This window comes from Canis lupus, chromosome 5, assembly GCF_048164855.1.
Source record: "Canis lupus baileyi chromosome 5, mCanLup2.hap1, whole genome shotgun sequence".
Taxonomy (NCBI): Eukaryota; Metazoa; Chordata; class Mammalia; order Carnivora; family Canidae; genus Canis; species Canis lupus.
The window spans coordinates 34089479-34634426 of record NC_132842.1 but is presented as its reverse complement, the minus strand read 5'-3'; the positions used below and the strand labels follow the sequence as shown (position 1 = coordinate 34634426).

The 544948-nt window shown below is 54.0% G+C and overlaps 4 protein-coding genes, 1 long non-coding RNA gene and 1 pseudogene across 25 annotated transcripts; 3 read left to right on the top strand and 3 right to left on the bottom strand.

Moving 5' to 3' along the window:
• The first annotated feature begins 69673 nt into the window (after positions 1 to 69673).
• Positions 69674 to 88532, top strand: GTPBP4 (GTP binding protein 4). Its single transcript, XM_072825978.1, has 17 exons — positions 69674 to 69833; positions 70764 to 70934; positions 73082 to 73185; positions 73269 to 73405; positions 74818 to 74918; positions 76649 to 76741; positions 77444 to 77635; positions 77730 to 77795; positions 79081 to 79170; positions 79866 to 79976; positions 81902 to 81979; positions 82292 to 82343; positions 82699 to 82799; positions 84139 to 84336; positions 85637 to 85702; positions 87020 to 87163; positions 87867 to 88532. The coding sequence occupies exons 1-17, from the start codon at positions 69786 to 69788 to the stop codon at positions 88017 to 88019; spliced, it is 1905 nt and encodes a 634-aa protein (XP_072682079.1). The 5' UTR covers positions 69674 to 69785; the 3' UTR covers positions 88020 to 88532.
• Positions 88533 to 94511: 5979 nt separating this feature from the next.
• On the bottom strand, positions 94512 to 101308 carry IDI1 (isopentenyl-diphosphate delta isomerase 1). 4 transcript variants are annotated; one of them, XM_072825975.1, is made up of 5 exons: positions 100592 to 101308; positions 99259 to 99431; positions 98185 to 98277; positions 97264 to 97394; positions 94512 to 96094 (listed from the first exon to the last, which is right to left on the bottom strand). In XM_072825975.1, exons 2-5 carry the CDS (start codon positions 99398 to 99400, stop codon positions 95777 to 95779), a joined length of 684 nt encoding a protein of 227 aa, XP_072682076.1. In that variant the 5' UTR covers positions 99401 to 99431; positions 100592 to 101308; the 3' UTR covers positions 94512 to 95776. The 4 variants fall into 4 exon arrangements, with proteins under 4 accessions (XP_072682076.1, XP_072682075.1, XP_072682074.1 ...); XM_072825974.1 differs by lacking the exon at positions 100592 to 101308 and adding an exon at positions 99674 to 99805; XM_072825973.1 differs by lacking the exon at positions 100592 to 101308 and adding an exon at positions 99537 to 99652.
• WDR37 (WD repeat domain 37) lies at positions 101265 to 190548 on the top strand. 17 transcript variants are annotated; one of them, XM_072825957.1, is made up of 16 exons: positions 101265 to 101390; positions 113309 to 113486; positions 116030 to 116126; positions 118940 to 119035; positions 119401 to 119465; positions 123082 to 123217; positions 124718 to 124789; positions 128167 to 128211; positions 130085 to 130161; positions 135948 to 136188; positions 137468 to 137609; positions 148012 to 148146; positions 148806 to 148920; positions 159777 to 159837; positions 187850 to 188043; positions 189667 to 190537. In XM_072825957.1, exons 2-16 carry the CDS (start codon positions 113349 to 113351, stop codon positions 189769 to 189771), a joined length of 1719 nt encoding a protein of 572 aa, XP_072682058.1. In that variant the 5' UTR covers positions 101265 to 101390; positions 113309 to 113348; the 3' UTR covers positions 189772 to 190537. The 17 variants fall into 17 exon arrangements, with proteins under 17 accessions (XP_072682058.1, XP_072682057.1, XP_072682055.1 ...); XM_072825956.1 differs by lacking the exon at positions 101265 to 101390 and adding an exon at positions 101666 to 101817; XM_072825954.1 differs by lacking the exon at positions 101265 to 101390 and having other exon boundaries at positions 135951 to 136188; positions 189667 to 190542.
• Positions 164488 to 174866, bottom strand: LOC140633097 (ubiquitin-associated protein 1-like; annotated as a pseudogene).
• ADARB2 (adenosine deaminase RNA specific B2 (inactive)) lies at positions 176506 to 514648 on the bottom strand. 2 transcript variants are annotated; one of them, XM_072825952.1, is made up of 10 exons: positions 514033 to 514647; positions 267880 to 267966; positions 259567 to 260441; positions 215277 to 215391; positions 203093 to 203261; positions 201434 to 201585; positions 196188 to 196356; positions 188125 to 188306; positions 181187 to 181365; positions 176506 to 180691 (listed from the first exon to the last, which is right to left on the bottom strand). In XM_072825952.1, exons 1-10 carry the CDS (start codon positions 514130 to 514132, stop codon positions 180515 to 180517), a joined length of 2205 nt encoding a protein of 734 aa, XP_072682053.1. In that variant the 5' UTR covers positions 514133 to 514647; the 3' UTR covers positions 176506 to 180514. The 2 variants fall into 2 exon arrangements, with proteins under 2 accessions (XP_072682053.1, XP_072682054.1); XM_072825953.1 differs by lacking the exon at positions 267880 to 267966 and having other exon boundaries at positions 514033 to 514648.
• A 7102-nt stretch (positions 514649 to 521750) lies between these two features.
• Positions 521751 to 523773, top strand: LOC140632938 (uncharacterized). The gene is made up of 2 exons (XR_012030587.1): positions 521751 to 522086; positions 522881 to 523773. It is a non-coding gene; the product is annotated as an uncharacterized lncRNA (long non-coding RNA).
• Positions 523774 to 544948: the final 21175 nt, after the last annotated feature.

Here is a 544948-nt window from a genome sequence, read left to right as displayed (position 1 = left end):
GGACCGCGCCCCCCCCCGCCCCCTTACCCCCCTCACCCCCCTCATTCCAGCCCCAGGCCCCTTCCACCTGCGCAGAGACACCCAGGCCCTGAGCGCCCTTGGGCCATGGCAGAGGCCGGGAGGGGCAGGGGCCTGGGGGTGCGCTCCCTTCCCCGTCCACCTCCTGGGAGCTTGCTGCCTGGCGTCCTGCGTCTACTCCTGAGTGTTGACTGCGCCGACCTAGCACTTGAATACTTGAATAGGTCCGGGTGGCGGGAGGAGTTAAGACTTAGGAAGTCTTAGCTGGGTCGCTGCGGCACCCATACCTGCACCTGTGCCTCTGGCGCGCCTCCTGGCCGGGGTCGAACGCTGGCAAGTGTGCTTTTCACTCTCCTGTGTTGCTTGGCGTCAGAGCTGGGTGCCCCTTGCTTTGTGATACGTTGTCACGTTCTAGCTCTAGGAGCCCTGCAGGTTAAATCAGGATGTTCACAGCAGTGACTTTAACGGGTTTATGGAAAGCGTTTAAAGCTCAGTTCCCCAGAGGACGGGTGGGGCGTGTTGGGACCCCTTCTCAGGTGCGCCTGTATGCTTACCTGCACTTACCAGGCCCTGCCTCTCCACTGCGAAATCACCCCCAGCCCAGTGATGTGGACCGTCTTGGAAAGATGAGGAGTTCTCCGAAGTTGGTAAGTCAGACTTTCATCATTTTTGCTTATGTCTACCTGCAGGCAGACATTGTGACTCACAGATGTGTTCCTAAATTGTAGAAAAGGCCAGTAACCTAAGCAATAAGGGAGTATTTTATATTGAAATGACATCTCCTGTTTTGTAGTCACATTGTGTGATCCTTCCTCCTTCAAAACTGGCTCTTTGTAGATATCACAGCTGTCACAACGGCTAAAATCAACAACACGAGAAACAACAGGTGCTGGTGAGGCTGTGGAGAAAGGGGAGCCCTCTTGCCCTGTGGGTGGGAATGCAAGCTGCTGCAGCCACTCCAGAGAACTGTGTGGAGGGTCCTCAAGAAGTTAAAAATAGAGCTACCCTATGACCCCACAACTGCACTCCTAGGATTTACCCAAAGGTTAGAAACAGTGATCCAAAGCCGCACCTGCACCCCATTGTTCATAGCGGGATGTCCTCAATAGCCAAACTGTGGAAGTGTCCATCCACTGATGAATAGGTAAGGAAGACGAGGTGTGTATGTATGTATGTGTGTGTATATATATATATATATATATATATATATATATAATGGAATATTATTCAGCCATAAATAAGAACAAAATCTTGCCATTTGTGACAACATGGATCAACTAGAGTGTATTATGCTAAGTGAAATAAGACAGATACCATATGATTTCACTTATATGTGGAATTTAAGAAATAAAGAAAAAAAAAGGCAAACCAAGACACTCAGACTCTCCACTCTAGAGAACACCCTGCAGGTCACCAGAGGGAGGGGTGGGGGAGGAGGTGATGGGGATGAAGCAGAGCACTTACCCTGAGGGTCACGGTGATGTCTGGGGATGCTGACACTACATTGTACTCCTGAAACTAAGCTCTGTGTTAACTATGTTGGAATTAAAATACAAATAAAATTTACAAAATAAAAGAAAAACTGGTTTTTTGTTCCCCTTTGCTTGATGTGTGTGTTTCAAGCTGCGTTTCAAAAGAAATATCCATTTTCACTTGGAATCTGAGGTTATAACATAAAACATGGTTTTGTGGCATTTTTGCTTAGAAAGATCAGATCAATTTTAAAGAACATTTTAGTTATAAATTTCTCAGCCCATGGTCCCTCTCACTTCTCATGTCGTGTGATCACAAGTTGTACCTATCCTACCAAAAAAAATCATTCCTCCCTTTTAGGATGGTTTTGCTTGCTGTTACCGCTGTCCTGATTTTTTTTTTAAAGCTTTTATTTATTTATTCATGAGAGAGAGAGAGGCAGAGACACAGGCAGAGGGGAGAAGCTCCCCTGCAGAGAGCCCGATGAGGGACTCCATCCCGGGACTCCAGGACCACTACCTGAGCCGAAGGCAGATCCTCAACTACTGAGCCACCCCGGCATCCCAGTCCTTATTTGTTTCAGTAGCATGGTGGCCAATCTCTGTTCCACATCTGTTCACCCCACCACTCGTCATGCTAATACATATTTCCTGAAAAAGCCCCTTCACCACCCTCCTCTGGTGGTTGGCCCAGGAGGCTGAAGTCCAGCTTGTGTTTTATGGACCAGAAGACCCTTCACAAATTGGTCCCTGATGTAGCTGTTCCCCTTACATCTCTCTTCCTGCCCTAGTTGGACACCTGACCTTTGTCACACCCGCTTGACACTGGGGGAGTCCCTGGGTGTAGTCATGAATGAAGTACGGGCTTTATTTACACTGTAGAATGGTACCATTTACTGACGGTCTGTTTAAAGAACAGAGCAGAAGGAGGAGCCTGGGCACCCAGATGTCTGCTGCTTGCAGAGTAGAGCCTGGAACCTCTTCTCACTTCCGAGCACTTCGGTTCTTTACTGCCCTCCATCTGTTCTCTTCCTTCTGCCTGGAGTGTCCTTTCTTCCACTTCTGGTAAAATCAGGCTTAATGTTCAAGGTGCCGCTCAAATGTCAACCATTTAAATCTTTTCCTTTTAGACAGTTGGTTTCCTTTCTGGGTCGTCAGAGTGCTCTATTCATAGCTCCATCAGCACTGCTAGAACTTGCCATGTGTGTGCTGGTCAGCCCCAACAGTGGTCAGCTGCACAGGGCAGAAGCCATCTGTGGTATCTAGTACTATGGTGGGGGGGGGGGGAGGTAGCAGGGGGAGGTGCATGTCTGTCAAATCAACCAACAAAAGAACCAAGATATTTTTCTCTTAGTAAAGGCCTAAATTTCAGCTAGTTTCTGAGAATATTTTCTTTATTGTCCCATAATTTTCTGTGAAAAATAAATAATTTTTCTCCATTTTGTATATCATCATTGAAAATTACCTACATGTCAGCAAGCTCATTTGTGGCTTAAGCACACTGCTCGGACTTTATTCCTCATAACTTAGAACTATTCGCTTATTAATTAAACAAGTCCTCCCCAAGTAGCTGCTCCCTTCGGGCTGTGCCAAGTGCTGGCAAGACAGCACGAGGAGCACAGTCCAGGAGGCAGGTGAACAGACAGTAGGGGATAATGAGCAGGGACACAGTTACTATGGTGTGTGCACAGAGCCTGGCCAGAGGGGCCAGAGCCAGCTTGGAGGGGGGATCAGAGAAAGTGACAAGGCAGACAAGGGGGCAGAGGCTGTGGATAAGCATCCCAGCAGGGAAGGGGAAGCCAGTCCAGGTCAGAACAGAAGTATTTGACCACGACAAAGCAAAAAGCCAAGCTGTTGAAGTTGGTGGAGGGCACAGGAGCCCAGAGGGGCAAGCAAGAGAGACCCCAGGGGTCTTGTGAGCCATTTAGGATATTTGGATTTGACAGCGAGCTGAGATTTATTATGAGGCAAGAGGGAACTCAAAAAATGTGTTAAGCTTTGGTGGATCTCTGTCCCTAAATAGAAATACAATAAGGAACTAGCTTAGTCAAATTAGGTGGAAGTATCAAAAGGAATAATGACAGTAATACATTAGCATACGTCGGGGGAAAAAGGGAATGCATGAGTTCATACTAAGAAATAAAAAATATTCTTGTGCTCTAGTATATCTGCTCGCTTCGGCAGCACATATACTAGAAATAAAAAATAAATGAGTAAGTAAAAAAATCTTAGAGATGAGGAAGGGAAAGGGAAAGCTTTTCTTTACAGAATGCTGACTAATAAGTTGAAAAGGAATTACTTAAAGCATCAGCATGTTGCAGTTGTCCTGGGACCCTGGCAGGAGTCACTAGTGAACTCTACAGTCGCTGGGGGAAGGTTGTTGAGGAACAGGTTATGTTGCCATTTCATAGCTCACAGCTCACTAACTGCTTCTGCTTGAGGAATTTTAAGGGAGAACAGGGTGTTTTTACAGGTGCTACATATGTGGACCCCATCTGAATCAAGGGTTGAAGGTTGACATTCCCGAATAACAGTGACCTACTGACATGAGGTGACATGACCTCGGTTACGTGCCGTTCCTACCAGAAATGCACAAGCTAAAGAGGGAGCAATCACAGACTCGAAGTGAAGACATACAGAACGATGGGCCTGTAATCTTCAAAACTAAGGTCATAAACGACACTAAAAGGTTGAGGAACTTTTCCGAATTTAAGGCAACCGAGGAGATATGACAAGTGAATGCAGCATGTAACCCCAGACCAGGTGCTCGATCAGGGCGACTTGCTGTGATGGACACAATCAAAACTCCAGTGTGGACTCTCTCCCAGTCTTATAAGCAAGGTCAAGTTTCCTGAATTTATTCATAGACTTGTTTTATGGCTGTGTACGAGAATCCCTGGGGGTGCCCAGATGGCTCAGTCATGGTCTCAGGGTTGCGTCGGACTCTGCCCTGAGCATGGAGCCTGCCTGGGACTCCCTCCCCCAGCCCCACTCTGGCACGCGCACACACACGCACCTGCTCTCTCTCTCTAAAAAAGAATCTCTTTGGTCGTAGGAGTATGTAGGGGTGACAGGTGAAGATGTCTGCAAGTTTCTCTCAGATGGTTTAGTGAAAGGCGCACACACAGAGAGAGAATATGACAAAATCTTACTCTGTAAATCTAGGTGTAGGATGTGTAAATGCTTACGCCTTGTCTGTGAATTTGGAACTCTTCAAAATAGAGATCTATTTTTTAGAGATAATATAAAATATTGATGAAGGACATGATATCATGTCGAGGTTTTCCTTCCAAGTCCTCTAACAGTGAGGTGGTCAGTAGCAATACATAAAAAGTAATGAGACAGGCTAGTAGTGAGTTGACAACTGTTCAGGCTGCATGATGGACTCCTCACATGGGGGGTTCCTAAACTCCTCCCCACTTCTGGATGTGTTTTAAATTCTCCCAAGATAATAAAACTATGGTGATGAGATGAAGGGTTTCAAGTCATCTTCCAATCCCAAGAACATGTACTTCTCAAAAGCCGTGAGAGAGGACTGCTTCCCAGGCTGTGCTCCTCCTCCCGGCTAGAGCAACAGGATCCTGGGCGAGACCCCCACATCTCCAAGCTGCAAAGGCTGGGAGAGTGGGTGTTGGCAGGTGCCGGCCCAGGGGTAGGAGGCCCAGGGCAGGGAGCAGAAGGGAGAGCCACATGCCCGAGGGCTTGCAAGGGAGGTACAGGGTTCACCAGTATGGAATTCTGGAAGGAGGGGCCGAATCTGGAGAAAGTTTCTGAGAAACTTCTGTGCAGTGTGCTCTGTGATGCCCTCAGGCTAGCTCCTTTGTGAAACCCTCAGTGAAGAGCCGGGCTGGCCCTTCAAGGCTTCTGTGGTTGGATCTGTGTTTCCTTTGAAAGCTGCCCGCAACTGCAGCTTCGATCCAGGATCCACGCACTGCCAGCAGATATCTTCCGGGCTAGTTGGTGCCTCACTGCCTCCAGGCCTGGGGAGAGATTGCACTCCCACCCTGATTGCCTGCCTGCCTGCCTGAAGCGCTCACAGAAAGAAGGATGAGGACATGAGACAGACGTTTTGGAACCATTCCCGAGCTTGGGTGTTCCAGGCAGAGAACTGGACTCAATAAGCGTTTTTTAAAAATTTACTTGGGAACATTTTAAGTTTGGAGACCTGGCAAACTGAATATTACTTTTAACCCAACATCTGTGGACACTCAACTACTTAAGAAATGACAGGCATCCCTCCAGTGAGAGAGAAAGCCACTGTCGGGACAGAGCTGCCCATGTCCTGAGTCTAGGTGCGCATGGCAACCACCGGCTTCCCTCCTGTTTCTTCTGGGCAGTCACTCCCTGCTTCCACAACCCCTCTTCCCCAGCAGGAGCGTGACCCCAGCCCCTCCAGAAGACTGAGCCGCAGTGATGCCAGGTGCCCTGAGCTGCGCTCACACAAGTCTCCTGAGATGCAGGCTCTCCCCCAAAATCTTCTCTAATGAAGACTCTCTGCCTCATTATTTTGTGAAATGGACACCCCAACCCAGTCATGGAAGATGTGTGGCTCCTGTTGCTCACCAGCAGCGAAGAGCTTGCAAAGAAGGGAGACCCCAAATAACAACAGGTTCCATTTTAAATATTAACCACAACCACCTGATGGGGCTTAAAATCTCCCCTCCCCGACCATGGAACCAGCCAGAGGTTCCTGAGCACAGTAGGTTGCCTGCACGTCTGTGTGTTTCCTCTTCTGTCTCTCCCCTCTTCCTTCCGGCAAGTTGTCATCTGTTCTTTGCAAGACATAACTTGGACACCTGGACCTCCTCTGGGAAGACTTCCTGGAATACCCGCCTCCAGCCAGCCCATGGCTGGCTGAATCAGGCCGTCCTTCAAGCTCCGGCCCCATGCAGGTACACCTGTGACACAGCTCTGACTGCATAGAAACCTGTTACGTGACGTTCTTTATCTTCCGCCCATTAGAAATTTTGCAAAGGCAGGAACTAGGTCTTAGAATGTGTACCCTCATCGTCTTTCACAGTGACTGGTATTAGTAGATGTTTGCTGGATGGAAGTCATCCCAGCTTTGCCAACTCACCCACCAGCCTCCAGCCTGTTCCTGTCAATTCTAGGGGAGCTGCCTTTATTTTGAACACTGTTTACTACAGTGAATCCAGTAGAATTGGAGTCCTTATCATTTGTACTTTTATTTTCTAACATTCCATGGTAACGGCTATTTGTTTCTTTGTCTGTTTGTTTTGACAACTTTATAAGCTTAGATACCACATGCCAGAGTTGAGGGAACTATAATTTTCCATACATCGGCATTAGTACAATGGTGTTTTCCTCTGGATAGATATTTTAGTCACTCTGATTAGATGTAGGAAACACTGTTTCCTTAATCCCCTTGGTGAAACACCGGAATCTCCTTGTGACACCCAGACAGGCACCATAGTTGCAGCACTGCTGTTGAAGGCAGCTCAGCCACTGTTTCCACCTTCAGTGTCCCAGGATGACACCTCCCGACCTTCCCCCCAACCCTGGGGGTGTCACTCTATCACAGTACAATCCCCATGCACTCGTTGTATGAACAAATGTGGAACACACACACACACACATGCAAAGACAAATAGGTTTTTCAAATTTTTCAATATGACAAATATCTGAATTTATCCTTTTCTTTAGAATCATCTCCTCATCTTTAGTTTTAGAAGGTTTCTCTATTGCTCAGGCTCCACTGGGGTCTCAGAGGTAGTGAAATCTCCACCATTTTGTATACATGAAGCGTGAGCTAACGCAGGGTTTTCTTGCTTTTTTAAAAAACCATGACCTGCAATAAGAAATACATTTATATTAGAGCCCACTACACACACAGCAAGAGTTTCATGAAATGCTGGTGATGGCGGCACAACATTGTCTATGTGCTTAAAGTCACTTCAAAATGGTTAAAATGATACATTTTATGTATATCCTGCCACTTGCCACTGTTTTTTTTTAAGGTTTTATTTATCTATTCATGAGAGACACACACAGAGAGAGAGAGAGAGAGAGAGGCAGAGACACAGGCAGAGGGAGAAGCAGGCTCCACGCAGGGAGTTCGATGCAGGACTCAGTCCCAGGACCCCAAGATCACGCCCTGGGCCAAAGGCAGACGCTCAACCACTGAGCCACCCAGGCATCCCCTTGCCACTGTTTTTTAAAGCGTTGTGAAATAATATTTACCCTACTCTGTGCAATTTTCTCTGGTGTCCTCTATCATGGTTTATTTTCGTTCATTCTAGCTGCAACATTTAAATCAATTTATGACTCACCGTGGTCAGAACTACCATTCATTGGTGAACTGCTGAGCTGAATGAGGTTGAGGCGGCAAAAGCTTATTCCTTGATTTTCAACAGCTCATGGGGCTCTTTCCTTTTCCAAAGCATTTGAACCAACATAATTAAAAAGAGTTTTTAAAACAAGCTAATAATTCCCTGAATATGCATGTATAACTCACTGTTGAAAGACTCAGTTTGGAACATAGAAAATATGGCTTAATTGTATAGCTGTAAATGATATCTTAATTTGCAAATCTTTCCTTCCTCAATTTGAAATTTCTAAGTGTGTGATTCTGTTGGTAACTGGTCTGATACTTCCTACAGTTACTGTAAGTGTCTGAACTGGGTGGACCGACTGCTCCGAAGAGACACCCAGTTGCTGTACCCACAGCCTGAGCTGGAGGTCTCCACTGCACACAGTCGTTTCAAGAAGTGTGAGACACAACAGGAAAAGGAAGGGCAGTGTCCGGAGCGAGGGCAGGGAGAAAGGAGGGGTTTCTCACGGGAAAGACAGAGGGCATGGCCGAGCTGATGGGCGCGTCGCCGCGGTGGCCCTCCGGCCACCCCGCTCCCAGGCTGTCCTCTGCCATCCCGGCGGTGCCCATAAGGGCACATCCAAATTGCCCTTATGTCCTAATAGTCATAACTATAAATAGCATTTCTTTACCGCTTTGAATTTGCACGTGGCATCTCCTATCCCTACAGTGACATTGGAATGTAGGCCACCACCGCTTCTGTCCTGTTGGTAAGGAAGGTGCACCCCGAGGCGCAGAGTAAGCTTCTGTGCTAGCAAGTCGAGCGTCTGGGCATTTCCCAGGCCCCGGTCGTGTGTTTCATGTGCTCTGTCAGTGCCACCCAAATCCCATCATGGGACATCACCTTCCACTCAGTGGAAATTGCTTTGCTGTACCCTGTTTAACAGGGGAGTGGAGGACAAGTGGCTTTCTATATAAAGAATTAACCAGACTTAATATATTGCTCCCTGATAAAATTCCATCCGACCATGATGTCCTTGCTCAGAGAAGAATAGTGTCTGTCACTGCTCCTGAAGACATTGACGTTCCTGCGGGTCCGGCCCTGGCTACACAACCTTTACTGAATGAAGATACAGGTTATTTTACATCTGCTTGAAATTAGGATTCTTTCAGTCTTGAGATCAGCATATCCTGATGTGTTTGCTCACATGCAGGTGATTGTGGCTCTTCTTGATACGCTCCCCCGTCCTGCCCCCCAAAACACAACTGTGGACTGAACACCTATAAAGTCTCTATTTTTATCTTCAGCATGATGTTATTTGTTAAGGAGTATAAAACAAAATGCTTATTTTTTTGTAGGTATACAAAGGAAATACTACATATTGATATGGTCTGTGTTCTCAAAGATAGTGCAGTATTTGGGGAGAGATGAGACCTTAATGAACAATACAATATGTAACAAAATGATAAATAACCAGAAGACAAAATGTGCCAAAAATAAGTGTTATGGGGCACCTGGGTGGCTCAGTGGGTGAAGCATCTGCCTTCAGCTCAGATCATGATTCCAGGGTCCTGGGAACCAGCCCCGTGTCGGGCTCCCTGCTCAGCTGGGGGTCTGCTTCTCCATCTGCCCCTCCCCCTGCTGTGTGCACAATCTCTCTCTCAAATAAATAAATAAATTTTTTTTAAAAAGTGGTATAAATAGTAGGGGTACAGGGAAGGTACCTGGTCATGCCATAGAATTCTTGTTATTTATGCTGAATTGTACATGCTATTTTGTCATGAATTTTGGGGGTTTTGTTTTGTTTTTTTGTGCTGTCTTTGTCTGATTTTGGTATCAGGATGATACTAGCCCACGAAATACTAGTTTCATGAAATGAATTGAGAGGTGTTCTCTCCTTCTCTGTACCCCGGAAGAGATTATGCAGAATTGAAATTAATTCATTAAACATTTGGTAGAATGTGGCAGCAAAAATATCTGGCTTGAAGATGTTAATATTTGGGGCAAAGTGGTTGCTTTGCACTTATGATTTCATGGTGTGGCAGTGACACACTCAAAACGGGTCATGGTGCAGATTAACTTGCTGAAGCTTTAATTATTCTCCGAATTTCCTGCAGTGAGGCAGTGTTCATGCACACACATTTCATTTGCTATCATATCGGTGTTGTGAAATCAATAGGGCGGGATTAGCCTCACCTTTTAATTATATTTCAGTTCAAGAAATAGGCTCAAAGGTTGAATGACTCATCCATGCTCACTTAATAAGCTAGGAAGGAGCAAAGGCATTTTGTTTCACGATGGGTGGTGTGAGGTTGGGTGAGTCTGGAGTGAAACACTAAGCTCTCCTGGAAAAGGCAGGTGGACAGAAGGAAGTGCGAGTGTGGGCGCCGCCGACCCCAGCTGCTAGTTCAGAGAGGGCTTGCTGTTTCAATCTGTTGTGACAGGCCTTCTGGGGGGTGTTTAAGCCCAGGAGCAGAAACGCTCTTGGGGACATGGGTTTGTACCCTGGTCTGAAAATGTCGTTCACACACCATTTTTATGAGACAAAAAGTCTGGCCCCCTCTACTCCCCAGGAAGCATCGCCCCAGGAGGAAGGTTAACTCCACCCTAAACTGTGGCATCTCACCTGGTCAATAAGCAGAGAGAGTCGCTGGAGGCGGGCGGGAAGGAGACGTCCGTGTCACGCACACACAGCCCCCTCACCCTGCCGTCTGCTGCCCTTGCCAGGGATCTGAGATGACGGGATGGTCACACAGATGAGCAAGCCGTCGGGAGTTCCAGTGACGCCGAGCAACACGGGAGGAGAAGCCAGTAGTGCTAGCTTACCCCGCATCGCTCTCCACCACACCCACTCAGGAAGCTGCTTGATCCCTTCGCATGTTCCCGGGCTTGTCCATCTTCCAGAGCGTTGCCCACGGCTGACCTGTCCGAGCGCCAGCATCAGCGTGCTGCATGTCTTGATTCTGCGCGGAGGATAAGCTCTGGGCCTCCAGGATCTGACCCTTCACGAGTTTACTCGTTGCCAGCCCAGCGTGTTGGGCACAGAAGGTGCACGGCCGTGTCAGGTCAGCTGGCCCCACGCCAGGCCCCGGCCGAGCCCCCTCCATTCCTTTTTTTTTTTTTTTTTATTAATTTTTATTTATTTATGATAGTCACACAGAGAGAGAGAGAGAGAGGCAGAGACACAGGCAGAGGGAGAAGCAGGCTCCAGCCCCCTCCATTCCTAACCGGGCCCTGGCCTCTGCCTGGGAGGTCCTCATCCCACCGACCTTGCCCGTGGCTCCGTTCCCGCCCCGCTGCCCCATTGGGCTGTCCGCACCCCTGGGCCACGCTGGCCTGGCCGCCCCGGCCCCTCAGTGGTCTGCACGGGACCCTGATTCCTAAGGAGGGCGAAGTGGGGCCAGGGAGCAGTGACCGGGCCTGGGGCCCGAGGGGGCTTGACGGACTCCCTCCTCCACTTTGCGCCGACCGCCTGGGGCATGCTGCCACACTGACAGCAGCATCGGTGACAGCCTGCGTCTACCGGATACTGTTCTGCGTGGTTGTATTTGCTTTGCCTCATGTATGTGCTGCCTTTGCCATCCAAGCAGCACGAATGAAAGCACTTGTACAAGAAGTCCCGGGGCCCGGGCCCAGACCTGGCACCATGGCCAGTGGGGTGAGGGGACTCCTGGACATCGGAGCCCTGCTTGGGCCAGCCTGCATCTCCACTTCCTGCTGCTGAAATCGGTCTTGCCCAGAAACCTGGCCCATTTGGCGACAGCCGTGGCACCCTGTGCCAGTCTTCCTCCTTGTCCTTCCACTCCCTCCCTCTGTTCCCAAAACTGGGAGCCATGCTGGTGCCTCCTGCAGCCCTGAGCACCAGCCACTCTGTTTCTGCTGCCCCAACCTCTCCTTGTTGCCCTCTTCCGAGAGGTGAGTGTCTACTCGGCCAGGTCGGATGCCCAACATAACCAGATGCTGGGCCGTCCCTCCTCCCAGGCCGGATTTCCTCCTGGTCCTCAGCTCCCAGGGCCGGGACTCTGGCCCCACATGTGGAGAACCCAGCTGAGGGGGTTGCAGGCAGCGTTGCCTTGCACGTGGTGAATGGCCCTTCCCGTTTAGCTACCCCAAAATACCATATTTCCCTGACCAGACTGGAACCTTGAGGTTCACAGTGTCTGACTCTTTTAAATCATGCGTGGTGGCCCACACACAAGCAGGTGTTCCTGGATTTCCCGAGTTGGTTGAGTGGCCACTGGTATGACTTGAGAAGGAATAGCCGTGTGACCTAAGGCAGACCTGAAGGGTTTGTGATGTGAATTTATTTATGACTAGGAAGTACAGGTTTTCATGGTCAAGGGGGCAAGCGACTCCCTTTCAGCAGGCTTTACCTCCCGAAAGACAGCATCTGAAGAGGTGAGCACAGACCATCCTGAAGAACACCTGCCGCAAGTGGGCCCAAAACCGGGCCGTGCTCCAAATAAGAGCAGAGGCATTGTCAGGAGGAAGTGGGGACACTGACTTCTAATGAGAATGCTCTCCAGAATGATGTAATACAGCCTTATCTACTCACCAGACTTGGGCGGGAGTCCAGGTGTCTTCCCAGGTGGTCTGGTTGGTCCGGCTCAGGGACTGGGTGCCCTGGGTCACGAGCTGACTTACAGGAGGATCAGGCCGCCATGGCAGGCGAGTGTGGAACATTCAGAGAACCTGCAGCTTGAGGTCAAAGCACCCACACAACACCTCCAAAGACCTCTTCTGCCCCACACACCTCCATGGACACCTGTTGCAGTCCCTCTGGGTGTGCTGCCAGCGCTTGTAAACCTTCACAGGTGCCCAATTATCATGTGGTCACACTTCTAAGGAGGTTCAGTCCGCTCCTATGGAGACAGTAGGTATAGGGGGAAGGAGACAGGTGTTGAGAAGGGAAACAGAGCCCTTTGGGGTGGGAACAAGTGTGGCAGTGTGCAAGGGGTCTTGGGCACAGTGGGTGTGACATGTCACATGAAAGGAAGATGTGCACAAAAGGAGGGTTGGAGTCAGAACACTGTACCACACCCAGCTCTGCATGAGGGAAGTGGCCCCTCTTCCCTGGGGCCTGCCCGCAGGGGCCGGCTGTGGGCCAGGAACAGCTGCAGAATTAGGATTCTACATGCAGCCTTGCAGCGGGCTTGCTGAGGGCCTGGCGTGGGTCACACGGCCCTGCCCTCGCTGCTCACGGCACCTGTGAACACGGCAGAGTCGCTTATTTGCCAACCTCGGTATACTCATCTGCAAAATGTGGATCCTAACATCTGCCTAAACGGGATGCTCAGGCACCCCAAAGAAGCCACTATTATTATTGGACTCAACAATCAAAATTCATCGTGACCCTTTGTCAGAGACTTGGTGTGCTGGATGCATACAAAGATACTTTAAAAAGACATAGCATTTGCCCTCTGTTGTATCTGGGGAGTCAGCCGGGAACTGAAATACCATTGGTGACATTACTACAAATCTCATTCACGGGTTAGCTGGGACTGTGCCTTAGTCGTACCTTGAGAACCCCCTGAGCGGTGTGTCAGGAAACACTGCAGCGTCAAAATAGCCCAGGTCCTTCCTGTTTGTGAGAGCCTGCATTCAACACCATGGAAAACTGTTCTACGTGAGGCCCTCGTGCAGCCTTCTGCCTCGGGCTGTGTCTATTCCTGGAGGACAGTAACTCACCAAGTGCTGAAATGTTGTGACTTTGGATTTTGTGACGACTACTCCAGGTCTCCCTTCCTCATTTAATTATGGCATAATAGAAAACCGTAGCATCCAGGGTATTCACACTGATCAGATGCATTTATCTTTCATTGTCAGTGGGAAACGCTTGAGAAGATGGGATTTGCTCCTGGGGCTCAGGGGGCTGTGGGAAGACAGCGCTGCTGTGGACGCTCTGCAGTTAGCGGCCGGGTGCTCTCGTCTTTCCCGCGTCATGTGTTCCAGTTGGTACACGCTCCTCTGTCCAGGACACACATGCACCTGCAGCAGGCTATGTAAAACATCACTGGTTTATTATACCTGCTAGCTAGGACTGTTTTCCCAGAAGCCCACCTGTGGAGGGAGAGATTTGGCCCAGAGAATTAATTAATACAGAATTAAAACATAAATACTGATGCAGTCATGATACAGAAATACTTTCCTCTTTAATACACTGAGCTCTCATTTTGTCTTTGAGCTTTTTTCCTCTGTTCAGAGTTTAGTCTCTGCCTTTAGTTGATCTTCAGGCCCAATGAAGAGAGACCCTCAAAGCTGAAGCTCAGACTACCCCACAGACTGAGGGAGGAAGAATGAGGACAGCACAGTCAGCAGAGCCACTTGGTTGTGGAGAAATCCCATGTCGGCCATGAAGAGAGGGGCCCTACTGTCCCCCGGCCTCTGAGGCACCTCACATACATAAGGCATGAGCATCAATGGCAGAACTAGAATAATCAGCCCCAGATGGAACGGTACCAATTCAGGAACAGGCAAAAACCTAAAAAAATGTTAACCCAGTAGATCCTTCAGACATATTCAGGACAGCACTGCATCCATGAAGCAAGAACAGACTGCCAGCAGGAACCCCAGTATAAGCAAGAGTTGTAAGGAATTTAAAGTACAATTTTTTAAAGAAATAAACTATAAAACTCAAGGACCAACTGAACCACAGAATGGACTCAAGTGAATAACCTACAGGATGTGTTAGAGGAAATCTGGAACAGACACTAAAAACACAGAGACGGGACACAAAGGTTTCTGCTTCCAGTGATGGCAGGCCGGCAGATTGTGACCTGAAGAGGCAGCGAATTAAAATCTTCTGAAAAACATCCAGGGACAAAAACAAGATCCAGGGAAGGAGGGGAACCTGCTTAAGTTATGTAGGTGTTGTCACTCTGGAAGAGGCGGCTGAGATGGTGGGGCAGGCTTTGATCCAACCAAGGGGGGCCCAGGCCTCCCGACACAGGTTACTCCTGTGGTTACAGCTAATCTTAGAATTTTGTCTTTTAACTTTTATTTTCGGGTTGAAAATAACTTACATGCCACCATCACAGTGTTCCAGTGTTCTGTATACTTACCTTTGCCAGTGAGAGTTATGCTTTGCTGCACTGTTGTGTTGCGCTATTTAGGGTGTTTTCATTTCAATTTGAGTAACCCCTTTAAGCATATATTGTAAAGCAGGTCTCATGGTGACAAAATCCCTCATTTTTTTGCTTCTCTGTCAAAGACTTTATCTGTTCTTCATTGTTAAAAGAATAGTTTTGTGGGATATAGTACTCTTGCTTGGCAGGTTTTTCCTTTCCAAACTTTAATTTATATCATCTTAGTTTTTCCTGGCCTGTGAGGTTTCTTCTGAGAAATTTGCCTATCATCATCTGGGGTGGGGGTGGGGTTTCCTTATATGCAACATGTCATTTTCCACCTATTGCTTTTAAAATTCCTTATATTTGGGCAGCCTGCGTGGCTCGGTGGTTTAGCACCGCCTTTCGCCCAGGGTATGATCCTGGAGACCCGGGATCAAGTCCCACATCGGGCTCCCTGCATGGAGCCTGCTTCTCCCTCTGCCTGGGTCTCTGCCTCTCTCTCTCTCTCTCTCTCTCTGTCTCTCTGTCTCTCATAAATAAATAAAATCTTTTCTTTTTTTTTAAATTTTTATTCATTTATGATAGTCACACACAGAGAAAGAGAGAGGCAGAGACACAGGCAGAGGGAGAAGCAGGCTCCATGTACAGGGAGCCCGACATGGGATTCGATCCTGGGTCTCCAGGATCACGCCCTGGGCCAAAGACAGGCGCTGAACCACTGCGCCACCCAGGGTCCCCAATAAATAAAATCTTTAAAAAAAATAAACAAAATTCCTTATATTTGACTTTTGACAATTTAATAGTAATGTGTCTTGGTGTAGACCGCTTTGTCTTCAACCTATTTGGCATCCTTTGGGCTTCATGAATCTGAATGTCTGTTTTATTCACCAGATTTGGGAACATGAGGGCATTATTTCTTTAAATAGGCATTCCGCTCCTTTCTCTCCTCCTTCTCAGACTCTCATAATGCATATCTACAGGGGATACATTCCAAGACTTTCGGTGGATGTCTGAAACCACAGATAGTACCAAATCCCATGTATGCTACATTTTTCCCTTTACATACATACCTATGATAAACTTAAATTATAGATTAGACACAAAAAGAGAGTAATAACAATAATAACTAAGTAGAGCGATTATAACAGTATACTGTGATAAAAGTTATGTGAATGTGATCTCTCTCAAAATCTTACGGTCTGTATTCACCTCTCTTCTTGTGATGACATCAGATGATAAAATGCCTACATGGTGAGATGAAGTCAGGTAGATGATGTAAGCACTGTGACATAGCGTGAGGCCACTATTGGCCTTCTGATGATACTTCAGAAGAAGGATCATCTGCTTCCAGACTATTGGCCACAGATAACTGAAACTGGATAAGGAGGGCACTACTGTATTAGTGACTTTGATAGTGTTCCATAAGTTCCATGGGCTTTCTTCACTCTTCTTCATTCTGTTTTGTCTTTGCAGCTCTGACTAGATAATTTCAAATGGCTTGTCTTAGATTTCAGATTCTTTCTTCTGCTTGATCAGGTCTGCTGTGGGAGCTCTCTATTCAATTCTTCAATCCCTGTCTTCCTCAAGCTCCAAAGTTTGGGTTATTCTTTTTTTTTTTTTTTTTTTTTTAATGATTTTTATCTCTGTCTCCTGTTGAACTTCTCATTTTGTTTGTGTCTGGTTTCCTAATTTTTTTGAGTTGTCTATGTTCTCTTAGAGCTCACTGAGCTCCTTTAAAATTATTTTGTGGGGCACCTGGGTGGCTCATTCTGCCTTTGGCTCAGGTCATGATCCCAGTGTCCTGGGATCCAACCCTGCATTGAGCTCCCTGCTTAGCAAGGAGTCTACTTCTCCCACTCCGTCTGCCCCTCTCCCCTGCTCATGGTGTCTCTCTCTCTCTATCTCTATCTCTCTTTCTCTCTCTCAAATAAATAAATAAAATCTTTTTAAAAAAAAAACTATTATTTTGAATTCTTGTCATGAAATTCATAGATCTCCAAAGATCCAATTTCTTCCAAAGAAATTAATTTCTTTGGACTCAGCTATTGGAAATGTATTGTGTTCCTTTGTTCCTGAATTTGTGTGTGCCTTGTAGCCTTGTTGGTATGGGTGTCCTCACACTTGAAGAAGAAATCATGTCCTCCAAACTTGACAGACTGGCTTCAGGGAAGCCATTTGCCAAGTAGGGTGCATAGCAGCCCCGGGACTGGGCAGGGGGAGGTGTGCCAGGCCTGGTGGGCACACAGGCCGCTTGGTCTAGTAAGAGTATGGGGGTACAGGGTCCAGGGCAGATGCAGAGCAGCAAGATGACTGGGCACATGCATCGTGGCTGCCCTGGGTCAGAGGAAAGGCACAATGGTACCATCTCTGGGGGATGAACAGGGTCCAGCTCCAAGGGGGCATGTGCTGTGGTTGTCTCTGGCAATGGGAGTCTATGTTAGCCAAGACTATGGGGTCTTTTTTTTTTTTTTAAGATTTTATTTATTTATTCATGAGAGACAGAGAGAGAGGGGGGCAGAGACACAGGCAGAGGGAGAAGCAGGCTCCATGCAGGGAGCCTGACATGGGACTCGATCCCAGGACCCCAGGGTCACACCCTGGGCTGAAGGCAGGCACTAAACTGCTGAGCCACCCAGGGATCCCAAGACTGTGGGTTCTTTGGCAGTGACCCGGGCTGCAGGGCCTCAGTAACGAAACTGCTGGGGGTTTCCTGCTCTTCCTTTCTCTGTGCAGGGGAGCTCACACTGAGAAGGGACCCTTTTGGCCCAGAGATGTGCCAGCCTGGGGCATGGGGTGACGCACATAAAATGTTGCCGTGCCTTTTTACGTGACTGTCCTGTTTTTGTGTTCCACTGGATGGCTTCGGTTAGGTGTACGCCACAGCTCTCCAAGAGGCGTTATCATACGAGGATAGTTGTTCGGTTGCTGTTTTGGGGTCAGGGCCAAGGGCTGGGACCTCCTCTTCCACCATCTTCTGTCATCAGCCCTGCTCCTCTCTTCCATAACCTGCCAGGACTGTACCGGTGGCAGGTACCACACCACAGGCACCGGCAGGCACCAAGATATGCTGCTGGATTCTTCTTCTCAGGCCTCAATAGGTCATGAGATGGGAAGTGCCTAGCACTTGTGTTTCCTGAAATGACTCCCCTTTCCCTGGTGCTGGTGCCGGCGCTGTACGGTACATGAGGCACCTCCCATCCCATGCTGTTATTAGGCTTTGCGATTAAGGAAGAGCTTTGACCCAGGTCATTGCTGTTCAGTAAAATATTTTACTGCCTGGGCAACATGTGTCTTTACCTGTTGCCTAGGATGTGTAGCTGATGTTTTCTTGCTCCATGGATTTAAGAGCTTCTTGAACCTGCCTTACTGTAAAATCTGAGGAGCTAAATACTCCTTCTGCTTGAAGTTGTAGCAGGAACTAGGCAAAGTAAACACTATGGAATAACTGGAATAACTTGAAACTGCACTGTTAATTTTTTTCAAAAAGTATGATCCTTTGGAAACCCTGACAAGAAGGAAAATGTGTAGGGCGTCTGGAACCTCAGATCTTCATTTCTGTCTTAATCCTGCCTGACTGAAACTGTTCCTGGCTGGCCGAGAAATCGCTTCCTCCCGACTCTGGTCCCCACATGTGCCGCTCCCACTTCAGGTCCACACCACACCAGCCCCACAGCCCTGCAGAGAAGGGGCTCCAGGCCAGGTTTCTGGTCTGCCCACCAAGCCAGAGCCTTCTTTGTACAGCTGCCCTGGGAGCTGACTCAGACCAACTTCTGCTCCCAAACTGCTGACCCTGTGAACCCTGACGGATTGAATCAAATTATATATGCACCAACCCCTACAGCTCAGAGTAATGGCAGCTTGGAGCTTGATTTACACCACAGACTACAAACTATGTAGTTATGTTACCAGAGTGCTTACAGAGCTCCCGTCGACATGCCTAGGGCACTAAGAAGCATAGGCTGATGCAAAAGAATATTTGACTTTAACTTATAATTTCATTCAGCCTAAAACAACCAGAAAGAAGCAGGTTCCAACAGGACCATTTCCCTGTGCATGGTGGGCTGCGGGCTGCAGGCTCGACATTTTCAAGATCCGGTGTTTACGTCCCTGGCCTCGTCTATAGCCTGAGCTGTGGTGCAAGTTTTGTTCCTTTAGAGTCTGTCATTTCATGAAGAGAATAAACTCCAGGTCAAAATATAACTAAGCCTAAACTCCCAAGCCTTCAGACTGTTTGTAAACATTCTCAACAGTGGGAGAGTAAAAGCTGGTCTCCGGTGAATCTGGAACTAGCCCTCCTCTCACCGGCTACCTGCTACGTGTGCTCCCCTTAGCTGCACACCGGCCCGCCCGGATTTCCGCATAAATTGCTACAGTCACGCCCTGCACTATGACATCCTCCCTTATCCTGAAAAGCTTTTAATGGATTTTCCTGATTACAAGAGCAGTTCATACTCATCACCATTCATATGGAAAACACAAAAGCCCAAAGCAGTAAAAAGCTTCCTGTATCTACCCCCAAGAAAAAATATTCTTTAGTCGTTGATACAAGCCCTTCCAATGACGTGCCTGTTTGTTGTCTGGGGCCTATAATGCTTGCAGAGTGGCCTTTTCACTGTCTGTGGTACCAAGTGCTTTAGAAGTGGGACAGGTTGTGTGGCAGTTTCTGGAAGCTTTCATTAGGAGGCCACTTGGGACCGGGAGGATGAATCCTCCCGTAAGGATGGAAGGACATCCAGGGAACCTGGGTCCCTGAGGATTTCCCGGAGCAGCAGTACCAGGAGCCCGGCCTGCCCACCTCCCTGCTTCCGCAGGAGAGAAGATGCCCGATGTTGCTGAGACGGCTCCTGTCCTGCATTTCTCACTCCCTTCCAACCTAATCCTGTTCCTCTGCTTCACTTGCCTGTCAAACACACAAGAGCACCTGCCTTAATGCCTCACGTCTCTGTTCGCCTCTTCTTAGCCACAGATCTTTATTTAGCACCCACTTTGTTCAGTGCTGGTCAGAGCTGAGGGAGACTGTCATGAGCAAGATCGCTGAGCTCCTGCTCGGTGCGGAGTAGCCTGTGGCACGGGGAGACGCCGGCAGCGTGACTAGACGAGATCATTCTGGGTGGTAATGAGCACTGTGTAGTAACCAAAACGGGACTGTATTATTTTCCTTTCACTGCTGTACCAAATTATCACCAACTTAGTGGCCTAAACAGCCTACATTTATCACCTTCCAGTTCTGGAGGTCAGAAGTCTGCCATGGGCCTCACGGGCTATAGTCAGGCGGCCCTTTCTGGAGGCCCTACGGGAGAACCTGGTCTTGCGTCTTCCTATAACGTGGGCTGCCCACACTCGTTCTTACGCTCCTTCCTCCACCTTCAACACCAGCAGTGGAGTGTTGAATCTGTTGTCCTATGCATCTGAGCTGACCATCCTGCCTCTGTCTTCCGCTTTTAAGGGTCCTTATGATTACGTGGGCCCCACCCAGGTAATCCCGAATAATCTCTCCATTTTAAGGTCATCTGATTAGCAGCCTTTAATGTACCTGCTATGGAAATCACCCTTGGCAATGTACAAGGACCGCCCATGGCTTCCTGGAATGAAGAGGAGGACATCTTTGTGGGCTTTATTCGGCCTGCCTTTATTCTGCTTTATTCTGTGTGCTGGGGAGACTTAGACATTGAGGTGTCCTTCAGGGAGTGTGGTGACAGGAGGCCTCTGCAAGGAGCAACATCTACTGGGAGGAACAGGCCCGCCAGGGTTCTATCAGGTATACCAGATGCCCTGAGGCCAGACCGAGGCCCTGCTGTGTGCAGAAACAGAATGGGACCTAGTGGGTGCAAGGAGCGTCCAAGGCAAGGTGGGAGGTGCACAGGGGCCCTTGGGCTTGGATCTCCTCTCTGTGGAGTGGAACCCATCAGAGGTTTTGAACAGCAAAGTAATGTCATGTGGCGTGCAGTGTAAAGATCGTTTTTTTGCTATGTAGACCATGGCTTGTAAAGGGCAATGGAGTAAAAAAGGAGAATGAACCACTAGAAGGGAGCTGCAGTAACAGGTTAAAGAAAGTTGATTAGGGTGGTGCCATTAGATTTTGAGAAATGAGAATGGGTTTAGGATATATCCTGAAGAGAGAGGCACTGAACTTGCTAATGAACTAACAGAGAGTGAGGAAAAAGAAGAATTGAAAGTGAATCTGGGAATTTGACTCAAGAGACTGATTGGCTGATCACGGTACTTACTGTAAAACAGAGAAGTGGGTGAGAAGTGGATTTGCAGTGGAAGCCACGAGTCTGCACAGGTTGGGGTAAGCATGAGGTATCTCGTAGGGTTCCCAGTGAGATGATGAGGTTTGTGCAAGTCGGCTTGGCTACCTTAACAACACGCCTTGGATGTGTAGCTTGGACAACCAGCATTTTTTTTCTCACAGTTCTGGGGGCTAGAAGTCCATGATAAGGTCCTGGGATTGGAGAGGCCCAATCCCAGGAGAGGGCCCTTCTCACCATGTCCTTAGATAGTGCTTCCTGTGCAAGTGTGGAGAGAGAGCTCTCTGGCACCTCCTCCTCTTCAGAAAGGACACCAGTCCCATCACAGTGGGACACCCAGAGCCCTTCCTGATCTGGCTCCATTTCCCTCTTCACACTCACTTCTTCCCACTTCCTTCTTCACCCACATTGGACCCTTACCATTTTTCGTGGTCATGCCATAGTTCAACTTCAACATACACAAACGCTGTTCCTTCACCAATAGCACCTTTCTCTACCTGGAGCATGGATGAGAACCAACAAGGGCCAATCAATGGGTGGAGTGGAGAGGAAAGAATAGTCAGGGACAGAGCCAAGGTCTTCAGGGAAGGAAGATGTTTGCTCTGAGAAGAACAAGAATGTCATGCGACAGGTCAGATGATGCCACCAGGGCTAAGAATTGGGTCTTGACAGGTGGATGTTAGAAAAAAGGCATATCAGGGACACCTGGATGGCTCAGTTGGTTAATCATCTGACTCTTGGTTTCAGCTCGGTCATGATCTCACAGTCATGGGATCAAGCCCTGTGTCTGGCTCTGAGGTCAGTGTGGAGTCTACTTCAGATTCTCTCTCTCTCTCTCTCTCCTACTCTCTCTCTCTCTCTCTCTCTCTCAAATACATAAATAAAATCTTAAAAAAAGAAAAAGAAAGAAGGGCATTTCATTCATCAGCAGTGACATAAAGAGGAGGGGTTGGCATGGGGGAAAGAAAGCAGAGCCACACTGGGGAACCTGCTGGACCACTCTAGTTAGACACAGACTCTTTCCAGGAAGCACAGAGCGTAGCTGGCAAGAAAGTCCTCCTTCCTCTTGAACCGGCCTCCATGACATCTCTATTTGTGAAGTGCATTTGGCATAAATGATACTGCTGGCTTCATCTTTCTCACCTGTGAAATAGCATTTGTGCTCCAAACCAGGAAATACAGCACTAAATTACATAGTTTGTCCTCCACTTCTTCCATATGCCTTAGTTTTAAATCCTAAACCAGCGGATGCTCAGACTTCAGTTATGCAGCACGTACTTCTGGAGCATGTACAATGTGTCCAACACTGCCTGGTGATGGTCTTGAGGAGGGAATGGTCAGCACTATTCAAGGCAAGTAAACAAGAAAGACAGGCAGAAAATGTCCTCTGCATTTAGCAACCAGGAAGTTCCTGATGTGCTTGCTGATTAATCTATGGCCTGTGGGCAAATGAAATAAATGAGGAAAATGTTCATGATGGTAAAATTCTTTTTGTGATGTGTTGAAGAATTTGGGGTTAATAAACTAATTTAGAAGCTGTCTTGCAATATGTTTATTGACTTTCATGTTCCAAATACTTTTGTTCTTATTGCAAAATAATAAAATTTGAAAAACAAAACATATGTGTAGAAGTAATCAATAAAAGTAATCTATAATTACACCACAAAGAGAGAGGCAATACGCACAGTAAACATTTTGTTATATGTCCTTCCGGACTTCTACCTATACGTAGTTTTGTTTTGTTTTTAAGACTCTTTATTTATTCATGAGAGATACAGAGAGAGAGGCAAAGACACAGGCAGAGGGGGAAGCAGGCTCCCTGTGAGGAGCCCGATGTGGGACTCAATCCTAGGACCCCGGGATCACAGCCTGAACCAAAGGCAGGCACTCAACTACTGAGCCACTCAGGTGCCCCCACATAGTTATTTTTTTAAACAAAAATAGTGTCACATCGTTTATACTGTCTTTAATAAAAAATAATAGCTTCTTTGAGATATAAATCACATATCAATACAATTCACCCATTTGAAGTATAAAAATCAGTGGTTTTTAGCATTTTCACAGACGTGTTGAAGCATCTCCACAGTTCACTTTAGAACATTTTCACCACCTCAAGAAGAAAAGCTGTACCATTTAGCTATTACCCTCCATACTCCTCTTCCCCTAGCCTTAAGCAACCATAATCTACTTTCTGTCTAGATTTCCCTCTTCTGGACATTCCATATGAATGGAATCGTATAATATGTGGTCTGTTGTAACTGACCTCTTTCACTTAGCATGTTTTTCAAATTCATCTGTGTTGACACATGTATCAGTACTTCATTCCTTTTTATGGCAGCATGAAACTTTATTCTATGAATATACCACATTTTGTCTACCCATTTGTCAGTTGATGGACATTTGAGTTGTTTAGACTTTTTAGCTATTATAAATACTGCTTCTCTGAGCTTTCATGTTCAAGGTTTTGTGTGGACATGTTTTCATTTTTCTTAGATGTGTACCAGGAGTGGAATTGCTGGGTCATGTGGTAACTCTGATCACTTGAGGAACTGCCAGACTGTTTTCCAAAGCAAGTGCACCATATTCCATTTTCATGGGCAGTGTATAGAGGGTTCTGATCCTCTACCATGTTGTCAACACATGTCTTTGGTCCCTTTTGAGTTAACTTTTGTATAAGGTGGGAGACAAGGGTGCAGTTGCACTCTTTTGCATGTGGCTGTCCAGTTGTTCCAGCACCATTTGTTACAAAGTCTATCCTTTCCCCATCAGATGTCTTGGTACCCTAGTGAAAAATCATTTGATCATAGATATGTATGTTTATTTCTGGAATCTCATTTTTATTCTGTTGACTTCACAGAATATTGTGAAGCACCATATTGTCTCAATTACTATTGAGATCATGCTTTGTTGTTATGTTTTAAAATTGGAAAATGTGCATTCTCTTACTTGGTCCTTTGGATTGTTTTGACTATTCTGAGCCCTTTGCAATTCCATGTGAATTTCACAATTATCTTGTCAATTTCTACAAAGAACCCAACTGAGATTCTGATAAGGATTGCATTGAGTCTATAAATCAATTTGGAGAGTATTGCCATTTTAACATCATTAAGTTTTCCAGTTCATGACCATGGATACATTTCCATTTATTTAGATCTTATTTAATTTCTCTCAATACTGTTTTATAATTTTCAGTGTGTAAGTTCTAAACTTCATTTTATTATTAAGTATTTTTGATGCTGTTGTAAATAGCATCTAGAAATACAGTTGATTTTCGTATACTGACTTTATATTCTGCAAACTTGCTGAATTCATTTATTAGTTCTATTAGTTTTTTAGTGATTCCTTAATATTTCCTGTATACAATATCATGTCATCTAGGAATAAACATAGTTTTGCTTCTGCCTTTTATTTCTTTTTCCTTCCTAATTGCCCTGGTGCAATGGTACATAGGCGAGAGTGGACATCCTTGTTTTATATGTGATCTTAGCATGAAACATCTAGTCTTTTACCAGTAAGTGTAATGGTAACTGTAGATTTTGTTTTTAGTATTCTTCATCATGTTGAAGAATTTTCCTTATATCACAATTTATTCAGTTTTTATTATGAAAAGTTATTGTATTTTTTCAAATGATTTCTCTTTATCTGTTGAGATGATCATGTGATTTGAAGTTTCTTTTTATTCTATTGATATGGTTTATTATGTTATTTGATTTTCAAATGTTAAATCAACCTTGTCTTCTTGGAATAAGTCCCACTTGATTATGGTGTATAATTCTTTTTATGTGCTTTTTTTTGTATTCCACTTACTATCTCATTGAGAATTTTTAGATTTATATTCATAAGAGATATTGATCTATAGTTTCTTGTAATGTCTTCGTCTTGTTTTGGTATCAGGGTAATATTGCCTTCACAGATTAAGTTGAGAAGTAGTCCTTCATCTTCTACTTTTTGAAGGAATCTTAGAGAATTGGTATTAATCCTTCCTTAAATATTTAGTAAACTTCACCAGTGAAGCCATGGAGACCTGGGCTTTGCTTTGTGAGTAGTTTGTGGATATTGGCCGAAGTCATGATCTCAAAGCTCTGTACTCAGCAGGGACTCTGCTTTTTTCTCTCCCTCTTCTTTACCCCCTACTCATTCTCTACCTCCCTCTCAAATAAACAAATAAAATCTTTTAAAATAAATAATAAATAAATATCTCTATTTCCAGTAACATTTTTGTTTTAGGGTCTATTTTGTCAGACATTTCATGCTTATGGATCAGAAGAACAAATATTGTTAAAATGTCTATACTATCCAAAGCAGTCTACACATTTAATGCAATCTCTATCAAAATGCCAATAGCATTTTTCAGAGTTAGAACAAAATGATCCTAAAATTTGTATGGAACTGCAAAAGACCTCACATAGCCAAAGCAGTTCTGGACTTCAAGCTCTATTACAAAGCTGTAGTGATGAAAATGGTGTGGTACAGGCACAAAAATAGACACATCAACAGAAATGAAATGAAATGAAAACCCAGAAATGACCCACAAATATATGGTCAATTAATCTTTGACAAAGCAGGAAAGATTATCCAATGAGAAAAAGACAATCTCTTCAACAATGTTGTTGGGAAAACTGGACAGCCACATGTAAAAGAAGGAAACTGAACCACTTTTTACATCAAACAGAAAAATCCAAAATGGCTGAAAGACCTAGAGGTGAGACCTGAAACTACAAAAATCCTCCAAGAGAAAACAGATGGTAACTTCTTTGACAATTGGCCATAGCAACTTCTTTCCAGATATGTCTCCTGAAGCAAAGGAAACAAAAACAAAAATAAACTATTGCAACTACATCCAAATAAAAAGCTTCTGCACAGCAAAGGAAACAATCAACAAAACTGAAATGCAACTTATGGAATGGGAGAAGTATTTGCAAATAACATATTTGTTGAAGGGTTAGTGTCCAAAATAAAGAACTTATAAAACTCAACACCCCAAAATTGAATAATCTCAATAAAAATGGGCAGAAGACATGAATAGACATTTTTCCAAAGAAGATACCCAGGTGGCCAAGAGTCACAGGAAAAGATGTTCAACATCACTCATCACCAGCGAAATACAAATCAAAACCATAATGAGATACCACCTCACACCTGTCAGGATGGCTAAAATCAACAGCCGGTGTTGGCGAGGATGTGGAGAAAGGGGAGCCCTCTTATCCCATTGGTGGTGCAAGCTGGTGTAGCCACTGTGGAAAACAGTATGGAGGATCCTCAAGAGGTTAAAAATAGAACTACCATATGATTTAGCAATTGCACTACTAGGAATTTACCCAAAGAATACAAAAATATTAATTCAAAGGGATACATGCACTCCAATGTTTACAGCAGCATTATTTACAACAGCCAAATTATGGAAATAGCCCAAGTATCCATTGATTGATGAATGGATAAAGAAAATATGGTACATGTATACAACGGAATATTACTTGGATAGAAAAAAGAATGAGATCTTGCCATTTGTAATGATGTGGATGAAACTAGAGAGTATTATGCTAAGTGAAATAAATCAGTCCGAGAAAGACAAATACCATGCAATTTCACTCAAAAATAAAACAAATGATCAAAGAGATAAGAGAGAGAGAGGCAAACCAAAAAAGCGACTCTTTACAAAGAACACACTGATGGTCACCAGAGGGGAGGTAGGAAGCATGGTGAGATAGGTGATGGGGATTACGAAAGGCACTTACTGTAATGAGCACCGGGTGTCATATGAAAGTGTTGAATCACTACATTGTACACCAGAAACTAATATAACACTGTATGTTAACTAACTGAAATTAATGTAAAATTATTTTTAAAATGAAGTCCATGTTAGTGTAGCCACTCCAGCTTTCTGTGGTTACCGTTTGCATGCTATATCTTTTTCCATTATTTTACTTGCAGTCTCTTTCCATTTTTGAGTCTACAATAAGTCTTTTGAGACAGCATAAAATTGGATCTTGCTTTTTAACATCTAATTTGACAAGATGTTTATTGCTTTGTTTACTGGATTCTGTAATCCATCCACATTTAACATTCCTATTGATATAGTTGGATTTATGTCTACCATTTTGCTTTTTGTTTTATATGTGTCTCATATCTTCTTTTACACTATTACTCCTTTAATGATTTGTGTGTTTTTTTGTTTGTTTTTTTTGTTTTTTTGTTTTTTTGCATTGAGTTAATGTTTTCTAAGGTAGCATTTAATTTCTTTAGTGATTTTCATTGTATATTTTTGAGTTATTTCCTTAATGGTTACTCTAGAACTTACTGTAAGCATCTTATCAGAATCAGCTTCAGATTTACATTTAATTTCGGTGAGATACAGAACTGTTCCTCCTGGGGCACCCGGGTGGTTCAGTGAGTTAAGTGTTTACCTTTGGCTCAGGTCATGACCTCAGGCTCCTGGAATGGAGCCCCAGTCGGGCTCCCTGCTCAGCAGGGAGTCTGCTTCTGCTTTCTCACTCCTCCTGCTTGTGCTTTCTTTCTCTCTGCATCAAATAAATAAATACAATTTAAAAAAAATGTTCCTCCTATGTAGTTCCATTCTCTATCCTTCCTTTTTGTGGTATAAGTTGCTTTTCTTTTTAAGATTTATTTATTCATTCATGAGAGATACAGAGAGAGAGGCAGAGCCACAGGCAGAGGAGAAGCAGGCTCCCCACAGGAGCCCAATGCGGGATTCACTCGATCCCGGATCCTGGGACCATGACCTGAGCCAAAGGCAACTGCCCAACTGCTGAGCCACCCAGGCGTCCCATGTAGTATAAGTTATATGTGTGTTATTTGTGTTAATCTCACAGACCCAACAAACCTAGTTATTATTATCACTTTATAATATTTTATATATTTTAAAGCCTAAACTAGAAGAGAACGATTATAAATTTAAAACTTTTGTTATGGGCAGCCCGGGTGGCTCAGCGGTTTAGCGCTGCCCTCAGCCCAGGGTATGATCCTGGAGACCAGGGATCGAGTCCCATGTCAGGCTCCCTGCATGGGGCCTGCTTCTCCCTCTGCCTGTGTCTGTGCCTCTCTCTGTGTGTGTCTCTCATGAATAAATAAATAAAAAAAAATTTTAAAAAGCTCCTTTTAAAACTTTTGTTATATTAAGCTTTTTACTTATCATTTCAGATTATCTTCATTTTTTTCTGAATGAATTCAGGTTACCATGTGGAAACATTTCCTGAGCACAATACAGCTTTGCTGCAATTCATCTCTTTTGTGCTGTTGTTGACAAATGTATTTCTATATATTGTAGGCCTAACAATATACCATATACATATTTTTATATACTGCTTTTTAAATTAAGAAAAGAAAGTAAATATGCATTTATACTATTATAATTACATAATTATCTTTGCTATGCTCTGATTTTTTGTTGGTATAAGTATTTGAATTACCACTGGGGTCACTAGCTTTCAAGACTTCCTTTAGTATTCCTCTATTTTTAAGATTTTATTTATTTATTTGACAGAGAGAAAGAGAGAGAACAAACGGGGGAGCAGGAGGCAGAGGAAGAGGGAGAAGCAGGGTTCCCGATGAGTGAGGAGCCTGAGGCAAGGCTCCATCCCAGGACCTGGAGATCAGAACCTGAGCCAAAGGCAGGTACTTCACTGACTGAGCCGCCCAGATCCCCTCCTTTAGTATTTTGTGTAAGGTGACACAGGCAACAAGTTATCTTAGCTTTTGTTCATTTGGGAAAGTCTTTATTTCATCTTAATCTATGAAATATTTACTAGATAGAAAAATCCTGGTTGACATATTTTTATTTCTTTGAGCATTTTGAAAATGTACTCCTTCTGAATTCCATTGCTTCTAGTGAGAAGTCTGTCGTCAATCTTATTGGGGTTCCCTTGTAAGTGATGAGTTGTTTTTGTGCTTTTAAGATTTTCCCCTTGTTCTTAGCCTTGAACATTTATAGTAGGATGTATCTGTTATGGAACTCTTTGTATTTATCCAGTGTAAAATTTATTGAGCGTCCTGGAGTAATGTTTTTTAATAACTTTGGAAAATTTTCAGCCATTATTTCTTGGAATATTCTTTTTGGTCCTTTATCTTTTCTCCTTCTATTTCTGTTAAATATATGTTGGTGCCCTTAATATTGTTCCACAAATTTTGTAAGGCTGTATTCATATATCTTCATTATTCCTTTTCCATTCTATAGATTGCATAATCAGTATTGATCTACCTTAAATTGTGCTCACTTTTTTCTGCTAATTAAAATTTACTGTCCAGTGGATGTTTCATTTTAGTCATTGTAGTTTCTTTTTTTTTCTTTTTTTTTTTCATTGTAGTTTCAACTTCAGAATTTCTATTTTTAAAAATAATTTCTGGCTCTTATTGATATTTTCTCTTTTGATGGCATTGTCATCATACCATCCTTTACTTTGTAAACTATGGTTACATGTAGTTCTGTGAATATATTTATAATGGCTACTTTGAAGTCTTAGTTAATATCCAGTCTTGTTACTCTCAGGGGCAGTTTCTTTTGCTTGCTTTTCTTTTCTTTTCTTCTCTCTCTCTCTCTTTTTTTTTTTTTTTTGGTTTCTGGGTTATATTTTCCTTTGTAAGTCTTTTAATTGTGATTTCTATTTGTCTGTTTTTTATCCTTCTTTATCATTTAGCCACCTAACACTAGTATTTTCCCATGCCAGCGAAAGAGTCTTCTATGATGTGATTTTATATGACTGTAGAATACACTATTTATGAATGAGTACCCCAATTTATTAAACTGCATATATATATTATATATATATATATATATATATATATATATATAAAGAGAGAGAGACCTTTCCCATTCTAGTTTTCATTAAGCAAATTTATTTTCTATGTACTTGTATTTTCCACAAACACAAAACCAAATGATCAGCTGTTCTCTTTCCTTCTTCAAATAGAATAAAAAATTATTATTTTAAAATATGACAAAGATTATATAATTTAGACACTGGAAAAACTATATAATTATAGAATATAAACATTGATCTACATGTTTAAGAGACTTGTTTGAGCCTTTTTTCTTTCCTTCTGGATTCTCAGACATGGTTTTGTTTCTCAGAGGGGATGTTAAGAGCATTCTGGACGAGGCCACGTTTTGCTGTGTGGTGTTGTGCTGCATGTTGCATGTTTGGCAGCCCTGGCCCTTCCATTAAAGTCAGAACTGCTTTCCAGCTATTGTGACAACCAAAATCTCCCTTTCCTCTGACAAAACATTGTTGAAAATTAATCACTGGATTATCTATCTATAGTAGTGTACTTTCAGTCCTGATAGTAAGTAAGGGGATGGAGAAGAGACATTTGTGCAAAAGAATAACGTAGAGTGTTTAACATCCTGACTTGTGGTCTGTGCCTCAGGCCTGCTGATGCAGCTCAGAGGCAGGGTTCCCATGTACTCAGCACACAAGCTTGTGAGATAGGTGTCCCCTCACCATATACGTGTGAGGAGATGGAGGCTCAGCAGTGAGGAAACTGCCCAGAGTTACACAGCTACTGCCTCTGTGGTGTGAGGTGGAGGTCCTGTGCCCACCAGCACCACTGCCCCAGACACATGGTGAAAATGAATGTAAGAGATGGAATATATAAGAGGAGGTGCCCAGGGTTGGTTTTTGATGCTATGTTTCTTTCTCTGAGAGGTTATTAGTTGAGTGTGCATCATTACTGATATTCATATGTATATTATGCTTCAAAGTAAAAAAACAAAAAGAAAAGAAAAAGGGGAGTGTTCATATAGAACCATTTTGTAATGGTCTGATCATAAGTCGAGAAGAGAGAAGGAATCAAAGTATCAAAACCATAATAAGACAAAGCCTGACAGCTCAGTCGGTAAAGCATCCAACTCTTGATTTTGGCTCAGGCCATGATCTCAAGGTCCTGGGATCAGGCTCTGTGCTGAGCATGGAGCCTGCTTAAGATTCTCTGTCCCCCTTGGGGCTCCTGGGTAGCTCAGTTGGATAAGTGCCCCAATTCTTGATTTCGGCTCAGGTCACAACCTCAGGGTTGTGGGATGGAGCCCTCTGTTGGACTCCATGCTCAGCGGGGAGTCTGCTTGAGATTCTCTCTCATTCTCTCTTCCTCTGTACCTCCCCCCTGCTCACCTATGCTCCCTCAAAAAAAAATAAAAATAAAAAATAAAAAATAAAAAGACCTAAGCCTAGAAAACCAAGTTCTAAAGGGCTAGGACTTGGCTACTTAAGAGGACTAGGAAGATGTTTCTTTTCGTCTGCAGTTAATTTCTTTATTTGTGGGGCATAAATAATGTTCTTCACAAGCTAAGTTATCCTCTTTTAAGACATTTCTTTTTTCTTTTTTTTTTTAAGTGTGTTCTTCTGAATATGTTAGCACAGCATCTCCATAGCTGTACTTGCATTTGTTTTCTCTAATTTGTTCATCCTTAATTTTTCTTACTCTTCCATGATGGAGAAGCGGGGAGTACTTTGTTCCCCGCTCCTCTGGACATGCATGCTTCAGCTAGTTGCCCCTAAGGTCCAGTCCTGGAGTAAGGTCCTGTGCAGCACGGCTCCTGCAAGCCTGAGGGGACAGACAGCAGCTGCCTCCTCACCAGGGAGGAGCTGCGTTGTGGCTTGGTGTTGCGTACCTGCCATGGAATCAGCTGTAGGAAGATGAGTGGGATAGGTTTTGCAACCATCTACTGAACACTCAAATTGCTAATGGGAAGAAGGCAGACTTTAAAAAATGGGGAGTGCTGTATCTCTTAAGCCTGACGTGGTGGCTTTCTCTCTGCAACCATCTAATGTCCAGAGGTCACTTCCATGTTTGTTGTGATGGGAGTGTGACACACAAACTGAATGGATTTCCCCTTCCAACTTCCACATTGCAAGAGCACAGTTCTGCCTCTTTCATTTCCGACTCTCAGTGCTCTTCTTTCCTTGCACCCTGTGGCTTTGTAAGGCCTCCCATTTCAGAATTAAAATATGCAACTTAGAGCAGCACTAGTCATGTGATTGTTTTGGCTGATGCTAACCAAAGATGCAGTCCTAAAATAACAGAATTTTGAGAACCACAGATAGTCAATGCTTGAGCAGGATTGAGGCCTTTTCTTTTTTTTTTATTTTTTTATTTTTTAATTTATTTTTTATTGGTGTTCAATTTACTAACATACAGAATAACCCCCAGTGCCCGTCACCCATTCACTCCCACCCCCCGCCCTCCTCCCCTTCTACCACCTCTAGTTCGTTTCCCAGAGTTAGCAGTCTTTACGGTCTGTCTCCCTTTCTCATATTTCCCACACATTTCTTCTCCCTTCCCTTATATTCCCTTTCACTATTATTTATATTCCCCAAATGAATGAGAACATATAATGTTTGTCCTTCTCCGACTGACTTACTTCACTCAGCATAATACCCTCCAGTTCCATCCACGTTGAAGCAAATGGTGGGTATTTGTCATTTCTAATGGCTGAGTAATATTCCATTGTATACATAAACCACATCTTCTTTATCCATTCATCTTTCGTTGGACACCGAGGCTCCTTCCACAGTTTGGCTATCGTGGCCATTGCTGCTATAAACATCGGGGTGCAGGTGTCCCGGCGTTTCATTGCATTTGTATCTTTGGGGTAAATCCCCAACAGTGCAATTGCTGGGTTGTAGGGCAGGTATATTTTTAACTGTTTGAGGAACCTCCACACAGTTTTCCAGAGTGGCTGCACCAGTTCACATTCCCACCAACAGTGTATGAGGGTTCCCTTTTCTCCGCATCCTCTCCGACATTTGTTGTTTCCTGCCTTGTTAATTTTCCCCATTCTCACTGGTGTGAGGTGGTATCTCATTGTGGTTTTGATTTGTATTTCCCTGATGGCAAGTGATGCAGAGCATTTTCTCATATGCATGTTGGCCATGTCTATGTCTTCCTCTGTGAGATTTCTGTTCATGTCTTTTGCCCATTTCATGATTGGATTGTTTGTTTCTTTGGTGTTGAGTTTAATAAGTTCTTTATAGATCTTGGACACTAGCCCTTTATCTGATAGGTCATTTGCAAATATCTTCTCCCATTCTGTAGGTTGTCTTTGAGTTTTGTTGACTGTATCCTTTGCTGTGCAAAAGCTTCTTATCTTGATGAAGTCCCAATAGTTCATTTTTGCTTTTGTTTCTTTTGCCTTCGTGGATGTATCTTGCAAGAAGTTACTATGGCCGAGTTCAAAAAGGGTGTTGCCTGTGTTCTTCTCTAGGATTTTGATGGAATCTTGTCTCACATTTAGATCTTTCATCCATTTTGAGTTTATCTTTATGTATGGTGAAAGAGAGTGGTCTAGTTTCATTCTTCTGCATGTGGATGTCCAATTTTCCCAGCACCATTTATTGAAGAGACTGTCTTTCTTCCAATGGATAGTCTTTCCTCCTTTATCGAATATTAGTTGCCCATAAAGTTCAGGGTCCACTTCTGGATTCTCTATTCTGTTCCACTGATCTATGTGTCTGTTTTTGTGCCAGTACCACACTGTCTTGATGACCACAGCTTTGTAGTACAACCTGAAATCTGGCATTGTGATGCCCCCAGATATGGTTTTCTTTTTTAAAATTCCCCTGGCTATTTGGGGTCTTTTCTGATTCCACACAAATCTTAAAATAATTTGTTCTAACTCTCTGAAGAAAGTCCATGGTATTTTGATAGGGATTGCATTAAACGTGTATATTGCCCTGGGTAACATTGACATTTTCACAATATTAATTCTGCCAATCCATGAGCATGGAATATTTTTCCATCTCTTTGTGTCTTCCTCAATTTCTTTCAGAAGTGTTCTATAGTTTTGAGGGTATAGATCCTTTACATCTTTGGTTAGGTTTATTCCTAGGTATCTTATGCTTTTGGGTGCAATTGTAAATGGGATTGACTCCTTAATTTCTCTTTCTTCAGTCTCATTGTTAGTGTATAGAGATGCCACTGACTTCTGGGCATTGATTTTGTATCCTGCCACGCTACCAAATTGCTGTATGAGTTCTAGCAATCTTGGGGTGGAGACTTTTGGGTTTTCTATGTAGAGTATCATGTCATCGGCGAAGAGGGAGAGTTTGACTTCTTCTTTGCCAATTTGAATGCCTTTAATGTCTTTTTGTTGTCTGATTGCTGAGGCTAGGACTTCCAGTACTATGTTGAACAGCAGTGGTGAGAGTGGACATCCCTGTCTTGTTCCTGATCTTAGGGGAAAGGCTCCCAGTGCTTCCCCATTGAGAATGATATTTGCTGTGGGCTTTTCATAGATGGCTTTTAAGATGTCGAGGAATGTTCCCTCTATCCCTACACTCTGAAGAGTTTTGATCAGGAATGGATGCTGTATTTTGTCAAATGCTTTCTCTGCATCTAATGAGAGGATCATATGGTTCTTGGTTTTTCTCTTGCTGATATGATGAATCACATTGATTGTTTTATGGGTGTTGAACCAGCCTTGTGTCCCAGGGATAAATCCTACTTGGTCATGGTGAATAATTTTCTTAATGTACTGTTGGATCCTATTGGCCAGTATCTTGTTGAGAATTTTTGCATCCATGTTCATCAGGGATATTGGTCTGTAATTCTCCTTTTTGGTGGAGTCTTTGTCTGGTTTTGGAATTAAGGTGATGCTGGCCGAGGCCTTTTCTTCATTGAAAGTAAAAGGAAGTTTATCTTCCACTTTCTTAGGTTCCCCCAAGCAGAAACCAGTTGTGCCAGCCCGACAGGGTGTCTCTAGGCTGTGTTGATATGTATTTATCTGAAAGCATCCTGTTATATTCTGCATGGGTAGGATTTGGGGAGGTACTAAAGATAAGGTAGATCAAGAGCCTCGCTCCACCCAGGGACAATCATGAGGAAACTTCCCCTCAAGGCAAAACACTGACATTTTAAATAACTAATCATTATCTCATAAGGCATAACAATTTTCCTATCAAGAAATGAACATCCTTGGGACACCAGGGTGGCTCAGTTGGTTGGGCATCCCTCTGCCTTCAGCTCAGGTCATGATCCCAGGGTCCTGGGATCGAGCCCCAAGTCAGCTCCCTGCTCAGTGGGGAACCTGCTTCTCCCTCTCCCTTTGTCTTCCCCCCCCGCCCCCGCTTGTGCTCGCGCTCTCTCTCTCTCTCTGTTGAATACATATATAATTTCTTTAAATATATATATATTACAAAAAAGAAAAGGATGTCGTTGCTTACTTTCTCACATACTTTCGGTTGTTGTATTATAGCTTTACTCGTCAGGATTCATTTCACTTGCCAACAATTGTATCTGCAGTGAGAGAGCAGTGCCCTGGTAGCTTTAGAGCTGACTGGAAATAAATGGACATCTTTTTCTAGGGAGTAATGGAATACATTTATAGGGCCTTTCCTACCAGCCACTGAACTGTCTGTCATTGGAAGATTCTTATACTCCTGACAGGCTTCCACTTTTTCACTTTCTTTTTAAAACCAGGAAAGAGTTTGAGACTGTTGGGGACCCACTCAGAACCCCAGAATTAATATGGAGATTATCTTAAATTCAAGACATCTGATCCAACAGATGCAGAAAGGAGCCTTCTCAAAGCTTGCCTTACCTGACTAAAAGCAGCATCTGGGAAAACGACAACTGCCATAATTTCCCTCTCAGGGTGACTTCTAAGCCTAGCAGAGAGATCAAGTAAACCTACCATAAATCCCCCTCTCTGGGAGAGTCTCAGGGGCATGAAGAAGTCAGACCACTCATACCTATATAAACAAACATGATCCCAAACTCTATTATCTGCTGTTTGTTTTCCTAAAAACACATCTGTCTTTCCTAAAGAAACCTTCTTGTTCTTCCCATGGAAGCTGTTCTTCCCCCTTCCCCTACTAAGTTAGGTAGACAAGCCCCAAGTTCTAACTGCCCCTTTGAGTTGATCAACACTGAGGCCTCCTGTGCTATGCACGTTGCAGGAATAAAGAAATTCTTTTTTTTTAAATATTTTATTTATTTATTAATGAGAGATACAGAGAGAGACAGAGACACAGGCAGAGGGAGAAGCAGGCTCCCTGTGGGGAGCCCAATGCAGGGCTCTGGGATCATGCCCTGAAAGAAAGGCAGCTAGCTGCTCAACTGCTGCACCACCCAGGTGTCCCAAGAAACTCTTTTTTTTTTTTTTTTCTTTTTTCATCTGTCTTCTGTCAGAATTCAGAGGCCTCCAGGAAAAGATTTTCCTCTCAGCTTTGCATATCCAGAAGTCTTTAGGTGCAATGTCAGTCTTGGGAAGGGAAATGCACACAAATGTTCTAAATGGGGCAGGGATGCAGAAGCAGGCCAACTCCATGGAGTTGGATTTCCAGAGAGATCCTGAATTCACAAGTAACCCTAGATTTCTAGCATGCCCAATTTCCTTTCTGTATTCATTTTCACCACACATTCCTTTCCCCAAGTTTTCTCAATGTGTGCTGAGTGATGTGGGAAACAAAGGCAGAGGGAAATTATTAAATTTCCTTACTCCCTAGAGTCCATTGACACATTCTTGAAACAGAGTGACCTTCCTCTAGTGACTCAGCTGCCTCAATGTGAACACTGCTGAGGTCGACAGGCAATCCTAGCCCGACCCCCAGGATCCTATAAGTCTACTTTCACATATAAAAATTCCTTTAGAACGTCCTTTATCTCTAAATCCCCCAAGATACGTGTTGGCAATCATCCCTCGAGCAATGTGACCCACAGATATACATCTGAAGGGTCTCATGACTCAGGCTTTATTAGACGGTAATAAATGATCTTTTCCCAACAACAGCTAGCCCTCTGTAGGTCCTGGAAACCTTGCTTCCAAAATTTTTAGAGCCTCACTCTCTCCCTGACCCCCTCCCAACTTGAAAATATATAATGGGCCACCCCTCATGACCCCAGGGCAGCTCTTCCTGCCCACGGGTCCTGTCCCCATGCTTTAATTAAAACCACCTTTTTGCACCAAAGATGTCTCAAGAATTCTTTCTTGGGGATCCCTGGGTGGCTTAGTGGTTTGGCGCCAGACTTTGGCCCAGGGCGTAATCCTGGGGTTCCAGGATCGAGTCCCACATTGGGCTCCCTGCGTGGAGCCTGCTTCTCCCTCTGCCTGCGTCTCTGCCTCTCTCTTTCTCTGTGTCTCTCATGAATGAATAAATAAAATCTTTAAAAAAAAAAAGAATTCTTTTTTGGCCATTGGCTTTGAACCCTGACATCTTTTCCTGCATCATATGGAATATTGCTTAGACCGTGATGGATTTCTATCTTTACTGTTTTCTGTCAGTGTCATCTACTAACTACTCAAGCTACAAAATTCGGTGATTTCCCCTATAAAACCTTTCTAGTGTTCTTCATGGGTTAAAAAGGGAAGTTCTTCAAGGCAGGTAAAATAAAGCATGACTTTCATGGCACAACCTTCAAGGCACGGTATTTTGTTCCGTAGCCAGCACCCACCTGTAGCCTAGGATGTGATGGGGAGGCAGGGCGATGCTAACATCCCTCCTACAGGGGCCTTTACTGGCGGTGGTGGTCATAGCCATTTTGATCCAGGGGCTCCTAGGGTCAGTTTGACACCAGGAACCTCTGACATATCCTGCACATGGGATACCACCTGGAAGTCGGGGGGATTTTCTAGATAATGAACCTTCTGTCTTCTTCAGTCCCCAAGGACTCTTCCTTGGGGTGCCTTTTAACCCACTAGAAACAATTCTGATTGAAAACTTGGGAAAGGACTGAGCTCCTGTAACACCACATGGCCTCGGTAAGATCTGTCAGTGCCATCTCTTCTACAGGAAACAGGGCAGATGGATGGAGGTACAGGTCCATCCCAGGCCTTCAGGGCTCTAAATCAGGACCCGGACCTATGGGCCTTTTGCAGAACGTGTTTGGTCACAACCAGACCAGTAAACTCCCGCCTGATGTATTGGATAATTATCTACATAGGCCTCCGAATAAACTGAGGTTGATGGAGCAAACACAGGCTCCCTAGCAGAGGGGACTCTGACTCTCCCTTCCTATTCCTCCTCCTGGTGGATGTAGGAGCTCCTGCCTCCCTCACCTCCCGGGTGCAAGACTGTAATTGGAGCCAACTGGGGTTGGTCTATCTGGGGACAGAGACTTTAAGGAATATTCCCAAGCAGCTGCCCAAAGTCCCTCTGTTTCAGGGAAAGTTCCCTGTCTTCTCTGGCCTGATGTGGACTGCCTGTTCCCCCTTGTTGGCGGGAAAACGTGGCGTCTGCCCCTCTGTCAGAGCTGATGAGCTCTAGAACCGGGAACCCTTTCTCTGCCTCCCCTCCCCCTCCTCCTGTTTCTGCAGCCCCGATTTGGCCTGCATAGCTGGCTTCTAGGCCATCCCCGGTGCCTAAGGCACAGACGCTCCCTCTCCCGTCCCTGGACTTAACACTGCCCACTCCAGATTCCCCCACCAATGTCTCAGGTAAAAATTGACAATGGGGAGCAAATTGATTGACTTTAAGTGGATCCAGGTGGGATATAGTAGGTACTTAAACTAAATTTGTTGGTTTAACTAAGATAGGTCTTGAAAATTATCACTACTGAGCCTGAAACTTTTATTCTATTGAGGTTTACTGAAGGTCAAATAAGCTCTGTTATCTCTTTGCAATTTGTTAGTAAGAAAATGATTAAAATGATGGTGAATTGTCTGTTTCCAAGTATTCGTAGGTAATTGTTAAGATACCTTTCAAAGTCTTTGGTAACCTGAAGCCTTAAAGTTTCGCTTGGATGATAAATAGGATTAAATTCATTGGACATCTAGGTCTTTTCCAAACAGGATAAAGTGCTGAAGTGTTGATTCCTGGACATTAGTTTGTGCTTTTGACTTCTGATTGCAAAGGAACTAAGGATATTTGAATCTGTTGGTGAACATGCTTTGTACTTAACTGTTTCATAAATTTGCTGTCTAAGGAGTTCTGGTGTGACAGTTCAAAATCGGTTACTCCTTAGTTTTCACTGGAGACTAAGATTTCTAAGAGTGAAAAACTCTGCTAAATATAATTAAGACTGATGGGAATAAGGGAAACAACTCTGTATGTAGAAAAGTAGGAGATGTATAAGAAAAATATAAGGAATGGGAATACATTTTTGTTCAAGGTAAGAGAAAGCAATTTTGTCCTAAATGAGACTGACTGGAAAGAAATGGCTTGGGACAAATTCTGAATGCAAAGGAAGGTGTAGAAGGTTTGTGAAGGGAAATCCTTGGAAAGGAATTTTAGGTGTGGTCAGGACAGACTAAGATCGAAGTGAATGGATTTTAAAGTACAAGGGTATAAGATTGAAAGTCTACTTTCTGTTCAAAAGTTTTCTCGATTAGTTGGTCTGCTCTTGATAAGAAAATCTAAAGAGCTGTTTTCTCTTTGCCTGCCCAGAAAAACCAGTTTCTATGTTTTGCCTTTATCAGGACTTTAATCCTATTTAGGTGTGTGCTTTAAAACTTTCTAAGGTTTTAACAAACTTCTCCAAGATTTATTTATTTATTTATTTATTTTTTTAATTTTTATTTACTTATGATAGTCACAGAGAGAGAGAGAGGCAGAGACATAGGCAGAGGGAGAAGCAGGCTCCATGCACCGGGAGCCCGATGTGGGATTCGATCCCGGGTCTCCAGGATCGCGCCCTGGGCCAAAGGCAGGCGCCAAACCACTGCACCACCCAGGGATCCCTCTCCAAGATTTAAATCATGAACAAAGTCTCATTGACTAATTAGGCTTGTTTGGTATGTTATCTTCCAGTATAAGGTCATCACTGGGTGTTCAGGCTGTCCAAGGGCTGCGGGTCACAGAAACGGAGTCTCCTTGTCAATCGCATCATAACGAACTCCTATCAGATCATTAACAATGTCCATGGCTGAGTTTTTGTCATTCCTAACTGTTCTTATGCTCTTGCAAAATGAGTTTCATCTTCAGGAGGGTTCGTATAAAGGATTTTTAGGACAAATACAGGTATTCAATATCTCTAAGATCATAAAACTGAAATTTCCAGACTTGAAGCTGCATTCAAACTGAACAAGAATAGTTACATGGGACTAAAGGACCTAAAGGATGATTATAGTTTTGTGACTCTTGTTTGAAACACTGCTGGTTCTCTAATGTTTGCTCTCTTAGATTAAGGAAACTTCCTCTTAAGGTAGCTATGACTTACAGAAATGTGATAAAGTATTCCTTTGTAAACAAATTAAAGCATTAACTTTCTCTCTCCCTGAACCCCCTGAAATTCAACAGATCTCAGTGAGTGATCTCTTTCCCATGGCGATCATAGTCATTTGCATAAGTTCACTAAGAATCTGTCCTCCTTGTAACAGGACACCTTGGAAACGCTGGTTATTTTACCAAGGCTTTGACTGGAATGTCACATCTGAGAGACACGCATAGACTCAGAACCAAACAGCTCTAAGGAACCGAGGTAGACTTTATGAAACCTAGAGCCAGAAAGCTGCCTGGAACTGTTGGCCTGATACCTGGTTACAGAGTTCCCAGAGGCCTCACCAGGTGAGAAAGAATGTCACTTCCAGGCAGGTGCAGGAACCTCAGGATACCTTGGGGACCTGGTGAAGAGGAATCTGCCCACATCTACAGGAATTGCAGGGTCTGATGACAAGTACTGGGCTTGGCTTCTGGCTGAGAGAGACTAATAAAGTTCAGCCTAGAGATTACTTTTTTTTTTTTTTAAGATTTTATTTATTTATTCATGAGAGACACACAGAGAGAGGCAGAGACACAGGCAGAGGGAGAAGCAACCTCCACATAGGGAGCCCAATGAGGTAATCCATCCCAGTACCCCAGGGTCACGACCTGGGCCAAAGGCAGATCCTCAGCCACTGAGCCACCCAGGTGCCCCAGCCTAGAGATTTCTTATAAAAGTTCCAGCAAAGCAGATTTTAGAAGATTTGTATGACTAATCATTATTCTTGCTGAGCTTATGTAAACAATTAGGCCGAGTTTGTTAAAAGTGCACTTGTTTTTCAAATAAATTAGTTCTGATTTGGCTATTTCTGATTTAAAATGAAAGTTATATTAGAGAAAAATTATGTTTCAGTAACATACCTTGTGGATGTTAAATTCTAGATTTAATTGTCTCTAAATGTTTGTTGTTTGCCTGAGCTAGACAACTGGAAGTAAACTTCAGAGAAACTGCTACAATAAATAGCTCATATAGGCACTCTCTCTGCTTGTTATTCTGTGCGGATCCTAAGAGGACACCACGGGCATATGCTTATTTGAACAGCTGAAAAGTGGGGTTGATTCCCCCACAATTCCATAACCCAGCTAGCACCCGAGCAATTCCGTGTGGCTGGGGTGACAAAATCACTCCTTAAAACCAAGAGTGTACCTCAGTCTATGGGGCAAACTATGGGCTTGTGGAGATAGCAGATGGCCCCACTTTCTTTATGATTGGACTGGATGATCCACTTGGGACAAGTGTCGTTATCTCCTGAGACAAGTCATCTCAGTCATCTCCCACTTGCCAGCAATTCCTTATAATTAGGACAATGTTATGGCTGGACCTCAAACAAAGAGGGCTTCCTGATGGTTTCATCCCTCAAAGTCATATTTATCCCAGAAGCCACCTCTATTGTACAATTCCAGGTAAAGGATTTAGCCAAGCACGCAACAGCGCCCCTGGTAAAATAAGCCTCAAAGCTCACTCCTGGACAATCTCTGACTGTAACGACTTCACATCAGGTCCAGAGTGTCGTGTCTTAGAGACCAAAGACCACCAACAGATGATGGGAGGCCGGCTTATTAAACACCAGGCTACGCTTATAGATATGCCTGAGATATACTTGAAACCCAGCTACCCTTCTGCCTGGACCTGAGCATCATACTTCCTTAAGCACAACTGTTCAGAGTGCTCTATTGATTTTGTATATTCTAGTCGACCAGATGTAAAAGCTTCCCCTATCAAAAATGCAGATGACAGTTGGCTTACTGATGGCAACAGTGTTGTCATGGAAAAGAGAGTGAGAAAAGCTGGGCATGCTATAGCACTCAATCGTGCTTTGCAATTAGCAAAGCCTTAAAAATTAATATTTGTACTGACTCCAAATATGCTTTCCTAGTCTTACATGCCCACAGTGCAATTTAGAAGAAAAGGGAATAATTATCAAGCCATAACTCTCCAATCAAATATGGGCCTGAAATTATTACTCTTCTTGAGGCTGTACACCTACCTAAGGAGGTAGCTGTAATTCAAAAGACTTCAGAGGATAAGACCTTAGAACCTAAAGGAAGCACACAATAAACAAATATTAAGTATTTTACCAGTCTTAACTCCAATGAAGACCATAAGTCCAGTTTATTCACCCCAAGAAATGCACAAGACTGGCTTGTTAATAATGAGAAAAAAATCTTTATACCCAGAAATAACCAATGGAAGATAATACAGCGTTTATACCAGGCTACTAATTTGGGTAAAAAAGGCCATGGACATGACCAGAAAAAACAAAAACAGAAACAAAACAAAACAAAAAAAAACAAACCCCACTTTGCTAAAAGAATTGGACTCCCTTGTTTCCTACAAAGTGACAACAGGCCATCTTTTATTATATAAATTCAAAAGATGGCCCTCAAAACCAAATTGTCCTTAATACCTTGACTGCAGCTCAAGGAGGCCCAGAATTATATGGCTGGCTCCTAATGGGACCCAGGGGCTGTGTGGCTCTAACTTGTGTCCAACAGCCTCCCCCAGGTTGGATAGGTCCCTAGACTCTGGGTTTCATCTGGATGCATAGACGCAGTATTAAAACTATTATGAATCCAGCCAAATTTCCAAATTTAAAACAATGATGGTCACGTTCTTTGTCTCATTGGTATGACCACCCAATATCCATCGTTGTTCCTTCTTTGGGACTGGACGATGTTGTTTGGCACATGGAGGTTCTTAATAAATACACAGTCAAAGCCCTAAGTGGCACTCAAAATAGCATTTCCCTATTAAAAACCAAAGTAGGGATCCCTGGGTGGCGCAGCGGTTTGGCACCTGCCTTTGGCCCAGGGTGTGATCCTGGAGACCTAGGATCGAATCCCACGTCGGGCTCCTGGTGCATGGAGCCTGCTTCTCCCTCCGCCTGTGTCTCTGCCTCTCTCTCTCTCTCTCTCTCTGTGTGACTATCATGAATAAAAAAAAAAAAAAAAAAAAAACCAAAGTAACGCAAACGTGTAAAGCAGTTTTACAAAATTGCACGGTATTAGATGTGTTAACTGCTACCTATGGGCTAGCACAAAAACAGAGCACTGTATACATTCCAGATTACCACGAAAAATTTCTGGGTTTCTGACATGGATACTCACATTGCGCTTTATTTTTTTTTTGTAAATTCATTTTTTATTGGTGTTCAATTTGCCAACATATAGAATAACACCCAGTGCTCATCCCATCAAGTGTCCCCCTCAGTGCCCGTCACCCAATCACCCCCACACCCCTCCCACCTCCCCTTCCACCACCCCTAGTTCTTTCCCCAGAGTTAGGAGTCTCTCATGTTCTGTCTCCCTTTCTGATATTTCCCACTCACTTTTTCTCCTTTCCCCTTTATTCCCTTTCACTATTTTTTATATTCCCACATTGGCGCTTTAAATGATTCCTTTTTCCTTTAATGATTGGTTAAACTCTTGGACTGGATTTTCATCAACTATCAAAGGACTCTCATTCAGGCTTCTTTTTCTCTTTGTTATTCTAATCACGTTTTGCTGTTTTCTTCCGTGCCAAGACACCTTTGCTGCCCTAACTTTCAGCCGACAGATGATCCTTTCCACTGGGGAAGATCCACACATGCCGTCTCCCATGGACTCAGCTGCCTGTGCTGTCCTAACTCCTATATGTGTAAGCCCCAACTGCCCCAAGGTGACCCACAGGCAGGGACGACTCTACGCCCCTACTCAGCAGGAGGAGGTTACAGAAGGTGAGAACTTCTACCCTCAGCAACTTTAAAGATTTGGGTCTAAATTGTTCAGGGGGGAATAAGGAGGGAAACAAAGGCAGAAGGGAAATTATTAAATATCCTAACTCCTTTCAGCCCATTGACACGTCCTTAAAACAGGCAGAGGACCTTTCTCTAGGGACTCAATTGCCTCGACAGACACTTTGCTGAGGACAAAAGGCAAACGGCCTGATCCCCAGGATCCCATGAGTCTTTCACTACTTTTGAAATTTCCTTTATCTCTAAACCCTCTAAGATATGTGTTGGCAATCATCCCCCAAGCATATGACCCACCGATGTACGTCTGAAGGGTCTCATGACTCAGGTTTTATTAGACAGTAATAAATGACCTTTCCCAACAACGGCTAGCCCCCTCGAGGTCCTGGAAACCTTGCTTCCAAATTCCTTAGAGACTCACACTCTCCCTAACCCTCTCCCAACTTGAAAGTCCATAAATAATGGGCCCCTCCTCATGACCCTGATACAGCTCTTTCTGCCTATGGGTCCTGGCCCCGTGCCTTCATAAAGCCAAGTTTTTGCACCAAAGACGTCTCAAGAATTCTTTCTTGGCCGTTGGCTTTGAACCCTAACATCTTTTCCTGCATCATGAGGACCCCTGTCTCCCATTGCTGAGGGAGCTTGATAAAGTGCACATCACTAGGCCCTGCCTCAGACATACAGAACCAGAATCTCCTGCAAAGGGGCCAGGGCATTTGCACATGTTATGAGTTCTCCAGGTAACTCCTGGATGTATGAACATGTAATAATTCCTCGGGCATCTCAAAAGAAGTTTAGGAAATATAAAGATGGAAGTGTCATGGTCTCTGTCTTCCAGGAGTCCACGAATTCACCTAACAAAGAGGAAAAGATGTGCAGAATGACAGCATAGGGGGGAATGTTGGCAAGTCCCATTAAACAACTCTACAGAAATAAAAATGTAGATGCCCATATTTGTAGAGTTGTCCACAAGCCAAGATCTGGCTAGTTTTTTAAAATACAATTTCAGGGGCACATTGGGTGGTGCAGTTGGCTAAGCATCAGACTCTTGGTTTCAGCTAAGGTTGTGATCTCATGCTTGTGGGATCGAGGCCTGCATCGGGCTCACACACAGTGTGCAGTCCGCTGGAGATTCTCTCCCCCTGCCCCTCCCCAACTTGTGCACATGTTCTTCTCTCTCTCTCTCTCTCTTAAATAAATAAATCTTTTTAATAAAATGAAATAAAGCTTCAGCATTCTTTTTTTTAAACAAATTTTTTTTTTTAATTTTGTTTACTTATGATAGTCATACAGAGAGAGAGAGGCAGAGACATAGGCAGAGGGAGAAGCAGGCTCCATGCACCGGGAACCCGATGTGGGATTTGATCCCGGGTCTCGAGGATCGCGCCCTGGGCCAAAGGCAGGCGCCAAACTGCTGAGCCACCCAGGGATCCCAAGCTTCAGCATTCTTGATCACAGACTGTGCTTCTGTCATAGGCCAGGGCACAAGCTCCAGACATCCAGAGTAGGGCCAAGGACAGGTACAGAAACCTAAAGCCAGGATTTCAGATATTGTTCCAGCAAATAATCAGTTGGGGCTACATAAACCTGGAAGTGACCGAAGTCACCCCGCGGTCAGGCTGTGTGCAGGCTCCTGTGAGGCAGGGCAGCAGGCTGAGCTGCTGGGCGCCGGGGGGCCCTCCCAGGAAGGTGCAGACGTGGGACAGGGTGGGACGGAGACAGGCAGCCCGGGGCGCCAGAAAGGAAGGTCACGGAGCCTTGACCTGCAGTTGGTGCCCCCACCCTCATCCCCTGGCTTCCAGGCTCAGCCCAGAGGTAGCCCCTGCCGGGCGGTCCACGGAGTGAGAGGGCGCCAAGCCCCGAGGCGGAACTTATCCTGTGCAGCTCCAGCTTCTGTTGGAGAACGTCCATCCTCCGGTCTCATCTGGGTGGCAGCGCCCTGAGCAGCACGGACTTCCGTGACCAGGGAGGGCATGAGAACAGGTGCACCTCCTGGCCACGGGCGCTGGCTCAGTCCGCGGGAGGCCCCGGAGGACAGGGGGCCATGTTGCGGGCTCACGTCTGCGACCGCCGGGGACCATGTTCTGGTCCTGACTCGGCCCCCACATGGTGTGGGCTCCTCTTCCACCTCATTTCCAGCCAGTCTGTCTGTGCCTTGTGACTCATGGCACATGGGGCCCATTGGCGATCCCAGGATGTCTCTCTGTGCCTGACAGATGGTTTATGATGTAGTCAGGGACCAAAAATGCAGCAGAAGATATGAGGGAATTAGCAAACCCGATATTTGTACGTGAGCAAGAGAAAACTGAAGAAAAGTGACTCATTTTGAGTCATTTGTGCTCTAGCCAGTTGTTGAGTAGTCAGGTAATGGACGAGGTCCTGGTGCAGCACCTGCTGGAGCCAGAGCCTAAGGATCACAAGGGATGCGGTGGCTGCCCTGGGATGACTGTCACCTCCATCAGGTGGAGCACGGCGCCGCGGGAGCTGGAGAACAGAAACTGGGCCCAGTGTGTCAGAGCCACCGGCCTGTCGTCAGACAAGCAGCAGACGGACCTTGGGGTCCGCAGCGCCCTGGCCCTCTCCCCACCGTGGAAGGGATCCACTCACCCCGCGTCTGGAGCACAGCATTGCCTGAAGTGTAGACGGGAGCCCAGGAGCTGCCTTGACTTGAAGGCACAGTCCTTCCTCTGTTCCTGTTGGAGTCTCTTCAAGAGATAGACGCAAAGACACAGAAGGAGGAAGACGAGGAAAGCGGAAAGCAGCATGTGGTGCAGATGGTTGGACAGAGGGGACAGGAGGCAAGAGCAAGGAGAGCCCGGAGCTGGGGAGCACAGGGGTGTGACGACCAGGTCCTTGGCCCCGTGAGGTTGAAAGGGACGCTGGCCAGCAGGCACTTGGCACTACAGCACCCCAGGGTGCACAGAGGTGGGAGAGGGTCAGCCGAAAAATAAAAGGCTCCTGGGGAACTGGAGGCCCCTTCCCTCCGCCGCCCATGGAGCTGTAGAAAGCTGGCTGCTGGATGAGGTCCCGGCCAGGGTCTCTCCTGCCTGGGTTCACGGAGCGGCCTCAGGACTGCCGTCCACACATCGTGTGACAGGCCCTCCCATGAAGTCTCGCTGGTCCTCCAGGAATGCCCAAAGATTGTAAGTGAGGAGCTGCACGGCACCTGACCAGCAGCGCACCCAATGGGGAGCACAGCTCTTAGGTGTGGACAGCTGGAACCGGCAGGCCCTGGAGGTCAGCACCCAGTAAGGCATTCACACGCGGAGAAAAGGGAAGAAGGAAGCATCCAGAGGATATAGACACGTGGGGGGGGTGGGGGCAGCCTCAAGGGATGGAAATGCTTGAATGGCATCCTCGGAGAGAGCGGGGTACATAGTGCACCTGGGGAATAGAGCAGGATGGTTTGTTTTAAAATTGAGGCTTACTTATTTCCTTATTTCTAGAGAGAGAGGGCGTGTGTGTAGGAGGGCAGGAGGGGCAGATGGAGAGGGAGAGAATTTTTTTTTTAAGATTTATTTATTATGTTTTTAGAGAGAGAGAGCATGCATGAGTTTGAGTGGGGGCAGGGGCAGAGGGGGAGGGAGAGAATCTCAAGCAGATTCTGCCCTGAGCACAGAGCCCAGGTCAGGGCTCCATCGACCCTGAGATCATGACCTGAACCGAAATCAAGAGTCAGGCATGAACCAACTGAGCCACCCAGGTGCCCCAGGGAAGAATGCCTTAAAAAGGAAAACACGGGATCCCTGGGTGGCGTAGCGGTTTGGCGCCTGCCTTTGGCCCAGGGCGCGATCCTGGAGACCCGGGATCGAATCCCACGTCGGGCTCCCGGTGCATGGAGCCTGCTTCTCCCTCTGCCTGTGTCTCTGCCTCTCTCTCTCTCTCTCTGTGACTATCATAAATAAATAAAAATTGAAAAAAAAAAAAAAAAAGGAAAACACTTGGGGATCCCTGGGTGGCTCAGGGGTTTAGCGCCGCCTTCAGCCCAGGGCGTGATCCTGGAGTCCTGGGATGGAGCCTGCTTCTCCCTCTGCCTGTGTCTCTGCCTCTCTCTTTCTCTCTCTCGGTCTCTAATGAATAAATAAATATAATCCTAAAAAAAAAAAAAAAAAAAAGGAAAACCCTGAAGGCGGGGAAAGCTTTTGTAAAAATAACAAAGTATAAATGCCAATCTCAACAGAACGGTTGGAAGATGAATTTTTTTTAAAACCCTCAAAAGTCCCAACAGGAATGGGATGAAAAACAGATATGAAATAAGTTACACCTGTGCGTCGGCAGCTAGCCCCTGTAAGGAGACCGGAGCTCCAGCCAGGAGGCTGAGCAGCATCCAGCGGGACGAGTGCCACCAGGCGTGCTGGGACCCTGGCCGGAGTGCGTGCAGGGTCCTGGGTGCAGAACTGGGAACAGGTCGCCGACTGCTGCAAAGATCATGAGGGCACACCGCTCGCTTCCCATCAGGGTGCCTGACCCAGACCCCACGACTCGCAACCGAGGGCCATCCAGCGTGACCTCCTGCACTCTCGGGAAGCCGGCAGAGGGCTGAGGAAGCAAACAGGCCCGGGCGCTGGCCCCAAGGAGAGAAGTCCGGCACAGGAGAGAGGAAAGAGCGCCGGGATTCCTGGGCTGGGTGGCTGACAGCCCGCAGCGTGGGGCAGCCCACGAGCCAGGGGCGGGCCTGTGGCCCAGGAGATCCACAGCAAGGGCGGGAGTTAACAGCTGAAAGAGCAGCGCAGGTACTCACGTTAGGGAGAAAAAAAAAAACATAGAAAAAAAGGAAACGGGGTCATAGTTTTCGGTGTGAATGCTGTTTACATAGATACAAGTGGAATAAGCAGACGTGGGGTGGAGCATGTTGAGAATCGGTGGCTGAGGCAGATGTGCGTGTGCTGCATGTGCGCCGACATGGGGGCGTGCGTGTGCGGCAGCCGGCACAACGTGAACGTCGGCGCACAACCCCCGAGACGAAGCAGGACGTGGCACTATCGACATATCTTCGGGGTTAAAAAGGGTGCCTTCGTGGTCCTGGTGTGGCCTGGCATCACCGTGTTTGAGGTTCCCGGTGACCTGATGTGCAGCCAAGAGTAGGAGCCCGGGTGGCGCCCGGGTGGCGCAGGGTGGCACAGGCCGTGATGGGTGCCCGGGTGGCGCAGGCCATGACACCTCTCAGGGCAGCCTGTGTTTGCCTCCCACGCCCCGTCACGGGGAACAAGGATGTTGGGAGCCAGGTAAGGGGACCCTGCCGGGGATTGGCAAGGAAGGGGCAGAGGCAGTCCGTAGTTACCACTGCTGGGGCCCAGCACTGTGCTGGGTGTTGCACACAGTACTCCCCGTGGAACATACACAGGGAGACAGGCCGGGGTTGGGGTGCAGACACGCTGGCTCCAGGTGGGCAGTCAAGCACCCTGACCCCTGAGCACCGGGTGGTTAGCGAGAGCAGGCGCCGTGCAGGCCTGGGGCCTGCTCCCTAATCCGTGGGGAAAAGTCAGAGGAGTGGGCTGTGGCCTTCTTGCTCTTTGTTTCCCCACGTGGTGTTTCTCTGAGGCAGGAGGTGGAGGCCACCCGGGAAAGATTTCGACGCCTCTAAAATAAGCATGCCTCTCCCTCGCTGCTTCGTCCCCCCTGAATATCACAGGAGATGCATTTGTCCACGTAATGTATTACGTGGTCCTTGCTCAGGAAACACTCAGCTGGAGGCTTGTAGCAGTGGGTAGAAATTTAGATTCAATGGCCCCTGGGATTTCTGTCTCCAAGACCCCATGATCCTGTGACATGAAAACCTCATTAAGACAGGACCTGGCAATTTGTAGTGATCGTACCAGCCTCCAGCGGTTGTGTACCTTTGAACTAATAAAAGGGCTTTCGTAAGCAAGTCGGGGCCAAATACTATAGCTACTCCAGATGAACAACTTGAATGCTAATTAAAATAATTCTTAGAAAGTTTCCAAAGAATTTTGTTCTCCTTAGCAACCCTTTATTAGCATATTTTGGTTTCTAAATGTACTTGGTGTCCCTCCAATTAGCCTAAATTGACAGGGTTTTGCTCCACGTGGGCATGTTAACTGCAGACGCAGAAAGATTTTAATGAGTCTCTGCTGATCAAACACACGTAAGGACGACTCACAGGATGCGGGGTGGCCCTGCCAGCTGCTCCTGCCAGGCTGGCTCCCCTGACCGCTCCGCTCGCTGTGCTGGTGATTTCTCAAACAGCAGAAATTCCTCCGAACGTGTGGCTGGAAGAGCGTGGCTGGAGACAGCTTGTTTCCTGAGCCTGGGCCACGCAGGACAGCTCCTTCCCTCACGGCAGAAAGTGCTGGAAGGAGCGCGGGAGCCGTGTCTGAACTGCAAAATGAGGGCGGGCGGCCGCACAAGGGGCTGGGGACAGACGCCGACTCACACAGGCTGTGGCCGCGGCCTGGACCCGACCCTGCCTGGGCTCCACGTTTGGGCTTTGGCAGCATATTTTAGGGGAGACGGGCTGAGACAGGGACGGAAAGCCTGGAGACTCTGGGGGAAGTCACAGAAGGAAACAGGAATTGGATAGCATTTGAGGCCAATGAGATCGAGAGTTTCAAATGTTTGGAAGGAAATTTTAAAAAAATGACTCCCGTGTACTTGGTGTGGCAGACGAGCCCTGTGCGTGGTCCTCCTGCCTTCCCATTCCTTCCTGCCATCCCTGCACCCCAGCACACTCGGGCACGCTCCAGGGGTGTCCAGGGCCGGGGGCTTCAAGCCGAGGAGGTGGACGTGGGTGCCTTGCCCTATGGCTAGTGACCCTGAGGCTGCCCTGGACAGTGGGGGGAGCACCGGGGTGGCTGAGCAGCCGTGCCCACCGCAGACCAGCAGCACCCCGAGTGCTCCAGTGGCACGAGTGCGAGGGGCCTGACGAATGTCCCTGAATGTTTGATCTGTGCAGGCCCATGGGGACTCTTCATGCCCTGTGGCTATCCGCTGTTGGCCGGGAACGTCATCGTCACCCACACCGAGCATGGCCGCTGGTCCTGGAGGGACGCTTGGGTGCAAATGGAATGTCACTTACAGAAACCGCCGTTCCTTAGCTGTGTGGGGGAAGACAAAATCAACACCTTTACGAGGATTTCTGGGAGCAAGAGAGGCAAGATGGCCCTAGTTTGAGTAATTCCATCAGGGTCTGAAATGAGACAGACGAATGCTGCCTTCTGGGGGGGGCAGGGCCGGACTGGGGAGGTCCAGCTCCGCATTGGTCAGTCTGCGTATCAAAGGTGTGCTTCCCGCTGAGCCTTCTGGCATCTTCAAGGACTGGCTGGCTCTGGAACAGGCAGTCTCTCCCCAGACAGAAACGTCTTAAAGATGCCAAAATATCCTAATACACAAAAAATTAAAAATATCAACAATACAAAAGAGTGTACTCCAGACCAAAAAAAAAAAACCAAAGCAGACTATCCTAACAGAGATTAAAACCAACCTTCCACAGGATCGAATCTGCCACAAATTTAACTGCCTACCAGAATAACAAAAGTCAATTCTTTATAGAGGAAGATAACACAATCCAGAGTTTCTATAGTGTATCACCCACAAAGTCAAGTATACAACGAAAACCACCAGCTATGTCAAGAAATATGAGACATGATCCAGAAAAGAGTCTATAAAAGATCAACAGATGGTCTGGATGCTACAATTAGCAGAATAAGACTTTAAAACAACTTTTATATATATAAAACAAGCAACTTACGAAAACAAATATGAAGAGATGTACAGAACAGGTGAACAAATGAAAATTCTCACTAGGGAAATGGGAGCTATAAAAAAATTAATGGAATGAAAATTCTGGAAGTGAAAAAATACAATATCTGAAATGAAAAACTCATTAGATAGATTTAACAGTGTTATGGGTACAGAAGAAAAAGGATCAGTTAATTTGAAAATACTTCATTAGAAAGTATCAAAATTAAACAGGAAAGAATGGAAGAAATAAAGGAACATCTAAGATGTGTGGAATTATAAATTGGTTAAAAATACATGTTAGTGGAGCTTCAGAAAGAGGAGAGAAGGAATGGGCCAAATAAAGAGAGATAATAAAACATAGAGCCATCACTTCTATATCTGAAGAGCTAATGGACAAGATTTTCTATAACTGATAAAAGATACAAACTCACAGATCTGAGAAACTCAGTGAATCCTGGTCAGAAGAAACACAAACCACTCCTAGGCATATGATAGATTACTGAAAAACAGATAAAGAGTAAATCTTAAATATAGCTAGAAAAAAGTGCACATTACATTCAGGGGATTAAATGATAAAAATCTCACGGATTTTTGCAACAACGGACCTGCACTATAAGAAATGCTAAAGAAGGGACGCCTGGGTGGCTCAGCGGTTGAGCATCTGCCTCCAGCCCAGGGTGTGACCCCAGGGTCCCAGGATTGAGTCCCACATCAGGCTCCCTGCATGGAGCCTGCTTCTCCCTCTGCCTGTGTCTCTGCCTGTGTGTCTCTGTGTGTCTCATGAATAAATAAAATCTTTAAAAAAATAATGCTAAAGGAAGTTGTTAAACCTTAAAGGAAAAGTATTCAAGATGGAAATCTGGATCTGCATGAGGGAATGAAAAGTATCAGAAATTCAATATATAGGTAACTGTAAAAATTTTACTTTCAGGGGCACCTGGGTAGTTCAGTCGGTTAAGTGTCTTCAGCTCAGGTCATGATCCCAAAATCCTGGGATAGAGCCCCATGTCGGGCTCCCTGTTCAGTGGGGAGCCTGTTTCTGCCTTTCCCTGTGCTCCTCCCCTACTTGTGCTTGCTCTCTCTGTGTCAAATAAATAAATAAAGTATTTTAAAAATTTTTCTATAATAATTTTTTAAAGTCTGTTTGAAGGAATAGTAATCATTGTGGTGATGATGATAATGATGACATATTGTGGGATTTATGACACACATAGAAGTAAAACAACAATAATATAATGTGCTAAGGGATACAGGAATATTGTAGATTTTTTACATTGAATTGAAGTCTGGTAAGATTAAGGTAGACTGTGATAAACTAAAGGTGCATATTGTAATCACTAGAATTACCATTAAAAGATAATAAAAAAGATATATAGCTAAAAAGCCAATAGAAACAATAAATGAAGTCCCAACAACGATTTACTAGTGGAAAAGAAGGGAGGAAAGGAGGAATAAAGAACAAATAGAAAATTACATTAAAAAATTACATTAAATATGAATGGTCTGAATAGTCTAATAGAATCAGTAGACTGGGAGAAGACCAAATCTAACTCTCTGCTACTTACATCAGAATATTTTAAATGTAAAGACAAAGACAGATTGAAAGTGAAAGGACAGAGACACACCATGCAAAATCTAATTTCAAAAATGCTAATGTAGGGATCCCTGGGTGGCGCAGCGGTTTGGCGCCTGCCTTTGGCCCAGGGCGCGATCCTGGAGACCCGGGATCGAATCCCACGTCGGGCTCCCGGTGCATGGAGCCTGCTTCTCCCTCTGCCTGTGTCTCTGCCTCTCTCTCTCTCTCTCTGTGACTATCATAAATAAAAAAAACAAAATGCTAATGTGGCTGTATTAATATCAGAAAATATTATAAAATTTTATAAACTTATATTAAGTACATAGACATCCAAAAAGAATACAGTTCAGAGAGAAATGGAGGTGCAAATTACTTTTTTTCAGGTGTTTTGCGACTATTTTATGGTAAACTATTCAGATTTGTGTTTAAGCATCAAGATTATGACATGGGGAAAAAAGTACGACATGGGTCTTTAAAACCATGAAAGAAAATGTTTAGGGGGAAGCAATGATCATCAAAAGGAAGCTGGAAATTTGATGGCTATCTTACTGTATATTTTTCCCAATATTACACCCCTGAAAGGACTTATTTAATTAAGCTGAATTAAGTGTAACTTTGAAAACTTTTGGAAGATATGTTGAAACCCTTTGAAATAATTGAAGTGATATTCCAAAGTGGTGTTACAAAACTAGAAGTGGGAGATATTTTTTAATAAGTACATTTAGGTAGGTGATTGCATTTGTTCTAGATTATACCAAATTTAATTATGTAGAAAGGTATACTCACCCCATCCTTGGGATTTATTTTAAAAAGCAAGGGTTAAAAAAAATGGAAAGTTATCAAATTACAATGATATCAAAACCAGATATAGACATTGGAAGAAAACTATGGACCAGCATCTCTTATGAATATTGATGCAAAAATCCTTAACAAAGCACTAGCACACTGAATTCAGCACCATATTGGAAAGATCACACACCATTACCAAGTAGCATTTGTCACTAGATTGCAAGAATGGTACAACATATGAAGATTAATTAATGGAATATGATACATTAATAGAACACAGGAAAAAAAAACACATGATCATCTTAATTGATGTAGAAAAGAATTTGATGAAACTCAGTGCCCCTTCCTGGTAGAAATACTCAATAAATTGCAGCTAGAAGGAAACTTTCTCAACCTGATCTACAAATAAAATCATACTCAATAGTTACAGAAGGAAAGCTTTATTTTTTTAAAAGATTTTATTTATTAATGAGAGACACACAGAGAGAGCGCCAGAGACACAGGCAGAGGGAGGAGCAGGCTCCACGCTGGGAGCCCGACGCGGGGACTCGATCCCGGGTCTCCAGGATCACGCCCCGGGCTGAAGGCAGGCGCTCATCTGCTGAGTCACCTGGGCTGCCCAGCATTATTTTTTAAAAGATTATTTATTTATTTATTTTGAGAGAGAAAGAGCGCAAGTGAGCAGGAGTGTAGCAGAGAGGAGCAGAGGGGGAGGAGAGAGCAGACTCCCCCCTGAGCAGGGAGCCCAAGGAGGGCCTGGGTCCTAGGACCCTGGGACCGTCACACGACGTGAGGCAGACACCTGACAACTGAGCCACGCAGGTGGCCCAGAATGGAAGCCTTGAAGTCCGTATCCATTCACGGTGAGTTCTCTCAACGGACTGTAGGAGCACCTACCTCCATGTCATAAAGGCCCCGTAGGGAAGACCCACCATCATACTCAATGGTGGAAAGCTGGGGGCTTTTCCACCGAGACCTGGGAAACGTCAGGTCAGGTACGGCCACTCTCAGCACTTTATTCAACCTGGTCCTGAAGTCCTATGACAGCAGTCAGGCAAGAAAAAGAAATAAAAGGCTCTCAAATCAGCAAGAAAGAAGTAAGAACTGTAACTATTTGCAGATGGCATGATATAATATAATATGCAAGAAAACCTGAAAGGCTCCACCAAAAAAAAATCAATGAGCCAATAAATTCGTTAGAGTCACAGGATTTTCTTTCCGACCATATTCCCTATGCTGTATTTTTCACCCCCATGACTTATTTATTTTATAACTGGACGTTTGTCCCCCTTTCCCCCCTTCATCCATTTTGCCTTCTCCCTAACCCACTCTTCCCTGGCAACCACCTGTTTTGGTTTTTGTAATTATGAGCTTCTTTCTGCTTCTGCTTTGTTTTTTAGATTCCAGATATAAGGTATTTGTCTTTCTCTGACTTCTTTGGCTTAGTGTAACACACTCTAGGGCCATCTGAGTTACCGCTAATGGCGGGATTTTATTCTTTCCTATGGCTGGGTGACATTCCGTCGTGTGGGCTTCTGATTTGCTCAGTCCTGTGCGCCAGAGCCCGCAGCAGCGCCCAGCATGTTCGTGCGAAGTAAACACACGTTAGATGAACACATCTCCGTCGGGAGCTTTAGCTGTGAGCCACCCGCCACCCCTCCTTGGGGTTATCTGGTGCAAGTCAGGAGTGGGAATCCTGCTCTGTGACCCTGAAGGAGCACCCCTGACACTCAGAGCCTGGGACAGAAACGGGGCCACAGCAGCTTCTGTGATGCTGGGCTACAAATGGACAGGAAGCTTGAAGCACTCAGATGTTTGTTTGTTTTTTTTTAAGATTATTTATTTTTTATTAGAGAGAGAGAGAGAGAGAGAGAAACAGGCAGAGGGAGAAGCAGGCTCCATGCAGGGAGCCCGACGTAGGACTCAATCCCGGGTCCCCAGAATCACGCCCTGGGTGGAAGGTGGCGCTAAACCGCTGAGCCACCCGGGCTGCCCCAACTCAGATGTTTTTAATAAACCAGAGGCTTCTCCAATACTAGGGGACAGGAAGCCTTGTGGTCCAGTGAGACACCACAGGGCCCGGCCTCATACTGCAGGCTGCCCTGCACCAGGAGAGGACAAGCATCTTAAGGTGGAAAAGTATTGGCCTGGCCACGAAGAGACATGCATTCCAGCTGCAGTTGTGCCGTCACTAGCTGCGTGGCAAGTCTCAGACCGTCACTGGGTTTCAGGTTTCTCCCACGTGAAGACGGAAACTGATTAAATAACAAAATTTAACAATGTCCGGTATGGGGGCAGGTGCGGGGGCAGGTGTGGGGTAGTGCGGGGGCAGGTGCGTGCAGCCCGCGGCCCACAGGAGCCCCTCAGGAGCCAGCCGGGCGGGCCTAGGGGCCTGGTCTGGGCCTGTGCGGCCGTGACCGTGACTACTGTGGCCTAGTAACTACCCTTCTGACAAGTACGAGGAAACCACGCAGACTCCTTTTTGTAACCCACGCATGCAACCCGCCACAGCTAAGACTCGACGCCGCTACACAGAGGCCTCCATAGGGCGTTCACGTCCAGTGTGCACCTTGGCTCCGACGCCCGGGATTTAGACCTGGGGCCGGCGTTCAGGACCACAACGGAGCCCACAGGGCCACGTGCATCCTACGTGGACTAGTGACATGGGCGCAGAGGCTGCTGGAGGGGTGGCGACCTGACCCCCAGGGCAGAGCGGGCTGTGTGCACGTGTGCACAGGTGCAGGAGGCCCGGCAGCTGCCCACTGCCCTACCCTCCACCCTTCCCTGCCCGCAACCCCGGCAGCACACGCCCTCCCCCTCCCCGTGCATGGGCCCCCAAGAGCTGCACATGAGGAGCTCTGGTCCCCTTGTGCTGGGCGGTGGCCTGGGCGTCAGGATTAATAGGCAGCCGCGTGAAAGCCTGTGCGTCACAGCCCCGCATCGCCTGCCACAGTCCCGAGTGCTAGTTCGCCCCTCCCCACCCCTACCTCCACCCTTCCCCCACCCCCACCCTATGCACCCCCCTGCAGGACCCCCCCAGACCCGCGGGAACATCCGTATTTCACGCACCAGGGTTGCGCTAGTGCGGCTGGGTTGCGGTGTGGATCTCACCCTGCGATGCCCTCTTGTTTTCTCTTCAAAAACCTATTACTTGTAAAATATAGGTGTTGGCAGGTATGAAATGTGGAGAATTCGCGGTCCCCTGGTGGAGGGTTTCCACGCCGAGGCCCCAGGGGGCTGCTGGGGACACTATCGGCCATGAGTGAGACAGGTGCTGGTTCAGCCCTGCGGGGACGTGGGCGAGGCCCGTTGGGGTCTCGGGTGGCGCCCATGTGGCCTGGCTGTGCACCTGTGTCAACAGGCAGGGGAGGCCGAGTGTCCGTCCCCTGCATGGCCCCAGCCTCCCCAGCAGGAGAGGTGTCATTGGGGACAACGAGTCTCCGCCACCTTTGGGGGTGGCTCCCGGGTCGCACCCGGTGCTCCTCCTGCTGGGCAGCACCTCGCATGGGGGAGATGGCTGGGGGGACGCCAGCTCTGCAGCAGCTGCTTGAGCATCCCAGGGACTTTGGGGCGCAGCTGAGCCCAGCGTCATGGACAGGGGGGCCCTGCCGAGTGGGAAACCTGACCGCCGCCCCCGCAGGCGCCCCGCAGGCTCAGAGCCAGGCAGGTGCTGTGCGGGAGCGCTAAGTGCCCCTGAGATTCAGGGGGCCGTCCTACCATGGCTGGGTTCCCAGAGGCAGAAGAGGGGCTGCACACCCGCCGACACTGAGTTAGTTCCCCGTGCCCACAGGCTTGCCAGCGCCTCCCAGATGGAACGTTCTGGAACAGCCCAAGGGTACCCAGAAACCTTGTTAGCAGAGCTGGGCGGGGGGGTGCTGACGCACGTCCAAAGAACAGCCCGCAGGAGGCTTCAGAAGTGTGGCCTGAGTGGCCTAGGCAACAGGAAGGCAGGCCCGTCACCAGGGCCCAGGCCCACGTGCGCTCAGATGGGAAGTGTGATGGGCATGTTTCCCGACGACAGCAGCCTGATGTCTTCCTCGGGGCTGGCGTTGCCTCATCCAGCAGAGAATCCAAAGCCACGGACAGTGTGGCCATGGCCAGTCCCAGGTGGGTCCCCGCTCACAGGGCCAGGGCGGCCGAGGGCACCCACGTCCCCGCACAAGCCAGTGGTGTTGGCCACCCGGGAGCACACGGCCTAGTGCCAACCGTCGGGGCGTCGGGAGGAGGGATGTGTGCGGCCTTGTCCCCTCCAGGCCACGGGGGGACGACGGCCCCAGGGCGGCTCATGCAGTAGGGACGGGCCAGCCCGCTGTGATGCTGCCCCTCTGCCCGGACAGCATGCGTGTCCCTGTGCACAGCCGCGTACACACCCGTGTGCGGGCAGCATGACCTCCCCACGGCTGTCTCTGCAGGTCTAGGGCCACGTCTCGGCGGTTTTTTCTCAGCTCCGGGGATGAACTGGCTGGTGCGGGACGGTGGCTGCAGACAGGGTTGGGACGGCAGGCGGAGCCCTCCGTCCTCCAGGCTGCTGGCCGGAAGGGTGTCATGGGGCCGCCCCTCTGCACCATTGGGAAGCTCCGTCCTTGCCCTTCGCAGCCTCTGCCGCCCGCCCACGCCTCCCTCCTATCCTCGCAGCAGCCAAGCACACCTGTCACCGCCCTGCCGTGTCCCCCGCAGGGCCCCTGGAGCCACCTGCGCCCGGCCCGCCGACGCCACTCAGCTCACCAGCGTCATTGGCCTTCGGCGCAGCCCGTTCCGCGGCCTGGTGACGCCCTCACGTGCGGACGGGACCGCAGGGCCACCGTGCTGAGCACACGCTGTCCGCAGGGCACCACGCAGGCCTGACGGGAGACCTCTGAATAAAGGAAGGAAGGAAGTGGACCTCGGTACCCAAGCTCCCGGATCAGCCAGGCCTTAGCAGTGAGTCCAGGTGACGGCCACTCACTTGTGTGTGTCCAAGCACCGTCCCTCAGGCTCTCAGCTAAGTGCTCGCTGGCCGCGCGGATGCTGCTCCCGGCAGCGGGCCTGTGCACCCTGGGCCCGTGGGTGCCCGCTCCTCGGAGGCCGACCGGTGCTCCCCGCTCCCCATTTGGCCGGAGATGCAAACACCTGGAGCCCGAGGGGTTCAAACCCAACGGTGCCCTCGGTGACACAGCAGCACCGGGACAGCGCGGGGTGACCTGCCTACCCCGGCTCCCTGGGGCCTCTCCAAGGACTCGGGGCCCACGCACCCTCCCGGGGCGCACAGAGCCCGAACGTGCGCCGGGCCGTGGGCATGGAGCCGTGAGCTGCTCGGGGCCTGGGCCCAGCGTCCCCCTGACCACGACACCTCAATAATCCCGAGGTGAAGAACCGTCGGCGACGGTTACCGACCACCTCGGGGCCAGGCCGACCCGCCGTGGGCACCGCGCTCAGGTCCCCCAGCTGGGACTTGCTAGCGCTGGGCTCGGTGCAGCCCGGGGAGATGTCCCAGAAGGGGGGGGGGCCTGTGGCGCATCCTCCAGAAAAACTGCCCAAAGCGTCTGCCATCGTGTGAGGTGGTGAGCGCGGGAACCACTGGAGCCCCGCCGTCCTTCCTGGGGTCCCCCCTCGGGTGCCGCCCCTGCGCCCCCGGTGAGCGCAGCCTCAGCAGGTGCTCTGCTGCCCCAGGGGGAGGCTGTGGAGCCGGGTGGTGGGAGGGCCCCCGCGGGCCTGCACTCGGCACCCCAAGTAGGTTCCTGACTGCGGGCTCCGCGGGGAGTGCGGGGGTGCGGGGCGGCTCCTGGGTCAGAGGCCCCCGGTGTGCGGGGACCTTGCCCGCTCCTGCCCTGCCTCTGGTTGGCGCGTAACATGCGTGCCCCCGCCCCAGCCCCAGCGCCCGTCTCCCCCCTGCATGGGGTCATTTGCACGGTGCACAAGGACCCGCGGAAGGTACGTGGCCCCGACGGGAACAGCGGAGAGCTCGGAGGTTACACACTGTCCCCGCTGTCACCAGCAAGCACCGGCTCCTTGCAGGCGGGAAACCCTCCCCAGCTCGTGTCCTATTATCCACGCGCAGGCCAAGTATCTCCCGCTGTCCTTGAATCTGATCTGCGGCTTGGGGTTGGGGCATCTGCTTCTTGGTTTTTCATATTCTCATCATTTCTTTTACAGATTATAAGAGAGGCGGCTTGTGGCCAAAACCAAGCTGTGGATGCCACCGCGTGGCTCACAAGGCGGTGCTGGTGTGGGGGCCGCACTGATGTGCGTGGTTGTACGTTGGCACCAGGGGCGTTCCCGGTGCCGGGTCGTGGGGAGCTCTACCCCCCCCGGGATGTGTCCTCATGGCCGTGTCACTGCCGGCTCGGGCAGCAGATGCCAAGGCCTCCATCAGGTCTGCAAGTGGTATCCCCAGAGCAGACCAGGGGCCCTCTGCCAGCCTCTCGCGGGCCCCAGCGCCGTGGCCGTAGCACCTCCTAGTCTGCATCCTAGTTTAAAGCCTCAGATCTGAAAGGTGTGAACAGGTGACCTTCAGCTGGGAGTTAGCGCAGAAGCCGAGGTGCTGGGGTGACACAGGGGTGACCCACGCTCCCGGGCCTCCAGGCGTTCCTGGCGCTGCTGCCACCGCAGCCCCAGCCTCGGGAAGGCGGAGCCATGTGGCCACAAGTCCCCGCAGCCGGCAGTGCAGGGAGTGCCCACGGGCACACAGGCCAGGGCTGCAGGGGCCCACGTGTCTCCACAGCTGAGCGGAGCAGCAATGGCATCCCGGCACGGTGACACAGTGACCCGGTGATGATGGCTCGGCGCACACTGGGTGGCACACGGCGCTCACACCAGCCTCTGCCTCACGCGGAGGCCACCGCGGGTTAGAGCATCCTGTGCTCTCCCGTCCCCAAGGGGTAACCTGTGTCCACCATGGCCCAGACCATCCCGGTGATAAAGTAGTGGAGCCAGTGCAGGCGGCCAAGCGCCGGGTGTGGAGTCGCCACCGGGTGGCAGTCGGGCAGTGTGGACGCCTCGGTTGCATTTCTGCTCATGAAGGTCCAGAAAGTCGTCATTGGACACAAGTGTCACCTCGTGTTGATGGACCCATAGATGAGGTGCTGCAAGCGGCGGATGCGGGTGGATGTGCGCCAAGGGCCTGGAGCACGGGGCCGGGTGCGGTCAGTCCCACCGGGTGTCACTGCCTGCTGTCGCCACCCGTGGGTCCGGATCAAGCCCCCCTCCGTGAGCCCCTCCCTGTCAGGCCCCCTGATCAGGCCCCACGGTCAGGCCCCCCGGATCATGCCCCCTGGCCCTGGTCCAGGCCCCCCCCAAATCAGGCCCTGGATCAGGCCCCTCAATCGGGCCTATTGAGGGGGTAGGCGGACGCGAGGCCTGGGACTGATGTTCAGACCCGACCGTGCGGCGGTTTCAGGGCCCCCGGGACCGAGCCTGCTCACGGGAGGCAGTTCCTGCGGGACTGTGGGCTCGTGGCTCTCCGCACATGGTCCTGTCCACGCGGCGCTTGTGGTTTCACGCACCAGTGGTGATGCCACGTGGCTGCCGGTTGGTCAACATCGGCAGGACCCAAGCGCATGCCCTGGGGCCGGGCCTGTGGTCCTTACCGTGTCCCGGGCCGCGGCCTCAAATGCAGAAACCTTGGATTTGGGGAAATGGAGGAGGTGCCGTTTCCTCCGGGAAACAAGGGCGCAGCCGCGGGAGTGCCGGGTGCGGTGGGCGGTTGGCCCATGTGTCCTCAGCAGGGCGGCGGGACCACGGCCATGGGGGGATGGAGGTGCGGGCTGTGCTGGGCTGGCCTGGGCTGTCGGGGGCGTTTGCAGGGCTCGCTTTATCACCTGCACCACAAGACCCCAGCCGCCTGCTGACACTCGGTCGCCAGGAATTGGCCTCATTAACTGGAGGTTTTTTGACCTTTTGCCTCTCGACTGTTTCCATTCTCACGCTGCAGCTGGTCGGTGCGGTGTCATATTGGCCCGGGCGCAGCGCCCAGCCGCTCGATGGTCTGTGATCCCTCCGTGCACCCAGCGTCACCCTCGTGCCGTGACCACGGTCTGTTAGGTCCTGGGCCCTGACCCTCTGGTGGCCCACAGTCTGTCCCTCAAGCAATGCTGCCCGCCCCCCACCCCTGGCCACCACCATCCCGCTGTCATCAAGTCTTATGTCCTGGATTCCACTAGCACGTGACGCCATGGGTGCCTGTCCGACTCCCTTCACCCTCATAACGTCCCCCAGAGGCCCGCGTCGTCGCTCCCGGCAGGCCTTGCTTCTGCGCTGCGTTTCCGTCTATGCGGATCTGCGGCCTTCACCCCTGCCCTGGTGTGCGGAGACCGTACCTTGTGCACCTGCTGCAGTGACATGGGCCCGCCCGTGTCTGCAGCATCCCGGTTTCACTTCCTTTGGGCAGATTCCCAGCAGTGGGGCTGTGGGGTCGGAGGGTAGCTCCGTTTTGAGGCCCCCCCCATCGCTCCCCACGCGGCCGCACCAGCCTACGCTCCTGCCACAGGGCCTACGGCCTCCCGTGTCTCCGCGGCCTCGCGACACCGCCAGGTGGGACCTCACCGTGGTTTCCATGCCCATTTCCCTGATGACCCGTGATGTCAAGCCTCCTTCCATGTACCTGTGCATCGTCTGGATCTTGTCTTTGGAGGAATGTCTGTCCAAGTGCTCTGTTCATTTTAAAAATCGGATTGTCTGTGCTTTCTGCTGTCGAGTAGCGTGAGCTTCTGGCCGCGACCCATCGGGGGCACATGTGCAGGTGCTCTCTCCCGCTCCCCAAGGGCACTTTTTACTCCGTTGGTTGTTCCCTTTACCGAACAGGAGCTTTTTAGTTTGATGCAATCCTACTTGTCAATTTTGGCTTTTGTTACTTTGCGCTCTGGTGTCCTGTCTGTAAAATCCTTGCCAAGACTTAAGCCAAGGGTTTTTTATGGCCACGAGCGTTACGTTTAAGTACTTAATCCATTTTGAGTTAATTTTTGCTGCCTCTTCTCAAGACGGCAGGTGGGACATCGCACCAGGAGCTCATGTGACAGCCCTGGGCTGGGTGATGGCACAATGCGTATTTCTAGTCCTTTTAACTTCTGGAAATAACTGCAGTCATCTTAGGCTGATATTAAGTAGAATAAGCATAGTGAGTATTGACGTGATGGCAAATAATGAGAACTTTGGTTTACATTAAATTTAAAAAGTCTTGGGTCACCATATTAAAAGAGAATTTAACGTCATTATTAAATAAGGTATTACGGGATTTAAAAGAATGGCCCAGCGGAATAACGAAGATAATTCCTTAGAAATGTCATAAAAAAGGAAATAAGGTCAGGTCATGACCTCAGGGTCGTGAGATTCAGCCCCGCTGGGCGCTGAGCAGGTCCCCTCTCTCCCTCTTCCCTGCCCCTCCTCTGTTCACATGCTCTCCCCCTGCCTTCTCTCTAAAAAAGAAAAAGTTTATTAAAAAAAAAAAGCGTGTTAGGAAAGTATCAGACACAGAGCACGTTATCTCATTCATAACGTGTCAGCTTCGATTTTTGTCTAAATAGAAATAATGAAAGTCTCAGCGCTTCCATTCAGTGTTAGAAGGAACTGTGACCCACGCGGGTGGATTTGGAAGATGCAAAACATCTTTCCTGTGAACAGTCTGGCTCCCGGCCCCCGGCCCGGCTCAACTCACTGCTTTCAGAGATTGCGAGCGGTAGAGTTGCGTGCCTGGGCCCACTGAGCTGCCGGGGCTCGGGTGCAGGGGCCTCCTCCCCATGCCCACACCCCCGGGGCGCGTGCCGCCGCCGTGTCACAGTTACATGCGGCGAGTGGGTGACTCCGAGTTATGGTTTGCGTTTTACGGATGAAGAAAGGAGGCAGGGAGGTTAAAGGACTTGTCTACAAGGAAAGAAGAGGAATGACCAGTATCAAGCTTGTTATTGCTAATAAGGCAACACTTCTGTATTTCCGGGCTGTGTGGGGATGTACAGGAGCACAGGTGGTCTCACCTGTAAGCGTGGTGTGGCCCGTTGGGGCTGCGAAGGCCACCTCTGTGCCACTGGAGGCTGAGGTCTGGGATCACGGGCCAACAGCCTCGGTGTCCGTTGGGGTGCAGGTGTCCTGCCGTTTCACTGCATCTGCATTGTTGGGGTAAATCCCCAGCAGTGCAATTGCTGGGTCGTAGGGCAGATCTATTTTTTACTCTTTGAGGACCCTCCACGCAGTTTTCCAGAGTGGCTGCACCAGGTCACATTCCCACCCACAGTGCAGAGGGCTCCCCTTGCTCCACATCCTCGCCAACATTTGTGGTTTCCTGCCTTGTCAATTGTCCCCATTCTCACTGGGGTGAGGTGGGATCTCATGGTGGCTTTGATTTGTGTTTCCCTGATGGCCAGTGATGCGGAGCATGTTCTCATTCACATTTCATTTTTAAAATAAAATGGACTAGACCACATTTGCTTAAAGTAAGGATCACAGAGTGGGCCAGTGAAGTGAAAGGGGGAAAGGCCGCTAGTCGTGCCAGGCCGCAAACAGGGAGCATTCCAAGAAGGTGAGGCCAACACAGCAGGGCACAGGGCGCGGCCCGAGATACCCAGTCACGATGTGCCTTCTGCCTGTGGATTTATTACCGGTTTTAAAGTCCTTATGACTCCATTTTCTCCATCCTTCATGTGCTTATTCTAGATCTTTTCCATTCTGAGTGTTTTAACTGACGTTTACTGAATGTTGGCATGGCACTCTTCTGTTGAAATTTTGAAAATGAGCACAACTCAATAAAATAAAAATAGAACCTTATCTCAATTAGTCCCAATGGGAAGGGAGCTCTGAAGACTCCTATCTGTGGAAGCCGACTGTAGCAGAAGGAAGCAAGAGAGCCTAAAGCAGCAGGTAGGGCTTACTCACTAGGGTCCTCTCGTGGTTGCGGAAGAGCTCAGAACACGCACTTCTCAGGTCCCAGAGACGCTGCTATGTTTGTGATGTTTTGGGGGAATAAATAGTATGAAGGTTTGTACCTCTGTCAGCCAGTGTGGTTGCGAGCTGGGGGTGGATAAACAGGAAAGGGTTATTGCCTGCCCTTCATCAGCTTCGTTGTGAACTCAAATTTTCTAGTTCAATGGTGTATTTTGGTATTATCTTCCATGTTGTACAATACTTGAGTTATGGGCAGCCCGGGTGGCCCAGCAGTTCAACGCCGCCTTCAGCCCAGGCCGTGACCCCGGGGTCCTGGGATGGAGTCCTGTGTTGAGCTCCCTGCGGCTCCCTGCGTGGAGCCTGCTTCTCCCTCTGCCTCTCCCTCTCTCTGTGTGTGTGTCTGTCATGAATAAATACAATCTTAAAACAATACTTGAGGTATTGATTGAGCTCACCCTTATGGAGTGACCACTTGAAAGGCCAGGACGGTGGGAATTGGCACTGTTGGCAAATAACTGCTTCTTGCCCTTCCTCCTGCGTCCTGCCCCATGTGGCTGCGGCTGGCTGAGGAATCGAGGGAGAAATAGTAAAGTGTCAATCAAACATCTTTTTCCCCGGCACAACTGGCAGCGTTTGCTCAGGCGGTCTGTCCCCCAGGTGGCCATCCAGCACAGAGCCCCTGCCGCTGACGATGGCTCTAGGCACCACAAGACATATAACACGATGCTGTGATCAGGGCGCTGTGTGTTCCCACCACGTAACTCAGACGACGCAGACCAATACATCCTCCTGGGCGGGTACGTGTGTGTGCAAAACAAATAGTGGGAAGGTACTTAGCTGGCTGCTACTACAAAAGTTGGTGGCAGGCAGGGTGGGAAATGGAGACTGCAAGGGCAGCATGCTTTCGCATGCAGAACTTCACAGTCAATAATAAACTTGTGACAGTGTCATCAAAGTGGATGTTGTTGCTGCTTTTACCTGAGGGGTGGATGGCACAACACGAGTACCGAGACCTCAGATGTCTGCTGCAACATGAAACTGTCCGTGCATCTCTTGGTCTTTGGGTGTCATGCAGAATGCCATTTTTTTTTTTTTTAAGATTTCAATAATTTGATAGAAGGAGAGAGAGTGAGCACAAGATGGGGAGGGTCAGAGAGGGAGACAGAGAGGGAGGGAGAAGCAGGCTCCCCGCTGAGCAGGGAGCCCCACGTGGGGCTCGATCCCAGGGCCTTGAGCGCATGACCCAAGCCGAAGGCAGATGCTTAGCGCACTGAGCCACCGGGCGCCCCAGAATATCAATTTCAAGAAACTCTGCCTGCAGGTACTTTGGAATCCCTTAGGAATTAGTCGTGCAAGCCAAAGTGCACAGATTAGAAACCTTTGGTCATTACCTTTTATTTTCTTCTGGAAAAGAGGTGCAAGACTTTATCGAAACCAAAGTCCTTTAGGGAACAGTGAACAGGGCAGGCCTGGCCATGAGCTCCGGGGCAGAGTGGCCCCCGTACTGCACTGGGGTTCGGGGTCTCCTGACGGCTGCGGTGCGAGCAAGGAGGCTGCCCCCCTGGCCCGCCTGCCTGTCCCCCCGCAGACCCGCACGTAGACATGCGGCCAGGGCGCAGCGTCGTCACAGGACTGTTCGCGGCGTTTGCTCTCGTGCCGTCCCTCAGCATCTGCACCAGCACTGGATAGAGCAGTGGCTGGAAGGGCTCAATGACAGTCGCTCCCAGTGTCGCGCAAGAGGAAGATGGCCCTTGGCTCCGTCCCAGCTGCGCCACTCGCGGCTGTGCGACACTGAACGCGCCCCCTGACCTCTGCAAAGTCCACGCTCTCATCTGTACGACGGACGATCCGTCACCCCCCTGAGCTCCTGTGGGCAGGCGGCGTCACGGGCACGGAGGACGGGTACCCGCACCGCGATCGAGGGGAGCCCAGGGCTTAACAGTCAGCGCCCGGGAACGTCGCTGGCACCGGGCAGGGGGCACACCCATTAGCACCCATGCTCGGGCCCCACATGCCTGCCACGCCGGCACTAACCGGAGCCCCACACCCACTCACCTGGCCTCACCCCAGCCCCATTCTGCAGGCGTCATCATCACCCCCGATTTCTAAGGGAAAATAGCGAGGCTTAGTGAGGTCAAGCACCTCGGCTGAGAGGGCGGACACGGGCCCCAGGCCCCGGCCGCAGTCCACGTCGCTCTGAAGGGCACGTTACACCCCTGGGGGTGGCTCTGGTGCCGTTACCTCCCGCCCTGGGTGAGCACGACCCCACTGACTCCCGCCTCGGCCGAGGTAGGGCGGCGTCTGTCCCGTTCCTGCCCTGCACATTCAACAACACTCACGGGATTGGGTTGACAGACGTGGCGTAAATTCAGCGGTCACGGGGACCAGGTCCGCCGGTGGGTACGAGGGACAGAGCGTGTGCCTGGGAATCCGTGTGGTGAAGACCCGGGCCCACACGATGAGGCTACTAGGCAGGGCCGTGGGCCGTGGCGTCCTTACGAGCCCCAAGCTCCGGTCGCTTCCACGGCACTGGGTGTTCAGCCCAGCGGCCGTGCCAGCCCTGCGCCTGCAGCCCCCCGAGTGGTGGAGCACGTGTCAGTCCTCCGGGAGCCCCCTGTCTGTGCTCCCTCGGCCACACAACGCCAGCCACCGACGCACTGAGCAACACCGTGACAGTGACGCTCCCTCGGGTTTGTACTGTCACGTGAAAGGAAAACCAGGACGAGTAAACCTCTGCTTCTTTACCCCTTGGGGAGGTCCCTTCATAACCGATCACACCAGCAACCAAGTGGCGTGGACTCAGCCTCCGTCCCCGGGCCCAGCAGTTGAGGCATTGATCCAAGGCAATAGGCCACGGCCAGGAGGTGTGGGGCAGGAGGCCGTGGGGCAAGAGGCCGTGGGGCAGGAGGCCGTGGGCCAGCAGGTGTGGGTCAGGCTGTGGGTGGAGAAACCAGGGCGGAGCGCCAGGGGCCAGGCGGTGGTGACAGCGCGTGTGCCAGGAGCGTGGACCGCAACCTGCTGCCGTGTCCTCCCCCGCTCCGCGGGCTCCTCGACAGGCTGGCGGCAGGCTACCTGGGGCCCCGGCGTCCTCCGGGCTGTCCTCGCCTGTGGGCCCTGCCGTCGGGGTGCCGGGCCCTGACCCCGCAGCCCGCCCGAGGGGCTGGGGGCGGCTGCAGCGGGGCTGCTCACGCTTTGGTTCTCAACAGGGGGAGCGGGCGGGGGAGGGGCAGGGGTCACCGGCCGCGGGGACCAGCGAGGGCCGAGCTGTGAGGGGTGGGGGGAATGTGAGGCGGGGAGAGGGAGGCGCTGCGGGGGTCGGGAGGCGGTGCAGGGGGGCGGGGTGTGAGGCGGGAGGGGGGAGACGGTGCGGGACGGCGGGATGTGGGGGGGGCGGCCGTGCGGGGGTCGGAGTATGAGGCAGGAGGGGGAGGGGGAGGCGCTACGGGGGTCGGGAGGCGGTGCAGAGGGCGGGGCGTGAGGTGGGATGGGGAGGCGGTGCGGGGGGGCGGGGTGTGAGGCGGGAGGGGGAGGGGTGAGGCGGTGCGGGGGGGCGGGGTGTGAGGCGGGAGGGGGAGGGAAGAGGCTTGCGGGGGGGCGGGGTGTGAGGCGGGAGGGGGAGGGGAGGCGGTGCGGGGGGGCGGGGTGTGAGGCGGGAGGCGGTGCGGGGGGCGAGGTGTGAGGCGGGAGGGGGAGGGGTGAGGCGGTGCGGGGGGGCGGGGTATGAGGCGGGAGAGGGAGGGGAGAGGCGGTGCGGGGGGGCGGGGTGTGAGGCGGGAGGGGGAGGAGAGAGGCGGTGCGGGGGGGCGGGGTGTGAGGCGGGAGGGGGAGGGGAGGCGGTGCGGGGGGGCGGGGTGTGAGGCGGGAGGCGGTGCGGGGGGCGAGGTGTGAGGCGGGAGGGGGAGGGGTGAGGCGGTGCGGGGGGGCGGGGTATGAGGCGGGAGAGGGAGGGGAGAGGCGGTGCGGGGGGGCGGGGTGTGAGGCGGGAGGGGGAGGGGAGAGGCGGTGCGGGGGGGCGGGGTGTGAGGCGGGAGGGGGAGGGGAGAGGCGGTGCGGGGCGGGGGGCGAGGTGTGAGGTGTGAGGCGGTGCGGGGGGGGCGGGTGTGAGGCGGGAGGGGGAGGGGAGGCGGTGCGGGGCGTGGCGCGGGGGTATGTGCGGGGAGCCGAGGCCCCGCCGCTCGCCGCCGCCCTACCGTCCCCGTCCGCCTGTCCCTGCGCCCCGGGCGCCCCGTCGGAGCCACGCGCTCTGGGCTCCGGAGTCCTGGGGGTCAGGGGTCGGGGGTCGGGGGTCGGGGTCGGCGATCGCGCATCCTCTCGCGGGCCGGGAGGCCGAGACGACCCGGAGTCCCGCATGCGGGCAGGTCACGAGTGACGGCGAACGCGTGCGACGGGGAGACGCAGGCCTGGGGCGCCGGGTCGGGCCGAGCGGGCGGGGCTGCGGGGAGAGCTGGGCCGGCGCGCCCGGGGGCGGGGTCCCGCAGGGCAGCCGGAACCTCACGGCAGGGTCACGGGGGTCGGGGCGCCCAGCGGGCTAAGGCGCTGCGCGGACGCGGGCCCCAGGGCTTGTCCCCGCCCCCGCCCGCCCCTGCTGACCGCGGCCTCCGCCTCGCTCCCCATCGGATTCCCCGCCGACACCCCGGCGCCCCGACGCCCCGACCCCCGAGTCCTCCGGGCTCCCCAGTTCCCGGGCCCGTGACCCCCAGACACCACGTCCCCCGAGGACCCCGAGCTCCGGGTCCCCGCCCCGCAGGCCTGTCCGCCCCGCCCCCGTCCACCCGCCCTCCGCCCCCTGGGACCTCCGGCCGGGAGGGGGCGCCGTGACACCCGGAAGCCGTGCCCGAGGACGCCGGAGCGCCCGGAAGTGACGCGCATCCGGCGGAAGTCCCGCCCCCACCGTCCCGCGTGGCTGGCAGCCGGCATGGCGCACTACAACTTCAAGAAGATCACGGTGGTGCCGTCCGCCAAGGTAGGCGGCGGAGGGGCGGGGCGGGCCGGGCCTGCGCCTCGCGGGCACGGGGTCACCTCCAGCGCCCACCGCTCTTACGCCACGTAGTCTCCGGACTAGGGCCGCCTGGCTTAGCGGGGCCCCGGGGACGCGGAGGGGCCTCCCTCGGGTCGGGGGTTCCTCCCTCGGGGTCCTGGGCCCCTCCTTCGGGTCGCGGGCTCCTGGTCCCCCCCCTCGGGGTCAGGGCTCCCCCACCTCGAGGTCCTGGGTCCCCTCTCGGGGCCACGGGTCCCTCCCTAGGGTCCTGGTCCCCGCTCGGGGGTCACGTTCCTCCCTCGGGGTCAGGCCCCCCCTGGGCTCGGGGGTCGTCTCCAGGGCCGGGTCAGCCTGGGTCCTGTGCGCAGGGCCCTCCCCCCAGAGGACGGGAGGTGCGGTAGGGTCCCTCGGCCCCGCCCGGCGGGCCACGGGGAGGCGGGGGGGGAGGGCCGTGCCGGCTCCAGCAGGTCCCCGTCCCGGCCTGACCGCGGGGGCGCTTCAGGCGAGACCCTGTGTCCTCGCGGCCGCTGCGACCTGGGAGACCACCGAGCGGGTGTCAGTCTTACTGACGTCCGTGTTTCCTCAAAGACCTGCGAACTGAAACTGCAGGACTTGTTTTCCCTCCGAGTGTTTTTCTCTGACTTACGCTTCAGGCACCGGACTGCAGGGGGAGGAGCCTTGCTGGGAAGACGGCCTGGAGAGGTTAAGGGCGGGACTGGTCCTGGCAGCCAGCTGCTAAGTGGTTTTTTATAGGCTTGAAACTAAACGCGAACGGAGTTGAATATAAGAAATTAAAGATATAGTTAGAAAACCGTAGTTCCACACATGGTACCGTTGGTCTTCTAAGAGGGTTTCAGATGAACGGGTAAGAAGCAGACACTTCTGCTGTACCTGCTGTGTCTGATTTGGTTGCAGGACTTTATCGACCTGACCTTGTCGAAGACTCAACGCAAGACTCCGACGGTCGTCCACAAACATTACCAAATCCACCGCATTAGACATTTTTACATGAGGAAGGTCAAATTCACTCAGCAGAATTACCATGACCGACTGTCGCAGATTCTAATGGACTTCCCCAAGTTGGATGTAAGTGCCCCAGGGACCCTGTAGTAAATGGTGTGAGCGTGAGCGTTCAGGTCACCGGTGTCTGCAGCCGGTTCAGGTACTTCCCCGACATGCACACCCGTCACACTTCCTGAGTTGGTGGCAAAGCTGGGCACAGAGCGCAGGTGTTTGGATTTCTGTCCCACAGCCAGAGCCCACGTACGGGGGTCCGGAGCCGTGCTGCAGGCCTTCCCTCCAACCAGCTCAGCTCTCCCAGAGCCTGCACTGCGCCTGGCGGCCTGCCAGCGGGCGTGACCTTCCTCCCTCCCTGTTGGCAAGGCTCTTTCTCCCGTGGTCTCAGGTCGTGTCCATGGTGCGAGGTCCACCACTGATCATGCTCGGCTCCGCATGGGCCTCTTTGTGGTCTGGGGGCTGGGGGTGGGGGGGCTACAGTCTGTGCATTAAGCTAAAACAGTTGAAGCCTTCCCGGCGTAGTCAAGTTTGCCCGTTGACGGAGCCGGAGAAAGCGAGGGCAGGCACTGCGTGTGGGGTCGCTGTGCAGGTCACACCGCTGCAGGGTGGTGTGAGGGCGGGTCAGCAGTACAGGGGGCGAGCCTGCATTTGCCACTGTCCCAAGATGGCCCGCAAAGCTAGGTTAAGGCAGAGGGGACGAGTTCCTTTAAATTTTTTTTTTTTTAATTTATGATAATCACACAGAGAGAGAGAGAGGGAGAGAGAGAGAGAGGCAGAGAGAGAAGCAGGCTCCATGCACCGGGGCCCGATGTGGGATTCGATCCCGGGTCTCCAGGATCGCGCCCTGGGCCAAAGGCAGGCGCCAAACTGCTGTGCCACCCAGGGATCCCTCCTTTAAACCATTACAGGTGTGCTTAAAATAAGAGCGGAGATTGTGCTAGTCAACCGGCCCGGCATGCCGCAGGTGCTCGCTAGAGGCCGCTTGAACACGCGAAAGCTTTTGGGGAAAGGGTGAGAACCCTAGAAGTTACCTGGGAAGAAGCACGAGAGAATCTGCAGCAGGCTCCGTGCTCAGCATGGACGTGGGGCTTGATCCCACGAGATCATGACCTGAGCTGAAACCAAGAGTCAGGTGCTTAACTGACGGAGCCCCCAGATACCCCCTCACCCACGTTTTTTAAGCTGAGAAGAAGATTAGAGTAGCTGCGCTCGTGCAGTGATTGACGTGTCTGGGTTCTGTTCAGGCCCTGGGAGCACGACAGCCATTAAGACCCGGGCAGTGGAGCAGGGTGGCGGAGGGAGAGTACCAGGGCTGGGTCGGGCGGATGTGCGGGCCAGCCGGCTGCTGCAGGGCTGCCGCAGGGCATGAGTTCTGTCCTTAGGCCTTCCAAGTTGAGCCTCATGCCGCCGAGCAGCCCTTGGGGGGAGCAGACCGCTTGAAGGTGATGCACCGAGTTACACATCTGCGGTGCTGGAGAGTGGAGTGCTTGAGAGGAAGAGCTCGTAGGTCTTCTCACAGGGCGGGTGGCCCGGAGCACCTGCGACAGCAGGGTGGCCATCTGTCCACAGGGGGGCAGGGGAGGCCGGAGGAGGAGGAGGGATCCAAAGTGTGGGTCAGACATCCGCGCAGACGTGCAAGGGGAGGTTTATGAGCGCTCTGGCCTGGAGACGTCTGTGCTCCTAGATCCATGCGAAGTCACCCAGGACGTGAGTGTGGAGAGAGAAGTGCCCCCGGGAACGCTGGTGTTGAGTGTTGGGTGGGAGCACGAGCCTGCAGGAGCAGAAGGTCGGTCCTGGGGGCAGCTGATAGGAAGCATCACGAAGCCTGAGTGGCGGCTGTCTGCAAAATTCCGGGAGGAAGAAAGGAGTTTGGGGAGGGTCCGAGCTGATGACTGGTGGACACGCTCCTGGCGTGATTGGGTTTAGGGAAGAAAAGAGCCGTTCCTGTGATGCGTGCGAAGATAGGAGCAGAGGGTCAGGGGCCAAAGGGGCTTGCAGACCTTTACATTTGGGGGGGCGGGGTGCAATGACCAGGTGTCTGCAGGCATGGATTCGGGTCTTGAGAAGTGGGGGAGGGGGCGCGTGCCCAAGTGGAGAGTTGGCTGCCGTGGGAAGGATGAAGGGGGCACGGCGGGGCAGACAGAAGTGACCTCCAGGATTACTGACACGTTGAGATGAGACTCCTGTGCCAAAACACTGCTTTGTTTCTGTTCTAGGATATCCATCCATTTTATGCCGATTTGATGAACATTCTCTATGACAAGGATCATTACAAGTTGGCTCTGGGACAAATAAACATTGCCAAAAACTTAGTGGACAAGTAGGTATTTTCTTATCATAGTAGGTTTTGAATTACTGAGGAAAGTAAAAAACCTTTTATGTGTTTGTTCTGATTTCTTCAAGTGTGGCCAAAGATTACGTGCGGCTTATGAAGTACGGAGACTCTCTGTACCGCTGCAAGCAGCTGAAGCGTGCTGCCCTCGGGCGGATGTGTACAATCATCCGGAGACAGAAGCAGAGTTTGGAGTACCTGGAGCAAGGTATCTGTTGTCCGTAAGCAAGAACGGTGGTTACTGTGTGCTGTTCCGGTTCTTGATTTTTGTCAAGAACTTATTTTTGGAATGTTCGTTTTGTTTTATTTTAGACCTGACAGGATCAAATTACTTTTCCCACCCAGCTTATGAGAAATTCCAGCAGGCTAGTTATTATTGAAAAAGCAGTTAGTGAAAACGCTGGGGATCCCTGCATGGCTCAGTGGTGGAACGTCTGCCTTTAGCTCAGGGCATGACCTCGGGGTCCTGGGATCGAGTCCCTCATCGGGCCCCCCCGCAGGGAGCCTGCTTCTCCCTCTGCCTGTCTCTCTGCCACTCTGGGTCTCTCATGAATAAATAAATAAAATCTTTTTTAAAAAATAAAATTCTTACAAATCACTAGTACTATTAAATATGGCAAACACAAATTCTTTTAATAGTACATAAGGCACATACGTTATAAATCACAAGAAAATACCCAAAAATATGGGGGGGGAAATGACCCGTAGTTTTTTATCTATTGAGATTTTAATTTTTTTTTCTTCCAAGCTTTGCAATATAGGGTGCCCTAGCCGCTTAGTTGGTCAAGTGTCCGACTTCTGGTTTCAGCTCAGGTCATGATCCCAGGGTTGTGGGATCCGCCCCTGTCGGGCTCTGCTCAGCAGGGAGTCTGCTTGAGAGTCTCTCCCTCTGCCCTCCCCCAGCTCCCCTGAGCGTGCACACTCCCAAATCTTTACAAAAAAAAAAAAAAAAGGCTTTGTAATATGTGTTAGCATGAAATTGCTACTCCAGTTTTGTTACGTGGTATTTTTATTTAAGAGTCTGAATTAGTGTAGTATTTTTAATGAAACAGTTGTTTGGCTTTTTACATATATTTTTGTGCTACAAATGTTGTAAAGTCATTTGATTCCCCCCCCCCCCCACATCTTGCAAATAGTTTGTAACAAGTTGTGCTCCTCTGCCTTGCAGTGCATCCTGTGTCTCTCTTGCTTAATCTTGAGGGTAGTCTAGTGGTGTGACTGTGCCTTGCCGATGAGGCACGTGGTCCTTGTGTGGAAACAGCCCATGGCCTGGGCAGGAAGCGGTGGCACGTACGCGTGCTTCAGACATGCTTTCCAGTACCATCTCACTTAGTAAGAGTGGTCTGGGCACTTAGACGTGTGTTTCTGCCTCCACGTCTGACCTGTTGACTGGGATTCTGGTACAGCGAGATTGGGGAGATGCTCATCTGTGTACTGTGGTGCGCCTCCAGCCAATCCTTTTCCTGTTTGTATTTTTCCTGTCTCTCACATTTTGTATGTCGGAATGGCAGAGCGTTGGAGCGGGGTTAATAAAACCGTAGTCCAACTAAGAGAAGCGTATCTTAAAGTGTTTCTGGATTGTTCTTGCGAAATTAAGTATATGCAATCTGAACCTCACAGTGCGCCAGCATCTGTCCCGTCTGCCAACTATTGACCCGAATACGAGGACCCTGCTCCTCTGTGGATACCCGAACGTTGGCAAGTCCAGCTTCATCAATAAGGTTAGTCTCTGTTGATAAGGCAGGTGACCAAGGACTTGAGGCCCGAGGGCTGCTGTGTCCTGTCCCCATGGGGAGGATGACCAGCCGATTAGTCCTTGAGTCATACTGCCCTTGGCTCTCACAGCCCTTTACTCGAGGGAAGGATTAAGTCCATCTGAACCCACATTTGTATTGCTGTTACGAAAAACATTGTATTTTCTATTCTGGTACGTGTTTCATAAGTTTCTAAGGGATTGAAGACGTTCAAGTACAGTTTAGTTAACACACAGAGAGCCTCTCCCAGGATGTGCTGTCTCAGCCTAGTCTGGGCGTGCCCGTGCCTACTGTGGCGGGCTGCACTCGCTGAGTTGGGCTTCCTGAGATATTTTGTGGGTGAATCTCCCCTTGGTTGATGGGCCACTTCTCATGTGAAGTATTTGGTCCACGTAGTGGGGAGTGGCTGAGCTACTCTTTACTTGAGTGAGTTTATTAATTGGGACTCGACACTATTTAGTAACTTCGTGCTTCAAGACAACGAAGCTGAGCTTCAGGGACCTGAGCAGAGATAGCAACGGAGGGGCGCCCAGGTGGCTCAGTCTGTTAGCATCCAACTCTTGATTTCTGCTCAGGTCATGACCTCGGGGTTGTCAGATGGAGCCCTCCATCAGGCTCCTGCGCAGTAGGGTCTGCTTGAGATTCTCTCTTTCCCTCTGCCCCTCCCAGTCATGCTCTTCAGTGCATGCTCTCTAAAATAAATACATAAATCTTTAAAAAAAATTGTTGGTTCATAAGTAATAAAAAGTCCATTCACAACCAGCAACAGCTCAGGTGCCAAACAACAGCGGTTACGTATGTGTGACTGCTTACTGCCAGGAACATGTCGACTTTAAGCCAATTTGCAGGTTTTTATTTTGTCCCCAAGTTGTGCTGACGTGACCCGTGATGACCAAGCTGATGGCTCAAACGCTTGTGAGCCAGTGGCCACTTCATCAGTTAGAATAGGGCAGCCTGGGTAACCCAGTGGTTTAGTGCCACCATCAGCCCAGGGCATGACCCCGGGGTCCTGGGATCGAGTCCCACATGGGGCTCACGGAGCTTGCTTCTCCCTCTGCCTGTGTCTGCCTCTCTCTTTGCGTGTCTCATGAATAAATAAATAAAATCTTTAAAAAACAAAGTTAGAATTAAACAGTAAACGGTTCCTCGGTTGCACCGACCACATTTTGAGAGTTTGTGGGACCGTGTGGCTGGTGGATCAGCAGTGAGCATTTCTGTCTTCACAGCAAGTTTGTGGGGTGTCACCGGGGCTGGGGTGGATCAGAGCAGAAGCTAATGGACGCTCCGAGTACCAGGCCCCTTACCTCCCCGTCTGATTTGCAGTGTCCCTGCGCGGGCCTGTGGCGTGAGGGAGTGGAGCCTGTCCGACCATCAGGGAGCAGCAGCTTCTGTCCTCAGCAGTGTGATTGTGTGAGGTCTCTCTCCGTTAAGATTTTTAAAATTTATTCTTGAGAGAGACAGAGAAACACAGGCAGAGGGAGAAGCAGGCTCCCTGCAGGGACCCTGATGTGGGACTTGATCCCGGGACTCCAGGATCAGGCCCTGGGCTGAAGGTGGCGCTGAACCGCTGAGCCACCTGGGCTGCCCGTGGTTTTGTTTTAATGCCAAAATCATTAGTCTTAATAACACATAGCTGCCACATTTATCTTATTTGAGGGAGAACGAGGTTTGGAACTTGTGTGATTGTCTTGTTTTAGGTGACGAGAGCGGATGTGGATGTCCAGCCTTATGCGTTTACGACCAAGTCTCTGTTTGTGGGGCACATGGATTATAAGTATCTGCGCTGGCAGGTCAGAGCTCTCCCCTTTAACAGCACACGCCTGGAGTGTCTCCCCCATTCCCGCGGCACTCGGAGGAGGACGCGAGGGGTGGGAGACGTTCTCGGGGTCACCAGGACCTCCCCATGGACAAAACTCCCCTGAGCTTCTCGGCTGCCCGAGGGCGGTTCTTGGTTCTGATAGAACTCAGGGAGGCGGCCAGTGGCCCAAGTGGATGTCTGCGCTGTGCTGACGGCGGTGCTTCCAAAGAAACAAGTCTCCTTGGTGTTTCTGACCCTGTCACGAGAAACGACATTTATTAGCCATTTTAGAGGGTGGAGCAGTTTCCACAGTAAAATTTAATTTTATAAATGATCAGTGTTCCTTTTGCCCTGCTCTGTGGTAGGCTGTGCCGTCGGGGCCCCTGGCTGGCTCAGTAGACGTGCGGCTCTTGACGTCGGGGACAGGAGTTCAAGCCCCATGTTGGCATAGAGCTTGTGTTTTAAAAAAAAAAGTCTTTTTCTCCAGGTCATCGGCTGGCTCTTTAGTGAGCTCCCTGGGGTTCACCTCATCCACCTTATTTCTTAATATTTAAAGGTTATTTCATTATGGTCAGTCAGGAGAGCTACATTTTAACATTTTATTTCCTGGTTTGGGTATGGGTGTCACTTCCAGGGTGTGCTGGCAGGAAGGCTGTGGGAATGTGCGCTTTGCGGTAACAGATCTGATCATTAGGTCGTAGACACGCCGGGGATCCTGGACCACCCCTTGGAGGATCGGAACACCATCGAGATGCAGGCCATCACGGCCCTGGCTCACCTGCGCGCCGCGGTTCTGTATGTGATGGACCTGTCTGAGCAGTGTGGGCATGGGCTGAGGGAGCAGCTGGAGCTCTTCCAGAACATCAAGCCTCTCTTTATCAATAAGGTACGGGGTGGGGGGGGGGTGGGGGTGGGGGGCGTGCTGTCGGCATAGAACCTGTGCCCTGAGGACACGTACTTCATTGTCTGTTCTGTTCCAGCCGCTCATAGTCGTAGCAAACAAGTGTGACGTGAAGAGGATAGCTGAGCTTCCTGAAGACGATCAGGTAAGTCTCCTCCATGTCGTCAGGTTTGTTACCTGCTGATTCCAAGTCATCATTTCAGACAACTGAAGTCCAGAAGGATTTTAGCAATACTAGTTCAGCTTTGTTTTCTTACTGGCCGGCTAAAGCTGACCTTCCCTGACCTCTGCCCTCCGTGGAGGCTGTGGGAATGGCCTGCCTTCATCAGGACGGTGCCCGTGTGCCTTACAGCACCCCACGTGCCTGAAGATAGGCCTTGTCTCTTCAGGCCTGGGGTGGCCCTGTGCTCTGAGTAGCTCCTGCAGAGTTGGGATTTAGGTGGGGGGGGTGGGTTTCGGAGGGCCTCTTGCCTGCTGCACAGATTTGTGGGAAAATGAGTTTGGGGCACGAGTTGAATGAGTGAAGGAGCAGCAGGCTTCGAGGTGTGGCAAGCTCCGGGGGGACATGGGACACTCCATTCTGCAGTCGCTCATAGTAACAGCAGCATCCCCGGGTGGTTCGTCGGCACCGTTGGCAGGCAGATCGAACGAAACTGGAAAGCAACTGGGCGGCGGGTGTCGTCCTGACGTCGCTGTTTGGTTAACCTGACGGCGCACCCTGGCCTTGTGCCTGGGCACCCTGGCTTGCTGTTGTGATGAACGTGGCCCCTGTGAGGTCTAGGCAGACTGTCCGGACCACAGACTAGTCAGACCTCAGTGCTGCCCAAGACCTCTGCCCTTCTCCCTGTGGTGGGGCTGCATGGCCTTGTCTGTGACGAGAGAGATCTTAGTGACGTGTGCATGTTGTGTTGTTTGATAAGGGATTCCCTGAGGTCTCAGAGGCCAAATGTTTTATTTAAAAATAGTATTGAGGGCAGGGGGTGGGGATGAATGGGTGATGGGCACTGAGGGGGGCACTTGACAGGATGAGCACTGGGTGTTATTCTGTATGTTGGCAAATTGAACACCAATAAAAAATAAATTTATTTAAAAAATAAAATAAAAATAGTATTGAAAACATTTTAAAAACTGTAGCTTGATGTTGCCAGGTTCCTTCTAAGGAACCACACCAGCACCATGTCTTACAGAATGTTCCAGGGAACCTCTGTAGTTGGCTTCTGTAATCTGGTTTGATCCTGGCGGTGGTGTTTTCTTAATCACAGAAGAATATGGGGAAAATTCAGTATTTGGGGGAAGTATCATTTAGAAGAATTTGAAACGAACCACGGATGTGCCAGTTAGCATTTGTGATACCCACATGAAAAACAGCGAGAATCATTACATGCAGAAGTGGAAACAGTGGCGCTCTCGTTTTTGTTTTGTCTTCCCAGAAAATATTTGCAGATTTGCAGGCTGCAGGATTTCCTGTGGTTGAGACCAGCACCCTGACGGAGGAAGGGGTTATCCAAGTGAAAACCGAGGTCAGTGCCTTGTCCATCCCGTTACTGCCTTTGTCGTTGAGAGGCGTCCATTGTGGGCAGGGAGCCCTTGAGGGCCAGGCAGGAGAGAGCCCCGCTCCCCACCCACCCAGTTGAGTGGGGGCTGGCGGGGATACTGTGACTCCCCCTGCACGAGGGGCGTCTGCCTCGTCCACCACCTGCTGCCCTGGTCCTGCCAGGCAGGCTGTGGGAGCTGTGCTGTTGCACAACTTGTCCCGAGGCAGAAGGAGCAAGAGGAACGTGGAGGAAGGCCGCTCCCGTTAGATTTCCCGTGCGAGTCTGATCACTTTTACACCGTCGTCCTTTTCCTGTGAACCGGGACTCATCCGATGCTGTGGTTGCTGCTGCCCCGGCGCTCCAGTTGGAGTCTGGGGGGTCGTGAACCTGAGAGGGGCATGGCAGGGGCTCCCTAGAGGCGGGAGGCAGGCCTGGAAGGGGCGTGGGGTGCCTGGGCGTGGGGTGCCTGGGAAGGGCCCTGCCCTGGGGGCTTACGGGGACCTTGAGGTGACCCCAAGACAGCAGCGGCCGCTCTGACTCCTGAGGAGAAGCGTGTAGTAGGTCCAGAGCTTTGGAACGCAGGCAGCTGGTGAGCATGGGGCTCGGTTCCGCCACGGGCCCCCCTGCGGCCCTGCAGCCGGGATGCCTCGTGAGTCCTGCCCTGTTTCCTCACTTCTCAGGCTTGTGACAGGCTTCTGGCTCATCGAGTCGAAACCAAAATGAAAGGAAATAAAGTGAACGAGGTGCTGAACAGGCTGCACCTGGCTGTGCCGCACAAGAGAGACGACAAGGTGAGGCTGCCTTCCCTCGGGCCTGCGAGCCGGGGCCTGCGCCGACTGGGCTCCTGCCTCACGCAGGCCCCCGTGGAAACCACGTGGTGCGTTCCAGGCTGTACAGGTGCCGAGGGAGACCCTGCCGCCCACTCCACCGTGGTGGTTAGCGGCTGTCTTGTGTATCTTCTGAGAAATCTTTGTAGTGTGTGAACGTTTAAAAAAGTTTTCAAGCATGGAAATGTGTCATGTTCTTTGAAAATTTTTGTTTTCTGGAGCGCCTGGGTGGCGTAGCCGGTTACATGTCTGACTCTGGGCTTCAGCTAAGGTCATGATCTCCAAGTCGTGGGATCGAGCCCTGTGTCGGGGAGTGGGGGCGGGCAGCTTGAGATTCTCTCCCCCTCTCCATCCCTCCCACTCCTGCTCTCTCTAAAATGTGAAAATCAAGCTTCAAAAAAATATTTTTTGGGGCACCTGGGTGTCCCTGTGGGTGAAGCGTCTGCCCTCGGCTCAGATTATGATCTTAGGGTCATGGGATCGAATCCTGTGTCGAGCTCCCTGCAGTGGGGGGTCCGCTTCGCCCTCTGCCCCTCCCCTGGCTTGTGTGCACTCTCATGCTTGCTGTCTCTCAAAAAAAAATTTTTTTTGTTTCATTGCATCCGTGGTACTCAGCTGCACATCTTTTTTCTTTACGTCTTTGTTTTTAATTACAGATGTGTGTGTGTAGAGTGAATTTTATGGTGGGCACTGAGAGCTCCGTGTCCTGCAGACATGCCTGCCTGGATTATACTGCGCATGGCCCGGATCACTGACGTCAGTCTGACCCATTAAAGTTGGTCCCATATTTGGGATTTCTGTAATGATTAGTGTAGGCGAGCATTATTTTATTCTTGAAGATTTTAAAGTGATCTTTATACCCCATGTGGGGCTTGAACTCATGACCCAGCAAGGTGCCCTGTCACGCAAGCCTTTTCGTGAGCTTATTGGCCCGTTGGTTCTTCAGGTCATTGATCTTTTACTCATTTAATTTAAAGTTTTTACGTAAAGGAAATCAGACTCGTGTGGTTTGTAGGGTTCTTTTGTTTTTTAAGATGTTATTTATTCATGAGAAAGAGACACAGAGACCCAGGCAGAGGGAGAAGCAGGCTCCCTGCAGGGAACCCGATGCGGGACTCGATCCCGGGACCCCAGGGTCACGCCCTGGGCTGAAGGTGGATGCTCAACCCCTGAGCCACCCAGGTGTCCCTAGGTTGGTTTTTTGGGGGGGTTCTTTTGGGTGAGATTTTTTTTTTTCTTTTGGTCATTTGCTTTTTGATTGGGGTTTCCTTTTTCAATCTTAGATTACACGTATTTAACATAGGCTATTTAAAACTTAATTATGTGCTATTAACTAACATTGGTATTTTTTTGCAGCTATCAGTTTTGTGTCAAACACAAAACCATTCATTCCAAAAATACTTTTTAAAAGTATTTTTCTTCTATTCTTGGATGGTTTCATTTTTTAATTTTTCCTGCCTTGAACAGAAGTTTTTGCTCAGTCTTGCATCGCTTTGTTCTTAGGAAGCAGGCAGCTCCCCAGCTCTGTTTTTGCCAGGAGAGTCATTTTTCTCAGAACTGATGATGAAATGCTGTATCTTCCTGTTAAATTCTCCTGTGTACTGAGTTTCCGTCTAGATTGCTTTCATCTACTTTGTTTCACCTGTTCTTGCTTTTTTGTTGGTGATTTTGCCTGAGAATCTTGGCATTTATTTTTTCTAAATAAACTGCAGATCCCTATGGAGTCTTCCCATTTCCTTGCCCAGTTGGCCTGTACCCCTGCCCAGTTCTCTGCTGGTGTTGTTAGTCTGGCTTTGCAGAGAGGGAGTGTGCCTCTGGTTTTCCACCTTTGTGCTCCTTTGCATTCAGCAAGGTGTTGCACAAAACTCTCTCTGGTGATGTCTCCTCAGGAGAGGCCCCCTTTCATCCCCGAGGGAGTGGTGGCACGCAGGAAGAGAATGGACATCGGGGAGCCCAGGAGGAAGCGGGTAGGTCTGCTTCAGGGGTGCAGAAGGCCGTGTGAGCCTGGAGTGGGCAGGGGGCGTAACGCTGAAGGCGTCTGGGCCGTGCTGTCGGGCTCTACGAGCACGGCCATGACCTGACCAAGGCCCCTACCCTCGTGGGTGGGAGGGAGGTGGACACGGTGGGACCGCTGGGACACGGGAGCCGGGCCACACAGGTGTCAGGGGTCGGCTGTGGGTTGGAGAAGAGGCTGTCTCCCAGGGCAAGGAGGGGGCTCCGCATTTGCGCGCCTGGACGGCCAACGGGGGCTGATGGAGTTGTCTGCTCCTTCATTGCAGGAACGAGACCTCGAAGTGGAGCTGGGGGATGATTACATTCTGGACCTTCAGAGTAAGGCCGCTGGTGCTCAGGGAGCTGTGGGAGGGCGGCGGTGCCCTTCACCTCTTAGAGATGACCTGTGTGCCGCCGGGGTCTGTGGCTTCAGGAAGAGGGTTGGGTTTGCTTGCGTGGCGCGTGGGTGCAGGTGCAGGCGTCCGTTGCCTTGGCCTCCCACCCTGGACCCTGGGGCTGGAGGTGCTGGGCGAGCCGGGGTGTTTGCAGCTCCTCCTTCATGGGGTGTCTCTGCTGTGCTGAGCACAAACGCCCGTCGTCTTCCCGGAGAGACGTGTGTGAGGAGTCATTTCGGGCGCGTCGTGGTTGCAGGTATTGGATGTTACAGTAAACGTAACCTTTTTTTTAACTTCAGAGTACTGGGATCTGATGAACTCCTCTGAGAAGCACGATAAGATACCCGAGATCTGGGAAGGCCATAACGTAGCTGATTACATTGATCCCGACATCATGCAGGTCTGTGTCACTTGCTGAAGCGTGTGGTTTCTGTTCCTCAGTAACCGGGAAGGTACAAGCACCGTGTGGGCCTGACCGTACTTGTTGCCGTGTGCCTTCTGCATCACGGCGCTCCCCTCACCCGTCCCCTCCAGCAGCAGCCTTCTGCGAGGGTCCTGGAGACCCCAGGGCTCTGCTGCTCGGCCCTGCACCGTGCTCCCCTCCGGTTCAGCCCTGGCCTCCTGTGTGGGGCAGGTGGACTCTGCTGGCCGCGAGCTCCCTGTCCTCCTCAGGTCCTGTGCTGCTGCTGCCACGGTCCTCTGGCCTGACCTGTCGGCCCAACCTGGGGCTTTTGTTCTTCAGTGGCGGCTTCTTCTTACTGGATGTCTCTTAGCAGGTTCCTCTTTAAAAACAATCTTGCAGGCAGCTGGGGTGGCTCAGCGGTTTAGCGCTGCCTTCAGCCCAGGGCATGACCCCGGGTCCCGGGATCGAGTCCCACATCAGGCTCCCTGCATGGAGCCAGCTTCTCCCTCTGCCTGTGTCTCTGCCTCTCTCTCTCTCTGCCTCTCTCATAAATGGAGAAGTACAATCTTAAAAAAAAAAAAAAACAAAACCTTTATAAAACCTGTTCCTAAAAAAAATTAAAAAAAAAATCTTTTTTCTCTAGTTCTCCCATTTTTTTCTCCTTTGTATTTTTATTTTATTTTTTTTAGTAAGATCTTATTTATTTATTCATGAGACACATGGAGAGAGGGAGAGACCCAGGCAGAGGGAGAAGCAGGTTCATGGAAGGAGCCCGATGTGGGACTCGATCCCAGGACTCCCCAGGATCACGCCCTGAGCCGAAGGCAGATGCTCAGCCACTGAGCCACCCAGGCGTCCTGTCCTCAGGGTTTTTAAAGAAAGAATATTTCCTGCCAGTGCTGCCTCATTTCCTGTTCCTTCCCAGCTGCTGCCAGCAGTGGCGTTCGTGCTTGGGGATGGGCTTAGAATGAATGAAGGGGATGTTGTAGGGTCTTATCCGCTCACATCTATAAGGTTTACTTTTCTGTGCACGGTGGTGCTCTCGAGTGTGGGGAGGGGCTGTACTGGGGAGGGAGGGAGGTGATGTCTGCACATTGCACCCTGATGTCTGCAGTAGTTGGTAAAGTGAGAGAAACAGCACAGGACAGCTCATGGGGCCTGTGAGCTCACTGCTGGGAATCGAGCCCATGAGCATCACTGGGACCAGGTGATGGCACTCGTCGCCCCCTGAAGGACCAAGGGGAACCGAGCTCCTGTACAGCGTTGCTACACTTAAGAGTTTTTCGTTATTATGCTTCATTAGAATTGTTTATTCTTTTTTTTTTTTTTTTTAAAGAAATTAGAAGAGTTAGAAAAAGAAGAAGAGCTGAGGACAGCAGCTGGCGAGTACGACAGTGAGTCTGAGAGCGAGGACGAAGAGATGGGGGAGATCCGCCAGCTGGCAAAGCAAATTCGGGAAAAAAAGAAGCTGAAAATTCTGCAGTCCAAGGAGAAGAACACACAGGGCCCCAGGATGCCTCGGACGGCTAAGAAGGCAAGTTCCGTGTTTCCAAAGTGCCGGACGGCTTGTATGGATCCGATTTGCTAACTGTGACATTTCGGCCCACGTGTGGCCGTGGGATCGGATCGCACGTACTGTTCTGTTGATGTTGATGCGTGCTGCCGTCTGAGGCGGGTGGAGCTCTGGTCGGCCGTGTTGGCTGATGGCGCCGTCCTGGTGGCTTCCTGGTCCAGCACTGTGGGAGTCAGCCTCTCTGCCAGACCTGTGAGGTTGTGATTTGGGATCTGTGGCAGAAAAGCCATCAGTCAATAATTCCTCTTTAATTTCTCTGCGAGTCAGGACTCTAATCCTTTGCAGTATACAGAAACCTATGCCAGTCCGGGTTAAATAAATCCTTGGGCGATTTCTTGGCCTCCATGACTGGAGAGGACAAGGAGACTTACACTTTAGGTGCAGATTGGCCACATGATAGCAGTTCTTTCCGTCTCGTCCCCGTCTTTGTAGAATCTTCATCTGCTCTGTGCCCATCAGGGCAGCAGGTCAGGCTGGGTCCTTGGGTGCCTTCCAGCCCCAGGATGTGACAGCAAACAGTGGGAGCCTCCCCAAGCCAGGACGGTGTGCAGGGCAACTAGACTGTGAGCGGGGGGGGGGGGGGGGGGGGGACACGATGATGTTCCCCACGCGTCTCAGTGGACGCTCGTGTGTCTGAGATACTGTGTTCACGGGGTGGCACATGATAGCCCCTTGGCACACTGGAATCCGCCTGGTTCCCAGGTGGTGCTCAGTGGGCATGGGAGGAGAAGCTGCCCCTGGAGTTTGTGTCTTGGGGCGCATCCTGTGAGCTCAGCCTCGGGGCCTCTTGAACGCAGACTTCCTGCAGAGTTGTGCAGAATCCGAGGATGCGAAGAGTATGTTGTCTTAGACGTGGCTACTTCCTGGGAAATGTTGGTTTCCTCGGCTTTAGTGATTGTCCCAAAATATGAACGTGAGACGATTAAAAGATATAATTCCTAAAAGAAATGTATCCTAGGGATCCCTGGGTGGCGCAGCGGTTTGGCGCCTGCCTTTGGCCCAGGGCGCGATCCTGGAGACCCGGGATCGAATCCCACGTCGGGCTCCCGGCGCATGGAGCCTGCTTCTCCCTCTGCCTGTGTCTCTGCCTCTCTCTCTCTCTCTGTGACTATCATAATAAATAAAAAAATTAAAAAAAAAAAAAAAAAAGAAATGTATCCTAGATCATTGTAAGGTACGTGTTCCCATTTTCTGTTGAACTTTTTTTTTTAAACATTTCATCAAACTAATTTTGCTTCAATCCCTTTTTCTCTGTGTTCAGGTTCAGCGGAAGGTGTTAGAGAATGAGATGCGCAGTCTTGGCGTTGACATGGATGACAAAGACAATGTAAGTGCGTGGAGATGGTCCCGGTCACATATGTCCTGGGCTGCATACGGCTGTGCCTTAGGGCCCAGGCTCTCTCACCGGTGGGGAGAGCTTAGGCTGTCTGAAAACAGTTCAGAACTGTTTTCCTGGGGGCCCACAGATTGTCGGGTTTGTGAGGTAACTATTGGAATTTTTTTATCCCTGAAGAATTATGCTGGAGCAAATACTTTTTTAAAGATTTTATTTTAGGGATCCCTGGGTGGCGCAGCGGTTTGGCGCCTGCCTTTGGCCCAGGGCGCGATCCTGGAGACCTGGGATCGAATCCCACGTCGGGCTCCTGGTGCATGGAGCCTGCTTCTCCCTCTGCCTGTGTCTCTGCCTCTCTCTCTCTCTCTCTCTCTCTCTCTCTGTGTGACTATCATAAATAAATAAAAATTTAAAAAAATAAAAATAAAAATATTTTATTTTAGAGCAAGTGCATGTAAGTGGGGGGAGGGGCAGAGGGAGAGACCATCTGAAGCCGACTCCCTGCTGAGTGCGGAGCCCGTGAGCCCATCGCGTGTTTGATCCCAAGACCCGGATGACCGGAGTCAAAATTAAGAGTTAGTTGGGGTGGGAAAAATGACTTAGTTGCTTAATTAAGCCACGCAGGCAGCTCCGGAGCATACACAGTCTTGTATAAAATAGCTTTTTCATATTCTTAATTATTTTATTGAAACATTCTTACAATAATCAAAATCAAAAGATAACTTATTAAATTCCTTTTCCAAAGGGATTAGATTAATTTTAATTTTAATCAGGAACGTGTACAGTGCCTTGCTCATGTGGAGCGTTACTTTAATAGACGTTTCACGTGCCGGCCGAGTGCCAGTGCGCCTGTCGAGGCATTGTGGTGTTTGCAGACAGGAAACGGGTGACCAGGGCGCCCACCACATCGAGCAGGGCTACCCCGCCCAGGTGCAGTGGGTGTGTCTGCTTAACGTCAGCTCTGAGCTTTCTGAGGGCTGCTCCTGGTGTTCAGGTACATAAGCCCAAGGTTGCGGGGAGAGGACGCTTTACACCGGAAATAGAAATTGGCATGTCAGTCTCGTGATCCAGGCTAAGGGAAGGACATCATGCAGTGGCCAGTGTTAAGTCGATGCTTTCTGTTGGAGTTAAAATCACTTGTAACGTGAAGCAGCTGTGTTAAGTGAAGAGGAACATTTGACCCGTACTAATATGTGAAAGAGCTTTAGCTTATTTGATAAAATCTTAAAAAACTCTTCAGCGACTTGTCCTCTTGATGGTGTAATTTTGTGTGTGTGATTACAGCCTTAAATTTGCTTTTGTGCTCTTCAGGCCCATTACGCAGTCCAGGCGAGAAGGTCTCGGAGTGTTACTAGGAAGAGGAAACGGGAGGACTCCGTTCCACCCACGTCTATAGCCCGCAGCCGCAGCTGCTCTCGGACTCCGCGGGATGTCTCTGGTCTTCGGGATGTCAAGGTTAGTCCTTGTGATGTGCCTCTGCTGGGGTCTCCTGGGCTCCGGACACACCCTACAGCTGTCGTGTAGAGGGCAGCGACCACCAGGGGAGGGCTGGTGCCCCCTGCGGAGTGGGTGGACGGGAGTATGATATCATAGGGCGCTGTGATGTCATAGGACACTGCTTCAGAGCCTGGAGGCCGGAGCCCCTGTAGGGAGTGGTTTTGGTCAGTCTTTGGGAAAGACACTTGAGATATACATAGTCTGTTTCACTTAAATTTTTTTTTTTATTTAAATAAACACAATAAATTGTTAGATTTTGCATTTTGAAAGTTTAGGTACAGAGTTTTCCATTGTACTGTGCCATCTCCTAGAAATCTGGATTTTAGTACCAGCATGGCTGTTTGTGAGTCTGACGCGAGCAGCGTGGTTTCCTGGGCTGACTGTCCGTTTTCTTGCTTGTCTGAGTGGAGCTACGGCACGCAGGCCCTGACCTCCCAGGTCCCGCGGGGCGCAGGCCTCGTCTGGGTACAGCGTTCATCCCGTCCTTGAGCGCACAGGGCTGAGGTCTGCAGATCCTGGGCCCCAGGGCAGACTGCGGGGACGGAGACCCGCCAGCACTTCTGGCAGGACAGATCTGGACGGTTAGGGAGGGCTGTTGACGGGGTCACGACGGGGCCCACGGAGAGTCGGGAGCTGACGTGTGTTGTGTGTCCCTGTGCAGATGGTGAAGAAAGCCAAGACTATGATGAAGAACGCTCAGAGGAAGATGAACCGCCTGGGGAAGAAAGGAGAAGCCGACAGACACGTGTTTGATATGAAGCCCAAGCACTTGCTCTCCGGGAAGAGGAAAGCGGGTAAAAAGGACAGGAGGTAGTGTTCTGCGGCTGCAGTGGTCTGGCTGTGCGGGGTGTCTCCAGCCCGCCAGGCGTGCGGTCACGGGGTCGGAGTCCTGGCCCATGAACTGCAGATAATAAGCAAACCTGAAGCTCTTGTTGCTTTGCTCACCTGGGGCGCGCGGCTGTGGGAGGTGCTGTTGCTGCCTCGCAGCCCAGGTATTCCGAGCAGACGGTGGGTGTGGCATTCCACGGAGCCTTGATTGCTCCAGATCTACAGAACCGGAAAGATTGGTTGACGTGAACGTGTGTCTTACTCTTTTCTGCAAGAGGGAACTTCGAATTTACGTAGGTCTAGTGGGGTTTTTTTTTTTGTGAGGAAAGCCCCTCTGGTGGTGGGCGTGGGCCCAGGGCTGCCAGCCATGCCTGCCTGCAGCAGAGCAAGCTCCAGCGCCGGCTGATTTTCCCATCTTTCGACGTGTGTACCGTTGTAACCTGTCTTCAACTACTTTGTCCAAAATAAACTTCAGAATAAAGTGGTTTTGGTTGATGTATTTTGTTTTTGTGTTTGGTTGGGTTTTTCTGGTTTTACTTTGTTTTTGGTTTACTTACAAATCCCTGTCAGTTTGGCCACATGAGAAAAGAGAAAAAAAATGAACTGTGTTGTTTTCAAAACAGAAAGTTCTTTTTTGTGGGGTAAAATGTTACCTGATACCGCGCAGCAACTAAGGATGGCCTGTGCCGCTTGGGTGGCGGTGACCCGCGTATCCAGCGAGCCCCAAACACCCCAGCGCTGCCACGGGGTCACCTGCGGGCACCCGCTTCCCTTTCTCCCAAACACGTGGACGCAGAGTCCGAAGCACAGGACAGTGGGACGCAGAGTGCTGGAGACCTTCAGACAGTACCGGGGTAACCGCTGGGTCGTGCAGTGTCCAGCCAAGGCGCGTGGGCAGCAGGGCGCTTCTTGAGGACACCGCGTCGGATGGTCTGCAGTGGTTTGTCATGTGATGTCACTTTCTAACAAGTGTTGCATTTGGGGGGATATAAAGCAAGATTTTCACCTACGTGTGCTGCAAAGGATTCATTAAGAGAACATAAAACACAAGTGCTTCTGGGGAGACTGGAGCCCATCTCCTCGCGAGGATCACAGTCGCCGAGCTGCCCTGGAACTCGAGTCTCTGGAGGCTTGCGTCTTTAGGGACGCGCTTGGCTGGCAGGTCCATTCACTTTGGTCATTTTAGCCCTCGTGGCTTCGACGGTCACGGGTTCCCCACCCCAGCCCCGGGGAGCCACTGCGCCTGCGTGTTCCTGTGGCTGCTTGTGTGCTTCGGGGTTTGCTGAGGACCTTGCTCCCCGAAGATGAGGATTGTCACGGTAGATTGCTCGTTGCTGCTTCTAATGGCAGAGGTGTGGGCACAGGTGGGCCCCGTCCTTCAGTCCCCACCCGCCGAGCCAGATGCAGGGGGTTTGAAGAGCCAGGGCCTGTTTCTTTGCATTTTTCCTGCTTTACCTTGTGGGGGCCAGACATTAAAGAATTAGGATTTTGAAAAGCAGCTGCTGTCAAGGGAATTTGGAAAGACCGCACGTGCCCAGGGGAGGACACATCGTCAGAGAACTAAGGAGACCTTCAGTCTTTACCTCTGGCTGGCACAGTGATGCCCCTCAAAACACCCAGCCGTTCTGGGGAAGGAGAATATCTGGTTTCCGGAATTACCACGTTAGGAGATTTCAGATGTCCGGTGTTCAACAAAATCATAAGGCATACAAAAAATGGGGCATGAACAAAAGAGCAATAGCAAAAAGTCCAATAGGTGCCCCCCAATTCCCAAGCTGGAAAGTACAAGTAATAAAACCAAAAAGATAGATGGGATGACATCAAATCTCTGTGCTTCCACGGAAATAACTGTGAAAGACACCTTATGAAATGGGAGATATTTGCAAACTTTTTTTTATGAAATAAAACATCAATAAAAATAATTTTTTATGAAATTAATGTTCAGAACACATAAGGGATTCCTGCAACTCACCTAAAACCACCTGGTTAAAAATTGGGCAGGAAATTCAAACAATTCTCCAGAGAAGACGCACAAATAACCGGCACATGCAAAGATACTGAAAATCACTCATACAGAGAAATGAAGATGAAACCCACGTGAGCTCACTCCCGCGAGGATGGACACTCGAGAGAACACGGATGGTGGCGAAGGATGTAGAGAAATCGCAACCTTGTGCACTACTGTTGGGAACGCAACCGGGAGCAGTTCCTCTGGAGAAGAGTATGGAGGTTCCTCAAGTCCGAGTCCTCGGGTAACAGTGTGCACTATCCCGCCTGTCGGTACGGGGCCAAGAAATTCAGCGTAGGACGGCCCAGAGGCGTGTGCGGCCTCGCTTCCGAGCAGAATTACTCCGGATCCTCACTAGGAAGACGCTCCCGCCAGTGTGGGATGGCTGGCTGCAGAGGGGCCGGCCCGGGAGCCCGTGCAGCCCGCAGCCTCCAGGAGCCTGGCGCGTGGCGCGCCCGGACTGCAAGGGGCCCTGCTGAGGGAGGATAGCCGAGTGCCCTGTGGTTCACCCCAAAGTAGTAACTTAGTCAAAATTCCCGAAACACGGATTTGAGAGGTTGGAGCTGGGCCACGGGGAGTGTTTCATAGCGACAGTTTCAGTTGCAAGACGCAAGAGCACCAGAGATCTGTACACCTACGTGAACAGACTTACCAGCGTGCACTTGAAAATGGGTTAAGATGATAAACTTAAGGTTTAAGTGTTTTTTACCAGTAAAATTCCCAGCAAGGAAAAGCCCTGGTCCAGGTGGCTTCCCTGGTGAGTTGTGCCAAACATAAAAACCCCCTCCCATCCTTAAATGGTCCCCCCCCCCAAATGAAGGAAGGGTCCATTTCTACCTCATTCCATGAGGCCAGCATTGCCCGGATACCGAGACCAGATGGCATCACAAGAAAACCGGGGGCCAGGATCCCTCTGGAATATCGACCCTCGGGTCCTCAACGAAAAGCCAGCAGCCACAGCGTGCGCGTCGGAAGGATTGCGCGGCGTGATCGGTGGGGCCGGGCGTCGGGGGTGACCAGCGCGCAGGTGCCACACCACGTTGACAGCGAAGGACGAGAACCCCATGGGTCTCGCCGGGATGCGGAACGAGCACTTGGTGGGATTCAGTGCCCTTTCATGATGAAAGGACTCAACTGAGACGGAAGTTAGTGCCGCACAGTAAACGCCAGCTGTGGAAAACCCGTGGGCGGCGCCTCCCTGGGGGGTGCAAACCTGAAGGCCTCCTCAGGTCAGGGACGTGGCCCGCACGCCGCCCTGGCCACTCTGCGTAGCAGCCCCCAGTCCTCGCTGGGGCAGTTCATGAGAAAGAGAAGGAAAAGGCATACAAATTTGGAAGGAAACCAGTAAATCTTGTCTGCCCAGACAGCATGATTTTATTTGTAGGGAGCCCCAAGTGTTTCATGCCAAAAAATATGAACTCAGCAAACTTTCCAGGATGTAAAATAAAAAAAGACTTAACGATTCTATGCGTTAATGGTGAACAGCCCAGAACTACCTTAAAATAACCCATCTGTAATAGGATGAAAAGGAATACAACCCTTGGGAGTTAGCCGTGGACGTGAAAGGAGCATCCACTGGAAGGCGTGACCTGTTGCCGGGAGAGGTGAGGACGCCCAGCGCTGAGTCCGTGCCCAGTGCCCTCTGCCCGCTGCGGCCTACGGATCCGGCGCGACCCTTGTCAAGGTCCCAGTGATGCTTTCTGTAGAAATCCGTCCGTCCTAAGGGTCACAGGGATGTTCAGGGAGTAGCTGAAAGAGTCAGGGAAGGAGCGAAACCGGAGGACTGCACGCTCCCTGGTCTCAGGCCGTGCCTCAGAGCTGCGGCAAGCAGAGGGCGCTCCTGCTGCTGCGGGGGGGATCAGGGGGGATGGGGGGGCGACCCTGCAGCCTTGTGGGGGGACCAAGGGCGCAAGGACGCCCGGACTCCGGGAGGGCAGGGGCCGCGGCCCCAGGACGGCAGCTCCCCCTGGGCGCCAACTTTCAGGGGCCTCCAGGGGGAGCAACTGGCCGTTGGCTCTGGGCCGGCAGCCACAGAGGGGCTGAGCAGCCCGGGGGGTGGGGGGGGTGGGGAACCCCCCGCAGTGCTGGAGGAAGCCCGAGCCCCGAGGGGGACAGTCCTGTCCTGCCCGGGAAGCGGGCCCCACGCGGGTGGCAGCACGCCTCATCGGGAGCACCTCCCCTCCTGCAGGTTTGTTAGCTTTCTTTTCGCTTTACTTCTCTCCCTTTTTTAAAAAAAAATATTTTATTTATTTATTCATGAGAGACCCAGGCAGAGGGAGAAGCAGGCTCCATCCCTGCGGGGAGCCCAACATGGGACTCGATCCCAGGACCGTGGGGTCACGCCCTGGGCCGCAGGCAGGTGCTCAACCGCTGCGCCACCTGGGTGCCCCGCGTGTGTGTTTTCCGTAGACCCCACAGCCAACATGGGGCTTGGACTCAAGACCCTGAGATCGAGCCTCACGCTGCGCTGAGCCCGCCAGCTGTCCCACCTTGGGACTTATCTAAAGAAAATTTCAGGGGATCCCCCGGGTAGCGCAGCGGTTTAGTGCCGCCTTCAGCCCAGGGCGTGATCCTGGGGTCCCGGGATCGAGTCCCGCGTCGGGCCCCCTGCACGGAGCCTGCTCCTGCCTTGGCCTGGGTCTGCTTCTCTCTGGGGGTCTCATGAATAAATGAGTGGAACCTTTAAAAAAATAATAAAAAAAAAAGAGGCCTCGTTGCTGTGTGCTCGCCTTCCCCCAGCCCAGTGTGACGAAAACTCCGTTAGTGACGGAAGCTGCGGCCACCTGCTTGCGCACCTGCGGGCCCTCAGTCCCCGGCCCCGTCTCTGCGTCACGGGGGTCGCCCTGCCCCAGTCACTCCGCTGCCCCCTGTGCCCACGGGAGGGGCTGGAGCTTTCCTCCCTCCGTCTGCTTCAGGTCAGTTGAATTCTTGGTTCAGTGGAAGACTCTGGGGTGAGGGAGGCACCCTCCTTACCCGATACTGGGTTTTGTTTATTTACTTTATAAGTAGGATTCACGCTGGGCTTGAACTCATGACCCCGAGACCAAGACCGGAGCTGAAACCAAGAGCCGGGCGCTCCGCCGACTCAGCTGCCCAGGTGCCCCGGGTACTGTATTTTATTTTTATTTTTATTTTTATTTTATTATTTAAAGACAAGGAGCAAGCACAGAGGCAGAGGGAGGAGCAGGCTCGTCGCTGAGCGGGGGCCCGATGGGGACTCGATTCCGTGCCCCCGAGACCCCGGCCAGAGCCCCCGTGCCCGGGCCGCACTTAGGGGAAGGTCTGGCGTGTTCACCTGCCCGCGTGGGCGCTGAGCTGCTCCTGTTGGCCGCGCACGAGCCTGGGCTCCTGGCAGCCGCTGCAGCGGGGTCACCGGGCAGGGGTGTGTCCGGGCGCCGGGGACCCGGTGTGCTGTCCTCGCCCTGCCGCCGGCCGACCTCACGGCACGGAGAAGTGGGCGGCCGCTGCCTGCGTGGGCGCCCGTCCCCCCGGCCACAACTCCTGACGCCCCCGTGGGCAGCCCACGTGCCCAAGCCCGGCCGCCCTGCAGGAGCGAAGGCCGGTCATGGATGGGCGTGGAAAGCAGTGATTCTGGGGAGAAGCAGCCTCGGGGTAGGCGGGGGCTGCGTGGGCCCAGGTTGCCGCCTCCGCGCGGGAGCCGGGCTAGGACCACGGACGGAGGCCACCAGGGTTGGGGCGGAGGCAAAGGACCTGGAGAGGTGACCCATCGGGGCTCACATCTGGGCCAAGGCGAAGGGTCTACATTGGTGGGTGCCGCCGCGAAGGGGGGAAGCGTGGGGCTGCAGTGGCTGGCGGTGGCGGAGGGGGTGTGGGAGCAGGTGCAGGTGTGGGGGGCCGGGTCCTGCCACAGCGCCCTGCACCCCGGGGTCGCGGGCTTGAGCCCCACGTTGGGGTGCAGGCTGTGTGAAGTCTTCAGGATAGAATCGATGCTCTGAGACCACGCGAGGCAAGTGGGGCCGAGGCATGGGAAGGTGGCCTCGGGATCCCGGGGCCGTCGGGTCGGGCTCCCTGCTCAGCGGGGACACTGCTCCGCTCGCTGCCCCCCTCCCCAGCCTAGGATCTCGGGTCTCAAATAAAACTTTACAAGAAGTCAGCGAGGGGGCAGCGGGGGGCAGGTGGGCGCCGCCTTCAGCCCAGGGCGTGACCCCGGGTCCCGGGATTGAGTCCTGTGTCAGGCTCCCTGCAGGGACCCTGCTTCTCCCCCTGCCTGTGTCTCTGCCTCTCTGTCTCTCATGAATAAATAAATACAATCTTTAAAAAACAAAACTATTATAAAAAAGTTCCTTCATGAAACACATGGGAGAGCTCTGAGGGTTCATCAGGTCAAGGACCGTCCATCCTCTGACACGTCCACGGAGCTCCTGCTCTGGCCCCGTAACTTCATCAAAAGACTAAATTGTGGGATTAAAGTTTTACGGGATTAAAGTTTTGACAAACCAGACAACAATATTAAAATGTGGTAATTCCTTTTATTGGTTTTGCTTCTCAGTAAAATTAGTACTTGCCACATCGTCTTGCCTGAAGTTTTCAGCAACTCTTCAGGCTTAAGAAATGGGCTTTTCTACTGAATTCACAAAACATTTAGCTCTGTTAAATAATTTTTCATCTTCCCAGTGTTTATTATACAACATTCGAGGATAATACAGCTGTTGTAAGATTTCAGGTCCGAGAAATCTATGGCAAGAGTTTTAAAAAAATGCATTCGTCGAGGTACAATTTAAATACGAATAAATACACACCCCACACCCCGAATCTCATGTGGACATTAATCTTCCTGCAGATTTCCCCCCCTACAATACAGCCTGACTTTGGAGAACATTGGTTTTCAGCTGGGGGCGCCTGTGCCCCAGGAGGCACTTGGCACCTGGTGTCACTGTGACTCACGGGCAACAGGGGTGAATGGCTGTGGGCGGGCGGCAACCGGGAGTTGCTACACGTCCTACAACACACGGGGTGAACTCTCCCCATAAAGGACTACCACCCACACGCCAAGTGTCCAGCTTAAGAAATCCGGTGCTGGACTCCCTCAATTAACCCAATTCCCACTTTACAGACTGCCCGCCTGCCCGGCATGTTCCGAAAACACGTCAGGAAGGGGCAGAGGCTCTAACAGAAGGGACCTGAGCAGCATCGTCACCCACAGCAACGTGTGACTTTCAGCATCAAAATACTTCCCAAATGAGTAAACCACAGAATCAACTTAGAATGACAGAAATCAGAACACACACCGTTTAATTTCTCTTGAACCTGTTTTACTAGTTTAATCGGCTCGTATGGAAAGTTAGCTTGGACTGTTCTGGAGTAACTAAGCAAACAGTTCCCACTGCACATTTTTCTAGACTGATAAAAATGTAATGATTTATAAAGCATTTGGCAAAGAGCAAAGTGTGCGGACGATGTTTATCATGACATCTCAAAAATCAAGAGCTTCACTTATTTGTTTGGACTATGTGATTAGACAGGTTAAATGAAGTGAATCCCCCCCCCTTTTTTAACTATAATCTCCCACATGTTTTTTACAAACAGCAACCCACACTTATGGGCCATGTGATACAAAGTGAACAAGTTGGTTGTACTTTTCCAAATTCTCGTTGTAAAATACCAATATTTTAGATGATGAGTTCTTAAGGGGAACCAAAAATTAAAAAAAATTCATATTAAGTTTACTAAGTGGAGAAATTTTTCCGTATTTTACTAATCACTCATCTCCACATTCACATTCTATGTATTTTCTCATGGTCAACGAACTGATTCAAATGATTTAAGTTATCCCACCACTTAAAGAGAAAAGCATCGGCGATAATCTGAAACCACGGAGTTATCTTAATTTCACCACGGGCTGCCTTTTCCAGAAGTTCTTTTAGCTCTTCCTTTGTCACGTAACAGTAGCTCTTAATCTCATTGGGATCTGGATTCAAGGTCACGTTCTTCCGCACGAACAGAATGTAATCAATTTCGTGTTCCCCCCAGATGCCGTCCGACTGAGCCTTGTAGTGAATTCGTGTTAGATAATTAATTTCTTCTGGAGGAACCTGGGATGAAAAGAAAACCTCAGCAAAAAACACCAACAACACGGGTAACGTCAAACAGCCCACCTCACTCCGTAACATCCTGAACACAACCGTAGCTGCAGAATTAGAATTCTTAAAACATTAATCTCCGAGTGATGACACATGAAGATAGTATTACAAAGTTTAACGTGCCTAGTTTTTCCCCCATATGACCAAAAAGTTAAGTTAAATTTATCGAAATATATATATATATATAAAAAAGCAGTTCCTCACACTAGATGTGTGACATTCTTCTTCACTTTTTTTAAATTTTTTTTTTGATTTTTATTTATTTTTCTTCTTCACATCTTAATGGTACTTTTCCAAGGGAAAAAAACTATTTGCTACAGGAGATATACTTTATTTACCCAGGTTTTATTTAAAAAGGGACAATGCCAGAAAAAAAGGAAGATTCCTATTTATCCAATCAGATTTATAGTACATATTTGTAAGGATTTCTGTATCATCTTTGATCTGATTAATTATAAAAATAGTTGGGACGGAAAAAAAAATAGTTGGGACGTCTGGCGGGGGGACTCAGTGGTTGAGCATCTGCCTTTGGCCCAGGGTGTGATCCCGGGGTCCCGGGATCGAGTCCTACATCGCTCTTCCCTCAGGGAGCCTGCTTCTCCCTCTGCCTGTATCTCTGCCTCTCTGTGTCTCTCGTGAATAAATAAGTTTCAAAAATATTCATAAAAATAGTTAATTTCATATACTGGTTATTAGATCAATCCATTTCAGCATTGAGCTAAATTCTCTTAAGTTGGGACAGCTGGGTGGCTCAGTAGGTGAAGCATCTGCCTTGGGCTCAGGTCGTGATCTTAGGGTCTTGGGATGGAGCCCCGTGTCAGGCTCCCTGCTCAGCGGGAGGCTGCTTCTCCCTCTCCCTCTGCAGCTCCCCTTGCTTGTGCTTAATCTCTCTCTCTCTCACTCTCAAAAAAAAAAAAAAAAAAAAAAAAGATTCTCACATAATATGAGGAAATCAAAACTTAAATCATCTTTAATGGGGGGGCTTTCTGGGGCCAGGAACTCACAAGGTTACAAGGCAGAGACTCACCTTAAATTTAAAATTTTATTTAAAATGGTTTAATGCATATTTGAATCTGTAAACAAGATTTCAGCTTGTACAACTGTGCAGTAAACCTGGTTACCTCTTCCATGGGAATTCCTAATTCAGCCTCTAAACGCCTCTGTGCTGCTCGTCTTACTCCGATCGCGTCGCTTTCCTCAAGCTCTTGTGGATTACTTAATGGATGACTGCAACATGTGTTGGTAAAACAACCTGGAAGAGGTTAAAGCGTGTAGATTAACTGTTCTTTGAAACAGGTCTAAAAAAATCAAGAAAACTTAAAAGTAACAGGAAAATAAGGATTTCTAAGTCAATTATGATGAGCTATCAGTAACTGTTCTAGGAGACACAACTAGATAAGTTCTTTATGAACACCTGCTTAACCAAAGAGAGCGAAGTGTACACAGCTAAACCTACAACACTTGTAAAAACAGATGTTAGAAAGGCAGGTGGGGACGCCTGGGGGGCTCAGCGGTGGAGCAGCTGCCTTCTGCCCGGGGTGTGATCCTGGGTCTGGGACTGAGTCCCATGTTGGGCTCCCTGCTTCTCCCTTTGCCTGCGTCTCTGCTTCTCTCATGAATATATAAATAAAATAAAATAGAAAAAAAAGAAATACATGTACATATACAGGTAGGTAGGTTTGTTTTTGTGTGTGTTTTAAAAAATACTTATTTATTTATTCATGAGAGATAGAGAAAGAGAGAGGCAGAGACACAGGTAGAGGGAGAAGCAGGTTCCTCGCAGGGAGCCCGACGCGGGACTGGATCCCGGGACCCTGGGGTCACGGCCTGGGCCGAAGGCAGGCGCTCCTGCTGAGCCCCCAGGCGTCCCAGGCAGCAGTTTTCATCGCTGTTTTAGCAGGTTGCACTCATGCGACACGCTTCTTTATGCAGAACACGAAATGATGGCACCCACCGCATCGGCCTTTGCCACCAACGGTGCCCCTGGCAGAGCCACCTGGATCCACCTCCGCACAAAACGCTGAAGTCAGAAGCACACTGACCTGGAAAGGTGATCTTAGCATCCGACCTCTGCTGCAGCAGGAGCTTATTTTCTGTGTTGAATAAAAACACGCTGAAGGCTCGATGCAATAACCCTGCGGGCCAACACGAGCGGTTACTTCACTTCACGTAAAACAGCAGTTACGCGGCCCACTCAGCCCGCGGCCCAGAGCCCTGGACCCGCTGCAGACAGCGCACCTGCCTCCCAGCCGCCCTGCACCCCCCCCCCACCCCCCCCCCCCGCCTCCCAGCCGCCCGGCCCCCGCACCTGCCCTCCCCGCACCTGCCCCCCCCACGCCCCCGAACGTGCCCCGCCGCCGCACACCTGCCCTCCTCGCACCTGTCCCCCCCGCCCGCGCACTTGCCCTCCCGGCACCTGCCCCCACCCCGCACACCTGCCCTCCCCGCACCTGCCCTCCCGCCCCCGCACGTGCCCCGCCGCCGCACACCTGCCCTCCCGGCACCTGCCCCCCGCCCCCGCACGTGCCCCGCCGCCGCACACCTGCCCTCCCGGCACCTGCCCCCACCCCGCACACCTGCCCTCCCCGCACCTGCCCTCCCACCCCCGCACGTGCCCCGCCGCCGCACACCTGCCCTCCCCGCACCTGCCCTCCCGCCCCCGCACGTGCCCCGCCGCCGCACACCTGCCCTCCCGGCACCTGCCCCCACCCCGCACACCTGCCCTCCCCGCACCTGCCCTCCCGCCCCCGCACGTGCCCCGCCGCCGCACACCTGCCCTCCCGGCACCTGCCCCCACCCCGCACACCTGCCCTCCCCGCACCTGCCCTCCCGCCCCCGCACGTGCCCCGCCGCCGCACACCTGCCCTCCCCGCACCTGCCCTCCCGCCCCCGCACGTGCCCCGCCGCCGCACACCTGCCCTCCCGGCACCTGCCCCCACCCCGCACACCTGCCCTCCCCGCACCTGCCCTCCCGCCCCCGCACGTGCCCCGCCGCCGCACACCTGCCCTCCCGGCACCTGCCCCCACCCCGCACACCTGCCCTCCCCGCACCTGCCCTCTCGCCCCCGCACGTGCCCCGCCGCCGCACACACCCCCGCCCGCGCACCTGCCCCCACCTCGGTCTATGTTCTCGTTCAGGTGGCAGTTGTGCTTGGTCTCCGCCCCGATCCGCCGGTCGTGCTCATCGATGAGGATGCACATCTCGGCCAGCAGCTGCACCTGCTGCGCGTCCAGCTCGTCCAGGTCCACCTCCCGCATGCTGGCGGCCCGCCCGTCCCGGCCCGCGACCCTGGCGCCGACACACGACACACGACACACGACAGGAGCCCGTGAGCCCGGGCCGCTCCCGCAGCGCCCGCCGCCCGCCCGCCCGGCCCGGCCCGGCCCCGCCTACCCCGGGCTCCCGGCGCCCCGCCAGACACGCTCCGCCGCGCGCTCCTCCCCCGGGCCCCGCCCCCTCCTCCGCGCCGCCGGCCCAATCGCCAGCGCCCGCGCCACCGCGCGCCACATGCTCCGCAGCCAATCGCGCACCGGCTGCGCCTGACGTCACGATCGCGCGAGGGAGGGGCGGGGCCGCGTCCTGAGCCCGGGGCCCGCGGTTCCGCCCTCGGCGCCCCGGCGTCTGGCGATCGGGTCTCCACGGGCCCTTTTTAAAGCGGGGCGCCCGGAAGCGGGGGGCGGGCCGAGCGGCCCCGTCCACGCCCTCAGGCCGCGCGCACCGGGCGCCCCCGGCGGGCAAGCGCTCGTTACGGGGCCGGGGACGCTGCGCTCTCTCGTCCCGACGTCGGGGGCGGGACTACGGGCGGGGTCGCCCGGAGCGCGGCTGCCCGAGGCGGCCTAGGTGCGCCTGCGCGGCTCCCCCTCCCCGTGGTCCCGCCGCCCGGCCCCCGCCCCGCACCCACGCGCGGGCCCCTACGCGCCGGGCCGTCGCTCCCTCCCTGGGCCCCGGGGGCCCCGTTCACCCCATACGCCCTACACGTCACGGCCGCTCGGTATTAAAACACCAAACAGCAAAATCTGTTAACTGGTCATTTTAAAAAAATTATTTTATCTGCTTAGATCTTAAAAATGTCAAAATAACTAAAGTTCCCATCAGGTAACGCTTTTATTCCAAGAGATTGAATAAAGACTGAATAAAGTGTGCTTTATCCTTAATTCCGATTGCCTGTGAAATTATTTGTGTTTCAATACGGATCAACCGTGTACGAGCGCCCGTTCCTTCCTCTCCCGCCCGTGGGACTCGGGCTGTGGCCCGCGGCAGGAGCAGCTGCGGGGCCTCGTGTCTGGCCTCGGGGCACCTCTGGCCTTGGCCGTCACCGCAGCCTTCGGGAACCTCGGCTTCCTCTTCTGTATCGATCCCTGAACTATGCCAGAAATTTTAGGACTTATATTAGTGTTTGTTCGTTCATTTAAAGACGGTGATAAATACAAATCGACATTTGGATGAACCTGTTCTCCAAACAAGCACCGTCCGAAGAGGCAGCGGAGAGGTTGACCCTTGCAGGCCTCCCGGGCCCCCGCCGTGGCTCAGGTCCACGAAGAAACTCTCGCTTCACGGAGATACCCCGGAGAACCGGCAAGCAGCTCAGCCTTTTCCGATGATCATGGCCATTCTTTTTTGATGACACAGCAGGACACAAAAAAGGTAGTTTTTTGGCTCCACGTCTGACCCCCGGGGGCCCCTCTCACGCGTTATTCTGCGATATCAGGTCACTTGGAAAACCCCTAAACTACGCAGATGCTGCAGGTGTCAGCACACCTCGCCGCTCCGTACCCATCACCTGTCCCATCAGCAAGTTCCGCGAGGAGCCGTCAGGCCCTTGGCGGACAGCGAGGGAGCTCGCCGGGTCCGTGCCCCAGTTTCTGGGGGCTCAGCAAACAAACAAGTGTTTGCCGAGCACTCGTCTTCACCGTCCCGTGCAGCCGCAGCCCCGGACCCCGCCTGCGGCCCCGCAGGGAGGCCAGGCCCCTGACCCCGCGCCCGGGTCGGGCCGCTCGGCGCTCGGCCGCGGGGGTGGGCGCCCCGGGGGAGCAGCTGATGCTGTTGTCGCCGCGAGCCAATGGCGAACCCCGGCCCCGGCGAGGAGCGCGCGTGAGTCATCTCTGCGGAGGAGCCGCAACGTTCATAGCTGCCCCCGCCGCGGCGCCGCCGCCACATCCCGGCCCGCGGCCCGCAGCCCGCAGCCGCCCGCAGCCGCCCCCGGCCCGATGGCCGCGACCCCCGCGACCCCCGCGGGACCCCGCCGCGGTGAGTACCGGCGCAGCGCAGCCGCCCACACGGCCCGCCCGCGCCCCCGCGCCCGCGGGGGGGCGCCGGGCCGCGGGCCGGGGGCGGCGGCCGGGGGGAGGCGGAGGATCGCCGCCGCGCCCCCGCCGCCCCGGGCTCCCCGCGCCGCCGGCCCCCGCGGGCGCGGGCGGACGCGGCACTTCCGGCGCGCGCGGGGGGCGGGGGCGGGGCGGGACTTCCGGCGGCCTGCGCGCGAGGCGAGGTCGGAGCTTCCGGCGGCGCCGGAAGTGCGGGGCGTCGGGCTGCCGGGTCGCGGGGCCGCGTCAGGGCGGAGACTCGGGGTCCAGCGTCTGTCGGTCCGTCGCGGGCGCCGCGTGGTCGCGAACGGACGGACGGCGGCGCTCGGCGCGGTTGTTGGGCGGCGGCGGCGGCGGCGGCGGCGGGCCAGGTGAGGCGGGGGGCGGGCGGCCGCGGCCTGCGCGCGGTGGGGGGCGTGCCCGCGTCCTTTGCAGCTCCGCGCCCGGGGTCGCGACGCTGCTGCCCGCGGAGCACGTGCGGGCCCGCCGCCCGGGGTCGCCGCCCGGGGTCGCCCGGTGCCCGGCGTGACCTGGGGTGACGCTGCGCCGGGCGCGCGGTGCTGCTGTCGGGCCGCGGCCTGCGCGGTGGGCGCCGTCGAGCTCGGGGCAGGGTGCAGCCCGGCTCCGCCTCGGGGGCTCCGGGCTCCAGCTGCTCCTGGAGATGCGGCCGCCGCGTCCCGGGGACTCCCCCCGGGCTGCCCCGCGCGCTGCCCGCTGCTGCCTCGCTCCCTGCGTGCGTCCCAGCCGCCCTCCCTTGCTCCCAGGGAGTGCTTGGGAGCCCCTCCGCGAGGACGTGGGAGTCGCGCCGGCGCGGCGAGGGGCACGTGGCGGCCCGCGGGCGCCGGGAGCTGCCGGGAGCTGCCGGGTGGCGCTTTGGGAGCGCGGAGTCCCGGAGGGAGCCGTTCGTGCGCCCCCGGTCAGGAGGTTTTTGGAGACCAGTAGGATTTTTTTTTTTTCCCTCTCCATCAACTTCCTTAACGTGACCTGTCCTAGGATAGTGGGTTACTACCAACGTTTTGATGAAATGTGATTTGTTTTGGAATTTCAGGCTTTCGTTTCTGGTTATATTTAGGTGAAATGTCACAGCTTCCCCCCCCCCCCCCCCCAAGATTCATTTATTGATGATATTCACAGAGAGAGAGGCAGAGGCACGGGCAGAGGGAGAAGCAGGCTCCATGCAGGGAACCCGACGTGGGATTCGATCCCGGGACTCCAGGATCAGGCCCTGGGCTGAAGGCAGGTGCTGAACTGCTGAGCCACCAGGGCTGCCCGAGGTTTTTTAATTTATTCATAAGAGACACAGAGAGACAGAGACACAGGCAGAGGGAGAAGCAGGCTCCATGCAGGGAGCCTGATGTGGGACTCGATCCCAAGACCCGGGGTCATGGCCTGGGATGAAGGCAGGCGCCAAACCGCTGAGCACCCCCCTCCCCCCCCCGCCCGGGCTGCCCCTGGCACAGCTTTTGACACGGGTTACACAAGGTTAGTTTTAAAGTGAAGGTGGTTTTTTTTTCCCCCTTTACAGTTATTTGTTTTTCTTCTTCTTCCCGCTCCTCCCTTTATAGTACTATAGCAGTTTACCAAAGTGTGTGCATCCTAACTACTCAGGAACTGTGCCTCACAGGGATGTTGGAGCAGTAGCTGCAGTTCTTACAGACTGAGCACCTTTGTAGTGGTTCCTGTTTCTGCCCACCCCGTAATGGCGTTGCTGCAGTACGACTCACTGCACGTCCCTCCTCATCCAGCTCGCAGTCCATGCTGTAGCAGTTCACGCTGTAGCAGTTCGCTATTCCTTTCACACACACCTGCAGTTTCCTTGCCTGTCTCTGTAATCTCAACCTGAAAACCCTTTCAAGCCTTGGTGTTGGGTTTGTACTAACAGTGACCCATGGCCGGTGAAGAACGTAGACACTTTGGTTCCCCGGCCGAACAAGGGCTTGTTCTCCCCAGAGGGACTGGTGTGGAAGGAAGGAAGTGATGTTGGCGCCAGGGTGCACTGCTGGAGGAGGCAGAGGATGTGAACCAAGAGGACAGGAGTGAAATTTTGAAAAAGATTCAGGAAGAAAATTGCGATGGAAAGATTAACAGAAAAAAAAATTGAGAAGAGGTTAGAAAAACTAGAGGAACCTATCAGTGTAGTTTTGGAAGAATGGTGAAGGTGGCTGAGGAAATGAGTGGAAATAGCCAGGTGGTCTTCGACTGTGAAGCGCAGGGCCCAGGGATTATGAGCCCATATTTGAGATGGCACCTCACGGAGCTTCCGAGGGTACTAAGGGATAAAAAATCGACTCAGGATGAAAAATCTCCATTTGAGCCAGGTTTTGGGGAACCAAAAGCTGTTCCAGATTTATAGTTTATAATTGCATGAAGTGTATGTATTTGCTTGGAAGTTGATCAGTGCAAAAAGATTACTAGTGTATGGACGGTTTGGTGAAGTGCTAAAAACAAGAAAAGCCCAGAACAACAGCTTATGGGGTTTGTGGGGGGATGGAGGTGAGAGCCTCAGTGAAAGGCAGAGGGTGAAGATTTGTTTTTTTTTTTTTTTTTTTTTTTTATATTTATTTATGATAGTCACAGAGAGAGAGAGAGAGGCAGAGACACAGGCAGAGGGAGAAGCAGGCTCCATGCACCGGGAGCCCGACGTGGGATTCGATCCCGGGTCTCCAGGATCGCGCCCTGGGCCAAAGGCAGGCGCCAAACCGCTGCGCCACCCAGGGATCCCAAGATTTGTTTTTTGAAGTTCTATTTAAGTGATCTCTACACCCCAGTGAGGACTCAACACAGGGCCCCAAGGTCAGGAGTCACTCCTCCCACTGAGCCAGCCAAGCACTCCCAGAGGGTGAAGATTTTTAACATCAGTGATTAGAAGACTGCTGATTTCTTACTGAAGATAAGAAATATATAAGCTTTCCCAGATTTTCCAGTGTCTGGAAAGCCAGTGGTATGATACTTCAGAGAGAAAATCATGGATTCAAAACCTGCAACTTTGAGGGATGCCTGGTTGGCTCGGTTGGTAGAGTGTGTGAGTTTTGATCTGATGGTTGTGATTTCGAGCCTTGGTGGGGTATAGAGTTTACTTAAAAAAGTCAAAAACCCAAAAAAACTATGACATTAAGGTGAAAGGAAGGTTGGTGTTGCAGTTTTTGCACTTTATATAACCAACTTGTAGAAGCTTTTAAATGCATTAATTTTTCAGCTTATACTTACTGGAATATTTCCAATGATGCAGGTCTTCAGAGAGGAAAGAAAAGACCTTTACTGGCTTATTTACTTGATTGAAATGTCTACAAAGTTTCCTGTTTTCTCTGTGGCTCCGTTAGGGACTGGTTTCACAAGGTTTTGTTATTTTTCTTCCTTTACGAAATGCGCCTTATAAACTGCAAGGTAACTATGGTAAATTGTTGTGTTAATGATTTTGACACAACTGAGATGCTTAATGAAGTGACTAATTAAAATGTGTAATCACTAACAAAGAATTATGTCTATCCCTATTTTTTTTATTGAAGAATATAATCTCTGGGTGTAAGATTCCATTAAGTCAGTTTGATTTCTTGGCCAGTATTTCGTATGTGACACGATTAAATAGTTCTAAATGTTTCCACTAAAAAATAAAAATAAAGAAAAAAAATCACTGAAATACTCTTAAGCGGGATCATATGAATTGCTTAACAATTTGGCTTTTTTTCAAGTTTTTCAAAAAATTTTTAAAGATTTTTTATTTATGAGAGAGCAAGAGGGAGAGCATGTGCGTGCATGCAAGCACAAGCATGGGGAGTGGCAGGCGGAGGGAGAGGGAGAAGCAGGCTGAGCAGGGAGCCCTACGTGGGGCTTGATCCCAGGAGCCTGGATAGTGACCTGCTGAAGGCAGAGGCTTAACTGACTCAGTCACCCGGGTGCCCCCAATTTGTCAAATTTAATATCAATGTAATCTTTGTGCATATGAAATTCAGCCAATTACAGATTCTGCTTTTTTTTAATTTCAGCCATCTCTAATTTCTATAGCTCATATTTTTCAGACTTCATCAGAAAATTGGTTCTTTAATTTTCAGTCAAAAATAAATTTTCCATATGTCATTTGAAGGAGTGCTGGCTTTATTAAATGTTGCTTGTTTCTATCAGTAACGTTCATTATAAGCTTTTTTATCATCTTATTGGAAGAGTAATGTTTGATAAGGCATCGAATCTAGAGGCATGATGGAGTCAAAATGCCCATCTCCACTTTAAGTGTAGATCTCTCCCAGATTTGTACATTTAGCCCAGTGGTCTTTGCGTCTCTAGATCTGTGTACTTCCTTCCCTCTTCTGTGTCTTAGGTCTTCAGAGGCATTGCAAACTTCATACCTTCAATATTTAGTTCTTGATTTCTTCTCCACATTTGCTGCCTCAATATCTCAATAATCTGATCTCTCTCACCTTCTTACTTCAGAAATGAGGGCTGAGGGCTGTGCTTGAAATCTCTCTTCTGCCCCACCGCCCTCCCCACCCCACATCCCTTCCTGTACCCTCTCATCTTAAGGGCCATCATTAATTGCCTAGACATTTACTAACTTCCTGACCAGCTTCTTCCCCACTCCTAGTCATCTGAGTTTTCTGTGTTTCCTACACAGCAAGAGTGATTTTTCATGCAAATTCGGTTGTCATTTTTTTACTTACACCTTGAAGTGGCTGGCTTTTTGTTCTAGAATAAAATCTAAACATAAAAGACCGACTCTAGGGATCCTGGGTGGCGCAGCGGTTTAGCGCCTGCCTTTGGCCTAGGGCACGATCCTGGGGACCCGGGATCGAATCCCACGTCGGGCTCCCTGCATGGAGCCTGCTTCTCCCTCTGCCTGTGTCTCTGCCTCTCTCTCTCTCTCTCTCTCTCTCTCTGTGACTGTCATGAATAAATAAATAAAATCTTTAAAAAAAAAAAAAAAGAAATGTAAAAAAAAAAAACTAAAAAAAAGACCGACTCTAAGCCTCTCTCTCCCACTTATTTTGTTACCATTCTCTCTATTGTTTGCTATGTTTTAGCCACATGATCTCTTTTTTAGAATCTCTAATAAACTAGTCTCATTCCCAGCTCTGGGTATTTGCACATGCTGTTCCTGTTCTTGGAAACCCCATTCCCCCTCTGCATGTCCATGGTTAACACTTCCTAATTCTTCAGTCTCAATTTAAAGGTCAGTTTCTCAGAGAAGCCTTGCTCTTTAGCTTGTATCTTGTCTTGTAATACTTGTACATCTTCCAGAGCAGTCACCGTAACTTCTAATTTCTTTCTTTCTTTTTTTTTTAAGATTTTATTTATTCATGAGACACACACACACACAGAGGGTGAGACACAGACGGAGGGAGAAGCAGGTTCCCTACAGGGAGCCTGATGTGAGACTCCATCCCAGGACCCCTGGATCACGCCCTGAGCCGAAGGCAGCCGCTCAACCACTGAGCCACCCAGGGATACCAACGACTTCTAATTTCTGTAATAAATCTTGAGATAATGTTTAAGGTCTGTCTCACAACCCTAAATACCTGAAAGTAGGGACCAGGCCTGTTTAGTTCATGGCTGTATTCCCAGTAGGCAGTGCTGTTATGAACGGAAGAGTATTTGATGTGTGACCTAAAATAAATGGCTGTTGATAATCTCCACTTTAAAGATGATAAAATTAAGCCTTAGGGAGGTGGTTGAGTACCTTGACCAAGGTTGTATAGCTAGTTGCTAAGAGATGTGTTTATTCATTCACTGACATATTCATCAAATATTTTGGGATGCATTTATGTCAGCCCACATGGTCAACCCTACAAGTATAGTAGTGAGCCCAAATAATATCCCAGGTAAGACATTGGTGGTGCTGTGGGAGGAGCATTTATTAAGTGAGTAAACCACAAGTAAGATCTAGATGTGGAGGTGATTAGGATCGTGTGGTGCTGTGACTAGCAGTGGTGGAAGGAAGCTGTTTTGAGGAGGTAACATTTAAGCAGAGGCTTCATGATGAAGTTGAGCTGATGCTTTGAAGAGTTGGGCGGGTTGCATGGCTTTAAAAGTCATGTTCTATTTTTTTTTTCTTTTTTAAAGATTTTATTTATTTATTTGACAGAGATAAAGAGCCAGACAGCATAAGCAGGAGGAATGGCAGAGGGAGAAGGAGAAGCAGGCTCCCTGCTGAGCAAGGAGCCAAATGTAGGATGTGGGGCTTGGTCCCAGGAACCTGGGATCATGACTTGAACCGAAGGTAGACGCTTAACCTGCTCAGGCACCCAGGCACCCCTGAAAGTCATGATCTTAACTGTTGTGCTCTTGTTTGGATTTTATTTCGACAGGTATTTAACTTACTTAACTGGATTATTTATCTCCATTTTATTTCACTAAGTATTTGAGGTGGCAGTAGTTCCACTCCTTGTTAGTTTTTAAGGAAGCAAAGTATTATTCATTGTATAGCCAGAATTTGTTTTTTTTTTTTTTTTTTTTTAAATATTTTATTTTATTTATTTATGATAGGCACACAGTGAGAGAGAGAGGCAGAGACATAGGCAGAGGGAGAAGCAGGCTCCATGCACTGGGAGCCCGACGTGGGATTCGATCCCGGGTCTCCAGGATCACGCCCTGGGCCAAAGGCAGGCGCTAAACCACTGCGCCACCCAGGGATCCCTGTATAGCCAGAATTTGTAAGTGGAATAAGGTGTGATGGATGAAAGGTGGCTACAAATTCTTTCTCATTCTTTTTCTTTCAGGAGGTTAAGTCTGTTTGCCCTCCACTTGAGTCTGGGTTGGCCTTGTGTCTTGGTTTGACAAATAGAATACCCAAAAAAGTGAGAAATAGAAGTTTAGAAAGAAAACCAAGAGAATTTTAGAGATAAAAGCTATAGTTATCTTGCTTCTATTTCATTTTTTTAAAAAAAAATCTGAGACTTGAATTGTTTACATAATACTATAGAAAATAGGTGATGATTTTAATAAATTAACAGATTTCAGAATTTTAAACCTAAAAACACATAATTATTTGACCAGTTTGAAAGTTTTTAATGTGATGTAAAAGAAGATTTGCTTCCTTGTTGCAATTTTAACACAAGTTTTGCACATAAAACTTGAGACACTAAAGGTCTCTGGTTTTGTACTTACGAAAATACAGAGTAGAGGTACTTCCCTATTGCACTAAGTATATCTGAAAACACTGGATGTTATATATAAAAATGTACAAGACTGAAAGGTGAAGAGGAGGAAGGATAGTGACTTGGTGTATTGGGACCTCAGAGATGACACAGAGCTGAGTTCCCTGGCTTTTTTTTCTTTATTTTAAAAATATTTTTAATTTTTATTTTATTAATTCATGAGAAACACACACACACACACACACACACACACACACACACACACACACAGAGGCAAGACACAGGCAGAGGGAGAAGCAGGCTCCGTGCAGGGAGCCCGCATTGGGACTCGATCCCGGGACTCCAGGGTCACACCCTGGGCCGAAGGCGGCGCTAAACGGCTGAGCCACCCGGGATGCCCATTCCCTGGGTTTTCTTTTCGCCTCGTATGTCTCAGACTTGGGCCTGAAGAAGTAGCAACCCAGCAACACTGAAGGGCTCAGACCAAAAGCCTCCAGGAAAGCCTACTCTGGGCAAAAGTCCAGGAAAGTGACAGCCCTAGACAACACTTTTGGAAAACACTGCAGCACCTACCCTCACTCATGTCTACGGCTCGATGGAGAATCTAGACTTTTACCTTTGACAGTGGTATCAGAGAAGGCTGGGTGAGCAGCCAGTGGCGTTTTCGCCTGTGTTGGGTGATAGGAACATGCTCTTCCTGCTGGGGTGGTTTAGGAGAAAACTAGTAGAGATTCAGGAATGTTACCACTGCTTGGTGGTAACAAGGCCACGTCGAGTACTGTAACAAGGGCCTCTCTTGCAGACAGGGTGGTGTGAGTAGAAGGCAAGGGAGAGTTTGGACTCTCAGGGAACCCAGCACTTCGAGGAGTAGCTCCACCCAGGGTCAGCGGAGGCCGAGCGGAGAACCCTGCCTTCCGTCTCCACCTTTGCAGACACCTGGCTGACATAAGAAATTTCTGTGGCCTGCTATATTAGAAGATTTAAATCAGATTCCAAGTCTGATAATATGAAATCCAAAATGTTGAGGCTGCAGTTGAGAATTACATGTCATAGGAAGAACTGGGAAAATTTCAACCTGAATGAGAAACGACAACTGACAGTAACACAGAGATGTCGCAGATGTTAGTATGATTGGACAGGAATTTTAAGACAGCCGTCATGAAGATGTGTCAGTGTGTAGTTAGTGATGCTTGGAACCCATGGAAAAACAAAATCTGAGGAAGAAAACACAGGATATAAAGAAACAAATGAAAATTTAGAACTGAAAAATGTAATTGAAGGAAAAAACCCAGTAATGGCTGAACAGCAGAAAGGAGAAGACAGAGGAAAGATTAAAGAGATAGAAACTGCCCAGTTTGAACGACAGAGAGAAAATAACTGGAAGAAAGTGAACAGACCGTCAGGGACCGGTGGAACTTTGACAAAAGACCTATCATTCTTAAAAAAAAAAAAGGCCTATCATTCTTGTTATGATCCCAGAAAGAGAGAAAGACAGTGGGGCTGAAAACGTATTTGAAGAAATATACTGGCTGAATATTTCCTAAATTTAGCAAGTCATAAACCTATTGAATCAAGCTTAGTGAAACCCAGATAAGATAAACTCAAATCCTTTCTAAGACCCATCGAATTCAAGCTTCTGAGATTTAAAGACAAAAAGCAGTGAGAGAGATGTAAGTTTACCAGTAGTGGGAAAGCAATTGGAGTAGATTTCTCATCAGTGGCCATAGACGCTGTAAGGAAGTGGCATATTTTTCAAGTGCTGAAGGAAAAGAACCGTCAACTCAGAATTCTGGATCAAGTGAAAACATCTTTCATGTGATCTGTCACCAGCCGACCCACCCTAAGATAATAACTAGAGGAAGTTCTCTGAACAGAGCGGAAATGACGTAAAGCAATGTGGGGACACCAGGAAGGAAGAACAGACAATGGAAAGAGCAAACACTGGTAAATTCAGGAGACGCTCCTTTCATATTTGAAGGTTGAAGCATAGCTCTTGATGTTCTCGGTGGAGGTGGTGTTTTCACTTGACTGTCGCAAGTGGGGGAGTGTAAGGGGATGGGAAGGAAAGGTTTCTGTATGTTACCATGAACTGGTAAAATGTTGATCGTCAGTAGCCTGTGATAGTTGTGAAAATATACCTAGAGCAATCACTAAAGAAAGTCATACAGAAGAGGTAAACTCAGAAACTATACCATAAATCAAAATGAAATTCTAAAAAATGTTTAAATAACCCATAGGAAGAAGGCAGAAGAAAAAAAAAGAACGGAGATGGACTTATATACTAGGAACGAGTGGCATTTATTCTGTGCGTGCAAATTTGGATTAGCATTTGAAAATCATCAGTGTAATTGATCTGTTAAGAGGCTAAAGAAAAGCCTTACCATTAAGTGATGCACACAAAAAAAAAAATGACAAAATTCAGCATGTAATTGTGAGACTCCGGAGGGGAGCCTTCTCATCTCAGTAGACCGAATCTACAGTTAATATACAGCTAGTATCATACTTAATGGTCAAAAACAGTTTTTTTTTTTTTTTCCTTGAGGTCAAAACAAAATAAGTGTTGTCACTATTTACAACATAGAACTGGAATTTCTAGCCGATCAATAAGGATTAGAAAGGAAGAAAAACTGTCCTTTTTTTCAGATGACATAATAGTCTACTTAAAAAAATGCCAAAGTATCTATAAGAAATCTCCTAGAACTAAGGAGTTCAACAAAGTAGGATACTACTAATTAACCTGAAATGGAATTAAAAATACAGTTTTATTTAAAATTATTCAGAAAATAAAAATTCAGACTTGAGTGTAAATTTGAAAGGACATATGTAGGACTCCTTTGTGGAAATCTACAAAACTGAGGGAAGAAAAGATGATCTCAATAAATGAGTCATATACCATATTCATAGATCGGAAGGCTCAACATGATAAAGATAATACTTCTCTCCAAATTGATGAATAGACTAAACAATTCCTGTTAAAATTCCATGAAGATTTTTGTAGATTTGGGAAAGATTATTCCAAATTTATATGGAAAGGCAAAGGAACTAGAAGAGCTAACACAATTTTGAAAAAGATTTAAGTGATAGGAATCACTAAATGGTTTCAAGATAGCACAGTCATCGGGACTATGAATGGCAGGGGTGCCTGGCTGGCTCAGTAGGAAGAGCCTCTGGCTCTGGATCTTGGGGTGGTGAGTTTGAGCCCCATATTGAGTGTAGAGACCAAATAAAGCTTGAAAAGTACTGTGTTGTTTGTAGAGAAATAGATAACATAGATCAGGTGAACAGAATAGAGAACTGAGAAATAATCCCACGTAACTATAGCCAACTGATTTTTGATCAAGATGCCAAAGTTTCTCAACACATTGTAGGGTGGATAGTTTTCAACATGTGCTAGAATAATTGGATATTATCAGCAAAGAATGAAATAAGAAAACCCAAAACAAAGATACTCTTCGATCTAAACTTCACAGCTTGATGCAAGTATGAGCCCAGAGGAGCTTGTAAATTTAAATATTGTGTACTAAAATTTAAAGAAGAAAACAATTTTTTAGGAGCTAGGATTGATAAAAAGTTCTTAGACATGACTCTAGAAGTATGATCCATAGGAGGAAGATAATTGATCAGTGGGATTTCATCAGAATTTGAAAGTTTTGCTTTGGAAAAAAACCCCTTTAGGATAAAAGACAAGTTACATACCAGCGGAAACTTGGCAACCCGCACACCTGACGTGTAATTCATGAGGGAAAAATGGAGAACTCTCAAATCTAGATAGTAAAAACCCAATGTCCTATTAGAAAATGGGCAAAAGGTGAGGGGAAACATTTTACTGTGAAGGGTATTTAGACTGCAGATAAGTGCACAGAAAGATGTGGGGTATGAGCAGCCCCCGGGGGAGTGTGCGTGCCACACGTGAAGACCGTGTGAAAATACGGTCCGGGCCGCTGAAAATACTCCTCTGCCTGTCCGGGCCGCTGAAAATCAGCATAGTGAACGTAGCAAATAAGACTGGAGAACAGGATCCTCCTACATCGATGATGGGACTAGAAGAGATTAGAGCTGCTTTGGAGAATATTTTGGTGGTTTGTGTTTTTCACATTGCCTAGAGTATTTGAGGCACAGTGGACTAAATAAATCATTAAAAGTGATTTCACTTGTTTTTACCTTTTTTTTTTTTTTTAATGTGGCTACTAGAAAATTTGCCGTTGTGTGTGTGGTTTGTATTGCATTTCTCTTGGACAGCATTGCTGTGAGGCTAGGACATGTGATTAGACTCTGTTCTCTCTGGGGAGGAGGCCAAGGCTGGGAAGGTTAGTTAATGGAAAACTGTATTTTAAGCCCTTCTATGCTAGTTGATTTTTTTCAAAACTTGTTAACAAAATTTAATAAAAAATGACTTCTTTGACAAAGGCTGTGGTCTCTTTCTTAACAAAGATGTATTTTTAAAAATATTTATTTATTTATTTACTTATTTACTTATTTATGGAAGACAGAGGTGGAGACACAGGCAGAGGGAGAAGCAGGCTGCCTGTTGGGAGCCCAGTGCGGGACTCAATCCTGGGAATCCCAGGATCACGCCCTGGGCCGGAGGCAGGTGCTCAACCACTGAGCCACCCAGTCCCTCTGTCTTACCAAACATTAATTTGTCACATTCTAAATGACATAGTAAATACAGCCACAGTAAAGGCGATTGGAATTTAAAGTACAAATTGTTGACCATTTTTTCCTTCATTTTAGTTTGCCATATCTGAAATCAAGTACTTGTTTTCCTGTTGTTTAGCTTATTGCAGGAGGGAGCAGGACATCACCTTCTAGAAGTAATGCCCACAGAAAGCGGGACTTGCTCTGCTGCTCGCCAAGCAAAACAGAAACGCAAATCTCACAGCCTTTCCATAAGAAGAACTAACAGCTCCGAGCAAGAGAGGACAGCTCTACCCAGAGAAATGTTGGAAGGACAGGTGAGTTTGTGCTGATTGTGTCTGTGATGTTCTAGAAATAGCCAAATACATAGAGGTCTCCAAAGTAGAGAAAAAGAGTGGGTTACCAAAACAAAACAATCCCCTCTTCCCTTAATAACCCATTCAAACAACTATCAGATATAACACCTACACAGAGACACATGTGGCTAGTGTGACTGAGAGATTTTTAAGTTTGTAATTTATGTTTACATTTAAATAGCCACATGTGGCTGCTGGCCACCATATTGGACCGTGCAGGTAAGTAGCCTAGGATACTTTTTTTGTTAGGTTTCTAGTGGTGAAAGTCCCGCACCCTCCTTTGCTAGCATCTTCTGGAGTTAGCTGCCATTTGAGGTAAATGTGTCTTTGCATGGCCTTGTGAATGCCCCTCCTCCATTGTGATGTAAGATAGTGGGTGATGGCGTCAGGGTAACCCTTGTGGAGGTCATGTAGAGTCCTGCAAGCTGAGCAGCCTGGCTACCACGCCGCTCGGAGGGTCCTCGTCTTTGTGTCGTTGGCATTCCCTCGACGGGGCCGCCTTGTTGAGGAGTTCCCTGGATGGCTGGGGTGAGGTGCTCTGTCTGGCTCAGCAGGAAGACAGTAACAGTGGTGTCTGTTGCCAGCAGTTGGCATGGTAGGTGAGGTGGAGGGGTCTGAGATGCGTGGCCCATGACCAGTGGATTCGAGTTAAACAGCAGCCCAGCGCTTTCTAGACAAGGTTACGGTCATTTGTTGGGGAGCGGTGCCCTCCCACATGAAGATAGTGTGAATGAGCCATGGTGGTGGTTCACGCTTCCTAGGTTCACAGATGTGCATGCTCAGTGTGGGGGCGCGAAGCCTGTGGCTGCAGAGTGCTGCTGAATCTGTGCACGTTGTGCACACAGGCCTCCTGCATCCAGGATGTGCTGATGGGATCAGGTGTGGGTTTAAAAGCTTTGCCGAGTCACTGGCTTTTGTGCCCTGAGTTTTTTTCCTGAAGTGGTACCCAGAGCTCAGCACTTCTCCGTAGGGTCTGTGCAATGGGACGGCCCCAGCAGCCTGGCCCGGAGTGCGCTCATGTGGCTCCACGTGCCTCTTGGAACAGGTCTCGTCTCCCTGCGCATCCCGCTTCCTGATTGTCAGGTGAGGTTCGTGTGGACGTCCCAGTTCTGTCTCTGGTTACGATGACCGTCTGCATTTACTGCTCGATGAATGTCATAGTTCAGTGCTATGACTAACAGGATCTAAAACACTGTGGGCATAGGTGAGTAGGAATTAATACACTGAGGAGATTTGGCCTCGCTGTAGGGTGCAGACAGGCTTCTCTCCGGGTGCCCTGGTGAGAGGGACTTCTGGACGAGGGTGCAGGAGGAGCATGGTGCAGAGAGGGAACGGAATATGCATAGGCCCCGAGGCAAGGTGGGGAGCGCGGTAAGTGTTCATGGTGATGGTCTGTTTTACTTTTCACTGTTCCTTCAAGTTCTCTCTCTTTTCATATTTTTCGTTGGCCCTTTAGAGGGGTGCTGATGGAGGCTGTGTTACCATTCTGGCAGGTTTTAGGTTTTGAACATGTGACTTCATAAACAGTTTTAACTAGTTTGTCAAATTTACTTGTACATCATGTTATTTGAAAACATTGCTGAAATACATAGGCCATTAGAGGTCATTTTGCTTCAAATTTTTGTCTTCTTGGAACTTAATCAGGAAGTTGAATACACATTGTATGTCTTTTTATTTGCAATTCATTAAATTCTACTTGAAAATACTCGTAAGTGTGGAAGGCACACAAAGGAGGGCCCAGGCCTTGCCCTCTGGAGATGGGAGCAGAGTGTGCACTCTCCCATCTCCCCATCTCCGGCAGCGTCCAGGAAGTACGTGCGTGTGAGCTCAGGTGGTGCCGAGGACACCGCCCACCCCTTTGTACCTAGAAGTTCGGCAGAGATGTAGCTTCTGCTCACGGGCTTCCCGTGAGTGTGGACGCAGCTGCAGGTGTACAGACACGTGGAGAGGCAGGCACGCAGAGTGTGGTGCTGCTGGGCATGGAACAGTCCGGTTTTGTCGAGCTTACACGTTTTGCTCTTCCAGGTCAGATTTCTCGTGTTTCCCTCTTCCCTACTCTTGTAGGTATTAAGTGTAGTTGCGGGAAGTGTCCAGTACTTTTGCCTGAAGCACACTAGTTGAGAGAACTTTGAAAGCACTTCTATTAGCATATAGTTCATTAAAACTGATTTATTATATTGTATGGTAGAACTTAAAGGCTGCGAATAATAACACTTCATTTATGGGAACTGTTTTCCTTCTCTACAGATTTGGAAGTTTTTGAATAAGGTAGGCTTATTCCTTGCCGTGTTAAAGGAGAAATGTTCCTTTGAACAAGTGCCTGTTCTTGAATCCTGTACTCTGCTGGGTGGCCTCTTATATCGCTGGATCGTAGTTTCGTCTATCTGTAGAGATGTGAAAATAAGTTCTTTAAACATTTTACGTGTAAGAAATGAGAATTTAAGACATGACAATTGACTTTGGAAGAGTTTCTTCTTCATTTTGAACAGAATCTTCCTTTTCAGGATTCTAAGCTGCCTTCCTCGGTTCGCAGTACACTTCTGGAACTGTTTGGTCAAATAGAGAGAGAGTTTGAAAACCTTTATATTGAAAACTTAGAATGTGAGTATTTCCTGTGTTAATAAACTTCTATACAGTTTTTGGGTAGACCTTCACCACTGTGTCTGCTCCTACTCAGTATCATGTGTAGTGACGTAGAATCCCACAGACTTAGTGACTTCAGGCTCAGTAGTCAGAAGCCTGGCGTGGCTCTGTCACCACACTAAAACCCAGTGTCGGGGTGCTGTGCTCCTGGAGCTGTGAGGGGGAGCCCATCTCCGGCTTGTGTGCCATGTGGCGGGTTGCAGTTCCCTGCAGTGTGGGGACGGCGGTGGCCGTCTCCCTGTTGGCACTCCTGGCATCTCGAGCCTGACTCGCTCTTCGCCTCGAAGTCTTTCGACTCCACCTTCACAGCTGTCAGTGGCTGGAGTCCTCCTAGCACGTCCCAGGGCCATTCCTCGGATGGGAGGGGAGATGCGTCACCGGGTCATGCAGGGTGACCTCCCCATCAGAAGTCCTCCCCTTCATTGCACCTGCAGGGCCCCTTCAGCATGGAAGCAATGTGCCCACAGGTTACTTTTGGGTTGGGTACTATTGTGCCAGCCTCACTTGGCCACATTGCGATTTTATGAAAAATAAATGCATCTCATAACCACTCCTACACAAAGTACACTGTATATTGAGAATTTCCTGAATGTATTATCTGTTTGACTTATTAAAGGTAAATCAAAAGAATTTTTTAATTAGCTTATTAGCTGTGTTTTTTCTTTTGAAATTTTATTTTAGAAGGAATGCCTGCCTTTGCTTAAAGAATCAAGCAGCATAGGGGCTCCTGGCCAGCTCAGTTGGCTCTTGATATTGGGGTTGTGAGTTCGAGCCCCACATTGGGTGTAGAGATAACTTGCAAAAAAAGAAAAAGAAGCAATATAAGAAGATAATTACCATTATTACCCTTGCCTGTTGACCTATTCCATTCTGCAAAGGAAAACATTTTCTGCATTTTTTTGCTTTTAGTTCTTGTGATTATTTTTGTAAACGTAGTTCACTTTTAACTTGTCAGCTTTAGGCCATGTGCACTCAAGCTTCCCTGTGGAACATCAGGAAACAAACCTGTCCTGTACCTACTCACTGTTCCATGACTTCACAGTGCTAATTATTTTTGTAAGGTGTGTGTTGATAAAATCTATACTATGCAAATGTAACTATAATCTGCTCTTCATGCTTTCTACCATTATTTCAGAATTGAGTAGTAGTAAACAGCATTTGCATTAAAATAATTTTTGCTCTAGAACTAAGTGATGTGATTGAATCTGTAGTGAAGAGAATGTAATCCCATGTCATTTAAACTCTGCTCTTGGACAATTTAGTGTTTTGTTTTTGGATTCTTATTTAAGTTCATCTTGGAAATTTATAGAGGGAGAAATTATTCAAAGTTTTTATGAAGTAAAAATTAGGTACCATGCACTGCTTCTGATTTTTTTTTTTTTTTAAAGATTTTATTTATTCATGAGAGAGACCGAGAGAGAGAGGCAGAGACACAGGCAGAGGGAGAAGCAGGCTCCCTGCGGGGACCCTGATGCGGGACTCGATCCTGGGACTCCAGGATCACGCCCTGGGCCGAAGGCAGACGCCAAACTGCTGAGCCACCCAGGGATCCCCACTGCTTCTGATTTTTAAGGGTTTTTTTCTTTAAAGTATCAGTTGTAATGACCTAAGTGTTAGTGAGTGTCTGTTGTGATATAAGGCCTTCTGTCTTATGAATTCATGCAGTTAGTTGAAGAAAAGAATAGGATTACAGGGGTGCCTGGGTGGCTCAGTCAGTTAAGTGTCCGACTTTTGATCTCGGCTCAGGTCTTGATCCTCAGGGTCATGAGTTCAAGCCCTGCCTTGTTCTTCATGTGGAGGATACTGAAAAAAAAAAAAAAAAAAAAAAAAAAAGAACAACTGTAGGGTCACAAATGACTAATGCTAGAGGTACTTTGAGTTTATACAGTTTCATGCTGACTGGTTTTGATGGCGCCCCCATGGCCTGTGAGCGACAAGCAAGAGCGCTCAGGTGGATCAGCTCAGAGCCTTTGCCCTCAGCCTCTCCGTGGCCTGACCCAGCCCCTTCATCTCCCTGGAGCCCGAGGAGAGGGTGCCCGGTGCTGGGAGGTGGCATGGCGTAGTGGCAGGTGCACGGTCCTGGCGCGGGGGGATGTGTGGCCGCGTAATGGTCCTGCCGCATTGCTGCCATGGCTGGGGTCTGTGGCCAGGTCCCTTCCCTGGGTGTTGCTCATCCCTGTGGGTGGACGAGGAGGCCTGTTCCGGAGGCCTTGGTGCCAGGAAGAGCCTCAGCTGAGTGTCTGCTGATTCTCTTCTTGATGACTAATGTCCTTCCTCTTCTTGCGCTGTGGCTCCGTGCTTCCTAGTTTCATCTCCTCACTGTCCCTCAGTTGTTCGTCTGTTGTATAGGATCCTTGCTTGGTGCTCTGTGGTGCCACACAGCAGTGGCCGCGCTTTGTCATGGTGTGTGTTTACCCCAATTTCAGCGTCCTCAGCCTGGACTCTACACATTTCACTAAATTTTGGACGGCCTCAGAAAACTGTCCATGTAGAGAGTAAAGTACAAAGGCCATGAGCTGGAGTGCAGTCCAGGAGCCATGCTCCAGAGCCCTGATAGCACAGTCCTCCCGCTGGGGGGGAGCGCGGGAGGGAGGGGGCTCCGAGTCTCTGACAGGCGTCTTGAGTTTTTTGAGAACTCTCTGAACTGTGATCTTGTGCCTCAGGGGCACGTTCATACCTGCATTAGAGGTACTTCTGTATTGACGTTCTTTTGTACTCAGGTTCCGGAAGTGCGTGCCTTACGTCTTTGAAAACCACTTTTTTATTCCCAGTGCGTAGGGAAATCGAGACTCTGAATGAACGCTTAGCAGCTGAAGGACAAGCCATCGATGGTGCGGAACTGAGTAAGGGCCAGCTCAAAACGAAAGGTGAGGGCGAGCGCGCCTGATGGGGTTGCCCCAGCCTTCCCCCCCGGGGCCTTCCCCCTGGGGTTGCCCTGCTCCCCGCCGGTGGGGGCGCGTGGGACTGAGCGCGGGCCGTGGACTGATTTGCTCGGTGCTGTCAGCAGTCCTGGGCAGGCCTGGGCGGAGAGGGGGGAGGAGGCCCTGGGGAGCCCAGCCTCTTGCCGCAGTGCTGTGGCTGCCTCACCCGCACGGACAGACGCACCCTCGGCGTCCACCGTCCTCCCGTGCGGGATGAGAGCCGGAGTTGGCTGGCCCCGGCCTGCCCCGCTGAGGTCGGCCCGCCCGGTGGCTATGCGCGTATCCCGACTGTCGCTTCTCTGTCTCTGCAGCCAGCCACAGCACCAGCCAGCTCTCTCAGAAACTGAAGACCACGTACAAGGCCTCCACCAGCAAGGTATGCCGGGCGCTGGCCCTCGGGCCGCTCCTGTGGTATTTGCGCTGCGCTGACGTGTACTTGAAGCTGCACATTTTCCAGTTAGAAATGTGTAACCGGCAAAGAGGAGCTTCTGGTGTGTAGAGACGCTGGGCTTTTGCAGGGAGTACTCTGGGTGTGCACACCGGCCTGCTGCTCCACCCGGGTACTTGCTGACGGTCAAACGTGTTGTCATTTTTGAGGGAAGAGACATTTTGCATTGTTCTGTGGCTTGGGGCAGAGGCTCTGCGTGTGGAGAACGTGCTGCCGGGAAGCAGCGAAGATGCGCTTCTGAGCCACAGCCACGTTTTCCCGTTTAGCTGCCTCTTCTTTCTCATTTTCTAAGTATCCTATCTTCCTGAAGGTCTGTCTCCAGGGCTCATAGGGACACTTGTGATATTTTGGTTTTTAAAAAATTATCTTGTTCTGACCCTCTGAAAGTGGCAAGGATTTAATTATTTGGAAACAAGTTTACCTGTGAGGAGGGAGTTCTGCATTAAGGTAATATTTTGCAGTAACTTTGTGTGCATTTTTACTTTGGAGTGTTTTGAATATACAAAAGATAAATTAATTCATGACCGTAACAAATGGACGTTCCTTTTGCTAAACCTGAGGGAAAAGTTGAAATTTGTGGTGAGTGTGCTGTGGCAGTGTAAGTAGTTCTTGGTAACGTCCTGCGTTTCCCATTGTTTTCCTTGGGCTTGGAGTTACTGAGCAGGACATCCACGGTGAGGTTAACTGCAGTCAATAGAGCACATGCGGTCCTACGGCTGCTTCTGTTGATTTGAAAATTTTTAGTACTTCTTCGTTATTAAAATATGAATGTAGATTGCATTTTCTAATACGAATGTAGATTACATTTTCTGTGTTTCCTTTGATAACTCTAGAGTAACAGTGCTTAATTAAAAAATTTATTATGTATTTAGCTTATATTTAAGTTTTTAGATGTATTAACATTAAACTTTTATTCAAAACGTGTTGTAAGATTATGTTCTTCGTCATCTGACCTCGGTGTGTTATTTTGAAGTATATTGTTCATTCCACTGGGTACAGCTTATTTATACAATGTACAGTGTTAGAATTTGGGGACCTTTAGGGTATTGCTGAAGTAGAAGATGCAAGGAGTGTGTCAAGTTATCCCTTATTGGCATTAGTGAAAACCAAGATTTGGGCCAAGGGAAGGATACAAACTAGAATACTGTGCTTTTAAAAAAAATGTATTACAATATATTTAAAGCCCCAGTCATTTTAGATCTTTCAAATTAATGTCCATGTATAAGAAACATGCTATTACTGATCTTTATTGTGCACAGAAAGGAATAATATTGTGAGATGTTGTCTAAAACTTGAGGAAGGACTCTGATACCAGAGTCTGACCCATGGACTCTGATCCATGCTGCAGCGTGTGTTCTTGGTGGTAGCACGAGGCGGGAGCGCACTTAAAGGCAGCAGTACTTGCTTCCTGACGCAGCCCTGACGACGAGCAGTGTGCTCGGTGCTTGGTGCTCCCACGTGCGCTCAGCGGACCAGAAGAGGCCTGCCTTCCTGGGCACCTGAGGACGGGCCGTTCGTGTCTGCCGGGAGGAAGGTGTGCCCGTCTAAGTGGCAGTTGCTGTAGAGAAACTTCCGGAATGTACATACATGTTTTTATTTTTATTTATTTATTTATTTTTAAAGATTTTATTTATTCATGAGAGACAACAGAGAGAGGCAGAGACACAGGCAGAGGGAGAAGCAGGCTCCATGAAGGGAGCCCGACGCAGGACTCGATCCCAGGACCCTGGGATCTTGACCTGGGCCAAAGGCAGACGCCCAACTGCTGAGCCCCCCAGGCGTCCCTCATACACGTTTTTATAAAGATAACTCACTCTCACTGTGAAAAAGCCCTTCCAGTTTTGTTGAAGTGCTTTAGGTTGTATCTTAATTAAAACAATAACTAGGACGACAGGTGAAAGCATCACTTTGTCACTTCATTCTGCTTTTCTGTCATGAACATTCACTCTGAGTGATTCAGTCTTTGTGGAGCCTCTGCTGTCTTGAGGGAGTCAGGATTTTTAAGAACAAAGAAGCGTAGTGAGCGTTTGGAAGCAACACATGAAGTGATTTGTTACAACATTAATGAATTGCATATTGTCTGCTTCCAAAATCCCACCAGACTCGGGGTTGGCATGAGTGTTGAGTGGTGACGTTCTGTTGTTCCTGCGTGCGTGGGGTTGGTGAGGAGTGTGGCTGCAGTGGCTCATGTCTCCGGACAGCCACGTCTGTGTGAGAAAGGGCAGGAGGCTTCAGACTTACGTGAGGCGGGCTCCGCACCTTCTCGGGCTCCATTCTCTCCCGTGTTTCGTTATTGAACGTCCTGGTGGCACCTTACACCAGCAGAGAACTTGTCCTGTGTGGTGGGGTCAAGTGTCACTAGTTTAGATGCGATAGGAGCTTTCGGAAGGAAAAAGAAGATGATGGGTTTGCGTTTGAGCGAGTCCTTTTATAAAATTCAAACCGAGTCAGACGAATTTCTGCCGAAAGAGTCCGTCTTCGTTACACATGTTGTATTAGTTCTCCTCGGCTTCAGAGGACAGTTGGATTGTTCACACCCAAGTTGATGTAACAGTGGATCGTGTTGTAATGTCTTTATCCTAAGAATGAATTTAGACTGATTTTCTGGGCTTTGTTAAATCAGTGTTCAAAATAGCTGTTTAATACCACAAAGTTGTCTTTTTCACTTGATTTTATAGTTTCATTATTCTGATTAATCTTTTATTCTGATTTGCTTAAACGCTGAAAAGCCATTCCGTCTGAGAACAGTTTAAAAACCAAACTCTGAAGAGTTGTGTTTCATTATTTCCTTTCTCATGCACTTTCTATTTTTCCTTGTAAGAGAAAGTAAGATTTGTTTGCTGTGTGTATCATACGAGACCATTGTCATTCTCGTGTGTACCTTTGTGGTTCTCCTGTCTGTTCCCGTCGGACTGTGAGCTGCCCGGGGCCGGGGCCGCTGTTGCTCCACGTGCATCTCCTAGAGCAGTGCCGGCCCCAAGCACGCGCTCAATAAACAGTATTGGACAAACCTTGTCTGTTAGAAGTGTCGTCTTTGGATTCCTCCCCACCTTGGGCTCTTTTCCTCCTGATAATATGTGGTTGGTGTAAATTACTAAAAATGGGGAAAAAATAAAATTCCCCAATAATTCAAGCAATTTTAAGGGTGTGGGTATACCTTCCCGACTTTCATGTCCTGGCAGCTCTTTAAAAAAAAAAAAAAAAAAAAAAGAATCTGGAAATTTGGCTGATGGTTTGGATTTGTAGAAGAGCCTTGCAGCGTGTAAACAGAACCTTCTCTTCTCCGTGGGAGGACACACGTGATTCGCCAGGGGTGTCAGGGTCTTCCGAGGCCTTAGGATGGCCTTCGTTCTTTGTGACACCCAGCTGGAGGGATGCTGCTGCTTACACTTACGGTGTGTTCCCTTAATGCTTGAAATAGCCCGTTCAGACGCTTACGCAGTTCAAGAGCTCTTACTCAGTTTTACCTTCTTTTTTTTTTTTTTAACTTAAATGCATTTGGTCAGTAAATTGTCTATAATACTCCTTCCCGTCACGGTTTTAGATTGTCTCCAGCTTCAAGACCACCACGTCGAGGGCCGTGTGCCAGCTTGTGAAGGAATACATTGGCCACAGGGATGGCATCTGGGACGTCAGCGTGGCGAGGACACAGCCCGTGGTGCTGGGCACTGCGTCTGCTGGTGAGTCCGCAGCTACTCCCTCCACTTCGGGCACAATAGCCAGTGCAGACGCCTGACCTGCCCATGTTGGTGGCAGCGTTGGCTCTGGACGCGGGCAGGAGGCCGAGCAGTCATTGAAACCAAAGCACGTGGCCTTGCGTGCTCCGTGGGTGTCGCTGCAGTCCACTGGTGTGATGTCGTGTGTCGGCGTGAGCAGACACTGGCATTAGGTCAGAGTACTGTTCTCGGCAGCGTAAGGGAGAATGTCGTTTACACAGACCAGGTAGTTTTTTGATTGGCTTTCTTGTTACTCCCAGTTGAGTGCGTATCTGCTTGAATTGTGAGGCACGGCCGAGGGAGGGGCTGTGTGGTCTCGTTCTAGGATTTAAGTGGAAGCAGGACCCCTGGTAGCCCTGTTTGCCTGTGGGACTCCCAGGGCAGGCATCAGAAATCCTTTTTTTCTCGTTAAAGTAAAGATGGTTTTTTGAAAGCTATCCAAGGTGTATAACCTAATACTCTTTCAGATTAAAATTGCTAAAGTTAAAAATGGTGCTCACTTGTTGAAAATGACCTTTCTACCTTGTGAGAATTTACTAGGTTCTGCTTTTTATTTTTTAAGATTTTTGTTTATTTATTATTCATTTATTCATGAGAGACACAGAGAGAGGCAGAGACACAGGCAGAGGGAGAAGCAGGCTCCATGCAGGGAGCCCGACATGGGACTTGATCCAGGGACCCCGGGGTCATGACCTGAGCCGAAGGCAGATGCTCAACTGCTGAACCACCCAGGGATCCCTGGTTCTGCTTTTTAAAGAAGTAGAAAATGTTGCAGCAGTTAGAATCACGAAGAAAGTTCTCTTTCTTGTTTAAAATTGTATTTACACACGAGCATTTCACCATATTTGGAAATTACAAATAAATGAGAAAGAGTCCTTTTTTGGTCCCAGAATTTTTTTTCTTTAAAGATTTTGTTTATTTAACACACAGAGCCTGATGTGGGGTTTCGTCCCAGGACACTGGGATCATGGCCTGAGCTGAAGGCAGATGCTTCACCGACTGAGCCACCCAGGCACCCCTATCTCAGAAATCCTGTTTGGATCATTTGCATTTATTTCCCAGATTTTCATGTTATATGAGAAGAAAGGCCCAAAAGAATATTCTTATTTTAAATAATTCGTAACTGAATTTGGGTTTGCATTTCATTGTTCCGTGATACTCTGGAAAGTGTTAATTCAGCAAAACAACGGTCTTGTCCTGTAGGGACTCAGGCGAGATGCAGTCAGTGTGACAAGGCGCTGGGAGTCCCAAGTCCCTGGGACACCGTGTGTGTGTCGCTTCTATTTACTACTTCCCTGGCCTCAGTTGACAGGTCACCAACTTCTGTCTCCTCGGAAATGGTTTGATTAGTTAATTATATATTAGTGTAGAAGAGATGCTAGTGAAAATGTAACTTCTCCCTTTTATTGAAATGGCCATAAAGTTGGTGATGGGTCAGTTACTCTTGTTCTTTGGATCTTGCAGATCACACGGCTCTGCTGTGGAGTATAGAGACGGGGAGGTGCCTCGTCAAGTACTCGGGCCACGTGGGGTCAGGTGAGCAACCCTGAGCGTGCGGCGTCTTCTGATGGGAGGTGTGCTGATCTGGCTGCAGGGGGCAGGTGGGTCCGTGGTGGGTGGTCAGGGAGGTGCTGTGCCTGGAGCAGTGTGAGCCGCCCTGACCGCAGGTAGGACTTGGTGTGCGTTGCCTTTACCGTTGCCTAGAAAGCCCCAGGTCAGCGAGTTTGGAACTGAAATACATGTTTGTCAAAGGCCGAGTGTTCATTTCAGAGGTTCCTCTTCAGCCTGATGCGGCTTTGCGTGTAGTGGGGCCCTGAGGGGCTGCTGTCCTCGCTGGGCTTCCTGCCTGCATTTCCTGCTGCAGCAGGCGCAGCAGCTTTTCCTGCCCCCCTGAGTGCCCCCTGCGGGGGCCCCTTCCTGCATCTTGCACACTGCCCTCTGGGGGCCCTCTGCGCCAGCCTGTGTGCTGCCTCCCGGCTCCCTCTCCCCCCCGCACCACAGACAGGTCCAGGGGGTGCCTGGCTTCACCCCACAGCTTGGTGTGCCCCCACCTGCGGGCCTGGGTGAGCCCCCTTCGTGCAGCGGGGGCGTATCGGTTGTCCTGTTGGGGCTGTGAGCCACACCCCTCCGTCGGGGTCTCGTGTCCTTTCACACGGAGTCTCTTCTGGGGGCCGCGGAACGGCGCCTGGACAGGTGGAGGTGGTGCTCAAGTGAGCATGCGCTGCAGCCTTTGTCTCCTTGCCGCGTGTTTGTTCCTCGAAAGACCTGTATACGGTTAAACGTGTACATGTTGCCTACGAATGAAGCGGATGTTTGGCCGCCTGTAAAGTACGACTGCAGTTCCCTGCCTCCTTACTCCACTTGCCCAACACGGAGCCACTTTAACAGCTTCATGTATTCTGCTTTTTTCTTCCATTTTTCTGAATAGCCTGTTTTATTATTTCTGAATTTTTGAGCTTTAGACGAGTGATTCTTCCTGACGCACCGAGGACCTGACCTGCTCCCTTGCCACATATGTCACCCTCCACTCTTGTCCTCGCCAAGTAGCTACAGCGTGACGCATTGTCAAACGGATACTCAGATTTATCTAATTAAGGCGATGTGTGTATTGTTCACAGCTGTCCACGTACGTGCTCTACTTGCCATTGCCTTTTTATTTGGCTGGTTTTTGTGTATCCCAGACTTATCCCTGTGCTCCACCCCTCGTGTGACATTCCTTGCCCGTGGCCAGACTCAGCGCAACATCTCTGTTCCCTAGTTGTCGCTCTTCTCCCTTCTTTGGAACCTCCCCTCCTGCTGGTAGCTTTGACCCCCAGCTCTTCCGGGGTGTCCTACACGTGTCCCTTCCACGTCCCTTCTGTGCCAGCACATGGCGTGCGGCGCCGCCCTGGGTTTGGTGAGGCCGGGTGACACGCAGTGGGACGTGTCTGGCCTTCCCTTCCTCTGCGGCCGCTGTCCTCCAGGGCACCGTGTGTGTGTCGCTTATGTCTTGGCTTTGGCTTTCCCCGCTGGAGGGTCCCTTAAACCTAAAGGGTGGAGTTCTGCCCCCCGGGATTTCTCATCCGTGTGACTCACTATAGGTGGTGCGACACGTGTCCGTCCTGGCTGGTTCCTCGTGTGCGGGTCTCCTGTGCACCTGCCCTCTGCCTCAAGGGTCCCATGCTGAGCTGCGCAGCTGCCCCTGCTGGAGCCACTGCGCCCACCTGGAGGCCTCCGTGCAGGAGCTTGTCCTTTCTCCGTGTGCTGTTCCTCTGACGTTTGTGTTAAAGTCGGCACACAAACCATGTACGGATCGGGTGTCTTCGAAGCTCCCTGTGGAGACCACGTGTCTGCTACCGGGCTGGCCCCTGGGAGTTGAGCTAGCTGCGTGTGGGGGCTGCCGCCAGTCTTTGATGAGGGTGCTTGCGGGGCTCCCTGTCCTCCCTCTCTGCATTAGCCACGATGTGCTGACTGGGGGGCGGCGTAGCTCCAGCCCGCCCACTGCCCGTGGCTCCTGAGCTTGCCTCCAGTCCTGCGCCTGTTCAGTGGCATTGTCCCTCGGTGAGATCTGTGCTAGGTGTCATGTATTATGCCGGTGTAAACAGTGCTAAACATAGCCAGCATGGCAGATGCGAACAGTCATTAGGCGCCTGCTGTATGCCAGTTCTTGGCCGAGCACTCAGCATGTGTTCTTTCACGCATACCTCACGGGGCCTGTGAGAGAAGCTGTGTCTGTGCCCCGTGTCACCAGGAATGAGCTCCAGGTCACATAGACGTCAAGGTGCAAAGCGGCTGCTCATCTTACAGTTGCCTCTTGACACTGGGGCGTTACTCCACATGGCCGTTGGTAGTTTAGGCACAGCTGCCACTGGCTCTTCCCACAGTGATCTGTCGTCTAGAGTTAATAGGGTGTCTTCTAGCATTTCCAGTTCCTCAGAAAAATAGAATCCCAGTGACGTAGTTGGCTGAATCTTCCAGAAAGCCCTTGCTCCGGTTTGCTGAAACTCCTGTGTATTCTTTTGCACACCGTGCACGTGCTCCCGTGTGGGTGTGAGGGCTGATGCCCGGCGTGCCCTGACCCAGTTCAGCTCTGTCGGGGTGACTGGGAGACAGGGTTGCCGGTTCCCCAGGATGAGCTCGCTGGGGGCAGGGAGGTCCCGGCGACCAGGCCCCCAGCCTCCGCATGCCCCCGGCCTCCGTGTGCCCTCAGCCTCCGTGTGCCCCTGGCTTCCCTTTGCGTGCCCCCCAGCCTCTGTGTCCCCTGGCCTCTGCCTGCCCCCCAGCCTCTGCGTGTCCCTGCTTCCGCGTGCCCCACAGCCTCCATGTGCCCCCGGCCGCCATGTGCCCCCCGGCCTCCGCGTGCCCCCAGCCTCCACCTGCCCCAGCCTCTGTGTGCTCCTGCTGCTGTCTTGCCCCTGCACTCCCTCCTCCGTCATGCAATCCAGTGCAGGAGCACCCCCTGGGAAGATGGTGGGCAGATTACCACACCTGGAGGAGGACGCTGTCCGCTCTGATCCTGACCTGCTCCGAGCTGGCAGGGGCCTGCCTTCTTCGTTCCTGGGGGCTCCTTGAACAGGACAGGAGGAAGGGTGGGCTGTCACCCTGCGCCTGCTGTATTCCTTGTCCATATGTCGTCTAAATGTGGTTTCTGTTTCATCCTGAAGTATTTTAACTCTAGGTGATTTCTTTATCTATGAAAAGAAGTAGATTATTCGTATTCTTCTGTGTGGCCTGTACTTTGTCGACATGATAGTTTATATTCAGTTGTGTTTTTGTGTCTCTAGTCTCTTATGTGTTTATTCGTTGCCTAATTGAATGGATCTAATATTGAACTATTATAATTCTTTTAAAGTTTCGTTGTGATACATGCTGTAGTGGTGATAAGTATTTTAAACCTGTTTTTGTAATTTCTTTCTTTTTTTTTTTTTTTGCAGTAAATTCTATAAAGTTTCATCCTTCAGAGCAGTTGGCTCTTACTGGTATGTTGATTTTTTTTTTTTTTCCTTTTTGAGCAAAGTTATTGATGATCTTGAAAGAGCTGCCTCTCACTGGTGCCTTACACAAAAGTCACAAGGTCATCAGTAGCTGTTTCATGTGAAACTTGAGAAATGGAGAAAGAAAAGCACATCGAGTAGAACTTTTTAAAACCATCATGGATTGTGAGTCAGATGAGCTCCTGTAAGAGTGCAGGTGACCCACCAGGAGGTCCTCTACGACACCCATCCTGGTTGCCCGCTTTCCTGCTCGCCCTGGGTGTTTCTCCGCCGAGGGCACTGGGTTCTCCGGAGCCCTGTCACTGCTGCTGAGTTCCTGCACACACCTGAAACCAAGAGGGGGAAAATAGTGGCCCAGGTCCTGGTGTTCTGCAGGGCCAGTGCTTTTACTCCTTTCTGAGTAGGGCTCCTGGGCTGTGGGAGTGTGGGTTTGCTACCATTTTATATAGTAGTTTTTAAAAACACTTTCATTGTTGGGCTGAGGAGTCTGAGATGCATAGTCTCCTGTGACTTTTGGGGACCCTGGCAGTGATCTTGAAGGTTAAATGGTTAAATGTTTGGAGACAGTGGAAGTCAGCAAGCTTTTTTGTGAAGGACCAGAAGTAAATGTTCTTATTTTTGAGGGCCACATGGTCTGTCACAAGTACTCCGCTCTGTTAGTGTGAGAGTGGCAGAGGTGGTGCCTGGGTGAGCAGCCATGGCTGTGGGCAGCCAGCCATATCCTCACGGTGGATAGCAAAGCCTGCCTGGCTTTGGCCCGTGGGATAGAGGCTAGAGGATGAACATGGGGCTGATCCAGGTGCTTTTCCACGGGAGTAGAGTGTGGTAGGAAAGTCACTTTGGGAGCCCCCTGCATGAACAGGCCTCGACCACAGCTAGTTGATGCCTGAATGAGCAATTGGGGAATAAAGTAAGGGGGACTGTCCACCTTATGAAGTTGTTGGGTGTGTGACCGTGAAGAGGGAGACCAGTGACTAGCAGAGGTGGGGCAGGGAGGAGATGAAGACACTTGAGAAGAGCTGCTGGAAACTGAAGCAGAGCACATGGTGCTGGAGAGAGGCCTGTACGACGGGGGCTTGCATGAGGTTAGCCAGGGAGCTCCTGTGACAGCACAGGAAATGTGCACCACCCACACAGGCCGCTTTGGGGGACATCGGCGGCCATGGAGAGGAGTAGGATGCAGGTACCCGGTGAGGGTGAGTGCAGATGCCTGTCTGGCCTGTCCTTGGGCCGGTGTGTGCCCTCACTGCCCTGTCTTTCGGCCCCGTCTGAGCGGCACCTTGCACACTTGGCGGGGGCAGGTAAGGTCTCAGCACTCACGGGGGCCCGGCAGGTGGTGAGCCCATCCATATGGAACGGAGGGAACACACACTTGCACGGGAACGCCTCGGAACCCTCATGGTCAGAAGCTGCAGCGTAGCGTGTGATGGGTTACTAGAGTCCTGAGGTTAGATAGATGGTGGATAAAATGTAGGTGTAAATTTTGCTTGGCCCTTTGTAGCTTTTTACCCCAAAATGAAAGGGGGGATATATTTTTTTAAAGATTTTGTTTATTTTATTCATGAGAGACCAGAGAGACCGAGAGGGACAGGGACACAGGCAGAGGGAGAAGCAGGCTCCATGCAGGGAGCCCCATGTGGGACTCGATCCCAGGACCCCGGAGTAATGCCCTGGGCTGAAGGCAGGCCCTAAACCACTGAGCCACCCGGGCTGCCTGGGGGAATATTTTTAACCATTGTCTTAATCATACACTGAACCTCCTGTCAGTGGCTCAGGATCCCGGAGTGACAGAGCCTAGCAGAAAGCACATTTTACATGTGTGCACCTTGGGTAATTGTCCCCTCATTTCTGTCCTCAGCTTCTGGAGATCAGACCGCCCACATTTGGAGTTACGCTGTCCAGCTGCCGACACCCCAGCCCATTGCCGACACTACTGTAAGCAGCACCTTTACTTACCCTGAAAGCGCGACACGGGGTATGTTGGTTGGGTTCTGGACACTTGCAAAGCTTAGGATAAATCTGTAGTACCTTGTGGATTGGATGTATGTGACCCCCCTGCCCCCTCATCCCACAGTTGGACGCCCTAACCTGCCAGTGTGGCTGTATTTGGAGATGGGCCTCTAAGGAGGTGGTAATAAGGTCTTGAGGCTGGGGCCTTGGTTCCATGGGGTTAGTGTCCTTACAGACACAGAGAGCTTGTGTGGCAGCCGTGGGAGGACGTATTGACAATCCAGGAAGGCCCTCACTGGAAACCGAACTGGCTGTGCCTCCATCACAGGCACCCCATGTCCACACAGGCCAAGACGGTATTGAAAACGCGGGGCTTTCATTTACATGTGCATTGTTTGTTCTCACCCCACTTTCCTCGAATACTAAACATTTGCCATAAATATTTAAAAGTTGTATCCTTAGGTCATGTTTCTGTTGGTAAGGTAAACCGTGTAAGTCCGTTCGTGTGATTATCGTGAGGTTTTGCTGCAGTTAGGGAGAGGTTGCGTACTGAGGCTTATTTTTTTTTTTTTTAATTTTTTATTTACTTATGATAGTCACACAGAGAGAGAGAGAGAGGCAGAGACACAGGCAGAGGGAGAAGCAGGCTCCATGCACCGGGAGCCCGACGTGGGATTCGATCCCGGGTCTCCAGGATCATGCCCTGGGCCAAAGGCAGGCGCTAAACTGCTGCGCCACCCAGGGATCCCGCGTACTGAGGCTTAAACCGCAGAGCCTTGGCTGACCTTTGTCCTGTTGGGTGCAGCTGTTCCCCTCAGCCCAGCACCCTGTGTTTGTGGCCACACGGAGACCTCGGGCGACCTCCCCAGGGAGACCCCTCCCCGGTTTCCCCTGCTGGGCAGTGTTCTGCTGTCTGGTCTTCCCGAGTGGTTAGCCTGTCCTGTGCTGCAAACGCGGGTGGAGACCCGCCAGGCACCTGAGCGCAGGAGGAGCCTGGCCTGTGTGCTCAGGCCGTAGTTGGACGGGAGGATGGCATGTCTTTACATTCAATTGTAAATTTTTTTAAGGGTTTATTTATTTATTAAAGATTTTACTTATTTATTCATGAGAGACACAGAGAGAGGCAGAAACACAGGCAGAGGGAGAAGCAGGCTCCCCTGCAGGGAGCCTGATGTGGGACTCGATCCCGGGACTCCAGGATCCTGTGCTGAGCTGAAGGCGGTTAGACCGCTGAGCCACCCGGGCTGCCCAGGATTTATTTTTTTATTTGAGAGAGAGCATGAGCGAGTGGGGGGCAGTGGGAGAGGGAGAGGGACACTCAAGCAGATGCCCCACTGAGCTCAGAGCCCAACATGGGGCTCAATCCCAGGACCTGGTGATCATGACCTGCGCCAAAATCAAGAGTCAGTCGCTCAACTGACTGAACCACCCAGGTGCCCCCATTTTTTTTTTTTTGAAAGCAGTTTAAACATCGTTCTCTCTGCAGATGGACTAATTAATAAATTGCAGTGGTGAGTAAGAGTTTTCTTTAGTGAAGAAGTCTGAACGGTTCATTTTTAATTGAGTGCATCTTTATCGCAACATGTTCTCTCATTATGGAATAATCAGACTTATTCTTAACTTAGCCTTAGTCGCTTAAGACTTCGTCGCTTAACATAGGTGTTCACTCAGGAAGTACTGCTGACAAAGGACAGGGCAGAGGGGAGGCCAAGGTCCCCTCAGAGGATTCAGAGAAGGAAGGCGTTAGCTGGCTGTGGATTTGTTTTCAAAGAAAGAAAGAAACATGCCAGTTCTGGCAGAGGTAGGGAATTATGTCCAGTACTTTGATGAAAACCAAGTAGAGGGCAGCCCGGGTGGCTCAGCGGTTCAGCGCTGCCTTCAGCCCAGGGCCTGACCCCGGGGTCCCGGGATCGAGTTCTGCGTCGGGCTCCCCGCATGGATCCTGCTTCTCCCTCTGCCTGTGTCTCTACCTCTCTCTCTGCCTCTCTGTGTCTCATGAATAAATAAAAATAGAATCTAAAAAAAAAAAAACACCAAGTAGATTATTTACAGTGTTAAATTGATTTTTTTTCTTTATGATTTTGCTCGCGTCGGGCTGCCTCAGGCTTGGGGGTAACCTGAATGGAGCTGAGCCTGTGTCCGGCAGGGAGCAGAGCCTCCGCAGAGCCTCCGCAGAGCCTCGGAAGGCCCCCGCGGCCTGCCCTCCGCGCCGCCCCCAGCACGCACGCTGCGCTAGTCTGCAGCATTTGCTGCTAGTCGTGGCTCACGTTTCCTTACTGCTTCTCCCACATGTTAGAACAGATACTCATCTGCAAAGATTTTGTTATTTTCAGCAGTACAGCTTTTAGGCAGATGTTTTCTCCTTTTCTATTTTTTTTAAAGATTTTAAATTTATTCGAGAGAGAGAGTGTAAGCGAGAGCACAGGTGGGTGGGAGAGATAGAGGGAGAGGGAGAAGCAGTGAACATGGAGCCCGACACAGGACTCGACCCTGGGACCCTGGGATCATGACCTGGGCTGAAGGCAGACGCTTCTCCAGCTGAGTTGCCAGGTGCCCGTATGTTTTCGCTTGTTAATATGTACCAGGGAGTTTTCCTTGGTGTTCACCACATCGGTAAAGAGGTGCTTGGGCGGTGTCTGGAAGCCGTACAGATGACCTGTTAAGTCACCGTGTGACAGCCTTGTGTGACTTGACTATCTTAATATAGTGAATGGCTTAATTTTTCCTGTTGGGAAGTGAAAATCGAAGCGAGTTACCTGAGTGGCTTCCAGAGGCCCTTCCTGCCCGGGAGCCTGGATTCTGTGAGAGATTTGGTGACTCCTTGGTTCTGGGCACTGCTAGCATTCGGTGCTGTACTTCCTGTTCCGACGTTGCTGGCATTAGAAGCGGCTAACGTGACATTAATTATCCCCAGGACGTGGGCAGAGAGCACACAAACAGCTCTCCTCCTTCCCCTGCCCTTTGCCACGTTAGTGTTAAAAGATCTTACAGTTACTCGTGAGTAGGATTTAGCACATTCGCATTTAAAATATCTTTTAGTTCCTTGTGTAGTTTGGAAAAATGACTTGTGTCAAGGTTCTGACTCCGACCTTTCCACCGTGGATTGTGATAGGTGGGGCATTCTAAAATGGGAGCCCAGGCCACTCTTCCTTGTTCTTGGCATCTATTTCGGCACCTGGGGTCTCTCCCCTGGACCCGCTCTGAGGGCATCCCCGTGTTCACGCTTCCTTGTCACTCGGAACCGCCCCGTAGGTGCACTGCCGCACATCTGGGTAACAGTGAACAAAACTCTGAGGACGTTTGGGATTATCTTTGATAATAAATTATCTTTGATAATCTTCTTTCCCTTCTTGTCTTTCATTTCCACTGGTCGGTCACATCTTACTGCTTCTGGTTCTTACATAATTCTTGGATGCACTCCTCTCTGGCCCCGGGATACCCCTTCTGTAACACGCACCCAGCGACGCTGGTTGAGCTGCCTGCCGCCCCACCCAGCACCCCTCTTCTGCACCTGCCCAAGGCACTGTCCACACCACCCCTGCCTGCTGGGGGCAGCGAGGGTCTCTGGGAGCTGAGAAGCCGTGTGGCCCAGGAATTGGGGCCTCCTCCTGCGGGATTTCTAGTGACCGTGTTGCTTCTCCCATCTGGATGAGGTCAGCAGTCAGGCCCCTCTCACCTCGAGCAGGTTACAGTGCTGGGACCTGTCTTCGTCTTCGGGGCAGGTGCTGTTAAGCCCTAGCTGTCATCATCTCCAGTCCCCGCCCCTGACTGGTTCCCTGTCTCAGGCCTGGCTGCCCACATTGTCTTCTCTCTGCATGATGTCAGGAGGGGTCTCTCTGGAGTGGCACTGGTCACCTTGGGGAGCCCTTGGCCAGCCCCTGGCCTTAGTGTGACTCTCCCTGGCTCTAGCCCAGGCTGGATGGTCTTGCTGTGCTCTTCACTCCGTGGGCCTGCTTGGCCCCTTCTAGGTGCTGTGTGCTCACTCCCTTATGCTGTCCACCCTGCAGTCCTGCTCAGCTGCACACCACCTGCCTGACGCACTGCCCCTGCATTTTGCTTTGTAGCCTTTAGTGCGCTTTGAAATTGGTAACTGTGTATACTTACGTGTGTCTAACTTTACTACTAGATTGTGAGTCCCTGTCTCCCTGGAGAAATCCCACCTGTTTCCACCAGGCCTTTTCTTCTGCTCCCTGCACCTGACCTGTGAGTGTCCTGAGCTGTGCACTCCCAGCATGCTGCCCAGGCTTCTCAAGGATTTCCACCTCCCTGCCTCTCGTCCAGATCCTTCCAGCCAGTTCTCAGATCCCGTGCAGTGGCATCTGTGTCCCCCCCTCCCCCCCCGCCCCCTGGTTTCCTGTGCAGACCTTGGACCGTTCATGCTCTCAGCACGGTCCTCTGGGCTCAGCTGTGTGTCCCTGCTGCTCTCTGCTGCTCCCTGCTGCTGCGGGGCCTGCTCATCAGCATCCTCCCACCTTGCCGGGCTCTATCCTGGGAGTCCCTACTCATATTTGATGCTATGACCTTGGTCCACATCTGTTTCTCCCACCTTCTCTCTATTGAGTCTTGTTGGCGTGCATCTCTAACTTCACTGCTCCCACCTCTGCTGCCATGGCCTTGTTCTTGTGGCTCCCAGTCGGCTTCCTTCTTGGGGCTTCTGCACCTGCTATTCCTCGGTTGAGAATGCTGTTCCCTTGATGTTTGTGTGCCTCACTCCCTTGCTTCCTTCATGTCCCAGCCCAAGTGTTACTCTAGCAGAGAGTCTCTTCCTGATAATTTTGTATCAGATAGCAGCCTTATGACTGTCCATCCCTTCATCTGCTGTTTTCCTTATTAGCACCTATTACTGACTGAGTATACGTATGACATACCTTTATACCATGTGTGCGTACGTGTGCCCCATATCCCTGCACTGTGTATGTGACGTGTTCCTATTTGACATGTACATGTGGCCTGTATCTCTGCACTGTGCATGTACATGGGAATTACTTCTCTGTACTATGTGTGTCTTACTGTGTGACATACGTGACCACACTAGTGTGTGTGCATGCAGGCTTGTGTGTGGTCTGTCTGCCTTGCTAGCGTGTAAGCTCCGTGAAAGGAGGACATTGCCAGTCTCTGGCTCCAAGCCCTCCTCACCTGGCCTGTGCGTTGTTCGGTATGTCTGTGTCAGACGGTGGTCATCTCCCTCCCGGGCTATGAGACCGCCATGTGGCCTGGCAGTGTGTAAGCGCCTGGTAAATATTTGTTGAATGAATAGGTGAACATATTTCCTTAAAGAGCTGAAGCCTTTATGTTTTCATTTTAGCTTTTAACAAGATACCTTCTTGATGTTGTAGGAAAATAAAAGCGAACTCTTATATATATTCCTATAGCAATAGAATTCTAAGTACCTCCTGAGAACTGAAATATTTTTTTTCTTATTGTGATGAATTACTGACTCTGAATGATATTTTATTACATTTCTACTAATATGTGGTGAACACTTGTAATCATTTTCTTTGCTATTTTAGTGGTTAGTGGAAATGGACTGGAGCTCGTTTGATGTCATAGTGGCCTTAGTTTTTTTTTTTCTTCTACTTGGTCATGGGATCCAGGCAAGTAGATGATCGTGAAGCTGATAGTGAGCTCCAGTTACGCAGTGGATGCTGTGCTGGTATTGGCCACAATGAAGATCGAGTCCTGTAAACTCAAATGACAACAGTTTGATTGTGTAGCTGTGTCCGAAAAGACTCCAGATTCCCAGGGAATTTCTTCTTTGCTCTCACCATCAGCAGCAGATATGTGGCGAAGACGAAGTAGAGTGCTCTGATAAAGACGAGCCTGATGTAGACGCAGACGTGTCCAGCGACTGTCCTACCATCCGGGTGCCACTCACCTCTCTTAAGAGCCACCAGGGAGTGGTCATAGCTGCTGACTGGCTGGTTGGGGGGAAGCAGGCGGTGACGGCCTCCTGGGACAGGACGGCGAATCTGTTCGACGTGGAGACAGCAGAACTTGTTCACTCTCTGACAGGTACTAGAAACGTTTGTGCTTTCCGGTTGTGTATTTTGATTTATGTGCATATGTTTATGTCTTACCTTGCAAGTTGCTCCTTATCCAGAATTATCTTTAGTTCCCATGCTATTCAGGTTGTGATTTTTTAAGAATCCCTTTTACATTGGAGAGCTGTTGGTTAGCTACATTTATCTTGAGGGGATTTCATCGTAGCATGTAGTAGTATCTAGATATTTGAAAAAGGGGCGGTCTGTTAGCTCCCTATTACTTTGTAGCAGATTTCCAGAAAAGTGCCTTAAAATAACATGGATTTAAAACTTCATGGTTTCCCTAGGTCAGGAGTTCTAGGCAGATATGCTCGTTGGCCCTTGTGGACGAAGTGGTGTTGCTTGGGGCTGGGAATTCATCTGAGGGTTAGGGCCTGTCCTCTTACTACTGTTGTTGGAAGGACTCCTTTTGTTGTGGCGTGAGGCTGAGGTCCTTATTTCCTTGCTGCCTGTCAGCTGCGGACCACTCTGAGCATCCAGAGGTGCCCTCAGGTCCCTGTGGCGCCCTCCAGAGGTGTTTCCCACATAATTGTGTGCTGTCTTCTGGATTACTGGAGAACATCTCTTTTAAGGGGCCTGCCTGAGTAGGTCAGGCCCACCCAGGGCAGTTTCTTTTGAGTAACTTAAAGCCACCTGGTTTGGAGGTCTCAATTATACCTGCAAAATCTGTTTTCCTTTTAATGTCCTGAGCTTACCAGAGTGAAATCTCGTCACATTTACAGGTTCTGCCCAAACCAAGGCAAGGTGTCCTCCAGGGTGTGTATACCAGGGATGGGGGTTACCGGGAGATCTTAGAATTATGCCCACCTCAGATATTTTTGCAAATTTGTCAGTAAATGAATTTCCTCATTGAGTATTAAAGATCGTATTGTACTAAGGGCTCCACATACCATATTATTAGACGTTACTCTGAGAGTGAAGAATTGAGAATTAATCTGTTCACACGCCTAGCCTTTTGAAGAGATTTGCCAGACTTTCCAACTGTCAGGATCAGGAAGTGGGTTCCACTCACACTCGTTTTCCTCATCCCTCTGAGTGCATGACTGAAAGGACTTGTAGTTCCTGAGGCAGAACCAGTCCCAGCGTGACCTCATGTGCTATTTTTAAGTGATTTCTTTCTTTTCACTGCCTTCATTTACTTTCACAGTGAGTATTAGCAGTAGAGACCATAAAGACTATTGTGTGATTCTTGTGTCTCTATAACTACCTGCAGGTGGATGATCTTGCATTTTTGTCATCTTTGGTTGTAGGGCATGACCAGGAGCTAACGCACTGTTGCACACACCCCACCCAGCGGCTTGTGGTGACCTCCTCCCGGGACACGACTTTCCGTCTTTGGGATTTCAGGGACCCTTCCATCCACTCCGTGAATGTCTTCCAGGGCCATACGGAGTGAGTCACAGTGATTTGGAGATCTCTCTCTAACTATTTGTGGAAAAGGTTTTATGGGTGGATATTAAAACTTTATTCTTAATTTCCAACTCCACTGTCTTCCAGAATGGCTATTCTTTTCCTAAATGTTTAGCTCCATTTGCATATTTGCAAGCATTTAGAAGACAAACTCACCAAAGTTCCCACAAGGAATGAGATGGCCGAATGGAGCAGTGGGGGAAGTTAGGAAATGCTCTAGGCGTGGTGGCACTCAGGTCCTCTGCTGAGAGGGCCTGGCCAGAGCTGGGGAAGACACACACACACCCCCGACCCTCGTCTTGTGCCTCCCTCTGCCTGGCCATCTGGTGGGCAGCTCAGACATAATCATTTCTTAACAGAGCATTTATTTCCTTCCAAAAACTTTTCTCCCGATGTGTCCTTTCCTGATAAATTACATGACCACCTTTCCAGTGACTCGTCCCATGGATGTCCCTATCCCCCCCACCCCTCCATGCCCCACCCGCTCCATGAGCAGGACTGCTGTCCTGTCCTACCTCCTGAATGTGTCTTGTCACCTGCTCCCCATGTCACCACACACCTGCTTCTCTCTGGCAGTGCCTGGCCTGCTTGAGTGTCTGCATGACCAGAAGAGCTCCCGCATGCCCAGTAAACACTTCTTAATGACTGAATACTTGCTTATTTGGCTGCTTGAAAATATAGATTTTCTTCATTCCTTCATAGGAAGCAGTAAATAAATCTGCTTTATGTGTTTGACATTAGAATACTAAGGTTCAACGTTCAGAGTTAATGAAATGTTCACAAGGAAACCGGACAGAGATTTTTTAAGAAGATTGAGATCGGGAAAGAAGCGTCTTGCGTCTGAGGTGCACTGTGGTGTTGGTGGTAGGCAGTAGCCAGCACATGTTGAAATCTCAGTGTGTTCAGAGAGCTTCCATGGCTATTTAATTGTGTTTTTTTTTTTTTTTCCTACCAGCTAGAATAACCATAGCCCCAGAAGAGAAGATCTCTATTTCTCAGTGGTTTATCCAGGGTGGCTCTTGCCATGTCCCTCTTTCATAGGTCTCGGCCACGGAGGGGACGGTTTCCTGTCAGGCGAGCCTGGACAATCTCAAGGGGCAGCCGTAGGGCTGGGGGTGGGCCAGAAGCAGCTGCCCTTCATCTGCATTTACGGTGAGGTTGCTCCAGGCCCAGAGGACGGGTGGAGCCATGCGCTGTCACTGGCACTCACGGCGACATGGGGCCCCGGCACGCATGGCCCTACCTGGAGCTTGCACTTCTCTTCTCCTGGGTGTTCTGTTTTGAGGAGTTTCAAGCATAAGTGAAATTGGGGGGAATACGGCAGGGACTGTCATGTTTCTCAGGTCAGTTTGACACTGGGGGTAGTTTAGCAGCTGGTGGGTATATGAAACAATGGCTGTTTTTGGAGAGGTATACTTAGGAGGAACAGAATTGATTATGAAAGGGTTCTTCTGGTTTGTTTTTCTCATGGAGTCAGGAGTGGCTCAGAGCAGGCCTGAACCTATCTGCCCCTGGGCCTCTTGCATCCAGATCCCCCAGGATATAAGTGGATGCTTCCATTCACTGTAGCTGAGGACCTGTGGGCTTCTGAGCAAAAATAGAATGTGTCCGAGCACCGGTCTTACTTAGACTGTATGTTTTCTCTTAGTCGAGTTGGGATAAACTCTAGCGTGTTTGTTGATGTGTTGTTACAGGGATAAGAACAAGTTCTCCCTTTGGTGCTGACTTCCCGTGGTAGGTGTCAGAGAAGGGAAAGTTTTACCTGTTGTTAAGCCTCTGGGTATTGGTAAGGCCTGGCCGGGGGCTTGTTGGCTGTGCCTGAGGACTGAGTCTGTCCTGTTCCCCCAGCCCTGGCCACGAGCGGGGGGCAGCCTCTGCTCCCACAGTGTGGAGAGACCCCGCACCGCGTGGTCAGCAGGTGGGGCTGCAGCCTGTGTCATCCGTACCAAGCAGTCCTGTGTTACGTTAGCTGAAGTCTCTGGAAATCCTGCAATTCAGAAAAGGAGGAGGTGGGACATTTATAGGGTTTTTAGGTGAGCCTGTCAGTAAAAAAAGATTGCTTTTTTTGGGTCTCTGGCATGGGTTCTCCAGGTGTGAGCTTATAGGACACATCAGTCCTACAGAAGATGGTCCCTGTGCAGGTGATGGCAGTGACCCACACAAGGGCTTGCTTTACTAGAACGCAGGAGCCTAAGTCCCAACCAAGAGCACAGGAGTGGCTGGTTTTGGCTGTGTTCAGTTTAATCCCTCACCTGTGTGGCTTCTCAACATATTAGGGGCTCCTGCCTCCCCTCAAACCCTTGGTCCCCCTGACAGACACCCCTGCTGCCCTCGGGTGTTCCTGGTGGCCACGGCTACCGTCGCAGACCCGAGGCTGCATTTCCAGCCTCCAGCAGAGCCTGTCACCGTAGGAAGTAAGTCAGAATGTTCTCTCTGGAGCTCGTTTTTATGCCTGCAGGGCTGTCCTCTTGTCGGGGAGCTAACTCTTGGTTTTCCATGGTGACTTCCTTGAGTTCTTTTAACCTCTTTCTTTTCTGAACATTAAAAGCGCAACTCAGCACACTGTTCTGAAGAGCTTTTCTGTTCCTTACTTGTTGGGGTCACCTGAAGAGTCGTAGGTGGAGTGTTCTTTCCGTGGATCATGGCTTAGGCAGAGGCAGTGTTCCTTAAAAATACATGACATGTTTCGTTTGGACCTGAAGTGAGTCACACTGTGCAGAGCTTACTATCCTAGGGCGTCTTTTCATCACATACTCTTTAGTAAGTATGTTATATTTTAAAGATTTTACTTATTTGAGAGAGAGGAAGATAGAGAAAAGCACACAAGGAGGGGGAGAAGGAGAAGCCAAGTCCCTGCTGAGCAGGGAGCCTGACGAGGGGCCGGATCCCAGGACCCAGAGATCATGACCTGCACTGAGGGCAGACGCTTAACTGACTGAGCCCCCCAGGTGCCCCCATATGTTGGTTTTTTTTTTAAGGCAAATTGTAAGGGTATAGGTTTCAAGACTATTGGCCTAGTTTTATAATTTGATTTCTCTAGGATCTGGGAGAGAGATATTTTTTCTTTTTCGTTTCATCTTACTGTTATCCTTGTGCTGCTATGTGGATTCTGTGCCTTTTTGTAAAAGGAGAGCTTGAGTGGGGCGCCTCACTGTAGGGATAGAATCAGTAGCCACATGGGTCCCCTTGAAGTCTGTGTGCCCTTGTTTCTGCTGGAGAGAGAGCAAGCTCCTTGACATAAGTTCTGTTTAAGGTTCGCATTGTAAACGTTTAGAAAGGACAGATCATGGTTTTTTACTTCTTGATATGATCCATTTCTGTTTTTCACTGTATTGTGAAAGCTCTTCATCATGATAGGAACGTTACCATAATAGGGTTTTACTTGCTGCAGCTGCGTGGCTGTGAGTGTTGGGCTCGCTGCCGGAGCACCGAGTTACGTGAAGATGAATTTTAGGTACTGTATGTAACACGTTTTCCTAATAGCAAGAATGGGAAATTATACTCTTCTTGGAAATAATAGAACTGTTAATTGAAATATTTTGGAACGTCAGGAATTTCAGCTGCTGGCAGTTTGTTTTCCTGTATTTCTGTCTTCATCAGGAGTTAGAACTGAAATCCAGTGCTTTTCATCTAAAATAATGAAATCCTTCTGTGTTCATGTGTGTGTCCCCTGACAGCATAATGCAGTAAGTGAGCTGTTTCAAGAGGGCTCGTGCTGTGAATGGTAGCCTGCCCTTCCCTCCCTGTACGTTGGCGCACACTCCCGGGGGCTGGGGCCCTGCACCCCCGGTCAGCGCAGCCGGACCCTGGCCATGTGGGCTGTGTATTCAGGGACATGTCTGCAGGGGGCCTTGATGGTAAGAAGACGTATCCTGAGGTTAAATCCACTAACTGTCCTTCCTTGGAGAGGAACACGAGAGCTGCCCATTTGGATTGTTCTCTAACAGAGGGTCCAGATTCCTCCCTCCTGGCACCACCGTTTCTCTGTGGTTTTGGTGGAGGCCCTCCCTTTCTGATGCTTTGTTTTGTTTTGTTTCGTTTCAATTGCTATACAAAGGGACTGACAGTTGAGGCAGTCACTGGTCATTAAGCTTCCTCCATGGGTGGCCAATGACTCCAGTCTGTACCCAGCTGACGGTATTCATAAGTGTGAATAAACTCTGAAATTAGCTCAACATGGGTAAAATATCTGAGAATGCAGAGTGTTTCTTTTTCTGTTTTGCTTTAATTCTTCCCATATAATGATAACTTTATCCTTCAAATGTGAGTTTTGGTATTTTCTTCTAAAGAAAACAAAATACCACATCTAACAAAATTTTCAAATATTAGATGAACAATAATGATTGCTTTAAAGTTAACACATTATTTGCTTTTACTCCCAAATACTCAGAGAAGATATTAAGTACTAAATACCAAATTCTAGGTCATATATGTATGAAGGTGAAAATAGCTTTGAATTTTGTGTTTTGCGATAAGCAATTTTTGAAGAGAGAAAGCATTTTGATAGTATGACCTTTTTTAAAAAAATTTTTTTATTCATGAGACACAGAGAGAGAGAGAGAGGGAGAGACACATAGGCAGGGGGAGAAGCAGGCTCCGTGTGGGGAGCCCGACATGGGACTCGATGCTGGGACCCCGGGGTCACACCCTGGGCTGAAGGCAGCACTAAACCACTGAGCCCCCTGGGCTGCCCGACAGCATGGCCTTTTTACCTGGGTAGTGGTTGATTTTAAGTGTTGGATTGTGTGCGTGGTCTGTGACGCAGGTTGTGTGCAGGCCCCTGGTGTGGGTAGGCGGCCGTCTGGTGACAGAACATGTTGGAGGCTGGGATTTGGGTAGGCTGCATGTGGTTTGAAGTACATTACCCTTGGTGATCACCTGTAAGCCCTTGTCCGAGAGGAGGAGGAGGAAGAGAAGGAGGAGGAGGAGGAGGAGGAGGAGGAGATGGAGACAACGACCTATGTGTGGTGCTACTTCGTTCCTCCTGGCACCGGAGGACAGCTCCAGAGGGCCTCTAGGGGGCGAGTGATGGTAGGAAGACGGGGCCTTCTCATGCCTTTGAGCCTGCACGCCTGTCACTGTTCTACTCCCTGCCTGTGTGCCTGGCAGTCTGATGTTGTCTTTTTTTTTTTTTTTAATTACGTAGTTTGGAAATAATTTTGAGGTTTAGCGAGTTACATAACTCCTGATCATGGGTGGTTGATAACAGTACCATAGAACCAGGGTTGGGAGAGATGAGGACCTCCCCAGGACGCTGCCCCAGGGGTCGTGGTAAGCTGTATTTTTGGAAGTGTCATTTGTATGAGTTAGTGCTTATTTTGTCATGGCGTCACGGAAATGAGGCAGGAGAGGGTCGTGAATACGGGGTGTGGCGTGAGTGGCTGCGTGGCAGCTCCGCACCTCACATTCACAGACGAGCCTGTGGTTTTCCTGCAGATGCAGCCGTTTTGCAGGTGTTGGCGTTTTGTGGAGAGATCTCGCAGTCTTCCTGCGTGAGCACCTGCACTTGCCCTTCACCCGTGGCTTCTAGCCTGTGCCTTGGGCCCCGGGAATTCACTTCACAGCCCTGTTGGTAGATTTAAAAGCTGTTTCTGATTCAGAGTACAGTTTTTAAAAATAAGAGGAAATTCAAGATTTATTTGCTCTTTTAAGTAAGTAAATAGTGAGTAAATAATATATATAGGTAACGTGTAAGTAAGCAAGCCCCCGTGGTTGAAGAGGGCTAAGAGGTAGCTAGTACAGACGTGGACTTGGGCCCGTTAGTGTGTTTGACAGCTTTGTTGTGAGCTATCACTTTACTTTTCCCTGAGATGATGTGAGAAAGAATCGTCAGGCTGTTAACACAGATGAAACCCTTTTGGCTGCACAGTCGCAGACTCCTCCAGACGGACCTGTGGTGTGTGTGGAGCGGCCTGCAAGTGTGGGCCGGGACCACCGAGTGATGTGTGCAGCGAGCAGACAGGGGGAGCAGCTGCCTGAAGGCAGAGCTGGCTTCTGGAAGGTGGTGCTGCCCGGGGTCTGCGCCTGGCCCCTGCCCCACGCTGCCAGGCCGGGCCTCTGATTGCCAGCCCCGTACCCGCACCCGCTCGCACTCAGCCTTGGCATCGGCCCAGTGGGTGCGAGTGCTGCCACCAGAGGAGCATAACACTCCATTTCCTTTCTGTCCTCAAGAGCTCCCCGGAGTGGTTTCTCCAGAGTCCCTCACAGACCAGGACTGTTTAAAAAAGATTTCAAGTGTGTGCGTGTGTGCATGCGTGTGTGCAGAGAGGGATTCTGGGTGTTTTTAGCAGTCTCCTATGTGCTGTGTGAGCCCCACACCTGGCGGCTCCTCATGCTCTGCACCTCAGGTTTGGTGTGTGCGTGTTTGGGTTGGCTTCCCTGGGAGAGCTTGTGTCTCCCATGAGCTGAGTGCTGACAGTTAGTACTCTTTGCAGAGTCCATGCAGCTGAGTGCTATGTCACTCAGTCCTGAGAACACAGCAGAATGCTGGTGCTTAGTCTAGAGAATAAACCATGTGCTGGTACTTGACCCAGTACTGACTGTGTGCTGCTATGCGCTGAGTCTGACGAAGCCTCCTCTGTGTAGAAGGCTGGGGCGCAGCATGTGCACACCTCCTGGGCCCGTGGGCATGACTGACACGGCCACGTGGGGAACGGGGTGCCTGTCGGGGTGGCTGTGGTCAGCAGTCCTGGGGCCAGCCTGGAGCACACAGACCCGGCTGTTGTCGAACACCGTCAGGGGTGTAATTGTGATGATGCTCTGGAGTTGCGTGTGTGGGCAGGCAGGCCGTGACTGCGCACTGCGGACACCGTGCTTGTGAGGATGGCGGTCGTCGTCCGTGTTGTGTCCTTGCCCCTGTCATTCTCCGGGGCTTCTCGCCGGACACACAGGACCGGGCACTGGGACTCGCAGTTCTGGACAGTTCCTGGCTCGGAGTCATGCAGCACAAGGGCTGAACCTTGGCTTGAGAGAGTTTAGTCTGGCTGAAGCTCAAGAAACTCGGGGCAAAGGTGGCTGTCACCCAGCCCCCGTTACTGCGACAGCGGGCATCCCGCGGCGTGTGCTAGGGAGAGGCCTGTGCCCCTGGTCCAGGCCAGCGCCTGTCCTGTTGGGCCTGTGAGCGCCAGGACCCTGGGACAGTAATCCTCAGCGGGTCAGGCCGACGCGGAGGGGCCTGTCGCCTGGGTCACTGTCCCATGCAGATACGGAGCTGTAGGCCATCAGACCGTGCTTGGCCATGGTGCTTCCAGGGCCTGGTGTTTCTTGCCCCTCGGAGAGTAAATCGTAAGCCTGATGAAAGGACACTGCTCGTCAGAGTGGCCAAGGTAGCAGCTGCTCGCTGTCGGGTGGGTGAGTTCTGGCGTGTTTTATGACATGCACATGCACACGTCTTGTTCCGTGCAGCCAGCGTCTGCATGTCACATCTGTGTTGCCTTCCTGTGGACCTGTGGCCTCGCCTGGGCGCACTCCCACTCACCATCCTGAGGCTCACTTGCACTCAGTCCTGGGCTGTGGGTGACCTCAGGCCCCTGCAGCCCAGTTTTCTGGTGGGAGTCACCCCCACCGTGGCGTGCGGGATGGCTGCCTCACCCGCTCCTTTAACTGGTGAAGAGGAGGGGACTCTTCACGCCTGTGACAAGTCACCGCAGACCAGGACCCTGCCGAGCCACGGCCCTGTGGTCGCGTCCGTGGGTGAGGCGGTGCGGCGTCCCCCTGACGTGCAGAGGCTGTAGCGAGCAGCCTAACCGGGTCCCGCACGGAGCTCCTGCTTGTGGACCCTGTTCTGGGAGCCCTTGATTTCCAGTCTGGAAAGAGATCCTGTGGGACACGATGGGATCTTCCTCGGAATGCTGTGATCTCGGCCTGCTTTGGTGGGTGTCAGCCACCGAGGGCTGTTGAGACGGGGTTCCCTCAGGGCACAGCCACCGGCCTCTCCTTCAGGCATCGGGCTCCTGATCTGTGAGCTCCCAGTGGCGTGTGCTCTAGAAGCTCATGGGTTGGGAGACCGGGTGGGGTGGTAGCAGCATCATTGAAACTGAGAAGCGGTTGCGGGGGAGGCGGCAGTGGTGTGGTGGCATGCCTTCCCGGCCCTCCCTCGCGGCCTTCCCGGCGGCATTCCTCGTGGCCCTCGTGGCCCTCCCTCGCAGCCTCAGCCTTCTCTCCAGCCTTGCTGGTGGCTCTGGGCCGCAGGGCTGTCGTGGGGGCCTCTCGGGGGCACAGCCGTGCTGGGCTCTGCACACATGCTCCGTGTGGCCGGGTGACCTGTGTCCCCCGAACAGCGCTGCCCCTGTGGCCTATGTCACCTGCTTGCTCCCCTGTCCTGCTTGGATGTAAAATTAGGGCTCGTTTGTGGGAAGCTCCATCTGAAACAGAAACGGGGAGCCGAGCAGGCTGCTGACACGGGCCGGGAAGGTGCGCCGAGGCGTCTTGGGTGTCCTGGGCCTCTTCTCTGAGCCATGCATTTGGGCAGATTGTTATGCAAAGCAGTCAGCGTCTCTGTGTGACTGGGAAGACAGCTGTTCGTCCTAATGAGGAGTGCTGGCATTGCTGTCTTTCCTTGATTGAGACCCACGGAGGGAGCGGAATGTTCCAGATCGGGCAGTGGAGTGCGGCGAGGAGGTACCGCGCTGTCAGCTGGAAGCACATGGTCGGCTGCTCTCGGCGACAAGATAAATGAGTTGGCTGGAGTTGGGCAGAGTCTGAGCTTTTCCAGTGAGCGGTCGTGGCGCAGCCGCTTCCCCATGGGACCGAGGCTGAGGGTGCCTTTCGAGCGAGTGCCCGGCGCCAGCTCTTCCCTTTGATGCCCCACAATACCTGTCAGGATTGTGATTTATTAAAAACCTAATGTCTTTCAGCATTTCATTAACATAAGGTGAGACAGTCTTTTGTGGAGACTTTTTTCATTAATTTAGCCGAGTGTTCGCGAAAACTTCACTTGGCCACGGCCCCCTGACAAGGCGAGTCTGCGGAGAAGTCCCCCGTGTCTGCACAGCTCGGCCAGAGGGTGAGGTCCTCAGAGCCTGCGGGGGCCCCTGCACCTGCCTGCGCCCCTCGTTTCCGGGACGGCCTGTAGATTGAAACTCGGAGTTGAGGGGCGCCCGCAGGGCGGGCTCTGGCTCACCCTGCCCGGGTCCCTGTGCGGCCCGTGTGGTCCCTCTGCAGTCTCAGTGGGACATTGTCCTCCACGCTTGTCCACCTGTGACAGATGGCAGGAGTTCCTTCTCTTACGGCTGCGTAGGAGCCCACTACCTGTCCACATGTCGCATCTTCTTTCCCCATGCATCTGCGACGGCCGCTCTTGTGGGTCCTGGGTCTTGGCTACTGGGAATAGTGCTGCAGTGAACGTGGGAGCGCAGGGTGCTCTTCAGGAGGCTGTTTCATTTCCTCGGGATGTATGCCCAGGAGTAGGGTTGCTGGGTCGTAGGCCAGCCCTATTACCTTCTTGAGGACCCTCCTTACTGTTTTCCAGATTGGCTGCAGCAGCTTGCATTCCCACCAGCAGTGCACGAGGGCTCCCCTTTCTCCACGTCTTTGCCAACATTTGGGTTTTTTCCTTTTTTTTTTTTTTTCTTTTCTTTTGATGGTAGGCCTTCTGGTGGGTGTGAGTGGGATCCTGTGGTTTGGTGCATTTCTCTCATGATCGGTAACGTTAACGGCCTTTTCCTGGGCTTTTTGGCCATTCATAAATCTTCCTGGGAGAAAGGTCTATTTAAGTTCTTTGCACCTTTTTTTTTTTAAAGATTGATTTGCAGGGCAGGGAGAGAGCAAGCGTGCACACGTGCAAGCAGGGGAGGGGCAGAGGGAGAGAGAGAGAATCTCAGGCCGACTCCCCGTGGAGCGCGGGCCCGATGAAGCTGGATCCCATGCCCTTGAGATCATGACCCGAGCCGATACCAAGAGTCCGTGCCTAAGTGACAGAGCCCCCCAGGCGCCTCTCTTTACACATTTTTAAGGTAGAGGTGGTGGTAGTGGTTGAGTTGAATAAATTTTTCTCCAGTGTTCTGATTAAACAGAGTTGGTGTGGATTTCTCTCTCCTTAATTTTCTGCTATCAGGTGTGATACTGGCATGTCCTGTCCAATCCGTGTCTTCGGGTAGCTTCTCTTCACTCCATTGCCTGAGGAGGTTGAACAATACGATGGACTCATTTCTAGTCTGCTGAGGAGAGGCTCGGTTTGCGCAAGTTTACCCTCACAGAGAGGTTTAAGCAGGAGGAGCAGTTAGCAGAGACCCCTGTCTGCCTCCACGTCCACAGCATCCTGTCCGCCTGCCTTGCCGGGGCCTCTGGCAGCGGGACCACGTGCTTGTTACACGGGTGGGGGGAACTCCTGTCTGTACCCTGCAACTCCCTGACGGTCTTCTGAACCTGTGTTCTTTACTTGCAGCACCGTGACATCTGCCGTGTTCACCGTGGGAGATAATGTCGTTTCGGGCAGCGATGACCGCACGGTGAAGGTCTGGGACTTAAGGAATATGAGGTCCCCCATTGCGACTATTCGCACAGACTCTGCCATCAACAGGTGATGAGAGCTGCTTGTTGTGCCTTGAAAAGGGTGCACTGTAATGTGGAGTCTCGTTCGTGTAATGTTAGTGTTTAATAGAGCCTTGGAAAAGTGGTTTAGACTCCTGGGGGAGGATGTTTTGGGGGGAGAGGAACATTCTTATTGATCCTCTAATGCAAATTTAGTTAGGTCCTGTATGCTGACACGTAAGTGTAAAATTAGGCTGGTGCAGTGAGCTTCCAGATTAAGAACGGGTCCCCTGTAGGGCCATGCTTGAGTTCCTGTGTAGTGTGTGCACGTTACGTGTGAGTCACGTGGTCTCTGTGCTCTGATGCTGCTGTTGGGTGTTGCCTGCTGGGTTTGCTAGTGTGTTTTGCCTTGAAATGTGAATGGTGTGGAGTCTCCTACAGGATGCTCTGTAAACTCAGACACGCATGCTGTCACTGTTTTGTATGTAACCCACATTTTTTTAAAGAAGATTTTATTTACTTATTCATGAGAGACAGAGAGAGAGAGAGTCAGAAACACAGGCAGAGGGAGCAGCAGGCTCCACGCAGGGAGCCCAATGTGGGACTCGATCCCGGGACCCGGGTCACACCCTGAGCCGCCGGCAGCCCCTAACCCATGGAACCACCCAGGTGTCCCTGTATGTAACCCAATTTATCTCTTATTTGCAGGATCAATGTCTGTGTTGGCCAAAAAATCATTGCCCTCCCACATGACAACCGACAAGTGAGGTTGTTTGACATGTCAGGTGTGAGGCTAGCGCGGCTCCCCCGAAGCAGCCGGCAGGTAAGTGTGCTCTTGATCCGCATGTTGACATCTCGGAGTCTGTGTCCTAGGTCACCATGGATAGAAACATGCTGCGAGCCCCACATCTGTCTTAAGTTGTTTTTTTTTTTTTTTTTTTTAAAAGAGAAACTAATTTTAATAAGATGTTAAATTTATACAGGTAGACGAGGTGATATAATTGCAACTATAATCAATATAACGATATTAAAGATTTTGTATTCTTGTTTTTACTTTGGATGCTAGATTTTCATTGGAAATACTTGATGTGTATTTATAGCTCATAAAATTTTTTTTTTTTTTTAATTTTTTTTAATTTTTATTTATTTATGATAGTCACAGAGAGAGAGAGAGAGGCAGAGACACAGACAGAGGGAGAAGCAGGCTTCATGCACCGGGAGCCCGACGTGGGATTCGATCCCGGGTCTCCAGGATCGCGCCCTGGGCCAAAGGCAGGCGCCAAACCGCTGCGCCACCCAGGGATCCCACAGCTCATAAAATTTGAAGTTGAAAGTGTTTCCCAATCTGAACTGAGAGTGTCGGGTTTTTTAAAAACTTGAATAAGATTGTTCAGTTCCTCACTCTCAGATTTGAGGGGCTGTTTGCACATGTGGTAGTGGTTTCCACGTGGGAAAGCAGACTTGGATCTTGGCAAGTGAAAGTGTACAACTGCAAGTGTGGTAGATGATGAGTATTGAATACGCAGAAGTGGTGGTGTGGACTCTGGGGCCCCTTTGGGAGGAGAACTCACTTCACCCACAACCAGGAGACACCTTTCCAACCAGGTCCAGGACCAGAAAATGCAGCTTTCTCGTGAGTCAGCTCAGCTGGTGCGTCGCAGGGAAGCGGGCCGGTGTCCGCGGTGCTGGCTGGACCGCCCACCAGGTGTCTGCATCCATGCTGGGAGTTGGTTGGTGCTCGGCTTGTGGTGCCAGCTCAGCCCTGCTGATGTGGGATCTCGGAGGGCCATCCGGGCCCCTGTCCTTAGGTAGCTCTGGGGCGGTTTAAAGTGTGGGGAGAGGCGCAAAGTGTGTGAATTACCAGCTCCTCCTTTGGGGAGTGGAGGTCACTGTGATAAAGACCCGTCCTCCGGCCGAGCAGCACCTCTGCAGGCTCCGTGCTCTGTGGGGCCCCACCCCACAGCCCCTGTTCTTTTGTCCTTTGGCCTCTGCAGTGTGTCACTGTGACACTGAGCTGTATGGCAAGCCCGTGCCTTCATGTGTCCCCTGAGCCTGTGGTCAGCGTGTCTGTGCCCCTCAGCGCCCACCACCCTTGCCACCCTATGGCCGCGGCTCTGCTGACCTTTGTGGGGACACCCTGTCTCATCTTCCTGCACAGCCTCACAGTACAGCCTGCAGGCCAGCTTAGCGGGTGAGGGCGGCTTTAGGAACTGTTGACCTAGGGTGTTTTCAGAGGACGATTATGAAGGGGTTCTGTCAACATGGAGACAGCTTTTATTTTTTTATTTTTTAGAGATTTTATTTTCATGAGAGGCACAGAGAGAGGCAGAGACATAGGCAGAGGAAGAAGCAGGCTCCATGCAGGGAGCCTGATGTGGGACTCGATCCCGGGTCTCCAGGATCACGCTCTGAGCCGGAGGCAGATGCTCACCACCCGGGCGTCCTGACACCTTTTCTTTAAGTGGCACCAACCTTTTGTGAAAGGCCTCTCATCTGTTCTCCCCTTTTAGGGCTTCTGTGCATACTGTTGGAAGTGGGTTATTGAACTTTTATTTGAGTACATGTCAGTGAAAACTACTCGTGAAGTTAGAGTATCTAATAGGAGCGTCACACCTGATAACAGGGAATTTCTCATGCTTGGTACCCGTGGAGAGTCTGGTGTGCCCCCACTGCATTGTTAACACGCTGGATCCCCTTGCGGAGGTGCCCGTGTTCCCCCAGTCTGTGTGCAGCGCGTGAGAGGTGTGCCTGAAACAGGGTTGTGCGTGTGTGGCTTCCTGACTTTGGGAAGATTTTCTTCAAAAAAAAAAACATGGAGTTCTAAGAGATGCCTGGTGGTATTTATTCCAGGGAAGTGATTTTATTTTTTATTTAAGATTTTATTTATCTATTTGGCAGAGAGCATGACATTTTTAGTTATTTGTAAACTTTCAGCCTTGTTGAGACTGCAGAATTTATTGTGTTTGGATTTGTTCTCAAAGCGTTGTGTTAAGTAGACTAGTCTTTAACATTAGTGAATAGCATGTCTCTGCGTTCTGAGCTGGTAATGCTTCCTCAGATACGCAGACGTGGTTTTCAGTGTCATAGAACCACAGCTGGAAATCCCTGGCTTCTTTCAGCTGCTGGGTTTAAAAAAGGAAACAAAACAACCCTTCTTTGAACTGGTAGCGAGAGAGGAGGTGGCTAACAGCGTAAACTTGTCTTACTTTGGGGAGAGTGTGAGTGGCATTTCCCAAAGTGTGTTTGAAGCAAGGTGAGCTCCGTAGGGTGCTGGGAGGGACAGAGCGGGGAGGCTCACATGCAGGTGAATGTGAGATGTGTACGGCGAGGACACAGGCTCCCGTGGTGGGTGTCAGCGCCCCTGCCGAGGCTGTGTACACTGTGACGAGGGAGGGCGTGGGCTTTGGGAGCCCTCATGCTCACAGAACCTCTTCGGACACGAGCCCCAGGCACGTCGGTGCGTGTTCAGGTGGTCCCTGGGAGATGGGAGGCTGGACTCCAAACCTGACTTGGCTTCCAGCTCTGTCCTGGGCGTGTGCAGACCCACGTTCTGGGTGCCAGGGGTTCTCTTTTCCATACCCACTTACTCAGCACTCATCTCAGTGTTTCTACTGTGAATGCCTTGAATTGAGTGATCATCTTTAACTGGTTCCTGTGCAGACTCTCGATTTTACTACCAGTTAGTGGATGCGTTGTTCCCTCCTTTTCTTTAGATTCGTAACGAAGAAGTGATAGAAGGTTGCTCTCAACCCTTTGTTACGTGGCCTTGCACTTGCAGTATCTTTATCGTGTGCCCTGTTGTCTCGTGTAGACAGCACTGTTCACATGGGGATGTTTTTGCGGAGGGAACTTTGGTGTCATTCTTTGGAATGTTTCTTTTACTTAATAAATTTGTCAGCTTCTCTTAATCCTGGTTCTTGTACTTCATTGTGTGATGCCCTAGTAGCAGCAGCACAGAGCGACCTTGTTAACCTGGAACGTATGCACACGTCTGAAGGCACTGCCCGTGTCTCTGTACACGTACACCACGTACATCACATTATAAACTTTGCTAATGATTTGCAATGATTTTTTTTCAACGTCCTGATATTTAGCTGGAATTCTGAAGGTGGCAGGAATTTACTTGAAAAGGCCATTTATTTTATCCTTGTTTTATTTGGTACCAAATATATTTCTCTGGGTCCCTTATTACCTGAGTTAGTTATTTGTTAAAATGGTCTTTGAGGTCTTTTTTCTTTTTTTTTTAAATTTTTTATTTATTTATGATAGTCACACATTGAGAGAGAGAGAGGCGGAGACATAGGCAGAGGGAGAAGCAGGCTCCATGCACCAGGAGCCCGATGTGGGATTCGATCCCGGGTCTCTAGGATTGCGCCCTGGGCCAAAGGCAGGCGCTAAACCGCTGCGCCACCCAGGGATCCCGGTCTTTGAGGTCTTTAAATGAGTTTTGTTTAATATGTTCCCAAATATTATGTAGCCTCATTAAAAAACTTCAAATTCATCATTTGTTCTTTTTTTCTGACCGTAATCTTACTTTTTTTTTTTAATGAATCCCAAAGTACTTCCGGTGTGCGTCTCCCTGATTTGATTTGATTATCTGTTCTGACGTCCCTTGCTTTGTCCCCGCGTGCCCACGGCGCGTCACTGAAGCTCGTTGCCATGCGGACTGAAGCTGCCTGTTCAGTTTTTTCCTTTGAAGTCAGTTGTGTTGAGTGGCGTAGTTGTTAACTTGGCTGAGGCTTTATGGTGCGGATGCTCCGGGAATGACGTACTAACTGTGGTTTGTGTGATTGGAAACAGGGCCACAGAAGAATGGTGTGCTGCTCGGCGTGGAGCGAGGACCACCCCATGTGCAATCTGTTCACCTGTGGCTTTGACAGGCAGGCCATTGGCTGGAGCATCAACATCCCTGCATTGTTACAAGAGAAATAAGGTTGCCGGCGTCCTCTGCGACGTAGTTGGCCATGGACCTGTGGACCGCTGCCACTTTTCTCATATTGGTCAAGCCCTTTTTGTGAGAGTTGCACCCTGGAAAGGGCGGTTTGTATGTTCTTTTCTCATTGTACCGAGCTTGCATGAAATGTACAGCAAAATGTATGGTCACATGTCTTATTTTCGTCTCGTGTGTGTGTCGGCACCCTCTGGTCAGTGGACATGAAGCCCCTTCCCTGTAGCACGTCGTGTGTTGTGAGTTCCGGGTGATTGACAGGTGACGGGAGGGCATTACGTTTGCGTGAGTTCAGTGTGAACCTGTGTACTTACTGTGAGGCGTACGCAGTCTGTGGCATTTCTGGAGTAATTAGACATACCTACCTTGTACTGGGACGGGCCCGGGGCTGCGTTTGCAGGGGCTGACAGATGGCGGGCGTGACGGAAGATTTCATGTTTACTTCTGTTTGAGGGTTTCGCATGTGCTGTGTGTAACTCAGCTTCACCTCTGTATTCTGGTATAGTTAATGTAAAATTTACCTGGAATTTAGAAGTTAACAAAAACAATGCCGACTTTGCAATGTTTGGAAAGTTTTTTTGAAAAGAAAATGTTTCTGCTCTTTTTATAGAAAATCATTTCAATCTCCTGAGGTCTCAGATTAGCAAATTCAAAAATAGGATGATTCTCATCACTGATTTCAGATATTAAGCAAAATTTAAAGCACTTTAGTTTATAGCTGTGGTTATAAACAGTTTTTAGAAGTTACAAATGAGTTATCCAGTGAATGTGACTTGAGCTTTTAAGAAGACCCTGCCTGCTACCTGAAGACAAAACCTTATTTATTTTCTACACTTTGGTTTGCATATTACTAAATGAGTTCACTTCCTTGGTGGTGTTTGAGAGCCAACAATGCAAATAAATGAGTACTACCTCAAAAATCAATGTATTTGGAAAACGGAGTCTCACTGTTGCCTAGCTAGAGCACTTTTGACTTATAGCTGGAATGCCGAATTCAGTTAGGAGGGGAAGGAAGACAATCACAGCAGGCGCATCCGAGGAGGAAAGCTCTCACATTAGCTGACAAGGTGGGAGCCGAAACCATGCTTCGCGGGGTACCAAGGTGCTCCTGTTTCGGCAGCTGGGACACCTCTCAGTGCCAGTCCTTTCACTGCCTGGGCGAGCCTGTCACTCTTGCCTTCTTAGGCGTTACTGTCGTCTGGTGTTCGTGAGTTTGTTTCTTGCTCAGTTATGGTTTTGATAAAGAGCCATGTCCGTGTACTGCCCTCCTCTTTTTAAGTCTTTGTGTCCACTTGGAGAGGCACAGAGGGTAACAATGACAGCAATCACGGGTGCCCCCCACTCCAGGTGGTGACAGCTGGTGGAGCACCATTCGGCGAGGTGTGATGTCGGCAGAGCATGCGTGCTGCCCACGGGCCTGCGTGAACGCGCCTCGCCTCAGGCTCCTCTGCTTAGGTCCTACGTGCGGTAGCTCATCTTAGGAGCTTCAACCCTGAAGTATCTGGAGTATTCTGAAATGACCTACATAGTCTGGAAGGGAAGAAGGGCCAGGAGAAACCCATCGTGATGTAGTTAGAGCTGAGGTTGCCAACTAGACCGAATGACAGACAGATGCTTGTGAGCAGCTGTCTTCCCAAAGCCTGGCACCTGCTCGCGTCACATTGGGAACATGGGCCGGAACATCTGTGTCCCGCCCCCGCTGACCCGAGTGCCCCCTCCCCCGCGGCGGCGCCCCAGCGGCTTTGAGACAGTAAGCTGAGCGTCCGTGCTTTTGGGCTCCTGTTGGATTTTAATTTGAATGTCTGGGTGTCTTAGAATCATTGTCAGGAACACTGAAAAAGGTAAACAAGCAGATCAAACTTAAAAACCAGATCTCTGCCAGATTAAAAACATTTGAAGCTTTTAACTCCCTTTCTGATGTTCATTCAGTGCTCTGCGGCCCAGCGCCCTCTGCGCGGCGCCCGCCCGGCAGCTGCTCACCTCCTCCCCACTCCGCCCTCCCCTCCTCAGGGCGGGCCTTGTTGTGTGTGCGTCAGTTCTCAGGATAGGGCACCTGCTGCTCACCTGCGCAGCGGCCATTCAGCTGCTCCTGTGACCTTCATGGCGGTGTTGTCCGGAGTCCCGGAGATTTGGGTTAGAGAGTGCGTGTGTGTGCGTGTGTGTGAATGTGTGGGAGTCTGTGCGCGGAGGTACCTGTGTGGCTCAGATTAAGTCCCGTGATCAGCCACACGCAATCTCATCTGAAATAGTGTTTGGAAATGGGAGTGGTTTTGTCTTATATGCTCACGTGTCCAGAATTTCATTTAATAATGGAAGGAAAATGTGTGGTTACTGGAAAATGTGTACTGATAGAGAACTTCATAAGAACTATGTTGTTGGACAAAACAGCACTCTTCCTCAACCACTGCACATCAGTTTCTGGAGAGACAAAAATTCTGTACATATTTTGGAATTTGAAGAATCCTATGTAAATCATTTGTTGCTTAAATCTGTGAAATACAAGTTTCTTTGGGGGGAGTATGCATTTATAAATGTTGTGTAGAAGCAAGTGTTTTTATTGTATTGATGTAATTGTTTTTAAGTGTTGAATGTCTTCATTGCAATATGAAATTCATTAAAAATCCATGTTCCATAATCACTGTTGTAAAAGTTTTATTTTATCAGGAGTCTCTTTTTTTTTTAATATTTATTTTCAAAAATGTTTTGCTTTGGTTAAATACCGGTAATGGCTGCTAAACACCACAATGATGTAGGAGTCAAATTATAGTATTGCCCACTTGAAAAGTTGTGACTTTAGACTTAAAAGATGAGTTTTGTTCTATTTCCTGTCTGTCCGTCAGGCTAACGTGAAGTGACAGGTAATTACGCTTCTCCATTCCAGCATCACCGCCCCGGCCGTTTCTGGAGGGAGTTAATGATTTGATATAATAATGCAGGTGCGGCATTGTCCAGGTTCCTGAGTTTCGGGAGACGCTTGTCTTGTTCTTAACGACAGTTAAGCTTATTTGAAAGTTTGCGACAACTGCAGTTACAGGCAGTAGGCCGTGTTCACCCCCTGGAGACTGCGCATCTGGATTGGCCCTTCCTTCTTACCCCGTGGGCGAGGCGTGGCAGCAGGTGTGGGAACCTCGGGAGGTGTGGGAGGTGTCCGTAGGTCTCTGCCTGCGGCGCCCCCTCTTCAGACTGATTGGGCTCGCTGCCTTCGTTCAGTCCCCAGATTACTTCTCTTTCTTATCTTAGAACATGTGATGGTTGTCCAGTTTTCACAGTTACATGTAGAAGTTTACCTATTAGTATAAAGAGTTACGGAGGTGGGGCTCCTGGCTGGCTCTGTTGGAAGAGTGTGCGACTTTTGATCTTGGGGTCATGAGTTTGAGCCCCACGTTGGGTGCAGAGATTACTTAAATATTTTAAAAATCACAAAGGCAAAACTTCTATTGCTGTAATTTAATCAGAATGCCTCTAAAATGTGTCTCGCTTACTATGCATAGATTTTTCTGGTTTCTCTTAATTAATAGGTTACTTCAGAAAATGAGAACACCTCGATTGTTCTATGTCATGGGTGGTATATGGTCCGTGTGGTGGGAAGAAGCTGAGAATGAAATCACATGCAAGTGTTGAGTAGTTTGTTTTATTTTATTTATTTATTTTTAAAGGATTTTATTTATTCATGAGAAACAGAGAGGCAGAGAACCAGGCAGAGGGAGAAGCAGGCTCCATGCAGGGAGCCTGACGTGGGACTCGATCCCCGGCCCCCGGGGTCACACCCTGGGGTGAAGGCGGCGCTAACCGCTGAGCCACCCGGGCTGCCCCTGTTGAGTAGTTGAAAGCTAATTTTATGAGAACATTTTAAAGCGTTTTAGTCACAAATTAGATTAGGCAGCTTGGGGGCTGTGGGAGCTGTGTGAGGTGCAGGTGATGCCGGCGGGCTTTGTGGGTTCAGGAGGGTCCCCACCGGGAAACAGGGCCCCTAGCACTCGGCACTGTGCCCCTCGCCCTGATGCGGGCTGTGGAGCAGAAGTCGGGGTGTCTGCAGTTGCTTTGAGCTGCGGGGGGCCGGGAGGAAGGAGCCAGGCCCGTGAGCTCATGTCGCCCTCTCTCAGGGGTAGGGTCTGGTGAACAAGGGTGGTTCTCCCCAGAACTCGGGGTGCTGAGGGGATGACAGTCACGGGGGGGGGGGGGGCTTTCGAAATGGGCTAATGCCGACAGAGACCTATGGGCTGCAGCGTCCGGACGGAGGGGCTTCAGTTTCTATTTGTCTTAAATACACAGAGTAGGACTTCGAGGGTCACCACAAAGAAGAAAAGAAGGAATGACTACAAGTGATTACTGTAAGGGGGTTGGGAAGTGTAGTAAGTAAGAACCGGAACAGAAGTAGTTTTTTAGTAGTTTTTTTAATAGGTGTAAAATTTTGGAACCATCGCAGTCCATCACCCAGTATTTGAAAATTTTCCGCTTGATGCTAACGACAAAGACAAAAGGTGCCGAGTGGGGGACATCCGACAGATGAAATCACCCATGGAAAGACTTAAAAACTTCAATAAACACATTGAAAGCGGTAAAGTGAGAGACCCCTGTGCACCAACAGGAAGAGGCGATGTTGTAAATACGTCAGTTTTCCCCATGTTGACAAGATGATTTGATGCTATTTCAATGCAAATCACCCCTGAGTTTTTTTTTTTTTTTGTAGAATTGGGCCTCTGATTCCTAAAGTTATGTGAGGCAAAGGGCAGGGATGATGAGGTGCCAATGAAACGAGGGGGAAGGGGGGAACCGGGGTGCCCCTTGAGCCTGGCAGGGCGGTGGCAGGTGGTGTGCGGGATTCGCTTGGGACGGAGGAGTTGACCAGTGAGGTGGGACACACGTCACGGTGATTCAAGCTTCTCTGAAAACGTCACGTGTTTAAAGTCACACGGAACAGAAATGAATCCGGTGCTGCCTCACACCAAACACAGTCCGGGCCGCATGTGAAATAAAAAGCATTAACCCAAAATCTAGAGCACATTTATACGACGTTGTGTTTGTTAGCTCTCCACAGACGATGCGTTGACCGTACTGGGAAAGATGGACACGTTCAGCGACGTTCAGGGTACAGGTTCGTAGCCGTGTAGGACTAGGACAGCCTCAAAGAGGCGAAATGACAAACCGCAGGTGGTCGTGGCCGCGTTCGTAATCCACGGAATTCCACATTCCCACCAGAGAGTCGGGACTGGGCGGCAGGAGTGATTAGGTGTGTCACCAGGGGGAAACCTTGGATAGTCAACAATGAAATAAATGTAGAAATTAAAAAAAAAAAAAAGTTAAGGCAAAATGGAAATGCCATTTCACAACTATTAGATTTGGGAAGGAAGCTCTGCGACGTGGGTTCTGTTGGGACCTACGCGTACTGGCTGGGATATAAAATAGGACAGCAAACAGGAAAGCATGACGTGAGCGGTCGTGCGAGTGCCCCGGGCCCCCGCTGCCCGAGGGGTCTGTGGGCACCCTGCTTGTGAAGCGGGGTGGGTGGGCCCTGTGCACGCAGGAGCAGCTGACCCAGGCTGGGGGCGGACACCGGGGACCCGAGAGCCACAGAGGACTCATGCCCTGGGGCCGTCCCGGAGCACAAGCCAGCCCTGCCCCACGCAGTTAGGTCCCGTGTGTGGAACATGGGAGAACAAACTCCCCGTCGTGGGCGGTGGACAGTGGTCTCCGGGCGGGCCAGCTCGCACACGCACAGCCCACGCGTCTGTAAGGCGTCGTACGGCCCTTCTGTTCACGGGGCTACGTTACGCAGTTGAAGCGTCCTACAGAAAACGCTAAAGAGGAGGAGCTGTTGCAAGGGTGGGTGAGGGCATATGGTGATCAAATCGGGGAACTGAGAGATTTTTGCCCGTGTCAAGGTCGGGCTTCTTGCTTACCCGTATTTTACTCACTTCACGCCCTCGTCCCTCTTCCACTTACAAACACGCAGCTGTATTTTTCTGCGATGACCGATTCCTCAGCGTGTATGTTCCGTGGGAGGGAAGACAAAGCCAATTTTGTTCCAAGATAATGTTCTCGGAAAAAATACCCACCAAGGAAATTGTCAAAAGGCGGCAGCGTTCCACGGTGTCGAAATTGTGTTGTTTTCAAATACATTTCGGAAATCCCAGCTTTGAAGTGGGAAATGCAATAAGCATTTCATTTACCAGGTGTGATCATAAAGCAATAAAAGTAGCTTTCTTATGTTGCTCATAAATTGGGACTGAAGTAATTTCAAATCCAGGAGACGGTCCAAAAACCATATTGTGTAAATGGCCACACACCAGAACAAGCACGTTTATTCTCACAGTCTGTGTTTTGGTGGAAGCAGCGCTTATTTGTCCAGGTGGGTAAGTTGTGGTATATCTGTTAAAAAATATAATCATTTTTTCTACAGTGCATGTGTGTTACAGAGGTCTTGTAGCTCTGAATTAATTTTCAATAAATAAAAATAAAATTGGGACGCCTGAGGTGGCTCAAGTCCGTTCGGCGCCCGACTCTTGGTTTCAGCTTGGGTCCTGATCTCGGGGTCGTGAGCTGGAGCCCTGCCCGGGTCAGGCTCCACGCTCAGCTCGGCTCCCCCCCCCCCCCCCCCAGATAAATAAGATGAAGAATAAAAATCTTGGGGTAAAGTCTATTTTTTCTTTTGCAGGGACAAAAGTAGTTGTAGATGTTCTGTAATCAACCCCTAAGTGTTACATGAAGCTGATGTGATTTTCTCTTAACAGCGGCTTCATTGCGGGATAACTGACGCGACGCCCACCGAGCGCACATACAGTGTAAAGTGCGGTAGGTTGTGACATATTCAGCCACGAGGTCCCCAGCAGTCACCGTCCGCTCCGCCCCCCGGGCCCCATCTCCGGGGACCGCCAATCCGCTTTCTGTCGCTAAAGGATGATTTGCATTATCTAGCATCTCGGAGCAGTTCACTCGCAGCGTGGGCCCTGATCGTTGTCCCTGTCCACCAGAGCTGTGGGGGCCTAGGCCCTGTCTGGTCATTGCCGAGCGTTGCAACAGACGCCCGCGCCCCGTGTGCGCCCCATGTGCACCCCACATCCCTTACGGGCTGGCTGCGCACCGGCAGAGGGGCCCGCCGGAGACTTCTGGTTTCTGCCCTGACCCGTCAAGAGCCCGGGAGTCCTGCCCTCCCCCTGTCTTCCTTCTTAATGACTAAAAAAGGCAGACAGACTCCCGTCCAGGCCCCTCAGATCCGTCAGAGACTTGAGGTCGGGGTTGGGGACACAGGCAGAGGCCGAGAGTCACCGTGTGGAGCAGAGGCTGCGCAGCAGGAGTCAGGCGCTGAGGACGGGCAGGCTCCCATGGTGAGGATCAGAGGGCCCCCTTCGCGCCTGGGGGGCCGTGGGCAGCATAGCGCCTCTGGGTTCGCCACTGAGCCGAGCGGCCTCCAGCAGGGACATCGGCTCCTGAGAGAAAGGCCTCCCGGAGCCACCGCCTGTCCCACGGAGGGGACGGCGGCCGAGAAGTGCTTGAGGTCCCCGCCCAGGGCTCAGGCCCCTGTGAAGTGGCAGCGGGTGCGGGTGCGGTGGGAGGCAGCTGCGGTAACGGGGCCGCCGTGGGAGGACAGTGGGGACGGTGAGCGGGGCACCTGCAGAAGTACTGGGCCCAAGAACCCCTAATGGGAACAGATGCTTTGAGAGACCCGACCCGGCCGAGGGACAAAACCCCAAGAAGGCTTTCCGGTTCGTCAATAGAAACTTCCCAGATGGAAAAGCAACGAGAAACCAGAGTTAAAGAAGCAGAACAGGACGCCCTGGCGTTGTGGGGCAATCGCAAGAAGGTGTGACACACAGGGGACAGGGAAGGGAGCAGGAGAAAGATTTGAAATATGCATCATTGAGACTTTTCCAAAATTAATGACACAAACCAAACCACAAGTCAAGGAAGCTCAGGGAATATCCCAGGTGAATAAGTGCTAAAAGGTCAGGACTGTGCACGTCAAGTGAAAACTACGTGACATGGGGCCCGGCTGGCTCTGGCGGGGATCTCGGGGTTGAGAGTTGGAGCCCCTGTTGGGTGTAGAGATTACTTAAAGGTAAAATGTTTAAAAAGCAAGCAGACAAAAAGTACTGGAGGACACTAAAGACAAAGAGCAGATGTTGCAAGGAGCTAGAGAAAGCACACTCCACCGACGGGAGCAGTGATGGGAAGCACGCAGGCCACAGGAGAGCGGAGCGGAAGTCTCGAAAGGTCAGAGCCCCAGTCCCAAGTTCTGTGTCTGGAGAAGCTACCCCGTGGGGGTGAGGGAAAGGACAGCGTCTCTCCAACAAGCACAAACGGGAGCATTTGTGATTCATCCTGCAGCCTGCAGGGTTTCCCGGACTCGCCTGCTGTTTGTTCTAGCAGAGTTTTAAGTAGATCCCGTCGGACCCTCTGCACAGGCCATCCTGTGACTTCCTCGCCTCACCTTGCTGCATTGGTGGGAGCCCAGCGCGGCATCGAAGATGCCGGTGGGCCCCTCACCCCGTCTTGCTTCTGATGCGAAGACACTCGTGTTTTGTCATGAGCTTCCGCGTGAGCAGTGCTTCCACATGCGCTTGCTTCCTTGGAGGGACTCCTCGTTGATTGTCGAAGGGTTTTTCTCCCAAGTGCCATTTTATGTGTTTATTGAGATAATCTATGATTTTTCTTTTTTAGTTTGCTGATAACAATGCTTTATATCGATGAGTTTATTTTTTATTTCTCTGTTTCTGTAAAGATTTTATTTACTCATGAGAGACACACAGAGAGAGGCAGAGACACAGGCAGAGGGAGAAGTAGGCTCCCTGCAGGGAGCCCAGTGGGGGACTCGATCCTGGGACCCCGGGGTCACGCCCTGAGCTGAAGGCAGACACTCAACCACTGAGCCCCCAGGTGCCCCTATATTGATGGATTCATATGAATGTTAAACCAACCTTGCATTTTTGGGACAAACCCTATTTTGTCATAATGCATTATTATTTATATCACTGGGCTTGATTTGCTATTACTTTGTTGAGGGTTTTGGTGTCTACGTCAATGAGAGATACTGGTCTGTACTTTGTATTTTTGTACTGTTGCCTGGTTTTGGCACTAAGGTAATGCAGTCTCATAGAATGAGTTTGGAAGCCTTCTTTTTCAGTTTTCTGGAAGACTTTTTGTAGAGTTGCTATTATTGAGTTTGCTAGTGAGGTCATGGCCTGGAGTTTTCTGTGGCTTTGTGTGTGTGTGTGTGTGTGTGTGTGTGTGTGTGTGTGTGTGTCGGGGGGGATTTGTCCACTATAAATTAAGTTTTACAGGTAAAAGAGTGTCAGGTGATTAGTCTGTGCCTGAATAAGCGTTCATGGTTTGCGTTTCAAGAGCGTGTGCACCTTATCAGAGCTGTTGGGTTTATCGGCCTCACCGGCACGTCCCTAGGCCTCCCTCATCATCCTTCCATGTCTCTGGAGTCCGTGCGAGTAACACTGGCTTTCCCTCCCTGCCTCTATTGCCACATCGGTCGCGTTCAGCGCCCGGGGAGGCTGCCCCACTTTCCCAGAGTCCGGGGATCAAGGTGTGCACGCTTTGGGGCCCTGATTCTGCCCGTGTGAGCTGCTCTGTCGCTCCTTACAGACCCTCCGGGTCCCAGTCCCAGTCCTGGCCCTGCTGGGAGGCTGTTGGGGGTGCTCACCACCCATGCAGCGGGGACCCGTGCGTGCAGGTGGGGCGCTGCAGCGGCATTTCACTGCGTGTGCAACAGCGGGTGCAGCACCCTTCATATGCACAGGTTCCACCGAGGCTTGTGGGTTCCAAGAGCTCGGCCTCGCTCGGGACATGCACTGGGGCCTTGCACGGCTGGGCAGGCAGGGTGCTCGCTGGGCCTGAGGGCCTCTGGTCACGGCAGCTGGAGTGCCTCCGACCCCTGGCCCCGGCCCCCTGCCCTGACCCCTGAACCCGGCCCCTAACTCTCCACCCCTGGCCCCCAACCCTCGACCCCCAGCCCTGGCCCCCTGCCCCGACCCCGGTCTCCACCCTGGCCCCTGACCTCTGGCCCCAGACCCTCTACCCCTGGCCCCAACCACCCCGACCTCCGGCCCCTGACTCTTGACCCCCCAGCCCCGGCACTGCCGTGGGAGCCTGCGGCCTGTCCCCGATGCCCGTCCCATGTCCTCCTTCCAGACTCCTGTGTGTGAGCTGGGCAGACACCACCCCGACCGCGGCCACCAGCTCTCTGAGCCGTGGGGTGGGTGCCACTGCTCCAGGCTGGTGGGCACGTCCCAGGCCCTCGTCCCTGAGACAGGAGGCACAGACGTCATCCCCGCTCTGGGCCGTCCTGGAAGGTGACAGACCCCGTCCTGGCTGAGTCACCGTTGTCCTGCTGCCTTGCGCACCGTGACCGTGGCCCCCCTCGGCTTCCCCACCCGCTGTGACGGCGTCCCCGTCCCGTTGGGCCTACAGGCGGGTCGTGACGGTGAGTCTGGCCGGGGGCCCGTGCGTCGCAGCACCAGCAGTGATGACACTCCAACCTCGCCCTGAGAGCTGCTGTGGTTGCGCTTGCACCTGCGTGTCTGGGGCCTCACTCCGCGGTTTCACTCTGGCCCAGTGATGCCTCATGGCTTCCGAGCGCAGGGTGCCCCCCCTCCACGGGGCAGGGAGCTTGGCTTTGGGATAAGCCGCTGTGACCACCCAGCTTGTGCGAGGGGCAGCGCTACTGCCACGCAAGCAGCTCCCCTCGCACCTTTGTTCACAGAACTAGAGAAAATCCTGATATTTGTATGGGACCGCAAAAGACCCCGAAAATCAAAAGCAATCTTGAGAGAGAACAAAGCTGCAGGCATCATGCTCCTTGATTTTTTTTTCCTTTGTATTTAGATCTTTAACGATGTACAACAGAATATAGAGCAAACGAAAGAGACTGATTTCCATGACTAGGTGTTCCTCGTGTCATCCTAGAGCCGGGCTGGAGGGAGAGGCCGTTCTCCAGAGATCCGAGGTGGAGTCGGTGCTGGGCTACTGTACTGCAGCCTGTTTCTCCTCCACTCGTGTGCTGGGAAGGGACCAATGATTTCTTAAACTGATGACTGTTTGCTAGGGGGCTCTAAAATCCTGGGTAGCGGAAGGCTGTGGTCCAAACCAAGCCAAAAGGAACAGGCTGAGCCAGGGGAGCATAGTAACTGCCTAGCAGAAGGGGCAAACTCAGCACCCCACGTGGAAAGGGCATCTTTGCACCTCAGAGATGTTGCAGGACCAATGTTACCACTAAGAGACTTTGTTAGAAGAAGAAAAAAACCACCTTGGAGGAAACTTCCAATTGCAGTCAACTTGGATTAAGAGTTCAGTCCACCGGTGCAGGGGGAGGGAAGCATCTAGCCCGAAAGCAGCACTGAGTCTGGCCCTCCCACTGCTCCTCCCTGCCTCCTTTTGGCAGCTGGGCCAGGTTTCAGGTGAGGATGTACAGACTCCAGAAGGACCAGGGAAGTTTCTCTGGAGGGCGGAGGTGGGAAGGACACTTCTCAAAATACAAATACGTTTAATATGGAAGAAGCCAGGGCAGCGCTAGAGGCATTCACATGCCCCAATCTTTCCTACTTTCTCCCCAGCTCAGAGACTGGCAAGCACAGTCTCCACACCTGACCTTCCACCCCCAAAAGAAAACGGGGACATGTGCCCCCCCGCTCTGGTTCCCCACACGTGGGCTCCTCAGCGCCTCCTGCAGGGGTGGTTCATTCCAGGGCAGGGCCTACACAGAGCCTGGTCTCAGCTGGCTCCTGCCCAAGCCGTAAGGTGTTCAAGAGCATTGTCCTGGTCATCGTTGTGTAGTAGCAGAACTTCCTCAATGTCTTTCAGTTCAAAGCCCATTTCCTTAAATTTGCTCATTAACTGAAAAAATTCCATCGTCTTTTCTTAACACTGGTGCGTTTCCAGAGCTGCTTCCGCTAAAAGAGGGTCGAAGCCCTTCTCACAAAGCTGTCCATGTGCAAAGAGACAGTTGAGAATCTGCTCAATATTCTCTCCTTTCTTCTTCATGGCTCTCAGGGCACACTCCTATGAGCAGCCCGTGTTGACCGCTGTCTCCACACACTGCTGCTCACTGGGGGACAGTGTCTGCAGTTCTGAATAGGCCTGGGGACAGCTGGGAGCGTTGGGCACTTGTGACGTTGAGAAGTTAGGAGGTGTGACCGTGGCACCTGTATTTGGAGGTGATGATTCTTCTGTGCACACAGACAAGACAGGGAGGGAAGGCCTCTGGAAGATCAGATCTGAGGGGTTCAGGGTTGGCACCTCTGTGCCACTGTCTAAGTTCAAAGCTGAAAGCCCAAAAGTATGATGCCCATTGAGCTCACTGGCACTGCTTTGGGCGGAAGGCTTCAGGGAATTCTGGAAGGTGCCATTGCGGAGGCAGGATGTGCTATGGAAAGTGCTCGCCAGCCTGGCTGTCTTCTGATTGCTGTCATCAGAGTCAAGTTTGGGGAAGGACAGGGATTTGATATTGGTTACTGCAGGAATGGGGGGGAGGGACACTTTAGAAGACAGAGACATCTTTTCACAGTTGCCCAACTGTGGGAAGGTCATAAAGCCGTTAGGTTTGTGAAGAGGTTTGATATCCAAGGTCTCGCCCGCTCCAGGGATGCCAGGACCTCCTCATCCTGTAACACAGACCGAGAGCCATCTCTGGGCAAATTGTTGTCTAATAACTGAGCCATAATGGGTCCAGTGGTTCCTACCAGAATGTTTCTCAGCTCTTCCTTCTCATCAGTAGTTTTTAACTCCAGATTATCAAATGGGTCTTCTTCACACTCAAAGTCAGCAGGATTGAAATCTGCCTTTGCGTGGGGTGGGCTGAAAACTTTCTACTGCGTGGCGCTGCTGCTGATCCGAGTTGGGGTGAGGATGCTGTTGTGCTGTAAGCTGGCAAGGATGGGGTTAATAGGATGTGGCACTGTGGCTGTACTGTGAGTCGTGGAGAAGCTCATTTTGCTGTCACCCTCTGGGCCACTCTTAGAATTCACTTTAGCTTCTACTTCCTCAACCTTGCGTTCTGCTTCCCGCTAGGCTTCTTGGATTTTCTTAATATCTTCAGCCCACTCAATAGTTTTCTTTTCCAAGGAGAAGTCACATTGTACTTCTCTGATCGCCGCTGTAGCGGCTGAGTGTCACTTCGGGGTGTGGGCCTGTCGTACGCGTCGATTTTTTTTTTTTTTAAGATTTTATTTATTTATTCATAGAGACAGAGAGAGAGAGAGAGAGGCAGAGACACAGGCAGAGGGAGAAGCAGGCTCCACGCAGGGAGCCCGACGCGGGACCCGATCCCGGGTCTCCAGGATCACACCCTGGGCTGCAGGCGGTGCTAATCCGCTGGGCCACCCGGGCTGCCCGTGCTCCTTGATTTTAAACCATATTACAAAGTTAGAGTAATCAGAACAGTGTGGGACGGGCACAAAAACACATAGATCAACGGAACAGAATAGAGAACCCGGAAACAGACCCTCAGCTCTGTGGTCAGCTCATCTTCGACAAAGCAAGGAAGACTGTCCAGTGGAAAAAAGACCGTCTCTTCCACCGATGGTGCTGGGAAAACTGGACACTGGACAGCCACATGCAGAAGGATGAAACGACCACTTTCTCACACCAGACACACAGATACACTCAAAATGGATGAAAGACTGGAATGTAAGACCTGAAACCATAAAACTCCTAGAAGGATACAGGAGGTAAACTCCTTAACGTCGGTCTTGGTGATGACATTTTTGGGATTTGACACCAAACGCAAAGACAACAAAAACCGCAAATGAATGAGACATCAAACTAGAGAGCTGCTGCCCAGCGAAGGAAACCATCAACCGAGGGAAAGGCTGCCTGCAGAAGGGGAGATCTTTGCAGATCATGTCTCTGATCCGAGGCTAATGTCCAAGATGGGTAAAGAACTCATGCAGCTCAGCGGCCAAAAGACAATCTGATTAAAATATGGGTGGAAGGGGATCCCTGGGTGGCGCAGCGGTTTAGCGCCTGCCTTTGGCCCAGGGCGCGATCCTGGAGACCCGGGATCGAATCCCACGTCGGGCTCCCGGTGCATGGAGCCTGCTTCTCCCTCTGCCTGTGTCTCTGCCTCTTTCTCTCTCTCTCTGTGACTATCATAAAAAAAAAAAAAAAAAAAAAAATATGGGTGGAGGATTCGAGGAGGTATCTTCCCAAAGAAGACATCCAGACGGCCAGCAGACACATGAAAAGATGCTCCACGTCACTTGTCACCGGGGAAACGCAGGTCAGCGCCACAATGAGCTATCACCTCACACCTGTCGGAGTGGCTAACGTCAACAACAGGAAACAACAGGTGCTGGGGAGGATGTGGAGAAAGGGGGGCCTCGTGCGCTGCTGGTAGGAATGCAAGCCGGCGCAGACCCTCTGGAGAACAGTGTGGATGGTCCTCAGGAAATTAAAAGTAGAATTACCTAGCCAACCAGCTTGGATATTTATCTAAAAAATATGAAAACACTAGATCAATAAGATATCTGCCCCCTTTGCTCTCAGCAGCATTATTTGCAGTAGCCATGATATGGGGGAGCAGCCCATGTATCCATGGACCAGTGAATGGATAAAGAAGATGGGGATACAGAGTCTTATTCAGTCACAGAAAAGAACAAAATCTTGACATTTGTGACCATATGGATGGATTTCAAGGGCATTCAGCTAAGCGAAATAGGTCAGATGAAGACAGACACTGTATGGCCTTATCTGTAGGATCTAAAATAAAAAAGACCCCAAAAAACAAACTTGTAGGTGCAGAACAGACTAGGGGTGGGGATGTAAAACAGGGTGAAGGGGAACATTTTTTTTTTAATTTGAACATATGGAAAGGCATTGCACATTTTTGGCAAAAAGGCTCAATATCAAAAAACCACCAATCACCCTCAAGTTAGTCCATAAATTTAATGTAATCCCAATAAAAATCTCCATAGGATTCTAGATGAATTAATGCAACAGTGAGCAGTGAGTGAAACAAGTCAGAAAAATTGTGATGGGGAGAACCAGAAACCCACAGCGCGCAGGCATCGAAAGCGTAGTGGCGACGGTGCACGTGCTGCGCGGGAGGTCCCCGCCCCAGGAACCACGGCTCTCCTAAAGGGCACCTAGGAGCCCGACAGCAGCGGCCACTCCACCTGTTTGCCACCTATTCACGAGCTGGAGTCGAAGGAACGCGAAGCTCCTAGAAGTGCTGTTCGTCTTCAGAAGGCGGCCTTCCGTGCGTGATGTAGGCGGAGGGCGATGTGGAGCCGGGGAGGGGGCCTGGACAGGGACACGGCCCTCACCCATGCCTGTCGTCCTGTCTTATTTCCTCTCCCTCAAGGTGACCGTTGCCTTGACGTCGTGACACTTCTCCGTGGCGTCCCTGTGACTGTGCCCCTTGGGTCACGATTGCTTGGACGGCATGTGTTGGAGCCTCGTGTGAGGGTTCGAGCCGTGTGGCCTCTTCCCCACGGAGCTCACAGGCTCGCCCTGGTGACACGCGCGGTCCGGCCACGTTTGCAGCCGCCGAGGAGGCCGAGGGCCGCGTCCACCCGGCGCTCACACCCCCTGCGCCGCGCCCCGCCCCGGCCCGCGGCACCGTGAACCCGGCCACGGGCAGCCTCCCAGGTGGGAGCCCCGCGGGACCCCGGGGCAGGGTTGGCGGGGTCACGGGAGGGCGCACACCGTGGGCTGCTGCTGGTCGGCGCCGCGCTCCTCTCCTCCCAGCAGGGCCGCTGGGCTCCGCTCCCGGCACCCCCCAGGCTGCCCCAGGAATACGGGTGAGCACAGCGTGGCCCCCTCCACTTACACACACGCTCCTTTCAAGTCTGATAATTTAGGTGTGAATTATCTTGGGCTTCCTCCACACAAGATGTTGTCGTCTGTAAATAACGACAGCTTTGTTTTTTGTCTTTAACTCCTTATGCATTTTGCTTCTTTTTCTTAAAATTCCGTCGTCCGGTGTCCTGTAAGGTCATCTCACATAGTTCTGTCGCTTATTATACTTGGGCTCTTGGAGACCCGTATTTCTAGTGGATCATTTTTAGTGACACACCGCGCATGGCTTTCCATTAACTATTTTCAAGCTCTCAGATGTTCTGGAGCTATTATAGCTAAATGGACAGGAAAAGTTATCTCTGTTCATCAAAAAATGCTCAACAGGGGACAAAGCCTCTTCATCTGGAAGAAAAATTGATCTTTGGAGCAGGTAACAAAGACTGGGAAGCTTTATGGGGGGACCAAGGGGCGCGCTCAGATGTTTAATGATGTGCAGTGAAACTTCTGGAACAGACGTTGAAGCTTAGGCTTTTCCTTCCACCTCGTGTCTGAGCAACCAGAACACTGGGCGTGGAAGCAGATGCTTTGCTGAAGGTGCTTTCGAAGTGGACCGGCTCCTCCGTGAAAGCCCTGAGAACACTGACAAAAACGTCAAAGTCAGGTCAAAGTCAGCCTTTTCAGAACTCTGGAGAATACCCAGAGGCTGCAGCAGCTCAAGGAAAAGTGCCTGAATTCTGGTAAAAACAGTCCAGTGGTGGTTCAGTCCGAGCCGCGCCATCACCCAGCTCTCTGGTGGCCTCACAGGGGCAGTGGCACAGCATGGTATGGCCTGGCTGCCGCTGGAGGGGGCCGGGTGGGTCTGGAGCTCCCCGAAGCCCTGTCCCCAGGCACTGCCCCCTGGCAGCTGTCAGAAGTGGCACCTCCCGGGAACCCTCACTCCTGGGGCTCGTCTCCAGTTGGCCTGACCCCCAGCTTGCCCACTGTGAGCAGCCTTTTTCCCTGGGTCAGTTAGTTGTTCAACGTCACGGCCGCCAGAGGTGACCGTAGCAAGGCAAAGAAGCTGACCGGAGATCTTGAGAGGCTGGGGGCGTGGATGTTCACAGAGGGCTTTGGGGAGGCTGCAGTGTTGTCCCAGGAGTCTGGAAGGTCACACACACCCGCAGGCCCGTGCACAGCTCCGTGCCCAGGGGACACCGGAGTTGGTGTCTGGCCGACCTCGGGGCTCCGCGCAGCTACAGAGTGAGGGCTAGGCCAGGGCTGTAAAGTACCCAGGGGAGCACCGAAGGCTTCCTCCACCGTGCTCACGGAGCCCCTCTGTAAATGCCGGGGATCTCACTTGTTTAAGGCATTTTCTCTTTTTAAAGATTTAGTTATTTTAGAGTGGGAGTAAGCAGGAAGAGAGGGGCAGAGGGAGAGACTGAGAATCTCCAGCAGACTCCCCAATGAGCAGGGAGCCCAAGGCGGAGCTTGATCTCACGACCCTGCGATCATGACCTGAGCTGAAACCAAGGGTCGGAGGCTCAACTGACTGCGCCCCCAGGCGCCCCCCGGTTGTTCAAAGCATCAAAGGAGATTGTGGAAGGCCCCCTTAGCCGACTGCCAGGCTGACTGCACGGAGACTTCCGTGGCCCACACGTGGCAAAGAGTAGAGACTTCATGGAATTAGTTCAAGAAGGTCATGAAGCTAACAAACAGCAGCAACAGTAAGCCCTGGTGGTGGAGGGGGATCTAGTTTACTGAGTTGTCACATCATCTTCTTAAAAATGTCTAGTTTTGTGCGACAACTTACGAGGCATGCAATAAACAGAGGAGTATGGCCCACACACAGGAAGGGAAGCAGGCAGCAGAATGTGTCCCCGAGGAAGCCCAGATGCTGACTTCCCAGACGGCGACTTTAAATGAGCTATTATAAGGATGTCAAACTGTGGGAAAGCCTGCATAAAGAAGTGCAGTACGGCGACGCGAGTGCTGTCTCACCAAAAAGAATATCGGTAAAGGGATAGAAATTGTAGAAGGAACCAAATGGAAATTGTGGAGTTGAAACATACGATCACTGAAATAAAATTTCGTTTTGAAAGAGGGCTTTCATTAGGGTCCTGTTGTAACAAATAAACATGGTGGCTTCAAGCAACACAAATGTACTCCCTTGCCGTCCTGAAGTCAGAAATCTAAAGTCAGCGAGATCCTTGTGGGGCCGTGCTCCTTCTGGAGACCTCCGGGAAGAGCCTTTCCCCTGCTTTTCGCAGCGTTGCCATCGGCCTGCGTTCTTGAGCTGGGCTCCCTTCCACATCGCCTGTGCCTCTTGCATCCGTCCTGACATCTTCTATTACCCACCCTGGTCCTCTGGTTCTTTTGTGGGAGCCCTAGTGACCGCACTGGGGCTGATTCAGAGGAGTCAAGATAATCCTCCATCTCAAGATCCTTAACTTAATCACATATGCAGAGTCCCTTTGCTCTCCAAGGCGACACGAGTCCCCGGGATTAGGATGTGGACGTCTTTGGGAGGAAGAAGGCCTGATCCAGACCACACAAAGGACTTAACAACAGGTCTGAGTTGGGACAATAAATAATCATGGAAGTTGAGGATGGGCCCATTGAGATGATCCCATCTGGGGAATAGAAGGAAATAGGAATGAAGTGAAAGAAACAGATCTTCAGGGACCATCAGGTGACCAACGTGCCCATGAGATCCCACGGGAGGAGGGAAAGATGGGGGCTGAACGAATATTGGAAAAAAGAATGACCAAACTTGCCAAATTTCATGAAAAACGTTAGTCTCAATGAACTCTAAGGATAAATAAACGTAGAGATCTGTACCTAGATGCATCTTAAATTGTCAAAAAAAGAAAGACAAGGAATCTTGGGCGTAGCAAGAGAGAAACACCTTATCCCATGCAGGGGATCCTCAATAGTATTAATAGCTGAGTTTTTTTTTTTTTTAAGATTTTATTTACTTGACAGAGGAGAGAGAACAAACAGGGGGAGAGGCAGAGGGAGAGGGAGAAGCAGACTTCCCGCTGAGCAGGGAGCCAGATGTAGGACCCTGGGATCATGTCCTGAGCCCAAGGCAGACCCTCAACCACTGAGCCCCCCAGGCGCCCCTAGTAGCTGATTTCTGATTGGAAACTGGATCGGCATCAGGGTGACCTGCTCAAAGTGCTGGAAGAAGGCGTCCGCCAAGAAGCCAGACGAGAAAGACCAATTATCCGTCAGAAACGAAGGAGAGCATTAGGTGGCCCCCAATAAACACAGACTGAGGATTTGTCTGCAGCAGACCTGCCCTCCGAGAAACACGTCGGTCCTTCGGGCTGAAATGGAAGGACACTGGGTAGTACCTTGAACGGCGCTCTCAGGAGATGCGGGGAAAACACGGGGCAAAATCCAGCGCTGTCTCCTGATGAGACCCTCAGAGACCGGGAGTGGAAGGCGGCTTTCTCAACCCAACGAGGGACGTCTGCGAACAACCCGCAGCTAACCTCCCACTCCATGGCGAAAGGCTGAAATCCTTGTCCCTGAGATTTAGATCAAGATGGAATAACTATTGTCACCACTCTGTCCAACACCGTACCGAAGGTTCTAGCCCAGAAATTAAGCAAGAAAAGTAAGTGGAGGACATAAATCTTGGGGAGGAAGAAATCACGTGGTTTCTGTGTCTGCAGATGTGATCTTGTGTATAGAACGTCCCGAGGAATCCACACCAGAACCACGAGAGCTCGTCACCCCTCCTTACATTTACGGTCAGTGGGTTTTTGACAAGACCATTCAGTGGAGGGCGAGCGCTCTTCGGCGCGTGATTGGCCGTCTGGATTCCCAAGGAGCGACGCTGCACCCCTACCTCACTCCGTATGTAAAAATTAACCCAAAGAGGATCAGTTACCCACACGTAAGAGCTTAAGCTGTACAACTCTTAGAAGGAAACACAGTTTAAATCTCTCTAGCGTCGGGCTGGACAGGATTCCCACTTTCTTAGACCTCAAAGGAATAGCATAAGCAGCAAAAGGGAAAAAAATAGATAAATTGGATTTCTTTACAGTCAAACACTTTTGTGCTTCAAAGGACAGCAAGAAAGTGAAACAGCTGTGTACAGAGCGAGAGGAAAAACCTTTAAAATGTTTTTGTGATTTATCTGAGAAGGGACCAGTATCCAGAATATATAAAGGAACCTTGTAACTCAACAATAAAAAGGCAGGTAACCCAAGTTCAAAGCGGGCAAGGGATCTGATAGATAGTTTCCAAAAAGAGACCTACGACTCACGACCCATCAGCCCTCGGAAAGCTCAGCATCATTAGTGTTGAGGGAAATGCAGCTCGACCTGCCATGAGCTCGCACCTCACACCCACTAGGTGGCTGCAGTGGCTAAGACAGACGGCTGCCTGTTGCATCTAAGTAGTGGGTGCTGGTGAGGGTGTAGGGGAAAGTGGGGTGCTCGTGCCCCGCTGGAGGGAGGTACAGAGATGCAGCCACTCTGCAGAACAGTCCACAGTTTCTCAGAATGGTAGATGGGGTACTGGCTGACGTAGCAATCCTGAGGCTGGGTGTACACCCATGAGAATTGGAAAACTCAGGTCCGGTCCCTCTGGACCAGGTCGTGGCCCCGGCCGGGGTCCCAGGATCGAGTCCCACACCGGGGTCCCCGCAGGGAGCCCTGCTTCTCCCTCTGCCTGTGTCTCTGCCTCTCTCTGTGTGTCTCTTGTGAATAAATGAATAAATTCTTTTTTTTAAAGATTTATTTATTTATTTATTTATTTATTTATTTATTTATGAGAGAGAGAGAGAGAGAAGAGAGAGAGAGAGAGAGGCAGAGACAGCAGAGGGAGAAGCAGGCTCCATGCAGGGAGCCCAACGTGGGACTCGATCCCAAGACTCCAGGATCATGCCCTGGGCTGAGGGCAGGTACCAAACCGCTGAGCCACCCAGGGATCCCCAAATGAATAAATTCTTAAAAAGAAACAAAAAAAAAACAAAAACCAACCCAGGTCCGGAGAAACGCCTGCACGCAAGTGTTTGTAGCCAAATTATTCGTAATCGTGACAAAGTGGAAGCAACCGGAGTACCCATCAACTGATGGGTGGATTCCTCGGGAGTATCATTCAGAAACGAGGAGTGAAGAGGCCCCGGCGGGGCCTACGGCATGGACGGCCCCTGACGGATGGCCCCTGACGGCGCTGCGCTAGGTGAGCGAGCAGGTGGGTCGGGAGCAGCGTCCCGCTGGCGGGAGCGACGGCCCAGGCCCCGCATTTCCTTCCGGGGGATGGAGCATCGGGGGCGGCTGTGCACGTCCTGGGTGTGGTCTTGCTCCTGGCGCAGAGGCTTGGGGTTTGGGGGCTAACTCGGGGCGATCGGGCGCGGACCGGAATGGGGAGAGGGAGCGCGGTGGCACCTGTGTCCCTGGGATGACCGGCCCCAGGAAGGGAGGCGGTGTGGCCCTAACGCGTCCAGGCCCCTGCGTGTGGCGGCTGATGTGCGTCTTGCATCCCGAGCCCCAGGAGGCGGGGTCCCAGCGGCCGTGGGTGAGGAGAGACTCAGTGTTTGCTCCTTGCGGCCTTGGCTGTGGCACGGAGGGGCTCTGGGCCTGTCGGGGCGCCTGTGCTCTACGGTCCCCCCCGGCTCAGCTCGGGCCAGAGCTCAGCGAGCACCGCTGCTGACGGCCATGGGGTTTGGCCCCCGCGGGCGGCGGCCTGGGGCTCTGAGCAGGGGCTTGACAGCCTCGGGTTGGGGGTGCCCTGGCTGGGACCCGGATCTGTCCTGTGCCCCCACGTCTCACCTCCCAGCTCTAGCTCAGGACTGAGCACGTGGCCGGTCCACAGAGGGCTCAGGACGCACTGGTGCCGTAGGGGGCGGGGGCTACGCTCGCTCCTTCGGTGGCCCTGTGGGCAGCTCCACCCCAGGCCGTCCCGGTCGGATGACAGCCCAGCCACCCGTCTGCCTCTGGGCCAGCAGTGGTGGCCACGTCGCGGGCGCTGCCCATCCTCTGAGCAGCCCATCCGCTTACGCTTGGCCAGGCTGCTCCAGCACCGGGCTGGGGCACGCAGGCCCGTGGGACAGTTGTGGCCCCGTGGGCATGGGGTGGCCGCGGCATCCTTCCCGCCTTGGTCCCCGTGAGGGGCAGATGTTCCCTCGCTCACCTGCTGTCCGGGTGAAGCGGTTGGTGGCCGCGGGGCCGGGCTGCCTTTGCAGGGACTCTGGTGACCCAGGGGCCCTCCGGGTCTTCGTGGGGACGAGAGCGAACACGGGGCGGGGGGCGGGGGGACTCGGCCGCGGCAGAGGCTGAGCCGTGGTCTCACTGACGCCCGGTTCTGGGGCTCCAACCGCCCCAACCGCCCCGTGGGTGGGAAGCAGCCGCTGCAGAGGGTCCGTGAGGCCCATGGGAGGGCGGGGCGCCCCGTGGGTGTCAGGACCTTGTGCGGGTGTGTGGCCACTGCAGCCACTAGTCCCGCCCTGGGGTTGGAGGGCCTGGGCCTGGATGGCAGGAGCAGGGCTCCTCCCTGAGGCGCGAGTGTGACGCTCTGGGGTCCACTGTCCTTGGGGCCACGTTCGTGTGTCCCCAGGTCATGCGGGCTCCATCCCCGAGGGCCCGCCCCGCCCCTCCTGGCCCACCAGCCGCCTTGCCCGTGCTGGCGTCGATCCTGGGGAGGACCTTCCACCCGTGGCAACATGAGCCTCAGCAGGGCCCAGGCCCCATGCCCTGAGCGTGCCCGCAGCCCACGTTGGCTCTGACGCCCCACCCTGGCCCGAGGCCTGGGCCAGAGGGTCCCGGAGCCTGTGTGAGCGCCGCACAAATCAGAGCTGATGGCCGCAGTCTGGGGAGTGTGACCCGGGGACACCCACGGAGGTGTCGCTCGGCTGCACGTGTCTGGGGCAGTGCCACGATAGCAGGGCTCTGGTGGCAAGGGACATTTATAGGCTCGGCCCACCTGGAGGCTGGAGCACGGTGACATTACTGAGTGACGGGGTGAGCGGGGTGAGCTATGGTCCTCCAGGGAGCAGTGACTCTGTGTCTGTCCTGCAGCTGCAAAGTCTGAGGGTGTGAGGGTGTGGGGGAGGGGGGGAGGGAGGGAGTTGGAGGCAGAAGGGGAGGGGAGGGAAGGGAAGAGGGGTGGGAGAGACTGAGGAAGGAGGGGGAGAGGGGAGGGACAGACGGTGGGGGGGAGGGAGGGAGGAGTAGGGATAGAGGAGGTTGGGAGGGGAGGGGGAGAGTAGGGGAGCGGCATAGCCAGCAGGAGGGGGGGAAGGAGAGGGAAGAAGAGGAGGAGGAGGAAGGGGGAGGAGGATGGAGGTGGAGAAGGGGAGGAGGGGAGGAGGGGGAGGGAGGGGAGCAGGGAGCAGAGAGGGGCAGGGAGGGCTGGAGGGGGAGGGGGAGGGTGTCCATGTGTCCCCTGAGCCGACCCCGCCGCTGTCCTATAAACCCTGAGGTTTGGGACGTGTGGCGTCAGGAGGCAGGTCCCCGGGCTGCGTGCTTCCCGAGGGGAGGAACCGAGGTGGTGCGGGGCCTGGAAGCGGTGCGCCCCGGGGGCAGAGGCCCCGCACCCGTGTCCACACCTGCCATGTCCACACCTGGCTCCCACTTGGGTCCTTCCCAGGGCGACGTGCTGGCAGGTGCCCTAACCCCCGCACCCTGGAAGAGTCTCCGGCACAAGTGGGCGGCCGGGCCCTGTGCCCCCCGGCCCCCCGGGCCCCCAGGCCCTGCTCCAACAAACAGGCCCGGCAGCCAGGGAAGCGCGGCTGGACTCCATGTTTTTATTCATTTAACAGAAACATCCACTTATCAGGTGTCACCGGAGTGCGGTTTACAGAACTTAGAGGCAAAGTAACATGTAAATTAATACCTTAAGGTTTGGGATTTTTTGTTTTTGTTTTTGTTTTTTTTTTACAAATATTATAAATGTACATCCAATATTGCCATTCATTCATGCTTTTTATGTACATACCTTTGCTTAAGAATTACTATTTATTAAGTTCATTTGCTTAAAAAATGCCAAAAATTAGCCGAAAACTAACTGGGCACTGCTGGGAAAGTGTGTCTTTTGTGTGTCTCCTGTCGATGGTAGGAACCCGCGCCGGCACGAAGGAGGCCGTACGATGCGCCTCGTCGCACCTTTCCCCTTGGCGGGCATTTCGTCCCTGCACATTTGATTCTACCACGAGCGGCTGGGAAATCGCGTGTCCCTTTCTCTGGGGCTGACGCCGGTGGCAGCTCCCTGCGGGGCGGCTCTTGTTGGTTCTGACTTCCTGGGGACCCGGCCACCACCGTCCCTTGGGTGGAGCCCATGACCAGCGGACACGTCCCAGGAGTCCACAGAAGGACCCCGGCAAATCCCCCAGGACTGAACACACGGGCACTCGAGGAGCCCCCACCTGGGCATCCGCGCAGGGCGGCCGGAGACCCGACTGTCCAGGGAATCACAGGTGTCGGTGGGGGACAAACAGGCACTAAACCAGGATGGCGGGGGGTGGGGTGTGTGGGGAGGCCAGAGCCAGCCGTTTGGAGGATGAGGCCCCCCCAGAACGGAGACGTTCCCGGCCCCGGCCTCCTCGTCAGTGACTGCGTGTTTTGTATCTGTGTCTGCTGCGTCACCCTCCACCCCAGTCCCTTACGTGACTCTGAATGTGTGGGAGGGCTCCCCTGGCGGGATCCCCACGCCTCCTTGCAGCCCCTTGGGCAGGACCCCTTGCAGGGGCCGCGTGTCCGGCTCTGACCTCACTCGGCACCCCACTCCGGATCCCGGATCCCGCTCCCCGGTGGCTGCCCTGCATCTGCGAAGGGGGAAGAAGGGCAGCGGGGACCCCAGGGGAGGGCGGCCTCCCCACTGAGTGTAGGGCTCCGAGCTCCGGTTTCCCTCCTGCAGGGCCCTGCGGACCGGACCGGGCGGGTGGGGCAGCAATGCTGACGCCGCGTCAGCCCGGACTCTCCGTGGAGGCGAGTGGTCATGAGGACAAGGGCTCGTCCCGACTTCCCTTTCTTTTATCTTTATGAGAAACAGACATTTACTGTGTTTTGGGATGATTTCTTCCGAATGGCTTCTTAAAAAAATGGTTGTCGAACTCTCTCTAAATTAAAAATGTCTAAATTTCAAACGTCTTTTTAAATTTTATTATTTTTTTTTAAAACAAGATACTATAGACACATCTTGAAATTTATAATCTAAAAATAGCATTTCATCAAAATACTCTGGCTAGTCTATTCTGGGCATCAACGTACCATGTGTTCTCGGTGTATGGCTCTCCAGACGCAGTAAACACTATACCAAAATAAGCCCCCCCAAAAAACCAAAACCAAACCCCCCCAAAACAGCCATTTAACTTTATTGATAAGAACAGCTTCCTGCAAAAAGGAAATTATATGAGAAATTATGTGTGAGAAACTCAACTTGACATTTCTGAGGTACAAGACTCACGAAGTCAGCAGTGACGTGGGGGTATGTACAGACGAGGGACCCATGGGGACAGACGGGCGGTCACTGGCCCACGAACCCGTCCCTTGGCAGACGCCCCCAGACCCTCCCCGCCCCCCAGCCCCCGCGTGCTGGGACCGCACAGGCGCCTGCCCCATGGAGAGGCCTGTGGACGCGGACCGTGGGCTGGACGGTGCTGGGAACACAGCCCGCGCTTTGGGGGCAGGTTGCCGGCGTGGACGGCGTGGATGTGAGCAGGGCCGGGGCTCGGGGTGCAGCATGGCCGGAGGCAGCAGAGGACCCCGAGCCCCAGGGCCGCAGGGGAGCCCGAGGGTGGCGGGCACGTCCTCAGCATGGAAGGCGCTCAGGCCGGTGCCCGGCTGCGCAGCACATGGAGGCTCTCGGGCACCTGTCCCGCCGGCCCGGCAGAGCCCCGTGCCCCGGCCCCGGCCCCGGCCCCGCGTGCGCCCAGAGCGGGCCGCCCTCCCCGGTGCGCGTCCAGCCCTGTCCCGCTCGGCCTGGCCTCTCGGGCGGCTTCCTGCTGCCGTGGAAACGCCGCACACCAGCACTGCGGTGGGGGCCTCAGGGTGCCCGGTAGTTGGGGGGGCAGGTGCTGCCCAGGTCCCCGGGGCAGGTGGTCGGGGGGCACCCGCAGTGCTGTGTGGGGACGGGCCCACTCGCCTGTCCCGGGCGGTGGCTCCTCTGCTGTGTCCTCGCCGCAGGAGGGGCGTTCTTTGGCGCCAGGGCCCAGAACGGGGCGTTGACAGGCTGGGCGTCGGTGCCCTCGGGGCAGCTCCCGGCGGGGGGCGAATCACACCGTGGTCACCGTGGGTTCTGTGGGTTCCGGGCTCTATGCCCCAGGCCTCGTCCTGCTGACGTGTCAGAAGCCCACGCCCACCGGCCGTTTGATGGCGGTTTTCGTAGCGCGTTGAGATCGCACCCCATTTCCTTAAGGGGTGCCGACGACAGGAAACCCCTTGCAAAAACCTTTTCGTATCTTCCAAAACCGTCCCTTGAGGGAGTCGTGCACTCTGTGTCCGTTTTCTGACCCAGAAGAAGGTGGGGTGACCCGTCCCGGGTGACGTCCCAGGAGGACTCTGCACGCTAGCCCGCTGCTCCCTGTCCCCTAACGTCTCAAACTCATTGTGTTTCTTTGCTGCTGCGTTGTCGTACCTGCAGCCTGTCCTCTGCCGTGTCTGGCCGCCGCTGCGCTCCCCTCCGGCCGGATGCTCGCCGGGACCCCGGGACCCCAGGACCCTGGAGCCGGGCCTTCGGGCGTCCTCAAGGTCACGGGGCCTGCTCGGGTTGGAGAAACCGCAGGCCTGGGGACGAGCGTGGTGGGTGTGAGACGCGCGTCCTTGTGGTCAGAGCGGAGCCCTGCCGGGGCCGAGGGACGGACCCCACATGGCCCCATGCCATCGCCCGCTCTCAGCAGGACACCATCCCACCCCTCGTGTTTCAGCCGCTGCTCTGCGTGCTTTGTTTCCGTCATGCGGGACGGTGACCGGGGGACGAAGGCGGGGAGAGCTGGTGGCCCTGCAGCCCCGGGGCGGAGGTTGTTGCTGAGGCTCTGTCGAGCTTGCTCACCGTCTAATGGGATTTCAGGGAAAGTCGGAGCGTGGTCTGGCCGGGGCCCCCGTTAGCTCGTCACCTGCAGGCCCCGGGTGCAGCCGGCGGCCGAGGGCACCTGCGGGCCGCATCCTGGGAGCCCACCCCTGGGACCCAGGCCGGGGCGCACGCGCTCTGCGACTCCGGGTCCGCGTCTCCCGTCCTGCTTCTCGGCTTCCTCAGTGCTTGCGCGTCTCCCATCCGCTTGGGAAGGAGGTGGAGTAAAAACTTAAGTGGGTGATGAGGGTGGTCGAGCGTCCTGTTGGCTTCTTTGGGGAGGAGCCCATGGCTTTTCTCTTCATTGTGGCTTATCCTGAAGTATCGCGTCGGCTTGTGCTCGTGAGAACCGGGCGCGGTGCTGCGGGCGCGTGGCGGGCGGGGGGCGTGGGGTGGGACGAGGCTCCGCTGGGCACGGCCGCACCCAAGACCCTTCGGCCTGGACGGAAACTTTCCGTTGGACGCAGTGGGAAGAGCCGTGCGGCGGTGCCCTTGCCTCCGGGCTGGGGTGCCTGGGCTCTGACCACGAGGGAGCAGCCCCCTGGGGAGCCCCAGGCTCCGAGCGGGAGTCCGGGAGCCCATGGGGCGCCGCCCGCGCGTGCTTCTGGAACGCCAAAGGGAAATGAGTGCGAAGAGCCAGGGAGCCCCGCCGCTGGCCGCGCTGGCGCCCGCTCGCCCTGCCCTGCCCTGCCCTGTCCGGGCGCTCGCTCCGCCCGGGAGCTCGTCCGGCTCAGAGCGTCAGGAGGAACTGGTCCTGCTCGGGCGGCTTTCTCACCCAGGTGCCCAGCCCCGCCTTCTGGAACGCCTGGAACAGCTGCTGCTTCACGGACTGGTAGGTGCCCGCGCCCCGCTTGGCCTCACAGTACATGGACGGCGTGTCTCCCGGGCTCGGGATCCGCGTGCTCAGCTGTGGGCGGGACAAGACAACAGGTGAGCCGGGCCGACACGGCTCCTGGCCGCCCGCCCTCCCCCTCCCCAGACACGGACGGGGCCGCGGCGGAGGCCCGAGTGCTTGGGGCTTGCCCAAAGCTGCTGCTTCCATCAGGTGTCCTCGGGGCGCCACCCGGCCCGACCTGGCGGCCACCCCACGGGTGCACGGCAGACCGTCGCATCCTCCGCCCTGCGTCTGTCCAGTGCAGGTTACTTGCCAGTCTTTGTCTGTCTGACCTGGACGGACTCAGACTCCAGGGCCGCTCCAGGGGCCTCCTGGGGACGTCCCTACACTGCCCTGATGCCGCAGCTAGTGCCTGCTCTGCAGCCCTGGAGGCCGCGCTTGCCGGCCGGGCCCACGTGGAGCGGCACCCCCGAGTCTGCAGGGCGTCGGTGGGGAGGAAAGAGCGGAGCCCGCGCTGGGCCACGCCGGTGGGACCAGCCCAGCCTCCTGCGGGCTCCCGGGCCCTACCTTTCCGTAGAGCCTGGCCCACCGCGCCGAGAACACGTGCTTGCAGAGCCGCGACGAGCCCCCGCAGCTCCTCTTGCCCGTGGTGCCGTCGATGACCTCCACGTCTGCGTTGCCCATCACCCAGTTCACGCTGAAGTGCGGCGACTTCCCCGGCTGGCGCGCCTCCGCGTGGCTCACTCCTGGCAACACAGCGCGGGAGCCGGGCTCAGCGGGTCGGCTGGGCGAGCCCCCGGGAACGGCGCAGGCTGCTCCTGGGAGACAAGGCCCCGAGGCCCGGCAGCGGCGAGAGCCCAGCAGTCCAGGCCGCCCCGGCCTCTGCGCTGCGCACCTGCTGCCCCTGCCCGGCGCCCCCCGAGGGTGACCCGGGGAAGGCACGTGGGCGCCAGGAGGGGGAACAGCCCCATGCACCCCCCTGCACCCCTCCCCAGGCCGCCTCCCCGACCTGAGTGCCCCTTGTCCTGGCCTGGAGGGCCCAGGGGCTTCCCCGGGCCTGTGTCTAGGGAGGGTGGGCGCCGGTTTCACAGACGGTGCTCATGCTGCCACTGGACTGTGGGTCACAGTGCAGTGGGGACGCCTGGTGTCGGGAAGCGTCTGAGTGCGAGGGACTGGGCAGGTGTGAGGCGGTGACCCCATGTCTGGGGGCCCCGCACCCCAGGCCCTCCCGGGGCAGCTGGCCCGTCAGCTCTGGGTGCTGCCAAGCTACAGATACAAGTCCACCCCCCACCATCTGAGGCCCCCCTCCACCACCCGGGTTCCCCCCACCATCCAGGGCTCCCCCTGTCTGAGGCCCCCCCACCATCCAGGGCTCCCCCATCCAAGGCTCCCCTACCATCCGAGGCCCCTCCCACCATCCCCTAATTTGAGGCTCCCCCCATCATCTGGGGCCCCCCTCTGCGTGCCCGCCCCCGGCGGCTACAGCGCCTGTGCCCCGAGTGGGAGGCCCTAAGGGCTCGTCTAACTGCTAACCGACACCCTAGTTTGAGAAAACCCTTGTGCGCCTCTGTTTAAAAAGCGAGGCCATGGAGCGTTTCTTTAGGTCGCTGGTGGGCCGGGCGTATTTAAGATTTAATTCCCTTTCTCCGAATTCTATCTACACACGACATTCAGAAATAGAATTTTTATAGGAAGAGGGCCAAGTCCCTATCTCAGGCAGCACTGGCTTCCATCTTGTGAGACGGATTCAACATCGAGTCCTGCAGTGACAGGCGGGTGTAGACCAGGCCGCTAGTGTGCTCTGCCCCCTGCCAGACCCCGTGTGCGGCCCTCGCACGTAGGCGTGCACACACGGACATGGCACGGTGCATGTGCTTCTAACGGGAGTGGAGCTTGGACTAACTGGCGCGGACTCACAGATGTGGGGTCGGTCCGCTCGCTCGCATCAGCGCAAACATCGAGACGATTGGCAGTGATTTTACAGCCACTGCCTCGTCCTACGAGAGCACATCTCGGGGTGAGTGTGCAGAGCATAGTAGGGTCTGGAGAGGGTGAGAACTGGGTGTGGTCTTTCTGCCGAGCGACGCCTGTTGCTCGTCCTGCAGGTTCCTAAGGTCCGAGGGACACACATAGGAATAACTGGGCTTTTCCCCGGTGTCCCCTCGTCTGAGCGGCGGTGAGCCGGTGGTTGCCGGGTGTGTGCAGTGCTAGGGAGGGCACTGGGGCACCTGCTTAGATGCTGGGGCACCTGCTGGGCGCTGGACACCTGCTGGCTGCTGGGGCACCTGCTGGGCACTGGGCCACCTGCTCGGGTGCTGGGGCACCTGCGGGGCACCTGCTGGGCACTGAGGCACCTGCTTAGATGCTGGGGCACCTGCTGGGCACTGGGGCACCTGCTCGGGCGCTGGGGCACCTGCTGGGCGCTGGGGCACCTGCTCGGGCACTGGGGCCTCCTGTTGTCATGAGCGCTTCCCCCTGATTTTCAGGGGCTGCCTTCCTGCGGCTGACAGGAGCCGTGGGAGTCTGAATAGTGACCGTGGTCTGTGGTCCTCACAGCTCAAAATGCACGGGCTCCCAGGACAGCTCTGAAGGCTGTGACCTCTCCTCTGTGGCAGGAAAAAGTGTGACTACTTCATGTTGCAACCTGACAGTGACACGGTTCTTGGCACCTGTAAGGGTTGTCATTTCTTCAGGAGACACAGGACGAGGGGACTTCAGCAGAACATGGTCATGGTTTCCTCCTATGACACATGTTTCTCTCCTAAGGTGCCTAAACTGACGTAATAAGCCGAGGGTTGTACTGGATAAAAAAGGGGATTATCTTCATCGGTCTTTATTCTGCTCTATCCATTGGGGGTGGTTTTCCTTGTGCCCAAGTGGCCCAACTAATGTCTCCTGGGGTGTGAGTCTTGAGGCGCGTCAGCTCTGTGTCTGTCCGGAATGTGGTCTTGCCCTCATTTTTACTTTTTAAAGACTTATTTGTTATTTTAGAGAGCGAGCGAGCGAGCATGCACACGAGTAGGGGAGGAGGGTCAGAGGCGGAGGGAGAAGCAGACGCCCCGCTGAGCAGGGAGCCCGAAGCGGGACTGGATCCCAGGACCTGAGCTGAAGGCAGACGCTCTCCCCCACGGAGCCCCCCCCCCCCCCCCCCCCCCGGTGTCCCCTCCTTGCCCTCATTTTTACAGGATACTTTCAGTGAGTCTAGGATTTTCGGTTGAGATTGATTTCCTATCAGCATCTTAGAGATACTGTTTTGTTGTTTTTTATCTTCCACGAAGCAGCTGATCCGGCCCCCTGGAGCTGCTCCTGTATGTCCCCGACTGCTTTTATCATCTTCCTTTTGTCTCTTCGTTGGTTTGGTTTGGTAGCAGTTTTGCCGCTGGGAGGAGGACTTGAGGTTCTTCTTGGGCCACGCTGTGCTCCTGGGTCTGTCGCTGATGCTCCACGCGTGTCCTGGGGAGAGACTGGCTGTTGGCTCTCTGCATGCGGCTCCTGCTCCGCGGCTTCTCTCTCCGTCTGGAGCAGGTTAGTCGCACTTCCTCGCCCCGTCTCTGACCTCTTTGTGTTTTCCCGCTGGACGGTTACTTTCATGACTCAGCCTGGTTGGTCCGTGGTGTCCAGCTGTCTCGTCAAACACTGGCCAGCCATTGCTGTGAGGGTGCTTGCGGGTGTGACTGACGTGGAGGAAAGAGATGACTGTCCTCTGTGCAGGGCCTCATGCCATCGGTCGACTCTCCGTGGACTCGGTGGCAGCATGGTCTCCAGCTGGAATTTCCAGACTGCCTGGGGACCACACCTGCCAGCCCCGCACACACGTGAGCAGTTGCTTGAAGCATATCTCTTTTCTATTAGGGGAATGAATATACTCTACTGGTTCTCTTCTCTGGAAAACCCCCACTAACCCACCTGCGTTCTGGAGGTTTCCTTCAGGCCGATGTTCCAATTTACTAATTCTCTCCTCAGTTGTGTTTATTTTTATTCATCTATTATTTTAAAAAAGATTTCATTTATTTAAGACACAGAGAGTGTGAGTGTGCACAGGGGTGGGGAGGGGTAGAGGGAGAGGGAGAAGCAGGTTCCCCACTGAGCAGGGAGCCCCACGTGGGACTTGATCCCAAGACCCTGGAATCATGACCTGAGCCAAAGGCAGATGCTTCACCGACTGAGCCCCCCAGGTGCTCCAGTCCTTATTTTACGATGACTATAATATTGCGTATTAGTTACCACCTGCATAAAAAACGAAGTTTGCTACTATCCCCCACTGGATGGTTTTGCAAGATACTGTTAATGATCATTAACTTTAGGAATTTCTCCTGATTCAAAGAGGCTTTGGCTCTCCACCTCAGGTTCCGCAGCTCAGTGTGACAATACACGGAGATTGGGACTCACAGAAATGTGGGTCTGCCTGGCTTCGGGCCTCCTCCATCCCACCCACTTCCCTCCTGCACAGAGGTGTCCGAAGCGCGGCCCGCAGGTGCCGGGGGCAGGCTTTATGCTGTTGGCGACATCTCCGTGAACCAGCTGCTTGAGAAACATGGAGTCCATGAGGCCCTGACCCACCGGCGACCCACTATTACTCCTTCAGGGAGGTGCTCCCCTTATCACAGCCTGTGATTCCCATCGTGGATTGTAAACCGGGGTCCGAGACAGCCTGCGGCTCTGATGTCCAATCCCCAAGGCCCGTCTCTCCAGTTTTGTCTCCGTGGCCAGGAGCTTGCCACGGGCCGTAGCCTCCTCCCGAGTGTTCTCTTGGGTGCGGACTAAGGATGTTCGACGTTGAACACCAGGGCCATTGGATACGGCCGCTACTAGGAACAAAGACCGTGTGTATCCCACCCGGGCTGCTCTTCTTCCCGATGAAGAAAAAGGAGACTTAGGTTGAGCGCAGAAGCTCACACAAACCACACCCTCAGCCTAGCAGAACAGCTTCGAAGTCACTTTCTACTCCACTTAGTGTTTTTCTAAAAAAATGAGTATTCGGAACAGAGATTTTCCTTAATTATCTTCATCACCATGTCCTCATCGTATCGAATATGCGAGAAAGATGGAGGGCCAGTTCCCTTAGGGTGGCTGCTCTCACGGGGGATGTGACTCGCCGTCTGGACGTCTGACGTCCGGCCTCGGTTCCGCCCACAGGTGCAGACTGGTCTGTGCGGACTGTCTCAGGATATCCGTGGAGGACATTAATATGCATCCTACAACTGTGTCAATAGGGTGTCTTTTTCGGCTCGGCCGCTTCTTATTAACCCAGAGCTGACGGAGCCCCCACGAAGCGGCCGTACTCCTACGGCACGTGGGCTTCATCTCCTCGGGCAGTTTTGCAAACTGACCTTGAGGGAATCTTCAAGCAGATTTCATGTGCTTGTCTGAGTGCGCTTTTCATTACTATCCTCATACAAGATCTCTCCGTCTCTCCCTGTTGCAGAAAGTCCCGATGATTTCCTCCCAAAATTTGCATGATTAGCTTTTAAATATCATCCAGAGCAGAGCAGCTAAGAGCATGCAGGTGAGACACCACAGTTTAGGCTTATTTGCATCTCTGCAGTAACAAAAGCTGTGTTTTAAATCAGCATCTGAGGATGGACTGAAACGTCCAGTCAGGTCGTCCTGGTTGCGGGTAGGGGTGAGCGTCTCCCCAGGGCGGGGGTTCACACGGGAGGCTCAGGCACTTCGCCATCAGGTTGCACCACTTGATGGTTTGGGGTGTTCTGAATTTCTCTAAAGGAGCTTTTTTTTTTTTTAAATTCACTGTATTTACGATGATCATTCAAAATTCCTGTTTTAATCTGTGCTTGCATAGTTCCAGTTGAACATATGATTTTAAAATAGCTTTGCAAGGGAACGGATGGCCAGACAGTAACGTCCAGAACCCAAAGGGTGGGTGAGAACCAGCCCCTCCAGGGGCACCTGGGTGGCTCGGTCGGCGAAGGTCATGATCCTGAGGACCCCGGGTTCGAGCCCCACTGGCCTCCCTGCTCAGCGGGGCATCTGCTTCTCTCTCTGCCCCTCTTTCTTGTGCGCTCTCTCTCTCTCTCTCTCTGTCTCTGTGTCAGATAAATAAATAAAATCTTAAAAAAAAAAAAAAAAAGCAAGCCAGCCAGCCCCTTGCGGGAAGGGGAGTAAGGATTTGCAGGTGCATTTCCTTGTGTTCGTGGAGCTTGAGTGAATTCCCCACTAGGAGAGGGAAGTGGAGCCACGGAGCGGTGTACTGCGACCCTCATCGGAGCCGTGAGGATTCTTATATTAACTTAGAGCCCGAAGGACTGAGGTTTGTGGGGCCCCCGAGTTGGGAGCATTTGATTTAGCACCAAACCTAGTCCTCGTTCTAGGACTTTGGGCTCCAGGGTCGGGTTGGCAGTTCGGCTGTGAGAAGTTTGCCATTTTGAGAGAAATAAAGGGGAAAGGGGGCGGGGAATGAAAGAAAGAGGTTGAAACTGAGCCAAAGTGCTGTGATCAGAACACAAACTGAACTCACCAACCGTTTAAAAAAATAAATGTGCCTTTATAGACTTTGAATTGGAGCGCGTTTGCCCCCGTCCTGGGGCGCTGGGCGAGCCGGCCATGGGCACCGCTCCTCCCACCTCTTCCCCAGCAGCCCGGGCCGAGCGGGCGCCCACGGTCCCGGATGCCGCCTCATGTCCCAAGGTGCTCCTGTCCCCGCGCCTGTCCCTGCCCCCCCCCCCCCCCCCCGGGCTCCAGGGAGCTGTGGGAGACGGGCAGGAAAGCCTCGGGCCGCCGGCAGCCCCACCGACTCCTGCGGGCACACCCACCGCCCGCTCCTGCTCCACGCGGGGTGGCCCCCTGCCCCCGGGCACGGTCCTCGCCCCCCCACCTCCCCCGCCAGGCTGCGCCCAGGCTCATTCTCAGGAACCAGGAGGGGCTCTCCACGCGCTCTCCCCCTCCCAGCGCGACCCCGGCCCCGCCGACCCGGTGCCCACCCGCGGCGCGGGGCTGAGCAGCTGCCGAGGTGGGCTGTCCCCCGGGCGCCGTGGCGGGGGGGCTCCCGCAGCCCCTGGGGCAGCCAGTGGCCTGCACGGCCCCCGGGGAGGCGCCTCCCGCCCAGCGGAGGGAGAGACTACCCTGTCCACGCGCGGTTCCCGGTTACGTGGGGCTGCGGCGCGGTGGCAGCCTCCTGTCCTCTCCCCTGCCTCCGGGCCATGCTGTACCTTCCTCTCTGAAGCCCTGGAGTGGTGTCACTTTGCTCGCTAAGCCTTTTGTTTTTTTTTTAAGGTTTTAATAAATTTGATAGAGAGGGAGGGAGAGAACGAGCCGAGGGAGGAGCAGCCTCCCCGCTGAGCAGGGAGCCCGACACGGTACCCGATCCCAGGACCCTGAGATCACGACCTGAGCCTAAGGCAGACGCCTCACCGACGAGCCCCGGGCGCCCCTGCTCGCTACATCTCAATAGCCATCAGCCAAAATGGGTAAGATCAGCCCGAGTCCGGACCCACGGGTGCGGCCGATGGGCCCTTATTCCCGCGTCTATGGGGACAGCGTGCTCTTACCGCTGAGGAGGGGCCGATTGTGCCGGTAGGAGGTGGGCAGCTGGCCGATGTCCTCGGTCCGGTGGCTCATGACCCGGGACAGGTGGCCCGTGTGGTGCAGACTCCCCACGATGATGCTGTGCAGGTACACGGGCTCGATGAAGTGGCACAGCAGCGCGCCCTGCAGGCCCAGCACATTCCACCTGCAAGGACAGGGTCAGTGTGGTGCTCACCGGGCGGGTGGCAGTGCCCAGGGCCTCCCTCCACACCCCCCAAAGCCCCGGAAGCCCCGGGCCTGGCCTGCCTCCGCTGGGCTTGGCCGTGTTGTGGGGACAGGCAGGCCCAAGGGAGGAGCGCCCTTGGCCACACCTGGCCCCAGGGAGGGGCTGCAGGCTTGGGTGGCTCAGGGCGCTGAGCCCCTAACCCCATGGGCGCCGCGACGGGGCTCTGCGTTTCCATGATCGGGGCTTCCTTTCCTGGAAAACAAGTTGTTAGATGGCGTGGAAACTATATATTCTCTCAGGGACTGGAGTTAGATTAAAAAAAAAAAAATACCATGTCCCCAAAGCGAATCTGAATTTTTCTTCATGTGAGCCGGGAAGTATCAGAAACGGAGTTTGTTTATTTCCGTTTAGGGGAAAAGACGTTCTCCCCCTTTTGTCCTCAGCAGCCAGGATGACCTGTTGTGTCATTAAATGACATTAATAAATGACCCTGCTCTGCTCTGAGGAAGATTTTGATTTTAGAAGCTCAGATCAGACACGAAGGACGGGGCTGTTCTCGGGAATAAATACAGCCCCGGGCAAGTGTGGTTGCTTCTGCCAGCCCTGATGAGGATTTTTTTTTTCTTTTTTTTCCCCTAAACTTGGGTGGTACAAGGTTACGGGCATCGGTCTGAGGTAACATTTCGTGGTTTCCACTGTAAATAACGTGTTAAAACCCAACCTCCATCAGCAGCGAACATTATGCAGCTAATTTCTTACATCATTGTTCTTTTCATTAATTAACATTTCTCCGCTGTTAGAGCAATTATTGTGGCGCCTCCGTGCCGTACATTTCTTTTCATGATTAATAAGGAGTCATTATATTCCCCTTTTCCTGAAGCAGTCAATTAACACGGAATCCTTTCCATTAATTACCGAACGTTTAAAGCCAGCATGCCCTACCTGGAGAGCAATCTGCTCCGGGAACCTGTGACACCAATTGCTTTAAAAAGTTCTCTTTAAATTTTATTCCGAAAACACAAGCAATTTAGCTGGCGATATTAATTTGCCTCAGAAGCATCGTGGCGAATGAGAGACATGTTTTAATCTCATGCAAGAAAAGGCAGCCATCTGGCGGGCGAGGATCGAGAGAGCGAGTCTCCTGCTCTCCCCGCAAACGCAGGTCATTAAAGTAATGTGTTCATCTACATAAAACTCAAATGGAATATAAAAGGTAATATTTATATACAAACAGTTTAGTCCTACAATTTAAACAGTCATTGGTTTTATGAAACATTTACTTTAGTCTATCAGATTTGCATAACTTCGCTTAAAAAAATAATTGTGGTCATTTCCGTAGGTCCCATCACCTCTTTCAGAAAGGGCCGAACCCGCCGTCCTTCGGAGACTCACATGGTTTCTACCAAAGAGAACATCAAAAAGTTTCGGAGGCGTGGACTCCTGAAGGCAACCAGAGCACGTGTCCCCAGCCGCGGGGGCCTTCCCTTGGCGACGTGGCTGCTGCCGGACTCCGCCGTCGCGGGCGTGTGAGCTGGCCTGTGCACTCCTGCCGACGAAGCGCAGAATCCGGGAGGGGGTTTGGGGCATGTGAGCTTTCCGTGGAAGGAGCACCGCGCTGTTTTGAGTGGTCATTGAGGGATGGGGCCAGGATTTCCAGGAGTACCAGGGAGTGACGGAAAAAAATCCAATAAAGTCACTTGGTCGGATGCTACTTTGGATGCCTCCTCCTTGGGTCAGAAGAGCGCAAGAAAGCAGGAGCAAGGGTAGCAGTTAGTGCGATGGTTTCCAGCATCCGCTGTCAAGTGCACACGTTATTCCCGACCCACGTGGAGGCTTTCCTGTGTTGGCACCAAGTGATGAGCACAGGAACTCTTGCGGACGAAGTCACAGACGCCATCTGCCCGCAGGTAGGGTGCTACGTCACCGCCGGCCGCCAGGGGTTCTGGGCTGCGTCTGTTCTTATGTCTGACCATTAGTGAACCTTTAACATTTCTTACGAGTTGAAAGCAAGGAAATGGACATCCCCCCCCACCCCATAACGAAGCACTCGCCCGAAATCGGCCAAGTCTTGAACAACAAGGTTGGCGTTCCCGGGAGAGCGCGATAGGCTGTTCGGGTGTTGGCTGTGAACAAAAGTTCTGGAACATAACTGAGTGGTTCTGATTCGGCGGGATTGTCTGAAAACAAATGACTTCTCTATGTGGCTTCCTCTTAATAACCTTCATAATAAAGAGAAAATCAACCCTCTCCTTGTCTGGCTCTAGGAGTTTGAACGCATTCAGCTCACATGATCGATAAAACCAAATGTCTTTCTGAATATGAACTGGGGAACCGTCGGCGTTGAGGACTGAATGAGAATGCCTCTCCTTTTTGTTCAAACAGCTGATACTCCTGCGATGTTGACAGAGAAAGAAAGAGATCCCGTGTCTGGTTTTCAATATAGATAATCCCTCAATAAACAGATTTCTGTCCGTTTGTCAATCACGGAAATACCAAAAGATGTGTGGAGGAGAGATCTTGGGGGAAAAAAACTGCCTTTCTGTGGAATCCCCTCGCTCAGTTCGAATCTTGGCCTTCAAGGACCGGGGGAAGCGGTGGCAGGGGTGAGCCCAACCTCTGTGGTCACCACGCGGCGCACCTGCACACGGGATGGAGGGGGGCAGCCGTTAGTGGTGCATGTTTGGGACAGTTGGGGTTCTTGCCACCTTGCTGCGGTCCCGCGGGGTGATGTCTCCTACATATGGTGAAGCCCGTGGTTCAGTCTTCAGTACCATCAACATAGGTACTTGGCAAAAAACAGACACCCAGGTCAATGGGACAGGATAGAGAGCCCAGGAGTGGACTCACACACATATGGCCACTCAGTTCACGACAAAGCATCCAAGAACACGCAACGGGGAGGAGATGGCCTCTTCAGTAGATGGTGCTGGGAGAGCTGGGCAGCCACACGCGGAAGAATGAAACTGGACCGCTGTCGCCCACTGGGCGCAAACCCAAACTCTTGCAGTGGATTAAAGACTCGACGCCAGGTCTTACATTTGTGATGTCTGGGATGGCTCTTGGGGGCGTCATCCTACATGAGAGACAAATACCCTAGGATGTCACTTCTCAGGGAAGCACGGAAAAGCCGAACCCCCAGAAACCGAGTAGAGCGGCGGTCAGCGGAGGCGGCAGGGCGTGGGGAGACGCCAGTCACAGCGTGAGGACTTGCAGCTGTGACAGGAGGCGTTCGGGGACTGTATGTAATAGTGCCGTACGATGCCCCTGAGAAGGGCTCAGGGTGGGTCCGGAAGGTTCTCACTGCAGGAGGGAAACAGAACCTCCGGGACCTGATGGCGGTGTTCGCTGAACCACGGGGGGGGGGGGGGGGGGGAGGGCGAGGGGATTGCGTCGCCATGTGACCGTCCCATCGAGCCGTGCTACACCGTGAACCGCATGCCTCAGCATGGGCCGCGTCCCCCGAAGCGGGGGTGGGCATACGGACTAACCCTCCCCTTTTCTTCTTCGGGGGGAAACCTGCCCATGATCCGGAAGTAGAGCCCTGCCCACCTGGGAGAAATGGCCCGACGGTGCTCCAGCCGGAAGCCTGACAGGAGGTGCAGGAGGCGTGACACACCCAGTGTCGACCCTGAGAGTGTTCTGGGGGCGCCGGGTGCCCTCGGCTCTGAGTCATGGGGCTGGGGCGCAGCCGGGGGTCCCATCTATCCAGCTTGTTTCCCACGCTGCTGACGGGGGTCCCCGTGCTGGACAGAATACTAATCCCCGCGGGTCCAGCCACCCAGAGAGGGGATTTACTCTCCTACCGGCCTGTGGGTTGATACCCCCGACCCTGGCCCCACAGCCTCCGCCCCACAGCCTCCCGTTCCCAAATCTCCAACCTTCTTCTCCTGCCTTTTGACCAAGGTGGGTGATGATGACGCCATGACATTAGACACATTTCTGTGCGAGCGACCCGTCGCCTGTCCGGTCTGCGGGTTGGGCCTTTCGAAACGAGCGCAGGGCCAGACCCGCGAGCCAGCTGCTCAGCCCCGTCGCCGCGACGGGTTCATCCATGGACACGCCCTCGGTCCAACGGCAGATGCTCGGACAAGCAGCTCCCAGAGAAGTGTCTGCTGTTGCGAAGCACACGCCACACGGTGAGATGAAAGGCCTGGTGTCCTCCGCGCGCCCGTCGGTAGGACTGGGCAGTCGACCCGGTTGGCCTGGGGAAGGAGTGCGGCCCTCGGAGGCAGGAGCCGGGCGGCCTGCCATCGCCGTGGAAGCCACGCGCACGCCCGTCCTGGCAGCGGGCGCTCCGTGGAGGGAGGCCTCGGCGAGCCTGAGCTCCCCGCTGGCGGTCAGCACCCGCCGGCCAGGGGGTGGCCCGCCCCGGGGAGCTTCGTCGGACGCCGAGCGAGCCCTGCGCACGGGAAGGTTTGCAGCCGACATGTGGCTTGTTGAGGCCAGTGTGTTTCGGGGCGGTCGTTACAGACAGTGGACAGCGGTCCCAGCGTCCCCTGCATGCTCGGACGCGACCCCCAGGCCGTCTGTGTACGTCACAGTGAGCGGAGTCCCCCGGATGTTGGCACTGACTGCACAAGTTGGGGTCAGGATGACGTCGTGCCGCTCTGGTCATCTTCAGCTGAAAGAAATGACTTCTGCTTAGCGCCGTGTCTCTGCTCTGTTCCCGAGGCCTACGTGGCACGTGCTCCCTTGATGTGGCGCCTCTGGCTGCACCTGCCCAGCACTGACCGCGCGCGTCCTCGCCGTGACCTGGTGGTTCTGATTGTGCGTCTCCACTGCGGGTGCCCCAGAGTCACGTCCTGGGTGGGGGCCGGCGTCTCTGGGTACATGGGGCTTCGCCCGCCCTGGGCTCTGGCTCTGCACCCCCCGTAGAGGTTCCTGGAGGACACACGTCGCCTTGTGTTCCTTCTGTGAAGATGGAAGCCCTGCGGCAAAGCTCCAGGCCCGTGTGGGCCTGGACTGCACGCGAGGCTGTTTCCCCCAGGTCCCCAGGCTGCCTCTCCTTCCCCTCAGCCCCGTCGTCGGGACCCTGCCACGTCCCCAACACCGTGCCGTCCGCGAGATGTCTGTGGCCTCCCTGGCCACCTCGCCGACCCCTGCGCTTTCCTGGGACCTGGGCACCGTCTCCCGTGGGGCCAGCCGGATGCCCAGATGGTTTTGCAGGAACCGAGCTTCCCCGCCCTTTGCGGAGTCCGGGGGTGGACGGCGGGCGGCTCCTCAGGCCTGTGTCTGCTTGAGGTACAGGAGGCGCCAGATCCGGAGCATCCCTGATGGTGGAGACCTGCCAGTGGGTCCATGGGCGGAGGTTGGGTAGGACTTGGTGTGGGCGCAGCGGGGCGGCAGGGGCGGCAGGGGCGGCGGGGGCGCACGGACCTCGGTGCAGGACGCAGCGGGACCCTTGACCCAGCTGTGAGCGCCCCGGGGCGGGCGTTCAGGACGGACCGTGTTAAAAGGACCTGTATTTTGGGATTGGAAACTATGGGCAACGCTTCGACTGGATTTCCATGGAGCTGGTGACACGCAAACACAGGGCGGCCTCCGGCGGGCGGGCCCTCCGCTTAGGTCAGGACGGCGTCCCTCTTCACCGCCTGGAATCTGAGTTTGGAAGTCAGACAGCGCCTCGGTTCCTGGAGGACACCTATAATTTTTTACAGTTCATTTTTATGCAGAAAGTTTTAATCTGTTCATTTAAAGACACATCGCGATCAATAATCGAGCTCAGGTACTTAAAATTAGAAACCATATCTAAAGGAACATTAGTTCCAGAAGATTTAGATTTTTATGTGCCGCTCTGGTTGGATCCTTGGCGGCGAAGGCGGAGAGCCCTCGGTCTAGGGGCGCAGCGACCCCGCGGGGAGCGGACCAGCGCCCGGGCCCCCCTCCCCTCCCGCGGGTGACATCCCCTCTGCTCTGCGGCCACTGCCCCCCGCTGCTGCGGTTGGGGGGTCCCCCTTCATGCCCGGGGACAGCCCCTCTGTCATGACGCTCCAACGTCACCTGGGCGTCCTGGGAATCGATTTTACGATGACTTCATCTGGTTCCAGAATTTTCCAAAGACCAAGAGGGCTGGGCGAAGGAGGAAACTGCCTCCCCTGGTGGCTATGGTCTCCCGGGGCCGCCACGGTGCACCCCACAACCCGGGAGGCGTGAATCAGTAGCCGTGACTTAGGTCAGGGTCCCGGAGGCCAGCGTGGGAGGTCGGGGTGTGGGCGGGGCTGCAGCCCCAGGGGATGGGTTGGGATGGTGGCAGCAGCCAAGTCAGGACACTGTCCGTGTCTCCGTGGGAAGAGCCCGTACTTTGGGTGTTGTCCGTGCCCTGGTTTGCCGTGTGGGTCCGTGCAGGAGGGAAGGAAACAGGCGAACGCGCCCATCGTCAGAGCGTCTCTTTGGAAGCCTCCGTGCATGGAGTGCAACGTCGCAGGAGCTCGCGGCCTGGAGCCATCGGTGCATGCCCCACGGAAGGTGGCGGCTGTGGCAGGACCCAGGGCAGGTGGCGTCACCCTGACCCAGGCTCAGGGCTGCCACAAGAACTGTCAAGGGCCACACGTGCACGTCACTGTGAAGGGGCCCCCGGCGCCCCGCTCTTAGGAGCAGGAGCCAACGGTACTGGTGCTTGGTGTTCCTGCAGCCCCAGTGTCAGGGGGTGGAGATGGAGACACGGCGGGCGGGGGGGGGGGATGATGGGGGGGGCAGAGACGGGGAGAGGAGGAGGGGAGACAGAGAGACGGGAGACGACGGGTGGGAGGGTGGAGACAGACAGAAAGGCGGGGGACACAATGGGGGGGACAGAGACGGAGATGGAGATATGGGGGAGACGATGGGGAGGGCAGAGACGGAGACACAGGGACCCGACGGGCGGGGTGGACGGGACTGGGCTCCTGCCCGGCCTGCGTGCCCCCGGTGGCCTCGGCCCAGGGTGGGGACCAGGGGCGGGTGTGCACACACACGCGGGGCCGAGTGATGTCGAGGGGACACCCCACACCCGCAGCCCCAGCGCAGCCGCCTGCAGAGCTGAGCGCGTCCCATGGGCCGCCATCGGGGGCCGGGCCTCCCGCAGGAGAGGTCTGGGAAGGGCGCAGGCTGCCACCCACCCACAGCCACCCTGGGCGGCCATGCCCCGTGACGCTTGTGTGTGTGGGACCCACAGACGCGGCTGGTTGCACCGTGCCCTCGCGCGGGGTCCCCAGGGCCCCGGGGGGTGGCTGAGAGCCCCGTGACCCCAGGTGCCCAGAGGTTTTCCCGGAGGAGGAAGTCGCCCTTCCTGCTTCACGGAAGGTGAGAATGCTACAGGGAGCAGGGGGCGCCTGACGCATGGGGGCCAGTCCCTCTGAGGCGGAAACCGGTGCCACAGCTTGTCCCCTGGCCCGGGGCTGCCACAGCCCAGAGGGCGACCGCCCGACTCCCCTGCGCCCCTTGGTGGATCTGAGCCCTCACGGGGCCTGGCCTGCACCTCGCCTGCCCCCGACGGCTCCGTGGCCTCCCAGGGAGAAGGTCAGCACAGGCCTGGGGGGGGCCCGCGAGGGTCCGTGGGCCACAGTCCCGCCTCTCGGGAGCCCACGTGCCGGGGACCCAGGCCTGGAGGGTGCACGTGGCCTGGCCGGCGAAGGGGGCACGTCTGCCATCTGCCTCCGACGGGCCCGCGGGCTGTCCTGACCTCCCAGGCTTCCAGATGAGGGCCGACGGCGGCAGCGCCTGGACCGGCTGTGCCTCTGCTCAGAGGCACATGGCGCGGGGAGGGTGGCCATGAGCGAGGCCGCCGAGAGGCCCTCCTCCCCTGGGCGCCTTCCCTGTCCCTCCCTCCCTCAGGCCCTGCCAGGCCGCGGCCCCCTGGGAGGAGGCGGGCGAGGGGGCTGTTACCTGGCGATCTTGTCGGTGCAGGACATGGTGACGAGCTGCTCACCCAGCAGGACGCCGTCCCACGTCTGCACCGCGCTGGGGCCCCGCACGGGGACTGTCCCTTCCCCAGACTCGATCTTCGTGCGCAGGTGCCCGCGGAGCTTCCTGACGATGTGCTTGCTGCTGTTCACTAGGAGGGAAGAGGCGGCCGTGAGCAGCTGGGACCTGTTTGTGCAGGGACAGGAGCCCCCGCCCCCCGAGGTGGTGTGGAGGAGGGGCAGGTGTGCAGGGACCTCTGGGGGACCCCGGCGCCGTGGGTGGCCTGCCGGCCGTGGAAGCACAGGTAAGTGGCCCAGCGGAGGGGACTTGCCTCTGAGCAGAGGCCGCTGCACAGCTGCGCCCAGCGCCACCTCGAGACCCGGCCACGACGGCTCCATACGGGCCCGGCACCGAGCGTCCAGGGCTCTGTGGTCACCCGGCCTCCGGCCTGGCTCCTTGGCTGCGCGCACAGCGGCACGGCCGGCGGCCAGGGAGCATGGCTGCATTCCAAACGCTTTGCGCGTGGACGCTGAGGTCGGAGGTCCGTGGATGCACCCCTCAGCCGTGCTTGGTCCCCGGACCGTGGGGCGGTGGGGGGCTCGGGCCTGAGGCCTGTGGTCTGCAGACCCCGGCTAGATTTCATCCTGGCCCAACTGTTTTCTAGCTCCGTGACCTCGGCAAGGTTACTGGTGACGGCCAGACGCGGCTCTTGCGCCCTGACTTGGGCCGCGGCCGTGCCTGCCCCCTGCGCTGCAGGGATGGGTGAGGTAGGCCGTGCACGGTGCAGCAGGGCATCCGCTACCACCCTGGGGAGCTACGAATCGTTCCCTGGGGGCCCCTCGAGCCTTGGTCCCATACCCTCCCACTCTCCTTCCCAGAGCCCCGTCACAGGCGCACGCACGTGCACACACACTGCCCACCCCACGGTTACTTGGAGAATGAGCATGAGCAAGGCCGAGACAGTCAACTTTTTTTTTTGTATATTTCTTTACTGGAGTTCGATTTGCCCACATAGTGTAACACACAGTGCTCATGCCGTCAAGTGCCCCCTTCCGTGCCCGTCACCTCTTATCATCTCTTAAAAGCTCTGCTCGTTACGTCTGGCACATGTCGCATATGGAAACGGCCAACTGCTGTGCGTGCGAATGATACAGAAAACAGCACGTGAGCCCCGTGCTCCCGCGCACGTGGTGATGTGGATGGATGCTGAGGGGACTCTCTTTAAAAGTTTCTATGTAAGTTTTGAAGTCGTGGAAATAGGGTTTCTGCCCTATTTATCCTTACCGAAGGCAGCAAGTAATAACGCGTGGGTTTACAGGTGCACCTCCTTTTACAGATCTCGAAATAACTGCTGGTATATTTTCTCATTGTTTCTGGGAACTTTAGTTCTTGTACTACGTTTCCATAGTGACGGACGTCCATGTCATAGGGAGAAAGACGCTGTACTCCTCGCAGAAAGTGAATTTAAAAGGGCTCAGGTTGCTTTTTGGTCGTCAGCAACCAGGTGCTTGGCGGGATCCAATCTTGACCGGTCCGTGAGTCGTCCACAGAAGGAAGAACCAAGAGGAGAGACTGAGCCCGGGTAGGCATAGCCAAAGATGCGCCACGGTGGTGATGGTGAGAGAGCCAATCCCTGCAGCTTTAGGTGGCACCAGGAATCAGATGATGATGATGATGGCCATGAGGAGACCAGGGTGCCCATAAGGAGAAAGATGATGGTGATGATGGTGAGGATGGTGAGGATGATGGCAGTGATGCTGGTGGTCATGATGGTGGTGGTGGTGATGGTGATGTTCATGTTGATGAAGATGATGGTAGTGATGGTGATGGTGATGATGATGGTCACCAGGAGACCAGAGGGACCATAAGGAGAAAGATGATGGTGCTGGTGGTGATGCTGGTGGTGGTGATGATGATGTCAGTGATGCTGGTGGTCATGATGGTGGTGGTAGTGATGATGGTGATGACGATGCTGGTAGTGATCATCATAGATAACGGTGTTGGAGGTGGTGGTGATGGTGAAGGTTATGGGGATGATGGTGGCAATGATGATAAATTGAAATATAAAGTAGTTCCTATGACTCAAAACCCCTTGACCAAAACTTTGCTTGGACCTGACTACCCTGTGCGTGTGGGGCCTTACTGGCCCCGTCAGCTTCCCGGGTCAGGCAGACTGAGAGCAGAGGACCAGTACGCCTCAGTTTCCAGTTGGTTGCAGCGTCAGGGACTGGGAGTTCTCCACGGGGATTTTCTCAGGGAGCATGGTACTTCCTTCCGCCTCTTTGTAATAATTATGGCGTCCTTGTCACTCTCCGGGTGCTTCAAATACTGTGTCATTTTTCAGACCTGGGAGGTTGCCTGTCACCATGCAAGGCTTCTCTGGGTTCCCACCCACTGCTTCTGCACAAGTAACTTTCCAGCAAGTAGACTTTACAGGCGGTTAATGCCGTGACGGCAGGGAGTCCTGGCCTGAATAGCAGCCGGTGGGCAGGAGTTCACGCAGTTTTCGGGTGGATTGATTTTGCCTGAAGGGCCAGGTGCATGAGGCGCTCCTGAAAACTGTTTATTTTGGGGGGGCGCTACGTCTCAGGCTGCTTTCGGACGAGTGTCATCAGTCCCGGGACAGGGGGCTGCGTTGGGAGCCTTGGGGGTCTCGTGGAGCCTGCTTCCTGTGGCTCTTCCTCGCCTGGCTGGGGGGTGGGGGGAGCTGACGTTGGCACTGGAGGCAGAACAGGCCCCGGTCCAGCCAGGGGCTGCAGGGGACCGAATCTCCCCGAGCTGCAGCGGCCCTGGCGGTGGGGTGCGGCGTGCGTATGAGCCCTCCCAAATCCACAGAACGTTCTCGTCCGCTGTTGGTATTCCAAGTCCGCGGACTCCTTCTTGTGGGCTTGGTCACCCTGAAACCTTTGGAGACGGATGACGAGATGACGTACGGGTGGTCCTGTGCTTTACGGGGTCGTTCAGGTGAGTATTGTATTTCTAGGACAGAACCAGGAGGAGATGGAGACCGACGGCCATGGAGGGCGTCCACTGAGGGAACGCGGCGTGTCTGAGGAGCGGTGCGTGGCGGCCGCCGCGCTGCAGGGAGGAGGAGAGCCGGAAACGGGAGACAAAGGTCTAGGAAGGGCAGACGATGCGTCTAAGTGCCACATTACTTAGTTTCCAAGCCATCTCTGAGTGGTATGTGCGTCCCAGAAGGTACGGCTGCGGCGCCATCTGCGGTGACACTGCGGCAGTGTCTGTAGCCCCCGTCACGTGTGTCTTGGGGGGGCAGCGGCGAGCACAGGGGGGCCCCTGGATGGCCCTGCCCCCGCGCACGGACCTTCTCAGCCACGGCCTGTGACTCAGTAGATGGACCTGAAGACGGGGCTTCCAGGAGGCAGCTGTAGATCTGTGACGGGCTGGCTGTGGCCTGACCGCTCGAACGTCCCTAACGTAGGACCAGTGGGTTGGCTCAGCACATGCTCGTGGGATACGACGTAATCCGCCCTTTCCCGTGGGTTTTGGGGGAAGACGGAGGGGAGGATCTGCGCACGCCGTTAAACCTTGGCTAACGGCAGCGAGAACTGAATTTCCCAGGGTAGTTAGAGATGCCCATGGACGTGGCGTGTGCGTTGGGATGTGGGGGTCGGAGGGAGGGCGGTGCCCCGGGTCTTGTCAGGGCTCCTTGCACGGGGCCCCCTCGGAGTGGTGGGGCCAGCCCCATCTGCCCGGAGCCCCAGGACGCGGCATCATCCCCCGTCTGGTCCCCCGGGGTGAGCGGAGTCACTCCCGTCGCGCAGGCCGGGCCCCGCAGGAGCTGTACACCTGCCCGGGCGGCCCGGCCCTGTGTGCAGGGAGACACACCCGGTCTGTGCGGGGACTGCGCGGGGGTCAGTCCCGTAGCTGGACATGTGTGGATGCTCAGGACGGCTGTGCCAGTTCCCCACTGCACCCAGTGACCGGAATCCTGGGCGGAGCAGGGCAGCGGGCAGCTGCGTGTGCGGACGCCCCCGGTGGCCCTGGATGAGCCAGGCTGCACACAAGCCCAGGAGCGCTGGCCTGCCGGCAGGGAGCCCCCCAAGCACCTCACACCCGGGGCTTCGAGTTCAGTCGTACAGACTCCGGGAGGAAGGATTACAGTCAGCGTGGACAAATCTTTTTGAGGAAACAAGTGAAACTGGGGAATTTAGACTTTTTTGAGCCACCGGGGGTCGGGGGGATGCGACATCACCAGCCACAAATAAACCTCCCTACGTGTGTTTCGGCCACTGTGCTCCTGCCGGGGGTTTCCTGGGGTGTCAGCATCTTGGTGGGACCAGATCCCTCATCATGCACATGCTCGGTATCACTGCCCACGTCAGACAGTTGGCCTGGTGCTGCTGCTGGGACGGGCCTGCGTGTGTGCATGCGTGTGCACGTGTGTCTGTGTGTGTGCACACGTGTGATGCACATGCATGTACAGTACGTGTTGTGTGCACATACCTGGAACAGGCCTGTGCATGTGTGCATGTGTGTGTGCACGGGTGAGGTGTGCATGTGTCCACACGTGTGGCATGCATGTGTGCATGCGTGTGCACACATGTGGTGTGCGTGTGTGCACCCATGTGATGTGCATGTGTGCACGTGTGTGCATGTGTGTGGTGTGCATGCATGTGCAGTACATGTCGTATGTACCTGGGCTTCTGGGACGGGTCTGCGCGTGTGGTGGTGCGAGCACAGTCTGTGCCGCTTGCACACGTCGCACCAGGGATGAGTCCGTGCCCTGTGGAGCAGCTGCACCTCCTGGAGGTGCGGACGTCATGGAACCACACACGGAGGCGGCCTGTGTCCCGACTCTGGAACCGTCACCTCCGTTGGGTGGATGCCGTGGGACACGCCCCTGAGAAGCCCCCAGAGGGCAGCTGCTGCCCAGCGCCCAGCGGAGCTTGTCACCCCAAGGCCACACCTGCCACCGGCGTAGTTACATGTGAGCCGACGCGGCCGGCGCTTCTCTCCGCCAAGTTGCCCACAACGGCGAGGGACGCCGCCTAGACTGCTTGTGCCCCGAGCCGCTCCCCCCTTCTCCCGCCCTGTCCCCTGTCTCCTGGGGCGTGGGCCGCCCACCGGGTGACGTGGACGGGAGCGCCTGCCCTCCGTGCCTGGGACCCCGACCCCGGGCCTCGGGGAGGACCGTCCCGCACGGCACAGGCCATGCACGGTCAGCACGGCCGGGCTGTCGTGGGCGCAGCGGGTGGGGCTGTGCTTACAGTCCGCCGTGATCTCGTAGGGCGAGTGCAGCCTGGCGTCTCCGCAGGGGGACGTGCTCACGTACAGGTGGAACAGCACGTTGTCTCTCAGCCGGTAGCCGCCGTCCTTGGACCGCTCGAATATCGAGTGCTCCGAGTCCTCGCGCCGCTTGCTAGGGTCACAGAGAGGCCTGGTCACCCGCCGTGAGCCGAGCGGGAGGGCGCCCACCGGCCGACGCCATGGCTCCCCAGCTGTCCCGCGTGCCCTCTGCGTGGTGCCTCCCGCCGCGGGGCCGCATCTGCAACAGGCGGAGGCTCGCGGGGCGCAGACCCCGTCTTGGGCTCAGGTGTCACCGAGCCAGCTCCCTGGCAGGAGCGGCCCTCCTGCTCGTGGGGGGGGCTCGGCCCCCGGCCCCGCAGGGCCCCTTCCCCCCGCAGCTGCTGGGAGTCTGCCCACAGGCCTCCCCCACCCTCCTGGGCCTGCTGTGGGTGCCGGCGGCTCACAGGGGGAGTGAGGAGCCCTGCCCGCAGGTCAGGACTGGGGACGCTTCTGGCAGAGACGCCGGCAGCGGTCAAGTCACCATGGCCGGATCGTGCGGGCACCAGCACTGGCGCATCGGGTTCCCACAAGCACCTCAATTCTGCACATTTAGTGTGTCATGCAGAGTGAGGCCAGTGCTGGTGACGGCCACCCCGGCCTCGGGGCCCCTTCCTCGTGACCCCCTCAAACACACGCGTTGCAAGGAGGCAAGAAACAGACCTTCAGGGCCACTGGGGTCACAGTCCTGGGGGACACATTCTGGGAAGTGGAATCCATTCGGAACTGTGGGGCGCAGGGAGACTTGGGCCCGGTCTGGGTGTCACCAGGGCTGGGAGCTGCTGGCCTGTGGCCTGGCTGGTGGTGACCAAGCCCGTGGACGAGGCCCTGGGACGAGGCCCCGGGAGGAGACCCCAGGACGAAGCCCCAGGACGAGCCCCCAGGACGAGGTCCCTGGGAGGAGACCCCAGGATGAGCCCCTGGGACGAGGTCCCCGGACTAGGTTGTGGCACGAGGCCCCAGATGAGCCTCGGGATGAGGCCCGGGGAAGCGCGGGGATTCTCAGAAGTGGCACCGACAGGTGCATAGAGGCTCTCAGCTCGCCCGCCGCCCGCGGCTGAAAGGGCCGGAAAGGATGGCCCGTAAGGCCGGGGCGCAGGGTCAGCCTCAGGCCGAGGCGCTGTCCCCTCCCGCGGCCAGGAACTTGGGGTCCGCGCCTATCTCCCGGGGACAGTGGGCTTTTCTTTTGGGGCTTCTTTCGTTCCTTCTTTTGAAAACGTAGGGTGGTTGTGGGATGACCGAGCAGAGGCTGGTGGTGGGAGGGGTGGGGTGTGGGGGCCCCTGGAGAGGGGGCCCGGGAGTAGCTGGAGCAGCTCGGCAGCCGCGGGGGTGCATGTCGCACGGGCCGCCCCCCTCTCCCTCCCCCAAGGAGCCGTGTCCTCGGCTGGACGGCAGCTGGAGGCGACCTCCTTCCAGGGCCTGCGAGCTCGTGTCCCCCAAGCAGTTGTGGGGTCCTGGCCCAGGGCGACGGGGTTAGCAGGCAGGGAGCCCCAGGAGCTGCACGGCAGGGCGGCAGGTGCCGGGGCCGGGGGGGAGGTGCTGGGAGGGCCCTGGGGCTCCGCGTGGCCGCAGGCGGCCCTCACCTCAGGTGCAGCTCCAGCTGCGCGTACATGAAGTGCACCAGCGCCCGCCTGGCCACGATCTCTGCGTGGCAGTCGTTCACCACCAGCCCCTGGTCGTTGAGGTACTCGCCGCTGATGCACTTGGTCCCCGATGACAGGACGACCACCTGCGCCTGCCTGACATCCAGGCCTGGGGGACAGAGAGACCGTCAGCCCACGTGTGGGGGCCGGGCCTGCGCCCCTGCCTGCCCCCGGAGCCTCCCCCCGCGGCAGGAGCCCCCCACCTGGAGCCTGGCGGGCACTGTCGGCAGTGTCGCCAGGTGTGGGGGGTGCAGGCCCAGAGCACCCCGTGGCCTGGGCACCCGGGAAGCTCCTCCGCCCCCGCGGACCCACGGGTGCCCTGAGTGACCGCAGGCTGGTTCTCGGAGGGACACGGACTGTTGGCCCCTCCCCACGTCTGTGCAGACAGTGCCCAGCCTGCCCCCCAACATCCATGCGCGAGCAACACCGGAGGCAGAGAGACCTGGCGGCCCCCGGGGTCAGGCCGCAGGTGTGGGGCGCTGAGCTGTGGGCAGCAGCCCCCCATCCTGCCGCCGCCTCCCCTCATGGGGCGGGGAATCGCGTCCTCATAGACTCCGGTGAGCACAGGCCCCGGCCCCCCCAGGTGCCACCCAGGACACAAGAGAGACCCCGCGCACACTCAGCCACGGGCAGCGGGCCTGCTCCGCCCCAGCACGCGGGGACGGGGGGACAGGGGGACGGGGGATGAGGGATGGGGGGACAGGGGGACAGAGGATGGGGGAGAGGGGGGACAGGGGGACGGGGGCCACGGGGATGGGGGATGGGGGATGGGGGATGGGGGAACGGGGAGGATGGGGGGATGGGGGACAGGGGATGGGGGGCTAGAGGGGACAGGGGGCCGCAGGGACAGGGTGACGGGGCCATGGGAAATGGAATGGGGGGGTTAGGGGGGACAGGGTGCTGTGGGGATGGGTGATGGGGGGATGGGGGACAGGGGGACGGGGGGGCATAGGGATGGGGGATGGGGGCTGCGGGGGATGGGGGATGCGGGGATGGGGGGACCGGGAGACGGGGGACGGGGATGGGGGCACGGGGGGATGGGGGGATGGGGGATGGGGGACAGGGGAGAGGGGGGACAGGGGGACGGGGGCCACGGGAATGGGGGATGGGGGATGGGGGAACAGGGAGGATGGGGGGATGGGGGACAGGGGATAGGGGGACGGGGGGATGGGAGGCCAGGGGGGCGGGGGACGGGGGGCTAGAGGGGACAGGGGGCTGCAGGGACAGGGTGACAGGGGGCCTCGGGGAATGGAACGGTGGGGACAGGGTGCTGTGGGGATGGGTGATGGGGGGATGGGGGATAGGGGCTGCAGGGCCAGGGGGCCAGAGGATGGGGGATGCGGGAAAGGGGGAATGGGGGGACGGGGGGATGGGCCCACGGGGACAGGGGGTTGTGGGGGGGCCTGTGGAGATGGGGGCGGAGCTGAGCAGTCGGGTGCTGAATTGCTGGCTCTACCGCGGCTCTCTCCCCCCCTGAAGCTGGTGCCCGTCTCTGCCTGGGGGTGCGAGGCCCAGGGCCTGCAGGATGCGCGGACGACGGGGTCACAGGCGCGGCCTGGGCCTGGGGCAGCCACAGGGGGGGACCTGCAGCACTGCTGGCCCAGGGGCAACCCTCGAAGACGTGCACCTCCGACGGGACAGGGCCCGGAGAGTCCTCCCACCCCTGCCCTGACCTCATCGCATTTTGGGGGCACCGTCTACACTGCGGACTCCGCTTCCCGGAACTTGAGGCCAGTGTGCAACATCGCGCTTCCCAGACCCGTGAAAATGTGTGAGTCTCTGGGTTCGGCGCCAGGGCTTCGTGCTTTTCCTGAGGAGCCTGGGCCGGGTGGGAGGGAAGGAGCCGGCGATCATGCCCCCCCACCCCGTACTCGCGTGGGGGCCTGAGGGAGCCCTGCGGGGCCACCTCCCCCAGTCCCCGCAGCCCTGCCGAGCCCCGGGCAGCCGGCTTCGGTGCCTGTGGGCCTGGGCCGTGAGCCTCCAGAGCGGCGCGTCATTGTTCGGAGTGCTCTCTTTACATATGTACGAGCAGAGTTCTGAGGTCAGACCCACTATGGTTTTCGGACCGTCTCTGCGCCCCGGTTCCCAGCCACTGACCCGGCAGAGGCCCCGCGGCCTGTACGCCCCCCTCCACCCCCCGCACTTCCTTTCCCGCCCCGGGATCCTCGCTGAGCCCGGAGCCGAAAGCAAGCCGAACAGAAGAACCACTGGGAAGGAACGGCAGGCTGCACGGGGCCACCGGCGCTGGGGAGACCCTGGCAGGCCCCGGCCGAGCGCTGTCCACTGCGAGGATGACAACGATGCCTTGGCAGCCGGCTCCTGCCCGCGTCTGGGCCTGGACGCGAGGCCCTGAGTTCGGATCCTGCCGCTGTTCCCGGCACCTCGTCCAGGAAGCAGAGTCCAGCCCAAGGACCTCAGTGACCTTCCGCGTCTCAGCGTCGGAGGAAGCGGTGCCTGTTCCTGCTCCGCGTTCTGCAGGTGCGGGGACTTGGAGTCGTGGAAGGTGACACTCACAGTTGTCTTCTCGGCTCTCGGACCTTCGCCGTCGGGGGCACGCGCAGGCCAGCCCAGCAGCACGGAGCTCTGCGGGGACGCTCCCCGCTCCTCCCGTGTGCCGCCGGCCGCTGCACAAACACTCACGGCTGTGCCTTCACCCTCCAAAGCCCCCGGGCACCCCGGAGTCCACCGCGCCCCACAGTCTCCCCCTGTGGGGCGGCCCCTGTGAGACGCACAGTGGACGTGGGACCCGGTGCGGACTCCGGTCCTGGGACATGGCTGAGGGACGGCAGGAGGGACGTGGCAGAAGGCACAGTGCGCTGACGTCGGTGGAACGGGTGGAAACTCGGCGAGCGACCTGCCCCCGAAGCTCCGGGCCCACTTCTTTGGGAGAATCCTTCCCACCGTGATGCGGCAGCCGCGGCCAAGGCCGTTTAGAGGGTTCTGGAGCCCGCGGAGACCAGGAGACCTCAAATCCTTTTCATCCTGGGATGCCTGTTTGTCATCTATTCAGGGACAGACGCCGCAGAGTCTCAGTGAAATACCAGCTGCCACGCGTGGGGGCGAAGGAGCAGTACAGTACTCGCCACAGGGGCCTGTGCTGGAGGTGCAGCAATGGCTTATAGTCAGTTAAAACGCAATACAAAAATATGACAATTATGGGCACTGAGGAGGCACCTGACAAAATCCTACAAGGACTTTGATAAAAACTCGAAAAACAAAATAGAGGGATTTTTCCAATGTGATGTTACATACACACACCACACAGGGGTGTACACACAGGCACACACGTGTGATATGTGCAGAGAGGTGTGCACACAGAGATAGGTGTGTGCACACGACAGGTGTGCTCATGTGGACATAGGTGTACACACACAATAGGTGTGCACACGGAAACAGGTGTACACATGACAGGTATGCACACATGTGGACATAGGTGTGCACACACAACAGGTGCACACACAGAGACAGGTGTGCGCACTGTGGACATAGGTGCGCGCACACCCCCCTCCCTCCTGCGGCCGCTCGCTGGGGCGGCCCTAGAGGCTGTGTGTGGCTCGGGGACGCGGCAAGGATGCCTGCGCCACTCCGTCCCTCAGCGCTCCCCGGAGCCGTTAGCCAACTGACTCAACAAGAGAAGGAAGGTGCAGCCAGAGCAATGGGGACAGAGAAGTCGTGGTGTCGCTGCACGGCGCCACGATTGTGGGTGTGGAAATCTCCAGAGAGCCCAGCCGGGAGACTGTGGACATCGTTGGAGAGTCCGTGAAGTCACAGGGCACGAGCGAGTGTACAGAACTCAGTAGCTCTCGCGTGTACACACGGCCGCTGGCGGGAAACTGGGAGGGACAAACGGCTCCGCTGAGCGCAGCCAAGAGGAACAGGAGTGAGTTTCACAGGACATGACCAAGACGAAAAATGAAGAAAACAGTGACTCCCCGCAGAAGACACCAAAAAACCTGAACCGATGGATGGTGCCCTCCTTGGACGGGAAGGTTCGGCGTCCGGGGTCCCCCCAATCTAACGTGATTGTTAAGGTTAACGGGATTCCCGCCGGGGCGGCACTGGGGCTTTGTCCTTGACAAAACCTGGTTTAAAGGTTTTTGAACAAGTAACCTTTGCGTTACTTGTTTTTGAACCAGGCGCGCTGATCTTAGTGGTGACCCGGGAAGTGCTGGGGAGAAGCAGCAGTGGGACACACCCTAGGAGACACCCGGCAGGTTCCAAGGGCTTGGGAGTCTCCTCATGCTGCGCTTCCACCCGAAGTCATAGACGAGCTTAGAGCTTAGTGCCGGTGAAGGTGGTGACGCCTCGGAGCTGCGGGTGGGGACACTGGAGACCGTCCCAGGGGGCTGTCGCGTCCCTGAAGGGCCGTCTGGCCACAGCCACCTCCTTCCTCACGTGCAGCGGCTGCGTCCGGGTGGAGCAACACGCAAGATGGGCTGCACGCGGTGTTTCCAGCGGCTCTGCTCACAATGACCCCAACTTGGAAGCGTGTCCTCAAGCAGGTGACAGATAAAGATCTGCGGTCCGTCCACACGGTGCGAAGCGACCTGAGCCATCCCCTGTGGAGAGACGCGGGAAGCCAGGGCGCCTATCACCCAGGGCACCAGCCAGCAAGTGGGATGGCACCTGCGGGCGCCCTGGGGAAGCAGAGCGCTGGGCGGGGGAGGTGAGCGGGTCTGGGCGGCGCCGGGTCACCCGCGGCCTCACACGCCTGTCCGCGCCCACGGAGCACGCCGCACCAAAAACGGAAGCCGCGCACTTGGCTGATGGAAGAGAGGACAGGATGCGAAGGTGCTGGAGGGCACGTGCGGGTAACCGTGCGGGTCTGGAGGGTGGAGGCCTTGCTGATGACGAGCTCTCCGCGCAGCACAGGCCCTCAGCCCCGCTGGGCCAAGTCCCGCCCAGCCGACAACAGCGCCTGTCGGGGCAGCAAGAGATCAATAAGAGGGCAGGGCTGCAGGGAGCCCGCGGCCAAGCCACGATGCGATGTGGCTTCCCAGGTAAGAGCTCGCGGAGGGGAGTGTCCCCATGGGTGACGGGAAGGCCCCGGGGGGGTGTCCCCGTGGATGTCGGGAAGGCCCCGAGGGCAGGGCCCAGAGACCCGAGAAAGGGCTCCGACGGGTAGGACAGTGTCACTGGGGCCAAGGGATCCCTGGAGGTCAGTGCACCGCAGTCCTGCGTGTGTTGGGTCGGGGAGGCCCTGGAACTTCATCGGGCACAGAAGGAGGGGCTCTGGGAGGCTCTGGCCGCGAGGGGGGGGGGCGGGCCCCTGGGGGGGGAGGAGCTGCCCCGGGGTGCCCCCCCTCCGGCCCTCCACATGCGTGAGCGGGGCTGCAAGCCGGGTGGGCCCCACCAGTGGCCGCAGCGTCCCGGTGGGGCGTGGTGGCCGCACAGCGCGGGTGGAAAGATTCCCAGGGCGCAGCATCGCACGTAAGCTGCAAGGTGCCGAGAAAGGTGCGCCGCGACCTAGGCTTCCTGCAGGAAACGGCCGAGGACGCCCGCAGGTGTGCCAGTGCAGGTCCTCGCACTTTGCCCAAGGAGCCCCGGGGGCCGGGGTCGGGGGCTGGGGTCAGGGCCAGGGGGGAGACCTGGGGGGACCTGGGGGCCTGCACCATCCGGGCTGCTAGAGCTCGTCCGCTGTGTCGTGTGAAAGATGGGGACAAAACGAGGGCTCCCAAGGGTTTGGGGCGGCAGGAAGGAGCTGCAACGTGCAAGGGGCCAGTGCGAGTGTCCCGAGTGCTGGGACCCGAGCTGTCGGTGCTGCAGCCGGGCTCTTCTCTGCCCGTTGCTAGGATTACAGCACAGCCCCGGGGCTGCTGTCGCAAGTGCAGGAACCCCGTGGCCCCTGAAGCCCCTCGCAGCTGGGGTCCCGCGGGCCTGCTGCCCCAGGGCGGACGGTGCAGCATCACCTGGCTTGGCAGCAGCCCCAGGGAGCCAGGAGGGCGGGCACCCTGCTCCCAGGCCTGCCCGGGGCCCAGTGGGCGGGGGGCTTGGACTTGGGGGCGCTAGGGATGAACGACTCGGCTTTTTCAATGCTGCGCTGGTTTCTTAAGTGGCTGTCCACGCGCAGCCCGGTGGCTCCTGAGAGGCCGCTGCCCCAGGGAACACACGAGGGTCGGGTGATGGGTCTGTGGTGCCAGGACTGAGCTGCCCCCAGACCTGGGGGCCGCCGCTGAGGCTGGGCTTCGTGTGGGGAGGAGACGCCGGGTCGGCTTCTGGCACTGACGGGGGACAGCGAGGGGCCACCCCCAGCTCCACGTGTGTCCCTCCAGTCGGCCTCTGCGGTCAAGTCTGCAGGGTGCCTCCTCCTTCCTGCCCTGCAAGGGCCCCGGGGTGCGACTGAGGCAGGAGGAGGGGAATTAGGAGCTGAGACCCTCAGGCCCAATGCGGACCACAGGGATTTGTGCTTAGGAGCCTGCCCATCGTCTAGTCTTTCCTGCCGTTGGATGTCGGATGTTGGATGCGTTCCTACTCGGTCAGCTTGGATGCACGCTCCCACGGAGTCCCGGGTGGGTGAGGTACAGGTGAGGAGATGAAAGGTGACCTGGTGCAGCGCAGCCCCCTTGGGGGCTCCGCACCGTCCCATGGACCAGTTATCTCCTGTGGCCGGTCGGACAGGGACATAGACCGTGAACACACTCGAAAGTCCGAGAGCTTGCAGGCCGTCAGCTTCCCCAGCTGGCCGTGCGCTCGGTGTTATCGGGCGTCCAGAGCTGCACGTTACAGCCCCGCCACCCGGGGCGGGGTGGGCATCGGAGGTAACGGGGGCTCCTGGGAACATGGGACGCGCAAGGATCTTCCAGAAATCTCCTTTCCTCCTCCCTTCTCGCTGCCCTGCGCCCACGATCAGCACGTAGGGAGGAGGGTCTCCCTCTCCTCCTGACACCAGCAAGGCCTGTGTCACGTTCCCATTGGAAAAAGACTGTGGTTGAAGAGACTGGAACAAAGTGGGGTTCGCTTTATGGCCTTGAGGTAAAAGGTGGTGTTTGGCTTTCATGCCCCGGTGAACTCTTGGGCAGTTGGACGCTGGGTTACGATGTGATGGTGAGAAAGCAGGAGCACCTGGACAGCGTGGACGGGGCTCGGGATTTGGGGGGTGCAGTGGACGTGCCATCCTCCTCTCCGATTCCCGCGTTTCCTGGTGCACCTGCTGGCCCAGAGGGGGCTGGCCCGGGTGGGGCTGCTGGCCCTTGTGTGCCTGTGGGCTGAGCCCCTTATCTCTAGACGGGCCACGTCAGGAGTGAAACAGAGCCTGTGTTTGTCCGCGGTTTAGACCTGCCCCTCGCCGTGCGGGGCGTCGGCCCCCGCCATTGTCAACCTCCCCGAATGCGGGGACCTTCCTCCGCCCCACAGGGCTCTGCGCCTCGCTGCGAGGGGCTTCCGGGACCAGTCTCTGAAGTCCTGCCGACCGCTCACTCGCGTGTCCCCCCCCATGCAAGGCCCTGCCCACGGCCTCAACCCGCCTTCCCCACGGCCTCCTGGGCGGGAACGGAGACATCCACTTCTGTTTCTTTGATCAAAGTCATTGCCGTCACTCAAGGGAGAGAGTGGGGAGAAAGGGGTTTGGGAGCCTGGGGAGCAAGCTTGCGGCAAGCGCCTGCGAGAGTCCCCTGCCGAGATGCTGGGACCCAGCAGGTGTGCCGGGGGGGGGGGGGCCGCCCCCCCCCCCCCCCCCCCCCCGCTGGCGCCCTGGCAGACTCCTCATCCCGCAGAGCGCGGTGCCCAGCACGAGAGCAGATCTGGTCGCCCGTGTGCTCACGTTGGTTCAGTGCAAGAAGCTCTGAAACGGCAGAGCACACATGCCGTGTCGTTCAGTGGGACTTTGGGATCCTCCCTGGACGACGGGCCAGTGCCCTCTGCCCTCAAGTGTCTGCCACCGTGCACGGAGCTCTCCTGGGCTGCTCTCCCACCATCCCACCTAGGGGCTGTGTCCTCCCCACCCAGCCCTCGAGAGATGCGCCGGGCGGTCACCCGTGCCAGGCGTTGTGGGGTGATGAGCGCGGCCCGTCAGCTTAAACCGGAAGGGTCTTGTCAGAGCTACAGCACCTGGATGTGCTGTGCAGGCTGGGCTCGCAGGGAGGCTGGAACACGAACCTCCAAAAGCACGCACCAGGGACATCTTTTTGCTGGTTACTCACTTAATAAGCCCAGAAGTCAATAATTTTGCAGGCGAAGATCTTGCATCACAGCACCACGCCTCGGGCATGCGTGTAGGGGCCCCGCAGCGGGCGGGCGGGGGATGCTGCAGAGCCTGTGGCCACCCGTGACCCCACCCGCCTCCCCGCGGCCCGGGGAAAGGCACCCGTCCCCTTCATCTCCTTGTCGGTGTTTCTTAAAAGCCGTAATTAAGATTCCTGCCTCTCCCACTTCCCAGGGTTGCAGCAATTAACTTGATTAGCGTATTGGAGAGTGCTATCAACAGTGTGCATTTGCATATCAAATGAAAATCATCATTATTAATAGTCCTTCAAGACCCACTTCCCAGGAAACACCAGGATTTCTTAACAAAGAAGACAGAGCCATTGCTCGGCAACTTGGCTAAACCACGTCCAGGTTTCCCGATTAGGAGGGCAGAGCGAGTGATACGGTGCTTCCCCTCCCATGGGATCCACAGGCGGGAAGGATTCCGGGGGCCGTGGGGGGACGGGGTGAAACCCCAGCACCGTGTGGAGGAGCTGCCCCGAGGGAGCAGCCGCCCACAGGTGGGCTCGGAGAAGGTGGGCGCGGAGCCAGCAGGCACCTGGGGGGCCTCACCAGGTGACCTTTGGCGCTGGCCCCGGCCACCCAGGTCAGGAGGCTCGTGCTCAGAGGAGCCCCTGCCTTCCGCGGGGGAAAGAGACACAGTTTCAGGGGAAACTGGAGCCTTGTTCTCACAGGTGTGACTATTCAGACACAAGCCACGAGCAGAATAACAGAGAAAGACTGACAATAAACAGAGCGGGTCAGATCACAGGGAGCAGAGTCTGAGGACAGAGAAGGCTCGGGCATCAGCTGGCGAGTGTCTCCGGGGCCCTGTGAGGAGCGTCACATCTGTAGAACAAGAGGAAGGACGTCTTGAGTGATACAGGGACTGGCGGAGACTAGGACGCAGCATGCAGCGGGGTCGAGGAGCGGTCAGGGAAGTGCTCGGGGCCTCCAAGCACACAGGGTGGACGGCGCCTGGAAACCTAAGAGACCGAGGATCCGGTCGGAATACGGAAAATTCGACCAAGAAAAGGGGGGAAAAGGAAGCAATTCATCAAAGAAATTAGAGGAAGTACAGGAATCGACAGCTTCAGTAAATCAGGGCAGGTGCGTGGCTCGCGCCTATTCACATTCTTGGGAAATGACCAAACATGCAGTTTACAGGAAGGGCCGCCGCCCCGCGGGCAGGGACGCCAGCCGGTGTCTCCAGGTAGACGCGCCGTGTAGGAGACGATAGCAACATCCCCTTCAAAGACGCGGGGGAGATCGCGGTGGCGCAGGATCGTCCCCAAGCCGAGCTGCTCCGGTGGCCGAGAGCGGGCGGGCGCGGCACGTGAGTGAGTGCGCCAGGTTTCTGCCCCCACGTGATTCGCAGGGAGTTTTGACGGGTGTTTGTTGGGGCTGGAGAAGGGAGAAGAGCGAGGTGAGGCTGGTGCCAGGGCGGCGGGGGCTGGGGAGGGCATGGGGTGCGTCACCCAGCCCATGTGCCAAAGGCGTGTCCTTCTTTTCAGCGAAAGAAAAGAAAATTGAGCATCGGGAAAACACGCGCGCGCTGGCCCAGAAGCTGTCCACGGTCTGGGGTCAGCCCTGCGTGCAGGTGGCTTCGGGCAGGTGCTGGCGCAGGGGGATATACCAGCCGGGCCGCTCACAGCCCGTGACCCCACGACCCCCTGCCCGGGGGCCCTGCCGTGTGCTGACCGCGTGTGGCCGTAGTGGGTGCCACGTTCGGGTCCACCCGACCGACCGTGGAGGGCTTTGGTGTGGCCTGGGGGCGGGGGCTGCGGGTGTGGCTCTGATGGGACAGGGGAGCCGGGGGCTCCGTGGCAGCGTGGCCTGCAGGGGCGCCCCTCAGCCTGATGGCGGAAGCCGGGACCGCGCGTCACTGAAACCAACGTCACACGTACGAGGATGAGAAATCACCACATGTCAGATGTTGGCAGCGCACACCAGCAGCCCTCGGGGGGAACGGGGCCACAGAAGGCAGCCGGGTCTGCGGGGGCCACGCACGCCTGCCCCGCAGCCGACAGCCTTAGACCTGATGCCGCGCTTGCCAGCTTTGTCGCGACGCGACCGGGGACCGGGACCCGCTCCTCTTCCCGCAGCGCGTGTGCTCAGCACCCGGACTCCAGGTGAGGTCACGTGTCACACCAGCTTCACACAGTGGGTTTTAGAGCTATTTCTCCCGGGGGTTTGCACCCATCTGCCTGCCTCTTGGGAGTTGGTGCCGCCGCTGAACCTCCTCTTATACTGGGAAGGCGATGTTCGGCAGCTCGTCCTTCAGCGCTCGCGTCGCTGGCAGGGGGCGGACCCGCTCAGCCTCGGCCGCGGTGGGCTGTGTGCTCACTGGCCACGCAGCGCCGTCCCCGAGTCCCTGCAAAATGTTGCTGTGCTCCAAGGGGATCTAAGAGCGGCCCCGGGACTTCCCAGCATTGAATTTTCCAGAAAACTCAGAGGGTACTGGACGGTCCTCTCCAGGCTGGGAAATCTACCCGGCAGGTCACAGCGACCTGAGACCTACACATGGGGGGTCGGGAATGGGGTCGACTGCAGGGGGCTCGGGGCCTCCCGTAGCTCCTCCCTCCTTCCTTCCTCCTTCTCTCCCCTCCCGTCCCCTCCCCTCCCGCCCCGAGTTGCCAACAGGCCGAGGGACCTGAGGTCACCAGTTGCGGGAAGAGCTGGGGTTCAGCCCCGGGCAGCAGTTCCTGGCCTGCGCCTCCCCTCATTGCCCCCAGGCTACATCCTGGGTGGGGCCGCGTGTTTCCTCGTCACCCCACTGGGTGTGTAGAACGGTGCCCGCATGCAGATGCGTGTGACCAGCGGCTGCCGGAGGGAGGAAAGCCCCGTCCAGGGGAGGGGTCTTAACGGAGGTGGACCCCAGTGCTCAGTTTGGAATATTTGGCTTCCGACCAGGAGGCGGTGTCTGGGCTCCCGTGGGGGGCGCTGGGCTTGGCGGGCGCACACAGTGCTGTCCCTGGGGGAACTGAGTGGCTTTGCCTCGGCGCATCGTCCTCCTAAAGTCGCTGGTCCCTGTCCCAGCACTTCACGCGCCTTATTCCACTCAGCACGTTAGGGCAGCGGAGGCACTTCTATCTCTGTTTTGCTCAGAGGCCGGCAATGGAAAGGTCGAGTGATGTACGCCCTTGTGCCAAGGCCCCGGGGTCTCGCGTCCTGCGTGCAGCGGGACCCGAGGAGCCCTCGGGGTGGAAGGACGGGGATGGTGGGCCCACTATCTGCTTTCCCACTGCCTGTCCACATGAGTACGGGTCCTCCTGTAGATGGTGTCTCGCGTGGAAGTCAACCCAGAGGCAGTTATTTCTGCAGCCTCGTTTGGGGTCGGCCGTCACCAACCCTGCAAGCGGAGGCGGTAGGATTCGAAGCACCAGCCAGTTAGTTACCACCCATAGATGTTCTCACCACAACTGCAGGACACGAGCCATCGTGTCTCCCGCCCCGGCGGTCCGAGGCCACCACCTTGCCCTCCTGTCCTGACGCTCGTGGGGCATAGGGTCCCACGGCCGCGAACCGTCCAGCAGGAAGGAGGGCACCCCGTCTCTTTGCACCGCCGCAGTCGGTGTCCTCAGGGCAGGGGACCTGCCGCAGGGAGGCTGCGGCGGGAAAGCCTCGTCAGCCACCCGCCTGGGGCGCCCTGTCGGTGGCCGGCCTCGGGCTCCAGCCATAGCAGCACCCACAGCCGCGGCGCTCCGACCCTGAGGTGGGGCCTAACGGGAAAGGCCCCGGCAGGGCCCACACGTGGCCTCTGGGCGGGCGGCGGGCGCTTGGGCGCAGCCGTGACCGGGGGCCACAGCCCCCAGTGGGTCCTGGTGCCGCGTGTCCTCTCACGTCCTCATGGGGAAGACAGGCGCCTGGTCCCCAAGGTCAGGCAAACACGAGGTGTGCGTTGCGGCAGGTGGGATCCCACCGGGGGAACGGGAGGCGTTACCTGTGGTCATGACGATTCCTGCCAGGGCCTTGTGGCGGGCGTGCGCGGACGCCAGGCCCACGGTCAGCTCGCGGAACTTCTGCGTGACCAGCTGGGACACGGAGTCTGCGAATTCCTGAAAGACACAAGCACCAGGCCTGTTTGACGGCTGAGCGGTGGCGTCCGGGCCTCCCGCCCTCCACACCGCGTCCCAGGCGCCCCCGCCTGCGCTGGGCCGACGCCCCAGGGCCTTGGGACAAGCAGAGGGTGTGCAGAAGCGGCAGCAGGCCCTGGTTCTGAGGGGCCCCGCCTGGCCCCGCGCCTGAGCACGGCCACTGTCCCGCCTGTTGGGGGGCCCGCCTGCGCTCCCATGGGGGGGGCGCTCGACCCAAAGACGCCTGGGGGCCGGGCGGGGTCCAGCGCGTAGACGCCCACCGCCTCGGGTGCCTCCTGGCCGAGCTGCTCCCCGTGCCCACCCCACGGTCTCCCCCATCGGGTTTCTGCACACGTGCACATGCACACACGTGTGCGCTCAGAGACACGCACACACAGGCACACACGTGCACTCGCAGAGACGTGCAAGCACACGTGTGCTCAGAGGTACACGTCTATGTGCACACAGTGCAGCCAGAGACAATGCACGTGTGCAGGTCCCCACACACTCATGAGCTGCATACACACAGGTGCACATGTGTGCCCACATCACGGTACACCCCCCCACACTCGTGCACACATACATTCAGGAGGTGCACACACACACACACACACACACCCGCAAGTTGTCGGAATCCCACTTGTTGGGTTTTCCTCGTGTGGCCCGTGTCCCTCTTAGAACAGCTCATCTACGACGAGGCCCATGGCTGTGGTTTTCGTCTCCCCCTCCCTCCCATGCGGCCCCCCAGGAGGATGTGTCGCTTCTCTGCTGTGGGAGGCAGGCAGTGGCGGTGCCCGCGGGCAGTGGACACAGAGGGCTCTGCTGTGAGTCGTGTGGGCCCATTTTCCTGATTTATAAGGTGATTCTCCTCATTCCCGCCCGACGGTGCCTTCGTGAGCACCATGAACGTGTTACACGTGTGGCTTGCCGCCCCCTGCACGTGAGTGCTCAGGAAGGTGCCCCTTCTCTCCTTGTGATTATTACTATCATTTCCCTGGTGGCCAGAGACCAGCCACCTCTGGGTGGTTATCCCGGGCGAGGGGACATGGCCCGTCTCCGGGTGGCGTGCAGCTCCACCTGCCACCGGGTGTCGGACGCGGTGCTACAGGTAAGAACAGGTCTCAACACAGGAGCCAAAGAGCAAGAAAGGAGACAGTTTTATAAAAATCCCGCTTGCAGGCGGTCAACACGTTCACGTGGCAGCAGGCCTGCCTCCCACACCAGAAGCCCGCCCGGGACAGCATCGGGGCATGCGCTCTGTGGGCCGGCGCCCTACAGCCGGGACCCCCAGGCCCCGCAGGGGGTGCAGACCCCCGCTCGGCCGCAGAGGGTCGCTGCCGTGGGTGAGGTGCTGCCCCTCCGCTGGGAGCTGTGGAGCCAGCCCCGGGCCTGGAGCCGTCCTGACCTTTGTGACCTGGGCGCCGAGGTCCGGGGGGGACCGGACATGTGTCCCAGGCACATGGCGTGGGGGCCGCCGTGACCGGAACCAGGGACCACAGGCGGGGTGGCTCGGAGCCACTGACTCTGTCCCCTCCCGGCCTGGGGACAGCAGCTGAGGGCAAGGTGCCGCAGGCTGCTCTCCCCCGAGGCTGCGGGTGCGTCCGTCCCTGCCTCCTCCAGCGTGTCTGTCTGTCCCTGCCTCGTGCGAGGATGCCCAGCCCTGGATTCTGGGCCACCCCCAGCTCAGCTCTTCACAGACGCAGGCGCAGGACACGGGAGGGACACCGGGAGGACGTGGGGAGGGCACAGGGGGACACATGGGGAGGACACAGAGAGGACGCGGGGGGCACAGAGGTCACGGGTAGGGCACAGGGAGGACCCCGTCGGCTCCTCCGACAACAGGTTAAGTAGCGGTAGGACCACGGATGGCGCCCCCAGGTGTGACCGTCAGGAGCAGCAGGACCAATTCCGTGCGTCACTGCCGGTGGGGACAAGCGCCTCTTGGCCCCCGTCCCCGCCCCTGTCCCCGCCCAGGGGATCTGCTGGGTGCGCTGGAGCCCGGAGCCTGTGTCTCGGTCTCTCTCCGTGTGTGAGGGGGGTCACGGTGCGCGTGTCCTCCGACGTCTCTGCTCCGCGTCGCACCCTCTAGCTCCCTCGGCGCCGCCGCCAGCGGCCAGGTGTCCATCTTCGTGCTGAGCCGTAGCCGGTGGCCGAGGGGCTCGTGGGTGGGCGCTGGGCTGCCCCCCTCCGTGGGCGCCGTGGACTCGGCGGCTATAACGTTGGGGCCGCCCCGGAGATCGCGTTCTCCTCTCCTTTGGAGAACACGAGAGTTTGCGGGCAGGGGCGGCTCCACTCTGACCTCCCGGCCCCCAGCGCTCCCGCCGCAGGGCCCGGGGCCTCCCGTGTCTCCGCGGCCTCGCGACACCCGAGCTCTCCCGACGGGCGAGGCGGGACCGCACCGTGGTTGTGACGTGTGTGTCGCTGACGGCCCGTGGTGTCGAGCATCTGTCACCTGCCCGTGCACTGTCTGGGTCTTGTCTTTGGAAAAAAACATGTATCCAGGCGCTCTGCCCGTGCTAACTGGATTGTTTGTTTTCTGTCTTTCATTTTTGGTGCTGATTTGTACGCGTCTTCACGAGTCTTGGATGTTAGTGCCTTGCAGGACGTGTCATGTGCCGGGGTCGTCTCCCGCCCAGCCTTCGCCCGCCACGCGGCCGCTGGCTTCCGCCTGCAGGTGCGGCTCGGACCCTGGGCTGCATGCTGCGCCGAGCAGGCCCTTGTGGCTGTGAGTGTCCCCTCCTTGACGCCGCCGGGTGTCCAAGGCGGAGGCATCTCTGCTCCGTGGGGACAGGCCCCAGAGGGCGGCGTCCCAGCGGCTGGTGATAACATAAAGTGCTCAGAAAAGCAGCTCCAGCGTCCGTTCCACGGAGGCGCAGACCTGCTGCCCCGTGTGCGGCACCCGCGTGTCCTGCTCGACCCCACGGAGAAGCCGCTGCCAATGCTGCAGGCTGTGCACGGGGGCCGGGCCGGGGGCCGGGGTGGGCGAGGCCGCTTCCCTCGCTGTGGCCCCGGGTTCCCACCAGCTCCGCAGGCTGGTGTCAGCGCGGGTGCAGGTGGACGGCGGGCTGCCCCCCGAGGTCCTCCCGAAGGACGTGCCCCCCCACGGCCTCGCCTGACCCCAAGCGCTGCATGCAGGCCCTTCTCCAAACGCAGCCACCCCGCGGTGCGGTTACAACACGGGGACCTGGGGGGACAAACGTCCCGCCCACAGACCTGTGACACGTGCTGTGGTCTCAGTGACCTTCCTGGTAGTGGTGTCACGCGTGAGTCTGGCTGTTGGAGAGTGAGGGGCCCCTCGTCTCCTGTCCCGTGTCCCCTTGCTGCAGACCCCGGGGCTGGAGCCGCCACGGAGGGGCCGGGCGCCCTGCTGCCCACCCACCGCCAGCCCTGAGCGGTCACGGGCTCTGAGGATGTGGGGTTTCAGCAACGGCTCTGCTGACCCCGGTGGCAAGAACGCGGGGAATTTGTCATAAAAAGGCGAGTAGGTCCTGACACGTCACAGAAGAGCAAGGAGTGCGCAGAGCACCATGCCGCACAGCGGACCCAGCAGGCAGCATCCATCCAGGGGAGCCACCTGTAGCCCGGGCACCTGTTGGGGCTCTGGGGGGCGCCGGGGGGTTTAGAGGCTCTGGGGGGCTCTGGGGGATTCTGGGGGCTCTCATAGGCTCTTCGGGCCTCTGGGGCTTCTGGGGCCTCTGGGGGGCTCTGGGGCCTCTGGGAGGCTCTGGGGGCTCTTGGGGGCTCTTGGGGGATCTGGGGCCTCTGGGGGGCTCTGGGGCCTCTGAGGGGACTCTGGGGGCTCTGGGTGGCTCTTGGAGGCTCTGGGGCCTCTGGGGGGCTCTGGGGTCTCTGGGGGCCTCTGGGGGGGCTCTGGGAGCTGCAGGCCTGACTGCGTGGGTCGGCCACTGTGCGCAGTTCCGTTGCTGCTTAAGAACATCTGTCGGACGTGCAGCGGTTCTGGGCGTCCCTGGAGGAACGTGTAGGGTCCGGGGGCCCATGAGACGGGTCATCAGGCGCCGGCCGCTTGCCCGGGTTGCGGGTGCTCTGCTGTGGTGGGGGGCAGACAGGTGGCTCCGGGGCAGGGAGGGCTAGTGGGGTGCGCTGGCTCCCTGACCCGCGCCAGCCTGGACCCCCTGCCCCTGCCCCCCACCGGGGCCGCCGCGACCTCCTCGACGCCTCTGCCCAGCGCTTTCCCATTCACGTCTGGCAGGAAGGGCGGAGAGGTCTTGCGCTCTGCTCCCTGGGGTGGCGGCTCTGCCCACTGAAGCGAGGACAAGGGCCTGGCATGCTGTTCAGGCCCACCTGGGACACGGAACCCATGTGGCAACCATCGGGGCCGTGTGGACGTGCCTGGAGCCGTGACCCTCGCTGACCTGGCTGTGGGGCTGGAAGGAAGAGAATCGGAGGGCACTACCGGCCGGTCCTTGCACGGATCGGAGCCCCGAGGAGTGGACGTGCGTGGCCGTGGGGGCCGGAGGAGCCTGCCCGGCCAGCCGCCCTTGCCCGCCCGCCGCTACCTCGGGGGCTTGGTGGTTAGCGAGCGGCACCCAAGCCTGCAGCTGCCGGCGGGGCTCGCGGGGCGGGTGCACGTGGATGACATGGTTGATTGCGGGGGCTCCACGCCGGGCGCAAGTGTGGGGTCCGCACCGGGAGGTGCATCCTCGCTGCCTAACTTAACGCCAGGCATTTTTTATGTTTTAATCACTTGGGACTGAACACGCAGTCACTTCTGGTTGCTGCAAACCTGCCTGGCACTTGGTTTATGGCAGAAGCTGCTAAGGTGCCTAGAAGCAGCTCGCGTCACGGATTCTTTCTATAAATGCAGATCCCGGGGTCCGCCTGGGGCCACGGGACACACGGCACATGGACTGCTACACGCCACTCGAGCATTTTCGTCCCTCGTGGGTCAGGCCACAGTGTAGTGTCGCGTCCTAAATCAGTGAAGTTAATTAACATTTCCCCGACCGCGAGCACACAGGCCCTCCCTGCGACTCCCAGCCGCAGCCTCGCGTCCCTGGGCTGGTGCCACGTCCATGCCGCCACCTCCCGCTTGAGTCACACGAGCGTCACAGGCGGTGGCCGCCCCGTCCGCCCTCCACGGGGTTCCCAGTCCTCCTGCGGGCCCAGGGCTCCTCAAGCCGGGTCCTTGCCCCGCTCATCCTCCGAGGGCAGCTTTTCTTTGTCTTCCATGTGTCACCAAGTGCAGCCCCGTGGACAAGGGGCCAGGAGGGCCCCTGACGTGATGGTCGTGGTGACGGCAGCTGGGGCTGCGCTGAGGTCGCTCCTCACACACTGTGAACGGGGACAGCGGATGGGAGTCAGCCATCAGCAAGCCGCCCGCGCCTAAGGGGCCGTCAGCGCTCTGTCTGCTGGTTTTGTTAACGATCATGTGAATTCATGATCGTGTAGATGGCCCACGATGGGCATCCTCTGTGGAGCTGGCCGGGTGAGGGCGTGGTCCTCCATGTGGGTCGGGTGCAGTATAGACGGCCCACGATGCGCGTCCTCTGTGGGGCTGGCGGGGGGCGGGTGTGGTCCTCCATGTGGGTCGGGTGCAGTGTAGACGGCCCACGATGCATGTCCTCCATGGGGCTGGCCAGGGGGGAGCGGGGATCTGCAGGAGGGAGGTGGAGGCAGGAGCAGCTGCCAGGCTGAGGGTGCCCAGGGCTGTGACCATGAGGGGAGGACCCCTCATGTCCGCGGAGCCCCCTGCGGTCCTTGCAGCCCCGTCCCGGGCCGGGGGTGGGGGTCCTGGTGGTGAGGGTAGTGGTGGTGGCCTTGCAGAGGTCCCTGTGGTCTGGGTGGGGCCGCGAGGCTGCGCCCCATCCCGCGTGGAAGCCGGCTTGGCAAGAGGAAGCCCCGCACAGAGCGGCTCTCAAGACCCTCACCCCAAGACTCGGGAGAAACGGACGGACGTCGCTCGCAGCATCAGCCCTTCACTGACCAGGAAATAGCGGCGTCGGCTGTACCGCTCCTGGTGACCGAGAAGGCGCCCGCGGGGGCCCTCACAGCAGCGGGGGGCGTGTCCTTCGGGGCGGGCCCAGCCTCCCGGGACATGGGGCTCGTCCTGGCAGCCGCCCGGGGCTCCGACGTGCCCGGATCTGCCGTGGGCAGCGCGGGGGCCGTTCATGCACGACGAGTGCAGTGGAAATGGTCGGGGGAGAGGACGTGGCCTCTGGCTGAGAGCGACCATAGGGTGCTTCCGGCCCCAAAGGGTTAGTGGGGAAGGCGGCCCCGTGGTGGTGACCGCGCGTCGCTGTGGGACACGCGCTTCGGCTTTGGCCGGAGGTTGCCGCGCCGCCCGTTGGCCCCAGGTACCGTGGCGAATCACCAGCGTTATCCCAACAGGAAAAATAAACTCTGAGCGGGAACACCGGAAGACTCACACTGCACTCGTTTCCAACGCTAATATTTTGAATGCCATAAATAAATAAAATGTGTTCAAGTTTGCAACAGCAGTCCTCAGGGTAAAATTGACATTTAGCCAAAGTGGGAAGGATATTAAAATCGATAGATTATGAAAGAGAAAAAGCCTCCAGTAAATATTTTCTCGTTGAAATCCCGTCTTTAGGTTTATGATGCTGAGATACCGGAAAGGTTAGATTTGCATATGGGTGGGGCCGGCCCGGATCTGGGAGCTCAGGGCGCCACCCGCCCCCCCCGGGGTCCCTTCGTGCCTGCGGGGTGGCCCCCCGCATGGTAAGTTTGGGGCGCGCTGGGCAGGTGGCCGCCCCCAGGGGTCGTGGCCGGCTGGGCCCCCCTCCGGAACCGGGCAGCGCAAGGGCGGCTCCCAGCGGCCCCGAGAGACCCTGCTGAGTGGCTCCGTGCCCGCGGCCCTTTGCGTGTCCGTGGAAGGCGCACCTCGAGGTCCCGTCGTGATTCCGGGTTTGCTGACGATGGCCATCAAGCCTCATTAATTTCCAGGCCCAACTCCGTAACTCAGATGCATAGACTCTTCAGTTCTTCTCTACCTCGAATCATGCAGGGGCCCTAACAGACCTGAAGGAAGTCACGGCAGATGAGGATGTCCCGACTGGGCCCCCGGGGCAGAAGAGGCCTGAGCCTGGAGTCCCCGAGGTGGGCCACCTCCGCCCCTCGGAGGTGTGGCATCCCTGTGTGTGGCGTGGCGTCCGGGCGACCCGACGGCCTGGTTCCGATTCTCCAGCGGGGACCTGGGTGATATGCTTTCCCCTGGGGGACGCCTGCTGTGTCTCCAGAAGCAGTGGTGCTCGGGCAGCCAGGGGCCACGGCCAGAGGAGGAAACCAAGGCCAGGAGGCGCTGCCGTGGGTCAGCGCTTCCGTCGTCCACGGGCCACAGGGACAAGCCAGGTGAGGGGCCGTGCTGGGGCCCGGGAGCCGCGGGGCCTGACCAGCGCCCTGGGAGGACTCTGCGCACGCAGCCCCCAGTCCCAGTGCCAGGCTGGCAGCACGTGGCCCCTCCAGCCCCTCCTGTGGCTGGGGTCCCCTCCCGGGGGCGGCAGCAGGACACGGCGTGGGCCCCAAGGCCAGGACGTCCTGCTGTCTGGCAGCTTGCGTCTTCCAAGCATGGCCGTGCCGGCGTCGCCTGTCCTGCGAGCTCGTCTGGCCGCTAACCCCCGCGTGCCTCCTCTGCGTCCTCCCCTGGACACCGTCCCAGCGGACACGTGACCTGCGCCCGGTCCCCGGGGTGCTCCCTCCTGGAACCCAGCCAGGAGGAATCCCGAGAGGGGCCCCCAGGCCACAGCCAGCACCACCCTGTGTCCCCCGGGCGCCCCCAGGGAGGGAACCTCAGGCCCAGAAGCAGAGGAGCACCATCCCCGCCGAGCCCTGCCTGCACGGTAGGTGCGGGAGCCCAACAAAAGCCTGGCTTGCGAAGCTGCTGTGTGGCGGCGTGGCTCGTTAGGCTGCGGTGAAGGACGCAGACAGGGCAGGCCGGTAGACACCATGCATGGACCACAGGGCCCTTGGCCGGGGCTCAGGGTGGATGCTGGAGTCGTCCTGGCCCAGACTCAGACCCTGGGGTTGCTGCTGGACCGTGGCCCGACTCTGAAAGTGACGTAGGCCTCGGTGTCCTCTTCTCTGAACGTGGAGTTGTGCCGACGGCCCGGGGTTATCCCAGGTGGGACCGAGCGGGGAGGCGATGCCTCCATGTGGGTCAGGGGGCCACCCGTGGGTGACGCGGCTCTTGCCCAGACATGTGCAAGACAGAGTTTCTTAGAAACCACAGAGGAACGCTTGTCACTTCCTTGCACGAAATGAACGTTTTGTTGGCAACCAGCCGCGTGAGGGACCCACTGGGCACAGCCGAGGACGCACGGAGGTGGAACCTCGTGGAATCCGGAGTCAACCCCGACGGCGCTGAGGCCCGTCCTGCCGGCTGCGTTCCCGGCACCCTGGCCCCCCAAGCCCGGCCCCGCTGTAGCACGGCTCCTGGAGGCTGCGCTTGGCCTGCTGTCGCCCCCGCACGGACCCAGAGCCTGGGGAGAGCGTACACGCGTGTCACCCCGTCCAGCGAAAACGTCAGTCAGTTCTGGGCCGAGCTGAGCTCTTTACTTGATCTTTCCTCAGCTTTAAAGTTGTGACACTCTTTCACTCGGGAGACAGTGTCCTTGGCAACAGCGTGTTTGAACGTCCCATGTTGTCTGGAGCCGCGTGGCCCCGTGCTGTGGGCTACCCGTCTGCTCACGGTCCCCTGACTTTGGCCCCTTCTGTCTGACTTCACCCGCGGGCCACATTACTGTGTGACTGTTGGCACGAGCGTCACCCCGACGGCCCGGATGCCGGGGGACGACCCCTCCTCACTCCCCTTGGCAACCGCAGCGTCAGCACGTGCACCGTGTGCCCCAATCGAGGTGTGTGTTTGCCTCGGGGGCTTGGGCCAGCGCACCTGGCTCCCGAGGCGCCCCCAAAGGTGGGCAGGAACGGAACTGGAGCTGTCACCAGGGAGCGCTCACCCCGGAGGAGCCATGGTGCACACGGCGTGCGCAGCACTTCCACACTCACTGCTACACCCATCCCCTGGGGGAAAGAATAAACCAGAACTCATTGAGCAAGACCCTGATGAGGTACAGAGACGAGGAAGACAAGGTCCTCGGTGTGAAGAGGCCCAGCATATGACGCAGGAAACAGAACCCCGGTGATGGACGGAAGCCGCCGTTTCTCAAGGACGCGCCACGTGCAGCTGCTAAGCGCCCGGCGCGCCGTTTCCCTTACTGGACGTTACTGTCCTGGGGGCGTTTGCGTATCACCCTGCTTTACAGAGTGGCAAGCTCAGGCCGAGACAAGGCCACCTCCCTGCCCGGAGCACGGGGCTCCCGGGCACGCTCCTGCGGTCGGACCCCGGGGCCCATCTGCCTCCGGGGAGCCGGCGGGGCGCAGAGCCCATGAAGGCCGGGCTGCATGGCTTGCGTTCTCAGACCAAACTGAGCACCTGAGCCTGACGAATGCAGACCCAGCCACGGAGGCGGGAGGCAGGGAATGTGGAAGGTTTTTTTAAAGATTTTATTTATTCGTATATGAGAGACACAGAGAGAGGCAGAGACACAGGCAGAGGGAGAAGCAGGCTCCATCCCTGCAGGGAGCCCAACGTGGGACTCGATCCCAGGACCCCGGGGTCACGCCCTGAGCTGAAGGCAGAGGCTCAACCCCTGAGCCCCCAAGTGCCCCACACATATTTGGGTTTTATGAGTGTCTTCACTGTAGGAGTTTAGGGAGCAAATGACCCCTGGTAATTGGAGGAGGACTTCGCAGGGGACAGGAAGCCACCTGGGGCTGCGTACAGGCCCGCAGATCCCTCAAGGACCACCGAGTCAGAATGTCAGGCCACATGGCCCACTCTGGCGTTGTCTGCAGGCTGCTCAGGGATTGGTAAGTGCAACGAACCAACAGCGATGTGTCGTCTCGTTGGCCGAGCTCCTTGAGCTTCCCCTGAGCTGTGCTCAACCAACCCTGCCGTCTGGGCCTCCATGTTCCTCCCCACATCACTCAATCTCCTCAAGACCAGAAGCCCCCGCTCTCCATACCTGATACCCGACCCAGGTCCTCGTCCCCAGCTCCCCCAGGTGACGCCTGACCATCTGGCCCGTCCTCAGCGAGGGTCCTGTTGGTCAGTTTAGCCAGGACCGCCTTCACCCCCGATGTTTCCTCTCTGTGATTTCCATGCGCTGACCCCGCCTGCTCCATGGCTGTAACCCCCACTTCCCATGCTGCATTCGCTCCTGCCGCAATGGCCCCTCACCTGCCAGGATCGTGTGACACATGGAGCCGGCCTGCGGGTCAGCAGTCAGGAGACACAGCTGGGCTGGCGTGGGCCAGGCCCTCCACCTCTCCTGGGGTTAGGAACGGGCCACCTCTCCCTGCAAGAGCAGGGGCGTGTGCCACGAGACATTAGCCCATCTTACCATGTGGTCGTCTCGGGCCCCCACGCGGCTGCCCGTTCCCTCTCGCCAGCTCTGTGCCTCCCCTCCCATCTCCCCCGTTGGCTTCTGCAGGCCTCACCCCACTCGGTGCCACACAGTGACCCCCGCCAAATTCGGCTCCTCAAGGAAGACCATGACCCGTATACCTCCCTCTTCCTGTGTCGAGACCAAACAAACAAATCCAGTGAGGTTCCCTCTGCTGCTGCCTCCCCAAAGGGATGGGATTTTGCTGAACAAGAGGATTCTCTGCCAGTGGATAGGAAGACCCTCCTACATATGATGGGATAGATATGAGTAGACAGGGCTGGGGATGGTCATGTCTGTAAATAAAATTTCATAGACATGAAGGCACTTTAGGTCAGGTATTGTGGCATTTTAAAATTCTACAAGGTTACAATAAGAATAAACAGTCTAGGAAAAATGAGGAATATAGTTCTTATTTTTTTAAAATAAATGATCTGCATAAAGTAAAAAAAGGGGGATAGTTATGTGAATGGCTCATGCTATGTTGATAACAAAGGTTAAGTAACATCAGGAGCTGACCTTCTCTCTCCTGTGTCTGATAAATCGATTACACTACCCGTTTTCTGCTGTTTATTTCATGAATTTGCCATCTGGCTCCTGAGCACCTTCAGTGGAGAGTGGCTGGAGGCCCGGGGGACTCAGCGGCTGGGTGGCAGTTGAAGGCCCCCTCTTCTGGCAGGTGAGAGGAGAGCGGTGCCAACACCACTGCCCACCCGGGGCAGTTCCCAGGAACCAGGCGCAGTGGGATGAATGCTTTATGGATGGGCAGCCAAGGCTGAGACACAGGAGCTGACTCAGCCAGTCAGTGTTGGATTAGAATCACATCCACATGTTTGAATTCTGGCTCCGACATTTGGGCTTTTAGCCACAGTGTACCTTCTAAGGCATTTTTACTAACTGAGGATTTTAGAAAAGCCTACAACGAGAGACCACAAGTTCATTATCTTGATAATTGAGGGCTGAGGGTTATGTGCGCAGGTAGTTTTACACCTACTTAAGTAAATTTGCAGCTATTCACAATTACCTAAATTGTTAGATAACCACAGATCTGTTTATACATGTTAATGGTGGTTACTACTATAGCAATCAACTTAAAATTGGAATACAAAAAAATATAGAAAATAAACTGAAACTGCATTGGAAAAATATGGTATTTCTCTTTTCCTTATTCTCGTGATTTCCGATGTACTCAGGGAAGATATTTTGCATCTGGGTTTAATTAGAATCTTTAAAATGTCATTAGTGTGCTAATATGAGGGTGCTAACAGATGAGGTCCTCTGTTTGGGATTGATTCATGGTTGTTTGAGTTCATCAGGATTTAAAAAGACATGAACAACAAGAGCCATTTCAGTGCATCAAGAGAAAAAGATTCACAATGGAAAAAGTAGTTGTTCCATAAAGGAAGTAATATTTACTTTCCCAGCTTTTGTTAAATTCAAGAAGAGTGTTTTAGTTATTGGCTAAATAATAAAGTATGCTAACACTTGTTTTGCAATATCACCATTGACATCAGTGTCACACTCACTTATGAATGCTATTAAGGACAAACTCGAAATGCCTTTGTCTGATGATTCATTCCCTCCTCCCCCAGTGTTCTTTCTTTACCCTGAAAATAGGTTCTGGGGAGGAGGAGTAATGAAGTAGATGAAAATTGCTAAATAATTTCAAATAGTGCATCTGAGGCACTAACACCAGGACTTGGCCACGATTGTGCATTTCCTCAAGCTCATAGAGATACTTGAGACGAGAGAGATACATACATCCCAGCCCTTTTTACTATGTGTAACAAACAGGACAGAGATGGCCCAGAAAATGCTTCTTCTTTCAGGTAGACTTCCACGAACGAGAAAGGCATTGCCCCCATGCCCTGGTCTCACCACTGTCATGTGCACACCTGTGACCTGGACTCCCTTCTGTCACACTCCCTGGAACCCGTGGCAAATCTGGCACCACTAAGCATGCCATCCGGCTGGCATCCTTGCACTCATTGGCCAGTGAAGACCTTTCCCATGGAGGTGAGCGCTTTCACTCTGGAAGAAGTGACTGTTCCTTCAAATGTATAGACAGCAAAGCAAGGCTACTTGTAGCCTTTCTAGTAACACACAAAACCTTTCTGGTAACCAGCCTCAAAGGAATGGAGATCCATGAATTTCCTGACAAAGAATTCAAAATAATGATATTAAGGAAGCTCACTGAGCTGCAAGAGAACCAAGATAGACATCATGATAAAATTGGGAAAACAATACATGAACAAAATGATGAGTTTAACAAAGAGATAGATATCATAAAATGGAACCAGATGGACATTTTGGAGCATACAAATGCATTGTATTTGAAGAATACAATGACTGTAATGAAAAAAAAATGCAACAGGCAGCTTTAATAGCAGACTCAATCAAGGAAAAGAAAGTAACTATGAACTCAAAGCCAAGGCATTTGAAATTATCCAGAGGAGAAAAAACAAAAGAAGAATGAAAAGTAGTGAAAAAAGCCTATGAGATTTATAGGATGCTTCCAAAGGAACATAATATGTTCTTGAGAGTCCAACAGCAGCAAAGAAGAAAAAAGAGGCAGAAAGGATATTTAAAGAAATAATGACAACCTCCCCCTCAACATCTAGGGAAGGAAATAGACATACAGATTCAAGAAGCCACCAGATTCCAAATAGATTAAACATAAAGAGGTCTACTTGGAGACACATTGTAATTATGTTGTAGAAATCAAAGACAAAGAGAATTTCAAAAGCAGCAAGACAAAAGTGACATCACATACAAGGGAACACCCACAAGACTGCCAGTAAATTTCTCAGCAGAAACCTCAGAGACCAGAAGACAGTGGGTGATATATTCAAAGTACTGAAAGAAAAAGAAAGCCAACCAAGTACTATCCCTGGCAAACTACCCTTTAAAAATGAAGAAGAGATAGAGACTTTCCCAGACAAAAACTGAGGGAGTTTATCACCTCTAGACCTGCCTTACAAGAAATGCTGAAGTAAGTTATTAAAATTAAAACAAAAACACTCCAAATAGCCACGTGAAAACATATGAAGGCCTAAATCTCACTCCTGAAGGCGGACGGAGTAGACACACCAAAGACAGACTACACGACAGTAGTGTGGTGAGTGACTTTGTGTGTGACTGAAATGCAATCTTTACCAACCTAAAATAACTAAAATTACAAGATATTTTATGTGTGCCTTAAGGCAGCCACAAAAAAACTGCAATAGATGAATAAAAGATAAAAAGAAAAGAATCAACACACATCATTGCAAAAAAAAAAAAAAAAAAAAAAAAAAGCCACAACCAAGTAACAAAGGAGGACAAGAGAGGAGCAAAGTAACAAAAAAAGAAAAAAAAAATCATAAACCAGATAGAAAACAAGTAACAAAATGGCAATAGTAGGTCCTCTCCTGCCCATAATGATTCTGAATGTAAAATGGATTAAACTCCCCGAACAAAAGGCTTGGAGTGGCTGAAACAAGCACACGGTGCGGTGATATGCTGCCTACAAGAGGTCCCCTTTATATGTGAGGACACATGTAGGCTGAGAGAGACGGGATGGAAAAGACAGTCCATTCAAATGGCCACCAGAAGAAAGGAGAGGCGGCTATACTCCTACCAGACAAAATAGTAAACTACTAAAAACCGTAACAAAAAACAAAGACGGTCATTATACAATGACAAAGGAGTCAGTTCAACAGAAGGATTTAACAATTATAAACATCTATACACCCAATATCAGAGCGCCTAAATATAGAAAACAAATATTGACAGGCCTGAAGGGGGCGATCGACATCAACACAAGAAGAGTAGATTATACATAATGCCATTAATAATACTAACGATAATATTACATTTTCATAAAGTATTGTGAAATAATAAGAGACTATTATTTTCAATAATGGATAGAACATTAAGATAAAAAGTCAATAAACAGGTGGATTGAACAACAATATAGGCCGAGCGGATCTAACAGGCAGGTAAAGAACTCTCCATCCCCAAGCAGAAGAGTACACGTCCTACTAAAGCACCCAGCGAGTATTCTCCAGCATAAATCACATGTTAGGTCACCCATCAAGTCTTAACAAATTTAAGAATATAGAAATCCTCCCAAGCCTCTTTCCCAACCACAATGGAATGAAACTAGATTTTTTTTTTAAGGGGGAAAGTCCACAAATAAATGGAAACCAAAGAGCACACTCTTGAATAGCTATTGGTTCAAAGAGGAAATAGAAAGGACACTAAAAAAAATGTCTTGAAACAAATGAAAATGAAAGCACAGCACTAAAACTTATGGGAGGCAGCCAAACCTGAGCTAAGAGGGAAGTCAGAGCAATAAACACCAACAGCGAAAAAGAAGAAAGATCTCAAATAGAGAACCTACCTGTACACCTCATCTAGAAAAAGAAGAACAAGTTAAGCCCAAAGGTAGCAAAAGGAAGGAGATAATAAAGAGTAGAGCTGAAATAAATTGAGAATAGGAAACAACGGAAAAAAAATCCACAAAGTTTTGAAATTTGCTCTGGTTTTGCGAAAAAGATAAACAAAATGGACAAATCTTCAGCTAGGTTAACTGAGAAAGAAAGAGAGAAAACTCAAAATTAGATATGAAAGAGGAGACATTACAACATGTGCCTCAGAAATGAAAATGATCATAAGGGACTCTTATGAACAATTATGTGCCAACAAATCGAATAATATAGAAGAAATGGATAAATCCCCAGAAACGTATAACCTCCCCAAACTGAATGAGGAAATCGAATGCCTTGAATATAACAATATAAAACAGTGTTATAACAAAAGACAGAAATTGAATTAGCAAAAAAAAAAGTCAACTATATTTTAGTTTTAAAAAGTTAAAAACCAACAAAGAAAAGCTTAGGACCAGACGGCTTCACTGGTGAATTCTACTACACATTCAGAGAATTAATACCAATACTTTTAGAAGTCGTCCAACAGATACAGGAGAGGACACTCGCGACTCATTCTATGAGGCCGAGTCACACAGATGCCAAAGTCTGACACAACACGAGACAAGAAAACGGCAGAAGGTAGGTGCAGAAGTCCCAGCGAACCCCAGTGGACGGTGTGTTAACAGTGACAGTGATCAAAGGGCGTTTATATGAAAAAGCCTCACAAAGTGGTGACGCAGTCTGTTTGGCTGGGTCACATTTCAAATTTGTTCAGAACAAACATGAAACTGGGGCGGCTCCTTTGGGTGTAACCCGGTGTGATGGCAGGTGGACTTTTATTAGATTGAGTCTCAAGGTGAGAAGGGTCTGGGAGAGTGTGGGAGCCGACCTCGGAGCTGACCTGGGAGCCCACCTGGGAGCCCACCTGGGAGCCAACCTCGGAGCCGACCGCAGAGCCGGAGTCTGACGTGGGGACGAGAGAGCTGGGTCGCACTCCGGCAGGTGCGCGGAGGGGACCGTGGACACTGCTCACGGCAGGGTCTGCCCACCTCTGCCCACGGCCCACCATACGTCCACCCTCTGCTACGGACACGGGGTCGGGGTTCCACTGCCTTCCTCTAAGGCCGGGGTGCGGTTAGTGCCGTGCAGAGAGGAGCATTCTGCTGCCGTGGGAGCTCAGGGGCTGTGTGGGGACTTCCCGTGACCCTAACAGTAAGGCCACCAGCGCGTCTGCCTCTGGACGAGCCTTGGGGCCGGGTGGCGGCTCCGACGCAGGCTGTGGGCGTCCTCTCCCCTTGGAAGCTGCGGGGACGGCAGCCCGAGGACCGGTGGCTCAGAGACACCTGGGCTGCAGAACCGATTCCCACCAGGGGCCTCTGACCGCCGCAGAGGGGACTTGTTTCCCGTCCGACGTGGCATCTCACGTCCCCTGGCTTCTGCACGTGCATTAATGAGCCGTGCTTGTTGCAATAAAATGTTTAGGAGAAAACAGGAAATGTTACATCAATTACTTCTTTAGGATCGATCACCATCACTTTGTGCAGCCTGTTTATCCCCTAATTAGACGAAATGCTTTTGACCTGAGGCCAAGCTCTGGTCCTTCTCCATGAAGACATCTTCCCGAGTCAACGCGCTTAGAAAGGAGTGAGTTCTCCCGCGCTGCAGCTGATGGGTGGTGCGGCCCGTTGTCCGAGCCGGAGCCCCTGCTGCGGGGGTGCCCTGACCCGAGAACTCATTCTGCCGGCAAAGCCGGGTGGTCGCAAGTGTGTTGCTAAGATACCGACATGCTTTGACCAGAATTTGAACCTTTTTGGAAGAGTGTGTCCCGTCCAGAGGGTGCGGGCTGGGGGATCTCCGCGCAGTCACCCTCACGAGGCCCCATCCTTGGCCTCCCTCAGTCTTTCCTCTCCTGCGCATTGAAGACGCCGTTAATAGGTTTCAGAGAGCAGCTCTTGTTTGGTTGTGAGCGTCTGGGGCTTCCCGTTTGCACTTTGAGGGCCCTCCTTGGGACGGCCTGGACCCGCCACAAACGACCATACCGACCGAAGTCTGTCCAGTTTCTGGTAAAACCAAAACCAATGTATTTTTTGTTTATGCTCCACTTCCTTTGGCATCTTCCTCCGGAGATGCACGTCTGTATCCTCAGCGCCTCTGGTTTGTCGTCTTTGTTTTGCAGCCGACAAGGGGGAAAAAATCTGACATCAACCTTGGAAGATGGTAATGCATTCAAGGCTTCTTTTTTTCCCTTCCTCTTTCAGATCTGATAAAAATCTTGCCTAACCGTGTCCAGCTTTTTCATCAGGAAGTCCAGATGGCGTTGCAGCCCGCATAACAGACTCTACTCACCGACACTTCGAGGAGTGTCGCCAGGGCAATGCCTTTCTCGAGACATAAATGCAAAACAGAAGGCGGCGTCTGCGGCCGGGGCAGGGCCGGGGCATGGGCGTGGGGTGAGGGTGCTGAGGGCGACCCCGAGGGTGAGCACCTGGCGGTGGGACTGTGGGGTGGGGTGAGGGGCCCAGACTGAGCTGTGTGGGGCGAAAGGAAGGGGAAGAGGGTAAGCTCTCTCCGGTGGGAGACGAAGGGTTGTGCCCGTGCTCGGTGAGGCGTGCTCGCTGCCCCTCCCGGCCCACGGGCTCCTGCAGGGTCTGCCGCGGGCAGTGGGGTCTGTGGCGTCCCCAAGGTGGGGGTGCTGAGATGTGTCGCCCGCAGCGCGTGTGAGAGGAGAGGCCGGGGACCCGGAGCGGCCGCGGGCGGGAGTGACGGCTCTGGTCGCGGCCTCTTACTCGCTGTGAGGCGCCATCAGGCCCGTGGTGCCCCTGCCAGCGCCGTCCTCGGGCCCCTTCCATCGTCCCTTGGCCGTGCACCCCATTGGCTCCCAGCGAATGCCTGGCCGCAGCCCGAGCGCTCTTGCCTTCCTTGCTCCCTCTCCCAACTCCCGAGATGGTCGCGCTGCTGGAGATGCCGTGGCCGGCCTTCTGGCCAGAGCGCCTGTCCCTGTGCCGCCGCCTGCCTGGCTCCACCACTTCCGATGGCCCCACCGGCCGGACTGTGATGCCCACCTGGGGCAGAGGCCAGGACGTCCCCGTGCTCAGGAGCGGACACGGCGGACGGCACCACGTCCAGGGAGACGGCAGACGCCCCTGCCCGGGGAAGACGTCCTGGACGTCGCTAGCTGTGTGCCTCCTTGCCCACCGGTCAGCCTCAGGTGCTCGGCGGCCGCCTGCGGCCCATGCTGACCCCGCGCCGTGGTGGGTGGCTGGGGGCGCAGGGAAGCGTCCGAGCAGGGCGGTCAGGGAGTGGCCTCCCGTGTCTGGGTCCGAGAGGCCACGAGGCCGTTGGGGTTTGGACACCAGCGGGAGGGTGTGCGTGGGTTGGTGCATACCTCCGGGCCCCTCACGGCATATTCCTTGCGCGGCCACCAGGGCAGCACAGGGACACCCGCAGTGGTGGTGGCGGCTTGGCCCTGTGTCTACGCCTGGGTTTATTCGTTGGCCAGAGTGTGTGTGTGTGGGGGGGGGGGGCTTGCCGAGAACTTCTGATCTTGATTATCATGTGAACGTGGACGGGAACAACAGGAGGCCGGGCCCCGCCGTCGGACGGCGATGTGGGACTCGCTACACCTGAACACGGTGCCTTGGGCATCTGCACCGACGACTGAGGAGGAGCTTATCTGTGCCGAGGATGCTCGCCGCCGGGACACGGACGCACCGGTCAACGCCAGCCGTCGGGACGTCAAGCTCACGTGGGCGGGGCGTTCGTTCCCGTGTCTCTGTCTCGGACTCCGTGTCTCCTGCGCGCAGGGTTCGTTCGATACCGGGGAGCCTAACGAGAGCGTCTGCGGAGTCATGGGAGGCCCCCCAGGAAATCAGTACGGAGCTCCTGGAGGCGCGTTTCCTGCCACGGGACTTTGTGCCGACAGCTCCCGCATGACACCGTCGTCACGTCGCCACTTTTTTTTCCTAATGGAAAAAGTTTATAAAAATGGTTTTCTACAACAAAGAGATGTGGTTTCTCATAAGCTGATTTTGGCCAGGATCGGATCCTATTAGGCCCACGACGGAGATTTCCTACGGGGTAAACAAAACAGGCGACCCTTGTATGCGATGGGGCTCTTTGGCTAACGGGGACCTGCACTGGACCCGCACCTGCTCCGTGCCCCACAGTTAACCCTGTGAGTGGCGCCTGAGGGACTGATGCTCCGGGGAGCAGCTTCTGGGAGGTTCGGGACTCTAGCCTCACGGCGTGACCGACGGACGTCGGCCGCGGCTCTGGAGCGACCGAGCGACGAACTCGATTAGAAACAAATGGTCCCGTTGCCCAAATGCCGGGATGTCGGGGTCGGCGGCAGCTGCCGCGAGGTTGACTTTCGATCTTACTTTCGCTAACAGGCACACCGTCTCCGTGCAGGTCACGGTCGTGGCCACCTGCTTGACCAGTACGTGCCGATGGCAGCCCCAGCGGCTCTGCTCCCGGACGCAGATTCTGCGGGGCTGCCCTGTCGCAGTCCGGGGTGGTCGTGGGGGCTTCGGAGGCACATCCAGCTGAGAGCCGCCCTGATGCTCTTTGGTTTCTCGCTTAGATTTAAAGTTTGATGGGTTCCGTGAAGCTTACCAGTACCAACGACCACTGTCCCAACAGCAGGGATCTCAAGAAAATCACACATTATAATTTGCTTGTTTGGTTTCTGGCCTTGCTGGGTGTTTACATCCACGTTCCGGGTCTGGCCCGGCCGGCTGAACGTCTTCGGCCCGGGTCTCCAGGGGCGGCCCAGGGTGCGGGCGCTGAGGCACCGTCTGCCGCGAATCCACCTCCCGTTCAAAGCGCCAGACCCTATCTCCCGTTAGCCGTCTTCCCGCGCTCCTGCTTTATGGGGCTTTCCCACCTTCCCCAGGCACCTGCCCCCCCGTCCGCCTAGAGCTGCTCCTGCCTGCGGCTCCCTCCGTCTGCTGGCCGGCGCAGCCTCCGTTTCTGTGCTCGTCTGGACTCAGCGTCTCCCCTTCCTTCTGCACCGGACCCTGGTCGACCACCCTGGCCTTGGGAGAGCCCCCCGCAACTTGTTGCTGCGGCGGTTGTGCAGCCGGCCCACGTCCATGGCCGGTGTTCTCCGGGGCCCGGTGCCCATGGGATGAGAATTACTGCGGATTCCCGCCAGGCCCGGGGAGAAGCGCTCCTGGAGGATGATACCCGGGCTTCTCCGGGGGCAGGTCAGCCGCTGATAAACCACAGGCCGCCGAGACCCAGGGTGGAGAGGCAGGCCTTCCTACTGCATGTGCGGCATGGTGGGAAGGCGAGCAGAGGAGAGGGGACCACGTGGCCCCCGGGGAGGCCCAGTGTGCCGGGTGCGCTCCGGGTCGGGGTGACACGGTGTGGGCTCCGATGGGACATCTCCCTGGGCGCTGGCGCAGGTCCACCTCGCCCATCGGCAGCCTGACCCCCCAACTCCCAGGTCAGGGAAGGAGGAGACACCGTTAGAAAGAGGAGGAGGCTACCCTTCGGTCAAGATCGAGGTTGAAGGTGGAATGTGGAGCCGTATGACCCGGGCCACAGTGCGGCCTGCGAGCTCGGCAACACCCATCCCACAGCCTCACCGTTCAGCCCCGTGCTCCGAGGTAAATGCGGATTTCAGTTACTCGGGCCCGGTCCTCCCAGGCCCACCAACAGTGTAGACTTGGCTGTAAAGGAGCTGTGAGCACAGGGGGTGGTGGTGCTGCTCCGGGGGTGCGTCTGCTCTGCAGTGGGGGGGGTTGGTGTCCTGGGCTCACCTGCCCTGGGATGCGGGACATGCTGGCCGTGCAAGGATGCGGGGGCACGGACACCCTGGCGCAGAGTGGGGACGGGTGTGAGCCTGCAGCTGCCCACATGCTTGCACAAGCGCTGGATGCCCGTCTGAGCCGGAGGCACAGGGCTGCTCGGGGGCCCCAGGTCAAGTGGGAGCCGCGCGGCCGAGCCCTCCAAGTCCCGGGATGCAGGCTGTGACTCGCCAGCCCCAGGTGGGACAGGGACGTAGGCCAACGCTGGGAGGTGCGGGCAGCCTGAGGCGGATGCTCTTGCGCAGGGACCCGCCCGCCCGCAGCCCCGCTGCCCCCGGGACAGTCCCCGCCCTGAAGGATGGAAGCCAAGTTAAATGAATTTCTCTCTGGAGCCAATGGGCCGGATCCTAAGCCTTCCTGAGAACCGAAGTGTAATTTAAGAAACTGGAAGAAATTATTGACTTGGTGTCCTAATCCCCCCGAGTCTCTGTGCTCACTCCGCTGAGCAGCCTAATCCCCGCCGGTGCTCGACCCCGGGTGGAATCCTTAATTACCAGAATCTCATTTCTGCTTCGGCGGCTACCTGAGTAGCATCTGTCGCTCAAATAAACTCGTGTGAAAATAAAGTATTAGAATCAATAATTCAACTTGGAGGTGAAATGGAACAGAAAAATAACTGCAGTCGGCCCGCCGGCCCCGCGCCCACCTCTGCTCTCTGCTGCGTCCTCTCCCGGGGCCTTGGCACCTGCCCTTCCTGGACACCGGCGGTGCGGAAACGTCCTCCGGGAGCGAGGCCAGGGCCCCGGGGACGTGCCGGCCACTGTCAGCTCCGGGTGGGGGAGGGGGCCCACCACAGGGCCGGGAACTCCTGTCTGCGCTCCTCCTCCCAAAGCCCGCCGTCCCGGGCTGTCCCCCTGGATTACCTGCTTCTGTAGAGTCAGGAAGCGCGCCAAGGCTGCTCAGGTGCTGGCTCTTCCGTGCAGTGCTGTGATGGGCACCCGCGGCCTCCCCTCATCTCGACCCGACGACAGTGTGCAGACAGGAGAGCACAGGTGCGTGCACGGCCTCCCTCACTTGCACGGCCTGCTCGGCGACTGCCTGCCTTCCCCGGGGCGGGAGCACAGTGTGAGCCGCGCACCCGGGTCCACGTGGAGCGGGGTCTGTTTCTGCCCACCTGCGTCGGCGTGCGCAGCGGGGAACCCGGTGAGGGCTGCCCACTGCGCAGCACGAGGCTGGGACCCCACGCTCAGCAGATGGGCCACCGCCCCTCCTGGGAGCCTGTCCCCGCATGTATGGGTCGCTGCAGCGACTGTCCCTGAACCGGGAAGGCGCACAGTGTCCTGCGGGAGCCGCCAGGGTTGCAGTCACTGCTCCCTGGGGACCGGCTGCGCTGCAGGGCCGCGGGGCCTCCCGGTGGGGACAGCGAGGAGGCGAGGCTGCAGGGGCCACACTTCTGCTGCACGAAGCTCCCACAGGGACGTCTGCTCACGTTGGTGGCTTTGCGAGTCCGCAGATGTTCCAGGATGCCCAGGCCAGCGGGTGGTCCCCGCCCTGGGTCTGGGCCGCGGGCAGCGCTACCTGGTGACGGCAGAGCCGTGGGTCGGCACGTTCCGCAGGCTGACTCTGGGCCGCTCTGACGGAGGGACAGGCTGGTGGTGAGGCCTGCGGCGCCTGGGGTCGCGGTTCCTGCTGCCCGGGCCTGACGTTTGGAGCTCCACGGGCCCACGGCCCCAGGTCCCGCTGGGCTCATCCCAGGAAGTGCATCCTGGCCACCCTCCCCGGTGTCCTCGCAGCCAGAGACGCCGACACCCTCCCCAGCAGCACCCAGGTCGCAGGAGGGGAGGCCCCGAGGGAGCCTGGCCCCAGGATGTCCCCGCCGTCGCAGGTCCCCCCGCGGGACCCACTGGGTGATGGGCTCGCACGGAGCCCCGCTACAGCGCCTTCGGGGTCCACTGCCTCCAGCCCTCTGCCTGCGTCCCCTGGGGTCTGCAAACACCCACGCGGACGTGCAGACTGTAGGGTGCCCGACAAGCGACCTGAGGTTCCGAAACGCGGGGTCTGTCCACCTGCAGTCACGGGCCTCCGTGGGAGGCCTGTCCATCAGCACACAGACATGCTGAGGGTGGGAAGTTCTTGCAGATTCTGGAAGGCCGGCCTCTCCAAGGGGGAACCCCACCCCACCCGGGGGGCTCTGCCTACGCCGCTGCGCCTGTGCCGTCGGGGCCTCTTCTGCTCCTTGGGTGTTTCACTGCTGCTGTGGAATTTCCTGGAAGAGTCGGGGCCCTTCAGGCGGAAGAGGGGGCAGGAGCGTCTCCCAGAAAGGCCAGGGTGGGGCTGGCGCCGGCTCTGTGGACGCCGCGCTGTGACCCCAGTGCCGCAGCCACCGTGCAAGCGAGCCCTCGGGGCAGCCTCCTTCCCCGGCCTCCCTCCTCCCGGCCGCAGTGTCCTCTCCTGGGACGTCTGGGGCCTGGGCGAGGGGTTCGAGGAGCGTCTGCGGCCACGGCTCGGTCAGGCCCAGCCCACACGCGGCCTCCTGAGTGTCCATGCTCCCCAACCGCAGCGCCTGCCGCCCTGCTGCCCCCGGATGTCCGAGGCCCCCCGCAAGCCACGCATCATGGGGTATTGATAGGGTTCCACCAGACTTCTGCACCTGACATTTGATTTATAGCTTTAGGTGTTCTTTTTAATTCTAAACGGTCGATAGAGGATCAAAGGAAATGTCATATTTGCAGTGTTCAAGCCCAGTGACACCCAGGGGCCGGGAAGGGGGGCGGCCCGAGGTGGCTTCCGCCGGTGGGCTCCTCGCTGCCGCCACTGTGGGGCTCAGAGCGCCCCGTGCTCAGGCCTGACGCCCCTCCTCTGCACCCCCAACATTTCAAATATTTATCACATTATATAGCAACCTCCAGAATACTGCCTTCATTTAAGCTTTTCACGTCCCAATGATTTTTTATTATTTCCATCGACCAAAATAAATGAAGAACTGTTTTAGACTACACTTGAAAGCATGTAAAAATCAATAACTGGATTTTAAAAGATTTAAAATGTCTTGAATACATTCATTTTCAAACATTTTCCTCTGATCTTTAAATAGCTTTTCTTGGAGCATAACATTTTTTTTGAAAAGTCAAATATGGAGCATTAAGGGTATAATTATCATTTTAATTATAACTCAATCATCCTATCTGCTTTGCATAGAAATTAAAGCTTTTATGTCAGGATTTGGGGCACTCACAAATGTTCAGGAGCAATTAATGTTAAAAGTTTAATTTTTTTTCAAAACCAGGATGAACTTTGCAGTTCTTAATTTCATTCTTGCTCAGATTGGAAAGTGCGGATGCTCTCCCACTTGTCATTTATTGCTGGAAGTAAATCCCTTTGCACTTGTGAGTTGGTTTGGTGTCCAAGGATGCACAGTGGTTGGGTGTCAGCTCCGCGGCTATGCCTGGGACCCTTCGCCCCGTGCCTGCCCCTGTGAGATGGGCCCCTGGCCCTCGGTCTGGGGGACGGCTGTGTGCGGGGTGCAGGGTGCGGGCGGCGCCAGGTCCCGGCCTGGGCATGTGGGAGCCCCTCTGCTACAGGACCTGCAGTAGTGCAGCCACTCGGAGGCGTGGACTTTCCTCCTGCTCCCAACAGTGGCTCCCTAAGGCCTTCACATTCAAGAGGCAGGGGCTGTTCTTATTAAACAGCAAAGCAGTCCCAGCCTATGACGCTCCCCCCACGTCAGCAGCCTGGGCCTAAGAGAAGTAAACTGCCTCGGCTCCGCCAGATTTTGTGGCGTTTAGCTCTGAAAACAAAGTGTCAATGACAGATTTCCCATCATTTCACGGCAAATGAGTGACGTGCTCTGCTCCCGGCTCCTGAGGCCCAGGCTGCGGGTGTGCACGTGTGAGTGTGCGCACATATATGCACAAGCCTGTACAGGTGCTCATGTGTATTGTGCACGTGCACACACGTGTATATGTGTGCATGCATGTGCACAAGTGTACTGTTCACATGCGCATGTATTCACATGTGCATGTGTGTGCACGCACACACATGTAGGCATGTCTGCACATGTACATCTGTGTGAATGTGCATGTATGTGTGCTTGGGGTACCTTTGCATATGTGTGCACGTACATGTGTGTGCATGTGATCACAGGTGGGTGTACATTTGCATGTATGCTGTGAGCATGTGTTTATGTGTGTGTGCACGTGTGCTTGCACCTGTGAATGTGTGCATATGTTCATGTGTCAGCACATGTGCATGTGTGCACCTATGTGCATGCATGTGCACAAGCGTACCGTGTACATGTGCATGTATTCATGTTTATGCATGTGCAGGCACGCACACATATTTGTGTGTCTGCACCTGTGCATGTACGTGTGTGCCTGTGTTTGCACACAGGTGTACACTTGCATGTGTACACGTGAGCATGTGTTTATGCGTGTGTGCACATGTGTGTGGATGCACACTCATGTGCTTGCTTGTGTACAAAATGTAGCTCCACTGTTTTTCTCCCAGTTAAGCCCCATCTGGGACCCGACCCCTTTCCTCCTGAGCTGCCAGCATTTCAGGCTGGAAGGAAAACCACATTTATGGGTCTTTCTGAAACCAAATGAAACCCTCCCATTTCTAGAACGTCCGTGGAAATTGTGTGCTGTATCCTCCCTGTATTATGTGCTGCCTTTTATTTTATATTTTAGTCTATTTGGTGGTTTGTGTGTTTCTCCCTTGTGCTTGCATCTTACTTTTCTGCTTTATTAGGAAAAATGGTTGCAGAGGCAGGCAGGCAGTGATGGCTGCGCCGGCCCTTCTCTACCTGGAGCGAGGCGGTGCTCCCTGAGACTTCCTGAGCGTCCCTTACACGGGCACGACATCCTGAGCGCGACTGTGCATGATCCTGTGATCACGAACACCTGGCACGCAGGGGTTGTCGGCATCCTGAGTGATCGTATGGCCGGGATCTTCCCAGCTCGGTGGGGATCTCACATACTTTGATTATTTCCAATGAAGGAGAAAGTTTTAAAGATCCGAGCAAATATGAGTTAGGGTTTCATGGCTCTGGAAGACTTTTCATATAAATCACTGCCTATCCCCCCACGACGTCCCTTTCTTGGGCACCACTTCTGATTTGGGTGCGGTGTGGAAGTTGCAGGCCCTTGGGGTACATTGAATCCTAAAGTGAGCCCCTCCCTGCTCTCTGGGGGCGGGTGGGCGGTGGGGCGCGTGTGGGGCCGGCCCGCTCCTACCCTCACTCCCACCTGCCCACAGGATGCACGTTCTCTGGCGCTCCCTCCGCCCAGGCCACGCGCGGGGAGGGTCCCTCGCCGCCTGGCAAGAGTGCAGCTGATGCCCACCACGAGCACGTCGGCACCAGGAGCGGGCCCCACCCCGCGTGGGGGGATCGGAGCCCCTGGGGCTGATCTGTGTACGTTCTGCGCGGCTGGACCGTTTGAGGCGGTGAAGACTACACTGCAGTTCCGTTGGACAGAACGCACATCATCTTCAGTGTCTGTCGCGACCTGAGTCTCACAGGAACGACAAGGGAACAGACACAAAACCCACTCGGAGGCGGTGCCAATCCCAGGTAACCGTGGGCTCGCGGCGGCAGGACCAACCCTGGTGGCACGATGCCAGGACGTCCTGTTCACGCCGGGTGCTGACCGCTCCCGGAGGATCTGTGCACCACGCAGGCCGGGGCATCCGGGGAGACGCCGGCACCGGAGTTGTCTGGCAGCAACGAGAAGCGCTGCACATGCTCCCGGGGGCACTTAGCAGTGGGGTGCTGCTCCCTGCTCAGAGTCAGCTGCTCAAATCCAACATTCGTGTGTATCACACTCTGCCCGTCGTGATGGGGGTAAAACGTGAAACTCACCATCCGTGGGGCCCGTGGGGTGGAGCCGCAGGGTCGCAGGGGGTGGGCGTCCTGCAGCCCGTGGACCAGAACTCGCCGCTTGAGTTCCTGTTACTGTAGGAACGAGTCAGGGCAGACGGGCCAGGCAGGGAAAGCTGGGGGAAGGGCCCCAGCGCCAGGCTCCTACCCAGCTCGAGGGAACGGAGGGAAGACGGAAGCAGGAGAAATAAACCTGGCTCCCAGCTCCCAATGTTGGGGAGTCTCCCCCTTTAGTGGCTACTAAGTAACCACAGACACCCCGGGTGTGGAGCGTTGCAGAGGAGAGGGAGCCCCGAGCACATCTTGTTCGTTCCGAGTCCGTGCGTCTGTTCTGAACGTAGACCTGACGTTCGCAGGTCTACCTGGACGTTGACAAGACGCTCACCCAATTCATTTCCTATAAAATGGCCCTGGGGGTTGGGGTTCTCAGGTGCCCTCCGGCCTCTGCTGGGTAGGTCTCTATCGCTTTGCTCACCCTGTCACCTGTGAGGCCAGAACCAAGCTCTCCCGGGACACGGGCACGTCGGAGCTGGGGGAGGCCCGGGGCGGGGCTGCAGGCATCCCCCCTTGAGGAGCACTGGGGGGGCTCCCGGCTGTTCCTGCAGGCCGCGGCCCCTCGGGGGGAGCCGTCACCGATGCAGCGTGGCCCTCGCCTGGACGAGTGGCTCCCTCGGGACACCCAGCGGGGACTGGGACTCCCCGGCGCTTCTGCCTCTTTCCGGCCTCTGCCGTCCTGCCTCAGGGCGGCCGGGGCTTCCCCACCAGTGTGCCGGTCGGGCACCGTGTGTGGCTCCAGTGCCCAGCCCTGCCCCGACGTCGTGGGGCCCCGGGTCCTGGACGTGCGACTCTGGGTCCTGGACGTGCGGCGCGGGACACGGCGGCCTCACGCTGGTGGTTCTTGCAGCCACATGGGCTCTGGGGGTACCTGACATTGCGAGCGAGAAGGGAGCGATCCGTTGGGCGGGAGGCAGCGACGTCCACGGGGGTCATGACTTCGGCGAGTGGCCAGAGGCGGCCAGCTGTCCCCTGCACCCGGGGCCGCACCCCAGCAGGTGCCCGCAGGCCGAGAGGATGCAGGGCGGGGGCGGCCGGCGGTTCCCGCTGCGACACGCGCGACTGAAGCACTGCCTGCGGCGGGGGGTCCTCACCATAACTGACTTAGTCACCCTGGGCTTGACTTTATAACTGTCGTTCCTCCAGATAAGATGAGGTTTGCTGACAGGCTGCCGGGCCCCATAAATTCATTCATTTCCTGTAATGGGGCAGATGATAAGGTGGCACAGCGCAGTAAGACACAGATGATAAAGCCATTCCCCAAGGAGAAAACATCGGCACGCGGTAGTGCTGGCGGGCAGTGATAAAATGCCCATTTTTCCTGCTTTTTAGGCCCTCGGATAAGACAATGTGGAGAGCCAGGCAGGTGCCTGTGTCACGCGGTGTTGCAGGTCTACGCGGACCTGACCCTGTGTCCGCACATGGTTGTTGGGATTGGCTCTTCAGTGGGCGCGTACTTTCCTGTTAAATGTCCCAGTTACACTGAAAAATGTAAAACCCCCACCCCCTAGACAACAGGGACTGGACACCCCTGGGCCTCCATCTCTGCTGATGGGTCATACGGCTCTGTCACTGAAGTCTGCCGACATCGGGGGCACCTGGGGGGCTCAGCGGTGGAGCGTCTGCCTTGGGCCCGGGGCGTGACCCTGGGGTCCTGAGATCGAGTCCTACGTCAGGCTCCCCATTTCCCCGTCTGCCTGGGTCTCTGCCTCTCTCTCTCTCTCTCTCTCTGTCTCTCATGAATAAATAAAAATAAAATAAATCTGCCAATAGAAGTCATTTGGAACCAGACCCGTCCCAGTGGCTCATTACAGGCCTCCCCGTGCGGCAGTGCTCTGGCGGGCGTCTTGCCCTCTCGCAGGGGCGGAGTCCAAACCCTTCCCGCCTCTCGGCCATGGGCAAACCTGGGGCGGGGGTCATCCTGATTCCAGAGACGACACCCCAACCTGCTCCGCTCGGGGATGTCCCACCGTGAGCAAGGACCAGCGGGGCACCTGCCGTCCTCAGAGGCAGGGTGACGCTACCCCGTCAGTACGCTCTGTTCTGGGGTCAGCGTCCCAGCTCCCGAGACCCTCACCAGAGCCGGAGCCCGCGCGGCGGCACAACCCCACCTTCCCGCTGCGGGAGTGGCCATGGGGGCGGAGAGCACCTACGCGAGGTCCGCGTCCCCTTGGCGGCAGGAAGAGGGCCCGAAGCACAAATAGATGCGCCCTGCTCTGTTTTCCGCGCCGCCCTCTCCTAGAGCAACCCCAGCTCTGGGCTCGGGAGGCACAAATTGGTCCCTGGTGATATTTCTAAATAACTCAGCACCAGAGAAAAGTGCAGGTCTCAACATTCCTCGCTATGTCTTTAATGAAAGTCTCTGAAGCTTGGTGAGAGGAGGCGACGGGAGAGCTGGAAATCATTAAGGACGGGCCATAAACTCCATTTCCTGCGTTTGGTGCTAAATCTCAGTTTCTGCTGCTGGAAGGAGCGCAGTCCTGTTTGATAAAAACTTTAGGAGGCGCCGTCCGTCGAGGAGACCGTCTGTCTTTTTCAAAAAGCTCAGCGCCGCGTGGGGCTCAGGCTTGGCTCCAGCGGGACGGGGTCTCAACCCAGTTCATCTCTGTCCGCCTTCTTACAGTTTCCCTGATTCTTCAGACTTCAGGGCCCTTGAGTGGATTCTTCTCACTGCCGACTGTGCAAGTTCTCGGTTTGGGGACCGAGTGGTGAGTCTGGGAGCTTGGGGAGGAGCTGCAGTGAGGGGCGGGGGGCCAGAGCACGCGGCGTGCCCACTAGGCGGGTCAAGACGCAGCGAAGAACGCCAGCCACGGATGCTCGAAACAGCTGGCTGTCTGGGGCCGTTTTCCTGAAGCAAAAACAGGGCACGCATCACGACGGCCACTGAGCATGTCACTCGCTTCATGGCGTGTGACCTTCCAGGTCCACGGTGCGGAGGATCTAGAACAGTCTCCTTGCCACGCTCTGGGTGCGAAGGGATGGTGTTGCATTTATCACGATTCCTGTCCAAGTCTGCCAGTAGGAGATAAAATTTCCAGTTATTTCAAAACTCCATTTCGAATTCATGCACTTCTAGTTTCCGGAACGTAGAGAAACAGGACGGCATCTGAGGCGTGTCCCTGGGACGGGATTCCACGGGAGGAGGGCAGGAATACATCCGTCTGCTCTGTGAGTGGATGGACTTGAAAAGTAAATCCGGACTTGGAAGTATTGAGGTCAGCAGAGGGGAAGCCCTTTTCCAGAAGCTACTTTTGCTACATGAGTTAGTGACGAATACGCGCGGCAACGACCAGCACAGACCCCGAGCGGGCCACGTGCACCTCCGTCGGCAGGGTCGCCTCGCCACGGGCCGCGCCACACGGAGCCGCAGATACTCTGGATTCATGAAAATATGCAGTGAGGGTCCGGGATTAGCTGGGGGAGGGCAGCGGGGGGAGTGGGGTGTCCCTGGATCAGCTGGGGGAGGGCAGCAGGGGCCATGGCTGCAGCAGGTGGGGTGAGGCGGGGAGAACCACCCATGGCCGCCGTTGTGGGGGGCTGGACCCGGGTGGTCAGAGGGAGGAGGGACGCCGCGGAGCTCCTGGAGGTCAGCCCGTGGGCGGTCCCCCCATCCGCCGAGGGGAAGCTGTGGCGCCGCGGGCTTGGTCCCCGCTGTCCTTGGCAGGGCCTGGCCCCCCACGTGCGGGTGCAGGAGTTGGTCACGGCGTCAGTTTACTGTCCGACCGTCGGGTTGGGACGCGTTGCTGCTCCAACACGCAGCTCCCTGCGCGGCAGCACCCGTCTCGGCGGTTGGGCTCCTTGGCAACCGCCGCCTCTCGTGCACGCTGCCCGGTGAGATGTAAGATTGTCAGACTATTTCTGAGTGGAAATCCAGGCATCGACAGTAATGAAAGTGTGAATAAGATCAGAAAACCCCCTGCCATTCAATCTGTGCCAGCGATTCTTAAAAGTTCAAATAATTAAATCTATTAAAATGGACCATTTGTTCCAAATCTTTGAAACTGGGAACTGGAGGCCCGACGACCCAGGATGTTCAAGCAGGTGTTTGGCTGCGGGGCGAGCGGGCGGGCCAGGTGCCTCCTCCAGGGCGCCTCCTCCCGGGCGCCTCCTCCCGGGCACCTCCTCCTGGGCACCTCCTCCCGGGCGCCTCCTCCCGGGCACCCCGCCTCGGCCCTCTGGCTGGTTCTGTCCCTGCAGCTTCCCGCAGAGCTTGGCCGCTCGGCGGTTGCTCTGGGAGCCCCGTCCCCGTGGACACCAGCCTCCAGTTCTCTCTGCCCCCGCTCTCGGGAACCCGGGGTCTTTGCCCTTCTGAGATCCATCCGTGCGGCATCTCAGCCGGGCAGGTGCCCGCCCCGGGTTCCGCGAGTCCTGGGCCAACCTGGGTCCACACGGGCGGGGCCCTCCGGGTGCAGTGGGCCTGGCCGCCCGTAGACGATGCTCCAGGACGGATGCCTGTGGGTCAGGGTCTGGGCTGGGGAAGTTGTATGGAGGCCGTGATCTCCGGCGTTTCTGGAGCATCTACACACACCACTGGAGGGTTTTCTCCGACCGAAGCGACATGTTCAATGGTCTCTTCCCTTGAGTGGTACTCTGTTGGTATTGCCACAGAAGTGGGGTAGAGCTGGATAATCGCTGAGTTCTATCCACGTTCTTTTGCACCTGAAGGTGGATGTGGGGCGTCCTCAGCAAGGAGGGATAAGTCTGGGTTGACTGAGCTGCACGCCTGCTTGGTTTCATCTCGGGCCTCGGAACAGAATCAGCAGAGTCTGTGGTGTGATGTGTACTGTGGAGCGGACTCCTTGCCAGGGGCTTGGCAGTGCCATGCTAGGGCCCTGGGGTCCTCGAACTGGCGGTGCGCCCTTCTGCCTAGAGCAGCTCTGAGGGTTCCTCCCACCTAGCATATCCGCTTGTTTACAGATCCTGTAAGCTGTTATGCTAATGTAACTTGTAAAACACACACAAAAGTAAAACTTGAAAAACAAGGAGACGTGGTCCACCCACGAGGGACAGAAAGGAACCCCCTCAACCTGAGAAACAACTATGAGAGCCCACAGCTCGCGTCACACTCAACGGGAGAGACTGGGAGCTTTCGCCCTCCCCTCAGGGATGAGACCAGGGGGTCTGCTCTCACCACTTCTATTCAACACCACCCTGCAGGTTCTAACTGAAATTATAAAGCCATTACGAGAAAACACAGTCGTCCATGTCCATGACCTTGGCGGGACAATGATCTCTCAGCTGTGATACCAAAAGCATAAGTCACAAAAGGAAAAATGGATCATTTGGGCTTCATCAAAATTAAAAACTTTCACGCTTGAAAGGACGTCGTCAAGAAAGTACAAAGACAAAGCTCAGGATGGGAGAAGATCTTGGCAAGTCGTGTGTCTGATAAGGGACTAGTATCCAGAATATATAAAGAATCCTATAATTCAGAAAATGAAAGACCCAGATAAAAACAGCCCGAGAACCCAGACAGATATTTCTCCGTAGCAGATGTGCACATGGCAAGCGGCACATGAAAGGATCCTCAAGATCATTAGTCATCAGGGAAATGCAAGTCAAAACTACCAGAAGATCCCATTTCACACCAACGAGGCTGGCTAAGATATGGAGGGCGGGTCCTAGGAGCGGTTGGCGAGGACGTGGGGAAGCCGGGGCCTCCGTGCGTTTCTGGAGGGACCGTAAGTGATGGACGCAGCCAGTTTGGAAACCTCTCAAGATGTTAAGCGAATTTAGAAACAGCAGCTCCCGGGATCCCTGGGTGGCGCAGCGGTTTGGCGCCTGCCTTTGGCCCAGGGCGCGATCCTGGAGACCCGGGATCGAATCCCACATCAGGCTCCCGGTGCATGGAGCCTGCTTCTCCCTCTGCCTATGTCTCTGCCTCTCTCTCTCTCTCTCTGTGACTATCATAAATAAATAAAAATTAAAAAAAAAAATTAAAAAGAAACAGCAGCTCCCCTGCTAGGCGTACACCCGCGAGAAACAGAGACGCGTGTCCACACAAGAACGTGGATGCAAGCGTTCGTAGCAGCACTACTCATAATATGCCAAAGAGGTGGAAACAACCCAAATGTTGAACGATCGACATACAAATGGGTAAAGACAAGGTGGCACATCCATATAATCAAATGCAGTTTGGCTCTAAAAATGAGTGAACCACTGGTAATATTCTAGATCATTGATGGACCTTGAATAAAATACGCTAAGTGCAAGAAGCCAGACACAAAAGGCTGCCAGGGGTGTGATTCCATTTACGTGAAATGTGCAGAATAGGCCGGTCCTTAGAGACAGGAGGTAGTTCTGTGGTTGCCAGGGCTGGGCGTGGGGGGTGGGGAGAATGCTAATACCGTTTTTTGGGGTTTTTGGGGTGGTGGTGGTGAAAATGTTCTAACGTTAGCGGTAACAGTTGCACGACTCTGAGTGTACTAAAAACCTCTGGATCACGCACGCTGACAGGAAGAATTTACGGCCCCTGATCTAGCTTAATAGGAGTGTTATAAAAATAATGAGATTAAGAGACCACGTAATCGAAGGTCTAGATTTTCCTCTTTCTCCCTGATGCACCATCTACACACGCCACACGTTGGAGACTTGAACACACGACGCTGACCAGGTAATGGTCTGAACCATTTGCGACGACCGGGCGAGCTGTTCGGTGTGTTTAGAAGTCCCCGTAGCTGTGTTTGTGGTGGTGTTCCCCGGCTTCCAGATAAACCCCTCTGGACACCGTCGGGCCACGAGATGGTTTTGGTCTGACGCAGGAAGCCACCTCCTGTTCTTGCCACTCCCATATGTTGGAGCATCAGGGCCCACGAAGCCGGCTGTTGAGATCCTAAATCTGCAAACGGGAAAGGCTGGAAATACGTGTTGACTGGCACAGGTTCCTGCTGCTGTTTGGGGGCATCTAATAGAGAAGTTTCAGACCTTTTACTGATTAATGAGAAATACTGCAACAAAGAATGGCATATTTTTTTTTTAAATCTTTTTTTTTTTTTAATTTTTATTTATTTATGATAGTCACACAGAGAGAGAGAGAAAGGCAGAGACACAGGCAGAGGGAGAAGCAGGCTCCATGCACCGGGAGCCCGATGTGGGATTCGATCCTGGGTCTCCAGGATCGCGCCCTGGGCCAAAGGCAGGCGCCAAACCGCTGCGCCACCCAGGGATCCCTAGAATGGCATATTTTTGATATTTGGAAATAAGGATTCTCAGGGCCCCAGGAGCATGCACGTGTTTATACCGGTGAGCACAGAGGATAGGAATGGAGAGAACTCCCCTCCTCCTCCTCTTCTTTTTTTTAAAAGATTTTTATGTATTCGACAGAGAGGAGAGAGACAGACAGAGCCAAGCAGGGTGGAGGAGCCAAGGGAGAGGGAGACGCAGATTGTGCACTGAGCAGGAAGCCCGATATGGGCCTTGAGCCCAGGATCCGGGATCATGACCTAAGCCGAAGGCAGATGCTTCAGTGACTGAGCCCCCAGGTGCCCATCCCCTCCCCTTCTATGTTTTTGCAATTTTGGTTTTTTGAGGATATCTGGTTAATTTCAGATAGGATACATGAATTTGTGGAAAACCCGCAAAGCTTTCAAATGATTTGACTAAATTGACTATAAGTAAAAATAATTTATTTGCTTACCCTGGGAGGCCCAGCTGCTGTTTCCCTTTCTCTAGGTTTTAGGTCATCCAGATTTTTCCTTGTCTCCTTCCCTGTCCTTAACAGAAAAAGAAGGCCAGGAACGGAGCGACAGACACTGCGGGCAGGGGCACAGCCGTTTGCGGGGAGCCCCGTCGCAGGCGGGCCCACTGCTGGGGCTCGGGCCCGTGCACACCACCCACTGCCAGCACCACTTGCAGGTGACCATCGCAGAGTGCGGTCTCTGAGCTCGTTAAGGGAAGTGCTTGATCCATTTCTCCTTCCGTTACCGAGCTCATGAGAAGTGCCCCGGACTTAGCTGAGTTTACTCAATTTTTACTGGCTTTCCCCTCAGTTTTGATGAACTTTGGTGCCTGATCGCTTACTCTGGAGTCGCCCCCCCCGTTACACAATATTTAGGCGGCTGGCGTTGCATTGTCGGGAAGGATGAGGTCCAGGGCACACGAGGCACTTCTGTCGTCACCACGGCCCTGTGAGGGCGGTACCCCTCGTCGCCAACCTCACAGAACAGGCGGTGTGCCCAAGTCACACAGACGGCGCCGGCCGTGGGGCAGAGGCTCGGGCTCCCGCGTCCACGGCCACGGCCTCGACCACGGGGCCAGCCGGCTCCGCCACGGTCTGCTGAGTCCAGAGCACCTCCGTGGCTGCTTCTGGGGTCAGCGGGTGATTGTCCTTATACCCGGCGTAGTTTTTCTCATCACCCTAATACGTACTTCTAGTAACTAGGCAGAGGTGTGTGTGTGTGGCTGAGAACGGTCGCATAGGAAAATAGCTCAGCAGCCCAAGCCCGGAAAGCCGAATTGAGTAGGAGGAGAGGCTCGCGGCCCTGCTCCGTGGGGCTGCTGCTGTAGAATTGGCGGGAGGGCGGGCGTCGGGCCAGCTCAGGCCCCACGCTGCACCTGTGCCCCCGTGCGCACCTGCAGGGCCCCGGCCCCAGACACGATCCCTGCTCCCTCCGTGCCGGCCTTGATCAGGGAGTCTCTCAAAGACGGGCGCCGCGCACTCCAGAGACATTTTCACAAATGCAGATAAACCTCATGGTGGAAATGTTTATAAATCAGATGAGAATTGGGCTGGAGGCACAATGAAGTCATTTCCGTGCCCATGTGCCTGCCTGTCGCCTCTGGGAAGGTGGGAGCCAGGACCCAAGGCACCCTGCTGCGCGGCCCCCTCCCTGGCATCAGCCGTGCAGCGGGACACATTTTGGAGGAAGACGGCCGCACGCACCACGGAGCAGGTGTTCAGCGGATATCCAGCAAATGGATTAATTATCAGTTTCATATTAATTAATTAGTGAATGACATGACGCATGAAAGAGGTCAGCCTCTCTTTTGGGTCAAATATATTGAGAATTATGACTGCTATTAGGTGCCGGGGGCAGTAACGTCTGAAGCAGTCACATGTGAACCCTGTGGGTCTGTCACCCTGTGCTTCTTAAAGAGAAACAGGCCTCAGAAGAGTCAGAATAAAAAAAAATAAGAAAAGAGAATATTTGCTTTCATTGTGTACACACGCACTCCGTGTGTGCACGTGGACATTTATCGTCATAATTCACACCTGTCAATCCAGCTACTTTGATACGGATTCCTTCATTAAGATTTACAACCTTAACAGATGAGCCCTTGAGATTTCAAGGTGGATTATTTTCTGTGATTTTGCAGCTTTCCTTTTATAAGGAAAGTCGCCTCACGAAGCCAAACACATTTGCACAGAGTTAACATTAGCTTCACATTCGACCGTTTGGTTTCTCTACAGGATGTGTGGAACTTTTTTGTGCAGCTCCAGTGTGGAGGACGTCGTGCTCTCATTAACAAAGAGTGTTTATTTTGCGGGTCTTAGTCCTCTCCCCTCAGCTTTTACCCAACGCTTAACACATCCCTATAATGGTGCAGTGAAACGTATCGTAATTATTTGTTTTCATTCCAAACCGTTCCCCAAGTTCAATTCTGAAATTTTCAGGTGACTAAGGATCATTCGGAGGACTTTGTGAAAATGCAACCCGAGATGTTCTGATGTGGCAAGTCTAGGCCGAGTGCCCAGTATCTGCATTTTAAGATGTGATGCGCAGGCAGATGCTATGCTGGGAATTACTGGGGCACAATTTGGGGAACCCATTGACCAGCCGTGAGCAATTCCCAGGAGGGAGGTCTTTATCCTATTCACCTCTGCGTATTCCTAGCACCTGGCACATCACCTGAGGCAGCGTATGCTCATTAAATACTTGTAAAATGGATGGAAGGATGGGTGGATGGACAGATGGATGGGCAGCTGGACAGATGGATACATAGATGGATGGTGGATAGATGGATAGATGGCTGGCTGGATAGATGGATGGATGCTAAGATGGGAGGATGGATACACTGATGGATGAATGGATGGATGGCTGGATGGCTGGACAGATGGACGGATGGACAGATGGATGGATAGATGGATACATGGATGGATGTATGGAGGGATGGTGGATAGATGGCTGGCTGGCTGGAGAGATGGAGAGATGGATAGACGGATGGGCTGATGGACAAGTGGATGGAAGGATATATGGATACATGGATGGCTAGATGGTGGACAGATGGCTGGCTAGGTGGATGGATGGATGGACGGATGCTAAGAGGGGAGGATGGATATATTGAGGCAATGACGCATGGATGGACGGATGGATCCATGGAAACCAGTCTCTTTGCAAGTAGCCCTGACAGTTTACAAGTCATTTGTTGAGCTATGAACAAACTCTGGCAGTCATTTATGTCTTTTCTCAATTTAGGGAACATTTTGATATATCTTAAATCAGAATAAGCAAGTCTCTGCCTAGATAAGATATACTCTCTCGCTCCCCCCCCCCCATTTTAAAAATCATCAAAGCAAAATTCGCACATCCTGATTATCTCATTGTTTTTGTAAGCAGCTCTTGCTTTGTTTATTCCATTTAGTGCATACAAGTCAGAGATACGTTTGCATCACAAATAAACTGCCTTCCAAGTGCCTTAACACTGAATTTGGATTTGAATGGGACTAAGTGGGTCTTCACATTTGGCTGTGTGGTTAATAGGACCATTCATAGTGTGTTTCCACGTATCTCCTATCTCCGTGACAAACGTAAACATAATTAACTCTTATTCAAAAGCTATTTGGTTGTAAAATCTAGTGATTTCTAAATGTGTCCCCCATATTAAGAAACTCCGATACACAAACATTCTAATTTGTGGAATGCCTATAAATTCAGCACCAACTCATTTCAGAATCATCCTTCGGTTGGCCCCGGGATTCAGGGCAGGAGGCTCCCAACAGTGGGCTTCTGTGAGAGACTCAAAGGTTGCCGCTCACTCTGCAATAATCCGACGGGCCGGAGGGAGTGCCCCGGCACCTCCACCAAGGCACTGGCCTCACTGTGCCGTTCTTGTGGCCCTCGCTCACGCGCGCTGTGACTTTAATGACTTCGTCCCGCCCACCCTCTGCTCACCAGAGCTCTAACTACTCAGAGCCTACTTAACGCTGTAAGCATCTAAAGGCTGGTTTTCGGCTTCTCCAGCACCTCCATCCCTTGAGATTCCGAACACACCGTGGGAGCCCTCTGGATGCTCGTTAAATGAATACCCTGGCCACGGAAGGCGGCTGACAGCAGCGGATGATGTACGAGCGCGCACGGCTATGGAAATGAAGGGTTTGAGGGCTCCTTGGAAATTTCTTCTTGTTATAAAATAAGAATGACCTTTGCAACTCCATTTAGGTTCAGCTCCTGGTGACTTATGAGGTGCTCCTCACGGAAAAGACATTTCCTGCACCCTGCTCCCCCTCTGAAGGCCGCGGGAGTTCTCTGTAGGAAAAAACCCGCCCCTTCTGAGCCCGCCGAGGGTTCCCTGCGTCAGGTGAAGTTTATGGCTGTCCTTAGTACCAGGAAGAATTACACCCGCTCCTGTGTGCCGTCCTCGGTGGCCGTGGCCTTTGTGTCCCGTGTGCGGCCTCCCTCTGCCGCCCGCCCCTCCCCGCAGGGGGCGCCCACGTGGCCCGGTGCGGGGATCCTCGCAGGACACTGGGAACCAGCAGCAGCAGGTCATGTAACTCGGAGCCTTTCCTCCCTCTCCCGTGAGGGTCTGTCCGGGAGCTTTCTACGAAGCGTGAGCCGACCTTCCCAGGTACGTGAAGGGGCCCCCCACGCACGGCGCTGGGCCGGGGTGGGCTTGTGGCCCCATAAATCTAGGAGCTGACCGCGCCGGGGCTTGGGCCAGGCACCGTGGAGCAACGGGTGGCCGGGCGCCGCGACGGGGACCTAGAGGCTCCGGTTCCCGCGTGTTGAGGCGAGTGGCCCGTCGAGCTTCTTCCGACCACGGGTTTAGGCGATGCCGTCCACCCCTCCCGCCTCCCGTCCCTCTCCTTGTCTCTCCGCCCTCGTCGAGGGGGCGCCGTGGGCCATTAGGACGGGGCCTGGCACCCGCTGTGCGGTCGGGGTTCCCGCTGTCCACGCTCTTGCACCACATTGCGGTCACTGTCTAGCTCCCATCTCACGCGCCAGGACACGTTAGGGAACGAGTCACGGAGTCACTCAAGGCAGCTGCTGGGACACTTACTCACAGGCTGGAGTCTGCTCCCAGCCTGCTCGGGACCCGGGGCCCACGCGGGCCTTGTCTGGGCCCTTCACGTTGCCGCCGAGGGAAGGCGCACGTCCTGCAGCATCCATTCAGGTGAGGAGACTCGTGGGAGCCAGTCCACACGGGGGAGCCCGCGGAGGGCGGCGGCTTCCAGACCCCCAGGCACCTCCTGGGCGCAGGAAGGCCGACACACGGTGACACCCACGTCTCCGCCAGCCATGCCAGCCATGCCAGCCGACGAGGACGCGGCCTGCACCTTCTGGCTCGTTCACCGGTGGGAGATCCTGGCGGCTCCCGCGCCCCGGGAACTGCGCTGCACATACTTTATCCTTTTATCAATCGTTCCTCGTGTCCAATTTCCATTCTTCAGATCACATTAATAAAATGCTCACTTTAACCTCCCTCCCAAATCCCTCTTCGGGGAACATACAGAAACAAGAAAGTCAGGTCCGACTGGTGGTGTGAGGGCTCCTCTAGAAGGTGCGGAGTTTTAACTCACGTGGGTTTTCCACTTGGGACGGCCGGCCGGACCAGGGCTCCTCCAGGACAGCCAGCCACAGTCGGGCCTGCAGGATGCTGCTCCCCGGGACCCAGCCCGGTGGACGGAGAGGCAGGGACCTCTGGCTGAGTGGACACGGAGCCGCTTTCCTCTCCTCCCCACCAGAGAGTCGGTTCCAGGTTCTAAATGGGCGCCCCGGGCGCGCTCCCTGCTGGTCCATGGGGACCTGGGCTGTGTGCCGCTGCGCGCTCATCCTGCTGCCCCCTGGGTCCCGGCCTGCGTGCTCGTCGCCATCACCCGCAGCCCCCGCGGGGGTGCAGATGCTGGATCCGAAGCACCGTCTTCTCTTGGGATCCCTCTGGTCCTTGCCTGCCCGGCTCCCCAGTGGCTGGGTCCCTCCCTGGCAGCCCCAGGGCCGGCCCGACGGCGTCACCGGACACCCAGCCCACAGCGGCCTCCAATCAGGGCTCACCCTGCGTCCCAGGGAACCCGCGCATCGGGCTGGGGTCTGCAGCGCTGCGGCCAGGTGAGGGTCTCTTGCACTGTCCGCAGGCCGCAGCCTCAGCAGAGCGGCGCCCCCCGGGTGCTGGCTGACCACGTGCGGCTCAATCAGAGCCCCCCACCAATTCACCAGCGGTTTGTAAACATGCTCCATCCGCCCCAGCCTGGATCTTCGCTGCTTTTTCTTTCCTATGCCTTCCTGGACCCTTTCCCAGGGAAGTGACTTCGGGTCTAGACTGCTGTTCCTGCGTGTGGGGCCCACGGAGCTGTAGGACTCTGTCCAGACGACACCCAGGGCTTGCCCCAGGCTGGACCCACGGCCGCTGGCACAGTCTGCCCTGGCTGTGCCCTCCTGTGTCCCCAGAGCCGTGTGGGAAGGCGTGGGCGTCTGCTTTGCGTGTCCCCGGGGGAACCGGCGTGGACAGTGTCCAGCCATCTCAAAGCCACGTGGGTATGATTTATTTCCACTGCTGTTTCCAATTTACGCCTATTTAAGGTCTGAGGGCCCCAGCCCTGCTGAGTTGTTGCGGCGACAGTAATTAGCGGTTTCGCGTTGGGGCAGTTAGGAGGCCACCCTACGGACAGAGCGTGGAGAAACACAACCTGGGAAGCGGCCGGAGGCGGCTGGGGGTGACCTTGCGGTTTGGGGAAGGACGGCGCGGGGGCCTATTAGCGTCCCGCCGCACAGCTGTGGAGAAGGCCCAGCGGTCCCCCCGGCCCCATTCTGCAGCTAATTCCGGGGGCAGGCTCCATGAAATGGGGCTGCGCACCGGCGCTCTGCTCCACATCGGCTGCTGAACGCGGAAACTTAAAGAAAAAAATAATTGCTCCTGTCCATCGTGTCCTAGAGTCCCAAGGTTCCTCCTGTCTCAGCCACAGTGGCACACGCGGGACCAGAGCTGGGCAAGGACCCCCGAGGGTGCGGTTGGAGCGACGCACCTGCGGGAACACGTTTAGGTGATTCTCCCTCTTACTCTAAGGGAAAAACTAATCTTTGAGACACGTGGAAATTAAAACAAAGCAAAACAAAGTTAAATACAGTGAGTGTGAGAGAGAAGCTCACACAAGTCAGTAAATGTCCTTGTCTTCACCGGAGGGGCTGTTTCCTGAAATCACGCGACTTTGACCCACTCTCCTTTTACAGGCGTCGCCGGGAGAGCCGCCTTTGCCGTTGAATCTAATGTTTTCGTGAAGTCAGCAATTCTCGTGCTGGGGGTGGGAAGTAAAGGCCTAACAGAGAAGGATTTTGTGACTTTATCTTACTTTATGATAACACTCCCAGGGAATGAGCATTTGGAGGTTACCTCCCGACCAGCCCACTGTAAGTTGAAAACATCCTTACGTCCAAAGTGCCTCTAACGCCCGTGACCTGGAACGTGCCAGCTGGGCCCGGCCGACCTGGCTCGTGCTCACAACCCTCACGTCGGCCTGCGGTTGGGATGAGGCCCCTAACGCGGAGCCTGCTTGATGCTCGGGTGTTGACGGTCTCACACGGTGTGTTGAAGGCGGTGCTCAACCTGAAGAGTGGATGGCGGTGCGGGTGCAGGACGGTGGTCCCTGTGCCCGCGGTTCCTCCCGTGATCGCAGGGCGACTGGGAGCCGCTCACGAGCGAGGACTGTCCCGCCTGCCGCTGGCCCGGGGCGAGGTCTATGTTCAAAGTTCACAGGATGGCATCTGCTGAATGTGCACCGCTGATGCGCCCCCGTGAAGCCTAAACACGGTCACGGCGAACCATCTCAGGTTGGGCACCGTGCGTGGATCCTGACACGGTCTCTTCGTTCCTTGAAGGTACCTTGTAAGCTACAGGACCCCTGTGCGGAGGAGAGGCGCCAGGCACAGGCCAGGGAAGGGGCCTGCTGCCTCCGGGTCTGTCGCCGTCCTCAGCAACGGACTTACAGAGTGCGCAGCCTGTGCGCCTGTGTGATGTCCTAGCCTCCCCCCGAGGTCTGCACCGCGTCTTAGTGGAATACAATCTTGGTCCGAGACCTAAAGCCTGATCTCGGGAAAGCGAAGGAAGGAAACTAGCCCAGTTCTGAGAAACGCGCCCGATAAAGGAATCGGTGAAAACCCGATCCCGGAGGAGTCTCAGCCTTGGGTTTTCATTTTGCGGAGGCTACTGCTCTTCACTGGAGGCAGAAGCAAGTGTGTGAAGGTTGCCTTTCCAGGTGGACAGCGTGGAGAAGCACGCGCTCCACACCCCAACAGGGCCGGTACTTGGGCCACCCAGACAGGGTCCCCGCAGGCCTAGAGCTCGGGGCGCAGGGCGGCTGTGCTCCCCGCATGGGTGCTGGGGCAGAGCAGGGCTGGGGCGCGTGGTCCTGCGCTCGGGGCCGGAGGGTGCAGGTGAGGCGACCTGCAGGGTCCCGCTCTGCACACCGGCACCTGCTGGACGGGTGTCTCGCGTGGGGCCCACCGCGGCCTTGGAAGCCGCTCCCCGTGGGACCGCGTGGGACCACACAGCTTCTCCTTCGCCGCGTGTCAGTCCACAGGAGGCTTCCCGCAGAGGGCCCCGAGCGTTCACAGCCCGCGGGGACGGGCCCCGGGACCCTCCACGCTCACCCCGAGCAGGGCAGGGCGCCGTCCTCCCCGCGGGCCCGGCTGGGCTGCCTGCGCTCTCCGTCACCCGACTCCAAGGCCGGCTCTAGGGGACGGGCTGCCTTCCCGGTCAACCGCTGCTACTCAGCAGGGGCAAGGGCGCTGCCCCGCCCCCCACCCCGGGGTCGCCTCAGCCAAGGAGAAGGCCTCCGGCCGCAGCACGCTGACGCCTTCCGACCGCCAGCCCCGTGGGCGCGGGGGGGCGGGGCAGAGGCCAGGCGGAGGGCGCTCCTGGGTGGTGCTCAGACACGCGGGGCCCATCCTGCGTGGGGCCGCTCTGCCCTCCCTGTCGGCAAGGCCGAGCCACAGACCCTGAGACGCGGCACAGAAAGGAACAGGACGGGGGGGGGGGGGGGGGGGGTGAGGGGGGAGGAGGGGTGCAAGACCTGCACCCCCCCCAGGGGGTCGGGTGGGTCATGGAGGTTAGGGGCAGCGCACCTGGACAGGTGGGGGAGGACAGAGCAGGGGTTGGGGAGGAGGGAGCAGGGGTGGGGAGGAGGGAGCAGGGCCGTGACCCCCAAGACAGGAGTGAGGAGGAGAGTGCAAGGCTGTGCACCCCTTCCTTCCTCCCCCCAGGGTTCAGGTGCGTCATGGAGACTAAGCGCTGCACACCTGGACACGTGAGGGGGGAAGAGGCAGGGCCGTGACCCCCAGGACAGGGGTGGGGAGGAGGGAGCCGGGCTGCGCACCCTCCCCCCGCCCCCCTGCCTGGTGCTCAGGGTGGGTCATGGAGGCCGCGGGCGCGCACCTGGACAGGTGAGCGTGGGGTGAAAGGCGGGGCCGGTCCAGGCGCCTCCAGGTGCTCAGGAGCTCCAGGGCCGCGCGGACGGAGGCCGGGGCGGCGGCGGAGCAGGATTTCCCGCTCGGGCCTCGCGGTGGGTCCGACGACCCCGAGCCCCACCTGCCGCTGAACCAGGAGCCCACAAGCGGGGCGTCCTGTTGCGGCTCCGCCCCGGGGTCTGCACGGGGGGGGGGGGGGGCCCGCCGGCCCCGCCCCCGCCCCCCAGCCCCCCTGCGGCTCCAGGGGCGCCTGGACCCGAGCGCCTGGGGCTGGGGACCGGGCACGGGCCGGCCGCGCACGCGCACCGACCTGGGCCCCAGCGTGAGCCGCAACCCCGCGCCGCGATCCTACCGGCCGGGACATGACCACCACGCGACTGCGACGTGACCGCTGCGTGACCACCGTGTGACCACCGTGTGACCACCGCGTGCCTGCTGTGCCCACCGCGTGACCACCGCGTGCCCGCACGCCTCCAGCCGCACCTGTCGCCGAGCCCTCCGCCCCACGCATCCCGGGCCCTGCGTCCCCCAGCGGCCCCGACACGGGATGGGCGGGCTCAGGGGCCTGTCCCTGAAGCCCAGTGGGTCCCAGCCCCCACGGGCGCTGACGGGCCTGCTGGAGGCGCGGGGCCCCCCCGCCATAACCCCTGGGACGGCCGCTGCCCCCCGTGACCCGCACGCCAGGCGGGTGTGGACGCTCTGCACACTCACAGGCTTGCTCTCTGCGGCCGCTGGGAAGTCGCTCCTGGCGACGAGTACGAGGCCGGGGCGGGGCAGGGGGGGTTGGGGGTGGGGGGTGGTCGGCACCCGGCTGGGGCGGAGGAAGGCAGGGGGAGCGAGGGAGGTGGGTCGGTGTCTGGCCGTGGCACGGGGGGAAAGGGAGGGGTGGGGGGCCGGGAGTCAGCGCCAGTTTGGGGTGGGGGGGGCGTCGGCGCCCGGCCGGGGCAGGGGGGGCGAGGGGGTGTCGGGGGTCAGCGTCCAGCCGCCCCACCCCCGCCCCCGCCGCCCGCCGCCCTCGCGTCTCACCTGGGGCAGCAGCGGGCTCCGAGGCCTGCTGGGCGCGTGGCCGGGCAGGCGGATGTCGAAGAGGGCCTGCAGGGCCGCCCGCGCCGCCTGGCCCTTGGCCAGCTTCTTGCTGCGGCCCGAGCCCTCGAACGTCCTGCCGTCCACGCTCACGGCCATGACGAAGCCCTTGGCGCGCTGGCCGTCGGCAGGCTCGGCGAGGCACACGTAGCGCAGGCCGGAGCGCAGCTCGTTGAGCACCACCACGGGGTTGCGGTCGCGCGGGGCGGCGCCCACCAGGTCCAGGGGCGGGCAGAGCAGCCGCCCGCGCCGGCAGCCCGAGCCCAGCAGCGCCGCGTCCGCGGGGCAGCGGCCCGGGAAGGCCTCCGGGGGCGCCGCGGGCTCGAACTGCTTGAACAGCGTGTCGGGGAAGTCGGCCTGGTCGGAGGTGAAGTCCGGGGACGGCCCCACGCCGCCGCCCATGGCCAGCTGAGCCTGGCAGGCGTTGGGGAACTGCACGAAAGACCGCAGGGCCAGCTCCGCTGCCCGCATCTTGGCTTTCTTTTTGGTGGGCCCGGTGCCCTCGAAGGTGAGGCCGTTCACCTCCACAGCCACGGCGAACACGGGCGCGTGCACCGGGCCGGTCTGCGACACCATGCGGTACTGCAGGCCCGGGCGCAGGTCGTGCAGCTGCACCAGCGCGTTCTTGGGCGCCATGGACCATGACAGCTTCTTCCAGATGAGCTGCAGCTGGCACAGGTGGCTGCCGTTGCCCTCCTCCAGGGGCCGCTTCCTCTTCACGCTGGGTGCGCCCCCCCGGGCCCTGTCGCCCGCGGGCAGGGGCCGGGCCTCCAGGTTGCTCACGTTGCGGTTCTCTTTCACGTCGGCGCTGCTGGTACCTGCAAGTGAGAAAGACAGCCGTGACCCAGGGCCCTGGCAGCTCGCTACCGGCCACACGCAGGACGGGGGGCTCCAGGGCGCAGCTCGGCCTGGCCCGAACCGAAAGCCAGCCGGGAGGAGCACCCTGGGCGGGCACCTGCGGGGACACGTGTGATGCCGCAGCCCCAGACGGGGGCCACCTGCCCGGAGGCAGAAGGACCCGCGTCCTGGGGCAGTTCTTGCACAGACGCATTTCAGAGCAGAAGGTGTTGGGGGCATGTGGGGGAGCACAGCACCCCTGGCACGGCTGCCATCCGTGGCCCTGGGCGCCGGCTGTGATGTCTGGGGCTGAGGCCAGCCGTCCGAGGCCCTGCATTCCCGTGTCCCAAAGCCGCCCCAGAGCAGACCAACAGGCAGCCCAGCCCTTCTATGAGGTTTGGGGTGGGGGTATGTAAACTGTGATGTCTTACACGACAGGGCGCACACTAATGTCATGAGCATGAGTTACATCTGTGTCCGTCAGCGTGGGTGAATCTCAGGAACACGCTAGATGGTGAACAACACGCAGGTAAGGGTATAGGGACTTTAAATGACACAGACAAATGGTGTGGTCACACGTGGGTGGTAAAGGTTTGAGACATCTGTACTGCCCCCGAGACACATGGAGGAAAATGATGCGGGCTCAGGGGCCGCTCTGTGTCTACGGTCCTTCCTTCCTTCCTTCCTTCCTTCCTTCCTTCCTTCCTTCCTTCCTTCCTTCCTTCGAAATGATACAAAGTAAATTCGGCAGAACTGTTTTCTGCTAACCGTGGGTGGTACACGTGTGCTCCGTGGACTGGCCATCTTGGGGCACCTGCAGCCGATAACGCGGCTCTGTGCAGGAGATCTCAGGTGTGGTCGCTTCGGGTTGAGAGTCCCAATGGCCCCACGGGTGAACATGCTTCCGGGGCGCTGACCCCTCGGGCTCCCCTGGAATCCCCCGAGGTGGAGGTGGGTGCCGCAGGTGCCTCACACCTTCACCGAGCTGCACATCCTATTCCTAAAATCCACCCTGTGTGGGGATCGCAGCACCATGTTCTGGAAGGAACGAGGCTCAAGCAGGGAGGCGCTGGATCTGGGCTCGGTGGTTGGGGCATTGGCGTCCTGGGAACCTTTGCAGCCACTGTAAGTCTGATTTTATGGAAGCAGAATCGCCCCATCATCTTCTGGGCTACCTCCCGGGGACCCCTGTGCTGGGCTCTGGGTGGCCTGAGGATGCTGAGCGCGGTTGGCCCTCGGTTCTGACAGAGGTGGGAGGCAAGGTGGCCGCCCGGGGCCAGGCAGGGCCCATGCAGATCCCCGGGAGTCGGGAGTCACTTGGCTCCCCTTGAGCACGTGGAGACTTGGGGTGCTTCTTACAGCCAGCCCATAGCTCCTGAACAGACATCCGGTGGGCTCCCTGAGCTCTGCCCCGGGCCGGCAGCAGTAAGAGCCGTAGACCCTGCGACCTCGCCCCTGGGGCGTTGCTGGCAGAGAACGTACTGGTAAAGTGCGAGGTGCCCACGGGAGGGGTGCCCTCTCTGGGGGCCGCGTCCTCAGGGCTCCTGTGCCAGCCCCGGGGTCAGGTGCGGGGGGAGGTGTTTTCCGTCTGCTAAAACCCCAACCGCTCAACGATGGATCCTTGGGTCCGTGTTTCCTCGGGCAGTTTGCTTCTGCGTGACGCGTGGTGGTAGGTTTGCGGCCGTAACTTTGCTCAAAGGCGTGATGCCGAGGGTCCTTCAGCGGGAGGCGGATGCCGTCCCTTTACAGGCTGCTGTGGTAGAAGGACTTACCTCCCAGATACCAAGCAGTTAATCTCTGCCTCTTTTGTTAATCGTGACGCATCTGAGGGACAGAGAGCCAAGAGCTGTGCCTTTCGGGGTATTTCAGGCCCGGAGATAGTAGATCAGATGAACCATGCATGCAGTTTCTCAAATTGAAGGCAAAGATGGGGAAAAAAACCCAACCCAGGAGCCGCAGGGTAGACCGCGTAGAAAACTGCTGGGGCTGCTCTAAATCCGAACTGGTTCCCGGAAGGCGGGGCTCGGTGAGCAACTCTCCTGCCTTCGAGGTACAAAGGTTCCTCTTGGAGGAACAGCCCTGCGGCCCGACCTCCCCCACCTGCACGGAACTGGTTCTCTGTCCTCTTGCCCGGCTCCCCGACACCCACGGCTGCCGCTGTGACCGCTGCCCGGGGCCCGAGCCGGGGCGACCGCGCTGCGGCAGGAAGGCCGCTTGCTTCCTTGTTAACCAACAACTAATAATTGATGGAGAAGGCGGGCATCTGGGCCGCATCCTGGACACCCTGGCCACAATCCCTGGTTTCTGCAGACGCGCAGGCCGGGCGTTGGGCTCCCGTGCACACGGCCGAGTATTCTTTCACTGGCCCGTAGGGTCCGGGGGGCGGCGGTCACTTTGCCAGCTCGGGGCTCCTGCTCGTGCCTCTCGGGTGGGAGTGACCAGGGGCAGGTCCTTCACATGCCCAAACTCTGTTTTCTTAAAATGTCACACATCAGTGTTCAGAGCATGTGCCTTCTGACGTTATTTTGAGCGTGAACCAAAGGAGCCAGGCCCCCGACACACAGGAAGCATGTTTCTCTGTGTGTTTTGAGACCGGCAGGAGACAGAGGCAGTCCCTCCTACGGACTAGCCCAGGGCCCCCAGGACACTGTCACCGTCTGAGCCCGGCGCCCACCCCGCATCTCCCCTCCGACAGCAAGGCGGACGTTGGCCCCACCCTCCCAGCTCCCCAGAGCCCACAGCCTTGGGTAAATGGCCTTGGTCTCTTGGGAGGCCCAGTCCAGTGGGACACAGACAGATGCCCTGTCTGTCGCCAGAGGATGGTGGCGAGGGCCCGGGGAGGCCACCTGGCGAAGAGACCAGCCCGCAGGCCTGGCGCCGCCTAAAAATCGGGAGCCCGCGCTGGAAGATCGGCAGCCTACGCTGGAAAGCCTCCGGCCCCTTCGCCAGGTCCGGGCCATCTCGCTACTGTCGTTCCACACGGACTTCCCACGGGACTCCAGCTCTGACCCTGCAAACTCACATTTCCTTCTTCCACGTGGAAGGTACTAGGTGCATCGCCGTCCCTCCCGACCCAGGGAGTGGCCCTCACTGTTAGCTCCTGGGCTTCCCGTGCTCTGTCGTCAGAATGACCCGGACATAAGAGGTCAGGAGGCCACAGAGAGCCTCTTTGTCGTCATGCAGGCCGCGGGGTGCCTGGCCCTGCACGTGCTCCCTTGGGCCCAGGCCCCGCGGGATCCAAGCGCACAGTCGTGGGTTACCCTTGGGGATGTGGGGGGACACAGATGCTCCTCGTCCAATCTGCCCTGGGGGCATCACCGCTCGGGCTGGTCGCAGGCCTCAAACCTTGTACCCTGTCCACTGGGTCACCCGATGTGGGCAGCAGGCTTGCTCCGATCCGGAGTCGTCCTGGAGCTTGTCCGGTGCTGACCCTGCAGGCTGACCTGCATTCCTCGCTGCTCAGACTCGGTCTTCTCCGGGGACTGTCCCAGGCCTCATGGAGGGGACGCTGTGGGTGAGCGCAGGTGGGACTTGGGCTCTGGGTGCGGGGGGCGACGGGTGTGCAGAGCCGGCTGCTGGGTGTTGTGCGTGGCTCAGGGGAGACCCGGGAATCTGTACACAGTGATCCGTGAGCGCTGCGGCCTCCCAGGCTGTGTGCTCCCTGAGCACTGTCACCCCCGTGGCCATAGCGGCGGCCGCCCACCCACCTGCCAGGGCTCTCCCTGGGGTCGGGGGGCAAGATTTGGCACTAGAATCTTTATGATGTGATAAAAATGATTTGTTTCTGAGACTGTATTTGTTGTACACTCGGAACAGCCCGACCGGACGGGTCACACTAGGTTATAAGAATTAGTGAGTCCTTTAATTCCACCCTGGAGCTCATTCTCCCAAATAATTGCTTTTCTCCTCAGTCATAACTCAGAGACTCTCAGGACACAGGGCCTCGAGCCACTCGCAGGAAACTCCCGTCGCCGCGGGAGGCGCCGCCGCGGGTCACCAGTTGGGTCGGGTCAGGTCGGCTGCACCGCTGCAGGGTCATGCACGTGCCGGTCGGCCGGCCCCGCCCCACCCCGGGCCCCGCCCCACCCCGGGCCCCGCCCCTCCTCAGTCCCCGCCCCGCCCCAGTCCACGCCCCCGCCCCCGCCACGGCCTGTGTCTGCGCAGGCGCACGGGGCGGGGGCGGCCGCGGATGGGGCAGAGCGGGTCCGACACCCCGGGGCGCGCATCCTCGCGGGCTGGGACCGGCACGTCCACGCTGCGGCCTCGGCGAGCGGCTCCGGGGGCACGTGAGCGGCCGGCGGGCGAGGACCCGGCCACCGTCCACGAGGGAGCCGCCGCCCCGCCCCGCCCCGCCCCGCCCCGCCCCGCCCGGCTCGCGTGGGGCTCGCGTCCCGTGGCCCGCAGGTGCCCTCCTCGGCCGGGCCGCGTCCTCCCTCCGGCGCCCCCGACCCCGCGGCCGCCTTCGAGGCCCAGCGCGTGCGGCCTGCACCCCGGGACGAAGCGCGGGATTTTGCGTGTGTGCGCGTGTGTGCGCGTGTGTGCGCGTGCGTGTCCGCGCCTGGAACTTCGCTTGCCAGGGAGTCGGACCGCCCAGGCCGAGGGCAGGCCGGCTGCGCGGGGCAGGTGTGGGCGAGGCCCCGGCGTGAGCCCTCGTGTGGCCCGGGTCGGCCGCGGGCGCGGAGGCCCCGGGCAGCGCCACAGTCGCCCGCGGCTGCCCAGGGGACCTCGGGGCAGACCCCACCCCCACCCCCACCCCCACCTCCACCCCCCCGGGCTCCGGGGCGCCCACAGCCGCCGTGTCCGCGGGCTCGGGCTCGGCTGCAGGGACACGCGGGCGTGGACGCGGGGCCGCGGAAGCCCACGCAGGCTGCAGGCGCGACCTCGCCGCGAAACGGGCGGAGCACCCCGTGTAATAGGCCAGACACACCGAGTCACGCGGCTTAGGAAGCAAGGGAGGCTTCAAGGCAGGTTCACACTCGCTTCTACCTGCCTACTCTTCTGCTTGCACAGCTGTGTGCGTGCACGCCCAGCCTCCCCCCTCCCCCCTCCCCCGCACAGGTGCATGCACGCCCAGCCTTCCCCCCCTCACACGTGCGTGCACGCCCAGCCTTCCCCCCCCACACAGGTGCGTACACGCCCAGCCTCCCCCTCCCCCCGCACAGCTATGTGCACGCCCAGCCTTCCTCCTTGTACAGGTGTGTGCCTGCCCAGCCTTACCCCCTGCACAGGTATGTGCATGCTTAGCCTTCCTCCCTGCACTGGTGAGTGCAGGCCCACCCTGCATCCCTGCACAGGTGTGTGCACGCCCACCCTTCCTCCCTGCACAGGTGTGTGTATGCCCACCCTTCCTCCTTGCACAAGTGTGTGCCCACCCACCCTTCCTCCCTGCACTGGTGTGTGCACGCATACAGCACACATCACACTTGTCATACACACCCTGCTCACACCACCCACTTCTCTCCCACGTCCCAATGGTGCTTGGATTACAAATTGCTGAGACCCAGTACTCAGCACGACCAGAAGTTGAAGACGAGGACGTTACGTGGAGGTCTGAACAGTGCATGAGAATAGGGTTTCCCAAGAAGATTTTCCAAGCACCGCAAAGGCTCTCCCACACCGTCCTTGCCTGTAGGCTCCCACCCGTTAGCCAGCGAGCTGAATTAGGGGAGATGGCCAGCTTGTGCGTTTACTCTGTTCCAGGCTCTTGCTGCGGGTCTCCACGTGCCGTCCTAGTACACTCCCGTCTCAACTCCGTGATTCTGGTCACGTTTCCCTGCCCACCGTGGGGATGAAGCCCTGGGGCTGAGTGGTGGAGCGTGGGGCACGGGCTCCCGGGGAGGTGGACCGGAGCATGAAGTCGTGTCGGGGGGTCTCACCCCACGCTGGGCTCCAAGTGGACTTGGCGGGGACTGAGCCCACCGAGGTGGAAAAGAGGAGGGTGAGCAGAGGAAGACTTTCTTTCCCAACGTGTTTATTCCACACGTTTGATCAAACCGCATTGTCCACACGTCCAGGTCAGCTGGGGGCACGTGCGCGTGCAAGCTCAGTTTCCTAGTATGTGTACACACATGTGTGTTGCCCATTTCTGAAGCAGGTAGCAGTGAACTGACCGAGTCCTGCAGCTTTCCCCACTAGGCCCCGAGAGGACAGGAGCAAGCATCTGTCACACTTCCTTTTGACGCAGGTGCCGTGCTGAGGAGGGCGCCGGACCTGACGATCCCGAGGCTCTGATTCCGGGCGTACTGAGTCCGCACCCCGCAGCCCTTACTTCAAGTGGCCGGGGTCTGAGTCCGCCCTGGTTCTGCCGCAGTGGCTCGGTGGCTTTGATTTGCGGGGCGACGCAGGGTAGTGCCTCAGCCTTGGTCCCGTTGACGGCCGTGTTCCTCATGAGCAGATGGCAGAGGGGACGGCACTCCTGTGTGGGGCCTCCCATGTGCCTGCTGTCCAGGTCCCTGCGGTCCTGTGGTTACCCCGTGGGCCAGCCCCCAGCAAGCCGTGGGCGCAGTCCACATCTGGACGGTGACCCATCTGTGACATGACGCTGACATGCAGGGGGGTCTGTGTGGTTTGGAGTGTGCCGTCCCTTTGTTTAGGGGTGACAGTGCACGGGACACACCCAGGACCCCCACATGCACACACAGACCAATCCTGGCTCCCCCGTGGCCCCCGGGATTCCCTCCCCAGCCCACTCTCCCGTCCCCACCCCACACTGTGTTGGAGCCTCTCCGGTCTCACTCACGAGCCAGAGATGTTCCAGCAAGCAGGCACCCGTCCAGCTCTTTCCTTGTTAAATAATCGTCCAAACTGTTCATTGTCTTCCCTCCTCACCTTCTTCCCGCCCTCTTTCCCTTCCTTTCTTCCTTTTGAAGGGGAAGCACAAAGGAAAGACGGGGGGGGGGGGTGCGGGGGTCGAGAGACTGATCATTTCCCTGCAATCCCTCGAGTGCTCAATTATAGTCGCTGTTCATGTTTTTCTACTACCCAGAGTGGGAGGGGATTCCAGGTGGGGGCGGGATTTCATGGTAGGGATGGGGCTCCCGGTGGGACAGGATGCCAGGTGGGGACAGGATCCTGGTTGAAGACGGGATCCCGGGTAGAGAGGAGACTGTACATGGAGACAGGATTCTAGCTGAGGACGGGATCCCGGGTGGGACAGGATTCCAGGTGGAGGACCCCGGTGGGGACGTGATTCATGATGGGGACAGGATTCTAGGTGAGGACGGGATTCTAGGTAGGGACAGGATTCCGGGTGGGGACGGGATTCATGAGGCGGAAGGGATTGAGGGGTGGATGGGAGTAGAGCCCCCTCCTCCAGGAAGCCCGACAGCCATGCTGTCACCCCGAGGGGTCTCCGTGTTTGGGGACAGTAGGGGACCCTGGTGCGCCGGGGGCGACTGCTCAGGGAAGGGAGCCGCTTACTTAGATTGTCTTCATCCTCCGTGTTTGTGGCCTCGGGGCTTAAGTGCTTGAAGGGAGCGATCAAGGCTGACAACATGCTTACTTTGTCTGGAAAGAAAAGAACAGGAAATGCACTTTTGACATCGAGTTTCAGAAAAACTCAATGCTGTCCTAGGTTCTTATTACTGAGGGTTTGGACAAGGGAGGTTGAAAGCTCGTTTTGGTTTCAGCCACTTCATTCTGGTTCAGTCTTTTATTGAATTTCTGACAGCATTTTTATCAAACTCCTCTCTCCGTTCCATTTTAAACTTTATGATTTCCATCTTTCTTCTTTTCTCATTTTTGGCATCTCTCCTCCTCTGGTTCTGTGTTCCTCCAAACTCAAAGCGATGGTCTCTGGGGCAACAGCCTCCCGGGGGCTTGCAGGAGGCTGGGTGGGCAGCGCCTCGGACCCAGGGCACTTCACAGAGAGGGAGTGAAGTGGGTTAAGATAAAAAGCCCTCATTAGACGGGACGGGGATGGTGCAAACAGAGCCAAGACCATCTCTCCCTGTTAGCGGAGAGCTTGCTTTGTGGGCTCGAGGTGCATGCACCAGGGTGGACTTTAACGCTGTACAATACACCCGGCGGCATCTGGGCAGCAGGAGAAGCAGCGGCCCATGAAGGAGGAAGGGGCGCGGGGTGGAGGCCCCCACTGTGCCCCTGCTGATGGGCCCGCCGCCGAGCAGGGAGAGGAGCCCGAGAGAGCGCCCTTCACCCGCGGCCCAGTGACGGGGGAGCGAAGGCACCACCTGTCCTGGGTCGGCCTGGGGCGGGCAGCTGGCCCTGGGGGATGCCGCTCAGGACCTGTACGACCTGTGCTTCCACATCAGGCCCTGCAGCTTCTCTTTCTCTCCCTTTACTAAAGATTTTATTTATTTGAGAGAAAGAGAGAGAGCGGGAACAAGCAGGGCAGAGGCAGAGGGAGAAGCAGGCTCACTGAGTAGGGAGCCCGACACGGGGCTCGACCCGGGACCCTGAGATCATGACCTGAGTCAAAGGCAGACGTTTCACCCACTGAGCCCCCCAAGTGCCCCCCCCCGCAATCTGTCAGCCGGAAAGATCGGGGAATTGTGGGATGGGAGTGCAATTGGGAGACTTGAAAAACAACTAATGAAGGGGCCGAAGGAAAAGCTCCGTTCCATAGAGATTCCACCAACTAACCCCCCCCCCCCCCACCACCAGGGGAGGCTAGGAGCCCCGGTCCTCAGGGGAACCTACTCTGGGGTGGAGGAGAGCGCCCACGGACGGCTCACACGCCCCCTATTCTCCTGCACCCGCCTGTCCCGGCGTCCTGGGGCCAGCCAGGGGCCTTGCCGCTCTTCTGGGGCCTGGCCCGGCCCGCAGGGGCAGGAGACGCATCTCTAGGAACTCGCTGGCTCTCGGGGCCCGTCTGCCTGTGTCCTCAGAGCGGGGACGGTTGGCCCGGGAGGGAGGGTCCCTTGGTGCACACATCACCTGTGACTCTGCACCAACACCTCCACTCCTGGCTTTCTCGCCGTTCGCCTCCAGGCATCCAGACCAGGCCCTGATTGTGCTCTTTCTCTTTCAATTCGGAGCCTGCGCTCCCTTTCCCAGGCTTTCCAGAGGCCGGGGGAGCTCGCATTGAAATTCACTCAGGAGCCTGTTAACAGCTGTTGTTTCCAGTAGGGACGGGCAACGGTATAATGTTCACTCAGAGAGAACAATAAATAACTCAAATATAAAATGCCTGCTCTTTCTTCATTCTACGGAACGAGAAGAATAAGCCAGGGAGGGATTGGCTCTCCCAAACCCTACAGCCCAAGCTAATTTACTACAAGGGAATGAAATCTCTTGCTTGAGTTATAATTTCATTAAGGGCGCCCAATAATGTTACACAAAGAGTGTGAAGCTCAAATGATTTAGTCTGGAGCATCTCAAAATGAAATTACATTTTTTTCTAATAAAGCAGGGCTACTGGCCAAACACCCACAAAAATACACTAAACCATTTCAGAGCTCACCTTAGCAAAATTGTGAAATATTTAAAGATTGTTTCAGGTCCTCAATGTTCTTGCTTTCTAGGGTTGCCAGATTCATCGAATAAAAACCCCAGACACTGAGTTAAAATTGAATTTCGGGTAAACACCAGATACTTATTTAGTGTTTATCTATCTATCTATCTATCTATCTATCTATCTATCTATCTATCATCTATTATCTATCATCTATTATCTGTCTATATCAATCATCTATCATCTATCAATCATCTATGATCTATCAATCAATCATCTATTATCTATCAGTCATCTATCATCTATCATCTATTATCTGTCTATATCTATCAATCATCAATCATCTATCAATTATCTATCTATCTATCTATCTATCTATCTATCTATCTATCTATCTATCTCCAGTATTGTGTGGGGCAAACATACACCAGAACATCATTCAATCTATCTGAAATCCAGATTTAAGGCAAAAGACTTGAGTAGACACTTCTCCAAATGAGACATACAGACAGACGGCCAACGGACACTGTCATGGGCAGGGAGATGCAGACCAAAGGCACACGGACGCCACCTCCCCGCCGCTGGCATGGCTGCCGTGTAGACGCCAACTGGGAAGTAGCGAGCGTCGGTGCCGGTGCGGAGGGGTCGGGATGGAGGGAATGGTGGCGCAGCCCCTGTGTAACCAGCAAGGCTGCCTCGATCTAAAGTGAGGTCTCAAAGAGATCCGTGCACACCCGTGTTCATAGCCGCTGAAGGGTGGATGGGCCCCGAGTGTCCACCAGCAGATGAACGGACAACACAATGGACTATTACTCATCCTGAAAAATGGGGCAGGGGACACTGCCACAGGCTACGACATGTGTGGACCATGGGCCTGAGTGGGATAAACGGGTACCCGAAGGACACGCACCATGTCATCCTCTTGTCCGAGGTCCCCAGAGGACCCAAATCCGTAGACACAGGAAATGCAACGGTGGGAGCCAGGGGCTGGGGGGTGAAGGGCTCAGTGTGTAATGAGGACAGAGCTTCGGTTCGAGAAAATAAGGGTCTGGAGATGGATGGTGGCGGTGGTGGCACAACGACGTATCTACCCGTGTGTATTGGATGCCGCCGAACTGTATGCTTAAAGATGGGTAAGACGGCAAATTTTACATTGTGTATATTTTGCCAGTTTAATAAATCAAATCTAACGGGACGTCTTTCATGCCCTAGCAGCTCCTCCAGCGCTGTGGGTTCCAGGTTTCCAGCTTAGGCCCCCGACCCGGAACAGAGCAGGACACCTAGTGAGCGGCTGGCCCGTTTGCTGGGCAGGCCCACCTGCAACTCTGTGCCAGGAGGGGGCCGGCTGCAGCCGTAGCGTGTCATTAGGAAAGACGGCGAGGATTACATTTTTTTTATTTGGAAAAATCGCAACGAAGATTCCTCGTCAGCGTCTTTGTTGGTGGCTGTTCCCTTGACGCACTCTGCGTTGGGTTGGTTGCATCTGAGCAGCGCTCGGATGTCCAGCCTGCTCTGTTCACTGGGCTCAGCACCACCCCACGCCGGGCTCACACGGGTACGGAGGGACATGGAGACCGGGCTTCTACTTTACTCAGGTCCGGACGTCTGGGGGCAAGCTCGGAGGAGCCGGCTCATACAGAATTCCCTGCACTTCCCGCAGCCCTCCACCCCCCGTTGCAAAGTCTGGAAGATGGAGAAGGTGTTTCTGGAGGGAAAGTCTCTCCCTGCACCCAGAGTGTTTGCTGCAAACCTGCAGAGAGTGACCCAACTGGAGAGACGGCCGACCTGGGCTGGCAGAGGTGCCGGGCGGCACCGGGCTGCCCTCCGGCCAAGGGTCACTTCCAGGGGAGGCCTGGCTGGCGCCCTTTCTAACGCATCCTCTGAAGGGATCCAGGACATTTGCATTGGAGACCTCATTGCTCTTTGCAAAATAAGTGGCTGTGGCCCCTTGGAAGTGATTTCGTGTATTTTCAGAGCCTGGGGGAAGTGCTCTCAGGGGCCGGGAGCTCTTCTCTGGAACCATGTGAGACCACAGTCTGGGAATGTTGATAACAAAGAGCAAACTCCAGTGGCAAGGGTCATGGCGTAGAGGCAGATAAATAGGCCAGAACACAACTGCATTCAGGGAGGGAATCGTATGCATACGGTCAATGGATTCCCAACAGAGATCTGCGAGTCACACGATGGGGCAGAAGAAAGTCTTATTGACAAATAGAGTTGAAAAAACTGTACACCAGCTTGGAGAAGGTGAATCCTGAGCTCGACCGCACACCACACCTGAAAATCATCACAAAATGGGTTATAAACCCGGCCTGGGAGGACCCTGCTTACCCACGGCGGGGTCAGGACGGGCAGGGAGGGGCCCATAGTTTGGGTCCTGCTCCGTGAGGACTGTGTTCGCCTCTTGACCAAGTAGGACGAGCACCTTGGAGTCCTCCGGGGCCTGAGCGCGCGGAGCTCCCTGGACGGTCCGTTCATGTGAGACAGCACGCCCGCCCCAACTTCCGATAAACACCGCAATTGCCAGAACATGTACGAGTTTGACCCCGTGCTCTGCACCTCCCAGCAGCGCCCACTACTTCCCGGCGCGGGTTGTTTTCAAGAGGCCCATGAATTGAGCCCTTTGGCGCCGCCCCCATCTCAACAATTTCGAGTTCTGTACAATTATCTCCGTCTGGTTGGCCGCAGCAGGCGTGGCTCCGGGGCCCGTGCGTCCCCCGAGAGGAAGGTGACCGTCGGAAGGCACAGAGCTCTGCGGCAGCCCCCGGGCGGCGCACCTCGGCCCCCCTCACGCGCCGTCTCAGGGTCTCGTGTTGCCAGAACACGGCCGGACAGATGGCCTCCCTCCCTCCCGACCCACTTTCCTTCCCAGCCGTGTGCTCCGATCGCGTCCAGGTACGTCCCTCGTGGATGTGACTTCCAGCTAAACACAGACATGGGCCAGCCTGGACAGGTGGGCGCCCCCGGGGAAGCAAGGAAATAATTAGCCTCAGTGCAGGCAGGAGGCAAGGAGTAAGGGTTTTGGGGTAAAGGCAAAGAGTTTTTCTCACGCACTTTCAGGAATGTGTGTTTTCGACGCGGCTCCCCAGCTGCTGTCCGACGAGCGGCCCCAGGGAGCTCAGGCCTCATTATAGGAGAGACCCTGGGTCTGCGTTGGGTTGTGTCGCCGACGGGAAGGTCTGATTGTCATGGGGGTGAGGACCCGGGGCAGCTTCTGGGCGGGTAGCAGCCACGGGAGGCCCTGAATCAGGGTGCAGGCCAGTAGGCGGCCGGGCAGTAACCACGCCGCACACTCAGTGAGCCACGGCTTCCCTGGAAACTCCTGCAGGAGCCGGACCCCCAGGACCTTGGGGTGGGACGTAGCTGGAGACGGGATCTTTGAAGAGGGGACTAAGGTAAGACGCGGTCACCAGGATGGACCCCGATCCAGGTCCTCATGGGAAGAGGAGATGAGGACACAGACACGCAGGGGGACGGCCACGCGGGGACACAGGGAGGGGACGGCGTCCGCACACCCAGGATGGAGGCCTCGGGGACACCGGCCCTGCCCACCCGACTGCGGACTCCGGCCTCCAGGATGCAGATGGGGAGGGCCGCTGCGCGTCTCTGGTCCAGTCGCATCCAGAGGGACGGATGCAGAGACACGGCCGCTGGCCGGGGACCTGGAAGTCAGGGAGGGGCCCTTCGGGAGGTGCTCGGGCCGCCGAGACCTGACAGGTGGCAGCCACGTCCCCATGTGCCGAACTGGGCCGTCTGTCCAGAGCTGGAGACTCCTGCGGGAAGGGGGGTGGGCTCACCCAGCTCAGGGGGCGGAGGGCGCCCCGAGGGGAGGAGCGGCTCCTGCACACGCCCCGGTAAGCGCACCAGCATCGCGCCCGAAACCCTGAGCCCCGGGGACCAGGGTGGGGGGACCAGAGGGCGGCCACATGAGACCAACGCCAGACCTCTGGGTTGGGACAGATGAGCTGGAGGGCAGAGAGGGGGAGAGAAGGAGGGAGAGACGGGGAGACACAGAGACAGGGAGAGACAGAGACAGGGAGAGAGACAGAGACAGGGAGAGACAGAGATAGGGAGAGAGGGAGGGGGAGAGAGAGGGAGAGACAGGGGGAGAGACAGACAGGGAGAGAGGGAGGGGGAGAGAGGGAGAGACAGAGAGAGAGAGCAAGAGTAAAAGACAGGGAGAGAGACAGAGAGACAGAGATAGGGAGAGAGACAGAGACAAGGTGAGAGACAGAGACAGGGAGAGAGACAGTGACAAGGAGAGAGACAGAGACAGGGGGAGAGGGAGGAGAAGAGAGAGAGGGAGAGACAGAGACAGCAAGAGACAGAGACAGGGAGAGAGACAGAGAGAGGGGGAGAGACAGTGAGAGACAGAGACAGGGAGACAGAGACAGGGAGAGAGACAGAGAGACAGCTCCCGTACAGAGGAGGCGGGTCCTCGTCAGCAGCGCTGCCCCGGGAGAGCCGAGGTTCCTCCCCCTCCCCCTGCCCTGGGGGGCTCAGACCTTCCTAGATGGGAACCTCAGTTAGGCCAGGGTGGGCCTTGTGGGGGGGACACGACTGGGGGGTGGAGGCTCCCCTGAGATTTGCTGGGGCTGGGGGTGCAGAGTAAGGGTGGAGCCTCCTGGGGACCCGTGGGCTCTGCCCTCGGCCACCCCCCAGCCTCGGCGTGCTTCGGGAGGACCCGGGGGCTGGAGTGCGCTCTAGCGACGGGCAGTGCGGGTCTTACGGACCCGGGACTCTGGGGGTCCCTCCACACGGCGCCCGGTCCCCAGGGGGCAGTCCCCAGGCCAAGATCACCGCGAGCACCCCGCCCACGGAGCTCGGCCCCCGGAGTCGGACGGCACAGGTGGGAGGTCTGACACGGCCCCCGACCGCGCTCAGGCTGGGTTCCGGGCATGCTGTCCTGCCCCTGAGGGCTCCCGGGTCATGGCCGAGCGGTCCCTGCGCCAATGTGGGACGCACCCCGGTGGGGGCTCACGGGGCCACGACCACGGCGCTGTGAACAGTGTTGCAGACCCGGCACTTGTGGACGGGTTCCCTGCCCTGCGAGCCCAGCTTATTTTTGGCCGCGGGGGAGAAACAAGCCAGTGCCCCCTGCTCACTGTCCCTCAAATGATCGACCGACCAAGGCGACTCTTTGCGACAAAGTGCGTTTAGGTTTTAGGTACATACATGTGAAGGTGCGTGTTCACACCCCACCGGGAGAGCCCAGGCCTCCCAGGGGATGTGCCGGGCCCTCAGCGGCGCTGCGCCGGGGCGTGGATGCTGCAGGGTGCAGGACACCGTCCTCCACATCAGCCCAGAGGCTCCGTCTCTTCTCCGCTCGGCAATTTGCGGCTTCAGACCTGATGCCCATGCAGCCTGGACATGGTCCTCGCCGCAGCCCCGCTGGGCAGGTAACAGGCTCCTGGTGGGTTTCCCAACCCTACAGAAGTGTCTCCCCCCAAAGTCACCCCAACACCGTTGTTCCTTAGAGCTCCCTGGGCTTCCTCCCTTAGCACCCTCTGTTTTCTTTGGACACGGGCTTAACCAAAGTCCTTTTATTTCAGGATTTCACATTCTGTTTTTCTATTGGATAAGAAGATTGCCCAGATCAGCGTTTTCTAGCCAAGAGCATCCCTGACCTTTCCCGCCTCCCACCCTTCCCGCGCTGGAGGCTGCACCCTGCACCATAGGTCTGCATGGGATGGAAAACATCACAGGAGTCCAGCGCCGACCCGAGGTCGCCAGGTTTTCTGAGCACCGAGTCATGCGTTTGTCAGGTGGCGACCGCTGCTCGACAGAAACGCCGTGTCGTGCTGGTTAATCGTAGGTGTCCCCGTGCCCAGGCCCCGGGAGCCCTGAGGTCTGGCCACACATGAGGGGGTTTCTCATCGAGACCAGCATTCGAGGGACGCCCGGGTGGCTGAGCGGGTTGGTGCCTGCTTCCAGCCGGGTGTGTGATCCTGGAGTCCCGGGATCGAGTCCCACATCGGGCTCCCTGCAGGGACCCTGCTTCTCCCTCTGCCTGGGTCTCTGCCTCTCTCTCTCTCTCTGCGCCTCTGATGAATAAATAAAATCTTAAAAAAAAAAAAGAGACCAGCATTCGAAGTGCAGGACTGAGTAGAGCAGAGGCCTCCTCGCAAGGGTGGGCCTCACCTAATAAGTCGAGGCCTGCACAGCCTTTTGGGGTTGAAGGGAGGATTCTCTCCTGCTCCTGCTGGGCTGGGCCAGCCACCCTCCTGCACTCCCGGTCCACAGGCCTCCGCAGCCGGACTGGGGTCTCCCACCTGGGAGGGGCCAGGTGCAGGCACGGGGCTGCCGAGGCCCAGGGCCCCTACTAGATGGGGACACGACCCAGAGCCCCACTCGGATGGACACGGCCGAGGACAGCACGCCCAGAAGCCCATGTGCCACCCCCGAGCTCTGGACCTGGGACGAGCCTGGCCTGTGGCTGCAGACTCCACTGGCCGCCGGGTTCTGTGGGCCTGTGGGGCGTGTGCATGAAACAGCCGAAGCACAGGGGTGTGCGTGCTTATTCGTGAGAGTCCCTCAGAGACAGAGCCCACGGGGCGTGGAGATTAGAAGGAATGACCCACCCCATTGGGGAGCACGCAGGTCCTGCTGGCTCCCACCCGCCAGCTGGGGAGGCAGGGAGGTGACACGGTAGAAGGTCCATGACCCGGGGATGCCAGGGATATAGCCTGGCATGAGGGTGGCAGGGCCTGGGCTGCGGGGCCCCCATCAGGCAGCCTCAGCCCCCTGCTGGGCACAGCCTGCCCCGTCCCCCAGAACCGCTGCGCTCCGAGGACCAGACTAAAGCTGAAGCCCCCAGGACGGGCATCACTTCCATGAGCAAATACGCTTGAGGAATGCTCAGTTCTGTGACATTAAGCAGGTCTGTCCCCCGAGAGGCTTGTGGGGGCTCCTAATGGGTGATGTGCTAACGTGACTTGAAAATGTGGGGATCCCCGGGTGGTTCAGCAGTTTGGTGCCTGCCTTCAGCCCAGGGCATGATCCTGGGGTCCCGAGATCGAGTCCCGCGTCGGGCTCCCTGCATGGAGCCTGCTTCTCCCTCTGCCTGTGTCTCTGCCTCTCTTTCTCTCTCTGTGTCTCTCATGAATAAATAAAATCTTTAAAAAAAAAAAAAGAAAATGTCCGAAGCGGAGCCGCAGCCTTCCTCATGGCCTTGGAGCGCGTCCTTCACGGCATCGCCCGAGCTTCCGCTCCATGAGGTGCCCCGTGGGAAGTGCTATGGGCAGGCGGAGCCGCCTCCTGTCTGGGGCGTAGCTCTGCGGGTGACCCCACGCAGCGGTGGCTGGGACTGCGACCCCCACCCCCCGTCCCGGGCCGGGCCGGGCCTGCCGCACTTGGAGGTGAGTGTGAAAGTGAGTGTGAAGGTGTGCGCGGCGCGGAGCTCGGGGCATCGAGGGAGGCGCCATCCTCGGCCTCGCTGTGGTCAGGTCCGCTCCCCCGTAGCATCTGCTGTGTGTTTGTTGAGCGCCTACGAGGAGTCGCCCCGCATGGGCCCAGGGTCGGCGTCCATCCCGCCCCGGGGTACAGGCCCGTGAAAGCTCGGCAGGCTCATCGTCTTCCCCACGGAGCCTCCGGGGGGGGGGGACGCTGCTCCTGACAGCAGCCTCGGGCTGTCAGCTGCGCCGGCTCTGGGGGGCCTAGCCCCGGAACCCCACTCCCGGCCGGGTGGGAGGGCAGGCGTGCGGGGCGCGGGGCCGGACAGAGCCTGGGCCGCGGCGAGGTGAGCACGCAAGGAGCCTGGTGGCGGGTCCAGCAGAGCCCGGGCTGCAGGTGCGGCTGTTCCTGGCGTGGGCACCTGGCCCCAGCCGGCGGGCGAGAGGGGGCACAGCAGCCCCTTCTTGGGGAGTTCAGGGCAAGACTGTGGGCCTGGAGCTGAGCCCTGCGGCTGTGAGAAAGGCTGGGTCCCCAGGCCGCCGCATGGCTCCCATGGAACGAGGGGCCGGACGGAGCCATGCGGGTCCGAATCCTGCCAGTGGCCCCTCGCCAGTACCACGACTGGTCTTCTGAGACGTGGAGCCAAGTACACCCCCGCCCTCTGTAAACACTCGGGATGAAACATGGAAAATATCTGCACTTGCCCGGTTGGCTTTGGTTCATTGGGGAGACGGGACGGTCCCACCGACGAGCAGGTGCGGGAGGGCTCTGCATCCGCCCCGTGGCTGACACGGCTGTGGCCACCTGCGTGACAGGGTGACCTCGTCCGTGTCGTCGCCCACCCACCCACGGCGGCGGCGGCTGGAGCTCCAGGCACGACGGCGGGAAGAACCGCAGAGCTTGGCCGCTGACCCTGACGTGGTGACGTCGTTTTAACACTGGGGCTGTCTCAGTCCATGCGGCATTCGGGGCCTGGGCCTCCTGGGGGGCCCTGACCCACCCTCATGAGCGTGGCGGTCACACTGTCCGTCCCGCTGTCCGTCCCGGAGACGGCCGCGGCGCCCCGGCAGGAGGAGGCCAGCTCGCCCCAGGTAGGGCTGCCGCCTGCGTCCTCATGGGAGCGGGTTTCGGGCCTGATTCCCATGAACTGGGGTGCGGGGGACTCTCGGGGCCCCCACAGGACCGAGCGTGGGGGCCCAGGGCTGACCAGCAGGGGAGGTGCCAGGTGGCCAAGGGCTCACGCCACTAGGGTCTGTCGCTGACGTGGTGGGGAGCGCCCTAGGTCTCCTTCAAGTAAAACATCCGCTTTGGGGCCCCAAGGGGAGGAGGCGGCCGGCGTCCCCTTGGAGTGGGAAGTGTTTCCGGGAGCCGCCAAGCGAGTGCAGCCGGGGGGGCTGCAGCTGGGGGCTGGGGGCTGAAGGGTCCGCGCGGGGGGCTGGGCGGAGGGGCCTTCCTCGGGGCTGTCAGGCTTCTGAGGACACATTTCTCCACGTGTCTCAGAGGCCCGGCTGCGGTGACGCGCATCAGGAGCGATAATGGGGGCCGTGCGTCTGGGTCCCCGGGCGGCCAGCTGACAGCCTGTCCTTGAGCGTCCGGATGGCCCATAACTCTGCAAAGACGGGGCCCGCGTTTGCTGGGTTGTCACAGCTCCGCTGGCGTTTCACGGTGTCCCCGGCGCAGCAGGCCGGGCACAGAGACGACCACGTACCGGGCCTGGGGAACACCCGCCCTCCCGCTGCCCCTGCGTTAGGTGAGGACACGTCCTTCCGCCACTCGGCCGTGGGTTTCCTGAGCGCCCACGGGGCCGACTCCGTGGGCAGGGGTGCAAGCCCAGGCGGCCCCTCGGGTTTACTGCCAGGCGTCCCTCCCACCACCCCCCGGGGCCTCGCCTGCAGCCCAGGGAGCCTCGCGTTGCTTCCCTGAAATCCCTGGACCCAGAGGGATGCTGACGGGACTGGGCTTATTTCTTGTCAGTTCATTTATTTACTTATTTACTATTATTATTTTTTAAAATATTTTATTTATTCATGAGAGACACACAGAGAGGCAGAGACACAGGCAGAGGGAGAAGCAGGCTCCACTCCGGGAGCCCGATGCGGGACTCCATCCCGGGTCTCCAGGATCATGCCATGAGCCAAGGGCAGATGCTCACTGAGCCACCCAGGGGCCCCTTTTTTCATTTTTTTTAAATTATTTTTTTATTTTTTAGTTTAAATCATTTAAAGACGCATGGATTGTTTAAGCAAAATGCTCCTCTTTTTGTCCAAATTCAATCTCAGGTCCTAGAAGCCTCGTGGGTCAGATTCCTGGTGTCCCGGCCGAGTGGGGACGCGGAGTCTGCATCCCTGCCCCCTGCACCCGGTGTGGACGCTCCCACCCAGAGCCCTCGGGGTCCCGGGGCCCAGTCCCCACTGCAGGGGTAGGGTCGGGGCAGCCCCTCCGTGCACCCCGCGTCTGAAGCACTAGTGCATACCTATTGCGTGTTGACCGTGTCGGCACAAAGTGGGAAGCACCCACTTTCAGGTGTTTCCTCTCCTAATGCTCACAGCAGTCCCAAGTTTATCACGATCGTCCTCTTGTCACGCAGGACGCGGGCTGGAGGGAGTAGCGGTGGGCTCTGTTCAGGCTGGGCCGTGGCCTGCGGGCTCCACTGAGCATGGCTCAGCCGCCGCCAGCCCGGGTCTCTGGGGTCACACCACCACGCACCACCCCGCACGTCCCTGCGCATCCCCACACCACCCTGCACGTCCCCTGGCGGGGACCCCGAGGCGCGGGTGCCGGGGAGCAGTGCTCTCCCGATGGCCGCCTCGTCGACGTGTCCACGGAACAACGGAAACCAGATGGAAGAGAAGTCGTCTGCGGTAAACGGCGGTTCTCTAAGGCGTCTACCGTTGTGGGTAAATTCGTTCCGTATCGCGCTCCCTGTAGATGTGAGAACTGAAGCTCATGTCTGCAAGAGCCACTGTCGAACCGCGCCCGGGTCCAAATCACGTCCTGCTCGCCGCCCAGGGTAGTTTTAGGGTGAACCACGTGGACAGGGTAGTTGTAAAAATAACCCGCAAAGAGCATCGAAATTCCTGAAACTCTACGAACTCTTCCAATTACATATGTTTATATATAAATATACGGATGTCACTGTCGAGTTTCCGAAAACACTGAAAAACCCAGCAAGACGCCGGCATTGTCAAGTGATGCGTCATTTCGTTGTTTTATTTTCCTAGTACAGTTTGGATGCTCGTTCACTTGTTTTGTTTTCTGGCACATTTGAGGTTTTGGATAGTCTGGGGCGGGGCGGGGGGGGGGGAAGGATCTGCGCCTTGATGTTTATTGATTTCCTTGGGAATTTCTCCGTTCTGTTGCACGTGCTTTATGCTGCGAACCGGTTACCTACATCCTGTTTTTTTTTTTTTTTTTAAAGATTTATTTATTTATTCATGAGAGACACACAGAGAGAGGCAAAGACATAGGCAGAGGGAGAAGCAGGCTCCTCGCAGGGGAGGAGTCCCGATGCGGGACTCGATCCAGGATCCCGGGATCATGCCCTGAGCCGAAGGCAGATGCTCAACCTCTGAGCCACCCAAGCGTCTCTTTTTTTTTTTTTTTTTTTTGGTAAGTGTAACCGCATAGCCCGGGGGAGCAAAGGATTGCCCTCCAGCTCTGATCTCGAGCACATGATGGAGTTCAGGAAAGGGAAGCTGGTTTTAAGCAGAATGAGGTAGGCGCAGGGGTTTATGCACACACACGCCCGGTCATCTCACCCCTGCAGGGGCTCTATCCATGGAGCCTGTAATTCTACTTTAGGACACGGCGTGTGCGGAGCAGAACCTCCCTGCGATGTGCTGGTGAGAAAATCAAGTGGCAATCAGCGTGACAGGTATACGTCGGCTCCCAGCCAAGCGGGAGGCCAGGTGCCCCGTGGACGGTGCGGCTGTGGCAGACGGGGAGCCCGGGGCTGCAGGTGCGTGAAGGGTGGTCGGGGATGCTGCTGGCGCCCTGGCTTTACTCACCCCTCGTTGTCCCTCCCCACGGCTCTTTTTGCACAACCGGGTGAATTATGCTGCCCAAGGTTATTGCTCAGATAACCTATGAAGTCTCCCCGTTTTATCACACGGATCTAAATGTTAACTAAGTGCTTGTTAGCTTTCCACATTACGTCGGAGGGATTCATTAGCGCTTCCGTCTCCGGGTGTGTGTGCTTTAGGAGCCTTTAGATTAAAGATGAATCAAAGTGACTCAGTCCTGCAAGTTTTGGATTAGAAATCAGTGTCTCTCTGGATACCATCCAAGTGTAAAATGTAGCACAAATTGCCTTTAAAAATTAATAATTCACAAAATCTATGGGCTAAAGCCCAGTCTGGCTTGAGAAGATAAGTAAAATAAATATTGTAAAGTCAATTTTTAATAATCTGTGGCATGGAATTTAAGCACAAGAGAAAACATTTAGCAATTAGGCAGGAGCATTTGGTGCATGATTAAATGTGAATAATAATATTTAAAAGCCCTGTACCTTCCTTGCTTGCAGAAAATATCACTTAAAGTTCTAATCTAGCACACAACACAGCTCGTACCATTTCTTTGTTTAATGAGCTCCTGCCTTGAGATGTTCATGTTTGAGCAGTTACTTTTATAAGTATTTTTACATCGACAGCTATGTGTAAGACTGGCAAGAAGTCACAGAGACAGATGTTTGATGAGGGATTGTCAGGCCAGCGCAGTCATGGAAAATAATATAATTAGATCCGTCACTAGGCTGGTAACCGGTGGTCGGGCATATTTATCTAATTATTGAGACGGCGCATTTACATCTGAGGGGATTTTATTCTAAGAGGTTTATAAGATTGGGAGTTAAGGCTGATCTCCCGACTATCTACCACGTAGAAGCTGGCCTCCGGGCTACGGTTTTTCACGATGAAGAATAAAATCCCTGATGGATGATGGCAGGGCCTCATCTCCCAGAAAGAGGCATCAACATAAAAGGCCGAGGAAACGGAGGAGCCTGCATGGAACAGAGAGAGACGGAGGCAGCGCGAGCGGGCGAGCGAGCGGGGCGCCCTGGGTGCGAGGGGCAGCCTGCTGCAGAGGACCCTGCACCCAGGCCGGCAGGTCGGGAGTTCCGGAAAGAGAACGACGAGAGGGGGAGAGGGGAGCTCTGGAGGGCCCTGCCCCTTAGCGCCTGCCGAGCACCCCGGACAGACGGGAGAGCCGCCCTAAACGCCCCCCTGTCACACTTCCTGCGCGTGCTCACCCGGAAGCCGTGTTTTACAGGGGTTTGCACGGTGCACGGACCCGAGCAAGCGAGTCTGTCTGTAGAGAAGAGATGCAGGTGGAAGCCTTGGCATCCCTAAGCCGCCCCTGCACCTGCTGGGCTGTCCCTCCCGGGCGGCCGTGGCAGCCACTGGCCCCTAGGGGGAGCTCGGAGCCCCCAGAGCCTCCACCGCAGGTGCAAGAGTGTGGGTGAGACCCCAGGTGGACTGAGGTGCTTCAGGTCACCAGGGTGGGGTCCTGGGTGGAGAAGGGACGGCGCGGACACTTCCTCGGACCTGCGTTGATTTACTCCAGACGAAAGGAAACTTCCACGTTGGGTGGGAGTCGAAAGTTCAGTTCTGCACTGAATGCTCGTGCCCTCCCCAAACTGCTGTGTTAAAACGGAGCCCCCGGGGTGATGGTGCGAGGAGGCGGGGCCTCTGGAGGGGACGAGGGCATGGGGGGCTCCCTTGGATGGGATGGGTGTCCCTGGAGAGGAGGCGGGGCCTCTGGGAGGGGACGAGGGCATGGGGGGTCCCTCGGATGGCATGGGTGTCCCTGGAGAGGAGGCGGGGCCTCTGGGAGGGGACGAGGGCATGGGGGGCTCTCTCGGATGGGATGGGTGTCCCTGGAGAGGAGGCGGGGCCTCTGGGAGGGGACGAGGGCATGGGGGGCTCCCTCAGATGGGATAGGTGTCCCCAGAGAGCCCCTCGCCCCACGCCCTGCCATGGGAGGACACGGGGAGGAGGAGCCAGGAAGCGGGGTATCACCAGAAGGCGCCTGGGCCTCGGCCCTCCGGCCTCCAGAGGGATTCCGGGGCAGCGATTCCCGGTGTTTCAGGCCTCCCGTGTGAAGGGTTCCATTACAGCAGCCCCGTGGGCTGAGGCAGCCTGAGACCCGAGCGTGGTGCAGATCCACGTGCCCACGCGTTCTGTGCTCTTGGTGTCCTGTGCGGATTTGCAGGAGTCATTGGTTTCCAGGCTTGTCAGGGCTTGGAAATCCCGCCTCTCATTCAGTCCATGCAACTGAAATAAAGGATCTCAAGTGACCCAGGCTCTAGCTCCAGGGTTGCCACCTTGTGATGTCACGGCAGTTGGCCAATTTCTAAAAGCCTTGGTGGGGTGAGAGGCCACGGAGGGACTTCCGCTTGGTCTTGTTTAAGATCCCTTTTGTCACAGAATTTTATTCTCCTGCTGAATATCTGTGTCTTGGCTCCACCCCCCCACGGGCCAGACACTGTTCCAGGCCCTGCGGGTGTAGCAGTGAGCAAAATGGGTCAAAGTCCTGCCCTCGCGAGCTCACGTGCTGGGGCTTGAACCCCACGCGGTGGGAGGGCGTGGTGCTCGGGCACAACGGTGCGAGGACCGTGACAGGCCGCTAGTTTTCTCTGCCCCTCCCACTGTCAGAGCCGCTCCTCTGTCGCCTAAAGGGGCCCAGGACAGGGACAGTTTGATGGAGGTGGCGGGAGGGCAGGGGTCATTGCTGTCCCCCTGAACCCAGCCAGGACGCTCCTCCTGGGGAGTGGGAAGGCTCAGGAGGTGTCCCTGGACTAGAAGGGAGGGCCGTCACATGCTGCACGATCCTCCGGGGTCCTGGACCTGCCACTGCCGGTCCAAGCGTGAGACAGGCGCCCACAGACACGCTACCTCCCCCTGAGGCCCCATGGAAAGAACACGGCCTGAGGCATCAAGCTCTCAAGGTGGAGTCTTAGGCTTGCAGCGTCCAAGTCTGACAGCTATTCTGGGGACCCCAGCACCTGAGAAGCCGGCTATATGCCAACGTTTCCACCAAAGCTCTGGAAGCTTCCATGGAAACAAAGACTGAGTTCCTGACCTCCACGCTTGCCATCCAAGGTCGTCGAAAGGAGCGGAATACGGACACGTCAGAGTGTGCGAGAGGAGGGGGCAGATCCACGGGGTCCGTTCAGGCGGGGACAGTATCCCGCAGCTTTCCGCTCTCCCTTGAGGGCAGCGGCTGCGGGTGCTCCTTCGCCGGAGACCGATCTGCAGAGACCGCCGTCCCGGAGCTGCGGAGTGCCAGTGGGGGGCAGGGGGGCCTGTAATGCTTCGGGGGCAGGGGCTCCAACCTGTGGCACGTGCAAGGTCAAACCCAACCTGGGCCGCCTATGGGGGGAGCGGTGGGCACCAGACCTGCGCGCTCGGCAGGGCAGGGGGCAGCAAGCCTCCTTCCCAGTGGGGTCGTGCCCCGGGTCCCCCAGGGCCGCCGCAACGGCAAGCCGCTCACACGTATATCTATCTCCAGAGAGCTGGCACATTTACCAGCCATTTGGTGACAGTAGCCAGCGACACTCCAAAACTGCAGGAACGGCGGCCCCTAACCCACGGACATGAAGCAGGGGACACGGGCTTTGCCGTTAGACTGGAAGGGACTGCTGGGCCGGCACACGGTGCTCAGATTCGGGTGGTGCTTGGGTATGAGGGGCGTGGGCATGCTGCCGTTCCCCAGATCTGTTCTGCGGAAGGGAAACGACGGGGTCTGCCTAAGAATGGTCACTTGCCGCAAGGCCACCCCGACAGATTTCGGGGGCATCACAGCAGACCCACCCTGTGGCTACACACCCGGGTGATGTTTGCCCCACGTTACAGAGCCCTGGAGAGGTGCTCTGCATCCCACGACATGGGGGTGCCGGGCAGAGCCCCCTCCCCACTCAGATCCTGCGGGGCCAAGCCCCTTCCCGCGGCCCCAGCTCGCCCCCTGGCTGCACACTCCCTGCAACCCGCCGCCCCCCCAGCCCCAGCGGTGCACAGGCCTGTGCTCGCAGCATCGCACGACTGCTCTGGTCACCGGCCTGCCCCCGCTGACGGCACCGCCTCTGCCGACCGGACCCCGGCCACCCCTTAGGACCGACCGCAGTTCTGGGTCCCCTCTGCGAGCCTTCCGGAGACCTCGCCAGCCCCACACTCCTGAAACAGCCACGGTCTCCAGCCTCAAGCCAGCCCCTGTGATGCTCTGCACCGGCAGGTACTGCTCATGGGTGTTCCCCGGACTCAGCGGGATGCTGGGCTCCTTGGAGGGGCTGAGGGAGCGGCCGTTCCTTTTTTTTTATAATAAATTTATTTTTTATTGGTGTTCAATTTGCCAACATACAGAATAACACCCAGTGCTCATCCCGTCAAGTGCCCCCCGGGAGCGTCCGTTCCTGACTCCTCCTTACACCCTCCTTAGTGCCCGCTGGGGTTGCAACCGAACAGCAGGCCCTCAGGGACTGCTGATGCATCTCAACTGAGAAATGGAGAATCTTAACATTTTTCATGCGCCCTGAGGCCTAGCTACCCGCGTCCTCGTCTGGTGGGGGCTGCCCTCCCGGGGCAGGAGGACACGGGAGTCTATGCCACAGCCTCCTCGGGTGTTGCTGACTTGTGCTAAAGCTTGGCTTCGGGCGGGCTGTCTGCAAATGGCTTTCATCTGCCGCCGCGGAGGTCCGTGAAAGGTTGGTCTGATTCTCCTGGATGGCACCCTAGGAAAGTTTCCGACGCGGCGGTGAAGCCGGCTTCCCAATGGGTTCATTAGGTGCACATGTCAACCCAGCGCTTTGTGTTTCATAATAGCGCGTTGGGAGATAGAGATAGAGAGAGAAGGAGGGAGGGAGAGGGGGAGGGAGAGATAAATAAAAAATAAAAGGCACAGATGGGGCACGGACAGTTTCTCATTGCTTGTTCCATATGATAGAGCTCAACACATCTGGTGTGCTACGAAAAGCATCTTTGCACTAATTTGTTTGTCAGTATCCATTGAGAGGACGATCTGTCATCCTGTCGTATTTTGGTTGCCCCGAGATGTTTGAAGACAAGGCTAGCCACAAATTGGAACTGTGGCCACCCGGGAGTGAGGGGTGGAAACCACCAGCTGTTCTAAGGAACATCAACTGTGATATTTTTAACGCGGAAATTTTAACCTAACCTCTCAAAGGCATTTAGCAGCTGCACGAAGAAAGCTAATCACCATAACAGGAGAACGGATCTGCTTCTCCCCACGTCCGCGCCTGTGGGTGCTCGTCTGACCCTCGTTACCGGTTGGAGAGACAACGGCACGGGCCGGTCAGACCTCCAACGGGATGGGTCCTGCTCTGTGGTATTTAAGGCCTCCTGGTCAAAGGAAACAGAACATTTTCCCCGTAATTTGTCTCCGTTTGCGGAAGCAAGAATCCAGAGTTCGTTTGCGTGGCTTCATTTTGATCTCATGCTGACGTAATCCCGCACGGCACCCCACCCGCACCCCCGTGCCGGGCTTCAGCCTGCCTGGCTCAGCCCCCGTTTCTCAGGACATGTTATGCTACGTGGCATTTATTCGTTTAAACGTCCGTCTCCCTGAGTAAGTCCCGATCTTCCGGGAGCAGAGAGACCACGCTTTGCCCTGGGACACGCTAGAAGCTCAACGGATGTTACGTAGATCAAATAAACCGAAATGTATGCGTCTGCGACGACATGTGAAATGCGCTAACCTGCTAAACCTAACCTGCCGCCGTTTACTGTTCCAAAGGCTTCTCTGAGGCTTCCTGTCCACGTACTCCTTCAGAAGGTTGCTGGGGAGCCACCGCTGGGTGGACAGTACCCCCCGGCTCGTTCTCGCAGAGAACTCGCCACAGTCCGGGCTGGAGTCTTCTGAGGCCCCATAAGGTGCAGCCAATGAGAGCCAGCTTTGCTCTTGACTTCTGACCCTTCAGCTCTTGCCTTTCTCTCACTCCCCAACTTGGCAGCAGGCTCGTTTATAATCTGAATTACGTGATTGAGTCGGGGGGTTCTGGTCCCTGTGGAGACATCATGGGCGTGCGGCAACGTGCTGGAGCCGGTTAGCACATGCTGACGCCTGCCCTGGCCGTCATCGTCCTGCTGCAAAGCCCAGCAGCAGGGACAGCTGTGCGGAGGGGGAGGGGGCGGAGAAGGAGGAGGAGGGGGAGGAGGGGGAGAGGGGGGAGGGGGAGGAGGAGGGGGAGCAGGAGGGGGATGGGGAGAAGGAGGAGGGTGAGGAGGAGGAGGGTGAGGAGGAGGGTGAGGAGGAGGAGGGTGATGGAGAGGAAGAGGGGGAGGGGAGGGGAGAGAATGGAGGGGAGGAGTGGGAGGGGGAGGAGGGCCAGCTCACAGAGGAGCCCAGCAGGTCGGGGTGCGACCCCGGGGCAGGTTACGCAGACATGCTGAGCGTAGCCCTTCAGGCCGGTGCACGGCTTCCTTCCACCCTTCGGGCAGGTCGTTTTGCGCTGTGCTGGCTCCTCAGGGCTGTGTTTATGTTTCGTATCTGACCTAAAGAGACAAAACAAAACTAACCTAGAGAATGGGACTCGAGATCTGACGTGTAGCAGAGCCCGTGGTTTGGACGCTGGGGGCGCTTGAGGCTGAGCAGCGTGGCCGGCACGTGGCCGCCCAGGGGCCTCGTGACTCTTCGAAGGGTGTGACTCCTTCGTCTGTAAATGAATGAGGTTATTTCACAGTAGAAGAACCAACAGGGAGAACTCTACCTGTCTTCTGGGCATCGGCCCTTTTAACCCTTTCCTTTTTCATGTGATTTTACTTTGCTCTCGCTGTTGTGAAGTAGACGGCGGCTCCGACGTGATGGTTCAGAGAACTGATAAAGTCAGCAAGCACACGCACTCACCGTTACAGGTTGGGATGAAGATGGAAGCACGTTCCTGTCCCCCTGAGCCCTGGGGTCCTCCCATTTTTTCTCACTCTCCCCATTGTAGGGTGAAGGGAAAGGAGCTCGGCTTCCCCAGGGGAAGGGGCAGGGGTTTTTGTATGTGATAACGGGGTTTACAGAGCCGTGGTTCTAGGGCCATGGGGGGCAGGGTCTGCAGTGGCCAGAGGAGCAGTGAGGCTGGGTGCACAGACGGCTTGTTCTTGATGGACCCTCATAAGCCTGCAGTGTGACAGCTTGTCCCATCAGATGAGGGCAGACTCTTATTAGGGGGTTTTGTGTGGGACAAAACACAAAGGTGGCCAGCAACTAAGGTGACAAGGAGCCAGAGCACTGGTCAGTCCTGCAGCGACTCCTGACCTCAAACCCTGCCCGACACCAGCAGGACCACCTGGCAGCCCCACCTCTGGTCCCCCGGTCCCTGGAGGCGGCCCCTCGCTCTCCCAGGTTCTGGGAGCCCTCCTCAGATGGGGAGCTCCACACACAGAAGGACACTGAGACCTACCAGTGACTGAATGAATGCCCTCAGCCACCCTGCGAGAAACGTACTCTTATCCCCACTTCACAGATGAGAAAACTGACACCCAAGGAGCCATTTGGTAGGTGCCACTCAGCTAATAAATGATCGTGTTGGGAGAAGAGCCAAGTCACTTGAACCCAAAGCCCGTTCTTCTTCCGTTCTGCTCTCTCTAATGCATGTGGTATCCCAGGTCCTCATTCGCAATTTCTTAGAACCAAGTGCTCGCTTATGTGCAGAGCTCACAACTTCTGGTTCCTCGACAGGCAATCACGTGCGACGTTTGCAAGGAGGCTGGGGCTCTGTCACACAACGTCAGCCTTGTCCTTGTGTGTAGTCAGAGGAGTTTGGCTTCATGTTATTTATTTTTTAATTATTTTATTTTATTTTTATTTTATTTTTTATTTCTATTTTTTGGCTTCATGTTATTTACGATGATTTCTTAAGGCCTTATTTCGTTGCACTGAACAATGGTTATTTGCTCGCCGTGCTGTCTTCTTCCCCTCTCCACAGACGCACAGCCCAAAAAACGGGAGGCTAACGCCCCAACCTAGCAGCGACGAGCTTACGTGTAAATGCTCCAAAATACCACTTACGTGACAGATATCGACAGAGTAAATCAAAAAAGAAATAAAACCATGATCCAACGATGTGTTGTTTTCATGAAATTCCCTCAAGTTACAGTGACATAAGTAGGTTGAAAGTGAAGGACAGGGCGAGATACACCATGTGACTCTGAATTAAAGTATCAGGAGTGATCATATTAGCACCAGATAAAGGAGGTCCTATAGCAAAGAAAATGACTAGAGATAAAGAGGGGAATTAGGTCATAATGGCAGGATCAAACTGCTGGGAAGACATAATTGTCCTAAATGTGTGTGCCCCGTACCGCAAAGCATCAAAGCGTGTGAAGCAAAGGCTGAAAGACCCGAGATGAGAAGTCAACCAATCCCGCATGCTGGGTGGAGACCCCCCACCCCACTGCCAGCAAATGATGGGACCCCCCTGGCTGAAAGCCATCAGGACCCTAGAGGAGCTGCGCCACTCCGCGGACCAGCAGGGGTTTCTAGAGCATCTCAGCCAGCAGCACAGACCTCGCACACTGTCCAAGACGGTCATCAAGCTACACCGTGCACTGGGCCATACAACCAACCTCAACACGTTCCATACCGAGCACGTTTTCCACCATAGCGAAATTAAACCAGAAATCAATAACACACATCAATAACAACACGAAAGTCTCCAAATCCTCAGATATTAAACCACGTGTTTCTCAGCAATCCGTGCATCAAAGAGGGAGTCTCAGAGGAAATGAAGATCTATGGGGTGTAGCTAAAGCCGTGCCAACAGGGCACTTGATAGCCCTGAGTGCTTACGCATGTGGGAAATGAAGAAAGTTCTCAAATCAATAGTTAACATTCTTATCCTAAGAAACTAGAAAAGGAAGAGTAAACCCAAAGCAGGCAGAAGGAAGGAAAAAAAAAAGAAAAGAGATCAATGTAGTTAAAAATGGGAAAACAAAGACAATTGGTGGATTAAAGCTAGTTCTTAAAAAATATCTGTAAAACTGATAAACATCTTGCTGGCCCGAGAAAGATAAGAAGAGATCACTGATGCTAGGAAGATCCCAGGGACATGGTAACAAGTCCCGAGCTACGGAAAGGGGGGACCAAAGGACGCCACGAAGGACGTCACGTCCCTAACCCCAGCGCCTTGGAGGAAACGGCTGGCATGTCACGATGGCTTCTGTTCAGCTTGGAAACGTCTTCGTTGTTGACACACGTTAGCCGACGGGAACGGTCGCCGCGGCCAGTGGGAGCAGAGGGGGACGGAAGCAGGAACAGAGCATACGCCCCCCGGTCCTCTGCATTTTTACCAAATACCAAGCTTGTTTCCCTTTTTATGAAGTCTTAGCTAACGACCGTGATGTCTCCGTTTACTACTGTTGCTAAGAAATTGTTTTCATTAGTGTATTTCGACCTAACATGCTCACTTGCTTTTCCAAATGAAAAGTCCCAAATCCTGGGGTTCCCGATCTCCTTAATGAAGGTCGAGATTGTTATTTATTTTCTTTGTCTGGCAGTGTGAGCTTGCTGCCAGCCTCGCGGTGGCGGCTTAACAAGTATTTATTCAAAGAGTAAATGATGAGGTCCCAAGGGCTCCATTTCTCCTTTGTCTCACTGCTCTCGGTGACCGTCCTGACCGAGTCGGTCGAGGCGGGGCCGGGAAGGCGGCGGCTGACACCCCGCGGGCGAGGAGGACCGCTCAGCCCGCCCCGCGCCGTGCACCAGAACACGGTCGCCGCGACAATTTCCGGAATGAATGAACGAAGGGATGAATGGCTGAGTGAGCAGTTCATTTTGAAGACGGTCCCAGCTCGACGTGAACTTGTCTGATACACAGACTTAAGGAGAGAAACAGAAATAAGCAAACAAGCAAAAAAAGAAAAAAAAAAAAACCTTCCAAAAGTCTTCTGCTTTCTAGTTCATCCCAAGTTTCAAAAATGTCTTGTTTTCCATCTGGCCCATAAATAATTCAGTTTGGCATTTCAACTCTGATGTAAGCTTTGAGAACGGCGATTATCATAATCCAGGAGGGCGTAAAATTAAGAGAGGATAATAAAAGTCGTTTGAGAGGACAGCAAGCCCAGGAAGGAGCAGAAGTGAGACGAGCACAGCTCACAACTCCCCCGGACTTGCAGCCGCTCGAGACCCGTCCAGGCGGGTAGGACTCCCGTGTCACCTGGAGGTATGCGCAGGGGCGGCGCGGCCCGAAGGCCCCTCTCTCGTGCTCGTTGAGCCCACCTGGAGGCCATATGGCTGGTGATTGGTTTAAGGTAATTTTAGAGGAAGAAGAGGGAGTTGTGCTCCCGGGGAAGGGGTGCGAACACCGGGCAGCCTGCATCCAGGGCCTGGCGCCCCCGCGGCCACCCTGCATGGAGCCCGGGCCGCGGGCTTAGGTCGTGTGACCAGCTCACCGGGCAGACACATGGGGGGCAGCTGCCCGCGCATGGACGGGGACCCTGTGGACGAGTGCCCTGGAGGCTTCACGGCCAGCGCAGGGACGGTTTAATGGGTGGCTCGGGGGCCGTTCCGCGTGGGCTGGATGCCCGAAGAACCCCAATGATCCCCTGAGGACTTTCACCGACCTAAAATACGGGTCTGAAGTAAACTTGGAAAAACGAGCAGGATTTCCATTGCGGCGAGCCTCAGTCTACCGCACGTCGCGGCATGGCTGTTCCCCCGCTGACCCTTGGCCGCCTGGGTGTGCACTTGTGCCAGCCCTTCTGCTGCGGCTCATGGGCGGGGAGGAGCCACGGGGGCGCCGAGGCCAGGTGCTGACGCTGGCCCTCGGGGACAGGACAGTAAGGGTAGTAAGGACGCCAGGCAGGGCGCATGGGGCCGGGGTGAAGCTGTTGGGGGGGGCAGGGTGGCGAAGAGAGGAAGTTCAAGGTGACGTAGAGGCAGGTGAGGCCCCAGCCTGGCATCAGGAATCCCCGTTCAAATATAATCGGAAATTGTTTCCTTATTGCTGTTTATAATTTTTATTATTTTATTTTAAAGATTTTATTTATTTATTCATGAGAGATAGAGACCCAGGCAGAGGGAGAAGCAGGCTCCCTGCAGGGAGCCCGACGTGGGACTCGATCCCAGGTCTCCAGGGTCACACCTGAGCCCAAGGCAGCCGCTCCACCGCTGAGCCCCCAGCCCCCATATATGAATAAATATGTTCAGCAGGTGTTGGCCGAGGGCTTGCTCCAGGCAGGGCCGGCCCCGCGGTGATTCCCAGGTCAGCCAGGGCCCCTGCCTCCTTGGGCTCCTGGCCCGGGCTCAACCCTGCGCACCTGCAGCTCACCTGGGGCACCCTGAGAGCGTAGAGCTGGGCGTCACCCGCCTGGCAGGGGGTCAGGGCTGCCCCCAGTGATGGGTCCTGGGCGGGCGCGTCTGCAGGGCAGGCAGCACGGGGTGGGGGGGCACACCCTTGGGGTTCGCGTGCCGCTCAGTGGAGGGGCTTTCTGATGCTCTGAGCCTCTCGGGGGGTTTCTGGTGGAGAAAGCGTGTTAAGGGTCATGTCCTGGCTCAGTGGAAGTTGGGGCTACCCGACTACGGAGACGGCCCCCCGCTCCCCACCACCTGTCCTTGCACTGTGGGGGCTGGGCATCCCGCGCTGCACACCTCAGGCACGGCCGCGTCTCCGGCGACATCTGAGCCTCCCAGCTCCCAAGGTGAGCGAGGACGGGCTTTAGGGAAGGGTCTAGTCTACACACCGGTCTCGTAAGAGGGAATTTGGTAGAATGCGTACTAATGTTTTCAAAAGAAGGGGAAAGAATAGCTCAACAATGAGACGGCTTTCGGGTCACGTTGCTAAGGACCAGCCCGTCTTTCCCTGGGGGAATATTTGTCTTGTTAACCAAACAAATGTTGGCTGAGTTGAGTGAAATTATCTACAAACTGGAGACATCAGGGGGATATTTTAGGTTCAAACCCCAGTCCTCACCTTTGGTAATATAGCTTCATTTTATTAAAAAAAAAAAAAAAAAGCAGCTCTTAGAAGGCCCTCGCCATGTGTCTGCACATTTTCATACAGATCTGCTCCTCAGAAACCACTTCTATTTATCTGTCATTTTCCAGAATTTTGCAATATAGAGAATCATCATGAGGGAAACCTATAATTTCCTAACAGGTTTTTTTTTTTTTTTTTTAAATTCCTTTTGTACTTAGCCCAGATCATTTTTGTTTTAAAGGAATTCTTTACTGATTTTCAACGACCACATTTATTTCTTGTGCTCAAAACCTGGTGAAGTCTGTGGCTTAAAAGTCAATTAAGCCCGGATTTTCATTCAAAAGTGACTTTGCTATTACAAAAACATAATTTGTGACACTGTTAGGACTGGAATTGGGTTATTCTTCCTATAATACTTTGTAGTAATATAAACACCTTTATAATAATAAAGAAGCATTTACATTGTGAACACTTAATTTCTGTTTTCTAAAAATTTCCACCTCCCAAAGCTTTTAGGGAATAGAACATTAAAATATGTTAATGCACATGGATGCATCTGAATTTCCCTTGGGGAGAAGCTACCTTAACTGCCATTTCAAGTTTTACATTTTTGCTCTAAATGAATGATTTCATTTAAATAAAAGGGTCTTATTTTCTATGATGAAAATTCATCTGCTTCATGTAACTCTGAAGCATCTTGATTTATTATTGACTCTATTCTGTTTCAAGGAGAATATTCTTCTAAAGACATTATGCAAGAATCCTTATATTTCTTACTCTTTGGCACTTTCTATTAATCTCACCATATCTGTGTTCATGCTATTTGGATAAAAAATTAGAAATAGGCAGTGGTTACATATGTGGATACACTCCTGCAAGGATTAACACTTTCTGTTCACCCGGATGGATGAGCTGTGTGCAGCCTGCCGCTCGCTGTGCCAGGGGCTCTTCAAGGGCTAAGAGGCATTTTTGCTGGAGAGAGGAAAGATAGTAGATAGGTTCTCCATCCTCTAGAGTTGTATAGAGTGTGTGAAAATGTTAGAAATTATTTTGTAAAAACTATAAGTGAAGAAAAAAAATTTTTATGACCTTGTATGGATTTATGCACCCACATATGTAGCCAACGTGTACCTGACACATCTGTACTTAGCTGTGGCTTATGCGTATCTATGGTCTTACATCTGTGTGGTTGCAGTTCGTATACCTATGTTTGTAGCACATGTGCCATACGTTAGGATCCACGGTCCAGCAAGGACACTCACAGATGAACACGCAGCCCTTGGTCTCTGCACAAGAGGTCAAACAGCAGCCGGTGTGCCCACCACTGGTAACGTAAAGGACGCTGATCAGAAAGATGTGTCGGGATACATTTCTGGGCCCGAGATGGAGCCACTCTTGCCCTGAGGCCACGTCAGCAAGCGGGACCTGGGTAACCTCCGCGTCCCTGTCAATGGCCCGCTTGAGCAGAAATGCAGACTTTTTAGTCGGCCCAACCACTCTGGGTTCTCTCGCCCCGACAGCGGTGACTGCATGACCCCAGCTGATCCGATGTTTGCTCCCCATCTCTGCCTTGTTCTTTATTCTTTATCCTATAGAAGCTTCCCGCCTTCCACCCCACTTGCCTCTTCTCCGAATGGACTGTCCGCTTCAGGAGAACGGAGATTCGCACGCAGCCTGCTGTCTATCCCTCACCCTTGGCCGTTGCCCCTTGCCTCCTCCTCTGTGAACTAGACAACGTGCTTGATGCAGGCTTGCAAAGCCGGGCTCAGCTGACTATCGACTCTGCGCTTGAGGCACACAATTTTTTCACAGATTGGGGCAACTAACCAATTTTCAATCCCTCTAGTCCCTGTTGTGCATCTGTCCGGCCAACAAGCATGAGAATCTGCAACCAGGGGTGAAGGGAACGGAGCTGGTGTTCAGGGAGACACAGACCACTTGTGACTGAGCGACTGTGGGCCGGTCACTCCGGTCCTCATGGTTTAAAGCCTATTGACTCTCTAGCTGATGCTCCCTGTCCCAGCTCCAGGTCTCCACAACCTTTTCTCCAACAAGCTAGTCATTTCTGCTTCCATTTTTGGTGCCATCTTTGAAACATGCAGCCCCTGATCTCAGAGGCGGCTCTTTGGAACCCGTCAGCCCCCATGCATGTCCCCAGGTTGTAGCACAATTTCAGTGTCATAATGATGAATGACTCCAGCGGTGGATTTTACTTCCAATTTTAAGTTTTAGTTTCCCACCGCCTAATTTACTTGTAGCCCACCCCGGAGGCTGCTCTGTGCTGGCGTCCTGAGGCATGGCGAGTGTGTAATATAAATCAATCAAGATCATGCAACACTCCCGTCCAGGGCAAATCATGAACCAAGCGTTAATTGTAAAATACTCCCTCAAGTATTTTCCAGAGCCCAACAGGAGAAATACATAGTGTACCAGGGGATGGGGCTTGTTCTAAATGGAGAAAGGGGATCTTTAGGACGACATGAGCCACAAGGACTGAGTTTCACGTGGTTACTCATGCTCCAGCAGAGGCCATGAAGGACCCGGCAATGAGAATTCATGTGTACACACCTCACATCAGTCATTGCCAGAGCTAAGAGAGTGAACAGCTCGCACACTGAAGAGATCTTTTGACTAGACTTTCTACCCGGGTGCCACGGCAACCCGTTTTTTAGCTCACCCGATGGCATCGGCTGCATCATGCCCCTAAGTACAAGCAGATGTGCAAGTACATCTGTACCTAAGTACAATCAGGTAGACCAGATGCCAGCTTTCGGATCTGGGCATGAGATAGTTTCATTTGCTGTGGGGGTGGTGGGACGGGGACAGCAGGATGAGAAGTGTTTCTAGAAAAATCTTTTTCCTCCTGACAAGCTAAATGGTCTGAAAAAAAAATAGTTTTTTGGGAAATCAGTATTCCTGTCTACTGTTTTCATTATTTTTCTTCGTATGCCCCCCTTTTAGCGTATGCTTTCTAGCATCTGAAAGAAAGAAGCACGTGTGTGATTAATATTTCAGAAATAAAGAGGTGACTTCTCTAACAAAAGTTGTTGCAGAAAATTCACAGTTTGCCTACAGTGTTTTTTGAGGACAGTTTTCCTAATAGTGATAACAGTAGCTAATGTTATTTTCTGAAGCCTGGTGGACATACCACGTCCACAGCCCTCACATCCAGGCCTCCACACTGGGTTGGTAAACTCTTCACATATGCCAGTAAAGTCAAACATTTTTACTTATTTGCATGGAATTTGAAGTTATATATATTTTCCTTTGAGAGTCTCTTAATGTAAGAATCAAAAGGGATTTTAACATTTGTTGGAGTGTTGGTGCTTCTAATGCTAAGTACTTCATACAAATGATCTCTTTAATTTTCAAAATTGACATAATAATGGCAGTTTACTCCCTGCATTCTGCACAGGAATTGGGTTCAGAGGAATTAAGTAACTTGTGCTAATCCTGTTATTCTGGATTTTCTTTTTACATTATGGAAATAACAAGGAACGTTCGTTCGATTTTATATCCACGTCAACTCCTAGGCGAATGGCGTGGACCCTCAACATACTGACCCCAGTTAACATCAGAAAAACACAAAAAAATTTCAAATAAATGGCAGGTTGGGTTTTAAGCAACTCAGACTAGAAAAAATTCTTGAAATAGGATCTTTCTAAAGCTTTCTCATAACTATGAAGTTAAACACTCCGTGGAGATACAGAAGCTAATGAGATTTAAATCGCGTAATTGTAGAACATCTGGGTTACCGAGATTCCCTGGGATAGCTTTTCTCCTTCCCGCCCTGACCCAGTAGGTGCTTCCGTTTCTTCCGTGAAGCCTTCCTGGGTCATCAGGGGCTTGCCCAGGGCTTCTCTCCCATGTGGGACGGGTCTCCTCCTGCTCCAGCCGTGTGCCGTCTGTGACGCCACAGCTACCCATCGCCCCGCGGGGATCCCGAGCCGGCCTTGGGTTTTAGTCTACATTTCCAGCTTTCCCTGTGTTGGCGCGTGCCAAGGCTCCCCGTGTCAGACTCTAAGCTCGCGCCATAGGCCGAGCAGGGAAGGCCAGACACTCCTGGAGCCTGAGCTGAGGAACCAAAACAGAAGCGTCCACTGGATCGCGTTCACCAATCGGTGCACATCGCGGCAGTGTTGGCATAGGCTGGCCCCTTCCTAGCCAACTGATTGTAAAGATTTTCAGAAAATGAAAGAATCAGTAGCTACCCTCTTGAGGATAAGGCACTCACTACTTACGAGATTAAATGAAAAGATCAATAAGAACTCGGTCAAACATTATATTGCGTAAGATAAAAACACAGAAAATGGAAAAAACTCAGTTGAACACTTGTCTCTCTTATTTTCCCCTCTGAAACTTGAAGAGTAACAAAGAGAATTCTGAGCTTGGCCAAGATGGAAATGGACCCGGAGACGCCGGGGGCGCGGCGGGTGGCAGGGGGCGGGGGGCGGGGGGTGGCGCCCAGAGGAACCGAATGCAAGAAACACAAAAACAAGGACAAGTGGCTCGGGCCATCCGCCGGCCTGGAGAGTGAGGTGGCTGCGCCTCGACCAGCGTGAGACAGAAGCGCCCGTGGGGTGAAAACACAGCAGCGACAGCGGAGATGATAAGCCTGGGAAGAAGTGTGGGGCCCACCGACAGCGACATTTCCAAGACGCAGCCGAGTACCAGTGAAGTCCCAGGTCTGCACCGAGGCGGAGACCAAGGGGGAGACGCCCCCAGAGCCAAGCTGTCCTCTCCGGCGTTTGCGGGCCGTTCCTCTGGCTCCGTGGGAGGCTCCCTCAGCCCCTCGGCCGCGGGCTCCCCGCCACTACTGTCCCCCAGGCTCTGCATCCTTGGTGTCCCTCCCAATTCTACAAGCTGATGAAATCCCACGTGTTCCTAACATGTTCCATTTGCTGAATGCTGTCCAGACGCCCGACGCCTCGTTCTGTCCCTGCCGTCCTGAACCGATGTGGGGACTACATTGTGCCCTCTGTCTTCCGACTTGTCCTGCGACCACACGTGTGCGCGTGCGTGTGTGTGTGTGAGAGGCCAGGTGGCCGTCTGCACGGGGCCGTCGGGAGATGCAGCTGCTGACACTCGGCAGTGGGCCGTCGAGCGTGTGAGGGCAGCCGGGCGAGGACCACGCTCCCTGCGGTGGCGCCCTGAGTCCCGGACACCGTCCGTGTGCTCGTGAAGCCGAAGCCGGGCGGGATGGTCACCGCGCGCCCTCGTGGGGGGCCATGGGCCAAGAGGTGTGGAGGGAGCGCTCTGGGCCTCGTGGGTCGGGAGCCCGGGCCCCCAGCTCTCCCGCCCTCCGGGAGGGACTCCCTGGCAAGTGCTCCCGTCTCTTTGAGCCTCTGTGCCTGTTTCTGGAGCACGTTCTTCCTCTCGCTTCAGGTGTTTGCTGTGCAATTGCGGGAGGGCTCTGCAGGCCGCCCAGGGGTGACGGCGGCAGTAATGGGAGCGGGGGGCGGGCACAACAGCCGTCACCCTGCTGCTCCCTGCTAAGGGGCATGGAGGCAGGGGTGCAGACTCTGCGTGGCGGGCGCCGGGCTCACACCTCTCTGTCCGCCAACACCTGTACGAGTCCGTACATACATTTGTTCAAAAAAGGTAATAATTCCCGTGTATCTTCCGGTGCTGTCGTGAGGGTTACGTGTTACGATACGTGGGCTCGCCTCTTCCCGGGTGCGGTTCCTGGGGGGCTCGGCGAGCACCTCTCTCTCCCGTGTTCGCCACCGTTGTTCTTCCTCCTACTGATACTCCTTCTGAAGCCCTTGACTTACACCCAGAGAGCGCCCGCCCGTCAGCGTTCTAGCCCGTTCTTCTCCTTAATTTAATTGTAGCACTCGGTTTCTTGGAGCTTACGACTTCATTAAGGAAATAGTTGAAAATTGATTATTTAATCACTTAATTGTAAAACATGAATAGAACTTCTTAATTAATGGAAGCTGGTGGGTAAGAGTTTAATTATAATTCTGTATGCCAGACTTAGGCAGAGTATCTTAATGGCAGACTTACATTAGGAATCTTTGGGCGAACAGGTCAGTGGGGTCTTTTCGGGGCACATGAAGTGCATGAGAGCAGCACAGAGGACAAGCCTGATGTTCGAAGTTGGGAAAGCAAGACACTGCCCTGTCTCTAAAAATATTTGAGGGGATCTCTGGGTGGCTCAGCGGTTTGGCGCCTGCCTTTGGCCCAGGGCGTGACCCCGGGGTCCCGGGATCGAGTCCCCCATTGGGCTCCCTGCATGGAGCCTGCTTCTCCCTCTGCCTGTGTCTCTGCCTCTCTCTCTCTCTATGTCTATCATAAATAAATAAATAAATAAATAAATAAATAAATCTTTAAAAAATTGCTTTAAAAATATTTGAGATTATCCTGGAAAAAATTCACTTAAGCTCCTTGGGTTTTGGTTTTCCCTTCTATAAAATGGAGTTTTTATGTCTCTCTGCGGAAGGCGTTGTCAGGACACGATGATCTTACCCGAGGTCCATCCCAGGCCATGAGCGCCTGGCCCTCAGGTCTCGGGGGGAAGAGGCATGGCTAGAGACACGGGCTGTGGCCTGAATGGCTGTGTCCCCCCAAATCCGCAGGTGGACACCTACCCCCATTGTGGTGGTGCTGGGAGGCGGGGCCTTTGAGGTCGTGGGGGGCGGCCCACGTGGACGGGATCACAGTCCTCATAAGAACACGAATCTGCTCTCCCCGACGTGAGGACCCAGCAAGACACCGCCCAGGAGCCGGGAGCTCTGGCCCGACACGGAAGTCTTCAGAAGCTGGATCGCAGACGTCCAGCCTCCAGAGCTGAAACAAACGTCTCATGCTCACGAGCTCCCGGCTTATGGTCCTTTGTTACCCGAGCTGCCTGGGACAGGATGTTACCGCAGCCCCCGCGGGCCGCACGGGGTCGGGCAGGAACGCCTGGGTCCAGCTCACATTGCTGCGGTTTTGAGTGACGAGAATTCGTGTGTGATTTTAATTTAAAGAAAGGAAGAGTTGGGGCGCCTGGGTGGCTCAGTGGGTTAAGCATCTGCCTTCGGCTCAGGTCATGATCCCGGGGGCCTGGGGTCGAGCCCCACCTTGGGCGCCCCACTCATGGGGAGCTGCTTCTCTCTCTGCCTCTCACCTCCCCCCCCTGCCCTCTCCCTCTCTCTGTTTCTCTAAAATAAAGAAAAATCCTAAAAAAGAAAGAAGAGTTAAAAGAAAACAGGTCAACCTGATGCTTTTGGGTTGTTACATGCCCTGTGGTGTTCGATACACAAAACGTAGATATTTGAATTGGAAACAGGAATCGTGTTGGAAAACAGGCAACAGCAGCAGAGCCACGTTGGAGAACACGCGTGAACTCGTGAACAACGTCTGTGCTCACTCCCCTCCGGCTCTCATTGCTGCTTTCACCTACTTCAGCATCACATCCACCCAACAGCGACGCATGAGGTGACTGGGACGTCGTCACTCAAGCTGTGTTGGAATGTGCTCCTTCCCCCCCAGGGACATGACCGCCACCTCTGAGACCCCGTGGCCAGCTGACACCGTCATGAACACAAAGCACCTGAGGACAGCGCCAGGCGTTTGCAACTTGCCTGGAAATACCAGCTGCTCACGTGACCGTGATATTAATATTAATAATGACAGGCTTGCCGTAGATGTCACCATTTCCAGGACGCAAGCCGGGAGAGAAAGGGGAGGACGCCGACTCGAGGGGCCCAGAATTCAGGCCCAGAGAGGCTCTGCTGCCGCGCGGGTCCCCACAGCCAGGACACAGGGGCGTGGGGAAGCCAGGGCAGGTCCCACGGGGGGCTCGGCAAGGGACACGGAGGGAGGAAGCCTCATCGCCGCGGGGCAGCGGGAGAGATAGGGAACGCGGGCCTCAGTGACTCACAGGGCTTGTCAAGACACGTGAAATACGGATTAACAAGGAAAAGATTAAACCGATAAAAGGCACATAACTCACGGTCCTGGGTGAACGAGTGAATGCAAATGTCATACAATGCTGGCTTTCGAGGAAATGTGTAAGTTGGAATACGGATGACCTGAAATTGCCTTTTTGGGACAATGTCCCCGAGAACCCAAACGGACAGACACGGGTAACAGGGAAGGCCTTGCCCGGTGTGGGCCTGGTCCCGGTGCTGTGCTGCCCGCTCCTGGGGCTGGCCCCACCCGCTGACGCCGCCGAGGCCCGGTCGCCCTCCTGGACGCTCAGCTCCTCACCCCAGGAGTGGGTGCAGGACTTCGTGGGGGAAGACGGCCCGCCACCCCGCGGGGTTCCTTCCGCGCCTGGTCTCTGACCCCCAGCCTGGCCACCATGGCCCACATGGGTGCACTACTCCTGCCAACCTGCCGAGCGCACGCGCCACCCAGGTGGCCGGGCAGGCCTCCCCGAGCTCCTGCAGGCGGCCTTGGGGTGCTCTGGGATGCGCGTGTGCCCCCCTGACTCGGGGCCGCGGGGCGTTGTCCTGGGTAGCGGGCTCCTTCTCTGATGCCCTTATCAGACTGGCTAAGACGAACCCGTGTCACCCGCAGCGACCCCAGCCCCCGCGTCCTCTGTCCCAGGGCCGATTCGCCCCGTCTGCTCTCATCATTAGCTGTCACTTTGCCACACCTGCCTGCTTCTTGCCATCATTCTCGCTTCCGTTTGGCCAGTATCATACTTTTTTTCATACTCATACCCTGTGCCCTTCAGCTCTTGGTACCCTGCCTTATTATCCGGCTTCCCAGCCCCCACGGTGTCTAAACACATGCAATTTATCCTTAAGGCGAAAAAAGAAAAAAGAAAAAAAAAAAAGAAAAAAAATTAAAAGTCACATATCCATTGATCTCATCGATTTTCTCCCTTTCCTACCCCAAACCTCTCCCGTGACCTCTATTTCTTTTCGTTTAACCCTTTCCACGAAGCTCTCCGCCAGCCGATCAAGCAGCTTTACGAAGGATTTCTTTTCATGAAGGATTTCTTAGAGCAGAAATCAGAGCCTTTTCCAAAGAGAATTCCCAAGGGAGAAGCCTAAGAGCGCCTACGTCAAATGAGGTCCTTGTTAGCAGAAATTAAAGGTATTATGTAGAAAGAGGGGATTTGTTAGTGACCTAGCCCTGGGTGCTTTGTGCAGAGTGGCTCCCGCAGGATTGAAATACAGTCGGTATCTCCAGGTCCAATTTCATTTCTATTAGGCACTCAGTGGCTAAATTAAGAACTTTGCGGATACCTAATTTAGATAAACCCTTAACTATTAACCTCCAATAATGTCATCATTTCACTGAGTAGAAAAGAAAACATCTGGGTGAGTTCAATTAGGCAAGGGCGTAGGCACGGAGGCCTCTGCATTCTAATTGCGTCTCGCTGACCTTGATGGACGACTTGGGGCGGGAAAGAGGCTCACGGTCTAGGGGCTGTCGTGGGGGTGGATGGGGACGGGGCCCTGCGCCCTGCGCCCTGCAGACAGCCTCCGGGGAGCTGCGTCCTGAGCACACAGGACTGTGTCTGTCCCGGCTTCATGCGTGGCCTTGACCCTCGGTTGTAAGCCCTTCCCCTTTTCTCCCATAAAGATCAGTGACAAACTATCTCCTCTTCTCCAATTATCGTCCCCTGTAGAAGAGACTTTCACAGTCTCCGAGAAATTATTATTAAGGTTCTGTCCACCTTATTTCCTCTCTAAATGATACCCTTTTTTTTTTTTTTTTTTTTTTTTTGTACCTGTGGTTGTGTTTCGGTGCACGGACACGGCGTTTGGGATCTCTCCTGCAGTGCTCAGGCCTTTGGGATTCCCTGGGTACCGGTGGGCTCACCAGGTACTTCGGCTTCTCAGAGCAGGCCTGCATACGCATCGGGTGCCCCCCCACCCCGCCCTGGGGTACTCTTGGCTCCTCCCTACTTGAATTAGATCACGAAGGGGACTGGACAAGAATGGGCTGTTGCAAGTATCTTCCCCTCAGAGCGAGCTCTTAGACAAGGATCTGCATGCAGGGAGAATTGTTCTGGAGACAACACCGGGAGGCCTTGTGGGGCTGATGCCGAAGGGTGACAGAGACGGAGCCTGTGCCCTGCTGGCCCCCGGGAGGTGGTGCAGAACTTGCGTCCATTGCGCCACGCCGGGGACCAACAAGTGGGGTGGTCACCGGTCACCCCAGCCGTCACTGGCGAGGGCCGCTGCTGGGGGTCGGGGTGTCAATGCCCTGATCCGCTAGCTGGTCTGCACAAAATCAGCCCCCGAAGTTCACACCGAGTCATACAGTCCCCAGAAGGCTGCAGGGTGTTGAGGGGAAGGTGGCACTGGGGTTTCTGTTACGTGTTCTCACGAGACTGTTCGAGCAAAGAGAAAAATAAGGGTCGTGTTCAAGCACAGCCTGGAGCCTGGCCACATGCTCATCGGTCGCAGCACCTCCACGTTTCCGTATTAGGGGCTCCTAGAAGTCCTCTGCTGAGATAGATCAGCCCAACCCGTTAGGCTCCCAGCTCCTGGCACAGTTCGTGGGGAACACCTTCTTCCCCCACTCGCCCCGGTCATGTCACGTGAAACGCTTTATGAAACGATAAACGAGCGATACGGTAAAAGCGGCCCCCGCCCTTGTTATGGGGAAGTTGGCAGAGTGGGGCCCACACGCGCGGAGCGCCCACCCCTGGGGATGGTGGAGGGGAACGCGTGTGGGCTTTGCTAGCGGCGGACACCCACCGATGGCCCGAACCCCGCTCCTGAGGCCACGTGGGGCTCACGGTCTGACTGACACGGCAGGGACCCCTGGGGTGGACTGTTGTGCCGGAGGGGGCACAGGTGCGCGGGCGGGGGGAGCTACAGCCTCGGATGAATAGCCCAGTGGGACGTGAGACCATCCTAGGAGGACCTGCTGCAGGATCAGCGCTCTCTTCTCTTTCATAGACGCGAGGGGTGGGCGTTCTGGCATTTTGCTTATAGGTTTACAGAGAAGAATGGTGCTGATGTTTCCTTTTTCAGAGAGAGAGTTCAGGGATGATCTCAGCTGTTTGTTAAAGGACAGACGCATGAACACTGAGATGACATAAGCAGCCCGGAGCTGCAGACAATGGGAGAGCTGAGGCTCCGCTCCCCCTGCGGAGTGCTGTACCCTGGCCGTGAGAGGCAGCCACCTGGCCCGCAGGGGGACCAGCCTTCTTCAAAGTCAGAATCTCTGCCTCTGCCAGACAACAAAGTTTGCTTTAATCTGTGATGCTAACTTTGCAGCTGCAGGAACCTGGTGGCATGATGACTTAGCACAGCCAAGGGGATAATGGATGTGGAAGCGCCGGTCCACTATGCCCACAGCATCAGTCTAAGCCTTGGTTAGACCAGGATTCACACCTGTGCCCCACGGGTGAACAGTCGAGGGGAGAAGCCTGGCTTTCTCTCTCTCCATGACTTTCTAGAAGGTTCTTTTCCTCAGCCTCAAGAATTTCTAAGACGTGAAAGTTGACGACAGTTGTTCTGAAATGTTAGTCTGCTCTAGAATCACCCCCAGAGTACCTGACTCAACAGCTGTGTGGTGCATCTGAGAATCTGCATCCCTGGAGTCCAGGTGATGCTGACACTGCCCGTCAGGACCACACTGAGGGCTGCCGGTCTGTTCTCCCGGCCCTTACCTGAGAGGATGATTGTCAGCATGGCGGTGGACCACAGAGCTCTGGGGCCTGGCTTCCCCACAGAAATACCAGGTAAACAACAGCAGACTGGCTAAAAGGGCCCCGTGAGAACTCTAGGAACCAGTCAGCATCCACAGCAACCTAGCAAATGCCCATTTATGAAGAAGCCATGCTCACGGCAGCAGGAAAGCCCTGGTGTCATTGGTCGCTCTTGTCCCACCAGCCCTGGTGCAGCTCAGCGTGGATGAAAGCGGCCACCCGAGTCTCTGTTCCTCCTTCAGACACAGGAAAAGAGTGGAACTTCTCTGCATGCTATGGTTTTTTTTTTTTTTGGGGGGGGGGTGGGGGATGGGGGCAGTGCTCTCCAGGACTGATTTGTCTCACCTGAACTATAAGTACTGCCAGCCAAAAATTCTACATCTGGAAACACTGTCCTTTAAAAGTCAGGGAGAAATGAAGACATTTCCAGACAGACAAAAGCTGAGAGCGTTCTTTACCGACAGGCCTGCTCCATCATAAATGCAGAAAGGAGCCCTTCAAGTTGCAGTAAAAGCTGCTAGACAGCAAATTAAAGCCACATGAAAATATAAAATTCTCCACTACATAAATACACGGACAAGAATAAAACTCGGGTGTATTTAATTTTGGTTCATCAAGTCCACTTTTTGTCCCTTTACAGGGTTTGATGTACTGCAATGGGTACACAGTTCAGAAAGATGTAATCTGTGACATCAGTAACGTAAAGTGTGGGGGACACAGCAGTAAAAGAGTAGAATTTTTATATGCTGTTGAAGCTAATTATCATGAGTTTAAAATAGGTTGTTGTGACTGTGATACTTTGGGTAATTCCCACAGCACCCACAAAGAAAATATCTGTAAAATATACACAAAAGGAAGTGAGAAGGGAATCAAAACTTGTCATTACAAAAAATCAACTAAACACAAAAGAATGCAGTAAAGCAGGAAATGAGGAACAAGAACAACAAAAGACTATAAGCCATACAGAGAGAAAAATAGTAAAATGTCAGAAATAAGTCCCTTCCTATCAGTACTTAACTTTAAATGTAAGTGGATTAAACTCCCCAGGCAAAAGATACAGATTGGCAGAATGGATAAAAAAATAAAATAAAATCCAACTATCTGCTGGATCTATAAGAGACTCACATTAAATGTAAGGACACAAATAAGCTGAAAGTAAAAGGATTGAAAAAGATATTCCATGCCAATATTAACCAAAAGAAAGCAGGGGTGGCTATACTAATATCAGAGAAAATAGAGTTTAAGTAAAAAATTGTTATATAAAAAAAACTGTTGTAAGAGACAAGGACATTACATAATGACAAAAGGTCAAATTACCAGGAAGATATAACAATTATAAACTTATATGCATTAAGCATCAGAGCTCCTAAGGATACTAGGCAAACTTTGACAGAATTGAAGGGAGCGACAGACAATATTGCAATAATCGTGGGACCTCCAATATGTCACCTTAAAGAATACATAGGACAGTCAGACAGATGGTCAGTGAGGAAACAGAGGTCGTGAACAGCCCTCTTGACCAATGGGACCTGACATGTGCAGAGCCCCCCACCTAACAATAGCAAAACACTCACTTTTCTCAAGTACACATAGAACATTTCTAGGATAAACCATACGATAGACCACAAAACAAGGATTATTAAATTTTAAAAAATTGAGATCATGCAAAGAATCTTTTTTTTTGTCACAATGGAATGAAACTAGAAGTCAATAGCATATTGAAACTGGAAAATCCATAAATATGTAGAAATTAAACAGCATACTCTAAAACAACTAATGGGTCAGAGAAGAAATCACCAGGGAAATTAGAAATTATTTTAAGGCAAATGAAAATAAAAACACAATATAGCAAAACACATGGGAAGCTGAGAAGGCATGCTAGGAGGGAAATTTGTAGCTATAAACATGTACATTAAAAAAGAAGAAAGACCTCAAATCAATATCCTAACTTTATGCCTTAAAGAACAGAAAAGAACAAACCAAACCCAAAGGTAGAAAAAAGGAAGTAATAAGGATTGGAACAGAGATGAAAACAGGGAGATAGAGAAAATCAGCAAACCCAAGAGTTAGTTCTAAAAGATCAATAAAATTGACAAATTTTAGCTAGACTGTCTGAAGAAGAGAGAGAAGAATGGAATATCTAAAATCAGAAATGAAAAGGGACCATTACTGTTGATTTTATTAAAAAAAAGGATTATAAACAAAGTACTATGAAAAAAATACCAACAATTTGGATAATCCATACAAAATGAAAAAAATTCCTAGAAACACATAACCTAACAAGACTGAATTATGAAAAGGTAGAAAATCTGAGTAGATCTATAATTAGTAAGGAGACTAAGTCAGTAATTAGTAGTAAAACCTACCAACCAAGAAAAGCCCAAGAATAAATGGCTTCACTGGGGAAGCCAAATGTTTAAAGAAGAAATAATGTGGATCCTTTCAAACTCTGCTGAAAAACTGAAGAGGGGGGAACATATCTCAACTCATCATTTGAAGCCAGTATCCCCCTGATTCCAAATCCAGACAAAAAAACACTATGAGAAAAGAGAACTATAGACTAATATCCCTGGTAAATATTGATGCAAAAATCCCGAACACAATACTAGAGAACACAATTCAACAGCGCATGAAAAGGATAACACACTATGGCCACGTGGGATTTATTGCTGAAATGCAGGGATGATTCCACACCAAAAATCAATTGGTAAAATACATGGAACCAACAAAATGAGAGTGTGGGGGGGAAACATGCTCATCTAATTTGTTTATCAACTAACAAAGGCCATACGTGAAAAGCCGATAACTAATATGCTCAACGGTGAAATGTTGAAAGCACTCCCTCTAAGATCAGGAACAAGACTAGGATACCTGCTTTTGCCACTTTTGCCATCCAAGATGGTACTAGAAGTCCTAGCCAAGCAATTAGGCAAGAAAAACAAATAAATGACGTCCACATTGGAGAGGAAAAAGTAAAATATGTCTGTTCACAGAGAACATCTTCCACGCAGACGAGCTGCATATGTAGATGGCCTACAAGTGTGTGTGGCCTCACGTGTAGAGAACGCCAGTGGTTCCACACAAATAGCCTGTTAGAACAACAACCAAATCCAGCAACGCTGCAGGAAACGGAATCGACCCACCAAAATCAGTTGCATTTCCACAAACTCACAACGAACAACCCGAAGATGACACTGAGAAAATAACTCAACTTGCAGTAGAAGCTGTTGAATGCCTGGGAATAAACTTAAACCCAGAAGACAAAGACGTGTCCACTGGAAACTACAAAGAGTTGCTGAAAGGAAGTGAAGAAGAGGCAATACGCAGAAAGACGTCCCGTGTCTGTGGACTGCAAGGTGTGGATGCTACGCGAAGCGCTGGAAGGCATGGTGAAATCCCTAACAAAATCCATGATGTTCTCTTCTGCGCGATTAGAAAAATTCATCCTAAAATGCTTATGGGATCTTCAAAACAGTCTTGATAAACAGGAAAGGAGGCCGTCTCTCACCGACTTCAAAACTTACTACAAAACTACAGCGATCAAAACAGAGCAGTCCTAGCAGCAAGACAGACGTGTGGACCCGTGGATTAGAACAGATAGCCTGGAAATAAGCCCTTGTATATACGGCCAAATTATTTTTCAAAAGCCTCGTCAAAACTATTCAGTGGGGAGAGGGCCGTCTTTCCAACAAATGCTTCCACATACAACAGAATGAAGCTGAAACGTTACCTAATCCCATATACAAAAAGTAATTCAAAATGGATCAGTGGCCTAAATGCGAGAGCTAAAACTGTGCTATTCTTGGAAGGAAACGGAATGAGAGCTTCACGACGTTGGATTTGGCAATGGTTTCTTGGATATGACACCCAAGCACAGGAAACAAACAAACAAAACAAATGGATTGAACTTAACCAAAATTAAAATATTTTGCACATCAAGAAGACAACAGAGCGAGAAGGCAACCTCCAGAGTGGGAGAAAAGACCTGCAAATCATGTATGTGATCAAGGGTTCATATCCCGAGTAGTTGAACGACCCCTACAACCGAACACCAAACCAAACCACAAACAAGAACAAACTCTAAAGAAAAAACAACAAAAAACACAGAACCCGATTAAAACGAAGAGACTTTTGTCCAAACAAGAATGACGAATGAATGGAATGAGCATAGAGAAAAACGTTCGGCTCCGCCGGCGGTGAGGGAAGCGCACACGGAGAGTAGTGGAAGATTCCAGCGCGCGCCCAGCAAGATGGGAGCTCTCACAGGAAGGGAGGAGGGTTGGCGAGGAGCACTCCCGGCAGGAATGTAAAACGGCACGACGCTGCGGGGAATGGTGTGGCTCTGCCTCCCGACAGCGACCCGGCCACCCCACTTCCGGTGCCTGCACTCGCACGTTCACGGCTCGTCATTCACAGCAGCCGCAAGTTGGAAGCAACCCTGATGTCTGGGTGAACAAGTGTGGTGTAGACGGGTGAGGGACAAAGGATGGAGACGGGGACCCACGCTGGAGCACGGATGACCCTTGAGGACGTTACGTTCAGCGACGTGAGTCAGTCACCAAAGGGCAAATGCTGTGTGATCCCCCTTCCACGAGGTACTTAGGGCGATAAAAGTCACGGGGACAGTAAGAAAGATGGCACCTGGGGCTGGGGTTAGTTAGTGTTGGCTGGGGACAGTTTTGGGTTGGGGCGATGGCGGCAGGGACGGCTGCCCAACGGTGAATGTACTTAAGGCCAGGGAACCGTGTGCCTAAAGATGGTAATGGGTGTCTACGTTATGTGTGTCTTACCACATTTTTGTTTTTTAAAGAAGAAAAGAAGACCCCAAGGCCAAGCTTTAAGAGAATTCCCGCCTGTCCCCTGAGATTCTGCAGGAACTGAGACCGGGCCTTGTTGCTGTTCTGACATCAGCCGGCGGTGGACGCAGGTCTACATGAGTTCACTCCCACCGAGGAAAACTGCTTACAAAACTCTGCCTCCCTCTCTGTACCTCTCGTGAGTAAATAAATAAAATCCTTAATAACAACAACAAAAAAACCCAGTCCTGGAATCCGATCCATCCAAGGCTTTTTCACCCTCCGGGGAAAGGATGAGTCGCCGTCGCCGAGCTACGTGATTTTCACGGGCACCGTGCACTTGCAAGTGGACTCCAAGTCCCGCCTGCAAGGCCTGCGCGGTGGGCAGATGCGGCTGAAAGCCGCGGTGAGGAGGAGGCGGTGGGTTGGCTTGTCGTGGCGCGGCCGCCCCAGTCCGCTCGCCAGATGCGGATGGAACGCCACCCGGAAGGAGAAGAAGTCTCATCGTTTGATATGTATTTTTTAAAAAGATTTTATTTACTTATTCATGAGAGAGAGAGAGGCAGAGACCCAGGCAGAGGGAGAAGCAGGTTCCGTGCAGGGAGCCCGATGCGGGACTCGATCTCAGGACCCCGGGGTCACGCCCTGGGCTGAAGGCGGCCCTAAACCGCTGAGCCACCTGGGCTGCCCATTTGATACGTATTTTAAAAATAGTCCCTGTCTCAGTTTAAAGCTTTAATTTATAATGAAGATGATGAGCAAAATTATTAGGAAATACAGATTGCCAGGTAATTCAGACCCTGACAGTACAGAGTTCCTAGAGCATCTGCAGGTGCAGCAGCCACATCTAAGCCAACAAATACGAGAACAAGACTTTAAAGGAAGGAAAACAAGCAACGATTGGGCAAGAACACAGATAAAAGCCACCCGACACCCTTTCGTGGAGAGTTAAGCTCCGTTCAGAGCTAGCACTGTGTTTGAGGTATTGCCCTTTTATCCTCTAAAAACGATGTCTCCATTTTTTTTTAATAGAATCAGAAAGTTTTCCTACTGGCTTTGTTCATGTTTTTAAAAATGAACATTCTTACTACTATTTTGGGGCCATTCGTGATGGCCAACTTCTGATTTTTCTTAATGGGTACAAACTCAGTTCTAATCCATCCAACTACAGACTTTTTTTTTTTTTTTATCGTAATGAGTTTACCTTAAAAAAAAAAAAAAGCAATTTTTGCACCTGGAAACTGCTCCTTCTCAACCGCGAGCACACAGACACGTTTTTTACAGGAACACAAATGAAAAACACATTCTAGTTCGCGTCGTGCAAGGGAGCACACGGTTCGTGGCTGGTCAGCCCATTCCTAAGCGGGTGGTTGCCAGGTCTCGTTCGCGGTAGGGCGTCCTGAATACGTAACCTGGCTCCAGTTATTGGCATGCGCTTTCCAGGCAGACCAACGGCCCCGCTGGATGAAACCTATAATTCTGTCACAAGTAAAAATCCCACATCAGTGAGGCGCAGCCTTGGGACCTGCTGGAGAGGAAGCTCAGAGAACGTTCTAGATCACATCTCCTAGCGAGAACAGAAGCCAGTCTAAGTCCTGGTCCCTGCGTTCGGGACCATCCACCCCAGCTGTGCCGCTTCCCCGGGCACTGAAGGACGGCATGACCACCAACGGAACAGCGTGACCACCGCCCACCTCCGGAGCATGCCTGAGGACGCCCGTCGCCCGTCGGGATATCCCGTCCCCTGCCCGCCCCTTGGACAAACGCCCTGCCCCAGCTGCTCCTTGAGGACAGCCGAGGCCACCATCAGGGGCATTGTTCCCGCGGCAGCGAGTCTCGCACGCCGATGACAGTGGCCCCGGAGGCCTTTGTGACCCTGCTGGTCGGCGAGATGACCTGGAGCCCCCGGCGGTGACAAGGTGACCGGAAGCCCCGTCCTTGCTGCCCCCACCCCCCAAGAGCCTGTCCAGCCCCCCACTCGGTGACACAGAAGACCGAGCCTTCCCCGGGAGACACGGGCTCTCTGGGCCACCCGGGAGGCGTCAGTTCCTTCCCTCGAAAGGAGATGGCATCTCATGATCTCCCAGGACAGTTTCACCCTAAACAACATGTTTTGTTTGAGTAAGATAAAACCGGTCGAAACCACAAGGAAATTTTAAGAGAATAACCTCCCGGTAACAGAAATACAGAATTATTTAGATGTAAGACTCCGCTCATATAAGTTTCCCTGTTGGGCCAGGTCGGTGGCTGTGAGGACTGCGGGGAGGGGTGGGGCGCTCCGGGGACATGCAGACTCTGACCCAGACGGGCGATCGGCTTGGAGGCGCCCCGACCCCACACAGCCTCCGTGGGGCGCTTCCAGCGGGCGAGGGAACCTCATTAGCCGCTCCCCCCCCCCCCGGAGAAGCAGCTTGCTGCCCCCGGGGACCGTCCTGCCACCAGCGCGCCCACGCCCTGCAGGGCTCCAGGGACAGCGGCCGCCGTCACAGCTGCAGGTCCTTCCCAGTGCACGCGAGCACCCCCCGACCCGCTCGGTCCTCTGCCAACGGGGGAGCCCCACGCAGCCCGGGCCCCTGGTCTAGTGAGGAGTCTGGGAAATCAGGCTGTTCCGCCCTTCAGTGCTGATGACGGGCACGTTTCTACTGAAGCAGCAAAGACAGAGAGGCCAGGAGTCGGCTCTTGGCTCCGGAGCTGTGTCGCCCAGCATCCCCGGGACAAGCCCCTCTTCTCTGTGTACCCTGAAACCCACTGTCCTCCCCGTTGAGCCCTGGGGCCTCAGACCCTGGCCCGCTCCCGGTGTCTGCCCCATGGCCGTGTGGGTGGGAGCCGGATGCCGCCTCCCCGCCCCGGGTGGCCCGGTCACACCCCGTGGCGCAGGGGGACCCGTGTGGCCCAGGTTCTGTGCTTGAGCCTGATCCCTGGCCCTTCAGAGCGTTTGTGGACATAAGGTGTGTAAGGAGGTGACACAGGTGTCCTTGTAGGAAGGGGTCTGCCACCCCGGACCTGCACAGAGGGAAGGGTGTAGGCGGGGGGCGGGGGGGAGCTCCGGAGACAGGCCTGTGCAGACGCTGACCCTCGGGGGCCCTGGCTCTGCGCCAGCCCCAGTGGGGGTGATGAGTTCCCGGGGGGTGGTCATGGCCCTGGGGGTGGGCCCTCCAGGAGGGGTTTCCGTGTGAAGGTCCCGCATGGACCATGGCCCTCTGTGTACAGAGAGCTTCCCCCCGCACGGACCCCAATCCCTCGTGGACGGACAGCCTCCCAGGAGCAGGTCTCAAATGATCCTTACCCCCCCACCCACACACACTGGAACTTGCCGTGTGCCTGTGCATTTGTCGGAGGGCGGCCGCAGCTCGGGCCCCGGCCTCTGTGGACCAGCCCTGCTTCCGCAGCACCGTGTCGGTGCCCCGTCTCCGGCCCACGGACCTTCCCCCTGCAAAGGCGTCCTCGTCTGGACACCTCCCGCCCTCCGCTCTCGGCAGCTCAGCACCTGGACGCACCCGGGGCCTGGGAGGCTCCACCTGAAAGAAGCTGGTGTGAGGCTTTACCACCTCAAGGTCGGGGGCGCTCCTTGACGTGTGGCCCCCAGAGCGTAGTATCAGGTTTGCCTGAAGCGGGAGAGGCCCCTGCTCCGTGGACCGAGCACGTGTCCGGGGTGCGCACAGGTTTATGGCCCAGTGCGAAAGCTAACCTGAACAGTACATATCCCACTGTTTTCGGCTTCCGTTTACCAGGACGGAGAAACGTGGCTGCTCTGAGTCGAAGGAACGAGCTCCTTGGGAGTCCGCACCTGCCTGTGCGGTGGACGGGACGTGGGGAAGCCGCGCCGGGAACAGCCTTGGGCTTCGGACCTCGACAGCCGACCTCAGACCCGGGACACCGTGGAAGAGGCCCCGACCCCAAGTGATTTCCCCGCCCCGGCGGCTCGGCACAGCCCTGGCGTCCGCGGGCCCGGTGCACTCGCGTGCCTGTGTGTGGGGCCGCCCCGACGCCGGCGCAGGAGACACGCTCACTGCGGTTACAGCTCCTCCCGAGTCGGGATGCGAGAACCAGCACATAACCCTTTCATCACGGAGCCCGAGGATTTATTCCTTGCAGAACGAGGATGGAGAAATTTCAAGGGCAATTTGTCTAATTCTTTCTCTGCATAGGATTTTTTTTTTTTTAAAAAAAGACATTTGCCCTGATGAGGAAAGGTATGTTTTGAAGAGTGATTCCTTAAAGATATCGATCTCCCGTGCCTTCCCCGCTTCTGATGGACTTTAAGTAATTGTCCCAATTAAGCTACAAGGTGAGTTTCTGAATCTTTCTCTCTGGAAGTAGCACAGATGATTTTTAAATTATTTTACTAATTATGTAGCCGCCGGGTTTGCTTTCTCAGGCAAAACTGCAGAGGTTTGCTCTCGGCCCTGCCCCGCGTGCGCCCCTGGGCCCGTGACCGTCTGCAGGCCTCCCGCCCCCCTCCCGCCCCTCTGCCCCCCGCCCCCTCCCACCCCGTGACCTCCGCACCCTCAGGCAGGCACCCGTCTCCCCCCAAGTACTTCTGCGTTAGGGTTTCACACGGACTGACTCCCCAGAAGACCCTACGGGTGGCCGGGACCTGCCAGGGAGACATGAAGCAGTGGCTGCTGCGAGGGAATGTCTGCGTCCTGCCCCAGCGTGCTGGTGCCAGGAGGTGGGCTTCGGGGGTGAGGAGGTGGCCAGGGGGCCCCCACGAGGGGTCAGTGACCTTCTAACAGCCCCCGGGAGCCCCTCACTCCCCAGGTGAGGGGCAGGAGACGCGCAGTGTGTGGACTGGGAGGCGGCTCTCACCAGACACCGGGCCCAGGTCCCCTGGCCGCCAGCGCTGCGGACAGTGGAGGCCGGTGGTTGACAAGCCCCCTATTCTGTGGGTGCTCCTGGGCCCGCGCTCCCGGCCCCCTCGCTCCTGACCCTGCTCTCTTGGCCCCACACTCCTGGCCCCACGCTCCTGGGGATGTGCTCCTGACCCTGAGCTCCTGACTGTGTGCTCCTGGGCCCGTGCTCCCGGCCCCCCGCTCCTGACCCCGTCGTGCACCCGGCCACACCCCCCTCCTGGCCCCACGCTCCTGGCCCCACGCTCCTGGCCCCATGCTCCTGAGGATGTGCTCCTGACCCTGAGCTCCTGAGCACATGCTCCTGGGGATGTGCTCCTGACCCCGTGCTCCCGGCCCTGCACTCCTGACTCCATGCTCCTGACCCCAGGCTACTGGCCCCGCACTCCTGGCTCCCCCTGCTCCTGGGGATGTGCTCCTGACCCTGAGCTCCTGACCACGCACTCCTGGGGATGTGCTCCTGACCGCGCGCTCCTGACCTGCGCTCCGTTTTAGGGGCAGGAGAGAGAGCAGTCGAGGGATTGGGGGCAGGAACTGAATGTTTCTGGGATGATGGGACTATTTCATATTTTGATGGTGCTTTTAAGGCTTTCTGTGCACCCAAGCTCGAAGGGTGTGCCTTAAAAAGGGGGAGCTGTACTGTGCGTTACTTACACCCTGTCGGAGAGCTTGAAGAGCAGGCCAGGGAGGAAGCACCGCGCCTCTTTCAGTTTGCAAATGTCAAGAAAGCCCCCGAAGCGCTGCAAGCACTTCTTGAGGTTGAGAGGCTTCCTGGAGGTGGTGGTCAGTGTTTGAGCATCTCACAGCACCTCGGGACAGCGGGGGCCTGGGGAGAAGTCCACAAAGGTGTGGGGGTGGGTGGCGTGGGGTCGGGGTTGGGGGCGCCCCTCGGAGCCCACGGCGGCCTCGGGGCCCCGAAGAGCAGCTCCCGGGAGCTCTGCTTGCCGCCGTGGTGGCAGCCTGCGTGCGGGCCAGACCCTTGGGCTCTCGGCTCCCGGGACTCCTGTTCCGGTCTGTAGCCACCTTCACCCTAATCACTCATTTTGGGTCTTTTCTCATTTGAGGTTTTTAACGTCGGGCGCCCGTATTTTCTGGGCCGTGGTCCAACTCTGGGGCAACAGAGAACAGAGCGTGGCTGGAAGTGCCTCCCCAGCCTGAGGCCGTTGGGAGAACCCGGCCAGTGGGCCCCGGAGCCAGGCCTGCAAACAGGAGCTGCCAGAGGCCGGCGGAGAGGACAGGCCCGCGCTGATGCCTCTGCCCCTGCCCTGTGCCGCCCGCTGCTGCCTCCCAGGGCGCCAGGGGCCGGCGGGGACTGGGTGCGCGTCCCACCTGGGAGTTGCCGGCAGCCGGTCTGCAGCCCTGGTGCTGACAGGAAACCCCTCCGTGCACGTGGGGAAGGGGCTCAGGGCTGCCAGCTACGGTGGGCGGGGGGGGGGGGAGAGCCGGCGAGAGCCGTGCCCGTCACTGGGCCGCAGCGACACCGTCCCTCTGTCACCCTTGTGAAGCATTTTGCACGGCTCCTGGCCCGAGGCAAGCACTGGGGACGGGGAGCGCGTCAGCGTGTGGCCCCCTCGGTGCCCAGGTGTGCTGCCCACCCAGGCCCAGCCCCGCGGGAGGGCGCGATGAGCCGGGTGCCCAGCGGGAGGCGGGCGGGGGGACTTTACTTTGACACTGGCCATCGTGCCGCCGCCCAGGCCGCAGCCACAGCCCGCGGCAGCAGCGGCGCTCGACTGAAGCGAGACTCTTACTCTCTTGTATAAATTTTTGTCTTGCATTTTGCGCAGATGGAGGGGTCAGGCTGCAGGCCCAAGGTGGGACTGGGTTAGGCGGGAGCTCACGGCCACGGGTTCGCGGCCCGGGGCTCCGGGGGGGCACAGGGGAGCCACTGTGTGCCTGGGGAGGGTCCCGCGGGGGCCACGCATGGACTCCCTGCCCTCAGTTCCCACGACCTCCAAGCTGCCCTCCTCCCACGCTCTGCGGCGGGCATAGGTCAGGAACCCCGGGTGGCCCAGAGAGACGCCGCCCCAGCAACCACACGCAGATTCACCCAAGTGCTCAGTGGCTTGGACGCTCTCTCTAAATGGGTCTAGATCCTTGGAAATGCCACACACGCGGGGGACACAGACAGTTCCTTCCTCCTCTCAGGGCCCCAGGGGGGCGGCTACATCTTCACAGTTAGGTTGATTTATCCCAGGTTCATGCGCGGCCAAGAGACTCGGGCCCACGGTCCTCGGTGGAGCAGCTGCGCTCAGAGAGTGCGGGGCCGGCGGGCGGGCATCAATCTGCGTGGAAAGATTTTCCTCAGGCTGCGCCCTGGTGCCCACAGTCGCCACCCTCTGAATTCATCACACTTTCCCAGGATTGCATCCCGGGACGGCGCGACACAGGCTTCCCCTTTGCCTCTGGAGCCGAGTGCCTGCAGCCGCGGTGTGGCTCTGGGCCCAGGAGTCTGGGCGGCCCCTGCGGGACACACGGACGGACGGGACGCGGGGAAGGGCAGGTCCCTGGGTGCTGAGTGCGGAAGGCAGGGCGTTCTGGAGCAGGACGAGGTGCGCGCAGGTGTCAGCTCAGGAGGTTTGCGGCTGTGCCTCGATTCCCCCCATCTCTGCTCTTCCCTCGGAGACAGGGAGCGCCCGGCTGGCTTACACCCCACACACAAGGGAGCCACTTTGGAGCCGCTTCGTGCGCAGCCGTCTGCAACACCGTAAGCGCTCATCACGTCAGCTCCCGGCGCTGATTCTGATTCGAGAGGCACATGATTTGGGAAGAGCATTTGCGCACAAAGGCATTGCCGGGTTTGGAGCTTCTGTGAGGTCTTGAAGCCAAGAGTCCTTGTGGGGGAACCAATTAAAAAAAAAAAAAACCCAAACAACCATCCGATTGTGTTCTGGAGAACGAATCACGGACCGTGCAGCCTTGCCCCAGGACGATCTCCTTCTGCGTCTTCTCAGGCGTTGAACACCGGGCCGAGCTTCGGAAGCCCAGGGATGCGGCTCCCGCCCAGCGGCCGTCGGGCTGTGCTGACGTCGGGCGGCCCCTTGGCTCCTGCAGCAGGCCCGGGAGCGCCAGGCGGGCTGACAGAGGAGGCGTGGGACGTGCAAAGGGCCGAGCCAGCAGCCCCCACACGCGGTCTACACACCGGGCAGTCAGCCCGCGACCCCGGGGCGCGGAGGGCAGAAAGTGGAAGCAATCCTGTAAGCACCCCTGACGCGGTTCCAGCACTCGGCGCCTTGGGAAAATAAAAATAAATGTTTATGCTGGCAAAATGTAAAATGTACTATTTCCTTTATTCTATCTTGTACTTTTCCTTTTTTTTAAAAAATGTTTATTTATTTATGATAGTCACAGAGAGAGAAAGAGAGAGAGGCAGAGACACAGGCAGGGGGAGAAGCAGGCTCCATGCACCGGGAGCCCGACGTGGGATTCGATCCTGGGTCTCCAGGATCGCGCCCTGGGCAAAAGGCAGGCGCCAAACCGCTGCGCCACCCAGGGATCCCCCTATCTTGTACTTTTAAATAGACCGCTGGCGCTGGCCGGAGGTGGCTGGCACTGGCACCGCGCTGCGCCCCTGCTCGTGAAGTGACAGCCATCCGTCTGACCAGGGCACCGAGCGTCAGTAATTCTTTAGCTCAGCCGCGGCTCTAAATGCTCCCCCCGCACCCCGCAGGGCCCAGAGCCTTCCTCCTGCAATTGCGGCGGTGCACTGTGCCTCCGTGCCCACTGTGTGTGAGGGCCGCGTCTCGGCCAAGGTGTGTGTGACGTGTCATCCATGCAAGGTTGTGGGGGGGATTGATCCCATCCTTTTTTTTTCTCTTTTTTTTTTCCCTTGGGTTTCCTCCTTCTGAAATAATATGATCACTTGGACATTCTCAAATATTTTTGAAGCTGAAAAGTAAAACAGCAGCAAGGCAAGTCAAAATAAAGTCAAACCCAGTTGTCTCTTCTTTGGTCTCTTCAGAATGAGGCTTTCCTTGGGGTGGAAGCGGAGGGGGGCGGGATGCCCATGAGCGCCCGGCTCGGCGTGCAGGTGGGCCCAGTGCTCAGGCCGCGGGTCCCAGGCCTCCTGCGGGAGCGGCCTGGCCAGTGCGCGCTTCCTGCTGGGGCCGCGGGCCGGGCGTCACTGGGGCGGCTCCAGCACGGCAGACGGGGCGATGCCGCGTTACCTCCGCTCTCGCTGACCACACGTCCGTCCTGCTGCTTTGGATGCCGACGGTTACCACCTTTGTCCTGCTGGCGAAATGCAAAGTTTCCGGGTAATTCTTGGTCACGTCTCGACTCCTCCCGGGATTTGAGATGATGATGATGATTGTTTCCTTTTAGCGTCACGATCTTAGCATTTGTTTTTAAAAGAAGTACAAAGACTTGAAAACCATTAGACATCCTGATTTTACTTAAGCTATCCGATGGTGATTGCCAAGTTGCAGTTTTTATTTTCTATTATTTATTTTTTTAAAGATTTTATTCACTTGAGAGAGAGAGTGAGTGGGAGGGAGCACCAGCAGGGGGAGTAGCAGAGGGAGAGGGAGAAGCAGACTCCCCGCTGAGTGGGGAGCCCCATGTGGGGCTTGATCCCGGGACCCGGGGATCCTGCCCTGAGCCGAAGGCAGACAGACCCTTAACCGCCTGAGCCACCCAGGCACCCTTTAAAAAAAAAAAAAGATTTATTTGAGAGAGAGAAAGAGAAAGCCAGAGTGGTGAGGGGCAGAGGGAGAAAGAACCCGAAGCAGGATCTCTGCTGAGCGTGGAGCCCGACGGGCTCGATCTCACGACCTTGAGATCATGACCTGAGCCACAACCAAGAATCAGAGACTTAACCGAATGAGCCACCCAGGGGCCCCTGCCAAGTTTTAATTTTCAAAAAATTTTCAGTTTATTGGAGGAAACGCATGATAGCACAGCCACTGGAAAACAGCAAGGACACTGTTCAAGAAATAAAAAAACACGACGACCCTACGACCCACCAATCCCACTCCTGGGTCTGGACGCAGAAGCACCGGAAACAGGATTGTGAAGCTGAATCTACAGGCCGGGGTGCACGGCGCACTATTGACACGTGTCTTTTTTCTTTTTTTTTTTTTAAGATTTTATTTATTTATTCATAGAGACAGACAGAGAGAGAGGGGCAGAGACCCAGGCAGAGGGAGAAGCAGGCTCCATGTGGGGAGCCTGACCTGGGACTTGATCCCAGGTCTCCAGGGTCACGCCCTGGGCTGCAGGTGGCGCTAAGCCAATGCACCACCAGGGCTGCCCTATTTACATGTGTCTTGAAGCTGCTGTCGCCGAGGCACCGAGGCACCGTCAGTCACTTCTGGGGATGGACCTGTAGGTAGAGCACGGCTGTGCTCAGGGCGTCTGCGGCCTGTGGAGAAGATGTGAGCTCCTCTGACTCCATGGAGGAGGCACAGGAGAGATGCTAAGAGAGTTCGGGGCGAGATTGCAGAGATGATTTTAGAAGGTCTCGGTGATGAGTGAGCAGAGCTCGGGTGGGAGGGGGTGAATTTTGAGCTTGTGGAATGAATCCAACCAAACGGAGAAAACAGCAGCGTCTTGGAGCCGAGAGTGAACAGCACTTGCACGAGGAGCGAGGACGGAGCGGGTCAGCGTGGGTGACGCAAACGAGCTTCCAATGGGTGCCGGGCGGGGACGTGCAGGAGCCCGGCTGGCTTGGGTTTTGTCGTCGTCGGCGGATCCGAGCTCCGGAAGGCCACCCACCTCACCTGGCCCAGGTGCCCATCCTGCTGCATGCCGCCCCAGCCGAGGGCCGCCTAATAGGGGATCCCCGGGCGCCACTTGTCCGATGCAGCAGCAGCAGCAGCAGCAGCACTGTCCCCAGGGCTCGTCAGGGCGGGGGGTGGGCTGCTCGTCTGCCTTCTCGGCCCCGGTCTGACCACACGAGCCGCTCTACACGCACCCCTGCAAGTGCAGCTGGCGGGAGGGAAGGGTGAGACTGCGGCCGGTGCGCATCTGCGTGGCATCACCGTAGGCCACCGGGTTGAAGACCTATCTCCAGGTGAACCTCACAGAACTTTATGCCAGAGCGCCGAGCAGCCACCGAAAATCCCGACTAATACCAGGTAACGCCAGGGTGCATTCCTACAAGTGTGTCGCTCGGACCGCAGGAACCCCACTCATCTGGGTGTGCGTGGGCTTACGGGAGCTTGGATTTGCCGTAAACACGTGACTTCAGCCTTTATGAACCCAGCGGCTCCCATTTTTAGCAGATTCTGTGACTCCCACGGTGGGTTGTGTGTAAGCGACCTCTAGATGCGAATACAGGTAAAAATCTACCGAACTCGATTGCTCATAAGGACGCAAGAAAGGAGAACCCATAAAGACACCCTCACATTTCTCAGCAGCCCGGCGCCCTGCTGCGGAACGATCTGGAAGGAGTGGTATCTCAGCCTCCAATGAATGAGCACACCACTGTCCCGCAGAAGATTTCTTTCTATCGTCGGAGCTCAGCAGAAAGGTCTCCTTAGGTTTTTAGGATCCACCTCCTCGTGAAGTCGCCTGCCGTCCCTCGGAAACGCCACTGTGCCAGCAGAGCGCTGTGTCTGGATGTCTCCAGCTACCGCACGAATGAGACTTGTTCTCGTTACGTTTTTGCTTTCTGTAGGGGGACGGGGTGAGATCCAGAGGTGATGTTTTCCGGTAGACCTCACGTTGCTCCATTATCCCAGGCCGGGTTACGGCGTTCCCATTATAACTCCCGCGGCAGGAACCGTGCTTCCTGGGCATGTGGGTGTCTCCTTGAACCCGCAATCGGTTCTCACATCTAAAACTAACGAAGGGGCCATCTCGCCATCAGGCCTTCTTCCTGGGAGCGGTGGTTTCGGGCAGAGGCCGCTTCAACGGGGCGGTAGTCTCGGGCTGTGGTCATGAGGATGACTAGGCAGCTTTTCTTGTGTTACAAGTCAGCAGGCACTTCCTCATTTTGCCCGCAGAGGGAACGGTTGGGTCTAAGAGCTCAAGCGACTTATGTAAGCATCTACTGAATGCCGGGTCATGAGGTTCCCGGGATGAGCAAGATGTCGTTCTAACCTTGAGATAAGGTCTTTTGAGAGAACGGATCAAGGAGATGGTTCCAGAACGTTGTGACTAGTGCAGTGGTGGAAGGGCGCCTGGCCCAGCGAGCGTGGGTGAGGAGCTGCTGCAACCGGGTCACCTTCAAGGGAGTCCTTCTGGAAGGATGAGGAGGAGGGCCATCCAGGCGGAGGGACTCAGAGGAGCCCCGCCTGAGGTGTCAGGCCAGGTGTGGCTGAAGCAGATCGGGCCCAGCCCGGTCTGTGCCACGAGGGCATGCATCGCATCGGGAGAGAACGGTGTGGGGAGGTGAGCAGGATTGATGATGAGCGGGGCTCCAGCAGCCTCCTGGCCTCCTCGTCTGGAAACATCCGAGCAGGACACCCATTCAGCGCGTCTCCTCCTGAGCAAACCTTGGCCATCAGTTTCAGCATGAGATTTCTAAACGATCTATGGGGATAATCTTCCTGGGACATTTTTCCCATGACGGATACTACACCTGGTGAGTTTTGGTTTTTAGGATGCATGCCGACGTGTTTTGAAACCAGGAAATTTTTGCTTAGTTTCAATGCCTGGGGGACCTGGCCGTTCCTAGGGCGGACGCAGAGCCTTGCACGCAAAGGAAAGCCCGTGTCTGAAATTTTGGAGTTAGAGTCCTGTGACTTAAGGGACAAGCAAGCAGATATGGCCGGAGCTGGGAAAGGGATGAGGGGAGGCACGAGAGTGGGGCGGCCGTGAGGGTGACGGAGCCCCGGGGCAGGTGTCGGGAGGAGCTGGGAGGCTGGTGACGCGGTGACCGGGAGCACCACGGGCTGGAGGGGCAGCCGGGGCCAGAGTGGCTCGGCCTTGGGGGGTGCAGGTGGTACAGGGGATGGTGGCCAGGGTGCCCCGGGGATGGGGGGGGTCCCATGGGGGTCCCCGAGGGAGGAGCTGGGAGGCCGAGGACGCGGTGACCGGGAGGGAGCACCGTGGGCTGGAGGGGCAGCCAGGGCGCAGCAGGCGGGGCAGGCCGTGTGTTCCGGGCCGGGCCCTCGGGCCGACCTCCCGCGCCCGCTGCCCTTACAGCCTCCTCTGAGCTGCCGTCTTCCTGGGGCTGCGCCGCTTGGTCTCCTTGCGTGTTTGCCTGGGACCACAGGATGGGCGACAGGAGACGTTTGTCCCAACCCCGCGTCCCTGTCATCCCGGCTGCGTGTTCCTGGGCCTCGCCTGCCCTCTCTGGACACGGAGACTAGGCCTTCCCCTACCTCCCTGCCCGGAGGCCGGCACCCGCAGAATTGCCCCCAGCCCGAGGGACCCTAACAGGACAGCCGTGGAGTAGCTCCGAGCCTGATCTTTTGTCCCCTGGCCCCCATGGATACTGTGAGCGCCGCTGGTGGGAGAGACCCCGCGTGACCTCACGCGGCGGGTGCCCTGGGTGTTTGTGTGGATTTGGAGCTGAGGCTGGACGCAGAGCGGACCCGGGCAGGGCCGTGAGCACCGGGCCTTTGCGAGGGAGCTTCAGGTGAAGAGTGCGGGCCAAGGATCCGAGGGCACAGGCCACGGGGAGGCGAGTCGTCTGTCCGCTCTGGGACACAGATTTGTTTCTCCTCTGATCTGGGTGACAAGTCGCTGTCCCGGAGGCAGTTAGACGTGCCTGGGAACAGGTGCAGCTGCTCTGTGGACGGTGAGACCACCTGGCGCTGCCAACACAGGAGGTGCCCTTCAGAGGCGGGAAGTTGTCGGTGCCTGATTAAAGGGGACCGTCTCCAGGGGTGAGACGCCCTGGAAGGGACCGCAGGGCGTCATGCAGACCCCACGGGAGAGCCCGCGCAGGCAGGGGGTGCAGGGGGAGCTCTGTGGCCTCGGGGCAGGCAGGGCAGGCTGATGGCAGCAGCAGGGGCCCTGGGCAGGGGGCTTGCAGATCACAGAGAACCCCCGGCCCAGGCCACCCCTCCGTGGGGCCCACCCTGTCCCTTGAGGCCGCCCTCCCGGAGGGAGCTGCAGCCCTGCCGGCCACCACGGCTGGGGGGACCTGTACGCCCCGGCCCTGGGCCGTTTGCAGGATCCCACACGTGGAGGCCTCGTGAACCCTGCTGTCCTCACCTTCGGGATGAATCGACGCCCCTGGAAGAGGCCGAGCCGCCTGATTGACAGCCCAGGGGAGCAGGGGCCCTGAGCGCACCCGGCACCCAGTTATTGCTCTGCTTCCATGGAAACGCGCCAGATTGGGGGAGACAAGGTAAGGGTTTTAAAGACAGCCTTCTTTTTATAACTTCCCTTCCTTATCCTCTTCCATCTGACCGCCGTTCCCATAGCAACCGGATCAGAAAGGCCATCGGCACCAGAACTCTTATTTGCACGGTGGATTTTGCGTGCGGGAGGGCTACCGGCCTCGTCCCGGGAGGTGAGGGCGCCTCCTCCTCCGCCCACACTGGGCCAGGCCGGGGGGAAACCCCCGCAGGCTCCTGGGCGCCATGGCCCCGTGTGGCATAGAGGGCAGTCCCCACGCCGTGTCCAGCGGCGGCTTGGACGTGTGTGGCCGCGTGAGGTTCACACACGGAGGACGACTCAGGGCCCGCGGGAATTTCCTGCCCTCACAACCCGAGGTTAGGGTCTCGGGCTGCCCGCGGGTGAAGATGCGTATGACGTCCACGGGCGGGTCCTGGCCGCTGCGCGTGGCCACGAGCGCCTTCTGCTGGAGAACACGCTGCCCCTCAGGCAGGTGGACGTGGGGCAGGCACCCCTGGGAAACCCCAGCTTTCTCTTCTGACCAACGAGGCTCGTGATGCTTCCTCATTCGAAAGGGCTGACACACCCACTGCGTGCGAGGTGCCCAGCGACACGGAAAAGTAGCACGAAAGCAAAAAAAAAATATATATATATATAAAATATGTAGAACAGAAGAGAGCGCCGCCTGTGCATCTGGTCCCCGATGGCAGGTGCGACCGTCCGTCGTCGGAGAGCTTCTGGGCTCCGGCGTCTGCGGATCTGGGTACGGGCTGGAGCGCCACGCTACGTTTCCACCTAATTTGGGATCCGTGTGGCCACACCGGTCTCTGGACATCTGAAGGCAGGTCTGGACCTTCCCCCTGCGCCCGCGCTGGTGACGTGTCTACGTCTCCGTGTCTCATCCGCTGGAAGGAGCTCTCTGCCTCCACGCCGGCCCAGGGAGGAAGCCCCCCGTTGGGGTTTTGGACTGGCCCGTGTGGGCACCACCAGTGTGCAAGCACTCTGCACCCGGTGCACGGGAGCGTCTTCGCTAGACATTTATACTCCCGTGTTCCCGCACCCACGTCTCAGGGCCTGCGGCGCGGCCAGCCCAGAACCGCCACTGGCTGCCAGGCTTGCCCCCAGGACACGGTGCTGTATCTGGAGCTCTGCGTGGCTCGGGCGGGGCACCCTATTTCCTGGGCCCACATTGCACAGCGTGGGTGGGGGTGGGAGCGAGTGGCTGCCTGACAACAGAGCACTTGCGGGGACCCCGTAGCAGGTGACCCCTTTGGGGCTCTACGCCCCTCAAGAGACAGCATCCCCAAGGGGCACTGCCCTCACCCAACCAGGTGGAACAGAATCGCTTCGCGGCTGCCGGTGTGAACTCCGGTGCTGAGCGGCCTGGGTTCGAATCCTACCCCTGTCCCTGACAGCTTTGTGACTGGCTTACCACGTGATGAAGACGAAGTTTCGTCTTCCCCCAGGAGTACAAGGACGGGACATCCACTTAATGCCACCGAGTTGTCCCCAAAACGTGGTTAGCATGGTAAGTGATACGTCACATAGTTTCACTGCAATGAAAGAGCCACGGAAATGGGACATTAACCACACACGTGTGTGCACGCGCGCAGACCGGGCGGGGTTTACCGCGAGGACGTTCCTCCCAGTTGGAACCACGGCTGTGGAAGCTCACGCGGGAGCCCGCCCCAGCCCATGGCCTACGCTCCTTTCGAGACAGTGCGGTGCTTGTTTCCTTGTGGCCGCGAGTGCGCAACACTGAGATACGGTCTAATTTCCCTTTATGTTCTGGCTATGAGGAAGCTCAGGGTGAAATTAGTAACTCAGCTAACGAACTGCACATCTAAGTGCTCGGACGTGGGATCGAACTTCTCTCTCGTCCTGTTTCTCGGTGTGATTTTAGTGAGTTTTTATTTTTCTGTTGTTTTCCGTCGTAAGCATGGAAAACCAGCTGGTTTTGCTGTGATGTCTCAACGATCGTGCTGGGACACATCTTTGCATCTACAGGAAACCCTCTTATTTCTCTCCTGTTTTCTTTTTCTCTAAAAATCTTACAGGACTTCGATTATAGGTTCACATCACCCTGAGAGTAAAAGTCAAGCAAAACACTGCACTTCTAAACGGCATATCCCAGCACTGCTCTGTGCTTCAGGCCATGTCGCTGCTCTGTTCATTATCTTTCTGGACACTTTCTGCTCTAGGTCGTTGGGGTCCGGAGAACCCCATGCTGGAACTCCAGGACCCTAACATCATACGTTATCATATAATAGTTTTCATGGTGTAATTCAGCACTCATTCCAAGAAAATGTTATAGTCATTTTGTGCTAGACACACAGATATTTACCGAAAACAATGCTAAGTTCTCGAGTGAGTAATTTCCAACGGCATTTTGCTTGGGAAGGAACAAAGGTCTGTCTGGGAGACTCAGAAATACCCTGGTCCTCCCGACAGGAGATGCTGTCGATGCCATGGCTCAGGGGTGTTTACCCAGAAAGTCAGTCTGTTATGTGATGCCAACGGAATTCTTTTTTTTTAAATGTTATTCATTTATTCATGAGAGAGACAGAGAGAGGCAGAGACACAGGCAGAGGGAGAAGCAGGCTCCATGCAGGGAGCCCGACGCGGGATTCGATCCTGGGACCCCGGGGTCACGCCCTGGGCTGAAGGTGGCACTGAACCGCTGAGCCACCCCGGCTGCCCGCCAACGGAATTCTTACAAGGGACCCGACAAAGCAGAGCCAAAACCGAGCGGGAATTGGCCGCGTCTCACCTTTGACCCTTGGTGACCCTTGACGTCAGCCAGGTGTCTGCCCTGCCTCGACTTCCCTCAGATGGGGCAGCAAGGAGGCGTTTAAGGGGGCGGCGAGGTCACTGGGGTCGGCTGCCGTCTAATGAATCGAGTTCGAGCTGAGCCACTGCCATCTGCTGGGCTTTCCCCGCACCCTCAAGCTGGCGGTGTGGGAACCCGTCCCCCCCCAGCTTCGTGTGGGACACGGAAGTGACTGAAGCGAGAGCATCCCTTCTCCATCTACGGCATCCGGGGAATATTTTTTTTTTATTAACTGAATGCAAGAGTTGGCCTATCCTTTATTAGCGACGCAGACACATCGGAGCTACTCTTGGATCTGTCCTTCCCCACTTTGCCGTCCCGTGTCCACCCCCACTATTTCCTGCTTAACAAACTGTCCTCGATGTGACGTGTCCGCAAGCAGCCCGTGGGCACCGCCAGAACACCGTTTCCTGCGCGCTCAGGCACATTAATCCCCGGGATTTTCCCGGGACGACGCTACCTCTCACCTTATTTATCTCATTCTGCCGCAAAGAAAACAAATCCCGGGAAATTGGTTTGAAAAGTGACACACACGCAAGCCAGGGCTGAAATTCCCGGCGTGCACAGTTTTCCATAAGCACTAATGTTTTCACAACGTGTCATTTGTTAAACACTCACACGTGAGAGAAATTCAGAATAAGAAGAGTGACCGCGGAGAGCCCTGCACAGAGGGCCGCGCGCCCGGGCTGCACCCAGAGGCTGCGCTAGCGCCGCCCGCCGGGTCCCCAGCAGCTCTGCTGTGCCCAGGACGCTCCAGGACGGCCGCCCGCGCGCGGGGAGGGGGCAAGCCCTGTGGTCTTTGAATTGACCTGGGCATCAAAACTGTATTCTCCGGGCTGCTCCGTCGGTGAGGATGGCACAGCTCAGAGCGTAGAAACCTGCCTGTCCCTGTAAGGAGGTGGCTGTGCAGCAGGTAGGTGCACACACGGTAGACGTGTACACACGTAGGTAGGTAGGCATGTGCACAAGTAGGTACGTACATACGTGTGTATATATGTAGCTACACATGCGTGCATGTGCATATGTATGTATGGAGGTAAGGATATAGGTATATGTGTAAATAGGTATGTAAGTATGTATGCAGGTAGTCATGGAGGCACGCAGGTAGGTACAGGTGTAGATATGTAGGCACACAGGTGGGTATGCAGGTAGGCACACAGGTAGGCAGGTAGGCAGGTAGCACACAGGTGGGTATGCAGGTAGGCAGGTAGCACACAGGTGGGTATGCAGGTGGGCAGGTAGGCACACAGGTGGGTATGCAGGTGGGCAGGTAGGCACACAGGTGGGTATGCAGGTAGGCACACAGGTAGGCAGGTAGGCAGGTAGCACACAGGTGGGTATGCAGGTAGGCAGGTAGGCAGGTAGCACACAGGTGGGTATGCAGGTAGGCAGGTAGGCAGGTAGCACACAGGTGGGTATGCAGGTGGGCAGGTAGGCACACAGGTGGGTATGCAGGTGGGCAGGTAGGCACACAGGTAGGTATGCAGGTAGGCACACAGGTAGGCAGGTAGGCAGGTAACACACAGGTAGGTAGGCAGGTAGGCACACAGGTATGCAGATAGGCACACAGGTAGGTAGGCAGGTAGGCACACAGGTAGGTAAAGGTGTAGGTATGTATCAGTGACTTCAGCTGGCCAGTGTCCAGTGCAGTGAGTTTGAGGGAGGATGCCCTGTCCCCTTGCTGTGACACGTGCCTGACACAAAGCCCCATCTCACGGTGGTGACCAGGCTTTCCCACAGGTGTTGGATGTCAGAATAAACGGCCGCCACGAGCATCCTTTGTTTACCCAGGTGCCTCACCTGCTTGCATTTACTGAGAGACTGTGTGTGTTGGAACCGGAACCGACTCCCGCGCAGTTCTCCAAACGGCCGCCTGGCCGTGGAGCTCAAGGGTCACCCGATGAGAAATAAAATATACGACTGTCCCTCCCTCTCCTGGCCGCATCATCAGATTCCAGCAGCTGAGTGTGTGACGGGGACACTGAGGCCTGGTGGGGAACTGAAATCTATTTTGATGGGCGAAGGCTCGGGGGTGCTGCACCTCTGGGACACCGAGACAGGCAGCAGTGTGCGTGTGTGCACGTGTGCGTGTTTGTGTGCGCAGATTAAGCACCAACGTACATCCACACGCAGCTTTCTAGGTGGCCACCATAAGAGAGCTTATCTGTTGGCTGGGACGTGAGGAGTCAAATTCCTGAATATGGCATCGTTCTCCCTGACTTCCACAAGGGAGGTTCTGGATGGACAGCTGAGGGTATCGCGTGGTGGGCTGAGCGGTACCGACCGAGAGCGTGAGGACCGGCCCTCCGCGGCGATGCTCCACGGTCCGCCCCGGCCTGGGTCCCGGTGTCTTATCCTGAGGCAGAGTCGGTCGTACAGAGGTCTTAGCTACCCCCAGGGAGAGTGAGAGAGTGAGAGCGAGAGCCGGGAGTGACGATGAATAGCCTCGGCATTGGGGAAAACCGGGCTTCCTGCGGACCGGCCCGGATGCACCTGTTACCGAACGGGAAGGTGGCCCAGAACCTTCCTACGGAGACTTCAAGCGGAAGCAGAAACCTGGATTTGCGTGTGAGGTCCTCAAATGTAGCGTGGCAAGGCGAGCGCGAGCACCGCCGGGATTCAGGGGTGTACGGCCCAGCACGTGTACAGGCCTCGGCGCAGGAAGAGGAGGGCAGCGAGGAAACAGGACGCCTTCCCCGCCTCGTCAGTGTGGGCCTTGCCGGCGGCTGTTTCCGGGGCCTTGGATCCTCGCCGTGTGCCCGGGTGGCTGCAGGTGCCGTGTCAGGCGGACACGCACCGGGCGGAGTGGCTGGGGTCAGCTGAGCCCCAGGCCCCACAGGCGGTCACAGCGCTGCAGCAGGGACCTCTGACTTACTCCCAAGATGTGGTCGGGCTTAAAAAAAAAAAAAGAAGAAAAAAAAAAGAAAAAAAATAGAAAAAGAAAAAAGAACAAAAGGGCGCATGTCATCCGTGACCGGCCAGGTTTCAGAAAGACGTTTTAAGGACAGAACATGCAAAGAGGTGTTCGCCGTTCGACTCCCGCTCTCAGGCCTGTGTTCGCGGAGCACAGCTGCACTTCTGGGTGCCTCCGAGGGACCGGAGACACAGAGCGGTGGTGCAGGCACGGGTGCTGCCGCTGGTCCAAAATAAGAGGAGCAGCCCCCGGCGTGAGCAAAGATGTGCCCCGATTCCAGCAGCAGCGAGGGGGGAACAAACAGACGGAGGGGAATGAACGCAAGTCAGCGCATCGGAGCCTCTGCAGTGCTCATTTCAGTATTAACGTATTTCAGACGTTGCAGAAATTACGGGAGGAGATCATATGTCTGTTTCTGGATTTGCCCCATGGAAGCATTTGCTATAAAGTGTCCCTCCTCTCTTTTTTTTCCTCCCTCCATCTAAAACTCTCGTAAGCGCACACCTCTTCTGTAACTTGCGAGACGTTACCCAACTTTGAAGGCAAGTGCTTCGAGAATGCGCGGACGTTTTCTCAGATTTGGTGAAAAATGAATGTCTGAGATGCCTACAGTTGGCGCTGCCTTTTTAATCATATTCAGCAACGATCCACGGCAAAGTGAAAGTGGTAATATTTGTTCACACCATCTGAGTGGGCCTGAGTGGCCAATGATCTGTGTCCGGGCTGCTGTAGTGTGATGTATTGCGGCCCGTGCCGTTTGCTGCAGGCAGAAATCTTAATTAAGGCCTCTCTCCTAAAGAGTGCCCTTCAGGGAGCGCGGCACCAAGTTGGCGCCAGAACTAACGGACGCCCGGATGGCAGCAGTGGCTCTGGGGGACCCGCTGACCGCGTGTTCTCCTCCGCCGATTGTGCACCGTGAGCCCCAGCCCCCCAGGAGGCGGCCTGCGCTGTGTGTGAGTCCATGGCCCTATAGGCCCCATCCTGAGCACACGTCCCCTCCTGACTGAGGGTGCTTTCATCTACTTCCCGCTGGCCGGGTGCGCTGGGATGGTTCTGGGGTTCTGGAGGTCGTGGCCTGACTGGCCCCTATTTTAGGACGTGCTTCCTTATCGGTCTGCAAAGCAGACAGGGCCGGGAGCACAGGGTGCGACGTTTGCAGTACCCCGTGAGAGGAGCGGGGGGCACCTCCGCAGCCTGCACACGGGCGGCTCTGCTCTCAGCCCGCCGCGCAGCCCACCCCGGACAGCTCCCCTTTGGCTGTGCGACGTGCCGTGGCCACATGTCGCCCCATCTGCTCCTTCCTCCGCCGCAATCGTCCTCTGATATTTTAACCCGGAGACATTTGGCCAGTGTGCCATTTGTGGGGACCCGGGGGCTCGTCTGACCTCGTGTCTCTTGGTGGGCTCCAACCTGGTATTTCTGGAAGCTTCTGCAGGCCAGGGCCCTAGATCTGGCTCCACCATCTGGTGGCATTTGCACATTCACGTGCATCCCACGTCTCCCAGAGCCCTCCGACATGGGCTCTTCTTGACCCCGGAGGAGCAGAGTCTCCGCAGCGTGGAGACGGGCAGAGGCGCCTCTCCATCCGCATTGGCCGGGGGAAGGTGACGGCAGGCCTCGGCGATTCCTCCACCGCGAGGAAACGCGAAGATGGGACATGTTCCCAAATAGTAATTCTTGAGTAAACACTGTCTCAGTTCTTTCGACCTGACCAGTCTTTAAATGAGACGAACGATAAGCTTCCCAAACAAGCACTTTTTACACCCAGAATAAGACTCGGGGAGATGCAAGCCCAACCTGGCGCCAGCCCGGATGAAGCACTGGGGTGAGAGGGCAGCAGGTTGGGGCAGAGGCCGTGGGCAAGCAGCCACTATTCTTTCTCCCCTGGCTTCTCTTTCTTGTCACCTCGGTCACCGTTCCGCCTGACAAGTGACAGGGTCAGCTCATAAAGAGCCCCGAAGGGAGATCACTGTCCTTCCGGGGAAGGCAGATGGGCCGAGCCGTGCGCCCCTGCCTCGCTGGCGCCATCGACGGTGGAAGACGTCGAAGGCGGGAAGGTGTGAGGAAGCTGGTTTTAATTCGAGGGATGCTTCAACGCCAGCTCTGCCTCTGCGCGGCCCACGTAAACCGCTGGCTGCCGGTAGCCGGGGCACGTTTATCCCGTGTTGGAAGCGTCGTTCATTCATTCCGCACTGGGCCTCTGCGTCTTGATTTAGGGAATTGGGCAGAGAAGGGGACAGAAAAGGCTCTCACAGTCACGGGGCTGACAGTCCAGCGGCACGGGGGGCGGGACCCAGGCAGGCGCAGCCCAGGCTGTGCAGGGGGCGCGGGGGTCCCATGACGAGGAAGGGCCAGCACACGTGCATACAGCCTGGCCGATCCGTGGGAGCCCCGGGCCCCAGGGCCTGGGGAGGGAGGAGTGGGGTCATGGCAGGTGCGGGCACGATGGTGTGTGAGGTCGCAGGGCTCCCGGGGGTCCTGACCCCCTACCCCCGCCTGTGGATGGAGGCCGACCCCAGAGGCTGGGTGAGGCGGGAGGCTCCTCCCCTGGGGGCTTCAGGGGGAGGGCAGCCCTGCCCACCCCTTGACTTGGGATCCCCTGGCCTCCAGAGCCAGAAGGCCGCTGCACCTGCTGCTCGCCGCCCTGTCTGCGCCCACCGCAGTGCCTCTGACCCCGACCAGGGAAGCGGGTGCGGCTGTGAATCGGGGAGCACCGTCCCCACCACGGGCGGCCTGAGCTTGGCCGTCCTCCCAGCAGCGGTGCGGGGGAAGGGGGCGTCTGAGCAGCAGCTGGAAGGGAGCCCCCCTACCCCGCGGGTGCCCTGCAGAGGGGCGCCGTGAGCACGTGGTGCAGACGGGGCCCACCAGCTGCGACCCACCCCAGAGCCTCCCGTGCCACGGTGACTCCATGGGCCACACGCGCATCTTCACGGGGACGGGATGTGACAATTTCTGTTTCTGTTCAGTAGACGTAAAAATGCTTCATCAGAACTTCCACCACCGCCACAGTGACTGCCCTGTGCCCATGTTTGCTAAGTAAGTGATAAAATTTCCTCCAGGCTAAGAAAAGCAAAAAAAAAAAAAGCTAAAAAAATCAGCATTCAGATTTTTGGCCACACTGTATCTATCATTTTTATTTTTGCATTTGATGATGTGTTTGTGCTGTGTCTGCGGAGATCTTAGGGGGGTGCAGATTGGAGAGAAAAACATAAAATTCCTTATTTTATATTTTATTTTATCTTATTTATTTTATTTTATTTTATTTTATTTTATTTTATTTTATTTTATTTTTTTGCTAATTCATGGATGGCCAGTTTATTTATTTTGCTTATTTCTTTAGGCATATTTTTGCATTAAGTCTGCACATTCTCGTTTGACATCATGATAGATTCAGGTCAGAATAATGGACATGCGAGGGTGCAGAGGGGGAACGGACACCAGGACGGTCACGACAAGGAGTCGCACGAGGAGCCAGTGAGCTGCTTGTGGTCCTGCGGGCGGCCTGTCGACACCCGTTCACTCAGGAATTAACCGGCCGACTCGTTCATTTACCAAGTATTTCTCAAGTGACCAGTGGTGGGGACACAGCCTTATGAGGTGCGCCCTGCCCTGGGCCTGCCCTGCGCTCCGCTTGTTCTCCTGTACACAGACCTTAGGAGCCTGATGGCGTGAGTATGTTTTTAGACAGTATCCACGTCTCCTTCTGAAAATCAGGTCTAAGGCTAATCACCCGGCTTTGATTGAAATGGTGTCCTGTCTGGATTTCGCGTCTTGTTTATTATTAAATGTGAGCGTTTTTGCCTAAGTGGTGAATGGAAAGGCTGCACTTGTTAGGCGACCTCTGTCTGATTCCTGAAGCCACAATGATAACACCGCCAGCTACGAATGCCAAGTGTGAAAATAACCCTTTGTTCTGATTTTTTAAATCTGTGGACTACAACAGCACTCATGAGGACAGTAACCCACACAGTAGATTAAAAGCCTGTTAAGTGTTATTTTCAGCTTGGCAGAGCACCAACTGCTGGGGTGCCTCAGTCCCATCTCTTTTGAAATATGGCAAACGTGCTGTAGCCAGGTGACAAGACTCGTGTGTCATTTTAGAGAGACTGAGTAACTCCACAGGCACGTGGGATTCGGTTCACTCTAATTCCTAAATATAAACTGCAGGCTGAGCCAAGGGGTGAGCCGGGGGCTTTGACCTCCTGAATGCCCACTACATGCCCCAAACCACCCTAAATAAATTTATAACCGAGCAAAAAGTATGCCTGGTGGGTTAGTTCAGCTTCAAGACAAACCACTTCCCATACTAACCCCCTGCCACACTACAAACCTCTGCTATATTGAAATTCTCCAGTCACCTCTGCCGAAAATCCCAGAAGCTTTCACCGGCTTAGTGGTTTTCTAGGCTTCCTCCTTTGTGTTGTTTAAAATTCCCAACCAAAGCGCAGGTATGACTTGTATTTTTCTGTGTAGGAAGCCTTGGGTTATCCACTAATTTTAAGTAGTTTGATTCTGGTTAAAGTAGTTTTTAGATCACAGTTCTCACATTATATGGCAGATTTGAAAATTGCCTTTCAGCTTAAGCTGTAGAAATTGGCAATCTGAACTGCATTAGGTCTTGTTACAGAATCAGTCTCGCAAGAGTATTCCCTCAGTTTTAGCACAAGGCTCTGAGAGCATCACCAGTAAAAAGCAACCAGCTGGAGAGCCATGCTGGTGGAGGTTTCCAAGTCGTACGTCGAATATGTAAAATTCATATAAAGAAGTTCACCTTTACGTTTATTTATGAAATCCTTCAGAGAATTTCTACCTTGCTAAGGACAAAGGGAGAGCTCATAATTTCTGAATTCAATGAAAAGAGTCCCAGGGGTTATGCTGCCGAGTGAAAATAAATCCAAACCAGTGCCACTATACAATGGATTTAAACATGTACACATAGACTGATAAATAGAATTCCAGCCCCAATCTATATTTGGGCATAACTTAGTCTTGTAAAAGATTTGGAGGAGGCTTCAGTTGTTAAGATGTGTGAGCTGTGGAAACGTTTCATATCACTGATTAGAAATAGAGACGAGAACCTCATCATGCTGTATGAGTTAAAGAAAAGTAGACTTTTCTAGTCACAGTGGTGCTCATCACCATCACCACCATCACCATCACCATCACCATCATCACCATCACCATCATCACCATCACCATCACCACCATCATCACCACCATCATGACCACCACCATGACCATCACCATCATCACCACCACCATCACCATCACCATCATCACCATCACCATCATCACCACGATCATCACCATCACCATCATCACCATCATCATCACCATCATCATCACCATCATCACCATCATCACCATCACCACCATCATCATCACCATCATGACCATCACCATCACCACCATCACCACCATCACCATCATCACCATCACCACCATCATAACCACCATCATCACCACCATCATGACAATCACCACCATCATCACCATCACCATCATCACCACCATCATCATTGTCACCATCATCATCAATGTCCCCACCAAGAGTAGCAGCATCACCAATGTGTAAGTGATCTTCTACTTATGGAGGATAATAAACACTGAACAATTAGGTAGAGTACATACATTATTGTGTACTTTGGCTGGTTTGGCTGAGACCTGAAATAGAAACAAGGAATTTTAGAATAGCTACTTATGACACCATGATCCTGTGGCAAAGACTCAGAGTACGGATTCAGAGGACTTTAGATCCAGTCCTACCTCTAGCAATCACTAGTGTTTGGTCAAAGGCTTGTCCCTTAAGCTCCACGAGTCCAAGTTGTCTCTCTCATGCTTCAGATGGAGTAATAATAATAACAACAACAATAATACCACTTGTCTCAGAAGTTCTGGATTGCACATAGTATCCTCATCAAAATGCCCATATTGCAAGCAGAAAATTGAGCTCACAAAGGTTAAGTAAGTTACACAAGGAAGTGGAGCTCTCAAATGGCAGACTCTGAGTATGAGTTGGGGTCTTTTCAATTAGAGAATTCATGCTGCTAACCACTTGTCTGTAGTGCTTCCATAATATGGGATGTTGCACGTTCATTGCTGCTCTCCATTTTAAAGACTCACAAGAAATTTGTAGGTAAGTTTGTGGAAATATGCAGAAAATTTACTCTTTTATTTGAGATGGATTTTAGAATGAGCTCATGTAAAATGAAGTCCATTTACAAATTGTTTTGTAATCCATCAGTTCCCTCTGTTCCATTAAATGGTTATTGTTCCTCCTCTCTTATATATATATTTTTAAAGACTTTATTTATTTATTCCTGACACACACACACACACACACACACACACACACACACACAGGCAGAGACACAGGCAGAGGGAGAAGCAGGCTCCATGCAGGGAGTCCGACGTGGGACTCGATCCCGGGACTCCAGGATCATGCCCTGGGCTGAAGGCGGAGCTAAACCGCTGAGCCACCCAGGCTGTCCCCTCCTTCTCTTATAAATATTCAGTACAAAACTACTCATAAATTAAATGTGTATATGATATGTAATTATATAACATGTATAACATAAACTATACATGATATGGATGCACATGTCACACCAATTATGCCTCAATCTCTCTTCAACTTGGAATTGCCTTTTAAAAATAACTTGTTCTGTGTGAAATAAAAAAAAAAGTTGGCTGGTGAGGTGGGGAAGGTTCCTTGAAGGACATGGGATCTGTGGCATGGAAGAGAACGTGCCTGAGAGGATGGGAGAGAATAGCTCATTTTTCGAGGTAAGGAAATATTAGCAGTACCTGCTTGATAAACTTGAAAAAGCCTCACGAGATCAAATGGTTGTGTATCTGTGGGACGATAAGCAGCCTCCTTCACTGCTTGTGGTGGTATAAGTCAGTAGATACTCTGGAAGACTGTTTGTCATTGTCTGATAAGTCTGAAGGGACAGATATTCTATGCCTAAGTAATCCTATTGGTAGTAGTATGAATGAGAGGTGCTCCAAGATACATAAACACTACTGTCTGTAAAAAAACAGTGAAAAAATCCAAATGCCCACCTACCTTAGAATGGAAAAATATATGGTGGTGGTGTGTGTTCAGTACACATGTAGAGTTTCAATTTCCATGTAACATGACACAGCAATGAAAACAAATGAGAGCTACGTGCAGCAACGTGGCTGGATTTCACAAATATGATGTTGAGTGAAAGAGGTAAAGCAATAGAATTTACATACACAAATTTACACAAAATGTAGAAACAAGGAAACCAAACTACATAGTGTAGAGATCTCTAAATGGTAAAATTATAATTAAAAAAGATAATGGTAGTCAGAAAAGGCAGTCGTCCCATCCAGGGTGGAGGGGGAGAGTTGTACTTGGAAGTGGACACGGGAGGCCCGGGGTATGGACACACTCTCACTGCTAGGCTGGGGTTGGTTATAGTGTCATACACACTTGATGTATATGTCATGCGTGCCTATATGCTGTAATTCGTGATTTAAAAAAAGCCAAGTAAAACTTCTAAAGGGAGAAAATTCATTAGCCTGTACTTGACTATGGGAATGTGTCTGGCATATTTAGTGGGTGTGCCTTATGGGAGTTCCATAAAGAGGAACACGAGGGCCTATGTTTGGAAGGCTGCAATGGGGCCACACGGAGGCAGAAGCACTTTGTGCGAGGATGAAAGAAACTCAATTTCTAGTCTATTATTATAGACACTTCTAATATTGTTTGTATTCTCCATTTACATGCCAGTTAACATATGTTAATGAATCCAGATGAATATATATGCACGCATATAATCATATATATGATAAATATATATTATCACATATATAAATAACCACTTTACATATATAATTGCACATTTGGAGCTGGAGGAAAAGATAGTAGCAGGGAAGTTGTTTTGAAAATGTTGATAGATCTTGGGAATGTATTTTCCTCTTTCTTTTCCCCTTACTTTTATCTCCTCCTTAATGCACATCCCTGCCCTGCATACACACACACACACGTGCGCACACACAAAGGCATGCATGCACACATGCGCACACACATGTACACATGTGTGCAATTGCATATCAGAAATACCTTTAGGTAGATTCTTGCAAACCTAGTTTTATATCTGTACAAATGGATTATGTTGTTAATTGAATGTTCCAGTAAACACGCTGTTTCCTAATAGTCTGGAGCTAGCAGTCTTCTCAGTCCCTGCTGCTCTCTCAGTTAAGCACTGGGGGCAGGGAGGTGCTACGGGTGGCCAGAGTGGCCCCACACCAGAGCCTAGACTCTGGATTCCATCTCCCCAGTCTCATCTCCTTTAAGAAAATCCCTTAATCAAGCATGTGTTTTTAAGTATGTTGCTACTAAAATTCAGTAATGGCTTTTCTGGGAAAAAGAACTTTGTTTAAGTCTCTCACTGGCTCATGACACTCTTCAAGCTCCCCCAGCTGCATGGTGAAAGTAGCAAATCTCTATGCACTGCAACCCAAACTGCATCTACATATATGTAATTCCATCCCAATGTCAGTTTTCTTAAAATATTTTATTTATTTATTCATGAGAGACACAGAGAGAGGCAGAGACACAGGCAGAGGGAGAAGCAGGCTCCCCATAGAGGGTCTGATGTGGGACTCGATCCCAGCACCCTAGGATCATGACATGAGCCAAAGGCAGATGCTTAACTGCTGAGCCACCCAGGTGGCCCCCAATGTCAGATTTTAATAAAGCTCAACTGTCAGCTGCTAGCACGCAATTAAGACTTTTATAATGAAAGTATAAGATTTATAAAGTAGAGCCAGAAAAAAAATCTGACTTGAGCTTTTCAACTTGCATCTAAATGTTGTTAGAAGAAATCACTGAGAGGAAACATGGAAAACCATAGTCCTGATTTCAAAAGAAAAATGCAAATAGAAGAAAACAAGTCCTAGAGATTATTATTAATGAGAAAAAAAAATCAAATTCTCCAGAGTAGTTTCCACAAAATCCCTTAACAGAGTTTCTCATAGAACACATAAGTACTATAGTAAAAACTAATGAATCCCTCCCCTGTGACTCTTCCAGATTTATCTAGAGAATAAGTTCGATTGTTTAGATTTGACTCTTCATAAAATCACAAGGTCATTACCGCATCCAAACCAAAACAAACATTCAGGGTAATATTAATTCAAGAAATTGCGTAACACCAGTATTTTAATATCAAAAATAATAAGCTGCTGTTTACTCACTGTGGGAGAGGAGTGTGTTCACTCACCGCTCACCAAGGCCTCTGTCTCCATGAAGAAAGGGCCTATGCAGCAGATACTTAAAGTGACAATTGACAGGCTACATGTGGCCACACATGAGTCATAGTCTCTATTTGGGTATTTTTTTTTAAAGATTTATTTATTTATTTATGATAGACAGAGAGAGAGAGAGAGGCAGAGACACAGGAGGAGGGAGAAGCAGGCTCCATGCAGGAGCCCGATGTGGGACTTGATCTCAGGTCTGGATCACGCCCTGGGCTGCAGGCGGCACTAAACCACTGCGCCACTGGGGCTGCCGTATTTGGGTATTTTTTACCTAAGAATGCCAGGTTTTTGTCAAAACTGAAGTTATTTCAAGCCTGTGCCTGCTCCTGAGTCCAGCTGTGAGTCCATCCCCACGGCTTCAGAAGCCCTCTGTACTCACACACCCCATTGGCTTCCTCATGTCTACTTGTCTGCCTGGTGCCTCCTGATATTTCGGCTTTCCGCCTGTGCCCTGAAGATTTTTAACCGAACATGTGTTACATAAATCAAAGTCCTGTATGTTTGTCTCGAATAGAGACTGAATAAGAGAGTTATCAGACTTAGACTTGGCATTCCTGTCAGAATTCTATTTTCATAGTTCTCAGGAAGGGCCACACATCACAAACAAGGGGGATTCCCAGTCTCCATCTCGGCAATTTTAGATTGGCTTAAACATTAACTTAATTGTCAACTTGAAATAATAATTGAATTATCTTTCCTCATTCGTAAGATGTCTTTCCTCATTTGTAAACACAGCAGAAAAGGACAAAAGGACTTTTGGATGATTCGTGGCTAAGAAAATTTTGGCTAAGTCCATAAAATGACTGCAACAGGCATACTGCAATAATACTGTAGTCCTGTCCGGCTGGTAGAGCTGGGTTTGCACGTTTAGGTAAGAGCTTCCTCATCACCAGTGCGAAGAAATGGTCTCCGGCAAGATTCACAATAATCACAAAATCAATATAAACCACTAGTTTTGGAAAAGCACTGGTTTTGCTGATCCTGAATCCTGGAGACAGGGTCTCTGCTGTGCCTTTTTCAACAGGTGACAACTGACATGTTTGGTCAGCTTAAACATTTATGCAACAAAGGGGATTTTTTTTTTTTTTAGAACAAAGGGATTTTTATTTTGGTATCTGGGTGAATCCTTCTGATTCCCTCGGAATTGCATACAGAATTTTACATGATTTTTTCTCTAGAGTTAAGTATCCAGAGTTTTCTCCAGGTTCTCAGGGTTAATCTTCTTCAAAATGTGCTCCATGGGCCACTTGCATCAGTATCACTGATAGTTTGATACGACGAAGGGCCCTGGGCTCTCCCCAGAACAGAATCACTGAAGGTGGAACCCCCAGATTTGCATTTTAATAAGTGGCCGGTCTGAATCCTCTCCCTGACGTTAGAATGACCTTCTCTCCATGCACACGTGCACACGCGCACACACGTACAAACCCAAACCAGCTCATGTATCAGTTTCTTGCAACTATCCTTAATTCAATTAAAGACAAAAAGTAGTGAACAACAATTCACAAAGAACCAATCCCACAGAGGGCTCCAATCAAGACAGCTCAAATATATCGCTCTCCAGCAGGTCTGTTTTGATCCAAGGGTAAAATGTAAACTAGCCAGGGGGATTTATGGACTTCGTGTCCTTCAGACAATCCTCCATAAATATAATTTCTCCCCACTGGGCATTTCAGGAGGATTAGAAACAGAATTCAAGGTTTTCTTCACTGACGAGAACCCGTAGGCCAGAAATTCAGTGTCTCAACTAAGGACAAAGCTGTTGGATTTGTTAACCAGCCGGGCGGCGGGCAGGATTGAGGCTGTGTTCTCTTCTTCCCGACAACGCGGCCCAGCTGAGTGGTCGCTGGCCACCCGGTGCCAGAGCCGGCCGCTGACTCACGCTGCCTGGCGGGAAGAGCCCGGTGAGCCCTGCAATTACAGCCTAATCGGCGATCCCAGAGTGCGGGGACCCATGACTAGGCCCGTCGGCAGGGATGGGTGCCAAGAACACCTACGAGTGAGTCACCAGGAGCGGACTCGGCATCTGCTGCTTTCACAGAGGAAGTCAACGGCTGCCCACCCAGCAGGCCCCGTCCGGGGGTGGCGGGGGTCCTGGCCCCCCTCAGGTGCTGCCTCTGCTGTACCTGCTGGCCCTGCCCGCGGGGCTCAAGAAGCATCACTTGCCGCCCGTTTCATGTTGTCGCTCACGCGGCCGGGAGAGGTTTACCTGTGGTCTGTGCAGAAGCACATGATGCACCCGCACCCACACCTGCACCCGCACACGCACACAGCCCTCCTCCTTCTCCGGAGAGAGAAACCGTGCTTTTATACACCATGCGCCGCCTCCTAGCGCCGCAGGTCTCTCCGCCTCCCATTGGGCCTCCAGCTCTGAGAGTCACACGTGGCAGCCCGCGGAGGACCAAGCCCACTGACTTGACTTGTCTCTGCAGAGGAGCTCGGCGCCAGCGCGGCCACCCGTGACGGGCCCCCTCGGGGCCCTCCCCGCCCTGCTCCCAGCCCACACCCTCATGCCCGACACGCGGGCCGTCTTCGCTTGCAGGAGTGCTCCTGGGGGTGCGGCTGGGGTGTTGAGGTCATCCCTGCCCGACCTGTATAAGCCAAACGTTTGTCTTTTTTCCTCACCAAACCCTGTCAAGTAGAAAAAGAAATGGGATCACGGTGTCTGATTATTGCATAAAAATAATCTCTATGCATGCAAGGAGGACTTAGTTTTCAATACATTTTGTTGAGATGTCTGTATTTTGGATGGATCTCCGTGACGGCAGGACCATATGGTGCTCTGTCTTCCCTCTTCCCATTTATTCATCTCCTATATTTTCCTGCTGCAATCGAGCATATTATCTTAATTATGTTTTAAATAACTTTTGGAAAGACATTAGCAATGGCAGTAAGATGAAGCCTGGATGCACCCGTAATGGGCACAACAGAACTCAAAAAGAAAAAGCAAAGAGAACTCAGAGTCTGCCTCCACCATCCGGGGCTTTGTCATTAGGTCGCCTCTACCCGCGCGCGGTCCGTGTGCGCAGAGCTGCCGCGGAAAGACACACTCGTTATGCAACAGCACAGCCTCCATGAGGGGTGTGCCAGAGCGCACGCGAGGCCTCCCGTAAGCCAGGGGTGACGCTTCTGCTCACATTCCCTACGTGTCATCGCTCCGACCACGAGAAACTACACGGGTGGTTTACAGGGTGATAACTGGTGTTCAAACCCCAGATCGCGAGGCAGCACACTAGCCCTCCGAGGGAAAAACTACGTGAATTCAGTAGGTTTATCATTTGTCTTTGGGGAGCCAGGAAAACGTGGCCCCGCCAGGTTCCCGGCACACGAGGACGGCTCAGAGGGTGGGCTCTACGTGGAAAGGTGACCAGGACCCCGAGCGCAGGAGCGTGGGCTTTGTCTTCCACTCTGGATGTGCTTTCAACAACCAGTACTATTTCATGCAAATTATCACATGTTGTCTACACAGCGTGCTTCCATCCGGAGGGTCTTCTGCAAAGAGCCCGAGGCAGGAGCTGCGGGCTGCGTGGTGCGTGTGCAGCTGCTGGACGGGGCAGGCGGCGAGGCGGCCTGGGCGTGAGTGGGCGAGTGTGGTGCTCACGGCTCACGCCCGGGTCACAGGACGCTGGGCTTTGCCTTTCTGCTCCAGCTGCTCAGCTGGGCATCGGCGAAGCCCCTTCTGCGGGCTGGTGGCCGACCCCTTCCAGCAGCGGTGACGGGAGGAGGACACACGGGCACACTGAAGCTTCATTTTTTTTCAATACCTAGAAATTGCTTCAAAATATTTTTACTATTTTTGTTGCTCAGTGGGAAGATGTTAGGACGTCATAAACTCTGTCGTGCCCAACATTTTGTTACATTGTGCCGGCTGCTGCCATCCCTGAGTCTGGGAGCCTCGTCCCACGGTTGCACACGCGGGACAACGCATCATAGGTTGATCGCGGTGCGTGACCTGCCTGCGTCCACTTTCACCGTGTTCTGCACACGACAGTAGAGCCGGAAGGGCCACAGCCATGGAGTAATAGTAAAGCCTGCCTGCCTGCTCCTTCCTTCTTCCTCCCTCCTTCCTTCCTCCTCCCTCCGTCTTCCTTCCTGCCTCTCTCCCTCCCTCCCTCCCTCCTTCCTTTCTCCTTCCTTCCTTCTTCCTTCCTCTTTCCTTCCTTCCTCCCTCCCTCCCTCCTTTCCTTCATTCCCTCCTTCTTCCTTCCCTCCTTTCTTTCTTTCCTTCCTTCTTCCTTCCTTCCTTTCTCCTCCCTCCCTCCTTCCTCTCTCCCTGCCTCTCTCCCTCCTTCTTCCTTCCTTCCTCCCCTGCTTCCTTCCCTCCTTCTTCCCTCCCTCCCTGCCTCCTTCCTTCCTCCTTCCCTCACTCCCTCCTTCTTTCTTCCTTCTTCCTCTTCCTTCCTTCCTTCTTCCCTCCTCCCTTCCTTCCCTCCTTTCTTTCTTTCCTTCCTCCCTCCTTCCTTCTTCCTTCCTCTTTCCTTTCTTCTTCTTTCCTCCCTCCCTCCCTCCTTTCCTTCCTCCCTCCTTCTTCCTTCCCTCCTTCTTTCTTTCCTCCTTCCTTTCTACTTCCTTCCCCCTCCTTCCTTTTTCCTTCCCTCCTTCCTTCCTCCCTCCCTCCCTCCCTTCCTCCTTCCTTTCTCCTTTCTTCCTTTCCTTTCTTTCTCCCTCCCTGCCTCCTTCTTTCTTCCTTCTTCCTCTTTCCCCCTCCCTCCCTCATCTCCTTCCTTCCTTCCTTCCTTCCTTCCTTCCTTCCTTCCTTCCTTCCTTCCTTCCTTCCTTCCTTCCTTCCTTCCTTCCTCTGTCTTCCTTTTTCCAATAGCTCCGTTTACCTATTAACAGGAAGGGCAGCCCTGACGTCAGTGCCTTTCCCGGCCCCACGGTGAGCTGGCGTGGACTCAGTGGACATAGGGGCTCCTCTGATTCAGTGACTTATCTGAACCAGGTGTGCAGCACACCGGGAGGGATGGCAGGTGCTGTCGTTGGCAGACATGCAGCTCTCCTGGCACAGGTGTGTGGAGAACCAGGGAGGAGAAGAGCCGGGAGGCTCCAGGACTTACTGACGGTGTGACCTCAGGCAAGCTCCTGCACGTCTCCAGGTGTCAGGTATAGATCCGAAGGTGGAGACAGGCCCTGAAGCGTGCACCGCCTAGCTGTCCTGCCTCTCAGCATGAGGCGGTCGGCCCTCGAGAGTGTGGCCGACTTTGCCAGTTGAGCGCATCTGAGGGGAAGCTAAGTGCCCAACGCCACGCGGCTGATTGTGCTTCCTTCCTCCTCCGGGCCAGCGTCCTGCGGCCTCTTGATTGGTGTCACCTTCGACGACGACCAGTGCAGACGAGCAGGTGGACTGGGAGGCTGCGTGCGTGAGTCCTGGCTTCACAGTCCCGGGCACCTCGGGCCCCCTGTGCCAGCACCTGGCCAATGGGGATGCAGCACAACTGCCGAGCAGGCCGGCGTTGAGACCCAGAAACCCTGAGTGGTGATCCGCACACACTGCACACGTATAGTGCTCCCGGAAGAGGCCACCCTCGCTGTGCCGGCCACTAAGGAATCAGTGCTGATTTGGTGGGCGTGGGAGGTGCACAGGGTTGCCGCAAGTCCCCCACGGTGAGCCCCGCTCCTCTGAGGGCTGTTCACTCTCCTCTGCCTTCAGGCAGGAAAGACATCCGCTCCTCTCACTCCAGAGCCCGGGGGAGCACAGGCGTTTCTGGAAGAGAGTCTATAAATAGAGCGCATTTCAGGGCATCCCACGAGGAGCTAGGTCTATAAAGACCCCGATAATTGCACTTGTTTCCTGCTTTTATTGCGTGCCATGCATGGGATGATTAGTGTGTTTTTTCGGGCTAATGGCAACAGTATGTTGAACGAAAATGCCATTCCTGGATAAAATGATCAATCTCCTTGACTTCACCAGTAAACACATCCCATCGGGGGGTTGCTAATATGCTTTTATGACCTCCCTGTCAGAGAGGGTACCATCACCACGCTTGATAAACTATTCTTTGGGGGCTTCCTTTTAATTTTATTTTTTATGCAATCATGGGAGACCATAACCCATAAATTTGGCCTGGTGCTTTCTCACTATTAACTAATCCTGAAGAAGCCCTCTGGGGTCCGCCAGGCGCAAACCCTTCGAAGGATCTGTGTGGGATATTGGAAATGATATCTGCCCTGGGACGGAGGCTTAAAGACTGAGCTGCTACTGTTGTCTTTGCCATCAGAGCTACAACTCGACTAAATGTCATTTAGTCAAAACGCCGGATTCTGCAGGATTTGCAGATGGGACTGACTATTTGTCTTTAATAAATTCATTGACTCACAGAAGAGGTATTAGATTGTTTGTTTGAGGAGAGGATGTGCAAGTGGCACCAGACCGCCGACGTGCCGTTTCTCATTAGGTCCATGCAGGCTCTAAAGTGCTCAAATCCAAATGAAGCTCCAGGGTCTTTTTGGGAAATGCTGTAACAGCTGTGCAATGGGAAGGGGAATTTAAATGGGGCCCCCCGACCAGAGGCATCAAGGGGCGTCGCTGAGGCCTTGCCGCCGATCCGGACCGGCAGGCTTTGCCGCGGGATTTGATCTGGGCCCGTGCGTGCTGCAACGCGGGGCTCGCTCTTGGGCTCCCGCCGCCTGAAACCCCGTTTGCACAAAGGAGCTGTGTCGGAGGGCTGTTTTCAGCCACCAAGGACGCTTATCGGCGAACTAAATTTTCAAACTAAAACTCGAATTTAAGAGATGTCTGAAGCTAACTGTGGGAGTAGCTTCTCTCCCGAATTTCCTATTTATCTACCTGGAGATCATGGGAGCTGAAGAGTAGAATCGATGGCGCCTTGAACCCCTCATGGTTCTGTTGTAATTATCGCTAATCTTGGATCAATAGCTCTCCACTGCAGTCACTTCTTCCCTGGGATCTAACCTAAATCGGCACCAGAACACTAAAACCTTTTGTCATAAAATCAGTAATAATCAAATATCATTATACAAGGAACTCTCAATTCCAAGGTATTTTTCCCCCTTTTGCTTGGTTTGTTCTGTTTGCTTGCGTGTGTGCCCGGGGGCTCGGGGGCAGGTGCACTTACGATACTGGTGAATGCTAAATTGAGGATCTAATCTCAACACACCGGTTACAGATAGGAATTTTTTTATGAGTTCAACAAATATTTATTGAACAGCTATCCTATGGCAGGCTTTGTTCTCATGCTCGGAACGAGTGGCGAACAAAAGGAAGGAATCTGTTTCCTCGTGTGGCTTACGTTCCAGGTACAAGAGGCAGACCGCACGCGCGTGCACGTGTGTGCAATCCTTGGAGGTTGGGGTGCGGGGCTCCGTGGGGCCTGGCGCGGTGTGACGGGCGTTTGGGCAAAGGCCCAGTGGGACACACAGGACGACGGATCAGCGGGTCACATACCGAAGCGGCAATGCCTTCCACACACGTGCCCCGCACTTGGCACCTGCGCTTGCCGCCACACGTCCAAACCGCTGAATGAGGTCATTGTTGTTTGCTGGCGGGAAATATGACTTCCACAGAGGGGGCGCTGCTTCGGGAGGGATGAGGGTCATGCGCCATTATGTGCAGGGGTTGGGATTTTAGTCCAAGGGCACTTGCCTTAATAGCAAATCCTGTGTCGTGGTGGATGGAGACACTCCCTCCCAAGGGTCTTGCCAATGAACGATAGACATGGGAGGGTGAAATCGGGTGCTGTCCTGAGAGACACGGAGGGGTCTTCGGTGTTTTCAGCCAGATGAGGTGGGCTGGGCACTGATCTCCTTACACGGGAAGCGTTCCTGGTCCGTGTACTGTCGTGGGGCCTTCTTCGTGGCCAACGTTCCGCAGAGAGTCACCGAATCGGATGGCACCCTGATTCCCTTAAACTTTACCTGAAAGTTTCCCTGAAAGCTCACCGGTTCTAAGGCACCTGTTTAACCTCGAGCTGTGAGCAACCCGTCAGTACCTGATATTCCTTGATACACGTGCTCGGTGATGGGCCTGCTGCTATGTGACCTTGCACGGGGGTCAGATGACGATCAGGCCTTGTCCTGGGCCAGCATCCCCGGCGCTGGCCTCGTGGGGCGGCCTGTCTGGCGCCGGGCTCTCTCTGCCTCGGTGGGGCTGGGGGCCCGGCCGCTGCAGGTGTGGTTTCTCAGTCCCATGAGGCACATGCCTGGCGGTGAGCACTGGTTACTTACGTGCGGCGTCCCGGGGCCATCCTCCAAGTCCTGGGCAGCCGTCCTCCTCGCGGTTCAGGACACGTGGTTCAGCATCGGCGTTCAGAAGCCAGGCGACCATGTGGAGATTGATGGGCTTGCTTGGTGAGGAAGGGGCATGGATGGCGTGGCCACCTCTGCACTGAGCAGTCACGCTGGGCAGGCTCCTCCCTGCGTTGGTTGCCGAGAAGCTTTTGGTTGTAGTGAAAACCCTTTAACTCGAGTATATTTTCATGTTTCTCGCCTCCTCCGGCTTCTTCTTAACTGTGCTAACCCTCAACCCCCCGGCCTGCCCGTTGGAGTAATCCATTCAGGAGGACCACAAATGCACCCAGTGGACCTGGTATTGCCGATCCAGAGCACCCCTGAACATGGATGGATTTGTCATTTGGGGACTCGTCTAACGCGCGCTTGTATAGCTATTTCCAACAACCATTAACTCTCCATTGCTTTTCAATTATACAAATAAGAAATGAGTTTGGAATTTTAATGTTTCTTGATGACCGTGTGATACTGAATATGGCTTTTTTTTTTTAATGCCCATTATCTGGAGAACATTTCCAGATACCGTCCATCCTGCGGTTAGAACGCCGTTTCAGTCTGGACAGCGTGACCGACAGACCCGGGGGCAGTCATGGGGATGTTCGGGGCCCGTGCCGTCCAATATGGTGGCCACTGGCCACCCGTGGCTGCTGAGCACTTGCTGTGTGGCAGGTGAGACCGAAAAACTGCATTTTAATTTTTACTATTGAGTCCTGGTCCGATTAGAGGAGCCGCGTGTGGCTGATAGCTACTGCGTTAGAGCAGGGCTAGGAGTGATGGATAAGCTGCTATCCAGGAAGCTTAAAATTCCGGGGTACTCCCATTTCTGCTGGGTTTCATGTGGTGGGCCTCAGAAGCCCTTTACGAAGGGGTATTTGCATCTCGGCAAGTGCACGGAAAGTCATGGAATCTGGCAGGCAACGGGGGCATCTGCAAGGCTCCCAGCAAGGGAAGCAGGTTTCCACCGCTTATTCTTGGAAGCTCGGGAAACTCTCACGTCGAGGGAGGAGGGGACTGTCAGGGTAGGAGAGGAGCACAGAGACGGAGGTAAAGGGGAGGAGAAGACCGAGAGGCGTGACATGAGCAAGCACCGATTGCGGACCAGGGGCTTAGAGCTGAAAGGCAAATCCGGTGCCCACGTTCGCGTTTTTAGCTGGAGGCCCTGCCCGAGATACTGTAGCTGCCGCGGACTTAGAGCCCCAGGAGGAAGGGGGAAACGGGAGCGGCCTGGGTGGTGGGGGCCGAGCCTGTGGCAGATCTGGACGCACCCGCCGTCCCTAGGAGCAGGGCAGCCTGCGGCCCACACCCTGCTCCCATGACTTGGGGCCGTCCGATGGCGTCCGGACGTCAGCCCCGGGCCAGCCGCCAGGGGAACCCAAGGGCGCGGTGCCCACTGTCAGGTAGGATGCCCCCCCATCCCGTCCGGTGGCTGCCGGCGGGAACGCTCCACCCCCCTCACTCCTGTCCGGCTTTCTGGCTGCTGTGGGGAAGCCTCATGTCACAACTAGCAAGGACGTCCTTCCAAGGTCACCAGACAGCGGAGACCCTGCAATCCAAGAACGTGAGGAACCAAGACAGCTCTCCCAGGTCCCCGAGCTCTGACCTTTCTGTGGGGGAAAGAGAGGCTGGACCCAAGTGCCGCCCACTCCTGCAGCCAGTGTCACCCGGGACCTGGGGAAAAAGTGACCTGAGACCCCAGAACACTTTATCCAGACCCTAGAAAAATTAGGGAGCCGCCAGGTGCTAATAGTAGAAGCGATGGCTGTTCCCGCTTGGCGCTTCTGCTAGCAGGTGTCGCCCCAGGGAGGGCAAGGGCTTCACCTGTGCTTCCTCCTGCCCAGCGTCAGCACCCAGTACACACCCCGCGTCGTGTCCCATGCCCAGGTTGGGTGGGAGAACCCCAAATCGAAGTCCACCCAGGCATCTGTGTTGTGGCAGGAGTTGGGGCTCTGACAAAGGCCCCACACGTCCCGCTGCGCTGAGAGCGAGCTCCTCTCTGCACTTGCGCTTCTTGGCCTCGGGTCCTCCCTTGTGCGGGAGCGGCAGCTGGTGCTCGGACACCCCCGTGTGTCCCACACCGAGGCCCTGTGTCCCCAAGAGGACTGACTCCGGGGGGGGGGCACCGGGCTAGCTGGCTGGATGCTATGCCCACCTCCCCCCTCCCTCCAAGTAACACCCCCCCACCCAGTCCTTTTGGAGAAGCTGCTCCCAACTCAGCAGCACCAGGGCAGCCGGCAGAGTCTGCTGACTGCCGTCCCTGATAGCCACTGACCCCACAGAGCCAGGCTTCCTCCTTTCTCTTCTCCTTTTTGTGCACACATGCACCCTCCCCCCCCCCCCCCCCCCCAGCTTATGGCTCAAGTGCATGTCCCTGACACCTGCACCTTGCACGGAACGTCTGCTTATTTACCCACGTTGGCTGTTCTACGCTTCGAGAAGTGAAGTTTGGCGTCATGTCCTAGGATCGTGCCCTCCCGTTTCAGGCGCGAGAATGACATATGGGATGAGAGCAGGAGGGCCGCACACAGCCACCCCCGGGGCGTCTGGATTTTAAAGGTCTCAGCGATGAGAGCGGGTGGGAGACTTGCCAGGTGGCTGTTGTCAGCCTGTTTGTCTGTGGTTCGGCCTTACATGTGCCCGGGGAGGGAGTCGTGACTCATCCCGAGAAGTGGAGAAGACGAGGCACCTCCACCAGGCTGGGGGCGGGTAGGGCTTGCGTCTGAGCACACTGACCCCAGCGCGTGCGGCTGCCGGGTGGGGGGCAGGACTCCCACAAGGATCCCCTGCCCCCTGGACGGCGGGTTCCCATCAGGCAATTCCACATTCCGAGCTGGAGGCAGCTGCTCCGAGGGAGCGACAGATAATGTCAGTCACACGCAGCCCCTGGAAGTAACTCTGGCCTCCTGCCGGCCGTTCTTTCCCCGGAAACGGCAGCATTTCCTGAAACGGTGAGTCGGGCAGGAAACGGTTCTAATTTGTTCTCCCCACCCCCCTCAGATCCCTTAAGCAACTTAACACCCAAGAGTGAATTTTCTTGTCTTTGTGTTCTTGCTAATTGCCAGGCGAGGCAGAGGCATCCCGGGACGCTGTGATTTTATCTGGGGGGAAGCGACCATGCATGGAGGCTGGCGTGACCACCGAGAGCTCCACTGAGTATTAAGGGGGTGAATCCGGTTGGTGGTTTGGCAATCAGCTCTCAGGAGGAGGAAGGGTTGGGTTGGGACCCACTTGCTCTTTCCATGCGCTGGAAGTCACGATTCTACATTTATTATTCCCTGCCCAGTTGTCCTCATCCGTCCACTCCTGGATGTGCGAACGCTGTGGGCCACGGGGGGCTTCTCACATCCACATGCTCCCCCAGGACAGCCTGGGGCCCAGCGCTGAACGTGGAGCGGTGACAAGGCACCGAGCGCCAGCCCCAGCTCCGTACTGCCACGCGGCATGGCGTCGGGCCTCTGCTTCCCCATCTGAATGGCCAGCATGAGGGTCCACGGGGATGGGGGTTCCCCTACACCTGCGGGAGGACAGAGCCTGCGGGTGGCAGGGGCCCGCGGAGTCTTCTCCAGCGAGGGACGGAGGGATTGTTCACGCCCCTTCCCGTCCAGCCAGTGCGAGGATAACACAGCAGGTGACACAGAGCCGTATTCAGTTTGCGTGTCAAGGGCCAGCCCGTTGAAGAGTGTCGGTGTCCCAGCAGCGAAATTATGGACACTGGGCCCCTCCAGGGAAATCGGAAATCGAGGGAAACTCAATCCCTCTTTTTTTTTTAAATTTAAATTCCACTAACTAACACACAGTAAGCACGTCATTAGCCTCAGAGTAGAGTGCGATGATTCATCAGTTGTGTACAGCACCCAGAGCCCATCACGTCCTGTGCCCGCCTTCATGCCCGTCCCCCGTTGACCTCTTCCCCCTCTTTTATAAAGATATATTAGAGAGAGAGAGAACGAGCAGAAGGAGCAGAGCGAGAGGCAGAGAGACAATCCTAAGCAGACTCCTTGCTGAGCGCAGAGCCTGATGCAGGGGTTCCATCTCTCGACCCTGAGATCATGACCTGAGCTGAAACCAAGGGTTGACTGCTTCGCCGACTGCGCCACCCAGGTGCTCGAAACTCAGTCCCTCTCAACTAGAAGCAGTGGTTCAAAAAGGTGAGCTCATGCAGTTGTGCATTTATCTGCTACTTTTTAATTAATTAATTATTTTTATTTTTAGATTTTATTTATTCATTTATGATAGACATAGAAAGAAAGAGAGAGAGGGGGCAGAGACACAGGTGGAAAGAGAAGCAGGCTCCATGCCAGGAGCCTGACGTGGGACTTGATCCCGGGGTTCCAGGATCACGCCCCAGGCCAAAGGCAGATGCTAAACCACTGAGCCACCCAGGGATCCCCACAGTCTGAATATTTAATAGGTTTCTTGATGTCCCTTGTGTTGATGATGTCATAATGTGAAGTTATCCAAGACCACATCATCAAACTGATCCCATGCTCACAGATCCCTCCCCTGTAGAATGGGAACCTATCACATAAACCTCCCACCAGTGGTCCCTGCTGGAGGGGAGCAAGATGACACTGAGCAGAAATGCTTTGAGACCCACATCCCCTGTGTCCAGCTCAGAAACAGAATTTGCTGCAAAAGAACGCCTTCCAATCCAGCATCCTGTAGCACAGAACAGACCCCATAGGATCCCTCTGTTCCTGAAAGAGGAACAGAGGTCAACAGCAAAGTTTACTTGAGGACTGCACAGATGATTCACATTAAATGGAAGCCTGAGTGTGAGGGAAAGGTAGCCAAAGAGGAAACTTAGAGCGTTAGGGATCCCCTAATTAATTTATTTTTTGATTTTAAAAAAAATCTATCTGCTACTTAATTTTACAGTGGTTCTTCCTCTGATAAGGGAAATAAAACCCCAGACACTTCATTCGATGCCCACCCAAGTGGTGACTTCTAAAGTCACTCAGTGGTTGTTGTAACCTGTACTTAAAGACTGGTGTCTGTTTGTTGGCACGAGTCCGAGGCCGTGCAGCCCGTACAGCAGCCCCAGGAACGTAGGTTTGTTTGCATGTGGGTGCATGTCCGGTCAAAACCAGGCTGTGCACGAATCTTCCGGGGACATAGAAGGGCTCCTGGCTCTCTGGTGGGACGCACGGATATGGTACGGGGACTCCAGGTGAGGCTGCGTGCATCCATACACCTGACAGCCCCATGGAGGAGCCGTCTGAGGCTGAGCCCGCTCCTCCTGCCCCTTGTTTTGACCCCCGAGGGCATCGTATGGCAGGCGGGGTCCCATCTGCCAGCCCACGTCTGTTCCTTCGTCTCAGGGCCCTCTCTGCTGCTCTGGCCTGTTTACTGTGTTACCGCGCCTGATGCTGCGACTCAGTTGGCATTTGGGATGCACCGTAGCGTGTCACCGAGACCTCAGACCCACCTACGCTTCCGTCTTACGTATGTTGGTCACTCTTTCCTTCCTTTCTTCTCTTGAAAAGAGAGCCTGTAGGATGTTAGAATAATCGCTGTGGGCCACATTCTACAATCTGGGAATGTCTCTCCTGGGGCCTCGGTGACATTCGGTGTCAATGCCCTGCTGCCCCGGACCCCGGAATCTCATGGGGGACTTTGTCTTGAGACAGCAACTGGACAAGTGCACACGGGCGGGGACCTGTCCGAGAGCGTTCCTGCCACCACTTGCACAGGATCAGCAAGCGCACGTGGAATAGAGGTCCAAGCAAAACTAAGTTGTATTGTATCCCAACAAAGGAGCTCCTGTGACCCTCCCACCCCGATGACGCATTTACGCAGGAGCTTTCGTGCACCACGGTGCTGGGTTTGGAAATGCAGACACGGAATGGCATGCGCCTTACATTTTCTTTTAGGTGACAATTTGGTGTGTATGTGTTTGTGTAAGACGAGTATCCAGAAGGACACGCACGGAAATGATAGTAACGCTTACGTCTGGGTGCGGGGACTGTGAGCGAGTTTTCGCTTGGAGTCTTAGTATCTGTATGAATCGTCTGGATTCTCACCACGGGCATGCATTATATTTTTAAGAACAAACAATAAGCTTAACACAGAGAAGAAAGAGCGTGGGTCCTCCCCGTTCCCAGCACATGGTAACAAGCACATCGCCCGCTGACCATCGGGGTTGGGAGCCTCCGCCAGGCTAAGTCTGCATCTCCGTTCTGAAGTTTCAGTGCAGAGCACCGGAACCCCCCCCTTCTGGTCTGTCTGCTGTTTGGACGAGCGGCCAGATGGGAAAACCCAATGAATGTCACCCACAATCATTTTTGCTTGACACGGGTCCCTTCCTCAGGAAGAAAATTAAGGGGCAGCCAGTTCACACATTCCCGGACGATGGGCTTTCAGGGATTTCTCCGCGACGGACATAATGACGGTCTCGGACAATGTTTACGTACTGGCCACACATAGGAGGCCAAGGTGCAACCTTTCTAGATGGTTCCTTGACCTTTTCTGTTCCTGAGAATGAAGCAAGGCCATGATCGAAACCAAAAGGCTCCATCTGGAGGAGCACACGTCAGACATGCTGAACGAGGTTGTCCGGGGCTAGCTCCCCTAACTTTGATGCTGACCAGTTGCACGGGGCGGGCACCGAGCCTTGCTCCCTGGGAACGCAGCATCACGGATACGACAGACAGAGACAGAGAGCCCCGGGGCTTGAGCTGTGACGTGGGACGAGCGGCACAGGGGCCACACAAACCGCCGTCCATGCTCTTCATGGACATCATGTAGTTTGGAGCCACCGGAGGCTCCGTGTGGGGCCCGTGCAGGGCTGTCCTGTTCCCCAACCACACGGACGGGTCTGTGTGTCCCCGCGGCACGGGGCTTCGTAACCAGCAGACGTGGGCTCCGATCTTGGCTTCGCTACTCTCAACCTGTACAATCTTGACTATCTTTTCCTAATCTCTGTAATTCTCTGCGGTTTTGGTTTTTTTTTTTTTTTTCACGTATAATCCTTAGTTAAAAAACATCTACCCCATAGGATGATTGAGAAAAATCAAAGGAGTCCTCGATAAGTGTACCGTTGCCTGGAGCAATTACACATGGTGATTATCTGCGTCATTATTGGTGTTGAGATGGCTGCTCGTGGTGCCTTTGTTGGCAGGCGTGTGCTGGACACAGCCGTGCCTGTCCTCTCTGGCTCACGTTGGCGACAGCCGACAGCAACGAGGTCCCCCTTTGTCGACAGCCAGGCTGGGTCCTGACGAGCGGCCGGCGTCGGATGCGGACACAGAGCCACGCGTGAGAGCTTCAGCCAGGCCAGGGAGTGGGAGGCGGGCGTCGGAGCCCCGTCCAGCCCTGGGAACTCGCTGGGCCAGTACTAGGGGCTCTGCGGGCGCCCGGGTGCCATGTAGACCAGCATCCGTGGAAACACGGGTGGAGGACACGGGGTCGGCACAGCCCGGCTCCCACGAAGGCCCAGGCTCAAAGCCCCTCTGTGTCTGTGGCTGGCGTGACCACCCCACGTCTGCGTGTGTATTTGCTCCTCGCCTCCCGACTCTCGGCATTTCCTTGGGTGGTGTGATTCTCACGCCCGCCCGCCACCAGATTCCCCCTTTCTAGTAATTACATATTTCTTCTTCCTTCAAACTGGTTAGTTGTTAAACGGGTACATTGGAAGGCGGCGTCCTGTGTTCCCCGTGGAGGACTTCAGTTCTGCTCCTGAGAGCGTCCACACGTGGAGCCTGGAGGGGAGTGTGCGCCCCCGGGGGCCGTGAGGGTCCTCCCGGACACCTCCCCGTCGGTGCAGCTGGCCCTGCGCCATTCAGGACTCCTCATGAGGATCACAGTGTGATTGCTTGTAAAGCCGTTAAGCTCTCGTTTTCGGGTTTGTTTCAAATCCTCATCTCCCTGCACCACCCAGGGCCCGGCGGGCAGCGGGCGGGCTGGACGAAGGCACAGACGGGCGGCCACAGCTTCGCCTCCTCCCAGCCTGCGTCCGTCAGTCAGTCCTCTCATGAGTAAGAGCCCGACCAGCAGAGCATCCCCTCTGCGGATCAATAGGGACGGATCTGGCGTCGGCCACTTGGTAACGAGGGTTTTTGACATGCGTTTCCTTCCAGGGGAGAAGTGAGGCTGTTCTGTGTGGCTCTCTGCCTAACCAGGCGACGACGACGACCGTCATCCACTTACTTACCTGACTCAGAACGTGAAAATAACATTTCATCATAAGAATTTTTAATTCCCAAGCAGAAAGGTGGTACAGATCCTAAAGGTAAACGCGGGTGCGCTCTGGCGACTTCAGAAGGCTTAGTGCTGGTGAGCGAGGGCAGGGGCCCTGAGCTTCCCGGACGGCTTCCTCCCCACGTGAGGGTGGCCTCGGGGACCTGCCTCGGCCCTGGTCCGGCACACCGTCCTATCCAGCCTATCTGAGGCTGCGGGCCCCAACGCCGGCATCTGGACCATACTCGGGTCCCCACACGCCAGTGATGTTAGGGCCTCTGGTCTCTGTGAACATACGAAGCGTATCCCCCAAAGTGACGGTGGCTCTTCCCTTCTCAAGAGCAACCGATGGCAGCGATGACCAAGGAGCGAGGTCCAGATTCTTTGCTCCGGGGTTCCATCCCGTGTCCAGCCTGCCTAGACCCCTACATCCCTGCCCACCACCTTCTCGTACCATCTCAGCTGCGTGTGCCCCTTTCATGGTCCTCCTGCTAATGCCTGTCCTGTGTGTTACACATGTGTGGAGAAGCTTCTGTGTGGTTCCCATCCCTTGGGTTTATGTGTTCACCTATCATCCATTTATGCATTCACACGTTTTTATTAAGGTTTTTGTTCCTTTTTCCCACACTTGCTATGTTTCAGACAACGTCTGAGGAACAGGGGGCTCGGTGATGGGTACATGCATGAAGAGATGATGGAGACGACACAGCGGGACAAATGGCGGATGGCCCGTGCCGCAGGGTCACAGTATGTGGGTGCGCGGGGCTGTGCAGGAGAGGCTCGGGTGTAAGACACCCCAGACCATGCACCGTTGGTGCAAGAGAGCAAACACAAGATCTGGGCTCTGTGCGGACTCTGCCCTCGAGCCTAGAGGATGTGTTCATGCACCCGGAATCACCGAGTACGAGTTCAGCTAAGGTAACAGCCGTGCGCTCCCAAAATTCAGTAGCAAAGACATAAAATAAGATCCAAATTATGAGGGTTCCTTAATCATCTCTTTTCCCACCACACACATGCATCCATTTCCTTGGCCTTTTGGACAGTTTTTCAAACCCGTCGGCATCACAATTTTGAGTCTTCGCCAAGTTCCTCCAACTCAACTGGATTATGGTCAGCAAGAAATCAGTGTGTTGAGCCCAGAGCCTAAAAGCTTTGGAGCAATGGATCTAATGAAAAATTTAATATCTCCACTTCCTCTTTCTATTGCCTTTTTGTTTGGTTTCCACAGGAATCTATTTCTGTGAGTGTTTGCTGTAGGCAGATGCTTTCTCGTCCCCTTAGCCTTTGATTAAGAGGACAGCCCAGCAGGGTGGCCGCCTAGAGGGAGGTGGAGGGAAGGGGGTGGCACAGTGCGTGCGTGGGCATGTGTGTGTGTGTATGCATCCATGTGTGCATGCAAGTGTGAGCGTGTGCAGGCGTGTGCATGTATGCATGCAGCTGTGTGCACGTGGGGGCATGTGTGCAGGTGCATGGGAGTGTGTGCACATCTGTGTGTGCATGCAGGCATGTGCACACGTGTGTGTGCATGTGTGGATGTAGGGGCATGTGTGCAGGTGCATGGGAGTGTGTGTATGTGGTTGCACATCTGTGTGTGCATGCAGGCGTGTGCACACATGTGCGTGTGCAGGTGTGCATGTGGGGCATGTGTGCAGGTGCGTGGGAGTGTGTGTACATGTGTGCACATCTGTGTGTGCACACATGTGTGCATGCAGACGTGTGAGCACGTGTGTGTGTGCAGGTGTGCATGTGGGGGGATGTGTGCAGGTGCATGGGAGTGTGTGCACATCTGTGTACGTACATTCACGTGTGTGCATGCAGGTGTGTGTGCACATGTGCGTGTGCAGGTGTGCCTGTGGGGGCATGTGTGCAGGTGTGTGGGAGTGTGTACACGTGTGTGCACATCTGTGTGTGCGTGTGCATGTGCCCCCCCGGGCAGGCCTGTGTGCCGTGGGCCCCATCGATGTGACAGGCCGCGCGGAGATCTGCAGCTCTGTGCTTAATATTCCGGTCTCAGAACTTGGATCTGGCTGACACGAAACGCACGCGAAACACCACGGTCTAATCTTAGCGTGAGCCGCAAGGTTTAAGGGTAACATGTCCGCTAGCGTGTGCCACTCTCTTCTCACCCCTCTGGTTCACAGCCACACGCCCACGTGCGCACCCCCAGCGGCCGCCAGGGCCGTGGTAACCGAGTTGTAGCAAGTCCCCAGCCAGGGCCAGGCTCCAGCAGGACGGTCACGCCAGGAAAGCCGGCCGGCACGCGCGTGGGGGCTCGCGGCCCCGGGGAAGGCAGCAGCCTGACCCAAAGGATTTCTTTGTCTTGGGTGACTTCGGGGGACGAGGGTTCCAGAATCCCCTCGCTCTGTGCGTGTCATCGTCACCCTGAAATTTCCACGTCCTCACAACTAAAGCTGTGTCATAAAATCATCAAACACAGCCTTTCCTTCAGAAATCTCATCATCGCACCGAGGGAGGGAAAGTGTGATGTGACGTCCTGTAAGTCCATGTCCTGACAACCGCCGGGCACGCCCCAGCCCGGTTTGCATCTTCACCTGAGCCGCACAGGTGCATGCGGGGCCTTCCATTCAGAGTGTTTCTACGGCCCGACATGGTTGACTCTCCCTCTGCCCTGACAGCTTTGCCTGTGGTGGTTTCCTGGGCGTGTGGAGGAGCCGCCAGGGAGCACGGCGAGACAAGGTGGCCTTGGCGGCCGGCGACTCAGGCACACCTGTGGGGCGGTGGGCATCCGGGGGGACACGCACGTCATGGGGGGACCCGCACATCCTGGGGAGACCCACACGTCCCGGGGGGGACAGACGTGTCCTGGAGAGACACACACATTGTGTGGGGACATGCACGTCATGGGGGGACTTGCACATCGTGGGGGGACACACACGTCGTGGGGGGACACACATGTCCCGGGGGTACCTACACATCCAGGGACCCACACATCCTGGGCAGAGCCGGCATCCTGAGCAGAAGCCAGGGAGCCCCGAGAGGCCTTGCCCCGGGGAGGGCACATCTTCGCCGTGAAGGACACGGACTAGAAGGTCCTCGGCAGCCGCTGTATGCAGAGTGTGCCATGGGGCACAAGGGTGGCGACCATCCCGCCGCCTCGCGTCCAGGAGGTGTGGTCACTGCGTGGAGGCAGGTGCCTGGGGCATCCTCAGGCCCCGCGTGGGCGGAGCCTCCACGAACAAGCACAGGTGCTGCTCCACTGTCCTCCCCCTACCAGCTCCAGTCCTGGGTTGGAAGCACCTGGAGCCTGGCGACCCGCTTGCATCAATAATTAGGTGAAATGGAGAAGCCGTCCCCTCATCACTCCCATCACTCTCCTCAGATTTTCGGAACCTTCGGCTTTTGGGGGTCACATCAACCCAGTGAGCACAGAAGGAGGAGCACCGCCTGACACTTGACACCCGCAAACTGTGAATCAGGCCGCTGCCACCAGCAGGGCCATGAGTCCTCAACACCCGGCGGCCAGGCCACAGTGCCTCCCGGGGGAGCACGCACGGGGGGAAGGTACCGGAACGCCGGTCTGTCCGCAGGGACCCGCGCTCGTGCGAGGAGCAGCCCCTGAGCATGTCGCATGCTGACCGGCTCAGGTCATGAGTGAAGAAGCTGGAAGCGGGGATCCCTGGGGGCTCAGGGGTGGAGTGTCTGCCTTCGGCCCAGGTCGTGACCCCGGGGTCCCAGGATCGAGTCCCGAGTTGTGCTCCCTGCATGGAGCCTGCTTCTCCCTCTGCCTGGGTCTCTGCCTCTCTCTGTGTCTCTCATGAATAAATAAATAAGATCTTTTTTTTTTTTTTTTTTTTTTTTTTTTAAAGAGCAAGAAGGTGTCCCAGCAGGGCACCCCTGCAGCAGGGCTGAGGGCGGCCTCCTTGCTGACACTAACATTCAAAGCCCACCACTCCGGATGCACTAATTAAAACAATTCCCCAAGCTGGGGTGCCCCTGTGCTGCGGCCCCCGGGGCAGGAGGAGGTGCCTGGAGGATCCATCTCTGTGGCAAGGGATGCCCGAGCGGCCACGAGCAGCCCCGGCCCACGCACTCCCCGCCGCGACCCCTGCTTCTTGGCGCTCAGGCCATGTGAAGCGTTTCCTGGGGCAGGTGCTGCCCCTCGGAGTCTAAATATGCGATGTTGCCCCCTGGGGCCCCGAGCGGAGCAGGGCGGGGCATGAGGGCCCCACCCCCGAGGACACGGCTGCCCGTCCTGCCTGGGAGCCAATGGAGTCAGGCCGGGAATCCGGGTCGCAGTGGTCGCCACCCGCCTAGGACCCCCGTCTGTGTCCCCCGGCTGGAGCCCCCCACGCGCCCCAGCCCCTGCTTTGGAGGGGTGTCGGTGCGCCCCCGGCTCTGGGAGCCGCCGTCCTCCCTGCTGGGCCGCGGCCCCTGCCTCTTGGACGCCCACCCTCCCTGACCCCCGCGTTGCACTCCCTCTGGACCCTCTGTGCTCCCGAGCCACTGTGACACGCTCCCCCCCCGGCCAAGTTTCACCCTCCGGTGCTGGTTGGGGGGCGAGGACCCGAGAGGGTGTGACTCCGGGGGTCCTGAGCTGCGGGTCCCTGGCACCCACTGTCCACACCTGCCCAAAGCCGCCCTGTCGCCGGTGACCTGCCTGCCTGTCCTGAGTCCCCCACCTCCCCGCATGGCGCAGGCCACCGTCCCCTCCTCCGAGTTCTCCCCATGACAGCGCCCTCACCGCCAGATTGCAAACGTTCCCAAGTCTCTCCCACTAAAAAGGAGGCACCTCTTATTTGGCCCCCAGGTCAGCGGTTTCCATGGGGGGCCCCTCGGGGGGCACGTGACAGCGTCTGCACATGCGTGCCTGTCACAACTCGGGGCTGTGCTGGCACCCAACACCTGACAGCACCCAAGACTCGGCCGTGACGATGACTGCGGGGCCTCGAGGAGCACGAGGCTGAGGTGTGGGCTCGCCTGCCGAGCCTCCTGCGGCCGCCGTGCCGATCACCGCTGTCCATGCTCACCTGCCACCAACCCGCTGCAGGGGGATGTCTGGGTGCCTTGCCGCCACTGCCACTCTCTGGACATTGATGGCCTCCCTCCCGACACCAGGCGACCCGGACGCGGGTCACACCTCCTCTTGCTTGCCCCCCGCAGCTGTGGCCTTCCTCACCTGCCACCTCCCTCCCAGAAACACGGCCCTGCTGGGGACCCGCAGCCCCCGGCAGATCCGGTCACTACCACACCCCATCCTCCCCACGGGTCCCCTCTCCATCCCCTTCCTGGGCCACGGCCCTGTGGGTGGCCTCCTCGCTGGTCAGTCACCGACATGGACGCCCGTGTGCTCGCCACGGCGCAGCGGACACCCTGCCGTGCACGTTAGGCTGCCTCCCCACAGCAGGGTGGGGCCCGGGCCTCCCACGTCCCCTCACCTGCTCACTCTCCGCCCTGCTCACCTGCTCACTCCTGGCCCTGCTCACCTGCTCACCTGCTCACTCCTGGCCCTGACTCACCTGCTCACCTGCTCACTCCTGGCCCTGCTCACCTGCTCACCTTCTTGCTCCTGGCCCTGACTCACCTGCTCACCTGCTCACTCCTGGCCCTGCTCACCTGCTCACCTTCTTGCTCCTGGCCCTGACTCACCTGCTCACCTGCTCACTCCTGGCCCTGCTCACCTGCTCACCTTCTCACTCCGACCCTAGGCCTCTGTGGTAGCACACCTCTCACCCTGTGCCACCCTGCTCATCCCTCAGGCCTGCAGTCGTTGTCAGTCCTCAGAGAAGCTGTGCTGACTCCCAAATTCCTGGAGCAAGGACTCTCTGTGCGCTCATCACATTGTCATGACACCTGGAGTCTGGCTCAGCTCATAGGCACTGGGGTCCTCCCCTCTGGGCCCCAGGCAGGCTTCCCACCTGTCCCAGGTGCAGCGCTGTGCTCCACACGGTGTGGTGTCATGAGCACCTGCTGCGGAGTGAGGCAACAGGCCTGGGCTTCCTGAGACGACGGGGTCACTTTGTGCATCTGTTCTTATGGAATGGGAGGAACAAGGAGGGTGCTGTGCGTCATACCCTCTGCTGGGCACCTGCGGGGACAGGCCGTCTGGAGCACAGTTGAATGCTCCGTGGTGTCTGGCCATGTCCAGCTCCTGGCATGAAAACCCCAGTCTAGCCCCAAATCCAGGGCTGGGCTCTAGGATCCTACGCATCCTATTCCCTGGGGCACTGACCTTGCCAGCTGGTCGCAGCGGGTCAGGCCCCACGGTGCAGGTTGTCCTCCTGGGGGAATGGGCAGCCTCACCAGCCTGATTTCCCGCCTCACGTCAAATCCTCGCGGAGCCCTGAGCTGTCTGCCTGCCGTCTTCACAAGACGTGGCCTGGCGTCGCAGGCTGCAAGCCTACATCGGACACTGCTGCCTGCCATTGAATCAGAGCAAAGCATCCCCGGGCTCTGTCCCCGAAGAGTTAATTATTCATGCTCGCTCCGTATCCTCCCCGCAGGCACTTTCCGATCCCGCCCGCGCTCCTCACCCTGCGACAGACCATCCTTGATGCTCGTGAAGGCTCTCCCGCTGAGACGCCGGGTCGGTCCCTAACGCCCCGTACTTTTCTTCTTTTAAGAAGCCCCCAGAATCACCACCGGGAGTAGTGCCCAACCCCTGCCACCCTAAAGCACGGGGGCCTGGCCGTACCCTCTCCCCACACCATTGCTGTTCTGATCTTGGTCCCTCTGTCCCATCGAGAGGCGTCCACACTGTCCTGTGTCCCTCTGGGGGTCTCACCTTGTGAAACCTCAGTAGGGTCCCCCCGTGACAGGTGAGCCCGGGAAACCCCTGCCCCACTGTTCTTACCTCCCCCCAAGTGTGTTAGCTGGTTTTCCTGAGAACAAAGCCTATGCACACACACGTTCACTGTACAGAGTGGGCTCACGGAATCGGGGGACCTGAGAGGTCCTAGGTTTAGGGTCGGTTCACGGGGTCCCAGGAGGGCCGCGGATCTAGTTCCCGTCTGTATCTGGAGGCTGGGAGGCCTGCAGAGGGAAAGACTTCTTTCTAGTTCTGACTTTGTTCTGTTCAGGCCTTCAACTGATGAAATGGGGCCCACCCGTACCGGGGAGGGCAGTCTGCTTTCCTCAGCTCAGATTCAATTCCATCAGGAAGCCCCCTCCAGAGATAACGTTTCCCCAAAGATCTGGGGACCCCGTGGTACACTTAAGCTGACCCAGAAAAGTGATCATGAAAACTCTGGTGCCATCCTGGGATCCGTGCACAAGCTGTCCGAGGGCAGGAGCCCACAAAGGAGGGGAGGACGGGTGCACCCTGGTTTGATGAGCCCCCACGGGGGAGCGAGCCAGAGAAATGGAGCAGCATGTTCAGGACGCACCTGCCCCCCGGGGCGGCGACCCTGCCGCTGGGAGCTCCCTGCTTGCGTTGGCGCTTTTGGGGGGGGTGTCTCCTGGGCGAGCTCGGTCAGGACCCCTGGAGCAGCCCAGTCCTGTTGCTGGCATTCTGGGCCCCGGAGAGCCCACGGTGCCTGGCGTGATCCCCGCAGACCTGCCAGCAGGCACTTAGCCCCGACCACAATCAGCTGCCGTGTCACGTGAGCCGAGGGGCACCAGCCGGGGGTGGACGTGAGGTCTCCACCCCGGTCATGGGGAGACAACCGGCTGGAGAAGGTACTGGCCCTGCGACGCTGGCGGCTTCGAGCAAGCTGTCCCGATTACTCCATTGCCCCTTCTCGGCGGCACGGGCGTCCGGACGGGCGGATGCGCAGCGAGCTTACCGGTTTGGATCTTCAGTCGGTTGTCGGATCGCGAGGAGACTCCTCTGAGAGGCTGAGCTGGGGCCGCCCCCTGAGCCAGTCCCTGCCCCCCTGCGTGCCTGGGGCCAAGGACGCCCAGAGCAGGAGCCGGGAGTCTCCTGGGCAGTGCAGCCGACCCGGGACCTGGGCTCTCTGGGACCGCAGGCTGCTGGTTTTCTGGAGCGTAGACCTGGACCACGCTTCCCGCCGCATCCCCGTCCACGAGACAGAGACCAGGTACTGGATGCTCTTCCCGGAACCAGAACCCAGAACGCTCCCTGTGCTTTGAGCTGCTCGCAGAGTTGGTTCCCACCTTGTAGAGGGGCTGCGAGGCTCAGCGCGGCCACGGGGCCTTGGGCCGCACGTCAGGTCCCCTCCCCAGCCACCCACGTGGAACGGGGGACGTATTCGATGTTGGCTCTGTTCCCAAACCAACAATGAGGCCGCACCGTCCTCCACGGAAACAGAGACAAAGCGAGTGGAGCAGGTGTGTTGTCGCCACGACACGGAGGCAGCGGGCCCGGCGGGACGGCTTCACATCCACACAGACCGGGGCTGGGTGTCGCCGGGGGTCCGCACCGCCTCTGCCCAGGGAGCCTGCGGGCCCGGCCGGGACAGGAGCCTGGGCCCGAGACGCACACACCGCTCACCGCCAGCTAGAGACACAGCGAGGGCCGGGGGTTGTTCTGAGAGCAAGTCTGGGGTGTGGAGCTTGGGTCGCGGGAGGACGCACACCGTCTGTGCACCGAAGCCGGAGGGGGGCGGAGGCGCCTTCCAGGGACACTCCTCGGGCACCTGCTGTCCAGTGGGGGCCACGGGGCCGTCGCGGGTCTGGGAGGGGTGCAGCCAGCCTGAGCGCAGGGCCTCTGCTGTGCTGCACCGCCACCGCCCTGCCCGCTGTTAGCAGCCTCCGACCTGCCCCCAGGGCTCCCGAGGCCGACCTCCTCACCCACCTGCCCCGGGCAGGCCCAGGCCCCACCTGCCCCCTTCCCTGCTCCCGCCCTGCCTGCCGCACTCAGCGCTGCACTTTCGGGGACTCGTGTAGCTTCCCACGGATCCCTCCTGGGGACCCACCGGGGTGCGCATTGCTCCCAGCGCAGGACGCAGAGGACCGGCCGTGTGCGTCCAGGGCTGCGCCCCCTGCAGCTGCGTGGCCCCGTCCCCTGGGGCGGCGTTCTCCGTGAGCCTGTGAAGGGCGCTCGGTTTATGGAGCAGCAAGCACACGGAGCACGGGCCCTAGGGGGAGGCCCCGGCCTCCTCACCAACGCCCGCTTTCAGGAACATTTCGGCTCATGGCCTGTAGGGCAGGGGGGTCACGGGGACGGCGTCCGACTGGCTTCCTCACACTGTACTTGTCCTGAACCTGGCGAGCCTGGGGGCTTTATTTATTTATTCATGAGAGGCACAGAGACAGCAAGGCAGAGACACAGGCAGAGGGAGAAGCAGGCTCCCTGCAGGGAGCCTGACGTGGGACTCAATCCCGGATCTCCGGGGTCACGCCCCGGGCTGAAGGCAGGCGCTAAACTGCTGAGCCACCTGGGTCGCTCTAATAATAAAATCTTTAAGAATGTGGTTGTTGCCCCCTCAGAGGAGGCCGGCAGCAGAGCACCGTCGCGATGGTTGGTTGGTTGATGCCGCTGCATCCCCCCTGGTGACCGTGGGTTCGGGGTTCGACCGTGGGCTCCGGTTTTTCCTGCACTGCCCGGTTCTCCGCGGGCTGCGTGGGCACAAAAGGGGGGCATCTAGCTCAGGAGCACCGAGAAGGTTCGCCGGGCTGGGGCCGCGGCCGTGTGTTTCTGCAGAGCTTCCCGCATTGCTCCTCCGACGCCAGGCACACACCCTGCACACTCCCTGCCGGAGGGGACCCGGCGTTTCTGAGGACCCAGACCCCATCCCGGGCGGTCACGTGGGGCCCCCAGGCAAGCGCGGCCCGGCTCCCCCGTGCCAGCGTGTCCGTGGGGCGGCAGGTGCCGCAGGCCGGGCCCGTACCAGCCTCGCCGCCCAGAGTACATCGATCTCATCCCCGGACTCATTCTGGCCCTTTACGGCCTCTGCCGACGCCTGCCTCAGCTCTGCAGAGTAATTCCATGCTGTCATATTTGTCTTTGGAAACTGTAACAAATTATGGTGATTTATAACATCAAACTCGACTCCTGCGTTTCTCCCCAGACAGTGATGTCGCTGATGGCAAGATTCGGGCCATCCGTTTGTTCCGTGCGGAGGGTGACAGTGAAGCATGTTTCATCTCCCCGGCAGGACGCGGGCTCTCCCTTCGAGGGGAGCCTGTCAACATAACTCACGCTGTCACTGCGCCCTGGCGCCGGGGTCCTCGCAGGTCCAGGGTCCTCAGGGGCCCAGGGGCCTCTTCCCTGGCGCCTCTGAGGGCCGTGGGGTCCCCTCTGGCTGGACCAAGGCCCGAGAACCTCCTGGTCTGGGGTCCCCTCCCCGTCCACTCAGAGGGCGCCCAACACCGACCTGCCACGGTGGGGGACCCCGCGGACCTTCCTCCACGCTCTCTGGCCTCTCAGCTGGAGGGGACGTGTGCCCTCCGGGGGGGGGGGATTAGCGGGAGCTGCAGTCCTGAGGACCACGCCTGTTACGGCATCCCAGCCGCCGGGCCCCCAGACGTGCACCCGTGGTTCTCTTGCGGATGTTCCACAAACTGAAACAGTGCCCCCCAGGACCGTGGTCCCAGGAGCCAGGAAATACGACTGCTTTTCATAGAACGGTCCCGATCGGAACGGGGCGCCGAGATTGCTCGTCTTTAAAAATTAGAAGTGGGTTCGGATTGGCCGCAGCAGGGGCTACGGTGATGGGACGGTGAACGGTGCGTTTGGAGTGGACGCTCTTGGGTCCACACAGAGGATGCATGGAAGCACCGACCGGGTCACCGCAGCCTGAGGATGGCTGCCCCAGGGGGAACCGGGGGTCATGATAAAGGAACAGCTGACCCTGTAGGCGCATCCACCTGGGGGCCGATGCTGTTCCCGGGGTCCCAGCGACCCACTGGTCCAAACCCGCAGATATGGGTTTGGAAGCTGTTAGCCGCATCTCAGGAGAGGCTGGCGATGGCCAGTGTTGCACGGAGCCAGACCCTTGAACCCGACGGCCCTTCGTTCACACGCACACACACCCCTGAGCTGTGCTGGCTCCGGAGGTGCAGAAACAGCCCGCCGACGCCAAGGGCCGGAGGGAGGAGCAGGACAGGCACGTGGCAGGGGTTACGGGGTGATCTCACCCCGGGCGACCGTTGGGGAGGGTGATCTGGGCCGCGGACGTAAGGGCTGATGGAGAAACTGAGGAAGGAGGCGGGGCCGGCGGGGCCTGGCTGCAGCCTGAGCTGTGGTTCATGCACGCAGGCACCGCGTCTTCGTGCCCCGAGGGCAGAGTGTCCTCTAAGAAGCTGCAGCAACGGGCGACGGCCCGAGCTGCGGTCGGTTCCACGACGGACTCAGCGAGACTTAGAAAGTCCTAACCCCCTGGTTACAGTGACTTTGTTCAGCTTTGGGACACAGATGTTGCCGGGGAACCTGACACGGAGCCTCGGGTCCCTCCCGGATGCGGGGCGGCTGTGGCGAGGCTCATGGGCACGGCGGCCGCCTGGCGGGGATCCTCCTGCTCAGGAAGCAGGTGCAGACGCAGGGCCCGCGGGCCGTCCGGGTGCTGTTGTCCTGCCCGAGATTGTGAATCCGAGAAACCACCAGGAACCGACACCGATGCAAACACACGAGGGTTTATTACAAGCTCGAGCTTGGGTCCAAGTGTACCCGACACAGCGGAGCAGGGACTTGGACCCCGAGGCTAAGAGGCGCAGCAGCTTTATAGGGGCCAGTGGCCAATGGGATACGCAGAAAGTTGCACAGTCATGTGGGTCCACACGCAGGTGGCCGATTGAGTTACATTTTACCCTAAAGTATCCATTTGAACTGGCCTATCACTGAGCCGATTTCCGATTAGGGCGTGCTCCAGGCTTGACTAGGGCGGGGCAGTGCCCTAAGCAGGTCGGCACAAGGCTGGGGCAGCACAAAATGGAGTCAGTCCTGCTCTGCTCGTCCAGGGGTAGGGGATTTTTGTTTAATTTCCTGAGTCTCACACTCTGATGCCACCGACGCCGGGTCTCAGGCTCCAGCCGGACGCCGGGAGGCCGCGGGGGGTGGGGTGGGGGGGACTGCTCCCCGCAAGGAGCCGAAGAGCGCCACGCTCCTGTTTGACAACGCGGCTTTTTATTTACAGGGACCGGATCAAACGAATATTTTTACCCGATAAGTGGGAAGTGTCAAAATGAGCCACATGTAAAGTGGTGACAAAAGGATCATTTCGATGAAATTACATAACATAAAGCGAATCACTGAAACAGCCACATTAAAACGATTTGCATGCAACGTTGCATTATACAATTCCTGACACTCTGCGAAGAGGTATGAGGTCTGAAGGAACGATGTCGAGAAAGCAATTTGCAGAATTTCTGTTCTTTTAGCTGGTTTGAAAGCAGTGATGATTTTTTTTTTTTTTTTGCTAGCTGACAAGTGAATAAAAACCAATAATTGAATAGTACCATTTTACCCAGGAGGCAGGCTGATAATTAGAGGTGTAGCAGACAGTTTGGATTTTATCTCAACGGAGGCGGCTCTGGGTTTTTTTTTTAAATTTTTAAAATTTAAAAAAATTTTTAAAGCTGGGAACCGAAATCAAGGCCCCTGTTTCTCAACAACGACAGAAGAAAACAGGGCTGTGTGTTCAGTTTCTCGTGGCCAGTGGACGGTGGGGGGGGGGGGGATGCGCTCTCTGGTCCCTCAAGGGAGGTCTGGGGGCCCTGATTTGGGGAGGGAAGGGTGCGTCCACCAGTAACCTAGGAAACCAAGAGAACGGTCAGGAACGTAAGGTGAATAAGGTCAGGGTTTGCCAGGAAGCTCGGGCCACCGGGCACCTGCCGCCGCTGGTCAGACCGCCTTAGGGAACGTCCCAGCGGCTGGAGGAAGGGCCCCGGACCTGGAGGCCCCCGACACGGACCTGAGGGGTGGACCGTCCCCCACGCCGAGGTGCCTGGTTGCTGACGGCGCCGATGTCGGCTGCCATGAAGCCGTGTCCCACGTGGGGCACCACCAGCAGGGGCCCTGCACACTCGCTCTGTCTCCCTGCCCCGTCCCGTGGGCGACGGCGTCCTCAGCCGGCGCTGGACACGGACACCCGGGTCCCTCCACGTAGGACAGCCGCCCATCCGGGCCTTCTCGCCCTGACAGCGTGACGCCCCGGGGTGCGGGGTCTGCAGGGCCCGCCGAGGCCCTCCCGTCACCAATATGCTGGGGACGCTCTTTAAAGCCGCTCCGTCCTCCCGTCCAGAGCGCGCGCAGACACAAAAGCCAGTTATTTGCCGTCCGTTGTTGCTGGCTCCTCGTATCCGGAGAGAGATCCATCAGCGCCCTCGCAAGCCTCTCAGACTTAACTGAAGGGCAACGTAGACGTGAGAGCCGCACGCGGATGCCGCCGTCCTGCACTGCCCCGGGGCACTCTCCGGGCCGCGCCTGGCCCCCCGCACACCCTCTGCAGATGCGCAGATTTCACGCAGGAAGGAGATGCCAGCATCGGGACGAAGATAAATGGTCACCGGCTCTATTCTTCAAAGGATGAGGGGAGCTTTTGAAATCCACAGCGCCCCTGACAAATGATTCGATGGGAGTATCCGTCCCTTTGCTCCTCCACGCAGAGGGGGCGCGGGTGCCCCACAAGGGCAGGAGGCGCGGGAGTATTTGCAGAATTTGTCTTTTTTTTTTTGTAGTGGGGGAGGGGCAGGGAAGGCGAGGATCTCAAGCAGCCCGCGTGCCCCATGCGGGCTCGGACGCGGGACTCGATTTCAGGGCCCTGAGACCAGGACCCGAGCTGAAACCAGGAGTCGGATGCTCGCTCAACCGCTGAACCTCCCAGGAGCCCCCAGAGCTCGCCTTTACCTTGAGGACTTAGTTTTCGCAAAATGGGGCTTTGCAGTGTTTTCCACAGAGCCCACGGGTAGTTCTTCCTTTGAAAGGGAGGCTCGTGGTTGAGGGGAGAGCGTTGAGGGGACGACCGCGGCTCTCAGGCCTTGGCGCAGAGGCTTCCTGCGCCAGCAGGGCTGTCCTGGGGGGACGCGGACGGTGGGGGGTCGCGCGGATCCGGCCCTAACGTCGGGATTGGAAGGGGGGGTCTAAGGGGTAGGGAGGAGGGCCTGGCCGGGGGCACCGGGTTCTGCCCTCTGCAGACGTGCGGCCCTCCCGGTGTGACACAGAGCCTGGGGGGCATCTCCACCCACGCCCGGGGCCGGTCCGGATCTCCTGGGTGCGGCATCGGGGGACAGGACCCCACCGGGGTGCAGCCTCATGACCGCCCACCAGACACGGGCAGGGTGCTGAGGACTGTCACCCACCTGGGACTGTTCCCTTCTGGCTTCCCTGACCCCCTGGAGCTCGAGGGGCAGTAAGGATGGAGCTGGCCAGGCAGGCTTGACTGGAGCCAGTGGGAGTGCTGGCTCCACGCAGGGACACGTGTGCACACATGTGTGTGTCCATGGCAGCGTGGCTGGTCGGTACAGGTGTGCCCCAGGCTGGCTCCGTGGGCTGTGGGCCCCGCCGTCTGTGTTCTGTGCTCGAGCACACACAGGGGAGAGCCCGTCTGAGGAGGAATCCCGGCGTCCGGGGCCAGCCGGGTGCCTCTTGGATCAGAGGTGACCCCGTCCGCCCTGGGGCCTCCCACTGTCCCCACTGTCCCCCTCCTCGCTCCGTGGGGAGACTGCACCCGACCCCTTCCTAACCCAGGGCGGCCTCCACCCCTCTCCAAGGCCGGGTGTCCTGGGGCCCAGGTCACCACGGAGAGGTGGCTTGGGGTGTCGGGAACCAGGTGGGCTTGGGTGCTTGGGGGCCTCGCCGCTCCCCCGGGACAAGCTACAGGTGCCTCGGGGCAGCACAAAGGGCCTCGTGCTCAGGAAGCCTCCCCAGGTCGGTGCAGATGTGCCGGGGCCCCGTGTGCACACAAGCTGGCGAGTCCAGCACGTGGCCGGGGGTACAGCCCTGTTCTCTGGCCTCCCCTCCAGGATGAGAGCCTGACCCCTTGCAGGCCACTCTCTGCCCATTAACAGAGCCGCAGAAGCTTCTCGGGAAGGGCCCTCCCGCCTAGAAAGAGGCAATGATCTTGGCGTGGACACAGTGCAGCCGAGGTTTAGGGCCCGGGACCCATTACCGACCTGCTGATAAGCGCCGCGATGGAAGGGTCCCCACTAATCACTCCTGCAAGGCCGGGAAGCCCAATAGCTGTCACCCCAGTGCTGGGGCCCAGCGGGGGGAGCCTGTGGGCACCCCATAGAGCGTGCGGGGTGTTTGGGGAGGGTCAAGCCTGCCGTGGGGGTCGCGGGGCCTCCCGAGGCACCGTCCCGCGTTCCTTCTCCTCCACCCTGCACCCCTCATCCCCAACAGGCCCTCAGCATGAGTCCTGGGGTTCTTGCAGGGAGTCCCCAGCCTGGCCGTGGTCGGGGGGACCCGGAGCTGCCGGGGAGCCCTTACTGAGACGGCGGGGGTGCTGAGCAGGCCCAGAACCCGTGGGGTGTGTGAGAACAGATGCCGTGGAGGCGGGGGCAGCACGGAGAGGTCAGCTTGCAGGGAGAAGGGGATGTGGCAGGGGCCTCGTGCAGGAGCCACAGGGCGACGGAGGGACGCGGAGCAGTGGTGCCAGGCGCTGTGTGGACACGGGTCAGTTAGAGGCCCGAAGAGCCGCCGCCAGGTCTGGTGATGGGGTTACTCCCCAGCCCGTGCTGTGGCAAAGCCGAGCGTCGTGCATTGAGCCACTGGGTGCTGCAGGGGATGCCGGGCATCCTGGGAAGGGTTGGGCGACAGGGTCTGCCTATGGCTGCTGCTCCCAAATGACGCCCGTGGAGGAGCCGACAGGGACGACGCAAGGGAGGGACCTGCGAGCCTCGGGGGGCCACGGGGGCTTCCTGGGGCTGCGGACCAGGGCTGCTGTCGGGGAAGGGCAGGGAGGCCGGCGGGAGCACCGAGCCTCATGGGCAGGCCCGGAGGGAGCCCGCACGGCCTCAGGAAGCCTCCCCTGCTGGGCAGGACCCCAGTGAGGGTTTGGGAGGTGAGGGGTGCCGGGCTACCTTTCCCCCCTCCCCCCCCCCGTCTCCCCGGCGATGCACCTGCTGCCCACACGGCGGCATCTTCTCCTGGCGAGAGCATGTTGGGGGGGAGGGAAGCAGGAGGAGGCGGGGCCCCACCTGCGGCGCAGCCCTTGCCCTGAGAGCCCCATTCTGGGTGCTCGGCTGAGACAGGGCAGGAGGGCAGCCCACAGCCCGGGTCCTCCTGAACGCCGCGGCGGCCGTGTGGTCAGGGCCACCCAAGAAAGACTCTTAAAAACCTTAACGGACCTCGTTCTGATGTTTGCAACCAACCAGTGGTCTCAGAGTGAAGGTGATGGAAATGCCTGCGGCCCCATGGCCCAGCGCTGTAGAAGGTTCTAGCGCCGTCAGCATGGCCACGGCCGGCCAGGGGTGCCGTGTAAGCCTGAGCGACGTGAGGGGTGGGTCCGTGCACTCAGGTCCGTGCACGGAGGACGAGGCACGGGGTTGCAGGAGCGCTGCGCTCTCCACGCACCCATGGTGCTCACGCTCCTCCTGCGATGGGAGCTTGCAGTCAAGGACTTGCCTCCTCCTGATGGGGCGTCTGCGGGCCAAGCCTCGGGGCCCCCCAGTCGTCATGTCCCACGGGCTCCCACTAAGGCATGTGCATGGCCGCAGGATGGGGTGGTCCTACTGGGCACTTGGGGCTCTGTGAGTGACAATGTCCGGGAGAGACAGCAAGGTACAGACAAGAAGACTGAGACCCCCTTGGCGCCAAGCGCTCGGCAGGAATAAATGTGGCCAACAGGTGGTGGATCGGGAACCAGACGTCTAACCCCAGGACCTCAGGGTGTGACCACAGTTGGTCTTAAAGATGTGACTAAGGTAAAACGTGGTCGCCAGGATGGACCCTGATCCAGGAGATGAGGACACAGACGCACAGAGGGACGGCCACGCGGGGGACACGGGGAGGGAACGACGTCTGCACACCCAGGATGGAGGCCTCGGCCTGCCCGACCGCGGGCTCCAGGCTCCAGGACGGGGACGGGGAACGTGTGTCGTTGTAGGTGCCCGGGCTGGGGTTCTTGTTACGCAGCCCAAGCTGACTCAGGCGGCCTCCTCCCCGACACGCTCCATCCGCTTTGAGGACGGAAAGCGTGTGGCCCGAGGTAGGGCCCAGGGCTGAGTGCCCCTCACTGACCTTGGGGACGTGAGGGCAGGTGGTTCACCCGAGGAAGGCTGCACGGAATTCACGCGCCTTACACTTTTCCTTTCTGGGCGCCGTCTTTCTCTGCGCCCCACAAATCAAGTTCTCTCGCTCACTGGACTTTGGAAAACGAAGAGGGGACGTGTGGGGATCTGGATGGTGTGACCGTCCTTTTGTGGATCCTGTCGGTGCCGCGGACGCTTCTCTGGCTTCCGTTTTGGGACATGTTACTGAGCCTGTTTGGAAGATGCTGCCCTCTGTGTCCCCGGACATGGGGGCAGGTTACACGTCTACGGCCCGGGGGGATGGGGTCCCCTCAACACCGGGGAGTCGTAGGACCTCAGGTGTAGGAGGAATCTCGGGGGTCCCAACCCAATGCTCCTGGTTCCCAAGGCTGGAACGGGGCCCTCAGGGCTCCTCGTCCTCAGCCCGCGGTCGCTCGGCCTATTTGCAAGTCAGAGGGTTTGCAGAACATTCTAGAAGCGAAGTGAGGGCTGCCAGGATTCCGCGCGATCGGCTTCACATGCACCAGCCTCAGAAATCAGGCAGTTCCGGGACGTGAGCTGCCCGGACTTTGAAATCCTCCGACCGTGGAAAAGAACAAAGTGAACGACTTTTCTGTGTGTTTCTAAATAGAGGACGACCTCCACCCCCTTAGATGGCCCGTCACCCCGGCCGCGGCCCCCGCTCCCGGGCGAGTCCACGTGGCCCACACGGTGGGTTCCGACACACTTGCTCAATGGGAAGGCCGGTCGGCCAAGTCACGACGGCGGACGCGGGTCGTCAGCGCTTGTCGCTAGGGCAGTGGGTGTGCGGATGGCTGCAGCCGGCTCTCCATGCGCCTCCGCCTCTCCCTTCGGCGCCCGCCCCCCGGGAGCTCTGGGCCCTGGGCAACCGCGGGGGCCGCACGTCTCCCTGGGACACGGGTTCTGGAACTTGTAAAGTGCTTACAGTTATTTTTTAAAGCAAGATGTCTTTCTTTCAATGACCAAGAAGGAAAAATAAGCCAGGAGATCCCCCCCGCCCGCGCACCTCCCCCCCCCCCCCCCCCCCCCCGCCTGGGCAGGCTCCGGGGCCCCGGGCTCTGCTCTTCCAAATCCTCCCTCTGCCCGTGGTCGGGGTCAGGGCCTGGCTCTCGGAGGGAACTGGCACCAAGGCGCTGAGCTGGCGTGTAGGACCAGGCGGCTGATGAAGTCCCGAAGGCACCGCCGAGGTTGACACGGGGACCGACCCCCACACCTCACGGGTGCACGGGACACCCCACTGGAGGAGGCCGGGCTCCCGCGGCCAGGGCCCAAGTCGTCTGCCCAGGACCCTGCGAGGGGGGCCACCCCCACTGGGCACGGACGTGGAGGCCCCAGCGTACCCGCTCTGGACGCCCGCCTGCCCGCCTGCCAGAGGCGAAGACGCAGACCCGGAGAGGCCGCCCTGCTCACCCCACACGGACGCCCCGGGGCAGGTGCGCCCAAGCAGGAGCGCGGGCCTGGGGCTGCAGGTCGGGACCGGGGACCTCGTTCCTGTGTCAGGAGCTAGTGTGTGAAGACGAGGACGGACAAGGAGGAGAGGAAGGCCCGGACCTACTCCGGTCCGGCCAGACGTCCATCTGGGGGAGGGACGGGGTCCCTGGGGCCTTGGCACACGCGCTCACTGGCCTCCGTTTCCTGCTGGGTTTGGTTTTCGCTGATCCAACGGTTCAGGAGTTCGTCCGGTCGCCCGCTGAGCGCCTATGTGTAAGGACGCTCGAGGCAGGTGCGGCGTGCTCGCCTCCCTGCTCAGGAACATCCCGGGGACGTGGCGCAGCACAGCCCGGGGCGCACAGCTCCTGGCCTGAGACTTTCCGCCGAGGCGGCCGAGGGAGCACAGGCCGTCCTGGCCCGGGCGAGGGCGCGTTCCCTCCGCGCCGCCAGACGCCAGGTGGCTGCTGACATCAGGAGATTACTGTTTTAATCATTAATTACCAAATAAATGTCACTTTGCTGGTACAATATATGCAGTGATTTCTGTCATAAATTGACATCTGTAAGTCATAAATTGCTTAGTTTTAGCTGCTTTTAATTGCTGCGTTTTCCCCAGCTACATGGCGCACGCGTCTTGGATGAGGTTCAAACCTCTGTGGCTTCTGAGCGCCGGCGATCAATTATGCCAGCGACGGGCTGTGTGGGGCCGGGGGCTCGGGGCTCCGGGCGAGGGGGGCGGCCCGGCCCCATCACGGCGGGGAGAGCTCCTTTAATCAGAGAGCTGATCCAGGGGGACCGACCCGGCTCCATCTCCACCCGGGGCCCGGCCTGGACTCCGTGGCGCCCCCGCCCTCTGCACCCCCAGTCCCCGGGGCAGTGGCCTCCGGCGGCGCCTTGCCCTGTGGCTCTGCACCTCGGCCTGGCCTGTGAGGTCAGCTCCCCGCTCCCAGCTTCCCCTGTTGAAACGCTCACAGTGGATTTGATCTCCTTCTGGGGCCCTGACAAGAGCCACCAACCAGCATCCCTCCAGGACGCCGACCGTGCGGCCTGCTGCACCTTCCCCTACGGACGCCCTCCCGCACCCCGCACCCCGCGTCCCTCCGACGTCGTCCCTCCGGCCGTCCCAAGCAGGGGGGCTCTCCCCCCCTGAGTCTCTGGAGGTCGGCCGGAGCGGCTCAGCCTTTCCAGGTCCGGGCGGCACCTGCATCCCCATCGCCGCTCCCATAAGGTCCTTCCAAGTGTCAGCAACGGGCCCCGGGGGCCTATCTTCCTCTCAGTTCTAGGATAACTTCAGGGCTTCATCATTAAAAGGGCGTATATCATTTTTTTAAAAAAAGATTTTATTTATTTATTCATGAGAGACACAGAGAGACACACACAGAGAGAGACACACAGAGAGAGAGGCAGAGACCCAGGCAGAGGGAGAAGCAGGCTAACTGCGGGGAGCCTGATGTGGGACTTGAACCCAGGACCCTGGGGTCACACCCTGAGCCGAAGGCAGATGCTCCACCGCTGAGCCTGCCAGGTGTCCCAAAAGTGCATGTACCTTAAGGACAGTTTGTGGCTCAGTTGTCCTTTCTAGGAAAACCAGGGGCTCATGGCATGTTGGCGACCACACCTGTGATTTCTGGAAGCGAACGAGCAGTTTGGCCAAGGAACCCCCAACCCCCCAGGGGGAAGCAGGCGCCGCCAGGAAGCCCCCTGCCCACCTGCCCATCCTTCCCTCCCCCCGGCCTGCATGGGGGCCTCCCCCTAGAGCGGCTCCTGGGGACCCCTCTAAACCACCACCTCGTGCCCTGGGTCCCGGCAGGTGGGCAAGCGGGACGCATGGCGGAGTGTTCAAGGGTTGGGCAAGCAAGGGGTGCTCTTGCCAGCACGCCCCTCCCTGTGACCTCACCAGTCCTGCATTCTCGGGGGGCTTTCAAGCCCCGACGCAGGACGAACGAGGTCTAAAGGTCCACCCGTCACCGTGCCCACAGCTAATGATATTGCATGTACTGCTCACTTGACGCTGCTAAGAGAGTTGACCTCACATTGAGTGTTCTCATTGCAAAATACCAATATTAATATTAATAAAATAATAAAAGGGGGGTAGAGAGGACTCTGGGAGGCCATGGGCACGTGCGTGCCTTGGTGGTGGTGGCGTCGTGCGTGTGTACGTGTCCCCAGACTACCGAGCTGTCCGCATCGAATATGTACAGCATTTTAGGTCAATTATACATCAATGGAGTACTTTGACTATAAATAAACAAAGGCCGTAGTATCGTCTCAGAGTTCAGCAGAGAGGGATGAAGGCTCTGAGGCCGGCAGGGCCTTGTCGGGGGTTCCGAGGTGCTGTGCACAGGAGACGCTGGGTCAGCGAGGCTCCACGGGTGGAGCAGGGGTTGTGCTGAATTTTGTGAGCGCTCGCCCTTGAAGCTGACCCTGGACGCAGGCCTCACGACCCCCTGGATGCCCGTGAGCGCCGCGAGGCCCTGCGTCTCCTAGGATCCCGCCTCCCCCTGAGCGCCTTGGGGTGGGATGTCCCCGGGACGGAGGTCGCGGGTGGGGAGCGTGGCCCAGACGCCAGAGGACGTCCACCCGCCGTGAACGCTGGTGGGTCTCAGGGCACGCGATCCCTGTGGGATGCGGGATGTGGCCTGCGCGGGGCTGAGCTAACTGCCACTCCAGCTGCTAACGCTGAGTAGCAGGGTCTTGTTGGGATCCTGACTGGGGGCACAAGCACCGAGCCGATGGCAGTCGGGGAAGAAGCAGAGAGGCCAGGAGAATGGGCCACGCTCGGCCCCTGCGTGGTTTTTCTGGGGGACCTACTACACGGGGCTGTAGAAAATCTAGGATTCTCTGTAGACTGGACGGATGCTTCATCTTGAGGCGGGAAAGAACTGTAACGGGCCTGAGGAAGGGAGGCGGCGACACAGGCCACCGGGCTCTAACACCTCTGCCTCAGTTTCCCAGCTAGCACGGGGCGCACATGGGTGCCCAACTCCTAGGTCCCATTAGCTTTCTCCCCCCAGGAGTCCCTTTTCCCCTTGGCCCCAGGGAGCACCCCGTCCCCTGTGGGACTCCCAGGAGCCCAGCAGGATCCTCCTCTCCACCCCTGTGGCCGCTGAGGTGCTGCTGAGAGGTCATCAGCAGAAGCCACTGAATGAATGAACGATGACGAACAATGGGGCCTCTGCAGAGCAAGCAGACCCTTCCCTGTGGGTGTGCATGGCACACGCACCCCCAAACACGCACAAGGTGGGGGACACGGAGACAGAGACACGAGCTCTTCCTGGGTCGGTAGGGCATCATGTTCGGTCCAAACTGAATTTTTTTTTTTACAGCAGTTTCAGGTTCACAGGGAAACTGAGCGGAAGGTACAGAGACCCCCACATACACCCCTGTCCGCCGGACGCACAACCTCCCCATTATCATCACAGCCACCCCCATGGTACATCCGTTACCAGGGATGAGCCCGTGTGGACACGTTGCGTCACCTGAATCCAGAGTCTACACCGGCTCACCCTGGTGCTGTGCATCTCGGGGTCTGGATGGATGCACGACATGCATGTGTCATCACAGCATCCCTGGGCCCCCTGCCCCATAGGCCGCCCCCCAACCCCACCTGTTCACCCCCAGCCCCTCCAAGGATCTTTTCCCGCGGTGCCTTTCCCTGAACATCCCGAAAGCTGGAACCCTGCAGCGTGTAGACTTCTCAGATTGGCTGCTTTGGCCGAGTCCTGTGCACTTTGGGTTCCTCCACATACAACATCTGATTTTAATGACATCATCATTGATTTTTAAAAAATTTCTGTCTTTTTACCAGATCCTATTGCTTCGTAAGAAGGTCAGTATCTGTTGATTTAACCACTTGTAATGTTTGATTCTACCCCGAGCATGTACCAGTGGTCTGGTTGCCTGGGGGCAGACCTCATGGATACCCCCTCCCCGCCCCGTGATGGTTTCCTTTTTACGCACGTCCCCTTGGCCAGTCCCCAGTAGGTTCGAGGTTCGGGCAACGAGTACACGGTCACCCATCGTTACTGTGGACGTGTGTCTCTTTGAAAGGACGGGACTAGGAAATTGTTCCTTCTTCCCGGCAATCTTTTTTTTTTTTTTTTTTTTTTTATGATAGTTACACACACACAGAGAGAGAGAGAGAGGCAGAGACACAGGCAGAGGGAGAAGCAGGCTCCATGCACCGGGAGCCCTACGTGGGATTCGATCCCGGGTCTCCAGGATCGCGCCCTGGGCCAAAGGCAGTTGCCAAACCGCTGCGCCACCCAGGGATCCCGTTCCCGGCAATCTTAATTTCTCTTCCCAAAAAGCTGCTGCTCCGAAGAACGGGTGCCTGGAATCCCGGCCGCGTGCCCTCACGAGCTGTGTGCTGTCAGTTTTACCGGTTAGCGGGGAGTTTACCGTGGGAGGTTCAGCGCACTTCCCTTCCGGCGAACCCACAACCGAGCATCTCAGGGATGTTGACCGTCCAGTAGCAGAGGCTGCTCTTCTGGAGCAAGTGCAGCTCTGATCGTCAGCTGACAGCCAGCAACGCTTAGCCGGGTATGGCGATTTGTACTCTGAACCCGAGTGCGAGTCACACACTTTGCACTTACCCGTATGCCACACGCGACCCTCTGTAGCCTGTACGGAGCCATCCGACTGCTATGACCTTTGGTTGCTCTGATGCTGTGTGTTCTTTTCTTTAAAACTGGCTCATATAAAAACTATATTCTTTTATTTTTTAAAACTATATTCTTTTAAATTCTAATCCCAAGGTAAGGAGATTTTTATGAACATCTAATGATACGATCACGATCCACTCAAAAAGAGTAAGAGAAGCAGATATATAAGTACGGAAGACTCCCATCAGGAAAGAAAATAGAAGCTCTGGGGCAGAAGGCACAAGATTTACGTAAGGATTCTTTCTCCTTTAGGCTTCAGAGCTGGCGCAGGGAATTGCAGGCTTTGCAAACTGAAGGAGTGAAGGACTAGATGGTATCACTAGATCCAGCGATTGTAGATATTGCTGATTAAAGTTCTTTCTGATAATCACAAGATGTCTATGGGGTCTTCTTTTTTTTAAGGTTTTATTTATTTATTTGAGAGAGAGCGAGAGAGCAGTGTGCAAGCTGGGGTTGGGGGGTGGGTGTTAGGAAAAAGGAGAAGCAGACTCCCTGCCAGCTCAGAGCCTGATGCAAGGGTTCCACCCCAGGACCCTGAGATCATGACCTGAGCCAAAATCAAGAGTCAGGCACTTAACTGACTGAGCCCAGTGCCCCTATGGGTCCCCTCTTGAAAGAACCCCAGACCTCACAATTTTGTGTGAGCATTTGGAAGTCATTGTCTGGCCTCTTGGAAACCCGCCCCCGGGCTTCTGAATGCTCTTCTAAGAAAACCCAACAAACCCCGTGCATTCCAGGCTTGCTTTCCCCCAACGTTTGCTAAACTTCGGACACATGAGCTCCCTCGCGCGGCGCAGTGGTCACCCCAGCCCCTGCCTAGACAGCAGAAGTCGGTTCCCCAGACCTGGTGCCGTTCTGCAGCCTCAGCTTGACGTTCAGACCTCCCGCGGCGTGACCAGGCCCACTGCTCTGCCCACCGCTGCCCCTCGGGATGGGCTCCTGCTTTGCAAAGCCAGCAGCCCTCTTCAGGGAGGCGCAGTGCTCAGGACTCTGTGCTTCCCCAGCTCTGCCCCGACACCCCCAGAGCACGGTCATGGATGCATTTCATGCCGACGCTTTAATGACATCACTCCGTCAATGACACATCCAAGTGCTCAGTGTCTTGGATGGCGGTGTCTCACCCCTGCTTCCTGACGAGGATTCGCACATTGCCCCACGCGTGGCGGGGGCTCGAGAACATTTGTGAAGGGACAGCGGCTTCTCAGACAAGGAAGCGGGTCCCAGAATGGCTGAGTACCTCACCTGACCCCAGGCTGCTTAGCAGCCTCAGCGACTTCTCCTGGGGCGCCCGGCTCCGAGGCCTGGTCTCTGAATGACGCTCAGACACCACAGCGCACAGAGTGACCCTGTCCGGAGCAGCTCTGTGTGGCTCATGAATCCATGCTGTGGCACCTGCTCTAAGTGAGCAGGACACTTCGCAGGTTACATGGGAGGCGTGCCCGGGTCACCAGGCCTTAGGCTGTGCTGATGCCTGCAGAAGCTGAAGCCCGGGGGGCAATGGCAGAGGCCGTGCTTTGACTCTGGATGCACTTCTCTAGAGGAACCTGGGGTCGGAGAGGAAGTGCTCAGGCGAGGGGACCCGCACCGGCCAGAGACCAGGGGTGCCTGGAGGGACACTTGCACCGGGGTCTCTGTTAAGAGGGCTCCACCCAAAGTCAATGTCACGCCAAACGGCCTGGGGGAACTGAGCCTCAGAGTAGAGTTTGTGGTTTTAGTAAGTGGCCCTTTGCCTAGTTACTAGTTTACAAACTACAAAAGAAGAGGAGGGAGGGGGAGGAAGGGAGAGAGGAAGGAGGGGAGGAGCGGGAGGAGGAGGATCAGGGGAGGAGGGGAAGGAGGAGGGACACAAAGAGGCAGGTGGTCTTCGAGGAGGAGTTACCACGTGACTCTTCTCTGAGGCGTCTGAAAGCGATGCTTGGGAAACGGTGAGTATGTGTGATTTACTAACACCTGTGCCAAGCTCCCGAAATGTTGACTTTTGCACCCAAAATGATGTCTTTTTTAAAAAAATTGATGCACCAGTTGGAGGAAGCATGCATGTTAGGCTCGCCCTTCACCTTGGGCCCCTCTGGCAATTTTACCCCCCACCTCCTCCCCAGAGGGGTAAGAGTGATGGACTAGATGACCGGGAACGGCCTGAGTCAGGACAGGGGTCAGGGGAAGGGGTGGGAGACAGACGGACAGAGGAGACTGGAATCCGGAATTCATGTGCTGACTCGTCACACCTGTGGTGACCGTGTCAACGGCGTCACCCCTCGTGCAGCTCCGCCCCCACGAGCTGTCTGCAGAAGCCCCGGCCTGGCCAGCGGGCCACGGAGGGGACGGCGGTCCTGGCTCCCCCTGCACGGGAGTGGGGCTGGCACAGCCGAGTCGGTGATACACCACGCGGCCAGCGAAGCCTGCCTCTGGGCCCACACGCAGCCTATTTTTCAGTTTCTAATTTTATTCTTAAATTCCATTGCGATGAGCTGCAGAGGAGGAAGCCTTAGGAAATGAATATTTTTACCTGAGCACCTGTCTCCCTATTAAAAATTAGATGTATCCATTCGCCGCATCTTCAAATCAGCTAAGGATTTAATTGCCTATAAATCTGATCATCTTTACCTTAGTATTCTAGACACAGAGAAATTATTTTCTGAGAATATCAGGACTTTTCCCCCTTGAAATGCATTATGCTGCTGGTTTTATAAGATACGACGCTCAAGACTTTCTTGTAAATGACTTCTTGAAAGAATGGCAGAAATGGGGGCTGCTTGTTTTTTATTCCTACATTTCCATATACTGCCTTGGGATATTGGCAATTACTATTTAAATCAAAAAGGAAGCTAAGAATAATTTTCATCGTTCATCATTGTTTTCTTCCTTGAATACATTACTAAATCACCCCTGAGAACCGCATTCTGGAAGTAAGAGTTCACTCTGTGCATAAAAAACTTCATACATGTTGGTCTGTAGCAGCAAGAACGAGCTTTCTTTTCTCGTGCACATATAAATGTCTAGATATTTTTAAATTACCACCAAACTCTAGTATAACATATACTTTTATCTAATTTTTAAGAATTTTAAAAAAAATTTTAAGATTTTATTTCTTTTTAAAAATTTATTTATTTATTTATTTATTTTAAAAAAGATTTTATTTATTTATTCATGAGAAACACAGAGATGTGTGTGAGAGAGAGGCAGAGACACAGGCAGAGGGAGAAGCAGGCTCCGTGCAGGGAGCCCGATGTGGGACTTGATCCCGGGACTCCAGGGTTACGCCCTGGGCAGAAGGCAGGGGCCAAACCGCTGAGCCACCCAGGGATCCCGAGATTTTATTTCTTTTTAAATAATTCCTACACTGAACATGGGTCTCGAAGTCACGATCCTGAGGTCAAGACGATCTCCACCGACTGAACCAGCTGGGTGCCCCCAACTTATATGTTCTTAGAGGCAGTCTGCTATGATGTGTTTAATCGTGAGGTGTTGTCTTCTAACGGTATTTCTGGGTGCTGAGTGGGCCATGCTGGAAGGGGTTTAGGGTCCAGCAGATCAAGGCTGGGATCGGACGTTTTGGTAAATGCACTGGAAATGCTTGTTCACTGAGCTGTGTCTCGGCCTGGGTACCTTCCTGTGTGGGGCACTTAGCTGTTTAGCACCAACGTGGGGGCCATGGCATGGTAGGTGCTCAGTGAGCCCTCCAGCAACCCGTGAAGGTGGGGGACACACGCCTCCCTCCTACACGGGTGGCCCTGCAGTGGACGTGTGCCGAATCTGCCTGTGTCTTCCTGGAGGCCCGTGTTGAGGTGCTACCTTATTACCCTGGGTGATGCCGACATGGGGTGTCCTCAGCACCTGCCCGCTGGGTTGGCGTGTGAGTCGTTACCCTAGAAGGGCCACACTTGTGGTGGGACGGCCAGTCTGACACTCGCACAGGACGAGGATGGGGCAGCGTGGGGACAGATGGGAGGTGGAGGAGGGCGAGGGTGCAGAGCGCGGGGGACGACGACAGCCTCTTGGCTCTTCCAGGAAGCTCATGCGGGGGTGGGGGCTGTTTCTTTTTCTGGAAATGTTAGCTGTTTGACGTTAATGATGAAAATGAAGAACAAGACTGGTTTCATCGTATAATTAAAAAAAAATCACGTCACAATGAATCTGGGCCATAACTCGGAACGAATATCCACTGAGTTTGGATGGGAAATCTGCCTCTCAGATGATATGGGTTTGGGGTCTTCTTGGTTTAATGGAATTAAATCAATTCCGTGTGTTTGTTCCAATAAATAAGCGTTGACTGATGTGAAAGAATCAATGTTTCTAAGAATAACTTCAAATGTGCTCCAAGTGAAGATACATTTAAAAGCAGGACCACGTCCTAAAGCTGCTCCGTGGTGGGTCCCGCCTGGACGCGTGTCTGTTCCCCGCGGCAGCGCCGTACTTGCCGTGAGGCGCGGCGACCACGATCCTTAAATCAGATAGCCGACTTGAGAAGTGGGACTTTTGATCTGCTTTTATTTTCCTTAAAGCCGATATGACAGGTTTTGTTTGCGGTTTCATAAAAATATTTACAGAGTGCTTGTTGCAAACTATAATTTATCCCAGGCCTCTCTGCTTTCTCCGGCATTTTCTCTTCCTACGTTGAGGCTACACACAGACTAACAACGTGCTGCCGCCCAAATCAGCAAACCGCCGGGATCCGAAATGTACTCCTGCTGAAGGTGAACGACGAGCACGTCTGCGGGGGGGCCCCCTTCTGTCTCCACCTGTCCCCCCCCCAGCCCCGAGCACTGCGCAACCTGTCTCGCACACACGCTGTCTGCCCCCGGCCTTCCTTCAGGGCTTTCTGTGACAAACCATCTCTGGTACAGCACAGGCAACCAGGCTGTGAACCAGGCTCCGCGTGACTGCAGGGGGAAACTGAGTCACCCAGCCTGGGTTTTGGTCTGCACAGTGTCCCTTGAGAAGGCCGTCTGCTGCCGCTCCTACTGCCCGCTGAGCCCACTGTAATCAGCCCCTCAAACTGGTGGCCGAGGCGTATGAAGGAAGGGATTTTTTTCCCTGGACGTATGATGGAAGGTCCGCTGGACAGGCAGTCAGGGTGCTCCGCGCCAGCCCTCCTGCCAGCACGGCCAGATCGCTTGGGCTTTGGGGACCCCTGGCCCTTACTCCCAGACAACGCTAATCCTACCTCCTTGATGGACTCCCTGGTCTGTCTGAGCGAGCTCTTGGAAAGAAACAAGATGTGCGCAAGGTAAGGCTCGGCCGGTACCAGACGCTGCGCTTCCTGAGGGCAAACCTGGGCTGGCCTGGACTTTAGAAGGGAGAGGAGAGCACTCTCCTCAAAGGGAGCACGTGTCAGCAGCCTCCAGGGCTGTTCTCGCCCAGGATGTCACCTGGGACCAGCGCTCCTGGGCGGGAAGGAAGCTGGTGCGAGTCACGCCCATGCCAGCAAACCAAATGCCCGGCAAGACCGACACACGACATACCGCACAGGCCAGCGTCCCGTTGATTGGAACCCCACACATGTCCCAGAGGGACCGGGTGACCCAGGAACAGCGTTCACAGCAGGCCTTGGAGGGAGGTGTGGGGCCGGGGAGCGGGGGTCCTTGCCAGTCGGGGAGGTGAGGAGGGGGAGCAGCTCAGGTGGGTGGACAGTCGGGAGGGGGCGCCCAGGGCCTGCCTACTGCCCTCTCCTGCTCACAGAGGTCAGGACTCCTGCTCCTGACGGAGGCACCTGGTGCTCCTGAGCGGACGGTGCTGACACGCGGTGCAGATTTAGGGGAAGAAACAGGCTGAGCAGATGCAGGGGAAGGAGGAAACAAGGGGACCTCGGGAGGTCGCTGGGGCGGCTGTAACCGACACCCCAACCTGGGGGCTCACAGAACAGATGTTCACTGTCCCCCGTCCTGGAGGCTGAAGCCTGTGGTCCGGGGGGCAGGGCAGGTGTCCCCGAGGCCTCCATCCTGGGTGTGTGGACGCCGTCCCCTCCCCGTGTCCCCACGTGGCTGTCCCTCTGCACGTGTCTGTGTCCTGATCTCTTCTTATAAGGACCCCAGCCAGACTGGATTGGGGTCCATCCGAGTGACCCCGTCTTACCTTAGCCATCTCTTCAAAGACCCCATCTCCAAACACGGTCATGTTCTGAGGTCTTGGGGTTAGGGTTACACACAAGAACTTGGGGGACACAATTCAGCGGGGACAGGCGGGGACGCGTTACCTGGCACGCAGTGGGAGGAGCCTATGGTGCAGGGTGACCAGAAGCCAGGGCTCCGGGATGCATCCTTGCCAGCGAGGCCACCAGGAGACCCAGGGACGTAACGACCCGCAGAGAAACAACCCGACGGGAGCATCTGGGAAGTCGCTTTTTAATCGGCAACACAGGTCTCTAACTTCCCCTTACAAGTTATTAAACTGAATTGGTTTTGTGGATGAATTAAGATTATTGATAGAGCAGAATGAATCAATAGCAGTAAAACCTTAATAAGTCGTGCTAATTAATTCACCCCTCATGGAGCGGCTTGCCCGGGACTGGTTTTTATGAGCAGAGCAATTCTGTTTTTGTTTTTCAAAAGAAGAAGAAGGAGAAGAAAGAAAAAACCCGAAAGCTAATATATTCCCCTGGCTGCTTAAGGAGCTGCTATAAATTAATGGCCAGACTGCTTAGCTCATTAAAAAGGTAGTGGTTTGATTCTGTATTCTCACTGCTGATTATTTTCTGGTAGGAAGAAATGTATGACTCGTTAGTGCCAGCTCGCAGGTGGTCATCACGGCGAATAATGGGTCCTAAAGACGCGGAGCAGCCCGTTTGGCAGCAGAGAAATAGGCAGAGCGACAGTAACCCGCGTGTGAGAGCCGCGCAGATGTGCGTCTGTGGGGTCATCCGCGGGGGGGGTGCACCCACTCCATGCCCCCAGGGTTTCCCCCTTCTTGCACCTGCTGATGCACCTGTCTGGGCCGTTGGCCAGGTGGTGCCCTTGGGCAGGTGGACGAGTCGGCTGGGGGGCTGAGTGGGGTCAGGAGGCGCGGGGTTTCCAGATGGGACCCCCCCCAAGGTTGGAGGGGCTGCGTCTCCCTGAACCACCCGCCTTCCATCCCTCACCCCCTGTCTGTTAAGGCCCAGCACCAAGGGGACCTCTAGGGGCTGCTGGAAGGGGGGTGGGGGTGCTGAGGAGATGGGGTGTGTGATCCCCTCCCACATCCTTCTGGGGAGGGGCCGGGAGGCACTGTGTGTGGGTTTTCCCATGAGCCGGTGACCCTGGGTGCTGTTCACGGCCCACGGGATGGTTCCCAGGCATGTTGCATGTGGTCTCCGAGGGGTGATGTTCGGGTTCTGCATCCACAAGTGAGTCGGGCACTGGACCGTCACGGTTTGGGCTCCATCCTGCCCCTAAGAACCGGGGGTCCTGGGGAAGCCACCCCCTCGGAGCCTGTGTGCCCCCTGGGACGCAGGGAGGGTGGGAGCGTGTGCAGCGCTGCTGGGAGGTGAGCGGGGTAAGGGGCACGGTGCCCGCTCGCTGCAGGACGCCGGGCCAGCAGGCGCTCATTCGGTCCCTCTGCTGTCCACACCCCCCGCCCCGAAAGTTCCCCGCAGTGGAGCATACAAAGCTACTCCAGACACAGCAACTCAAGTAACCGCGTTAGCAGATGCCTTGGTGGGGGTGAGGGGGACCTACCGCGGCCCAGGACGGCGGCTGCCAGACCGAGGGCAGTGCGGGACGCCCCCGACCGTGAGTTCCGGGCGAACTGCAGGCGAATGTAGCGGCCACTTCTCAGGGCAGCTCGCTGGGTGGGAGCCAGGACACCGGCGTGAAGCGACCACAGCAGGTAGGCTGCCGGCCCTACATCTCCCAGGTCACAGACACCACCTGGCGTCTTGCCCCCGTTACCAATGAATACAGAACAAACTTTTTTTTTGGCTAAAATTTTCATACTTTTCTGCACGGCAGGACCAAGACTGGGGCGTCCCCGGGGAGCAGAGCCCGTGAGCCAGGCTGAGGTGGATGAGTGGGGGCCAGCGGAGCAGAGGCAGGCGGCGGGCGGTGGGTGGCGGACTGGGGCGCAGGCTGAAGGCTTAGTCCAGTGGGAGCTGAGGTGCCCAGACCAGGGGCCTGGCTGCCAGGCGGGCAGAATGGGGAGGCGCCCACGGGACGAGGCCTCTGAGCCCCTGCTGACTCAGTTTACCCTGCTGCCCAGCCCCGCCTGGCTTGCATCCCCATGTGCATCCCCTTGTCTGCAGCTCATTGGAGGGAGCGATGCAGTGTGCGAGTCCCGCCCTGGCCGCCCGTCGTTGGCGAGAGGTGGGATTGCCCCGCAGACCCCGAGGCCCCCCACGCCAGCTCGCTGAGGTCCGGCTCACACTCACTTCCACGGCTTATATGTGTAACTTCTGCATTTTATTGAAGAAAGACGAAGACAGGGAGTTGCAGGATACACATGACTTGAGAGAAAGTTGCCGAGCACGTCGGGGCACTGTGTCCAGCTGCCGCGCACACCCTACCGTGCGTTTGGGGAAGCGGCTTCGTTCTGAGTCACTTGGGGACTCTGGGGGCCCCCGTGCTCCCCGCACTCTGCTTGTCTACATGGAGCCCGAACGCCCCGTAATGATGAAGACAGTCGGGGAAGAGCGACCACACGACACGGAGACCTCGACCCCGTGGCAGCTCCGACCTCACGACCCACCCTTCGCTCCCATCCGGACCCTCCCTGCGCCGAGTCTGCTCTAGGGTTCTCCCAGTGTGACCCCTCTCGGTTGCGCATGACACGTCTTCCTGAAGCTGCCGACCCTGTCCAGCGGTCCATGCAGTCCCCCTGCCTGGTCTCCAACGGACACACGTTGTGCCCTGTTTACAGAGACACCGTCCCCCTCCATAAACCACGGGATTTGCAGGTGGGTCCACCAGATGTACAAGCGATTGTCTATTAGGGAACAAGGCATTCTAGTTGTTTCTGTCGTTGCCATAGTTCCAAAAGAGCAGAGAGGCCTCGGTCTGCTGGTGGCGTCTCTGCCCCGGCCTTCCTTTTGGCAATGAAGACATTAGTCTCAAAGACGTTAGTTTTAGATCAGTTTTAGCATCATAGCAGAATTGAGCAGGAGGTACCAGAGGGTTCGTCTATGTTTGCTCGTGGTGGTGGTGGTGGGGGGATGCCAACCATCTCCGTGCGTGCAGGGAGCTCAGGGCCACGTGGTGCCTTCACCCGTGAGCAGGAGCTCCGAAACCAGCCAGCCTGGGACCCGGCGTGACCGTGCACGGGCTCATGGCCTCAGTGCACATCTGCGAGATGGAACAACGGGGTCGCTTCTGAGTGTTTCACGGTATCTCCTCCTGGGCTCTTCCGTGTGAGTCTCAGCGACTCTGCATGTGTCTGTCCCTATACGTGTATTTCTGTTTCTTAAACTGAAGGATAATCATCGCACGATGTTATCTTCGTTCTAGGTGTACGGTGCATTGATCCCACACCCCATACACGACCGACGTAGTGCTCACCCCCTCTGCCCCCACACGCCACTAGTGCAGGATCGCTGGCTATGTTCCCCACGCTCTACTTTCCCTCTGAGTTACTGATTTATTTTGTAACTGGAAGTTTGTACCTTTTTAATTCCATTTTTTTATTTTTTGCCCATCTCCTGACCCACCCACTTCCCGTCTGGCCGCCACCAGTTGGTTCCCTGCATTTAAGAATCCGTAGGTTGGGCAGCCCGGGGGGCTCAGCGGTTTAGCACCACCTTCAGCCCGGGGCATGATCCTGGAGACCCAGGATCGAGTCCCGCGTCGGGCTCCCTGCATGGAGCCTGCTTATCCCTCTGCCTGGGTCTGTGCCTCTCTCTCTCTCCTCTCTGTGTTTCTCATGAATAAATAAATAAAATCTTAAAAACAAAGAATCCGTAGTTTTTTTTCTGTTTGTTTTGTTTTTTTAGATTTTGCATATAAGCAAAATCATATGACAATTGTCTTTCTCTGACGAACTGGTTTCACTTAGCATAATATACTCTAGGTCCACCCAGGTCATTGCAAATGGCCAGATTTTATTCTTTTTGATGGCTGAGTAATGCTCCCTCATCTAAATACACTGTGCCTTCTTTATCCATCCATCAGTTGATGGGCATTTGGGTTCTTTCCATAATTTGGTTATCATTGAAAATGCTGCTGTAAACATAGGGGTGCATTTCTTTTTTCTTTTCTTTTCTTTTCTTTTCTTTTCTTTTCTTTTCTTTTCTTTTCTTTTCTTTCTTTCTTTCTTTTTTTTGCATTAATTTTTTTTGGCCTTTAATTTTTTATTTATTTATTTATTTATTTATTTATTTATTTATTTATTTATTTTTTAATAATAAATTTATTTTTTATTGGTGTTCAACTTGCCAACATACAGAATAGCACCCAGTGCTCATCCCGTCAACTGCCCTCCTCAGTGCCTGCCACCCAGTTTTATTTTTTTGAGTTAGTGTTTTCATTTTCTTTGAACATATACCCAGTAGCAGAACTACTAGATCGTAGGGTAGCTAGCTCTATTTTTAATTTTTTTTGAGGAACCTCCGTACTGTTTTCCACATGGGCTGCCCCAGCTTGCGTTCCCTCCCAGCTGCAGCAGTTAGACAAGATAAAGAAATAAGAGGCATCCCCTTTGCTGAGGAAGAAGTAAAACTATCACTCCTTGCAGATGACGTGATACTATCCATAGAAAACCCTAAGACTCCACCAAAAGAACCATGAGAACTGACAAATGAATTCAGTTGAATCGTAGGATACAAAATTAATATGCAGAAATCTGTTGCGTTTCTGTACATTAATAACGAAGTAGCAGAATGAGAAATTAAGAAAACGATTCCATGTACAATTGTACCCAAAAGACTAAAATACCTGGGAATAAATTTAACCAAGAAGGTAAAAGACCTGTATTCTGGAAAGTATAAAACGCAGATGAAAGACATTGAAGAGGACACAAAGAAATGGAAAGGCATCACATGCTCACGGGTTGGAAGAAACAAAATGGTCAAAATGTCCCCACCACCCTGAACAATCTAGGTTGAATGCAAGCCTTGTCCAAACACCACCATCATTTTTCACAGAACCGGAGCCAATAATGTTAAAACTCGGGTGGAAACCACGGAAGACCCCATATAATCGCCAGAGCAATGGCGAGAACGAACAAACCCGGGAGCGTCATAATCCCAGACTTCAAGAGACCCCGCAAGGCTGTAGGGATCCCAACAGTGTGGGCCTGGCACAAAAACAGGCCCCAGGTCATCAGAACAGAGGGGAGTCCAGAAAGCAGCTCATGTCTATATGGCTTATTCATCTACAACAAAGGAGGCAAGCCGACGCACGCGTGGCAAGGGCGATGCCCGCGGTGACAAGCCCACACCAGGCCTTGCAGCCATGAAGCAGAGCGTGCCTCCCTCCCCATTGCGGCCCACGGGGCACAGCTGGAACTGCAGCCGCACCCGTGGCTCTTGATTGGGGTTGCCACAGACCCCGGCCCCTTGCCAACCAGCTGTAACGTCCTGCTAGAGGGGCTGGCAGCCCGTTGAACAGGCTTGGGGCGGGTCCCCGTCTCACCTGCATGCTGACCGATGCACGCAGGAGGGCCGTGGGGACCCGCTCAGCTCTGTGTCCACTCCAGCCACGCCCCCTGTCCTGGAGATGGGCGATCCCCGTCACAGAGCCGCCGTCAGCCGAAGGGGGCCGCTCAGCCCCCTGCCCCATCAGGTGCTCCAGGTCACTGAGGCTCCAGGCCACGGAGCCACCGTGGACGACCCCAACCCTGCTGCACGTGCCATGGTGTGGGAAGCAAGCGGCTTCCCCTGCTGCCCTGATTGCCCTGGTTGCCTTGACTGTCCCTGCGGAGATGTGCTCTTTGGGGGGATCTGACAAGGTCATGCAGCCACAACGGACCGCGTGGAGCCGTTAAGAACAACTAAACCTGGGCATTTTTTCTCCTGGTGGGCTTTCCTTCACCTGAGAGTAAGGACGCACGTCAGGCCAGGCCCACGGTAAAGATCGCGGAGGCCTCGGTGGCCCAGCCGCTCACCCCCCTGCACGCGACTGTGTCCTCAGGCTGCTGGCCTCCTGGTCCTCCTTATCAATGGCCCCAAGTCCCCGCTTACAGGGAAGCCCGGCAGTCACGGCCCGGTGGCCCGCCCTGCCTGGCTTCACACCCCCACATCCCGTCGGATGGAGCAGGAGACTCCCGGCTCTGCTTGCCTTCCTCACTCCACGGAAGAGCCACCGTGAGTCCCCTTTGAGAGCGCGCCCCAAGCTCTGGGCGGAGCCTGCTGCGTGGCTGCGTGCCCACAGACTCCCCTTTGGTCCCCGTGGTAATCCATGTCGCCCTTCCTCCCCGCGAGCTGCTGGATCCTGCCTGTCGCCACGAGATCATTGTTGGGTCGTGCTTTAATAAAAGCCCCCGCGATCCCCTGGAATCACAACCCCCCTGGCTTCCGGCCTTAGATCACCACTGACGAAGCCTAATTCCGCAGAGGCTGCATTTCAACATCAAATGCTCCGAAAAGTCTGCTCTGTACCCCAGGAGGCAAGTGAAACTTCACGCGCCGCACAGTAAGACGGTGCAAGGGGTCACCGTCCTACAAAGGTTGACAGAATTCTGTATCCCGACAGGACCTTTGATAACACGGGTATGATCTCGAGCATCTGCGGAGCTCCCCGTGTTACAAAGGGTTTCTGCATGTGGTCTGTTAGGCTGTCCTCCCCACTGCCCGGGGCGCGGATAGGGCCGGAGACGCAGGCCTAAGGGAACGGGTGCCTCCCCAAGATCAAACGTCACGTCGCGAAAGGGCCCTGGGGTCCTGCACTCCAGGCTGGGATTTTCTACTCCCGGGCTGGTGACAAGATACTTGAGGACGCAGAGGGCGGCAGCCAGAGGGATGTCAAGGCCGAGCCAGGCCGGCAGGAGCACACGGGGCCACGCGTCTGAGGGCCACACGTCTCGAACTTAAGAAGCCGAGACGCGGGGGATCCCTGGTGGCTCAGTGGTTTAGCACCGCCTTCAGCCCAGGGCGTGATCCTGGAGAGCCGGGATCGAGTCCCACATTGGGCTCCCTGCATGGAGCCTGCTTCTCCCTCTGCCTGTCTCTGCCCCTCTCTCTGTGTGTCTCTCATGAATAAATAAATAAAATCTTAAAAAAAAAAAAAAAAGAAGCCGAGACATAGAGGAGGGATGGTCGGGAGAGGCTCAGCCGACGTCCTCTGATGCACCTGCTGTCCCGTTCCTTCCAGACGCGAGAGGCTGTGCTGGGAGCAGCCTGGCCGGGCCAGGCCGGTATCTCCAAGTGCCTGTGGGATGGGGCCGCTGCCCTGATGTGACCTCCCCACGCAGTCACCCGACCTCCCGGGTGGTAAGTTCACACCCCAGCCGGCAGGTGGGGACCAGGAAGTCCCTCAGGACCTTGGTCTTTCCAGTGAAAGCTGGATTTGCTTTTGCCTGTAAAGCCCCGAAAACAGCCTCCCCCCACCCCATCCCCGGCCCCAGACACACCACAGACTCCTGACTTCTACCCCATGACTTATGTCAGCAATGCACAACTGTCATTATGGTCGCGGGAGACAAAAAAAAATGTGCTGCACAAATGTGATTTCTATTCAAAAAGTAGCTTGTGTTCGTGAGTAGTAGGAGGGAATACATAAAACCGCTCCTTTATTAACTCGTTAAAATGTGAAACAATAAATAGAAATGAAATACAATGTAATGAAATCAATATATATAAGCTACGGTTGTTTTTAATTATAACTTAAATTAACTGGAGTATCTCTATTGTGGAAGAATTAATTTCCAAAACAAAAATGAAGTCTATAAAAGTATACTCAATTACATTGGGGAATTGCAAATTTTCTGTCTTCTGGCACTCAAAAGAGTTTGCTTTAAATTCTGGTTAAAATTATTATAGCTGCTTGTATATTCATTTCCCCTACCAAGGGTTCTCATCTCCTCTCTTGTTTACACATAATTTGGCTGGGCAATTGGTTTTCCTCTGAGCAAGGGTTTTGACCTCAAAAAAAAAATAATAATGATTTCTGGTATGAAGGCTCCTGAGTATTAATCGAGTTCTTTGGGCCTTCAGGGGTCCCTTTGGCAAGAAAGGAGGCGCCGAAGCTTTACTCTCATCCAGGAAACAGAAGAGCTTGGTTTTATTTGTTTTAATATTTTGCTTCCTTGCTCGTCGTGAAAAATAATGTTGAAAAGCACTGCATCCGTGGGGCTCATGATCGTCACCTGGGTTAGGTTTCAGCCAGAAGAAAACGATTGTGAGTGAACGTGGTTATGCATTCGGTGCATTTGCTGGCTGGTTTTTTTAAAATAATATTCTCTTTTTTTTTAAAGATTTATTTATTTATTTATTTATTTATTTATTTATTTATTTATTTATGATAGAGAGAGAGAGAGGCAGAGACACAGGCAGAGGGAGAAGCAAGCTCCATGCAGGGAGCCCGACGTGGGACCCGATCCTGGGATTCCAGGATCACGCCCTGGGCCAAAGGCAGGCGCTGAACCCCTGAGCCACCCGGGGATGCCCTGCTGGCTGGTTTTGACCGCGTTTTGCTCCTTATTGGAGGACAGGTGCTTACAAAGCCATGCAGGTAGCACGGGGGCAGGGGGTCACACTGAGGGTGCAAACGCCTTCCTTGTGTCCTCGCTGAACAATTTGGAAGAAAGCATATTTTTTTTTCTGTTGCTCAACACTATTAGGACAGGGAAGAACTAAACTAGCTCTGGGAAATCCTTGTTTCTGAACGATAAGTCGGTGGGCCAGCGAGCATAGTTCCCGAGACTGCGCCGGCTACCAAGATCACTTCCAGACTCTCTGCACCTGCCAGCCGGCTCTGAGCCCTAAGGTCATGAACTCTGCCCAACCCGAGCAGCTGGCTGCCCTGCAGGACCTATGGGACAGCAGGCCCAGGCCCCAAACCCCTCCAATCCTCCGCTGTTCCCATTTTTGAGGCCCTACAGATGCCATGTCAAGCAGTGTTCTCTGCAGCAAGCCTAATGAACTTTGCTTTGCTGGACCGGCAAGTCCTCTTTTGGTCTTTTCGGGGAATCATTGACCTACATAAGAGACCTAATAGGTCAAAGAGGACGTAACCATGTGCAAATGGTCTTAAAAAAAAAATCCAGCTCGGTGAGATGGAGCTAGGCTGGCTGTCTGGTGCTGCCTTAGGAGGGTCTGCCCGTGACCAGCTAACCCTAACACCAGGCAAGGGTCTGGCCCGCCCCAAGGCCATCCTTCTGCAGTAAAAATCTCCCAGGGGTGAAGGTGGGGAAGATCTTCCTGCACATGAGACCCCGGAGGGAGGCAGGCGCTTCAAGGAACGGCGGAGGGTGGCTGCGCGCCAAGCACCCATGCCTGCCCGGCCCCCTTCGGGTTGGGGCGCGGTCTGTCCGCCTGGGGCCTCCGCAGGCTGCCGGTCACCGGACCGCACCTTGAGCAGCAAGGACGGACTCTGTTTCATTCCGATTGCCGCATGTTGAGAGAGAAATCCAGGAAGCCAAGTCCAGTGATGAGACGTTAGCATCAGACATGAGAACACGGGATGGGGAGGCATGTGGAGGATGGGCAAGGGGACTAACTGTCAGGTTTTTTTTAAAAAAGATTTTATTTATTTATTTGTGAGAGACACAGAGAGAGAGGCAGAGACACAGTCAGAGGGAGAAGCAGGCTCCATGCAGGGCGCCCGACGTGGGACTCGATCCCAGGACCTGAGCCGGAGGCAGATGCTTAACCGCTGAGCCTCCCAGGCATCCAAGATTAATCGTTTTCAAATGATTTTTAAACGTACAGTTTTATTGCATCTCTGTGTGTGCAAAGGCAGCCAGGACCCGTGGGCGGGGAGGGAGACCTGTGCTCAGTGCACGGAGGACTTGGCAAGAATGTGACTGTGCAGAGTGAGGCAGGTTCAGGTTGGGGGGCGGCAAAGAGGGGCCAAGGCTGCGTGATCAGTGTCCAGGCTGCTGTACGTGGGCTTGGGGGGCTTGAACCTCGTGGGACCCCAAGGCCGTGCCTCCTCCACCTTCCCCTCCACACGATTCCTCCTGCCTGCTAATGTGACAATTCAGTCTGGGGCTTGGCTTGCATCTTCCACGTGTCATGATGGCATTTTGTGGCCAGACTACAGTGAACTAGCTGCTTGCTAATTAATCACAAGTTGGAAAGGTCCCCGGGGTCCACCTCGATTATCCAAACACGCACGGACCACCTAGTGTGGGCGCGGGCCCCGAGCAGAACGTGCTGCGTAGCAGACGGACAGTCGGGCATGGAGCCCCCCCGGGCTTCACCTGCAGCCACGGGGGACCAAGAGGTTAGGACCTTGGCGTGCAGGATGGTCGGACGGGCACGGGCTCACCTCCCAGCAGGTGCAAACTGTTCCCTCCCTGTCCTGCAGGGATGTCTAGGAACGTTTGATGAAAGTGATGGAGGACGTCGCCATCACTTTATGGTCACGCAGCCCGGGCCAGAGGTGTCTGAAGAAGTGGGTTCTAGACGGGCGCCGTGTGAAGCGGCCATCTCTCCTCCTGCCTTGGATCCCTTCCCCCGGGCCGTCCCGGGCAGGTGTGAGACCAGATCTTCCCGTTAAACGCCTCCAGAAAATAAAAGTTGCCAAGCGCTCTCTTGCTATCCCCCGCTGGACAGCGGCTCCCTTCTGCAGACCCGCCAGCACGGATCACGTAAAGCTGTGCTTCTGCTTTGGGGGCGTATCGGCTCGCTTCCGCTGTCCAAGTGCCCCCCTGTGCCAGCCCATCCAATGGACATGTGTGGGGCTCCAGGCCCTGGCCACCAAGGGGTGGCCCCGAGGCTGTGTGACTGGCTGCCGAGGGTCTGGGTGCTGTGCCTCCACACGTGTGGGTGCAGCGTGTCTGTGAGCTGCAAGCGGGACCCGGGGAGATGCTGGGAGGGGCCGCACGTAGGCGGGGGGAGCCCAGTGGGCCCACGGCGTGGCTCCTTCCAGTCTGAGAAGCTCCCAAGCTCTGGGATCTGAAACGCGTCAGCCCAGCCGTCCACGTCCACGAGAGGCACGGCCCGGCGCATGTGACTCACAGTCCGACTCCCCAGCTCCCTGGCCACACTCTGACTGCCGCCCCGGATGGAAAGCGCCCACCCTCACTGTCCAGGAATGAAGGCATCACGGTAAAAAGGCGGCGTGTGACACGAGGCAGGACCGGCGGGGACGCGCAGCCCGGCCTGCTGACGTTGGGCCTGGCCCTGAACCTCCTCCCTCTTGGGGCCTCCAGACAGTGGCCACGCTCCCGCTGCTCAAGGAGGACACGCGCACTCTCCGTCTGCGTGTCACTAACTTTGATTTCCTCCTGTTAGAGAATCAGCCGCGGAGCTCCCACTGTCGGCCGCTGCAGAAGCGTCCTGGGCGGGGAGGCGTGTGCCGGGGGGGTCCGTGGACTCACGGGGAGCCCCCGAAAGGGTGGTGAGTCACCGGGGTGAACGGCCAGAGACTCCGCGTCTCTGCGTTTCAGGACTATGTGTAAATGCGGGCAGCGGGATGGGGAGACTGGCCACACTGGGGTTTGGGGAGCCCTTCCTCCCCACTCCTGTCCCTAAAGTGTGGCTTCACCCCCGCGGACCACCTCCTCCCATCCAACGCTGTTGAAGCATTAGCAGGTCAGAGTCCCCCATTTGCATTCGCTGGTGAATCTGAACCCACAGCCCTCTGGGGCCCCCAGAACCGGGGTGTGTCCTGGGGGCAGAGGTTCTCTGCGGAGCCCTCTGTGGTCATGCTGCACCTCGTAGGGGCACTGCTCCTGCCTCGCCGTCCACGCCCGAGCCACCGGCAGGGCCCGCCCCGAGCCACCTTGTCTCCCGCATGACACTAGCTCCTGACCCTGTCCCCGACCACATCTCCAGCTCCGTCTGACTCGCCCTCTCACCCAGAGTCCTGTGTCCCCGGCTGGGCAGATGCAGCGGGAGGATTGCGCGGCGATGGTTGGCCATGGTGCCCTGGGGGCCCGTGTGTGGAAAGCTCCTGAGGGCAGAAACCCACTTCAGCACGATTCACCTGTTACCTGCCGGCTCTCCGCAGCCCTGGTACCTCGGAAGGGGTAAGTGATTACAATGCAAGAGAATCCGCTCACCCGCTATCTCGGGAAACGCAGATCAGACTCTCGCAGCCGACGCTGTTGGCCTCAGGGTGAACGGGGACAGAGGGGTGGCCGAGTCCCCCGGGAAGCAGTGCTCCACTCCATGTCTAGCCCTGCGCACGGGGCACCTTACACCCGGCTTCCTCAGAAATGCCAACATGCAAGGGTGAGTGAGCTCCCTGGAGAGCGTACTAGTGTATGAACCCACCAATGGGGTGGGACGGGGTGCAATGGAGTGGGACCAGGCAGGACAGGGCAGGACTGGGCAGGATGGGGTGGGACCGGGTACAATGGGGTGGGAGGGGGTGCAATGGGATAGGACCGGGTGCAATGGGGTGGGACTGGGCAAGATGGGATGGGACCGGGTACAATGGTGTGGGACTGAGGGCAATGGGGTGGGACTGGGCAGGATGGGGTGTGACGGGGTGCAATAGGGTGGGACCCCGTGCAATGGGGTAGGATGAGGTGCAATGGGGTGGGACCAAGCAGGGTGGGCAGGACTGGGCAGGACGGGGTGGGACCGGGTGCAATGGGGTAGGACAGGGTGCAATGGGGTAGGCTGGGGTACAATGGGGTAGGCCGGGTGCAATAGGGTGGGACAGGGTGCAATAGGGTGGCATGGGGTGCAATGGGGTAGGACCAGGCAGGATGGGGTGGGACCGGGTGCAATGGGGTAGGACAGGGTGCAATGGGGTAGGCTGGGGTACAGTGGGGTAGGCCGGGTACAATAGGGTGGGACAGGGTACAATAGGGTGGCACGGGGTGCAATGGGGTGGGACTGAGTGCAATGGGGTGGGGCTGGGCAGGATGGGATGGAACCAGGTGCAATAGGGTGGGATGGGGTGTAATGGGGTAGGACGGGGTACAATGGGGTAGGCCAGGTGCAACAGGGTGTACAGGGTGCAATGGAGTGGCACAGGGAAAGAGCCCTGGGGGTACCCGTGAGAGGAAGCACCCAGCAGCCCGACGTAGACCTGGGCCTGCGCACACGTGAAGCCTAAGCATACTCGGGGGGCACCAACAGCAGCAGAGCCGTATGGACGGTGGGTGCGTCAGACAAGGTGGGCTGAGGAGGTGGGCCTGACCTCCGCTGGCGGCCAGCACCCATTCCTACGGCTCTCCTCAAGCATCTGGTGGCTCTGCGAAGGCCCCAGAAGGAGCGGAGAAGGCTCGCAGCCATCATTGTCCCAAGGGACACATTTCTCAAATGTCTTGGCGTCGATGGGCGTTGACTTCAGACTTGGTTATTGGAGTTCTCCATCGCGATGGGAATAAGTATCTGTGGGGTCTCCTCTGGGGCGGGGGGGCTTACCACATAGAACGAGCTAAACTGCAGGGGCCTTTTGCTGTGTCCCTGGACCCGTACCTGGGGTCACCTTCCTAGGTCTCCAACAGCCAGGGGCACCTGCTGCGGCGGAGATGTTGGCATGTGCGCTTGCGTCTCCCTTGTGGGAAGGCTTGTGGGTTCTTGGAACGGGGCTGCGATGCCCACGTGCTTCAGGGAACAGAGAGGGGACGTGCTGTCCTGTGGGGCAGCGACCTGAGCTGTTCTGCGGGCAGCTCCCCATCTCTGGGGCCATCAGGGTCTTCTGGAGCCTGAGTGCGTGGAGGTGGAGGGGCTTCTCGGCACCATTCGGAGACAGTGCCAGGTGTTACAGGTGAAATGAGCCTTGGCCCCGTAGCTACTAGACTCACGGCTGTTCTCCGGAGCCACCCACCCCGGTGTTAAGGAATCCTGGTTATATAAGCAAAGGGCATCAAATGATGGCACGTTATGCTGACTGTGACTTTCTTTTGAAGAGTCATGAAGCTTCATTAAAATCCTACAAATGACAGTAATGGAACGAAAATAAAGCCTTTCAACTCAAGCCCTCTGGGTCTCTTTATTTTTTTTTGATCTGTATATTAGCAAAAATAAAGCCAGTGTTTAGGCGACCGATAAAAACTTTTAAAGAAGATTTTATTTATTTATTTGAGAGAGAAAGCAAGAGCATGAGTGGGGGGTAGGGAGAAGCAGGGCCTTCCCTACCGCTGAGCAGGAGGCCGGACACGGGGCTCGATCCCAGGACCCCCGGGACCACGACCTGAGCCGAGAGCAGGTGCTTCACCGCCGGAGCCCCCACCAGGCGCCCCGTAAAAACTAGTGAGGTTTTTATGCAAGCTCCTGCAAGCTGCCGAGGAGCCCACCTGGAAGCTAGTGGTCAGTGGGGTCCCTTTCTTAGAGCTGCGGTGTGGAGCTGCGTCCTGTTCCTCGGGACCCAGCAGGAGGAGAAGCTGCCCGAGCAGTGGGGGCTGCACGGGGCCTGGAGCAGAAGGCTCTGGAAGGGGTAAAGGCGAGTGGGACACCGTGGTGGGGCCAGCAGGAGGAGCCGGCTGCCCCGGGAGCCCTGAGCCCGGTGGCCACTCCCTCATGAGCCCCAGAACCAGCCACGGGCCCCCGGGGTGGGCCTGCTTGGGAGGCTGAACTCTGGGACCCAACGGGGGAGGAAGTGCATTGGGGGCAGGGATGGCCTGCAGCCCGCGGGTGGGGGTGGGGAGCCACGTCACGGGGTCAGAGCCGCCCGGTCCTGGGCCGTCCTGCGTGCTGGCTGTGCTGAGTGCAGGGAGAGCGTGCAGGCCGGGCTCCCAGGCAGCGTGGGACCCGTGGCCAGCAGGGACATGCGCACCCCGTGCTTAGCGCACGTCTTTCCTTTGCCTGCAATCCAGGAATATGACTTATGGGGGTTAACGGAGCTAAAGTCAATCAAATCAAATTAATTCATCTTTTGGAGAAAGCATGAGCTGAGGTCCAGGGGCAGCAAGAGAGAGAGAGACAGACAGAGAGAGAGAGAGAGAGAATCTTAAGCAGGCTGCACGTCCCGCGTGGATCCCATCCCATGACCCTGAGAACACGACTGAGCCGAAATCATCAGTTGGACCTTAACCCACTGAGCCCCCCAAGGGCCCCTCTAAAAATAAATTCCATCGATCATTTTGGAAAGTATGTTTTTCGAGCTAACTGTGCATCCTAAACATGCAATTCTGACATTTTAGTGTTTGACGTGGTGCCGACAGGCTTCGGCCAACGTGGGCCCACCCGGTAAAGGGTCCCGGGGCCTGGAGGTTGGTGGGACACGGACCTCAGAAAACCTCACGATGCCAGGGCCGCGTCACGGTCCTCAGTCTGCTGGTCTGATAACCCAAGTTCACACGTGGTCGGGATGACCCAGCGAGAAAAACACGGGACGTGTTGCTTCGTGCATGGTCGGCCTTGGACGCACGGGCACTTCCAGCTAAGGCGTTAGCGTTGCTGTGCTGTTAGCACCGTTATCGCCGCCAAGACCTCACGCCCAACCCCACACGGAGCGCCGCACGAGCCCCAGACATGGGAGTCGGGGTACGGGGCGCCGGGGGACGTGGTTTCGGGAGGCTGCGCTCCCGAGGTGACTGTGGTCGGTATCTAATACACTACCCAGGCGTCTGCGCGTTCTCTGGAAGACGCAGGCCTCCCACGCTGACCCTAAAATCCCAATGGGAAGACGCTGGCTCGCCGAGCCGTCTCGTTGAGTTCCCCGAAGTCGACAAGTAATCACGACAGAAGTTAAGACGTACGGTCACAAGAGGCCGGCAGGCTGTCTATACTTCCTCCCAGCATGTGGATTCGCCATCGTGTGGCAGGAACCTAGTACTAAGGAGGATGGACCCTTGATTCCCCACAAATTGTGCCCCGATTTCCGGTTTCTGAGCGGGTGCTACCCCACGGGGTTTCCATGATAGGACCGATCGATTCATCATGTCATAATTACAGGTGTAGTACGCGTGCTGTTTACACACAACGCGTCAGCGGGTGCACACACGGGAGCCCGGGCAAGGCCGCACGCACCTCCTGGGGTCGCGTGAAGGGAACAGCCTGGCGCGGGGAGACTGGGGACGGAAGGTCATGCTGAGGTGCAGGCAGGTCACCTGTGAGTGGCTCAGAAATGCACCTGTGCGAATGTGCCCTTGAGGGTCTGGGTTAGCACGGTCCTTAGCTCCCTGGGCTGGGTGCCGGTGGTGGCTCGTGACGGATCGGCTGCGGCTCCGTGTTCTAGCAACGTCACCATGAACCCCCGGCACGACGGGCACTGGGCTCAAGGGGACACGGGCAGGTAACTGCACGCGGACCGACGGCTCAGAGCGTATTTCCACTCCCACCTCCCGCTTACCAGCTGCATGTCTGCAGCACGCCTGTGATTTCCCCACACCGCGGAGTCCCTGTCTCCAACGCTGGGGTGTCCTAGGACCTCTGTCCAGTTGCCTGTGAGGACTGCGTGCCACAGCAGGTGCCAGGCGTCGGTCTGTGGTGCCAGCCCAGGTGAGCGGGCAGCGGGGTGACCGTGGCAGTGACCCATCGCTGGCCGGGGCGGCGGCAGGGTCCTCTTGAGTCAGAGGCTTTATTTATCGGGAGAAGCAGTGTCTGAGTGAGGCAGCTGCAGTTCCCGGAAGCAAAGTCACACGGGCTTCGGAGGCCCCGCCCTACTGCCTCCCCCCAAGCTCCGGGTGTGCCTCCCAGGCTCTCGGGGATGCCTCCACGTGGCAGCGGACTCGAGACAGGCCGTCCCCGATGGCAGGTGAACGGTCGCCAGGGCCCAAGGCGTCAATGACCAAACGGAGAATGTTGTCACGTAATGGAGGGGCATCATCAGGTGGGTATCATCAGGTGGGCATCATGTGGGTACCAGGTAGGCATCAGGTGGGTACCAGGTGGTTGTCAGGTGGGCATCAGGTGGGCGTCAGGTGGTCATCAGGTGGGTGTCAGGTGGGGTCAGGTGGGTATCAGGTGGGTACCAGGTGGGCATCAGGTAGACGTCAGGTGGGCACCAGGTGGGTGTCAGGTGGGTGCCAGGTGGGTACCAGGTGGGCGTCAGGTGGTCATCAGGTGGGTGTCAGGTGGGGTCATGTGGGCATCAGGTGGGTACCAGGTGGGCGTCAGGTGGGTACCAGGTGGGGTCAAGTGGGCATCAGGTAGGTACCAGGAGAGTACCAGGTGGGCGTCAGGTGGGTACCAGGAGGGTATCAGATGGGTGTCAGGTGGGTACCAGGTGGGGTCAGGTGGGGTCAGGTGGGGTCAGGTGAGCGTCAGGTGGCTATCGGCTGTCCCATGAGGTCAGCAGCCTGGTCCTCAGTAATCTGACTCTACGTCTCCTTCCTGCCAGTCCTCCTCCCAGCATCCTGTCCCCCGCAGGATGGCGTCTCTCGCCGTCGTGCTCTGTGGCCCCACGAATGTCCCCATCTCCGCCGCGCCAGAAGCCGTTGATTTTTCTGAAACATGATTCAAGCCTCCTTTCTTCACGTACCCTCTCTCATCTGCTTGCTCCCCAGGCGGGACGTAGTTGTCCCTTGCTGCTGAAAATCTTACAGCAATTTTTCTCTAACTTCTCTTTTGCCAGTTTCTATATTTATTCTACAGACATTTCATATTTTATTTGCATATGTATCTATATTATGGACATTCTATGTTTTATGCACGTAGGATGTGTACGTAACATTCATACGTGTCGTATATTTTATATTATATATTCACATTCCATATGCATTTATATTTTATAATAGATTCATATTTAAGTCATATTTATTTATATTGTAGATCATGTGTGTTATATATTTTACTCTGCGTCATAGCTTAAGGCCAAGAACTTGGAGTTAAACTCCGTGGACAGGTGCCCTGGCTCCCGCATCCTCTCCGGGGAGCTTGAGCGGGTAGTTTGGGGATCTTCTCGTCGTAGTCTGGGGCTCGTGGATCCTCCGTCACGCAGGACTCATGAGCGTTTTGTGACGTGTCTCAGAGGCCAGGGCCGTGACGTCGCCCTGTCGTTGTCAACCCTTGTCTCCCCAAGACGGTCACCCCTTTGTGGGCAGGTGGCACCTGCTGTGGCCCAACCTCGCGTGCCTGGACCTGGGATCCGGCAGGGGGGCCGTGCGTCCCTCTCCAGGACCCCACCCCGATTCCGCATCACAGGTCGCTGTCTGTGTTTCGGGATATTTCCAGAAAGCTTACAAAGACAGCTTTAGGAGGGGTCAACGCAATCCTCGTAGACGGCGGGCAGGAAGTTCATTTTCAAAAGAGAGCTGAGCCGCAGAGAAGAACAACAATTGCCAGGGACAACCTGAGGTTTTGCAACAAGGAAGAAACACTTCACTTCACTTATGGAAAAAAAAGTCTCCGTCAAGGTCATTGGGGGGGTCGCAGACACACATACACCGCACGCACACATCCCTGTGTCTGTACCTGTGCACACACGTACGGACGTTTGCGTACAGATGAATATACGCCTGTGCACCGTAGGAGACCCCCACAGGGGGTCTTTCCCCACAGGAGGAAAGCAGGTACGGTCTCCCGCCGGTTGTTCTGAGGCCCAGCCCCCCCGGGAGACGCTCTGAAAACAGCATCCGTGGCCCGCGTGTCAGGTGAATCTGCGCCAATGAAGGAAATCGCCGCGTATCAGGGGATCCCTGGCAGCCCCTGCGGCAGGTGCGGGATGCCCAAGTCACCCGTCGTAGGAGCAGGCCCTGGCCCGAGCTGCAGAACAGCCCAGCCATGTTTGCGGGGCTTCTCTCGGGGGACCCCAGCCCCTCTTCCTCTTCCCCTGTCGACAGCGCGGGAGCCTGAGACCCAGCCACCTCCCCCAGGAGGGGCTCCTGCCTTTCTCCCGTGCGCAAATGAGACGTGCATGTCAGTATACGTCCGTCTGCTTTGAACTTGTTCATCTGTCTCGTGTTACGCGGCCCCAGCCCAGGCCCCGGAAGGACGGAAGCGTCTCCCCCCGTCAGTAGGGGCGCGCACAGGCTCCCTCTTCTTTCACGCTGAAGGTCAAAGCCAATTGTGATAATGGCAATGGGAATCCCATTGGGGGGGTCACCCCGAGGGGGCCTGCAGACATGGAAAACACATCCATGTGCAGGTCCACGGTCAGCCCAGAGTGAAACGGGCATCTTGTTAGCACTTGACCCCAAACACCCTTCCGGAGCAGCGCTGGGGTCGCGCGTGAAAACCCGGGACGGCTCTCGTTAACTGTTAAGCAGCTTTTGGGTGAGGCTTGTTCTCATGGGGAAATGCATGGCGTGTGCGTGTTGTCCTGACGGCTGGGCTCGACGGGCACGAACCCGAATGAAGCTATTGACTGGAAACTGGTCCTCACCTCTGCTCAGACTGTTGTCCTTTTGGGGTTACTCCTCTTTCATAGATAAGGTCATGTACTAAATAAGTAGATAAAAACAATAAAAAAATAGATAGATAGATAGATAGATAATGCACCAAAGAGCGTAGGGTGCATAGCATTTTGTTCTAGATTCGGAGGTCGCCCAGCCACCACTCGGGACGGAGTCCGCGAGGACGTCTGTGAGCATCTGGTGGCTCTCACACTGGGTTCCTCCGAGTTTTATTGTTTGTGCCTTGCAGAGGAAGCACGGTGGGGTGTATTTTTTCTTTTTTTCTTTTTTTTTTTTTTTTTTTAATCTGCTCTTTCTGTCATGTCTCCAATGTCGTAGCTAAAACTCAGAAGGATGAGCTTTCGGGGAAAAAAGGGGCAAAATACTACGGTCAGAGAATCCAGAGGCATGTTTCCACGCGATTATTTTTGTGATAGCAGAATCAACCTATTTATATAATGGAGTTGCACTAATAAATAGCGTATTAAATTTCCTGCTGGGGAAATGACTCAGAGGTGACGGGACGCCTCGTCGGTATAAAAACCAGGAGGAAGAAGCTGTTGTTTCCAGACGGGTTTCCAGGGGAGAAATAATCAGCTCGGGGAGCCTTCCTCTCTCGTCTTGGCGCTGCCTGGCACACCCAGCTCTGCCGCCGAGGCCTCCCGGGGCCTCCATCGCCTCATTCCCATCAGCCAACGGGTCAGAGCCCATCTTCAGACCCACTGGTTACTAATCTTGAGTTTTTTGATTGCACGCGGCCCCCACTTAACCGATGTCACCAACCCCTGGTATTAGAGACACCTCAGGGTGGGGCAGGGTGGTCTGGACGACACCTGTTTGCCGTCTCTCAGATTCTGGTTTACAAGAAGGGAGAAGTCTCCCCTGAGCAAAACGGCTCCATAAAACATGCTGGGCGACCGCCGGGCAGGGGTGGCCTGGCCCCGAGGAGCAGCAGAACCCCTGGTTGGCCAAGGAGTCTCTGCAGCTGGAGTTAGTAATGCATCCCACCCTGAGCTGTACTTTATTTTTTATTTATTTTTTAAAGATTTATTTATTTATTTATGATAGACACAGAGAGAGAGAGAGAGAGAGAGAGAGGCAGAGACACAGGCAGAGGGAGAAGCAGGCTCCATGCAGGGAGCCCGATGCGGGACTCGATCCCGGGACTCCAGGATCCCGCCCTGGGCCAAAGGCCGGTGCCAAACCACTGAGCCACCTGGGGATCCCCTGTAGTTTATTTTTTAAAAGGCGCAGGTTCTATTGGAGAGAAGAAAAGTACACCTTATGAGAATCGTAGTATTTCCTCAAAGAACCCCACCTGACGCACAGCATGGTGAGGGTAGTTAAGGCCAGTGGATTGCGTACTTGCGGTTGGCCAAGGGCGTAGACCCTCCACGTTCTCATCACATGGAAATACACAGAGAGGTAACCGAGCGAGGCGAGGGAGGCGTTAATTGGCTTGGCTGGGGTGATGGTCTCGCAGGTCCACATCCCGAGCCGTCACGCTGTGCCCCCCCCACACATACAGCCTTCAGTTGTCTGTTCAGCCTCCACAAAGCTGGAAACGATAGCAACGGGTACCCAGCGTGCAGCTACTGCCAAGTGAGGAAACAGGGCCCTCCCCTCGGAACAGACTGGAGTTTGTGCTCCAGGCGGCTCGGCGGCAAGACCGGGATGCCAAGGGCTTCCCAAGGATCTGGGGACGCAATGGTGGACCAGGACTTGGGAGGAAGAGCAAGGTGATCTGCCCAGACGCATACCCTCCTTCGGCGGAGGGCCGAAGGAGGCCCACCTCGGGGCCCCACCTCCTGATCCGGAGCCATCTGGGCTGGGTGAGGACGCACGGGGCTTGGAGGCCCCCTCCCCTGCACAGACAGCTGGGGAAGCGAGTCGGGGAGGAGGTTTGGGCCTGCAACCCCACGGACCCCAGAGAGAGGCTCTGCAAGCCGGGCAGATGGAATGGCCAGGAAGGGGCAGGTCCTTTCTGGCTGAGACCCTCCTCCCTCCACATCAGAGGCTGAGGGGGGCAGGGGGGACTGCGGAGGGCGGGTGAGGAGGGGCAGCCTGACAGGACGCCCTCTTGCCCGGAGACGGGTCGGCGAGAACCAAGCTATGGCAGCGGGCATGTGTCACTCACAGGTTCATCAGGGGGATCCGATCCCCTCCGCGGGAGCACCTGCAGGGCGGGTGAGATGCAGGTGGGAAGGGCTTCCGACAGGTGAGCAGTGGCCAGGTCAGCCCTCCCCCCGGCCCGACGGTATAAGCCCAGCAGGGTAATGACTGACCTGGCCCAGCTGGCTCCCAAGGGGCCAACCGGCCGGGACCCCTGGCTTCATGCCTCACTGATGTGCCAGGCCAGTGTCAGGGCTGAGGGCCCTGTAAAGGGGGACAGGGTCTCTCCAGCCAGCCAAGCCCCTTGTGTTCGGCTGATGAGCTGGGGTCGCAGGGGTGAGGGCACAGGGCTCATTACAACCGTGAGCCTGGCCTGGGAGGAGCAATGACAGCCTTGTCCATGCACCTGCTGTTTATTTCAGGGGCTCCTGCTAACGGGGACCCTCCCCTGGAGCTGACCAAGAGTCTGTGTGCCTGTGCTCAGGCTCCAGCTTGTCCCTGAGAGCTGATGCTGTGGTTAGCGGCAGGGAACACTGAATGTGCTCCTAAGTGCTCCCAGTCTGCAGGTGCCCTTGGGTGGGGGGGGGCAGAGAGGAGAGGGGGAAGAGGAGAGAGGAGGAGGGAGGAGGAGGCAGGATGGGAGGAGGGGGAGGAGGGAGGAGGAAGGAAGAGGAGGGAAGAGGCATGAGGAAGGAGGAGGGGGAGGGAGGAGGATGGAGGGAAGAGGAAGGGGGAAGGAGGAGGAGGAGGAGGAAAGAGGGAAGAGGAGGGAGGAGAGGAAGAGAGGGAGGAGGAGAGGGGGAGGGAGGAGGCATGAAGAAGGAGGAAGGAGGGAGGGAGGAGGGGGAGAGAGGGAGAAGGGAAGAGAAGGGAGGAGGATGGAGAAGGAGGAAAGAGGAGGGAAGAAGGAGGAGGAGGAAGGAGTGAGGAGGGAGGAGGAGGATGGAGGAGGAGGGGGATGGAGGAGGGAGGAGGACCAGCGCCCTCCGCCTGCCACATCTCCTCCTGCCGCGTCTGAGCCTGTTTAGCAGTGTAGACGTGCGGACAGTCCTGCCACACTTGGTGCAGCTGATGGCGCTGGAGCAGCGGCCGGCTCGGGCAGCCGCCCTGTGGGTGGTTGGCTGAGGGGACAGCATGGGAGGCCAGGAGGAAGGACACCGACCAGGTTCTCGGGAGCAGCCTGGGAGCCCCCGGGAGAGATGCATGCGGGCCGGGGCGGCCTCGGGATCCGAGCTCCCCTCCCACAGAGCCTGACCCCGGCTCCCAGAAAAGCGCGTCTCGGATTTGTTCAGGTCACACGCGTGATGGAAATGAGCTTCTGCGCGGCTGCTTCACACATCCGGAGTTAATAGACTTTTCTCCACTGATAAAAGACCACTAATGAGTTCATTTTCAAGCTATTAAACTGGCTATAATAGCTAGTTCTCCCGGTGATTGCCGGGGACCCGCTGGTCACACCGGGGTCTGTCCCGCGTTAACCGCTGATGGCTCTGGTGCTGCCCGAGAGGCCAGCGGTGGGCGGGCCGCGGGGGGAGGCCGGGGGCACGTGGACATGGCCGCACTGTCCATCTCCCGGCCCTGGGGGGCTCCTGTGGCTGGAGGGGCCCTTGTGCAGTCACCCCGCGCGTGTGCCCCCGAGCACCGCGCTCCAGCCGACCCATCTGTGGGACTTGGCTGCCCTCCCGGGGGGCCTGGAGCTGGGACCTCGTCTGCAGCCGTCCATCCCCACCGCACGCCAAGGCCCGGGTGAGGCTGGAATCCGCACGCTCGCCGGTGTGGACGCTAGGGCGGTTGTGGAGGCGGCGGGCTGGTCCCCCTGCATCTGTCGTCATTACAACGCGTGCAATTAGCTGGCAGCCTCTCCAGGTGTCTGGCTTAAATACGCTCCTCCCGTGTTTCGAGGCGAGTAATTAATAGCAGGGCCGCTCACAGCCGCCGTCTGCCCCTTTCATTACGAGGGTAGCAGGGCGCCTTCACATTGGCGCCTAATGCATCCGTTTATTATAATTTTGTTTTTAGCTCTTTAAGCAAAGGTGCCCGGAGACCTTCAAGCTTGGGCAGCCACCGGCTGAATTGGATTGCTGAAAAAAATTTTTTTTTTAAATATCTTATTATTACCGCCTGTTTTCCTTCTTAAGATTGTTTTATGAGGAGGGGCCCCAACAGGTCAGAGGCGTTAAATCGCACGGTGATAAACTGTAATGCGCGGCAATGACTGGCCGTGGGTGGCCGGGGTGGCCCGGCTGGCCTGTGAGGGGCGGGAGCAGCGTGGGGATGGGCTCCCGGGGTCGCGCGGGTGTCGTCAGAGCCCGGGAGCCGAGCGGGTGGCGCTGGGCGGTGTGCGGATGCCGCGTTCGGGAGGGCAGCCCTCAAGTCAGGCCCCTTCTGCCAGGAGAGTTTTTTCAGCCACCCAAGCCACAGGGGACACCGGTGGGGGAGGGGACTCTGGGTCAGGTCTGCCTTCTCAGACCCTGTCGCTTCCAGGCAAGGGGTAATGGTTCAGGCGGCGTTGGGGGCAGCATCCCTCGGAGTTTGGGGCAGGGGTGGTTTTTTAACAGGGATGAGCAGGGAGGGAGGCGCAGTGTCCCTCTGTCCACCCTGGGCACCCCAGGCACCCCAGGCCAGCCCTCACTAGCCCTCACGGTGTCTCCCTGGTCTCCCCCACAGCCTCCCCGAAGCCCGTCGCACCCTCTCCAACGCCAGGCTCTCCCTGCACACGGGGCTCACGCGGCCCCAGGGCATTGCCCCTCAGCAACGGACTCCCCAGTGTCCCTCTGTCCCCTACCCGAGTGGCTCCGAGACGCGGCCAGAAACGTCCTCCATCAGCCTCCCTTCTCTACACCCGGCGCGGTGCTGGGCTTTTCACGCACGTTCGGTGCACGTCTTTGCCGAGAAGGGAAGGACAGACATTTTCGGGAGTTGGCACCGCTCTTCGGGGTAAAACGAGCCGAGGGGAGGGTCACAACCCCTGCAGGACGGGAGTAGATTCCTTGGGGTCGTGAGTTACTCCTGGTTCTGGCCAATGGAGCCTGTGGGGCTGGTGTAGGAGCAAGCCCGCGGGAGGGGTGATGCTTCAGCCCCCAGAGATCCACCGTGTGCAGCTGACCTGCTGGGCCCGGGTCGCGCTGGAGCGGCGCCTGGTAAGAGCTCTCTCTCCAGGTCCGAGCAGCGGGGCCCTGGACATGTTGCATGTCATCCGCCGGTGCAGGTTTTCTCCGGTTTTATAAGCAAGATTCCAAGATAAGAACCACGACCCCACAACTATGATAGAGCCGTGCAGGAACCCAGCACGTGAAGCCGCGGCCACCACCACCACAGAAGCCACAGCCACCCCCACGTCCCCTGGGCCCCCAAAGACTCCTCCGGCCCCTTCGCTACTATTATCTCACGGTGAGCAGGTACAGCATAAGGTCTACCCTCTTAGCAGGTTGCAAGTGTGTATGACAGCATCATTTCACTTTTTTCAAATATTTATCTATTGGAGAGAAAGAGCGTGTGCGCCCGTGAGCACGCAGGAGCGAGAGAGGAAGAGAGGACCTCGAGCAGACTCCCCTCTGAGCGTGGAGCCTGACGCCATCCTTGATCCCAGGACCCCGAGGGCACGACCTGAGCCACAGTCAAGAGTCAGACGGACGCCAAACCATGTGCGCCCCCCGGCGCCCCCACACGTGTGACAGTCAGTCACCCTGCTGCACACGAGGTCCCAGCGGCCCACTCGTCTCCTCCCTGAGAGTTTGTGCCCGTGGACCGGCGCCTCGTCATTTCCCAGCTCCTGGCCTCCCCCAGCCCACTCCGGGCTAACGTGTTCTGTGGGTGTGACCGCCCTGCATCCCGCAGGGATCACTCCGTGTCCGCCTTCCTGTGACTGCCTTCCCTAAGCAGGATGCCCTCAGGCTTCATCCTGGCTGGTGCACGTGGCAGGAGTTCCTTCATTTTTTTTTTAAAGACTTATTTACTTATGATAGACACACACACAGAGAGAGAGAGAGAGAGAGAGAGGCAGAGACACAGGCAGAGGGAGAAGCAGGCTCCATGCAGGGAGCCCGATGTGGGACCAGATCCCGGGACTCCAGAATCACGCCCTGGGCCAAAGGCAGGCGCCAAACCGCTGAGCCACCCAGGGATCCCCAAGTTCCTTTATTTTTGTGGCCGAGGAACATCCCATTGTGTGCACACACTGCATTCCCTCCCTCCCTCCCTCCCTCCCTCCCTCCCTCCCTCCCTCCCTCCCTCCATCCATCCCTCCATCTGCAGACCCCGGGGTCATTTGCATCCTGGCTGTTGTAGGTAACGCTGCTATAACCATGGGGGGTGGGGTGCAGATACCTTTTCAAGGTCCTGACTTAAATTCCTTTGCTCTATACTCATAAATTGGGACTCTACGGTTTCAAGGGTCCATGCTTATCCCCCGACCATTGAGTTGTATTCGTTAAACATGCGCAGCTTTCACGCGTCAAAAACTAAGTTGGATCCTTTGTTTTATTCGTAGAGCTGCAAAGTTCTGAGACCTGAGCAGAGAAACACCGCGTATGGGGAGGTCGGTGAGGGCCGCCCACCTTTGTCCAAGAAAGGCCAAGGGAAGTCGCCCCCTCACACCCTGCTGCTTCTAAGTCCATTTTTGAGGCCCAGATAAGATGACCTCTTGTTCCAAGTAGCTGATCTTCCCTTTTCTCTTTGGACCTTCAGAGCGCTGAAGGCCCATAAATCAGCAGGCGCTCCCAGCCGCTGCTCAAACCTGTGCTACTTGGCTGCCCCTTCGATGTACTCTCAGAATAATTTAAGACGCCCGACCGTCGCGGGTGGTGCTAGGTGGAAATTCACTCCCGTTTCTTTGGGAATCACCTGTCTACACGATATTCTCTTTCCAATAACTGGTTTTCTCCTCTTACAGCCTCGCTAATCAAGACCTAATGACCTGAGCACCCCGCTCCCCCGCCTGGCCGTCCCACGGGGGACTTGCAAGGGAAGGACTCTGCTTCCACCCATGACTTTACCAGTCCTGTCCCACAGGCATCCCAGGCCTCCTCCTCTGTCCTTGGAATCGAGACTGTCATCCTGTGACATTCTAAGACAGGAATATGACACGTGCATTAGGCTGAAGGGAGAAGGAAAAAAAAGTAATTTTGCCTTTGGTGTAATTTCAGCCCAGATACAGGATTCATTCTAGATGACCTTAGCTCAAGGTGACTTGATATATTTTCCTGGCAAGAGTTTTTTTTTTTTTTTTTTTTTTTTGGTATCTGTCTTATCCACTCTTCCTCTTCTGGGAGAGATCCTTGCACAGGTTAAAAAAGTTAATTATTTTACAAATAAGTAAATAAAGAAGATGTCGCCCTGGAAAGGCTGGGGCCTGCTGTCACTGCACACCCGGGCTCTTCCCTAGGTTGGCATCCTTTTTTTTTTTTTTTTCCAGTCTTTGCGGAGCGATGCCTGTCTCCCAGCATCACAAGAAATTAAGAAGGGTCACACGTGAAAGGGTGTCAAGGCCTGTTGAGATTCCTCAAACCCAACCTGTCAAAATTGGAACAGTCTTTCCAGCACTTACGCCAATCACTCTGTCCCTCCTCAGGGACGAGTGGGGGACTTTCCCTTAGGGAATTTCCATCTGCTTATTCGGCCTTGCACGCATTGTCTGCAGCAATGCCTGTCGCAGGCTCTGAGATGGGGATCTGCACCCCTGGGGGTCTCCGGAAGGCTCTGAGGCCCAAGTGCTGAGATCACGAAGGAAGCAGGAGCAGAGAGCGTAGGGCATCCCACCGAAGGGCTCGGTGTCTCCGTGCTTCCTCACCTGCCCCTCCTCCGTCCTCAGCTAAGGCAGCTCTCTAACAGGCCAGGCCTCTGGTTGTCAATGCTCCTGGTCCCTGGGGGCACGCCATGGCATCCAGCACAACGACCACTGGTCAAAACCCATAAACACGTAGAAAGTGCTCATTAAGTTGTGTTGACGGTAGGACTGGGCTAGCAATTGCTCGCTAGGCTTTCCCTGCCATAGATGCCGTCCGCCTCCGTGACTCCGAGGCAGAACCGGTCCCATCTCGGGGTGCAGACAGCACCGGAGCTGAAGGTCCACCTCAGGAGCCAGTATTGCAGCCCGGCTTGGTGTGAACTTACACGTTATACTGTTTTGCGCTAGATTATCCTTCCTGAGGCTCTGCACTTAGGCCAGAGGTCAGTCAGCCGCCTGTCGTTCTGCTTCGATTTGCGTGCACATACATGCACGTGTGTGAGAATTGCGTATTTATTTTATTACCCATAAGCTAAGGATGCTTTTTTACAGTTTTAAGTGGCTGCATTTTTAAAAGTTTGCATAAGTACTTCCTTAATATTCCAATTTTACCTCTTGACCTGCAAATCCTAAACTGTTTACTATCTGGCTTTTAGGAAAAGCTCGCTGAACACTTTCAAACTATCGGGCTATGAAAGACATTTTGTTCTAAGTGACAGCAGTGTCTGAAGTTTTGGTGGGACCATTGGATTGGTAACAAGGTGCGAGTGGGTTAACACTCACTCAGTGTTAGAACGCTGGACTTCACCCATCTCAGCCACGTTGAGTAAAGGGTTTTCAGCAAATCCAGAACTAGGGTCGAATGCACAGCTCATTGGGATGTGCACGCCAGAGATAAAAATGACTCCTCTCAAAAAAAAAAAAAAAAAAAAGACTCGTCTCTCCAGAGGAGGGATGCGTGGAAGAAATACTCCAGGAAAGACACTTATAATGGATCTGTTAGGTAGTAACACGGTTCTTGGGAATCTCTGGGGCAAACCTGGTCATCGGTGTCCCATGTGCCGGTCAGTGGACTTAACCGAAAGCCATTCTATGAAAAATTTTTGAGCAAAAATGTAAATTTTATGGTCACTCAACAGGGTGTCTCCATAAACTTTTCCCCTTCTTTCTCTCATGACTGTTTGGATGCCGAGATCCATAAAGACCCTCTTTAGTCTCAGGATTATAGGTAATTTCACAGCGTAACTTGAAAGTCTGCTGCAGTAGGGCTCCAGAGTAAGCTGTTAGAACTTCAAGGAACACAGTGCTGCCACCCAAGGCAAAAGGGACTTTTAACACAGGTGTGTGCTTTAATGAATTTTGTTTTTTTTTCCCCAATAAATCGTAAATTTATTTTTTATTGGTGTTCAATTTGCCAACATATAGAATAACATCCAGTGCATTGATTTGAGTCATCCGTGAACGCCTGAGTGTATCCGGGCCTATGTGCTGTAATCTCGCTCCTCCATGAGGCGAAATCTGGCTGGAGCAGCCTCTGAAGGTAGATCTGAACTGACATGCTTCGTATTGGCGGGTTTCCGCCACTTGATGATGAGAACACGATGCCTCCGTGTCCACACCGAATAGCAAGATAAGCTGCAGCAATGTGCTGTATTGTGGCTGCGCACAGCAAGCCAGTGGTTAACTGCGCTCAGGAGCCCGGGTGGATGCAAGTAGTTTATTTCTCCAGGCTTACAAATTTGATTACGATAGAGTACAAAGCTATTAAAAATATGACCTTTCTATTTTTCACACCTTGGCAAAAAGCCAGATAATAACTTTGTTTGACTTGGTTAGTATGATAGAGTGCTTATTCAGATGGAAATAAAATGACTTTTCTTTACTGGAAATTATACCTTCAAGTCTAAATGTCCATCACCGATGCAACACAGACAGACACGTTAATTCAGGCCTGAAAGCAGCCAAAGCTGCTAATGGAGAAGTAGAACCTTTCCATCTTCTCGAGGGGAAAGTGTATATTTTGTACAGATGTCACCAACTTAAAATTATAAAACATAAGACTATGAAGACAAGTAAAGTATAAAAAGTTGATTACACTATATTATCAGAATATCAAAATGTGGCTTTATTGCAGTCTTAAAAGCAAGATAAATAATATTTTTCTCCTTAGACCACCATCTTCTCCTTGGGACTTTTAAACCAAGTAAAGCAAATACATTTGGGTACATCAGTCCAGGTTTTAATGTGAACGTTATAAAATTAAAAAAAAAACAGATTTTATTTTCCTAATACTAGATCAATTCTTGAAAGTTAGTAAAACTTGGAAATGCTATGAGGGTTTATAAATGAGTGAAAAAAATGTTGGGATTTTGTGGTCTAGTGTTAGTAGGATAAGAAAATGGTTTACCTCAATGTGCACCTGCAGGGAGAAGATGTGTGTCTGTTTCAGGAATGTGTGGGAGAATTTTATAAAAATACCCGTTTTCTTTTGGGTGCAGGCAAATGGCAGATCTCTAGGGTTTCCTTCACTGAGAGAAACCTCGTAGTAGAACCGTGGCACTGGCCCCTTTTAGGCTTCCATCTACTGAGATGTGTGTGTGTCAGACTGGCTGAGAACAACAACAACAAAATACATTTCTCCAAGGCCTAATATTTTATTATTTTTACTTTTTGCTATTGGAGAATGATGCAAACTTGAAATGGTGAAAGAAGGGAGCAGGGGAGAATTCTGGAAGAATCTGGAAGAATCAGAGACCTCTAGGTCTCCTCTTGGTATGGTCTGTCCCCCTGTGGCCCTCCTCTCCTGTAGCGCTCTGCTCGCAGCAGCACGTGTGGACTCAAGATGCCTGTCCTTTGCCAGGCTCGGGGTCATCTCTGACTGGAGGACCCGCTGGCCACAGCTCAACTGTACTTCCTGTGGAGACGTGACCAAATGGACATGTGGAGCCAGAGTGTGTGCTGCCTCCCTCAGAATGAGGTCATGTGGAAGGGGAACATGGCTCCTCTCACTGTTACACCTCACCTAGAGGGCTTTTTCCCAGCCCCATACCCCTGGGTGTGGTGGGTCAGAAGTGTTGATGACCAAAGGAGTCTACCTCTACCAGAGAGCATGGCCAAGGTTTCTTTAAATAGGAGGCTAAGATGTTTTCCACTCCTCAATCCCTACTATTTGTCAGAGAAGAGGTTATTGTTCTGGATGCCAGAACTCACCCATGTTGGAAGTTGGGGTGCTCCCATCAGCGGGGCACTGACCTGCACTTCCATGTCCATTGCATCTGTCATTGGGAACCTGTGGCCACCCCGTAAGGACAGACCACCAAGGATGGGATCCCTTGGGAGTGACAATTTAGGCCACCCCACCAGTTACAGTAAAGGTCTCACCAGCTGAGGGGCTGGCAAAGTGTAGGGGAAATTTTACGAATCAGATGGCAGAAAAAAGCAAGAAGTACACATTTAGACTTTGTAATCTGCTTCAGAACTGAAGACCGTGGCAGCTATATTTTAAGCTGATTAATTATACCTTTCCCACATTTTTCTTGCCACCATATAGGGAAGACATTGATGGTGGCTTACATTTCAATAGAGGACTGCAGTGGGAGTGTAAAATCATCATTCAAAAATACCTCCGTTGATGGTACTCTGTTTCCCTTGTGTTGGAAACTTGAATGTTTTTTTTTTTTTTTCCCCCAGGAAACAACAACAGCAACAACAAAAAACTAATGAGGGTGGAAAGAAATTAACAGTGCTGGGAGTTCTCCACCTGCCTGCCCAGATGCCTTCTCTACCTGTTGCCTTCTGCTCTGCATCCTGGCAAGGCAACCTCTGGGGGTCGCCTCACCTCTGGGTTCTCTTGGCTTCAAGCAATCTGCTGAAGCAGGCTTGTTTCAGAGGACAATGCTGGGTACTTTCTCATTGGCCTCCATTCAGGACTTGCTATGTTCCTTCCTCTGAGATCCTGGCTCCCCCTCCGCCCCCGATGGCTCTTCTCCCTTGGCAATAGAGCCCCCAAGTTCAGATAATACTACCTCCCTTTTCGTGAAGCAGTGGCTCCCATCTACTACACGTTCTGGGCAGTTCACCATCCCTGGTAAGTCCCCTAACATTTCCATTCCCATATTTATCTCTCAGAGTATACCCTACTGACTGCCCAAGCTGGTAAGCCCAACTTCTAGTCTTTGTTCTAACATGTGCCCATATGCCATTCATATAATTGCTTGGTAAGTTTGAAGAAAAATGGACTTATGTATGAGCTGTTTTTAAATTTAAGATCTTATGATTCTAACTTTATTTAAAAAAATATTCATCACCATTAATATCACCCCTTTATTGCCATTCGACAACTAGAAATTATAATTGTTTGGTGGGTATTATAAAATTTATTGTTTATCAAGTATTTAAATAGTCCTGTAGTGGCAACACACTTAAAAGAATGAGAAAGTTCTATTGATTCTGAAAACTCATATATTTATAGGAAATGCTGTTATAGTCAATTATAGAAAAAATTTGTCATTGTTTATTTATTTATTTATTTATTTATTTATTTATTTATTTATGGTAGTCACACAGAGAAAGAGAGAGAGAGAGAGGCAGAGACACAGGCAGAGGGAGAAGCAGGCTCCATGCACCGGGAGCCCGACGTGGGATTCGATCCCGGGTCTCCAGGATCGCCCCCTGGGCCAAAGGCAGGCGCCAAACCGCTGCGCCACCCAGGGATCCCTGTCATTGTTTTTCAAAGTAATTTTTACCTCTAACAAGTCAGTTTTTCCAGGTATCAATGCCACTAAGTTTTAAAATTAAGTCACAAGTAATGTCACCTACCAGGGCTGAGGTAGTTGGTGATTAACAGTTGTTCAAATGAATTAAATAAACAGGATATAAGGGCCTAATTTTGCTAGAAAATACATTGTATCAGGTCTAATTACAACAAAACATTAAAACCACTAAACAGCATATAGCAGGCAGGACTCCTGTCAATGACCAGTTTAGGGGAAAAATCAAATCCTCTTCTCAAAAGCAACTCTAAAACTGCTTGTTCCCCACACCCTGCTGCTGGTGGAAGTTCTGTCAAGGTAGGACAAGCTGTGAAGACCTGGAATTTCTTGGTTGTACTCAGTAGCTCAGTTGATTTGGAAAAATGGATGATGTGAAAAAGTCAGCATAAGAATTAAAGTAACACATTTAGTCATTCAAAGAGAGATCTGAGAAACAAAAATGTCAGGAGACACATGGAAAATAGTAGGTAAATCCAGCCATATCAAAAATTACAGTAAATATAAATGGTCCAATCACCCAAATACAAAGGCAGTGATGATCAGTTCAGGTAAATGAAGATTTACAGATAAGCTGCTACAAGATACACACCATAGATTCAAATAAGATAAATGAATAAGGAATGAAAAAAAATACCTGTCACACCTTAAGAAAGCTATGTTTGCTATATTACTAATTGATGGAACAATTCAGTGGAAAATTAGCAAGTATGTAGAAGACTTAAACAAAGGTATAAACCAATTCAACCTAATTGACAAATATAGACATTCTATGTAATAACTGTGAGTTAATATTCTTTTTAAGTACAAATTGAACATCTGATAGGATAGACAGTATGCTAGGCTATAAAGCAAATTTCAATAAATTTAATAGGATTGAAACTATACATAGTATATTCTCTGGCTACAATAGAATAGAAATCAGTGAGAGAAAGAAACTGGGAAACCCCCCTAAAGTTAGAAGTCAAACAATGCACTTCTGGATAACCCATGGATCAATGAAGAAACCACAAGGAAAATTGGAAAATATTTTTAAGTGAATGAAAGCAGAAGTATCACATATTAAAATTTCTGAGATGCAGCTAAGACAGTACTTAGAGGTCAATTGATAGTTTTAAACACTTATGTGAGAAAAGAAGAAAGTTCTCAAATCAGTAAGTCAAACTGCCACCTAAAGAAAATAGAAAAAGCAGAGCAAAATAAATTAAGACAGAATAAAGATTAGAGCAGAAATCAGTGAAATAGAAAGTGAACAAAAGTCAAACAAACTTGACAAGTCTTCATCAATAAGAAGCTTTTGCACAGCAAAGGATACAGTCAACAAAACTAAAAGACAACCTACAGAATGGGAGAAGATATTTGCAAATGACATATCAGATAAAGGGCTAGTTTCCAAGATCTATAAAGAACTTATTAAACTCAACACCAAAGAAACAAACAATCCAATCATGAAATGGGCAAAAGACATGAAGAGAAATCTCACAGAGGAAGACATAGACATGGCCAACACGCACATGAGAAAATGCTCTGCATCACTTGCCATCAGGGAAATACAAATCAAAACCACAATGAGATACCACCTCACACCAGTGAGAATGGGGAAAATTAACAAGGCAGGAAACCACAAATGTTGGAGAGGATGCGGAGAAAAGGGAACCCTCTTGCACTGTTGGTGGGAATGTGAACTGGTGCAGTCACTCTGGAAAACTGTGTGGAGGTTCCTCAAAAAGTTAAAAATAGTCCTGCCCTACGACCCAGCAATTGCACTGTTGGGGATTTACCCCAAAGATACAGATGCAATGAAACTCTGGGACACCTGCACCCCGATGTTTATAGCAGCAATGTCCACAATAGCCAAACTGTGGAAGGAGCCTCGGTGTCCATCGAAAGATGAGTGGATAAAGAAGATGTGGTCTATGTATACAATGGAAAATTACTCAGCCATTAGAAATGACAAATACCCACCATTTGCTTCAATGTGGATGGAACTGGAGGGTATTATGCTGAGTGAAGTAAGTCAGTCGGAGAAGGACAAACATTATATGTTCTCATTCATGTGGGGAATATAAATAATAGTGAAAGGGAATATAAGGGAAGGGAGAAGAAATGTGTGGGAAATATCAGAAAGGGAGACAGAACGTAAAGACTGCTAACTCTGGGAAACGAACTAGGGGTGGTAGAAGGGGAGGAGGGTGGGGGGTGGGAGTGAATGGGTGATGGGCACTGGGGGTTATTCTGTATGTTGGTAAATTGAACACTAATAAAAAATAAATAAAAAAAATAGACTGATCAAGGAAAAAAAGATAAAATCCTCAACTTTCTGAAATCAGGAAAGAAAGAAGGAATGAATATTAACACCAATGTATAGAAATTAAAAGGATCATATGGGAATGTTGTTATGAACATCTTTATCCCTCGAAATGAGACAACTTAAATGAAATGGGGGGAATTCCTGGAAATGCACACATTTCCAAATTGACTAAACAAGGAACAGAAAGCCTGAATAGACCGTAACAAGTAACAAAATTAAATTGATAATTAACAATATCTTTCCACAAGAAAAGTCTAGGTTCAGATGGTATCACTAGTGATCTATTAAATATTTAAAGGAGAAATAATAGCCATTTTCCACTGAAGTTTTCAGAAAATCAAGAAGGAAGAAGCAACTATTATCTCATTCAATAGAGATTGCTTCTAAGCTTTGAGAGAAGATAAGAAAGAAAACCATAGACTGAAATCCCCCATGAGTATGGATGCAAAAACTAAAAACAAAGTATTATAGAATTGAATCCTGCATCATATAAAGAGGTATATGTACATATACCTTTGATACACACATCAAGACCAGGTGAGATTTATGCTTGTAATGCAGCCTTGGCTTAACGTATGAACATCTATTACCATAATGCACCTTACTAATCACATAAAGGTCAACAATTGATGGTCACAATAAATGTAGAGAAAAGTATTTGACAAAATCCAATATCCATTCATGAGAAAATCTCTCAACAATGACTGGACAGATATTTGTCAAATTGAAAAAAGCACATATGAAACCCACAGCTAACGTCACAGTTTATCATAAATGATTGAATGCTTTCTCATAAGGACAAGAACAAGGAAAGAAAGCCCACCTTCACATCTATATTCAACATTAAATTCAACAGTATATTGTTGGTTCTAGTTAATGTGATAAACACAAACAAACAAATAAGCAAAACACAACCAAACCAGCTAACTAATAAATAAATCAAGGCATCCAGCATGGAAAGACAGAAATAAAACTGTTTTATTTGCAGATGGCAGTACTGCCTATATAGATCTAGTGAAATTGAGAGAAAATATACTGAATAAGTGATTTTAGCAAGATTGCGAGATACAGGATTGATGTAGAAACATCAATTGTGTTTTTATATTCTAGTAACAATCTCTCTGTTTATAAGAGCAACAAAAAATAAATAATTATTAATAAATTTAACATAAGGGCAAGAGTTGTATATTGGAAGCCACAAAACATTTCTGAGAGAAATTAAAGGAGATCTAAGTAAATAAAGAGACATCTCATGCTTGTGGATTAAAAGACTCCGTAATGTCAAGATAGCAATTCTTCCCAAGTTGCTCTATGGGTTCAGTGCAATCCCTCTCAAATCCCAGAACTATTTTTTTTTTTTGGTAGAAAATGACAAGTTGATCCTAAAATGTATATGGAAATGAGAAGACCTAATAGCCAAAATGATTTTGCAAAATAAGAACAAAGTTGGAAAACTTACACTAACTGGTTTCAAACTTACTATAGAGGCACAGTAATCTAGATTAGTTGAACAGTATTGAATGTGCAGAAATAAATACTTAACATTTATGGGAAAGTAATTTTTGCAAATAAGCCAAGACAATTCAATAGAGAAAGGACGGTCTTTTCAACAATTGTGTGATTACATGCAAAGAAATGTACTGGGATCTTTACCTCACACCACACACAAATATCAGCTCAAGACGGATCATAGACCTAAAGATAATAGCTAAAAGTTTGGAATTTCTAGAAGGAAACATAGTAAAAAATCTTCATCAGTTTGAACTTGGCAAATAACTCTTAGATACAACACAAAACCACTCTCCTTAAAAGGAAACACTTGAAATTAGATGTCACCAAAATTCGAAACCTTCAAGTCTCATAAAACACCATTAAGGAAATGAAAGGATAAGTTCCAAACCGAGAGAAAATATTTTGATTTTTGTTATCATACTTGAAGAAGGATTTTATCCAGAATATATAAAGAATCTTACAACTAAATAATGAGAAGACAAAATCCAATAAAAAAAAATGACTAGAAGTTTGAGTAGTGACTCCACCAAAGACGACACCCAGACAGCACATAAGAACACGAGAAGATGCTTAATGTCATCAGTCATGAGGGAAATGCAAATCAAACTATAATAAGATAGAAGTACTCTCCCAGTAGAATAACTCTGATGAAAAAAGACAGAAGACCCCAAGTACTGGGTACAATATGGAAACACTAGAAACCTCACACGTTGATGTTGGGAACGTAAAAATGTACAGCCACTTTGGAAGACGGTTGGGTAGTTTCTGAAATAGTTAAACATGTTCCAGCCCCCGTAGCACGGGAGATTCCACACCTAGGAATCTGCCCCGGGGGACGAACACACGTGGCTGCGTGGGGATGTGAAAGGGGACATGTGCAGAGACGCTGCTCATTACAGACGAGAGCCGGGGACCCCATGAACGCCCGTCAACAGTGAGGGACAAATGCAAGGAGGGGTACGTATCTGTACTGCAAAGCACTACTGGGCCAGTAGAAGCGGGGAGCTGCTGCTACAGGCTGCGGCACGCTGGGTGAAGCCGCTTAGAAGTAAGACACCACGTATTGCCTGAATCTATTTATGTCCAATTATAGGCGGAGAGTGGATTAGTGGTTGCTTGGGGCTGAGGGCGGGAACGGCGTTTGACTGTGAGGGGACATGAAGGAGCTTCCTGCGCGGTGGCAGCGCTGATGATGGTTGTCCGACTCCACACGTGTCCTAGGCTAACGGTGCCCTGCGCGTGGGTGAGCGGCAATGGCACATAAGTTGTATCTCAGTTACCCTTCAGCACGGAAGGTTCAGCCTACCGCGGGCCCTCGCGTGCCACTTAGTTTACTCAAGGAAGAGTGTCCACCGTGTTATTCTGGGAATGTTTCTGTTACCAAACCAGATCTCCCATAGTCCACCTGAGCCTCTGTTTTTGTTACTAACCAGAGGATTCCATCCTTGGCACCAAATCCCCCCCTGCCCCGCCCGCCACCTCCCCTCCAGTCTCCGCCTGGAGCCTGCAGCCCGCACCGATCCCCGTCATGGCCTTCTCTAAAGAATAAGCAGTTTTAGCCAAGCTTTCCTGCCTCATCGATGAGTCTCCCGTCTCCTTGAATGGATTGGAAGCCCCCACCGGGTGCAGAACCAGGGACTAAGCTTCTTTCACCCTTGAGAGTACCCGGCGTGAGGCCAAGACCCGCTGATGTTCACAGAGCAGGGTGGGTGAACGATGCCTCTACTCCTCAAACGCCACCATCGTCCTCCTCATCCTATGCAGGATGCGAAGGAGAAGGATTTGCCCGGGGTAACTTGGCTGGTCGGGGATGGATTCAGGATACGAACCCAGGCAGCCTCCAGGCGTAACCAGCAAAGGCCATTGCCGATTCCTGCCACCACTGCGGATGGAACTGCACCCCCACCGGCTTCTCTGCAGGGCGGCTTTCCAGCAGGTGATTTGAGCCGCGCCAGCCGTGTGCACGATCGTGCCACCCGGCCCTACCGTCTGCAAAAGCTGGTGTTTTTCCACACGGTGCCGACAACTCTCAGCGCGGCGAAGCACGCAGGCCGGCGACGTCTGTAATCACAGACCAAGCAGATCTTCACAAGGTTATGACAATTCCATACCTTGGAAAATAACATTGATTGATATGTTTTTAAGAGACTGACATATGTAACTCTTTATTAAAAAATTATTAAATAACTCCTTGAAATAAAAAGGCAGCCGTGTAATTAATAGTTATGCGCCGCATGACAGCATAATTATTCATTACCAATATGCAGGAACAAAATGACTTCTAATTTCATCTTCGGCGTCTGTAAAGGTAAGAAAGTACTTTAAAAGGAAGTAAACTATGAAGAGAAGCCAGCTTTTGTAAGTGCTTGAGATTTTTCCCAACTTGGAATAATAATAATAAAAAAAAATCTAAAGGTTAAATGACAGGCGATGTCATTCATGCTCTGTGTATTTAAGGAGAGGCAAGCGACTAATTAAAAAAAATGTATAGCTCAATAAAAAATAAAACAAAAAAAATAAACGTGTAGAGAGGTTTCAAGGCCTTTATTCCCACTGTTGATCATTTTTTTGAGCCCTCTGGAAAAATGTGAATTCATCCGTCCCTGTTCAGATTTGGCAAAGTGCCTCCATACATTATTCAGAATTAACGATGAGCCCTGAGATCTGAATCCTGAGAGACGTTTCCGTAGCTTGTTTTCTGGGATACAAAAACGTGTCTGGGGTAAGATGGAAGGGTTTACAGACTTAACGCGGGCGCTGGGTCGCGCGGTTACACTGAGCCCTAAGTCAACCCTTTACCCCCATTTGAGGGAAGCTGTCCTTCTCCGTGAGCAGCTAGGGCACCACCCGTCACAAGTGGGTGAGGCGGCCCAGGGCTGGGGCCGGCGGGGACCAGCTTACGGGGACCTAGATCTGGGCCTCGGTTGCGGGTCCGCAGCCCTGGGCGTGTCTGGCTGAGGAAATGGGACTCGGGATGGCTGGCTTTGTGTGCTAAGACGACGTTGCGGGTTCGTGGCCTGGCCTGCCACGGGGAGCCCACTTGCTTCTTGAAGAATCAGGGAACGGCAGCCAGTTTTGAAGCATCATCAAATTGGCATTTAGCAGGAGGAAGCTGGTGGCAAGTCGCGGGGTGGAGAGATGCGGGTGGGCCATCAGACCAGAGGCGATCTGGGAGGAGAGCCCTCTCTCGTTTGGGTCCCGGCGGCCCAGACATCTTAAAATGACCTCCCGTGCTCCACCTCGGGTTTATCCACCTCATTTCTTCCCCGATTCCTGGCGCCTTGCTCCTCACGCAGCAGCAGGGCAGGTTCCTGCCCACCTGGCCTCGCTCTCCTGGGCGGGCGGCGGTCCTCACGGGGTTTCCGGCACCACCGCGCACCTGGTCCGCTGTCTTCAGCTTGTCTCCACCTTACGGGTGGGACCACCTCTCTGGCCCGCCTGCCCCATCTCCTCCCCCAGCGACGTCTTCTCTGCACGGAGTGGGGTTTGCTGCCATCACTCCTGCTTCAGCTCCAACCTTCCCATCACTCCTGGTATTTTGTGGCCAAACCTGGGCTCCACGGGGCCACCGGGAAGGCAGGTGGTGTGGCCGGGCTTCCGGGATGTCCTCCAGCACCGCGACCAGTTAGACGCATCCACAAGGTAGTGCACAGATGCTGAACCTGCCCAACCCTACATCCGGGCTAACGAGATTCGAGGGTCTGCTCTGCTTACTTCCCTCTGTTCTCATTCATCAAAGTCCGCGTGTGCCTCCTCCTAGTGACTACATCTCCCTGCCTAGCGAGCTCCAGCCCACCCGTGCCCCGGGGCCCACACGCCCTCCCGGCCTGCGGCTCTGCACACGTGCAAGCGAGGGACACTCGTCTCGCCCCGCAGTCAGCTCCTCAAGTGGATTGTTGGCTCCGCAAGGACTCGGGCTGAGGTTCTCCATGTTAATGACTCGACATGCACACAGAGGGGACGACGGGCTTTGGATTGATTTATTGATTCAGAGGTGGCTTTTCTAGCCCAAGTTCCTGGGGATTCGAATCCTGGGAGATTGTCACAGAACGTGAGACAGGAGAGGACAGCGTTTCGAGGAGGAGGATGATCCTCGCACTCAAGGCCGCCTTGTCTCCGGGACGGAAAGCCCCACCAGCTCTCCGTCTCCACTGCTTTTCTGTCTCGACTTCTGTTCGGTGTCCGTCTGCTGGAGGGCCCGTGTCTGCCAAAACAGCTTCGACTTCAAGTTAAATCTCGGTCTTTGCGCAGACCTTCGTCGAAGTATAAAAACACGAGCCTTTTCATAGAAAATGTACGGAAGCTCGGCCGCACAGGCAAAGCCATGGCTACACAACCGAACATTCCTAGATTTCTGAGGAATTGACTAGTTTGGTTCCCTTGTCCCAGGAGAGGAAGAGGAGCACGCCCGAAGGCGAGGGCCTTCCCCGGTTTCCTTGCTCTGCAGCCGCTTCTCTTCTCGCGCCCGGCCCTACCGGCGGCTTCCGTCCTCCCCGCCAACTTCACGTCCTCCACTGCGCTAATCAAATACGGTAAAATTGTACGGAAGGTGACCAGTTGTCCTTCTGATCTTGCTTCTTCTCAACGAGGCATCCACTGCAGGGTCGGAAACGCCGAAGCGCCTCGGCAGGCCTCCCCGACCCGGGTCTCCTCCATCCTTCGGCTGCTCTCTCCCGCCGCGTGCTCCCTTCCGTGTCGCACTGTGGGGCCCCTCGTCTGCACGCCGCCCGCAGACGCTAACACACGACAGACGATGTAACGGCACAAGCCTGTCCCCTCCGCTGCTCGGTGCTCACCCACCACGCGGGGATCCTGCGCCAGCGGGTTCAGTGCCCGCCCCCACCCCTGGTGCCCACACCGTGCTCCCTCCATGCGTCTCTGCCCCATGGCCCACTGTTCGCTGTCGTCTGTATGAGGAAGAGGCACATCTGGATCCCACAAGCGTGGACGCTAGTTTACTGCTGCCCACCCAGCACGTCTGCAGGGACACCTGGGTCAGCTCGGACCGTCATCCCATGGGCTCCAGGCCCTGGGCCGGCAGCCGAGCATCCACCTGCAACGGCTGTGGTCACTCTGGGGGAAGGGAGGAGGTGCAGCGGATGCCCCAGGACGCGGCTCTCCTCCGGGAACGCCGGGGCAAGAGTGAGCATATTAGGAAACCGCGTCGCCGAGCCTTCCTTCTGCTCCTCCCGATACGCTTTGGGGGAAAGATGCGCTTCACACATACATCGTAAAGGACCAGCGGGGCCTCATCAGTGCTTTATGATAACCGAGCGTAAATCCTCGGCGCGATGGGTAGTTCCATGATTAATTGTGCTCCGCCGACATTAGGCTGCGTTATTATCAGCCGCTTGCTGTTCGGCACTTGCTAGGCTGTTAATTATTGTTGTGTGGCTCTAAGGAGTGTTTTCAAAACATTTTGGGATTCTGCTGCAGTGAGGGCACGGGGAGGGATTTAATAAACCACGGTTCTACCTAAGAAAGACAAACAGATATTTTAGAACAGGAAAATAATTTAATTACAGTTTTTCCCCCCAAGCTATTGCTGGCAAAAACGTAGTTGTAACGTCCCACCGAACGGTAGCAGCGACTCTCAGCCACCGGGGATCCCGGTCTGGGTCCGAGCTCCGGGAGCCCGAATCTCTCAGCGGCTGGGGTCCCCGGGGAATGAGTTTGAATCCCGAGAGGCCTCAGCAGGGCCCAGCGCCTCTGTAGGTGCAGTGGGTGCAGTGGGTGCAGAAAGGCTCCCCCCCACCCCGGGTCAGCTTTTCTGCAGGTAACGTGGAGCTCAAAGCCCCTCCGGCCTGCTCCCGCCGTCCCTCCCGCCGCCCCGGTGCGCCCTGCAGGCCTTGGCTGCCCCAGCTGCACCACGGCTGCTCCCGGGGGCTGGTGCTTCCCTTCCAGATCGGTCCCTGCTTCTTTGTTTCATGGCGGCACCGGGCAAGCAGCCAGAATTTTGTCTCGTTCCGTGAGGGCCTTGGAGACCGGGGTTAGCACAGAGTGTGGTGGGGAAGTGCCGGATTTTTATGTTCTCGAGGCTCCACCATGAGCCAGATGGAGGCCGCCATCCTTGAAATGGGGATGTTCCTTCAGGAGGAAACACATCAGAAGTGGCGCGTTCCCTCCGGTGGCCCTAAATGACGGGCAACACAGCAGCGGGCTCCTCCGGATTCTCCAAGTTTTGCTTTCAGAGCTTCGTCTTTGCTCCTTATTCCCATAAAGACCCCGACTCCAGAGCCTCCCCCAGGTCCTCGCCTGGGCCTGGAACACAGAGCTCCCTCTCACGCTTGGGTTCTTCCCGTGGCCTTTTAGGCCAGGAAGCTTTTCTAAAATGGTGTGGGCTTATTCCTTACAGTGGGGTTCGTTTAGGACCATCGTGGTCTCTGGTGTCCACGGTGGGCCCTAAAGAATTTTTTTTAAAGATGTTGTTTATTAGGGTTCCCTGGGTGGCCCAGCAGTTTAGCACCGCCTTTAGCCCAGGGCGTGACCCTGGGGTCCCGAGATTGAGTCCCGCGTTGGGCTCCCTGCATGGAGCCTTCTTCTCCCTCTGCCTGTGTCTGCCTCTCTCTCTGTGTCTCTCATGAATAAATAAATAAAATTTTAAAAAAGATGTTTATTTATTTGAGAAAGGGAGAGAGACTGAGATGGTGTGCACTCGCGTGTACCAGGGCAAAGGTCAGAGGGTCCTAGGCAGACGCCACGCTGAGCACGTAGCCCTACGCGGGCTTGATCCCATGACCTTAAGGTCGACCTGAGCTGAAACCAAGAGTCAGACTGGACTGGCTGCGCCCCCACCGTGGTTCCCATGCGTCTTCTCTACTTTGCCTCCTCTTCCCCTGCAGCCCAAGCCCATCAGGCCCCAGGGGAAGCCATGCACAGCCGCATGTTCCCACCCGTATTCTCTCCCCACCCCTCCACGCATGCCCCGTCCCTTCCCCGGCGCTGCCCTTCCTCCTTCGTCTGGCCTCCCCCAGCTGTTGCGTCCCAGACGGTCGCCTCTCTTCTGCAGACCCCTCCGGGCTTGTGCTCTGGGGCGCACAAGCTCTTTCCAATGACTCCAGGAGGGGACAGTTGGGGAAACACTGCCAGGTTGTGTCCCCCACTTGCTAGCGACCCCAAAAGGCCAACAGAATGAGTACGGAGTTTGTACCACAGCCTCGCTCACGCCACCCAGGGAATATCTACCACGTGAAGAGGCTCTATGGCAAAATAGCCAACGGAGACAGTGGGTGTAAGGGCGACGCCAGGGTGAGGACAGAGGGGCTCCGTCCCGGGGCACATCTCGTGTCAGCAGCCCCTGCAGGCTGCTGGCCAGGTCCTACGGCTCACGTACAAGGGATGAACAATCGCTAGGTAGTTTGGCTTCACGTGTGCCAGTGCAGGAGTGGGAGACACTTATTTCCTCCTGCATTTAACAAATACGCACGGCGGGCCTGCCCTGGGTCGCTGCTGGAGACGGGTAGGTGAGGGCACATGGCGAGGACTGCTCTGGACGGGGAGACGGGGTACAGAGGGCCAGGGCAGTGGGCGCACGGCCCGCCGGCGCTGTCACTCACTCTCGAGTCCGGGTGTGTCCTTAGGAGCAATAGGACCGCGTCCCATGCTCTGCTGCGCGCTCCGGGAATGCTCAACCGGGGCAGGTGGGTCACTCATGCTTTATTATTTATTTTATTTTTAAAAAGATTTTATTTATTCATTCATGAGAGATGCAGAGAGAGAGAGAGAGAGAGAGAGAGAGGCAGGGACACAGGCAGAGGGAGAAGCAGGCTCCATGCAGGGAGCCCGATGCGGCACTCGATCCCGGGTCTCCAGGATCACACCCTGAGCTGAAGGTGGTGCTAAACCACTGAGCCACCGGGGCTGCCATCACTCATGCTTTAGAACCAAAGCTGCGACCTTGGCCTCCACCCTGGTCAACTACTGGGGTCTTGTCTGTGGACATAAGTCCGAGCTGGGGGTGGAGGAAGTGCTTTGTCTGGTGCACAGGAGCCGCGAATTTAGGCAGAGGAACCCTGGTGCTCGTCCGTCCGTATTTCCTCGGGTGCTATGGGGAGGTCCGTGCGCATCCCGGATTTACTTAACGATTTACCGGGTGGTCTCACGGGGGAGCCTCACGCCGGGCTGAGACGCATCCACCCTCTCTCCCTACCTCCCTACTGTGGGGTGTGTGGAGCACCTGCTGTCACCGAGTGCTGGGAACCTGGGGACGGCGGGAAGCAAGGCCCTTCACATTCGGCTGCCCTATTACTATGGGAAGGTCACGCCCCTAGCGACCTCACAGGCCTGGACCCAGATGTTGTCCCAACATCACCCAAACCCCGTCCAGCACCCAGGTGAGGCTGCGGCCAAGTGTGTGTGCCGCGTAGCCATGACGAGCCGTGGCACAGACCCCAGCAGGAAGGGCGGGCTGGTGGAGGTGTAGTAGATGGAGACAGACCAGTCCGGTGATGTGATGTCTTTTTCGTGGTGATTTTATTTACTTTCTTTTTTCTTTTTTTTTTCCTTTCTTTTTTCCTTTTTTTTTTCTTCCCCCTTTTTTTTTCCATGGTATTTTAGAGAAAGTGTAACACAACACGCTGATATGAAGCAGTAAATACTGTCCGTCCTCCTCTGGCCACAGCGCCTCTCGGAACTTGAGGCTGCTCATGCTCCTTTTATAAAGGAGGATACGTCGCTTAAAGGGTTGATTTCTGAAAGCAATTGGGGGAATTTAATCAGATCTTCCTAGTTATGTTGGGAGGCATTGTGTGTCTCCTTCGAAACTGCCACCCAAATGTGCCATTGCCGCGCGCACCCTGGGGCGGGCTGGCCGCGGTGCCTCCCAGAGGGGCTCGTCGGCACATTTTGGCAGGACTGAAATGCTGTTGGCTTTCAAAGTCATACATCTTAGAAATGGCACTGCTTCCAGCAAATCTCGAAGCTTCTCTTAGGGCCAGAAAGAAATCCCAACTGGGTGAGAAACTCATCGTTAAACACAAAGAAACACACGGAGCCTTCCAATCGCCTGCACACACGAGGTCACGCGTGTGCCCCGACCTCGACCTTGCACTTACCCATAGAACTGGTCCTATGCAGGCGCCTGGGGCTGAGTCGCAGCCGCCACCTCCCCCTGGAGACCAGTCTGCTGGGCACGGCCGCCAGGTAAGCCACCAGGGACCCTGGGAAGTCCGGGTGGGCAGCGCGGCCTCTGTGACCTCTCTAGGGCCCCTACTCTCCTACAGGACTTCTCCACTGGGTTTCCGGCGAACAGACACTAGCAGAGCAGCCGTTACCAAGAACCAGCTGCCCCGTGAGGCCCATCCTGTCTTACACCCCACAGTCTGGAGCAATTTCCAGAACATTCCAACAGGACAGGCCCCTGTCGATTGGCACACAGAACAGAGCAGCCTTGGAGTGCCCTAATGGCTGGGGCAGCCTGCCTGGCTGTCCTGGGAGGCTCGGTGGCAGCCCTGGGACGGTGGTCCAGCACATCTAGCTCCGGCCATCACGCTCTGTGTCCCCGTCGCGCCTCGAGCAAAATCGGGATCTGTAGCCAGAGGGAGCATCGTTTGCCCGGGTCCCACCACCTGCTTGGAGCTCGAGGACGTTTCCCGGGGGCCGTTCTGATGGGGCTTCTTGCAAGCACGGGGTATCCGAGACCTCGCCCCTGCCTGCCACCTGCACCCGTGTCCCCCACCATGTGGCCACAGTGGGACACACCACCCTACGCCGGGCGTCGACTCCCTGGGTTCCTGCTCCGTCCGCCCTCCCTGACCCGCACCTTCTCTTCCCCCAACACCTGCTGTGTGTGGACGCACACGGGACCATGCCGGCTCCACAGTCGGATCCCCACATGGCCAGTTGCCGCCCTCAACATGCTGGCTTCGGCTTCAACCCAAAGGTGACAGAGTTTGACTTCCACACGTGTGTTTTGAGATCAGGGCGGCAGCCCCAGCACATGAGAGATGTCTGGTGAAAGCAGAGAAACAACAGGGACACTCTCCTGAAATTCTCCATGTATCCAGCCCAGTGCGGGCAGGTAACAAAAGGGATCTGGACGGGCCAGGTTATTCTCAACCCTGACTGTGCGTGCACAGCCCGCTGGCCCCAAACCAGCAACCCCTCCCATCCAGGGGAGACTTCCTAGCTCTGGCTGTCGATGGTGGTTGGGGGTTTCTGCCGAGTATCGACGCACACGCAGCAACATTTCTGCACCAAATGTATGTTTACCACAATATTTCAAATTACTTCAAGAGCTTTAGAAGAACAGTGTCTCCATGCGGTTTTCCCGGCCGACACGCTCTAAAGAGGTGCATGCACATGTGATAGAAGTGTTTTAATTGGATTCATCTCATTACTGGGACAGCCAGCACTGGTTAACAGAAGCAATATAAATGTGCAAATATTCATTAATAATCCAGCTTTAACTAGCTCTAATAAGCTCTTCGTAAAAACCAGTAGTTACTCTCCAAAACAAACACTTCTTAATTTTTTTTCTGGTCTGTGTTCATTCTAGTCAATTCGCTGCCGCAGCTGGATGCAGTTAAGCAAACCAATCTGTATTTATAGAAGCCAATTTTCATTTAAACCCTGGAAGGCGGGTAGAAACGTAAGCGTGTCTCCGGGATCCAACGCATCTTGAGGGAAATAAGTGTATCTGTGGAACTGGAGGATCGGAATGTGCGCTGGAATGGTCTGTGGCGTTTTTACGGGTTTGCGTTTTTGTTGCACTGACGCTTTCTGATTATACCTCACCCCCCCACCGTGGTTGCCAAGGTTTAAGAATATACAACGTTCTTTTTTTTTTTTTAAGATTTTATTTATTTATTCATAGAGACACACACAGAGAGAAGCAGAGACCCAGGCAGAGGGAGAAGCAGGCTCCATGCAGGGAGCCCAACGTGGGACTCGATCCCGGGTCTCCAGGATCATGCCCTGAGCTGCAGGCAGCGCTAAACCGCTAAGCCATCAGGACTGCCCTAATATACAACATTTTAATAGGTTATCCCGAGACAGATCATCTTATTTATTTATTTATTTATTTATTTATTTATTTATTTATTTATTCCATTCATTATTTAAATGCTTCCCAGGGTGAAATGCTCCTACGTGGATTCATTCGGTAACAAGATTTTGGGAACCCGTCTGTCTGCAAAGTGCTGGGGATGGAGTGGTGAGTGCGGCAGGTGCAGTCCCCGGGAGCTTGGCCCACTGTGTGCCGGGCGGGGCTACAGCACACACAGCTCTTAAGCCATCTGAGGGACGTCCGTCTGTCCGTCCGTCCATCTAACACAGGGGTGAGCCCTTGGGTCACGCTCCCCATGCTCACCAAGCGGCCCTTACGTCAGCTGTGCCGTTGGGGAGGACCGAGCTGAAGGTCCCACTCAAGATGTCTCTACGCCCGAAATTTCCAAGGACAAGCTGCACACGTCGTCGGCTGGGACCCACTCCTGCGACGGCAGCTTCCCCACCCCGAGGTCCTCACGCCCAAGTCACGCTGGCCTACGGTCCGCCAGGCTGTCTCCTCCCGGAGCAGAAGCAGCTGGCCACGCTCCGCTCACAGAATTCAGAACCACCTCCAGGCTGCTCCCCGTTCCCCTGCGTGTCTCGTGGGGGAATGCTGCTCGCTTTCATCTCCCTGAATTTCCCTCGGAACAGGCTTCGGCTTTTCTGCGAGCCACTCCGTGTTTTCATCTCTGGTGTGTTGCTATCAAAGCACCACTCCACTTACCCGGAGGCCTCTCGGCGAGCAAACAAGCCATCGGAACGTCGTCGTGAGGAAACCCGAAGGGGTGGGGGAGGACAAGGCTGCGGAGCCTGACAGGCCGGCGCCCTGGGAGCCCGTTGCTCCTCCTTACATGTGATCTGAGGGTAGTGGCGGCCCCCCACCTGCGGTGTGCAAGGCGCTTGGGGCACAAGGGGAGCCAGACGGGAGGGCGCCAGTGAGGCTGATGGGAAAACGAGAGAGAAATTGGCAAGCGCTGACCTGCTTGCTCAGAAAGTGCAGAAGCCCTGGGGATGCTCGCTCGTTCCCATCCCCATCGTGCCACCAGGGGCCTCCGAGGACGGGGTAGCTGAACTTCCTCCAGGCGAATATATACACTTATGTACATAAATATATATAAAAATAATTTCCAACCAATGAGTTTTGGTTGCTTTCATTTAACTTTTGGCGCATAAAGGCACGGGCCTTCTTTCTGGACGCTGTCATTAGGATCTAATGCGCTTCGGGAACCTGCAAGGCTGCGGTTGACATCTGGAGGGAGGTGTTCCCAGCGTGACTAGAAGAGCCGCTGTGTTCCGGACTGTGCGGGCGCCTGGACGGGGGCTCTCCTGCGGCTCCCAGCAGACGCTGCCGGTGACGGTGACGGCGCCCGCACGCCCTGTTCGCAGGGAATCCTTCCCGTTCCGGCTCTTGTCAGTCCTAGGGCAGGAGAGAGCAGGAGGCTTGGGAATTGTGCCTCCACTTGTGCTGCTCGTGACAAGCGTCATTCTTTTTTTTTTTTTTTTTTAAATAAAGGCATTTAAAAAAAAGATTTTATTTATTTATTCGACACAGAGGCAGAGGCAGAGACACAGGCAGAGGGAGAAGCAGGCTCCATGCAGGGAGCCCGATGCAGGACTCGATCCCAGGACCTGGGGTCACAACTTGAGCTGAAGGCAGATGCTCAACCGCGGACCCCCCAGGCGCCCTGACAAATGTCATTCTCTAAAGGTACATCTCTCCTGGATCCGAGCTGTGATCACCCGGAGCTTCCTGTGTCCGGGTCTCCAAGGAGAAGTATGGGGCTCACGGAACCCACGATGCTCTTGCAAAGGAGACGTGTTTTTCTTCAGGAGAAGGTGAAGAGTTTTTTTCTCACGTAATTACACTCAGCGTTGAGTTTTGAAGTCTTCAGAGACTTTTACATGAACTAACTCATTTTTGCCCCGTGATATTAAAAAGTGCAACAGAGTCCGTGGCAGGATACAGGGAACACGTTCCGTAAGGTAGGCTCACGTCACCTGTTAGGACCGTCTTCCCACATGGCTGGCCCCCGCCCCGCGGACGTGGGCATGATCTAAATCTGGGGCCGCTCCTCAACCATATTTTCCTGGGATCATGTGTTAATAGTCACTCTCAGGAACTCGCCTCTTTGCTAAGCTGGCAGGTCAGAGGACCTCTGATTGTTGAAGCAGAGCAAGCCGCCTCCCGCTCCTGGATGCCTCCTGACGTGCTTCTGGGACTTCTCTGAAGGTGTTTGGATCGGGGATGCCAGATGGGAAGATGGAAATTACGGTGGCAGATTGATGTGTCTGGCTTTGAGACAAAACTAGCAAATATTTCCACGTGATGAGCAGGGACAACTGGAACTCCTTTCACCAGCAGATAAAGCCTCCAAAGTTTGGGGACAGAACGGTGACCCTAGAGGTTGTTCTGAGCCCGAGGGAACTTAGCAACCATGAGAACTTTCCTTCCCAACTTCCGTTGGCTGCCATGATATTTCTTGAATTACCCTGTCAGGCTCGACGCCCAATACAAATGAGGCAACTTTTAATCATTCCGGGAGAGACGGGCGACAGATGTAGATATAACACTTCAATATATGGAAATAGCCTTGAAATGTCATTAACTTTTGAATTAACAATGAGCCTTGATTGTTTGAGGAAAGGTGACATATTTCCCCATTTAGAGTTTGGGACAAGAAGTTAATTTAAATGCCAAAAGTACATATATTTGAGCAACTTGATGTCAAATAAATCTTTTAGCATTAATATAAAAATGGCATTTATAAAAGCTATAATGAATATTGCTAAAGGCTTTCTTAAACAGTTTTACTCAATTGAGACCTTATGAAGCTCAGTCTATTGTTCTACCTTCATTAGGATTTTTTTTTTCTTCCAGGCCCATTATAGGAAAGGAATTATATTTTGAGCTAACATTTCTCAAGTGTTGACTATGGGACGAACGCGGTTCCTTACGCCCCAGGTGCCTGAGGCAGCAGATCACTTTCCCGTCCTCGTTTCCCGGGGCGGGAACCCAGACTTGGGATCAAGTGTTTTTCCGGGGTCCCACGTCTAATGAACGGTGGCTCCTGGTGCAGCTCATTCTCCCAGAAGCTGCGAGGGCCAGCAGCACCGCTCCTCATTGGCTTCGCGTCCACAAGACAAAGCAATGGGGGCCACGCTAAACCAAGGGAAAGGAAGAGCTGCCAGCGGCTAAGCGTCTTCCACGGCCTCACACGGCTGCTCTGACTTCGGGCGTTTCCCGTTCCTGCATTCACCTTGCAGGTCATAGTGCGCCCGTCTTTTTAAACCAAGGCACTACCTGACTTGCCCACAGTCACGCGGCTTGCCAGCTGGGAAGGAGTGGTCTCAGCGAAGGCCTGTGTTGTGGACTATTGGGGCTGTTATCCTTCACTTCTGTCAAGGGGCTTTTGCATCCAATAGTCAGAAAGTTCTAGAAGAATGGAAGGGGCCAGGGCCCCGTGGGCCCAGTGGTCTTCCTTTCCTCGGCCCCAGAGTGCCCTTCTCTGCCTGGGATGCTGGCTGGCTGCACAAGCCACTCCCCCAGGGCAGTCCTGGGACACGCCATGAGCTGTGCTCTGAACCACCCTTTTTCTCAGGCATTTTCTTCTCCCTGTTTTATTTTCTGAGCCATTTGGCCCCTGGACTAAATATTTCTCATTAACACTCAGCAATCACCAAAGGGAAGAAATATTCGCTCTGTGTTGAAAAAAGGAAAGCTCTGGGTACCACACCTGACTCCTGCCAATGCTCCAGACTATAGACATTAGGAACCCCAGGAGCAGGGTCAAATCCTCAGACTTGCCCTTGGAGCAGAGTGACCTTCGATGCGGCTCCTTCATAGTGAAACCTCAGACCCCATGGGGCGTCAAGGGTCGGCAGCATCAGCAGAACATCTCACCCCACTATTCACACATGCTTGGATGCCATTGGCCCTGACGCACGTTACGTATGCTTACATACCTCCCGTGATGGAAAACTCACCACCCCCGGGGGGCCTTTCCTGTTTCTCCCGAGGAAACTTATTCTGTCTGCAGGCAGTTTGTCGGAAATTGTTCTTCTGCAGACTGTGCAGACCTGAATTTTTATGTTTGATAGTCATAGTCTAACTCCTCAGATTGACAGGATTAAATTTACACTCTCTCCTAAGGGCTCAGTTTTGAAGGGGGACAGGCTGGATGGAGGAGGGTATTACTTTTCCCTGTCAGCGTGATAATTAGTAGTGAGGTTGAAAGGAGCCTGGTGGAAGATGCCAAGGGAGCAAAAACACACACCTCTGCCTTTGGGAAAGGTTAAAGGCAGGCGTCAGACCCCACAGTCCATCAAGGCGAAGGGGCTCAGGTGGCCCATTAACATTTTGACTTGAATCGTGAAGAAAACAACATTGAAGGAGAAATGGTAAGAACCGTGGCTGCTCTAAACTAAATGTGGACGTTGAACCAAACTTTTTGCAGATAAAGGGCCAAGTTAAAGTGAGGCCCATCGTTGGCTAGAGACTCACTTGGCCATGTGACACCTGCGTGCACTAAAGAATATTATATATAGTTGTACATGCATATGCACATGCTATCAACAAATACTTCTGTGGGAGGTCCTCTGAAACCCCTGTGAACTGTAACAAGACACGTTTTCCACCTTTGTATGTCAGTTGAAAAATACATTCGTGAAAAACTCACTTCTTAAAAGGAGGTTAATGGTAGATAATAAATTTTCGTAGAAAATGAACCACATAAGAAGGGATTTCTAAATGAGGCAGCATGGTAAACAGCTCATACCCACAGGGCAAAAGCAGCCGTTTATGCCCACCTGGCAAAAACAACAAGAGCCTAACATTTATTCCTAGCTAAAGTGAATGGCTACAATGAACTCAGAAAAAAGTTTAGCTTCTAGGTGAAAAAAAAAAAAAAAAAAAGGTTTCTATCCTCATGCTTAGATGCCCTTGCTCAAAGGTGAGAGCTGATTTCAGAAAAACTTCAGTAAATCACAAATATCTATTCAATGAAAGAAGTACTGGTAGTTAATGTGGACGCCATGATTTAGCAATGTTGGCACTCCTTCTGTTATTTGGCACCTGATACAAAATAATTCAATAAAACGAATCTTTGGGGCACCTAAGTCTTAATCTGTCATCGGCAAAGAATGAGATAGCTCCAAAAGGGTTTATAAAAGCTGATAGTTTTCAGTCAAAGCAACACTACGAAATGGGCTTGTTCACATCTGGCCTCCACTGGCAAACCTGGGGTAACAGAGTTAATTGTTAATTGCAGTTTCTTAGAAACTGATGGTGGGGACAACCCAGCGTAAGTGCTTAAAACTGCAGTGTTGTTTAAGCCACTGTGTGTTTTTTAAAGGAAAGAAAGGCATACAATTTCTTTCTAGAACACAGGAGCTGGTGGGTTTTAAGCTGAAAATCACAGTTAAAAGAGCAGGCTGAGCTGCATGTTATTAGCTCTCGGGAGCTGTGTCTCAGACGGGGCAGCTCCTTGATGTTCCTCACATCTTTGTTTTAGGAGCACTGCCTGGGAGAACTCTGGCCGCAGATGCATCTGAGCTCCTGCTCATTAAGCAGCCAAGCACCTTGCTTCATTCTGCTTCTCCCATCAGCCTGTTAAGATGCTATAAATGTTTTTACAAATCTGCTCCGAATGGTTACATATCATTATACACTTCACCTCAGTATAGACACATTTGGCATTTATTATGGTTTGTTCTTGATCTTTTTTTTAGACCAGAAAGTCTTATCCTCCATTTCTGTGTCATTAGTGACATCTTTTATTTATTTATTTATTTATTTATTTATTTATTTATTTTTGGATAATTTGGCCCAGAAATCAAAACCGGTTGTTGCATAAGATCACAAACTCACAAAGGACATTGACTTTGTCCATATTCTTTCAAAAGCACTCAAAGCGATGCTTGATATGTGGCAGGCGCTGAGCAATTACTTTTTGCATGAACAATCAGCTCATATCTGTGAACTGTGAATATTATTGAAACTAGTGAGGCCCTTGAGGAGGTATGCGGGCCTTCTGAGTTTCCACATCTGTCTGTGATGAGTTAAAAACTGGTAAAAACCATCAGCAGCTAAAGGGAGCCCGACACACAGTTTGGCGAATTTATTTAAGTATTTATTTATTATAATTAAGCATTCCCCAGTTCTCATTTCTCAGAGCATATCTTACTGCCAATCAGATCATTGGATCAGAATAAAAGCACCTTATTTATATAATTTATATGAACTAAACAAAAGCAAGGGAAAACACATTAGAGTTGGCCTACACCAATAAATACAATCTACCTTGGACTTTTCAAAATAACAGATTAGCTCAAGATCATCCCCTATGAACATGCGCACACTCACACACATACTCCCAGTCCTTTGGCCGGGAGCCAAGGAGATACTCTGGGGGAAACTCCAGGCAGGTTCAGGTTCCCTCTAAATCTAGGAAGATGCCATCCTGCTTGTCCCTTCACTTATTCAGTCAGCAACAATGTCAGCATTAACTGATCACCACTGTGTGCAAGCCCAATGCTAGGAAGCCTTATCTCATGCAATCCTCCAAATTAACAAGGACATAGGCGTTCTTCCTCACTTCCAGATGAGGAAGCTGAGCAATCTGCATACTCAGTCCGAGCTGGAATTTAAAACTCAGTTCTCATAAACTCTAACATGTCTGCTTTACCTAATGTGCAGCACCTACAGTCAAACATGTCCTAACTTGCAGCAGAAAGCAGAGTGAAAGACACTTCTGCATGTGGCACATTAATGATTCTAAACCTCCCTTTTGTGGAGTTTTTGATATCAAATCTTTGCACCAATAAATTCAGCCACCTGCGGGGGGCAGGTTGAAGCTTAGTGACCCTTCCTCCTTGCCCTCTCTTACTTTGTGTCAACACTGCAACCATCTCATGCTGAGTCCCTTAGATTCTCCCAGAGGGGGAAGGAACATGTGAGTGAGGCTGAGGAGCCCATGACCCCTTGGGTGACAGGGAAAACTGGGTGCCTCCATGGGTGGCCTCCACTGGCGGCAGCACCAAGGGCAGCGCCCACGGGGCAGCATCATGGACAGTGCCCAACGGGGGCAGCACCAGAGACAGCCCAGGGCAACGCCCCCCATGGGGATCAGCACCATGGGCAGTGCCCACAGGGTCAACACCATGGACAGCACCCATGGCCAGAACCATGGGCAGCACCCATGGGGCAGCACCAGAGAGCCCAGAGCAGCGCCCCCATGGGGGCAGCACCACAGACAGCGCCCATGGACATCACCAGAGACATCCCAGGGCAGCGCCCCACGGGGTCAGCACCATGGCCAGCACCCATGGCCAGCGCCATGGGCAGCACCAGAGAGCCCAGGGCAGCGCCCCCACAGGGGCAGCACCACAGACAACACCCATGGGATCAGCACCACGGGCAGCACCCATGGCCAACACCACGGGCAGCACCCATGGGGCAGCACCAGAGAGCCCAGGGCAGCACCCCACGGGGTCAACACCACGGACAGTGCCCACAGGGTCCACACCGTGGACAGCACCCATGGCCAACACCACGGGCAGCACCAGAGAGTCCAGGGCAGTGTCCCCCACAGGGTCAGCACCATGGGCAGCGCCCATGGGGTCAGCACCACGGACAGCTCGCCCAGCCCATGCCCCGCCTCCCCCCTCCCCCCCAAGACCCACAGGTTGGCTGGGAGGAGATGCTCTGCCCAAATCTGCAGAGACCGAACCTCCTGGATCGGGAGCCTGGGAGTGGCAGGGGGAGGTGCCAGAAAACTGCCCTCGGTCTGGGAGATGCCCTCCCTGAGCGTCACTGCGAAGGCTTCATTCATCACGCCCGCTCCCCTGGCTCAGGAGACGCTAACGCTCCGGGTTACCTCAAAGGCAGGGGTGGAAACAGCCAGCGCAGGGAGCCGCGGCACTCATGATGCCGTTTACACAGGCCAAGGATAAATGATCGAACTCCCTGCGTCAACCACAAAGAGCTCAAGCACAATTTTTAAATGCAGGAAGTATTTCTGCAGGGCTTTGATTTTTCTTCCTGCAGGCTGCAGCAGCATTTGCGAGCGTGCCAAGCTACGCCACTGCTGATTTACTGCGCTGGGAGCAGCACTCCATCAACGTCCCCTGGCTGCCACTGCCACCAAGCTCTCCCTGTCCCCGGGCATCTTGCTTACAGAAGAAAATTATTCACTTGCTTGTATGTTACATGCAAAACAAACTATTTTTAGCTGCCTACATCTATCACCTCACTTGGCTATCAAGGCTCGGGCGGGGGAGCAGAGGGAAGGAGAAGGACAAAGGAGCACAGCGCTCAGGCTTTTCCTTGGAAAAGCAAAATGAGCACACGCTGGCAGTGACACAGGTTATCATAGGCAGTGACAGAGAAATGTGAGGCTGTTCCAAAGGCTGTCACAAGAGCTTTGTCTTGTCCTGCCTGGCACCGGCCCGGAGTGGACAGTCAGTGATAACGCCGCGGTGCGTGCAATTTTTCTTGCTTGCACGAGAGGAGCTGCACGGAGCTCCCCGCACTGAGCGGTCTCACACTTTTACAAAGGGCAAGGAGCCTTTTAAATGACTTTTGGGATAAAGTGATAGGTGACAGTGGCATCCAACTTCTCTTTTGGCTTGGGGTTTTCATTTTGTTTTGTTGAGGTTTAAGGGTGTGACAGGAGAAACCCACGCCTGGAGTTTCTTCCAGTGCGACTCTCTCATGCTAACCTCCACAACCTTTTTCAAAAATGCACTTAAATGTCTATGCAAACACGCACTGTAAAGATGGAGGCAGAAGGTAGGAGTCCGGCTTCTGGTCAACCAGCATCTTCGCATGGTTATTGGATGTACAAGAGAGGTTTTTTGGCAAAATTCTCAATGCGTGGGACATTTGCTCCAGGAAAGAGCCAGCAGGATGCCTGCAGGGGCTGAGGAAGGGGCCTTAGCGGATTGATGCGGTGTCACCAGCCATCGCTCTCCTATGTCAGCTCGCTGGTGGGTCCTAATGTCTCAAGTGGGGCTGAGCCAAGACAGAGCTTGGGGATGCCTGGGCTGAGGGAGTAGATGCACTGGGGTAGGAGATGCAGGCAGGCCTGCAGACCCTGGGGAGAGCGTGGCCATTGGAACCCCCCCGCCCCCGCCGTCAATGCCAGTGGGCGGCAGCAGATGGAACAAGACACCCGCATGGTCAGTCTTGGATAAAAGCCTCACCCCTGAGGCCTTGAGTTAGTAAGAGGACAGCACGTGCCTGAAGAGCAAGTCATGGTGCAGCAGCTTCCTAACCTGGGCTAAGGATGTGGTCAAACAAGCTAACCTTACCCCGGCGATGTGTGTGCACACCCCCTTCACCCGGGGAAAGACCTGCCACAGCCCCCATGGCTTCTCTTCCAGCCCTTTGTGGGACCACAGCCCACCCCTGGCCTCTCTGCCCAGCACCGTCCCCCCGCCAACGCTCCCTCTCCTCCGTGTCCATTGTGATGTCCCCGCACCCACACACAGCAGCTCCTTTTTGGCCTGAAACTCCTCTTTCTCCTTCATCCATCAGGTTCATTCATTCACAGAGGCAGGTGCTCAAGCCCGTTGACTCCACCCCTGCCTCTGGGAAGTGGCTCAGCAGCAATGAGGAGGCTATGATGGTGAGAAGCATCAGGACGGACATTGTGGGGACGCGCGGCCTCGGCGCCAGCCTTGTGCGGGGAGCTGGGAAGTCCTAGGGGGAAGTGACACTTCAGCTGACTTGGTAAGGCTGAGAGCGTTTGCCAGCACCCGCTGGAAGCCAAGGAATTTCCGTTAGCAGAGGTCCAGACCTACTGACGCGGCCCAGGTCCTCTGCACCGGCCCTCATGCCTGCAGCCGCTGTAGCCCCCCTGCGCTTCGTCACCCAGGACGTGGACCGAGCCCCCGGCCCTGCATGCCTGGGGGGCTGCACGGACTCTGGGGAACGTCATGAAGCTTCGGTGTTTCCTGTGCACGCCTGCCCATCATCTAGGTCCGGAATCAGTGACCATCAGTCTCCTTGAGCGAGATGAGAGCAAACAGACATCTAAGAAAAGCTGCTCATGACTCTGGAAGCTGATTCTTGCTATCAGGCCGGTGGTGTTGGGGGCACCGGGTCTGATGCCCGGGTGGCCTCTCGCCCCTGGAGGTGGCGTCTGTGAAACCCTGCGTCTCAGCCCCTGGGCAGGGGGGGAGCCTCGAATCCCATGGCCTGGAATCTGGGCTCAAAGGCATGATGTCCTCGTCACTGCCAAAGGTCCTGTCCGTTCCTAAACCCCCTGCCGTCTGCCTGCTTGCTACCTCCAGGTGCCCCCACCCTCCCCCACCCTGTGCGTGTGGGGAGGCAGGTGCCGTGGGCTTGCGGGGATGCTGCAATGTGTGTAGGGGTGACCACTCGCCGTCGCTGCCGCCATCTGGGGGGTCTCACCGCCAAGAGCTGCGCCCCGGGGGGTGTGCACGTAGAGCCACGGCGCAGGCCCAGCATCCAGGAAGGCCCATGGGTCCCGGGAGGAGACCCCCGCATACCTGCCTCCACCAGCACGCCCGCGATGTCCGTGGTCCCTGCCGACGTCATGTATTACGGCTTCACCTTCCTTTAGAGGCATGATTAGGAAAGATCGATAACTGGAGAGACCCTGGCCAAGATAAACGAATAGCGCCGGGCGTTCTCGTTTCAATGCCTTTTCCAGAAACATTTGAAAGAAAGGAGGTTTCAGAGGTTTCCGTAGAGACTTTGCAGAAAAGGTGGGCAGCCTGGGGGGCTCAGCGGTTTAGCACCATCTGCAGCCCAGGGCGTGACCCCAGGATCTTGGGATCGAGTCTCAAGTCGGGCTCCCCACATGGAGCCTGCTTCTCCCTCTGCCTGTCTCTGCCTCTCTCTCTGTGTGTTTCTTATGAATAAATAAATAAAATTCAAAAAAAAGGGAAATAATCCCATCACCTGGGTCAGACTGCCAGACGGACTGGAGGGCTCGTCCAGGTGTGGCGGGACAAGCGTCTTGCAGCATCCTGGTGGGGCGAGTCCCCCTAGCCTGGCTTCTCCTCCACCTTGCGGCTCACTGCCCCGCTCACCTGCTTCCTTTCTGTGGTGTCATCGTACAAAGTACATATTGGCACAGGCAGGACGGTCTCTGGGTTCTGCGGGGTTCTGGGATCTGTGACCCGCACTCCTCATGCCCCAAGTGACCTAACGGGATCTCTGAGCGCGCGTGGCGGCTGATGGGTGGGGGGGGGCAGCGGGCTCACCTTCCCATGCGGGGCCGGGCTGCTCCAGAAGGCTTTTTCCATCTCTGGATTACGGGCAAACCCCAGACTCCCGGACGGACACTGCAACACCAGACATCGGTGGGCAATTAAAGCAGCACGTGTTTGCTGGTGCTGCTGCTCCATGCGGAGGGCGGGCCCTGTGGGCTGTGACGGCTGCCCTGGGACCTCCAGGAGCTCTGTCCCGCCTCCTCTGCGGGGCCTGGTTACCCACGGGGACCTCCAGGCAGGCTCATGTATGTCTACATTTCCTGCGAGGATGGGGAACCCCACGGCCTCTGCAAGCCGCACCCCGGCCTGGCCTCTAATGCAGGAAGAGAGCGCCGGGCGCACAGTGGGACCTGCTTCTCCCCATCAGCGTCCTCACCCCGAGAATGTGGAAGCACTTGCACGAAGTGCTTGACAAGCTCAGTGCTTTAGGGCTGGTGATAAACAAGAAGGCACAGAAGGGAGAAGAACAGGGAAGCAGCCTCGTAAACGCGCGGGTGAGCAGGCCTGAGGCAGACCCGGAGACACAGACGCGAGCCTCCCCGTGGCTCACCTTCGTGGACTTCGTAGCGGCCCCGACACGGAGGTGGCAGGCCCTGACCCGACCGTGCGCACGGCCCCGCTCTCGGCCCCACATGTCTGATCTGCTGTGTCCCTCCCGCCCTAAATTCCACGGGGCAGCCGCCCCCCGACTGTCAGGATGGGGCGCTACAGCCTCCCCCCGCCTGCTGCCGCCTGCCCTGGGGAGCACGCGGGCCGGGCTTGGGCTCCACCACGGGGGACGGACACCGTCGGACCAAACAAGACACACGTGTCTCCAGGATTCACCGTTGCCGTGGGACGTACTCCTCTAGCTGGAGGCCACCAGCAGGTGCTGACAGGTATGGACGCTTACATTCTGTGCATGCATGTGCATGCGTGTGCGTGTGCGTGTGCCCATGCAGAGGCAGTCCCCCACTCTACCAGGACTGGCTGACCTTCAGAAGCCCTCTCTCCCCTGGACGAGACCACCCCAAGGACGCCGGGGAGCTGTGCGTTTCTCCTTGGTGTCAAGGTGAACCACACGCCGCAGACTGGGCTCCGCGTGGCTTGGGGGTGCTGCTGTGCGGTCAGTGGCCACAGGGTGACAAATTACCTCCCTGCCAGCATCGGAGCTGTGACAGTCCTCCGCGCAGCCTCCTCCAGATGGGCCTAATTAAACTATTAGCCAATGCGTGGGTCTGACGGCTCCATTAGCAACCGTCCTGTGCTCCAACAACCAGCTCGGGATGCGGATCCCTCCAGGAGCAGCACCGGGAACGCCCGGCATGTGCGTTGCCCTGGGGCTGTGAAGGCGAGGCTTGGAGACGCCCAGGCCCCTGCCCGGTGGGTCCCTGGGACCACGCGACACAACCGTGTATGGCGTGGGGAGGGAGGCTGCCCCCGTGGTCACAGCACTGCTGCTCCGGTAACTAAAGGCACCTGTCCCAACACAGAAACTCGGGGCGGACGCTGTCTTTGGTGGCTACCGCCATGGGGGACGCACTGCGTGTGTGAGCAACGGCAGTCGGGGAAGCACTCCCTTCTGAGGAGAAGTGGGTGCTGGGCCGTGTCACGTGGAGCCTGCAACAGATGATGCTTAGAAGCAGACAGGAGACGGCACCGGTGGGTACGGGGGCGCGGAGCTGGGCGGGGGGGCGCTGGTCCAAGGGCATAGGCCTCCAGCTACCAGGCCCTACTGGGAGCTCCTGTCTGGCGGGCTGACTCTGGGCAACGATGCCGCGCCATGGCCTTAGATGTTGCTAACAGAGTGGGTGCTGCGTGACCACTGGGAGACCAACTGCACCATCACCATCACCACCATCATCACCATCATCACCATCATCATCACCACCACCATCACCACTGCCATCACTACCATCATCAATATCACCACCGTCATTACCACCATCATCACCACCATCACCATCACCATCACCACCATCACCACCATCACTATCACCACCACCATCATCATTACCACCCCCATTACCATCACCACCACTGCCATCACTACCACCACCACCGCCATCATTACCATCACCACCACCATCACCACCGTCACCATCACCACCATCACCATCATCACCACCATCACTATCACCACCACCATAATCACCATCACAACCATCACCACCACTGCCATCACCACCATCACCACCACCAACACCATCATCACCACTGTCACCGCCACCACCACCACCACCACCACCCACCACTGCCCCCACTGCCATCAGGGGACTTTGGGGGCTCATGGGCATGCCCATGGCCTTGGTGGGGGTACTTTCACCATGTGTACATGTCCCCAAACTCACCCACTTGTATTGAATATATACAACTTCTTTTACATGTCATTCAGGCCTCAATTAAGTGGTAAAAAGTTAAACTAAAAAATAAATATGAAGAAATGGGGGCTGCCATGATCTGTGCCGTTTCTCCTGGGAGCCCTAGGAGGCTTACGCCCTGGCTGACCCCAGGCATGGGGGTGCGGTTCCTGCCTGCACGGGGCCCCCGGCGCCCCGGGTTGGGAGTCCGGAGCCACCTGCAGCGGGAGATGCGGACTGCTGTGTCTCATCCTTGCATTTCAAACGCTTATAGTTTAAATGTTATCTTAAGAAACCATCGGTTGGAAATGTCAATTCTTGAGAAACAATCAAGACAAATAAAGATAAAAGCAAAGGTAAGAGACAAACAGTTAAGTTCACAGTAACGCGCTATGAATAAAATGGATTTAAATGGGAACAGGCTGTCCTGTCATCCGGCCGTCGGGTCAACGCGGCTCCTCCCGCGAGCACGACCCTGCCTTTTACAGGTTGTGGGGACTTCCGGCTGCAACCTGGTGTCCCTGCCGCGACGAAGGCTGCTCTGGCCTCTGCCCACCCCCCCACACCCCTGCTCAGGCCTCAGACCACACGCGCAGCCGCTCGCCATCTCGGGATCATTTCCCAGAGCTGCTGGAGCACCCGCTGTGTACGCGGCCTGCAGGGCCAGGCCAGACCTCCCTGCACGCGGTGTGCCCCTCAGCTGGCTCTGGGGCCCCCCCAAGCTGTTAGCACCCACTCTGTGCAGGGCTTTCCCACTTTGCATTCCTTTCTTGCCCGCTGACACGTGCTCCCCAGGGAGGACCGGCGGATTATATATATCTAGTTTTGTTCTGCGGCGTCGCTCTCTGCACAGAGGGATCCTTCGTGCACGAGGAACGTCTATCGATAGTAACGACCACTAGATGGGATTGGAGGTGCTGTTGTTACGTCATCCTTCCCTCTTGCCCTCGGACCAGCACGTTGCTCTCCTGGTTCTCTTTGCGCTTCTCCGTCCTCCTGATACTGGACCGTCGGTGCCTGCCTGCGCATCGCCGACACGGGGATTTATTACCTGTTTTCTATAATGACGGGGTGCTGCTGACCCTGGCCGCCTGTTTTCTCTCTGGGGGTGTCCCCGCCTACCTTCCCCTCGGTCTTTAGTCCTGCTTTAGACAAATACGCATAAAAACCGGTCACTTGTCACAGTGACAGTTACTGTGGATTTGTATGCGATGCAGAACGGCTCTTCTTCCCCTGATTGTTCCGACCACATCTTCCAGGAAACGCTCGCCCGCCCCCTGGATGCTGGGATCCTCTCCTGACCATCCTCGTCTCCGCCACGGCCACACAGTGCTTGCAACGCTCATCTGGAATGTTCCGCCGGCCGCCTGCACCTGCTGCTCTGTAGAGGTCAGGCGGTGCCAGGATGAGAAGCAGGCTGCGCAGGGGACCCTATGGGCTCTGCTTAGGCCTAGAGATGGACAGGGGAGGGAGGAGGAGGGCCGGGGCCCGCAGGGTGCTGGTGGGAATGGGGCAGCACAGGGTGGGAGGTCCTAGCGATGATGCTGTCTCCACATGGTGATCTCCCTCGATTCCTCTGACAACTCTGTGGGCCCAGCTTACCCACCTGCCTGAACCCCCCCCAACCAGGGCACCCACCCCCTGCAGCCTCCTGCCCCCAGGTCACCCACCACCCAGCCCCTCACTCCCTGCAGCCTCCTGCCCCCAGGTCACCCACCTGTCCAAGCCCCAAGTGGACCATTCTGAAATCCAAGAATCCAAGTTCTGTGTCAAGGGCTCCCTGTGATGCTCGAAACAGGAGCCACAGGCTCATAGGGTCCTACGGGGCCCTGTGTGGACTGTCCACACCCCTGCCCCATCCTGGCCTGAAGTGAGCTGGCCTCTGCTCTCCACCGACTTCCCCATGCTCCCCTTGGCCAAGGGTCACCTCCTTGGGGCCCGTTCCTCAGGCCGCCTGCCACAGCTCGCCATTTCACGCCGGGATCCCTCCGTCCCTGTCCCTGGCCCCCAGCTGCTCCCCCGTTTACAAGCCCTCGATGTCATGTCCTGTTTATTGCCTTCCGTGTGCCCGCTCCCCCGGGATGTGAGTCCCACGAGGCCACGGTCAGTCTCACACTTTCCAGGCTATGTGGGGTGGAGTCTGCAGCTTCCCCCCAGCCCACACTCAGGGAATGAGGCCTCTCAGCAGGCTCGGGTGATCACAGCAGTGCCACCAGTGCACAGTGACACGGCGGCCAAGGCCGAGATCCTGGGGCTGCAGCCATCCTCCTCCGTCCCCCTCCTCCACATGCCCTGTCCAGGGCTGGAGGGGGCCCAGGCCCCCAGCTCTCACGGTGACCTCACCTGCGCAGGGGAGCCGCCCGCCTGTGGGGGCTGCACCGGGTTTCATGCTCCCTCGTTCCGTTCTAGTGCCACGTTGTCCCAAGGCAGGCAGCGGGTCGGGGGGTGGACAGGGAGGACGGCCTGGGGCCTAGGAGGCCTGTCCTGATCCTGGGGGCAGGTGCAGGGGGCAGACAGACAGTGGGAGGGGCATCTGGACGGCAGCCCTCCTCTCTAGGGGTGTCCGTGGGGAGCTCGGTGGCTCGATCTATGACCACCTGTCAGAGCCCTGAGAGAGAAACTGCTCGAACTGGAGGGTTTCCTAAAGCGGAGCCCGGTGCCGCAGAATTGGGGTGCCCTCCCCCCACCATGTGAACCGAAGGGAGCATGGGGAGCCAGGACCAGGCATCAGAGCGGTTCTCAGATGTGCCCTCCGGGGGGGCTTCCTGCACCACCCGTTGGGCCCATTGGAGGTGAGCACTTATCCGTGAGCTGCAAACGCCTTGCGATTAATTGTGACTAATTTGCTATTGATCAGCCTCTCATTCCAACGGAACCGCTGCAAAAGTGTCCTGCGGGGCGCACTGTCAAGATAAAGGAGCGCCAGCGTCTCTCCCACTCTCAGACATCTCTGCTCTAGGTCACAGACCATTTGGGTGGATTCTAGAGGGATGTGCAAACCCACACCAGGAAACGAGCAATTTTGCTTAAAAAAGGTGAAAGCTGGAGAGTGCCTCTTTATTAAGAAAGTCCCCTCCACGCCCACCCCGCACCCCGCCAGCTCTGCAGGGTGTCCCAGTAGCCCCGTGGCCGGGGGACGGGGTGGGAAGGGTCCGTCTCAGTCCAGACCAGGACGTGCAGGCTTTGGAATGTTCTAGATTGCATATCGGTCCCTCAGTGGCCTTGTGACGTCCGGTCACCCCTAAGAGGGAGGGGAGGGGACCATTTCTCACGGTCACATTACACGTGAGCTTATGAGCTAGTGGGTTCCTGTAACATCTGCTCTGAAAGAAGCCGTGCAGGTCCTGCGGGGGGCTGACCCACGTGTGCACGGCGGGGTAGCTCGGGGCTTACGCGACGCCACAAAACGTGTGGATTTGATTCTTCGGGTGACTGAAGAGCAGGTTCGGTATGAAATTTCAAGCATTTTTGTTAATACGTTTCTGGGGGGATGTTTTACTTCTCTGCCTTTTTTGTTTTTTGTTTTTTTGTTATTTATTTATTTATTTATTTATTATTTATTTTTATTGGAGTTCAACTTGCCAACATATAGCATAACTTCCCTGCCTTTTTAAGGAGAGCACACCTGAGAGGACTTAACCTTTTAAAGGCTCGCGATTGCCCATATGTAGGGGTATCAATCATTATCCTCGGAAGTAATTTAAAATAATTTCCTTCGGGCCTGTAGGGTGTTCAGAGCAATTTGCGTCTATCTAAGGGTCCCAGATGTGCTCAGACGCTGGGATCCTCAGGCCCCACCGTGCCCGTCACCTGTCACCCATCATGGATCCAGCGAGGGAAATAGAGGGATAGGGGGGGATGGCCCTCGACCATGCAAAAGTCTCTGCTGCCCGCTGCTTAAGAGGGGGCACGAGCGGCCCTGGGACAGAATCGACAAAGTCCCTCTTCCCCAAGCAGCGCGTTCCACGACCTTGCTTTCGAGCAGAGCAGAGGTGCGGGGAGCACGGGGTCCCTGTCTGCTGGGCGCTCCGCCCTCGCAGCGCCATTGGTTGGCGACACGCGCCGAGTGGTGCACGCCTGGGAGGACGGCTTTGGATCCAGCTCCTCCAGGCGGCAAATTTCTTCAGATCTAGATTCTCAAAAAAAAAAAAAAAAAGTATGAAAGCAGTGAGATGTTCTTAATCAGAGCCCAACGGTAGAGCTCGGCTTCAATGCGCTGCTCCTGGTCATGCCGCTGGTTTTAATTAATGCCTTCCTTGCTGCGAGCAAGTGCCGTGGGACCCGGGAAAAGACAGCGAGGAAAAAACCCCGGAATTTCAAGAATCCACGGTCTTTCACGTGAACGATTTCTTTTCCTCCTTTTAAAATCCACCATGAAAAAAATAAAAATAATAAAAATAATAAAATCCACCATGAAAGTAGCGCTCTCTTTTCATCTTGCAGGAAGGCCTCAAGTCCTCTCTCCTCCCCTCCTCCTTGGCCGTGTCAGGTTACGGAGACCAAGCGCCTTCCCTGTTGTCCCAACGCCGTGGTTTCCGCGACGGACGAGAGGGACGAAGCCGCTGAGGGACCCCGTGGAAGGTGCCGTCGCCTTTGCCGGAAACAGTGGCCAAGGAACAGGACCTGGGAGGCTTCCGAGGAGTCAGGTGCCGTCCGTCCTGCGCGCGGAACGCAGCTCCCGAACCCCGGAATCCGATAACCTGCCTCTGTTTGGAGGAGTCAGTGGGAAGACAGCAGAGGCCGTGGAAACCCAGAGCCAACGTCTCCATCTCCATCTCTGTCCGGCTCTGCTGGGGACCAGGGTCCTGGAGCCGTCGGGTCCCAGGCCGCGCTGCGCAGGACGTGGCCACCAAGCCGCCCGGAGTCCACAAGTGAACCGCTGCCGTGCTGGGCGCCCTGAGCTCCAGCTCGGGCTCGGCTCCGGGTCTGGCTGGTGCCGTTAGTGCCGCGGTCTCGTGGAATCACGCTCAACTCCCACTTGCCTGTCGGAGCTGCCAGGGCGCTAGCCAAGTGGGGAGAAAAGGTTCTACGGAGATTGATTTTTTTTTTTTGTTCCAGACACCACGGTTCTGTTCAATTGAATTCACTCAAGTTGTGGTTAACATAAACACCACAGAGAGTAGGACATGTCAAATTAGCAGCTTTGCAAATCTCCCGTTAATTGTCAGCCTAATTAAAAAATTGCTAATTATAATGTTTATAACTTCAAATAACTGCTCAGCTATAAAGTACGGCCTGTCAGGTGTAAACAGGGGACTGGAGGGAAAAAAAAAATCAATCGACATCTGTTAATTTATCAGCGGCGGTACAGCAAATTGAAAAATGGATAGCCTATTGCACTGTAAATCTGCGTTGCGATAAAAAGCCCGATTCGTTCGGCACCTGCTTTAATAAATGATAATGGCCGTCTTTACCGGCCTGGCCCCGGGTGTCCCAGCTTAGCAGATTCCCGTCCTGTCTGGGACGTGCAGAGGGGCAGGCGCCCGCACGCTCGACGGGTCTCCAGGAGGGAGCCGCCCCGTCCCTCAGGCAATGCGGACCCCCCGCCACGTGGCCGAAGGAAACCGTCACCTACTTGGTGTGGAGCAGGATCCCAGGTGAGAACCGAAAGGCAAAAAAAAAAAAAAAAAAAAAAAAAAAAAACAGAGAGAGAGAGAGAGAACCGAAAGGCACATGCAGACACGCGCGCAGATGGCACAGGTGGAGAATTCTGGAGCTGCGGGGCCTGTCGTTTGCTCCCGTTTGTCCTCATTCCTGGAGCATCACTACCCGCTGGACGCCGCGGACCGGGGAGGTGGGGACATGCCAGCAGCAGCCCCCTCGATCCAGGCAACGTGATCTCGGCCGCCTGGCCCTCCGGGAATGCTCCTGCTCACGCCGGGTCTGCAGGTGTCTGTGCAGGTGTGTCCCGATGCTCCGCACCTGGACTCCCACCCTTGAGGACCCTGAGCACGGCCTGGGGTGGGCGCCGCCTGCCGTACCCGCCCCCTTCCCCGACCTGTGGAGGGAGGACGCGGAGACCCTCCGGTCACACACCTGCCTCTTGTCCCTCCCATCACACGTGCAAAGCATTCACCGAGCCTCCTGCGGCAAAATCCTAGGTATATGCTCACAGGTGCTTTGTCCAATTCTTGACTCACCAGACCCTCCTCGAGAATTTTATCTCGTACCAGGAATTATGTTAAAGCCGATGATCATCCACATCCGGCCCTGAGTCTGTTCGTGGACTAAACCTGCAAGGAGGTGGCGGCCGTGTCAGCACCTGTGACGGGCAGTGAAGCCCTAGCAGAGGGTGCCTCCCGGACGCACCGGGCGGGCCTCACCCGGCCAGCTGACCGAGGCTCAGGCGGGGCCCAGGCGCGGGGCTGTGGTGCTCACCATCGCTTTCTGCCGGTGTTTCCTGCACCCAACCTTGGGATACGTGTCCCGGACGAGCAGGTGCAGGGAGAGGCAGACCACCGAGGGGACGGCTCTCTTGTCCCCGGTGTATGGGGGGCGGGGGGGGGCTCGGGACATGGTTGGCCACTCCTTTCTTCATCGTGCGTCCCGGCCCGGCCCAGCCGGGTCATGTCCCCAGGTCACAGTGTGGGTGCCCGCTGGCCTGCACCCCTGAGCCAGCGAAGGGGCCTCCCGCTGCCCACACAGGCCCCGCATCTCCGCCCTGCAGGCCCGCGCCTCACCTCCGCATCAGTGGAGAGAAAGGATGAGGGCACCCACCTGGCTGGGCCACGTTTCTCTCCCTTTCCTTCCTTGTTGGGCGCCTCAGCATCTGTCCTTAGGGCTCTGCAGAGGCGCCCCTGCTGTGGGGCGACCCCAGCACCGCGTGAGCGCAGGGACGCCCAGGGGGCCCAGGCCCAGCCGGGAGACACACAGCCTCACGCAGAGGGAGGATCCCGCGCAGCCACGTTTATTGACTAAACACCTGCCGGCAATAGTGTGCTCATAATCACTTTTCAAAACATCTGTTGGATAACATTACAATTACTCCCAGTTACAGACTAGGCACTTCACGCGTTAATGTTCCCAAACTCACCCTAAATCTCCGTGGAAAGGGATGGAGACACACTGCGGACTCCTGTCCCTGGGCTTCAGGTCTTGTCTCCGCTTCCACCAAACCGCGAGGCTCCCCGGAGGAGGGGGCTCAGAGATCTGGGAAGGGGCGGAGCATGAGCAGGAACAGCAGCAGCTCCTGCCCCGGGACCGAACGCTCTGGACGGCTCCGCATAGCGGTCTGGGCCCTGTGTTCAATGACGGGCCCTTGAGACCCACTCCTTCGGCTGGTCAAGGAAGGAACAAAGGCCCTGGCCCAGGAGGGGTGCTGCATTTCTGCTCATTTCCACCCGAGGAGCAGCCTCATGGCCACAATGATGGGATCGCAGGGCGGGGAGCCCACCCTTGGGGAGGGACCTCTCCCAGTGGGAGACGGACAGACGTCCACGGACAGCTGTGTGGTCCTCGCCCAGACGGTGGCGTCCTGGCCGTCCCCTCGGGGACGTTTGCACTGGACAGACTGGGCGGCGGCAAGACCCGAGCGATGACCCCAGGGGAGCCGCTGACCCAGGCGGATGGAGCAGCCTGTGATGCCTCAGGCGGTTGGCGAGTCCCTGGGGTAAAGCTGAGCTTAAATCACGCAGAACCTATGTGTCCAATTGACGTATTAGACAAATCGAGTTAATAAACAATGATGCGCGTCATGGAAGTGTTTTTTAAGTCAATAGCATCTTTTTCCAGGGAGTTTTGGGCGCACAGAAAAGTGGGCGGAGAGTACATGTAGGCCCCGCGCCCCGTCTCACAGCTTCCCAGCAGTGCTGGCGTCTGGCCCGTGTGACGATAACGGGAAGTGGCTTGGACGCATCGCCGCTACCTGGGTTTACACTTGGGTCCGTCCCCGCTGTTGTCTAAAACGTATCTGCCAGGTGAGCGTCACCAGGGGTCGTCTCCCTGCCCTAAAAGTCCTGGGCTCACCTGAGCTGGCCCCCACCCCCCCTCCCCGGGCAACCTGTCCTCTGGTCACAGGCTCCTCCGTGGAGCCTCGTCCAGAGCGTCCTGCAGCTGGACGCCTAGGGTGGGTCGACCTCCTGCTGAGTGCGGTGCATGCGGGCTTCCTCCGTATCTTCCCACGGCCTCTGAGCTCATGTCTTTTCAGCACTGGATAATGTTCCATCATCTGGATGGACCGCCGTTTGCATATCCACCACTCGCTGAGGGACACCCTGGTTGCTTCCAAGTCTGGCAATTAGGAATAAAGCTGCCGGAGACATCCGTGCGCAGGTTTTTGCTGTGACCGCCGGATTGCTCAGTTCAAGTGCGTTGAGCCTCGTGGGCCCACACCCTTCCCCAGCGCTCCGGGACGTTCTGCGTTCCCACCAGCGGTGACAGCGAGGTCCCGTTGCTCTCTGTCCTTCAAAGTCCCGCACAAAGCTGATGTCAGGCTTCCCTGTCAGGAAGGGTCACAGCTCAGAGAACTGCGTCTCACCAGTGACGTGTGCCGGCTATGAAGCGCGTGCCGTGTGCTGCGGGTTTCATGGCCACTGTACCCTGCTGTGGTCTCAGGGGACAGCTGCGCGCGCTCTGTTATCTCTTGTTTACTAGGAAGAAACCCGCGACTGGGGGGGTTACCTAACTTTACACAAATCACAACCGGCAACCGCGGGATGTGAAACTCCCATCTGGCTGTCGCCAGGGCCTGTGTCCCCCCCTGGGAGGGCCTCTCTGGGCCATGTCGACAGTGCTCATGTCAGCTATGCCTTCGGGAGCTCTTCCAGGGGCAGTTCTGCACCCAGCCGAGCCATGTAGGCCTACCTGCCCAGGATGAGATGGGTGAGGCACAGGGAGGGAAAATAGAGGGGAGAGATCATGCAAGACGGGGCACGGTCGCAGAATTAGAGGACTGTCGTGTGTGCACCTTGCCCAGGTGGATGGAGGCCCCGCGTCCTGTCATCAAAGTGCAAGGCGCACCAGGGCTATCCGCCAGGCCGCTCCCCATTTCCCAAGGAAGCAGCGGAATCATAATTAAAGAAAGAAAGAAAAAAAAAAAGCTTAAGTCATTGCTAACTTCTGATTTGAACATCTTTAATTTTGGTTATTTCCCCTGGCTCCTTCGCTTATTGCCCTAGATCTTTCTTCAATATTTAAAACTCTGCATAACGGTTCATATAAAACCGATGCCACCGTTTCCAGCTAGCTCAAAAAGCACATGGGGAGGAGTCGTGCACAGATGCTGCGCTTGGTCCGTGGCAAGGGGCCAGGGAAGCAGCGTGAGCCTCGGATGTGGGGCCTGGGGGGATGTTGCACAGCGCCCACGTGGGGTCTGGGGACGTTGCACGATGCCCATGTGGGGTCTGGGGATGTTGCACGGCGCCCACGTGGGGTCTGGGGATGTTGCACGGCGCCCACGCGGAGCCAGGGGATGTGCATCGCCCTAGAGCCCAGCCGGGTCAGAGCGGGCGCCGACCTCAGGGCTGCCCTAATGCACGTTGTTTTCAAGGTGCTGCAGGAAGCTCAAAGGCTATGCACCCCACGAGCCCCATCCCTGGAGCATGGGCGGGTCTGTCCTTGCATCTTCTTCATGCCAAGGGACCATGGACAATGAAGCAAAGGGTCAGCAGCTACGAAGTGGCACAGAGGACTCCACTCCTCTGTCCTGAGGACACCCACAGCAGAGAAATGGGGGGTGGTTGCCCGGCCGGAGTAGAACAGGAGCCAACGGGGATCCTTCTGGGAAGCTCCCCGGGGAAGACACTCTTCTGTGGGGCTCTGCTTCCCAGAAAGGGGGCCCCAGACCAGCAGTGGTGAGGCTTTTGGGGGCTTCTTAGATTTGTGGAATCTTGGGGCTCACCCCAGACAGACCTCTACTCCTAGAAGGAGGCGGGTAAGGGGTGGAGAACATCCCAGGACAGAGCAGCGCACGCGTCACAGGCCTGGAATCCACAGGAACCCAGTGGGGACACACAGGAAGAGAGGACACCGAACCCCCAGAGACAAGGGGGTCTGCGGGGTGGGGCATTTCCTGGGGAGCAGCGTGCGACAGATCTTGGGCCCCTGCGGCTCATGCAGGCTCACGATGGGCACAGAACCAGCTAAACCTCAGAACTCAACGAGGATGCCTTACGGACTTAGGTCCCCAGAGGCTGTGTGCAGGGGCACCCGCACAGCCTTATGATGTCAGGAAGGGACATGAGCGGAGTCAGGGCAGAGCAGGGTGGTGAGGACAGGGTTGCAATGGAGCCAGATGAGGGTGAGGGAGCCGAGGACAGCTATCCGCCCCGTCTGTGATGTGTACAGGGCCTGTCCTGGAGCAGCCTGCAGAGCTGGTGCATGACCCGGGCCCAGGAGGGCTCTCGGGGTCCGTGGTCCGGCCCTGTGACCCGGCCCCAGGGGGTCCAGGCAGGTCTTTGCTCTGGGATGTACATGGAAGACCGTCCTCTGGAGCAGCATTTTGCTAGGGAAACTCTAGGGCTGTCCCCTCTCCAAGGGCACCCACGTCCCCCATCCTGTCTTCTGGGGGTTCCACAATCTGCCCTCTCGGGTGCCACATCCTCCCCAGTCAAGGGATGCCCTTCGGCTCCAGGGACAATTTCAAGTGTCCCGTCAGCAACAGGTTTGTCGATACGTCGGGTCTGTAGCATTTATCACGAACCTCATCTTTAGCTTCCTGCTTTGTCCTGTTCTGCCAAGGCCCCCGGGGCACTGGGAGCATCCGAATCCTCAGGACACGTTACGTACCAATAAGTCGCCATGTTTTGAACTCATCCTTTAAAAAATCTGCGATGTGGAGACACAGCAGCTCTGAACGATTACTATTGTGATGATGTGACGTTGGCTGCTCCACAGCTAAACCCACCTGGCTTTGGGAGACCCGGTCGCTCGGGTCACATGGGTACTTTCCAACAAAGCTGTAGGCTTCGGTGTACCTTTAGAATCCGTGGACTCTGAAATAGCCCCGTCGAAAAAAAAAAAAAAAAAAAAGACAAGAAAAGAAATAGCCCCTGATCAAAAAGAAAAAAAAAAATGAAATAGCCCCTGTCCAAAAAAAAAAAAAAAACCAAAAAAATAGCTCCCGTCCAAAAAAAATAGAATACTCCCCATCCCCAAAAAAAAATGAAATAACCCCCGTCCAAAAAAAAAAAAAAAATGAAATGGCCCCCACCCAAAAACAAAACAAAACAAAACAAAAAACAAAAGAAATAGCCCCCATCCAAAAAAAAAAAAATGAAATAGCCCCCGTCCAAAAAAAAAAAGAAATAGCCCTCGTCCAAAAAAAAAAAAAAAAGAAATAGCCCCCGTCCTAACCTGCTAAAAACACAGAGGGGCGGGCGTGTTTTTGTCATTATCATAGAATTAACATCTGTATTAGCGGTGGGACCTAGGAGGTGGTTTTGCATCCCTGCTGGGTACATTTGTGGGACAAATCACTTGCGTAGATGGTCCCAAATAGAATTTAATTTGAGACCATAGATTTCACCATCTTGTCTCACTGGAAAGTCCAGGAAGATAAATCACACATCAAATTAAATGCCACTTGATAATTAGTCAGCTTCTGTGAGCTTAGACCTAGGATCTGCCTGACTCTCTCTTTTCTTTAGGTAATGGGGACCGAAGCACGTGTTTTATGAGGGTCATAAAACATGTGAACATCTCATCGAGCTCTTCTTAAAGGACGATACAGACGTTCAAATTATCGGTGTGTCGGAGCTGAACGCGTGTATCGTGCGGTGTAAGTAAAATCGCACGCCGAGTCGCAAACGGGGTTCTTTGTAAACATCTTTGCTAATAAAAAACATTTTCATTTCGTAGATAATCCCAGAGATAGGCCCGGGAAAATAAATCATGCATTTATAAACAGCAACTGCTTGAAAGGAGCAAACTAAGCAATTTTCCCGTCTGCCGCGGAACTGAACGATCCTTGTTTCCACAGCTGAATATTCAGAGGGCTGTTTACCGTAATTGGAAGACACTTGACAGTTTAAGTAGAGCCCACATTTAGCGGGCTTCAAAATAGGCCCTAAATTATTTGTTGCAAGCCCTTTAGATAAATAAGCAAGAGTGCTGCTCAATTGTCCTACAAAGCCACAAATTAGAGGCATTCCGGGGTTATCCTGAGTGATTTCTGAAAGTGATGATGAAATTCTGGTTTTCTTCTGTATCGGTCCTCTGCTTGAGCTCCAGGAGGGCCATCTTCCCTGCTTGGTAACCTTTGGTGAAAATAATCCTGAAGCTGTCCGTAGAAACCGGGGAGTCCCCCGGGGGGGACGGGGCCTCACCGAGTGGCCCCACGGGCGGCACCCTGGGCAGGCCGAGGAGGGCCTGTCCTCCAGCACACGCTCAGACTCCTCGGTTGGCCGGTCGGCGTCTACACCTTGTCGGGTCAGGCCCACCGTGGGTCCCGGGGCCAGCTGACCCGGCCTCTCTGCGGGGATCTCCCTCCTCCCAGAGCGCTCCTCCTGTCTGGCCCGTTTAACCTCCTGTGGCGACGTCACTGTCCCGCGGCTCTGGCTTGTCTGCGCCCAGCTGTGATGATGGCTCCGTCTACCCCGGAATGGGGTGTCAAGCTCAAAATACACGTCTCAAAGTCTGCACACCCGCTCGTGTTTAGACCCTGCTTGTTCAGCAGAAAGCCCCTCAGATACGTGGCAGCAGCCGTGTCCTCCCGACACGTTTCCAGACACCTGGCTCCTGAGGATCCGACGACTAGTTTTCATGACGACGAGCATCAGGTCTCCATGGAAAGATCGATTCATGTCTCCGACGGTTTTCCCAGCAGCCATCTCGCAGATTTGTTTAAAAAAAAAAATGCAACAGAGGATCCCCGGGTAGCTCAGCGGTTTAGCGCCGCCTTCAGTCCAGGGCGTAATCCTGGAGACCTGGGATTGAGTCCCACGTCAGGCTCCCTGCGTGGAGCCTGCTTCTCCCTCTGCCTGGGTCTCTGCCTCTCTCTCTGTGTCTCTCATAAATAAATGAATAAAAATCTTTAAAAATGAAGAAATAAAAATAAAAATAAATGCAACAGCCTCCCCCATTTTGCTGCTTGCAGGAGAGACTCCGGACACGGCCAGATGTCCCTGTTACGTTCAGGAAGATGTGCCTCTGAGAGCTCCTGACAGCAGAGGTCCCGCCACGTAGGGCAGGGTATAATGGGTGCTCAGACCCTCCCGCCACCCAATGAGATAGGCTCCCCCTGGCCTGTGAGGGCCGTGCAACCACAGAGCTTGCAGCCCACGGTGCGGGGTGGGGGGTGGCCCTGCCATCTGTGCAGAGGCTCGGGAGGCCCTGGGGTGCTGGACGCACACGTCCTCCCAGAGGATGGAGCATCCATTCTCAGCGGGAAATGGAGGCCCCAACCTGCCGCCCCGGGGGCCCCAGGAGGCCTCCCTCACCTGCCTCTGACACGAGCATGCAGGTGCCTGGCAGCGTGCAGCCCCGGGCTCGGCAGCGGGACGCACGTCTGACGGCGGCAGGGGCCGCAGGGCCGCGGTGAACTCTCCGCCCTGAAGACGGAGCGCGGCGGTTGGGAAACTGGTCCAGGACGAACCCACCTGTCGTCTTCTCCCGTTAAGCACCCCGTTTGTTTGGCTGTACTCGTGCTGCTGGTCGCATCCCTGGGAGTCGTAACATCCGGGAGGCTCTGCGGAGCTGCTGCTGAATCCCACCTCTTTCCGTGGCCCATGGAGTTTTCGGAGGGACCGAGCACTGGTGCTCAGAAGGGGAGCACAGATCTTCAGGGCGCTGGATCCAGCGGGAGATGCATTTTGCTTGGGCCACGTTAGTTACAAAGTTTTAAATTATCAGTTTGAAAACCAGAATTTTTACCTTAAGATTGGGGTTATTGGTGTCACTCAGAAGACCGGAGGGTCTGCGCCTCTGGCTCTGGGTCTGCACTCCCCGCGCTACACCTACCTCTCTCGACACCCGTCTGTGCTCGTGGCCATGGTCCGCCTGGCACCCGGAACCCCCGGTGACGTCCGATGCAGTCAAGGGGCCCAGGGTCCCCATAAACACCCATGGATCCTCCGTGCAGAGCTGGGATCAGACTTCAGGGGGCGTGAATCGGGCAGCGTATTTTGCTTCTCGACACCGCCCAGGTGGACGGGACCCCCGTGCGAAAGCCACGGCGAAGAGAGCACACGGCAGCGCTCACAGGCGCGGGGGGACGGGCGGGGAGACTGTGAGGCCCCAGGCACACGTGAATCGCGTCACCGCACATCTACCCAGTCAGTCAGCTACACATCTCGGCCTTTCTCTTCCTCTGATTTTTAAATGGAATTTCAAATTCTTCATATGGAAAGAAAACGAAAGGTCAGGCAGGTATTTTCACGTTCGTGCCGCGCGTCCACTTCCTGAATGTGCTTTCCAGGCCTGCTGTCCACTCCTCAGCTGCTCTCATCTCCCCTGTTCTGGGGTGTGAGCCTGGGCCGGGGGTGCGAGGACTGGGGAGGGCCGCGTCGGGTGCCCCCTCCACCCTCGCCCTCGGCCGTGCTGGACTCCCTCGCGCCCCTGGTCGGCTCCCTCCCTCCTGAGGGTTTCCCACCTCCAGGTCCCATGGGAGGGGGTTCACGGCTGCTGGCCCTGGGGGTGGGGAGGGGGTGCATGTGTGGTCCGGGGCTGCTTCTCCTGTGGGTGAAGCTGCAGCCTGGAGAGGGCAGGGGCCCAGCTCATTGTCCTCGTCGTCGGACGGTGAGTATCCAGAGGAGCCGCCCATCGTAGCTGGTCTGGTTTGCACCCGAACCACACTAGCCCAGCAGAACAGCCCGCTTGCCCCATCTGCGTCGTACGGCGGGGCCTCCTCTGGACGTCGTCGTGTCCCCGGGTCCCCGCCGTGGGCGTGCACCGTCGCACGGTTTTCTCAGCGCCCCCCTGCTGCGTCCTTTCCAGGAGTGTCTGTTCCACGCGTTCAGCGCTCACCCCCTCTGACCAGGCCTGCTGACCCGAGGTCCAGGGGTTTCCAGGAGACGTGCATCCCTGGGATGAAAGCTAACCTGCCCAAATGCTAATGCCACATTGCACGAAGAGGACAGAACCTTCCAGAAATCAGAGTGGGACGAATGGCCGACACACATTCCGTCTCAGTCTCCTGTTGGCTCAGCTCATCCAGCGCGCGTGCTCCGGACCTGGAGCCGGACACCAACCCTAAGAGGCCTAGGATTGTGGCCCGACTCAAATCCTATTAGATGAAAAGGTGGATATTTTTCAGGGAATATATATCAGATGCGCAAGTGGTCTGGTTTTTTTTTTTTTTGAATATCCCAAGAATCCTTATAATACTGTTTTTTTTTTTTTTTTTTTTTTTTGTCTTATGGGGAAGGTCTGTGACACCACACTGTCTCCCTCGAAACGGGAAAAAGTATGACATGATGAAGATTTTCTTTACATCTCAGCAGCAGGCCAAAGAAACGAAGAGCCCACGTGACTGATTGCACGGCTGCAGTGATGGCTTGATCGTGACCACGGGGACTCTCCCCGGGAGGAGGAAACAGAAGGCACGTTGCACTATTTACACTGTCGAGACGACGAACGGAAACCCCAAAAGCCTGGATGTGATGGAGAGCAGCGCCCTGGTGGTGCCAGCACGTACTGAGCACCGACTGTGTGCAGCCGGGGACTCAGGCGAGTGTGGGACGTCCCCAGGGCCCTCACTCCCTCCCCCATTTGCGGGATAACGTCCACGACGGCGTCTACGTTTTGGGGTTTTTGCGTGGATCGACGCGGTATCCGTAATCCACCTAGAGCATGTGTTAAGCGTGAAACACGAAGGCAAGCGAGGTGTTAATAACCGGAGTTTTCTGTAGGACAAGTTTTAGCGGCTGCCGTCGGGGGGAAGTGGGACGGGAGGCGCCAGCCGAGAGCAAAGGCGACCAGGAGCGACCCCGCTGGCCGGCTGCCCAGAAACGAGGACTTATGTGTGAGTGCTTTCATAACGTTTTCTTTTTGTCTCTCTTCTTCAGAACAAATGACTCTTTGAAAGATCCTTTTTTTTATTTTTTAATTTTTTTTTTTAAATCCCCCACGGTGGAAAACTGGAGAGTGTGCAGGCGCTCAGCTTCACGTGTGCGCGTCTGGAATGTCTCGCTGTGGAGTGACTTTCACGCTGAATCTCGGCGACTCAGTGCCGCGGGCCTGGCTGCGCTTGGCCCCGTGGATTTGCTGGGCTGGCCTGCCGAAGCTCTCGTGGCGTTCCGCGTCCCGGGAGGCGGCCCTCGTCATGGTACGGGCTTGACCCAGACGGCGTGGGCTCGCGTGGGAACTCCGAGCCGACCTAACGGGGAATTCTGACGTTTGCCATTTGATAAACTGCACGCGGAGCGCCGGGCTGAACCCTGGAGTTATTTGTGGCAAGCCCTCTGCCCGCGTGTCAGTTGAAAAGGTCACGGGGCGCGCGCGGGTTTTGATTTCCAGTCGCTGGGTCCTGCCACGACGCTTCTCCTCGACGTGACCCGCAGTCCAGCGCTGCCCCCTGACCAGCTGCCAGCAGGGGAAAGCAACACGTAGCCCCAGGAAGCCCGGTAGTGAAGACAAACCAGGGGCCACGGACGTCCCTCAAATGAGCTAGTCTGAAACTTTTCCTGCCATGGGTACGATGACGTCAGCAGCGCGGGGCTGGGTTTTGGATTCAAGGCAGCGTGGACCGATTGTCACCCCGAACCTGCAGGTCTAGTGCTGGCGGCAGCTTTCCCTTTGGTGTTGGTGCCGGCCGGCAGGCGCGGTGCTATTGCCACATCCCGGACCCTCTCCGTGAGCAGAACTTCGTCGCCCCGTGGTAGGCGCTCACTGGACGGGAAAGGGCCATGGGCTCCAGCTCCGGAACGGCGGCCCGGGGTGCAGGAGCTTCGAGGTTTCAGGATCACCACATGCATGGTCGGGCACAAATGCCGTCAGAGGCCCCGCGAGTGGCGGGCGATAGCGATGCACTGGGCACAGGTCGTCGGGGACTAATCAGGGTGTCACTGGAACCCCGCGCCTGCCCTGGGAGACGGGGAGACCCCGCGGGGCCCGGCCATGGCCTCCTCGGCGCTGGGCTCGCAGACCCACCCCGGGGCCACCGGGCCGCCGTCCAGGCTTCCCTGGATGCGCTCTGGCGCGTGGCCCTTGACTTTCAGGGACTTACGTGTTTTAGTTAAAGGCCCATGAAAATTTTATGGTGAGATCTCTGAGGCACACACTGACACTACTTTCAGAAATAGCTATAGTGAATATTCTGAATATTCAAAAATTGCTCATTGGTTTCAGTGACGTATCTCAGGGTGACACACGACCGCCTTAGCTGCCAAACAGCCGGGGGGCCATCCTCCTCTCCCCGCCGGCCGTTCCGGGGTTTGCGGGGGAGCCGCCGAGGGTCTCGGGAGCATCTCCGTGATGAGGCGTGACCTTCTCAGGAGCCTGCTCTCTCCGACATCCTTGTCCCTCGTTTCAATGTATTATTCTAATTTTTTAAGGTGGAAAGAGCATTTGCTCACTGCAGGGGTGGCCACAGCAGAGCCGCAGAGGATGGGGGAGTGGACAGGGCCAGCCGCGAGCCCGCAGGAAGGACTGGGATGCTCCTCTTTCTTAGTAAACCGTTCTCACGTGCCCTTTCCCCCGGTTAGAGCCTCCGTGCCCTGTTCTGGAAACCCCCGTGGCCGGGCAGGTGCACACCCTCCGCCTGCTGCCCGGGCAGGTGGCGCCTTCACGAGGGGCTGAGCATCCACGCCCGGGGCCCCGCTCCGCTCCTTGCCCCCTGGCCTCTCTGCTGGCCACCCGGGTGCCCTGGGCGCGGCCCACTCAGGACGCAAGCTGGGTAGAGAGAGGCTTTCCTGAGGACGGTGGGCCGCGCGCTCTGTCCACGGCTCCGTCGCCCTCCAGAGAAGGTGAAACCGGTTTGTAATTTCTATTGAAAGGATAAAGCATACGGGGGCGCACTCTGAGCTGGAAACATGCCCGTTGGGGTTCAGACTAGAGTGGCTGCGGGGCTCACGTGGTGGGTTTTATCCCTGGTTTCTTTGAATGACTTAGAGACTTCCAGGTCAGGTAGCAGACGGGCAGCTCAACGCTTGAGCAACACGATTTTAGTATCAAAATACTAGAAGGGGTGTAGCCGCTTTGTTCCACTGAGGCCCGACGGCGCTCCTAATGATAGAAAGTACTGGAAAGAGCAAAGCTGGGCAGGTTTTGTTTCGGGTAGGAGGGTGGAAAGGGGCGACCGGCACCCCTGGAAGGGAAATTGAGGCAGCCAAGAGCCCGCAGGTGGAGGTGTCCAGGGAGCTCCGGGGGTCAGGAAGACCGAGCAGCACAACCCCCCCCACCCAGCGCTGCCCGCCAGGCCGGGCACTCCTGCCTGTCCCCTGGATCACGGTTCGCAGCAGTGGGAGGGCTGCCTCCCACCTCTGAGGCCACTTGGGCACACTCAGGTGGGCTCTCATCCCTAAGCGCACCCTGGGCCGATTTACAGAGCAGCAGGGCCCTCCCTCCCCATCACCCCTGCCTCCCCATCACCTCACCCTCCCCATCACTACTGCCTCCCCGTCACCCTGCCCCCATTCCCGTAACCCTGCTCCTATCCCCCTGTCACCCCCACCCTACCCCCATCCCACGTTACCCCCACCCCCTCCTTCACCATCACCCCCGCCCCCATCTCCGTCACCCCTCCCTCCCCATCATTATTCCCACCCCATCACCCTGCCCCTGCCCCCGTTACCCCCACCCTCTCCCTCCCTGTCACCCCCACCCGCGCTGGGGCACATTCTGGACCCCTGAGGGGCACCCAGTGTGCCAGGCTCCTCTGCTCCCCCCCACCCCACGATGCTGGCTCCGCCCACTGGGCACGTCCACTAATCTTTCTGCTCCCAGTAAACAGCCCTGAGCGTGTTTGCAGACGCCAGAGAACCAGGCCCTGCTGGGAACGCAGCTGCTTCTGCGGCCCATGGCCGCACCAATGTGCGTGAGAGGGAAGCACTGGAGCAGGGCCACATGGGGACACCACCGCCCGGGGGCAGGGTCAACATGGGGCAGGGTCAGCATGGGGGCGGGGTCAGCATGGGGGCAGGGGTCAGCATCGGGGGCAGGGTCAGCATAGGGGCAGGGTCAGCATGGGGGCAGGGTCAGCATGGGGGCAGGAGTCAGCATGGGGGCAGGGTCAGCATCGGGGACAGGGGTCAGCATGGGGGCAGGGGCAGGATGGGGGGAAGGTTAACATTGGGGCAGGGGTCAGCATGGGGGCAGGGTCAGCATGGGCGGAAGGTTAACATTGGGGCAGGGTCAGCATGGGGGCAGGGTCAGCATGGGGGCAGGGGTCAGCATCGGGGCAAGGTCAGCATCGGGGCAGGGGTCAGCATCAGGGCAGGTTCTGCATCGGAGGCAGGGTCAGCATGGGGGCAGGGTCAGCATCGGGGACAGGGGTCAGCATGGGGGCAGGGGCAGGATGGGGGGAAGGTTAACATTGGGGCAGGGGTCAGCATGGGGGCAGGGTCAGCATGGGCGGAAGGTTAACATTGGGGCAGGGTCAGCATGGGGGCAGGGTCAGCATGGGGGCAGGGGTCAGCATCGGGGCAAGGTCAGCATCGGGGCAGGGGTCAGCATCAGGGCAGGTTCTGCATCGGAGGCAGGGTCAGCATGGGGGCAGGGTCAGCATCGGGGACAGGGGTCAGCATGGGGGCAGGGTCAGGATGGGGGGAAGGTTAACATTGGGGCAGGGGTCAGCATGGGGGCAGGGTCAGCATGGGGGCAGGGGTCAGCATCGGGGCAGGGGTCAGCATGGAGGGACAGGGTCAGCATCGGGGCAGGGTCAGCTTCGGGGGCGCCGTGGGTGATGCAGAAAGTGGCAGGCGGTCCCTGTGGGCCCACGTCTCATCCAGCCAGCCCTGCATCAGCCCGCACCTGGCCTGACCCTGGCAGCACCTGCACACACTCAGGCAGGTCAGGTGGGGCAGGTGGGTGAGCAGGGTGCTCCTCCCTCCGCTGCAGCCCAGAGCTGCACACGGACCCGGGGGAGGGCCTGCCTTCTGCACCCCTTCCTGGCAAGTTCATGCACGTCATGGGGGGACCTCACTTCGTTTGAAGTGGGCGCCTCCTCCTGCAGGATTTCCCACTGTGAGGGTCTCAGGGGCAGCGTCTACACCAGCAGGGAGTGTGCTCCATTCTGCATCAGGGCCGCCCCCACATATGAGAGCAGTGCGGCGGCCTCCCCGGAACCCCTCCACATGGCTTGTTCCCCGCACATCTTACAGCCAGGGCATCGGGACTCCTGTGTGCCCCTGCTCCTCAGCCAGAGCCCCCCAGGGCTGTCCCCGCAGCTGCCCCCACAGCTGCCCCCACAGCTGATCCCAGAGCTGTCCCCAGAGCTGACCCTACAGCTGACCCCAGAGCTGTCCCCAGAGTTGCCCTCCCAGAGCTCCCCCCAGAGCTGCCGCCCCAGAGTTGACACCTCAGAGATCCCCCCAGAGCTTTCCCCAGAGCTGTCCCTACAGCTGCACCCAGAGCTGCCCCCCCAGAGCTGACACCCCAGAGCTGCCCCCAGAGCTGCCCCTAGAGCTTGATCCTCCAGAGCTATCCCTACAGCTGTACCCAGAACTGCCCCCAGAGCTCACCCCAGAGCTGACACCCCATAGCTGACCCCACAGGTGCCCCCACAGCTGCCCACAGAGATGCCCCCCCAGAGCTGACCTGACAGCTGCCCCCAGAGCTGTTCCCTCAGAGCTGCCCCCCAGAGCTGCCCCCAGAGCTTCCCCTCCAGAGCTGCCCCTAGAGCTTGACCCCCCAGAGCTTGACCCCCCCAGAGCTTGACCCCCCCAGAGCTGCCCCCCAGAGCTGCCCCCAGAGCTGCCCCCCCAGAGCTACCCCCAGAGCTGCCCCCAGAGCTGCCCCCCCAGAGCTGCCCCAGAGCTGTCCCTACAGCTGCACCCAGAGCTGTCCCTACAGCTGCACCCAGAGCTGACCCTACAGCTGCCCCCAGAACTGCCCCCAGAGCTGTCCCCTCAGAGCTGCCCCCCAAAGCCACCCCCAGAGCTGACACCCCAGAGCTGCCCCCAGAGCTGACCCTACAGCTGTCCCCCCAGAGCTGTCCCCCGAGCGGCCCCCCGCGCTGGTCTCTGGAACTGTTCTCAGCGCTGCCCAGGCCTAGCCGGGTGTCCCCTCAGGGGCACCAACAGGCGAGGGAGGACGGGTTCCGCACCCCCACGGAAGCTGCACACGGGGAGATGCTGCGGTCTCCGCCCGGCCCCAGCAGTCACGATCTGGGACAGCCGGCAGACACGCGCCCTGAGCTCCATTTCTGGGGAGCCGCCACTCCCCAACAAATATGGGGCACTTGCCGTTTCATTTCTGCCGAGCGCACAGGCCCCGGGAAGATGAAAGACAGAGGGGGCGGTCCTGGTCATTTATCCCGGGAGGCGGTGGCCGCGGGCGCCCGGGGCTGGGACGGTCGTGGTTTGTGCCTATTGTCCCGGCCTCATTATTAATAGTGCCTTCTGCCACTTTCAAGAGTGTCCTGGTTTGGAGGCTGGATCACGTGAGCCCCCCACGTGGGGGTGGCCTGCGTGGGCAGCCGCGGCCTCGGGGTCCTGGGCTCCCGTGCCCCCTGCCCCCGCCGGACGCCAGCCTCCCCAAGCAGAGCTCGCCAGGGCCTCGTGCGCGCCACCACCACGCGGGGACGGACTCCCCTGCTGGCAGCCAGGGCCACGGGGTCGGGGCTCCCGCGGCCTCACTGCGGCCGCTGAGGGGAGGGCTTCGTGACCACCCTGTGCCCTAAGGCCAGGTTTTAGGGCTGCAGACGGGTCGGGCTCCCATCACTGAACTCGGACTCCTGGGCTCTGCTCCTAGGACCTCGCTCGAGACACCTGCCCCGTGGGGGGCAGGGTGGCTCCTTCTCCTTCGTCATGACGGTTATCCTCCTTAGTTTCTACCTGACGTTCCCCCACACCCTTGCAAACGTTTCCAGGTAGGAATCTCCGTGCACACCTGTGCCAACCCCTAGCAGGTGCTGGGCATCGAGCCAACCTGCCCCACTCATTCCAAATGCTGATTGGCGGCTCCAGGTATGGTGTGCCATGGGGGACAGGTGTGTGCTGGGGGAGACAGGTGTGTGCTGGGTGACAGGTATGTGTGCGGGGGACAGACAGGTGTGTGTGGGGGTATGTGCACAGGGGGACAGGTATGTGAGCTGGGGGACAGGTACATGTGCTGGGGGACAAATGTGTGTGTTGGGGGGAGAGGTATGTGTGCCAGGGAACAGGTGTGTGTGCTGGGAGACAGGTACGTGTGCTGGGGGGACAGGTGTGTGCGGGGGGTACAGGTGTGCTGTATGGAGGGTGCAGGTCAGTGCAGGTCATTGCAGCGTCTGCTTTCCTGGCCTCTGGATAGGGGGGTGGTGATGAGGGCAGGACATTTTTGTACTAAATAAAACAGTCATATGATGCAGCAAAACAACCCAGCACTCAGACTCCAGAGCGCTGCCCTCTCTCTCTGGCCCCAAATCTCATTTATCAACCCCTCCTTTTTGTGCAAAAGTCACAGTTGAGACACCCTGGCCAGGGCTCTGTCCTTTCCGGGCCCCGCATCTCCATCCCCTGGACCCTGATCCCGCTGTCTCCTCCCATGGGCTCTGTCACCCCCATGCTCCCATTTCCAGATTTGCCCACGGATATCCCATGCCCGCGGGGGGACCAGCCGGGCTGCCCACGTGTGGACGTGCTGCTCGCCTTCCCCAGGGCGGCCCCTGGACCCGGCAGGATGGGTTAGGTCACTCGAAGGCCACCGACGTCACGCAGCGCTGCCCCGGGAGCTTGCACCATAAGAGCAGCGGGAGAGCCTGCGCCCGAGTCCCCAGGGCGGGCCCGAAGGAGCGGCGGGAGGCCCGGTGGAGCAGCTCACTGCCTGGGGCAAGGCTGACCCCCGTCTGTGACGTCCTCCCGCTGCCCCGGGACGGCCCACTTCAGCCCGCGCTCCTGGCACGTCAGGACGTGCTGCGCCTGTTGCCAGGGGCCACCCTGCAACAAGCTCCTCTGCCTCAGGCCAGGCACCGGCTCAGATTTCAGGACGCGGGGATGGAGCTTGAAAATAAAAATGTCGGGCAGCCCGGGGGGGGGGGGGGGGGGGGGGGGGGGCTCAGCAGTTTAGCGCCGCCTTCGGCCCAGGGCGTGACCCCGGGGTCCCGGGATTGAGTCCTGCGTCGGGCTCCCTGCACGGAGCCTGCTTCTCCCTCTGCCTGTGTCTCTCTTTCTCTGTGTCTCATGAATAAATAAATAAAATCTTAAAAAAAAGTGTCTATTCCCCAAACTCCATAACTGGTGCTAGGATAATGTTCCTTTCCCCCCCTCCCCAAAGAACACAGGCTTCCCACAGCAGTGGTGATGGTCAAGTGCCTATTAGTGGGGGCTGGGACCCCTCTGGAGTCACGTCTTAAAAATCTCACAAGGGACCTGGGAACCGCCAGGTGTCAGGGCGTCGGGGGGAAGCACAGCAGCGCCGTCCCGCCAACCGCGTACAGGCTTCTCATCGTCCCGACTTCCGTGGAGGAATCAGCTGGTGTGCGGCTCGGGAGGAAGCGCTGCCCACGCGGTGGCAGCAAGATGCTGTCTGTGTCGGGGTCACTGGCCAGGGCATGAACTTCTCTGCATCCGTCCCTCCCCCGCCCATGTGCGTCGCACGCGACTCCTCGTGGGCCTCGTGGGCCTTTTCCCACCGACTGGCCCGGTAGGTATCCGGCGGGGCCGCCGCTCTGTTTCTGTCCGCCCGGGGAAGCCCGGAGCCCAGCCCCACAGGAAGAGCCCTAGACCAGGAATTAGGACGCGCAGATGCTAGGCCTCGTCTGCAGTAAATTATCTGCGGCTCCAGGCAAATTGTTTGGCCTCAGGGTCACCCCATCTGCCCCGGAAAATGAGGTGATGGACTCGCAGCATCCTGTGATTCTCCAGCGAGGTGACGCCAGCCCCCGGCCCTGCATCCCAGGCCGGCCGACGTCGCGCAGACTGCAGCACGGCTGGGGCGCAAGGGGGTTCGGGGAGGGCCCGGCTTCCCTTCCGTGTTTTCTCGGAGCCGGTAAGTAAGAGAATCTGCCCAATGGGCGACAAGCGAGGGAAGCCGCCTGGCACACAGCTCGTAGTTACGGACAAACGCAGACACAGAAAGTGTCACCTGCAGGTGTGTCTTAAGAACCAACCCGTCACACCAATGGAGCAAAATGACCCCAAACCAAAATACCAAAAAGCACCCTCCGGTGTGGACAGTTGTTTTGCTTATGCCCCCGGGCTGGTCATGGTCTCCCGTCCCCCGGGCGCCCTGCGGGGTTGGCTGCCTCGTCTGTGGGCCGACCCCGACTCCCCGTCCGGGCCATTGTCGTCCCGCTCCCTGGGGCTCAGACGTGCGGCGGGTACTCACAGCCACCCTGCAGGCAGCAGACGCGGGCCCGACTCTCACGCCGTCTCCCCGGGGCGGGGGCCGAGAGCACGAGACACGAAATTCGAATGCCATGTATTTACCAAAATGCACGAACGTTCAGGTCAGTGGGTAATGAAGACACGTTGGTGCCGATGGCTGCCTCCGTGCTCAGGATCGTGGTTGCGAGGGCCGGGGGATGGGTAGGCTGGTGACGCGTACCAGCTCTTGGAAATGTAGGCCCAACTGCCGAAGCAGGACTGGGGGTGGGATCTAAGAGGCATATCATCATCGAACGTTGCAATTAATCATAGGTTTATTTGAGTGGAAAGAGATGATTAACGCCATATACATAGTTTTGTGTGCTTTCGGAATTTCGTATGGGCTATCCATCATTCCGGGTTCAAAGATGTGGACTGGGTCTAGATGACGCGTATTACCGGGCTAGCTTTGCACAGCCATCACATGTGAAATGGGGGTGGGTGGAAAGGAGAGAAGAGACACGATGAGCATTCTCAAAGTCATGTGACGTGGGCATGAGACGCAGGTGAGACAAGCGGTGGTGTCAGAGAACGGGGGGCGGGGAGGGGAGGCGCCAGCAGGCACCCTGACGGACGCACGCTGCAGACGCCGCTCCTCCCAGCCGAGAAGCCGCCCTGACCTGGCCTCCTCTAAAAGGGCTTCTAAGGACAGACTCAGGTCAGCCTGCAGCACCTCTGGCCGTGAGTCAGATTCCCAGAACGTAGTATGGGAGTCTGTGTGCTGGGATCACGGGGAAGGTGGGGACCAAGCTCCTCGTGACAGGGAACACGTGCATTTTTAGAGTCTACACAGCATGATTTAATGAACTTAAACAAAAGAGGTGAGCGTCTCAACCGTTCTCCGGAGCACAGACTCCGACTCCTCCCATGGTGTGCTCAGACCTTGAGTCGAAAATCCTGTCCTTCGGAAATCTATGGCAGAAAAAAACGCGTCTTTCTGAGAGTTTTTTTTTTTTTTTTTTGAGAAGACAGTGAAAAACTGAAGACATGATTCTCAGCTACTGGAAGATTTTTTTTAAAAAAATGGCCTGAATGTCTAAGAAACCCTAAAAATATTTTCTGGAACTCAAAGAAGCAGTCAATGCAAGAGTTTGTCTTAAGGTTCAAAGTGGAATTTTGTACTGAAAAAATGTTTGTATGTCATGTGTCTGTCCACATACGTGTATGTGTGTCTGTGTCTGTGTATCCACATATGTGTGTCCACGTACATGAATCTGTGTCCTGTACATGTGTCCACGTACGTGTATGTGTCCATGTACCTGTGTGTATGTCCATGTAGGTGCGTGTGTGTCCACATACATGTATTGTGTCCATGTAAATTTGTGTATGTCCATGAACATGTATGTGGGTCCACGTACATGTATATGTGTCTATGTACCTGTACGTATGTCCATGTGCATGTATTTGTGTTCACTTATGTGTATTTGTGTCCATATACATGTATGTGTGCCCATGTAAACCTATATGTATCCATGTACCTGTACGTATCTCATGTACTTATATGTGTGTCCATGTACATGTGTGTCCATGTATGTGTATGTGTGTCCGCATACTGGCTCCACATATGTGTATGTGCCCACATACATGTATGTGTCCATATATGTGTATGTGTGTCCATGTACCTGTATGTATGTCCAAGTACGTGTATTTGTGTCCATGTATGTGTGTGTCCACATACATTCATGTGACTCTACATGCATGTATGTGTGTCCACGCACATGTATGTATGTTCATATACATGCATGTACCTCCATGTAAGTGTATCTGCATCCATGTACATGTATGCGTGTCCACATACATTCACATGACTCTGCATGCATGTGTGTGTGTCCACGTACATGTATGCATGTCCATATCCACATATGTCCATGTAGGTGTATCTGCATCCATGTACATGTATGTGTGTCCACATACATGTGTGTCCACATATTTGTACATGTGTCCATGCCCACATACTTGTATTTGTGTCCATGTATGTGTATGTGTGTCCATGTGTATGTATATGTGTCCATGTACACATGTATGTGTTCACATACATGCATGTGGGTCCACATATGTGTGTGTCTCTCCCTCTCAATGGAAAGTGTGAGTGGATATAATAGCAATGGCCAAGGGACACTCTGAGTTTTGGATGTCACCAGGAATAAGCATGGGAACATCAGTGTCAGCAGGAGCAAAGCTCTGGCTTCCCTCCCTCTTGTCTGTTACCGGGAGGCTTACCCGTCCATTTGCCCTTTCACCTCTCTGCGACAAACATCCCGATTGCCTTATGAGCCCCGGGGGGCTGCGCCAACCCAGAAGTCAGCAGGCACAGTTAGCCTGAGCCCCAGTCCCTTCCGTGGGGTCCATGAGCACATGGGACGGGATTAGGACCACGGGGCATGACGTCCCGCCTTGTGGGCGAGAAATGATGAGGTTCAAGGAGCCCAGCCGATGAATCCTGCACGGCACACCCCAACTGAAGAGATCCTAGAACAAGATAATGTATTTGTCTTCGAGGGCCTAATCCTTGAGAAAATTTAGAATTCTCTCTGGAACACATTTCAATAAATTCTCATTTCCTTATACAACCGAACCCAATACATAACTCAAAGCACTAGTTACATATTTGCTTTCTATTTCAAAATGTGGGTTAACCTTTTCACCTCTGTGTGCAGCAGACATTGAACAGAGGAAAGGGAGGGAGATGGTACGGTTTTTAAACTATAAATACCCACATGTCTTTAGAACATGCACGCATCCAGAGAGCCCGGAGCAGGCCTCTGCCAGCTGGAGCAAGGTGCCTGGTGGGCATCACGACATGGGATGTTGATGCCCCCGAGTGCTCTTGAAGACGGGCCGGCGGTGGTTGGGATGGGGCTTCCACCCCGCAGCTGGGTGCTGACCCAGGCCCGGCCCACCTCCGCACAGCACCTGCCCGGCTGTCCCCCGCCCCCCGCCTCACAGCCTTCACAGAATCACCTCTCTTAAGCTTGGTTTCCTGCTTTAATCACATCAGGCCAGAAGGAATAAACACTTCTAAGTGAGATGAACCTCAGTACTTGAGGGCTATCAGACGTTCCACCCGCCTCTTGGAATACTGTCTACGAAAACAACAACAGAAACCGACGGAAGCTAGTTAGTGGGGCCGAGCGCAGTAATTGGGAGGCTCGAGTGGCGGCCGGGGCATCGATCGGCCGGCGCGGGACGTTCCTGTGGGCTGCGCAGGTAGTTGAGTGAAATAAATGGCTTGGTTATAAACTGGTTGGAATTAATCAATTGAGCCGACAAAGGGAGACGATGTGCTGGGAAGTTAGGACCAAATAGGTTTAAAATAATCATAGTTTGAGAGGTACAGCTGCTGCAAGGTTTTGCAATCATGGAATTGATGAGCAGTTAATTTGCGTGAAACCAGAAAAACGTCTAATGGCGTCGAGGTGATAAGAGACAAAAGCTGCGGGCGCTGAGCGCTCCATCAATCTTGCGTGGATAGCTGGGTGCTCAGCAGGCGGCTGAGGGGCACGCAGCCCCGGGCCACGGTCAGCAGGTGTGCCCCGCACCCGGTGGGTCCTCAGGGGCCCGGTTACCTTGGGGATTGGGCTGTGCCCACGTGAAGGTCGAGGGTTCCCAGACCCTTTATGCAGAGGGTACGGCAAAGGGTCACCAGAGCCACTGTAGTTGTGAGGAATACGACTATCCATACAGCGTTAGCGTCTGCACACGTGTGTCGGTGATTATTCCCACAAGTCACGAAAATCCCAGACAGTCAGTATATTGAACTTTGACATTTGAAAGTTCCAACTAGTTAACCACGACCAAAATCTACACTGAAGACATAAAAATAAAAATAAAGAAACTGAAGACATCATCATCATTATTACTTTTTTTTACACATATTTATGTCCTACTGCCTACTTCTTAGCTGCATTTGACACACCTCAACCCTCCTCCCAGGGTGGTCGTTTCGGTGCCAGAGTAGAGCTTTTCCTCCCCCAAAAGTAGAGCTTTTTAAGTTTCCTGAAATACCGAGTTTATCTACGAAGCCATCTGCATGTTCTTATCACAGCTCCCTGTGGTGCGTGTGGCTGAACCCACCGCACCACAAACGTCACACAGTAGTAAAGCTGCTCAAAATAGTAATAAAAATAAAATAAGTGGTAAATCAGTAAGTACACTAACCGACGCTGTAGAAACTCTCAGGTTTAAAATCCGGTGCTGCAGACACCCCCTCACCCTTCTCCTTGATTGATCTCATGAGACAGGGTTCGTAAAGTAGATTCATAACGACAAATACGACACGCGCTAGATTATTTAAATATCAATACCCTTCTTTCTGTAAAAGAGCGTTTTTGCAACGACGATGTTCCCGCCAAGCCCTTAAAGACTTGGGCCGATGGCTGGATGGACCCCAGCGGCCGCAGACACTCACGGGTCCTGACGGGGAACCTGGGGACCCCGGCAGGTGCCATTTGCCACCACTGGCCCCAGATGAAGGACGTTTAGGTAAGAAAATATTAAAGTTACTAGTGCATGTAAAGTGACAGTTCTAAATAGAACAGTTTAAATGTTTGCATGTCACATATGTCATTTAGATTCACAGCCTACTTTTTAAAAAGGCTCCGAGCAGCTGGCACTTTGTTTATAATATCATGATTCTCTTCAAGTACATGGTGGAAGGATGTCTCAAAGACAGAACCGTTTGTTTTTAAAGATTTTATTTATTTATTAGAGAGTGAGCGAGCACGTGCGGGCATGTGGGCAGGGGGAAGGGTGGAGGGAGAGAATCCGAAGCCTGATGGGGGGCTGGACGCAAGGTTGGACACGGACCCCGAGATCATGACGGGAGCCGAGACCAAGAGGCGGACGCTCAACTGAGAGCCCCCCCCCCTGGGCATCCCAAAGATAGAATCATGTCCCAAAGCAGAACCATGTAACTTGCCCCTTCCACCGCCAACCCCCAGGACACCAGGACACCAGGCTGGCGGTGGGGCCAGCGGCTGGGAGGCCGGGGCAGCTCTGAGCCGCACAAAGGCCTGTGCGGCTCCTCCCGACGAGCGAACCCTGGGCGGCGCGGCGTTGGCGGCTCTGCAGCGCCAGGCTCCGGCCTCACCAGCCTGCCCTCCACCCTGCCCACCGCCCCGGTCAGGAGTAATCGGGCCCTGAGCCGCCGACTCTGAGGGTGAGCACAGGGTACAGGGCCGCACCCACGAAGCCGCAGCCTCCGGGCAGGTAGCAGATGCACGCCGAGCTCCCGGGGTGGGGCAGGCTCTGTGCACATGTCAGCAGTTTAGAGAAGCCACGGGTCCACCCAGGGCCTCCCACACCTGTCTGTCTCCCTTCCCCCCCAAACCCTTCCGTCCATCCTGCTTCCTCGGTGTACCCCCCACCCCCTGCCAAATAACAGAGATGCTGAAGGTCATGACTCATTAAACAAAGGGCCTAGAACTAAACACTAATTAATTTACTGGTTCCATTTGAGAGGGAACCCGTGGATTAGCACCGACTCTTTCTTCCTTAACCTTGTTGCAGCGCGTCCAAGCACTTCCTGACATCACAAAAACATTCTTAAAAGCTTCTGTAGGATTTCTGCTCCCCATTACCAAACTTGAGGGCTGGAGAACTCCTTAAAAATATTTCGAAGTAAAAAAAAATGTAATAATCGCACATTGGAAACATGTTCGCGAAGAATATGTAAAGCACATACAGAGAAAGTAAGGCAGCTTCCGTCCCCAGGGCCGCTCACTCGGGAAGCAGCAGCGGCAGGGCCTTCGGGACATGGGGTCATCTGGACTCACACGACGGCCGGGGGAAAGAGGAGTCCCTACACAGCACCCGACTGCGCGTCCTGGACAAGGTTCCGCAGCCACACAGGCACACCTGCCCCGGGCGTACTCGGTGGCAGGGCCGACCCCAGTCCTTGCATCGCCTCCTCCTGCTGGGCGCTCGGGGAGACCTCGGGGGGCTTTAGCTCTCACAGGAGATGCAGCAACACGCGCCCTCCTGCAAAGCTCCTCTGCTGCACCCACGCCCGTGCGGCAAACACGAGCTCACCTAACGCGGAATGGCCAGGTCTCGGGTGGCCGGGCTTTGGAACGCGAGGGGGTTACAGCGGCCAGCGAGCCACATGCACAACGACTGGGTTGGAGCCCCTCTCCCTACCTGTCTAACCCGATTTCTGGAAAAATCCAATGGGGAAACTCCGTTAAGGAAAATATGATCGTAGAGAGAAACAAGCTTCCCTTGCAAAGCCGGGCCTCCCTGCAGGTGACGGGATGGGGCGCCGGGTGTGTGGGGAGCAGAACACACGCTAGTGCAATGGCCCCTGTCACACGGGAGCTCGAGAGAGAGCCACACGCGCTGAGAGAGTAATTTCCACGGAGCGGTCACGGATCCACGGCAGGGCCCCAGGCCGAGGTGCGGCTTGCAGGAAGGAGCTTGTGCCGGGCTCGCAGCAGCCCCTAACAGGAAGCCTTGTTTTGGTGTCGGATCAATGCCAACGCCGGCGGCTTAGGACGGGTTGGCTCAGGGTGTTAGACGCAGGTCGTCGGCGCGCGGCGGCGCTGCAGCTGATCCAGGGCCTTGGTGTGGGCAAACCGGAGCCCTGGATGCTCCTGTGACGGGCGGAGGGTGAGGGGCCCCCGGATGAAAGTGGCGGGGCCCAGGTACTCCTGCCCCGGGGCAGGTATGTGTGTCCACGCGGTGGCTCCACGGCACTAGGGCTTCTGGGAGGCAAGGTGTCCCAGACCCTGGGCTCCCCTCTGCTCCTGCCGCGGCTCCAGGGCCCACGTGCAGACCTCCCTACACCTACTCCCCCACCAAGGCACGCACCCCCCGCTCCTGCACTCCATCCCGTCTGTCCCGCTTCCTCCCCTGCTCCATCTGTCTGTCTCCACGCAGCCGCCTGGGGACCTCTCAGGAATACGTGTCTGAGCCTGGCCGCCCAGCTCTGGTGGATCAAACCTGGTGCCTCCTGCGCCCTGTGCCCACCTCCCCACCCCCAAACGGTGTCCCCACCCATCTAGGTACGGGCACCCCAGGCACTCTGGCCCGACGGGCCTACCCCGAATTCCGATGCTGATGCCCTGGCTCTCAGGCCTCAGAATGTGATCATGTTCCCACACAGGGTCTTTAGGGCGGCAGGTAAGGTAACAGGAGGTCACTAGGGTGGACTGGGATCCAATGTGATGGTGCCCTTATCGGGAGAGGATCTGAGGTCCCACAGAGGGACCGCCGTGTGAGGACACGGGGAGGGGACAGTGTTTGCGTGCCCAGGATAGAGGCCTCGGGGACACCAGTCCTGCCTACCCCGGGACTGAGGGCCCCCCACCTCCAGGACCTCAGGGTTCCCCACCCACCCAGACCCTGGGCTGCCTGCCTCCAGGATCTTGGGGTTCGCTGCCCACGTGGACCCCGGGCTCCCCACCTCCAGGATCTTGGGGTTCCCTGCCCACCCAAACCCCAGGCTCCCCACCTCCGGAATCTCAGGGTTCCCACCCATCTGGACCTCAAGGTTCCTACCCACCCAGAACCCAGGCTTCTGGCCTCCAGGATCTCGGGGTTCCCTGCCCACCCACACCCCGGGCTCCCTGCCCACCCGGACCCTGGGCCCCCCGCCTCTAGGACGGGGAGGGCGAAGGCCTGCTGTGAGCCCCGAGCTGGGCTGCCCGTCACGGGGACCCGAGCTGACCAACACGGGGATGGAGCCTTTGCTCTTGTCCATCTCATAGACCAATATGAGCAAATAATGTGAACCGTCTCACTCACAACGTTCATTTTGAGTCCTTGTTGGAAGGATGATATTCGAATATATTGGGCTGACGAGGTTTATTTACTGTTGAACATGCTCTCGCTGTGTCTGCTGGAATCACCTGTGTCCCCAACGATGACGAGTGGACCGGGGTCCCCTGGGGCTCCCGGCCGCTGGCCTCTGTGTGGGAGGTGGAGGCCCTCTAACAGGCCCCCGGCAGCGGGCACCGGGTAGGGGTCGTGACTCTTCTCACAGCCGAGGTTCAAAAGCCCAGCATCAACTTTTAGGGTCAACACTAGAGAATCAGTTCTCCCCAACGAAACTTATTTGCCGGGCAGCACTGGGTGACAGGTGGCATTGCCCTATCCACGGGTGCTGGGCCCAGGGCCGTCCGTGGTCGCACGCGGACCAGCCAGGTCTGCTGCGGAGGGTGCATAGGGACACATGCTGGGTTTACAGGGCCTCGTGACTAGGGTCAGACGCGAGCTCGGGGAGCCAGCACACGCTTCCACGCCACCGTGTCCCGATTCCCCAAGTCGGGAGGGATGGCTTTGGACTCCCACGGGGGATCTTGGTGAAAATGCCGACAGGTTACGGAGCAGGGGTGCCATGTTAACAAGATGGCGAGAGCGAGTGGGGGGCTTGGCCAGACTCCCCGGCTCAGAGGCTGCATGCGTGGGCAGCCAGCTGACCCTCTGCGGGCTCCCGAGGCCCCCGCTCCCTGCGAGGCTGCTGAGAGTCACCGTCCCCTTCAAACTGGAAACACGCAGACGCCTGCCACGGATGGCCGTGTCCGTGCTACCGGGCGGGTGGGAGCAGGGCGCGCCCCCGGGGGGAGCCACACCAGGGCGGCAGATTCTAGGGGCCGCCCCGAGGGGTTGGGGAGGACTCTGGTTCCTGCGTGAGCAGAGGCCGGAGCGGACTCAGGCTTCCACCACATTCCTGGGCTCCTCGGTTCCCAGAGCATTTTCTTCCCCCTTCCACGTGCTCCCTTCACGCTTGTCCTCGCCCTCCCGGGGCCCCAGGCCTCCCCATCTCTGGAACATTCCCTGCCCAGTCAGCAGGGTGGGATTGGATGTGCTGCCCTGCAGGGGAGGGTCATGGGCTCTCTCATGTAGGGGTGAAGCCTTTTATTGCTAATTAGGGGACCGATGGCTTTGTTTCCTGCTGAGAGCCGGAGGCATCAGCACCATGGACTCGTGACCTTTGAAGCCTCAGCCACGACCCCTGTGCGATCTGGGCCCAGAGGGGCCTCTCAGGGGGTCCTGCTCGGTTCCTGGACATATAAGGTGGGAAGGAGGGCGCAGAGGAGCCAAAACACCCTAATAAACTGCTTCTGTTTTCTCTCATTTTTATTTTTGCCACATCACGAAAAGACAAGAATATAACTCAAAACAGTAACCCAGCACAGCCAGATGAAGAAGGTATTTTTCATTTAGCATCCGCTCACTCTAAAATGACTTGCACTATTATTTTTAGATTTTTTTTTATTTTTTAAAATTTTTTTTAAAGATTTTTATTTATTTATTCATAGGAGACACACACACAGAGAGAGAGGCAGAGACACAGGCAGAGGGAGAAGCAGGCTCCATGCAGGGAGCCCGACGTGGGACTCGATCCCGGGACTCCAGGATCACGCCCTGGGCCGAAGGCAGATGCTCAATCGCTGAGCCACCCAGGTGTCCCTATTGTTTTTAGATTAAAAAAAAAAAAAAAGTAGAATCGCCAGTAATAAAATTCTTATAAATTACACTGGAAATCCACTCATTCTCCGACATAGTTGACTTGCATAGCAGGGTGTGAATGTGTCGCAGCCAACGTGCTAGCACGATAGCCTGCTCTGCACACAGTGACCCAAGAGCTTCGCTGCAGAGGAACAATGGATAGAAGCTTAAATTAAAAGGAAAGTCATCTCAAATATTTATAGTCGTTCTACTGAGGAAAAGAGAAGAAAAATAATACGCTCCTCCAGTTTCCCTGTTAAGAATGGATTTCGGCATCGTATAGTCTCTCGTTACTTCAAAATTTATTTTTATTTTGTTGTTATTAATTTTAAAGATGTTATTTATGTATTCGAGAGAGAAAGCACGAGCAGGGGCAGAGGGAGAGGGAGAAGCAGGCTCCTCGCTGAGCAGGGAGCCCGACGCGGGGGCTCGACCCCAGGACCCGGGGATTGTGACCTGAGCTGAGGGCACACGCTTCGCCCGCGGAGCTGCCCGGGTGACTCTCAAAAATTACTTTAGAGACCACTATGTGGCTGTGGTCTCTCCTCCAAGCAGGTGGGGAATCCGGTGGTACCACCCACCCCGGGGGGTTCCCCGAACTGTGCGCCGTGAGATCCTGGGGCGGAGAGGCAGCCGGCGCTGCACGGAGAAGCAAGTCTTTAGCCACAGTCCGGGAGGGCTTCCCGGAGCAGGTGCTATCCTACAACCCCATGTATATGGCATGCAAGTTCCTTATATCGCCTGAGTTACTTTTAGGACCATTACATTTTTATTCCGATTTAATTCCAAAGAGTGTTTCTTTAAAATAGTCTGTACGCCCTTATTTCACGTATTAATCCACGAGGAAATATTGATTAAGGTGCAGTCCTCCGTGTGAAATTCAAAGTTTCCGAAATCCATATACTTGTGAATAGCAAACCATTTCATATATTAATTAAGAGTAACGTGATATTCAGCTAATTCATTGTCTTGCGAAGTGTCAGGTGGAGCACGCAATTAGTCTTCCGCGAGGGTCAATGGAATATAAATAATGTATGTGCTTATTTTGTCTCCTGGATGCTGATTTTTAACTTTTATTCGGTCTTTAATTGAACACAAATCAGGCTTTATGAACTCTGCACACGGCCCACCCACAACAGTTAGCGGCACTTTCTCATGGCTGGGACTTTGTCTGGAACAGACGTGTGCTGACACTTGGGGAGGGGGCCACGGAGCCCGCTGTTCTGCAGTTTGGTGAACCAGGTTCCCCGCCCGGTTGGTCAGTGTAGAAGCTCAGTGTACATTCGGTTGAGGGCCCCAAGGCGGGAGGGAGAGGCACAAAGGTGCTGTGGAGCAAGGGCAAGGTCGGTGGGCCCCATCCCATCCTTCCTCGTCCCTCCCCATCCCATCCCATCCCATCCCATCCTATCCCATCCCATCCCATCCCTTCCCATCCCTCCCCATCCCACCCCACCCCATCCCACCCCACCCCACCCCACCCCATCCCATCCCATCCCATCCCATCCAATCCCATCCTATCCTATCCCATCCCATCCCATCCCATCCCATCCCATCCCATCCCATCCCATCCCATCCCATCTCTCCCCATCCCACCCCATCTCGCCCCTCCCATCCCATCCCATCCCACCCCATCTCGCCCCATCCCATCCTATCCCAACCCATCCCATCCCTCCCCATCCCTCCCCATCCCTCCCCATCCCATCCCATCCTATCCCAACCCATCCCATCCCTCCCCATCCCTCCCCATCCCATCCCATCCCATCCCTCCCCATCCCATCCCTCCCCATCCCATCTCTCCCCATCCCTCCCCATCCCATCTCTCCCCATCCCATCCCATCCTATCCCATCCCATCCCATCCCATCCCATCCCATCCCATCCCATCCCATCTCTCCCCATCCCATCCCATCCCATCCCATCCCATCCCATCCCATCCCATCCCACCTCATCCTATCCCATCCCATTAAATCCCTCCAAGGCACTCAGTGTTTGGTAGGCAAGTGCTCTGGCTGGAAAATCTCCAGTGCCCCTAAGGCGAGTACGCTCTCTGCGGGCGCTCACAGTTCTTCCAAGAGAGACGCTTGCTAGCGGTGTCTCCCCGTCCTACATCCCTTCACACTTTCCACCCGGGTCCCCAGAGGCCGATGGAAACACAGCCCCAAACAGCCAGGCCTGCCTGTGAGGTCTTTGAACACTTGAGCTGTACCTTGAAAAACCCTGCAAACGGTCAGCCGCTGTAGGCTGCACTGCAGTTCATGATACGGGGAGCCGTTCCCGACACACACGTTGGCACATCGTTCCTCCAGGTGCTTTGTTTATCCTCTGGGTTTACCTGACTTTAAGCTACGGCCACACGTATGCTGGAGCACAAGTCCCGAGTCAGCGGAAACCAGCTCCGCCTCCCACCGCCCTACTACTCTTCCTCTCTGTGATGGGCCCCGCGGCCCTGCCGGCGCCGTTTGCACGTGCCTGTCTGCTCAGTGGCCACGTGCTGGCCAGCGTCCCTCCCTTCAAGTCTTGTGACGAACACACATCTCATCGCCCTGTCAAAATGGAATATGATGACTTTGAAACAAAAATGAAAACTCTTAACAGAGTTTTATATGTATCCATTCCCTTTTATCTCCTCCAAGATTCTAGTTTTTTGTTTTTTGTTTTTTTTTTAAGATTTTATGTATTTAAGAGTAAGAGCAAGAGCAGGCAGAGGGACAGAGTGAGAGGGAGCAGCAGGCTCCCGACTGCAGGGAACCCGACACGGGGCTCCATCCCAGGACCCCGAGATCACGACCGATTCTCGACCCGACCGGGCAACTACATGCTATTCCCGGCGAGGGCGGGCTTCAAACACTCCTCCTTGACGACGCCCTGAACGGCCGTCGGCCAGCATTCCAGTTGGGAGAGGGGAATGGGTACGAGCGAAAACTTGCTTTAAGGAGTAATTTCTAATGTCGGAAAAAGGCCCAGCTCTCTGTCTTGTGAAAGAGTAGTTCAAAGGGAGCAGAGGAGTGGAAAGCACATTTAATTGTAATTAGCTAGTGGAGCTGCAAATCAGCGGGAAAAGGCCCTATTTCTCTATGTCTGTCCCCCGCCCCCCTCGTCGCCTGACCAACGGGGTACCAGAGCAATGTTACACAAGGAAGGTCACCAAACCAGGGCCTTGCACGCGGCCACCTGCAAGTTACAACTGCGCTCCGTGCAGAGCTGGTGCTTCCGACATGTCCGTCCATCCGTCCGACGAGGTGGGAGAGGGGTGGGGGCGTGGGAGAGGAGCGGTGCCCTGGAGACCAGCAGCGACGTAGGAGGCGCCGGGGCCCCGGAGCAGCGCCCACGAGAACTCGGGTGGCAGGGGCTCATCTCTCCCTACTCTGCGAGCAGCCGAGCGTCGCTCTGGCCGAGGCCTCTCCCCAGGCTGCGGGTCTTGCCTGGACACAGGACGGAGGGGACCCAATCCACGCTCACCCCCGTGCTCCCCGGGGGACTTAGCTGCTTGTGGTTGGCCTCGTGGGCCCCTCCGTGGAGCGGTTCACGGCAAGGCAGTCACGGGGCAACAGCAAGAGGGCAAGCCAGACGCAAGGCTCAGTCACTGTGTCCCCTCATCTCAGAAGTGGCTGCCCATTGCTTTTGTCGTACTCCAGTCATCAGAAGCGAGGTCCCTCTGGCCGCCCTCAAGCTGGGTTTGTGCGCGGGAGGCGGTTACATGACATGCGGGTCCTCGGACTTCTGGGGGCACAGCGTGACTTTGTTTTTCTCCATTACTCACTGTGGTATCTGGTGTAGGGGCGAGGGGGCAGGTGAACACATAATCACTTGCTCACTGGGATGTACTCTGGACTTTGATTTTGAGCATGTTTAGTGTATTGCACACCGTGCACATTGTCTCCTGGGACAGCACCATTGAAAATCGTTGTTTGACAATAAACAAAGGAGACTGTAATAATTTAAGACAAATGCTGTAGGAAGCACCTGTCTCAGGCTCTCTTTTCTGGGTAGAGCACCCCACTTCTCCGTTGGTGAGCTCCTACTCCTTCGTTCTTCAAGAGGGGTGCCTCATCTCCATAAACCAATCCGCAGGCATCTGGAGCCCTTGATGGAAACACCCTGAGCTGGCGATTCACGGCGGCTCCCAAGAGCCACCTCTGGTACCTGTTATTAGTACTCTGCTCTGTTTGTTTACCCCCAGCTTTGATCTCATTACCCACCCAGCACATTTCCCATAAATTATTCACTAAAGTTACTCAGATTTGACTTATGGTGCTTGCAAACAAAGAGACCAACTCGATACAGACGCCTCCTCTGTGCTAGGTACCATGCTGGCGTCGAGAATGCTAGGATGAAGGATCCAGCCTTCAGAGGAGCTCCCAGCTCAGTAGGGGAGACGACACACAGAAGAATAATTAGAACACAAGGTGGCAAATCTCATAAAGCAAGTGCCCTAGTTGAATGTGTGACTTCGGAGAGTCCACAGAATATTTTAACCAAGAATCAGTAATTAGATTAAATCCCAAGAGAAGGAGCAGAGAAGAGAAATGGGAGAACAAAGAATGTCCCCCAAAAAAAGACAGAATGAAAATTACTTAAGGCTCAGGACTGTTTTTGTTGTTGTTGTTGTTGTTGTTTTGTTGTTTGTTTGTTTCACTCACGGATGCATCCGCTACACCTGGCCACAGATGGGCATTCGGTGACTGTCTGATAAATATACCAGGACACAGGGGCACCGAAGCCCTGCGTGGCTGGGTGAGGGATATGGGTGACACGGTTGCGGAGGGGCAGCTGCATCAGGTCATATAGCCCTTGCACCCACTGCCAAGGCTTTGGAGTAAGGTTCAGTTGGTCTGGGGAGGGGGGCACTGAGGATTTCCAATCCCAAGAGTGACACGATTAACTGCATTCTTTGTAGGCTAGGTTCGTGAAGGGCACAGAGGACGAGCTGTGGTAGGAAAAGACATGATGATCCCCGCGACCTACCAGTAATGACCGCTCATCATGTCACATAATTTGAGACAACAACAAGCACTTCATGTGCATTGTGTTCTTTCCATCTCAACCGCAAGCTCCTGTAACAGCTGAAAAGCAGAGGCTCCAAGGTCAAGCCTCTACGTGGTCAAGGAGCTGAGTGTCAGTGTGTGTCTTTGTGATTCCAGGACCCACTCTTAACTACTCTGGCTGCCTGGAAAAGCACCGAGGAAGGCCTCAACCGTATCAGTGGCAAACAGAATGGTGGACAGGATGGATTTTAGGGATAATTTGGTCCCAGCAGCAGGCTGAGCATGAGAATCCTGAGAAAGGGGAATTTAGTGGAACCTACGACTTCTCCTGACGTAGGGCCCCCAGGTCTCTCACACTCCCTTGCATATTGTGATCTAGGCCACTGGCCAGTCACTCTGCGAGTCAGTCGAATGCTCCAGCCTTCACATGTCCCCTTCTGGATCATCCTCTCTGTTTTCTTGTTACCTAACTCACCGGTCTACATGGGAAGAGTAGACAGAGACGGCGAGGATGTGAACAGTCGAGCCCTAGTTTCCAGAGGTGCTGAGTCCACACATCCGCCGGCAAAAGGGTGATAGAAATCCTTTTGATTTGTTTCATCAGTGCACAAAAAAAAAAATACTCGAAATCCCTAATTTCATTAAAAATTAAAGGACAAATTAGATTGGTTTTCCCATTATTTAATTAAAATTTAATTTTCCAAACTTCTGCAGTGTTAGAATGGCTTTGACATGTTGGTCATCTCGATTTAATAAAGTAGTGATTTCAAAGCTTTTTGGCCCATGGGGTGGCTGTATTTGAAGGGCACGTCTGTGCTCTGTGTTGAGCCCACGGCTGTCTTGTGTGGATTCTGAGCCTGGGAGGGTGGACAGGGCTTTGAAGAGTTGCTGGTAGAACGGATGAGACCAAGGGCTGTGGATGGACGACTCCTTTAGCCCCTAGGGAAGCATGGGGGCAGCAGTAGGCAGCAACCCCTGGGAGAGAGGAGGACGGATAGAGTAGGAGAATGCTGGGTGCAGCAAATGCACCAAGTGGTGGTCGAAGGGTGGTAGGGCTCAGGAGGTGAGCAGGGAAGTGTCTACGAGGACCCTTGTGGAGAATAAGATGGATAAACTGAAATCTTGACATAGAACGGCCCCAAAATGCAGGGTATGGTGACTGGGGAGGGTTGTTCAGGGGCTTCCTCTATTTCAGCATTCAGCACTGGATGGTTTGACATATGTCACAGCCTAGAGTCATTCTTTCAGAGAAACACATTATGTTGTTATGCCTCTCTCCGGATTTCCCGCTAAAAGATTCTAGTTGGCAACCAGCTCCATTGTCGGCATCTTGGAGGGGCAGCTAAAGGTATTAATAAGAGTTTGTTTGGAAGTCACTGGAATTGTGAGACCAAATTTTGGGTTGATTTTCATTCTCTTAAAAATTTCTTCCCTAGGTATCATAGAATCAGAAAGTTACAAAACATATCTTAGGACTATTTTAGTGCTTTAATGCCTGATTTTTAAATGCATATTTACCATTTTATCTTACTTTTTATTCTTTATCTGAGCTTCTGGCCCACACTAATAGTTAACCAGCCATTGGTTTTTATTAGTCAAGGTAAAAAGGATGACACCAATATGAGCAGGGAAACATGCTGGCCTGCTTTTATTAGATAAAAAGAACTCACAGGGCTGGCTAGCCTTTCTACTTTGTCTTTTTTAGCTAGGTTATTTACTTTGTCTGTGAAAATGCTGGTGCTTTTTCAACCTGCTCTGGAAATGTAGGCGGCTCCTTTCTTCTCCTAAATGGGGCTATTGACTAATGTCCAAGTATGCTCATTGCATCACCACATTGACTTACTTGCTGCTCAGAAGCCGTCAGCTTCCGCATCTCATGGCAAGGTGAGAAATGGATACAGAGAGACCGGCGAGGCAGGGAAAGGCCAACTAGGAGCACAGAAGGTAGGTGTCCCTACCCCAAATCTGATCTTGTTTGCCTGCGTTTGTCTTCATTCTGGAAGCTAAGGGAAGGCAAACTGCAGTATTTATGTATTTTGATGGTACTCTGCTCTGTAGTCTTTTTGTCCCTCCTTTCAAGACTAGGATCCAGGAGCCTGGAATGCCCCAGGAGCAGTATTTCAGTTCTGTGCAGTCCTCTGAGCAGTTTGATTCCAAAGAAAAATGGCCCTATTCTTCCCCCAGTGGAGCGCCGTGTCTCCAGACCTTCCATTCTAGGACCATACGGTGGAAGGCACAGCTTTACACGATGATTTGCAGAACCAGGTTCCTCAGAAGCTGTTCTTGCTGCACCTGAGCTCACAGTTCTGGCCCCATTAAATGAACAACACACCCTGAGGAATTGGCCAGAAAGGCAACCCTTGCCAGAGCACTGCCCTTTTGGTAGGAGACCCTTCAGGATCGAATGAACATCATCTCCTCCTGAATGATGCCCGGGAGCATAGTGGACAGCAGAGCTCCCACTGGGGCCACCCTCCCCCCAGTGCCTCCGATGCCGCACCTCATGCGCCCTTCTCTCCATACCCTGCCCCAAAGGAGCTATGCACAAAGAGTGAAAAGTTCAGGGTTTTTCTTATTTTATCAAATCGATAACAAATTATTTCCATTGAAACAAATATTGCTTCCAAAGACATTCTCTCCCTCACAGGATTCCTGTTTTGGAGCCTACTTTTCAAAGTGTCCCAGATTCTTACACAATTTCACAGTTTCACAGTTCAACACTTGTGACCCTGGTCGGCTGTCAACCTTTCCACATGACACTCGTTTATTACTTTCACTTCATATCTACCTCACCAGAGGCGGCCGAGGGGATGCTCTGAGGTGGGGGGAGGAACAGATGTAACCCACAATTCTTCAAGTTCTCATTAATCCCATTTTCTAGAATCTTATTCTTCTTATAAACACTTGTGTGGCTCAGTGATGCCACTTTAATCTCTGGTTTGACATCTGTTCAGCCCTGGTGCTTCCTTCATACCATATTTTTTTCATATCATCATTTTGATTCAGTTTCATAATCCTGTATTTTTCAGCCTTCCAATCTTCTGATTTAGAATATGAACTTTATTATTTTATTAGAAGTATGTGGTTTGAGCACCATTCTAGAGGCCCAGTGCCACATGTCACCTTAGAATGGGAGAGTGGGGCCTAGTGCATATGCAAGCATTGTTGACTTAGTTCATCAACCTTGAGTTTTCCAAAAGAAACATCTTGGCTTCTCCTCTGGTTATAAGTAAGTAGACATCAGGCTCAGAAAACTGGCATTAAACTAGGACTAAAGTTCTGGTTTCCATAGCATCATAGAATTAAAGATTTTCTCTGTTTCATCTCCCCCTGTGGAGGAAACCAGGACTGCCTATACTCATGGAGGGGCAGGGACTCTGAACATCTCCAACATCCTATATATGCTGAAGCTTAAGACTTAGGTCTCTTTGGGAAAAGTGACACATTGACTCATGCTCACCTTAGGGAAGATACAAGATCTGGAAACCACATGGCTAATAGTGATTCTATCTGGGATTCTGTTCAGCACAGGCTTCCTTGGTGCCCTTGGGATTTCTGTTTCTCAGGGGCAAAGACTCTAATTTAACTTTATATATCATCCAGTGCCTTGTAAGAACAGGAAAATTATAGAAACTGAGGGAAAACCCTGTGTATTAGGGATGACATGAGAAAATTGGTGGGGGCAAAGAAAAAATATATTGGACTTTCAAAGCCAAACTACAGAAACCAAGCTTTGGTCTGGAGAGCACAGTCTGTTCCATCCAAAGATGCAGTGATGTGTTCATTTAAGTAGTAGGCAGTGATACAGATTGACCTTGACTGTAAGAATGTTAACTTTGCATGGACAGGAAAGTATGACTGTGCTCACATCTTCCCTGCTTAGACCCTGCAGCAAGGCACTCTGCTGGCAAACACTGCAGGTCAAGATTCATCCATGTAAGATGGCGACTGAGGACGTGTCAGTATTACATGATTCTACTCCCTAACTTCCAGAATAATTTTTTTACAGCTTTACCAAGGTATAATTGATGTACAAAGAACTGCACATCCTAAATGTGCACATTTTGATGAGTTTGTACATATGCAAACATCTGTGATACCATCACCACGATCAGGAAATAGAGATACCCGATACCTCCCAAAGTTTCCTTGTGTTCCTTTAGGTTTGATGTGTATGCGTGTTAAGAACACAACATGAGATCTGCCCTCCTAAATAATGTTTAAGTGCACAAAACTGTATTGTTGACCACAGGCTCTATGTTGTACAGCAGATCACTATAACTTGCTCATCTTGCATCTTCTATTTCCCACACTCCTGACAAGTGTCAGAATCTTTACTTTTATGAATTTGACTACTTTAGATATCTCACAGAAGTGGAATCATGTACTATTTGTGCTTCTGTGACTGGCTTATTGCACTTAGCATAATGTCCTCCGGGTTCATCTGTATTGACAAAAATGGCAGGATTTTCTTTTTTTTTTTAAGTCTGAAATATAACATTCTAACTTATTCCAAGATATGGATCATTTTCATATCTTTGTTATTATGAGTAATGCTTCAATAAAGATGGGGATAAGATAGCTTTTGTGATTTCTATTTCATTTTTTAGGATATATACCCAGAAATGAGATTGTTTACATTACTCAATAATGAAAAATTGAAAGCTTTTCCTTGAAGATCAGGAACAAGACAAAGATGCCTACTCTCACCACTTCTATTCAACACAGTATGTAAGCCATAGCTAGATAAATTAGTCAAGAAAAAGGAAATAAAAGAAATCTAAATCAGAAAGGAAGAAGTAAAATGGTTATATTTGCAGATGATATGATCTTATAGTCAGAAAACCCTGAAGACGCCACATTAAAAAATTTCTGGACATAATACATTCAGTAAAGTTGCAGAATACAAAATCAACATACAAAAGTCCGTTTAATTTCTATACATAAACACTGGACCATCTGAAAAGGGAACTAAGAAAATAATCCCACTTATGATAACATCAAAAAGAATAAAATATTTAAAAATAAACTTAACCAAGGAAGTGAAAGATTTATACACTGAAAAGTATAAAACACTGATGAAAGAAATTAAAGGAGATATAAATAAATGGAAAGACATTCCATGTTCATGGATTGGAAGACTAACTATTGTTAGATAGTTCATACTACTCAACGCAATCTACAGATTCAACGTTATCTCCATCAAAATCTCAATAGCATCTTTTATGGAAATAGAATAGATAATCCTAAAATTCACGTGGAACCATAAAAGATCCCAAATAGCCAAATCAATCTGGAGAAAAATAGGCAAGCTGAAGGCATCACCCTTCTAGATTTCAAAATATATTTCAAAGATGCAGTAGTTAAAACAATATGGCACTGGTGTAAAGGCAGACGTGTATACTGATCGACCAGCATAAAGCTTATAGATAAACTCACACATGTGGTTAATGATCTTTGACAAGGGAGCCAGGATTACAGAAAGGGCACAGGACAGTCTCTTAAATAAATGATATTGAGAAAACTAGATAACCATATGAAAAAATAAAGTTGAACATTTATTTATACCAAAAGCATAGACTACGTAAGTAAAAATAAGCAAGCAATACTCCATAAAATGAAAAAGCTTCTGCACAGCAAAGGAAACTACAGAAGAGAAAAGGGAACCTATAGAATGGGAGAAAATATTTGCAAACCATACAACTGAGAAGCGGTTAATTCCGAAATATATAAGGAACTCCTACAACTCAATAGCAAAAACAAATAACCAGATTAAAAAATGAGCAAAGGACTTCGCAGACATCTCTTCAATGAAGCTACACAGAAGGTCAACAGACACATGAAAAAGTGCTCAACATCACCAATAATCAGGGAAATGCAAGTCAAAACCACAATGAGATGTCACTTCACACCTACTAAAATGGCTACTTTCAAAAAACCCCAAAACAACCAGTGTTGGTGAGTATGTAGAGAAAGGGGAACCCTTGTGTACTGTTGGTGGGAATGCAAACTGGTGCAGCCACTCTGGAAAACAGTACGGAAGTTCCTCAAAAACCGTAGCTGCTAATGTGCTGTGTGGCTACATCATTTTAGGGGGGAAGGCATGAGCTTTGAGGGAGGAAAAGTGTAGGTTCAAGTTCTCTTTCTGCCATATTTCATATAATTTTAAGACTTGATTCTCCTTTCCTGGAAAACAGAAATAATAGCATCTATCTGCTTGGGTTCTTGTGAAGATTCAGTGAGATGATGTGCATGTGCTCTGCACTGAGGGATCATGAATATTAAATCCTTCCTTTCTTCTTCCTCTTTCAAGAGTCATTTATGCGATCAACCCATCAGCCTGTGAGCCACATCAAAGAACACCCAACACCGTGGGCAGATCTGGGCTTGGGACCGGGGAGTGCTGCATGAATCATGAATATAATCGAGAGGAGCATGTGATGGCTGGAAGAAATGAGGTTGAGGTTAGGGAAGGAGGAAGGAGGAGGGCCCAAGCAGAATATTTTAAACATGGAGGAAGGAGGATGAGTAGTGTCAGATCCCCATGAATGTGTTCACTCTCAACCTCTTGACACTATTGCACTCTTAAAGTAAGAATGACCAACCCCGTGGGCATCTTTTTTTTTTTTTTTTTGCTCCTGTGCTAAATAGCTAAATAAATGTCTGCAGACTGGAGACTTGCTTACCTTCCTCTTTGAACCCATCGTCCAGTGGTTTATCGATCAATATTGTAAGGTGATAGTTTAGACTTCCCTCAAATTGCTACAATACACAAATCAAGTGCAGCTGATTAATAACAAAAGATTGCTTTGACAAGTGGCAAAGTGTACCTTGTCCAGGCTAAAGAAGGATGTCATTGAGCTACGTAAAAATGTAAATATGTCTTCTTCGTGTCCTGCCAACCATATCTTAATAAAAAATGAAAATCATCCACCGGTTTCCTTGCCATTAGCCCTTTGCTGCTTATGAATCTTATTTGGATTTAAATTCTGTAAGCAACTTAGGAAGGTCCTTCTAGGATTTGTTAGAGGCTGATTATGACATTGATGCTGTTTTTCTTTCTCTTATTGTAGTTTATTTTTATTTTTCATCTTTTTTTTATTATTTTGAACTCAGGGAAGCTATATTATGTTTTTATTAGATGGGATGACTCTCAATACCTAGCTGGTGACACGGGCTCCCCAGGGAGGGAAAATTCTGAAAGTATTTTCAAAGACAGAAAGACCAGGGGGAGTTTCAGTGGTGCTACATGCTCTTTGGTGCTTTCTGTCAAAATACGTGCGATTGCCTACCTGGTTCTTATAGGGGAGAGCCGGAGGTGTCCATATGCTCACCTCCTTCCCCTCGCCTCACCCAGACCATTACCTCAGCAGCTCGGCTGTGTTATTGAGACATTTCAGCGTGAAATTTGTTTTTCCTCACTGAACTTTAAGCAGAATTTCAAGTGCCAAGTCTCCAAAGCCAAGTGGGGCTATTAAGAGATAATTACTAATTATGCTAATTTGAGAAGTAGCTGCCTTTCCCTTCCCCGGTCATTTTACGTGCAGCTCTCCTGAGAGACTGTCCCCTCCATGTGTTAATCGCCTTCCCTCTGAGGTGCTTGGTGGAGGACAGCACGTCCTGAACCTCCACACCCCGAGTCTGTGAAGGTTTATAGTCCATCAGAAAGGGAAGCAAGACTGGAGATCTTCTAGGACAGTCAATGTCCTCGTCATCAGTGATTTATATTACTTATTAATTTGTCCCATGACAACAATATTTATTGTCCTTCATACTCAGACCAGAAGAGTACATTTAATTTCTAATATATCTCTATTTTTCCGTCATCATCTCTGAATCTTAATAATAAATCCTGAGTATCTGAGTCCTCGGGAGTGTTGTGTGGCACTGAATTAAACACTCTGGGCTTTATGAGTCTTGGATGATTATCACCCTTTCTCCTAAAAAGTTACTATTTGGAAGAGAAACGAGGTATGAATTTCTGGATTTGATGTTGGTCACATAAACGTTGTATCTGTCATTGGCACGAGCCCAATAGAGGAGAAACTGGATCAATCAGCATGAGATATTTGGTACACTCAACATTCATGTGGGTGTTGGAGGGGCGCCTTCGTCCCTTGGTTTGCTCCCCCCCATGAGGAAGTGGACACGCTTGCTTACCTGGGAAATTCGGGAGGCCTGATGGTGTCCTCTGTCACTCCTCCGTGGGCAGGAGCCCAAGGAAGACATGGGGTTACCTATCCTCGGGATCTCATCACCCACTTCACAGTTCACTCCACGCTCTCGCCTTCAACCTTGTTTTTATTGGCCATAAAAGCCATAATGGGACTTGGACTTTGCTCCATATACCATTTCCCAACCTGTTCAGACCAGCATGGGGAAGAGCAGGGCTTTCCACACACGCCTGAAATGTTTACAAGGACTTCCCAGGGAGGCTGCAGAGCAAATACAGCCAAACCAAGGGGCCGAGTGTGGAAAGGCATTGTGTTCTACGCAGTGTATGTCAGTGTTTGGAAGTCAGTTCTCAAAAAGTCTCAGGGAGCATTCAGCCACTGGTGGAGTGACAGTGGGTCACCTGAGGCCTGGCCCAGTGCTCACCTGGCCCCTGAAACAGGCTCGGGGCATCTTAACCCAACCCTGAGGAACTCCGGGACATCAGCCAGCTCTCGTGCTGGCTACGGCTGGCCTGGATCTGGCCATTCTTTCCAAGGGGAGTTGGCACTGGCACCTTCAACGTGAGAAGCAAAGATGGCTATTAGATATCCCTGGCACCGCGGTGCCAGTGGGGAGCCTCGGGCACGTCCATGAACACTTGATTCTGGGCCCAGGTTTCATTTCCTGCCCTTTGACAGAGGAGTTCTCATGGGGGACTCCTCCCTGAGGGTTTCCTACGCTTGACAGAGGAGAGAGGTGACGACGATAAGAAATTTAGAGATGTTCAGAGCTAATCTACCAGCTGTGTGATCTCAGGCAAGCTACTTAACATCTCAGGAACTCAGTCTTGTCTTGCATTATGGATTCTGGTGAATGGGGCTGCAGCCTGGCTGGGCCCTTGGAAGGGATGAGTGCTATCTCTTTTCATGAAGATGACTGATAAAGTGTTTCCTCTTTGTCTGTTTTATTGTAGATTTACACGTGTAACTTCTTCCTTAAATGGAATAGGAAGAGTGTTGGCTCTGACATTTCTAGGTTATTCCAGATGGTGGTAGACTTCTTATAGCTGCCTAGAATTCAGTACGACTCTGAATTGTGCTTCCACGCCTCCAAAAGCTTCCCAATAAGAAAGGTAAAGCTTAATTACATTCTCTATGTGTTTTATCCACCCAAAGTTAGACCAATGCTTAATTTTTATTTCCAGGACATTCAAACTGCCCATTATTTGTGCTGTTCAAAATCCACCCTATTAAAAAAATTAATTTCCAAATTATGTATGCCTCAGATCCATTAAGACAATTCACAAAGCAATAATGTTCTAAGCTGTATCTGAAACGGGTGTTCCAAATTCATGCCTCCAAGTCCCTCCAGGACGGAAGCCTAAGTGACAGGGACTATTTTCTAATTTATGACTGAATCTCTGTCCAGCTGCTGACAACACAATGGGCGTTCACAACGGGTGCTCTATACTCACTGGTTATTTTCCAAACAGAAATATAATAGTTTTTCATCTTGTAAAAAATTAGTATTTTCGGAAAGAGCTCACACAGCTCGTATGTAGGCAAACATTACATACTTCTGATGAGCTCTGTTTCCTACAAAAGTAAGAAATTACCAGGTGTATTACATTATTCATTCCTTTCTTTTCTTTTTCTTTGCGTATGCTCTGTATGAGGAACTCGGTGTGGGAGCACCTCGTGTGGTTTCTGTGCGGAGAGCTGTGCCTGTGGAGCATGAACTGAGGGCACTGGGAAGGCTTCCTTCACCATTCTCCAGAAAGATCTCTCCCAGTCTCGCTGTGGATGACTGAAACCACAGTGTCGTGATTGCATTGGGTAAAAACGCTCTTCTCTTCCTATTAGCAAGCAAGCTCCTTAGTTACAACAACGTGTTTTTTGGTCACTCATTCTTCCTTGTGAAGGTGTATTGAATGGTTGCCAACGTCAGCTAGGTGACATCAGGTTGTAAGAGTGACCAGTTGAAGAGAAAAGTCTCGTTGGAAGGAGACAGGTGGAGTCAGAGCCTGGGCCATGAGAAGTCAGACGGAAGCCCCGGAACACCTGGGAGGAAGACAACCCGGAGAGGCTGGCAGGTGACGGGTCACCAGGGGAATGGGGCTGACCCGTTTCAGAAATGCTTTAAGCTGAAGGGCACAGAGCACCCAGTAAAACCGTGTCCCTGGCCAGCTCTCGCCTTATGTGTGGAACTGTCCCGGCCACGGGGGGACTCAAGAAAGAAAATTACGTCAAGTCATATCAACCTTGGGATTTCACAACCGGATGAGCGGGTAGCGGGGTGTGGAGCCTGGTGAGGGAAGGGGATGCTCGGACATGACAAGCACGCACACAGAAATGCATAGTCTGGGCGTGTGAAGTACCCTGGCGGGACTGTGCTACGGGGTTGTTCTCAGGTTTCCCCCCTCTCAGGGGGTTAAGGAGCTTTTTCAAGGCCCCACATCCTCTTTGCTTTGGCCAAAAGGAGATGGGAATTGAGCGTTTCAGGCAAGGTGCCCTATGACGAGACTGTAAGTCCACCTCGCCGCCTTAGGTACAGAAGATTGCTCGATGACGGCGGGAGCAGAATTCCATCCACGGGCACTACAGAGCACCTCCCGTGGATCGTGAAGCCCGTGTCCCAGGTCTCGGGGGGACATGAAGAGCTGACATCACGCTCTGCCACCTTCGAGGTGGCCATCCGCGTAAGGGCTCTACTGCTTCCACGGGAAACAGGGAAAGTGACGGCAGTGTGCGCAGGACAGTCCCTACCGCGGGGTGGTAACTACAGCACAGCCCGATCAGGGCCCAGTGCTCCGTCCACCAGGGCTTATAAAACCTTTCCCTGCAGTTCTAACGGTTTTCAAAGCTTACTTCTTTCTTTTGCATGAGGAGACTCCATGTGATTTCAGTTACCAAGCATTCCACTGCTTAAAAAACATTTGGCGAGAATAGGTAGGACAGTGTATGTGTAAAAAACTTAGGAGAAGAAAGGTTTTATCTGAGCTGTAATGGCAGTTTAAAAAAAAAAAAGAAAGAAAGAAAATTTGAACAGCTTCTATATAAAATTGGAGGCCAGGATTTGGAAGCATTAGAGGTCAGTGCTCCAGGTCGATGGTTATCTGGGGGGCAGGGAGGTCATCCAACATCGGATGTGTCTACGCTGGGCTGTCAGGCCCTTTGGTCAGCTGAGGGGTGAGCCTCTCCATCCAGAAGCCGGCAGGAGGAGCAAGCAAAATTGAGGCATGGTATTTTTAAGGCTAAATTCTAATCTTTGTTTCGTTTACTAAAAACTAAAGCTAAAATAATTCACCTAACGAGCATGTCTAACATGCCTGGAGCCTTTACTTTGCTGATCAGCGCTGGCGTACTGGGCGTGCATTCAGAATGTAAAAATGGTATCCTCAAAATTCAGCCTTTACGTGGTAAAGACTAGGTGTGAATCCTAACCCACTTCTTACATTTTGCATTTAATCAACTTGGGTTGGCATATTAATGTATTGGATTCATAGGGCGCTTCACACCCACCTGTATGGCCCTGACATGGCCGTGCCAGCCTGGACTGTATGGAGTGACCCCACGAAGACCGTGAGCTCCTCCAGCCATCGGGAGCACATTTTAGATCTGGCTGTGTGTGGACAGTCCGTCAGGACCAGCTGATGGAGAACCAGATGCTTCGGTGAAACCTTAATGAAGTCCTTTTATAACCATCATATCCAATTAGTTACATATGCTCTCTTATGTTCCAGAGTCAAATAACCTATTTTTTTTTTCTTCACACCCTGGTTGACTGCTTTGACTAGAAAACAAGAAGTCCATAACACCCCTCTTTCTGTTTCCCCTTTTGCCTTGGCCACCAGGAAGACCAGCACTTCCTCTAACGCTCGGTAGTCAGATTATCCTCCCAAACTCTTCCATTCAATCTGGTCGTGTATTTTTATTCACAGAGTCTCACTGTGGGAGGATAGGATGATCATATAACCTTCTTTCTGAAAGTAAGTGGGGTTTAAGGAAGAAACAAAGACCACTAAGTGCATTTTCTTTTCTATTTGAATAATAGATGTTGATTAGCTGATTGGGAAACTTTCAGGGTTTATTTCATATTAAATGTAATAACATAATTCTTTTAAAACTGTGGCTGACAATTGACCCCAAAGATCTAGGAAATGTAGAGATGTGCAGGTATTGTGGTATTGAAACTGAATAGCCTCCCAAGAGATGCTGAACGGGAGTCAAATCACTGCACGGGAGGGTGACCCCACCAATGACTCACCACCCACTTCCCGACACTGTGTGTCTCATTTGTGCTTTGCTCTATTATTTTAAAAGGACTCTGAAAAGAAAGTAATATGATATTCTTATTTATAAGCAGTTGAAACTAAACAAGCCAGTTTTAAGCTAAAAGAGCATTTACTGGGAATAGGGAGGGGACTCATAGAGTGACAGAGGCTGGGGAAGTGGAGGGAAGGGAGGAGATGCTCCGGAAGTCTCCAGAGCTGGGTGGTGGGACAGTGGGGCTGGATGCCTCCATCACCACTGGCCTCCCCTCTCCTCCAGATGACGGACAGAGCTCTGGACACCTTGCTGGACAAGGATGAACTTTAGTCGTGGGTTTTGCTTTGTGGAAGCCTCTGCAGATCCATCGTTTGTGTGCTGTGTCATGTGCTAGTGTACGTGGAAGTGCCACCGTGGGGTACGTGGCTTCCCCATAAAGGTGGCTCGGATTCTGAACAGATGATAGAAAGTCACCTGAAATCTCGTAGATAGTCCTCTAATATAGCTGGTGACAGTAATAAAGAAGGTATTAATGGGTCTAAAAAAATTATGGTTCTGAGGAAGAAAATAGGTGTAGGGAAATTAAAAATCCTAATACAGCAGATTCCATTGTGAAGGAGCCTATGGGAAAGGTCAGCAGTGCTCAATTATTTGGACATTTCCTAAACTTTATCCCACAGAATGTTAATGTTAAGTGAGGCTTTCACGTATGGCCCACAAAAGTTAAGTTTAAAATATTACACCAAAATTTTTAAAAATAAATCACACTGCCTGCTTCTTCTCGCCTTAGATCTTATCAACAAGCACTAGCTCTGAGAAGTCTTTCAGTAAAAGTTTGTTAAATTTATAAAAATCAGGGATCCCTGGGTGGTACAGTGGTTTGGCGCCTGCCTTTGGCCCAGGGCGTGATCCTGGAGACCTGAGATCAAATCCCACGTTGGGCTCCTGGTGCATGGAGCCTGCTTCTCCTTCTGCCTGTGTCTCTGCCTCTCTCTCTCTCTCCCTGTGTGACTATCATAAATAAATAAAAATTAAAAAAAATAAATTTATAAAAATCAAAATATCCCAAGCTTAAAAAAAAAAAAAAAAAAAAAGGCAAACCAAACTAAACCATGCATCTTGAACGTTGCATGAATCTCCCCATTTGGAAATTTTACTTTACTCCATTCCATGGGAGAAATGACGTGCTATAAAATATTGCCAAATTTACGATTCACAAATCTCTGAATATATATATATCTCCCATGGATGACAAGGATCTGCTGAAGAGAGTATTATAATAAAATATTAGTTCCTTTAAAAGTTTAGAAAATAGCCCTCAAGTTCACATCTGCCTTGGAGGACCCGGAGGTGTACTTGCGCCTTTTGGGTTCCCACCAGGCAGCGCTCTCGAGATCCCACTGAGTGTGTGTCCTCACACTTTCAGGTCATGCATTCCTGACCCGCCCGTCCCCTGGCAGGACCGCAAATGGGCCTCCCCGCACAGGTGCACAAAGCCACACTTCCTGTATCTGCTTGACTAGGTCACGAGTTTTGCGTCAGTTTTAATTTTTCAAGTTTTCTGAACTCTTCTCATTTGCGGGCACAAATCGGGATTTCTCAGCGATTTGGAGCAGAGACATCAGCAGGTACATGTGATGGCGGTTGATGTCTGGCCACCATGGGTGTGACAAGGGGCAGCGCTGGGGCCTGGGGGGCAGTGACACCCTGCGGCGGCCCCGCCCGACCATGGGTGTCTCGGTCCTGTCCCAGGTCGTGTCCTCCACTCCCCCACTGGTGGTCCTCCATCCACTGCACTGGCTCTCTGCTTTCATCCCTGTTCTGAGACTCTAGAAAAGGTTCTGGTCTGTTTCAATATACACGCGCACCAAGGATGGCTTTGAGTTGATTTTGTGAAAACCATAAAAAAATTAAATGCTGTCTTAGGCAGATATAAAGCAGGAACACCAAAGTCACAGATGGGTAAGTAATGCAGCTCGGGGAGGTGTAACAAAAAAAGGGAAGGAGAAAAGAATGTCTTGTGTGTGTGGGGTCTTTGGGTAATTAGTAGAATTATAATAATATTTAGTGCTGTTTCATAAATTCCGGGGCCGGTGAGTTTGACCGTCTAAATCGGGGAGCTTACAAGCATCATTTCTAAGTAGTCCCCCACTGCAGATGGACCCTGGCCCTACTCTGGCGGACCCGCTCTGTGTGCCCCGTGACTACCCTTGTCAGGAAATCATTGGTGGAGGCTTGACAGTCCACTTGCAGGAAATTTTGGGACACCAACTAATCTAACAGTGAAGAAGAAGAGGAAAGAGTATAAAAGACAAGTAGATGAACAGTTGTATTTATTGTTTTGTTACTGATTTTTTTTTTACTTGCATGTGCCTGGTGTGGATGCATCTATCTGGAAGGTTATCAGGCTTATGGCATCTGTAACTTTTCCTTAGGTGGGTCCACATTAGACATTATCCGTTCGATGTTCTCATTCCTTTAATGAAAATGATCCCACAAATACTGTTCCGCTCTGAAACTCTACAAGACCTGCAATGATCACAGCGGAGAGCCAAGGCAGTGCTCGCCCCAATGAAGGTAGCAAGGGATTGATGAACAGACCTACATCTCAAATTCCAGAGTTTTCCCTTCGTCAGCTTGGGGGACTCTCAGCAGAAGCCGGACCAGGACAGTAACTGATTCATTATTATCCAACTTGTGTAAAGAATTAAAGCCACTTAAAAAAAAATTAAAACCACTTAGAAACAAACAAATAAACAACAAAGCTACAAAGAAGAAGGAAATGGACCAAAATATTACAAGAGGTAAACGTTTACTCTGTTTTAGGGCCAAATAAATGTTAATGTGGATCTAAAAGAATTCAGAAAGAACAGGTATTAAAAACTAACTTAAAAACTACAAGGTTATCATCAGAGTATTTTCTAAATTTGCCCATGTATTGTTTTCATCTGGAAACATCAGCAGTTAGATTCCGCGACCGGGCTTTGCTGTTTTCATACTCGTAACACGAAGGGCAGAGGCCTTGCACACACATTTTAAGTCTCTCAGATTAGGCGCAATTTTTGTTGTAAATCAACGGGGAGTTGGAAGACAGGTTTACAAATAAAGGAATTTATGGATATGTATTACGCCAGCGGGACATTCACAAAAGCCCAGTGAAGCCAGATATACTGCCCGCCACGTGTCGCCTGAGTCCCATGCATACGGCTGTTGAGAGGCTGCACCCTTGGTGGACTGGGCTCCACGTCCCAGGCTCAAGCCCCTTCTGCCGCGATGCAATCTGCCCTTTATCATTTCTCAGCTCTCCCCTCTTCCCTGCTCTCTCACCCCGTAGCTTCCTGAAGTAGCTGCTTATCTCTTTGGGTCCCACTTCCCTCATCCAACACGAAGCCGATGTTGAGTCGATGGTATCCTAGGATCCTGGTAAGAAAGGTACAGCGCGGATCCTACTCCACTTGGAAGAAGAGTGGTCAGTCCGGGGGTGAAAATGATCCTCCCCCATTGACTCCCCTTCAATCATGCGAGTTCACACTACGATCCCTGATGCAGAGCCTCCCTCAGTCCATGTAACTGGCGGGGGAGCCGCCCCAAATCTCCGCTCGCTCTCTAAGTTCAGGCCGGAGGGGACTTCCCATTCTCATTTCTGGGGAAAAGGTATCAAGATTCATAGATAAAATGTCACCAAGAATGAGTGAGTTGTCTACAGAGGAACTGGAAAAACAACAGAGATCCCGCCTGTGTGTGTCGAGGTGGAATGATTTTATAAGTAAGATTCTGAACAGAGGGCAGGAGTGATTTCCGAGCTTGTCCGCGGACGAGGTGTGTGTGTGTATCTCGTCGTCCGCGTTACCGCCCCTTTGATATGTTGTGGGAGCGCACGGTGCTTCCTTACGAGGGTGTGTGCTTTCACCGTTTTGTGTTCCAGTTGGCATTTCCAGAATCGGTGCTCCCAGGGTGAGTTCAGATGTCCTCTTAACTATTCCGTCCTCTGGAGTTTTGTTTTGGAGTCCAGATTTGTTTCTGGAGTCCAGATTTCATCCATTTACTCAGTGAATTTAAAACACAGCCTATATGTTTACCTGTGGCTTCGATGTGATTTTGACTTTGTTTCTCCAGCACAGAGTCTGAGCCAGCTTAATCTAGGAAATTGGAACGGCGAACTTATCCTTTACGCATGAGAGTGGATAAAACGCATCCTGTACACAAACACACAGAAACACACACACAAAGTAACGCAGGGTGTTTTCGTTTTAAATCCAGATGCAGAATAACCCAAAAAAGTGCAAATAAATCTGATGAATTCATTCTATAATATCCAAATTTAGTTCCGGCATTTCACTGAATGAACAGTATGTATTATTTTCATTGTGAAGCGTTAACTAATCTGAAAGTCACCACAGACAAGGTGCTTCATCTGCATACGGTGCAGTGTATGTACAGCATGCCGGCTTCGTTTTTTTCCCATTTGTCTTTTGAGAGAATTTTAAAACGTCCTCATCTCTAATCTTAATTTGTGGTATTCCTTAAAAAATTTTTGCCTTATGCGACAATTTATTTGGGAATTTATTTATTTATTTTTTTATTTGGGAATTTAATACGCGCGCTGTCCTTATTTTGGAATACGTTTATTTTGGAATTCAATATACGTGCTACACAGGCGTCTGAAAACTGAAAATGCTGATGCCTGAGTTTGTTCAATGATCTCTACGGTCTCTTTAATCTTCAAATCAGAAAATTGTGTTACTGATACCACTTAAGCAAATGAACGCACAGTGGAAGATATGCAGACACAAATATTTGCATATGTGTGTATTTACATATATACAAACTCATCCACATCCACACAGTCATTAAGATGTTATGAGCTGGTTTCACCGTGAACATGGCACGTGGGAGACCTCCTTGGAGCCCTTGCACCCAGCTCTGTGTTGCGGCTATTACGGGCACCGGCCACGCTGCTTCTGAGAGTTTCCCCAGGAGGACCCCTGGTGGCTCAGGGAACGCGGGCTCGGTGCGCGGCCCACCCCTGCCGGTGAGTGGAATCCCCCAGACCTAGGGCCCCGCGCTGCCACCACAGCGCTTCCGTGGGCTTTCCGTTCCACCCACGGTGATGGTGCCTCTTGCCCAAGAGCAGCTGACTGAGGACCCAAGCTCCAGGCTCTCACTCCTTAGCTTCCCGAAGTAGCTGCTTATCTTTTTGGGTCCCACTTCCCTCATCCAACACGAAGCTGATGTTGAGTCGATGGTATCCTAGGATCCTGGTAAGAAAGGTACAGCGCGGATCCTACTCCACTTGGAAGAAGAGTGGTCAGTCGGGGCTGAAAATGATCCTCCCCCATTCACTCCCCTTACAATCATGCTAGTTCACTATCAGAGGGGAGGAGACGAGGAAACAAGGCAGGATAAGGTCAAATTCACTGAGCTTTGTTTCCCTACGTCAGCTGACAACACTCATGGCAAATCCTGGAGAAAAACAGTCTGGATGCTATTTAATCAAATCTCTTTTAGCCCAACTATACGAGTGTAGATCATCCACTGGAGATATCATGGTTCACATGCTGGAGATATGACGGTCATGACACGGAACGCATGGATTCTCTGGCCCGCACAGAGGCAGACGTGGTGTTTCTGGAGAGGGGGCTCTGAAAACCCATAGAACCCTTAGTTTTCAGAAAATATCTCTGAAAGTGAATAGAATTGTGCTTTTCTGTCTGTTATGGGCTGGATTATGTGCCTGAAATCCATGTGATAGACTCCTAACCCCGAGGATCTCAGAATGAGCCTGCATCTGGGGACGGGGTCTTTAGAGAGGTGACTAAGGTAAGATGTGGTCACTAGGATGGACCCTGATCCAGGTTGACTGGGGTCCTCATAGGAAGAGGAGATGAGGACACAGACATGTGCAGAGGGATGACCGTGTGGGGACACGGGGAGGGGACGGCATCCGCACACCCAGGGCGGAGGCCTCGGGGACACCTGCCCCGCCCGCCCGGACCGCGGGCTCCAGCCTCCAGGACGTGAGGCAGTGAACTTTGTTGAAGCTGCTCCATCCGTGGTGCTTCATTACAGCAGCTCTAGCGCACTCATACGCTGGGATTTACATGTTTTTGTATAGTTATTTTGACTAATGAGTACCCTTCCTATTCTAAAGTTTCTTTAAAAAAAAGATTTTATTTATTTTATTTATTTATTTGAGAAAGGGAGAAAGCACAAGCAGGAAGAGGGGCAGAGAGAACAAGAGGAGCAGACTCCCTGCTGAGCGGGGAGCCCAACTCGGGCCTTGGTCCCAGGACCCTGAGACCATGACCTGAGCTGAAGGCAGACGCTTCACCCCACTGAAACCCTCAGGATCTACAGCTCTTCCTATTCTAAATTTTATCTTAGAACTTTATTTATAGGTCACCTAAATATGACACTGTGTGAGTACATATATACGTACACACACATGCATGTAAGTGTTGGTGATGTCTCTGCATTCCTGTGTGAAACTTAAATATTTTTGGATGGAGAGGATTTTGATACTAGTGATAAGAACTTCAATATAAGCAGTAACATTTTAGAGTGGAAAGAAACGAGTCAAGGCTATTTAGGGAAACAGATCAGCTCGGCCTAAACACTCAAAGAAGAAAAGTCCAAAGGAGTCAAGGGCAGCTGGACTTACGGATTTCCTTAACCACCTGGATTAAGGATCAGACGGTTTCCTGGTGGAGAAGTGTGGATGCTAATGTCAGCTTTCTGCTGGCTTCAATTTTATCAATTCCCACTCTTATTGTTGCCCTGATGTTTGAGTTTGGAAATGTTCCCAAGTCTCATGATAGATAAACATCTAGACCTAATGACTGCAGCCAGCATCACTGCCGCCGACGTCAGCAGACAAGTAAGTAGGACGCACGGATGACTTTTCTCTTCCAGGGCTCCAGCGTGGGCATGGGTTCCGCACACATCCTGCTTCGTGAACAAGGTTGAGACAGGAACAGAGACAGAGGGACAGAGATAACTCCAGAGGTCTCTAATAGGTGAGAGTCAAGAAAGACCAAGAATCAAGCCATCTGCACAGAGGCGAGCGGGGGACAGATTCAGGGGCCCTCTCTTCTTCAGGACATGGTCTGTGTCCACAGTATTGAGTGGACACGGCAGTGGGAACAGCTTCTAGGACTATTCGGATGAGATCTATGTCCTACTTTGCAAGACCTCCAGGCAAAGACCTGCCATCCTTGTCACAAAGAGAGCCAAGCTGCATCATGAGTTAGATGCCACGTTTGCTTTGTTTCTTAGCCTTGGTGCTGGACTTTTGCATTACACAGACACACACAATGTGTGCCCTTAGCAAGGAGGACAGAGCTGGACTTTTGTGAGCCAAGTAGCAAGATGGTGGCTGAGTTCTTGAGCAGTGCCTGCACCTCTATAGGAGGAGCTTGGCACCAGTTACAGGTTTGGGAGAGTCAGGGACAGACATGCACCCTCGAGGCAGGAGGTGTGGCCTGGTGTGCAAGCTAGAGGCACAGGAGAGAGGCTGCTGAAGAGTCAGGGCCACGGGACACCCCGCTCTGGGAGCCTGCTCCCCGAGAAGCATCTTTGGAGTTTGTATGGGCCTCAGGGTTTCATGTCACCCCATCCACACAAATAACCCACAAACACACCAATCATCGGTGTAGCTGGGTTGACAAACGATACAGATGTGCCTCCCGAGCTCTCTGGAAGGGGGTTTTGTAAGCTATTTCTTCCGTGTGGACTACAAAGACGCCAGAGCCAAGTGAGATGTGCTTCCTGACTCTTTTAGGACATCTTCACAGCTTTTGTTACCGCTTAATCCCTGCCATTTACCATGGTGGCCGACTTATAAAGGTGTCCCATAAATGTTTGCTGCGCGAATAAATTCAGATTTACATAGCAACAACTTCAAAGTAAGCCAGACAGCAGCCTTTACAAAGTTGCAATCTAAATCTAATAATTGATTCTACGGCAACCGTTTATTGATGGTGTACAATGAGATAGCCACTGTCCTGATTTATGGGAACACAGCTCATCGAGGCCCCCACGCCCAAAGTCACTACACACACAGAATGATGCCTGCCACTCACACCAGCAGGTAATTCCACGTCATCCTCCCGGGGATGGCTTTGGAGCATTACCCCACCTGCTGTCGCCCATGGTTTGTTCCTTTATGTAAACTGGTACAGCTCATACGGTCTGTATACAATCCCCTTAGAAAATGTTCCTTCCTACTATCCTGTCTTGATTATTTCTCTAAGCAATTCTTATTTCAAAAACAAAAATCCATTTTCTCAGTGGGTTTTAATTGAGTAGCTATTACGTTTTGACATTGTGGGGAAATAAAACCCTTCAAACCTGGAGGGGTTTATATTTTAATGAGTTACTTTTCACACAGGAGTTTCACTTGATGTAATACAAGAAATATAATAGGAATCCAACAATTTTGTAAAGAATACAATAATATTTTGCATTGAAAAAAAATTTCCCATAGAACCTAATAGTGCGTTAGGGTCTCGATGGTGTATTTTTATTCTGTGCTTTTATTCTATTTTTATTCTGTATTTTTTATTTCATGTTGGTATGTGTGTATCCCCAAATACAACATAATCCCAGAGACGAGGACCATGCCAACTGATTTTTTGGTGTGTGTTTTTAGTTCGTAGCTCTTTGCCCATAATGAAGACATGGTCCTTCCATCAGATACAGCCGTTGTCTAAATAGACATAAAATGTTGAGGGCAAACCTGCAAGCAGAGCACTTTTATGTGAAGGGCCCTTTCTGTTTCAGAAGGTACAGAAGAGAAAATGTAGGAAGGTGCGCTCTGATGGGAGCAGAGGAAGGAAGGGAAAGAGGTTATTGTCCCTCCGTCTTCCTGTCTCTGTCATTCTCTGGTCATTGAGATCTCGTGCAACCACGTGGTTTATGTTTCCCTCTTGTTTTGTGATGTGAGACAATATTTTGGAACTTTACAATAAACGAGCGTTGACCTCAGGACCAGAAAGCATGGTCGTCAACCAACGGCATTTTTTTACGCTCTCTCTCAAGGAGTCTGTGCTCTCAGAAGTTTACTCAGGATTTTTGTTTTCTGTACACGATTTTATAAATGCCCGTCTAAAAAATGTGCGTATATATTATATTTGCTGTTTCAGAGTCAGATAATCTTTTAATATTTCGATATCTATCCCTCGTTTTGACAAATGCTTATGTGTGTAGTGGACCCGTGAGTAACATCGGGGTACAGGCGCCAACCCCTGTGTGGCTGAAAATCCGCGTATGACGTCTGAGCCCCCCCCCCCAATCTAACTACTAAGGCCTGCTGTTGACAGGAAGCCTTATTGATAACGTAACGCAGCGTGTACGTTGTATGTATTGAATACTATATTTGCGCAATAAAGCAAGCTAAACAAAAGAAAACGTCGTTAGGAAAATCATAAGGAAGAGAAAATAAACTTACAGGACAGCCCTGTATTTATGGGAAAAAAACCTGTGCATGGGTGGGCCCTTGGGGTTCAAACCCGCATTGTTCGAGGGTCAGCTGTGTTTTAAATCCAGTCTCAGCCATCTCTACATATGGCTTCCATGTATGAGGAATCTACCAAAAACACACAAGTGCAATTTTTTAAATGACTTGAGTTCTATCCATTATCTACACACAAAAGCCCAAATCATAATTTAACTTCCCTTACAAATTGGACGAAAAAATTCAGGTGATTACATAAAATTATATGAACCCTCAAATTTGTTAGATCTAAAATAAGGATCATCCTAAATGCTTGGTAAGTGAACATTTCCCTGAGTTTCAATCAGAACCCAACAGACGCCCGTCTGCAGATGCTGACGGAGCATGGATGTGAGGACCGAGCACACGTTTAGCACACGGCAAGGCCACCTGCCCAGGGCGCCGTGTCTGCCCCCAGTACTGTGTCTTTCATGGGCCGGCAAAGCAAGGGGACCCCCACTCTGCTGCCTTGGGTTTTTTTTTACAAGCTGCTGATTATCCTAGGATTTTTCCTTGGGAGTATAGCAATGATTTCTCGTCCAAATTTATTTTTTTCTTTAGGAGGAAAATGAGCAGCATCGAGTCATTTGAATAAAAAAACAAAACAAAACATATCCTTGAACCATATGTTTGGAGTGAAAAAGTCACTTCCTGTTGTGATTCTGCTGGAATCTGGGTTGTCCCTTAAAAACTTTCGCCTCCAGTGTTAGTAGGGAGGCTGAGGCACACGTAAATGTACCTTTATGTCAGTGGTCGAATTTGGCCCTCTGTGTTTTTATCCACCCAAGGAACAGTAGAAGGGTTTTTTTTTTTTTTTTTAAATATTCTTTCTCTGCACACCCAAATTTAGAGAAGTCTTCTTTTGTTTGAAGGATGCACATCAGACATGTCAGACCTCCTGAGCTCCTGCACGTTTGCTGCCTCGGCTCTCGGGCCCCACACGGTCCGGGTGAGAGAGAGAGAGACAGAGAGAGAGCGAGTTTCCTTTAAGGACACGATGCTTTCACAGCCCCGAGCCTAACGCAAGTGGAGCATCTGTTACCGCCAGGGTTGAGTGAACCCAGCCAGACTTGGGGTGCAGAGGAGGTCAGAATCTATTTTGCTGACGTTTCTGTCATGTTTATTAAATTGCACTTTTCCAAAAGCAATTAAACTTTTAGGAAATACTGCATTAATTTTAACGAGAGGGAATCTGGGTACTTCCGACGGACTCAGACTGATAAAATCTGTTTTTTAATCAATTGCTGGGGTCCCAGGCATATGCTCTGAGCTGGTTTATTATGATTCCCGGGTCCTACCTCTCAGGAACAGTAGCTCCCCCACTTTTTATTGTTTTTAAGCTTAAAAGGGGGCTCCGCTCGGGTTTGCATTTTCAACGAGTCACAGGTCCGGTTTCAGAGAGCCGGGTCCCCTCCACCCTGTTTTAAGGCCACATCTAGAAAGACGTATTTGAGACACGGTGTCAGACACTGCAAAACGACGAGGCCGTCTTCTATCTCTCGGCTGTGGGAAACAAGAGTCAGGGGTTTCATCCGAAACAAATGGAGCAGCAAAGATTAATTAAATCTATAAAATTCTCCTAAGCACATCCTGGTCAAGGTATTTAAAAGAACACTTCCTATTATGTGCAAATCACCTAGAAGTATGGGGCTATCATCACTCAGGTGTAAGATTCACTTCTGCATAGTAGAGACTCCAGAAAAAAGTGTTTACTAATAAATTCTGAGTAATCTCTGTTTCATTTTTTTTTTGACCAAATGGTGAAGCAACAGCACCAGATAGAAACCTCAATCTCTTTCATAAATAAGTTCTCCGTGGGCGCTGTGACAAACACGCTCAGTGGGATGAATGCAAGCAGACTCCGGCTAAGTGAGCAGGTGCTTACCCTAGAAATAATAACTGTCCTGTCCACCTTTTGTCTACACTGCTGGACTTCGCTCCCTAATCCCTCAGAGATTTTGATCCTCCTGGGAGTGGAGACAGAGCTGTGCCTTTCGGCTGGAGGCCAGCTCCTGGGAATCGTCACGTTGGAGCGGGATTAGCGGCTGCACACGCGGCCACTCGGGCCGTCCTTGCACTGGATGCTTGGCCGAGCCACCTTCGCTCCTGCATTTCAAGTGGACACAGCACAGGAGGAGCGTTCACCGCCTCACCTCTTAGAGAGTCAAGAGAGACCATCTTAGAATCTGGGAGCCAACTGAGAGTTTATGTCATAGGTCCCTTCCATCCTAAACATAAACGCTACTTTTCTTTATCTAAATGGCCCCTTTCCCGGATACTATTTCTTTTTTTTTTTCTTTTTTTTTTTTTTTCTGGACACTATTTCTTAATCTTAAAGTCCCCTCCTCAGCATAAATATAAAATTGATGTTACCTGTTGGCTATTTTGTGAGATTTAAAAGGTAACGTTAACTATTGATGATTTTTATGATTTGAAACAGGTAATAGTAATTCTGTGTGTGTGTGTGTGTGTGTGTGCTCGTAATGCAAAGAGGACGTTCACTAGCCGCTCTCTTACAGAAACCAGATACTAATTGTATTCATTTCTCATCAATAAAATAATGAAATCAACTTGTTTTTTTGCTGCCCTTCATATGCAATATCTGTAAGTAGAATAAAAGATGAGTAAATGCCCACAGGGTATGGAGAAGACCCAGACATTCAGATTAAGGTTTTTTTCCCCCCCAAAAAATTTATCACTCTTCAGAAAACAAAAACAAAAACAACACCTTCTGTCTTTGCAAGGGATCAGGCTTACTTTTGGGAAAATTATAGATCTCTTAAGGAGCAAATCTATCCATTTGTAGGTTGTGATAGTTTGATGTGGTTCCTGGGAAGCTCACCCACTCCTCACTGTGCAGAGGGGACGGGGGCTGTAAGAGCTGCGTGCGCCAGGGCCTTCCCGAGACGGAGCCGGTCAAAAACCAGGCGCAATGGCCTCTGCACCCCTCTCTTTAGAAATAAAATAAACAGATCAATGTGAGTTTAATGACGGAGGGAGCATGTGTTAGGCCCATGCAGGGGCAGGAGTCTCTCACAAATTTCTAGAAGTGCCTTCCTTCCCGTTTCCTAAAGCCTCACGGAGCGTATCAGATTTACACGTGGTCAGGAATTGAACAAATGCTCTCCTCTTTCTGAAAGTAACGTCCCTTTATTGGATAGTGGTGCGTTCTTAAGTGAATCGCAGTATATTAACGGCTAGGAGGAAACAATTCTCTTTGCCTAGCGGACGATTTAACGGCATATACTTCGGTATTTCAGTGGGAGGAAAAACATTTTAATTGAAGAGATGGGGTTAATTCAGGTTCACTCTATTTACAGATACTTAACAATGTGAATTCAGACGGGGCACTGCTGGGCTGTTTTTCCGCGTAATTCAGAGCTGCATGGTTAGCGCTATCACTCAATAGTTGAAATATTTTGTGAAGGACATCGTGCTTTTCATATTTCGCTTGGCCTTCGCCTTTTTTTTTTTTTAAAGTTTAGAAATGGCTCTAAGAAGTGCTTCTAAAATCTTGCTTTTACTACGTGGAAATCTATCCTTTTAGAAATCTTCTTTGCTGGTAATTAAGAGCCCAATTAGTCAATGCAGCATCTATTTAGAAACAACATATTTAAATGACGAAGAGCAGAGTAGTATAATTATTTTTGTTCTTACGAATTGCTTAGAATTGCTCATGTCACGAAAACACCAACATTCATTCTCCAGCATTTTGGAAAAAGAGGCAGGCAGACATAGAGAATGCTCAAAGGTTTCAACTGTCTGCACTGTGCATGCAGGCGCACACAGGCACAACCACAAGCACATATGTGGTTTTTAAATTGGACACCGAATGCTTTTGGAGCCTGAGTTATCTTTCCATGCCTCCAACAAGAAAAATACAATTTCCTCATTCTGTATTTCCTTACATAATGCTCTTCTGGGACAGCGCTTCGGCAATCGCTGGATCACCCCTATTTAGATACGGATACACGAATGTCACATTTTCATTCTAAATTCAAGTTCACTCATCATATCTAATGCCCTCGAAGCAATCTCAAATTACTGCTTGTGACACGGGTCACCAGAAACCAGAGGTACTAACACAAATTTTAAAGAGAGAAAGGGGAGGGGGGCAGGAAGCCCGACACAATTAGATGATGGCGAACGGTTTAATCAATTTAGTTTTATCACGACATCCAGTCGTTCCTCGGGAGCTGTCAGCAGCGGGCGGGCGGGCTCACGGGGACGCGTGGCGGTGGCACTGCGCCGCGTCCCCACGGCCGGGGTGAGGCTCGCTCCCGGCACCTGGGCGCCCGCCGGGGAGGAAGAGCCCCACAGCCTGCCCACCTCATCCTTGACACACTCTTTCTATTTCATTAATTTTTCATGGAATCCCGTTTCTCCACAAGCCTGCGTCTGTCGTCCATCTGCTGCACTTACTCTGCTCCTTTTGCCAACTTTTTATCCGCATTTCACAACACGCGGCAAGCAGCCCGCGCTCCTGCTCCGGCCGGGATCCCTCGCCTGACCTCTACAGAGCAACACCCTGTGTGGCCGTTTCCAAAATTCACCTCCGATCTCCTGAAACTCTCGATAACCCATCACCTTGCAACAATAGCTAGATCTCAACTGTTAGCTTATCTTGCTGCAGAATGCCTTAAAAAAAAAAAAAAAGAAAAAAAGAAAAAGAAAAAGAAAGGTCATGTGCTGATGACCGAATCCAATTTGCCGATTTAACAAATGATTGTTTATAGAGCATTTCACAGAGTTTTCTCAAGTTCCTTCCCCTTCTGTGTCTGGTGACTGTGGCCCCGGCTCAGAACCCTGTCCTCCTGTCTACCTCTGGGAACCAGCGTCCTGATCCATCTCCAAATAGGTTTGCATCAAAAAAAAAAAAAAACAAAACAAAAAACAAACAAACAAACAAACAAAAAAAACCAAGCTTTTAAAAAAATTTCCACAAACTTGAGTCACTTTGATACGTTGTAGGAGCTCACAGTCCAACACTCAAGATATTTTATTTACAAAATGCATTTCATGCTGGTGCAGAGCTTCCTGTAGGACAAGCACACCCACGGAAGAGAGAACTGCACGCAAACACAACAGAACGCAGCTACTACTTCAATGATTAAAAATGTGCCTGTGAAATCCCTTGGACACGTTGCCCGGAATGCAGCCGATGGTGGAGAGATTACCTGATCGAATCTGAAGTGATCTATCTTCATAGATCCTACCGTTTCCATCAGTCCCTGCCTCTTATTCCACCTGGCCGAGTGGGCACTAAATCCCAAATAACCTTAAACCTTTAACCTTCATTATTTTGGGCCACAAGACAGATCCTTGACAATATTCACGCATCCAAGTTCCTGTCTCGCACAAGAGACGCCGCCCTAAGCACCTAACGCACACTTGGTCGTGCACAATCACCTCGTAGGATTCCACGCGGAGCCACCGGATAAAGGGCTGCCTCCCGGAACCCCCCAAGCAGCGAGCTCCGTGGGTACTTAGCAGATAAACAGACTCTACAAACTACTAAGCGCTGCCGGTATCTCCTGACACGGAGCTGATACGTCTCCCACGTGTGACCCGGCGTGTGAGCATCCTGTATCGTCACATGTGGAGAAATTACACGGCTTCCTCGTCCTTTACACTGCTGTTGTCTTTTTTTTTTTCCCTTTTTTTTCTTAGCTGCCTATTTTTCTCCTACTCGAAACTCAAATTTTGACACTGTTTCCCTGGTATAGAAAATGTAAATCATTCGTAAATAATTTTAAGATAAAGTCCCGACTGAAAAGTAACGGAGAGAGGAAGTGCAGAAATGCATCATCCTGGGTCCTGATGAGAGAGTGGGAACACATGGGTGGGTGCGTGGGTTTTTCCTCTGAGCATCTCCTTTAAAGTTTATCTGGGGAACAAATGCAGGTCCCCCCAAGTTAATACTTGGGACTAAGTTTTTTCAGTTTTCACATTTTTTCTGGATTCTTAAAGATATATCCTCTCCCCCGTGTGCTATCGGGACTATAAAATACTGAGCACAGGAAAATATTTTATTTCTGAGGCCCTGGATCACACCTAAGAGCAATGAGAGCCCTGGATCAATCCCACACTTAAACTGTAGCTACAGTTTTTTTTTTATTTCAAAACCCATAGAGTATGTTGACAATAATAAGTGAAACAAAACAAAACAACAAGATCATATCAAAGCCGTGTTTGGAGTTTGCACACAGAATATGGACAGCTTTGCACAGCCCGGGAGCTAAAAGTTATGGTGGAGCCAAAAAAATCACCCTCGTTGATTAGAATAGGTGGAAAAATGCGTTCCGCTGGCAGATCGGGGCAACATTTATCCTAATTTACTTATTCCCGTATGAGAAGAGCCCCCGTTAGTGCCCACGGAGCCTTCTCCAAATTCCTTAACAACCATCCATACACACATGGATTCTAAATCGTGACAAATAGAGTTTTCATAACTGGTTGGGCTTCAGAGCCGAAGCCATCCCATCCCATGGCTGTTGTCGAGACCCATGACCGTTAGAGCATGATTTAAATCCACCATTTTTCTTGGTACAAGAGAAAAACAAGGATCTGTAATAATTAGGAATTGCACATCCACTGACCTATTCCCAGCAAGTGCAAATCACGGTCTGACGTGCCCCACGGTCGCTATGCTTTCTTTTCATCGGCTCACTCACATTTATATTACTAACTTTTCCCTAAGAAGTATTTAGCAGTTCGACTTGACTCTCCGACCCAGGTAGCAGGTGCGCAGGAGGCTTCACCCCCACCCGTGCATCTCTGAGGCATTGGAATTAGCACACGCGTGCCCGCGAGCCCTTCCCCTCCTCAGTTTTGGGGTGTGGAAATGAGGGGACTTGGTCTATTCCAAATAACCAAGGCATACAAACATCTCATCTAGAAATTTCACTCTGATTTGTTGTCAGTAAGTTTATAGCAAAGGAAGTCTTCGTTCAGATTCCTTATTTTTTTTTTCCAAAATTGGATGTTTTCTAAGCCAGCACGACTGACATTTAAAGGTAAGAAAAATGAATTTGGAGAAAGGCACCAGCGTCCGTCAGCTTGCATTTTATTTCTGTGGAACGCTGTTTTATGGTGAAACAGGAGTCCATAGTCCAACATTTTAATATTCAAAATAGACTAAAGGGAAATATTACTCAATATTCAACATAAAGGGAAAATATTACTAAATATTCAAAATAGACTAAAGGGAGGTCTTGGGAAACACGACCACTTACGATTTACAAGGCAGTGTTTCCTTTTCTCTTCTTTTAAAAGTTATATTCATTATTAATTAAATTCTGTGCCTCCCCCCCCCTTTATTGCCACTTTCAGCTGGCATTGTTTTGGAAGGCACCCACAGATCCGTGTCAGGATGAGGTTTTTCAGGTAACAGACTGAGCAGCAGCTCTGAGTTACACCAGAATCTCCGGGTCCCCCCGGTTGGGAGCCCTCTGGGGGGCACGGTGTCGGCCACCCCTGCTCCCTGCGGTCCTGACACAAAGCCGTCAGCGGGGACCTTGGACGTCGGCCCACGCCTCTCCAAACCGCCTCGCTCATTTCTGTTACTGGAAGGAGCCGGGGGTGTCTGAGAGCAGCGGGGAGAGCCATGTGTCAGAAACTTAGGGCAGGCCCTGCAAATACAGTGATCTCCAGGCAGGGCGAGCCACCGCCACCGTAGCCGACAATGCGCCCTGCCGCAGAAAACTGGAAAATCTGAGAGATTGGGTCCTGTCTGGTGTCTGCCCCACTGTTCTGCAAGGCTCTGTATTCACTCTGTTATTATTATTATTATTGTTTTATTAATCAGCACATCTCAAATAATAATAAGAGCCGAACTTTCTCCGGTGGACTCATCACGGGGAGCTGCTGATAACAAGTTCCTCTCCGGGAAAGAAAGCGAGCGGCGCCGGCAGCTCGGAGCTCGCCCCGTGGACTGCGTGCAGGCTCCGATGGCATTTCAGGGCATTTCCCCTGGGCTCCCCGCGGGAAGCCCCGGGCTGCTGATGGAACGCACTAAGTTTGGGGCAGCGGTCCCCGGAATATCGGGGACGGGCACGGACGCGACAGGGAGTCAGCGGCAACCTGTCACCCGGCTGCTTTTCCTCCCTTTCTGCTTTGCAGGGCTTTGCCGCCAACGAGCCGCGGTCCCTATGTCTCTTTCCAGATTTTAATTTCTGCTCATCCTCTCCCCCCCCCCCCCCGGGACCAGCCCGTGCTTCCCGCGGGTCCTGGTGTTTATGGAACAACGGGTACCAACCAGACTAAGTAGGAACTGTGGGCCAGTTTGGAAACGTGACGGCCGGGGCTGTGCCCACTCCTTCCTCCGAGACAATTTGGATGGAGGCGCTGGCACCGGGTCCTGTCCCTGTTTCTGGGGCTGCTGGCTTAAGTGAGTGTTTCCTTTGGCACCGCGTGCTAATGTCGCCTCGGAGAGGGTCAGAGGCAGAGCTGGACTGCGGAGCGCGAGCCAGGGAGGGGACCAGGGAGGGGACCGTGCTGCACTCCAGGGCACGGCTGCCCCATCCTTGGTCCCTGCCCTGCTTCCCGGCCGCTCGCAGCCCGGCTGGGCTGAGCCCGCGGCTGTCTGTCCGCTGCGCGCCGTCCCCTCTGAGCTCGCAGAAGCCCCCGGCCCTTTACAAAGGGATCGGGACTCCAGCGCGCTCTGCTTCGAATGGACACCCCCCAGCACCCGCACCGAAGCTGCTGAAGGGGGGGCACGACCCGAGCAAGGCGGAGAAGAGTGCAGTTAGTGGAGGCAGCACAGAAAGCCAGGTCCTTACCTTTCCTCTTCGACCGCCGCCGCCGCCGCCTCTTAGACTTGCATCTGAGTTGGCCGCTCAGCCCTCCGGACCCTCTGCTGGTCCCCAGGACGGATGCCATGGCTGGGGCTCCGCACGGGCGCGGGAGGGGATCCTGCCTCCCAGCAGCTCACCTTTCCTGCTCCTGCACCGCCGCCGCTCCCCGCTTCTGCAAACCAGGCGGCGGGGCTCACTTTTTAGGACGGAGCCCTCCTCGCTCGCTCCCGCCTCCTTCCCCCTAATTGTTCTCTGTCACCGGCTGGGGCTGGGCTGAGAGCCCACCGCCGGCCAGCAGCTCCGCGCTCCGCGGCAGGACAACAGGACGCGCTGGGAAGGAAAGGTGCGCCGGGCGCCGTGGGCGCTCCCTCCCCGGCTCTCCTCCTCTTCCGGGCGGCCTCTCTTGATCTGGGCTCCAGACGCAGGGCTTCTACTTTGGCACCTCTGCTAGTTGTTTGGCACCAGCCACTTTGAAGCCAATCACGCAGGGAGCTTGTCTATTTGCTGCTGCAAAGTCTAATTAGGTCCAATCACAACTGTCTTCTGGCTCTGACATCAGCACCACCAGCCCTTTGCATCCTCTGTCAGCTTGCAAACTCAGCTCCCATTTGGACGGATGGAGCTGCCCAGGACCCGGTTGAAAGGGAAGGAGACTGCTCGGGAGGGAGGGAACAGCACGCAGAGCCAGCTCATCGGGGAGCAGCCCGAGGGGGCCGCTTGCAGGAGGGCTCAGCCCCGGGGCTGCAGGCTCCCGGCCTCAGACCGCAGGACAGCGCCCGACCCCGCACACCCGGCAAGATGCAGCGGCTCTCTCTCCAGCCCAACAGTTTTTAACTAGTTAATTCATTATAATGCTCCTTGTGCCAGGGGGGAAATATCTCTCCAAGAAATGCTGGAGACCTCACCTCCCCCGGAGGAGGGGACTAAGATTTGCAATTCCCCCGGAAGACAGCCTCTTAGGGGTATTCGGGGTTTTTTTTTTTTTTTTCTTTTCTTTTTTCTTTTTTTTTCCAGAGAAGGCACGTTTGTCTGTTTGCTTGTTTGTTTTGTTTTGCTTTCCCCTTCCTACCCCTTGGCTGTTCCCTTTGCAAAAGGCAGAAATTGCATAAAGACAGAGGTGTTGGGATCGGAGTCTGGTTTTTAAGGAGAGGGATTTTAATGGGTTGCTTTATGGAGGTAACAATGAAATGCACAGAGAAAGGGCTTTCATCTGATGGGTTTAATGCCAAATAAAACATTCAGATGAAAGAAAAGTCATATTTAACCAGGAGGTGGATTGCAAATTGAAATAGTTTTCAACAATATTTTTTTCAGGGCTATCCTATTGTTTCAAGACTGTACTTATGGAACACTAAAAATCTAACACGAGCTATAAGAAGAAAAATAATCGAGGCATCATTACTGCCTTTTTGCCTTCAGGTCCAATAAGCTATTAATTGTAATAGTAATGATTTGGGAAAAAAAAATCCACCCGCGGAGTCGTTAGCCAGCGTTATTGTCGTATGTTGATGTGGAGATAGCACACAAGTATCTGTATGCTATTGACTACCTTATCCCTACTGTTTCCAAGCTCTTGACGGACCTAGAAATGTCTTGATGATTTTCTTTTATAAGAAAAAAATAACCCCTTAGGGAATGTGGGAAATAATCAGGAGGTTCACGTGTGTTACGTGCTGAGCTGAGGGGTCAGAACTCATTTTTCACTGGTGAGAGAGAGAACAGGACGTGCGATTTCAAGTCTTTGGTCCCCTGCTCTGACTTTGGGTGAGTACACAGTGCCTCAGTTTCCCCACCTGCGAAAGGGGCGTCACAGCGGCATCCGCCGCGTGGCTTCACCCGCAGGTTAATTACTCGGTACGTGTCATTGTTCGGTGCGTGAATCCGGGAAATGCGTTGGGGAGACTGAGCGCGTGTCACAGGTGGGCCTCAGAGAGAAGGCGCCTTCCCCGTCTGGCCCATTTCAGGCTGCTATGGAGACGCACGTGCTGCCTTCCTCCAGCAGCGCAGCTAAGGAAAGCCGCCCGCAACTGGTCTCAGATGCTGGACGAGGGCATGACGCGCCCACCTACTGTCTGTGGCACAAGAGATAGTTGAGAGCAGGCACCGCACGCGGAGACGCAGGGGTGGGACGCTCGGGCTCCTGGCTCCCTGCACCTCCTCCACGCTCACACGAGGTTGCCCCACTTAGAACTGGTTCCCGAGCCCAGAAACCCAGGGAGGGCACTTTAGGGGAGCCCTGCAAACAGATGCACAGTCACCCTCAAGGCTGCTTGCACCCAGTGCCGGCCTGGTTCACACCCCCAGCCTTGTAGGAGGCATAGATGCTGCGCCCGAGACACGCGGGTGCATTGACTCCTACTGTTTTGAAGCGTGGGTTCGAAAAGCAGAGAATACAGCTGCTTGTGCTTACGTGTTGCTTCCGACTTCGGGGGTGTGTGTGGGGGGTGTGGGGCACAGAACCAAAATCAAAACAAAAACTTGGATTTTAACCCTTCGTGTGGATCCAGATTTAAACGTTGGTCAAGATAAAAAATCTTGGCCAATCTTGGCCTTTCCTGAGGTTCCCGTTTATTTCCTTATTTATTTTGGTGTAGTTTCCGCAAACACGGCTTTAGCCTAGAAATGTCCTACTTTCCGTATTTATTTTGCACACAATAATGCACAGCGCATGAGCCCCAGAAAAGAAAAAAAAAAGTCTGTCCCTCGTAGGAGGGCGGGCTTCGAAAAGGTTCGTGATTACTAATATTTTTAACTCAAGGGTGGCGTCAAGTGAGCGATGTCCACAACCTGCCATCCTTTGCTCTGCCTTTTGTCTGTTTCCCAGGAGGCTTCGACAGCCTAAAGGGACAAGCAGAAGTTGGAAGAGGAGCAGGAGCCAACGTCACCCTATGCCCATCAGGAGCCGTCACTGATGCATGGCTTTGCCCGTCTGAGCCGCTCCCTGCCCTTCCACAGAACGAAGACCCAGGCAGGAGGCTCCCAGGGCAGACGGGGCTGCAGGCCGGGGGCCGGCCATGGGATGGTAGTAGGGGCTCCGCAGGCCCAGCCTCCCCGTCTGTGCCGGGCAGGTGGCTCCCGCAGCGGCTGGGCGGCCCCCCTGCCTTCCCTCCTCGCCCTTGCTGGGACTCTAGCTGCGCCGCTACCTCTTGTTTTGTCTGCCCCGTCTCCCCGTGTGCCTCTCCACCCACCAGACGAAGCACGAGGGGCGCGGCCTCTGTCACTCACTGTGGAGCACCCTGAGCCAGTGCAGAAGTGGCCCCGCGGGAGTCCTGATGGTGGCGGCCATTTGCTCAAGATTGATGGCCTGCGGCGCTGCACCGACTTTGATGTTCCCGAAGACTCGACTCGGAGAGCGCGGACCTGAAGCTGAGTTCCTCCTACACGCAGGGAGGAGGGGGCTCAGAGAACACAGCGACTTGCCCAAAGTGGCGAGGCTCAGATGGCGGACTCACACCTGGGTCATCCGAGCTGGCCGGCCCGTGACCTTTACCGCATTGCTCTACCAGTTTTCATTCTAGATTCGGAGGCTGGTGCATTCTGGGGACTTGTACAAGCCGACTCTGAGATATGTGACACTCTGTCAAATAGTGACTCCGAGCTTCAGTGTTAACGTGTGTGTGATTTATAAATATGTAGGGTCACATAGAACCCCGAGATAACTCCTACCTGTACCTACGCCTGTACCTTTACCTCCGCACCTGGATGTCTCCATCACGATGGGCCTCTAGACCCACAGGTATCTGTGAACACCTGGATGTGGACATGTGCGTCTGTACGAGTGGGGAGCTGGTCATCGATGCTCACTGTGACGTCCACCATTCCTGGGCACACCTGCAGAGTCCTGCACACGTGTTTATCACTCTTGAGCCTTCCACGTTTACCCTCCTTTCTCAGAACGAGCCTCTGACATGGGCAGGAAAGACCGTATCATCCTTATCTTCCCCCCGGGGTTATGCAGGCTCTGAGTGTTGGCGCGTCCCTTGCATTACTAGACGGAGGAAGAGCCAAGTCTGGGTTAGGATGTTCCATCGTCTTCCAGCAACAACACAAATCAGAACTCTCAGGGGCTCACACCACTGGCCTGACCTTCTCTTTCTGCCAAAGAGGAGCCTGAGGGGTGCACGGGGATGGATGGTTCCAGGAATTGTACCTCCTGGCCAAAACGCAAGTCCCTTTATCGCCATCCCCGATGGAGTTTTCTTCCAGACTCCTTGGCCAACTTACAAGGACTTCACTTCCTGATTCATCAGTGTTCACCACACATTTCTAGTCAGTTAAAAGTATAGTTAACTCGGTTTCTTTCGGGCTCCCCCAACCGCTAAGAATACCACGGAAACTACTGTGACTTCTTTAGAATCCAAATTTTGGCCAGTACCCCCTCCCCGGGGAGGCTATGCCCTCTAGGTGGAAAGCAGCAGAACAAAGTCCCCCCCCCCCCCCCGGAGATATGTATGTCTGCTGACTCACAACGGTCTCACAGACGGCATGAAATCATTACTTTTCACAAACAGGGAAATAGCACAAGAGCGCCTTTTTTTTTTACTCTTTCATCTTCGCCCATTGTTCTTAAATTTAAATAACTCACATCAAAGAACTTAGACATGAGACCTGAAAGTATCGGAAAATGATATATCAAGGCAACAGCTGCTACGACACAGGCATCCATATTCACATTCTGCCCGAGGGCGCGGAGGGAGCACTGGGAGGCCCCCAGGTGCAGGACACAGTCCTGAATGTGGAGATGCTCTTTGTACGATGTTATTACTAGAATTATTTTCCCTTTGTTCTTTTTCTTTCTCCTAAGCATGTCTACGGTTCGAGAGAACACCAGATGCATTCTTATCAGTTTCCTGAATGAACGTGGTGTAGAGCAGGTTTCTGAGATCCCTTTCTCAGACGTCCATGGGATGCGCTTGCTGGTACACGCACGCGTGCATGCACGTACACACGCACGCACACGCATTCTTGGGTCAGATAATTCAGGAATGCAAAGTTTTCTTCATGGGTCAGCACCACAGGTTTTAACTCCAACGTACATTCGCCAGAGCGCATCTTTAGGCTAGAACTTACTGGAGTTCGTCTTAACGTTTAAAGGAGCACGACTTGGAAAATGCCGGTGAAAGGAGGACACTCTGGCCTGCCAACGTCCCTGACTGTGTTTGCTGCTGTCTTCCCGCCTTTGAACCAGTGACTCCCCAACAACCAGCAAAACCAATGCAAATCAAGATGGTCTTTGGGATAAGCAGGGCCCATGAGAAGACGGCCTGCCCCCGTGTCGACCCCGCACGTCTCGGGGCCCCATGGATCACGCAGCACAGGTGATGGAGCCATCCATCTCTCGGTAGAGCAAAGTGCGGCATTTTACTACCAAATATTTGTGTAGGGTACGAGAAACCATGACTGAAATACTCCTCCTCCACAACACTGTGGATAGATCCAGTTACCCGCACTTACACTTAAAAGGCCCTTGGTTGCCAGGTTTTGAAGTGTGAAACCCTAACATTTTATTCATAAAGAGCTACCATTATTTAAAACCTTTACTAATGCATACCCCATCCTAGACATACCCTTAAACCAATACAGTTCAAACACTTAACATATATATGCATTTGTGTTCCAAATCTTCTCCTGGAACCCGTGGTTTTCAGAAGGAACAATGTCGCATCCCCAGAGTGCCATGTGACAGCACGAAGAAAGGAAGAGAAGGGAACACAGATGGAATTAATGGTTTGGGGTGTTAATCAGTGTAATAAATTGAAAGGCAGGATGAAAGCACGTCAGGAATACATTTCTGTCGTGAGAATGGGGTAGGCTGATGGATGGATTTATGTTTGTTCTCTACCCGGATGTTTAAAGACTGAACACTTCACTTCCTCCCACGGTTTCCTGGATGCTCCCATCATCTGAGCCGTGGGCTGCGCGGACGTGATGAAGCTCCAGCTGGTTGGTGTCCGCGTCTCTCCCCTTCGTCTGCCCGCAACAACCGGAATTGGGGGAATGGGGTGGTCCCAACCGGGATCTTCTACCATTTCACAGAGGTGATTTTTAAAAGCTTGTATGATAATTGCCAACTTTTGGACAAGGCAAAGAAGACAGAGCCAGGGAAATACTAGAAGGAATGTGGATGTGGGTTCCTCAGAGGGTTTGAAACTCAAATGGAAAGTGCACGCACCTGCCCCGACCTCTCCGAGAGGACCCTCGGCTCGGGGGCCTCCTCCCACCTTGTCCCCCCGAGCCTGCTCCTGAGCAGCAGACGGGCTCGCGGGCTGTGGGGGGTCCCTCAGAGCGGAAAGCGCTTAACACGATCCTGTCACTGAAGAGACATGGTCCTCGGGAAAGGTAACCAGACATATTAGCAAGGAACCTAATTTGGTTAGAAGAGGTTTGTGCAAAGAGCGTGTGACAGCGTCGCTGTCCTCAGATGGCAGCTTGGCCGTCATCTGTCAACGCAAGACGCACCCCGGCTGGTTGAGTGTCTGAATTCCCAGAGTCGCCCCACTATTCTCATATTCACAGAGACTCTCGGCCTGGGGAGAGAGCTCCTCAGTGCTCCCAGGGCGGCCAGGAGGGCACTCCTCCCCACGCTCGCTAGGGTGGAAACGACTGCGGCCACCGCGAGCCGGAGGCGCGGACACAGAGGGCGGGTGAAGGTGTCCCATGGGGGGGGGGACAGACACATTGATGACACCAAAGTGAAAGAGGTGAGCTCATGAGACCCTCCCCGCAGTGAAGCCTCCGCTACCTCTGAGAACCCTGGCTCTCCCCACCGGCCTACAACCCCACCAACGGGCACCCTGGTCTTCCCAGCGGAGGCTGCCCCCCAGGGGTCCGCCCCCAGGCTTCCTCCTTCCTATTCTTATACTTGCAGCCCAAACCATGACTTTGGGGAATCCCACTTTGCGGGAAGTCCTCGGGGGGTCGGTGGCAATCCTGGGGGGTGTGAGCCTGCGGCCCGGGCTCCCTGGTGCACCAGGGGAAGCGCGTTTTCTCCAAAGCCTTCGAAGCCTAGATCGGGAGGCAGGATTTGTGAACGTTATTCGAACGCTGGGAAGCTTGTGCAGATGCGAGGATATAGATCATCTGCGGACGGTACTGCAGCCTGGATAGTCGGGGCCAGGGCTGACAGCTGCGTCCAGACCACAGCCAACAGAGTGACACCCGTTGCCCACTTGGACCAGTGGCTGGCCTGGGTGAGTCACATGCACGGTGCGCGGCGGTGCAGGCCCCCGTGACGTCATGGCACTACCCTGACACGGCGCTGGTGGCCGGCCTCTCACACCAGCGTGGTGACCCTGGGTCTTCCTCTCCCCTGCAGGCCGGGCTGCCGAGCGTGAACCCAAGCAGAGCGGGGCCCGGGGCGGTGCCGACGCTGTGCCCAATCCTTAGCCTACGCCTCCCCGTGAGGAGCCTTCTTTGTACCTCAAGGTGTCATTGAAGGATACTTTGTGGAGAAGGGATGGGAGAGGCAACCGCAGGCTTTGAAGAGGGAAGGATGCAGAAAGGAGCTAAGTCAGGAACATTCCAAGAGAAACGAGGGGGGCGGGGGAAGGATGTTACAGCCAAACAGGAATGAGCAAAGGCCCCGGACACACGGAGCAGAGGCCCGTTTGTGGGAGACAGGGTGCGGGGCAAGACGGCAGGTGCTCTGAGCCACGCAGACCTGTGCTTTGCTGAGCATCTGCATGGACCAGGGCATATGGCAAGTTGTCCACGGGCCTCAGTTCCCTCATCTGCAGGACGGGGACACAGATGCTCAGACGCACCTGTTTACGTAAGGCGTGGGCACCAGGGGCTTGCCCTAGGGGTCCTTCTGTGACCCGACTGTGTTCTCTGTCCCCACGCAGGGAACAGGATGTTATCCATGGCACTTACTTCCCCGCACGTCACTTGCATCTTATTATCACGGCAAACGGGAAGGCCACGTCTTGGGTGACGCCCTGATATGACCGCGGGCCTGCGTTGGGTCATGCTGGTCTACACTGCACTCCCAGCGATGGCCTCGGGTCCCCACCAGCCAGCGGCCATCCTGACGGAGGCAGGTGGGATTTTCTCAGGACCGTCGAAAGCGATCCATGTAAATTGCAGTTTGAGTGCAATCAATAGATGTGACAAACAGCTAATGCTGGCGACTGGGGACATAATGCAGGTGTGACTGTGTAAACGCCGGCAGATAACAATGCAGGGGAAATTGCAGGGCAGGGCCGTATTGAATGAGTGCGGTGCAAAATGAGCCGCCGCGTTCGGGTCAGGCGTCCCTGCTGTGAGCGCGCCGGTGCTCCTGTCCCTGGTAATTGTTAGTGGCAGCGGAGCGCCGAGGCACGGAGGGCAGGTGCTCAGCTGCATTTGTGCTGCGTTTCCGTGCGGCGCGGGCTGCTGATCTGTCCTGTCAGCGACCACCTCCCGGTGGACGAGACACCGTGGAAAATGCCGAGCCTCCTCGTCTGGAGTCAAGAGGCCTGTCATTAAAGCAATAATGAATTCTGGGGCTCTCCTGGAGGAGGACCGGAATGCACAATCACTTTGGGCTATCATTAAAATGTTTTCAATGTCTCCGGTATTCAAGAAACAGTTTGTGACAAATGAAGGGAAATATGCTAATATGCTGTTTCTGTTAAAAAAGGGGAAATTTGAGACGCAATTTGAAAAACTTAGTCTTACGTCTATGACTGGCCCGTACAGTGGCGTCTTGCTAAGTCTGATAATCGGAATTTAATAATTTTGAAATGTGGGTTTTTGTGACCTCTAACATTGTGAATATATTTCTATTTCCCTAAAACTGTTTTTTTTTTTTTTTAATTGTTGTTGTTGTTGCTTTGCTTTTGTTTTTGGACAGAGAAGTGGGGGCAGAGGGAGAGGGAGAGAATCCCAAGCAGACTCCCTGCTCAGCGTGGGGCCTGACACCGGGCTGGACCTCACGGATCTGAGATCGCGACCCTGAGATCACGACCTGAGCCGAAGTCAAAAGTCAGACGCTTCATCGACTGAGCCACCCAGGTGCCCCTAAAACCATTTGTTTGCTTTTTAAATCATAGCACAATATTACTAGGCGCTGTCATCGTCGGACTTTTACAAGGAACTCACAGTTTTATGACTGAAATGACCACTTATCTAAGGATTACTGTATTAATAATTAAATATATTGCTTTTTAGAGTCTTTAAAGCTTTAAGTACTAGGAAAACAAATTCATCTGATGATTATGTCGCACTACTAAAGAGCACTAAGGCACCAATGCGGTCGGCGAGGCCGGGCCCTGGAGCCAGTCACCTTCTCAGGATGGATAACTGGACACCAAACGCGGGTTTCTCCCTCTGGAATGTGGGTTTTCTGACCTCCAGGAGTGAGGCCAGGGGACCCCCAGCCGTCCCCTGGGGCCAGCGTGGGCACGTGGGCAGCTCCCCACCCTCAGGCTTGTGCTTCTTCAAGTGTGTCAATTCCAAACCCGCTTTCTGCCGCTTTCTTCGCTCTCACGTAACAACAGTTGTTAACAGTCTTGCATATTCTCACCTATTTCTCCAAACATTGATTTGCCCACATAATTAAGAAAAATATTTCAGGGAGGCACACAGTGTAATAATGTTCATTAACAAGCATTAGTTTTTTCAGGGTTTATAGGCCAAAGGAGTGTTTATTGGAACAAAGCAGAGTCTTGATGAAAACTGTTTTCTTTGGTAAACGATACCTTTAATTTTTATATTGTAATAAAAGACGTTTGGTAAAGATCTGCAGACCTCGGTCCCTATCTGTTATGGCTGTTGCGATGCTACGTGGATTATGTGACCTTTGTCTGAGAGGCATCAGTACCCTGTACACCTGTCGTGGGTCCGGCGAGCTCTCCCAGCCCCGAGGTGCCAGGGGTCAAGAGGCTGCTGTTACGGGCATGCCAGTCCCAGGTTTTGAGAGGTGGGTAGGCCTCAGAAGGCACTTTCTGGTTCATCCAGGCAAGTCAATCCAGGTAAAGCAACGACGAGAACGGAAGCTGGTGACGGGGAAAGGGCCACAAAAGCTCACATGCCCAGCCTTAAAACCAGCCTGCCTCAGACACAAGTTTAAAAGGAAGCCATATTTATGATTTTAAGTAAATTTTGCTCCACCCTTTATTCTCCAAATAATTTACTCTTCCTCATCACATCAGCTCATGGATTTTATGAAAATGTAGAACCGAAAGGAACCTTAAGTGATCAACTAAAGCAATGAATTTCCAAGGGTTTTCAAATCCAGAGTGCCTATGTTTGCATGAAGGAGCGTGCGGAGTGCCCGTGAGTCCACTGTAAACGGAGCCGGGTACGGGACACCCTGGGCTCCACCACCTCAGGTGCCCCATGCTCTGGGGACGCCTCCGGGGCACAGCCTTGCTCCACGTCCTCCAGGGGAGCAATACAAAAATGATTGACCTGCTCCCTTCATTTGCAGGTGGGGAAACTGAGTCCCTAGGTCCAGTAAGTGAATGACAGATGTCTCTCATTGTCTGCTCCTAACTTGGTCACCCAAGAAGCTGTACCTAATAGTCTTGTTTCTAAAAATAGCTACCTATTTTTCTATCATAATTACCTTGAGTTTTGTTTTTATGAAATTTTGCTTCATGTGCTCATAAGGCGGGTGGTTCCGTGTAGACACACTCCTGCGTGAGTTCATCCCACGGGGTCTCAGCTCTGTTGGCCCATGTGAAAGAGGAAAATATTAGGTGATCATTATTTTAAAACCTCTTTATCTTCAGAAGTGAGGATTAGGTTTGGATTCTTGATAATCAGAACACAGGAATACTGGTTTTCTATTTGAATGATGAGACTTGGAGTTTCCAGTTGGACACATCAGCACAGTCAGTCTTGTGGACTCATCTGGTTAGAAACTACCGCCCCAGGATTAGGGAGGCAGAGACTCCTAACGTGCTGGCGCAGGAACCAGGAGGCTCGGTGAGGACAATTCTGAGACCCAGTCGAGCACGGGAGCCCACACCTCTGAGAGTTTTACCTCCTGGAGCCCTACCAGGTCGTCATAGTGAATATCAGAGAAAATCCCTTGGGTTTCTAGTATGGGCAGGGGTGCAAACCATCTTGTGATAGGACGGGGCACTCGGTTCTCTACAAGGCCTGCTGGGGGGCGGGGGGAGCTGGCTCAGCCGAGCCTAATCTTTTTGGGTTTTATCAGAGTCTAACAGATCTGAAGGAAGAGATGGACCCAACTCCAGTCCATGGTCATCACCTGTCCCACCTAAAGTGAAGAAAATTGAGAGGGGCTGTAAAGGTTGTAGCCCAGGGGCAGCTGGCCGCAGAAAGAGTGAGACCTAATCACAATCCTGGGGCCGCACAATGCATCTCCCCGGTCCCCCCACCACCATATCAGAAGGGCTCCTGAGTGAAAACAGGGGTCACATCTCAGACCTCATCTAGGAAGAAGTCTCTAGGGATATCCAAAGATGACAGAAAAGACAAAACAAGGACACTGGAGGAAATTTCAGTCTGATATGTACAGTGACAGCAAGCAGTAAAACAGTCCTAACTTCTAGCTAAAGCCTCTTCACCCAGTGCATCATGTCTGGCTCTCAACAACAGAGCAGTACAAGGCATATGAAAAGACAAAAGTAGACGGTTTAAAGAGACAGAGAAACAGCAGAAGCTGCAGAGATGATGGAACTAGCAGACCAGGAATATAGAACAACTATGGATAATAGGCTGGAGGCTCTAATGGAAAACCGTGGACACCAGACAAGTACAGGTGAGTCATGAGCAGAGAGATGGAAATCCCAGGATGACTCACAAGGAAAGGCCAGGGATCAAGCATACTGTAGAAATGAAGGATGCCTTTGATGGGCTCGTGAGGAGACAACACAGCTGAGGGGAGAAGCATCAGGCGGCTTGGAGAAACTTCCGAAACTGAAATACAGAGATAGACAGAGAAAGAAGACAACAGAATATGCAAAAACTGGTATCACTATAACAGGCGTAATGGGACTACCTGGAGGACAAGGAAGAGCAGGAAGTGCCAGTTGGAAATGGCACACAGCACACCACAGAGACAGGAAGCCCAGGGAGCTCCAAGAAGGATGAATGCAAATATGTCTACACCAAGGCTTGAGGTGAACTGCAGAAAATCAAGGACAAAGATTTTTTAAAAAGCTGAGAGATAACCCTCCTTACCCACAGGGGCACAAAGACATGAGTTGCACTGGACTTTTCGGAAACTAGGAGAGTAAGAGAGAGGAGTGAAATATTCAAAGTGTAGAAAGGAAAGACCCAACTAAACCTAGAATTCTGTAGCTAGCAAAATTATCCTTCAAAAATGAAGAAAAAGACAAACCACAGATTGCGGGAAATATTTGCATAACACATATCTGATAAAGGACTGGCATCCAAAATGTACAAAGAGCTCTTAAAACTCCACGGTAATTAAAGTGATATGGTCCAAAAGATTAATGCCAAAGAAAAGTGCTTAAATCGTCATTAATCTGAAAATTTAAAAAAAAATAAATTCAGTTTAAATAATACTTTTGAGTTTAAAAGACTGAAAGCAATATTTGCCAATGATTCTAAACATTTCAAGTGTTTTCTACAATGATGTTGCTTTATAACTCGTAAAATATAGCTGACAATACTTAAAAAATAATAAATAAATAAAAGATAACGGTCAGAGTTGTCTTAATATTGTGCCATATAATCTATCATAATTTGTTCAACTAGTCTATTATGGATATCTAAAAAATGTTTTTTTCATCTTCATTTGAATGAAAATTTCATTCATTGAAAAAAAAATCCTAAAAACCTCCACAGTTAAGAAAATGATCTAATTATCTGAAAAGACACCTCTCCAAAGAAGAGATACAGATGGCAGATGAGCATCTGCAAAGAAGCTCAATATCGTATTTTATCAGGGAAATGCAAATTCAAACAGCAAGGAGACACCACAGCAGGCCCATCAGAGGGGCTGGAATCCAGGACCCTGACACCAGCAGGTGCTGGCAGGGACTCGGAGGCCCAGGGACACTCCCTGGCTGCTGGTGGGCATGCAGACGGGGCCGCCACCCTGGAGGACGGTCGGTGGTTTCCCACAAAACTAAACGTACCCTTACCCCACGATCCAGCAATTATGCTCCTTGGTATTGACTCAGATGAGCTGAAAACTACGTTCATTTATTTTTTAAGATTTATTTATTTATTTATGAGAGACACAGAGAAAGAGAGAGAGAGAGAGGCAGAGACACAGGCAGAGGGAGAAGCAGGCTCCATGCAGGGAGCCCGACGTGGGACTCGATCCTGGGTCCCCGGGATCACGCCCTGGGCCGAAGGCAGACGCTCAACTGCTGAGCCACCCGAGGATCTCGAAAACAACGTTTATACAAAAAAACAGCACACAGATGTTTGCAAGCAGCTTTATTTAAAATTGTGAAAACTTGGAGGCATCCAGATGTCCTTCAGCAGGTGATGGATAAATAGCTGTGGTCCATCCAGAAGATTCGGCACTTAAATGAAGTGAGCTGACAAGCCGTCGAAAGACGTAGATGGAACTGGAAAGCGTGTTACGCGGTGAAGGACGTCAGTCTGACAAGCCTTCCTCCTGCGTCATTCCCGCTATATGATGCTGTGGAGAAGGCATAACTAGGGGGACAGTAAGAAATAACAGTAATTTCTAGGAGTTGAGGGGTGGGAGGGATGAGCTGCTGGAACATGCGGGATTTGGGGGGGCAGTGACATGACTCTGTATGACACCGTCATGGTGGCTACATGTCCTTACACACATGTCCAAACCCATACAATGTGTGACATCAGAGTGGATCCTAGAGCAAGCTATTTTTTTAAGCTCATTTATTTATTGAAGTAATCTCTCTACCCAAGGTGGAGCTCAAACTATGGCCTCAACATCAAGAGCCACGTGCTCTTCTGACTAAATCAGCCAGGTGCCTCCTAAGGCAAACTGCTGATTCAGCTAGTAATAATCAATCATTAATCAATTAATAGTATTGGATCATCTGTTGCAACAAAATGTGCCACTCTAGCACAAGATACTGGTGATACGGCTTCCAGGGGGCAGGGGGAGAGATTCTTCAGGAAGTCTCAGTAAAACTTTCCTATAAAACATAAAACTGCTCTGAAATACATCTATTAATTGCAAATATAAGAAGCTTTAAAAATACAGGTCAAGGCCCCCCTCCCACTGCAGCTGCATCAAACGCGTATCTGGGGACAGTGACCGTTCCTGTTACAGACATGAGAAAGGAGGTAAAATACGTGAGCACATCACATGTTGGTTAAGGCAAGGGCACCTTTATCGAAGGAGACATTGTTAGACACCTGCTCATGTTATGTGACGACGGAGGTAATTCTCTAAGCCATCTTTCTCAAAAGAGTCAGTCTGCTTAGGACGGAGCCTATATCTAGGTCCTGCGCATGGAGTCCTCTTGACAAATGAAAAGTATTTCAGGTTAGGCATATGTTTATTTTTATTTTTTTATTATTTTTTAAAGATTTTATTTATTTATTCATGAGAGACACAGAGAGAGAGGCAGAGACACAAGCAGAGGGAGAAGCAGGCTCCATGTCCCCGACGTGGGACTCGATCCCGGGTCTCCAGGACCACGCCCTGGGCTGAAGGCGGCGCTAGGCCGCTGAGCCCCCCGGGCAGCCCTGGCATATATTTAAACACATTACGTAAAAGCGATGATCCTGACCGCTGGCAGGTGCCTCCAGCCGCCCAGCAACCGCTCGCCCCGCAGACTCCCAAACCGGCATAGTCTGTCGCCTTGTCGCAGCTCAATTTCATGTAAAAGCCATTCTAACTAGGCGCACCTTCCGTGAGCTATGACGATTCTCAGGACTTCACAGTTGGGAACCAGAGAAGAAAAGCGAGAAAGCAAATGGGTATCAGAGCTTTGTAGAAGTTCAAGACACTCTGAGCCGGAAGTTCCGTAGGCCACCAGGTGGTCCCATCCGGGCAGGCCACGGGGAATCTCAGCCCCGCCGGGGCATTACACGGACAGCAGGTGTTCAGGCCTCCGTGGAAGGTGGGCTTGGAGGCTCGGCGGGGGGCAGGGGGCACCAGCATCATCAGGGTTGCCCCGGGCCCAAGGACCCCGTGCCACACTGTGCTGGGCCATTGACTCCCGAACCACCCCCGCAGGTCACACACCTTCATGGACTGGGACAGGACCGTGCGTCCCCAGTCTGGCCAGCAGCTCTGCAATCATTTTCAGCGGATTTTGGAAAATCAACATTACTGTTGGCCTCTTACTTCGATCAAGGAGAATTTGAGTAAACCAGGATAACTACCACAAGTGCGTTCTGGTCAACGAGGCTTTTTGGGGTTCACACGGCCCCGAACGGGAGTCTTATTCAAGGGTCGTGGTCTGAAGCCCAGTGCCAGCCGAGAGCACGCGCTCAGACACCGACGGCGGCGGCAGGACCCGGGGGGCTGACAGGGCGCCCAAGGGAGGCGGTTAGCAAACCTCACATGCTAGATCCATGCTATAAGTGTGTCTTAACTACGGGTTTCCCGTGGGCACGCTGGTTACGAGGGCGAGGATGACTCCCGCAGGCCCAGCTAAGGAGACAGGTGTGCTGAGCACGCGCCGGCGTCCCGGGGAGGCAGCGGGAGGGGCAGGTGCCGGACGCGTGCACTTCACTTACTGACACTAGAGAAGGAGAACTGTGTATTTAAAGTGTCTATTCAGGAGGGTCCCAAGGACAGACGGTGACACCGGGTCTACTGCAGGGGCGTGAACCGGGAAGGAGCAGGGCTGCGGCTCGAGCAGGTCGTCCTCCCGCTTGGCTGTCCTTTCGAGTGCACCTGGGCCTTTTTCCTTATGGAAAGGCTCATGAAGTGAGCCACAGTGAAGGCTCGACACGACGTCCCAGCGGACCCGGAGAGGAGGCAGCTTTCTAAAACCGGCAGGGAGGAAAAACGAGAAACCCACATCTCCACGAAAGCCAAATGCTTCCAACCCACACTGTTTATTATATATATATATTATATATTATAATTTCTACCGCTGGTGGAAAAGTCCCCCCAGGATTCGGTTCCGACTGTATCTGGGCGTGGATATTAAACACATCGCTCCACCTTCCCCACAACTCAAAATAGAAATTTTCATGACTCACACATCCAATAGGATATGGATTTCTTTTTAAGCTTTTATTCATTGATTCGAGAGAGAGAGAGTGGAAGGGGAGAGGGGCAGAGGGAGAAGCGGATTCTCGGCTGAGCTCCGAGCCAGATGTGAGACTCGAACCCAGGACCCCGGGATCATGACCTGAGCTGAAGGCGGCTGAGCCCCCCAGTTGCCCCAGGAGGTAGCTTATTTCTAATGTTTAGTTAACACCCAAGTGTTCAACCCCATTTGTTTGTACTTTTACCTACGCTGTATTTAAAAGTTTCTTTCAAAAACAGAAAAGAAAAAAAATGGATGAAAGAGAACTTTGTGCTCTCACCATAATTAACATTAATTCAATCTCTAAAGTCAAAGAAATCTCTAAAGTCAGAGAAAAGATTTCTCTGGCCTTAATACATATTTCCTTTAGATCTAAAGAAGTTTGGGGTTTTTCTCCTAATTTTTGTTTTCCTTTGCGAGTTACCAATCTTGATGTTCTCGAGAAAAAAAAAAAAAACTAAAAGTGAAATTCAGCTGCCTGGCCGGAGATTTCTCATTACACGGTGATGTTACGTCGGAGCCGTCGGAAACAAGGGTCCAGCCGCAAGTGCGGGGCGCTGGACGTTGGCACATGTGTTGGAGCAAGCGTATTCACGCGTACGCCCCGACATCCGCCCGCGTGTAGTCAGGTAAGCGTGACAGCCGCGTCCCCTTCATGGGTTCTCGCATCATCTGTGTCTCATGAAATGAATCACAAAGTAAGTTAGCAGGAATCTTGCTCTTTTTGCAAAGATAAATGCTTTTCTCCTGCCCCGAGTGTGTGCCCTGTTACCGGGGGGTGCACCCCAGTGCCCGCCTCCTGCTGAGGACTGAGTGTGGGTTAAGGACGCGGCCGCCAAGGCTGGTTACGGTTCCTGGGGCTGAGCGAGGAGGAGCAGCAGGTGCAGAGCGCGGGGGCCGAGTCTTGGGGTCCTGGGGTCCTGGGGTCGGGAGCGGGGACAGTCACGGCTCTGCTGCTGTGCCGGACACAGGGGCCCTAACGGTGCGATCATTATGCTGCAAAGGCCGATGGTTCAGGCCCTGGGGTCAGGGTGGAGGCCGGAACAACCCTTGGAGCGCCTCTGACCCCCGTCTATGCAGGAGAGGGAGACGAGACGCCCAGTCTCCCAGAGGCGCAGACTGGCCCGCAGCCCCCTCGGGTGGAGGAGAGGCCAGAGCCCGGGGGCGGGGGGGGCTGCTTCTCTGGGGCCCTCAGAGATGCCGGGGTGCGCGGCCTTCCCGCGCGGAGCCCTCTCCGTCTGCTCGCCTGGGGACCGGCGCCAGGCCTTCAGGTGGAAGGAACACGACGCAGCAGAACAAGCGCGACCCGGAGCAGCCGAAAGAGCTAAGCAGCAGCCTGGCAGGCCCCTGCGTTCAGGGTCGGGAGTGCCAGGTCCCCGCGGCCCCGACCTGCGGGTGAAGGCCGTGTGCTCGGGCTCATCGTTGCCCCCACGATTCACTGAGCTCCCCGCTGGGACGCACACGCTCCCCGGCTCTGTCCTTGGCCCCCCAGCTTTCACAAAGGGGCCCCGCGTGCCCCCATCCCCCAAGTGCTGCCCCGTTCAGGGCCACACAGGGCCGTCCGGCAGGGCGCGACCCCGAGACCCGGAGTGTTCCCCAGCCCCCGACCTGAGCCCCGAGGCTGCACCTGTCTGTTGTTGGGTCCCCAGAAGGAGACAGACTTTGATTTAGAGACACAGCCGTGCTTTCCAGGTGAGAATACCTTGTCCTAAAACCTGCTCTCCACCCGTCTCTCCTCTCTCTCCTCTCCCCTCTCCCCTGCCTGTCGCTCTGTCTCCCCCCTTCTTCCTCCTGCTTCCCTCTCCCCTCCCCTCTCTCCTCTTCTCTCTCCCTCTCTCTCTTCTCTCCCCCTCTCTCCTCTCTCCGCTCCTCTCCCCTCTCTCTCCGTGTCACACACACACCAGCCCCTTCACGGGGACGCTCACTACGGCCGAGCCCGCCTGAGCAGCCACAGGGGGTCACTGCCGAGCAGTTCAGGTCGGGGCTGAGGATGGAAGTGTTCCTCCTCCTTTCTGTGCCCATAAAGCCAAACTCGAAGTCTTCAGAAATACTCTTGCTTTGGCCTAGAACCATCTTACAAAGAATAGTTGTTGTGTGTGTGTGTGTGTGTGTGTGTGTGTGTGTGTGTGTGTGTGTTTCAATGAAGCGAGGGTGTCGAGAGGGAAACTCTTCCCGAGGATTTAATAAAGGGGAACAAGACGCGCGGCTAAAACGGCAGTGGTGGTGGCCAGATGCCCAGATGTGCAGATCCCAGGAGAAGGCTGAGAAGAAGTGCCAAAGAATTTGGCCTTAGAATTAAAAAAAAAAAAAAAAAAAAAAAGAAGTAGCTGTATTATATGCCAAAGGGAATCATTAAAAAGAGAGAGAGAGAGAAGTCCACACAATCGAATGAAAGTAATACCACAATGTTTAGTGAATATCTGAAAAGCGTAATAATAACTACTGCGCCTGGTCTAGTAAAAGGAAGTTAAACTTTGACAAGCTGAATCTGAAACCTAAGGGGTGAGAGAAAATCGTATCTTATTTCATTGTTTGGTATAATCTACTGAGTCAAAAAGGAGGCTTAGAGCTCACCAATTTTTTTTTAAATATTTTATTAATTTATTCATGAGAGACCCAGAGAGAGGCAGAGACACAGGCAGAGGGAGAAGCAGGCTCCCTGCGGGGAGCCCAATGCAGAACTCAAACCCAGGACCCCTGAGCTGAAGGCAGATGCTCAACCGCGGAGCCACCCGGGGGCCCCCAAGAGTTCACCGATTTGACAGGTTATTTAGTTTGGGGTAACCAAATTCCTCAAGAATTCACACACATATTCACATATATTCATTCAATAATTCACTGTATTAATAAATACAGTTCTACAATAAAAGAGGGGCAGGAAATTCACTTTGGGCCAGAAGGAGGGAAGGAAGGGGTTCCTGAGGATTCTCAGTTACCAGGACCGAGTCATTGATCCCACGCACGCGGATCAGGGCGGGGAGAGGGGCCATCCTTCAGGAAGCACCTGAGCACCGGCCTAGAGACGCCGCGCATGCAGCGTTTGCGGGCAGCAGGTGCGTCACCACCGCTCCACGGGAGGCCGCGCAGCCCGGCGTGGAGGGGCCCGGCTGCCCAGGTATGGGAGGTTGGCTCATAACTCATAACACTAGAACTTAGTCTCTGATGGTTTTGGTACAAACAAGGGGACTTAGGAATTTAGAAGGCGCTTGACAGGAGCAGCCCGCGAATTCTTCAGCCGGGGGGCGGGTTCCCATTAATCCAGGAAACATTATCGAGCGTATAATAACCTTGCTTAGAAAAATGGCCTCTCTCGACGCCGTGGATTTATGTGTTTGGAGACAGAGCGATATTTCAGGCGGGAAGGCAGGGGACGGGGCCGGTTCTGGGGAAGTCACTCTGGCTGGTGCAGGAGGGGAGCACTCGTGGGAGGTATGGTTGGATGGACGGGCAGCAGTTGGTGCAAGACGCCTACCAGGTGGAGAAAAGAGTTCGGGTTTTGTGCAGCAGCCACTGGAAACATTTTAGGAGAAGAACGGTGGCCTGTTAGGAACCTGAAGATGACCACCTGGTTCAGAGGTGTCTGTGAGGTCTCTGTGAGCTCCCCGTGTCCTCCTGGCTCTGCGGCGTGCTGTGACCCTGAGCTGGAGCACACACGGGGCCTGAGCTGGGGGGCGCCGCGTGGCTGGCTCCCGGCCTGCTGCTGCCCCAGCAGACAGACAACCGCCCAAGCGGTTGGCATCATGAAAGGCTCACTCTCCGTCACGTCGCCTGCCAGCCTTCTGGGACTCTCCCCCAGAAGGTCTTCCTCGACCTCAACTCTAGGGTCGTGACAAGCCCTCCCCGGGACGGGGCTGTGCTCCTGGCAGAAGGACCAGCCCTGCTCAGATGTGGCACGCATGGCTTCCAGTTGCCTCCCATCGTGCAGACCAAGCACCACGGCCAAGCCCGAAGTCCAGAGCGTGAGCAACATGACCCTATTGCAGGAAAAGCAGAAGGTGATGATAACGGGGACGTGCATCCGTTTACCTGGACAGAAGGATTGATACGTGCATAGACAGAGCAAAGAGAATCAGAATCTCTCCCCAGATTTTTCTCTCTCTTCTCCTTTTCTTTTCCCGGCTTGAGCAGGGGGCAGGTTATGGGGAAGATCCCCTCTTGGGAAGCTGGGAAGACACGGCTTCAGAGCAGTCAGCCGCCAGCCACCTCATCTGGCTGGTTCACGGCGTTTCAGAATCTGGAACTCAGTTGCCTTCCGGATGGGACGGCGAGCCCTCCAGTCTGCCCCAAGCCAAGCTCGTCTTTGTCATCTCATTTCCATCTTTCCCTGCTTCATTCAAGGACACCAGGGGCATGAGCCCTAGAGGGAAATCCTCTGAGTCCGCTGCTCCACCCAAAGACAACCTGAAAATTCAGAGCTAAATAGCACGTCTATCATTTAATGACAGTGGTGATAGTCAGTGCCGGGAACTCACAGTTCCAAGGAGCAGTAAATACAGCCCGAAATCTAAGATATGAAGACAAAGTCGTGGTAGGTCTTCCAATATCATGACGACGCAGATGATGGGATAGAAGACCTATCAAAACGTCTGATTTTTCTCACGGCAGCTTCATGGCTGCATCGGTGAACAATCATATCCAGAAAAAAATACAAGGATTTCTTGCCCAAGTAGTTTTGGATTTTATTGACGTCTAAAATAATTGGTTGTTCTGCTCTCGCTGTACGTTCTCATTAACGCTGACTTGTTTCCGTGTGAACAGCCCAACATATAGAAAGGACGTTTTCAACCATTTAGAAGCTGTAGGGATTGTTTATCGGTAAACATACAGCCCAATATTGGGGTGCTGGTCATTTTGCTCTTATACATTGACCATCAAATTATTCTTATGAAAAATGGAAACACAGCGCAGTGACTCCTGTGTATTGGACTACAGAGGTCCTTGTCAGATAACCTATAACCAAGTTTCAGATCTTATCCACATTTTTAAATGTTACGCAAAACTAAAATAAGTATTTCATGAAAAACATAATGTCTTTTCTGTTTGCTTGTTTTTCTTACCCAGGTGAAGAAAGTAGTGTGATTATTGGTGATTTATTGGAAACCCTGAATGGATTATTTCTAAAACTGGACACGGGAATATATTTTCCAAAATCTCAAATATATTTTGCAGGAGTTTTCCCCCGTAATCTTTTCTTGCAAAAAAATCAGAATCAAACTTATCAAGGTGTGGGTGGTCTTTTTTTTGTTTTTTTGTTTTTTGTGTCTTTTTTGTTTTTGTTTTGTTTTTGTTTTTGTTTTGTTTTTGTTTTGTTTTTGTTTTTGTTTTTGTTTTGTTTTTGCTTTTGTTTTGTTTTTGTTTTGTTTTGTTTTTGTTTTTGTTTTGTTTTTGTTTTGTTTTGTTTTTGTTTTGTTTTTGCTTTTGTTTTGTTTTTGTTTTTGTTTTGTTTTGTTTTTGTTTTTGTTTTGTTTTTGTTTTGTTTTGTTTTGTTTTTGTTTTGTTTTGTTTTGTTTTTGTTTTTGTTTTTAGTGGACACACAAAATCATGAGAAAGATGATAGGAGGTTATTCCTTTTGGAAGATTTTTAATCTCTTATATGCTGTCCAGGTAAAATAATTCAGGAACAGGTGCTTGTCTCTTCATTACCCGAGGTTAAAGGAAGGGAAAGAAGAGAGCATGACAAATCAGACCCACGAGAGGGCCTGATTCTCTCTGACGACGCAGGCACTTTGAAGAGCCACGTGAACCGTTAGGTCAATGCTTTACAAATGCCGCTCTGAACACGGGAAGAACTCGGGCGATTTTCTAGAGCGCCCATTGCCCACCAATTTTGTGACAGTGAGTGTTTTACCACATGTATAGAAGGGCCCTCGGATGGTTGGAGCCACTCTCCCATTTTGGAATGCTTCATCATAAGAAACCCTAGGTGGTCCCTGATCGTTTTTACATAAGGACAGGGAGCCGTCCCAAGGAGCGGGAATCCAGACACACGCACAGAACTACCCAAATTTCACAGAGACGAGAGCTTCTGAAACAAACATCGTTTTGTTGTTTAAAGCTACGAAAAGTTGGAACAAGTGGAAATAGCTTAAGACCTGATATTTCTGGAGTGAAATTAGTCTTTGAAGGAATGATTCAGCGGTGCGTAAAATTAAGGTTACCTGTTATCTTGGGGACGGGAGGGGAGGCGGGGGAGCAGCGCGGTGAAAATGCTGGCCTGAGCTCCCGGGAGGGAGGCGCAGGGACCTGAAGCTCCGTATCCCGGTGCGCACCCCGGTTTCTGCGGAAGGCAGGGGCTGTGTGGACGTGCCCCGCATCAGAGGGTGGAGGCTCTCGGCCCAGGGGCAGGTCCTCCTGTGCAGGTCGCTGGCGCTGTCACCTGCACCCCCCACCCCAGGTCGCCGCTCCGCCGGAAGCCTGCGGTGGCCTCGGGGACACAGCATAGGTGCTCGAGAAGCTCCCCCCAGGCCGAGCACAGCCGGCGGTGAGCTCACTGTTAATGGATCAACAAGGTACACTGAGTCAAGCAGCTTTAACCCACCTAGGTGTCGAGGGGGGCAGAGGCCGGCAGGAGCTGCACGCCCGGTGTCCCCGGAGTACAGGCCTGTGCAGAGCCTCAGGACCCCCAGAGCCGGGTTCCCCATGTCTCTGCAGAGCTGCACCCCAGCCTGAGGTGGGACAGACGCTGCCTGCCCTCCCAGCACTTGCAGGGGGGCCCCGGTGCATCCGGAGCACGGCCTTGGGACCTCACTCTGCCCAGGGACCCGGACCTGTCCCCTGATGGCCTCTGCACAGGGAAGCACAGCTCAGCCGGGAGCTGGGTGCCGGGAAGCGACCAGGGGAAGGCAGGGAGGTGAGAGCCCCGCAGAGAGGAGGGCGTCCCAGTGGCAAGGGTGGGGAGGAGGCTCTGTCTAGGCAAGGACGGGGAGCCACCCACAAGGTTGCACATCACACGGGCACTGCGGCGGGCCCGGAAACCCCGAGTACACCCTCTGCCCCCCGAGTGCCCTCCATCCCTGGTGCTGCTCAGAGGAGCAGGGTTCCTGTGCTCCAGGTGGGGCGGGGGTGCGGGGACTTCTCCTTTCCTAAGGCCGCCCTGATGTCTTGATTCCTCTGTGGCAAGGAAACCAGGACCTTACACGTGGGGGGCAGCCTCAGCCCCCCCAGGCTCAAACGCCCAGGAAACCTCTCAGGTGAGCTGCATCCTGTATCCCTAACCTCCAGGTCGGAATAGGCCCATTCGGGGAGACGCGGTCATCGGGGAGATTGAAACGGGTGAGAACGTGGTCAGCAGACACGAGAAAGCCTCACATTTACCACAGGAACCCCCCAAACCTCAGGACTCGAGGACTCTCCCAGGGACGTCACTTGTTTAGAGATCACGACCTGTACGAACACGCATCCCCGTGCACATCCGTACGTGCGTCTACATCGTCATCCGTCTCTGTTTGCCACCTGCTGCTAGTAAGACGGGGACGTTCAGAAGCTCCATTTGCCACCAGAAGGTTCTCTCGCTGTGGCTGGTCGCGCTGTGCGTCGTTTTATGGGTCTGTTTCTTGTTAGGCAACAGTCTAGGTTGCAAATGTTTGTAAAAGTCCAATAAATCGATGCACGCGTGAGGTCACAAGGTCCCACCACTGGCAACTCTTTGTATAAAACCTGAATCGCGGCGCCGACCGACCGACCTGCGAGCCCATGGCAGTTTGTCCTCGCATTAAATCCCGCAAGTGGGGCTAACTGCGCGCCCCGGTCGCTCCCAACTCTGTGATGGGCCAACAGGTGAGGTGGCCTGCATGCCCGCGGTCGGGGATAATGGCTTCAGAGCAGGTGCGCTGTGCCCCGTGAGCCATTCCCACCCAGAACCAGTGAAGAAACCGTGCTTTCTAAGTGGAGGCCTCGTGTCTGGTGGGGGGGACGCCTCGCCCTCTGGCCCCCCCGTCGCCCACAGCCTCAGCCTGGTTTGGGGGCCCACCCACCGTCACCGCAGCCCCATGGGCCCAGCAGGCCTTCTGCAGCCCTGAGCGAGGAGTTGGCTTACGGGGTGCGACTTGACGGCTGGCGGGAGAGCACTCACCACACTCGCTGGGGACTGAGCTCCGGGTGTGAAGTGTGCGGCTGCACCATGGGGGTCCGGCCAGCACCCGCCCATCTGAACTGTGTTCTGGGGCCCGCCGCTGGCCCGGCCCGGCCCTGCCCTTGCTGAAGCGCCTCGTGGAAGCAGACGGCCAGGCCATCACGTCCACAGCCTCCTTCGCGACGGAACCTGGTTCCAGATCCCAGTTTTGTCCAAGGAAACGTGGACCAACTGCGCTGGGGACACGGGGGATCTGGAAAAGGTTCTGCTGACGACAGGCCAGGAGGAGACGTTGCCACCACGGCCCATAACCTGGGTGTGGGGAGCCCTGGCGCTGCAGGAGGACGACAACCAACACCAAGAACGGGACAGTGGGAGGTGGCAGGCGACAGGTGCCCTGCCGGGGAGGTGACGCTGAGCTCCTGCAGGTGCCACCGGGAGGAATGGAGACTGCGATGACCCAAAGGTGCCGGGCATCGACGCCTTCCACTCACCCTCGCCTACTCGCCTGCCAGGCTTTGGCAAATCACCCCAAAGCAGCGGCTTCCAACTGCACACACTGCTCGCCGCCTCGGGCTGGGGGTGCGGGCCCGGGAGCGGGGGGCTCAGGGCATTGGCCAGGGGAGCTGCGCCCGTGTCCAGAAGCCCGGCCAGCGGGGAACCTGCTCCCAAACTCACTCGGGCTGCAGCCGGCTTCCCCGCGGGCTGTGGGAGATGTTAGTTTGTCATCCTGAGAACCTCTCCATAGGCGGCCGGCGCCCGGAGCAGGGGAGGACGGGAGGCCAAGGAGGAGACAAACGACAGGGCAGACGGGACGCGCTCCAGGCCGAGGCGGCCGTTGGAGGCGTGAGCGCCGCGGTGACCTCCCACTCCTGCCCAATGCGACAGGTGCTCTCGGCCACAGCAGGTATGGGTGTGAGCTCGGGCGCTGGACGCCTTGGAGGGCCATCCCGGAGGCCCCTCGCACATCCCCGAAGGTACGCAGTTGCAAATAAGGTGACCTCACCTGACGGAATGAGAAACCAGGCAGGACACGAGTGGGAGCCACGCACAGTGTCCACCCTCCTGTAGCCACACAGATGGTGACGAACTCCGACAACTTTCTTAGGTTGTCTGAGCCTTGATGTTCTCACCTGTGAAATGGGACGGTCGGCAGCACCCCTCCCCGGGCCTGGAGGAGCCCTCGGGGCAGCGTCCCGCCTACCGAGCTCCCCGAATGTCCGTGCAGGGGTGCGGGGGCGGCTTCACTTGGAGTCACCAGGGATCCAGTTCTTGTTCTCACGGAGAGACGAGCAAAGCAGCTGAGCGGGGAATAAAACGATTTGACGGTGAGCTGAGCTATTGACCTAATAAAGCTCCCGAAGATGGTAAATGATGTGATGATCATCGTAGGTTTGGCCACAGTTTTGTCATACACAGGGATCTTATTGATGAAATTTAGCCCCCAAACATTTAAAATACCACCCTGTTTTCTCAAACCCCGCCTTCCCACTATGATTACATAAATCATCCACCGTGGAAGGGTTCTGAAACGAGGTAGCCTGAACCACTCCCCCATTGTTATCAGGGCATTTGTTATTCAAGACATTGTAATTAGATAAAAAACTGGTCTCCTGAATGTCAATAACCACTGAGAGGACGTGGGTCTGAGAGGGTCAACTCCTTATAGTGTGAGGAATGCAATTTTATGACACTTTTTACTGGTTAACTCTGTGTGTGTCGGGGGGATGGGATGGGGAGGGAGAGGGAATTTTAATTGAGGGCAGCAACATGATTTAATCTTCTTTTTTTATCTAGTGAGTTTTCAAAATATATTTAAAATTCTCACCTCTCCACTTCCTTTATGGCATATTTGGTTTTATGCTAAGCTGAATCCAGAAGATTCTATTAATGAAGACGGTTTAATGCCTGTGCATTATTATAACGGACCCCTTTGTTCTACGGTTTCTCTGCGTGTCATAGACTAAGTCATTAATCAATGGGAGCTGAAAAATAATTGTCTAGTTCTTCACAATCGTCTATTGTTGAAACATTTGGAATTTTAAGATAAAGATGTACAGGCTGTTCTGGAAAATGGTTTAAGATTACCCTTCATGGAATTGTGGACATATTGTTGGAAACGCCAAGCAGCTGACCTGGTTTTAATGCATTTCTGAGTCCCGTTGTTCAATCGCCTATTCAAATTGTGCTGGAAAAGTTGACTTCATTAATGTCAGGAAATAATGATTTTGTATTTTTTTTTTATTGAGCTGGTGCAATTATTAAATGCAGAAATATCACAGGATTCTTTAACATTTTAAAGTAGAAGTGCAGCCTGTTAATAATCATGATGGCAACTTTTCGTGATTTAACATCATTTTTTGTACGTAGCACTCCCATCCTAGATACCTGCTATAAATAAGAATCCTGTATCTCTGAGTGATTACTATTCAGCAAGAAATATATGACTACACCATGCTGTTTTAGTAGCTCAAAATTAGATGCCTTTCTCATTGAAAATGCTATAATTTGAAATGTCAATAAATACATTTCATGCCATCTCATACTATAACAGATTACCACTTAAATCTGTCAAGATTGAAGTCTAACTCAAAGCCTGAAAGAAATGTGAATTCTAAATTGGGGGAGAATGTGTGTCTGACTTTTTAATGTAACTCACCTTTATGTAAATACCCGCATCACTGCATATTTATTGGATTATAACTCTGACTCTCCCCAGACAGGGTGTTCTCACGGATGGTCTTCGGGCAACGTATTTTTGGTGTGCCGCTAACCTACCACAGACTTCAATGGATCATTATCCAGTGGCTTTGTTTGACGAGTGCCTGTAACAGATACTGTTTCTTGATCAGAGAGTGACCATGTTCCTCTCGATCCTGCTCTCCAGGGGGACCGACTGGAAAGATGCCTTCTTCTCTTGTCCTCAACAACACACCACAGATGAGGAGCCCTCTCCTCCCTCTGATGTGTATCCAACGAGTCTTCACAGCATGTTCACGTGGGAGGGGCACTTGTCATCAGCAGGTGCCTTCCATCACTATAAAGTCCAGGAGAGATAGGCCTATTGAGGACACCTGGTTATTTCCAACAGGAAGACTTATCTGTTGGGCAGCTTTGTGGGGGCAAACCACTGTGCACCTGTTATCCCAGCTAAGGGGATGCGGTACCCCTGCTGTGCATGGAAGGTCATACGGCGAGCGTCACTGAGCCAGAGCCTGAAGCCACTCGGTGTGACTCTAGAGGCCAAGTCCTCCATCAGGCTGCTTTCCCTTGTTAGGCGCAGGTGAGTTCTTGGCAGAGCCTTTGGTGATATGAGACAGAGAGGCATCGGTCCTGGAACCCAATTTATTTCCAGTGCATCAGCTGGCCAAGTGGACTGACAGCTGTACTGTGAATTCAGGGCAAATGGTGGCCAACCACATATGTATTTGATGGGATGATTCAGTTTGATGGAAAAAAAAACATTATATGGCATGATAAACTTTCATATGCATACATGATACATGTGTGCCTGCATGCTGGCCTTGGTAACAAGCAGCAGGTGTGAGGCCATGAATCAGAAACCACTCACATTTTTATGCCTCTTCCTCTTTCAAAAATGTTTTGGTCTGAATGTTTGCGTCCTTCTCAACATGCATGTGTTGAGAACTAACCCCCAAAGAGAATGGTGTCAGGAGACACCAGAACAAGAACAAACAATCCTAAAATCCCAGAGAACTGCAAAAGACCCCAAATAGCCAATGCAATCCTGAAAAAAAAGAACAAGTCTGGAAGTATCACAATCCCAGATGTCACGATGAACTAAGATCGATAGTAATCAATACAGTGTGGCGCTGGCACAAAAACAGACACATGGACCAATGGAACAGAATAGAGAGTCTAGAAATAAACCCATGATCATATGTTTCAATTAATCTTTGACAAATGAGACAAGAATATACGATGGGAAAAAGATAGTCTCTTCAACAAATGGTGTTGGGAAAACTGGACAGCCACGTGCAGAAGAATGAACCTGGAACAGTTTCCTATACCACACACACAAATAAACTCAAAATGGATGAAAGACCTCAACATGAGACAGGAATCCATCAAAATCCTAGAGGAGAACACAGGCAGTCATCCGTCTGACATCGGCTATTGCAACATTTTTCTAGATATGTTTTCTCAGATGAGGAAAATAAAAGCGAAAATAAAAGCAAAAATAAACTATGGGGACCACACCAAAATAAGAAGCTTCTGCACACTGAAGGAAACACTTAACAAAACTAAAAGGCGACCTATGGAATCAGAAAAGATTTTTGCGAATGACATATCTGATAAAGGGTTAGTATCCAAAATATATAAAGAACTTCTCTAACCCAACACCAAAATAAATAAATAAATAAGTAGAAGAATTTTTTTTTTTTTAAAAAAGGCAGGAGACAGGAACAAACATTTCTCCAAAGAAGGCATCCAGATGGCCAACAGACCCATGAGGAGATGCTCAACATGCAAATCAAAACTACAGTGAGCTATTACCTCACACGTGCAAAATGACTAAAACTAAAAAAAAAAAGAAAACAAGAAACGACAAGTGTTGGGAAGGATGTGGAGAGAGGGGAACCTTCTTACACTGTTGGTGGGACTGGAAACTGGTGCAGCCACCGTGGAAAACAGTATGGGGGTTCCCCAGGAAGTTAAAAACAGAACTACTGTGCTATCCGGCAATTGCACCACCAGGCACTCACCCAAAGGTCACAAAAACACTAATTTGAGAAGATATGTGCACCCCTATGTTTACAGCAGCGTTATTTACGGTAACCAAGATATCGAAACAGCCCAAGTGACCTCCATAGATGAACAGGTAAGGAAGACGTGGTGTATCTATACCACGGACTATTACTCAGCCATAAAAAGAATGAAATCTTGCCATTTGCAACAACATGGATGGACCAGGAGGGTGTCACGCTGAGTGAAAGTCAGAGAAGGACAAATACCGTGCGATTTTACTCGTATGTGGAATCTAAGAGACAAATTATATGAACAAATGAAGAAAAAAAAAGATGAACTAAAACAGACTCTTCATTCTCGAGAACACCTTGCTGGTCACGAGACGGGAGGGGGTGGGGAAGGGGGAAACAGGTGATGGGGATGAAGGAGGCGCTGAGTGATGTCCATACAGCATCGCTGAGACTAACATAACTGCATGGTAATCAGACGGGGGGTTAAAAAAACTCCGTTTTAATCAAAGATCGTAAGATAACAAATAGCACCGACTCCGAGTCCAGAAGGTAAACTGTTCATTCCCCAAAGTGAAAGTGCAGGAGCTCCGGGCCTGCGCCTACCACGGTGGTGAGCAGGAAGCTGCTCCAGAGGGTTTTGCATCAATCGCGGAATTACGTTGAAAGGTGGCACACGAAGATGCCCGCGGCACTTCCTCCGGATTAAAAATCCTATCTTCTGCAGATCTTGGAGGTTTTTCCCGTTGCGGGACCCAGTTCTCAGGCTAAACAGAAATATCTGTCGCAGGTAAACGGGATTTAAAAATCTTCTGCTTAATGATTAATAAGAAGGAAAGTAGAGAGTATTTAATGCATCTTTTATTGAAAATGCTTCAAAGTGCATCAACGTTAAAATCGTATCGATCATTGGGACACCGGGGTGGCTCAGGGGTTGAGCGTCTGCCTTTGGCTCAGGGCGTGACCCCAGGGTCCTGGGTTCGAGTTCCACATCGGGCTCCCTGCATGGAGCCTGCTTCTCCCCCTGCCTGTGTCTCTGCCTCTCTCATGAATAAATAAATAAAATCTTTAAAAAAATCAAATCGATCACTGTGCAATGTGCTTATTGACAATAAAGGCCTTGGAGAGTCGGCGTGGGCATCTGTCCCACCACAGTACCACAGTGACCCAAGCTCTGTGGGACGTGCGGCCCACAGGCCCCCGGTGCACACACATTCTGCCCACAAACGCGGCATTTTGAGTGAGTGCTGCACGTAGAAGGGATCGTGCCAATTGCACAAGCATTTGACCTACAGCCGGAGGGGGTGCTGCCTGGGGAGACCTGGGTGCGAGAGCCTCCCCTTCCAGGACTTCACAAGCCAGCAGGCTGCCCTTCCAGACGGTGATCCGAGGAAGGAAGGCTATAGATTCACGAGCTCCAGAACTTCCTTCCACTTGGGGTTGATTCCGAACCATAAGGCAAATCTGTACTTAATACAAGATCAAATGAATAAACATGAAAAGCAAACAAACAGCGAAGGGAGGCAAACCCGAGACCCTTCAGCAGGTGACAGGTCCCGAGTGTGGGGCTGTTCCTCTGAACGCAAAGGGGTGGCCCTGCCATTGCGTATTTTAGTTGATTTTCCAAGCTTACCCGAATCGTACTTAGAGGGGAAAGTCTACTCAGGTCTTGGAACGATGATTCTTTCCTCCTGCTAGTTTATTGGGCAGGGACATTCATGAAATGGAAAAAATCCCCTTAGACTTATGTGAAATTTTAAAATAGAAACATAAAAATTTATAGTAATAATAATGATGCAAATCTAATAATTTTTAGTCTATTTACTGCTGTTTAAGGATTTTATGTGTTTTGTACTCCTTTCCTAGATGCATGTCATAAATAAAAAGCTCGAAAGTGATTATCGTCCAGCTGGGAATATGTGGAAACATAATTCAGTTTTAGTGTCTAATATGGGACAGAGAACACGTTAGGATCA

What these genes read in the sequence shown, in the direction of transcription:
- GTPBP4 (XM_072825978.1), top strand. Translation starts at nt 69,786, where the DNA reads ATGGCGCACTACAACTTCAAGAAGATCACGGTGGTGCCGTCCGCCAAG. An exon ending in TTATCCAAGTGAAAACCGAG is followed by an intron (nt 79,171 to 79,865) that starts GTCAGTGCCTTG and finishes CTCACTTCTCAG; the next exon opens with GCTTGTGACAGGCTTCTGGC. An exon ending in TTGATCCCGACATCATGCAG is followed by an intron (nt 82,800 to 84,138) that starts GTCTGTGTCACT and finishes TTTTTTTTAAAG; the next exon opens with AAATTAGAAGAGTTAGAAAA.
- IDI1 (XM_072825977.1), bottom strand. Translation starts at nt 99,652, where the DNA reads ATGTGGCGCGCGGTGGCGCGGGCGCTGGCGATTGGGCCGGCGGCGCGG. An exon ending in TGCTAAGATCACCTTTCCAG is followed by an intron (nt 97,395 to 98,184) that starts GTCAGTGTGCTT and finishes AACCTCTTCCAG; the next exon opens with GTTGTTTTACCAACACATGT. An exon ending in TAGGAATTCCCATGGAAGAG is followed by an intron (nt 96,095 to 97,263) that starts GTAACCAGGTTT and finishes TTTTCATCCCAG; the next exon opens with GTTCCTCCAGAAGAAATTAA.
- WDR37 (XM_072825957.1), top strand. Translation starts at nt 113,349, where the DNA reads ATGCCCACAGAAAGCGGGACTTGCTCTGCTGCTCGCCAAGCAAAACAG. An exon ending in GAGAAATGTTGGAAGGACAG is followed by an intron (nt 113,487 to 116,029) that starts GTGAGTTTGTGC and finishes CTTCCTTTTCAG; the next exon opens with GATTCTAAGCTGCCTTCCTC. An exon ending in GCTGGGCACTGCGTCTGCTG is followed by an intron (nt 123,218 to 124,717) that starts GTGAGTCCGCAG and finishes TGGATCTTGCAG; the next exon opens with ATCACACGGCTCTGCTGTGG.
- ADARB2 (XM_072825952.1), bottom strand. Translation starts at nt 514,132, where the DNA reads ATGGCATCCGTCCTGGGGACCAGCAGAGGGTCCGGAGGGCTGAGCGGC. An exon ending in AGGAATCGTCATGACCACAG is followed by an intron (nt 203,262 to 215,276) that starts GTAACGCCTCCC and finishes TCTGTCCCCCAG; the next exon opens with GCCTGGATGTCAGGCAGGCG. An exon ending in GGGCCAGGCTCTACGGAAAG is followed by an intron (nt 180,692 to 181,186) that starts GTAGGGCCCGGG and finishes TCCCGCCCACAG; the next exon opens with CTGAGCACGCGGATCCCGAG.